The sequence below is a fragment of the Eretmochelys imbricata genome, chromosome 1, assembly GCF_965152235.1.
Source record: "Eretmochelys imbricata isolate rEreImb1 chromosome 1, rEreImb1.hap1, whole genome shotgun sequence".
Classification (NCBI taxonomy): Eukaryota; Metazoa; Chordata; order Testudines; family Cheloniidae; genus Eretmochelys; species Eretmochelys imbricata.
This window is the reverse complement of record NC_135572.1, coordinates 296,003,871-296,580,586: the sequence shown is the minus strand read 5'-3', so window position 1 is coordinate 296,580,586 and position 576,716 is coordinate 296,003,871. Positions and strand designations below refer to the sequence as shown.

The window sequence follows — 576,716 nt, the reverse complement described above, 5'->3', positions numbered from 1 at the left end:
AGGCATATGTGTAAAATTAATCACATGCTTAAAGACTTTCCCAAAAAGGGATGTTTTCCTCCATCAGGTCCATTATTCAGAGTAACTTTCATCTGCTTTAATGTGATTATTCTACATATATTCTGAAATGAGTTTTCTGTTTAGTTAAGCAAACTTTTTTTTTAAAGAGTTGAAATGTATTTAAAAATAGCTGGTAAAGGAATCATAGACTCAACTTGCTAGGACATATTTCCACTAAATGCAAACAAATAACTCTTTAAAATATACTGTTTGTTTTCAAGTTGGAACTGGATGTTCCATTTCATGTGATGATTCAGTTATAACTCACAAAACATACCAATACACTCAGACTTTGTTTTGAAATAAAAGTGGTCTCTAAGCCATGTCAGTAATTTTTAATATGGTGTTTATAACTTTTTTCTTCCTCTTTTTTTTCTAAACACTTTGTGTATGTCCACACTGCAAGCCAGGGGTGTGATGCCCAGCTCATGTACACATACTTGCACCAGCTCTCATCTGAGCAAACATACTAAAAGCAGTAGCGAAGCCATGGTAGCGCGGGCAGCACAGGCTAACTTCTCCGAGTATGTAACCACAGGGTCCAGGCGAGCTGGTTTTCAACGTGGCTAGCCCATGCTGCTGCTGCTGCTGAGGTGAGAGCACAAATATGAGCAAGCGAGCTGGGAATCACACCCATCACTCCTAGTGTAGACGTAGCCTTAGAGTGAGCTTGAAATATCTATTAAAATGCTTTCCTGTGAATTATTACTTTCCTATTTAAAATTTGTATCTTTAAAAGCAGGAAATGCATACAGTAAGAACAGAAAAGGCAATAAAGTCAGTGAGATAGAGAAATAAATATAGCATTTTTGCCTGGGTTAAATGTCAAATGTAAGGAAGTGCAGAACATCCTTACTTCCTATAGAATCACTCATCCTTTCTCTACTGAGACTGCTTCCAAAATGCTGTTATTAAGTCTGGGAAAGGATGTGACAGAAAACCATGGTAAAACACTTGAACACATATGGGTTATAGACTTATCTATCATGAACTATATTTATTTAACAAAGGAGCAAAGGCATGTTCCATGAACAAATGTAACATACGGGTCTCCATAATTGCACCTAAACTTAGGTAATGCACTATGCAGTGTTTGATTTAGAATGTTAAAATATTAACAGAAGTTTGCTACAGCATAGTGTTCCTATCAAAGTGCAATGACTCATAAGTATGCTAAATTCAAACCAGATGGGCATAAACACTAACTGAAAAAAATCAGATATTTAGAGGTCAGCATGGGTCTTCATAAAAATGAAGCCCTTGTATGAGTTACTGAAAAATGAACGTCAGTGATAAAAAAGAAAACAAGAGAAAATATTAGTGATTTTATTTTAATTATACAAGCCACTGTCAATTAGAAGAACTAACATTTACAAAACTTTACACGGCTGTTTTAATTTGAAAAAGATGACTATGGTAATCTTTAGACTTCAGACAAACAGCACTTCAGAGTCTCCCGTACAGTGAGGGAGAAAGGGATACATTAGCTCAGTATGCCACGCTAATATTCTGTAAGAATCTCTGTGCTTCCCATCAAGGAGTAACCCTGATTATAGATTAGTATGGTACAGAAATCTTCAATCACAGCTCTGTGGCATGATGCCAACCTTAGCTTCTCTTTGAACCTGACCACAAAGGGGGAAAAACTCTCATTCCTGTTGTCATACTAAAACATTTCTGATGCTTTGTTGTTAAAAATGTGTTTTGTTTCGTTTTTCTTTCCTTATGTTATCCAGTGCTCTCTACAATTTACAGATTGTCTGGAATACTTATTTTAAACTTTTATACCCTACCAAAAGAAAAATATGTGGGCTCAAAATTAATATTGTTTTTGACTTATGGTGAAATTCCAGTGATGTTTAACTTGGACTGCTATATCTGTGCATTTTAAAGAGAATAGAAAAGAATACTTTTTGAGCTGAAATGTGTAATGGGAGTTCCCTACTATTTTGTTGCTGGAATCTTGGACAACAAGAAAAATGACACGTTTATAATTTATTCCTTTTAAAACGTACAGCCTAACTAAGTAGAGAAAATAAGAGTCCTACCAGTGCTATAAACTATTAAGGCATATGTTTGTATCCCTACTCCCCGATTAATTTGTTAACCACTACCATTTAACCTCCTAATAAAAACTGATTGTTCAAGGTATATTACTGTCAACGATTTTATATTCCAAACCATAATCTCTTGACGGCACAAGTCAGCAAAAGATATATGCAGCTTCCATAATGCAGAAGCCCACACAATGCTGTTGTAACCAGTTTCTCTAGGCTTCTGGGGCCTCCTGCAAAAGGGCCATAATTTTATTTTGGAGCAATATTCCTTTACTTGTGGCATGTGTTTTACCATGAATGGCAAGGATTTTTAGACCAGGTAATGGGTGAAATCCTGGCCCCTTGTAGTCAAAGGGGAACATTGACTTCAGTGGGAGCCAGGATTTCACCCAATGAATGTAAAGGGGTTTCATATGGATGCTGTAGAAACTGTAGGGGTGTCGTCACAGTATTTCCAAGACAAAGATCCAAATTCTGTGCATATTTTCTTTTTGGAGTGCCTTATGATTTATTATTTGTATTGCAGTAGTACCTAGAGATCCCAGTCAGGGATTGGGCCCCATTGTGCTAGGCACTGTATACACATCTAAAGAAGAGACCTCTCCCAAATCTAAGCAGAGCTAACAGAGCTCTAAGTCACTTCAGAGCTGTACTCCAAGGCAATCAGGGACATTGGTTGCTTCCACTCACTGCGTAGTGGAAGAAGTGGCTGGGAAAAGTTGGGACTTCCTGAATAGCCTTAGGAAACCTCTGCTGTCCTATGCTGGAACCCTCAGTTTAAAAAAAGGAGTGAATATTTCTGAGCAGGCATTGGTCTTCTGGGTGATCTGGAAGACGGTATGAATCTGCTGATACTACATTATTTCTAGAAAGATGTAGGGATAAGGGCCCATAAGTATTGTTATATATAATTGGAGTTATTTTGAATTGTAACATAGTAAGAGAACCAAAAAAGTGCCACCGTGGCTAAAAAACAAAGTATAAGAAGCAGTGAGAGGCAAAAAGGCATCCTTTAAAAAGTGGAAGTTAAATCCTAGTGAGGAAAATAGAAAGGAGCATAAACTCTGGCAAATGAAATGTAAAAATATAATTAGGAAGGCCGACAAAGAACTTGAAGAACAGCTAGCCAAAGACTCAAAAAGTAATAGCAAAAAAAAAAAAAAAATTTTAAGTACATCAGAAGCAGGAAGCTTGCTAAACAACCAGTGGGGCTACTGGACAATCAAGAGACTAAAGGAGCACTCAAGGATGATAAGGCCGTTGCGCAGAAACTAAATGAATTCTTTGCATCGGTCTTCATGGCTGAGGATGTGAGGGAGATTCCCGAACCTGAGCCATTCTTTTTAGGTGACAAATCTGAGGAACTGTCCCAGATGGAAGTGTCATTAGAGGAGGTTTTGGAACAAATTGATAAATTAAACAGCAATAAGTCACCAGGACCAGATGGTATTCATTCAAGAATTCTGAAGGAACTCAAATGTGAAATTGCAGAACTATTAATTGTAGTCTGTAACCTATCATTTAAATCAGCTTCTGTACCAAATGACTGGAGGATAGCTAATGGAATGTCAATTTTTAAAAAGGGCTCCAGAGGTGATCCCAGCAATTACAGGCCAGTAAGCCTGACTTCAGTACCCGGGCAAACTGGTTGAAACTATAGTAAAGAACAAAATTGTCAGACACATAGATGAACAGAATTTGTTGGGGAAGAGTCAACATGGTTTGTGTAAAGGGAAATCATGCCTCACCAATCTACTAGAATTCTTTGAGGGGGTCAACAAGCATGTGGACCAAGGGGATCCAGTGGATATAGTGTACTTAGATTTTCAGAGGGCCTTTGACAAGGTCCCTCACCAAAGACTCTTAAGCAAAGTAAGCAGTCATGGGATAAGAGGGAAGGTCCTCTCATGGATTGGTAATTCGTTAAAAAATGGGAAACAAAGGGTAGGAGTAAATGGTCAGTTTTCAGAATGGAGAGAGGTAAACAGTGTCACCCAGCGTTCTGTACTGGGACCAGTCCTATTTGATATATTCATAAATGATCTGGAAAAAGGGGTAAACAGTGAGGTGGCAAAATTTGCAGATGATAGTTAAATCCCAGGCAGACTGCAAAGAGCTACAAAAGGATCTCTCAAAACTGAGTGACTGGGCAACAAAATGGCAGATGAAATTCAATGTTGATAAATGCCAAGTAATGCACACTGGAAAACATAATCCCAATGATACATATAAAATGATGCAGTCTAAACTGGCTGTAACCACTCAAGAAAGAGATCTTGAAGTCATTGTGGGTAGTTCTCTAAAAACATCCACTCAATGTGCAGCGGCAGTCAAAAAAGTGAACAGAATTTTGGGAATCATTAAAAAAAGGACAGATAATGGGACAGAAAATATCATATTGCCTCTATATAAATCCATGATATGCCCATATCTTGAATACTGCATGCAGATGTGGTCACCCCATCTCAAAAAAGATATATTGGAATTGGAAAAGGTTCAGAAAAGGGCAACAAAAATGATTAGGGGTATGGAATGGCTGCCATATGATGAGAGATTAATAAGACCAGGACTTTTCAGCTTGAAAAAGAGACGAGTAAGGGGGGATATGATAGAGGTGTATAAAATCATGACTGGTGTGGAGAAAGTACATAAGGAAGTGTTATTTACTCCTTCTCATAACACAAGAACTAGGGGTCATCAAATGAAATCAATAGGTAGCAGGTTTAAAACAAACAAAAGGAAGTATTTTTTCCACACAACGCACAGTCAACCTGTGGAACTCCTTGCCAGAGGATGTTGTGAAGGCCAACACTATAACAGGGTTCAAAAAGAACTAGATAAGTTCATGGAATATCAATGACTATTAGCCAGGATGGGCAGGGATGGTGTCCCTAGCCTCTGTTTGCCAGAAGCTGGGAATGGGCAACAGGTGATGGATCACTTATTATCTGTTCTGTTCATTCCCTCTGAGCACCTGGCATTGGCCACTGTCGGAAGACAGGATACTGGGCTAGATGGACCTTTGGTCTGACCTAGTATGGCCATTCTTATGTTCTTTCTTTATAAATAAAAATTACTTTCCTTTCTGTGGCAGTGGATAGTGTTTGAGTTCCCTGCTGCAGAACCAAGGAAGACAATTTGAATCTACCAAGTCATCATCCTATACTCATCAAATCATTTCTCCAGACTTGTTTCTTCCATGATGCCCATGTGGAGTCAAATCAATATTAATATTTAAAAATAAAATTTCAAATTAAAAAAATCATTTTATTGAACCATTCCAAAATAAGTAACCATGTAAACCTATTACTGTAACCCATCACCTGATCCCCTCCCGGCTGCTTGCTATCAGAGCTCTTCTGTCACATCACATCTAAAATTAGGCCCTGATCATGCAATGAGGTCTTCATGGTCAGACTTCTGCTCTTGTGGGGAGCCCCACTGCAATTGATGGGCCCGTGTGGAGCTCATTGCAGGATTGAGGCCTTAGATGGTAAGGTCTTTGGGGCGGGTAGTTTGTCTTTATCCTGTAAAATTCCAAACATATTGCTAGCACTATTCGAATAATAATCAAATAGTACTAGTGATAAATAATAGGCCAGAGTGAACCTGCAACAGAGCAATCTTGAAGGTAAAATCTTCACCGAGAGCTAGATGTATTATAATTTAAAATGTAGATAGTATCCAAAAATGGGCTAACAGCTTTGAATGCATAGGGCCTTTCTCAGTGCTGTTCCTGTGGAATCTAATAGCATAATTTCAACTGTGGCAGTTGAATGGCTGGTAGCCTTCTTCTGAGTGCGTGTACATTGCATCTTTGGATCTGCTAAAGTCGCTCTGTAGATACCCTCCTCTTAATTGCAAGTCTCTATCTCCCATCACAGCAGATACTGCTGCTTCTTTCTTCTTGGGGTAGCTACAACATTGGAACATAACATGGTTCTGTTTCCCACACCTCTTGCAACATTGCCTGTAAGCTGGGTCTTTTTCTCTCTGCCCTTTGTGTGCTTTCCATAGTATACACACTAGCCCATGATGCCTGAGTTCTCAGTCGGCCTGTCTGTCTCTGTCCTGCTCTCTGGGGGCCATTAGCCTGAGCCCATGTACTTGGTCTGCAGCACTACTTTGATCCTTTTTCTGGACAGTCCAGCTACCCTTGCTATTTGGAGGCAGTTCTCTATTAGCTCAATAACCAATTTAATTCCACCTGTATTGTGGAGCCAGCTGAAATGTATCTAGCAACACTGATAAGCAGCAATATTAGACTGTAATAATATGACTAGGTGCTGCTGATATGCAATGAAACCAACCCAGGCCAGTGAGCAAATGCAGGCTGTCAGTGAGAAACCTACAAAAGAAGAAATGTTATTGCTTGGAGTTTATAGCTGTTGATGCACAGGAGTACCATCCACTGTAGAGCAGCTGGGCAATGCAAGCCATGGATCTGATCACAGCACAAAACCAGAATATCCTCAATGTGAGAGGGAGGGAGAACAGTCACCATGGGCTCCATCTAGCATTCTAACCCCATATACAGACACATTACAAAGAGTTGGACATGTAGGTTATGTCTATAGTGCTCCGTAAGCCCAGGGTCTGTGGAACCCAAGTCTGCAAGCTCCATGCTTGTAAGCCTGGGCTTGAGCATCCACACTGAACAGAGACCATAGGTTTACAATTTCTGGACCCTACTGTCACCCATGCTCACATGTCTACACTGCAGGCTTCCACACACTCTCCCCCACTGTATTCACCATAGCCCTTTGTGCACTGTGGGAAAATTAGACTGTCCATCCTGTGGCACTTTACAGGACGCTGTTGCAATCTACCAACACACATCCAGCTGAGCCCTGAGTCTGCACCAGGGTTTTGGATCTGCACGGTACCAGCAACCACAGCCAGCAACATGGAGGAGTCACCATTGGAAGAATTTGTCTTCCTTGGGCTTACATTCCTGTTTCATGAAACAGGCAGAGCATCCACAAGCTGCTGGTGGACATTTCGGCTGCGTTTTCTGACCTAGCAAAGGCACCTGTTGGAGGAGGACGATGATATGTCAGGCAGGCCAGCTGCCATTACAACACCACAGCACCAGTTATAAACCACAAAGCCAGTAATTAAATAAAGTGCACAACACAAACAATGAACAGTGAAACCAGTGCAAACAATAAATTCCCTCCTTTTGCGTCTCTCCTCTCCTCCCCTCCGCCCCTTGTCTCTGCTTTCTAGCACGTTTAGCACGCACTGCTGGGGGACAGCAGTGGATGAAGGATTGCTGGGGGTACATTTGCCCTGTTTAACTAGTGTTCAGTCATGGTTGCATGGGCCACCCAACGATGGTATTGTCCAATGCATTCCTGGTCTGCAGGACATGGTACCACGGAGGGGACCCAGGGCGTGGTGCGTGTGGAGCAGCAGGCTGTACTCTGGCCCATTCGCACAAGCAGCCTTTCAACAGAGCACAGCAGAAAGCCCTGTCTTTCTCTCTCAAGCAAGTTCCTGCTCCAGCAACTACACTGCAAATCTCTCTTCACGCCCTGCACATCTCTCCTCGCGGATTGGACAGAAGGCCCAAGAGACCACCATTTAAGGCTTGTAGCAGCAGCAGTGCAGTGGCTGTTCAATGCATGCCACGCCCACAGCTGCACCAGGCCTGCCTCCTGTACCGGCTTTGCTCCAGTCCGGGCCTTCTCCCTCTCCAGCCCTAGTCCCTACCATCCTCTGAACTCTTGACTCCTGACTCCAACCAGTGGCTCGTCTCCTGGCTATGCCTCTGGTTCTGCCCTCTGATTCTGCTCCGACCACTAGGTCAAACTCCTGTTCTAACCATTAGGTTATACCACCTACAGTCTGGCCATTTCTTTATTGGCTCTCAGTTTGTCAGAGTTTGACTGGAATCCCTCAGAACTCAAAAGACATCCAATGTCGTGTGTCACGCTGCCTAGTGTGGGACACAGCTAAGAGCACCAATCTCAGATCAGACTGCCAGAATACAGGGAAGACTGGTCGTATATTCTATCATAAGATTTCACCAAACCAGTAACAAATGTGTGTTTCCAAAATACTATACTAGCTATTATCAAGCCACAGACAGTCTCCTTCAGGCCCCCTAGACCCTCACGCACCACTCAGACAAACCAGACTTCTGTGATAAATGATTATTAAAACCAGAAATCACATATATTTGGTTCTTCCAGTTTGAAAGAACCAGACACTCACCTCAGGTCAATATGTACTTCCGGCTCTCACCAAATACCATGCTGCAGCCAATCTTTAATAAACTAACTAAAGATTTAGTAATAAAAAAAAGAAATTAAGAGAGTTGTTAAATGGTTAAAGCAAATCCTATACATTACAGTTGATTTCAGGGTCAGTAGATCAGGATAATAGCAGTGATGTTAAATCTGCCAGTTTGTAACAAGTTTCTCAGTACATCCAAAAGATTGGAGTCCTCAGTCCATTGTTCAAAGCTCCCTTTGTTAGAAATCACAGTTCAGAGATGTGGAGCAGGAAAGAGGCCGGGAGATGATGTCACAGTCTCCAATTTATACCTCCCCGTCCATGTGCATGGAAATTTACTGTCTCAAACATGGAGTCAGGAATCACATGTTCTACATGCCCTGCTGAGTCACTGGGCTTCCATTGTCCATATGCTCTCTGAGGCGTCCTCAGGAGGGGCCCATTGGATAAGTTGATTGTCCTTAATGGCCCATTGACACATGGCTGGCTAGTCTTGATGTAAATTTATCTTGTGGGTATTGCCCAGGAATATAATATGTTTAGTAAAAAGCATACAGCAAAGTGTCATAACTTCATACACAAAGATGATACTCACATTTAAACAGGATAATGATACTTAGCAGATTATAACTTTTCCAGTGATACCTTACAAGCATACATTGTATAAAATTTATCTCAATTGTGCAGCAGTGGTGATACATTAGTGAAAACATGGTAATCTTTCTTTTTCTACAGTGTCACATAGGGGACCTCAGTTCCCCTATAATCTTCCGCTTTTCTGCATTCAGCCTAAGATTCAGTCCTGGCACCTGTGGAATAGTTGTCACAGTTTGGTATCATGGCTCTGGATTGCATCTTCCTTAATCTTGCCTTCTCCTACAATAATAATGTCACCAGTTATAGTCTTGTTGCCTGGGAATTTCTCTAGTGCCTGATTCAGTTTGCACCAGAGCACCTCTGGGGCTGGGCTGATGCCCTTAGGTATTTGTACCCAGCGATACCTGCCAAAAGGTGTGGCAAATATTGTCAGGTGGCTGGATGGCTCATCTAGCTCAATATGCCAGAACTTATTCTTGGCATCACAAACAGTGAACACTTTTGTTCTGCATAAATCAGGTAGTAGGGACTCAATCAAAGGTATTGGGGAGTGACTCAGACTCATAGACTGGACTGTCGTGATCATCTAGTCTGACTGCCTGCACACTGTAGGCCACAGAACCTCACCCAGCCACTCATGTAATAGACTCCTAACCTCTGACTGAGTTACTGAAGTCCTCAAATCAGGATTTTAAGACTTCAAGTTACAGAGAATCCACCATTTACACTAGTTTAAACCTGCAAGCGAATCATGCCCCATGCTGCAGAGGAATACAACCCCCCGCCCCCGCAGGTCTCTGCCAATCTGTCATGGGGAAAATTCCTTCTTGACCCCAAATATCAGTTAGACCCTAAGCATGTGGGCAAGACCCACCAGCCAGACACCTGGGAAAGAATTCTTTGTTGTAACTCAGAGCCCTCCCCATGTAGTGTCCCATCGCTGGCCGTTGGAGATATTTGTTGCTAGCAGTCGCAGGTCAGCTACATGCCATTGTAGGCAGTCTCATCGTACCACCCCCTCCATAAACTTATCAAGGTCAGGCTTGAAGCCAGGTAGGTATTTTGCTCCTACTGCTCCCCTTGGGAGGTTGTTCCAGAACTTCACTCTTCTGATGGTTAGAAGCCTTCATCTAATTTCAAGCCTAAACTTGTTGATGGTCAGTTTATAGCCATTTGTTCTTGTGTCCACATTGGCACTTAAATAATTCCTCTCCCTCCCTGATATTTATCCCTCTGATGTACTGATAGAGAGCAATCATATCTTCTCTCAGTCTTCTTCTTGGCTATAGAAGTCAAGCTCTTTGAGTGTACTCTCAGAAGGTAGGTTGTCCAATGCTCTATTCAGTGATTTTGGATCAGTGCAGATGCTTAGTTTACTTGAGGGTTTTCTCATGGCTACTAGGCTGCTGAACCTCTCGGCTTGTTTCAGTGTAGTGCATAGGTAACAAAATCAATGGCCAAAATATGGCTGGGGTTTGTATGTAGCCTAGAAATGTGCTGGATGAATGTGCGTTGGCTGTGCAGTTCTTTGAGAATCCCCATTATCATGTGCATTTGCATGTAGTCTATAGGTAGGTGTAGTCAGAGCAGGTTGTATTGTAAGCTGTAGAGAGGCAGTAATCCATGTGGTCACTAACGCAGCATCCTGTTGATTCCATCATGAATTTTGACCCTGATAGCAGCAAACTTTTCCGGTGGTAGGAATTCCAGATAGGTAGTTACATTTTAGGGAAGGATGTATTCTTTGGGCCCTCTTCTGTAGGACATCAGCCCACTCCACTCATGGATGTGTTGCTCAGTCACCATAAGCTTGAAAACCTCTGAAGCACACCGGGCTGGCTTGCCATTGGTAGCTTGGAGTCAGGGTGGATTGATTTTTAAAGTAAGGCAATTTAAATCGTGGTTTAGATTACCAAGAGGAAAGCCTGGTTTAAATAATCAATTTTAATCCATTTTTCCATTTTTACTTCAGTTAGTTTCTAAAGAAAGGTGCATTTTCATTGGTTGATATAACTATTAATATATGTCATAGGCATGGGAACTAGGGGTGTGGAGGGTGCTGCAGCACCCCCAGGTTTTACGCGAGGCTGCTGGCCATGCCCAGGTCTTCCAGGGCTTGGGTCCTGGCCGGCAGCCCTGCTCCCCAGCTACCGGCCCTGCGCCTGAGGCTCCACGCCAGGACCCTGTGCCTGTGACTCCACTCCCCAGCCCTGAGCCCGGGGCTTGGGTCCCAGCCGTTGGTCCTGCACCCCGGGCTCGGGTCCCGGCTGCCAACCCAAGGCCCCGTGCCCGGGGCTTTGCTCTTGGGGCTCTGGCCCCACTCCCTGGCCATTGGCCTCATGCCCGGGGCCCTGCACCAGGCCCCCCGCTTCTGAGATCCCGGTTGCTGGCCCCAGGGCTGGGGCTCCACTACTGGCCCTGAGTGCGGGGTCCCAGCTGTGGGCCCCAGGCCTGGGGCTCCTCTCCTGCCCCCGTGTCAACCCCCAGCCTTTCCCCCTTATCCCTGTCTGGGTCCCCCCCTTCCAGAGACATGGCTCTGCTCCTGGTTCCAGCTGGGGGGTCGCAGACAGGGGTGAGGGAGCTGGCTTTCAGCACCTCCACTATTAAAAGGGTTCCAGTGCCAATGATACATATTGATTTACAGCTAAGTATAGCCTTTGCACAAGATTTGGTACCTCTTTTTGCTACCTAGCAAGGTGTAACACCATCACTATATACATTTCTATAAGCAATTATCTAGCTTAATATTTTCAGATTCTTATTAATTGATTGTACATCTTTAGTATGTTAGAAAATGGTGACTGCTACGGTGAATGACATATTGCTTATTTACAAGATAATTAACTTTCTGCTCAGGATTTGTGTCAAGTTGCATTAGGAAGGTAACTGGAATTTAATTAGACACAAAAAACACCATATAACATTTATTTTTATTAAACAAAACAAGCCCTTAATACAGTGCATGAGCCATTGTGCCATATTTATAAAGTTGGATCTCAAAAGTTAGATGTTTTTCCCCTGGTTCTTTCTTTATATAGAAAAGCAGCCTTTAACTCAGTTTTTGATAGAGGCTTATGGATTCAACATATTTATTTTTTTATTTAAATGTTTAGGAGTTTATAATAAGTTTAAGCCTTAACATGTTTTATATTAAATTCAGATTTCATTTTAAACAGGCTTATTTTTAAAAAAATTACAATTTAACAATAAAATATCTGATTCAAATTAAAAAATCTGATTTTTCATATTTTTTTAAATCCTCAGTTTTTAATTTTAATTCACCCTGCTTGGACTAGAGTGTCCCTTTGCTATTCAGGAACCTCCAGGATTGTTATGTCCTCCAGAATGTGGAATGCCTGAAAGGATTGAGAAAACTTAGGTAGTAAACCACAGCACACACACAACCCTACATCTCCAGCCTTCAATTTTTAAATATATAGCATTTGTGAATTTCCCCTTACCCTTGTGTGTGCACTCTTTTCACTCTGCTTAACTCATTGTCCATGGAGCTTCTGAGAACTGAAGTGTTCCTCTAAGAATAGAGCGAAGCTGAGTTTTACAAAAGTATCACTTTTGGCCTTGAGAGTCCACAGTCACTTTTCTCTGAGGATGCGCTGAAGTAGTGAGACATTAATGTACAGTTTGATGTCTGCTTTCACACCGTACAGCCCAGCCATGCTCCAGAAGGAGCCTGAGATTTTGCACTCTGGCAAAAAGGTCAAAGAAGCAGCATTTTCATGATGAACTTATCGTGAACATGCAGTTCAGGGCCAACAAATAGGTATAATAAGAAAGGGAAAGGGAGTCACAGCAAGTGGAAAAGCACAGGCAGGAGGAGAGTGCACCCAAAAAACCACAATGCATATTATTGAGACCGTTATTGATGGGACACCAATGGAACAGGGAATGCAGACGTGGGGGGTTATATTGAAAGCAATTCAGCCACGAGGATAGAGCCGTGCACAGAATTTAAGATGTTCCATTTGTTCAACTCAACCTGCATTCAGCTTTACTCCTTGCTGATGAAACATGGTGGCAGCGTCTGAGGAGTAAGTTCTATGAAGTGCAGCAGCTGGCAGCATGAGCCACAGAATTCGGTCTGAAGGCCCTGGGAGCCTTGCATTTTGCAGACACTAAGCTAGCCCAGCAATGGCCCTATGGAAGGCATGTGAGCTGTACACAGAACAGGCCATGCAGGAGGATGCCAGCCAGCAGGAAAGTAAAACTATCATTTTACCTTACTGGGAAACAAGGTACAGAGGCCTGAACTTCTCTGAAGCTCACCACTGCCTCAAGCCTCCCAGCAGCCTTAGGAGCCATGGGGACCCACTGCTCCCAAAAGCAGAACACAGCTGTGGAATGACAAAGAATTTTCACTGGAGACCAATCCAAAGGGGAGGAGAGAGACCCCTATGCTACTGCCTTACACACACTGGCTGCTACTTGCTATTTTAGGGACTTGACTCCCTAATTCAGGATAAAGAAATGGAGTACTTGTGGCACCTTAGAGACTAACCAATTTATTTGAGCATGAGCTTTCGTGAGCTATAGCTCACTTCATCAGATGCAATTCAGGATAGGAGAGTCTGCAGCACTTGGGATCACTACCTGAGCGAGTGGCTGCCTTGGGAAGGTGATCTGACATTGGACAGATATTTAGTCATGGGACATGTAGCAGAAGCCTGAGAGAAAGGATGAAAGCTCTAGGAGACACAGCAACCCCAGCAGTACATGCAGTGAGACAACATCAAAGGTCAGTAAGTGTCCAGGATTCCATACCCACAGTGAGATGCGTTTACTATGGCAGATACCGTGAGTGGGTAAAGAAGAAGTGTCCCGAAGTAGGACTTGCAAGAGGGGGATGGTACATCAGACAGTGATGAGACATCAGAAGTCTCTCCTTGAGTTTGAAAGCTTATCAGGCTCAGGCTGTAGGACAGGAAAGCAACTAGGGATAATACCAACCTCTGTGCATGCAACAATGTTAATCGGGAAATGCCCTGTGTGATTTCAGCTGGGTCGTGGGGTCTCCTACAATTTGGTTCCTCGGGTTAAATTGGACTGGAACTCACTCATTACAAACATCAGGTACAATCTACCTATGTACAATGACAGCATAATGCAGCCTGTAGGAAAATGTGACTTCATAGTAACTAACCTGAAAAATAACAGATGTTACCAACTGAAGTTTGTAATAGTGGATGGTGACCACCACATAACTCTCTGGGGGAATTCAGCCACAGAAGCCGTGGATCTAATCAGGGTTCAGTGTCAGAATTTTATAGCTGGTGCACAAGAAGCAAAAGAGGAACAGTGGAGACAATTTTAAAAACATAGGGGGATGTTTTCAAAGGTGACAAATGTTTCAAAGGAAAGCTTCAACTGGAAGTAGGCCCCACAGTGGAACTGTGTGCTTCCCACAAAAGAAAATTCCAGTGGTGCTACATAATCCAACATGCAAGGAGCTCAAAAGTCTGCAGAGCAGGAGAATCATTCCACCTGTAGAGGCCAGTACAGCCTGGGTAAACGGCATGGTGGTGGTAAAGAAGCCATCAGCTAAATTATGCATCTGCATAGATCCAAAGCCACTGAACCAGGCCTTGAAAAGACGCCACTACCCATTTCCCACAAGTGATGATATCATGCCAGAATTTTCCAAAGCCAGAATTGTACAGTCTGTGATCTGAGAAAATGAGTGTTGGCACATAAGCCCTGGATAAAGAGTCCAACATGCTGACAACTATTGCAACATCATTTGTTCAACACGCATGTCTGCACATGCCGATGGGCACAAGCCCAGTGCCAGAGGTCTTCCAAAGAGGACTCATCCAAGTACTGGAGAGACTGCCTGGGTGAAAATAATTGTAGAAGATATCTTCATTGTAGGTGAAGAGAGCAATGATACAGAAGCTGAACAAGATCATGATAGAAAACTACAAGCTTTTCTACAGCAATACAGGGACAAGAATATAAAACTCAATGCAGGAAAAAAATGTGACTCAAACAGCGTGAGTTGGCATACATTGAACATCTGCATACAGCTCATGTCCCAACAAGATCCCAACAAGATCAAGGCAGTCAGAGAAATGCCAGCTCCACTGGATGTGAAAGGGCTACAGTGCTTCACAAGACTGATACATTTTCTGTCCAAGTTCTGCCCACACCTACCTGCAATAGCAGAGCCCATATGTCAGCTCACAAGGCAGGATGTTGAGTGGGACTGGGCAGGTCCCCAACAGCAAGCGTTTGACATGCTGAAAGAAAAGATAACAGATGCCCGTAGCCTGATGTACTACCAACCAAGTGAGCCACATACACTGTAGTGCAGGGGTCGGCAACCTTTCCGAAGTGGTGCGCCGAGTCTTCATTTATTCACTTTAATTTAAGGTTTTGCGTGCCAGTAATATATTTTAACGTTTTTAGAAGGTCTCTCTCTATAAGTCTATATATTATATAACTAAACTATTGTCATATGTAAAGTAAACAAGGTTTTCAAAATGTTTAAGAAGCTTCATTTAAAATTAAATTAAAATGCTGATCTTACCCCGGGCCGGCAGCGGGCGAGTGAGGCCTGCGGCCGGGACCCTGGCTGGCAAGGGGCCAGCAGTCAGAACCCCAGACCAGCAGCAGGCTGAGCAGGACCAGCAGCCGGGACCCCAGACCAGCAGTGGGCTGAGCGGCTCAGCCCGCTGCCACTCAGCCCACTGCCAGTTTGGGGTCCTGTCCGCCGGCTCCTGTCAGCCACGGTCCCAGCTCCCGGCCCTGCTCAGCCCGCTGCCGGTCTGGGATCCTGGCGCTGCCCACATAGAGTGGGTACCTACCTTCTCCCTGGTTCTAGCCCATTCTCTTCTTCTCTCTCTGCACTGAGCTGAGGGTGGGAGTGCACTGAGCATAGGGCTGGGGATGAAGGAGCAGGCTGGGGGTTGGGGTGTAGGGTCTGGCCAGGAGCTAGAATGAGGGAGGGGGCTTAGGGTTGGGGCAGGAGGTTTGGATGTGGAGCGCTTACCTGGGCAGCTCCCATTTGGTGCGAGGGTGCAGTTGGGAATGTGGAGGGCGGGGGTGCAGGAGCTCCCATTTGGTGCTCAGGGTGGGGGTGGGAATGTGGGGGGTGCAAGAGTCAGGGCACAGGGTGTGGGGGGCTGGGTATGTGTGGGGGGTGCAGGAGTCAGGGCAGGGGACTGGGGGGGTGTGAGGTGGGTGCAGGAGTTAGGGCTGGGGTCGTGGGGGGATGCAGGGGTCGGGGCAGGAGGCTGGGGTGTGGGGAGGTGCAGGGGTCAGGGCAGAGGGCTGGGGGGGGTGGGGGTGAAGGGGTCAGGGCAGAGGGCTGGGGGGGGTGGGGGTGAAGGGGTCGTGGGGGTGCTCCCAGACCCCTGCCCAGAGCGGCTCATGGCAGGGGGCTGGACTGGAGGGGATATGCCCTGATTCCACCCCCTTTCCCCAAGGCCCCGTCCCCACCTCTTCTCCGCCTCCTCCTGGGAGCAGTGAGCTTGCTGGGGCTCCACTTCTCCCCCTCCCTCCCAAGGGCCATCAGCTGATCGGCAGCAGGGAGGGAGAGGAGGAGGGGCAGGAACCCAGCACGCTGGTGGAAGAGGGACCTTGCCTGCCCTGCAGCAGCAACCAGCAGGACCAAGCTTCTTCACCCTTCCCCCGCAGGGTGTGGAGAAGAGCGGGCAGGATTTTTAATGGCACATTGCTACCTGCTGGGGTCCCGGCCGCTGGCCCCGCTCAGCCCCCTGCTGGCCTGGGTTCAACAGCGGGCTGAGCAGGGCCAGCAGCTGGGATCCGGCAGGCAGCAGCGTGCCATTAAAAATTGGCTCGCGTGCCGTCTTTGGCCCTGGTGCCATAGGATGCCGATCCCTGCTCTAGTGTGATGTATCAGAGAAAGGACTGTGTATAATTCCTTTCCAGGAGCAGTTGGTTACTGATGCCAGCAGAGCCCTGCCACAGACTGAACAGGGATACACCCAACTAGAAAAAGGTCTTCTGGCGGTGGTATTTGGAGTGGGTTGATTCCACCAGGACACCACTAGCCACCCAGTAATAGTGCAATCAGACCTAGACCCAACCACAGCAAAACCCCTTCTTAGCGCTGCAAGGAGATTGACGTGCCTCCAGCGCAGCCCAGCCGCGATCGTATGTTGTCCAAGATGATTACTAGTGTTAGCTAGTGATAGCCTGAGCAGGGCACATTTACTCAGCATTAGCAAGTTGGGGGACGGGGATCAGGACACCGAATTCATTAACATACCACCCTATCTCCCAGTTTCCACAGTGAGGCTGATGGAAATCAAAGAGGCTATAGAAAAAGACATCCAACCACAGGCAGTCAAGAAAGCGGTACTAGCAGAGTGGCCAAAAGACTCTGCTTCCCATAAAAGGGAGGCTGCTGTAGCCCACTGAGGAATGATGGATAGGACACAGAAGCGGTTAGGAGAATATCAAGATAAGCAGGCAGTTCACTACAGCAGAGGAGCAAGGATCTGAGGCTATTTCATATAGGTGAGCAGGTTTGAATCCAAGCATCAAATAGCCACATAAAGCAATGGCAAAAAGCAACAGTCCAAAATGTAGTGGGAAACGGAGCGTATGAAACCAAAGACAAGTGCACAGTAGTGGCAGATGGCTGGCACACCCACACCAGCAGTGCTAGTGCCTGGACCAGGAGAACATAGAAAGATCTTCAGCCATCAGCTGTGCTGATGTAGGAGAGTCAGAAGAAATGAGGCATATGAGCAACAGAGGACCAACAGAACATCACCCAGCAGAGTTGTCAGAAATATAAAGGGAAGGGTAAACACCTTTAAAATCCCTCCTGGCCAGAGGAAAAACCCTTTCACCTGTCAAGGGTTAAGAAACTAAGATAACCTCGCTGGCACCTGATCAAAATGACCAATGAGGAGACAAGATACTTTCAAAAGCTGGGGGGAGGGAGAAACAAAGCCTCTCTCTCTCTCTGTGCGATGCTTTTGCCAGGAACAGAACAGGAATGGAGTCTTAGAACTTAGTAAGTAATCTAGCAAGATATGTGTTAGATTCTGATTCCTTTAAATGGCTGAGAAAATAAGCTGTGCTGAATGGAATGTAGATTCCTGTGTTTGTGTCTTTTTGTAACTTAAGGTTTTGCCTAGAGGGATTCTCTATGTTTTGAATCTGATTACCCTGTAAGGTATTTACCATCCTGATTTTACAGAGGTGATTCTTTTACTTTTTCTTCAATTAAAATTCCTCTTTTAAGAACCTGATTGCTTTTTCATTGTTCTTAAGATCCAAGGGTTTGGGTCTGTGTTCACCCATGCAAATTGGTGAGGATTTTTATCAAGCCTTCCCCAGGAAAGGGGATGTAGGGTTTGGGAGGATTTTGGGGGGAAAGACATTTCCAAGTGGGCTCTTTCCCTGTTATATATTTGTTAGACTCTTGGTGGTGGCAGCAATAAATTCCAAGGGCAAAAGGTAAAATAGTTTGTACCTTGGGGAAGTTTTAACCTAAGCTGGTAAAAATAAGCTTAGGGATTTTTTCATGCAGGTCCCCACATCTGTATCCTAGAGTTCAGAGTGGGGAAGGAACCTTGACAAGAGTGAAGACAGCAACAGGGTTGAAGCAAGTCCCTCACCAACAGTGAAAAATCAAAACAAGACGTGGGAGTCTACTTTGAAGATCAGCACACTTGAAGGACTATGAGGCCTAACAGGACACAATAGGATGGCAGCAATGGCTATGACCTTATGGTGGGCTGGCACAAAAGACGCAACAACAACAAAGCATTAAAGGGAAAGATGTGTGTAACCTGCATGAAACTTAGAGGGAGAAGCACAGGTTGCAGGAGGGAAGAGTTTGGAGGAGGCAACAAGAAGCCAGTCTGCAAGCAGAGGGGTTGAAACTGTAGCATTTTGGTAAATAATTGTCTTAATAAAGAGCCAGTTTAGTTTTAGAAATATGGAGCCCTCTCATGTTATTACCCAGAATGTGGTACATGAAACAGGGACTGTGTTGGTTTAGCACTGTCTATTTCCCTTGAACATCAAGGAGGAGTGTCCTTCACACACGCTCACCCCTCTTTCTCACCACAGGCCTTACATTTCTAAACCACAATGATGCTATCAGAAGCAAAGTCAATAAAGACCAAAGAAGTCCTGAGGTCGGGCAACTTCTGAAGCTGTGAATGTAAGTTGCTCATATAACTACCCAAACTGCAATACACTTGTCTTATATTTTATCTGACAATTTAAAAAATATTTTTGAATTGTATATAATCTTTTTCTTCGAGTAACTGACATCAAACTCAGTTAAGAGCAGGACATAGACCCTTCCAGATGCATGGCATGCTGGCTTGTTGGGTGGCAGAAGATGTGTTAGGGAAGTCTGAATAGCCTCAGTAAATGGAGTCTTCTGATGATAGCGCCAGCCCTTGTGAGAAGAAAGAAGCAAATTGAAGGCCCCCCAGTTCATAAAAGCAGACATCTGGGATGAAATCCTAGCCCCATTGAAATCAGTGGCAAAATTTCAAATAACCTCAGTGTGAAAAAGATTTTACCTCTGAAGAACACCAAGACTGTCCTGGTGAAATACTGGCTCCACTGAAGTCAATGGTAAAACTTCCACTGACTTCACTGTGACCAGGATTTCACCCTGTGAGTCTATTGCAAACACTTTTCATAAAAATCAGCTTAGATAAGGTGCAGTAAGTGTCTTTGTGTAGTAAGGGTTATTTCAGGTTGCTTTTCCTGTATAGGAAAATGATTTTCCTTCTGTAAAATGTGTGTGTAAGTTTCTCACCTCTTTTTGTATCCTCTGTTGTTATTCATAGAATCTACAGAAGGAAAGGACCTATTAGGTCATCTAGTTTTTCCTGCCAGCACAGAATTGTTCTCTATCAAACATTTATTAGGGTCTTGTTTAGACTAGTTTTACTTGTTCCAAGCAACAAGGCTTCTGCCACTGGAGATCATTCCACAAGTTAATAGAGCTTTCTAGCAGGAAGTTTTTTCTTGATTTTCAGCCTACATTTTCCTTCTTAATTTCATTCTTTCAGTTATATGACCAAATACCTAATTTTTTAGGCTATTCTATCGCACCCATATCATTACAGTATTCTCTCCCTTCTTGGTGCGTATACCCTGCAGATCTATGTGCACTGTTATCATGACCCTATAACCATACTCTACATATCACACTCACTTTTTTATAGATCAGTTCCTGCAACCCCGTTACCATTTTGTTGCTGTTCTTTAAACCCTCTCTAATCTGCTAATATCTTTCTGGTAATGAATCACCCAGAATAGAAATCAACATTCCCATGTGTGATCATACTAGAGAATGACAATTACCCCCTTTGTCCCATGATGTGATGCTTCCTGGATGCAGTCCAAAATTGCAGTGGCCTGTTTTGCTGTCATAACTCACAGCAGATTCGTGTCTAATATGCTGTCTGCTGTCTCCACTAAGACTCTCTTGATGATCCTGCTTCTATATTTCTGCATTCCATTGAATGTGTTTCAGATTATTTCTCCCCACATATACTGACTTGTTTTTTTCCAGTTCATATTTCGATTGTAATTTTTAAATGTTAGAAAAAAATTGCCTTTTAATTTTCTTCAGTCTATATAACGAACAGTCAACTGAGAAACAAAGGATCCAAACACAACCAAACTCATAACGACATGCAACAATTTGAACCAAAGTTCTGTAGCTTGGCCCATAACAGATTCCTTCATATCCTCTGTTGATAAGGCATAGAAGCGGATATGTAACACACCGCTAGCAGCAGTAGCAATTTTTGAACCCAGTCCTGCTGACCTTGCTCATTTGAGTAATCTCCACTTCTTGTATGAGTAAGGACTACACATTTGCATGCGTAAGTTATAGGCTGGGGCTGTTATTCTTAGCACATAGAAGGAACAAGGAGACAACCCTGAGCACAGAGAATTTTATACAAATAGAACAATTAGGTGTGAGTATTAAAAAAAAAAAAAAAAAAAAAAAAGTTTTAACCTCTCAAAGTAACTTTCTCTCTTGTCATGGTTAAATGTTGTTTTTGTTTTTTTTTGTCAGGAGTAGGCAGATAGGACAGGTACTATAAGAAACCTTTCTGAAGGTTACATTTTATAAAGTATTGTTTTGTAGTTATAGAGTGGAGAGCACTTTTTACTGCTCTAAGTGAAAATGAAACATGAAATAACGGTGGGAGGAAAATGAAGTATATCTGTATCAAATTAAAATACAATTACTGAGTGACTTTGAAATAGCACTTCACATCAGTGCTCTATGAAACACAGTGGATATTTTCACTCAAGAAAAATACATAGAAGAAAGATGTAAAGCAATTATTTTCTTCGTCCATTTTACAATTAATCATTCAGAACCCCAAAATTCACTACAGCTGTTTACAATAAAAAGAAATGCAAAGTCAAATTTGGCAAATTGAAAGTACATGGGAATTGAGACAAAAGTTAGACCAACAATAACAAAAGGAAGGGAATCATTTCATCAACTGAGAAGACAGATGAGGAATGTGAATACCAGAATTTTCCCTAACTCCTGAATGTTGATGGCTCCATCATGCTTTAATAATTTTCTCTCCCTGTACAAGCCCTCCTCTGAAAACTTCCCACATAGTTTTACTTCATATCAAAATGTGGTCTTTCTCTGAAATATGACTGAAAACATTTCATTGTGGGGTTCTATGTTTCATGTTTATCAATGATTTTCAAACTAAATTGTTCAGTTACCAAGTAAAAAGCAGGATTTTTTAATTTGTTTCTTAAATATCCTGCGCTCAGGAAATCCAATCTGCAATCTGAAAAGCAAGCTGGGTTCTTTCTGCTTCACATATTACCAACAATAGAGATTCTGCAATTGGGATTTGGTTAACAATTATGTTGATGAGGCAAAAGCCAGAATTGTAGCCAGCTCACACTGTGTGCAAAGCCAACACAGCTAAAAGGAGTCAAGTGTAATAAAAACTTATTTTAATCAATAAAGTAAATTGAAATGACTCTGAATAAACAGTTGAGTAAGAAGGTGCTATTTATATACAACTGCTTTTCAAATAGATCCTCACATTGTCCCCAGTTCAGAAAAGCACTTAAGGTGATTAACTTTAAGTTGCTTAAAGAAAAGGAGTACTTGTGGCACCTTAGAGACTAACCAATTTATTTGAGCATGAGCTTTCGTGAGCTACATGAAGTGATGAACTGATGAAGTGAGCTGTAGCTCACGAAAGCTCATGCTCAAATAAATTGGTTAGTCTCTAAGGTGCCACAAGTACTCCTTTTCTTTTTGCGAATACAGACTAACACGGCTGTTACTCTGAAACCTTTAAGTTGCTTATGTCCCATTGAAGTACAGTTTGATTTTCTTGAATGAGGACAAACTTAAGTGTATGCTTAGGTGCTTTCCTCAACTAGGAGTATTAATATTAAGATATTCATATCACTGTGGTTTTTTTTTAAATTTTCATATATTTAATACACATATACACAGACACTAAGAGTATTTCATGGCTTCTCAACCCTGTATTTCTTAAAGGCAAGCCTTAATACAACAACAATTAGCACAATATTGATATTTGTTAAGGGTGCTTAAAAGACAAAAATGACTTGTTAAAAGCCCCAGTTCAACAAAGCACATAAGTATATACTCATAGCTTTAATGGAATTTAAGAATATACTTATGTGCTTTGCTGAATAAGGCACCAGTCCTGCAAACACTTATGGCACTGTTAAAGATTGTAAAATTAAGCTCTTGCATAAGTGTTTTCAGGATTGGGACCTTGGGAAGGTGCTTTTTCTGAATCAGAAGGATAATTGGGTTGCATTTTAATAACGTTTAGTGGCAAGATATTTAACTTCATGAAGCGTAACTGAAAATTATTTAGGAACAGAAAAACTTACTTCACTAATGAGTTGTGCAACTAGTTATTAAGGTATATGCTTCCACCTAGTGACTCATAGCAATAGCTTTTACATTTTAGAAGACCGCAGAAAAAGCAAATAAACATATACAAAAACAACATTCATCATCTATTAATGGAAAGGACCACAGTACTTAACTACATTTTGTTACTACCACAGTATCTACTTTGAAAACAGGGTGAAAATGTATACTCTTAATTGGTCAGCAATTATTCATCGCATTAGTTCTGCAAGTACCATGACATCAGTCCTCATCACTGGTATTGTGGGAATACTGAGATTTTAGTCACCTCTGTGTATAAATCACTGCACCACTAGTCTCTAGTTGGGCTGCTGCTGAGCCTCCCCCTACAAAGGAGCTATCATGTGGCAGAGCAGGAGCAGCTCTGTGACCATGGGAAGAGGCATTTCTGATGCCATGCTAATAAGGGGAGCACTAGTGGTGATGCCAGGATAACAGACACTACTAAAAGTATCAGAGACAACTTTTGTTTTTAAAGGGGAACGCTTTAGTTTTTTATTTATCAGTAATGCAAACACATGCGTATCTGCTTCAGCCTGCCCTGTATTAGAAACAACAGCAGCTTTAGAGCCCAATCCTCCTGCCCTTAATCTGGTAAGCAATCCCACCAAAGCCAACATGACTTCCTATATGAGTAAGGACTACACACTGGCACATGAAAAAGTTACCAACAAGAGCCCTTAGTCTCTAGGGTAATTAAAGGGTGATCCTGGGAGATGCTGAGCATGCTGCCCTGATCTAGCCAAGCACTTAAGTACTTGCTTAATTTTAAGTACATGATTAGTCCCATTGGAGTCAAAGAACTTAAAGTCAAGGAAGAACTTAAGTACTTTGCTGAATCGGGGACCAAAATATTCCTCTCACTTATGGTTTACAGAGCCAAAATGGTCATCTATAGTAACCTCCCATTATTGTTAGATGATTGGTCCGAATCCGGCCACAGTTGGAATGAATGAAATGTCATTACCATCTGACAGCTTTTTGGTATCCCATGTAATTTAGTTGGTTGTACTGGCAGCAGCGTTGGCAATCCCAGGAGAGCCCAAGAAAATGAAGGGAGTGTCAAAATGAATTGCACTATCATCTCTACAGCTGACCTCTCCAAGCACACCGTGGAGCAATGTGAGGAAAGCTTGCATTGTTGGCTTTGTGGGTAAACAGAGGGCTCCAGTCTTTAGCGCTCTCCATCCAGTATCTTTCATGATCACAAACTATACGAATGCGCAGAGCTACTCCTCAGTATCAGAGCTGAGGGTCACTATACAATCCTGGATCTACAGAAACAAACAAACCATATCAGTTAGTCAACTGTCTCTTGTAGAAAATAAAAAACAATTTTCCAAGTTCCTTTTTCGTTTTCGTTTTAAAACATTTTAAAAAATAATGTGTAATGGCAAAATATGCAAATGTTTAGATTACAGTTATTTTAATATAAATAATAAATCTTAATATAATATACACAGAGAGACATTGTAGTTTTACAGAAATTAAAATTATAACCTAAGAATGAAATATGTTATCATACATTAAAAATCAGAAAGCATATTTTCTTCCTTTCCTATTCCTATTAATTTCTCTCTTCCTCTGCTTATGTATTATTTTATGCTAGAACTTGGTTTGTATAAATGATACTGTATATAACAGAATTATTCTGTACTGATTTAGCTTCCCTTAGTGAAGTTACTGCTGCTCATCACAGGGGGAACTCAGAACTCAGACTGAATTTTAAAATGATTCAATTGATCAAAACTACAGTCATTCTACTAAATAATAAACATTTTGTCATGAAAATAATTAATACAATAGAAAAATATCTATTTACAGATGAAATTTAATTCTTCATGTGTATAGTTAATACTGCACAGTATTTACACCCACAGGATATAAATTGCAGCCTACCTATTTTAAAATGTTTCATAGTATTTTCCCCAGAATTTTCAAGCTTTTGAAAACTGTTGACAAAAATTCCTCTTTTTTGAAACTCTCTATATCAATTCCTGCTCCAGCACTGATTTAGTAATCAAGGTTGTTACCATATGACAGGTGGTTGGAGTCAAATACAAAATTGGTTTTAATGGTTTCGTTTGCATTTGCTTTCTTAATATTAGATTTTTAAATCACAATCATGATTTATGCAGAGTGGTACCTTTTTGGTATTAAAACAGAAAAACAATTGTAATAGAACCAATTAATTCAAAGCTTACATCACATGACCATGTTCTATTTTCCTCAAGTTTTAAGGAAGATTCAACTTCATTGAAGTGTATGAATGAATCCTAAAGAAATTGCAGTCTCCTTGATTTACACTGGAATCCAATACCAACCCTTTTTCAGAATGCATCCAGATTTATTAGCAATGACCAGATGGGATCATAATATAACCTCAGGGAAGAAAACTAATGGGTTTCCCATCAAGTCATATTTGGATATGATCCAATCACTATTAACATATCCAGATTCATTAGGAGCCTCTGAATCCAAGCACAATTTAGCTGAGAAATTACTGAGAAAGATAATTTTGGAAATTATTTAATTTCTTCCCCATAGCAAATTCATATTGCATCTAAAGTTGAGGTAGCCCACCATAAGAGCAGCTGAGTGTTCTTTGTTTGTCATGCAACAATCACTGGGGTTAGAAGGGCTGGCCAGAAGCTGTATTCCTTAGTTTGCTTCTTGCACTTGTGAGGTCTTCAACAGAAACAGGGAAAACCCAAAACTCAAGTCTTCAAAGGAAGTGTAGGGAAAAGAGAAAGTCATCTGCAAATACTTTGTTTCAAATATATTTGCAACTTTTAAATCATCCTATGTACTCAAATCTGCAAAAGTTTTGGGTCTCAAAAAAGATTTTACATGTATTTTATTTATATCTTTTCATGTTATTGTTAAACAAATCTGGGGTTGCATTTAGGTTTTAATCCTTGCACTTATAAAAATCAGTGGCAAAATTCCTGTTGATTTAAATGGTACAGGATCAGACACTGAAGTGGATACATGTCCCACAGTGCCTACATGTCCAATTACTTTGTAACTGTACATATGCATGTAAATGAATTGTGTGTGCCTGTTATTATTTTATCTTTCTGTGTAAGTATATTTCCCCATGTTAAACAAAATTTGTTTTCTTTTATTAAAGTTAGAAAACAGCACTTCTGTTTTGAACACTAGTTCATAAATTAATAGAACTGTACAATCAGGTAATTGTTTTGTGGATTATTACTATTTTTAGAAGTAAAATATTGTTCTTGGATATTTTATTAAAGGGACACATTTTTGTACATTTAAAATAGTTTTTATCTTTACCTTTATATTCCCTTATGTATAATACATTCATGGGAAATTAAAAATGAAATTACTTTACCCAATTAGCATTAATAATAGAGTAAGGAATGTGTGCAGCTGTAGCAACAGTGTTTGCTAGATTCCTGCTATTTCAATAACAGTCCTGGAAGCACAAAAGTTTTGTTTTCTGTGGGTTCCTAAAAAATGTGTTTTTACTATAGAATTAGTAATCTGGTTAGAATTCATTTTTAAACAACAAATGTCCTTTCCTGCATTACTAATGACACCTTAAGAATTTTAAAAATCCAATTTACTTTTCATCATCTATGCTGCTGATTTAAGTTATTGCATATATCTACATTTGGACAATGAAAACAGCCCAGACATTTTTACTTACATTTCTGGTCAGTTTCACTTTCTGGTTTTCCTGCCAGAATATCTGGGCTGCAACCACCACATGGGACTTTTAAAATCCAAACAAGACAAGCAAACAAAACAACCCTCTTTTCAGTGATTTTTTTATTATTATTTCATGGGAACATTTGAAATGATTGATATTAGAGTCTGGCAAAAACTTTTCTTTAAAAAACAGAATACTAAATTTTGGGACATGCTCCTTTTACATTCTTCAGTGATGGAATGATATGTTTTTTTAAAAAACGGCAGTGTGGGAAAATCTTAAGAATTTGGAAGGTATTCCTAATAAATAATAATTTTAAGATATTTTAAAATTTGAGCATGAAATACCAATGACAAGTGTGATTTAAGTGTGTTGTGCTATAGTTATAATTATAAAAATAGTAATATGGCTAAAACAAACAAACAAATGTTGTAAAACTTTTTATTCTTTTAAATAAGTGACCTTTTATAAAATTTTAAAATGTTGATTGAAAATTAGTGGTATATTTAAACTAAAAAAGTTTAATTTTCTTTAATATTAGAAACAAAATTATTTTAAAAGAATTTGACTAGTTCGTGTTTGCAGCGTATTAAGAAAACCGTATCAGAATTTTCCTCTGTTCCCAAAACTGTATCTGATACTCGTGGTGCCATCTAGTGGACACTATCATTAAAGCAAACAGTGCTCACCAACATAAGGATCAACGTTTTTATTTACTCACCGGACTGGTACAACACTGGGTACAGCAGTCCAGACTTTCCTAGACTGGCTCCTGATTAAATCATTTCTTGGAGTGAGAATGTAGTTCATTCTTCATGGCGTCTTTACTCAGAATGTCAATAAATATTCTAATTAGTGCCAATTGTGACATGTTTTCTAGGAACTAGACTGAGAGGAGACCAGCAACTCATTCTACTTAGGCCACTGAGCAACCACCAGACACTAATGACCGTGACTAGGATGAATTTGAATCAGTCTCCTAGAGATGAAAAAAACACCATCTCTCATTACCAATCACTCAGGCCATCCAGTCTCTTTCTCTAGACAGTTGTTTTTTTTTCTTTTCTTTTCTTTTTAGTGATGGGAGGATAACAGGAAGGAAGACAGATTAGAGGGAATCTCTCATTTCCTCTCCCTCCCATGACCCTCGGGTTGCAACTCAACTTCCAGCCATGGAGGGATTGACCCCATTTCTTCAGGAGCATATCAGTGCTGTATGGAGTATTGGTCAGGGAAACTTGCTCAGGAATTACACAATTCTGATAAATATACTACCTCCAAACTACTGTCCAGGTAGCAAGGGACCATGCTAAGGAGATGAACTCTGATCCCCTGCATTTCAGCCACACGCACAGATTGTCAGCCTGGCCATAATGTCTAGTTCTTCAGTTTGTCTACAAAAAATTCCAGACAGTCTGTCAAATCATTTTTTAAAAGTGATGCAATTAGACTTCTAAAATGTTGGAGAGTCTGAGGGCCTGCCGGGCTCAGATTTTTGTTTTTTAAAACAAGCAAAACAATTAAATTAAAAATCCACAAGCAGTTTTCCCCTTGGGGACAGAAAAAGAGAAGGAAAGACCCACACTTGACAAATACTAATCACATTGCTTAATGCATTGTTGGAAGATGCTCAGGTTTTACATTAGAGGACATGGATTAAGGACCAGAGTAGAATACACTAGATTAATCATATCTAAATTTAGGGTGTTTTCACAAGATGTCTTACACAAACACAAGAATGTTTAGGCTGTTTAGGAGAGGAAGCATGGCCCAGTGGTTAGAGCACTAGCCTAAGACTTGGCAGAGTTTTAGTACAATTCCCAGCAGCATCATAGACTTCCTGTGAGATCCTGGGCATTATGTACTTCAGTTTCCGCCATTATAAAAATAGGGATAACAGTACATCTCTACCTCCAGTGTTGTGTGAGGATAAATTATAGCAGAGAAGTTGATCTGTTATAGTTAAGATTGAACATCACAGCAGTTGATGCAGAAAGTAAGTTTTCTAAAATATGCATGTTTACTTGGATCGTCTTGAAAATTTGCTGTCTCATGAGGATGTAGGGTAGTGTTAGTGGTCCACATTCGGGTCATTTAAGCACAGGGTTCCTGAGATACAGCCCCCACCCCAAAACCCCCAGCATTTTACAGAATCACCTGGTTCTTTAACTGATTTTTTGGACACAGCTAGGGCTCAAACGATGGTTCCAATTCTCTCCAAACAAATCCCAGTCACTCAGGATTTTTCTTAGCTACTGCACTTCAGCAAATGCTCCTTTGGGGAAGCAATATTGAAAAAGTTAAGGGTAAAGTTTGTAACTCCAGGTCAGAATTACATCTAAAAGATGAAATGCACATATGGAGCAAAACTAGGGTTCTGTCCTCAGTTCTATCTACACACCTACATAACTATACCTCCCTAAGTTTAACACACTTTATTCTGTTCAAAAAACTAGGCAATTCAAATGAAAGGTTACAGTAATGCAAACATAAACTTCTGAAAAAGCATGAAATATAGTTAAAGTACATGCCACTCCTTCATCACAATCTTAACTCTAACCCCTGGGGCTGGCTATAGCAACTGGGAATGACTCAGTTAGGGTGGTGCCATAAGCAAAAGTAGAGTGACAAAGAGACATGCCATTGTTTGCTGGAATTTAAATCTAACACCACAATTATCTGCATGCACGTAGCTGCTTTCATTACATTAGGTGTAGGCGTATTGAATGGAGGGATTAGCTGAAACAGGCTGGAACAGCTGTCTCTGTGATTTGAGGTCAGGTGTACATGTACTTTGAGACATCAAGCGTGTCCCATTTCAGCACTGAGTTCTGTAGGTCACGTCAGTAGTGGTGAACAGGAGTGTTCTTGTGATGAAGACTGTCAGCAATCTGGTGAAGGAGCCGTAACATTTAGCAAGGCTGGGGTGGTTTGCATGGAGTACGCTCAGTGTTTTGAGTGAAGGCCAGGAGTAGATAGCTCCCGTTGCTATACCTAACTTAAATGCAAGCTTCACCTTAGCAAAGAGGATCAAGATATTGTTCTACAGTGCTCATATGCACTGTTCCCCAAGTGTTCTGTACTTCTGTAAAGGTAGAATACTAGTACGGGTTTTATTGCCCAGTTGGTGCATCACTCAGAGGGCAGAATTAAGGTTGCATTGCAAGGATGGTGCTTACCTTAACTAAGTATTCAGGGCCGGCCCTAGGCTCCAGCAAGACAAGCAGGTGCTTGGGGTGGCACATTTCTCGGGGCAGCATTCTGGCACTGGCCATATCGCCCCTGGAAATGTGCCCCCCGCCGCCCCAGGTCAACTCCACCTACTCCCCTGAGCGTGCCGCCGCCACTCCGCTTCTCTCCCCTCCCTCCCAGGCTTGCTGAGCGTGAAACAGCTGTTTGGCGTGGCACGCCTGGGAGGGAGGGAGGGAGGGAGAAGCGGAGCAGTGGCGCATTCAGGGGAGCAGGCGGAGCGGAGGTGAGCTACGGCGGGGGGGAGCCACAGGAAGCAAAGAGGGGTGGAATGCAGCATGCCCAGCGGAGGAGGCAGGGCTGGGGATTTGGGGAAGGGGCAGAGTTGGGGCGGAGCCAGGGGGGCCACAAAAAAAAAAGCAGGGGCAGCCAAAAATTTTTTTGCTTGGGGCCGAAAAAATCTTAGAGCTGGCCCTGTATATATCTCCTGATTTTCAGAGTGTAGCTGAGCTTGATGTTCTGGAAGGGCATGGGGCATGACCGGGCAACCTATTACCTATTAGCTTTGTGCGCTTGGGGAACCAGGGTGCAGTGTCCAGCCTGTCTGACTCACAGAAGACCTCCCCGCCCCCAGCCTCTGCTTGAACCAAAGCCAATCATAAGAAAGACTTGCAAAAAGCAATGAAAAGGTGGTGGAAGACACACCTAACCCCCTCCGGACAAGGGTGACAGGATTAAGGAAACGCCCCTAGCCTCATTTGCATCGAAGATGGGACAGGGAGGCATCTCCATTAGAATACAGAATGGAGAACAGAGATTCCAAGGCAAGAACCACACTGAACTCTGGAACCAGAAAAGCAGGGAAGCACTGCATGATGGGGAAGCTCTACTCCAGATGTTAATGAACCCACGCCTGCACCCACCCAACTCAGTAGTTATCAGACCAATTCTAGAAAAAATCCTTTATTGGGATCCAAAATACTGAAGCTGCCTCTTGACACTGTGAGCTCCTTCAAAGGAACACCACCTATAGCCAGGAATGATCAGTTCCTATTGTTGAGCCTGAACAAAACCTTGGTGTACTCACTTGAACCATCAGTTTACCCATAAGCAAATCTAGTGTTCTCCCTTGAATCACTGTTCTTTCCCTACAAAAACCCCTATCCACACTCAAGCGTGTGTTCTGATGCCTGTAACCAACATCTGCATCAGGTCCATTGGGACTTCATCTTCTACTGACTGACCATGCTGAGGGCTTGGCCTGTCTCCAGCACTTCGCACCCTCAGTTTCCACCACCATCTGGGAACCCCGAACTATTCAAGCTTCCCAGAGTGCTGAGAACCCAACCCTCTCTCCTTCTCTCTCTAGGTATCGTCTTCTGACCCTGACTTGTGTGATCAGTTATAGATTTCTAAACCTGGCTTTTATAATCAAATATAAGTTAGATTTAATAACGGTTTTATTTGTTTGGCTCCCCTTGTAGGGTTATTACCTGTCAATAATAACTTTCATGGTTAAGCTGGTTGCTTCTCTCACTCTCTCTCTCCCCTCCCCCCTACCGTAGATGTTTTTTGCCTTCCCATTTGCTCTGCAGCAACGCTCCTTGTACCTAAGCTAAAGATTCCTGCAGCGCCCAAAAATCTTGTGGGGTTTGCTCATCAAGTGGGTTACTACCAGAACAACTGTAACATGAAAGTGGGGATAGGGACATGCTGAACCTGGGGCATATATGGGTGGCAGCTTGGAAGTGCGGCTCAACCCAGCCTTCTGAGTCCAGGGGACATAGAGGGGTCAGCTTGGGAGTGTTGATTAATCCATACTCTGTTAATGTGTGGGGGTTTGTCCGATTCTGTGGCTGGAAGAACCCAGCCCTAGGGAACCTAGGTCCTGCAGGATAGCTCCACTGGGAAGGAGCATGCAGAAGGGAGAAGCAGAGCTCCATATGAGAACACAAGTGACACAAGCAGTACATGGATAGAATTACAGAACCACCCCCAGCAGAGTAACCCTAATAAATGAGCATACCCCAAAGTAACAGGCAAATCTGCTAACAAACCTTAACTGTGGTAATGCAGCTTTTGTCAGTAAATAAATTAAAGATTGAGATCACTCTTATGATGGTGACAAGGACCAAATAAATACTCAAAATTGCACTTAATGCTGAAAGAAAAGCAGCATGAGTATTTGATTTCCAACACATCATTACCATTTTCTTCATAAGAGTCTGCAAATCTCATATATTGCAGAGACTATCTATTTTTGTTACGAACACCTGAAAGTCGCTAACTTGATGGCCAGTAACCAGTGTCAGTGGAAGAGGAGATTCTTGTACAAAAATGAGCCCCCTGCTATAATGCTTTCTTCAACTACTGTCGCCAATGCAGATGCTAAAGAGAACATTAAATAGAATATTTTAGAGAAAGATGGAGGCAGCAACGATTCCAGGAAGAATTCTTTTAGTCCTACCTTTCTGTTTCTATATCATATCAGGAAAAATTGTACAATTGTACAGGAAATGGTTTACCTTGGACAAAAGTTCCCACAAAACATCCTTAGTTATAGACTAATCTAAAGTTAAGACTGTGAGCAACATTCCATAATAAACCCCATTTTTTAATGCCTCACACCTGCATAGAAAGTAGATCAGACAAAGTCTTTGTGAGACATGATGGTTTGAAAAGTCATAGGTTGTAACATTTTCCATACTGTCAAATCTCGAGAGGTTTGGATTAGACACTTCCAATTTGTTTTACTTACGAGGGGGGGGTGGGGTCTCCTAAAAGATACCTTTAAATATTTTCAGAAAGCCCTGGTGTTTATATTTCTCTTCCTTTGAATAAACCTACCTCCAACTAAATTACTGGAACTAAGATCAACACTTGGCAATAAGGGCTATGGGCCAGATTTTCAAAGGCACCTAATGGGATTTTCCAAAGCAATTCAGGCACCTAAATCCACTTAATTTCAATTAGACACCCCTAAACTGTTTAGGTTCTTTTGAAAATCCCACTGGGTGCCTCTCTGCATCTTTAGGCACCTAAATACTTTCTAAAATCTGACCCTATGCCCTTTGCCCTTCCCCTAGCCCTGCAGTAGTGGGAGTGAGACACAGTCACTAATTTCAACCCAGAGAATGTGGGGTTTTGTGTTTTTTTGGTAGAGTAATAAAATATTTACCATTCAATATATCATTCAACAATGAGGTGCTTAACCACATTAGAGATGAAAAGATCTATTAGGTAGACCATTTATTCACCACCTCTCCCTAGCCAAGAAATAATTAAGTGATACTTAAATGGAAAAGTGAACTGAAAACAAACATTTCAAAATTCCCCATCTGCTGGAACTAAGACATGAATTCAGTTCATTACTACATAAAATATTCCCCTGCTCTTTTCTGGTTCCCTGAAATTGTTGCTATAGCACTTCTTATGCCATGGCTACAGTAGCAGGAAATTCCAGTGGAGCTGACGCACAGGGGGTTCAGACAAATTATTTTTTAAAAACCCTATTTGAAGTTCTTCATCTTTATCCTTTTCTTGTGCTATTATACAACAGAAACTACCTCCTAAAGACTTCAACGCTCACAGTGTTGAATATTAAGGAAAATTATAAAAATGCAATCATGAGGTTACCTAATAAACTATCACTTGGTTGACATGAGAGATCCTCACTACTCAATTATAAGGAAAGGTTTGTTTGTTTTTTTTCCCCCACTCAGACCATCTACTTATCAAAATGTTCCTCTGCATTTCTGGAACAGAGATATTTAAGATAAACCCTACTTTGTGTTTTCTCCCAGACTGCCCCTCATGCTTACAGAGTTTCCCATAAACAGCCACAAAATTAACTCATCATTCTCCTTCAAAATTCTCCTTTCCCATGATGTCTACAAAAAGCTTAATAACCACTAGACTGCTGTTGTACAGACCATTGCCTAACATGCTGTCCAACACTATCTGAATGATTTCTTATATCCCCTTGTCTAGCTATATCCATCTGTTGTCTTGTCTTACACTTAGACTTAGTTCCTGCCTGAAAGGGCTTACAAGCTATCTTTTTGTTTTGTTTGTACAGAGCCTGGGGCTCGTAGCCACTATGGTAATAGAAACAATAAAAATAAATTTATAACAAAGATGCAAGAGCTGAAATTCTTCCATCATCTAAAAGAGTATAATGCATTATAAATCTTGTGCTGCAACAAACCTTCACTTTATTACAATTAAAGTCATCTCACACCTTTTGTGTATACAAACACAGCTGTTCAAGAAAGCAGTTTATGTGGACTGTAAATGCAAAATAAAGTTATACAGTATTAATGTCCAGCCCCATGCACATTCTTTGCAGACGCTCTTCAGAGTAAGACGATTTTCCTGTGGCACCACTGAACCTCTGAAAAACGCTCAGTCCTCCAGCTCATGCCCACCTGTGGTGATAGCAACAGAGGCTCAGGTGGAACATGGGGGAAGATGTTAAAGGGAGAGTGCCAGGGCACAGCTGGCAAGATAAATAAAACAGGGAAGCAGCTGGAACATGGCCCCATTTCTGGTCCTGTCAGAGCAGGAAAGAAATTGACAAAGAGCTCTATAAAATCTAGAGCAGTTAGCAATCATTGATTCCTCTTCCACAAGCACGTATATTGGAGCTTGAAATTACCCTGATTTTATCTACTTTCTTTTTTGCAGAAGAGCAAACAAACATGACAACTCTGGGCTCCCTCTGCTGGTCCTAGAAAGAGCCAAATTCTGTCCTCTTGTTACACCTGAGAAACCCTTAAACCTCAATGGGGCAAACACATACAGGACAGAATGTGAGCCACAGAATGAAAATTGTAAAGAAATACAAAGTGGCTGTTATTTAATTTCTCAGTAAACAGGTGATTCTTTTGTTTAAAAAAATCATGGGATATTCTCTTCCTTATTAGCCAATTTAAACATAGTTCAAATCTAAAGGACGTTTCACATTTAATATTCAAATAGTTTAACTAAATGTGGTATTTTCTGTTTTGCAGTATGACAGCTGTAATGAAATCAGCAGATGGATACTATATATTAACTGTACAATATTGGGTAAGTTTATACCTTAATCTACTTAAGTAACCAGGTCAAATTTGAAGTCTCATTATAGGAAACAGACAAATACACAATATTCAAAAAAGAAAAGGAGTACTTGTGGCACCTTAGAGACTAACCAATTTATATGAGCATAAGCTGAAGTGAGCTATAGCTCACTTCATCGGATGCATACTGTGGAAAGTGTAGAAGATCTTTTTACACACACAAAGCATGGAAAAAATGGGTGTTTACCACTACAAAAGGTTAACACCCATTTTTTCCATGCTTTGTGTGTGTAAAAAGATCGTCTATACTTTCCACAGTATGCATCCGATGAAGTGAGCTGTAGCTCACGAAAGCTTATGCTCAAACAAACTGATTAGTCTCTATGGTGCCACAAGTACTCCTTTTCTTTTTGCGAATACAGACTAACACGGCTGTTACTCTGAAACCTGACAATATTCAAATAGATTTTATGCATACATTTCCCTTATTGCCTCCTAATAACTTCTGTCTATTTAGTGTTCTATCCTGCAGGATCTTTTCACCTGATTTTACTTGAGCACTGAAAAGGAAAAGAAATCCCTCCTTCCACAACTCATTAATAACAAAAATTTCTCTTGGAATCTAGAAAAATTTCTTAAGTAATAACACCAAGCTGCCCAACATTTGTTTGTTTTTAACATAGTATCTTAAACTGGTATCTCTTTCCTTTAAAAAGCATAAATCTTATTCCCTTTGTGTTGCACAGTTACCACATATTACACATACCGATATGTAACCATTGGGCAATCAGAATACTTAGGTCCCAGTCCTGAAATACACTTTACATGGGTGGGGATCTGTGGGTAAAAGATCCTTCAATGGACAACATATTGCACGAGTGGGATCTTAATTATATCCATTTTTTAAACAAGAGCCTCTCTTAAAAACATAAAGGTATAGGGTAACATTCTCATATCTGTCATTATGTACTACTGTCGATCAATATGTAATGTGTAACTGGATGTAGCATTTGCTTTGTAATCACACGATACTTGGGATCTTGTGTCTAGTCTGTAAACTATGATACAGGAATATCAAATTAAGGAGATATTTGTCTACTTTAAAAAGAATCACACATGTATTGCCAACATGTTTATTTACCTATATTACAACTGTACCAAAAATGTTTAAAGTACAGTTTACGGGGGTTTTTTGTTTTTTTTACTGTTTATGCCTTTGCATTCTTTCAGATGGACAACGAAAATCCATTAAGTCTATTTTACTTTCAATTTCTCAGTGCTGTAATGTTTGGGTTGCAAACACTGTAACACAAGGTTTGTTTGTTTAAAAATAACCTTTTCTATTGGAATTTTAAAAGATAATCACTAACAACATTTTTATTTGTTTGGGTTTTCTATGTTTTGATTTGAACCAAATTTCAGTTTATAATGTCTATATAAAGTCACATAATATGTTTTCATAATTTAATAGTTCAGTATTAAAACAAACATCAGAACTCCAAAAAAAGAAGCTCTACAGGAAAATTAAAGGGATACTGTCAATTTACAGAACATGCTTCTGTCTAAAAATATTTTACCTCCTATAGTGCATAGTTGGTTCCATGGTTTCTCCAGTTGTTCCTGTGTTCAAGAACACCACAGCAACAAGTGAGAAAAATATTTTAAAATGTACAACCACAAGTATCGGTCAGGGGACTCAAAAGCAGGCAAAACACTTAACTCATTTTCTTTTAAAATTAACTAGATATAAAATTGATGTCCCTTTCAACAATTTCTGATCTAATAGAGTCTCCAGACTTAATGATAATTTACACTTGGTAGCTGGACCCAGCCTGATCACATACTCTTAATCTTTGGTGGCCTCCGTTTTCTACACAGTCTCTTTTCCACCCTTCAAATTTCTTCAAAGCTACCATGCTAATCCTTTGGCCACCTTGGATTTGTTTTTTCCTTTAACACGTTTTGCCTTAAGCTTCTTCCTCTGTCTGGGATTCATCCATACTGGGTACTGTCCATATTGGTCTAAAAGATTCTTTTTGTTTCTTTTAATCTGTGTATCCATCTTAACTTCGTCTGAAAAAAGAAAGCATTTACAAAAGTCAATAAAAATATTTGAATCAGCTTCACACAGGACACTTAGAAACACTAGATTTACAAACAGTAACCAATATAATCTCTCTTCACACATGCCATAATTTTTTCAGTATCAGGAGTTTCCATAAGGGATTTCTTCGGGCCCCAAAAAAATGCAACACAGGATGATCCCTTCTAAATAATGCTGTTTGCCACAGCAAAGGAGCGGGTCTGGAGCGTGCATTTGGACAGATGCTCTTCCCCAAGCCAAGTACCAGTTGTTGAGAGCAGGAGCTAGTTGCTGGATGGGGGAAGGAGTGTGCAAACCCATGGAATTTAGGAGCAGGAGCTGGTAATGGAACCATGTTGTTAGGAGAGAGGAACAACATGGACTATGATATTACAGTTCAGAGCTACTATGGATTATAGATACTGTCTTTTCTGTAATGTTGATGGGTGAAATGAAGGGTCACTAGTACCAACTACAATGAAAAACAAGGTTAAAAAAAGGCAATTCCCCTCCCCACCCCCATTGCTACTCCATTCCAGGCTTGAAAACCAGAAAGGTGGTGGTGGTGGGGAGGGACATGAGAGAGGAAATGGTTGCAGGGAGTCCACGAAATAAAGGGGGATGGGAGGGTGGTGCACACAGGGAGTTCGTGGCAGAAATGGAGGGATGCACGGAGCCCCCTGGGTGTGCACTGAGCTCAGTCAACTGAACCCATGAAGGGGCTGAGCCGCAGCAGAGATTCACAGCTGTGGGTTTCAGAACCTGGGCTGTGTTTTTCTCTGGAGCCCAACAAATAGCGCAGCAAAATTAAAACCAAACTCACCCCCTTGATCTTTGACTTTCTCGGGGGTGATCACCGTGGCTATTTCTTTAGCCTCCTCCATTACAACATCAGCATTTGCTTTCAGGATGTTTTTTAATCGGCTGAGTTCCTTCGGCGCGTTCTTCTTCCTTTTCTCAGCGCGCATCTTTCTCTTCCATTTACTCCTTAAACTCTTGGCCATTTTTGATTTTAGCTGAGATGAGGGAGAGGTGACCAAACAACAACAAACTAATCGTCCGAACCTGGACACTTCGCCTGTAAACCCACCACTTCCCCTCGCCCCCCGACCAGCCCCAGCCCCAGCCCCGGGCCCCGAGCGGGCGAGGAGAAGCCCGGCCCCTAGCCCTGTGCTGAGGTGCGGGTGGGCTCCAGGCGGCCCCACCCACTCGCTGGACACAGCCGGGGGCTGACCCCGCGCCCGGGCCGCGGGCGGCCAGCGCGCCGAGGGTTTCCCCAGGTAACAGCGGGCGCCTCCCGTGGGCTGGAGCGCGGCTCGGCTCGGCGGCGGCGGGGAGGAGGTGTCGCTACAGCAGCCAGGTCTCAGCCCACAACCGCCCCGCGACACTCACAGGCGGCCGCGCGCACCCCTCCCCCCACTGGGGAAGGCCCCGGCGGAGCACGCGATCTCCGGGCTCGGCCGCTTCCCAGGGCAGGGGCCGCAGCTGGGCACCGGGGGGCTGGGGCCGGGGCCAGGGGCCGCGCGCGCTCCAGAATCCACTCACCGAGAGTCGCACGGAACCGGCTCCCCCACGCGCCCGACTGCCAGTTGCACAACAGCACCTGCCTTCCGGTGTCTGTGTGGCGCGTGCGCAGTCCCGCGGGGCGGGGCGGGGCGATGGTGGAGCCCGTACACGTATAGAGCCACAAGCCGGGGGCGGGGCCTGTGGGCCGCTGAGTTAACCCGTTCGGGGCGGGGGCAGTTGTAGCAAACCTCTCCTGCGAAAGGGAGTGTGCGCGGCGCCGGGCACGTGGTGACCAGCGCGAAGCTGGGGCCCGTAGCTGGCACGGCATCCACCTTGGCTGGGGCCAGGGATCCCCTCCGCAGTCACTGTCTCCCCAGGAGCTGCTGTGCGGCAACAGCAGCCCTGCGGCCAGACCCCTGCTGGCCTTGAAGCAGAACAACTGCAGAAACAGCGGCAAAGAGTCCTGGCGCATCTTATAGACTAACAGAGGTATTGGAGCATAAGCTTTCGAGGGTGAATTCACTCACCTGTTTGTATTCACCCACAAAAGCTCATGCTCCAATACGTCTGTTAGTCTATAAGGTGTCACAGGACTCTTTGCTGCTTTTACAGATCCAGACTAAGGTGGCTACTTAACCCTCTGATACCAGCTACAGAAACTGACACATTACCCTGTATTCTACAGTCTCTAGGGTCTAGACATTGGGTCACCGTTTGCAAGGCACTGCTGCTTTCCCCACAGTACAGAGGCAGATCTGAGTTGTTGAATTAGAGACTAGTTTACTCAGAGGAAAGTGCTTTATCTAGTAAAAAGCCCAACGATGCAGGTTGAAAATACCTAGGAGAACTTGGTCCTTCAGCAGCCTTAATAAATGTACACATAAGCTATACTGGAGGATGGCTAAATTAGTCCTCCTGCATTTGTTTCATAAGTGATCATATTCAGATACTAAAAAATGTGTTCAACACATCCAACATTTTATTCGCGGATAAAACCCGACGGAAAATAAGGTGCTATTTTCTAGACAAAATTAACAGTAAACACACACAATGTAAAAGTAACTCCAAAGACTTATGCATTTGATCTTGTTACTGAACATTTAAAATTTTATTATATTTCTTAATACAGCTCAAATATAAGAGCAGGTGGAACATTCACTTACAGTCCTCCTTGACCAACTTCTCAGCAAGCCAACTGCATACCTGGTCCTAAACTATCCCAGTTCTTTATTGCTAAGAACAACTTTCACTTTGCCTCCTCTTATTTTGCCCTCACTGGCTTTCCAAAATTTCACCAGCCTGGAAAACACAACCCACATTCACATCAGAACCCAGGTCTCCCAAGTAACAAGAGCTGCTGCTAAGCAATGGTTTACATTTTTAGTTCTCTCCACTATCTGATCTTTGGAGCTCTCCAATCCATACAGCTAGATGAACAGATTTTAGGATTAAGATTTTCCAATTTTAATACATGCAAACATTTACAATTCTATGCAGACTCAACATTTTTATATGTGCAAAACCACATTCCATCTTTCAATTATATTTATGTTAATCAACAGCTGAAAGATAAGCAATAAATAATTGAGCAATCTAACACTCTGTATTGTTCTGTTTATACTTGTCCTTGGTAATAAAATAATGTCATAGCTCTAAACCAGAGTAGATTAAAATCTTTTAAAGGAAGTGTAGTTATGTTTTACTAGTTAATAATTCCAAGTCTTTCAAATCAAGATCCCACTAATATACATTTTTAGAATGAGAGAATTTTAGCTTATGTAAAATATCACTATACACTAACAAAATGAAAAGACTTGATCTTATATTATCCAGATAGATTTATGATTCCAAAGGAACCATCCGCAACAATTATAGGATAGCAAAAATAAAATGATGGGATTTTCTAACTGTTCGTGTTAGGGCTATCAGAAGTTGACAAGCATTTTCATCAAAAACTACCCTGGTCACAAATAAAGCCGTTACAAAAGTAACTGAAATGGCTGCAGGGTGCAACTAAAGTAAAATATATATTTTGAGCAGAAACGCATCAGTTACATAAAACCCTTTCATTTCTGAGAAAAAGATTCAGTAATCATGGAATGGAAAAATAGTAAGATTCGATCTCAAAATATACTGCAGTTTGTATATAATCAAAACCAATCCTATTTAGACTCAACCCTCTAAACACCACATTTCACTATTTATGGAGGAGTTTCACTACAGGTCACCTACAGTTATTTTTTATTTAATGCTTCTAGTAGGCGCAGCAGGTGCAGGAACAGATTGATGATATCTAAGTAGAGATTGATGGCAGCCAATATATACTCTTCCGGGGACAGTCTGTGCATCAGTAAATGAGTGTCATAGATGATAAATCCGCAGAACAGCAGCGCTCCCGCAGCAGCAAACAACAGCTCTATTGTCTCACTATAGAAAAACAGCTATAACCAAATGATAACGTGAGAAGGGAAAACATTTGTAAGTTCAAATTTCTTATACAAAGGCACTTCACTATTAAAACAAAACTACGGTTAGACGATTGTAAATACTTTGCCCTTGTACAGGAATATACATATTACTAAAAGCCAGTAGTAGAAGAGAAAATTCCAAACTTTTGTTTTCCCCACTCAAATTAACACCCCCACCCTTGAGGTCTCAGGTCAGTGTCACCATTCTTCTAGGAGATGTGGATTAGATATGATTTACTTCAAAACTCAGTATATTTACATATATACTACTGATTCAGTAAGACTACTCACAGTAGTGAAGTTAAGCATGTGCATAGGTGTTTGCAGGATAAGGGCCTAAATGAGCTGGGGGGGTTGCTACTGGGTGATGCAAAGTATTGTCCAGGGGCTGAGCACACTGCTTTTGCAGTACTCCAAACTGAAGGAGTAAGACAGTGACAAACTGAACACGTATTTTCTGCAAAAAAGTGCAGGCTGTATGCTAGAGCCTTCAGTGTTGTCTATCCCAGAGGTTCTCAAACTTCCATTGCACCACGAACCCCTTCTGACAACAAAGTTACTACATGACCCCAGGAGGGGAGCGGAGACTGAGACCTGCCACACTAGGTGGGGGTGGAGTTCGGGCTTCTGCCCTGGGTCCCAGCAAGCTTATGTTGGCCCCGGCGACCCCATTAAAATGGGGTCCCAACCCACAGTTTGAGAACAACTGGTCTCTCCCTATCATTCCAAATTTGTGTCATTAGAAGCAATGCCTCAGAGGAAGCTCTGCTTTCAGGACAGTAATAGTGAAGGACAATGAAGGAAAAAAAAAAAGTGGCCATCCTGCCTGGTTCCAGTCAATCCAGATATCTAGTTTGGTTAAGTTCTTTCCCAATCAAACATACTCCCAATTTCACACTGCCAAAACCAGCATCCTACAGAAATCAATTTGAAAAATGTGGTCAAAGGTTACAACATAACTTGTGCCAATAACATTCATAGATTGCATCAGCAATACCCACAGCTTTTGGACTTACAATATAAATGAAAGATTTCTACAAAATGGTGACTGAACAGTACGTTTTAATAGTTTAATTACAGATAATTCATCACTACATTAATTTGTAGTGAATTCCCTTTATAGTTAGCCAATTGGAGACACGTACATGATACACTGGCTTATTATTGATCAAGGATAAAATTATCAACAGCACTCAAGTGACTTAGGAACCCAGGTCTTATTGAAAGTCAAAGTGTATTGAAAATGGGACTGATGATCCTAAGTCACTTTGGCATTTTTGATAAGTCTATTCCAAGATTTGTATAACTTTCATTTTTTGAGTTCTCAAGCATGTCCTATTCTAACAATTGTATTCTTTTACAAATATATGTAATTAGGTGTTAAGTATTTTGTTTCAGTTACTAGTTATGTCAAACAATCACTTCTAGCCCTGAACACAATATATCTTACCCTCAAGAGACTGGAGAGGATGAAAATCCACAAGCAAGCAAACAGCCTGGAAAAAAAGACATTCGTGTGTTAGCTATATTACTATTATTTCAAAATTTTCTTCAAATTTTTCCATCCCACAGAAAAACACCTTGAATACTCTAACAGTTATTCGCATATACATGCAAATACACACAAACACCCCCTCCCATCCACCCACAATCTCTCTGTTGCAGCTAGCAATGAAAACTGCCGTTAATGATTTGCTATTTGAAAGTTCCTTGATATTTCAGTGAAAAATGCAAATAAATAGTTTGCTAGTGTAATACTAACATTATAGTTTTAAAATTGTTAACATAAATAGCACAACTGCAAAATAAACTATTTGCCAAAGGAGGGACCTATATAAAAACAAAAATTAAAACTCAGAACACCCATAAGATTCCCTTAAATCAATTACACAACTCAGCTTTCTGTAGGACTGACTTTTATTCCTGTATCTGTAATACTTGTGCTTTTAAAACAGTACAATAAGGGAACCTACCCTGCTCCGAATTTGCTGAAATCTCTCTTGGACTGCAAAGCAGTAGTCAGAATAAAAGCTTGTAAGACAACTGATACATCATAGAAAGTCACTGTAAACAGAAAAAAGTCAATTATTTAAAAATAGTATGCTGTGCATATAAATAAACATTGTGATGAGGTTTTTGTATTTATAGATTGTCAGTGTGAGAAAGCTGGTTAGATTTGACCTCACAATCTTGAGACTGATATATACAGTACACACGTACCATATGCTTCTACTTTTGCTGGTTCTTAACATTTTTGGTATAGGGTTAGCTTTCTTAAATGGGCATGTCAAATCTTTTGTACCTGTGCTAAAAAACATTTTCAGACTTGTGCAAGGAAAGCTAGATCCAAGAGCAGAGAGGGAAGACAGGGTACTAATCCCATTCCTGCAATGGGAAAGTGGTATCTTTTCTCCTACTCTTTAACAGTCAAGTCATAGGGATACAAAGCAAATGTAGAACTTCTATTTAACAGGAAGAAAGGATGATAATCTGATTTCCTCCCTCTGCTCCCAAGACTTTGCTACACATGTTGAAATCATGTGTGCAAATCCAAAATAAGAGCTCTGTCACCAGTCAGGTCATATTTGGCAGTTTTAAACAGCAATGGGTGCAACATGTCCGATTCCTTTCCCTATTTCTGTCTGAAATCAACAGGCAGTATTAGAATGACTAGCGTTTGTTTACCTGTAATAGCAACAGTCAATGCTTCCAAAAGGGTCTATGAGAAGAAATGGAAAAAAAGCATAAACTAAAGATATTCATATGAAAACACTGTACACATTCACCAGTTTGTAGTTTAAGTATTTTGCTACATAATCTTTTACTATATGCAGAATGTACCATGTGCTATAGAAACATGCTAGTTTATTTAAAAACTGAAAGTTTTTAAAAATAAAGCTCTCAGTAAGTCAAAAAATGGAAAATACAGTATGTCTTACTATCCAGGAGAGAGTACAATTGTTACATGTAATTTTTATTTCACAGCCTATCTTATGGTACATGACAATTTTAAGTTATGTGGCTAAAAATTTCCCTTAAATAACAATAAAAAGGTAGATAGGTTTCTCAGAACTGTTGTTATAACTGAACTGTTTTCAGTTTCTCTGTCTGTATATTTTTCAGTATTAAAATACTTTCTTAGGGGAATTTTACGACTATGGGGTGGAAGTATGTACTTGTGTCCTTAACTCCTTTCCCTTGACCAACTAGCTTGAAATCAAATCCACTACTGTTGTACTGGCACAGGACTGAAACAAAACTTGGAATTTTCCTTAGTTTTAGTATTCATTAAAGAAAACATGAGGGGGAAAAAAAGGTTTTCGGAACAGTACCTTGGCTGCTTTTATCCTGTTTACTCTTGGGGGAATTCTGTGGTACTGCATGCTGGCAGAAAATGCCCCCACTCTTTGCTTCCCTGCTGAAAATGACAGGGAAGCAAAGGGAAGCCGAGGGCTGGGATGTGGGGACAACCATGGGTTCAGTTTTCTTGGGGGGAGGGAGGGGGGCTTGCTCCCCCCAAACAGAGGTAAGGTATGGGGGGCACACGAGGTTTTGTGCCACTGCCCTCCCCCCACCCCATTTCTGCAAGCACAGAGCTGCCCAACTGAAGGAGGCTGTGTCTGGGCTCCAGTGACTCTGCAGGTGAATGCCACCTCCTGGATCCTAGTGCCAGTCATGCTCTCCTTCTGTGTGCTGGGACCCTTCCTGTTTTCTGTGCAACAGTGACTGCCTGCAGTGGGGCTGAGTAAGTGGGGGGCGGGGGTAATGAGGAAGGAAGTTGGGGGGGAGGGGAAGAGGCAATCTGGAAGGAAGGGGGGGCGGAATAGGGCAAGGGGAGGGGAATGTGTGAGTGAGGGGAGGGGAATGGAGCAGTGGGGGAGGAGGATGAGATGGGGAAGAAAAGGGGATAGGGGAATCACAGGGGGAAGCGGGAGTCCAGCATGCGGCATCCTCTCAGCAGCAACTGGGGCTCCCACATTAAACAGGTCTCACTGCAACAAGCCCCAGCTCCCTACACCTGGACCCCCCCCCAGATGAGCCCTCCCACACCAGACCCCCACCCCACTGAGCCCCAACCAGCTGCACTTGGACCCCTCCCACCTAGCCCCACTCCCCTAGCATCCAGACCCCCTCCCGAGCCCCCCACATCCAGACCCTCCCTCCCTGAGCCCCAACCACCTTCATGTGGATCCCCTGCAGAGTCCCATTGCCCCTGCATCTGGAACCCCCAATGAGTCCCCGTGCATCCAGATCTGCCACTGAGCTGCTCGCACCCAGATTGCCCCACACAGAAACCTCTCACCCCACACTTGGATCCCCCTACACTAAGGCCCTCCACACTTGGATCCTGCTGGGCTGAGCCTGTGCACCCACACCTGATGCGCCTGGCGCAGAGGGGCAGGGCCCTGGGGGGTTTCTGGGGCAGGCCTGTTTCAGGGTCAGGTGTAGCCTCACTGCTAAGTCCCTGTACTGGAGGGGGGTGGGGTTCAAGGTGATCTCCCACCTCAGTGCAGCCAGTGGTCTGCGCTCCCCACTGGAGCCACATTTATTTATTGACAAATAATATTTGTGGAATTTTAAAATATTGCGCGCATAATTTTTAATTTTTGGCACAGAATTTCTTCAGGAGTACCTGTTGGATCAAATCAACTGTTCTGAGCCCTCACTTTCTTTACATCTATTATGTCCCAAACTTACAGTTTTGTCCTATCCTTTTTGCAGTGTGTAATGTTTAAACTGTTGAGGAAATCTATTGGAATACAACATTCCATACTGTACTTGGATGTAACTTTTACAAAAATTATTTCATTTTAAACAACTTGAACAAAACCCTGAACGTTTTCTGCATCACAAGTACAGAAACAGACAAATATAAATCTACATTCCAATTAAGATAAGGGACCCTCTGCATGGCTTTTGGAGAAAACATCTTTGTGTCTTATAAGTCAGGAAAACCTGATAGATCTCTTCAGATTTGAAGAATACAATTTACACAACTTCTTCCAAGATGTCAAAGCCAGAGGAATGCTAGTGGTGCAACCAAAGCATCTCTTTTTGGCAGACTGAACTGTCCCATTACTTGGGACAAGAACTCCTTAGGCTATTGGAGGGTGACTGTGATAACTACTAAATTCTACATATGGGCTGACTGGTAGTTATATATTATCATGCACGGGATCAAAAATTGAGACTAGCTCATTCATATGCTCTTTGGATTGGAAACATGCTCGAAACTCTTAGCACCAAGAAGGAGAAAATCGATTTTAATCTTATACACTAGAAACCACTACTGGTCCCTGTCAATGACTGTGCTTGATCTCAGCTATCCATTGTTTAATGGTTTAGTAAGTATGGTAACACAGAAATTTCCTTGAGTCCCATGTTTCCTATTCAGCACCTTACAGACAAAAGAAAAAGTCCTTAAAGTCAAGGGAGATATTAAAAAAGAAAGAAGACAAAAAAAAAAAAAAGAAAACTTTGCTGAGACCTGTTTAAAGCCCCAAAACGATGTATTATTTCCATAAGGAAGCTTGCAGAAGACTGATTGGAGGATATCCAGAAACAAGGTGTGGCCGGAGCATACAAAAATTCTGAAGGACTGAGAATTTTATACTATACCTTGCAAAAAGGTACAATGAAATAAATTAGCCACCACTGGTTTGTTTTAAAAAGTTATTTTCAAATAAAATTTACATTAAGCATTACTCTTGTAAAGAATGAAATTATAAGGCTACTTACAAATCCAAAGAGTAGGTATAAATTAACAGGATGCTGATGTCTATACAGGGTTAGTGCTAAAATCATAACCAAAGATCCAAGCACAGATGCCAAAAGCAAAGCAGGGCTGTAAAATTTAACACAAGAAAGTCAGAGTTAAATAAAAGTAGTAACACTACTCTCTCTCACATTTTCTTAAGAAGCTAATACTTATACCATATGTCTACAGTAATACTAAACTGAGGGGTGTGAGAGTTCCTTTTACCAAAAGATACAGGCTGTTCAAAGATCTATTAACTGGATTTAAAACAGTGATCTATTACACTTGTGTTTGGAGGGGAAAAAATAAGCCCACTACATATGCAAAATGCAAAAAGAAGAAATTTTTATCTGTAAACAAAGAAATCCATAATACTTATACACGCGGGCTCTGATTCTGCAAACAGATACAAGTAATTTTATGCACTAATTCACACAGAATTCAACATAAACATTAACTAGTAATTTGCTGCTGAAATGAAATTGATAAAGTAGTTCCCCAAGCAAAACATAAGAAGTTTCAGAATTCGACGGGGTGTTTCCAAGTATGGCCATGTCTACACTACAGATCTTACAGCACTGTAGCACTGCTCGTGCAGACGCTCTAAGCCAATGAGAAAGAGCTCTCCTGCTGACATAGCACTGTCTACACCTATGCTTAGGTCAGGCTTGTGTTGCTTGTTCACACCCCTGAACAACATCAGTTATACTCACTTAAGCTGTAGTGTAGACATGGTCTATAAATATAATTCAGATTTTATACGGTATCCATTATATAGCATTTTGTGCTGCTGTTTTATTGAAATTACAGTGAAAAAAAAAGTTAAGGCAAAATTACAAGAGCGTATGTGGCACAGTGCCTGAGAGGGAAAGTTCCAGATGAAATAATACAGATGGAAAACCAACTCAAATAGGATCAGTTGTGGTGAAGGGACACTAGTAGAAACAGTAAGGAACATTGGAGAGCAATAGATACAATTTCTGAAGCAAAAAGAATCAGGTATGTGAAGAATTTCAGGATAATTCTCAGTGAGTTAGCAATGGCCAGGAAGCCACAAACAGTGACTGAGGATTGGGCAAGATATGGTCCAGCTTCCTGGGACACGAAAGTGACAGTTTGACTATAGAGCATTCCAAACGCTGAGTCAAAAAGCAGGGATTTAGGAAGACCATAAGAAAAAAAAACTGCATTAGCTGAGATGTGAAAAGATTAAGGCATGTATCTCAGCGGAGAGAGGATCAGGATATGTAAGAAGATAGGAAAGAGAAATATGGGAAGAAAGTAAACAAGATCTAGTCAGATTCCAAGATTTCTAGTACAGGAATACAGTTAAAGAGAATTGTAGAACCAAAGACAAAGAGGATGTTTTACTCAGAATATATCTGGGAGATGTAAAAAATATTAATATAATTAAATATCCTCTCTCACTTCCCTCCCACAAATTCCAAAGCGACCATTGCACCAGCTACATTTTACTTTTTGAAAAGATTTCCCATTTCATTTAAGAACTTTACCTTTCATGCACAAATGTCTGAACTGGAGTAGAGTACAGAAAAATTGCAGACGTCACTGTGGTCAAAAGAACTTGAATTGAAAGAATACTGTAGACTTTTCGTAAAAAAGCTAGGATAAAGAAACAAAAATGACATGTCAACTTTGAATATTCATTGCTGAATCACATTTTAGGACTTAAAGTAGACAGCAAATTCAATCTGAGTTTGCAATGGTGATATGGACACAACAGAAACTGACGTAATTATTGAACTGCATAAAAACATGCCACAGAGCAAAGCAGTAACAGTCCTTTCACCATACAGCTCTAATGCACCTGTGCAGTATGTGGAGATATAACTAGGTGCAACAGGATGAAAGAAAGAAAATGTAGGCTATTAGATCATAAACAGTCTCCCAAGATGGTAAAAGACCCATTACTTGGGATTTTAAATTAGGCTGGACACAGCTCTATAAAAAAGACTGCTGAAAAATCCTGTATGGGCAGAGACATGGTCCCAAATGATTTAAGTGTACTGAATAGGTTTATAAACACAGATGCCACACATTTAGAGCAAAAAAAAGTCTCTTCACATCAGTAGCCTTATGTCATCACCTGAATTCTTAAGATCAAGAAAAAATATGTTTTTCTACACCAATAGATTCAAAACCTCCAGTCTCCCTGACTAACTTTTTAAAAGCTGTTCTAGAAGCCAAATTTGACATTTATGTTTCCTCCATAACATTGCTTGAAGTTCAAACTGAATACTAGAGACTAAATCACCTAGTGAGAAAAAAGTGAAATCTGAATAGAAGAGTTCACAGCCTCTTTCCCGCATTCTGATATGAGACAGTACCTCAAGTCAGGAGGGGGAACGCCTTGTGCAGAACGCCAGTGCAAGGCCGGTGTCCTGCTTAAATTGGATTTAAGTGGTGCACTGACTTTCTGCTAATTCTGCAAAGTCTGGATAAAGATAACTTTCTGGATAAAATGTGAGAAAGTAAAATATAAATTAAAGCTATAACCATCAAGTGATGGATGAAGCAGCTGGGATAGCAGGAAATGCCTCTTACATGAATCTCAGAATTATATTTGAATCCACTTTTGATGATAAAACAAGCTGACCTTCCCCTGAACTGTACTCATCCTGGGTAAGTAAGTGCTTGGTGAATTACCCTAGAGTGGGTACTAGGAGAAAGCCTACTAACTAATCACAAGAGCCATATGGTGTTTTTAGACCTCGCGAAGGGAGCTGGGTTAAAAGGCCCGCCCGCCGCTCGGACGGCAGCACCCGGGGCGCACGCAGGGAGAAAACAGGAAGTGAAACGCGGGCAAGGCCGAGTGAAAGCGGCAGCGCGGAGCAGGGACGGGGGTTTGCGCCGCCCTGAACCCAGAGGGTCTCCGCCGTGGCTGCCGGGGGACCGAGGGACAAAGGCCCCGCGGGGCAGGGGACGGAGGAGTCCACGCTAAAGGGGGGACGCTCCAGGCCCCGCAGGGGGAGCCGCTCGCGGGGGGCGGGGGCTCCGGCCCGAGTCCGGGTCTCACCCATGCGGATGTGGACGCTGGCCGAGGCCACGTTGCTGCCGTAGTTGAAGTCATCCTCGATGGAAGACCGGGGGTACCGCGGATCGGCCGCCGCCTCCATCGCCGCTGCCCCCTGGCCAGGCGCCTCCGTCCGCCCGACTGCGGCGGCAGCCCAGCAACCGACCTCCGCTCCGCGGGCTGCCGGGTGAGAGAATCAAACCCCGAGCCGCCGAGCCAGCCCCCGAACCGCCGAGCGCCTCGATCGCGGGGCCGCCTGGCTCCCGCCCCTCCCGGCGGAGCGAGCCGCGCGGGGCGGGGCGGGGCGGGGCGGGGCAGCGGGAGCTCTTGGTGGGGCCGCCGGGCGGCCTGGCCTGGCGTCGCCTCGCGTGCGGCCCGAAGGAGAACAGCGACCGTCGCTCCCATCTCGGTGAAGACTCGTTCTTGCCCCCGGGGCTGTTCGTGTTCAGGCGGGCGGGGTAGTTCCCCCGCACTAATTCAACCCTAAAGTCCTTTATTAAATTCAGGGCCAGATAGTGTTTATACAGTTGCTCTAACCCTGCCCCAGAAGCCTAACGAATAGGCGGGTGACTTTCACCTGGACGGTAACAAAATATGTATGAACGTTTGATCAAGATATTTACAAATGGGCTCAACCCAGGGATGCTGAGACCCATATCGGTCGGCTCCAACATGGTCAGGCAGGTATTCGCAAGGAACCCTTTAAAAGTTTACTTCTTTGTACCCTTTAACAAACAAGCAAAGTCCTTGCCAATTACTGACTTCAGCTAAAAACCAATTTAAGACAGTTCACCCTTCTTTGGACTCTGAATCCATATAAGATTTTCAGTTTCCTATCTCTTCCCCTCCTTGCTGACAAACAGTTTTTCCTTTGCACCTGGGTTCACATAGGCCCTAATTTTTTAAATAACACTGGTATGTGGGGTGGGCCATGTGGACTTATTTTCAGACAAATTCTCTCTGTCTTATTTAAAACCATCTGCAGTCAACCCTATATCAGTAAGAGGCCTTCTTTTTAAAACTTCCCCTTATTGCATTAGTTGTTCTTTGAACCAGACATCCTCCCTACTTCATTCCTTATGACTCAATACTTTCAAGGTCTTTCTTGCTAGTTAGGGCCTTTCATTACAACACATTTCTTGAACCTAACTTTAATTCTCTAATTATATATTTATTCTATACCTCAGCTGGCAATTACACCTCCAGCTGCATTGCAAACCTACCTTTGTCTGTAGCATCAATGGGAGTTGAGGGTGTTCAGAACCTCCCAGGGTTGCGCAGCACCTGGCAGGGTTAAGCCCTAACTCACCATTTCTATTAAAGTTCCTTTGTGATATAGCAATGCTGAATTTGATTAAAAATAGATGTTATTTAGCATGTGGATAAATACGTACCATGAGAATCTACAACGTACTTCACATTAACAGCTGAATATAAAGTGAATATAAAAAAGGAGGGGGTATAAATATAAGTAGAATTAGTGTTTGTAGGAAAAGTTTTTCACTATACTGACACAGGTCTGTTCCACTCACTGTGATGGTTTTGTGAGGCTTTAGATTTGTTCCTGTCTCTTGGAAGCCTGGGTTTTTTTGTTTGTTTGTTTGTTTTTTTGCTTTAAAGCCAGAAATGCCTAAGGGGAAACGTGAATGTTGAAAAAGCAGCTTCTCCAAAATGGTTTGCCTCAAAATTATTATGTAGTACATCTCTTTCCTCATTGAGTCAAAGTAAACAACAACTATGTTCTGTAGAAGTTTTCAGAAATTATTAATAGAGGTAAAGGAGGCCTTTGGCTCTAGAATTTGCTTCTGATGTATACCCCCCTAAGCCTGAGTTGTGCCATTTTAGGGTACAATATAAAGCAGATCTTTGTTCAGGCTTTCTCCTAATAATGGGATTGATCCTGTAAGATGCTTAGTACCCTCGGTTAAATTCAGTGGAAATTGAGGGTCTTCAGCATCTCACAGAAGACACGTAGCAGTTTGCAAGATCAGGCTTTATAAATGTTGGATTTCCCCTGGTAACTTGACCTTTGGCTGGTTATTTCCTGCCTGTGAACTCTTTAAGCAGGTGATTCTGGATGATGTGATGGGCAAAGCAAGGTGGTGTTCCCTTATTTAAAAAAAATAATTTAGTTATATAATTATTAGTTATATAATTAGTATGCCAAAGATGCTGATATACTGTAGTGTTAGACACCTTAGAAATACTGTAATAAATACATGTAATACATACAAATTAAATAAAATATTTTTTAAAAATTAGAAACAATTGAAATTGTAAAAAAAATTAACCCCAGTGGCTTCTAATTGTGTACTTCTCCCATGAGAATCTAAACATACCAATTCTACGATGCTGTGATAAAATGATTCTAAGCATATTTTTCAGTTATTCAGTTATTGTTTCAAGTTCCTACATGGCAGTCTCAGAGGAGAAAATCTTATTTTAAAATTAACATCATTTTCTACTCTGCAAAATTATTATGATTCTATTAATGTCATTTTGCATTTTTAGACACTGAGGAGCAAAATCATTCAGCTTCATTCCTGGATTCTTTGAGCCTGAGAATTAGTGAGGACTGGACACTTTCACAACTGCAAGGCTAGTCCAAAGTACACTTACAAGCATATACATTACATTGTAACTACAAAATTTAATTATGTTCTTATGAGGCAGGAAGTCAGCACAAAGAAACTCAAGGACAGATGTGCCATCTGCTGCCGTAATATCCTTGATAGTGATTTGTGAAAATCCACAAATCAGGGGATGAGAGTTTATCTTCTTTAACACTTCATGAAACAGACAAACTGCTGGTCTGGCCTTTGGCAATCGGATTTCCAGGCCAGCCTTTCGTTCTTCTAGGATGAAGTATTTCTCTGAATGTTTCCTTTAGCTGTACATACACTTTAGCTTTACTTGATGAGACAGTACATTGCTATTCATCTTATGTCCTGTCTACACTACAGTATTTGTCATTGTATATAACCAATGAACTGTAACTGGGTTGACTTCATGCTTTGTTCTTGATCACGTATTGTGAACATATATTTCATACTGTGGTTCAACCTTGCTAGCAAGCAAGACCTTAGTTCAAAACAGGTCTGTTGCCTGCATACCATTGGGAGCACTTTTGTGTGAAGATGTGAAGTATCAGATGTGTTAGGGGAAACACTCTACGCAAAAGAATAAATGGACACAAATTTGATATCAGGAATCATAACATTCAAAAACCAGTAGGAGAACACTTCAACCTCTCTGGCCACTCAGTAAAAGATTTGAGGGTGGCAATTTTGCAACCGAAAGTCTTCAAAAGCAGACTCCAAGGAGAAACTGCTGAGCTTGAATTAATATGCAAACTAGATACCATTAACTTGGGTTTGAATAGAGACTGGTAGTGGCTGGGTCATTACACATATTGAATCTATTTCCCAAAGTTAATTATCCTCACACCTTCTTGTCAACTGTCTAAGTGGGCCATCTTGATTATTACTACAAAAGTTTTTTTCTCCTGCTGATAATAGCTCATCTTACCTAATTAGCCTCTCACAGTTTGTATGGCAACTTCCACCTTCTCTGTATGTATGTATATATATATCTTCTTACTATATGTTCCATTCTATGCATCTGATGAAGTGGGCTGTAGCCCACAAAAGCTTATGCTCTAATAAATTTGTTAGTCTCTAAGGTGCCACAAGTACTCCTATTCTTTTCACATGGTGGCTGATACACTAAATTTCTCTAGTATAGATGAGGCCTTTGTGTGAAGCTACCTTTTCCTGAGAAATCTATTACCCCATCTTCTAGCAGCTTTTCTGGGCCGTTCAGTTACTCAGTGATCAAGCATGGGGGGGAAAAAAACAGAGCATGCAGCACCAGAGCCATCAGGCAGGTTTGAAAAAATGCTTACAATGACTGAAATGAAAATGTGTGACAAGGCTGATGGATTCTGGTATCAGCATACAGTTACAGAAACCGATGCAAGTGGTGAAGACATAGGTTCTGCACTTGAAAAAAAATCCACAATCCTCTAGACTGGTACCAGCAGCTGAAGCAGGATAGGACAGCTGCCTTGATTATTCTAGAGTACACTGAACAAAGAAAGTTGTGCAGGTGCTATGTATGCATGAGCAAACTTTGTAAGCTCATGAGAGAGACAGAAAAAGGAATCTGAACTGAACACACTGAACCATATTTAATGGAACTTGGTCAAATTGACAGGTTGAAACATGATTACACCAAGCATGGTTCTGTTTCTAAATGTGACTTTAGACTCAAATTTCCCTCTATCCCATATACAACTGGTTTTATCTCACAACTTATTACTGCACATTATTTATATGAACAATGATGAATCATGAATTTTTGTATGTTAATATTAGCACTTCAAACTTTCTCTGGTGTTTATCCATAATTTTATGTCCTTTTCGCATCTTTCTAAGTCAGTATCGCCCATTTGATCCTTGACAAACTGGGGAGTGAGCATTTTTAGGGTCAAAAGCAGGCTGAGATCAGTCTGTTATTTTTAGTTCAGCCTTTGTTATAGTAGTAGTTACTCTAGTGAAGTTAAAAAAGGAGCACCACCATTTTATTCCATGTACAAGACTGGGAAATCTAGAGTGCTACTGTTAGGGTTGCCAGGCGTCTGGTTTTCAACCGGAATGCCCAGTCGAAAAGGGACTCTGGCAGCTGCTGACTGGGCAGTTAAAAGTCTGGTCAGTGGTGCAGTGGGGCTAAGGCAGGCTCCCTGCCTACCCAGGCTCTGTGGGGTTCCCGGAAGCATACAGCATGTCTGGCTCCTAGGCGCAGGAGCAGCCGCAGGGGCTCCACATGCTGCCCCTGCCCTGAGCACCGGCTCCGCAGATCCCATTGACTGGGAACTGTGGCCAATGGGTTCTGCAGGGGCAGTGCCTGTGGGTGATGGCAGCATGCAGAGCCCTCCATGGCCCTCCCGCCTCGTGGCCACAGGGACATGCTGGCCACTTCCAGGAGCCACCTGAGGTAAGCACTGCCCAGCCAGAGCCCCCATCCCAACTTCATCACGGAGCCCACATCCCCTCCCAACCCCCTACCCCAGCCTTGATCCCCCTCCCACACCCAAACTCCTGCATCCTTCAGCCCCTCCGGCACCCAAACCCCCTACCTCAGGTCAGAACCCCCCACACACACTCAAACTCCTTCCAGAGCCTGCATCCCACACTCCCTTCTGCACCCCAAACCCTTCATCCCTGGCCACACCCCAGAGCCCACATCCCCAGCTGGAGCCCACCCCCCACAACCCCCTGCCCCAGTCCTGAGCCCCCTCCTGCACTCCAAATCCCTCATGTCTGGCCCCACCCCAGAGCCTGCACACCCACCTGGAGGGCTGCGTCACCGAAACCACCTGAGAAACCACAGACAGGAGCAGACGCATACCCAGCCGGGGTGCTCGCAAGATGTGGGTGCCACTCTATTACAGCCTGCCACTAAAAAGTCCCTGCCATTAGTTCTCAAATGTTTAATTATAAAGATTGTTAGCTAGAGCCTTAGTTAATCTCAATTGCCCCAGCAGCTAACTGGAAGAGAGGTGGTCTCTTGCACAGCCAGGATCCATGACTTTACAGTCTCTAGTAAATACTTTGAAATTCACCCAGAAGCAAACATTCCAGCTCCCTTTAAATCAGATTGTAAGTTCTTCAGGCAAAGATCATGTGTTTCTATTTGTTTCTCCAGCACCTAGCACACTGGGCCCTTGATCTGATTGGGGCCTTTCTGGGCTACTGTAATACAAAAAATAAAATAAGAGCCTCATGGGTATAAAAGCATAACCCAGTTGCAAACCTCTTAGATAAATGGTGGATAAACCCACTCAGTAAAGTGGGGCAGGAACCATCCTTGTCACATGCATGTACAAGCAGTTAATGGAAAATGAACAGCCAGGGGCCAATAAGAAAAGATGAGAGGAAGGAGAGGGGAAAAAGAGGGAGACTAGTGTCTAGTAGCAACATCCTAACAAGAATCTCAGTTTTCCCTCCTCCCCACCTGCAGGTATTGGAATTGGTAGCAAGGTGAGCTTGCTGGACCCCTACCATCTTTTGTACTGACTGGCTAGAAGGTGTCAGATAAACTTGAAGCCTTCCTCCCATCCCTTTCTGATGGCTATAAATGAACTGGAACATTCTTTTTCTCTCTTAGTTTCCTTCCACCACCTCAGAGCCACTTAGCTTCTGTAAAGGGGGAGGTGTTTTGTTTCAAAAGGCCACAGTCAAAGTTTGTGGGCCAAAACTTTAACTTGCCTTGTTTGTACATCAGGGCCTGTATAATTCTATGTATTTCATGTTACTTTCAAACAAATCCTTCAGTGTGTTTTCGCTTTAAACAACATGTATCAAAACCACTATGCACGCACAACTGATGAACTAATCACAGCACTGAAGCTAGACTGGATAAGCTTCTCCATTCATCCTGTCAATATATCTCCACCCTCACCTGCAACATCCCTGCTTTTTCAATTGTTAATATCACTTGAGCAAATCCTACCAATTGTGAAAATCTGTGTGATGGCTTTGCAATGTGTACAAACTGTATCATGATCAGTGGAACTGGAGTCAGAGGGAACAATTTCCTGGGGACTGGGATTGGTGAGGCATAAATGGAACAGGAGAGTTAGGCTGAAAGCAACTCAGCCACAAGGACAGAGCAGCACATAAAGTTTAAGAAAGATCTACTTGTTCAATTTAATCTCATTCAGCTTCCATCTTTACTGATGGAAAAATGGTGGGAGCTTCTGAGGGGTGAGTTCTGTGAAGTTCAGCAGCTGGCAGCGTGAGCCATGGAAGTTGGTCTGAAGCCCCGGATTTTGCAGACGCTAACCTAGCCCAGCCATGGAAGGAGGCATTTTGAGTTGTACTCAGACCAGGCCATGCAAGAAAAGACAACCAGCAGGAAAGTAAACCTCTTATTTTACCTGACTGGAGGCACAACACCTCCAGAAGTACGTGCAGTGAGACAGTAGCAAAGAAGAGCCAGGATTCCATCCCTATAGTGAGATGCATTAACCGTGGGAAACAGCATGAGCAGGTAAAGGAGAAGTGCCCCACACTATGACACCTTGCAAGGAATGTGACATTTTGAACCATTTTAGCAGTAAAAGGTCTCAGAAAGATTCAGTCAGACATCAAACAACAGTGAGACATCATGACTTTCCTTAAGAGTGCGAACATAGCAGGTTCAGGCTATCAGGACAGGAAAGCAATGAGGGACAATACCAGCCTCTGTGCCTGCAACAGTGTAATGCCCTATGCAATTTCAGCTGGGTAGTGGGGCCTCCTGCAATATAATTCCTTAAGATGAGATGGACTTGAACATACCCATTACAAACAGTAGGCAAAATCTAATAATGTAGAATGAGAGTATAATGCATCCTGTAGCAAATATGACCTCACAGTAACTAATGTGAAAAATAACACATACAACTGAAGTTTGTGGTGATGAATGGTGAGCACCACAGATCCTTCTTGGGGAATACAGCCATACATGCCATGGATCAGATCAGGGTGCAGCATGAGAATTTTATAGCTGTAGTGCAAGAAACAAAAGGAGGAGTACCATGAACAGCAGAGGCAAGTGTATGGGGATATTTCAAATGCAATTGGTGCCTCGAAGGAAAAATGCAACTGGAAGTAGATTCCACAGTGGAACCTGTATGATTACTATGGAAGAAAATTCCAATGGCACTATAATCCAACATGCAAGGAGCTTGGAAGCCTGCAGAACAGAGGGCATCATAGCACCTGTCGAGGTCAGTGATGATGGAGTATCCCATCAAGTTTGACAGATGAGCTACAGTCACTGATTGGGCTCACCTCAGGACCCACAAAGACCAATTTTGGACCTGCAGCCCTCCTGCAGGAGAAGACAATTGGAGACGGATGTGTGCTGCTTTTAGCTTTACACCTTACACATCTCTCCTTGATTGCAGCAATCTGTGAGCTCTCAAAGTCTTTCAGTCTCAGGTGGCAGAGCTGCTGCCATCAGGTTTTGTCATGGGGTGGCAGAGCTTTCCATGTGTTAAGGTCAAATTGCAAGATTGGATATTAGCCTTGAGAGTGTCTTTGTAACATTTTCTTGGTCTGCCTGTAAAACGAGTTCCAGTCTGCAATTCTCCTTAAAAGACAGCCTGCAGTATTCTACTCTCAGACATGTCAACCACATGACCACACCATCTCAGCTGTGCTCTCATGATAAAAGCTTCAATGCCCATTAAGTTGCAGCACTCAAGGATCTTGATATTTGGAACCAAAACTTGTCATAATTCCCATTATTTGCCATAGACATCATAGGTGGAATTGGTCAAAGCATTTTATGTGCGGTCAATAAATAGTCCATATAACACAGCCATAGAGTGTGGTGATCACAATGGCATGGTAAACATAAATTTTTGTTTGCAATCTGATACCTTGTTCATTCCAGAGATGACGCTGAAGTTTACTGAAGACATTGTTGATTTCCCCAATGCACTTCATAATATCATTCATTGCAACTCCTGAAACAACACTGCCTAGGTATCAAAATTTGTCAGCAACTGTCATGGCCAAGTTGCGGGCGGTTGGAACAGGAGTCAGGAGCCAGTTTGGGTTAGATACCAGGAGATCAGAGTCTAGCCGTAGGAGCAGGTAGTGCAAGGGAAGCAGTATGAGTCTGCTGAGAGGAGATGGCCAGAAAGATCATCATAGAAGGGAGAGACAGAGAACCATGCGGAGGCCAACCCCACAGGAATGGAGTAGACTCCAGAGAGACAGTTTGCTAGATTTGAAGACAGGTGACAGGGATACAGAAAGGTCACTCCTGGTGTGGTCAGCTATTGATACCAAACCATCTCAAAGACTCTGTAACCAGCTGAATCAGTGGTAAAGACGAGACTCCCAGTTGGTGATGTGCTGGGAACCTCTGGCCAAAGGGGCACAGGGTGGTGGTGTGGGCATCAATTATTTGTTTTTAATGTTTATCTTAAAATGTTTGTAAAATAGGGAAGATGTATCATGATCAGTTGGAATGAAGTCAAAGGGCCCATGTTCCCTGGAGGGACACCAGTGGAACAGAGAACACAGTATGGAGGGAGTTAGGCTGGAAGCAACTCAGCCACATGGACAAAGCAGTGCACAGAGTTTAATAAAGTTCCACTTGTTTCATTTAACCTGAATCGCTCTTTGGGAATGAAACACAAATGGGGTCATGATGAGATTTACAAATACCTTTACATGTGTGACCTGAAATTTACAAACATTAAATATCTTGTGGTATAAAGCCAGATGCCAGGATTGGGCTGGTGCACAGCATCACTCGTCCAGCTGGAAGTGATGGAGGCATTGTGTCTCAAGACACTCAGCAGCTGCAATACCTTTAGAGTTAGACAGCGTGCCCCACATGTTTCCCTCCACATCCTGCTCCGCTGGCCATTGTTGGAAGGGAGAGGTCATGTCCCTTCCTCCCATTTCTAGAAGCTAGTACACTATTGGTATGCTAGCCATGCAAACTTGGCCCGGTGAGAATAACAATTCTTTGGCCTCACTTGACACTTTTCTTGCCATTCCTGAATGTGTGTGTCACTCTGAGTGTGCATACATGGTAAAAGAGCCTTACGCGGGGTGCACTTGAGGTCTCAAGCAGGAGGAGTGAAGTCTTAAAAATTTACTGAACACTTCCCAAAATGTTACTGAACAGTATCAGCAGTGGATGGAGGAGATTGGCAGGTCTACCCTAGTTGGGGGGTGCGTTTAAGGGCCAGAGTCGGGTGTGATAAGGCGTGGGGGCCTGGCCTTAGCAGATCTGATCCAAAGCTACAAAGCTGAATTGCTAGGTGGGGTTTGCGCTTTTCTGCACCATCTCTCCTTAGTGCCTCCTAGTGGCTGGGCTGGACCCTTTGTTCCGGCCAGATCCCTGGGATTGAGCCAGCCCATCCTTGCACCCTCTCAGGCTTTGCTGGGAGACAACGTCTGATGTCAGGCTCCTGGGTGTGGCCTGCGCAGCCTGAGCGATAAAAAAGGCCTGGCTGTGGCAACCTTGTTCCCCAAGGCACCACCATTCCCTCCCGGGAACCAGCACCCCCAGAGCTAGCTAGTCAGCATCTCCTCTCCCCCACAGCATCCCCAGAGCCAGCTCTAAATCCTCAGCATCTCCCCTCCCCCACGGGCAGCGTGCAGGGAGCCTGGGAGAGGCAACACCACCCCCATCAGCTAGCAGCAGTAGCAGCCCAAGATCCTGCACCGCTGCCTTTCTCTATGGGTGGGGAAGGAGACCTACCAGCTTGGCACTGTGCTGCTTCTGAGGCTGCTGCAGGAGCAGCAGCACCACCAGGTGGGGGACAACATTTTATCTAATGCATTGGAAGGAAGGAGGGGCACCCCGCATCCTCACTATCTTGTTCAAATAATGCTCCTCATGGTCCTTCGGTGAGAAAAATATATTTTAAATTGGTTTAAAACACATTGTTGCTTACATAGGGTATATTTTAATGACTCAGTGAATAAAATCTAACACTCATAGATGAACAAATGTTTAATATTTATTAATACCTGCCAACAAAATCACTGTAATGCAAAATGGGCCCTTTTCAGGTGTGGTTTCTTGATTCCTGGTTGAAATAAATAATCTTTCACAACTCTTCAGCAATTATTTTGAATCACTCGGCATGTCACGAGACAGCAGCAATTTTGTGAAGAGTATCACTTTTTTGCTTAGCAGAAAATTACTTCTGTGATAGAATTTTGGTTAATCTTCCCTAAGTAGCCTCTCAAGAGAGTGACAAAATTGACAGTGAAAGTGTTAACATAATTAGCCTAATAAATTTAAGCAGAAGAAAGTCTAGCATTTCATATCCAAATGTTCTTTTCTATTCTTTAGGAATATCCTTAAATTCTTCACATGGACAGAGGCAGCTCGTGGATGGATTTCAAGACATCAATTCCTTAGATAACACTACTGTGTCTGAAGTCCCAAAGTAATCTGATATATGGCAGGGCTGGTCTACAGTACACAGTTAGGTCGACATAAAGCAGTTTATGTCAAATTAACTATATCAGTGTCTACACTACAGCGTTGCTCCTGCTGATGTAAGTGCCCTACTACACCACATAATAATGCCATCTCCACAAGAGGCATAAGGCTTATGTCGATGGAGTTAGGGTGATGCAGTGTGTGTGTAGACACTGCATCCCTTACATCGGCTGTCTTGTCAATTTCACGGCAGGAGCCGTGAAATTGACAAGAAAGCCCAGCTGCTAGAGCCCTGCTGCCCCCCTGCTCCCCTGGAGGCTGGGCAGCCTGGGACCTGCTGCCAGCTGGGAGCTGAAGCCTGGGTGGTGTCAGACACCGCTGCTGGCTGGGAGCTGGAGTGAGAAGCCTGAGTGCTCCCCCACCTCATCCCAGAGCTGGGCAGCTTTGTCATTTTTAGGCTGAAATTGACAAGGCTGCTCAGCTCCCCGGGGGACAGCAGGTTGGGGGCCGTGGAAGCTGGACCCCATTCTCTGGGGACTAGAAGCCCCCGACGGCTTCCCCCAGCTCCCAGCAGGGAACCGGTAGGGCAGAACTCCCCAGCAGCTTTCCCAGAAGGGAATGGAGGAGGAAGAAGCCTCCAGGCAGCTTCTCCCCTGCTCCCTGCAGGGAACGGGGAGTGGAGTGGGTGGGCAACCCTCTGGGAGCCTGGGAGTCTGAGGGGCAGCCAAGCTTCTGGCAGGGAACTGCAAGCAGAGCTGAGAAATGGGACTCTCAGCTCCCCACACTGCCCCTCTTAGGTTGGTGGAAGCGCTCCTGGTGAGGACCCCCCTCACCCCCCCCGACCCAAGGAGGGTAGTATGGACATGCACCACTACAGTAACTACTGCGGTGACTGTAAGTTGACCTAATATAGGTTGACTTAGGTTTGTAGTGTAGACATACCCTGACTCTGTGTGGCGGGGCTCCAGTCCCAGTGCACCCAACAAACAACAAACTCAAATGCCCTGCCCAATACATCTGGGATAGCTACTCAGATAAAAGCAGACTATCCACAAACAAACCATACTATGTAGGGCTTATTTCCCAGGACTGCCCAAGTAAACTCCGCAAGCTTCTGGGGGCAATGGGGTAAGGATCAGTTATCCAAATTTAGGTTGTTTGAGCTATGGGTTTCTGAGACACAGGCCCCCTAAAACTCATGTGACATCAAAATTTTACAGCTGTTTTAATGCTTTTTGTCGTCACTTACAGCTCAAACTATGGCTCTGATCCTTCCCAAGCTGATGTCACTTATTTGGCTTTAAGCTTACTGATGGCCATCATGCATTGCCCCTTTGAGGAAATAATATTTTTAAAGGTTTCAGAGTAGCAGCCGTGTTAGTCTGTATTCGCAAAAAGAAAAGGAGGGCTTGTGGCACCCTAGAGACAAATTTATCTGAGCATAAGCTTTCGTGAGCTACAGCTCACTTCATCAGATGCATTCAGTGGAAAATACAGTGGGGAGATTTATATACATAGAGAACATGAAACAATGGGTGTTACCATGCACACTGTAAGGAGAGTGATCACTTAAGGTGAGCTATTACCAGCAGGAGAGCAGGGGGGTGTATGGTAACACGTAACCAGCAGCCAGGTGATTTGCCTCAACCTCCCACCCCGCCTTAAATGTCTCCCTCTTACTCTCACAGATGTTGTGGCGCGCACAGCAAGCAGTAATAACAGTGGGAATATTGGTTTCGCTGAAGTCTAACTGAGTCAGTAAACTGCGCCAGCGCACTTTTAAACATCCAAATGCACATTCTACCACAATTTTGCACTTGCTCAGTCTGTAGTTGAACAGCTCCTGACTACTGTCCAGGCTGAATGTGTATGGCTTCATGAGCCATGGCATTAAGGGGCAGGCTGGGTCCTCAAAGATAACTATAGGCATTTCAACATCCGCACCGGTTATTTTCTGGTCTGGGAATAAAGTCCCTTCCTGCAGCTTTTGAAACAGACCAGAGTTCCTGAAGATGCGAGCGTCACGTACCTTTCCCGGCCATCCCACGTTGATGTTTGTGAAACGTCCCTTGTGATCCACCAGTGCTTGCATCACTATTGAAAAGTACCCCTTGTGGTTTATGTACTTGCCGGCTTGGTGCTCCGGTGCCAAGATAGGGATATGGGTTCCGTCTATGGCCCCACCACAGTTAGGGAATCCCATTGCAGCAAAGCCATCCACTATGACCTGCACATTTCCCAGGGTCACTACCCTTGATATCAGCAGATCTTTGATTGCGTTGGCTACTTGCATCACAGCAGCCCCCACAGTAGATTTGCCCACTCCAAATTGATTCCCGACTGACTGGTAGCTGTCTGGCGTTGCAAGCTTCCACAGGGCTATTGCCACTCGCTTCTCAACTGTGAGGGCTACTCTTATCTTGGTACTCTGGCGCTTCAGGGCAGGGGAAAGCAAGTCACAAAGTTCCATGAAAGTGCCCTTATGTATGCAAAAGTTTTGCAGCCACTGGGAATCATCCCAGACCTGCAACACTATGTGGTGCCACCAGTCTGTGCTTGTTTCCCGGGCCCAGAATCAGCGTTCCACAGCATGAACCTGCCCCATTAGCACCATGATGCCCACATTGCCAGGGCCTGTGCTTTGAGAGAAGTCTGTGTCCATGTCCACATCACTCTCATCACCGCGCTGACGTCGCCTACTAGCTCGGTTTCACTTTGGCAGGTTCTGGTGCTGCATATACTGCTGGATAATGCGTGTGGTGTTTAATGTGCTCCTAATTGCCAAAGTGATCTGAGCGGGCTCCATGTTTGCCGTGGTATGGCGTCTGCACAGAAAAAAGGCACGGAACGAATGTCTGCCGTTGCTCTGACGGAGGGAGGGGTTGGCTTACAGAGAATTAAAATCAACAAAGGGGATGGCTATACATCAAGGAGAAACAAAAACAACTGTCATACAGAATGGCCCCCTCAAGGATTGAACTCAAAACCCTGGGTTTAGCAGGCCAATGCTCAACCCACTAAGCTATCCCTCCCTCTGTATCTCCATTAAAGTTTTCAAGGTGCCCCTGACAGACCTCACCAAAATGATTGTCGGCCGTTGATTTCACGGAGGGAGGGGGGAGCAAATGCATACAAAACAAATCTGGTCTATTTCTTGTTTTGATCCACTCCATCTATCTTTTACATCTTTGGCTGGCAGCAGACGGTGCAGTAGGACTGCAAGCCATCCACATCTCCTGCCTGCTCACCATAAGATGGTACAATAGGACTGCCTGCAGGGCTAAAGAGAATGACCTGGTCAAGTCACTCCTAATTTAGTCCCTGCACCCATGTCTGCCCAGGCGCTCCTGACCGACTTTACTGAGGCAGCCAGGAGCACCTCGGACACGATGACGATGGTTTTCAGGCCTATTGCACCGTCTGCTGCCACAAGGCAATGGGTTGCTGCTGCTGTGTAGCAACGCAGTACCGCATCTGCCAGCACCCAGGAGACATACGGTGACAGTGAGCTGAGCAGGTTCCAGGCTTGCCGTGGTATGGCGTCTGCACAGGTAACTCAGGAACAAAGGCACGAAATGATTGTCTGCCGTTGCTTTCACGGAGGGAGGGAGAGAGGGAGGGCCTGATGACATGTACCCAGAACCACCCGCGACAATGTTTTTTGCCCCATCAGGCATTGGGATCTCAACCCAGAATTCCAATGGGTGGCGGAGACTGCGGGAACTGTGGGATAGCTACCCACAGTGCAACACTCCGAAAGTCAACACTAGCCTGGGTACTGTGGAAGCGCTCCTCTGAGTTAATGCACTTAGAGCATTTTGTGTGGGGTCACACACAATCGACTATATAAAAATGATTTCTAAAAAACAGACTTCTATAAATTCGACCTAATTTCGTAGTGTAGACAGACCCTAAGCTTATTACTTCTTGTCCTATCCTTGGTGGACATGGAGAACAATTGAGCATTGTCTTTATAACAAGCTTTTACATATTTGAAGACTTATGTCCCGCCCTCAACCTTCTCTAGACTAAAAATGCCCAGTTCTTTTAACCCTTCCTTATAGGTCATGTTTTCTAAACCTCTTATCATTTTTGTTAGTCTGTGTAAAGCTAAGCTTCTGTGTATGATCAGTACTTTCTGTGACCTTAATGGACATCGGATTCACACTGATGAAGAATTGTGACAAACTGACCCGAAACCACTGCTTGCTCTACATGGGTCGCACATGCTTGGGTGACCCTAAACATCTGACTACCAGAAGCCAGGAGTGGAAGACAGGGGCCATCGCTCCAAAATTGCCCTGGTCTATACATTCCCCCTGAAGCTCTGGAGACAAGACAGTGGGCAAGATGGATCATGCTCTGACCCAGTATGTCAGCTGTAATGTAGAGGTACAGAGTAACTCCGTAGGCTGCTCAATTGTTAGTCCATTAAAGCAGTTTTCCTGAGACATCAGTGACCTCCGTTTCAAACACTTGGGCGGTTTCCCTTTTGTTTAGTAGTTGCATGTGCAAAAAACATTTTATGCCTTGGTTTCATCACCCAAATGTACTTGAATTGGTTGGATACTTTTCAGAGAATGGGATAGTCTGCTTGGTCTACCTTTACGTGAGAAATTACACTGCTTTTTTAGTCATGGCGCTGTAAACCAAGACAAATCCATGCTGATAAGAACTATGCATAATATTAAGAGAAAATAATATCTTGAGATAATTATTGAAATTCCATTACAGCTGTAACCAACCAAAAGGTGTCTCAGACTTTTTAGAAGACAGATTCTATAACATTCCACAGCATAAATAAAGACGTTGATAATATCCACCAGGGCAAAAAAAATCTGTCTGGTAGAATTTGAAGCTTTTTGTAGTGTGCTTTTAGCCTAAGGCTCTGATCTGAGTTAATGCTTAGCACTTCCACACCTAATTTAGAGCTACATACGATCCTCTTCATCATGACATGCAATGAACCAAACTGGAATAATTTACGGCAGAAAAGGCTAGGCAATAACACTGTGCCATGCTCAAAAGTTCACATACCACAGTAATTTGGTAATATGAGAATCAGGGTAAGTAGATCCATTTAAGAACAAGTAAAATTATACAGTCCTTGATGGAGTTAATGCTGCTCCCAGAAGAATTATGTTAATTCATGATTTGCTTGAGCAGTGACTCTGGGAAAGGGCTTTAAGGCCCTGATACAGCAATGTGATTAAGAACATATTTAGCTTTAAATATGGGCTTAAGTCTGGTTTTAAGCATATATGTAAATGATTTGCCAAATCAGGGCTCAAAGGCCACACATGGCTTACTTGAGTGCTGCATTGCCATATCCTCCACTTGTGCACAGCAACCCTGTGAGAACAATGAAAATAAGACCTCACTTATGCTAGGAAAATGACGTAGTGGTGTTAAAGATTCTTTCATTGCTAGAGTAAATGGTTTTGTTCCATTTATACACAAACTGTGATTGAGTACAATCTGCTTGCTCTCTTTTGTGTTGAAAATGGTTTTGTCCTGTGCACATTGGTAGGTAAGTTACTTTCAAGGTGAGTGCAGGAGAACCCCTTCTTGAAAACTGCTGCAACCTTTGCAAAACAGATGAGCTGTAAGAGTCTCCAGCATATCTCAGTGAAAGTCCCTCAACATTACTGACTGACACTCCCATGCACCCACAGACTTCCTATGTCTGTTTTTAAGCTCTGCTCTTTTCTTATCCTAAGAGTGGAGAAGCAGGAGTTTATACATGTGCTGAAGACTCTTCAGGTTGCATATTTCCTGTGCTTCCTAGACAATATTGTAGTTATTCTGAAATAAAGGGGACAAAGTGACCCTCAGTCTCATCAAGTTTGTCTATTAATGTTGTTTGATCATTTTATTGATAAAGGTATTCAGCTTCAAGAAAAGTAACAAACCAGTTAAATGAGGGAAATGTAAAGAAATTGATGATATATCAAAATAACTTTCGTCAATACATAGCCTTTTTATATTCAAGGAAAAGAGAATACCTGGTGTCTAAAGATTAAGCATTTGATGCATTATTAAAGAGTTTTAATCACTGTTGAATATTTTCTTGGACGTATAACCGAACTACAGTTATTCTGGTTTTAGGGTAACAGTGTTCCACTTTGTTGGCTAACTGATCTAAATATCCTAATAGCAATAGCCCTAGCTGTTGAGTATTTGCACATTTGCAGAACCCTGTTCTGTCGTGTGTGGCAATCAATATAAACGAGATAAACTGTACAAACAAACTTCCTGTAAATCTTACATAATATGCAAATACACACAGCCCTAGGAGCCAGTGTAATATAAAATATATACTGAAAACATTCATTCACAGTAAATATTACAAATCTGTTTCAAATAATTGGGTTGCATTCATTTTGCTAATAAAAATATTACAGTGATGCCTAGTTTTATAGGCCCTTGATCTTGCAGAGATTTCCACACACACGCTTAATGCACTGTTAATTATCCTATAGCCTTCAATGAGACTCCAGATAGTTGTAGCTAAGCACGCACATACGTTTTTGTGCAATCAGATCCATAGTGTGCAAAGGAACTATATAAGCAGTGGGGATGGAATCCTTCTGCCATTTTCTACTACAAACCTGTTGCCAGGGCACAAAGCATCTGTGCAACGCCCCCAGAAGCTTCCCCTGCACGTCAGGTCTGTAGTAGCAGCATTTGTGGCGGGCTGCATTGCAAGTGGCATGTGGCCAGTAGAATTGCAAATCATGATGGATGGTGCATATAAGAGGCATGGGGAGGCTTAGCCTCCCCAAAATAAAAAAGGTTGGCCATGCAAGCGGCGAATGCCAGATGCGGGTCATCTCCCTTTAGAGGTGTGCTGCCAGCCAGTCTCCTTTGCGCCGTGGGAGTAGGAGCACCGGCAGCTCCCTAGGAGTGTGTGGGGTGGAGGGCACCAATGGCTGGACTTTGGCCCTGCCCCCGACCCTCCCCTTAAGGGTGAGCAACAGGGGGGAAAAGGGTGGAGAGGGATGGGGGAGACCTTGGGGGAAAAGGCGGGGGGGGCAACCTGTTGAAAATGAAGTCAGTTTTGATTTGTGAGATAGCAAAAGTGCATCTAAAAATGGTTAACCTAGTTATGATTTATGCTCTTTAAAATGGTTTCCTTTTTATTTTCCGCTCCCCTGCGCTCTCCCCCTCCCCCCCGCCAAATTTATAAAATTAATTCACTCCTGAGGGGAAGCTTTGATCAGCAGATTTACTGGCTTTTTACCCCAAACCTTTTACATAGCAGTTTATAATGGAATTGGTGACAAAGCATAAATACAAGAGTGCTGACAGCTAGAGCGCCCAGTAAGGTTTCCCCTTCCTCTAGAAAAGCCACAGTGCATTCGTTAATTTGGCAGATGTGTTCTTGTTAGCGATTAGAGGATTTTTTGACTCCACAAATGAAGATAGAGTGTGCAGTGAAGCTCCAATCCTGCAATGAGCTCTACCAGGGCAGACCCTGGGGCTTACATGGAGCCCCACTGACTTCAGTGAGTCTCTGAATGGGAGCACGAGACTGCTGGCACAGAGGTCACTGTAGAAGAGGGATCTACGTTTTTCAGGTTTCAGAGTAACAGCCGTGTTAGTCTGTATTTGCAAAAAGAAAAGGAGTACTTGTGGCACCTTAGAGACTAACCAATTTATTTGATTTATTTATGCTCAAATAAATTGGTTAGTCTCTAAGGTGCCACAAGTACTCCTTTTCTTTCTACGTTTTTCAGTTTCTAGCCACAGACATTCTGAGTTATATGAGCGCAAAACCAAACCAAAACAAAGGTATGGTATAGTAACAGCACTTCTCCTCTCTCTGCCCCTCACAGAACACAAATGCAGTAGTGAACTGATTTTGCTGAGATTAATACACAAGATTCACCTCTGGCTGAGATTAAGCATGGGAAATATCAGACCAAAATGAATTTGGTTTTGGAAGGTATGAGCAACTGAAAGGGAAGCAGTCATCTACTAATTATACATACTGAACACTTCTCTCTGATGGAGCATGTGCTTAACTTAAAACACCTGAGTAGTCTTCCCATTGAAGTCCATGGCACTATTCAGGTTCTTGGAGTTAAGCACACAGTTAGCGGGATCAGAGCCTACATGCACAGTAAAATATGTTCCTGATGAAAAGGAAGATCCTTATATATGTGGAGGATATTGTGTGCATCTCAGATTAGTTGTGTATTTATTGTGCAGCCTGTTGTAATTTTCACCAATACACCGTCATGCTAACAGAAGTTAATACCTTCAGTCGGCTGGCATTAAAAGGCACATAGCTTGGTATTTGTAATTAGGTTTTTTTCTTGTGAAGTGTTCTGCCCCACCATCTTAACAACAATTTTAACTGATTTAAGTTCCTTGTTCCAAACATTATGGGAAAGTGTAATATCATCCAAAGTCTGCTTAAACCACTTAAAAACACGAACAAGTCCAGATTAACCAGTTTCGAGACTAAATGCAAAAGGAGGTTGGACTTGCAGTAACCTCAACTGATCAGAAAAAAGAAAAGGGAGGAAATTGCTAGCAGCTATTGTTTAATCTCCATGGAATGCAAGACATTTCTGACATGGATGTTGAGACTGAAAATGGCTTCTGGCTATTTTTATTCAATCACAATGAGAAGACTACAAAGGTGCAACTGAACTGGAAAAGTAAAAGCCTAAGGCACAGATTGTTTCCTTATGTTCAGTAATGGAAAAACTGCTAAGGTATATAAGCATCTGAGGTGTTGCTTGCAGTAAAAAAATTACGCTTTATTTTCCGCCATGATGTAGCTGCAATGGTGTTAAACATAGAGTGAGCACTACTGTAGACAGAGTTCAGGTGATTTTACTGTGTGTCATGGAAACCTGCCCAGATCAAGCCTACGTGACAGTGTTACAAATGCCAGTCTCTTCTGCACTAGTGCTCCTACTGTTGCTGCCAGCAGTGGAGCTGCATCAGGAAGAGATTTCAAGAGAAAAATCGTGTAGATAAGGCCTCCCACTGTCTGATGTAGAAAAGAAGATGTTATACCAACACTTGAGAAACTTCTAGGAATGTTACATATGAGCTGCATGTGTTTAAAGCAACAGACGAAGCACACTCAAAGCTCAAGCTGGCTGGGCAATGGTTTTCCTCTCCCAGGAAACATTTAAATATGTCAAAAATGTTTTCCATCCCGAATCAGGATAAAAAGTCAAATCTCATAGTTGAAAAGTCATAACATTTTCACAAATTGACAATCCACATTTTTTTATTTGGGTCAATTGAAATGTTTTGGTTTTAACCTGAGACTTCTCAAGGGCTTAAAATTGCACACATGCTTAAGTATTTTGCTGGATCCCAGGGCCTATGTCACAAAACTGAGGTAGCCCAGAGCCACATGCATGGCTGATATGTGACTACATAGTGCTGAGCACAGAAGAGGCAGGGCCAATCTTTGTGTAACCTGAAAACTTTATTGTTAATAATGCTATGTTTTCTTCATAAAAGTCATATTTTAAAATGTTAAAAATAGTGTAGGGCCAAGAACTGACCCCAGCATGACCCCACTAGAAACATACATGCTCTATGATGATTCCCTGTTTACAATTATATTTTGAGATCTATAGGTTAGCCACTTTTTAATCCATTTCATGTGTGCCATATTGGTTTTGAATCATTCTACTTGCTTAATCAAAATGTTGTGTGGTACCAAGTCAAATGTCTTACAGGAGTCTCTTATATCAACATGATCATCTTATCAAACTTAGATCTTGTCAAACAAACTTGATATCTTTATTTGACAAGATTACATTTTCCATAAACCGGCGTTGACTGAAATTAATTATATTGCCCTCCAAGTCAATGAACCAACTGATTGGATCAACAGAATGATGACAGAAAGCCAGACAAAAGCCAGGCAAACTGCCAATCTGCATCCATCCTAAAGACCTGAAAAGAGCACTAAAGCACATACCATATCTCCTTCCAATCACTGGAGAAATATGGCTAAATCTAGCAAAAGCCCTTTTTGTTCAAAAATGGCTCTTGGCAAGTTAAGCTGGACACACAAAGCAGTTACTTGACAACTTTTTGGACCCTGCTTGTGCAACAGTAGCGGCTCAGAATGCCCTTTGGAATTACAGCCAGTCTAGTTAATATCAGCAGTGACATGTGAAGTCCTGGCAGGGCTGCCTGGGGTGGAGGTCACCGCAGATTATGTTCCAGTGTGGGGCTGGGGTGAAACAGTGAAAGCAACAATAGCTGTCAATGATCACAAATTGACTCCACTGCTAGAAGGAGCAAGAATGAATTAACCTCAAGTTGAACAAAAAAAGTGGCTTTTGACTAATTTGATTTGTATTTGACATCTGCTCCCAAATGAGGGAATACATCTGACTCGGAAGATGGACTAGCACTTCTGGATATGCATAAGCAGCGTAACATGTAAGCAGTACAGCGCTTTGTGAATTATCCTGCAAAATTTCTGTCGTACCCAGCTGATGTGTATGTGAGGCGACTATATCTGAGAAGGATTCTATCAGAAATGGGAGTTGCAACATTGCAAAGCAGTTGAACAGGTAAAAGCATTTTTTATCAAGGACCCATCTACAAAGACAATGAGGAGGCAACAGTGTAACGCAAGTGGGAAGAAGAGACAAGCCTGCTGCAGGAAAGGCAGCCTGTAGTTTTTGCATCCAGGTCTCTTTTGCTTACAGAACAGTGATATATGCAGGGAGAGGAGTACCTTGCTTTGGTATTCACATGCCAGAGGTTTGATCAGCATCGGCACAGTTGAGATGTGATCAATGTCAGTTCAGACCATAATCTTCAAGAAAACCTCTTAAGGACCTTCAACATATGCTGTTCAATTTAGAGAAATGTTATCTGAAGGTACACTACAAAGAAGGATCATGAATAAACAGGCTTCTGATCTAGAGAAGCACGACCTCAGAATCAGACAGTACAGACTTGCCAGGCCTCTGAGATGTTCAGTAAGTAGAGAGATTTTTACCAAAGAACTTCAGCTGTGCTGATTTCCTGTGTGTGTCAGATAAATATATACCCCAGATACAAAAACATACCCAGCAAGATGAAATTCTTAAGGAAAGATGAGGTTCCTGACAGCACGGGGAAACTAAGTGTTGGTCCTCTATTGCTGTCACTCCTTGTGGTCACCAGACTTTCACCATGAGCTTTGCTGACTTCAGTCAGCGTGTCTTGTAAACCCCTCTGGAGGGTCGGCAGTCCTTTGCCCATATCTCTCATCTGATCCCGACTTCTTAAATTGTCCTACAATGTCGCATTGCCATTGCCAGGTTCCTGATGCAGGCCATGCAGCTCTGCAGCTGCCACCTCCTCCACAGCTCCCACCTGCCAGTTATTTAGTGAGTTAAAGCATCTACCCAGTCCCTTCCTCTGCCGGCTGCGCTGTGGGTCGGGATTGCTGGCACACCCACCTGCACAAGGAACCACTTGCACAGCAGTGGTGGTATAGTTAGCAGCTTTGGCTGCCGTGGCTGGGCCCAGCACAGCACGGCTCTCTCCCCTCAGGCAGCAGTGGGAGCAAAGGCAGGTTGGTTTGAAAGGGAGGCAGCAGGTGCCATGTAAGTAGCTTGCGTGGTGGCTGCAGGAGCTGCTGGTGGAGCCACGAGGGTCTGGGAGACAGCAGCACTGCCATGACCTGGGGGAGCAGATTGGCCAGGTGGTTTGGTCTGCCCTGGCCCAGCAGCAGCAACAGCAATGAGCGCTGTAGGCAGGCGGCAGCAGGTTGGTGTGAGGCACTGCGTGCCCTGCCGGGCCATCATGACAATGAAGTAGTAGTGTGGTGTTTAGGCGTTGCTTGTAATTATTAGAATTGGGAGCACTGGCTGTTGGGAGTCTGAAAGGACAGGAAACAGGAAGGAGGGGGGAAGAGTTGAGAGGCTGGCAGAAAGCTACAGAGGGTGCAGCAGCAGCTTGGTAAAGAGGTTTCCACTTTGAAAATAAAGTCCTGTTGAAGCTTGTTAGTACCTTGTCTGGTTAATACAACATTTTGGTGATGAGGATGGATCTTCTGCCTCTGAACGCACCTGCACCCTTTCTGCAAAGCCCAGGTGAGCCTCCAATTGCTTTTACTACCTGGATCCATATGTTTGAGACTTATCTGCTTGCAATCAGTGCTACAGAGATTTCTGAAGTAGGAAAGCATGCTCTGCTAATCCACTGCCTTGGAGCAGAAAGGCAGCATATATTTTACACTTTTCCCCTTGAGATGATAAATATGAGACTGCACTCACTGCATTAAAGAATTTTTTTGTGCCAAAAGTGAATGTAGTAGCTAATCGCTACAGATTTCACCAGCGTGAGCAGAAACCAGGGGAAACTATAATGCAGTATATTGCTTATCTGAGGAGTCTGATTGTAATTTGTGACTTTGGGAATATGGTAGATGAGATGATTACAGACCAGCTCATTGAGAAAACAACCATGCTTCATGTAAGAGAATGCTTACTTCTAGAGCCACAATTTACACTAGAAAAAGCAATAACCATTGACTGAGTCAGCTACAGCTGAAGCCAAAATGGATAATGGATATAGGAGGCTCAGGCCAGGCTGTGACTCCTTTGCAGAAAAGTTCACTACCACTGCAGACACATAACTGCAAGAGGAAAACTAATGAAAAACCACTGAATCAGCAAATTCAAAATACAATAAAAGCATGCTTTCGCTATGGATCCCCACAACACCTTGCAAGCTACACAGGATGTCTGGCAAAAGTAGCTCAGTGCAATCATTGCAAAAAGATTGGACATTTTGCTAAAGTATGTTGCAGTAGCCAGTTCAATCAACAGGGGCATGCAGTTACAATACCAGATGTTACTGTGCTGAGGGTGGACAAAATCACTACTGCACATATTCCAGAACAGATAAAGTGCACTGTAAACATTTCCGTCATACCCTTAGGCAAACCACACACTATTCAGCTAATGTTGGACACTGGCTCAGCAGTATCTAAACTACCTGATTCCATCTATCTGCATTACATTAAAGATGTGCCTCTTACTGAATCCAAACTTCACTTGGTGTGCTATTTGAAAAACCATATTCCAGTACATAGCTGCCTGCCAGCAATAGTTACTTTTGGTGATTGCTGTGTAACTGCGAAGTTCTACATTGTCCACAAAGGCACTCCTATCCTTGGCAGAGATTTATTGGCTGCTTTAAATCTCAGGGTAGTTAATGGACGAATTGATCTTCCTCAGCAAAGCACTCTTGCAGTACACACACCAGTTTCAGCTGGGACCCAACACCAGGTTGAGGAGAAACTCGGCTGAGCTTATGGGTTTTTGCATAAAGTTAAAATGCCAAATAATGTGATGCCTGTATGACAGAAGTTACGGCGCTTGCCATTTTCCGTCAGGGAAGCTGTTTCAGAGGAACTTAGAAAACTTGTTCAAAAGGACATTATTGAAGAGATCGACTCCTTGGAATGGGTTTCACCTATAGTAGTGATGCTGAAGAAAGGTGGAGGCATTCACCTTTGTGTGGACTTAAGGGAGCCAAATAAAGCTATTGTGATTGACAGCCATCCTCTTCCTCACATAGAAGAAGTATTTGCAGAACTCCGTGGAGCAAAGACGTTTTCTACTCTTGATTTGCAGAGCGCATGCCACCAGGTTATGTTGCATGAAGATAGCAGAGACCTCACAGCATTTATTACACATGAGGGACTATTTCATTTTAAACGTGTTCCATATGGTCTCGCATCTGCCCCAAGTGCCTTTCAAAAAATGGTGTCATTGATTCTGAAGAATCAACATGGAATTCAGAGCTATCTGGATGATATTATTGTGTTTGGAAATACTTCTGAGGAGCATGACAATAATCTGCAGTCTGTACTAAACTGCATCAGCACAGCAGGCCTCCAGCTCAATAGGTCCAAATGCAAACTTATACAAACTGAGCTCTCCTTTCTGGGGCATACAATTTCACAGGCTGGACTAAAATCTGATCCAGATCATATCCTGGCAATTTCAAATGCTCCTCCCCCAACAGATTTGCAAACCTTACGTTCCTTCTTGGGTCTTACCTCCTGGTATGCAAAATTCATTCCCAATTACGCTTCTGTCATTGAACTGTTATGGGAATTACTATGGAGAAGTTCAACCTGAGTGTGGACAATGGATGCACAAGCTAGTTTCGAAACGGTGAAAGACTTGATTGTACGTAGTCCAGTACTTGCACTATTCAGTCCTGCATTGCCCACAATTGTAACTACTGATGTTTCTGATCATGGACTTGGGGCTGTTCTCACACAACTGCATGAGGACAACACAGAGAGGACTGTTGCATTTGCTTCAAGGACACTAAGTAATGCTGACAGTCGAAAAAGAAGCACTTGCTTGTATCTGGGCTACTGAAAAATGGAGAACTCTACCTGTGGGGCCGCACATTCAAGTTACGCACAGACCACAGCCCTTTGATGACGCTGCTCACCATGAAAGGACTGGGAATAATGGTAGTCAATTTACTTCCCTGGAGTTTGAAACTTTTCTAGCACAGAGGAACATTTTACACAGAAGGTCATCACTATATTACCCTTAAGCCAATGGGGAAATCAAATGGTTTAACAGAAGTTTGAAAGAGAGTTTGCAAATGGCTAAACTGGAAGGGCGATTGTGGATACCCTTCACTACTGATTTCTTGCAAGCATACACAACATGCCACAATGCAAAGATCACCCGCAGAGTTACTGCATGGGAAACATATGAATACTAAACTGAACTTTGCTGGATTGTTAAAGGGGCTCGACCTGATGTCCCAAATGAGGATGATGTGAGAAAAACAGTTGAACAGAACCAAGCAAAGTCTGGGGCTTCCACAGACAAGCAGCGGGATGCTAAGGAACCAAAGTTTGAGCGTGGTTCCTTCGTTAGAATACGAAAACCTGGAATTTTACGCAAAGGGGACCATAAATTCACAGCTCTTCTTAAAATCATAGAGAAGAAGGGACCTTACACCTATCGACTTTCTGATGGGTGGGTATGGAATGCTTCTTATCTTGCACCTGCCTATGCACCAAGAGGAGATTATGCCAACACCCAGTCTGCATTGGATGACTTCACCGTAGTACCAACACAACAAGACATTACACTGGAACTGGGGCTTGAGAGACGGCCTGTCAGACCCAGACGACCACCTGTCTGGACTAGAGACTATGTTATGTAGTATCTACAGTGTTTTCAGTATAATATTTCTGCCAACAGTATAGTGTCTTGTTTCATATTTGTTCCTGTGGTTAGAACAATAATGTTTATTTTAATTGGGAGAGTTTCTTACGAGAGGAGGGAATGTGGTGTTTAGATGTTGCTTGTAATTATTAGAATTGGGAGCACTGGCTGTTGGGAGTCTGAAAGGACAGGAAACAGGAAGGAGGGGGAAAGAGTTGAGAGGCTGGGACAAAACTACAGAGGGTGCAGCAGCAGCTTGGTAAAGAGGTTTCCACTTTGAAAATAAAGTCCTGTTGAAGCTTGTTAGTACCTTACCTGGTTGATACAACAAGTAGGAGTAGTCCAAGTTCCATGTAGAACTGGAGGAGGTCTCTTCCATGACATTCATCAACAAGATCCTCTTCTGCAAGGTGCAGCTGCCGGACCGGGGCAGTTTCCTGGCAGGTGCCTTGTTGCTCCTTGCAGCCCCCTCCCTCCCCTAAGCGCACTCCGATCCAGCCTACCCGTCCATCATTGTGTCCCTCGTTTTAAGGTGTGTTGTCCTTCATTTTAGAGTCCGGGGAGTTATGAGTTCATTTAGAGTTCAGAGGTATGCCTTTGACAGTGCTCCAAGTCAGGTACCTCTTAAATCCCTTCTCTCTCTTCCTCTTTCCCCAAAACCAGACTACAGCGAATTATCCCAAAAGAACTTATACTTGAATCTTAAAGAAAGCAGTTCAATTGGGAAGTTATCAAACCCAAAATAAAGAGTATAAAATCATATCAAGCCTAAGTCTGGATAACAGCATAGCTAGAAAAGGTAGAAATTCATATATGTAAGTGTATTCATAGAACAAACTAATCTTACTTTTTAGGTCTCCCCTGCTTGTCCGTCATAGTGCAGCAGCATCTCAGAGGCTCACGCTCAGATGGTGACCATTCCTATAATTAATTTCTCAGGTGCCCTGCCTATAACATGTCTAACAATCCTTGCAGTCATTTTGAATGAAATATCAGGTTTGACCAATACGTTGCCATATAAGCCACAGAGTCGTATGTTGTATTTGAATAACTACCATAGCGATTATGCAGATGGAATATCATAGGAAGGAAGGACGTTTCTCTTTATTTCCCCTAAAATAATAGCATTGTACACTATAGTTAAAAAAAGACAAGTTAACCCCCGCCCTCCAAACTGTACTTATTCTCCCCTTTATTTTCTGTGGTGTGCTCTAGCATTCTGAAATCTCCTTTGATCCTGCTGCCTATAACATATTTTATTTGCGATCATCTTGGTCAAAATGAAACCTATTACATGTTAATGTTTTCTCCCTAAGGGGGTTTTGCATTCTCTTGCTGCCTTTTTAGACATGGATTAATCTCCTTTCATCACCTTGGAATGCAATAATCATAGAATCATAGAATATCAGGGTTGGAAGGGACCTCAGGAGATCATCTAGTCCAACCCCCTGCTGAAAGCAGGACCAATCCCCAATTTTTGCCCCAGATCCCTAAATGCCCCCCTCAAGGATTGAACTCACAACCCTGGGTTTAGCAGGCCAATGCTCAAACCACTGAGCAATCCTGTATTCCTCAGTAATAGCAGACTATATGAAAGAATTCTTGACGGACAATATCTGGTCTCAGGAACACCAGGTATACAGTTTTCAGAGTAACAGCCGTGTTAGTCTGTATTCGCAAAAAGAAAAGGAGTACTTGTGGCACCTTAGAGACTAACCAATTTATTTGAGCATAAGTGTGCATCCGATGAAGTGAGCTGTAGCTCACGAAAGCTTATGCTCAAATAAATTGGTTAGTCTCTAAGGTGCCACAAGTACTCCTTTTCTTTTCAGGTATACAGTGGGTATTGTAGATCTGGTCTCAGGAATCTCAGGAACACCAGAGATATCATGAGGAAATTGGTGAGCAGAATGGAATCCTATATGAAGGACCAAGATTCATACTTAAAATTGTGAGACTTGAAATGTAGGCAATGGTGCACGCTAGTCATCTAGGCCACACTAGACATTCCTAAAGTATGGACCACTGGTGAGTCATGCACCACTAGCTGGTGGTCTGTGAAGAGCTGGCTGGTCACATGGTGCTGGCTCTCCTTGTATCCAGCTGCTAAATTGTGTTAAGACAGGTAAAATAATATTACTTTTCCTACTAAGCAACAGCTGTAGTTGCCACAGGGAAGTGGTACAATCATAGATGGGGGCAGGTGGTCTGCACAATTGGAATGGAGAAGAGAATGATCCATGAGACCATCTCAATAAAGTTGCAATTGACTCGAATGTTCAAGAACTTCTGATGTAGGCACTTGAAGTGCGTCTCTGCAAAGCATGAGATGTTTTTCTGGCCACATGCAGAGCTCAGAAATCAGACATTGTTCTCAGATACAACAGCAATGTGTGCCTTAAGTAGTCAGACTGTAAAACATGTAATGAATATTTAAGTAATCAGGTAACATTTCCCACTCAAAATTGGTATGGACTTATTTGCAGCAAAGAGGACAAGAAAATGCAAATGGGTTTTGGGGAGGCCAATCCTGTGCTACAGTTGGAGTGTCAACTACTGGTATGCCATGGTGTTCCCCAAAGAATGACAACTGATATCAGTTCACCAGGGATTAATTTGTGCAGTTTCATAAAACATGAGAATCTGAGCACACAACCTCAGCAACATCTCACAGTCCATTTCATGGAAATGGAATCAGAAATCAAAGCTTAAGCAAAAGCAAGAGTACAAATTTATGGAAAAAGATTCTCAACTAGTGCACTACTTCAAAAAAAGGCACCAATAGCTGCCATACACAGAAACCAATGTCCAAGTGAACCATACTCTGCTCTTAACAGCCAGCAAACTATTGCAGGCAAAGGATGTGGAAGGACCGGAAACCACAATTTTCAGCATTCCCAAAGTGAAGGCATGTTATGATCCAGGAACCAAAGAATTACCAGCTTTTCAGATAGTGCAGGCTATAGGTGAATCCAGCTCTAAATGAACCAGGAGGGAGGAGAGCAGGCACTGGTCTACAAGTCACACTAAACTCATACCTTGTGGAGGTGGGTGGACAGTTATACTGACATTTCAGAATGGTCTTCTCACTGCCACTGAATCAACTGCTTCCCCTGCTCCCGAGCCAAAGAAGAAACCTGCAAGCGTGCAGAACAATGACACGTTGGAGGAGGTACCAGTGTCATTTCACCACACGTGTGATAATTCAAACATCAACAAAATTTAAGGAGCATGTAATGGATAGACAGTGAATGTTCAAAAGTAGAGGCACATTTTTGGTCCTTAGGACTTGATTCACCGCTGTGTTACTTCAGTTTAACTTCTAGGATCACTCAGTGGCAAATCAGGCCCTGATCTGGTAATGTATGGGCAGACTGCTGCAGAGCCCCATTGACTTCAGTTTGTTATAACTGATAAGTATGTGAAGCCAATGAAGTCGTAGCCATGAAAAACTGATGAAAGAGGAGGAGAATCAGACATGTTTTAACATTTACAATCTCACTGTGCAATAAGTCATTATTAGTGGAATCTACAATAGCCACTGTATACCACAGCAGCAGTGAAACACGAAACATTCCTAGGGCAACAACAAAGCTGATGTCCAAAAATGTTTTAGCATGATATAAGTGCTTCACCAGGTGAAACTGCAGTTTAGGAAAAAAAGAACACTATTAATTTCAGATCCATTCTAAACAGTAAAGGAAAAAACTGCCTGCCAGCTAATGTTATTTTCTCAAAATATAACTCTGTCCAGAGTAGCCTTATATTACTGAAAAATAAGCTACACAGGATCAGAGTGAAATTAATTTCATGGTTTCAAATCCATTCCTTAGAGACCTGGCACTGAAATGATAAGGCAGTGGTTCTCTAACTTTTTATTACACCAATCCTGTCATTAATCACATTCTGTGTCAGTTTAGGTGGCCCAGAATACCACTGTCTGAGAACCACTGCAATACAAATGTTTCCTTAAGCTAGCAAATTGACTTCTTTAAGACTAATATACCTTCTTCTGCCACTAGGGGTCACTTTCTCCACATTCTAGTGAAAGAGCACACTCGTTTAGCAAATTGAGTCACCATGAAATATTCACCTTTGTGTTTAATTTTTTAAGTCGTTTGCCATTTGTTTAATGGAAGCAAGCTGAAACCCTGCCATGGCTTACAAGCCTGAAAGCAGTGCTGTGTCACCAGATTCTTCTGGCTTTGTGGATAATGGTGATATTCATATTTGCAATAAAGAAGTAGAAAATAAAGTTGAAAATAGCATTTAGTTCTGTGGGTTGAGAATTCAGATCACTAAACTCACATGATACATTATTTGAGGTCTTGATTATCTACAGTCTTAAATAGCTGATATTTTCTTATGAGTTGTTTTAAAGCACACACACATTTCAAAATTCCTAAATCCTACCACTTTTATTATTCCAGTTTTAATAATGCATGTTATATGCAGAGTGGTTGGATTAGCCTCTTGCTTCAAAGAGAAGGGGAGAAAATGTTGAAATATGAGAGTAACAGACTCCAAAATAAATCAAAACATTATATATATAGTGACCATATTTCCCAAGGGGAAAACAGAACACCAATCAGGGCGAGCCCCAGCTGCTCATCCAAGGTGCCCCTCCCCCCAGACTCTCACTGGTCATTCGAACCCTGACGCCCCCCACTTGAGGCTGTTGCTGGTCTCTGGAACCCTGCCTTCCCCCCATGCTCCCCGCCCCAGTCCAGCCTCCCCCCTGCATGGGGCCGGCATCTCTGCTCGCCCTCCCTGCACCTTCCTCAGCACTGCACCCCACTTTTTTGACAAAAGTGGGCATTTGTCCCATTTACTCTTGCCAACTTGATCAGTTGATATATACGTATATATATATAAGTTGGGAGGGGTTGCAAGTGCTTCAGAGGATAGGATTAAAATTCAAAATGATCTGGACAAACTGAAGAAATGGTCTGAAGTAAATTGGATTAAATTCAAGAAAACAATTGCAAAGTACTCCACTTAAGAAGGAACAATCAGTTGCACACATACAAAGCGGGAAATGACTGCCAAGGAAGGAGTACTGCGGAAAGGTATCTGGGGGTCATAGTGGATCACAAGCTAAATATGAATCAACAGTGTAACACTGTTGCAAAAAAAGCAAACGTCATTCTGGGATGTATTAGCAGGAGTGTTGTAAGCAAGACATGAGAAGTAATTCTTCTCCACTCTACTCCATGCTGATTAAACTTCAACTGGAGTATTGTGTCCAGTTCTGAGGGCCATATAAAAGATGTGGACAAATTAGAGAAAGTCCAGAGAAGAGCAACAAAAAATGATTAAAGGTCTAGAAACCATGACCTATGAGGTAAGATTGGAAAAATTAGGTTTGCTTAGTCTGGAAAAGAGAAGACTGAGAGGGGACATGATGACAGTTGTCAAGTACATAAAAGGTTGTTACAAGGAGGAGGGAGAAAAATTGTTCTTCTTAACCTCTGAGGATAGGACAAGAAGCAATGGGCTTAAATTGCAGCAAGCGCGGTTTAGGTTGGACATTAGGAAAAACTTCCTAACTGTCAGAGTGGTTAAGCACTGGAATAAATTGCCTAGGGAGGTTGTGGAATCTTCATCATTGGAGATTTTTAAGAGCAGGTTGTACAAACACCTGTCAGGGATGGTCTAGATAATACTTAGTCCTGCCATAAGTGCAGGGGACTGGACTAGATGACCTCTCGAGGTCCCTTCCAGTCCTACAATTCTATGATTCTATACCAGAGGTAGGCAAACTATGGCCCGCGGCCACATCCAGCCCGTGGGCCTGTCCTGCCTGGCCCCTGAGCTCCTGGCCCGGGAGGCTAGCCCCCAGCCCCTCCCCTGCTGTCCCCCCTTCCCCGCAGCCTCAGCTCACTGCTCCGCCAGCTCAACGCTCTGGGCAGTGAGCTCCCAGGGCAGCGCAGCTGCAGAGTCCAGCCTGACCTGGTGCTCTGTGCTGCATGGTGCGGCTGCCACTCCTGGTGCAGCCATGCCGCCAGCCACCGGTGCTCCTGGCAGCGCGGTAAGGAGGCAGGGAGTGGGGTTGGATAGAGGGCAGGGGAGTTCAGGGGTGGTGGTCGGGGGTGGGGGTGTGGATAGGGGTCAGGGCAGTCAGAGGGCAGGGAACAGGGTGGTTGAATGGGGGCAGAGGTCCTGGGGGGGCAGTCAGGAAGGAGAGGGGGGTTGGATGCGGTGGCAGGGGGCAGTCCGGGGCAGGGGGTCCGGGGGCAGTCAGGGGACAGGGAGAAGGAGTGGTTGGATGTGGCAGGGGTCCCAGGGGGCCGTCAGGAAGGAGTGAGGGGTTGGATGGGGCGGCGGGGGGCCGTCAGGGAACAGGGAGGGGTGGATGGGGCAGGGGTCCCTGGGGGGGCTGTCAGGGGGAAAAATCGGGGGGGGTCGGATGGGGGTAGGGGGCCAGGCCATGTCTAGCTGTTTGGGGAGGCACAGCCTCCCATAACCGGCCCTCCATACAATTTCAGAAACCCGATGTGGCCCTCAGGCCAAAAAGTTTGCCCGCCCCTGTTCTATACGATAAAGTTTTCCTCCATTACACAAGAAAAAGCAAGCTCTTTATAGCCAAGTTTTGATATTTTCTTCCCAAAGCATTCTCTGTTCACCCTCCTTAAAACTCCTGCATATATTGACCTTCTTTCTCAAACTTCTGCTGCTTCAAGTGTTGCTGACTGCAAATTATTGCCCTTGACTTTAATGTAACCACAACTGGGCTTGCTAAATTCTCATGGCTGATAGAAACTAGGAGGTAGCTGGTAGAGTCATTCTCTCTGAAACTAGCTATAGAGGGTCCTATCATTATTTTTCCACTTCAGGAAAGACAAGGAAAACCTCAACTAAGACTTTCTTTTATTGGGAGACAGTATTAGTTTCATTCCAAAGTTAGCTGAGGTGTAGTTACACTGTACCAATCAGTTCACCCCTTCATTGGGGAATTAAAAATAGTTTTCTCTCTGCTTCTGGGAAGAGTTTAGATAGAACATTGCAGCAATTTAGAGAAGGAAGAAAAATACTTAACTACCTGTCACACCCCACCAGTATCGCATTGACTTACATACACATGCCATGTGAAAGAGAATTCTCAAAGCAGTAGAACTAATGCTTGATGGGAAAACATCATCAGTCTCTTGAAGGTGGGAAAGAACAGAGCTCTCACGCTTTCCCTTGAGGAGCCCCATTCCCAAGGATCAGATGACAAGAAACCTCGTTCCCTGTTGCACAGTTCCCAGAGAGCCTTCTTTTCCTAGTCATGTAAAAAGCAGACTGAACCAAAACACTTCTAAACTAACTAGCTGTGCTGTCACAACACATCAGCTAATTATTCTGGCTTTGCAGTGCTGATAACTACATGAAACGAAAATTTACTAGCCCCATACATTTATCACACTAGTGAAGATCCATCCTTCCCTGGGAAAATTGTTCCACTGTATGTATGCATGGCCAAAAATAACAGGTAAGGATTTTGACCCTGTGCCATATTTATCGGGTCTCTGCTTCACATTTACTTTAGTTATGCCACTCCTGAGGCAAAGACGCAAGGAAGCACACCTCAGTATGATTCTGTGGGGCACTGATGGGGAGTGATACAGAGCAGGTCTTGTCACAGCTTTTAAAAATGTGGGAGTGGGGGCACAGTGTGGCACTGGCCTTTCTCACTCAGAAACATCTCTTCTGCTTGATCTGTTTTCCCAGTGGATGTGTCCGATCTACTTGTGATGTCAAGAACTCAGTTCCTTGGAGGGAAGCTTAGGGCATAGATCTGAAAAAAGCAACACACCTATGTAATACCTTCTTCTTTTTTCATACTGAGATCACTAGAGGTGGTAATGAGCTGGACAATTCTGACTTTTACTCTTTTTCACAACCTTTGAGGTTTTCAGAAGAAATTATCAATGAGGCAAAGAAAATGTTAGGACAGTATTTAGAAGAGCTTGGCAACTTTTTATTTTAATATAATAACAAGGTGAGTCTGATGATCCAAGTAAGAGCTGAGCACTCATAACTGCCATTCTAAATCAAACAGATGGAAAAAGCCAAGTCAAAGGGAACAGTAAGAACAACTGTAAAGTCAAATAGAAGGAGAATAAGGTCCAGTGGAAAGCTGAAAAGAAGAAAATGCAGATACAGTGAAGGAAGCCAGGAAGGAAGTTATCACTGCCATCAGTCAGGATGAACCCGTAATAAATGATGGCAAAGTTTCCACATTTCATCAGCAGAGAAAACCAGCTGAGTATTAGACAGAATAATCCTTCCAGCAGGCTTGGAATAGTTAAATAGTCTATTCTGGCCTCCACAAAAATTTAATAGCTAGACATCACTAGATTTTTTGATGTGTTAGATATCAATAATATATAAAAGTACATGTCGTAAGCACTTACCTCTGTTACCATCACATGTGCCTCCCTGGTGTCCTTTTTTTTTCTGCTTGAAACACAATATGATAGATTTTGGATTTCCAATATTTCCACTTACATGAAGAGGAAATATAAGGAGAGGAGTATGAGGGAATCCACGTCTGGGATTGTTATCAAAGAATTCCAAAAAACGAAGAGGTCAAGAGGCTATCAAATAATTTCTTGGATGGTTCTGAGGTTGAGAAATATTTCAAACCAGTGTCAACTTGAGATATATTTGGGTTTTATTTCTGTAATGTTTGTCTTTTTATTTTTAAATTAAAGATACAGTTTGACAAAAAGAAAAGGGGTACTTGTGGCACCTTAGAGACTAACCAATTTATTTGAGCATAAGCTTTTGTGAGCTACAGCTCACTTCATCGGATGCATACTGTGGAAAGTGTAGAAGATCTTATTATATACACACAAAACATGAAAAAATACCTCCTCCCACCCCACTCTCCTGCTGGTAATAGCTTATCTAAAGTGATCACTCTCCTTACAATGTGCATGATAATCAAGTTGGGCCATTTCCAGCACAAATCCAGGTTTTCTCACCCCCCACCACACACACAAACTCACTCTCCTGCTGGTAATAGCTTATCTAAAGCGACCACTCTCCTTACAATGTGTATGATAATCAAGGTGGGCCATTTCCAACACAAATCCAGGTTTTCTCACCCCCCCCTCCCCACACACAAACTCTCCGGCTGGTAATAGCTTATCCAAAGTGACCACTCTCCTTACATTGTGTATGATAATCAAGGTGGGCCATTTCCAGCACAAATCCAGGGTTTAACAAGAACGTCTGGGGCGGGGGGGAAACAAGGGGAAATAGGCTACCTTGCATAATGACTAAGCCACTCCCAGTCTCTATTCAAGCCTAAATTAATTGTATCCAATTTGCAAATGAATTCCAATTCAGCAGTTTCTCGCTGGAGTCTGGATTTGAAGTTTTTTTGTTGTAAAATAGCGACTTTCATGTCTGTAATCGCGTGACCAGAGATTGAAGTGTTCTCCGACTGGTTTATGAATGTTATAATTCTTGACATCTAATTTGTGTCCATTTACTCTTTTACATAGAGATTGTCCAGTTTGACCAATGTACATGGCAGAGGGGCATTGCTGGCACATGATGGCATATATCACATTGGTGGATGTGCAGGTGAACGAGCCTCTGATAGTGTGGCTGATGTTATTAGGCCCTGTGATGGTGTCCCCTGAATAGATATGTGGGCACAGTTGGCAACGGGCTTTGTTGCAAGGATAGGTTCCTGGGTTAGTAGTTCTGTTGTGTGGTATGTGGTTGCTTCAGGTTGGGGGGCTGTCTGTAGGCAAGGACTGGCCTGTCTCCCAAGATTTGTGAGAGTATTGGGTCATCCTTCAGGATAGATTGTAGATCCTTAATAATGCATTGGAGGGGTTTTAGTTGGGGGCTGAAGATGACGGCTAGTGGTGTTCTGTTATTTTCTTTGTTAGGCCTGTCCTGTAGTAGGTGACTTCTGGGAACTCTTCTGGCTCTATCAATCTGTTTCTTCACTTCCGCAGGTGGGTATTGTAGTTGGTCACTTTAGATAAGCTATTACCAGCAGGAGAGTGAGTTTGGGGGGGGGGGGTGAGAAAACCTGGATTTGTGCTGGAAATGGCCCAACTTGATTAACATACACATTGTAAGGAGAGTGATCACTTTAGATAAGCTATTACCAGCAGGAGAGTGGGGTGGGAGGAGGTATTTTTTCATGCTTTGTATGTATATAATAAGATCTTCTACACTTTCCATCGTATGCATCCGATGAAGTGAGCTGTAGCTCACAAAAGCTTATGCTCAAATAAATTGGTTAGTCTCTAAGGTGCCACAAGTACTCCTTTTCTTTTTGCGAATACAGGCTAACACGGCTGTTACTCTGAAGTTTGACAAAAGTCCTCCATCTTGCCTGCGGCGATAATATAAACAGATAACAGGGGAGCTGTAATCTCATTTAATAGTTTGAAGATAGTCATTTATTTTTTATCTTTCAAATCTGTACAATATTTTAGACAGTTTGGAAGAGTTTCCTTAACACGCATCTTGTATGGTCTCTAGCCAGAGTTCACTTTCCACATTGTCTCATGTGAAATTCCCCTGTAAGAAGCAGGGGCTCTGTCAAGCCCTCCGACCCTTTTTCCGCCACCCAACATCAATTCACTACATTCTAAATATACTGTTACTAGATCCTTCCTTACAGCCCGCTGAAAAGTTAAAGTTGTGGGAAGTTGTCTGCGGAAAGACAAATCTCTTTTACTGTGCTGAACTACTGCAGGTGCTAAATGCAATGGGGCAGGTTTAAAGGATTTTTCCAAGTCATCTCAGAGGAAGTGGTTATCTTGAATTTATGAATTGGTTAGTCATAAATTAAATAGTGAATCATAATTTTCCCCACTTGCTAGATTGCTTAGCACTGAACTTGATGCTCTGATAGAATAGCACATACTTAACTGTAATGAGAGGCTTGTGGTGATCTTTTATTTTATTTCTGGGAGATATTTCAGATCTCTGACCTGAGAATGAAGGACAATATCTGCATATCAGAAGTTATAATTAGGATAGTCAAGAAATACTTTTTAAGTTATTTTAAAAAGGCTGTTTCAAGCAAATCTAGGTTTCCCCCCAAAACTATTCAATTGGGAAAGAAGGCATCTAAAAGTCCCAAGACCTGGAGTGAAATTTACTCCCCCATTCCAAGATCCAATTCCATGCCAGCCAGCCAGCGATGAGAGTAGATGAAGGGGGTGGAATAACAGCATAGACAACATATCCAGAATTGATATGGCTATGGTTTTGTGGAGGGAGATAGGGGAGTAGTGGATCAAGATTTCCTGTTTATACAAGAAGGATCCTTTGATATGCTGTGCTCAGGACTGTGTCAGCAGGAGAGACATCCCAGTCACCAGTGGTCTGTAGTTATCACCACCAAGCAACTTGTTTGCCTAAAGCAACTTATTCTCCAAACCTATCAGCTCTGGACCATGTTGGCACACTAGCATTGCTCAGGGTCTCAGGGACTACCTCTGGCTACAGGCTCAGTGGTGAGCTGGAGCTGGTTCGCTAGAACTGGTTGTTAAATTTAGAAGCCCTTTTAGACCCAGTTGTCGTCCCATGAGGGACAACCAGTTCTAAAAGGGCTTCTAAATTTAACAACCGACCAAAAGTGGCACCTTAGGTGCTGACTCTGTGGGTGCTCCGGGGCTGGAGCACCCATGGGGAAAATTTGGTGGGTGCAGAGTACCCACCAGCAGCTCCCTGCCTCTCTCCACGCCCGGCCCCAGCTCACCTCCACTCCACTTCCGCCCCCGAGTTACGCGCTGCCCCGCTATGCTTCTCCACCCCCACACCCAGCTTCCCGCGAATCAGCTGTTCGCGTGGGAAGCTGGGTGGGGCTGAGAAGCAAACGGCAGCTTCGCACTCAGGCTTAAGGAGGCAGAGGTGGAGCGGAGGTGAGCTGGGACGGGGGGGCACGAGGAGGGCCGCCCGCACCGCAGCAGGTAACCTGGGCGGGGGGAGGGCGCAGGGGAACCGCTCCCTGCCCCAGCTCACCTCTGCCTCCCTGGGCCTGAGCGCGAAGCCGCTTCTTGCTTCTCAGCCGCCCCTCCGGCTTCCCACGCAAACAGCTGATTCGCGGGAAGCTGGGGGGGGCACGGAGAAGCAGATAGGGCGGTGCATTCAGGGGAGGAGGCGGAGGAGAGGTGAGGTGAGCTGGGGCCGGGCGTGGGGCGGGGAGCTGCCGGTGGGTGCTCTGCACCCACCAAATTTTCCCCGTGGGTGCTCCAGCCCTGGAGCACCCACGGAGTTGGCGCCTAAGGCGCCACTTTTGATGTGATCAGTGGGGGGAGTGGCTGCTCCCCCTGCTCCCCCCCAGCTATGCTCCCCCGCCCCTAGGAACCAGAGGGACCTGCCGGATGCTTCCTGGGAGCTGCCCCAGGTAAGCACCACTGGGACTCCCCACCTTGCCCCCCGGCAAGTCCCTCTGGCTCTTAGGGGTGGGGTGGGCACCCACTACGGTGGCCCATGAGACCCACCTGTCCGCTTCTGGGGGCAGTCAGGGGACAGAGGAGGGGGGTTGGATGGGGCAGGAGTCCCGGGGGGCAGGGGTGGGCCATGACCCCCTCATGGGGTGAGGAGGGAACAGGTTGTTAAGATTTTGGCAGCTCATCACGGGCCACAGGTTGGATAGCTTTGTCTGAACGGTCCTGAGCATAAGGTAAAAAATAAGATTTAAAGTGCAGTTCTACTATGAAATGTGGCTGTGTAACAATGAGATTGGAGAAGGGAGGGAGCTCCATGTTTATTTTCTCTAATTGAGTCAATACCAGATTTGATTCATTGGCAAATAAAAAGATTTTTTCAATTGCCAGTTCTGAAAACCCAAACTGGGATCTGAAATTTAAGCATATTCCTTCCAATGCATGCATGACCACTACAATCTGAATTTAGTAGGGCTGTCAAGTGATTAAAAAAATTAATTGTGATTAATCGCATGACTAATCACACAGTTAAACAATAATAGAATACCATTTATTTAAATATTTTGGATGTTTTCTATGTTTTCAAATATATTGATTTCAATTACCACACAGAATACAAAGTGTACAGTGCTCACTTTATTTTTTATTACAAATATTTGTACTGTAAAAAACAAAAGAAATCGTATATTTCAATTCACCTAATACAAGTACTGTAGTGCAGTCTCTTTATCATGAAAGTTGAACTTACAAATGTAGAATTATGTACAAAAAATAACTGCATTCAAAAATAAAACAATGTAAAACTTTAGAACCTACAAGTCCACTCAGTTCTCCTTCTTGTTCAGCCAATCGCTCAGACAAACAAGTTTGGTTACATTTATGGGAGATAATGCTGCCTGCTTCTTGTTTACAATGTCACCGGAAGTGAGAACAGGTGTTCACATGGCATTGTTGTAGCTGGTGTCGCAAGATATTTACGTGGTAGATGAGCTAAAGATTCATATGCCCTTTCATGCTTCTACCACCATTCCAGAGGACATGCATCCATTCTGATGACGGGTTCTGCTCAACAATGATCCACAGTAGTGAGGACCAATGTATGTTCATTTTCACCATCTGAGTCAGATGCCACCAGCAGAAGGTTGATTTTTTTTTTTTTGGGTGGTTTGGGTTCTGTAGTTTCCACATTGGAATGTTGCTCTTTTAAGACTCCTGGCTGCATACTCCACACTTCATCCCTCTCAGATTTTGAAAGGCACTTCAGATTCTTAAACCTTGGGTCCAGTGCTGTATCTATCTTTAGAAATCTCACATTGATGCCTTCTTTGCATTTTGTCAAATCTACTGTGAAAATGTTCTTAAAACAAACATATGCTGGGCAATCATCTGAGACTGTAATATCATGAAATATATGGCAGAATGCAGGTAAAACAGAACAGGAGACATACAATTCTCCCCCAAGGAGTTCAGTCACAAATTTAATTAACGCATTATTTTTTTAATGAGCATCATCAGCATGGAAGCATGTCCTCTGGAATGGTGGCCAAAGCTTGAAGGGACATATGAATGTTTAGCATATCTGGCACGGAAATACCCTGCAACACCAGCTACAAAAGTGCCGTGTGAACACCTGTTCTCACTTTCAGGTGACACTGTAAATAAGAAGCAGTCAGTATCTCCTGTAAATGTAAGCAAACTTGTTTGTCTTAGCAATTGGCTGAACAAGAAGTAGGACTAAATGGACTTGTAGGCTCTAAAGTTTTACATTGTTTTGTTTTTGAGTGCAGTTATGTAACAAAAAAATCTACATTTGTAAGTTACACTTTCACGATAAAAAAATTGCACTACAGTACTTGTGTAAGGTGAATTGAAAAATACTATTTCTTTTGTTTATTATTTTTACAGTGCAGATATTTGTAAAAAATAATAATATAAAGTGAGCACTGTACACTTGGTATTCTGTGTTGTAACAGAAGTCAATATATTTGAAAATGTAGAAAAAAATCCAAAAATATGTAATAAATTTCAATTGGTATTCTATTCTTTAACAGTGCAATTAATCGAGATTAATTTTTTAATTGCAGATAATTTTTTGAGTTAATTGTGTGAGTTAACTGTGATTAATCAACAGCCCTAGAATTTAGTTAGCAGTTCTGTTGATGATGTAGAAGACAGCATAGCATCCTGCTGCTCTTCCAAACGCATATTGTCTCAAGAACAATAACGAGAGCCAAAAAATAGCAAACCTTGTTTTTTTCTCTAATAATGTAAATTGTATGTATCATGGTAATATATAGTTCCTTATCTTTCACTTCTTCATTCTTATTCAAAGTCTGAGTTCAGTGGCTGAATGTAGCTTTTCTAGGATTTCCTTTAAAAATCATTTTGGCTTTCTAGATATTTAGATAACTACATCTAACGTAATCAAAGTGAGAAATCATGATTCATTACTTGACTTTTTTGAAAGGGGATTACCAGTTCATACACCCAATGTAATGTTTTTCTTTCTGGAAAACTGTAGGTGAAAGTGTTGGGGTCCTAGGGCATGGCCACTAGTTAAGTCGAGGGGATGGAAGACCATGAGTGTCAAGGAAGTCTCTTTGCTCTACCGACTGAGGTGCCCTTCTCAACCCCCCTTCACAGAATTCAGTCCTGGCTGGCCTGAGAAAGCCCTTGTACTCCCAAAATAATGCTGCAGCTGCAGATAGAGCTGTTTTGTGTAGGTTTTGCTGGCGCCACATTAGGATAACGACAGGAATCAGCTACAAGGCCATAACCACTTATTTGCCTCATTAATCGCAAGGCTAAGCAGGCTGTGCTGTTGTTTTGAATTGCTAAAATGCTTGTTAAAGGTTGTCAGAAAAAGTATTGTTGTAACCCATATACGGCAAAGCAGTTTTACTTGGCTGATGTGTAATGCAATAGAGATAAGGAGTATAAAGGTATGTGACTCTGCCTGCTCGGTGTGCAGGATTTGAGATTCTTTTCTCCCTGTACCTTCTTTGGAGCTCCAAATAAACTTTTCTGCTTCTCCACCCCGTTGTGTTTATTGGGTGACGCACACCGGGCAACAAACCCCTGCTGTTGCTTGCCTCTGGCACTGGGTGCTGGCAACATAAGGAAGACCTGTTCATCATTAATAATCAAATGATGAATGACAATGATTTATAGCATCCAAATTAGTTCAGGTGTGAAGAGGATTTGTCCATCCTGCGCTACACAGACTGTGAGGGGAAAAAATTCTCAAAAAGCCACTACAGTAAGTTATCTTTGTTTTTTTCCTTTTCCACTTTTCTTCCTGAATGAAGCTGCAATTTGTAAGTGATCACTCTCCTGCCATCCAGCTCCACCCTCTGACAAACAGAGGCTAGGGAAACCATTCCTTACTCATCCTGGCTAATAGCCATTAATGGACTTAACCTCCATGAATTTATCTAGTTCTCTTTTAAACCCTGTTATAGTCCTAGCCTTCACAACCTCCTCAGGCAAGGAGTTCCACAGGTTGACTGTGTGCTGTGTGAAGAAGAACTTCCTTTTATTTGTTTTTAACCTGCTGCCCATTACTTTCATTTGGTGGCCCCTAGTTCTTATCTTATTCACTTTCTCCACACCACTCATGGTTTTATATACCTCTATCATATCCCCCCTTAGTCTCCTCTTTTCCAGGCTGACAAGTCCTAGTTTCTTTAATCTCTCCTCATATGGGACCCGTTCCAAACCCCTAATCATTTTAGTTGCCCTTCTCTGAACCTTTTCTAATGCCAATATATCTTTTTTGAGATGAGGAGACCACATCTGTAAGCAGTATTCAAGATGTGGGAGTACCATGGATTTATATAAGGGCAATAAGATATTCTCCATCTTATTCTCTATCCCTTTTTTAATGATTCCTAACATCCTGTTTGCTTTTTTGACTGCCGCTGCACACTGTGTGGACGTCTTCAGAGAACTATCCATGATGACTCCAAGATCTCTTTCCTGATTAGTTGTAGCTAAATTAGCCCCCATCATATTCTATGTATAGTTGGGGTTATTTTTTCCAATGTGCATTACTTTACATTTATCCACATTACATTTCATTTGCCATTTTGTTGCCCAATCACTTAGTTTTGTGAGATCTTTTTGAAGTTCTTCACAGTCTGCTTTGGTCTTAACTATCTTGAGGAGTTTAGTATTGTCTGGAAGGTTTGCCACCTCACTGTTTACTCCTTTCTCCAGATCATTTATGAATAAGTTGAATAGGATTGGTCCTAGGACTGACCCTTGGGGAACAGCAGTAGTTATCCCTCTCCATTCTGAAAATTTACCATTTATTCCTACCATTTGTTCCCTGCCTTTTAACCAGTTCTCAATCCATGAAAGGATCTTCCCTCTTATCCCATGACAACTTAATTTACAAAGAGCCTTTGGTGAGGGACCTTGACAAAGGTTTTCTGGAAATCTAAGTACACTATGTCCACTGGATCCCCCTTGTCCACATGTTTGTTGACCCCTTCAAAGAACTCTAATAGATAAGTCAACATGGTTGCAGTAAAGGGAAATCATGTCTTACTATTGCCCAACAATTTGTTCTTCTATGTGTCTGACAATTTTATTCTTTACTATTGTTTCAACTAATTTGCCCAGTACTGATGTTAGACTTACTGGTCTGTAATTGTCGGGATCACCTCTAGAGCCCTTTTTAAATATTGGCATTACATTAGCTGTCTTCCCAGTCACTGGGTACAGAAGCTGATTTAAAGGACAGTTTTACAAACAATAGTTAATAGTTCCACAATTTCACATTTGAGTTCTTTCAGAACTCTTGGGTGAATGCCATCTGGTCCCGGTTACTGTTACTGTTCAATTTATCAATTAATTCCAAAACCTCCACTAATGACACTTCAATCTGTGACAATTCTCAGATTTGTCACCTACAAAGGACAGCTCAGGTTTGGGAATCTCCCTAACATCCTCAGCCATGAAGACTGAAGCAAAGAATTCATTTAGTTTCTCTGCAATGACTTTATCATCTTTCAGTACTCCTTTTGTTTCTCGATCGTCCAGGGGCCCCACAGGTTCTTTAGCAGGTTCCTGCTTCTGGTGTACTTAAAAACATTTCATTACCTTTTGAGTTTTTGGCTAGCTGTTCTACAGACTCCTTTTTGGCTTTTCTTATTACATTTTTACACTTAATTTGGCAGTGTTTATGCTCCTTTCTATTTACTTTGCTAGGATTTGACTTCCACTTTTTAAAAGATGACTTTTTATCTGACTGCTTATTTTACATGGTTGTTAAGCCACGGTGGCTCTTCTTTAGTTCTTTTATTGTGTTTTTTAGTTTGGGGTGTACATTTAAGTTGGGCCTCTATTATGATGTCTTTGAAAAGTGTCCATGCAGCTTGCAGGGATTTCACTCAAGTCACTGTACCTTTTAATTTCTGTTTAACTAACCTCCTCATTTTTGCATAGTTCCCCTTTCTGAAATTAAATGCCACAGTGTTGGGCTGCTGAGGTGTTCTTCCCACCACAGGAATGTTAAATGTTATTATATTATGGTCACTATTTCCAAGCGGTCCTGTTATAGTTACCTCTTGGACCAGATCCTGCACTCCACTCAGGACTAAATCAAGAATTGCCTCTCCCCTTGTGGGTTCCTGTACCAGCTGCTCCAAGAAGCAGTCATTTAAAGTATAGAGAAATTTTGTCTCTGCATTTCGTCCTGAGGTGACATGTACACAGTCAATATGGGGATAATTGAAATCCCCCACTATTATTGAGTTCTTTATTTTAATAGCCTCTCTAATCTTCCTTAGCATTTCATAGTCACTATCACTGTCCTGGTCAGGTGGTCGATAATAGATCCCTACTGTTATATTCTTAATAGAGCATGGAATTACTATCCATAGAGATTCTATGGAACATGTGGATTCATTTAAGATTTTTACTTCATTTTGTCCTTCATTCTTTTTCAGTGTCTATGTCAGGGGTCTCAAAATCAATTTATCTTAGGGCCAGTGCCAGTCCTCCAATCCTCCCAGCAGGATAATAATGTCACTGAAGATGGTGTTCAGAAAAGAAAACGTTTATATTGTATTTTTTATTTTGAATTTCTTAGAAATAATAAAACTGTCCTACAACTTTATACAATTTTTCGCCTGCCAGAGAGTTTTTAGTGTTTGCCAGAAACCTGGCAATGCGTCAGTTCTGTCAGTTTGCTGATGTTTGGCCTCAGCGACTGAGCAGTTGAAACTTTCAGGATTGCAGCAAGGGGGGCATCAGATAGTTGTATTCGGTATTTTGACTTGTTTGTATTAATTGCGGAAAAAAGTGATGCTGCCTCCATGGCTGACTCTGCCCGGCAACTAGTGATGATATCTCTGTCCCTATTCCCCAGCCAATGGGAGCTGTTGGGGGTGGCACCTGCAGCAGACATTGCCGGCAGCATGTCTGCCTCTGTCTCTCCTCCGCGGTCCACAGTGGGGAGGTTCTCGGGCCGCATATGGCCCGTGGGCCGGGACTTTAAGACCCCCTGGTCTATGTCTTCCCTAATTTTTCATCTTTTTAAATACTTCAGTTTACAGCTTTGTGGGGGCCCCCAGATTCTAACCTCTTTACCCTTATCTGTAATTATGGGATGCTTTAACCAATTAACCCACCCCAAGATGAGGACTTACACCTACCTTAATCTCTGAGTTCATGATCAACTACAGTAGATCGGTTATCAATAGAAGGGGGACCCCATAGTGCAGAACACAGACTACATAATGCTCTTTCTGTAATAATTACTTTTATTAGCAATGAAACAATCCCGTTATGGTCTCATCAGAATAAAGGGGTATCGGTGGCTTGCAGTCATCCTTTTACTTCACTCCAATCTGACTGACAGCCGAGGGCTAATCTGGTCCTCAGCAGTAGTTGGAGCAGCTCCAACTTGTGCCCCCTGGAACATCCCTAGGGACTCCTCTACACAAAGGGAATTCCCAGTTGCTCTTTTAGGGGTGAGGATCTGCTTTGATATGTTGAGAATTTGTAATACCAATTTAAACTGGCTCCTACTCTGAGTTATGCTAATGCACAAGCAGAGGGGATGTGAGCACAGAGAGCCTCTTGCAAACATAAGGACATTTTCTGGTAGGGTGACCAGATGTCCTGATTTTATAGGGACAGTCCAGATATTTGAGGCTTTTTTTTAATATGGTCTCCTATTATCTCCCATCCCCGTCTCCATTTTTCACACTTGCTATCTGGCAATCCTATTTTCTGGAGCACCCATGGAAGTTCTGGGGGTGGTCCTGGAGCCATTTCAGAAGAGAAAAACATGGCAGATCCACAAAGCAGTGAATCTTCCAGTTTAGCTGGAGAGAACCTGCAATTATTAGATTAGGCATTAAACTGGCAACATTAATGTTGTTTCCATGATACTAACAGTTTGTGCTGGATTTACTACAAGCAGAGGCTGCTTAAGACAATCTGCTGCCCTAGGCAAACCTTCAGTGTCACCACCACCCCTTCTATCCCTAGAACAGAGGTTCTCAACTGGGGAGCATGCCCTATCAGATTTTCAGGGCTGGAGGTGCTGGTTTGTTGAGCCTTCTGGTGGTTTTGTTAGTTATGGTAGAAGTGTGGGAGCCAAGCACCAGGTTGCAGTGCTACTCAGGTTTCGCCCAGCCCCCCCTCCATTGTGACAGAAGGGTATCTGGGCCAAATTTCAGTGAGTGGAGTTGAGACCTGGCCCACAGAGTCACGGCACAACTCAAGTTTGGCCTGTCTGGCCTTGCCAATCTAGGCAGAATCTGCTTCCCTAGGCCTCTGGCTAGTTTGCCCATAGAGTGGCTCCTGGACAAAAGTAATATAATTTCAAGGCATAATTTTGTTTTGTAGAGATGATCCAGCACTACAACAGTTTGCTGAAGCAAATCAGTGATCATTGGCCATGTCTACATATTATGGTTTGGAGAGATTAAAATAAATGTGAATGGGAGAAGACTGCCCATGGACAAGACTCATATATATATACAACCAGTCTTCTCACTTAACTCTGGCAAGTGGCATTAATCTTACTCTTCATAGTTACTGCACTCTGTACTTACCAGAACATTCTGAAAAGTGATTTCTGAGTCGAAGTAAAAAAATTTCCATTTTAAAACAGGAAGATTTACATTTGCATTCTGTCTACTGTCTGGGGGGAAGCACTTGCTACTTTATATCAGGGAACAAAGCTGTGTGGAATGAGCAGACAGAAATATCAAGAAAACTTGAGCTCTAATCCCAACTTCACCACTGATTCGGGCAAATCATTTAGGCCCAGATTTTCCAAAGGGACCTCTAATTTTGCATGTCTCAATTTTTGGCTGCCCAGCCCTAGACACCATGGCCTCCTTAATGGGAGCAGCAGGTGTTCATCATCTCTGAAAATCAGGCACAGGGTACCTAAAGTTGGGTGCTCAAAATCTGAGGTACTCAAAATTAGGACACTTTTAAATATGTGCTTTTGGCTCCCTGTCTATAAAATGGGGATAATATTCCCTTACCAGCCTGACAGGGGGGCTTAAATGTAAAACACAGTATTTTTATTGTCTACAGGTATTAAAAAGCCAAGAGAAACCTTTGCCCTAAACTACGTCCCAGGGACACCAATTCTGAGACTAGAGGAATCAGACGTTGAAAATTATGTCATACTTGCATCCCAATTTCTCATTCAGGAATGTACTTGTAGATTCAGGCACATTTATCTCTCATTTACACAAAACAAATATGTAACTAAGTATTCCCAGGTGAAAATCATCTCTGGGCATTCATTTAAATATGTTTTATACAAAGCAGCCAAGTATTTCCATTTGGAAATTGCCTTAAGCAATTAATTTAGATATTATTCTCTGTATTATCCCCTTACCTAGCCCCTACCCTGTCCCCCTTTTATATGTCGTGTTTTTAGCCTGCCATCTAAAGGGACTATCTATAAATTATCTGTGAGCGCAGCATAGAAAAAACTGCCATACCATGAAATTAGGGCAAATAAAATAAGGAGACCACTATTTCAAATACAGATGAGTATATATCTTTTATGTCTGCTTTTATTCAAACATTTTTTTAAATGGCCAATTCATTTAAATCTTTCTTTTTATACACACAACATGCCTTTACATTACTCAGCCTTTAGTTTGGGCCAAAATGGAATTTTGGTATATCAGTATACTTTATATTTATGAAATGCACCTATCATATGTTCTAGGCACATGTACAAAAACACATAATTTAATACAACAAATTGACACTCAGAAGACTCCAGCAGTTTCTGCATCATCACCAATTCCATTTGGATCCCCTTAAGCTGTTCCTTCAAGCAAAAGCTTTTGTATCAGGGGGTGACGTTTTGGGGTTTATTCAGGCCAGTAAGGGGTTAGGTCACTGTCTTGTAACCCTGGGTTTCTTGTGGCTGTGCAGCTTTGGTCCCAAACTCTGACCTAAGCAGCCTGCCAGAAGTCCACAAACCTCATTGTGGCTTTGCCCAACCTGATTACTACTTGCAGACTGACCTCAGAACCCTTCCAGCCCTGAATTTTCCCCCAAATCAGCCTACTGCAGGAACAGTCCGTCTCACTAGACCTTCACAGACAAAATGTTAGGCTTGCTGCCTTTACAGAGACAGTAAAACACTCCAACCTGTCACCTTTCTAGAAGCACCTTACTTTACTGAACATACACTGCGCTGATGATTTATAATGAAAGCCACACAACTTTGTTAACAAAGGACTATGGATGAAGTAATACCAAGTAAAAGAGAGAAAGGCAGAGATGGCTACAGGCAAATAAAAGTGAAAACACAGATCTAAAAGTCTTAAACTTAATCTAGCAAGATGCAGGCTTTGTTCAGGCTGATTTCTCCCAGTCACAGCTGCTTTCCAGCTTTTACTGGACAGCATGGTCAGGACCCATCATAGAGATCAAATCGCTTGGTTTCTTTGTCTCCTAAGGTAAAAGGTAAAGATAGAGTCTCTCTTTGTTCCTTATATTCCCAAAGGGATGTCTTTGTTTTAGGACTTGTCTACGCTACAGAGTTTTGGCGATGCAAGTTACGCCAATGGACAGCCACTGCTATAATTAAACCACTGTTGCGTATCCACACTATGCTCCTTGTGTTGGTCCAGCGCATCCACAATAACAGCTCTTTCATCAACACAGAAAGCAGAGCAATGTGCGTAGCTATCTGGGAACGGCGAACCATGGCCACTGGGAGGCGTTGTTGAAACAACCTGAGACATTGTTGAAATCAGAGAGGTCATGATTAAGTCCTAATGCAGAGGGCCTGGGGTGGAAAATGAAAAGGTACAACTGAAGCAGAAGATGGTATGATTTTAGAGGGGTTCTGGAGCTGCTTTGCAATGGTCCAGACACCCCAACAGCCTATATCCCTCATGCACAAGCGCCAGGGCTGGGTGGGCCTTTGTTAGAGGAACAGACTGCTCATATACCTCTTGTTGTTGCTAACAAATTGTAACCTAACTGCATGTATACTATGGAGCAACCTACTGTCCTTTTGACAAACCCCACACCCCTTGAAATCCATAAAAACATTTTTCACACAGTTACTTTCAACTGACATTTTATTTTACAACACGGGCTGTTTTGTTCCCAAAACACGCTCTAACCGTTACTGTTTTTTCTTAGCAAGATTTTGTAATTTGCTGAACGAAAAAGATGGTCAACATTTTGCATTAAACATTTATCTGTTGGTTTGATTATTTCACCTAAAACATTATTTGGGTCTGTTAAGGAAAAGTTAGCACATGTGACTCCATTTTGGTTTGGGGCCCACCATTGTTTAAATGCCAGCACATCATACATCAGGAGGAGTAATCCTTAGATATTGAATCCCTGTGAAAATCCTCCTCCTTGTCTCCAGCCTGCCTTGTCTCCCAGTATCTGTTTTTTGTCAGTCTCTAACTCCCTGTCTCTTGGCCTTGATGTGAGGCCTCCCATCCTGATAATAAAAGTTACTGATGCATGGCTTTAGGACCATGCTGTGTAATTAACATACTGGTATAGCAGGAGGAATGCACCAAGCAGGGATAGGTGGTAGATAAGACAAGGGTTTGTTTATTGGCTAAGGTTTCCGATGCACGAGGGCAACATGCTTTGCTAAAAGGTATATAACCTTTGTATAATCTGCATTCAGGGTCCCCTCCTGGCTAGCAGGGGGGCACCACGCTCGAGCGTAATAAACTTAGTGTCTTTTGGGAACTCTGCAGTTGTGGACTTTGTTTCTGTGCCTCAGCCTAGATTCGAACTGTGCGTGACCTATCAGGTATAATTCGCAGCACTGGTGTGCGTGTCCTATCAGGTGTAATTCGTAGCACTTGTGTGCGTGTCCTACCAGGTGTAATTCGTAGCACTTGTGTGCGTGTCCTACCAGGTGTAATTCGTAGCACTTGTGTGCGTGTCCTACCAGGTGTAATTCGTAGCACTTGTGTGCGTGTCCTACAAGGTGTAATTCGTAACAGGTCCTTGGCCTCAGTTACTTTGTCCACCAATTCTGCCCCTAGAGCTAAATGTTCCTGGGTTAAACAGAGGCACTGCAGCATGTATCCCAATGTAATGATGATATTTAACACAGTCTCCATACACAAACTACTGCTAATTTCTTTAATTTTACAGTTCACATCATCTAAAGACCAGTACACACAGTCGTAATGCCTCTGACCAGGGGCATCTATGGCGCACCTAGGACAATCCTCATTTTGTTTCTCTCTCAGGCAGTACTTGATGATTCCGTGCACAGCCGCTCTCACAATTGCACGCATCACAGTTTTACAGTTATGAACTTCCACAGGCTTAATACCGAATTTCTCCCTCAACTTTATATAGTACAGGCCTATAGAATAAGCATCCCCTGCTGTTTTGGCAGTCTGTTGAGCATCTGGTTTGGGGTCTGGGCAAAAACAGATCAGGCCCAATCCGCTCGGCCCTTTGAAGCTGTTGGTGTCCAGAAACCTCCAAGTCCTCTGAAGAACCATCACTCAGCTGCTGAAAAATAGACAGTAAGAAATACATGTAAGGCATCTTTGTACTTTTTCATAACATGATTTTAAAACCTTTTTCACCGTGTATCAAGAGACCCCTTCTGCATGCAGCTTTTAAAAACAACAAACAAATGAAATATGTGTCTATGCAGGCTTGATCCAAAAGGCTCTAGGCAACCGAGCATCGGTGACCGGCTCCCTGCCAAATCACCCCTTGAACATTCTTACATACAACATATCTGTGCCTCGTATCCGTACAGCCCTTTGTTTGATTTGCTTGGGTTTTCCTGGCAGGGATCCGGAGTCTCAAACAAATCATGGCCCAGCGGTCTGGCCTCGTGTTTCTCCATTGCATCGTTCTTGCAGGTACAGGTATCATTAGCTAGCCCTGTTGCCCTGCTCCCATGATCCGTCTCAAACACTGTTTGCCACAAGGGTGTGTTTGTTTCTTTGGGTCCCATAGCAGTGGCCGTATAACATCTCTTCATGAAAGGGTTGGCTGCCGGTGTTGGCCAGGGCCTTCTAGGTGCAGCCATCTTTAATCATCAGACCCATTTCATAGAATCACAGAATCATAGAATATCAGGGTTGGAAGGGACCTCAGGAGGTCATCTAGTCCAACCCCCTGCTCAAAGCAGGACCAATCCCCAATTAAATCATTAAATAGAAGCTCCTCCTTACTTAGGGAGGGAAAGCAATGGCTGCCCTAAACTATTGGTTAAGCATATCATGCAGCCTTTTTCAGTTTAGGAGTCGGCGCCTATGGTCAGCAGTCCTTGTTTAGAGCTTCCTTGTTAAAAATCCAGTCCAGAGAAATGAAGCAGGAAATGAAGACAAAATGGGGATGTCTCAGTTGCCTTTTTATATCCTCTGCCATGTGCATGGAAATTTACTGTCCCAAACAAAGCCCACCGTCCCTCTTTGTGGAAAGTTACTGGGCCAAGATGGAGTCCAGGTTCACATGAGCATATCACATGTCCTTACATGGCTTGACTCACAAGGGGTGGCCACTGGCCCTTTGGGGTCTGAGGCTTCCACAGGCAGACTTACTGGGACAAGTTTCTTCTATGACCCATTGTCAGAGTGAAGTATCCTTAACTGGCCATCAACACATAACTGTCTAGCCTTGATGAAAATCCTATCTGGTGGGCGTTACCCAGGAATATAACATATGTATAAAACACAAGTATATAGCCAATATTTATAACTTTAGATACAAAGATGATACATGGATTTAACCAGAATAATCATATTTGATAGACTGTAACTTTTCCATTGACACCTTAGATGATATACTTTGTATAAGAGTTGTTGCAATTGGATAATAGTGATCATACCAACTATATAAATTGTCTGACCTCCACCTCATTGTGGTGGAGGAGTGTAGCATCTGAAGTAGGGGATTGCTCATCAGAGCTATGCCATCAGCAATGAAGGCTGGTCTCAAATATCGCCTTGGGCATTATGCAAGGTGGACAGGTCCAACGAGAACCCTGAAAATGATGGCTAACACAGTCAGCAAAGATGCAGGGCAGCAGCTGTGCCCACCTACCCAAGGTGAAGGAAGTCGCCAAGAAAGACTCAGCGGCTTGGGACTCATAGTGTGAAGCCAGTACTGGTAGACCAGGAAAAGCTTTGTGTTACTGCACCTCTGTCTCATCCCAGTGGGACGAGGTGGGGGGTATGAATCAGAGTTCATGTCGCACTCCCTGTCAGTACCTGTCCCAAGCTGAGGAACCTAGTGATCCAAGCAGCGGACCAAATTCGGTGACGAATCCTGGTCAGATGCCGCCTGAGGCATGTTGCGCATATGCTAAGAAGTGGGATGAGATATTCTTTGGGACAATTGTTTGCTCTTGCTTTTGATCAACACGAATACTTTGTGCTCAGCACCAGGGTTAAAGCCACTGCTCTACTATCAGCGGCAAATGGCCTCCTGATGTCATCTTCCCCCGTGCACTTGTGATGAGCTCACACTAAAGCCCCCCTGGGGATGTGTGTCCTCTGATGTTGGCAGGCACAGGATACTGTGCCTGCAGGAGACTGTGACAATATATTCAATCATTGCTGGCATTTCTGCCAATCCATCAAAATTGCAATTGTGAATATTGCAACTCTTTACAGGCATGGTCATCAGGTTGCTGTCTCATGCAAAATGGACCATCTTGGCATGTCAATTGCAGGCCTAATGGGAAGCAAGGCTGATAGGTCATGGATGCCATAAGGTGGGAGATTCATTACTTCTGTATTCTGGTGGTCCCAACCACTTACATGGGGTAGCATTACTACTGCAAGGCAAGGCCAAGTCCTCCTTGATAGCTTGGACCCCAGGGTCTTCTCAACTACTTATTGCATGTCTTAAACATCAGCACGGTCACCTTGCTGTCATAGTAGTCTATCCGCCGACAGAGGAATCTGCTGATTTAGTCAAAGATCATTTCTGCGATCAACTGGAATCTCTAGTACACGTTGTCACTCCAGAGGATAATCTTGTGACGCTGGGTGACTTAAATGCAGTTACTGCCCCCATTACCTGACATGGACCAAGTTTTTGGTCATATCCTTTTAGTTTGACAAGGTGGGTGAGGGAATATCTTGTATTAGACTCTCTTCCCAAGTGCGACACTAGGGAGGGGCAGATCACATGAATGGTCACTTGCCCCTCCCCAGATGCCTTGGGGGAGGCACATTCCAGAGGGGGCAGGGGGAAGCTGTCCCTGTCCTGTCCTGCCCACCAGCTGTGCTCAGGTATGTGCCTGGATGAGAGTAGCCTGGCTGCCTGAGCTCCCTGGAGTTGCTCTGCCTGCAACTGCTGGTGAATAAGAAGGGAGCTTCTTTCTTGCAGTGACAGGGCAAAATGGGAGGGCTCAGGGGAGGGAGGAAGGGGAGCAGGGAGGTGCTGCCTGGGACACTGGGGATGATCATCATGGGGATCATGGGGGAGGGGGGCAGGGAGGCAGCAGAGGCCAGGGCTGGGAGTCTGGTGTGGGGTGGGGCAAGGAAGGAGCCATCAGCCATGTTTGGGAGGGGGAGCAGCAGGACCAGGGGCTAGCGATTGGGAGGGTGTTTGGGGGAGGCAAAACCCATTGGGGATGGGCAATTTCTGTGGGAGAGAGAGGTTTCTTGGCCTGGGTTCCTCTGGCCACACAATAAGCTGGATGGTAATCCCTGATGTGCTTTTAGCAATGCACAGGATTCCTTTAAAGCCATAAGGGTAGGAAACAGGTATTTTGCTGTAAATAAGGCCCTGCTTGAGTTCCAGATGTTGCATGAGTGCAGAATCAGGCTCATATGTCATGAAAGGAAACCAAGCTTCTCCTATGATCTGGGCCAGCCTACTAGTAGCTGGTGAGCACTTAAAACTCCAGTGCATCCTCCAAATGTTTGTTGTGTGTTGATATGAAATTCAAAGTAGGGGGAGGATAGTCTTGTGGTTAAAACACTGGCTTCTCTTTATAAGACCTATATATTATTATTATTTTGGCACAGACTTCCTTTATGCAGGTTGCTTAATTTCTCTCTGCCTTAGTTTCCCTATTTGTAAAATGGGGATATATCTTAGCTAAGAAGGGCATGTGATGATGAACTTGTCTGTGAAACTTTGGAAGATTGTGCTGTAGAAGGACAAAGTATTTATTGAAATATTAGGGATGAGACTTGAAAGAATGGGTGCTTAAGTTAGGCACATAGGGCATTATCTTGCATCCCTGAACTCAAGGTTACCATTGCTGTTGATCTCAATAGGAACAGGATCAGAGCCCTAAATCCTTATTGAGGTTCCTAAGTAAGTGGCCCAGTTTTTCACCCATCAGTTTCATTTTTGAAAAATTGGGTCATGTATTTTGGAGCCTAACGGGAACATATTTAAAGCGGGGGGGGGGGGAGTCTTGGGCTGTATGTCTGGCGGTTATTGCCTTCTTTGAGGCAACAATTATTGCTCTTTGGGCATTTTAAAAAAATCTTCAACCAACACTTGTAGAACATTTAAGAGCAACTGTCATGCAAGGGTATGGAACTGAGGAACTGATATGTAAGCAATATCAAGGAACTTGGTGCAAGTTACTCATTCTTCCTTGGCTATGAATACATTTTGCATTTGAGTCATGCTTGCAAAATTGTTATGAAAATTTACCAGCGGAGGCACAAATTCTACTAACCTGAACTTACAATATTTTAATGAAAGCAATATTTTATTTGCTTGTTTCCCCCAAAAAATTTACTTACCATGCATGTGTGGAGTTTTGCAAGGCAGAATCAAGTCAGACTATGAGAAATGCTTCAGAAATGAGTGCTGATTAAGTTAGCAGTTCCAGAGTTTTGTGACTGATAATGTGGTACTCCCTAAATTAGTAGATTAGGGCCCAATCCTTCAAACATTTCTACACATGTGCAACATTATTTACACAAGAAGTCTTATTGAAATCAGTTAGAGTAGTGATGTGGAATGCAGCTAATGTTGGTACGTTGACTACTTGTGTGAGTACTATTTGCAGTGTTTGTACAATATGGTTTCAATCAGAGGATCCAATTCTGCACTTAATGGAGGAATAAAATCTTTAGCAGAAGCTATGAAGAAGACTCTGCTGTCTTCCTCTTTAACTGCAATATAGCAAGGTTTCTCCTGAGAGAAGTAGCTACTTTGCTTTCATCACTACACTTAAGTGCCCTTACTACAACTCAATTAAATTGTATAAAGTAGGTACACTATCACATTTTGATCTAATATGTATTTAAACACCCATGTTTTAGCCAACCTTTACACCGAAGATTTTTTTCACAATTCATGAAGTAATTTCATCTAGTCATATACCTACGTGCATTCTGTATTAACAGGAAAAGGAGCAGAATATTACTGCAGCCAGCTCAGGGAAGACCTCCACTCACTGTGCAGCCACAAGGGTTAAAAAGCGAACAAAATGTTAGGATTCATATGGAATGGAGAGTAAAATAATGCCAATGTATGCCCTCATCTGGAATATTATGTGCAGATCGGATAAGGATAAAGCAGAAATAGAGGGAGTTCAGGCATGGGTGCTGTGATTGATCCGAGAGGCATGGATAAACTCTGATATGTAAAGATATTGAAAAGATTGGCAGTTTTACTAGAGAGATGTGCTAGGATTTTCAGAAGAGCCCCAGGAGTTAGGTGCCCAACTCTCATTGAATTTCAATGGAATTTCAGTGTCTAACTTTCCAAGGCTCCCTTGAAAATCCTAGCTCAGATGAATGAGAGGACCTGATAAATGTGTAGAAAACAATGAATGGTACAGGGAAGGTAGACTGAGAACTTCTGTTTACCCTGTCTCACACTGTGGGAACAAGGGGATATTAAGTGAAATCGAAAGGCAAATTCAAATCTTGTAAAGGGAACTATATTTTCACACAATGGAAAACTAGCCTGTGGAACTCACTGCAATCTTCACTGAGGTCAGAAACTGAGAAGGAGTCCAAAAACTATTAGACATTTATGGACACTAAGAATATCCAAGTTATAATAGTAATTATACATTAAAAGAAATACCCTGAGGAATTTTGGAAGGGATATAAACCCTTAACATGCTGTAGGGCATAAGCTAACCTACACTATTGGGAAATAGGAGTAAACTTTCCCTGGGGCACTGTACACCATAACTAGGGTTTCTTGAACTTTGTTCTGAAGCATCTGGTACTGGTCACTGTCGATGACAGATTACTGGAGTAGGTTGATCGCTGTTCTGATCCAGTCTGGTAATTTGGCAATTCCTATATTTCTGTGTTCCTGTTATTAGAAGCAAGTATGACAGATTTTTGGAGTCCATCTAGATTTAAAATTGAGGGTGTTCATATATATATGTATATTTAAAATAGCCATTAAATTAACCCTATTCAATATGAATTCTCTAGCCAATTTAAGCATTAAAAGTAAAGGAAAACAAAATAAAAAAAATTAAAATCTTAGTAAACTAAGCAGCATCTGTTATTCATCTTGTTTAACTGCCATCTTCACAATAAATCCTGAGTTGCTCTGTTTATATTACTGAATGCCGGAGGCAGGGTCAGAAAAGGTGGGTAAATATGCATTTATTTTGTGGATTTCTAATAGTGCACTACAGTGCTGCAGTTAATTCTATGTTACCAGCTGCCTCATCATTCACTTTATTTTTACTTTTTCTACAAATGAAATATTCCTTTTATTACAGGTCAAAAATTCGGGCGTTAACGGGATATTCATGGTTAACAGCAGACTACATCTTTCTATATAGTTCAAGTGCATTGCTCACTTTGAGCCTTTTAAGGTATGGGTCCTCAACCTCATTACAGGTTTCAGAGTAACAGCCATGTTAGTCTGTATTCGCAAAAAGAAAAGGAGTACTTGTGGCACCTTAGAGACTAACCAATTTATTTGAGCATGAGCTTTCGTGAGCAACAGCATCCGATGAAGTGAGCTGTAGCTCACGAAAGCTCATGCTCAAATAAATTGGTTAGTCTCTAAGGTGCCACAAGTACTCCTTTTCTTTTTGCGAACCTCATTACAGACTCACCCCACTAGTATGAAGAAATATAGGCCTATAATGTTTAACTATAGTTTGATGCGCTCTTGTGTTCTGTGTATGACAGAGCCATTGAGCTTCCTTATGCTACACAAAACAGTTCTGAGTACTTGAGTTCTCTTGTGCATCTAGCTATCCCTTCCAATTAACAGGTGGATAGACTGAACATGAGAGTTACTCCAGGCCTGAGCTCAACAGAACCTCCCAGTGTCTTGTTTGAGGGGCTCTAAAGAATAATTTTCCAGTCCTTGGTGGTGTTCCATGAATGTGTCAGCTTTATTTTGCTCTTGTGAAAGCATCTGTTATAGGGGTACAAATATGTGGTAATTGTTCCAACTTAAAAATAAACCATACAAATCCCTCCTCCTGCTAACAGCAGGGTGTATCTCTGCAGACATTTTTCCACCAGATGTTCTTTTTAGGTGTTTCTATATCTGAGGGTGAACACGATTTCCCAAATAGGGAGAGACAGGAATAAATTATTTTTGTGTCCCCTGCTTGCGAATGGACCAGACCACTTGCAGGCGATTCTGGAAACATACTTTCTTCTGGGGTCTTTTTGGAGCACAAACTGCTTGATTGATAATGATTTGTCAAGTTTCCAGAATATATGAAAGATCTAAGGTTGGCTGTAGAGTAATATTTCCTGAAAGCTGGGTTGCAAAAGTGTTTACACTTTTTATTAAGATGGCCACCATCTAAGTCCTGCTTTACCCCAGACTTGTGACAGTCAGTCTGGAATTCCGTAGGAGGCCAGGAGTCCTGCATTCCTCTCCAGGTGGGCAGAAACTTAGGATCACAGCTAAAGGCACAATGTCAACTTGAAAAATCACATTTCTGTCTGAAAAGTTTGTATAAACTAACAAGTAGGATTACGAAAACCAAGAGATTAGGGTGTGTGTGTGGGGGGGAGAGTCTCCTCTACTTTTTTCTAGTTTGTTCAGTTTTTTGTCTTGATGGCACTTTGTGTATAGTCAGTTTCACAGTGTCCTGGTAAGGTCTGTTCAGGCTAAATTTGGACTGTGCTGCAAGTACCATGTATGGGGCAATGCAACACCACCACAACCTTAAAATGGTGCCCCTTTACTATCAGCAGGTTTCAGAGTAGCAGCCATGTTAGTCTGTATCCACAAAAAGAAAAGGAGTACTTGTGACACCTTAGAGACTAACAAATTTATTGGAGCATAAGTTTTTGTGGGCTACAGCTCACTTAATCGGATGCATTCAGTGGAAAATACAGTGGGGAGATTTATATACACAGAGAACATGAAACAATGGATGTTACCATACACACTGTAAGGAGAGTGATCAGGTAAGGTGAGCTATTACCAGCAAGAGGGGAGGGGAGGGGAGGGGGGCAACAGGACCTTTTGTAACTATCAGCAGTTACTAGTCCCTCACCTCTCTCCCCAACAAGAAAAGGAGTACTTGTGGCACCTTAGAGACTAACCAATTTATTTGAGCATGAGCTTTCGTGAGCTACAGCTCACTTCATCAGATGCATACCGTGGAAACTGCAGCAGACTTTATATATACACAGAGAATATGAAACAATACCTTCTCCCACCCCACTGTCCTGCTGGTAATAGCAGCGTTCTCCCCAACAGAAGCTGGTCCAATAAAAGATATTCGCTCAACCACCTTATTTCTCTCTAATAGCTTGGGCCCAATAGCTTACAGCAAAGCTTTAAATAGCTTGTGAGCATGGGGTGGTGCTGCACTTTTACAGAGCAGGCCCAACAGCGGGCTAGGCCTTGGCTGTGAGCTGTAGCGAACAGGATACTCGCCTGCCAGCCTGGTTTCCTCCTCACACTACTACAGCCCCTACTGTGGCTGCCATTGTGTAGATCAATGAAAGCCAGACCCCCCCCCCCCCCCCGCAAGGCCAGCAGCTTCCTCCCAAGGGAGGGCCTGGCACGCGGGGGCGGAGAGGAGAGAGGGACCCTATGCAGCTTCCAGTGCACTTATTGGAAAATCCGGGAGGTGGGCGGGTAGGACGGGGAAGCGCAGCCACCGTCTCACTACGCCCCCCCAAGGCGGGCAATACCACGGGGCGGGGGCAGTGACTGAGCCCTGACCCCCCCTCCGCGGAGGGGGAGTGGCTGGCGGGGCCGGCGCTGAAAGAGGCGGAAGGGCCTGGTCTGCTGGAGAAGAGGGAACAGGGCTCAGCGGCAGGACGTGCGGCCCCTCAGTGCGGGCGCGGCGGGTCGGCTGGGCGCGCCCAGGAGGCGGCGGCGCTGCGGGGAGGAAACATGGCCCTGGCCCGCGGGAGGACGCGGCCCGTGAGCGAGCTGTGGGGGGTGCTGCTGCCGGCGAAGGGCTTGGAGACGGAGGTGGAGGAGGAGCAGGACGACCCGGACCCGGACCCCGACCCGCTCTTCTTGGACGCCTCCGAGCTGTGCAGCAGCGGGCGGGTGCTCCGGGCTGCCCTGCCCGCGCGCCGAAAGGGTGAGGAGCGGCGCGCCAGGGCAGGGAGACCCTCCCCGCGAGCCCGCCTCCCTCCTGCCTATGGGGGGCGGGACACGGCCCGCCTCGCCCCTTCACCCCCCACCCGCTCCCTCGTAGGCTTGAGTGTCAGGCAGTGCCTCTGAGGGGGCTGGCAGGGAGGGTTTTGTTGTGTATTTCGGTGACACATTTACCCAACTTTCCGCTGTTCCTCAGTGCCTGGAGTAAGCTAGCGGTGGGGCACTTTCCTTTCCCTCAGCCCAGTGTTTCCCCCCAGGAATTGAAATTGTGTGTGTGTGTGCTCAAAAATATGGAGGGGGGTGGTTGAGGACTGATGAGGGGTGAGACCGTTAGGGTGAAGGTGGGCTTTATGGCACCATAGTAAAAACTGAAAAATGTTTCATGACCATTTTATTAGATTTAACTCATGTTTTTAAATCATCACACAAATGAAAGTTGGCTACACCTATAGCACCCTCTATGATGTGCTATAGCTACATCCTTCTTGGTTTCTTGTAATTTTGCACAGCTCTGTTAATGAACTTCTCAAATGCAGTGCATTCATTTTTGGTGGCTTCTCATGTGTCTGGTACTTCCAGTCCTTCGTGATAGGCCCATGGTCAGACAGAAGGTGACTTCTTTCAGAACACAGAATTCTATTCAATGAGGAAAAAAGAACGCTCAGCTGTAGCTGTTGTGACTGGGAGTAGCAAGAGATGAATTCCTACTTTCATCCCAGGAAACAGCACAAAAGTTGTGTCAAACCACTGGTGATGATAAGAAGTTGAAGTCCAATCTTCATTTGTTTGTCATATGATATTCCACTCTGCATTCAAATTCTCTGTTCTGTCCTGATAACTTGGCAACCCCATTGCAGGTAGTGCGTCACACTCAGTGTTTTATGAGACGGGCATCTGTAAAAGCTGCATAGAAGTTGAGTAGAATCCAGAAGTTGCTGTTGTAGAGATGTAAGAATCAATCTGTGTACTTCACGTTTTAAGCTGGCTTAACAAACACTTCTTGTCCTCTTCATTTAAGTGCCCTAATTAGTCAACTTCTGAACTGAAGTCTTTACTTTTTCCAGTACTTTTTTTAATGGATCGCTCCCTGATTGAGCCAAGTGTAGCTCCACTGCTGGACAGAGATCTACTACTGTTGTAGCAGATGCCTGGATGGCATTGTTTAATGACCCAAGTGATTTCACAGTAGACCTACAAAGGAGAATGGCTATTGTCTTCTCTGAACTTAGTAGCAAAAGTAGTCCACTAGCGTCACCACTTAAATCTGTCCCATCTTGGTAGATACTTTCCAAAGCCAATAATAGTGGTTACAGTAATTTTAAGACAACAGCCAAGGATCACTCATGAGAAAGCCAGCGGGTTTTCCCAAGTTGGACTAATTTGAACTTCAGTCCCAATGTATCTTCTATATTTTCCAAGACATTCAATCCTTTAGGACTCTTGCTTGAAAAAAAAAAAAGTATAATGAACACATTAAATTTATAGCTTTTTAACTGCCTTTTGAAGATTCTGCAGCTCATATTAGTTCTAGTTGGAATAGATGGCCTCTGCAGTGTGTATAGGAGAGATTAGAATTACGCTTTTCTCTGAGCAAAGCTGGTACTTCATTATGACATTCAGAGAAGTTTGCAGTTCCATCAAATGCATAAGCAGCCATCTCTTTGGGGTTCAGTTTACAAGCATTCAACTCTTCTAAGATGTGGGTTGTCAGAGATGCAGCCAATGTGTCTTCTATAACCTGAATGTCTAGAAATTCATCTACTGGCCTACCACTGACATCAAGATAATGTACACAGAGACTTAATACTTGGTCAGTGAAGATCCAGAGTTCAGAGGTGCTTTCTTTTCACATGAGTTCACCTCCCATCCTGGGAGGGCGTGGGAGAGAAGTCCTCTTGCTCATTCCTCCAGCTACTCACGCTGGCTGCTCACTCTGGCCACTGTTGTTTGTCGTGCCACTGTTCGCTCCACCTCTCCATTGCCGATGGCCCTGAGACATCACCTGCTACTGCTGCCATCTGCTACTGTGACCTCGACGAGTTGGTCTCTTGAGGTTCCACCCAGCTCTCAGTGGGGGAACCTCACAGTAAGTGCAGGCTGAGCTGTTTCCTCGACAGAAATGCTGTCCTGCAGCAGCTCTAAGCACTTAGAACTGATTATTAGTGAGTTCAGCTCTAGTGACCACTTAAAACAAAAGACTCTCTATGGAGCCTAATAAGCTCTATCTTTAAATAGGGGAGAGGGGCAGGTCAATAGTGCCTGTGACTCTTAGACACAACCCACATCACCAAGCAAAACCCATGTCTCCTCCCCCAGGCTCTGCCATCCAAACCCCTTGCTTAGTGAGTTCAGTTTAGTTGAGGGTGACCAGTGCTGAATTTGTAATGAAAGAGGTGCTGGGGCTCAAGCAAGTGCTCATTCAGACCTTGCTTACAAATCATAATTTGAAATTATAATGTTGGCCAACATTGCCAAAATGAATCCGCTGACAGTGTCAGAAAAAACATCAGCTGTGTGAAGAAGCTAGTCTTTGTTCAGGCTTTTCAAACCTAGTATACTTTTTCAGGTAGAAGTATTTTATCTTACACTGAATAGGCTTCTAAAGTGTGTATTAATGTTTCAGTTTCAATTTCAATTCAAATTTCCTACCAAAGACTAAATTAGCAACACTGCTTGTAACTAGTTAACCACTGGAGGAGGGGGAGTGTTGGGGAAATTCAGGGAGGGTATACACCCCCACTGGGGGGGGGGGCGTGCTGTAGGGAAATCTCTACCTCAGCCTGCCTCCCTCCCTCCCTCCCCCAAGGCTTCCCTGGCACTGGTTTCTCATGGCTCCTTTGCAGGGGCCTGCCCACGGTCCTGTGGCTTGTAAAGCTTTGCTTAGAGTACTGTATAGGAAACAGATGTTTTTAAAACTTGCATTAGCTAACTTTTGAAACCCACTTAACACCTAATATAGACATTGTTTAATACCTTTAAAATCATATTAGCCCATCTGTAGTGGGGTGGTTACCTGCTCCTGCCCTGTGGGGCTTAAAAGTCAGCCCTGGGAGAGAGCGCTAGGGCTGAGGGCAAGAAAATCTAGGCTGATTGGGGAAATGGCTGCTGCTGGGCCAAAAGAGGGGCTGCTAGGCTGAAGCTTAGCCAGTCTCTCTCTGCGTTCAGAGAGAGAAGGGCCTGGCTGCAGGGACCTGAGGGAGTACCTAGGTTGAGGGGGAAAGGCCAGGGGAGCTCTGGCCTGGAAACCCCTAGGCTGCATGGCCTAGATTAGGGCCTATTAGGTACTGGGGTTGCAAGGCGGCAGCCCATTGGTAGACAGAGGCAGCAGGTCCCACCCCCGCTTGCCGGTGATGAGTGGCTGATACACTGCAGTCTGCCCTGGGGAGTGGGACTAAGCAATGACTGGCAGTAGCCAAGACTGAGATGAGGTGGGGGTAGTGGGTGGGGGTTCCCCAGGGAGGGGAGACCCTCAGGGATTGTTGGGGTTTACTGCCAGGGGGCAGCACCCCAGTGGGAGGAGGCTCCAGGTCCTAGGAGGGACAAGGCCCATTGGTAAGGCAGATCACCAGATGGCAGAGGGTGCTCCAGAGGCTGACGGTGCTCCAGAGGCTGACACGCTAATTCCCGCAGACGAGCAGGAGGAGGCACCACCGGGTGAGTCCGCTCCATTACACCATCACAGTTTTAAAGGTGGTAAACTGTGTCAATCATAGAATCGTAGGACTGGAAGGGACTTCGAGAGGTCATCTAGTCCAGTGATTCTCAACTAGGGTACGCAGAGGTCTTCCAGGGGGTACATCAACTCATCTAGCTATTTGCCTAGTTTTACAACAGGCTATGTAAAAAGCACTAAAGAAGTCAGCACAAATTAAAATTTCTTATAGACAATGACTTGTTTATACTGTTCTATGTACCGTACACCTGCTCTTAAAAAATCCCTCAACTTCCCTAGGCAATATATTTCAGCGCTTAACCACCCCAACAGGAAGTTTTTCTTAATGTCCAGCCTAAACCGTGCTTGCTGTGACTTAAGCCCATTGCTTCTTGTCCTATCCTCTGAGGTTAAGGAGAACAGTGTTTCTCCTTGAAACAACCTTTTATGTACTTGAAAACTGTTATCATGTCCCCTCTCAGTCTTCTCTTCTCCAACGCTAAACTAACCCAGTTTTTTCAATCTTCCTTCATAGATCATGGTTTCTAGACCTTTAATAATTTTTGTTCTTTGGACTTTCTCCATTTTGTCCACATCTTTCCTGAAATGTGGCACCCAGAACTGGGCACAATACTCCTGTTGGGGCCTAATGAGCGTGGAGTAGAGTGGAGAAGAATTACTTCTCATGTCTGTCTTGCAACACTCTTATTAGTACATCCTATAATAATTTTAGATTTCTTTGCAACAGTGTTACACTGTTGACTCACATTTGGCTTGTGACCCATTCTGACCACCAGATCCCTTTCCGCAGTACTCCTTCCTCGGCAGTCATTTCCCATTTTGTATGTGTGCAACTGATTGTTCCTTCCTAAGTGGAATACTTTGCATTTGTTCTTATTGAATTTCATCCAGTTTACTTCAGACCGTTTTTTCAGTTTATCCAGATCATTTTGAATTTTTATCCTATCCCCCAAAGCACTTGTAGCCCCTCCCAGCTTGGTATTGTCAGCATATTTTATAAGTTTGCTGTCTATTCCATGATCTAAATCATTTGATGAAGATCTTGAACAGAATCGGACCCAGAACTGATCCCTGCAGGACCCTCACTCAGTATGCCCTTCCATCTTGATTGTGACCACGGATAAGTACTCTCTGGGAACAGTTTTCCAACCAGTTATGCACCCACACTATAGTAGTTCCATTTAGGAGCTAGGCGCTAAGTGGGGTTTCATATGTCAATTAACTTGGTCTAAAAGCCCTACATTTTTTTTCCTAGGCCACATCTGTGATATGGGTACTTTAGCAGCAAAGCTGCTGCACCATGGCTATGTCAGCATAACCTTGAGTGTAGATGTAGCCTACAGCGAAAGAAGGGATCTTTTCATCACTGGAAGAACATCACCTCTCCAAGAAGCAATTCTTCTGTCAACCTAGTTTTGTCTACACTGAAGTTTATGTTGACATAGGTATGGCACTTGGGGTGTGGTTTTTTTCCACACAACTGAGTTATTTAGCTGTGTCAATGTAAATTTGAGAATCGGGCTTGCTCTACATTTAAAACTGATATTGGCATAGGTATGTCGGTTAAGAATGTGATATATTTTTAACACCATAGCTGTATTGGTGAATAAGTACTGGTGCAGATGCACTTATACTATCCTAAAACTGCATTAGCTGCTATAATTTATGTTGTCTCTCAGGGAATTGGTATAAGCTCTACTGGCGAAAGATAGAATCATAGAAATGAAGGGCTGGAAGGGACTTTGAAAGGCCATCAAGTCCAGTCCCCTTCACTGAGGCAGGACCAAATAAACCTAAACCATCCCTGACAGGTGTCTTTCCAAACTATTCTTAAAAATCTCCAAGATGGATACCACAGTCTTCCTTGAACTTAACTACCGTCGTAATTGGAAAGTTTTCCCTAATATGTAACCTAAATTTCCCTTGCTGCCAATTTAAGCCAGTTACTACTTCTCCTACCATCAGTGGACATGGAGATCAATTGATCACCGTCCTCCTTATAACAGTCCGTAACATATTTGAAGACTGTTATCAGATCTCTCCTTAGTCTTCTTTTCTCAAGATTAAACATGCCCATTTTTTTTAACCTTTCGTCATAGGTCAGATTTTCTAAATCCTTTTATTATTTTTGTTGCTCTCCTCTAGACTCTCTCCAGTTTGTCCACATCTTTCCTAGTGTGTGGTGTCCAGAATTTGACACACTATTCCAGCTGAGGCCTCACCAGTGCTTAAGAGAGCAAGACTGTTTAACTCCTGTCTCTTACATAATACGTTCCTGTTAATACACCCAAGAATATTAACTCTTTTTGCAACTGGATTACATTGTTGATTTGTATTCAATTTGTGATCCACTACATCCCAGTTTCTTTTTAGCAATACTACCACCTATCCAGTCGTTCTTCATTTTATAGTTTTGCATTTGATTTTTCCTTTCTAAGTGAAGTACCTTGCGCTTGTCTTTATTGAATTTCATCTTGTTGATTTCAGACCAATTCTCCAGTTTCCAAGGTCATTTTGAATTCTAATCCTTTCCTCCAAAATGCTAGCAGTTCCTCTCAGCTTGGTGTCATCTGCAAACTTTGTAAGCATACTCTCCACTCCATTAGCCAGGTCATTAATAAAAATACTGAGTAGTACCAGACCCTGTGGGACCTCATGAGAGACCCCCTCCCTCTCCCCCCCCGTTTTGACAGTGAACCATTAATAACTACTCTTTAAGTATGGTCTTTTAACCAGTTGTCCACCCACCTTATAGTAACTTAATCTAAACTACGTTTCCCTAATTTGCTTATGAGAACGTCATGTGGTATTGGGTCAAAAGCCTTACTAAAAACCAAGATATAACATGTCTACTGCTTCCTCCCATCCATTAGGCCAGTAACCTTGTCAAATTAGGAAATGAGATTTGGTGTGGCATAATTTGTTCTTGACAAACCCATACTGGCTATTCCTTTTAACCCTATTATTCTCTGCCTGCATAAGTGTGTCTATACTAGGAGGGTTTGCCAGCATAATGTTTCTAGTTTTGATAAGGACTAAGTCAAGTTAGAAAAAACCTTTGCCATTTCTGTGGGGCTGAAGAGATAAGGAATTTGTGACTTGTTATGGCAATACTAAGTCATATTTGTTTGTTGCCATTTGCTCATCCTGTGAGCTGTTTTGCAGTATGTGAAAATCTCACAAATTTTCCCATATCATTTATAAATACTCATTTATAACCAAATTATGGGAAATGTTCCTAATTCCTTCACTTGGCTCATTATTTTATGAGTTATTAAATATTTATCACACTTAAGTGTAGAGTTCAATGGCACCCTGACTTTTTTTTTTTTTGTTCCCTATTGGCTAAAGAGACATAGGTGACCAAATAGACATAGATGGCCGCTAGACTAGTCCTTGCCTGTTTCAACTTTTTAGCTATTTAAATTATTTTAAAGCAGGGAACTGAATGTCCTGTATGAGCTCCTGGTAGAATCTATGCTTTAAAAGCATAGGCCCCAGTTCTACTCTATTACATCAGTCCAGCTATATAGAAATTGGCCCACAGTGTGATAGGTCTTCAACTTTACCAGCACCCAGGAGCACAGACTTAAATGTTTTCCTGGCTCCTTATATGTTTCTTCCACATATATGGTTTTCATTGCCTGAAACCTCAGATTAGTATATACATTAGAAGATTTATTAAGACATTAGACTGAAATAACTACCAAAGAACAACTACTTCTGTTGTACCCTGAAATTCTGCTGAGCTGCTAGCTAGTCAGTCTGGCCTGGTGTACTTTTAAAAGTTAGGTCAACATAGCTACTTGGGTCGGATAATTACATCCCTGACCAGTGTAGCTATGCTGATTTACCCCCAGTGCAGACACAGCTATGTCAATGAAAGAATGCTTCCGTCAGTGTAGCTACCATCCCTTGGGAAGGTGGTGAGCATACTCTAGCGGAAAAACCTTTGTGTTCCCTATGCCTACTCTATGGGTTTATGCTGGCATAGCTATGGCAAAGTAGCTATGCCAGTATAGTCTCTATAGGATAGACCTAGTCTCTAGGTGGGAATGTCTAATACCTGACCATTGGCTGAGTCTGCCAAGTTTGCTTCTTGATTTTTCTGAACCAGATTATCCAAAAGTTTTGGATTTTCCCTGAGACTTTACAAATAATTTAGTTTCTACTGTATTATATTTTTTAAGTTCTTACTGTTTCAATTGGAATAAAAAAATGTGTAGCTTACCGGCTATATGGAGCCTGCCTGATGTGTATTGCAAAGATAGTGTGTTCAAATCCAGTTATGATTGTACTTTTATTACACACTTTGTTCTCAGTTGATTAGTGTGATTATCAATTAATTCTTGTCACTTTTGTAACAAAAATAAAATGTGAAAATAGTAGAGTTAAGCTGTATTCTCTTTCCCTGACCTCTTTCTATTTGTCTGTCTTTCCTTAGATTGTGAGCTTCTCAGAGCTGGGACTGTCTCTGCTTTGAATGTTTGGAAAGTACTACCATAAACTAATAACAAAGCTTATATTAAAGTGTATACAGCTATAATATAGCAAGGGGTTGCATGTCTTTTACTGCAATCAAAATGTCCAAGAACTCAATGATTTTGGACAAAATATTGTCATTTTTTTGAAATAATGAAGTTAAAATTAGTTTTAAGCATATCGCCAAAAACATAAAACTGTAATTGATTTAAATAGTGCAAAATCTGACTATTAGTAAGCAGCTTTAACCGCTCATACAAATAATTCATACCACAAAAATTATTTGATGTATTGTTGACTTCAGCCACCTACAGGAACATAAGCATGATTTTTAAATTGATTATTTGATTATGTCTGAGGTGTCTTTTTTTTTTTTAAACTTACTACTGTTAAAAGCAATATCACATCTGAAAAATTTTTAAATTTTTTTGGTTTGTTTGCTTTTACTTAGTGAATTTGTTATGCAAAATGCAATAAAGTTTTAAACAAATTGTACTTTTAAAATTTCAGTTATAATACAGGATGAAAGATCCCAAAAGACGTATGAAGTGGTTGGATGTTTTCCATTGGTTGGCCCTTGGTGGAAAGTTAATGTTAAAGTTAAATTGGTGGAATCAAAGTACTTTGTGCAAGGATATCCGTCATACTTCCTACGAACTGATATAGGGGAAAACCAAAACGCAATTTTTTCACTCTTTTTTAAAGAGTGTTGTGTTCCTGACTATTTTATAGAGGAGTTTTTTAAGTGTTTTTCTGAGAGATCTTCCCTGAACTTCAGAAACCTTGAAGAAAAACTTAATCAGTTTCAAGAGTCGAAATTAAATCTTCAGAAAGGGAACAAATCTATTGAGACGAAAAATTTTGATATTTTTTATTATATTATGCAATCATGTAAGTATAACTTATATATTATTGGATTATAAAAATAACAGAGTTATGCTTTTAAGATTTTTATCCATGCTAATGTGCTGGTAGAGCATGTTTGTAAATCAGTATTGATCCTGCAAAGATTTTTTCCTGAGCACATAAAGGGGACTACTCCCATGCTTGTAGTTAAGCATATATGCAAGTCTTTGCATGACCTGGGTCTTATACCATATAGATGGAACAGGAATCAGTTGGAGGGGGAAAAAAAGGAATAGTAGAACGCACTTAAATGAAGATCTGTTAAGAGTTAACTTCCATTTCACTCAAAAGTCCTGGCAGTTCTGCTTAACTTGACATTTGATTGAACTAAAGATTGGATGATGTTTCAGGTTACCAGATTTTTTTTATATATATATATATATATAAAAATCAGGGCAGGTAGACTTGACTACGAATGTGAAACTGACTATATACATAATTCTGTGAAATGCACAATTTAATCAAAGTAAAAAAATATTTTTTTAATCTATTTTAGTAATCTTACTCGTATCAGTAGTATATAAAAGCTTTTTCAGACAGAAAACTAAAGAACCAGTTTTGTTTACGTTTTTTGGAATAAAGCCTAAGCTAAGTAATCGAATTGCCTTCTGCGAACACTTTTTGTGTATTAATAAATACTTTCTTGGTTTGTGATGAATATATAGTTACAGGAAAGACTGTTTTGGTAGCTTTGAGTTTCCCATTGATAATGGAGTTCCTGCCAAGACTTCTACCACGTCATTTTTGCAATATTATTAAGGCGGTGAGTTGGCATAAAGTGACCAAACAGAGCAGCAAAAGTGATGAAAAAAAAAACATTTCTCCTGAAGATGAGACACTGCCAAAATTAGATGAGATGTTAAAAAATGAGCCATGGAAACTTGGATTCAGCAGGGTAAGTAACATGAATTAATTGCATTTTGATCATCATAGAATTCAGTAATATTTGCTCAAACTATGACCCTTGGTTATTTGGATGGAGGCTGATTCTGAATGTTTGTTTTTGAAGAGAGAGAATTTTTCTCTCTTCAACACCATCCTGGGCAGCTGCACTAAACGGAAACCTTCTGGATATGTCTGCAGTACTTGTAGCGGGGCTCGCACCAGTGCACTAAAAATACCTGTGTAGATGTTGCAGTTGTGGGGAAGAATCCTAGAATATCAGGGTTGGAAGGGACCTCAGGAGGTCATCTAGTCCAACCCCCTGCTCAAAGCAGGACCAATCCCCAATTTTTGCCCTAGATCCCTAAATGGCCCCCTCAAGGATTGAACTCTCAACCGTGGGTTTAACACGACAATGCTCAAACCACTGAGCTATCCCTCCCCCCATGTGGGCTTCAGAGCCTGAGCTTCAGCCTGAGGCACAACATTGAAGCACTGTCCATGCTGCTTTAGTACTCTAGTGCCAGCATAAGTCTGTGGATCCCAGGCTGTAATGCTTGCTTCCAGATGCAGTATAGACATATCCACTGGGTCCAGGAATACCTTATCTATCCTTGTTAGTATTCTTCCTAATCACTGTGCAACTGTTTCTAATCTAATTTAAATATAAAGCAATTATTCAGTTTCTTGGTGTACTGCATGGAAGAAATGGAAGTTGCTTTCCGGTTGGGTGAACATGGGGAGTTTCAAATAAAAGATACCGAACTCCTCAAGATAATCTTGGTTTCCCACTGCAGTAAGGCACAGTGAGGCTGAGTAAAGGTGCTGTGACAACCATAGTTAAGAGTTTATTGTTAATGTAGATTTCCATGTACATATCTATATAATAAGACTCTGAAGCCTAAAATGTCTGAGTCAGTGTGAAGAGATGGAAATAGCTACAAGTGTGGAAGAGAGCTCTTTTAGTTTAGAATAGTATTTGTTTAACCTTTTTTTTTCATTTGCAGACCCCTAAAACATTTCAAATGGAGGTACAGACCCCTTTGGAAATCTTACACATAGTTTGCAGACCCCCTAGGGGTCTGCAGCCCACAGGTTGAAAACCACTACTTTATGATAATGACAACTTTTTGCGGACCCTATAGACATAGTTCGCAGACCCCCAGGGATTCCTTGATCACAGGTTGAAAGCCATTGGTTTAGAATATCACCAGATTCAGTCATCACTGGAATTCATGGTCTGTTAACTTAAACTGGATTGCATCAGCCATTTCTGGCTCTTATGAATTACGTGCCTTTATGAATTATACCTGTGTGATAGCATGGGCTTTCAGCTACTAGTATTGCATACTAACTTACTCTACTTTATATTCTGGCTTCTTAAGCATTCTCCATATAGTCACATTAGCTATTCTTCTTAAGTCAATATATTTTAGATGTGAGTCATTTCTCTGTAGTTTGAGTTTTGTAGCTTACTTCCCGTTATAAGCAGAGCTGGCTGGGAAACCAGATTTCAGTTCTGCAAAAATTTGAGTTTTCAGAAAAACTTAATCTAGAATTGTCATAAATATGAAGGGAAGGGTAACAACCTTCCTGTAATACAGTACTATAAAATCTCTCCTGGCCAGAGGCACAAAATCCTTTTACCTGTAAAAGGTTAAGAAGCTCAGGTAACCTGGCTGGCACCTGACCAAAAGGACCAATAAGGGGACAAGATACTTTCAAATCTTGGGGGGAGGGAAAGGTTTTGGTCTGTCTGTTCTGTGTGCTTGCTTGACTCAGATCAAGGAAGCAAGCAATCCAACTCCATTAGAATTAGTAAGTACTAGCAAGGGAATGCGTTAGCTTATTTTTTGTTTTGGCTTGTGATTTTTTTTTTTCTCTGTGCTGAGAGGAACGTGTATTCCTGGTTTTCTTTTTGTAACTTTAAAGTTTGGCCCAGAAGGAAATCCTCTGTTTTTGAATCTGATTGCCCTGTAAGATTATCTTCCATTCTGATTTTATAGAAGTGCTTCTTTTACCTTTTTCTTTCTAATAAAATTCTGTTTCTTTTAGAATCTGATTGGTGTGTGTTTGTGTTTTTTTTTTTTTTTTTTTAGTGTCCTAAAAAAACCAACGGTTGGTCTGTGCTAATCTTGTTTGTTCTGAAGTCTCTCCAGGAAAGTGGGTGTGAGAGCTTGGGAGGATATTAGGGGGTAGTAAGAACTTCAAGTGGTCCTTTCCTTGAGTTTGTCTAAGTCACTTGGTGGTGGCAGCATTACCAAATCCAAGGTACAAGGGAGAATTTGTGCCTTGGGGAGTTTTTAACCTAAGCTGGTAGAAATAAGCTTAGGGGGTCTCTCATGCGGGTCCCCATGTTTGTACCCTAGAGTTCAGAGTGGGGAGGGAACCCCTGACAAGAATCCTAACAAAAGTTAGAAAAAATTGTAAGTATTCATGAAACTGAAATCTTACAATATTTCTTTTTAAAAACACTAAAATGTGGTATATTTCATTTTGGAAACACTCTCTAGGATTCCTAGCTGCCTCCCTTGTGGTTTGCAGGGAGTCAGGGACCAGGGGTGGGCAAACTTTTTGGCCCAAGGGCCACATCGGGGTGAGAAACTGTAGGGAAGGCTGTGCACATGTCCCCAAACAGCCTGGCCCCTGCCCCCTATCCGACCCCTCCCACTTCCTGCCCTCTGACTGCCCCTCTCAGAACCCCCCACCGCTCCCCGAACCTCTGCCCTATGGGACTCCCTGCCCCTTATCCAACGCCCCAGCCCCCTTACCATGCTGCTTAGAGCAGCATGTCTGGCAGCCGTGCCGCCCAGCCAGAGCTAGACACGCCACCACTTTGCCCTGCAAGAGCGTGCAGCCCCGCAGCCCAGAGCACTGCCCGTGTGGCGGCGTGGCTGTGGGGGAGGGGGAGTGGCTGGGGCTAGCCTCCCTGGCTGGGAGCTCAGAGGCTGGGCAGGACGTCCCGCGGGCTGTAGTTTGCCCACCTCTGTCAGGGACCCTGGATGCTGTTGACTGAAATTTACATTGTGATTCTTGTTAGTTTCACTGAATAGCGGCAGTGAAACTGACCAAACTCTTGTTGTCATGTCAGTAGTTATCTTCTCCAGCACCAGATTCCTGGAAGTCAGGCAGCTTGGGTTACCCATTAGCCTGAAAGCCTTGGGGTTCTTGACTCTGAGGCAGTCCACATTGCAGGCTGACCCAGAGTGGCAGACCCTTGAAGCCCAGATCCCCAGCAGCCCACCAGACGTGCTGCAGGACAGCTGGGGGTGTGAACTGCTAGGAAACGCTTCAGTTTCAAAATCTGGCTGGATGATAGGTTTCCGTCAGAATCAAACTTTCTGTAAAACATTTTAATCAAGTCTGCAAGTTTAGACAAAGTTTTGCTGGAATTTTTCCAACCAGCTTTAATTTGTGGTTAGTCCAACTCAAAGAGTTAACAAAGTTAGCCTGTGTATTTGCCTTTTTAGCACAGTGGGGGCTGTATCCTTATTTGGGCACTACCATGTTATAACTAGTTAAAATAATAAATACTATGTTGGTGTGTTTATGTAGTCCATTACATATGTTTCAGCAGCAAATAATTATAGATTTAAAAGGGGGGAATAAAAGCTTCCAGGTTCAGAAAAAATATGCATATTTTAATACCTGTGTGCGTGTATATATTTGGTGATTTAAAGAGACAAAATGTAATGCTGAATGACTAGTGCAAGGGCAGGTCTAAAAGAGAATGTTTCACCTGTTTGTTTAATGGTGTAGTTTTAAAACTGATCTAGCTAAACCAGTGTAAATGGATATGTGGGCACTTCAGTTTAAGACAGGCATATTTTGGTTCACTTTAAATTGATTAGGAATTGGTTTAAGTTTAAACTGAAGCAAGCTCCTCTTAAACCACAGTGAAAGTGTTCTCACAGAAGTTTGCAGTGGCTTAGGGTATGTCTAAGCTAGAAATGCTGCAGATACACCATGTTCGTGTAGACGCTTACTACAGCTATGGAAACAGTTCTTCTGTTGCTGTAGTAGATCTGCTTCTCTGAGAGGCAAAAGCTTTTGTTGACCTAGCAATGTCTACACTGGTGCTAAGGATGTTAGCCTACCACTTTTTTGTCAGTAAAACTTTTGTCCATCGGGGTGTGGGGGGGGAAACACACCCACAATGGACGTACGTTTCACTGACAAAAGTGCCAGTATGGACAGCGCTATGTTGGCGGGAGACGGCCTCCCACTGACATAGCTGCTGCCGCTTGTTGAGAGTGGCTTAATTATGCTGACAGGAGAGCGTGTGCGCGCTCTCTCTCCCCCATTGGCATAGAGCAGCTACATGGGGAAACCTTGCAGCTGCCGTAGTACAGCTTTGCCGCTGTAAGGTCTGTAGTGTAGACATCGTCTTAGTTTGGCTTAACCATGTTGCACAGGGTATGAAAATTTTCATAACCTTGAGTGATATAGTTGAGCCAACCTAACTTTGTACTGTAGACCAGGTCATAGTTAAATGTATGTAACTATGCAACTATTCTGTCTACACAAAGCCTAAGAAAGTTAATGTGATAATGATGAATGACTTATACGTAAATTGGGAATCAGCAGGATACCTAAACTGTGCATTTCCAGACTTCCTGAAGGCTAAGATTTCTTTAAAGATGTAGACTTTTTCTTAAACGAACTCTTGTGAAAGAGTTTCAACTTTTTAATACTTAACTGTTTTTGTTTTTTTTAATGTGAATTTGGTATCGAGAGATCAATATAGTATTGGCTTGGTATTCAGTTGACATAACATTATGGTATTGTAAATTTTCTTTTAAATAGCAATAGGCCAGCACTAAACTACAAGAAATAAAATAATTCTGGAAGGGACGATGGTAATGAGAAACAAAGGATTTTTTAAAATTATTTTTTTTTACAGTCTTTACCATTATTTTTCATCTGTTAGTAGCTTTTTCTCAGTCTCCTCTCTTTTGACTGCAGCTCCACTAAATCTGTTTAATTGCATGTCATTGAACAGACTCTGCAGAGCTGGTGTGTACATGTCAGGAATCAATGGAGCAGTCACCTTGACATTTTACTGTGGAGATATGATCTTAATTTTCTTTTTAAATTTAATTTACTACTGTTCCCTTTTTAAAATTTTTCCAGGTAACTTTATAATATGCTTTTAGAACGCTTTTATGTGTAAAATAATTTGAGAGGTCAATGCTTACTTTTTTGTGGGGGTGTGTTTACAAAGATCTCAAAACGGAAACAATTTGATTCTCGATCACTGTTTTACCATTGTCTAGTCTGTAATTTCAAAATGGCTGTTTTGTGAACTCTTTCTTACAGGCTATTGGTCCTTAAAGTGAAGTCAGCTTTTGCAATGAGGATATGACTTACTAGGATGTCCAGTCCCATTTGAGTGCAAATAAAATAATCCCAAAGTTTATAAGTAATCCACTTTTCCTAAATCTTTGTTTGCTCTATAAGAAGAAAGGGAAACATATTAAAGCAATAGATGTAAGCCCACCGAAAGGAAGGAAAATGGCAAAGTAGGATGAAATGGTTTTAATTCACAATCAATATATTGCAGCAAATGAGATCTTATTTGCATGTGTGCTATAATGTGTACACATGCACTCAAATATTATCACATGTATTGTATTATTCTGTAGCAGTTTGCTCTTTTATTCGGCTTGGTGATAGTTTGGGTAGAATACAGATTTGATACAAGCCTCTTTTCTAGTACCCAATTTCTGTTAGTAATTTTTTTGTACAATGGTTCAGTTTTCTACAACAAAATGACAGATGGGATTGATCAAGCCCCCTCTTGCTTTGAAATTTCTTGCTTTGTTTGGTTTGAGAAGGTAGTATAGCTAGAACTTGTTTAAAATTTACGTATTGTCTATACTTCATATCTTCTGAATTATAAATTTGTATTTATTGACAAAAGCATTAGTTCTGCAGTTACATACCAATATCTTGTGGAATAATTTAAACTTTTTTCCCTTTTTGGTGGGAAGATAACCTACACAGAACTGAACCTTTCTAATTGTGAGGCAACTTGGGAAGCCTTCTGTCAGTGTGATCATCTCCTTGGGAAGATTCCTGAATTGCAGAAGAATGCATTAATAATATACAATAAGCTCAAGCAAAGATGTAGAGAAATGGGGCATACCTATGAAGAACAAGACATTTTGACCTCTTTGGTTTCTAAAGATATGTCCATTGAACATGCCTGGCAATCCTTGAAATTTATGAAAGATGAGAAGATAGTGACCGGTGAGAAGAAACTGGTATTTCTTTCTCATCTTTACAAATCTGAAAAAGACATTGCACTTTCTGTAAATCATCTAATGACCAATGACCCATGGCAGTTACATGTTGATGCGAGAGAAGTACTTAATGTTAAAGATACCACCAAATCAAAAGCAAATGGAGATATTAAAATAAATAATACTCAGCCTCCTGAAACAGAGCAAGTGGAGGGCAATAGTGCCCCAGATATACAAAACAGTGACAGTGATTTTCTTTATAATGAACAGGTATCAGACATAGAAACTACAAGTGAAGCAGAAGTGGACCCAGATCAAATGAAAGCTGTGGAAATGATTTGTTCTAATCCAGTGACAATCATAAGTGGAAAAGGGGGTTGTGGGAAGACTACTGTAGTTAGCTGCCTTTTTCAGTATTTAAAGCAGGTGGAAAAAGAAGTGGCAAGTGCTTGTAATGATTTTGAAAAGGACCTGGATGCATCTGCTGAATGGCATACCTGTAATCATTTTTGTCAGGAAAACATTTGCACAAAAAACTTTTTAAATGTTTTACTTACTGCACCTACAGGAAGAGCAGCTAGCCTGCTGAATGAGAAAACTGAGCTTCCTGCTTACACTCTCCATCAGGTATATAATATTTGTGCATTCTCTCTCCACAGATCTTTTAGTATAGTCCTTCTTATTTTGTACAATAATCAGATTGCTAACTGAACCTCTTATAAATCTTTTAACTGTTCATAATGGTGTTTAAGCACAGCTTGTCCACATTTAGGAATCAACCTTGTTTTTCAAAAGTTTACAAGTCCGACTTTTTATATCATGTCAGCTGCAATTTTTGGTCGCCTTTTGTTTTAAATGTATGTTACGGTACCTTCTAGAGGCATAAAAATGATGAGGGGCTTTCAGATGGCTTTTGTCACCAATTCCATATATCCTGAAAAGTCCATAGTATTTAAAATTTAAGTGCAAAATTCTGTCTTGACATCTGTGTGGCAGATCTCTCTCCAGTGCCCAAAATACACCAAAATCCCATGGATATTAAGAGAGATGGATTCCTCATGTGTAATATTTTCCTATTTATTGTAGGTTTTTAAATTGGGCTTGACAAAGATCAGGCACAACACAAACTTTGCCTCCAGCAAATACACTGTTAGTCTACCAATCACCTTTCTTATCAAGAAAATAGATGCTCTTTGCCCAAAAGGATAGCAGACTCTGTTATATCAGACCAGTGCAATAAGTGAATTACATAGATGAGGATCTTCCACTTCATATGCCCTTCCACTAGTCTCCAACTTTCAAATCTAGAAATTATCAAGAGAAAGCCAGCTGACCTCCTTTTGTTTTAGGGCTCTATATTTGAGGATGTTCTTGTATATGCCTCTGCATAAACAGTTTTAGTTGATTCTTCTCCGCTAAAAATGTGCTCTGGAGGTGTGCACGTGATTATTGGAGAGTAGGATTGAACCTTTTGAACCTGTAATGATTCAGTTTCATCATGTAAAGTGAGATGATGGCTGTAGTACATACAGCATGGAAGATCCCACTTTTTATTTAAATTTGATAACTTCAGTTGTTTCTTGAATGGAAGTTAAATTATTTATTTTGATTGGTTTCTAGGTCATCTACAGTTTTTATTCATGGAGGTTAAAAGACGGACAAATGCCGTGGAAGTTTTCTACTGTGACAGTTCTGGTTGTGGATGAAGGGAGCTTAGTACCTGTACAAACGCTTAGTTCAGTTTTAAAATTGCTGTGTGACCACGCTCAACTTGCCAAGCTTATTATTCTTGGTAAGTGAAGAGCAATAGTGTAAATTTAGTATAATTTGAAAATTATTTCCTGAGTTATGCAATATGTGAGAGAACTTGCTGTGTGTTATGTGTTTTATAAAGCATAGTAGTTTGAAAATAATTAGTGGAAAGAAATCCAGTAGAGGTATGATATGATCACAGGTAAACTGATGAGGCTGTAATCTCTAGGGCCACCTGAAAGGCATGTTCTGTTTCATAGATTTTGCTACTCTTGCCATAAAATCATAGATGAGATGGAAAATAATTACATCCTCCAGCCTACCACCCTGCCAGTGGAGGATTATTCTCTATTTTCTATCTCCTAGTGTTTTGTCTGGTTCTAAAAGTATTCGATAATGAGGCTTTCACCACTTGCTTTCCTTTAGATTTTTCAACAACCAAAATAACACATCTTGTTGTTAGTAAGTTTTTTCCCTCAGTTCTTTAACACTGCTTGAAAGAGAATGTTGACAGCATATGAACTCGACAGAAGAAAAGTAAAATATTTGATTTTTAAGATAGTTCAGCCAGTCAGATCCGGAACTAACTTGTTTTTAATCTAACAAATAGAACAAAGTAGCATGAAAAGAAATTAGGATTTTGTACTCCTGTGCCCACTTTTGGAGATCACATTTTTGTCCCACCAAAACAAATGCCGTGATTTAAATGTATAAATTCCCATAGACAAGTCTGATTTAGTGTTGACATTCACCATACAGAAGAGACTTAACAGGATGGCATGTCATCAAGTACTAGTGGCTTTTTGAATTGGGAATATAGAACATGCTCTGAACAATGATTTTAATGTATTATATACTGAAGGGAATACAATTAGAACTATGCAACAACCTGTTTCAAAGAAATTCCATTTTGGGATTCTTGGAGAGAAGCATAATTTCGCATAATTTGTATTGAGCAGGCATGTGATAACTCTGTCTTATATTATAATGGAGGTCAAGTGCATATTTCTTTTCACTACTGTATTTTTGGAATATTTCCCACAGATACTGTGTTCACTGTTACCACTGATCACAAATGCTATTAATATCTCTCCTCTTTAGGTGATATTAGACAGTTACCCAGCATTGACCCTGGCAACATGCTCGCTGATATTTTTGAGGGTCTAAAATCTAGAAGCTGGTCTGTGGAACTGAGAACTAATCACAGAGCTGAGTCTCAGCTAATTGTAGACAATGCCACAAGGTAGGAATTTTTTTGTATATGCTAGAGGAATTTTTTTATGGAAGTCCTTTTTATTTAGTCTGCAAAATGGTAGTGGCACTGAGACATACAATAGAATTATGTGACTCAGTGTTTCTGTTGCAGATCTCTTATATTCATAAACCTATAACTCTGGAAAAGAAATTACAGCTGAAATATGCACACCGAGGAGCAATTTGAACAAAAACATTGAGTAAAGTATGCAAAGTTTTTTTTTGAATGATAAAAGATGCATATTAAATAAAAAGAACCCACCAAAATTGGAGACTTTCTTGTTCACTCTTTATAAATATAACATTTGGTCACACTGATGTCAGTGAGACTATTCATGTGAGTTAGTGTTTGCAGGCCCTGATCCTGTGAACATTTAGGCACATGAGTAGTCACAGTGCCATGTTAGGGGGCTTATTCCTTCACCCACTTACTTCCCTGGTCCTTCTCGCATGAACAGAGAGCAACAATACCCGAAGTCTAAAGGTGCAAACAATTCGATGTTTATTGGGGTGAACTTCCAGCAAGCATGATTCCAGTTTCCTTCCTTAGTATCCTCCTTCCCAGCTCTGACACCACAGAGCCTTACACCTGTGTCCCTGTTCCCATTCCTGCCCTTAGCCAAACATTATTCCAATTTCCTTACCCCCATTCCCTGTTCCCGTTTCCCCCTTTAGCAAAACATGATTCCAGTTTCCGCACCCCATTCCCTGTTCCCATCTCCCCCACCCACACACCCACGCCCTCCCTCATTGACTACAGATTATATAGTAGAACTTGAGTTCTGCTTAGCTATACCTTAACCAATCATTTTCCTGAAATTTAACTAACCAATCCTAACATATTGTAACATGATTATGTAACCAATTATATCCCACCACCTTAATTAGTTTACACCCAGCAAAATTAATTATACAGCAGACAAGAACAATCACAGAACCAGACAGAGATTATACAGACAAACAATAGCAAAGTGAAGGAGTACTTGTGGCACCTTAGAGACTAACCAATTTATTTGAGCATGAGCTTTCGTGAGCTACAGTTCACTTCTCTGAAACCTGTCAATAGCAAAGTGGGAACTATAATGACAAGACAATACAGAAGTGAGGATTTCACATCCCAGCTATTGATAAGTGAGTTCTTGCCAGACAGGATGCTATCAAACTAAGTTTCCTTTTACATTTTCTAGGCACTTCCCTTTCTCTGGAGGTGATAGGAATACAATCCTGTCCTGATAGTGCCTAACAGCCCAATAGCACCTTATTTCAATGTGACTAGTTTGGAATGTGAGGATGTGACCGTTCGCTTCCCAGCTTATGGCTGCCTCTGTTACTTAGCCAAAGGCCTTAGCCTAAGAACAGGGCCTCAGACTGTCACAGTAAGAAAAGGCCCTTACACCAGCAGACACTGGTTTTGATTCTTTCTTTTATACCTCTATAACTAGCCAAGTGATAAGAATACACCTAAATTCTTAGAGTATAGGCCTTTACAGACAGACCTGAATATCTATATCCTAACACTCCACCCCCTTTTTTTTTTCATTTTCTTTTGGGATCCTCCTGCCCCAGGTACCCCTGGAAAAGCATAGGACATATGGCGACACATTTCCTGATGGGGCCAGGCATCAAGGTGGAAGGTGTCGATATTCCATCTGTCCCACTGCCCCTTGTGTAGTATAGTGCCCTGCACCTTCTCTCATACGGGCATACCACACCTATTCCAATTAGTGTTCCAGACTTCCCATTATAGCAGGCCCGAGAAGGTTGGGTCCGGGTTGTCTAGTACACTGTAGGGTTTGGAGGGCTTACTACATTACCTATAGATTATCTCCATATGCAACGTAACATAAGTACAGTTAACAATACAAAATCCACAGCAACACTGAGTCCTGACCACTGCAGTATGGTCCAACATCTGAGACACTCCCAAAACACTGCCTCTCCTCCTTCGATGAGGTCACGATCTTGTGTGTCCAGTTGCTGGTAGTTGCAACAAGCTGCTCCTGCAAGTTTTGCATGCTTTTGTCCATATCATAAGTCCATTGAATGTTCACAGAGAAATGGGATATTGTCCAAACCAGCTTGACCACTTGGTATGGAATCAGGCAGTATGCCCTGGTTTGATTATTCACAGCAATAAGATTCACAGATCCATTTGTGCACCAAAGTCCAGACAGCAGCATGTAAATGTGTGTAGTTTGGTTATGGGCTGGTATAATTGTGCCCCCAGTAATATGTACATTCCCAGCAAAACACCTTATACACAGTACACCTAATTGTCCACCCCTAGCATAGGCTATTGATCTTGCTCCTCTATAGTCACAGGAGAGGGGCACATCCAAACATCTTCTATTGATTTACACTATTTTACACACCCCTCCATTGATTCCCAGTGAGCTCCTCCCCTCCTCATTAGTTCCATAGGGCTTGTGGGGGCCACCTTAGTTGCCATTCCATTTCCAGATACCACGGTAGCTATTACACAGGTGCTGGCCTCCTAGTTGAGCATTTTGCATTCCCATACACATCTCTTCCCCCCACCCCCCCCAAGGTCAGCCTTTTGAAGCCATCCCCCACCCACATCATGAGGTTTTCTGTTCATTAAAACACAACAATGCTAGCAACAAGACAAACACCACAAAACATAGATCCATGGTATTCTGAGTTATTCTTCCGCTGGCGCCAGCTTGCTTGTAGAGTGTCTGAAAAAGAAAAGAAACAATTTCCACCATCCTGGTGGGGACAGACTATTGCATAATAATAATAATACCAACTTTCTTTTACAAATTTCCTTGCTAATAGCAGGAAAAACAGAAGAATTACTTCCAGGCTGTCCTTATTTTGTTCTATAATCAGGCTAGTGAATTACCCCACTCACTGGTCATTTATGAAATTCATGAGGTGGTGTACCTCAGTTTCCCCTCTTGTACAACAGGCCATGTTTGCAATAGTTTCTCTGCTGTACCAAGCTTTACGTTTATTCTCAGGTAATCGCTGAGACACAGCTTCAGATTTTAGCACTGTACACACACACACACACACACACACACACACACACACACACACACACACACACACACACACACACACACACACACACACACACACACACACACACACACACACACACACCCCCCCCCCCCCTTAGGGTTAACCTGTCCCCCTTATTTTCAGGCTTGACTTGTTTTTTTCACCTCCCTTTCCTGGAGGGCCTTAATCTGAGTCTTCCAGTAGCTTGTTTGCTGACCAGATGTATTCGTTATTTGCAGCTCCTTTGTGCCCATCAGCGAAGTAATTTGCATTTACACAGAGGCTTACTAGCTTGCTTCTGGATCCAAAGCTGTTAGCCGTTTAGAGAGTGTCTTAAAAGGGAAACATTCCACTTCCACTAGCGTTCTGATTACTTTCCACTTTCATCTCCTGCTCCAAAACAAACAGATCTGAAAAAGAAAGCACAACCTATTGTGGCTCCTTTTGGAGCCCTATATGGATTTTAATGAAGTACCATGTTTTATTTGCATTTCTTTTACCCCTTCTCCAGTATACACTGCACATGTCCTGGGAAAGTGCACATTCCTTCCATATAGTTTAACCTCCATAACATTATATTAGCCATATTAATTTTACACAAGGTGTAACTGCCTCCCCCATGCCCACAGAGTTTTCATGCACACCCACCAAAGCAACAATCTAATCCCCCAGAGCCATCCCAAGGCTCAGTGTTCCCATCATTCCTCCCCTTTTCCTTTTCTTTTACCTGTACGCGCACACACAATTCTCTTTTGCCTAACATCCCTTGCACTGTGATTACTCTTTTTACACAACTGTACCTCGATTACACCTTGTACAACTAGACGCAACCAGGAGCAGCCAAGTTAAGTTCAAATGGAAACCCCTTACATCCTTTAGTGATTTTGATTACATTACCCAATAGTCAAATAATTTTGATCAGATTCTCTCTCTGCCTGCAGCAGTCCCTTATAGACCCTAACATGCCATAGGCCTTGATTCTGCAAACTGCTCTGTGCAGGGGGACCCCTCTATCCTCATGAGCAGCTTGCAGAGTGAAGGTTTTGTTTGCAACTAGTTTTGAATTGCTGTATAAAATTTGATAAACATGGTCAGTACACTTGTCTTTATTCTGACCTTTCATTTGCAATTACACCTTTATCATGGATTTGTGGTAAACTACCATTTATAAACGGGGATAAAATCAATGACTTAAAAAGAAAAAACTTTCAAATTTAATTGAAAGACATTTGTCATCTTAAAATAAACCTGTTTACAAATAAAATTTGCAGTGATGACAACCTATGATCAGGCCTAAATTTATTATCTGTTAAAATAATTTAATTAAAATAATATGTTGTAGCACTCAACCCTCCTCAAATGTTAATGGGTTACAGGTTGCCTGCTCTTTTTAACTATATACAGAATTGGGGCAGGGAAACATCTTTAACTTTCAATTCATGCTTTATTAATATGCCACAGGGTATTGCAGTAAGTATCTGTTATTTCTAGTCTTTACAAATGGAGTGAATAAGGTTGCCAACCCTCCCGGTTTTGCCATGAGTCTCCCGGAATCGGGCTCTATCTCCTGGAGTCTACTGCAGCCAAACTGGGAGATTTTAGGCTGCTAAAAGTCTGGCGACGCAGCGGGGGCCCAGGGCTAAGGCTGCCTGCCTGCCCTGGCCCTGTGCTGCTCCCGGAAGGGGCCAGCATGTTCCTGTGGCCCCTGAGGGGGGGCAGGGGTCTCCATGTGCTGCCCGCGCCCCAAGTGCTGACTCCACAGCTTTCATTGGCCAGGAACTGTGGGCAATGGGAGCTGCGGGGGCAGCCGCACAGGGGCCGCAGGGACATGCTGCCCGCTTCTGGGAGTGGCGTGAGGATGGGGTAGTGCGTGGAGCCTCCTGGCCCCGCTTACCTCTGGCAGCTCCCAGTTGGTGGTGCAGCGGGGCTAGGCAGTCTCCGCTCCCACAGCTCCCATTGGCCGTAGTTCCTGGCCAATGGGATCTGTGGAATTGGCGCTCAGGGCATGGGCAGTGCGCAGGGCAGGGACATGCCAGCCACTTCTGGGAGCAACGCGGGGCCAGTGCAACCAGGAGCTGCCTGCACCCCAACCCCTTGCTCCAGCCCTGAGTCCCCTCCTGCACCCAAACTTCCTCCCAGAGATCGCACCCCTCACTCCCTTCAGCACCCCAATCACCTGACCCAGCTCTGAGCTCCCTTCTGGACCCTGCACCCCACACCATCTCCTGCACCCCAAACCTCTGCCCCAGGCTCAGCTGAGCCCCCTCCCACATTCCAGCCCCCTCGGCTCCAGCACAGAGCCCACATCCCCTACCACACTCCAAACCTCTGCCCGAGGTGGGTGGGAGAAGAGTGAGCAATAGAGGGAGATGGGATGGAGTGAGCAGGGCAGGTCCTCGGAGAAGGGGTGAGGCAAAGGGCAGGGGCGGGGCAAGAGCATTTGGGTTTGTGTGATCAGATGGTAACCCAAGGAGCGAATGCTGGTAATTACATTTTTCCAAATATCAGTACTTTCAGTTTTTGTTGTGAAGAAAAGCTTTTCCTTTACTACTTTTGGTTTCAGTTAGCTAGCAGGTGCAAAGACAATATTTTCTTTATTTGGTCTAGCTAATTCAAAGTTGAAAAACTGACTGGGAATAAAAAAAACAATGGAAGAGGAAACCAACCTTGTCTTTCTAATCTATGAATAAAAAACATGTGAGAATGAGCTCTACTAATTCTACAAATGTGAAGTTGGTAGGGCTAGATTTTGAAAGGTATTTAGGCACTTTAACATGCAGATAGGCGACTAGAGAGATTTTCAAAAGCACCTGAAGTTAGGCTCCCAGAGGGATTTTCAGAAGTGTCTATCTGTATCTTTAGGGACCTAAATATCTTTATGCAGGGTTCACGTTTTGTATCTTGTGCGGGCTAAGTTTATTGCACTCATCAGGGGCTTTTTGCATCCCTCCATTGTAGCCCACAAGCTGTTTGTGTGCCACTTTCGCACTCCCCTCTTTCAGGAAATCCTTGCAACTTCTCCACCATAGCTGGGGCTCTGTGGCCCTTTCCCCCTGTGCCTGGGGCTCTGTCTCTCCCTGTCACATGCCAGGATCCTCCAAAAATTTCCTCCTCTCACTACAAGGGTCTTTGTGCCTCATTCCCTCCTCCTTCACATACCAGGGTCTCCCTTTCTTCCCCCCCATGCTAGGGGCTGTGTGCATGCCCCCACTATTCTCCTCGTCTTCTATTGCCTGAATTTAGGTGTCAACATGTTAAACTCTGTTGGGAGAATGTGCAGAGAGAAGTTGAGTATTGTTATGCTGGAAAGCTTTAATGGTGCCATCAACCAGTTCTTTGAGTTATAGACAGTTGCAGAGGTGCTTGAAGCAGGGGCTATGCTCACCAGATGGCAAGAGCTCCATGTGTCATCTTATTTTTTCCCCTTTCAGTTTTCCAATTTTCCAAAAATCGATAGGATGATTGCATATTATGCCTAGAATATTCACTGAAATTTTCGAATTGATCATATGTGGCATTCAAAAGTTATCACTTTACAGACAGACAGCAAGAAGTGCTATTGAGTTGATAAGGCATAGACAAGTTTTTGGCTCAAAAATGGCCCCTGTTGACTACAAACAATCAATTCACTAATTATAGTTAATTCCTCCTTTGTATAATCAGTTATATTTTGAATTTAAAACTGTTTTTTGGTAAACCTTTTTTTCTGATGTATCCAGCAACTTTTATCCAGCAACAGTTTTTCTTTAACTAATAACCATTTTAAAATGCTGTTTTTGTGCATTTTTAATTCTAATGTCCATTCAAATGCAGATTGACACAAATCCCAAGTAAAAAAATTATCCTATAGCAAATAAGACATTTGTCGTTCACCATTTTCTAACATAAGAAATTTAAAAATTAAGAATCTGAGTAATTGTACATTGAGATGTATAATTGCTTAAATAAATACACTATATCTTCCTGGTTAACAACAATTAGTGCCAAATGTAGTATAAAAAGGGTGTATATAGTTACCGTAGAACGTTAGAAATACGAATACCTCAGGAATGGAGGTTGTTTGTAACTCTGAATATGACATGATGGTGGTTCTTTCAAACGTTTACAACTGAGCATTCACTAATACAGCTTTGAAACTTTACTATGCAAAAGAAAAATGCTGCCTTCCCCCCCCCCCTTTTTATTTTTTACATGTAACACAGTACTACACTGTATTTGCTTTTTTTGGGTCTTGTCTGCTGCTACCTGATTGTGTACTTCCGGTTCCAAATGAGGTATGTAGTTGCCTGGTCAGTTTGTAACTCTGATGCTCATAACTCTGAGGGTCTACTGGAGTTGCAAATCAGTGTTTTATTTGTTATACCAAGCAATGAGAATGACCTCTTCTTTAGGAAAGTAATTAAAAAGTTCAAATATAAAACAAGATTAAAATCGATTATTTAAATGCAGATTTCCTGCTTACTGATTTACAACATTTTTTTTAAATATTAAATCAATCCATCCAAATGATAAATGCAACAAATGGCAACTTCTAAGAATTGACTAAAATACAACTAATATTTAGGTTATTAGACCCATGTAACCATATCTTTCTGCTTAAGTATAAGTTTTTTCTTTAATTTTTTCCCTTAAGACTCAACATTTAATATTGACAGGTTTCAGAGTAACAGCTGTGTTAGTCTGTATTCGCAAAAAAAAAAAAGGAGTACTTGTGGCACCTTAGACACTAACCAATTTATTTGAGCATAAGCTTTCGTGAGCTACAGCTCACTTCATCGGATGCATACTGTGGAAAGTACAGAAGATCTTTTTATACACACAAAGCATGAAAAATGGGTGTTTACCACTACAAAAGGTTTTCTCTCCCCCTACCCCACTCTCCTGCTGGTAATAGCTTATCTAAAGTGATCACTCTCCTTACAATGTGTATGATAATCAAGGTGGGCCATTTCCAGCACAAATCTAGGGTTTAACAAGAACGTCTGGCGGGGGCGGGGGGGTAGGAAAAAACAAGGGGAAATAGGTTACCTTGCATAATGACTTAGCCACTCCCAGTCTCTATTCAAGCCTAAGTTAATTGTATCCAAGGAAATGGCCCAACTTGATTATCATACGCACTGTAAGGAGAGTGATCACTTTAGATAAGCTATTACCTGCAGGAGAGTGGGGTGGGGGGAGAGAGAACCTTTTTTAGTGGTAAACACCCATTTTTTCATGCTTTGTGTGTATAAAAAGATCTTCTGTACTTTCCACAGTATGCATCCAATGAAGTAAGCTGTAGCTCACGAAAGCTTGTGCTCAGATAAATTGGTTAGTCTCTAAGGTGCCACAAGTACTCCTTTTTGCGAACATTTAATATTGTCATTCATTTTATTGACTTAGGCTCTGAACACATGAATACTTTAAGCTTGTGCGTAACTTTCAGCAAACAAGTAATCCTGTTGATTTCAGTGTGACTACTCATGTTCTTAAAATAAAGAACATGCCTAAGTGTTTGAAAAATTGAGGTCTTGGGGCCCTGTCATGCAAGGGGTTGAGTGTCCTCTTCACTCTTTGACTTTAACAGTTCAGGGCACTCTGAAACTTTCAGGACGGGGCCCTTATAGAGAATCAAGTGCTGTAGCCAGTTATTCACAAAATTTACGCTGCCAATTAGAGTGTTTTCTTCTGTAGTATTCTGAATTCCCCCACCAGGACACTATCTGGTTACTAAATAACAATTGCAGCATTGCAGGATTTAGAAATTAAAGAAATACTAATACTTTACTGTGATTTTTAGTTATGATCAAAAGCTTTTTCATTGTCTATATTGGGGTAGTCAATAGGTGGACCTCAGGCCAAATCCAGACAGCTGGACGCTTTTGAATGGACCACAAAATCTTTTTATTTACTTATTGTTATAATTGTTGTTTTTAGATTATTTTTCTCTGGAGTCTGGACCTTGACTATACCTTGACCAAGAAATTTTAATCTTGACAAAAAAAAAATGGATTACCATTTGTCTATATTTTATAGAGGTTAAAGGAGATATCCATAAAATTGTATAAGTAAACTTAACTGTGATGCAAAAGGTGGAGATGCACAGCTAGAATGCTTTAGTATTAAACTATTTTTGTCTTTTTCTTTTGTGGTTAAGAATCTCTCAGCGAAAATTCCCAGAGTTTGACTCAGTGATCAAAGTCTGTGATTGGAGTGAAACGTTGACAATGCCAAGCCCCGAGAAGAAATTTATTTATGTTGTTTTGCCTTCTGGACATGGTGCTCACTGTATGTTTGTATACTCAGTTAACAATTTGTTAATATTGCAAAAACTCTCATTTTCTCCTTTTGCAAAGTGTAACATATTTAACTGACATAAAATCAGTTTTATGTACTATATTACAGGAATGAACCATTTCAGTAAATTTGAATTAATCTAAATTATATGAAATTAGATTTTCAGTTATTTATCTTCTGACTTACGAGCTTACCCTTCAGGAATTAAATGCATGTACAGCAGTTTAAAAAACCCCAATTAAATGGATAAATAGTTATTTATATCATATTACTGTAAGGGGTACCATGGCACCAGGTAGTTGTGATGGGAATGGTGCAGAAGGCTGTATAGCTTAAGACCACTGTTTTCAAAAGTTTATCACTATTATCAGGAGCCAATTTGAGAGAACTTTAAATGAGGCTGGATTTCTAGAGGATAGGTGCTTGATCTGACAGCACCATGGGTTAGTTTTTTTGGGGAGCTGGTGGCAAGGCCATCAACTCTAGATTTTGCTTCCATCCTGTTTGTCAACAGCGTTCGTTTTTTTATTTTTAGGGTCTTTTGTTTGTTAACCTTTGAAATATTTTACATATAGCAAAATACAACTGTAGTGATAACACTTGTGGTTTGTTTTGGGTTTCTTTTTAAAGACATCCTAACCCCACCCCCAAATATAATATGGGGAAAGGAAAGTAATTGTCACGGTATTAATGTGTTCCAGTTTCTTAAGAAACTTATTCAGTGGACAGAACACTTACATTTATTTTCATATGGGCTATGTTACAAAGTTAAAACGTCTAGTTTTAGGGCTTTTTTTTTTTTTTTCCAAAATGTAATACTTAAATCCCCGATAAACTGTCCAGTCAAAGGATAACTCCAGAGGTTTTTTTTTTCTTTTAATGGGGGGAATATATTGTAAAAAGCCATGTAGCCTAGGGGAGCAAGAGGTTTTTCCCATGTCTTTTTCAGCACCATCGTCCCCCAGATTTGAGATATGGGACATCTGCATTGCTTGCCACAATTGTTATTTTATTTATTTATTTTTGTTTAAATGAAGCTTCCTATTTCAGGTAACCAAAATTTAGCACACTGGGGAATTGAAGCAGGTTATATAAGCAAATTCTGTTTTCATATTGAATTGTATTTTTTTCTCTTAAATTATTTATTGTTCTACACACTTAATTTTCTTTGTCCATTATCAGATTTGCAAACTGCCATAAAAACTTTACTTGAAAAAGGACCTGGACTACAAGATGCCAAACAATCACAGTTCATTGCTTTCAGAAGGTATCAAAGCATGTATGCAGACTTTGAAAGAACTCTTGCTAGCATCTTTGTTCTAAAAACAGAGTAAAAGAGACTGGAGGTGGTACTGGCGAAAATAGGCCAGTTATCTTCTCTCTCTGGCTTAGATTTATTTTTTTAATATGGAATGTTGATAGCTTAGTTTTCTACTGCTAATTTATGTGGTTCCTTTTGCACTATGTACTTTGCCAGAAACTATCCACATGGATGTTCATGTTCATCCTGGGGACAAGTAGCTCTCTGCTCAGGGTGCTTTGAGGACATCAACATTTCACATGCCAGTAGTACCAATCGAGTGATAACAAGCTGTCTTTCAGACTTGAATTGGAATAGCGTTCCTTATTCAGTTTCTGACTCCCAGCTTGTACCTTTGACCAGCTTTATAAGCTAATTAAGATGATTCTTGGTCTTCTAAATTCCTTATGATCTATTTTTCTTCACAATCTAGTCTCGTGTTAACGTTGTTAAGCTGTTCTAGTGCCAAGCAAATAATAATTCTCTACAAGCTTAATTGTCTCTTACGCACCCATATCTCAGTTTTTCAATTGTCCATATTACATTACAAAATATTTGTCATTTTGAAATTTTAATTTTCCAAATAATTACTGGAGTATTCATTGTACCACACAAGGTAATCTACAGTGGGAATGCTGTTGCAAGGGGTCACGGCCTTATTTGTCTTTTCAGCCAGGTCTGTTGCTCCTAAGATTAGTTCATTGCCTGTGCACATTTCTTCAGATTGCAATTGCATTTTTACTTATTTCCAGACTGCGTTAGTATCTATGTGGCTGGTAATTTAAAAGCCCCCTCCAACCTCCAAAACTTTTTGCCTAGTGCAAATGAGACACAAAATCAATAGTTGAGAGGCTCTATTTCTGACTTTGCCTCAGATTTTTTGTGTGACATTGTGCTAGTTATTTAATCTCCAAAAATGGGATAATATCTGCCTGACTCTCACAGGAGTGCTTTGAAGCTAAATTGATTATTTGTAAAATGCTTTGCGATCCTCTAATGTAAACCATGTAATAAGAGAAATTGTTGATCTAATATCCAATAGGAACCAAGCCTGCAGCATTAAATTGTAAAGAAAATTGATCTTCTTCTGATGCTTTTCTTGGGGAAGGGGCAGAATTTGGAGTTGTAAAAACCCCAAATTCTAAAACATTAGTAGTGATTTCTGGATATTTTACCTATATTTTATTTATATTGTGAACATGAAGTGGCTCTGAAGTTGTTTGTTTTTAATTTCTCTGGTCAGCTTTGAAGAGGATCTTTCAGAATATTTATCATCAGACCTGAGTCCTCTAAATTCTACCACACTGTTATTGATTAAGCTCCATTTAAATGTACTATTTAGCAAATCTTGTGGGAACATAATCTGCAATGACAAGATTTTAAGAGTTCTTAAGACCTCCAAGTTTCCAGAAAAGAAACATGAAAATGCTGGACTCCTTTTAGTTCCAAAGAGTCTATGGACAGACAAGCACTAATACTTGAATATACTAATTCTTGTTTTGCTGTGCTGTCTTGGAAGCAAACCCAGTTTACCTAGGTATACTTTTTGCAAGCTGCTTGCCTTACTACTTCTGGAATTAAAATAAAACAAAACTGTTCTTTTTGCAGCAGCATCTTCTGAACTACCTCTGAATTCAAATGCTTTTTGTAATGGTCAGTAGAAGATTGTCATTGCTAAATACGTGTCCTCTTTCAGTTTGAACACACTTGTTTCTAGATAATGGACATTTATTTTTTGTACATGCCTTCTGTTGGTAACATTGTGCCTCTTTCATGTTTGTAGGCAAGACTGTGATCTAATAAATGAACTCTGTTGTCAGCACTATTCAAAACATTTAACCAGGTAAGACAATGTTTTGAGTCTAAAGGTTTATAGTGTGTATACATTTGCCTTTTCTCCCTTCATCTTATTTTATGTTTTAAAATTGTTTCATGCAAGGGGCTAACATTCTAAATACACTAAATGAAAATATTTTAAACTTGAAAAATTGTTTTTTGTACAATGTGTTGTTTGGCATGTCCTCTAATTGCCACCTGAACAGCCAGCAGAAAGGTTCCGTGACATTTCTGGAAGTTTGATTGAAAACCCTTGGGTCTTGGCTAGTGATCCTCTCTCTCGTTAAAAGAGGTGTTAATGTCCTAAAGTCAAGTTTTTTGTGAGCTGTTGCTGAGCATTAAAGTTGACCAGCAAACAATTATTTAAAAAAAAATTGAGTTACAGCTATTTTTTGGTGCTGTGACAGGACATGCCTGTCATACTCCTGCCTCTTCCACAAACGCAGACCACTCTGAGACCTTCTTATTGATAACGTTGGCATATACTTTATTTACAGTGTCTGTCCTTCCACCAATACAGATCAGTGCATTGACACCTTTGCACTGTTTTCCAGCTTTCTGGCCTCTCTCCTGACAAGGGTTGGATTGAAGTGCCTCTACTCAGAGAACTCCCCTAGAAGGCTCCCCTAGCCACCTCTCTCTCTCCTTTCCTCTTCCAGAACCTTTTTCTTGTGCTCTTTTAACCCCAGTTACCAGGCACACCTGTGACCAATGAGGCCCTCCTTGAGGAAACCTAATTGGTGCTAACAGTGATGAGAGTGCTGAAGCAAGGTCCACCAGGGTATAAATTTAGACTACAGATTGAAGGGTAGTATATAGTTTTATCTCCTGTTGGCATAAGTGAGAGAGAGGACTGAATAAATTGCTTGGGTAGATTATGATCTCTGTGTAGTAACCAAATTTCTAAGTATTGTTCGTCCAGTATCTTATTGTCCCTGCTTATCACCCAATGGGAAAATTTGCTCACCTTCAGGATGATTCCTGTTCCTGCTCATTGTCCCTCTGCCTCCCAAACCAACTATCTTCTCCCATTACTTGCCTTTCTTCTCTGTGCATTTCTCTCCCAAAGGCAAGTCCCTTCCACTCCCTTCTCTATGCAAGTTGCTAAAATGATGAGTTGCAAAATAGTCATGACTTCAGCATTAACCCTTCAGTGAGATAGGAGAGTTCTTACCTCTTGGAGCCATCACTTCAGATGGTCCTTTCATAGAGTCAGGAAGCCCATCTATGTTTATATTTAGAAGATTATCTTCACAATTACGAAGGCTAGCAATTTTATTTTTAAATGAAAGCTTAGTGTGCATATCTGAATTGGTCATATGAGCCACACAAGTACGTTGAGTGAATTGCAAATAAATATTTGTTTTGTTTCATTTTTTTTCCTGCCTCTCCTGATTCAGAAACCATAAAAATCGAATGGTGTTCCAATGTGATGACAAAATTTGTTCCACGAGAAATGCCTATCTCAAGGACCTTCTTCCAAAAAATAGCACAGCTTGCACAAGGGAAAGTGACTCTCAGAATCCTAATCAATGTGAATGCAGAGGGTGCTGTGGAAGAAAAGCCTTCCTGAGTGGACAAAAGCTACCTTGTGATCTTGGGGGCAGTGCTGAGGATGACAGACGACTGTGCAATGGAGAAATATTTTTCATAACAGATGTATGTATTCTTTTGAAAGATTAATAATTTATTGTTAGGATTTACACAAAATATCTGGCTACAGTCTTCATTGAGGCACAGTTCCTTTAGCCCACAGTATACATTTGACATCACAACATGCTCATGTGATTCAGCATTCTTGTCACAAAAAAGAACTAGAATTGCAATAGCAGAGATTTTGGCAGAATGTTGTGGGGAAACTTCTTCAGCACCTGGCCTGACTTGTCCAGTGCTATGAACCCCTTGCTGTTATGAGTTTCTTTCAAATGTGAGTGTCTGGGTTGTTTTTTTTTTTTTTTTAATTGCAGTAAATATGGTATTATCTTTAGGACAAACACTTGGTTAAAAACCTGAGAACTGGCTTCTCCCTCTTGGGTTTGAGGGAAATGCTGAGGAAGGAGGGTTTATGGCTGCCGGGTAGTGGGACCAGGTAGGCCAGGGAGTCATTTCACAACAATTCAGGGGCGGGGAGGGACAAAGTTGCATCAGCATCCCCATTTTCACTTTCCTGCTGAGGCCACTGTTGCTTGTGAGGGGGTCAGAGGGTGGTCCCATCCCAGAAGAGGATGAGGAGATGGTAGGCTGGTTCTGTCCTCAGGAATATGGGCATGGGGTAGTCCTCACCAATGGCTAGGGGCTTAGCTCATTCTGCACTCAGCTCCAGATGCTGTTGTGGCTTCCTATATAGCTGGTGCTGCCAACATGAGAATTAGGAACCTTGGCCTGGCCCTGCCCAGCCTGCCCCACAGTGGCCCCTGCGGGCCTGGGGTAGATACTGCAATACTGGCTGGAAAGGGGATATGAGAAATTTGGGAAGGGGCAATTGGTCCCCCACCAATGAGGCCCCTGCAGGTAGGGACAGCAGTCAGAAACCAGATCTTCTGGGGACTAGTAGCTAAGAAGCAGGAGTGGAGACAAACTTGAATAAAGGACAGCAAGTTATTTTCCTTACAGGGTGTTTGTTTTGAAATAGGGGAGGAGTCAACTGAGACTTCTATCATCACATATGCTTTCTTTGAATTAAGCCTGTTGTGCAGTTGTTGTTGAAAGAACTGGGTCAGTTAATGATTCCATAGCTACAGCCTTTTAAACTGTTTACATGTTGATCTGATTTCTACTACAACCTAGTCATGAAGTCTCCTCACATGCTGGTTCTATAGGATGTAGAAGTCAATAGGTGTCGTTTATTGACCATCAGCAGCACGTATGGCTCCAAATTCACTGTGGTGTATGAGGCACTGAGGAGAGAGTGTCAAATAAGGCATGCATGGGCCAGAACTATTCACACATTTCAGGTAAGAACTGTAATTCAGCACAGTTATGTCAACCAGTAAAAAGTCTGACTGCAGTGTTGCTCTGTAATTTCACGGGAAGATTTGGTTTCAGGAGCACCCTTAAGACATAAAGTCCTTAAAGATAACATAGGAACAACTTTGGGGTGTAAGGGAAGGAAGTGGTGTGACACTGGCTCTTTTGGTTTACCCTCCCACTGGGATTAGCTGAGTAGCTTTACAGTAAGTCTGAATGAAGGCACTGATTGATCCAATGGAAATTAACTTACTATCCAGTAATACTTAAAAAAATAAAAATGTTACATAAGTTGACTAGTCTAAATCAAATTCCATCATAGACATCCAGTATTGTGAAGCATTAGTTACTCCATTTTCTGCAGGCAAGTGGGATGTGTGAATGTAGTTGACTTGTTTTGTTGTTGTGGACATGGAAATTGAAACAAACTTGAGAGGCCACTGCCATTCCTATGAGAAACTAAAACTTTGAGAATTTAGGCAAAGAAGAATCTCCTTCATTTACAGACTTGTTCAGAATCCTGCCTTCTAGTCCAACTTTGTCTACACACTAGTATGCACCTATGTAAGTAACTTCATGCCCATACTTCCATAGTTAACTGATGGTACTTCTCTAGTAAGCCCTTGTTTCTTGTTATTTTAAATACTTTTAATTTGTTAAGAGTTCTTAAAAATCTCTGTGTGTGTGTTTCAGGGTTCAGAGGAAAAAACAATTGTCTACGTAGTCGGGAATGCAGGCCCACAGCACTGGCAGCATGTATACACAGCTGTGACAAGAGGACGCTGCCGGGTCTATATTGTGGCTGAACCGACTCAACTCAGGAAAGCAGTTTCTACAAAGAGCTTTCCCAGAAAAACTCGCTTACAACAACGTTTAAGAGAGACCTTTGCAGAAACGAGCGACTTTCCAGAACAAATGTCATCTCACCTAAAGGGTTGTTGGCAAAGTCAAGGGCATGATGTTCAACCTGGTCCTATTTCAGTAGCTGAGGATATTCCCCTCTCTTCTGTACCTGTTGAAGATGACTTCATTAAAGCAGAAGAGTCTGTAGCTCTGAATGACGTACAAACTAATAATGGACAGTGGAGTACTGCTGAACTGGCCAGTGCAGGTAGTGAGACTCCAGTTAAATCAACTCGATGTAAAAGACAAGGCAGTTTTACAGATCGTTTTGAAAGTCCTTCAAAACTTACCATGGTAAGAAACCCTTTAAAGAGCATTTAAAATAAAACTTTTGCATAGAGCTGGTTGAGAATTCTTCAACTAAACATTTTGGCCGAAAATGCAGTTTCATCAAAACCAAAACTTTTGGGGGGAACATATCAGTTTAATTACTCTTTTGTTGGGAAAGTTTCCTCAGGTCTCTCATATGGAATGAATGAGAGGATGAAGCTTGTCAGAGTAATTAATGGTTACTGTTTGAACTAGTTATGATCTTAGAAGTAATATTTGATAAATTGTTGTTGATCGCACTGGCTCTTTGACTTGCTCAAAATTGATGGCTATAAACAACAACAAAAATTGTAGGGGCTGACCTGCTGTGCAAAAACTACATTATTAATATAAACTGTGCCATTTCTTTTATACACATTAAATTCTACTAAAGTCTCTCCTGGGGTTTGCCACTTGTGTATTAGTTTAGAAATTATTTTCAAAAAACACCTCTGTCATCAATGAAAATCTTTTTATGAAAATGATCCTTGTTGCATAGTAACATTTTACTATATTTTAAGTGCTATTTGCAGGCCTCATCACTCTCTCCCTGTTTGTTTGACAGGTAAATGTAGAAGACTCGCCCCTTGGATCAACCAGACTTCAGAATCTGACTTTGAGGAGCCCAACTCCCAAGCAGCTTTTTGGACCTTAACAATCAAGTACATTAATTAATATGACACTTAAATATGTTATACAACTCCCAATAAGATATTGGAACAGAGAAATTCTGGAGGATCGGTCTTAATTTTTAAAATACTGTGCAAGTTTTTTTAGGAGCATCGTTTTTAATATGGACTTTTTATATTCAGAATTTAATTTGTGTTTAGCATAAGATATGGCCAACTTTTTCTTGAATGCTAAGATGTCTGTATATTTTTTTTATTGTAGCTGAACAAATGTCTTTTAATAGACGCTTTGAGGTCCTAAAGATCTGTTCTTCAGAAGAAGGGAATTTCTTGGCCCATAGTATTTAAGCCTATATAAATTGTTGATGCAACACAAAGTATTATGGTTTGATAGTGGCAGTCAGTTCATACCCATGTTAAGTCTTTAGTCAAAATGCATGGTATTACTTATGTGTATTTTTCTTCTGTAACCATGTCCTCTACATAACTTCATGGAAGTTTGGGTGTGACAAATAGGTACTAACTAGCATGTTGCCACCATACAGGATCATGAAGTTGAGTCAGATCTTGCTCTGAACAGATTGTAATGAAAAATAGGGCTTTTAAAGTGTGGTCAAGTGCGAAATGTGAATTCCTTTTACTATCCTGGATAATTACTTCGCTTGATAGTCAAGTTTTAAATTTGCACAATTAATATATACTGATATTTGGATGGCTTATATTTGCCTAGCACAGTGGGGTCCTGGTTCATGATTGGGACTCCTACGTTCTGGAATAATACTTTGCATATTTCATCATAGATTATTTAAAATCCCAATATTTAGCTAAAGAGGCTTGCATTTCTTGTCCTAGATACACTTGTGGTAGAAATACTTTCAAAAAACTGAAAAAAGATCCTGAAATGTGATTATCTCTGCAATAGTTTGTAAATATGCTATTTTTTCCTGTTGTCTAATACATACAAATACCATCTCGTTGTTAAGAATATTGTCTTCAAATCACTGTTTATTCCATTTTATACAGTTTTTTCCATACAAATATTTGCAAGTTTGAGTTCCCAAAATCCATACATAGACGATAAATATCATGCTATTAAAGTATTAAATTTGTACAAAAATACTTTACAGTTTAATACTTTATTTGTTACAAATAAAAATACATATTTAAGTGACTCATGAACTTTGTTTTTACATGATTTGGGGTTAAATTTCATATTGACTGATCTTCTGGCAGTGCTGAAACATGAATGAAACATTACGCTTGTGTGTGCACGGCAGGTAAGCTTGTTCATATAAAGGAAAACAGCATGGGGGGGATAGTCTTCCTAAACAATTTATATTGACCCAAAACAAATCTGGTTGTAAGATAGATATGAAGACTCTACAATTAATATACAAATTCAGTATCTTTATATTCACCAAATAACAATAATTACCAATGACAACTTGAATACTGGAACAAATCAAAGCAGCTGCTGGTGAACATTAAAAGCAACTGGCAGTATTTTATTGCTTCAAGGGGGGTGGGCAGGAAAGAATTTGTCATATATTTGTAAAATGTATTTACAATTCCAATTTCTAAAAACTTGTAAGGGTAAATATGAAAAAGTCTTTTTTTAATAGACTTCATAAATCTATTAGTAACCCTCAAGAAACTGTTTTATTAGTAAGTAAAGATTTAGATTTGTATGTCCTTGTATGAATCATTCTCATTTAAATGGATTTTACATCAGTCCTCCATTGCTACTAGTAGTTAATATAATATAAACATTTCCACTTGACTTTTTTTAAAAAAAACCCTTTAATTTGATTTAAATAACTCGTTTAATTTTTATTCAGTAATCCTTCATCAGAAGTTTCCCACTACCTAAAACATCTCTGCTTGAAATGAATCTTACAGTTCCAAGACACATCCTGTCTAGTACTTCCATTGCATAGGGAATAACGTAACTTCTAATAAAATTGTAGCGCAGTTGGGCAGTAAACTTTACCATGCCACCCTGCAGCTTCCTACGTGCATCTTTGCTAAAACACTTGAACAGCACTTAGTGTGATGGCTGTACCTCTCGTGCTGCAGCACAACCAGTAGAACAATGGTTCACAACACATGACTCTAACCGTATTGGGGCAGCATACCCCTATCTCATGATCCCCTCACTCAGTAGCCAGCTAGCTTTATTAAAAAAACCAAAATCCAGACACCTGTGGAAAAAGACTAATCCTAGCTTTTCTGCTCAAAAACTAATGATGCAGTTAAGACAGGAAGGAGCAATTCAGTCTCTTTTAAAGGTCTCCCTTCCTGCTACTTCAGGAAAAAAAAAAAAAAAGTAAGGCCATTAGCCATTTTCTTTACTCAATATCATGATGACTTCTCTGACATCAGGCTTAGTTGGGAATGGCACTACTCAGTGGCCATCACATTAAAAACCAAACTCAGTTTTTAAAGTAATCCATGAAGTAACACAAGCCTTGAGAGGGATAGTTAGACCCTCTGTGCTTTTTAATGCCACATGACATCTGTGCCTCAAGTGTCTCAGAAATCTGAAAAGGGGATTTAGCACCATATATTGTCTTTCTTTTCTGAGTGTCCCACTAAAATAACTTGTTGCTATATTGTGTTTGTAGGTTCTCGTGTCTCCACACTAGCAGTATGTCCGGTTTGTTGAAGGAAGGCATTATTTTGGTCATTCCATTCCCCACCTGCTAAAGTTTGTTGATCTGAGGTCATCTTCTGAGAGGCCAGTGGGTTTCTGCTAATAACCAGTTCCAGTTTATTGCCAGATTCTGCTATAAGAGGCACAACTAGACAGCAGTCAAAATCTCTGGTACGAACATGATTTACCTGAAAGATTTAAAGTGTTGGTTTAATTTTATTACTGTTTTAGATGTAGAAAAGAAAGCAACATAACACAAGTATCTAAGAAACACAGATGTTATCTAAAATATGACTGGAATATGTTAGTGGCCCTCTACATAAAGTACACAAAACACAGTATGGTTTAAGGAGAACAGAAAACTTTTTTTCTAATTGATAATCATGTCCTAGCATTAACTGCAATATGGTAAATATTGAATAAACATGACTTATTTTTCACTTGCACTAAGTTCACTAATATAAATGTAACAGTTATAACATTTCAGTCCTCTTAAGCAGGTTTTCCCAGAATTGTGTTTGTTGAATACATAAAATATTTATATTGAAAGTGGTCAGAGAGAAGTTTAAAAAAAAATTTCCAACCCATTTTAGACTCTAGTTTCAAAAGAAATGTTTGTAGTAAGTTCTGCTTATGTGGCAGTTGATATCTGGTGAGAGCAGGGACTGCACTGATCAGGTCAGTGACTGACTACTCGTTCCTAGACGACATACAGCAATATCTCAAGAACAGTGAGCACCACAAACTGAGGAGGAACATACCACAGGAAAGTTGTAAATTTCTGCTCAGTAGTGAGCATTTGTTACTCCCTGGGGGAATTCCGTACCACTGTGCATGTGCAGAATTTATGTCCCCTTCAGATTTCTTTGCTTCCCTGGAGAAAAATGACTTTGATGGGGAAGCAAAGGGAAGCCACCAAAGTGGTCATGTGACCCACCCCAGCAGTATGTTTCAGGTGCCCAGGGCAGCCAGCAGAGAGGTAAACCACTGTGGGGTAGGGGTGGGATTGGGGAAGGCCCATCAGATGGCTCCTAACCTGTGACGGTCAGCTGCTTGTCCAGAGGTGAGCAGATCGAGGGACGTGATTGTCCCCCTCTATGCGACATTGGTGAGGCCTCATCTGGAGTACTGTGTCCAGTTTTGGGCCCCACACTACAAGAAGGATGTGGAAAAATTGGAAAGAGTCCAGCGAAGGGCAACAAAAATGATTAGGGGTCTGGAACACATGACTTACGAGGAGAGGCTGAGGGAACTGGGATTGTTTAGTCTGCGGAAGAGAAGAATGAGGGGGGATTTGATAGCTGCTTTCAACTACCTGAGAGGTGGTTCCAGAGAGGATGGTTCTAGACTATTCTCAGTGGTGGAAGAGGACAGGACAAGGAGTAATGGTCTCAAGTTGCAGTGGGGGAGGCTTAGGTTGGATATTAGGAAAAACTTTTTCACTAGGAGGGTGGTGAAACACTGGAATGCGTTGCCTAAGGAGGGGGTGGAATCTCCTTCCTTAGAAGTTTTTAAGGTCAGGCTTGACAAAGCCCTGGCTGGGATGATTTAATTGGGGATTGGTCCTGCTTTTGAGCAGGGGGTTGGACTAGATGACCTCCTGAGGTCCCTTCCAACCCTGATATCCTATGAAACTACAGCCCACGGGACTGTCCTGCCCAGCCGCTGAGCTCCGGTGGGGGAGGCTAGCCCCTCCCCCGCAGTCTGAGGGTGCAGTGCTGCCAGCGCTCTGGCCCACTGCTCTGGCCAGGCAGGGCAGCTGGCTCTGGCATGGAAAGGGGGTGGGGGGGGGGGCGGTTAGGTGGTGGGGGCCAGGCTGTTTGGGGGGCACAGCCTTCCCTACCCAGCCCTCCATATAGTCTTGCAACCCCAATGTGGCCCTCAGGCCAAAAAGCTTGTTCACCCCTGTGCTAGTCCCAGTTGGGCTGGGGAGGATGGGACTTCCTCTTCCCCTGCATAGCAGCTGGGGCCAGATCAGACCCATCCCCAGATTTCTCCCCCAGGTGTGTGTGTGTTGGGGGGAAGAGTTTGAAGAGCTTCCTGCACCCATCACTCCTCAACTGCAGGGGGAGGGATCCCTGTACAGGGAGCTGCTCCCCCATCTGCCCAACCCCTGGGCATACAGAACCCCTCCTGCCAAACCTCACCCCCCCGCCCACATTCAGAACCCTCCCAATGAGCCCCTCTTCCCCTGGACTACCCCGATGAATCACCGAGCCCTAACCAGCTGCACCTGGCCCACCACACCCCAATCCCCCCCCACTTCCAGCTGAGCCCCAACCACATTCACCTGGATCCCCCACCATGCAGAGTCCCATTATCATTGCATCCAGAACCCCCCAACAAGTCCCTGTGCATCCAGATCCCCTCCACCCCCCAGATCCCCCACTGAGCTGCCCACACCTGGACCCCCCTGCCCACACTAAGCCCCTCCACACTCGGATCTTCCTGCCCACACCTGGCGCACCTGACACAGAGGGGCAGGGCCTTGTGGTGTTTCTGGGGCGGCCTTGTCATTGCGCTGTGTCAGGGTTGATTAACAAGAGGTGATTCAGGGCTATTATTGAAGTATACAAAAACATGGTTCACCTCACTGCTGAGTCTGTGTCCCGGGGGTGGGGGGGAACTGCACAGTCATCTCCCATCTCTGTGCAGCCAGTGGCCTCTGCTCCCCAATGCCATGCTGGTGCCTCCATTTATTTGACAAATAAAATTTGCAGAATTTTAAAATATGGTGCGCAGAATGCTCTCAGGAGTAATTTGTACACCACCTTGGTGTTTTGAAGTATCTGGCTTTATAGAAACGCTAGCTTAGATATTTTTAGAGTTTAAAATGTATTGGTACGAACTTTTCTCACCTGGATGTCTGTCTGATTTCCGTTAACTACTATGATGCGGGATAACTGAGAGACATGATATTGTACCAGTAAACATATTTAAAACTCTAAAAAGTTGCACTTATTTTCTAGAGCGTGGTATAAACAGAATACGGGTAATATGGTCATTCCAAACTAGTGACAATAAAACATTATACTCTATTATACTATCACATGTACATTTTATATATAAATCCCATACTACACTTACCACATACACCTTTTACAAAGTAAACTGTGTACAAAGTATGGATAGTGTTACCTGTAAAAGTCTGTCATATGGCTTCAAACCACCTAGATCCCCAGGTCCAGCTGGTCTAATGTTTTTAACATATACGCCTTTTTCCAACAAACCATCTGAGACACTGAATCCAAAGTCCTCTATGTCTGACTCCTTGTACAAAGTTACCTGTTGAAATAATTTAGAGATAACAAAAGCAAATGATTTTTCCACATTTCTGTACTGCTGCATACTGTCACAGGTTTTTCTCTCAATGTTTATTTCATACTAGAATGATCATTTGCCTATTATTTTGCATTTCTAATTTGGAAGGTCATTTGTGAAAACTTCTTTGGTAAAACTGTTAGGAGAATATTAATGTTTTTGTATACTTCAGTAATAATCCTGAATCACCTCTTGTTAATCAACTTTTTTACCCTGACTTAGCCTTTTTCTTTTTGTTTCTCTCATCTTATTCTCTGATTGCCCAGATCATTAGATACATGAATTAGAATGCTTTGCTAATCAGTTTTTGTTATGTACTCAGCACCTTTAAGATGTAGTACTTGGGTGTTGGCTAAATAAATATGTGGTGTCATTTGTTTTGATAGTTTTTAACTATCCCTCTATTATTAACTTCAAGAAATTCAGTGTGAGTGATTAATGGTTCGCGTTAAAAGTTCGAGTTCTCCCTGACCGAGGAGGGGAAAACAGTGGCAAGAACCGCCTTACAGGCAGCTTCTGGATGCAGCTGATTCTGCAGCCAGACCTATGGCCACAGCAGTGACCGTGCACAGAAGCGCATGGTTGCCGTTGTCAGGTTTTCCCCAAGAGGTACAACAAACCCTCCAAGATCTCCCTTTTGAAGGGTCCATGCTCTTTTGGGAGCAAACCAATGCTAGGCTCCATGGATTTAAGGACTTTGTGACCTTGAAATCCCAGGGGCTATATACTTCAGCAGTATCCAGGAAGAATTACAGGCCCCAGCAGATTGTCTGTTACTTTGCCCAGCCAGCCAGGACCAGCAGAGGCAGAAAACAGGCATAGATCTCCTTCGTCCGCCTCAGCAGGGCCGATGCACATCGCCTCCAGACTCTCAGCTCGAAACACTCATTTTGATTAGATGCTTGAGGTCGACATCTCAATCCTCAATATCAAATCCATTTACTCAGTTTTCAAACCATCTGTCCCACTTCTTCAGTGCCTGCACCCGCATTACTTCAGACTGTTGGGTTCTTAGCTCAATAAAAGTGGGATATACCTTCCAGTTTTTGTCTACCCCGCCTTACCCTCTTCCCCCCAGACCCTTTTCATGAGCAAATGAAAGGAGGTCCAATCCCTCCTTCAGGTGGGAGCCATAGAAGAGATTCCACATCACTATTCCCATTACTTCCTAATCCCGAAACCAAAGGATGTTCTCAGATGTATTCTAGATCTGTGTGGTTTCAACCACTATCTCAAGAACTTAAAGTTGCACATGGTCTCCCTAGCTTCCATCATTCCCTCCTAGATCTGGAGGATTGGAATGCTGATCTCAATTTAAAGGATGCATACTTCCACATATCAATTTTCCAAGGCCAGAGAAGGTTTCTAAGATTTGTCGTGAACCAGGTACGTTACCAGTTTGCAGTGCTCCCATTTGGCCTGTTGGCTACCTCACAGGTTTTCACCAAATGTTTCAGCTTTTCTCAGGAAACAGGGAGTGTATATCTTCCAGTACCTCAACGACTGGCTAGTCAAAGGCCAGTCCAGAGCTTAGGTGGAATCCAACATCCATCTCATCCAATTGACCTTCTTGGCTCTAGGCCTACTGATAAACACACAGAAATCCAACCTTATCTCAGTGCAGAGGACAGAGTTCATAGGTGTGGATTTCGACTCCATCCAGGCTTCTGGAAGACCAATTTTGGGCAATTCAGTCTTGATAAGATTCCCTTCACACTCATCCAATCACAACAGCTCGAAAATGTCTGAGTCTTCTGGGTCACATGGCGTCATGCACTTACACGGTTTAACACGTGAGACTGCGTCTCAGACCTCTCCAAGCCTGGCTGGACACAGTATGTTTACCTTTGTGGCATCATCTGGACTGGCGTTCACCATCCCTGCTCAAGTCCCCAGTTCACTGACTTGGTGGCTGAACCACCGTGTGGTCTGTGTGATAATGCCCTTTTTGCGGCCCTCAACCATCGATGTCTCTAGTCTCTGACGTGTCAGCGCTGGGTTGGAGAGCCCAATTAGGGTCCTTCAGGACTCAGCTCCTCTGGGGACCATAGATAAGATCTATCTCTTGATATCAATGTCAGAGAGCTCAGGGCAGTCCATCCTCTTAGACTGCTCCTGCTGCCGCTACACTCGGACCTGATCTCCCACGATCACAGTTGGTACTCCACCTGAACCTCCGCTCTCTTCATTTGACAGCCTGTAAGCTCCATAGCTGAATCTTGAGGAGCAAGTTTGCTCAGAGCAAGTCTGTAGAGTCCTACTAGGCAGTAGAAAACCACTTACCTTGCAAAATGGAAGTGATTCTCCATCTTGTCCTCCCAGTGCGGAGTTCTGCCCAGGCAATCCTCATTGCAATTCATATTGGAGTATCTTTTGCTTCTGAAATAACAGGGTTTGATTGTGTCTTCAGTCACCTAGCAGCCATTTCAGCATTCCATCCCTGGGTTGACAACCAGTCTGTCTTTTTGCACAAGATGGTTATCCGTTTTCTTAAAAGGCCTGGAGAGATTAGACCACCAGGTAAGCAAGTCGATTCCTCTCTGGAACTTAAATCTCATCTTGTGAAAACTTACTGGTCTGCTGTTCGAGCTTCTGGCAATATGCTCATTAGTGCAGCTCTCCTGGAAAGCGGCCGCCTTAGTGGCCATCACCTGGGCCAGAAGCGTTTTGGAGATCTGTGCCCTCACATCGGAACCCCCGTAAATGATCTTCTTCAAGGATACGGTGCAGTCAAGCAGTCTTTCTACCAGCTGCAAGTGAACAAAGAGGAACAGCACCTACACTCCGTGGATGTTAGATGCGTCCTGGCATTCTGCATACAAAGAACCAATCTGTTTTGCAGATCAACCCATTTCCTTCCCATCTCCACCCAGAGGATTTCACCCTGGATTACATCATGCATGTTACAAGCCGGCCGGTGTTCCGCCTCCAGCTAACCTGACTGCTCATTCCACAAGATCGCAAGCCTCCTTGGCCACCTTCCTAGCTCAAGTCCTTATTCAGTACATTTACAGGGCAGTAACCTGGTCTTTGGTGCACAGATTCTCGATGCACTATGCCATCACATAGCAGGCCAGAAATGATGCCAATTTCAGCCACACAGTCTTGCAGTCAGCTTCTTCTTGAATTCCAAACCCACCTCCCATATAACTGCTTGGGAGTAGACTACATTGGAATGGACATACGCAAGCACTCGAAGAAGAAAAACTGTTACTAACCTTTTTGTAACTGTTGTTCTTTTAGATGTGTTGCACAGACCCACCCTCTGTCCCCTCTTATTGGAGTCAGACAATAAGAAACTGAGGGGGGTGCAGGGTCGGCAGGGCTCTTTATACTGGCGCTATGAGTGTGCAGTACTAGAGGGCTCTGGAGCCAACACGACGGATACTACTAGGAGTAAAAATTCTAGTAACTGTGCTCGGGGCATGCACACCTACATTGGAATGGACATGTGCAACCCATCTAGAAGAACAACAGTTACAGAAGGTTTGTAACTTTTTTTTTTTTATGCTGCATCTTAATGGATCTTTTTAAATGGTCCTCAGCTAACTCAACTGAGAGATCATTATTGGAAAAAAACCACACATTCTTTTTGCCCATCAAGCCACAGATTTAGAGACCATTTCCTCCCTTCCCTCACTCTCCTGCAGGGAAGTACACTACTACAGGACCAGCACAAAATCTCAAAGCCTAAAATATTTTTCTTTTGCAGTGAAGTATACCCTTTTGCCCTTCATCATTGTGTAAGATGTGATCTTAAATCTTCCAGATAAACGTACAGTAGGAAGTATAGTACTAAATACTACAAATAATTCTGTTCCTCCACTCGTATCATTACTTATCACACCTCAGATTTCACAGACAGCAGGAGTGGTGGAAAGGCATTTCAGGTATTGCTAAATGTATAGTCTGATTAAGAATAAAACAGATTTAGTATGTACTGACAACTTGATATATAAGGAGGAGTCCCGAAAACTCCTCCAGAAATCTGTTATTGACAGACTTTTGGTTGTTATATGGCAGTTATGTCTGATTGTTTTGATCTCAAGTATATTTCCAGCTGTTATTAGCACTAAGCCATTCTAGCAAGGCTAGAAAATAAAGGAAGAAAATATTTTTCAGACAGATTTTTTTGTGTACTTTTTCTGTAAGAAGAAAATAATTAGTGCTGGACCAAGACACGTTCTCTTTAAATGAGCTCCCTTCTCTCCACTCCACATGAAACATTGCTATCCCTTTGTAGTGAACTGCTCATCTGAGAAATCTTCACACAAATATCACAGCTCTGCAGGACAGTATAGAAAAGGGACTTCAGCCCAGCACTATATATAAGGTGTCCACCATAAGTGTTTTGCACACAGGGTCCTTGGTCTGTTTAGTTGACAATCCTTAAGTTTGAAGATTTCTTAGAGTGGTCAGAGCAGCTAGATTTGCAGTCAGAACAACCTTTCCTAAGTGGGGCCTGCCACTTGTGCTAAAAGCCCTAACTTCCCACCCTTTGCTGCAGTGACAACACTCACATCATTCTAACTGTCTATCAAAACCTGCTGTTTGGTCGCTCTCATGTCTACTAGCTGAGTCTTGGAGTCAGCAGTTCTATCTATCCAGCATCCGTGGTGTTTTTCAATGACAAGATGGTTCTAAGGGTGCTAGGACCTCTTACCAAAAGTGAATTGATCTTTCCATGCTTCATCAGGAACAGTGCTTTCATCATTCTGTCCAAATCCACAGCACCCTACTGAAAAGCTGTGGGATAATCTGGACCAAGGCAGAGCACTAAAGATATACCTCAAGCACACTGAATTGACAAAGCTGATCTGTCATCTTATTTGTGTTCTTTGACTCAAAGGGCCAAAGTCTTCCCATTATCCCTGGCAGATAGATTAAATTATGCATTCTGGAGGCATACAAGGCATCAGCCCAACCTAGTCCTGAAGAAAGCAGAGCATGCTCTACAAGATCTCTAGGAAGATAAAGTACAAGATTTTTCTGCACATGGAGGAAGTCTGTAGGGCAGCAATATGGTTGCCCATCAACATATTTATTAAATATTACAAGGTGAACTTTCTGTCCTCTGCAGAGGCCTTCTTTGAAAGGAAAGTAGTGCATGTAGGGACCAAAGAAAACACCACCACCACCACCACAACAACAAAATACCCAAACCTGTGCCATTCAGGGATTTACTTCAGAAGGGAGATTTCTCTATTTCAGTCTGTTTCTTTATCTGTACCTATTTAATGTTTGCTGCTTGCAACTTCCCCATGAAGGTTAAAGGATTGGAAAACATGTCTTATAGTGATAGAAGCCACTGCTTAAGCTGATGCTTAATCTGTTTATTTTATCAAAGAGAAGGTTAAGGGGTGACTTGATCCCAGTCTGTAAGTACGTACATGTGCAACAGAAATTTGATACTAAAAAGCTCTTCAATCTTGCCAATAGAGGTATAACATGACCAATGACTAGAAGGTGAAGCTAGACAAATTCAGACTAGAAATAAGGTGCATATTTTTAACAATGAGGGTGGTTAATCATTGGAGCAATTTACCAAGAGTTGTGGTGAATTCTCCATCCCTGGACACTTAAATCAAGATTGGATTGATTTTTTTTTTTTTAGAGATGCTTCAACTCAAACACAGGTCTTAGACTTGAAGCAGGCATTAATACTGGGAAGTTCTATGGGTCTCGGGTATGCAGAGGCTTGGCAGGATTCAGTTTAAATCAATAGATGTTGGTAAATGTCAATATTCTGCAGGTAGCTTTCTTTTATGTTGTTCGGGTTATAGGATTTTTTTTCCACCCTGAGATATAATTGGGAATATCTGAAAAATTCCTAGAAAAGATCTGCTGTTGGAAATCTTTTGCTTTGTATTTAAGATTCATTGTGGGCATAACCTTTTTTCACCCAGGCAGCTCAGTTGTAGCTTGTTTACTTGTCACTAAACTGGCTTATCTGAAAGGTGCACTATTGTAGATAATAAATATATCACCTAAGCTATTTTGTATTGTTTAAGGGAGTAATTTTGATCACAACTGTTTTGAAGTTTTGGCCTTGGTTGAAGATTCACTAGACTTTTAAAATTGCATCAGTAGATCAGGAAAACATAAAATCTGAGATGGAAACTTAGGAAATATATAGGAAATTAAATGTTCACAAATTTTAAGTCAAAACTTATGAAGTCATGAGTCCTTAAAGCAGCATCTGTTTCTATTTTCCCCTCCCCCTCCCCCCCGGTCCCCTAAGCTCTGGGAAAATGTCTGGATGTTAATTTTTTACATCTAGAGCAGACTGAGTCAGCCATTCAAATTTCTCAACTTGCTTGTAATTTTAGGCAGATGACTATTGAGAAAGTTGAAAAATTATCTGATTGTTAAATTCTTTTGCTGTCAAAGGGACTAGAATAGAGTTGTGTGAAACTTTTTTTTAAAAAGAGTCCCTTGTGCTATATAGAAAAAATAATCCACATACTTATAATTAATCCCTTGATTGACTAGATACTTGGGTGCTGATGTAGCAATACAGTATCCAGCTTAATTAAGAGTTGTTAATTACCATCTAAATTTTTTTTAGAAGAGTTGGAATGACAGTGTTTAGATTCTGATGTGGTTTTCTCATTTAATTTTAATCAATTGCTTAAGAGAACCTCATTTCATGAAAACAATAATACAATGTAATTGTGTATAATTGGTAATGAGCTTTACATTAAGATTTATTTTATGACCTTGATCTTTTTTACACACTCACAAGCTGAGGATAGAGTGGTTCTTGTGACCTTATTCAGAACCTTGCAGGGTGAGGGTCTGACTTAGCTGGACCCTAGGCACTTTCGCTATATATGTGTTAAATAATAGTTCTTCTTAACCTGCTGTTTTCTTTTTTCCTGCCTTAACAGTGACAAGACCAATATGCATGGCTAAGCAATATAATTAAAACAAATGCCTGTCAACTTACTACAAAGCCTGCACTGTTAAGCAAATCAGTCATTCAGTTTTATATTAACTTACTGATAGGTGCCCCCTCTAGGAAGGGCAAGCTATTTGGTTAGATAACACACTCATAAAGCTGTATCTCTAGTCAGACCCATTTAGGGTTCCAGTCCGAGTAGTTTTAGCCACTTCACTTCCTGGTCCTCCTCCATCTGCATCATAACTGGATTAGGTTTTGCTTGCATGTGTGTTATAGCAGCGGGCTTTTTCAACAGTACAGTACTACATTCTTATTCTTTTACAAGTGAAAGTGAATTGACTACGAGTCCAGTTCTATTAGCATCATTACCATCACAATCTGGCAAACCCAATGCATGAGACCTCTATCTGCTAATTCTGTTTTGGATTAAAGTTAAGGTGTGAGCACTGATCTACAAGGCATATATGCCCTGATTCAGCAAGGTACGTAGCATGTGAGTAGTCCCATTAAACTCAATGCAAATATTCTTGTGTTTAAGTTAAGCACATGCTAGGCACCTTGATGGATCAGAGACTTAATGGGATGTGTCTAAGCTCCCTCACAGACTGCCTATCCAATCACAATTGTCCAAAACAGATATGGTTCCACAGGTGTATGCAGCTGGCCCAGACTCAAGACTCTTGCCTGCAGTGGGTAGAGCATTTTCAGTGGTAAGATCCTCACTGTAGAATACTGAAAGGCTTTTCTCTGCCATAGCTTGTTCAGATCCAAATACAAGAACCACCTTTTTACCTTCCCCCCATTAACAACATCAACTCACAATTAGAGTGGGTGAAAGCTAAAGAGAAAACAAACATGTATATATTGGGGGCGGGATGAAAATATTGCCAGTTAGGGAACACTCAGTGCCATCTTTAATTATTACCTTTAGCTTAGATAGCATTGGGGTGGAAAAGCTCAATATGGCTCATTCCTCCAGATCCTGATTCTTCTGTCTCTATGAATGGAGAAATGTCTCTAATGAGTTTGATCTCCACTCTGTTCCTAGCTTACTTGGCATGCTAACTCCTGGATCAGTTTCAGTTCTTTTTTGTCAAAGGAAATGAACCATCAGGGAGACTCTGAACCTTATTTACTTTGACTTGAAAAACTCCAACTATAGCCTTATGCAAATACAGAAGGCAAAGATGGTGGTTCTATTTTCTGTTTCAACATTCTTCCATTGAACACTTAATAAGTACAGCTTACTTCAGGGCTGATTTGTACTTTCCCTCCCTCCCCTTTATTCGTGATAGTGGGGGGAAAAAAGTAGAGCAATACTTTTCCCATCAAAACAATGTTATTACTAGAAAAAACACCTTTGTTATAGTCACGTTTTGTTTTATTGCACTGCTGTATAGCAAAGCCAATAAATATCATCAGTGAAAACCACTGGTTCTGGGTGGAGAATCATTCCTATAATTCTTCTATTTACCCTCAGCATGGTTTGATTAATATATATGGGTAGGAACAGTGAATTTAAGTATATTACCTAGCACCCAATATTCTGTATATGTCTTATGACTGCATTTTTCAAGCCCAAAAGAGAAAAATCTCTCCCTGGGGAATTTTCATCTTCTGTTGCAATCCAGAACTTTGAGATAAAATATCTCAAATTTTAAAATAACCACTTGGCTGCCCTTTTCCTTTTGTTACCTCACAGCACTTTACAGTAGGTTCTTGGGCCAAAGGGATTTTACCATTAAAAATATAAATAGCCTCCCCCTTTTTTAAACCGGCTAGTAGTGCCACAAACTTCTGAAACACAGCAAGTGTTTCCTACAAAAACACCTGTTGCTACAGAGTATTCATGTCAAACATCTTTATGCCAGATGCTATTTTGTTCTGGAATCCAACACTTTTGGCGATTGTGCTACATTCCAACCCTTTGGTGTTCCTTTCCCCACTCCCTTTAAAAGCTGAGAATGTTTCTAGTATATTTTTCTCTCAATGGTATAAATAAAAAGTGATCTGTACCTAGGATCACTGAACTAAGGGGTACAATCACAGCAGAAAGAGAAATCAGCAGGTTCATTGCTACGTAAAATGAAATACATGGAACCAGATTAAGAGAATTGAGAAAATTAATGATTTACAAAAACAAGTGTGACAAAATAAAAAAGGATAGCACGTGATGTTAAGACTAAGGTTTTCGCTGGGTCCCTATTGCCTTGGGTGGACTATACTGCAGGATCCGGTCCTTGGAAGTTTTTACAAAAATACAAGATAAACATTTTAGGAGGGAGATTGACTTGTAAATTTTGAGAGGGGGTGGGATGAGAAAATCTTGACAGAAGAGGTAGATAGTACTAGGAAACTCAACAACTTCATTTCTGTGCAGAGTAGAAAAACATTCAGTTAGTCTATCTCCTTTCAGAGAATGTAAGAGTTACAACAATAAAAAAAATAGCAGCTGAAGAGAGAGAAGGATGAAGGACAGGGACTTAGAGGTAGCAAATGGAATTGAACATCCAATAGCAGAAATCTGACTCAGCAGCATGATAAAACAAATTTGTCATTGAAAAGGAGGAAAGGCAGGTTTTTATACCCTACAGAAAAAAACAGCCTTTTTGCTTGATGGGAAAAGACCTTAAGGATCCCTTCAATGTAGCTTTATTCTCTGTCTCACATTAACTGGACAGCTGTAAAAAGTACAGTCTTCAAGAATTTTGAAGTCCACCAATCATTTCACATCAAACTGAGAATCAAATGATTTCTGGAATGAGCATGTATTAAGCTAACTGATCCCACTGATTGATTACAGTGGCAATTAACTCCTCTTCCAAATAACAAATCCACTGGCAGCCGCTATCTGGGAACATTTAATTTGGTACAAGCTAGGGCTGTGAGAGACATGGAGGTTCAGTACAGGAATAGAAACCTGCATGACTGTGTGCAGAGATTAGATGCAAATCAACATGTGCAAATTCTCCATCAGGTTTGAGACTGATGGCTTTTAACCTCTCATGAGGAATTCCTTCATAAACTGGCTCCTTCAGTCAAGGGGAGACCCCCCTCCCTTCTTACCTTAGATGCCTCCGAGGGAAGGAAACATCCCAAAGCTTGAGGAGGAATACAGGAGAGTCACTGGATTCCCACCAAAGTTTCACAAACTTCTGGAAACACTGGTTGCAGTTCGTAGACACATCATACTTTAGGTTCAATAGAGCAGACTTGAAGTTTATGATGAGTATTTTGGACAGCTTTACCAAAGGCTGCCTTCAGCTGCACAGTCACCTTTCTGCCACAGGGCATGTCTATGAATACCTGTCCCCAGGAAATGAAAAGCTAACCTGTTTTATATAAACCACATTTCCTAGACTTTTGCGAACTTAACACCATTAATTTGGCCTTGAATGGGGACTGGGAGTGGCTGGTTCACTACAAAAGCAATTTTCCCTCTCCTGGTATTGACACCTCCTCATCAATTACCGGGAGTGGACCACATCCACCCTGACTGAATTGGCCTTGTCAACACTGGTTCTCCACTTGTAAGATATCTCCCTTCTTTTCAGGTGCCAGTGTATATATTTATGCCTGTATCTGTAATTTTCACTCCATGCATCTGAAGAAGTGGATTTTTTACCCACAAAAGCTTATACCCAAATAAATCGGTTAGTCTTTAAGGTGCAACTGGACTGGTTGTTTTTGTGGATTCAGACTAATGCATCTGATACTATTTCCTGGACTGAAGATTATTTTATCCCTCTCACAGAAAAGGGATCCCAATGTGTTGAGTGGCAACTGTGAATGTTTAACCTCTGTCCTATAGATTTCAAGTTGGTCGTCTATCAAGTACATGTTAGCCTATGTTAATTTGAAGAAGGAAACAACTAAAACAGTGTAATATGTTGCAAAGCAACTATGGGAGCCACAAGCCATTGTGCATAGTTTTCTAAAGAAATATATTTTCTGCAAATTAAACTTTGTTGTCTTAATAAATACATTGTGCAGAGATGAATGATCACTGTTGTCAAATCAAATTATTAGCAGATTCTCCTTGGAAAAGAGCAGTATCCACTGAGGATATGTTTTAAAAGCGAACAGCAAATGACAATGCATCTTACTCAATTTGTTCCCCCATAAAAATATATCATTAGTGTATTGCAAGAAGTAATATATACAGCCCCAAAAGCCTGTATATGAGATCATTATGAAAAGTACTTAATATATCACACATAATTAGATTCCCTATGCTGCATGCATTAATCCAAAGCAAGGATTGCTGCTAAAATAAAAATTACAGACCTTGTGTAACTCAACAGGCGTTGGTGACATGATTTCTTTCATTTCCTGTTTAATTTTTCTCAAAACCACAGACTTTCTCCCCACATCTGATGGCAGCGTGTTACTGCGGGTAGCCTGGCTGTAATGTGGCCTCACATTGCTTCTTTCCTGGAAACTGGCTTGTCTTCCCAGTTGGCTGCGAGGCTGTGGATTTTCATGATTCAAGCTCATTGTACTTCCTGACATAATTGTTGCCTACAGCATTAACAAACAGGTTTTGTTTTTTTTTTAATTTATAACTTGGATTAAAGAAAGGGTTACTTTATAACACTAGGCACAATTCTCTAATCTCTTGTCAAACCAAAATCACTTCAGGGCACAGCAAAAGGAAGGAGGATAGACATACAAACTGGTTGTAAATCACTAAAAAAAAAAAAGCCCAACCGTGAGCAAAACGTTTTCAGATGACATTTTAAACCAAAATGTCAAAGAAAGCATTAAAACTTCTATTTTTATGAAGCCAAACACCCTGAAAGACTGAACAGTACAACTGTTTACTTACACGGAAGATATTTTTAAAATAAAATGACAGCCAAATTCTGGAACATTAGCTTGCCCTAGAACTTGAACAAAAGAAGGCATTTACTCTAGTGGCATATACAGATTACAAGGAAAAATACTTGAGCCGGCAAAGTGTGAAGGCAACCCTAGAACCAGCACTGCTTTTGATGGTGACTAGACACTGCCACAGAACAGCAGATCATTTAGAGTAGCTGCTTGAGAAGAAGCCGAATATAATAATCATGCGGTAGCAGTAACTTTCCGAAGTACCACCGGCATATGTGAAGAGATACAAAGCTGTGTCTCCTGCATCAGTTTCATTCTCCCAGGAACAGTAACCTTCTCACTTGTAATATTGCTGTGGATTCAAAGGGTGAAAACCTGGATCCACTGAAGTCAAAGGCAAAACTCCCACTTCATCCCTAGGGTAGAATAGCTTAATATCAACAAATATCAATATAGAGGAGGAATTGTTTCCTCTGTGTTGTGGAATGTAAAAATCTAATCTGATGCCCTTAGACATTCAGTTTTACTTTCTGCAAGCACTGGGGGTACAGGTTGTAACCACTGCCAGGGCAGGGATTTTGATGAGGAATGGAGTCTCCTCTTAGATTAGGGAAGAAAGTCACAACTCAAGGGGGCAGAGGATGCAAATAGCCCTCCCCAAATACGGGGAACTGAGAAAAAAATCAGATACGTTTTTGAGTAGAACCACTGGTTCTGGTGATGGATTCTGTGCTGCCCATGTTCCCGTCAGCACCAGCACTGCCTTAATTATGTGACAGTACTATGGTTGTAACAACTTCCCAACACATTAAGCGTGACTTATGATGCTCCCTTGTGAGACAGCAGCAGCAAGATGACGTGATAAAGTGTATTTCACCTTGCTCTGTGGCTGAAGACCTTGAAATGAGCAATGAGAAGGGAGTCCTAATGAAGGAAGTAGGGACAGTACTTTAAAAACAGACACAGCCCATCTTAGCCTTCTGGTGCAAAAAGACATCTTGTCATCCATTGGGAATCTACTTCTATATTGTTATGTGGACAGATGTCTGTTCAGAATTGTGCTGGCCATACAATTACATATAGTGATAGCAGTAAAGCACTCAACTACAGTTTTGATTTTTAATTTTTAAATGGATGGTCAAAACTGTAAGAATGTCAATTTGTTGAAATATCCATTCCTGTTATCTATTTCCATACCCTTTTACTGTGCTCTGAATAATGAAAATCACAAGAGAACCCTGTGGTACCATGCCATAGATAACCACAGAATTAAACTACCGGTAAACTGACATTAGCTTTTCTCTTAATTTCTCTGTCTTGTAATTACAAGTATTTCAGAATCACATTAAAGTAACCGTACATGCAATACGGAAGCCATAAATCTGAGCATGTACAATCATTTAGAACTGCAAAAGTTTCACCCAGTTATGCCATTCACATTCCTTGAGGTTGCTAAGGGACTTCATATGACATAAAAATGAAAATGAGATTTTGCCAGCTTTGGAGCTCAGGAAATTGAAAAGAACATAAAAGAACATATTTTTAGGATTTTCCATTTGACAGCTTTAAAACTGTCAGTATATTCCTAATTGTTCTGATTAAAGAACTCACAGAAAATGTATTACAAATGCACAGTTATTGTTTCCTCCTTCCTCCCTCAAAATCATCTGATACAAAGTTAACATGGAGTTCAGATTCGCAATTAACTTCAGGGTGCGATGTGAAAATACAACAAATTTTCTTTACTGTGAACATGTCTCATGCTGTTTTTGTTCACAGGGTGACAGCTTCCTGTTAAAAACATTTGAGATGCTGTTTTTCTTTTATGTTCGTCTTAATCAAAGTAAGTTATGGACCAGAGACAAATTATAACATGCCAAGAAAAAACTTCATAAAGCAGCTCTAAGGAGTGGGATGCACTGCTGCTGGAAAATTCTGGCCACTTAAAAACTCTGCACAAAATGCTGCATGTATTAGCAGAGCGCACAGCAAAAGCTACAAGACAGGAAGCTTTCGGGTGATCATGTTTATCTACTTTCAACTGCATAATATAACAGAAAATAGCTTTATTTGGGGGAGGGGAGGCAGCTGCACAAGCAAAAATATAAACATAAAGGGTAGGTACCGAGAGAGTCATGTTTCTCAAATACAGACGCCTGTCAGCCTTGTCCTGTGGAAAGGGGTTAGAGCTTTTAAATGAATTTGTGTGATTAATGCAAACTTAAAGAAAAAAGAAGAAGAGAAAAGAAAAATGAATGTCAGACAAACAAAAAAGTTACATCTCTATTAGAAAGATTGCGCTACCTCTAGTTCCCTCAGAATTCCTGACTGGCCACAGGTCTCTAAATCCTCCAGTGCCTGAGACCAGAAGTTTTCCTCCTGGTCAGTCTCACTGTTGTCGTGGGCACCTGAAAAGCTGGGTTCACAAAGAGAATTTCAGTCAAATGTACAAACAACACACAGGCTTCACCTTGCAGTGTATTAGATACACAAGTGTCTTGTCACACACAGCAGCGACAACAACAGGATGTCAGTGTTATGCTGAGAGGTACCGGTGACTGCTTGAATCACAAACCTCTGAGATTGGATGTTAATTCACCTTTCAATGAACATAACTGTCAGGAAAAGTTAAACAGAAGCTTACTTGAGACAAAAGGGGGTTGTGAATCTGTCCAGGAGTTTGGACTGAGTGGTGGAGGGCTTTTGCTGAGCATTTTTGTGTGTGTGTGGGGGTGGGGGGGGGGGTAACACCTACTCTGTGGACCTGATCTGTGAGACTTGGTGTTTTCAAGCCCATGCCTGAGCGTCCGTCCATACTACACTGTAAACCTGGACTTACAATTGCTAGACCCAGATCTCACAGCTGTGCTAACACATCCTTACTGTGCTACCCACACCTTCAGACTCACGTCTGTGGCTTGAGCTACATCAACACTGCAAAATGACAGAGCTTAGACATGAGTCACAGTGGGACTTGGGTTCTGACGCACCCCCTTAGCAGGGTCCTGGGACCTGGGGTCTTAAGTGCTTGCTGACCTGAGCAGACTGATTTCTGTGTAGACAGAAGGGGAGCTTGGGCTCAGATATAAGTCAGAGGTTGGGCTTAGTGTGCAGTGTAGACAAGGGAGAACACACAAAAGAGAGAGAGAGAGCAGCAGAGGCAAAAAGCAAGGAAGCCAAGTAGGAGCCTGTCAACACGGTGTGACCCTGGAAAAAGCTAGAGGGAGCTTTTGGGTCTGGTGTTGGGTAAAGAGGCTTAGGGCTGTCAGTTAAGAAACTTCTCCTTTTGTTCTTGGTTCCTCCTATTTTCAGAGAAACAAGACTTTGTGCATTCCTTGTAAATAAACAAGACGACTGCACCAAAAAAGAATACCAGACTCCATCCATTTCTGCTTCCAACTGGAACATCCCCAGAGCTCTGAACTCTGACTAGCTGTTTAGATTAAAAAGGAAAAACATTACAGTAAGAACGTGAGAGTAGGTAGGATACAAAAAGTAGGCGATAGCCAGTCTCCCATACACGGGCAATTACTAGCAGCTGACTGGTTGTAAAAGAGGTGGATTTTGAGCAGTGTTTTATAAGGGGAATGAGAAGTAGATTCTAAGAACAATCTAATGTAAATTTCCTCCTGTAATAACTGGGACATCTTAATGAAAGTTAGTGAACCAGGCATCATTAGAGTTCATAGCTAATCAGAGCAATGAAATATTTGTAATTAGGCTTTCCATCTACAAATTTCCCTTGTGGTATGCAAAGAGGGCCCTCATGTCTGCAAATAATGTCTCACAAACTTATCTAGTCCAAGAAGGAATCCTGACATTTTCAGCTGTCTCCTTCATTCTCTGCTGCATTTATCATAATCAATTTAGACCCATCCCTGCCTCCATCAGAGCAACTGCTGCAATTGCTGTATACAAACCACAGCCTGCAGGGTATAGATTCTCTTTCAGGACTTCAGCACTATTTCACAGACTTAGGGCTTGATCCCATGAAGTGCTTCAGCACGTGCGTAAGCCCCAATGAAGTCCATTCCCAGGACCATTCTTATTGTTGAGGATTTCTGCTTTGTTTCACGAAAGTGCTGAAGTCTTGTTAACAACTTTCTCCTGCAAGATTTTGCTAACAGTGACACGTAGGAGAGTGAGCCAGTAAGAGAGAGTTCTGATAAAAACAACCAATTTACTGCAGAAACAATACAGAGTGGCTCCAGCACAGTATTTTAAAGGGCTAGCAGGACGCTGGAATGACAAGAAGCTCAGAAGCAGTGCACATGTGCACGCACGCAAACACACACGTGAAGCACCATTATGGTGGTATTTCTGTGCTTCCTTGACAAATAGCATATTGCCAAACCAGTGCTATTAGTACTCCATTAACATAATAGCTTTTAATGCCACAAACATTACAGCTTGACATGCTTCCCATATGTGGCATCTATGCTTCGAGGATGCTTTCTTACAACCACCATCAGTGAGGCAGACTGTGGTTGGCCATTTCAAGCAAATGGGTCTCCTTTCACAGTGTCTTTCCATAGAGCGCTAGGGTCTATTCTAAGATATTGCTCAGCACTGGTGAGGATATCTGCTCAGATACAGATGCAGTTACTTTCAAATGCTGTTTCAGAAAAGTATTTGAGCTTAAAAATTGGCTTTTTCTACCATCCTGAGCACTTATGTTTAATTACTAGCACTGATTTCAAACAACCAAATATGTCCAATATAGTCTCTTATTAATACAATGTGTGTAATCCATATCTAATCCAGTATTTTGCTAATGCAGTGAGTCCTGACCTTTTTTGACTTGAGCCCTCATCGCATGGATCAGTGTCTGAGCTCCCCTACTGTTGGGTCTCAATGCCATTCCCTGCCTGAAGCATTTACTGCGTCTTGCCTGTTTTCTCCCCATTTCTCTCTCGCCTGTCGCTTTTTGTCTCTGCTTTCTCTTATTCTGCTATTTATTTCAATCATTTCTCTCCTTTTTTTTGGTTTCACTCTCTATTGCTCAGTCTGGGGTTTGTTCTTTTTCCTTCCTCTTCCGCCACTTCTTTCCCCTAATTCTCACCCTCTCTCTCACCATGCTCCCTTAGGTACCTCCCTGCTCTTTCCACTGCAGTTTATTCTGAGTGGTTTCCTTGACTTGCCCCTAATGCTCTCACTTCTTTCAGTCGCCACATGTTCTTTCTCCTCTCTGCAGCTGCACTACACAATACAAAGCAGGCAGCAGGCAGAAAAACGTACTTTGTAGTGTTACTCAGGGGAGGGGAAAAAAGAACTTAGCTAGAGGCAGTGGCAGAGAGGGGCTAGAGCCCTATCCTTTCCTCTGATTGACTGGAAGGATAGGCAAGTCCCTCAGAAGAGTCTGGCGCTCCATTTAGGAATCCCATCAGTAGTGGTATAGTCCATCTTCTAGATACTATCTTCAGATAATCTTTATTTTTATTTGTGCTGCATGTCTCAGAGGATTTTCACATTGGTAAGGAGGAAATAGCTTTTGTATGAAGTATAGTTCTATTGATTTTGCTTTTAAAGGACAGCTGGAAAATATGATGTTTATTTTCAACAAATTATATTATATTTTTTATTACCCAGATTCCTTGTTCATCTATGATTACATTTTTCAGCCTGGTATTTAACTGGTCCCCAAACAGTTGATTTATCAAACCCATGATTATATCTGGTCCGAGAAACAAAGGATGAGTTTGAGCGGATGCTAAATGTGCTTCTTTTAGTAAAATAAAGCTATTAATTTAAAAACAACTGGCAGCATATAGCAAGGATGGAGGGATTCCCTTACTAAATGTTTTACACTAGTAATCTCAGTAGTCAGTGTCCAAGAAGCCTGGTCTTCTGTTTACTCACACATGACGGTAGAGTCAATGTCTTACTTTTTCATTTTTTCAGAGCACTAATATGGAATTAACTGTCTGCGAAGAATTAAAATCCCTTCAGCAACAGGACTAGATGTTTTACTATCTGGCTGGTAGATGGTGAAGAATGGTATTTCCATAGTTTAATGCCACTTATCACGTCTGGAACAGCTTCAGTTAGAATGGATGAAATCTAACTATTAACAATTCCAAGTCCTATTAGAAACCAATTCAACACCTTCAATTATTTGTGTCTTGGTATGTAGAATATTAAGACCCAGATTCTCAATCAGTCAGTGAAATTGAGGAAATCAATGGGAATGAGATGCCTAAATATCTTCAAGGATCTAGGCCTAAATCTCCACATCTACCAGACTACACTTGTTGCATCCTTCTGGTTAAGTATCAAGAGGCAATCTTGATCCACCTAGCAATGGAAGACTTGGATACTTTTATCATAAGGTGTTTGAGGTGGAAGGAAATTAATAAGAATGAAGTTTTATTGGGTTAATCAGCTCTTTTTAAGATATAGACTAACTGTTCTCCTCACATCTTGCTTTTTTCAGCTGGGTAAAACAAAGGAATAATGATCTCCTGGAAGTTATGGAAAAAGGAGTTAACCTTGGTTATGAATGGTTCCAGAATACTGAGAACTATTTTGGCCTCATGGAAGATACAGTATGGCTCAGATCTTCCAAAAGCAGAGATTTTTATGGAAAGGATTAGATACCATCAGTTTGAATGGATGGGTAAAATCTAGGCCTTGCTGTAAGAAATCCAGAACAGTTGGCATACCTATTTTCCTGGGCTTGTTCTATCTCTCTTGACCCAACAGGAGAACTTTGTCCAAACTCTTGCTCGGCCCAGGAGGGTAAAAGGCCTGCATGAGGCTATGAGAATCTCTATTACTTTGGATGAGTATCCTTTCTTGTTTAGGCCTTGCCACTTAGGATATCAGGCTCAGGTAGTCTGTACTGGAATGAGAAGTGGGCTCTGGAAGATCCTGTCACCTGGGTAGAAGCAGCAGAGACCTCTGCAACAGTTCCACTAAGACTGAGGGCTACAGCCTTTGGAGTGATAAGAATTTCTGTTCTTTCCTCCCTTTGTATCCATACTTTCTAGCAGTGGAAGATGGAGGAAAGCCTAGAATTGCTAATTCATCTGTTCCCCGTGATTCTTGGTTCTCTTTCCTCGTGAAGAGAAGGCTTCACATTTCAGTTGGATGTGTGTAGGTCCACTTGAAGCTGGCCTAGCTCACTGGATATTAGCTGGATTACTACTGGGTTCAGGGGCCATTCCAAAAATGGTTTATCTAATGGTTTAGCTAGTTTGCTTTTATGCTCAGTGTGGACTTCCCTGATGGAGACTACCAGGAAAGAATCTACATCATACCACTGTTTAGACTTGAGCTTCTTGTGTGTCCTTGCTGTTTTATGTGTTGTATTGAACCAAGACATGCTCATTCCTCAGATAATCCTGGAAGTCCCAAAGAACCAATGTTCTTGCCCTCATCACTAGGCAGTTGATGCTGTGTCACCTTTCTGACCCTGACCACATTTCCTGTGTATTGTTTTGCCCAGGTGTGCTCCCCAAGCTGAAGGGTTGACATTTGTGGTCAGGACTTGGAGTCTAGATTATAAAAGGAGCCTTCTCCAGCTCAGGGACTGAACCTCTTTGTGTAGTATGTTCCCTTTCTGTTAGATCTCCTGCTCGGAATGGTTTCAGAGTGCCTGGAACTTTCATATGCACTGACCTATCGCATCATCTCTATACATGAGACCAGAAGACCTAAGTGTTGCAGGTAAAGATGGATGGATGGATAATGCTCTGTTCTGTGACACCATGGAGACCAGTATCTGGATCTTGTTAAACTTTTCCTGAATTGAGAAGACTCTAGCTTTCCTTGTGTCCTTTTCGAGTCCTAGGAGAAAAAATCCTTCGAGGAGAGATAAGGGAATGCTTCTTTAATGAATCTATGTGCCTAAAGCACGGAAAGTGTCCTCTGGGCAACTTCCTGAAACATCCCTGGACAGCATTCCATATGTCAATTAAGAATGGGCACTACTGAGTCCTTAGCTTGAACCCCAGGAATGAAGGAGCTGGTAGAACTTCCTGTTTCTTTTCCTGTTTTGGGCTTTTTTGGTTGCCTTCTGGAGAGGGAGGGTGGCTTCTTTTCTACCATCTGAAGCCTACCAAAGGAAAAGCACCTCAAGGATTTTTTAGTTTGACATTAACACCTAATGCTATGTCTTTTATGCACAGAAACTCACGTTACTTACAAGCCTTGCTTTCAGCTTCGTAGCCTTTCATGAATGTCACCGATCTATCCTTACAGAATCATAGAATATCAGGGTTGGAAGGGACCTCAGGAGGTCATCTAGTCCAACCCCCTGCTCAAAGCAGGACCAATCCCCAGCTAAATCTCATGCAGCATGAAGTAGCATCTTAGAAAGGGTTATTAAAGGTATTTTAATTCAAGATCAGTGCTTATTTTTTAAAGAAAAATCACTGCAATTTTCCTGCAGTTGTAAATCTCACATAACAACTAGCATGTGACTTACCCACTTGCTGTTGGTCTGTCCCATTCATCATCACTCAGTCCTGTGTCATGAAAAGGGTGGTTTCGTGGTCTACTGGGAGGGGACAAATTGTCTCTTTGCTTAGGACTCCTCCATTCATATGCATTGAAGTTGTATCCTGAAGCCTGATAGGTGGGGCCTAAAAAATTAATCATATACTTGGGACTCTATAGATGTACAAATAACTGAAAATGCATATATTTAATAGGCAGATGTTCAAAAACTTGTACCCATAATTTGTGGGCACACAACCGCTGGTAAGTTTTTGTGGGTACAATTAGATACTTATATGTCTAAGTTGTACTCACAATTCATTGTGAGCAAAAAGAGAGGTCCTGGAAAACCAGCTGAAACCAGATATTAAATACCTGCAATACAAATGAAGCTAGTTGTCCTAGATTGTGTCTCTGCCCCCCCGCCCCTCTACTCCAGGGCTGTTCATCTAGTATCTTTGATAAGTATCTTATTTTCTTGAATTTTCGAGAAAAACATAAAAAAAGAGGCAATGGAGTTTAAATGTAAAAAAGTGAAAAGTCAACAGCAGCGCTGCCTTAAGCAACATAAGAAGATTACCAGTATATGGTTTATGGGTGTTACATGTTTCATATTTTAAGGTATCCTTAAAAGCATTTTAAATTAACCAGATCCTAGTGATAGTCAAAGTGGCAGCCATTATGCATTCAGCTCCAGTTCACACAGAGACTTGGCCAGCTTGTGCTGTGATCCTGTCATATCTCAAAATCTAAACTGGATTGGATGGAATCGGTACTTGGAAGGGAGCCCCCCAAAAGAACACCGACGTGCCCTATGAAGCAGTATTAGGGATTCAATAGCTGGCACTCTTCTCAATGTTCCAGCACAGCATTACAGGGCACTGTGCTGCTACAGGGGGCATAGTCCTTATACAATGTGATCTCATGGTAGTTTTGATACAAGTGGAGGGGCTCACCTCACTGTCCTGGCCAAATTCTATCTCAGGTTAATTACATTCTGCCTACCTAAATTCCCCCAGAGTTTCCACCACTTAAAACTCCCCTGCATTTGGAATGAGGAATTCATTACTTCCTATCCTTAGGTGATAGCTGTACTGTTGTGCCTCATTAAACTGTTGTTCCATTTCATTGGTGGAGGAAGTGTTCCCTGTATACAGTCTGTGACCTAGATGAAGCCTGGAAAATGCTTTGGAATCTTCTGGGTGGAAAGACCCTATAAAAATGTCTGATCATTCTAACTATAACTTGACTTATTGAAGGGGGGAAAAAAAGGTTGGATCTGAACCTCAGGATTAACCGTACTTTTTTGTAGAGTTTTCTACCAAGGGACCTTTAACTTCCAGGTAAGAAGTCAACAGCAACAAGCAGAACTGACCGGCCCCAGTTAAAGATCTTATTCTAAGAATAAAGAAAAGGAGGACTTGTGGCACCTTAGAGACTAACCAATTTATTTGAGCATAAGCTTTCGTGAGCTACAGCTCACTTCATCGGATGCATACTGTGGAAAGTGTAGAAAATCTTTTTATATACACACAAAGCATGAAAAAATACCTCCTCCCGCCCCACTCTCCTGCTGGTAATAGCTTATCTAAAGTGATCACTCTCCTTACAATGTGTATGATAATCAAGGTGGGTCATTTCCAGCAAAAATGGAGAGTGGGCTTGTGGGGGGGGGGGGAGAGGGGTGAGAAAACCTGGATTTGTGCTGGAAATGGTCCAACTTGATTATCATACACATTGTAAGGAGAGTGATCACTTTAGAGAAGCTATTACCAGCAGGAGAGTGGGGCGGGAGGAGGTATTTTTTCATGCTTTGTGTGTATATAAAAAGATCTTCTACACTTTCCACAGTATGCATCCGATGAAGTGAGCTGTAGCTCACGAAAGCTTATGCTCAAATAAATTGGTTAGTCTCTAAGGTGCCACGAGTACTCCTTTTCTTTCTGTGAATACAGACTAACATGGCTGTTACTCTGAAACCTATTCTAAGAATGGCACCTATCCAAAAATTTTCTGGCCTAAAAGGCTTGAATGCTACCAGCTGGGCCATAATGACAACTATTGTCTCTGTTGACGGCTGGGCTGAGCATTCTTTGTGATCCTGCAAGTTAGAACTATTTTAGGTTCAGGAACTATTTACAGTTACAATATTTCATTATTTTGGTCTGACAGAAGCAGAAATATGAGAGGCGTGTCTGTAAGAAGCCATGTGTGTGATGCATGTACAGTTTACTGTCAAACTAAATTACAGCTGCATGGTGAACATTCTGCTCTCCGTAAGGGAAATGAAATGACAGCAGTACAGTGCATTCTAGCACACTGTCAAACTAATCTATTTGTTTCCCTGGACTGAAATAGAACAGCATAAAATCCTGCTTCTTATAGTGCACCGTCATGCCTCTGAACATGATTTTAACCTCAGAGCTCAATTGGATAGAAAATCTAGTCAAAATAAATATCTAAGCAGGTTAAGTTAAATTTTTAAATTAGATCATTAAGGATTCAATTTAAAACAACAAAACCAGAGCCTTTCAGATTTATAGCTGCGGTTGCATTTTACTACTATTACTGCTTTGCATTAATAAAGCACCTTCCGGCTCAGAAGCTCAAAGTACTTTACAAACAATGAATTTAACCTCACAATACCATTAAGAGGTAGATCAGTATTATGATCCCCATTTAACATATATGGGAAATCAAGGCATAAAAAGGTGAAGTGGCTTGGTGGTCAAGTGATTTATCAAAGATCACATAAGAAATTTATGGTAGAGGTAAGAATAGAACCCAGGCTTTCTGAGGGTATGTCTACACTGCAATTAGACTGATCTGTGCAAACTGACTTGGGCTCACAGGGCTTGGGTTAAGGGGCTGTTTAATTGTGGTGTAGATGTTTGCTCGGGCTGCAGCCTGAGCTCTGGGACCCTCCCTCTTCACAGTGTCCTAGAACCCAGGCTCCAGTCTGAGCCCGAACATCTACACCACAGTTAAGCAGCCCCTTAGCCCGAGTCAGCTGGGTCGGGCCAGCTCCGGGTGTCTAAATGCAGTGTAGACATAACCTGAGTGCCAGGTGTGTGATTTAACCATTAGACCAACCTTCTTAAATCTAGCGTAATATGCTCAGGATTGGCAGGGATCTCTGAACAGTGCATGATGTTACAGTAAACACTCTGGCACCAATTCTCCACTGCATCTGAGCTCAGTGGGGACAGAGTGGAGACTGGTGGCACAGGGAACAAACTGCGCTCTGAGTGCAAGTCAGGGCTACACAAAGGCAGGCCTCACATATGCCTCTGAAATAAGGTCCGCAAAGAACTTTAAACCAGTGGAAGATCAGATATGGCACAGCTCCTTTCCACCAGGTTCCTTCCTTTCCTTTCCACACTCCTGGCCTCCCCTCCTGATAAGGGTCGGGAAGACTGCCTTGCACAGAAGGTGGCAGAGCAGTCTCTGCCACATTTACACCAGTGGAACATTTTCCTTGCACAAGGGTATTTCTCCACTGGCCATCTCCAGACACTTAACGTTTATTGTGTGCTGCTTGTACAGTCTGGAGAATTCAGTCCTGTATGTGCTGGAATGTCTTAACATTATTTCAGTGAAACGTTCTTATTTAATTTAATGTGGGCTGCATTCCAAATACGAAGAACCCTGTGCAATGACCCAACACATCCCTACAGCATCTAAGGAATTGTGATGATGAACACCTGGTACAGTAGATTCTAAAAGCAATCCTGATATTAAGCAACTTCCAGTTAATGTCAACATTGTGCTGGGAACCAGTCCCCTCCCATTAATATCAACGTTAATGGGATTTGGATATTGGCAATGGCATGCCACTTATTCATGATTTGATTTTTTTTTTAAAAGAAAGGCCCCACCTGCAGGCAGGTTTGTGAGGCTGCAGGCAGGGAAGGAGGTGCTGGGATGTGCCTTCCCTGGAGGCAGCCCCACAAACCTACCTGCAGCCAGTACTCAGTCCGTCCCAGCACTTCCTTCTGGGGTGGCAGCCTGGCAAACCTGCCTGTGCACAGGGACCACACAGGAGGTAAAGGGCTGTGCACCGGGAGGTGAGGCTGTGGACAGGGCAGTAGTGGGAATGAGGGTCCAGCCCAGATGTCAGAGCTGCATGGTACCTCTCTCTGAACTCTCCAGTCTGCAACCTGCTGGGGGTGGGGTGGGATCAGGAGACGTGGGGGACTACATACAGGTTAGGAAGCAAGGCCCAAACCCTAGAGAACATAGGGCAAGATCCAGTTCAGCCCTATGGGGCCCCAGTGGCCCCACTCACTGTAAAAAGCTGCAGTCCCCCTCCCTGCTGCAGTCCTGCCTACTACTCAGGCTGTTTAAGAGACATGATATATACTGTTGCTAGAGTGGGCCGGTTTTTTTAAGGCAGATGGAGGAGATTTGTTTGCAATTATTAGATTAAGAAGGTGAATCATATATAGTTGTTGATCTGGCTTTTGACAAGGATATAATCACTGGGGCAACATGAGTCCCCCTTTCACAGGTGACAACCATTCTCCTAGTACTGAAAAGTCTAATCAGTGAATTGTTGTGATTCCTTCATTTAATCCATCTCCGGAACCTTTTTGGCAATCTCAGCAGAGAGGACAAGGCCTCTTGGTCATGGAGTCTGAACTAAGCTCTCATCTTTCTTCAGGATTAAATCTGAGCACATTGGTGGGGTAGCGTAGGGAAGTTTACACTGTCACTGCCTGCACTGAACCTGTTCTGTAAGTAAAGAGGAGATTCTCTCCAGATCAATTCAAAGAGGAAACAGCGTTGTCAATCTAGCAACTTTCATAGCACTATCTTCCCTTAAAATGATCAGAAAACTAAAAAAAAATTATAAAATTATTTATTCTATTAATCAGATCAAAGTGGTGGTGGTGGTGGGGGGGAGCAGAAAGAGGGAGGGGAAAGATACAAATGGGTCAAATTCATCCCTTCTGTAACCAGTGAAGTCAATGTAATATTTCGGCTCGAGTATGAGAATCATATTTTAGGCCAAAGAAAATGTAAATATAATCATAAATTAACCACAAAACACAGAAAAGAGGGGTTATGATCTAATGCTGAGAGACCCTTTTGTACAACAGAGAGTTACTGCCAGGATATGCACAATAAGACCATAAAATACTTAAAAATTAAATACAAAAAGCCCAGCAATCAATAGTGACATCAGCTACTTCTTGCTCTAATACTATTAGACAGGCGGGAAAGGAAGATTATCAGAGAGAAAATGACAGGTGCTTCATTGAACCAGACATATATTAATTATATATAAGCAGTTAAAGTAATCAGCAAAGAATTTCAGGCAATGTAGTCAATGCAATCAAGGCAATGTACTGGGCCAAGGTCTGTCCCAATTTTCTGTATGGGGGTATAACACAGCAGACCAACCGATCTGAGTGCCCACACCCCAGAAAGCCTTGACAGAAATGTAAAGATGAAGACACAACTGAACAATTAAATGAAATCAGAGGGAGGAAGGAAAATCTCTTTGGGTTAGGGGATCTGTCTGTGTAAAGATGTACTGTGCACACCAGTGGTAGCACAGAAATAATCATTTAAAAGACAGTCAAAGAAAACATATGAAGATGTTTGGAAGCCTCTTTGTTCTTTTGTAATTCAGAGTAATAAAGAACTGCCTACATTTTCTATAGCCTAAAAACCTTACGTCTTATCTTACATACTTAAAGAGAATTATTTAAAAAATACTATTAAATAAACAGTCAAATATAGCTATAGAAGTTTGAAGGTAATAAGAAGCCTGTTATTTCTTTAATTAAATAATCTCTTTAAACACAGTGATTACTTCGAGGGCTAAAAGTTTGAGTCTAATGTCATGGGAATGAGGAAGAAACAAAAGAGTAACAAATCACTGAATGATCTCTCGTGTTCCCCTTCAGCAGTTTACAATAAATCTTCATTGTAGTGAGCTTAAAAAACAATGAGAATGGACCTCAGATGCTCAAATTAACAAACAATGTGTTTGTGTTCTGTGCCTTGTATTAATCTAATCTTGAAGGACAAACTCATTTAGTGTGGATGAACTATGGATTGGGCCATTCAGACATTTGTAAAGCTAATGCAAGCCTGTTAATATATTGATAAATGCCTCATAACCCATCACAATGTTATGAAAGAACGAACTCAAGGCCACCTGAGTGTAAGAAATAACACCAGATACCAAGGTGTGTGGTTGTAATGAGACATGTTCACACTGTGAAGTACAAAGTTGAAAGTTGGCGGGTAGGATTTTTTCTAATGTGGGGAAAGGTGATTCATACATCTAATCACTTCTGTGTTAAGCAGTGGTTGAAACTGTTGCTTGTACCTTGGCTTCCAAAGCTGGTATCAATACCAGAACCATCCCATGATTCTACTGCGCTGTCCACACTTGGAACTGTAGTAGAATAAATGTCCGAGAGTTTACTTGGTTTCTGTGTAGAAGAGATTTCATCTTCAGCATCACTCAGATCACTTAAGTGACCAGAGATGGAAAATTTCTTGGGGCTTGCAGCTAAATAGGGTTTAAAAAGAAACGTGATTATAGCCTCATTGCAAACTAAAAAGATACTTCCCCTTCCTTCCACTATGGACAAGACATGTCCCATGGTACATACATGTTTAAATATTTAAGGTATAGAAATAACTGGTTCAAGAGCATAAATGTGACTCTAGCCATACTCACCATCTGTCTGCTTCTTGATTTTCAAGGTGACAGTCTCTCCTGCCATCTGTAACAAATGTATGGCTTCACTCAAAGGTTTTCCTTTCAGACTGCTGCTATTTATTGCTAGGATGCGGTCTCCTATGTGAATTGCACCTGTCCTAAAGTATCAGAAATAAAACACTGAAAAGATCAACAGCAAAAACAGCAAAGCCAATTTCTTAGCATATTTTGAGACATGTGAGTGTATTTTCAGTTGTTTCTTTTAATTTAACATATAAAGTATTATTACTGGAACTACTTTTAATCAGTACATTTGCCACTAAGGATGCATAAATTAAGTTACCTCTGCTGCAGAGCCAGCAGCAGAGATAATGCACAGCAATGAAGATTTCTGTCTCCTTTGCTGTGGCAAAATGTGGGTGAGCTGATCATTTAAGGAGCCTGAGTGGTGCTCATTTGTTAAAAAACCTAAAATACTTTAATAACTTTAAAGTAAATTTAATGTTTTCAGAAGTACCACATTGACAGCACGGGAAACTGAAGTCTCATAATCACAGGATAGATACAGCAAGTACAGTGGTAGCATAAACAACCACCCGTCGTCGCACCAATATGCCTGTTCTGTAGGAATCACCTCAAGAGAGGAGAAGATACATTGTGTGTGTCAATGCACATGGTTCATTTCCCTTGTATGTATTTGCTTTTCTGGTTCATTCAGTTCTTGGCCTCTCTGTTTAAGATGGCCAGCAAAGGCATCAGTTGCAATGATTATATGTAGTGGACACCTCCCCATCAGGATCTAAGGCCAAGATTTTGAAAAGTGACTTGAGATTTTGGGTGCCCCATTTGGGATACCTTAAATGGGCCTGATATTCAGAGGGTCGATGTTCAGACTTTTCTAAAACCTTTTCTAAAGGTTCTATTCAGGTATCTCAAGTTAGGCACCCAAAATCACTACTCACTTTTAAAAATCTTGACCTAACTTCACCCACTCATTTCATAGAGGTTCTGAACATCCACGAGATGGTTATGGATATGAACAGTGTCAAACAAATAATATCTTCATAAACTATTAATATTGCTCTTACAAAATAGTAAATTTATAACTTGCATTAAAAATAAGTATTACTGGCTTGTTCAGTGGATTTATTCCTTGTGTGTGTGTGTGTGTGTATATATATATATAAAATTTGTATTGCTCTGGATATAATACACACACAGTTATTTATAGTGATTACCCTTAAACACATGCCAAATTTCCATGAAATAAATAGATAAGGTAACTTCAATATTTGCATTATTTCCTATACAGCACTTACTGTAGGGAATGTTTAACATCCTTAATTAATATTATCTAATGTAATTTCCAAGCTTTTAAGGTTGCCACTACATGTACGTGTAAAAGCACATACACAAATGCAGACTATGTATGTATGCATGTACCGTACATATGAATCTGCACAATCTGTGTGTGCATATATGTGCATTTTATATTTTTATATACACACACACACACACAAGTCTTTTAGCTATTCCACTGCCATCTTTTCAAAAGGAGTTCATAAAATCTTCATGTAATGGAGGAGTCTGGCTGGCGGAGCTTTCTTAGGTGATTTACAACAAGGTCAGCAGTCCTTATCACTCTAGGAAAATCATGCTGTAGGTTCAATAACATCCAATATCCATAATATTGCTGAGCTTGGCAAAATCACAGGAAACATAAAACAATGACAAAGATTGGAAACGGTTAGTTTATCTTTTTTCATAGATGCTGGGAGAATCAACACATTCCTAAATAAGAAAAAATTAGCATGTCCATGTGAATGAACACATTCCTAAGCAAGAAAAAATTAGCATGTCCACGTGAATGAACAAAGAAATGAACTTTGTAAATGGAAGTCATATTAATAATTGATTCCAATTTACCTTTCAGCGAGTCCGCCTTTAGTAAGACTTGAGATGATTATTGGATCAAAGGGCTCTTCAGTACCAGAAATTGTGATCCCAAGTGGACCACCATAACGCTTGAGCTCTACAGTGTAAATAATTGCTCCAGAACTCTCCTGTTCATCTGCAATAAATGCCAAGAGGACGCAATTGGTTTCTTATGAAAGAAGGAATGAAAAGAATAATACATTCAGACAAGTGACTGGAAATCAGACAGAGCATCCTCAAAGGATTACAGTTCAGATACAATATTTATTCATTATTCCACTGGTTTATTTCATAAAACAAAAATAAGAGAATCTCTCATTTATTTTGCTTTTATGGCAAAAAGCCAGTCCCATTGAAGTAAATGGCGGATTTCCCATTCACTTCAGTGGAACCAGGATTTGATGCTTAAGTTTTAAAATCTTGATGTGTATGTTTTCTATACAAATGTAATTTCAGGATTAAATAGTAGAGAGGAGACACTTTGCTGTGGGGAAAACCAAGACAGTTTTTCTGTTAACTGGAGTAGACAGTAGGGGGGTTAAAACAGGGAGGAGTTGTGAGGAGGGAGAAGTTTGAGGTCATCACAGTCTTAGTTAACCAAACATTTCCTTGAGTTGAGCAGCCTTTATTTATGTATTTATTTTTTAAAGAAAAATCTGATATTAGGTCAATGTTTTTGAAGGGCATGTTTTGAGTCTACACTACTGATATAATTTAAAAATAATTCCTGGTGTCTATGTATCAACAGACATCAAGCTAAACAATAAATTGACTAGGGTCATTTTCATGAAATCATTTGTATGACATCTTGGTTTTTTGTCTTAGCACACAATAATCAGGGAATGAAGAGGGAAATTTTAGTGGGTGACCAAAAATGGAGTTCTCTACACGTTGCCCAAAAGGTGTCACAGCAAGAGAGCAATCAACTGTAATGCTTGTAATTTGTGAGAGGAATCTTAAAAGTCAGATTATCCTAAAACCAAAATAACAAACGCTCACTTGCCCTTGTTTATGATATTGATATTCACCTAGTGTGGTTGGTCTGTCAGGCATGCATTCTCAGATCTGTGGGTAATGACATTTTGAAATGGCTCAGTAGGCACCGATAACCCTTAAGATGCATATTCAGCAAACATTACCAGAACTAAACCGTGACAGGCTAGAGTTTTTAAATGTTCTGCTCATTTAAATCACAGACCTTTAAAATAAAGAAGGAAATATCATGTGTCAATGGCACAGGTCCATAGAGAGAGTAGCTTTCTTTTAACACTGTACAATGCACTGTGTTAGAATAAGGGAAATGATATTTTCTTTAAAGCTATTCTGTCTCTCTCTGCTTCGTTGTAAAGCTACTGTCTAGAATCTTCATCAGTTCCCTTTTACCTAGCTTCCTGCTATAGATTTAAACAAACAATACACATATCATCAAAGCAAAGCAAAGGCTTGTGTTGAGAGAAGAATTAGTAATGTATTCAGCAAAGAATCACTGCTGGCATATATGCCTTTCATATATAGCACGTACATTTGCTTCCTAGCTGGGACACCTGTTAAATGGGTTCTGGCCCGCTCACATTTCCTATTGGATGCATTTTTCCTGCCACCTGATTTCCAGAAAGTCACCATCACAGACAAATAAATAACACCCAAGATCCAGCTGGAAGTGATCAATGGTCATGTGATGAGTTTGCACAAAACTGTTGCCACTTTAACAACAGAAAGGACTGCAGACTCCACTCATTGCTTGTTTGCTCATTTACAGAATGTTGGCAAAGTACTTAGAGATCTCAGGCTTAAAAGAGCTACATAAATGTGGAACTTAATAAAGATGAACCATATTGTTAAAAAAATAACTAGCAAATGATGGGTCAAACTGAAAATGCAGCAGTTGGTATTTACTGGGTGTTGACAAAATACTGTAGTGTCCAGTTATCAATAAGGAGGTATAGTGTAAGAGTAATCAGACATTACTCATATGATAACCAATGTCTGCATTCCTACAGAAGATTTATAACTATTAGGGGATGATAAGAAAGGAGGCCAGTCTATTACCTGTTTGTTTTGCTCAGCTCAACTTAAGACATTTAATGACATAGCAGAACAGATTTAAAATTGCAGCATTACTTATCGTTAATGTTACTTTCAGACAACTTGAGTTCTGACTATTTAACAACCTGAAAAGTATTTGGCCTGAATTCATAATGATAGCTGTTTCTGCTGCCAAATGGAAGACCTAGATTTGTAAAGATTTTCAGGGTTGCAGGTTCAGGTCAATAGAGGTGATGACATAAATGTCAGGGTGAAAAGTTGGCAGGAAAAAACGAGTATAATTTCTTGGGCTCAAGTGCGTATGTGACCCCATGGTAAAGAGGCTGAATCATATTAGATCTAAACATATTAGGATTTCCTTAAGCTTGGTGAAATTTCCCCTTGTTGCCTCTCACCTACTGATGCAACTTGTAACAGTTCTTTGATTTTGCATTTGATACAAGTACTGTAGTCCCTTAATGCTGCACTATCTCTGCTATATGTGCTGGTCTCTGTTCTGCAAAGTGATATTTGCTAAATACAGACTGGAGTGTAAAGCAGAAACACAACTGCAGAGCCCTATTAGCATGGATCACTTCACCAGTGACCTCACCACTTGGGTTGGCTTTGAAGAGAGTGGCAGAAGGAAGGCATTTTGTTTTGCTTGAAGAAGTAAGGGGTAGGAAAAAAGGCAGGATAAAGACAAACAGAAGGGTGAAAGGTTTAAATAAAACCAAGCTGAAGGTATAATAATGCATAAAAAGAAAAAGTAACCAAATGAAAGAGAATGGAAATTGGAAGGAGAAAAATTCTAGGGGGAAGAAAGATGGTAAAAATAATTTGCAAAAATAGATGATTAAAAAGAACCTTACAGGGAAGAAGAAGAGAAAAACAACCCAACAACAACACAGAAATGAAGGATGGAGCAACAGAAGAATTTAAAAATAACCATTAAAAATCTTAGGGCTTGTCTATGCAGCAACATCCAGGAAAGTTACTCTGAATGAACAAAAGTCTGAATTTGAAGTGGATGAGTTAAACCGCATTAAAATCCTCTATGAACAACCTCATTCAGAATTAAAGAGGCCTTCCAATTCCAACTTTGGTTTAGTTTAGTTCACTTCCAAAATGAATTAAGTTAAATTGAAGTAAGGCCACTTTAATTCCGAATAACAGTATCAGCACAGGGATTTAATGAGGTTTAACTAATCCACTTCAAATTAAGATGTTTAGTTCATTCAGATTACTTTTTCTGGAAGTTCCCATATAGACAAGCTCTGTGTGTTACACTATGGTATAGAAACTGTTTTAGAGTGCTCTATGACTACTCATCTATAAACATCAAGCTTCATTTCTCTTAGGGAACTTCCAATTAATGATCAATTTTATTGAGTTTAAAGAAACATTGTTGTTCCATGCAGCCCAAGTTGAGAGAAAATAATTAAATATGTATAAGTCAGGGGTCGGCAACCTTTCAGAAGTGGTGTGCCAAGTCTTCATTTATTCACTCTAATTTAAGGTTTCGCGTGTCAGTAATACATTTTAACAGTTTTAGAAGGTCTCTTTCTATAAATCTATAATATATAACTAAACTATTGTTGTATGTAAAGTAAATAAGGTTTTTAAAATGTTTAAGAAGCGTCATTTAAAATTAAATTAAAATGCAGAGCCCCCCCCCGGACCGGTGGCCAGGCCCTGGACAGTGAGAGTGCTACTGAAAATCAGCTCGCGTGCCGCCTTTGGCACGTGTGCTATAGGTTGCCTACCCTTGGTATAAGCAATATGCTTAGTTAAAATTCATTTCAATTAAGGTGGGTATTTTGTTTTGTTTTACTTTTTGCCTCCATTTTTCATAATGTTCCTTTTTGATTTCTTGGGATATTGATTGAAAGTTGCTTTTTAAAATTGTTAATCACAACATATACAGACTGGAACTCATTCCATTTTTTTTTAGTAAAATCTGCATAGAAAATTATATTCACTATGTCTACAATCTGTCTTTGTTCCAAAATTTGAATATATTTGGTTACACAGAGTAGATAATAGATAATTAAAACTTACTAATCATAGTTGTTAGTCATGCAAGAAGACAATTTAATTTGTAGATAAAATAAATGATTCTTGATTATATTCTAGTATCATATTAATTTAGTCATAAAATTAAGAAACATTCATTTGCAAAAGTAACTTAGTAAGTAAGGGTCCTATTCAGACTAAAATATACACTATCTACCAGGGTGCACAACTCCCAAAAGGCCACATATGCTGCTTCTGAGCAGACCTAGGGTAAAATCTTGGCTAAAGTGAAATCAATAGCAAAATTCCTAGGTTTGCTCTGGGGCAACACCACACCTGAGAGTTGCAGAGATGTTTAGAATTGAGAGGGGAACATGTAAAATTAACTCCTGCCCTTCTGGTATTTCTTATTTTAGATTCCAATTGCATCCCATATTGGTATTGCACAGGCTGCTAGTAATCTACACTTTTGACTGGGGAGGGAAACTAGGAGAACAGATAGGAGGAAGGTAAGAGACAGGATCCAGTGCTGTTGTAAATAGAACAGGGTGGGAAACAGTTTTCCAGTCTGGTGAACATTTTTGAGATTTCAAAATTTTTTCCCATTCTGCATCAGGACAAAACAGAGACCTTACCAGAGAGCGGTGAGAGACAGAGACTGACCCACCCCAGAACAGTCTGGTGGTTAGGGCACCCATCTGGGATGTGAGAGGCCCAGATTCAAGTTCCTGCGCTGAATCAGGCAGTGCAGGGGCTTGCCCATTGTAATACTGGTTATTCTGGTGTGTCCCTGCCCCTTTTGTTGTGACCAGAAACTCCATCCTGGACACAAGAAATCTCCTCAAAGGAAGTTTTGTCAAAAATGATACATTTCAGTAAACAGTTTTAGTGTCAACGAAGCGGCATTTTCTGAAGGAAAAAACATTTTGTCAAAAAATTTCTAACCTGCTCTAGTTTCTGACCTCTAAAAAACACAAGTTACTTGTGCCGGGGGGCGCGGGGTCCCTCACACTTTCCATTGTTGAATGGAAACTCCTTCCCCTAATCACCTGCCTACAGTGGCTGCAGTTTCCTGCTTTTCTTCCATTAGCTGTTTCACTGAGCTCTGTAAAAGAGGTGTCAGGTAGGCATCTCTTTGGGCCACATGATCCTTTATTTCTATAACTATCTGACATGAATTGGCCATGCCAGTCCCTCCCTCTCCCACATTAGGATGTCTGAGGATGTACTGAGTATGTTTAACCAATTCCACATCCTCATCCCTATGAGCCTAATCACCATATACTGTAGGACAGAATTCAGTTTTTGCGATCATTTGGCTGGCTGGATCCAAAGTTACTTTTCAAAAGCCAATTTCTGCAGATGCTGCTGGGTTTGCCCCTCATTACTACTGATCAGACCAGAAGTCATTTCTTCACTGTTTTCAGCAGTAGAAAAGAATTTAAGAACTTCCTTGCTGGCATTCAGCTACAGAACAAGAACATTATAGTGTGTGGGGAGCTAGTTTAGTCAGTTATAACATATAATTTAGATGTAGCTACTTAGATTGCAAGCTGTTGGAACAGGGACCTTGTTTTTGTTAGGTGTTTGTCCAGTACCTAGCATAATGGGGTCCAGGACTGCAGCTCCCCTGGGTGCTACCAAAATACAAATAATTAATAACTACATTTGGACTGACCTGCTTTGGCATTAAAATGCCTAGCAGAACTCACTCTGTTCTCAACAAGATAGGATTTTGCTTCCATGAACATATGATTTGGGAAGTTTGCTGTTTTATGGACTGGATGTAGTAATTGACATAGTGTGCAAAATGGTGTTTGCCCCAATTCTCCCTTAGGGGCTGATCCTTCACTTTGCTAAGCACTCTGTTCCCAATCCAGCAAAGTACTTAAGTACAGGCTTAACTATAAGTGTGTGAGTAGGCCTGCTTAAGTCAAATTTACGTGCTTAAAGTTAGGCATGGGCTTAAGTACTTTGCTGGATCAGGGTCACAGGCCTGATCATCAAAGGCACTAAGGCATTGTGTCATGATGCCAAGCGTTGCAGTACCTATCTTTTAGGCCCCTACAAACTCACAGGAACAACACTGTGACCCAAAAAGCCAAGTCAGGCACCTAGGCTCCCTATACAACGAATGGGCAGAGATAGGTACCTATGAACATGCTCCACAAGAGCCAGCATGCTTGGTGGGGAGTCAACTAAGCTAGCCAGCAGGAGATGCCAAGGAAAGGGGTGTGTCCTAAACCCTCTTATCTCCTGGGGTTGGCACCTAAGTCCAGGCTGCAGGGAGGAAGCTAGTGTTCCACAGTTGGGGACCCCTCTCCTGGAGTCAGGTGGTTTAGGCACCTAAGTAATTTCTTGTGAGGATGAGTTAGGTGCCTACCTCACTCCACACCAAATGGGGGGAAGAAGAGGAGCATGAGGTGGTGATGGTAGCACCGCCACCACCTGCCTTGTAACTTTTATTCCAGTGGTTAGAGAACTCCTCTGCTCAGGCTGAACTCCCCCGTCTGCCTAGGGCAGAATGGGTTTGGAACTGGGGTCTCCCACCTCTCAGGAGGTTGCTCTAACCACTGGGCTATGAGATAGTCTGACGTGGGATTAAGTAGTTAATGACTCTCAAATGACACTCTCCTGACAGGTGAGAGATGCTTCTCCCCCTGAGGCAGAGGGGGAATTGAACCTGGATTTCCCACATTGCAGATGAGTGCTCTAACCACTGGACTAAAAGTCATACATTAGGCACCTCCTGCTCTACCACCTCCTCCTCCAGACAAACTTTGAATGGGACTCAATCTGGTAGGCAGCTTCTGAGTCCCATAGGTGAGCCAGGTACTGCTTTACCTATCTTCTCCTGGTTCATGGGTCGCTCTGGGCCTTAGGCGAGAGGTAGGCATCTAGGTGCCTAGAGTGAGGCAGCAGTGTGCATGTCCAGAGGCAAAAACATAGGAATCTAGAGATCTGTTATGCTGAACATTTCAGTGCCAAGTTTAGACACCTACAGTGTTTGGTGACAGCCGAGTGGGAGATTTGTGGATCACAGCAGTGCCTAAAACCTGGATTTAGGTTCCTAAGAACCTTTGTGGATCTGGGCCAGAGCATCTTGCAGAAACAGACCCTAATTCAGGATTCTGTTTTATGTCCTTGAAACAGGGAAGACTTACATGGTCACATAAGGGCAAAATCAACATGATGTGTCTACATCTGAGGGGTTAAATATCGCCTTGGAATACAGAGTAACTTCTACTACTGCAAAACCCCTATCAGTAATATAGCCATGGAGACAATTTTAGACTGCATAAAGTCCTGTGTTTACTTTTATTCTGAACATCTTTAACTGACATTAATAAATATGTCAAATTTAACACATTTTCTAACTGCATTCTACACACAGAATAATAATCCTATGCTCTAAAAGACATGAAAGTGCATGTAACTACGTCACCATTCATACCGGAGTTATCTTCATCTTTGCGGATCTTTAGTTTTACAAGGTCCTCACAGTGTTGAAGGATCTGAACAGCATCTTCCATGGAGCAGTTGTCCAGTCGAATGTTATCTATGGCAAGCAGTTTATCACCAAGTTCTAGCGTTCCAGTTCTGTAAACAAATGAACATTACATGATTAATTAGTAACATATAAATATGCTTTTTAAAGTAGTGTTAACTCTCATGTACCATTCAAATGGATTTTAATTACTTTGGAAAAAAATTAATACATCTTTTTCATCTTGGTTTTGGATGACAATCTTTAGTTTTAATTAATGGAGATTGAAAATATATTATTTATTCTTCCAGTAAAATGATTCAATTGATTTGGAAACTTGACAGACCACAGAACTCTTGTAAGAGAGTTTCTATGTGCACAGAAGTTACATGGGGCACAAGCTGAAGGCAACAGATTTTCCCTGAAAGTTTGAAAGATCTCACCTGTGAGCAACACTTCCTTTCTTGATATCAGAAATAACAAGGGGGTCCCCTGGTTTTCTACTGGATGGAGCTGTAATAAAGCACACACACACATATACTATTTATATATATATGTAGATTGATAGATATGCTACACAGACCATTTTGTATGTACCTAAAATATACATAACAAACACTCATAAATTACACACACAAAAACTAAATTAAAAGAACAATGCAAAAGCAAGCAGCCAAGAGTTAGGAAATGCCAGATTAAGGTTGCCTATGCAACCTTAATTTAGTCCCATTATGCATACGCATTAAGATTGAGGCCAGGCCTACACTTGGAACACTTTGCTGGTATAGGAGTAGCAGCTGTGTTAGTCTGTATCGGTAAAAAGAAAAGGAGGACTTGTGGCACCTTAGAGACTAACAAATTTACCTGAGCATAAAATGTAGCTCACGAAAGCTTATGCTCAAATAAATTTGTTAGTCTCTAAGGTGCCACAAGTACTCCTTTTCTTTTTGCTGGTATAGCTATACCACTATACCAGAGAAGTGATCCTAGTGTGGAGGCATCTTATATCATCAAAACTGTGCTTTTGTCAGAATAGCTTATTTCAGCCCCCGTTCCCCCCCAAAAAAACTACACAGGTAAAAGCTCAGTTTTGCTGATATTACTGTCTACACACCAGGCATTTTTGTAGTACAGCTATGCTGGTCACAAATCACACTTTATCATATCCTGGGACCTGGCTGATACAGCTATGCTGGCTGATGTCTGTAGTCTAGGAAATAATGGCCACAGTCTAGAATTACATAATCACATTCTATTTGACCACCTGTAAAAAGTCTGGTTTAAGTGACTTGCCCAGCATCACACAGGAATGCTGTGGCAAAGGCAGGGATAGAATCCAGTTTTCTGGGACAGCATTCAACTGCCTTAACTATTAGGCCATCTCCTCTCTCTTCCTGCAATTCACTGCCTCATTCACTACACATCATCCACCCTTCTGTAACAAATGAACCAGGGGTACTACAGACAATCTCCTTCACTACACAACCCTGATTCCTCCCCATAGCAACTCTAACTTGTGCAAAAAATAGTAAGTGATCATATAATTAAAGACTGTATCATAATGCAAAAACACAAGGGGGCATTTCCTAACTATTGAATGTTTGACTTTGCAACCTTAACGTTCTTTTAACATAGTTTTTTGTATGTAGTTTCGTACATTTTTAAAAAAGCAAACTGAAAAAAAATCCACCATGTGGCATCATATTTACATCCACATAGGTCATCAGCAGGGTTGGAACCTTTATATCCACCACACAGACCTCTGCCATTTGAGCTAAAGGAGTAATGGATGGTAGTAGTAGATTCTCATCATTTATGTGGACCAGCACTAGAGGCAGAAATCTCTACTGAGCATGTGTGATTTTTCAGAGGCTTATAATTTGGCCAGATATAGGCAGATTTTCGTGGAGATGGCCAAAGGCAAATCCTGACACAAAGGCCACCCCTAGCCAAATTTCAAGTCCCTGTTCCAAATCATGGGGACGCTAGAGGTTTTCAAAGCAAAAAAATTGCCAGATTTTTTTAACATAAGTAAAACACTGTATCTTCCCCTAGCATTGTTCTTGGAACCAGCTGAATTGTCCTGGCTGGAGTTCTCCCAAAAAAGGCAGATACCTGGCATGGAGAATTTCAGCCCAATTGGATAAAATACGACAAAGTTATAAGCAACTAAAAGCAGGGTCTTATAATGGGAAGTGTCAGGTAATTTTAAAAGTAGGTGAAACTACCAGCCCCTCTTTTAATAATTATTTTATATATAAATCAATCTTAGATTAATCTTATATTTTAAAACTGACTGGGGATGTCTGTCACCAAAGAATTTTGATGAGGTTAATATCTAGGGCCCTATCTTGCCTTTGGATTCACTGGAGACCCTTAGGCCTGTGCAGAGTCCCAATGAAATCACTGGGCCTCCCGATTGCTAGATTATTTTAGCAAACATACCGATGGGATCTGCAAAAAGAAAACATGAAAACACCACGCTAAAAAATATTGCTTTTTCTGAATTTTGCTCGATATGGAAATTTAGCTCTATTTTTGAAACTTCATGCTTAGTATATTCTTTTTTATGTAGCTGTTGAAATCCCTGCACAATGAGAGCCCCTACACACTCTGTATTCTGAACTAAGAACATAAGAACGGCCATACTGGGTCAGACCAAAGGTCCATCTAGCCCAGTATCCTGTCTTTCGACAGTGGCCAGTGCCACGTGCCCCAGAGGGAATGAACAGAACAGGTAATCATCAAGTGATCCATCCCCTGTCGCTCATTCCCAGCTTCCGGCAAATAGAGGTTAGGGACACCATTCCTGCCCATCCTGGCTAATAGCCATTGATGGACCTATCCTCCATGAATTTATCTAGTTCTTTTTTAACCCTGTTATGGTCTTGGCCTTCACAACATCCTCTGGCAAGGAGTTCCACAGGTCGACTGTGCGTTGTGTGAAGAAATACTTCCTTTTATTTGTTTTAAACCTGCTGCCTATTAATTTCATTTGGTGACCCCGAGGTCTTGTGTTATGAGAAGTAGTAAACAACACTTCCTTATCTACTTTCTCTATACCAGTCATGATTTTATAGACCTCAATCATATCTCCCCTTAGCCATCTCTTTTCCAAGCTGAAAAGTCCCAGTCTTATTAATCTCTCCTCTTATGGAAGCCGTTCCATACCCCTCATCATTTTTGTTGCCCCTTTCTGAAACTTTTCCAATTCCAATATATCTTTTTTTGAGATGGGGCGACCACATCTGCACAGAGTTTTCAAGATGTGGGCATACCATTGATTTATATAGTGGTAACATGATATTTTCTGTCCTATTTTCTATCCCTTTCTTAATTATTCCCAGCATTCTGTTAGCTTTTTTGACTGCCGCTGCACATTGAGTGGATGTTTTCAGAAAACTATCCTCAGTGCCTCCAAGATATCTTTCTTGAGTGGTAACAGCTAATTTAGACCCCATCATTGTATATGTATAGTTGGGATTATGCCTTCCAAAGTGCAATATTTTGCATTTATCAACATTAAATTTCATCTGCCATTTTGTTGCCCAGACACCCAGTTTTGAGAGAATCTTTTGTAGCTCTTCGCAGTCTACTTGTGTCTTTACTATCTTTAGTAATTTTGTATCATCTGCAAATTTTGCCATCTCACCGTTTACCCCTTTTTCCATATCATTTATGAAAATGTAGAATAGGACTGGTCCCAGAACAGATCCCTGGGGACACCACTTTTTAACTCCCTCCATTCTGAAAACTGACCATTTATACCTACCCTTTGTTTCCTATCTTTTAACCAGTTACCAATCCATGAGAGCACCTTCCCTCTTATCCCATGGCAGCTTACTTTGCGTAAGAGCCTTTGGTGAGGGACCTTGGCAAAGGCTTTCTGAAAATCTAAGTACACTATATCCACTGGATCCCCTTGGTCCACATGCTTGTTGACCCCCTCAAAGAATTCTAGTAGATTGGTGAGGCATGATTTCCCTTTACAAAAACCATGTTGACTCTTCCTCAACAAATTATGTTCATCTATATGTCTGACAATATTGTTCTTTATTATAGTTTCAACCAGTTTGCCCAGTATTGAAGTCAGGCTTATAGGCCTGTAATTGCCAGAATCACCTCTGGAGCCCATTTTAAAAATTGGCATCACATTAGCTATCCTCCAGTCATCTGGTACAGAAGCGGATTTAAATGATAGTTTACAGACTACAGTTAGTAGTTCTGCAATTTCACATTTGAGTTCCTTCAGAACTCTTGGGTGAATACCATCTGGTCCTGGTGACTTATTGCTGTTTAATTTATCAATTTGTTCCAAAACCTCCTCTAATGATACCTCAATCTGGGACAGTTCCTCAGATTTGTCACCTAAAAAGAATGGCTCAGGTTTGGGAATCTCCCTCATATCCTCAGCCGTGAAGACCGATGCAAAGAATTCATTTAGTTTCTCCACAACGGCCTTATTGTCCTTGAGTGCTCCTTTAGCACCTCGATTGTCCAGTGGCCCCAGTGGTTGTTTAGCAGGCTTCCTGCTTCTGATGTACTTCAAAAAAATTTGCTATTACTTTTTGAGTCTTTGGCTAACTGTTCTTCAAATTCTTCTTTGGCCTTCCTAATTGTATTTTTACATTTCATTTGCCAGTGTTTATGCTCCTTTCTATTTTCTTCACTAGGATTTAACTTCCACTGTTTAAAGGATGCCTTTTTGCCCCTCACTGTTCTTTTAACTTTGTTGTTTAGCCACAGTGGCTCTTTTTTGGTTCTCTTACTAATATGGGGGTATACATTTAAGTTGAGCCTCTATTATGGTGTCTTTAAAAAGTTTTCACGCAGCTTGCAGAGCTGTCACTTTTGACACTGTACCCTTTAATTTCTAGTATCAGAGGGGTAGCCGTGTTAGTCTGGATCTGTAAAAGCGGCAAAGTGTCCTGGGGCACCTTATAGACTAACAGACGTATTGGAGCATGAGCTTTTGTGGGTGAATAGTCGGATGCATGACTAACCTCCTAATTTTTGTGTTGTTTCCCTTTCTGAAATTAGATGCTACAGTGTTGGGCCACTGTGGTGTTTTCCCCACCACAGGGATGTTAAATTTAATTATATTATGGTCACTATTACCAAGTGGTCCAGCTATATTCATTATATTGGACCAGATCCTGTGCTCTACTTAGGACTAAATCAAGAATTGCCTCTCCTCTGGTGGGTTCCAGGATCAACTGCTCCAAGAAGCAGTCATTTAAGGTGTCAAGAAACTTTATCTCTGCATCCCATCCTGAGGTGACATGTACCCAGACAATATGGAGATAATTGAAATCCCCCATTATTATTATTGAGTTTTTTATTTTAATAGCCTCTCTAATCTGCCTGAGCATTTCACAGTCACTATTATCATTCTGGTCAGGTGGTCGGTAATATATCCCTACCTCTATATTCTTATTATTAGAGCATGGAATTTCTATCCATAGAGATGAACTGAGCTGTAGCTCACGAAAGCTTATGCTCAAATAAATTGGTTAGTCTCTAAGGTGCCACAAGCACTCCTTTTCTTTTTGCAAATACAGACTAACACGGCTGTTACTCTGAAATCAGAGATTTTATGGTACAATTTGATTAATTTCCAAATTTTACTTCATTTGATTCTATGCTTTTTTTCACATATAATGCCACTCCCACAGCAGCACTGTTCTGTCCTTCTGATATATTTTGTACCCTGGTATAACTGTATCCCATTGATTATCCTCATTCCACCAAGTTTCTGTGATGCCTATTATATCAATATCCTCATTTAATTCAAGGCACTCTAGTTCACCCATTTTATTATTTAGACTTCTAGCATTGGTATATAAGCACTTTAAAAACTTGTCTCCTTTTAGCTGTCTGCCATTACACGATGTAATTGAATGGGACTCTTTTTTTGTTTGATTGTTTCTGATCAGACCCTGCCTGTATTTTATCATTTTCCATCCTATCGTCCTCACTAGGACATATTCTCTATTAATAGATCCTCCCCTAAGGGATGTCTGAACCATGTGCTCCTCCGCACCTGTTCGCTTTCCCCCAGCCCTTAGTTTAAAAACTGCTCTAGGACCTTTTTAGTGTTAAGGTTGGAGAGCGTGTTCGGAACCTGAAGGGTGCATAAGAGTGCATAAAAAGATACAGATGGTAAGTTCAATGCTGAGGCTGAAATTCTGCTTTTAGTCTACTTTAAAATAAAATTAAATGATTAATACTTTGTATGTGTAATCATCATGCATGAATTTCCTTTGATTTTTTTACACTCATTTAATATTCCAGAGAGGAAGACTATCCTGTGGTTAAGATACTGGCCTGGGACTCTGGAGATCTGGGCTCACTTTCTGGGTCTGCTGCAGATTTCTTCTGGGATTTTAGGCAGATCACATAGGCGGTCTCTGTGCCTCAGTACCTGATCTATTGTTTGTCTTACCTATTTAAATAGTAAATTATTCGGTGCAGCTACTGATCAACCTGTGTTTGTACCATGCCAAAATATGAGACCCTGACCCCAGTTGGGATCTCTAATAGGGGACTGCCCATCTCAAATTGGGTGGGACAGTTCCGAAATGCAGAGCTAATGTCCCAGTCCTGGGTTGAATGACTCTGGGACAGCATTTGTCCCAGATTACCTGCAGTGCTGCTCCATGCCTGCCCAAGGCTCAGGGGCAGCACCAGCCTCTTCCCGGTGAGGGAGGCTGAGGTGGGCCTTAGCCCCAGCTCATCACAAGGCCCCGCCCCCTGCTCTTCCTCTCCCCTGCCCAAGTCCCCACCACCTGGCCAGGTCAGAAGCTGGAGCCAGGCACTAGTAAGAGCTGCCCAGGGAGCACACGCTGCTGGTGGGGAGTCCTGGACCCTCCACCTGTCCTGGGCGATGTGCCTCGAGGGGTGGAGATATGGGCTGGGGACTGCTCTCAAGTACCCCATCACCCTACTCAGGGGAGGTGGAAGATCCAGGGCTCCCCACAGCGGCCTGGGCAGCTCTTACCACAGCCTGGCTCTGGCTTTTGACCTGGCCGGGGGAGGGGTTAGGGTTAGGTAAGAGGAGGAGCAGGGTGTGGGAGCTTGGGGGAAGAGGACGGGAGCGGGGTTTCTGCATGTGTCCTGCTTTTGCTTTTTGAAAAGGTGGTCACCCAAGTCTGTAAGGATCTGTCTACACAGTCCGCTGAATCAAGCCTCCCAGGCAAGATTAACAGACTCTGACTTGTGAGGCTCATGCTATCGCACCAAAAATAGCTGTGTAGACGTGGTGCTTTGAAGCTGTGGCTCAGACTCTGAAAACCCACCCCCGTCCCCCTAGGCTTCAGAGTCTGAACTCCAGCCTGACGCACAGCGCCTACAGAGCGAGTTTTAGAGTGGTATCACGAGCCCTGTGAGCTTGAGTCTGTTGACCTGGGCTGGGAGGCTCACTGCCCTGGGCTGTGTACTACTGTGATATTACTATTGAAACCAGAAAAGGGAAATAAAAATCCCTGAAATCTATGGGAACAAATAATGCAACGGCCCCCTCAACATTACTGCTATGACAAAATCAGAATCTACTGCTGCTGTCACATATCATTGCAAACAGGAAACACAGGCAGTGGTCACTGAAACATCTATGAACTTTTTTCAAAAATGTTTCCAACAAACTTGGATCAAATTATGATTTTGGCCGGGAAACTAGGCAAAAGCGTTTTTTCCCTTTAGTGTCCAGCCAAATCTAGGCAATTGCAGCTGAGTTTGGCTTTGAGTTTCCAACTTTGTTTGAACTCAAAACTCGAACTAAAATCCAGAGGCTGTACACAAACCAAGTCAGCAAACTGAAATCATTGACGCACAGCTCTTGATAACCCCTACTTGTTAGAGAACACTGTTTACTAACAGGACTAAAAAGCTCATTGAATCCATACGTAAGCAGTTCTTACAGTTGATTATTTTTTTTCTTAAAAGTGCATAATTAATATTATGATGGCTTATTTGGGGCTGCTCAGAGCCGTCAAGTAAATCTGCACATTGTGGATGTGGGCCCAATCCTGCAAACCCTTGAAATATTATATACATTCCTTACTCTTATTCCATGAGCTATTAGCTTCAGGGAGTAAGGTACAATTTGTTGTGAGTAAGGGTATCAGAATCTTACTAATGATATATAAGCACAAAAAAGAATAAATGACCTGCTAATCTTTTATGTATTTTTAAGGTTTGCCTAACATAAAGTGCTCATAATGATTTTTGGAAAATGAGTCAAGATAATTTGCTTCCAGGCTCAAACCTTGTACAACTACTGCTTTTGAAGCCCCTTGAAACAATTTTTTTTTCTGGCCCACCTGTGAATGGAGGTTAATAATAAAAATTCTGATGATGCCAGAACTGTATCTGCACTAACAGACACTGCAAGAACTGATTTATGCTCATGAACAGATGGTTCAATACCTGAGTACAATGTAAGGCTAATACAGAGTAAATAAATAAAAATAGATGGTACGTATAGATACACCCTTACATATACATAAATACTATTCAACATACAACTCCTCAAATATTTTTCTCCTTGACACTAAATATCACAATTAGCCTCCTTTTCTCTAATATATAATGAAAACAGCACGAGGTATCTCAGAAAAAGCACAATTCTGCCCCACTTTTATTTGAAGACCACTTCTAATAGATAAACAGTTTTTGTCACTCATTTTAGGGTGGCTGCTAAAGACAGGCTTTACTGTGTGTGTGTACACACAATATTCTTCCAGTTTAAAATTTCTACAGTGGGAGAGTATGCAACAGTTCTTTTATGCCAAAGGTGTATGATTTTCACATTTTTTGACTAACGTTCAAATATACTTAATAAATATGGACCTCATCCTGAAAAAATATATGCATATGTGAAACTTTACCCATAAGAGGAGTGCCACTGAACTCGGTTATTCATGTGCATAAGTGTTTGCAGGACTGGGGTCTATATATCTTTTGGTGTATGATATACAGGACATAGGAAATTACAATTTTCATATTACATTAGCAAATATATCTTTTTAACACCTTTCAATGTATTTTTAAAATATGTGGCTCTGATAAAATAGTTGGTGTGTCACAAAAACCAATCTTGAAAAAATCTATATTCCACTACATTGTTTAAAATCAATATAGATGGCAAATAAATTAAATCAAATTTAAGCACCTTACAATTGCTGAGGGCTGACCTGCTTAGTAATTTCCATGAAATGGCTCTGTTTAAAAAAAGATGATATTGCCTAGCATATTGTTGTGTCAGACATGGTTCCATTAGAGCTAGGAAAAAAAACTGGATAAAAATTGTTTGCCAAAAAATGTATATTCAAGTCAGTGGAATTCACCAAATTATTCTGTCTGGAATAAACAAACAAACTTGAAAACGTTGAAAAGATTTGTTTCGACATTTTTTAAACAAATTGTTTCAATTTGAAATGACTTTTTGTTTCAAATTTTCCTTCAGTTTTATTTTTACAAAAAGTAAAAAAGAACAAAAACCCAAACCCAAATCCTTTGGGTCACACAAAATGTTTTGATTCAAAACTAATTTTTTTTTCAACTTTTTTGTCTTGCTGAAAAAAAGTGGAACAATTTCTTTTTGGGTCAACCTGAAAGGAATTTTTTCTCCGAGTGTTTAGTTCAGCTCCTGAACCAGAAAATCAGTTATTTACACAGTTCTAGTTTCTGTGGCCTGGTTTAAAAAATGGAGAAGTTTTAATTTCCAGAAGCAGTTAATTGGGTATGAAATTGGTGCTAACTGCAGTATGAAATATAGAGTCACTTATCTTGGCAGACTATGGACTAGGTTCCTGATCCAAAGCATATTAATATAAATGGAAAACAGGCCTTTCACATGCCCTAGGTGGATGCTAAGGGGACCCGTAACCCATTAAAGAATTTTGGGGAACCCTGAAAGACTTAACTAGGACCTTCTTTTCGGAGGTTAAGAGTGTAAAATTGTGTGTGTTAGAGCAGCATCTGACAAGCCCATTGTATTGAGAGACAGTTGACATAACAGTTACATGAAAGCCAGTGGCTTTGGTTTACAGGGATTCACATGAACTTTTCTTCTGGTTTTACTTCATTATGATTTGTGCCCGCTTAGTTTCTATTTTGAATGAATCTTAAACAAAGTGAAATTCAGCCCCCAAAATCGAGTTGCACATGGTTTCCTCCAAAACTCTAAATCAGCTCACGGTCATTGAGTACTTTGTCCACGTTCAGAAGCTTTTTGAGAACCAGGCAGTAGTTTCACGTAGGCTTATTTATTGACCAAGAAAATTGAAAGAAACACCTTCATCTGGACCTCCTCTGCAGAGTCCCATTACCATTGCACCCAGAACCCCACAACAAGCCTTTGTGCATGCAGATCCCTCCCGCATCCTGATCCACCACTGAGCTGCCCACATCAGATTGCCCCACACAGAACCCTCTCAACCCACCCCTAGATCCCCCCATACTTGGATCCTGCCTTGCTGAGCCTGTCTGTCCACACCAGGTGCACCTGGCATGGAGAAGCAGGGCCCTGGGGTGTTTCTGGGGCAGGCCCGTTCCTTGCGTTGTGTCAGGATTGGGTGCAGCATCACCACTGAGTCCGTGTCCCGGGGGGATCTTCACAGTGATCTCCCACCTCTGTGCAGCTGGTGGCCTGTGCTCCCCAATGCCATGCTGGAGCCTCCACATTTATTTGACAAATAAAATTTTCAGAATTTTGCAGAATTTTAAAATATTGTGCGCAGAATTTTTTGGCGCAGAATTTTAATTTTTTTGGCGCAGAATGCCCTCAGTAATAATACCGATGGCACCTCAGACTAAGTACCTCACTAGCTCCTCTAGAACCTTTACATATGAACTAAACAAGAGGGGTAGCAGAAATGACCCCTGAAGACTCCTGCAGCAGAGTGCCTGCAGGAGTATTGACTACAGAGTGTCTACAGTGCTAACCCATGTCTAGCCCAAATGGATATTATATCACCTGATCTCATGTAGTATTTATGCTCTAAGCTTGATAGCTCCAGCTTTGTGGAGAGTTGAATTTCACCCACAGTGCATGCAGTTTCTTCCGTTGTTTTGTTGGGCCATTTTCATTTTGTTTTTTAAATGAAAGCATTTAACATTATGACAGTAATGTCAATAAATGGCATGAAGATATTAATGTGCTATAAATGCTCTGAGTGAAATTAGTATAAAACATTCACTCTGTTAAATCACACTGGCCCATTTCTGAGTTAATTCGGTAGAACAGAACAAAGTATTAAACCAAGCACAAGTACAACTGATTCAAGGCTTTACAAAGGGTCTGAAATCTACCAGACAAATTTTCAAAGTTTTAGTTAATGAGGGGGAGGATAAACACTTTAAAACCTTTGCATTACAGTAAGTTGAAAGAGAAAAGAAGACATCTTCATATAAATACATATAAATAACATTATTAATACAAGTAAAAACTATTTTTTATAAATAATCAGGAAATCAACATTGAGCCAAGGTCTAATAACTAAATAGAACAACCTCTTTCTAGGTCTTCCCATTGTTCAGTATTTTATTTGTATGAATGTTTCATGTGTTACCACTCCTTCTGCTGGCAGATCTATGACTTTAATTTGCATCAAACCGCATTCCTTATCGAGTCTAACAATTCTTGATATGCGTATATAACAAATGGGAACATAATAATCTGAACCTACAGTGGTGCATCTCATTTGTTCTTCAGATGCCAATCATAGTGCTAAATTCCTCACCGAATTTTTGACTAATTTTAATCTGTCGTGCTGCTAAAAGCTTTGATAATATAAATTAAAACACAAAAAAACCCCTACAGACATTTCACAAAGTATTTTGCATAAACATAATTCTGAATAAAGCCAATGGTCTAAGTAAGGCCACAAAAAGCAATGAAATTTTAATTCCTATCAGGCCAGATTCATCACCGGCATCCGTGCTCTATGCATAACACCCATTAACTTTAATGGGATTGTGCCTGCTTGCATCAAGGGCGGGGTCTAACAAGATCAAGTTACAGACCAGAGCCACTTTTTACTGGCTGCTAAAAAAAGTTAGAAAATAAAAAAAACATTTTATTTCAAATGTAAAATGACAATGTCAAAGTGTTAAAAAAATTAAATGAATAAATTTCCTCTCATTATTATTTTGACCTGAAATCTGTTTCCTTAATTAAATTAAATTTTGCTCTATGATGTGTCCATTTTTGCTGTGCCATTAAAGTGTCACACATGAGTGCTGATCGGCTGGCACTGACAATTTTAAATATATAAATAGTTTTGAAGCTATTTGCTTAGCCCACACATAACCTTTGGGCCCTGATGCAGCAAATGACTCCTTGTGTGGGTCCCTGCACCCAGGAGGAGTCCCTCTGAAGTCAGTACAGAAACCTCTTGCAGGACTGGGGGCCTTGCTTTGCTAAAATTGGCCCTGATGCAAGAAAGCATCCCTTGTCAGGGAAGAACTTTTGCTTGTAACAAAGTCCCATTGGCTTCTGTTTTTAAACTGACTACACTGGGACTTTGCATCTGCTTAAGTTCTTTCCTGAATTAGAGCACATATCAACTTAAATTTGACTTATGTTTTAGTAATGGCAAACTTGACCATGCCTCTTCAACTAGCTATAAACATAATACGGAAACTACAAATGTGTTAGAAGGAGATACTTGATAATAGATAGCATTAGCATTGCTAACTGGAGGCTCTGACTTTCTAATGTGCCGGGGGGTGCTCGACTCCCTGACTCTGCCTCAGGCCCCGACCCGCCTCGCCCCACCCCCATTCTATCCCCACCCTGCCCCTACTCCATCCCTTCCCCCAAGTCCCCATCCCGCCTCTTCATGTCCCGTTCCACCCGCTCCCCTAAGCACACCCTGCCCTCGCTTATCCCCCTCCCTCCCAGCGCCTCCTGCACACTGCGGAACAGCTGATCCGCGGCAGGTGGGAGGCACTGGGAGGAAGGGGGAGGTGCTGATCAGCAGGGTTGACAGCGGGTGCGAGGCGCTTGCGGGGTCGGGGGGGGTAATGGAGCTGGCTGCCAGTGGGTGTTCAGCACCCACTATTTTTCCCCCCAGCCCTGGCAGACCCACAGAGTTGACGCCTATGTTGCTAACCATCACACTGGCTGGAAATAGCACACACACAAAGAGGTATTTCAATTGAAACTGATTACAGCGCATGATTATATGATCCACTTTTAGCTATTTAATACCTTACAATAGTTGGCTTAAAATTAACCATAATTACTTACAACTTATGGTGATGCCAAGCTCCACGTTATGCTTCTTTGGTAGTTTTACGTGAAATGTTCCACTACTTGGTATGACTGATTCTGTAATGAAAAGTAGATGATTTACAGGCTGCAGTACTTGCAAGGATGTGGAGTTTTAAGTGTAAGCCAATGAAAATACATTAATAACACTTACATCACACCTACCCTTTCATGAAAACAATGTAGGAGTTGATGTGAAAGGAGCATGACACATGCAACATATTTTATACCAGTGATGGTAATGTCACTGCATAAGGTAAGGGTCTGTAGCTCCATTATTCTGAGGTTTAAATCTCAACTGATGGAGACTGCATGTGCCTACCAGTGGCTTAGCCCACATCATCTCAGCTGAGGTGCAATTTTGTGCGTGCACGTACATGAAAAACTTACTGTTGTCAGGTAGCTTTTAATTAAAAAGACACAAAATAAGTCCTTCTGATTTCAGGCACTTTTTGGTGTAGGTCTAAGACATTTTGAAATATTCACCTAAATAACTGCAGTGGATTTTATTTCTCAGGAAAAGTAAAGGAACAAAAGCACAGCATAGTGAGGGAAAGCAAGGAGCCAGCTGAGGCAATGAAAGTTTGAACACACAACATTACATCCCAGTCCTGACTTGTGGCATCTCCTTTGCCCCAGATAAATCAGACTGCATGTTGCAGTGGTTTAGAGATGTAAATAAATACCACTAGCAACTAGAAGTCCGATTCTTCTCTGGTGAGTTTTGACATAGGCATTATTGGGAACAGGAGTAGGCCCAAAGTTTGCAACACAAAACACATTTTCATTTGTGACCTCAGACAGATTTAAAATTTGCTCTCCAGTTGTGCATGTTTGTTATTTTTGAATATTGCATTGGCTATGTATAAAAATGTATGGATAATATGCAATAGTCTGACCATACTTTAATGGAAATTTGCATGATAAGGTATCACTCATAATTATTACTACAGCAACCCTTAGCTGGGATTTTGCATAACATGACCATTATATGAAATTCCATTTGTAAGAATATTTATACCATGCAAAATCACTGCAGAACTGACACAGTAATGACTTCTACGGAGCTATTACTAAATTAGTGGAGCTGTCTTAATGGTTCTTAATATTTTATATAGATACATAATATTAATTTTAAAATATATTTAAAAAATAAGTTATCTATATATACATTGTGGATTGGTGGGTGTTTTGGGATGTAAATTGTTTATATAATGTGCATACTACATATATAATCTGTGATTTTGTATTCTACATGCTTCAATACCTTAAAAAAGGTGAGGAGCCATGGGAAAGTAAAAGATGCATTGGCAATGTTATGCATTTCCTTACTTTTATTTAATTTAATTTTTGCATATAATTTACAGTGTTGTTTTTAAAGATTAAATTCTAGTGTTGTTCTTTCTGGTCCATACCTCAAGAATGGAACCATTAAGATTTCTCCACTAACCCACTGTTTACATAACACTTTTCTGAACAGCAAAACGTCATTAACAGGTAACACTCTACAGGAGATTGTAAATACATTTAGTAATATTCTGCTGAGCTAAGACTCTAACTCTGGACAGAAATACGTTTGCAAATAACAAAGAGGAGGGACTGTCACCATAACTTTCTACAGCATTTGTCATTTCCCCTGGGGTTTGGAGCACACCGAGGAGGGCCATGTGCAATGAGAAAGCTGTACCTACAGGCACAATTTTCAGGGGGGCAGCTTCCCAAAGAAATGGCATATGTGAAAATAAATGCCTGCCAAATAAAATACACGTGATAATCACTCTTAATACTGTGTTGCAAAAAGTACATATACATATACATTCATACCTGCGACATCAAACTCTATTTCTAAAGTGACCTTGCCGGTGATAGAAGAGTCTCTGAGAAGCTGATTAGCTTCTTCAAACGTGCTGTCTTCTGTTGGAATTCCATTTATTGCCATTACTCTGTCTCCTATTTGTAGAACCCCACACCTTGATACACAATAATAAAAATTAGCCTTCGGATGTACAGGTAACCAGTATCTAGTTATACAAAATAAATCCCACCTGACCTTTAAAAAGGATGATATATCAGCTCATTCTATGCAATGGCAGCTAGCAGTTGTATCTACTATAGAACAAATGTGATTCTACATGAAACCATGGTATTACAAAAACGTATGTAGGTGTAGTTGAAATGCTCCAAGAAGTAATTAATAATTCAAAAGTCAAGCATTTCCTATGCTGTGATCTGAACTAAAACTTAGCAGAGATGGATGTGGTTCCTCCATTGCAAAGAGTTTATTAGTTTTGAATTTCAGAGATTTTTTTAAAAAATGGATTCTCTCCTTTTTAATTAACATAGCCTCTAGTCTGCTGTTGAAGCAATCAGCAAGATAAAGGCACTGCTGCTTGTTATTTGTCTTACACCTGATCAAGTATATAACATTTTATTATCAGAACAGGGAGTTCATTATGTGCTACGTTTCCACTGAGCAGTGGTCCAGAATTTCTCAGAAATCTGAAAGCAATCAAACCAAACCATCCCCAGGCATTATCAGCAAGATATAGTTAGAAGCAATCATCTGAAAGAGCCTCACCTTTCTGCTGGGCTGTCACACTCAATATATGAAATCAGAGGTGGAGAAGACAAGGTCTCAGTGGCAAACACGCTACCTTGGAGCTGTACCCCAAATCCTACAATGGGGTCAGCTGTCAGCGCTACTTCTGTGGTTTCTGTGTGGACAACCTGCCCAGCCAGACCAACAGTGCTAGAGGCTAAAGACACTAAAACAGAGCAGACCAGAGGGAAAGACATTCAGACAGACAGTAGAAATGTAATTGCTTTCTAATATAATCCACTGTATAGATTTTAAGGGCAGAAAGGACCATCATGATAATCTAATCTGACCTGCTGCACATTGCAGACCACAAAACCTCACCCACCCACTCCTGTAATAGACACCTAATCTCTGGCTGAGTTACTGAAGTCCTCAGATCATGATGACTTCAAGTTACAGTGAATCTACTATTTACACTAGTTTAAACCTGCAAGTGTCCCATGCTGCAGAGGAAGGCAAACCCCCTTCCCCCGGTCTCTGCCAATCTGACTCAAGGGAAAATTCCTTCCTGACCCCAAATATGGCGATCAGTTGGACCCTGAGTATTCTGGCAAGACCCAATAGCCAGACACTCAAGAGAGAATTCTCTGTAATAACTCAGAGCTCCCCCGTCACACCATGTGGTATCCATCACTGGCTGTTGGGGAATATTTACTACTAGCAGTTACAAATTGGCTACATACCATTGTAGGCAGTCTCATCATACCGTCCCCTCCATAAACTTATCAAGCTCAGTCTTGAAGCCAGTTAGATTTTTTGCCCCCCATTGCTCCCCTTGGAAGGCTGTTCCAGAACTTCACTCCTCTGATGGTTAGAAACCTTCGCCTAATTGCAAGCCAAAACTTGTTGATGGCCAGTTTATACCATTTGTTCTTGTGTACACATTGGTGCTTAACTTAAATAACTCCTCTCCCTCCCTGCTATTTATCCCTCTGATATATTTATAGAGAGCAATCATATCTCCCCTCAGCCTTCTTTTGGTTAGGCTAAACAAGCCAAACTCTTTGAGTCTCCTCTCATAAGGTAGGTTTTCCATTCCTTGGATCATCCTATTTGCCCTTCTCTGGACCTGTTCCAGTTTTAATTAATCTTTCTTAAACATGGCAGATCAGAATTGCACACAGTTTTCCACATGAGGTCTCACCAGTGCCTTGTATAATGGTACTAACACTTTCCTATCTCTACTGGAAATACCTTGCCTGATGCATCCTGGGATTGCATTAGCCTTTTTCACAGACTCATCACATTTGCAGCTCATAATCATCTTGTGATCAACTAATACACCCAGATCTTTCTCCTCTGTCACTCCCAAATCCAGATTTCTCCCCCGAGAGCAACAGGCTGACTGTGGCATCTCTTCCTCATATGGGACTCAATCCTGGCCATAGGGATTGAAACAGATTCCTCCCATTCCCAAAGCACAGGCTCCTCTCCACCACCAACTGAGCTGAATGAGGGTCTTATTGGTTTAATAGCAGGACACAGCTGAGCAGTTATGACTCCACCTCAAGGCTTGAGATTGGGAATATCTTGCTGTATTATCTCCTGATTGTTCTAAATTTACATATAAACTTAAAATACGGCTTTAATTGGTGTTTGAATACATTTTGTTCTTTCTTTATATAGGAATTAGATACAGTGCTAATTTCTAAGTTATCGGCAAAAAGACTAGAGTTTTCAGGTGCCTAAGTAGCCCCTGGAATCATGGTGAAAGTTGCCTCCCCATCCCAAAATCTGAAATGGCGCCCCTGCTCCCCACATTTTTAAAACATCTGTGCTAAATGCCGTGTACATTGGTCAAACTGGACAGTCTCTACGTAAAAGAATAAATGGACACAAATCAGATGTCAAGAATTATAACATTCATAAACCAGTCGGAGAACAGTTCAATCTCTCTGGTCACGCGATTACAGACATGAAAGTTGCGATATTACAACAAAAAAACTTCAAATCCAGACTCTAGCAAGAAACTGTTGAATTGGAATTCATTTGCAAATTTGATACAATTAACTTAGGCTTGAATAGAGACTGGGAGTGGCTAAGTCATTATGCAAGGTAACCTATTTCCCCTTGTTTTTTCCTACCCCCCTCCTCAGACGTTCTTGTTAAACCCTGGATTTGTGCTGGAAATGGCCCACCTTGATTATCATACACATTGTAAGGAGAGTGGTCACTTTAGATAAGCTATTACCAGCAGGAGAGTGGGTTTGTGTGTGGGGGAGGGTGTGTGTGAGAAAACCTGGATTTGTGCTGGAAATGGCCCAACTTGATTATCATACACATTGTAATGAGAGTGATCACTTTAGATAAGCTATTAGCAGCAGGAGAGTGGGGTGGGAGGAGGTATTTTTTCATGCTTTGTGTGTATATAAAAAGATCTTCTACACTTTCCACAGTATGCATCCGATGAAGTGAGCTGTAGCTCACAAAAGCTTATGCTCAAATAAATTGGTTAGTCTCTAAGGTGCCACAAGTATTCCTTTTCTTTTTGCGAATACAGACTAACATGGCTGTTACTCTGAAACCTGTGCTAAATGGTGCTCCCCACATTTTTAAAACATCTGTGCTAAATGGAAGGCAGAAATCTGGGGCGGGTGGGGGGGGGGCATGTGACCCTGGGTGCCCACCATGTGTCGTTTCTAGGGGGTGCAAATATACTTGCTCACCCTGGGCACTCAAATGCTTAGTTATGGCTCTGCTAGCTCCTGTAGGGTTCTTTGAAAATCTCTAATATTTTATTCATTAGCAACAGGGCTAATGTCCTCGACAGGTAGGAAATCTCACCACCTGTGGTGTATATTTCTCATTAACATTTATGTCAGGCTATTTGAGCTACGTAATACCAATTAACCACCCTTTTCTGCTTTATACCACAGTATAGACAAACATATTTGGGGAAAGAAGTTCAATATACTTCTTCAAAAAGACCAATCTTTTAACTCCTACAGAAAGCTCCCCCTATCCTTGCAAGATGCCTATGTTTCGGACAGACATTTTTCCTCTCTCTTTATTTCCATTCCATCTCAACTTACTGCACTGCGACACAAGTCAAAAGAAAAATGACTTGGAGATTCAATACTGATACCTACATAAAAGGAGTAGGGTGCCCTTGGGTACTTTGATCCCTGCCTAATGCGGTCTTTTATCATTATTTATATGTAGCCACTGGAAGCCACTATTATCTTATACAAAGAGGACAAGCACCAATTCGTTCTGTTTCTAGTCAAACATGTGAAGCACTATTGCAGTGGTATCCCTAAATACTCCAGCACTTATGGCACTGCAAGTGTTTTTCCAGTACAAATCTAGGCTACTACCCACTCCTCCTCTAAATTCCTTGAAGGCTCATTTCTGCCTACAAGGAATTAGCTAAAATTGAATGGCTCATTGGAGGGACAGTTTGCTTTGTTTTTACTCATTAAAAAATGACAAAGTTACTCCTTGTTATTAAATACATTTTGCATTTTACAAGTTGTTAGTACAGCTGTAGAAAAATCACAATGGTTTTCCTTCCTTGGGGTTTGTGTAAACATTTCCTTCAGTTTAAGGTTTATAGCACTAGTTTTTTGCTTTGAGTTTCAAGTTAATATGATTTTGCAAACTCAATTTGCAAATTGATTCAATACCCACTGTAGTCAATAGGAGTCTGTCCTTTGGCTTCAATGGTTTTGTATCATGGTCTCAAGACTGTTTTTTCATGTCACTTATCTTCCACTCATCTACTTAGGCACCACCCCAAAAAAGAAATGGACTATGAACATATTATAAAGACAAACTCCTCAAGCTTCCCTTAATTCTCCCCTCCTTATCTTTTCTTTTCTTTTTTTTTGGGTCATCATCTTCCTGTTTAGTGCATCAGCTTCCCGTTTAGTCTAATTTTAGCTAGCCAGCTCTTTAGGGGCAAACATAGAAGGCTTAAAGGGACTTTTCCTCAATCACAAAAAGGCACACACTGTCCAAAATGAAAAGCTAACAATTCTGCAAGTAAAACACAAGAATGCAATAATGGAGTCCCCAGTCTACCAACTGCTTAGGCACTCTTTTATATCTGTCATTCATTAGCAATATCTTTTTACCAACTTTTTTCCCCCGGCATCTAAACTACTATAAAGTTTTGACCAAATCAATCTGAATATACTAAAAACATGCTTGGTGAAAAACAAAGCTGGCTAGATAGAAGTGCACATATTTTTATAAATTGACAAATTCAATTCAATTGTCTTCTGCAATTTTACTTCAACAGTTTTCCACCATTTTGATGTAATGAACTGTGCCACAATCTAGTTCACAAATATAGATTTGGAGAAGATCTCTGGAGCTTCATGTTGAATGTTAGAAGAGAGGAAAGGAACTGGGGTTACATTCCATCAGCAATATTTCAGCCTTCTTTTTCTGTCCTGGCTTCACCTTTGACTTTTTTGTTTATGTTGAACTCTGTAAGCTATGGAACAGAAAGATTCTGTGGCTTCTCTGAATTGGTTTTTGATTTTGTGAGTGTGTGGTTCATTCTTTATTGCTATGATTGGCAATTTATTGCCAATTTCCCCTAAGATGTTGACAGTAGCATCATCAGTGTGTAAACTGTCAAGTCCCTTAAACCTCCATTAGTCATTTTGTAAATGTAGTGCCTATTTGCAGAATCTCTTGCTATGTAAAATGGGTGTGATATTTTGATCAAAGTTCTCCTCTTGATCAATACAAACTCCTAAAACAGATGACTGACATTTTTCAAATGACTTTTTTGGTTGAAAATAGCTTTAAAAATTATGAGGCCATTTTGCTTTTTTCAATATTTTTGTTTTTCAAAAATTTGTGACTTGTTGGCATACAATTTAAACTTTTTCAATTAACCTACCATAAGACTGAGGGTGGCAGATGAAGAATTTTTTTAAACTTCTACAATGTTCATTAGGATTGTGTTAGATATTGCTTCTTTCTCAATGAGATTTAAATAGTGTACTAACCACGAATAGGTCAGAGAATGATTACATCTGAGAGTCCTAATTTTTCTTCATTTTATAAGCAAATCATGAAGACCTCCATGTCATAGTTTTCTCTGCCCTTTTGGGTGGCATCATCAGCAACTCAGGCAAAATATTCTGAGGGTCTATTTTCAGACACAGAATCAATATTTTTCTCTTGCTTATGCCATTATCAGATCACTTCTCATATTCAACCAGGCATTTTGCACTAATGTCAAATCCAGTTCTTTTTGTTCTTTAACTTTTCCTTTTGTTTCTTCATTTGCAAGTTGAAATCTGTCTTGAGGAGTATATCTAAGGTAAAGTGCTTCTGTCTTATTTCAAATTCTTCAATTATTTTAATGGCATAATCACCAGTTGATCTTTGCCATTTTTTAGGAGGCGAAGAATTGTGGATGGGCTGGCATCTTGAATGAAGCAGATGTTGAAGAGCTGTTATTAAAGTTATGATCACAATTAAGTTTCCATGACTAGGTATCTGTCTAGGTACTTCTACTGTCCTTGTTACCACAGTATCTGATTACTGTAGTATATTCAGTGACGACAATGGCATCAAAATATTTCACTTGCGAAATCAAGCTCATCAGTGTTATTCTCTTTCACTTTGAAGTTTCATTCAAGAGGACAGTTGATTTTGAAGCTAGTTTTCTGCACTTTCTGAGATGAGAATGAATATTCTCTCTTTTGCTACTCAAATCTTGATAATGTTTATATTTTACTTCATGAAAATTATGTTTTTGTTAATTCACCCATCCCATAGCTTCTTTCTAACCACTTCTTTCAACTTGAGACATGCTGAGTTAGATAAATTCGTACTCAAATGTCTTGTAATCACTAAATACTAAACATCCATATGCAGTAAGAATGAAAAACAAACAGACAAAAACCTCTGGTTTCAATAGTCTGAAGACTGAAAATTTAGATAACATGGGTCTATATTTATATGGCTATCAGATGTCCCACCTACCTGCCAGAAGTTTCCAAGTCCTTGCAAAGCAAACCTTCTAACAGTTCATAACTGCACACATTCCCCTTTCTTTAACATCAAATGACAATTATTCCACTCACTAGCCACATCCCTCTCTCCCATCACCAACAACTCAACTTCTTTCCCTCCCTCAGCTTCCTTCATGACAGCTCTGATATTCGACTGAAATTAGGGCCTAATACTTATAGTGCTGAAACACTTCCAAATATATATTTTGTTCATGTAGGTACAGCGTCTAAGTGTGCCACCAAAGTTCAAAAAATGAATAAAATCTTACAAACAATAAAACTCCACTGGAGGGTTTGCACAAACCTGCCGCCCACTGCTGCCAGTAGAGGGATACTCTCTGCCTAGCTTCTAGGGTGTGCGCAGTGAAGGCCCCCAAACCTTTAGCAACTGTGCAAGGGCTTCTGGCTCCTGCAGTTTAACTGCAGTAGGGATCAGACTTTGCCACTTCCAACTACTTGAGGGACATGTAAAAGGCTTTGTGGATAGAGGAGGGGGCAGCCCTGGCATGGCAGCTCCCTCTTTCGGAAATCCAGGATATGTAGGTAGAAACAGCCACATGACGCACTCTTGAAGAGGCTGGTATGAAGGGAGGGAGGACTAAGCACCAGACCTCCATCTTAAACGACATCAAGGATGAATGGAGACAAAGGGGTTGGTTAAGGCCTTCATTGGTTGGGATAGTTTGGCTGAACATCTGAACTTTTGGATGCTTCTGAGAACTGGAGTCCAAACCTTTGGAAATTTCCCTGTCTCTAAAATTTGTCTGGAGTTTGACTACGGTGTATTAGGGCTTTGGGTACTATTGGTGTATTTCTGCAAGAAGAGCATGTAGGATACTGGCTGCAGTGAATCTTTGTTAATTCTGATGGCTAGTTTATTGCATGTTTTTATACATACATTGAATATGCAAGCACCTATTTTACTAAATTCTCCTACGTGTAATGTTGTTGGCCTTCTGGGGACTGGTTTACCGTGTGCTATGCAGTATGTAGATTTGTAATCTTGAATATGGGGATAGCATATTTGTTATTTTTATTCCCCTAATAGTGACAGAAGAAGGACAAGAATTATTAAAAGGAGAACAGGGGATATTTTAGCTGCATAATTACAAGTTAGCAGGGGAACTTTGGCAAATGTAAAATGCTCCATATTCCTAAAGGCAGTGGAGAAATTAGTCAATGATAGCAATACGTGGTAGATGATTGTCACTGGGTGTCCCATTCTGTTTCAGCCACTAAAGAGTTCATAGGGAAACAAACTGCTTGCTCAGCTAGGGCTGACTGGTGGACTCACAACAACTACAATGGTAAAAGGACTGCAGAGCAGAAGGGCAGGGTGGCTGAGAAGCCACAGAAAACAAGAACCTTCAGCAACAGGCTAGTGAAAAGCCACCCAGGAGACAAGACCCTCTGGAGGAGGGGACTACAGGAGTGACTTGGAGGAACAGCCTGCAGGACAAGCCTGGTAGGAAACAGCCAGGGAAACAGTAAGAGGTGGGGAGAGCTTGGAGCCAACCGCTTTGTATTTACGTAGCCACACTGCCCAGCATTTGGGGATTTAAACTCTACCCAAACAGTGACGTAATTGTTTCCATAGTAAGTAACATACTTTAAAGGTGAAAAAGCAGAGGAAGAGGAAAAATAAGTGGCATAAATAAAGTATGTGATGGCATGGAGGTGTCTTAAATTTTCACAGTCACATGTTTGGGAAGCCCTGTATAAGTATTACAGTCATTGTAAACTCACAACAATAAAATGTTTATAGTTCCCTTTATTACCACGAGTTTGGGATGAGCATATTAGTTATGCAGGTTTTTCTAACAAAGGGCAATGCAAACTTTATCGCACCCTTCACCAACATATCTTCTCCCCTTCCCTCAGCAGACAGACTTATTACAACTTACATTTAAAACTGTCCCACAACAATCTGACTGATTAGAAATTGGTCACTAAACCCAAAACAGATTGTGCTATTGCTCTTCTAGGCAAAGGGCAACAATCTATGTCTGACATAAATCACTCTTGTCAAACAAGGACATATGACCAGTCTCCCATTAATCCCCTACAAAAGGAGCTGGCAGGCTTGTCCAAATTCTTCCGCTTGGCAGTGGAAGTGGCCATCTCTCTGAGGGACATAAGAATTGCCATACTGAATCAGAACCTATGGCCATCTAATGCAGTGCTCTGTCTATGACAATGGCCAGCACCAGATGCTTCAGAGGAAGGTGTAAATGTAACACCAACAGGCCCCGGTCATTGGCGGGTGGGATTGAACCTGGGATCTCTGGAGCTAAATGCATGAGCCTCTACTTCATGAGCTAAAAGCCATATGGCCCTTAGCTAAGGCTGTAGAGCAAACTCATTAATCTCTAAGTGGTCTTGGTGCCACTAGATGGGACAGAACACCACACCCAGAAGGTGTGTGGGTTACATAAAGACCCCACAGTGGGCAGATGTGGAGTAATCAGCCCCTCCTCCCCACTTTAGATGTTATCCTAATCTCTATTAGTTAGGGATTGGTTTAAAACCTGAAGCATGAGGTTTAATATCGCTTCCTGGGTTGGCTAAATCCCCAGTTTCTCCTTAATGCAGGAACCATTCTCATATGTTGCAGTGTGTATGTGATTAAAGGGTGAAAGTCACCCATGGGCAGACTTATGCCCTTTTATGTTGGCTCTCTGCACAGGGGAGAATTTGACTGAAAGATGTATGTTTATTAAAAACATTCTAAAAATATCATAAAAATAAGTAGTGACTGTCTCCAGAGGCAACGGCGGTAATAAAATTGCCTCAGGTAATAATAGTTTCTTCAATTGCACAGAATGACCACAGTCTGACAGGATACCTCCATCTCAGGAAATATTTTTGCCTTGGGCAGTATTTTACTGCTATCCCTTTCCAACTCAACTGGTATTTGTATAATAAAACCTGCATGTGTAGAGAGAGAAAGAGATTGATACTTTATAATACTTAATCCCATTAACGCCACAATATGGATTGACACAGTATCTCCTAATGATCTCAAAGGATATATTAGCAGATGACATGTCAAAACATGTATTGGATCAAATGGCTGATCAGATAAAAAAATCTGATGAAGGGCAAAACTATATGAAAAGAGTTGTACTGCTAAAGAAACAGGCAACACCCCCTCCCCCAGTGTCACATGTTGTTATTTGCTATTTCCCACAAATATCAGAGATGATTTACATTGGTAAGAAACCACCATTTTGTTGTGACAATGGCAGATTTTTGAGAGGGGGCGGTGCTTTGTGCTGTGATGGAATCCCACAATTTCCCTCACCGCCATCCCCAAGAGAAACTTGTTCAACAGTGGAAATAGTGAAAATTCATCTCTGACTAATGCCCCAATCCTGCAAGCTGAACCAAGCAGGAATGCCCATTGACCTCAATAGATCTCCATGTGGGCCAACCCTTATGTCTGTGCAGAGTCCAATTCAAGTCAGCGGGGATCTGTGTAGGCACAGGAGGGTCATCATTATGTATCAGATTGCAGGATCATGTGCAAAAACTCTCAGAATGAAAGACAGTAGTTTGACATACTCTACTTAAAGTGCCTGGAATCAGCAAAATAACTATATAAAAATGGCCCCTCTGCTGAATGTATCTGGTACCTATTTATCATGAAATGCCCAAGGAGATTAGAGAGACTATAAAAATAGAAAACTCGGTAATAATGGGGGATTTCAATTATCCCCATACTGGTTGGGGTACATGTCATCTCAGGACGGGATGCAGAGATAAAATTTCTAGACACAGTTAATACCTGGTTCTTGAAGCAGCTTGTCCTGGAACCCGCAAGGGGAGAGGCAATTTTTGATTTAGTCTTAAGTGAAGCCCAGGATCTGGTCCAAGAGGCAAATATAGCTCAACCACTCAGTAATAGTGACCAGAATGTAATTAAATTTAACATCTCTGTAGGGCGGAAGATACCAAAGAAATCCACCACAGTAGCATTTAACTTCAAAAAAGGGAACTACACAAAAATGAGGAAGCTAGCTAAACAGAAATTAAAAGGAACAGTAACAAGAGTGAAATGCCTGCAAGTTGCATGGAAACTATTTAAAAACACCATAATAAAGGCTCAGACTAAATGTATACCCTAATCAAAAATAGTAAGAGGATCAAAAACAGTCTACCATGGCTAAACAACCAAATAAAATAGGTGGTTAGAGGCAAAAGGCATCCTTCAAAAATTGGAAGTCAAATTCTACTAAGAAAAACAGAAAGGAGCATAAACTCTGGCAAGTCAAGTATAAAAATATAATTAAGCAGACCAGAAGAGAATTTGAAGAATATCTAATAAAAAACACAAAAACTAACAGCAAAACATTTTTTAAAGTATATCAGAAGCAGGAAGGCAGCCAAACAATCACTAGACAATCGAGGTGCTAAAGGAGCACTCAAAGAAGACAAGGCCACTGCAGAGAAGCAAAATTAATACCTTTGCATTGGTCTTCTCTGCAGAGGATGCGAGGGAGGTTGTCACACCTGAGCCATTCTTTTTACGTGACAAATCTGAGGAACTTTCCCAGATTGAGGTGCCAACAGAAGTAGTTTTGGAACAACTTGGTAACAGTAATAAGTCACGAGGACCAGATGGTATTCATCCAAGAGTTCTGACAGAACTCATATATGAAATCGCAGAACTATTAACTATATTACGTAACCTATCTCTTAAATCAGCATCTGTACCAGACTAGAGGATAGAGAATACAACACCAATATTTATTTAAAAGACTCCAGAAGCGATCCTGGCAATTAGAGGCCAGTAAGCCTAACTTCAGTACCAGGCAAGTTGGTTAAAACTATAGCAAAGAACACAATATTCAGACACATAATTGGATACAATTTGTTGGGGAAAAGTCAACACAACTTTTGTAAAGGGAAATCATGCCTCAACAATCTATTAGAAGTCTTTGAGGGAGTCAACAAGCAGGGGGACACGGGTGATCCTGTTGATATAGTGTAACTGGATTTTCAGAAAGCCTTTGACAAAGTCCCACACCAAAGGCTCATAAGCAAACTAATCAGTCTTTGGGATAAGAGGGAAGGTCCTCTCATGGACCAGTAACAAGTTAAAAGATAGGAAACAAAGGGTAAGAATAAATGTTCGGTTTTCACAATGGAGAGAGATAAATAGTGTGGTCCCCCAAGGATCTGTTCTGGGACCAGTGCTGTTCAACATATTCACCAATGATCTAGAAAAGAGGATAAACAGTGAGTGGCAAAGTCTGCAGACAATACAAAATTACTCGAGATAGTTAAGTCCAAAGCTGATTGCAAAGTGTTACAAAGAGATCTCACTAAACTATGTGACTGGCAACAAAATGGCAGATGAAATTCACTGTTTGAAAAATGCAAAGTAATGCACATTGGAAAACATAATACATACTAAATTACGGGGTTTAATAGCTGTTACCACTCAAGAAAGAGATCTTGAAGTCATTGTGGATAGTTCTCTGAAAATGTCTGCTCAATATGCAGCAGCAATATAAAAAAGCTAATACAATGTTAGGAACCATTAAGAAAGGGATAGATAAGAAGACAGTAAATATCATAATGCCACTACATAAATCCATGGTACACCCACACGTTGAATACTGCGTGCAGTTCTGGTGGTCCCATTTCACAAAAGATATACTCAAAATGGAAAAGTTACAGAGAAGGGCAACAGAAATGATTAGGAACAGCTTCCATCTGAAGAGATTAAAAAGACTGTGACCGTTCAGCCTAGAAAACCGATGACCAAGGGGGGATATGGTAGAGGTCTACAAAATCATGACTGGTGTAGACAAAGAGAATAAGAAAATGTTATTTACCCCTTCACAGAAGACATGAATCAGGGGCACCCAATGAAATTAGTAGGCAGCAAGTTTAAAAGAAACATAAGGATGTACTTCTTCACACAACGCAAGTCAACCAGTGGAACTTGTTGCCAAGGGATGTTATGGAGGCCAAAAGTATAAGTGGGCTCAAAAAATAATTAGATAAATTCATGGAGGATAGGTCTATCAATGGCTGTTAGGCAGAGCAACCTCGTATATTAAAATGGTATGTATTTTTATGATGACTGTAATGATTTTAGATAGTTTCCTCGTACAAACTGAATAATAAACTCACCCAACTGTGCTTAAGTATTGGAGGGGTCCAAAACTAGCATTGCATACCCATCCAGAGAGTACCGAAGCAAACTACACTAAAATGATACATATTTTTAATCATGGGTTACACAAACTAAAAGTAATCAACCCATTTTAGTGTTGGATGCCAACACTGCAATTGCTGATTCCTGCCCCGCAAATCAAACACACTGACACCTAAACTATTGCTGCTCTCCTGGCTACTTCTCTTTAATATATTTACCAAAGTAAAACTGCAGTAAATTTTGTGCCTTTTCTCTCATCTTGTTTCCCCAGCCCCCATCTGTTGCACACTTCAAATGACTGCTGTTACCACCTACATGAGCTTTTGAAGTCCTTCTTTTTCATTCGCCGCCTCATCATTGTTCCGCGTGGGCTGGTGGAGTAGAGGCTGCGAGGTAAGGTCCCCATGTTCAGGGAACTCAGGCTGTATGCACTCATGGAGGTAGGAGAGAAGGACGAAGACACCAAAGCTGTTGTAAAAAATTGGACACTTGGTACACAGCATTCTATAGCAGGGAACAGTGCAGCATAAGCCTGTAACTCACTCATGAATCAATGGGTATGGTGCACAAAAATGGTGTGTGTATCTAATAACAAAGACACATATCAAACCTTAGGTGTGACCATAGATAACAGCATAGCCAGAATTTCAACACCATGTGAGGCATAAAAGGAAGCAGGAGCTGGGAACTAGCAAAAACACTGTAGACACAAAAATAAAAATATGTACTATACACCTTATTTTAAATAAAGTACATAAAATAAATATTTTTGATACACAATCATGAATCAATGTAAATCAATGTGTCTGAATATTGACTCTAGAAATGCCTTTTTAATAGGTAATTTCTGACATAACATTTGTAAGCCATTCTTTTTATTCTAATATTATACTGCACATAAGGTGCTGAAACCTAACAATCTAGTAATATGGTTTAAAAAACAGGTCACTGAGAATTTTCAAGCCTTTCCCCATCTACAAAGACTGTCCAATTAAAGAAAGAAAAAGGCATACATTGTCAGAAATAACCTTGTCATAGTTATGAAAAAAAGTGTGACACCCATAAAACTGAAATGAGAGAAGTATGAGAGGAAGAAGAAAAAAATATATATGTCAGGAGGAAAAAGCATGGAACATTACGAAGGTTTTTTTGAGGAGGCGTTTTCTGGAATTTCCAGGCTGGCATTCTGCAATGGTCAGGGTGGTAGGTGTTATAATGGTGGTAGGTGATGAGGCTGCTGTGGTTGCTGGCACAGGAATCCCAGATAAGTTGCCTGTTGCTCCTTTGAACCTTCACTGCCCGCATGAAGGGATGACAGAAAATAAGAAAACAAAAAGGGACCAGAGAAGAGGGAGAGGTAACCAAATTGCATAAATAAAAAGTAACAAAAATGAAAGCAATTTGAAAAGGGGGAAAAATTAATGTGGCTTTGTCCCTTTTCTTGGTGATAAGCAAACACTGTGATCAACTTCAGGGATGGAAACCTTTCATCTTCCCAGAAATAATGCTTTTTTTTCCCCAAAAGATAAGTACTGAATCAATTTCTAATCTCCTCTGGCCTTAAGAGCTAAGATTAAAAACTTTTTAGAAAAATACTTAAGTCAACATTATTGAGATGTTTGATATTTACTAGTAATTACAGGTTTGCAAATCTCCACCTGCAGTAGCAGGACTTGTACATATTAAGAAAATAAAAAGGGTCTATAAATCACATTTCCCATAATGATTTGAAGTGGTTTACATGTCAGTCATTTCAATTTTCTGCTTTGACATTTTAATTTTGCCAGCATCCATCACTGGCATTATATTACCCTGGGCAATAAACTACTTCACTCAACCCTCAACACAAAAATCCTATCTTGGGGCTTGATTAAGAAGGACAAAGCAAAAGTCTAAAGTCACTATTTATGGTTTTGCAGCATGATCGTCAGATCTTTTCATTTTCCGGATTAAAATTAAGACCATATTTGATTCCTGCTCTCAGGTTTGTGCTCAAAATGGGAATGGCCAAAATTTGTCAAAACCATAAATGGAGGGGTGGGGTGGGGAGAAGGGACTGGCTCATGTTGATCGATTTGCCAAAACCTAGGGGGCTGCTCCTAAATTATACAAAATGGTACAGATAATAGCCACCCTCATTTTTAGTACAGAGATGCATCTCTAGATGCACTGTGGTCTGTCCACTCTGAACAAGACGGAACACAGTATTTTGTGACCTGTAGTCAGTGATTAATTTGTAATGAAAGAAGTGCTGTGGCGCAAACAATCAGGTGCCAGGCTCAAACAATTTTTTAACTTTCATAACTGACGCAGCACCAGAGGTGCAGAGGCTATGAACTGCCAAGTCTAGAGCCCTGGCAAACCCTAGAACAAATTAAGCACTGCCTGTATTCGCCTTTGGCTTCACCTTTGTATTAAAAGATCAGGTGGGATTTGTCAAGCACTATGAGCTGCATTTGGTCCAAGGCCTAACTAAATGCCAGAGGAAAAGTTATAGTTTTCCTCCATTTTATATTATAGAAGTAGGATCTCTTTCTTGGCTGAATACATTAAATCTTTTGTATCTAAATAGAGATTGCCCTCCCTCGCCCGCCCCAACCCCAGTGGAATGTTTCGTTACAACAAAGGGCAGGTGAGGGAAGGTAAAAGGAAAGGAATGTATTGGACTTAAAAAATAAAAGATGTTTTGCCAACACCACATTATAAACCATCTGAGGGTCACCTGCAGTGAAATTAGGACATTCAGTTCCTGGACAGAACCACTAAGCTTCACTTCACAGTCCAATAGACCAAGGCCTGAACAGCTCACTGATCTAATTCTAATAAAAGTAACCCTGAAGAAGTCTATAAAAACTTACATATCAAGCAGGGTAATGCGGCCAGGAAAATCCCAGCAGCCCTAGTAACAATCTATCTCAATATTTTGTTTTAATGAATCAAACTTATTGTAGTTTCCTATCATAACTTTTCAAATTCAACTGATTCTTCTTCTGATAATCTATGTCAATTTCTGAGCTTTAACCATGGTGTAAAAATTAAAATCTGATAAGAATAATATGGCCAGGCGGATTTTCATTATATTCAGGTTGCTATGAGCCCTGTTTAATTAAAAAGGCTGCTTCCAGCAGGAAATTATCTGGCAGCTCTTGCTGTTTTTTCTCTTGAACTGTGGATAGATGTAAAAAGTGTCCTATGAGGTGGAAAACCATACAAATTACATTTCCATATCTTGCAGAATGATCATTCCAATTCAATAAGAATTCTGTATAAACCTATTGCATGTACATTAGTAATTCATTGAGCTATTCCAGTCCAGGACTTCTTAATGCTGCAGTAAAATTTATGGAGCAGCAGTAGACAAAGGAATGAGCTTGGCATCCCAATATAAAAGAAAAAAACCTTAAAAACAAATGGGGTCTCTTGCTTTTTTTATTATTATTATTATTATTATTGGATAAACCCTTTATTCATCCATTAACTCTCTTTAGATATTTTGGTTGGTTTTGGGTTGGGTGTGGTTTTTTTTTTTTTGCCAGTTCATAATTCAGAGCACATTCTAGGGTGAACGATAACTGCGTTCAGCAGCGAGAGCCTTAATGACTCAACAGATCATAGAAGATAGTGATGCAAAGTACTCTTATATCATCCAGTCCATCTCTCAGCCAATGAAGGATTGTTCCCAAGGGTACATTTGTTTCAATAAAGCATGTTTCCTCTTGAGTAGGCTGTGATTTTTAAGTAACACCTGGGAGTCTATACTCAAAACATTTGGGCTCTTCTGGTTAATTTAAGGCAGCTGCCTTGTTGTCTAGGGAGAGCTCCCCTAGAAAGATATCCTTGCATATAACTACAAAGGTATATTCACCAACTCTCTTTTTTTAATATGACTGGAACTATGCAGGGGCACTTTCAGCAAAACATTTTCTCCTTATTTTTAGGGATTTCTGAGGATAGATTGAGGTAAACAAACAGTACACAGCTTGCTAGGGGTTTTCAGAAGCATAACCTGGAGAGCTGAAAAGAAAGGTTACAGATAAAATTACCTCAATATCTTTTCCCTGAGTTACAGCAATGGCAGTAGATATGAACATGCAAGAAAGAGGAAGTAGGATCTAGTGTTACAGATCCCCTTACCGTGTTCTGGTCCCTTCAATGCTAGCCGAGTCTGATGGTGAGGAAGGATCTCAAGTTTGACATTGTCTGCTGTATTAGCCAAGAACTGTGTTGCTTCTGCCAATGTACAGTACTCCATGCTGGTACCATCGATGGACAGAATATGGTCTCCTACATGTAATGCACCACATCTATACAAAGGGAGAAAAACTCAGTATGATAAATTGTGCTCTTTGCTTGGTATATGAGTTTTATAGCCTTCAAATTGGTCATGGCAATTATGAGACTGTGTATTTTTAGAGAGAAAAATTTAATATTTTATAAGGATTGTCACTGGCCAAACTTTAAGTCAATTAGTACAAATCTTAAATACAAGTCGGTAAATACAGTATATGTCAAGACATCACTCACAGAACTGGAATGGGATACTAGTTGACTACTAGTATATGTGTGAATGGCAGCAGAATAAATGAGAAGAGCTTAAGGAGACTCAGCAAGCCTGCTCATATCCCTCACACAAGCACCCAGTTCATCATTTTTTGAGTTATTCATAGTTAAACATTTATTAGTACAAAAGCTGTAAATGATGATGAAATTATGCAGTAGTCAAACAAATAATGAAACCAGGGCTGGCATGGTGACTCGAGGAGTGGGGTGGGGAGGGGGCTAGCTGCTACATCTTGCTGCACTCAAGAGACTGGCTACTGGATGAGTTGAGAAATGCAAACACAGCAGTCAGCATCCCGACGTACCAGTCAAGTGGACAGCTCCTTTAATTGGTTACCCCCTGTGGAATGGGAAAAAAACAGAGGGAGAAAATTAAAGCATCCTGCACCATTGAGCTGGAGAACCCCTCTGGATCAATGGCCGTCACTCTCAAAGGTTCTACTGTAGGGTAAAGCCCACAGTGGAGCTGTAGACTCACTGTTACAAGTGGGTGCTACTAACAGCACCATTTTCAAAGAGGAATTACAAGGAAGGGTGGCTGGGGACATGCAGGAGAAATTTGCTGCTGAAACATAATATTTAAGGCAAATTTTAAAAAAAGATCCCACAGCTTTAGTACAGCGATTACACCATCTGGGGCAGTGGTGGACAACCTGCGGCCTGTCAGGGTAATCCACTGGTGGGCCACCGGACAGTTTGTTTACATTTGCACAGCCGCTTGCAGCTCCCAGTGGCCATGGTTCACCGTTCCCAGCCAATGGGAGCTGCGGGAAGCAGCACAGGGCTGTGCTGGGAGCTACTAACCGCGAACCACAGCCACTGGGAGCCGCGGGCGGCTGTGCAAATGTAAACGAATTGTCTGGCAGCTCACCAGTGGATTACCCTGACGGGCCGTGTGCAGCCCATGGGCCGCAGGTTCCCCACCACTGATCTGGGGGAAAGTATCTAATCATTTTTTTTCCATTTGTAAATATAATTTTATCTCACGTGGAATTTTTCAAATGGAGCTGAAAAAGGGATTTTCCTTATCAAATAACTCTAAAATACAGAAGCCAGTCTTTCTAATACCTCAGTGGTATTCTAAAATACTAATAAGAAAAAAATCCAAGTATAAGGAGTTCCATTTCACTGTGCCACAAGAATGAATGATGCACCCTAAAAGAGCACTTCATGGTTGCTAAGTCTCAGAATGTACTTACTTTGACAGAGGTTTCATAATGTGGGACTTACTTTAAGAATTGCAGCAGGGTATTTATTTTTAATGCTAATCACTGCTGCAGCATTATATTTAAAAAAACCAAGCAAACCTTCAAATTACTGTGCAGCACAACATAAGCAAACAGGTTCAGACATACTAGAAAGAGGAGATAGTGTTTGTTTATGGGATGACATAGGGTATTGTTGGGGGTTGGTTTGTTTTTTCTGTAGTTTAATGCCGTGTGAATGAGCAAAAGTAAAATGGTGTCTGAGAATCTTTTTAAAAGCTCTACATTATAGAGCTACTGTCTGCCAAGAGGGGTTAATTTTAAACACTAACAAGCTTGAGAGCATCTTCTTCAGTCAAATTCATCTAAAATGCCAAGGGAAGTTTTTTTAAACAGCAACAAAAATACTGATAAGATATAAAATGGATGCGTAATCCTATAATTTAGAGTCTTCTGTAGCACTCACCTGTCTGCAATACTTGCAGATTTGATTTTGTCTATGACAATGACCTGTTTGTTGCAGCACATCGAGGTAGTTAGTGCAACCCCAAGAGCAGCACCAGGAGTTTTGGCAACTTCGACTAGCAATGGTCCAGATGCTGTTGCTACCGAATCTGTTAAAATTAGACCAAAAAGAGTATTTCAGTATTACACCAATTTGGTATCTGTGCCATTTTCATGTTTCATTTTCACAGAAAATCTCTACCATTACTGTATTTCTCTAGGCCGCAAACAGGAAAAGCACATTGGACTGGGGAGTTCCAGAGGGAGCGATTATGGGGTTTAAAGAATTAACTAGGGAGCCTATATTGTGAGTGTGGAATGAATGAAAGTGAGAACAGGTGAGTTTCTAGGGCTGTGATGCTTTGCTTGAAAGCTCAAGAGAGGGCAGTAAAGTCATTGTTGATAACAAGGTGTGGAGGTTAGGCACACAAGAGTTCTGACTCGAAGAACCCTATGAAGCACAGCATACAGATGCAATTCTGAGATGGAAAGAAAGAACAGAATGACTTGCTAACAGACAACAACTGAAATAAAAATTCATCAGGGACATAGAATGCTATTTAAGTAACTAAGGCAGTGAAAAGTTAAAGATGTTTCAATATCTGAATGAAGACCAGTAGAGCTACCTACATAGGAAGTGAATAGGTATAAAAGTATAAAATGTATAAAAGTGCAAGCTGGTTTAGTTTTGGAGAAGTGGAGGGCCTTTTATAGTAACTGAAATGACTGAGAGAAAAAGGTGAAGGAACATTTGATGAGAGGTGGAATCACCAGAGACTCAGGCTGAGATAACGGAAAAGACCATTGTGGAGAAAATGGAAGAAGGTGACAGTATGGCAACTAGAAATAATATGAAGAGCAGAAGAGAAAGCTGTGTGGAATGATTCAAGAGACACCTGCCATAGATGCCCTGTCCTTAAAAAGGAGAAAGAACAGTCCAAAAATAGTAACTCAACAACTGGCCAAGAAGAAAGCACTGAATAGAAAACAGAAAGAAAAAGCAGCAAATGAATCTAATTAGTGACTCTGTGTTGAGGAACTAAGCCCAAAATATTTGTTACCCAGATCAAGGGAAAAAGACGGTAGTCTGGCTCCTGAATGCCAAGATAAAGCATGTGATAATAAGAGTGAAGTATATTCTGAAAAATAACTGGGGAATCCCTACCAACTATTGACAATCAGGCAACAAATGAGACAGGTGAAGGGAGATTTGATAAAATGAAGATGCATTTCAGGGATGTAAGACCTCAACTGAAAACCGGGACGAAGTAAATGATCTTTTCAGAGGTGCTCCCAGTGCCAAGCATCAGTGGAGAAAGGAGAATATTAACATTGCAGTAAACTTAATGGATGTAAAGAAGGAGTTTTCGTTCACAGAACACTGGGATGCCTGCTGTGAGGAGAGGCACATGTTTAGATGTGACAGTCTACATAGAAGCTGCTGGGACTGAAATTGGTAGTGTTTATTAGCTGGGATTTAAACTAGCTAGGAAAAGGTAAAGGGGACATGAGGTCTTTTATTGAATCTTAAAGAATCAGTCATGTAATTCCAATACACAAAGTGTGACAGAAAATGGAATTCTGTAGAAGAGGAAGAATGTGATGGTGTGATTCAAGACACATGTGCAATAGATGTCCTATCCTTGACAAGGAGAAGGAACTATCCAATCATAGAATCATAGAATATCAGGGTTGGAAAGGGACTTCAGGAGGTCATCTAGTCCAACCCCCTGCTCAAAAGCAGGACCAATCCCCAGTTAAATCATCCCAGCCAGAGCTTTGTCAAGCCTGACCTTAAAAACTTCTAAGGAAGGAGATTCTACCACCTCCCTAGGTAACGCATTCCAGTGTTTCACCACCCTCTTAGTGAAAAAGTTTTTCCTAATAGCCAACCTAAACCTCTCCCACTGCAACTTGAGACCATTACTCCTTGTCCTGTCCTCTTCTACCACTGAGAATAGTCTAGAACCATCCTCTCTGGAACCACCTCTCAGGTAGTTGAAAGCAGCTATCAAATCGCCCCTCATTCTTCTCTTCTGCAGACTAAACAATCCCAGTTCCCTCAGCCTCTCCTCATAAGTCATGTGTTCCAGACCCCTAATCATTTGTGTTGCCCTTCGCTGGACTCTCTCCAATTTATCCACATCCTTCTTGTAGTGTGGGGCCCAAAACTGGACACAGTACTCCAGATGAGGCCTCACCAATGTCGAATAGAGGGGGACGATCACATCCCTCGATCTGCTCACTATGCCCCTACTTATACATCCCATGCCATTGGCCTTCTTGGCAACAAGGGCACACTGCTGACTCATATCCAGCTTCTCGTCCACTGTCACCCCTAGGTCCTTTTAAGCAGAACTGCTGCCTAGCCATTCGGTCCCTAGTCTGTAGCTGTGCATTGGGTTCTTCTGTCCTAAGTGCAGGACCCTGCACTTATCTTTACTGAACCTCATCAGATTTCTTTTGGCCCAATCCTCCAATTTGTCTAGGTCCCTCTGTATCCTATCCCTGCCCTCCAGCATATCTACCACTCCTCCCAGTTTAGTATCATCCACAAATTTGCTGAGAGTGCAATCCACACCATCCTCCAGATCATTTATGAAGATATTGAACAAAACCGGCCCCAGGACCGACCCCTGGGGCACTCCACTTGACACCGGCTGCCAACTAGACATGGAGCCATTGATCACTACCCGTTGAGCCCGACAATCTAGCCAACTTTCTACCCACCTTATAGTGCATTCATCCAGCCCATACTTCTTTAACTTGCTGACAAGAATACTGTGGGAGACAGTGTCAAAAGCTTTGCTAAAGTCAAGAAAAAATACATCCACTGCTTTCCCTTCATCCACAGAACCAGTAATCTCATCATAAAAGGCGATTAGATTAGTCAGGCATGACCTTCCCTTGGTGAATCCATGCTGACTGTTCCTGATCACTTTCCTCTCATGTAAGTGCTTCAGAATTGATTCTTTGAGGACCTGCTCCATGATTTTTCCGGGGACTGAGGTGAGGCTGACTGGCCTGTAGTTCCCAGGATCCTCCTCCTTCCCTTTTTTAAAGATTGGCACTACATTAGCCTTTTTCCAGTCATCCGGGACTTCCCCCGTTCGCCACGAGTTTTCAAAGATAATGGCCAGTGGCTCTGCAATCACAGCCGCCAATTCCTTTAGCACTCTCGGATGCAACTCGTCCGGCCCCATGGACTTGTGCATGTCCAGCTTTTCTAAATAGTCCCTAACCACCTCTTTCTCCACAGAGGGCTGGCCATCTATTCCCCATGTTGTGATGCCCAGCGCAGCAGTCTGGGAGTTGACCTTGTTTGTGAAGACAGAGGCAAAAAAAGCATTGAGTACATTAGCTTTTTCCATATCCTCTGTCACTAGGTTGCTTCCCTCATTCATTAAGGGGCCCACACTTTCCTTGGCTTTCTTCTTGTTGCCAACATACCTGAAGAAACCCTTCTTGTTACTCTTGACATCTCTCGCTAGCTGCAGCTCCAGGTGCGATTTGGCCCTCCTGATTTCATTCCTACATGCCCAAGCAATATTTTTATACTCTTCCCTGGTCATACGTCCAACCTTCCACTTCTTGTAAGCTTCTTTTTTATGTTTAAGATCCGCTAGGATTTCACCGTTAAGCCAAGCTGGTCCCCTGCCATATTTACTATTCTTTCGACACATTGGGATGTTCCAAGAACAAGCCAAAGACAGTAACTCAACAAGTGGCCAAGAAAAAAGCACTAAACAGGTACTCGAAGATTAAGAATGTGAAATGTTGTATTATTGTCCCAAAGCATAAATACAGGGGAGAACGTGTGTGGGAAGTAAACAAACAGAACTGGAAATGCTATTAAGTAATGGAGGTCAGGTGGTCCTCATAACTAGTATACAGGAATGAATGGGAGTGAAGAGAAGAAAGAGGGGTGGGGTGGAATTGTTCATTATGTTAGAGGTATTAGCTAATTATTCTTCACAAAACCTCCTGTGAAGTAGATTGATATTATCATCCCCTTCTTGCAGATGGAAAATTCAGGTAAAGAAATTAAGGCTAACATTTCCAAGAGTGGCCACTGATTTGGGGTGCCTCAATTTTGTGCCCAACTGAGACCCCTTGGGCCTGATTTCCAGAGGTACTGGACATCCATATACACTATTAAAATCAATGGAAGTAGAAGGCACTTAGCAACTCTGAAAATCAGGCCAAAAATGACTCAAGTTGAGCTCCCAAAACAGAGGCACCCAGAAGTATCCTTTTGAAAATTTTTCCCTAGTTAACTTGCCTATGGCGGCAGAAAGTGTTCATTGCAGAGACTAGAACTTATGAACTCCTGGCTCCCAGTCCTGTGCTTGTTGTCATTTTTTCAGCTAATTTTGTCTACTGATGTTTGGAACTACAAACATATTATTTAAGCATCCGTATTTATGGTACTCTGTAAATAAGAAAGCCATTTTTGTCATAAATATTGTGGCAAAGGGCTGTACCAATAAAGATTCTTCAAGTGATAAACTTTAACCTGGCATTGGCCTGTCACTAGAAAGTACTTCCCATAATCTATGTCTCCCCTACAACAACAAGGAAAAAAGAAGATGCTAATGTCATCTGGTGATACTGAGTCAATGTCTCAAGATGCTGCTGCAGTGCTGGCAAAGTTACTTGTAAAAGGAAAAATCAGCTTATGCCCTGGCAGCATTTCCAGATGTCTGTTGAGATGTACTGGGAAGGTAAACTAAACTAAGGTAGACAAGGTGAATAAATAAGATAACTACCTTAGAGAAAGCAGAAGAAAAGAAATGGAGTGTGTCCAACTGAGAAAAATAAGCACAAGAAAGAGAAATCTGGAAAGGATAATCAAGTGCATATCCCCTGACAGAGAAGGGTTAGTTTATCATGTTGAAGTAAAGCATGGGTATGAAAAATGAATCCATACAGATATAAATTATTCATGTCTAAAGATGTTTCAGTCATTAAGATATTTACACCATGACTGAAGCATTTACACACCGTGTTGATTTCCTGGCTATGTAATTATATAAGATATACTGATGAATGTTTGCATGGAAAACACTCTAGAATTTTTATTTCGTTAATCAGTTTCCCCACTTCTGAGCAGTGCATCTCAATCAGTATACAAGGCTTGATTAAAACCTCCCAGAGGCTTTGAAATTACTTTCTGCATGCTAACAACAACCTTGCCTAGATTCATATTTCTTCAGATAAATAGTAGGGAACCGTTTTTGCTTGTTAACTTTGATCATTAGCAAAAAGGCCTATCATATTTAATGTACTACTCAAACCAGTGGCAGGTTTAGAGTTAGTGGGGCCCTGTGCGCAGTTTCATTTTCGCCCGCCCCCCCACTCCCAACAGTAGTGATGGCGGTGGCTGGGAGCCCCGGGGCCTTTTAAATTGCTGCACCCTGGGGTAGCTGCCCCTTTGTCCCCCCATCAGCGGCCCTGAGCGCAGGGGGTGCTGCAGCACCTCCACGTTTTATGTGGGGCTCTGCTGCCGCCCCACACCACTTATGTTAAAAAATATTGTTAGGAGCAGAGAACCAGCCTGGGTCCTGGGGAGACAGGGAGGTGCCTAAGTCTGGCCATGGGAGCTGCAGCGTGGCCGCGGTGGCTAATGGTGATCACAGCCGCTTGCTTTGCAAGGACCCAGAGGTCAGGAGAGACGAGCAGAGATCAGCGTGCGGAGGCAGCAGGGCGCTCAGGTGGCCGCTGATGGAGCCGTGCCCCACCCATCACCGTCAGGTAGGTGTTCAGCCCACGCGGGTCTCTGCCCACTTCGCTGGGCTGGCCAACGGGGCAGCAGCAGAGCCCGCAGAGCCCTGGGTAAGGGTGGCAGCAGAGCCCACAGAGCCTTGGGTGCGGGGTAGCAGCAGGGACCCTGGGCGCAGGGCGGCAGAGGAGCCCCATATAAAACTTGGGGGTTCTGCAGCACCCCCGGTGCCCCTAGTTCCCGTGCTATGTTTTGGGGCCCCCTGTTGTTGAGGGCCCCGTGCCACGGAATGGTATGTTTCGAGGTAAAGCGGCTCCTGACTCAAACAGCGATGGGCAAACAGGTCTGGATAAAATAAGTCATCCCTCATCCCAAACCAAATGCAAAGTGAACAATTTGCAAGGTTCAAAAAGTCTTGTTAACTTTTAATTTTTTTCTGTTCAAAGTCTACTAGTACCCTCTGGTTTCAGCTAGGAAGTGCTGAAATGACATGAGAACAGTGTTTCTGGAGAGATTTCGAGCCCTATTTCTAACTGTATGTGCTCTCCACTTTTCTCTTGTATAAACGGAAGAGATAGGGAGGTTGCTTGTTTGGGAGCTCTGATTTTTTAGGTAAAAGGCTATCATCTTAAAAGGACAGGCATAACCATCACCATCAAGACAAGTTGAAAATAATCATTATAAAACAGTTTTAAAATAGAGAAGAGGGAGGGATTTCACACAGTCTGTTGAGCTTAAGAGGGCAGCAGCTGTTGAAACACACAGCTACTCAAAGACTACTACTGTTATTCGGTCTGTTATTTGGGTTCTCCGGTGGCATCTCCCTCCTTAGGTGCTCCAAAGTTCTACAATCTGTTCACCTCAGAGAGATAAACAGCAAAGCCTGCATAGCTCTTTTTTGTTGTGCTTCTCTGACCAAAGCCAGTAAAAATGCAGTGAGCCAAAAAGAAAAGTAAAACCACCCACAGTAGCTGTTCGAGGTCAACAGGATATTTAAACATGTGGGTTTCTAATGGCAACTGATCATCAGTACATGAATCACAGGCATTCACAAAATCTGATTCCTCCCAAAGTGAAAGGAGAGATCGTTGTCAGTTCCCAGGGTTCCTTTGATCAGAAAAGAGATCCAAACTGATGGAAAAGCTCTGCCAGTTTCCAGAAATGTGGAAAAGGAAGCACCTTGCCCTGTTACAGGAGTGCTGCATGTCTGTATATATGTAAACAGTCGGGCTGTCAAACGATCAAAAAAATTAATTGTGATTAATTGTGAGATTAAAAAAATAATTGTGATTCATTGCAGTTTTAATTACACTGTTAATAGAGTACCCCATTTATTTAAATATGTTTTGGATGCTTTCTACATTTTCACATAAATTGATTTCAATTACAACACAGAATACAAAGTGTACACTGCTCTTTATATTATACATTTTTATTACAATTATTTGCACTGTAAAAAAGATAAACAAAAGCAATAGTATTTTTCAATTCACCTCATACAAGTACTGTAGTGAAATCTCTTTATTGTAAAAGTGCAACTTACAAATGTAGATTTTTTTTGTTACATAACTACACTCAAAAACAAAGCAATGTAAAACTTTATTGCCTACAATTCCACTCAGTCCTACTTCTTATTCAGCCAATTGCTCAGACAAACAAGTTTGTTTACATTTATGGGAGATAATGCTGCCCACTTCTTATTTACAATATCACCTGAAAGTGAGAACAGGTGATCACATGGCACTGTTGTAGCCTGTGTTGCAAAGTATTTACATGGCAGATATGCTAAACATTGGTATGCCCCTTCATGCTTTGACAATCATTCCAGAGGACACGCCTCCATGCTGATGACGGGTTTTTCTCAGAAACAATCCAAAGCAGTGCGGACTGATGCACATTCATTTTCATCATTTGAGTCAGATGCCATCAAGGTTGATTAGTTGATTTTATTTTTTGGTGGTTCAGGTTCTGTAAGTTTCTGCATTGGAGTGTTTCTCTTTTAAGACTTCTGACAGGATGCTCCACACCTTGTCCCTGTCAGATTTTGGAAGGCACTTCAGATTCTTAAACCTTGGGTCAAGTGCTATAGCTACCTTTAGAAATCTCACATTGGTACCTTCTTTGTGTTTTGTCGAAGCTGCAGTGAAAGTGTTCTTAAATCAAACAACATGTGCTGGGTCATTATCCAAGACTGTCATAACACAAAATAATGGCAGAATGTGAGCAAAACCAGGGAGAAGGAGACATACAATTCTCCCCCAAGAAGTTCAGTCACAAATTTAATTAACACATTATATTTTTTAACAAGCATCATCAGTGTGGTAGCATGTCCTCTGGAATGGTGGCCAAAGCATGACAAGACATACGAACGTGTAGCATATCTGGCACGTCAATACCTTGCAATACCTGCTACAAAAGTGCCATGCGAACACCTGTTTTCACTTTCACATGACATTCTAAATAAGAAGCGGGCAGCATTATCTCCCATAAATGTAAACAAACTTGTTTGTGTTGGCGATTGAACAAGAAGTAGGAAGGAGTGGACTTGTAAGCTCTAAAGTTTTACATTGTTTTGTATTTGAATACAGTTATGCAAAAAAAAAATCTACATTTGTGAATTGCACTTTCATGATAAAGAGATTTCACTACAGTACTTATATGATGTGAATTGAAAAATACTTTTGTTTATCTTTTTTACAGTGCAAATATTTGTAATAAAAATAATAATATAAAGTGAGCACTTTATACTTTGTATTGTGTTATAATTCAAATCAATATATTTGAAAATGTAGAAAAAGATCCAAAAATATTTATAATAAATTTTCAATTGGTATTCTGTTATTGTTTAACAGTGTGATTAAAACTGTGATTAATTGCAATTAATTTTTTAAATTGAGTTAATCTGTTTTGAATTAATTGCTTGAGTTAACTGCAATTAATTGACAGTCCTACTAAAAAAGTAAGTCAATAGACAAAGTATCAATAGATTGTGCTCAAGAATATGTAGCATAATTTCACCTGGTTTCACCAACAAAACTGGTCTTTGAGCAATGCAAATGGCTGCTTCTGTGTAGCATCAATTGTTAATACGGAAAATTGACTACAAAAGATCATAACCCATGAAACTCAGGGCAGAGTGAGGTTCACTCAGTGAGTTCACACAGGCCCTAAACTTTTGTGATTCTCCCCCTGGATCATCTTAATCCTGTAGTATAAATGTTCCAGCAGCTCAGAGATTTCAAAACAAAACAAAACACAGCATCATGCTGCAATCCAGGTTTTTACAGGGCCAGTTCTTCACAGCCAGCTATGCATCTCCTCCAATGACCCGCCCTCTGCGCCTCTTATCCCAAATAGCCCCTCCTTTCACAAGCTGACAAGCTGCATCTCTTGTCAGCACAGCTCCTCCATTATACTAGGGCTATTCAATAGCTCCTCTATCTTCTAGCTCTACTCACTATTGCTACTCCTTGCCCACCAAAATAGCATCCCCCAAAATTGCTGCAAGTCAGTGCTGTGGATCTCTTACTTACTATCATTATGGCTGGGAAGAAATAAGTCATGAAAGTGAAAAAGCTCAATAAAGCAATGAGACCTCTAGATGGTATCAGTCACAGTGGTGAGACTTATCAGTCAACAACCAGTATGAGTGGTAATGCCTTCTGAAGTTCCAAGCAGCCCTGTAAGGAAAAGCAGCTGGCATACATAGGTGTGATCATGATCATGATTTTCAGCACCAACACTGAATTAAATTAAATTAAAGACTCCTGTGCACTTAAAAAAAAAATACAATAAAGGAAGATAAGGTACCACTGCACTTACGACTAAGTAGAAACATAACCAAACTTGCACCAAAAGTGGAGAGGAAAGCAGAGGAGAAATTCCTTTTGTTTTGTTTTGGGCACATCATTGTTATTTATACATCATTTACTGTGACTAGGGCATTGGTGATGGGCACCAGCACACTGCCCAAAAGACAACTTTCCTTACATAAGTGTTTCCAGAGAAATGCAAAATATTCCTCAGTTCATCTCATCTTGCTCTCTATAGGTTAGAGGAAATGATCACCCTTGATCTGCTTTCATACCCCACTCTAAAGTCACTGGCTTACAAAAGCTGTTGGAGCATACTGAGACATGCTATTCCCTCATAAAAACATAAAAATGGTCATACTGTATCAGGCCAATGGGCCATCTACCCCAGTAACCTGCATGCTGACAGTGGCCTATGCCAGATACTTCTCAGGGAGTGAACAGAATAGGGCAAAGTATCAAGTGATCCATCCCGTCATCCAGTCCCTCTGGCAATCAGAAGTTTAGGAACACCCGGAGCATGGGGTTGTGGCCCTTACCATCTTGGCTAATAGCCACTGATGGACTTATCCTCCATGAACTTATCTAACTCTTTTTTGAACCCAGTTATACTTTTGGCCTTCACTATATCCTCTGGCATCGAGTTCCACAGACTGATTGTGTGCTGTGTGAAGAAGTACTTTCCCTAGCAGAAAATTCTTCTCCACCATTGCTACACCTCGTATGATAACATAGTGATCAAAGTAAGCTTTGTGCTCTCACACAAACCAAGGGGAAAATCAGACATTTTTACCACTTACATGTAAAACAGGCTTCCTCTAGTAGCAAATAAGGCAAACTTTGAGCCTGAAAGAAGAAGAGAGGGTATTCTTTCTAGCCCAGTTTTTGAGCCTTCCAGAAGCACTTTCAGCACAGTGAGGTACTAATAGCACAAACTGCAGAAAACACCTGTAGCCCATGTCCCTCAAATATTCTCTGCTGAGAGCATTCCAAAGCAACTGGAGTGCTTTGTTAGTGTATAACTCTCCCATTGCACTAGACTTCTTTTCAGGTATCTCAAAGCTCTTCACAAGTGCATTAAATGCACAAGTGCATTAAGCATCACCATGCTTCTGTGATGATCAGTGGGTGCTGTAGGTGGCAATCTGTCCCCTCCGTCTTCCGTCAGCACTCCTCTGATCTTCAAAGTGAAAAGCTGGGACACTGTGGCTGGGTGTGTCACAGAGCAGCATTTTGGTGGTAATAAGGAAGGTTGTTGGTGAAGTGGAAAGAAAAAGAAGCACTCTCTTTCCTCTCCTACTTTCTCCCACTTTGAGAATGAAGAATTGGGACATTTCACAGTAGAGGACAGCATGGGAGAAACGAATTTTATCCCTCTGTGATTCCCAAACTCTTCCCCTTCAATTTAGCTCTTACCCTACCCTCTCTTCCTCACTCCACAGAAACCTGCATTTCTTCCTCTATGCCTCCTCCCTCTGCCGCCTCAGATGCTGCAGGGACTCCTGCCAGGAGCCCCCTGTGGCAACCAGATGTACTGCAGCCCCTAAGGACAGGAGACAGAGCTTCCTCAAGGGCCAGACCAGGACGGGGCAATTAACTCCTCCAGGTACTAAGGTCCATCACAAACCTCACCACCTCCTGATCCAAGTGCAAGGCACATTTCCTTGACCTGTCCTCTCTAACATGAACAGAGAGCAACACATGCATGTGTAAATTTCAAAACACAGAACACTCCAATGCATACAATTCTTGCCCTAGGGAGAGGACGAGAGGACATGTTTGTCATGAGACGTTTGTCATGTTCTTAATCCATTACTGGGGGACAATTAGATACTATGGTGATAAGCACGGTATAAGAGCCAAAATAAAGTTGAATTGATATAGGAGCTAGAGCAGCTCCAATCTTCTGGTAGCATGAGCTGGTCCTGCAGTATATCACGAATATCATTCTCCGTGTTTTACATATGGAGGGGCTGAGGCAGAGATATATTCAGGTGCAATTTTTCAGAAGTGGTTAGTGATTTGGTGCCCAATCTGAGACATGCCTTGGCCCTGATTTTCAGAACTGCTGGGCACACACAACTCCAACTGAAATCAATGAAAGCCGCAGTCTGAAACGGCGCCAAGATGTGTCTACTTGGGCACCCAAATTCAGTGGCCGCATTTGAAAATTTTAGCCTCAATACTTGCTAGAAGTCACGGAGGGTTGTGGCAGAGCTGGGAGTAAAACCTAGGAATCCTATTTCAAAGGCCTGTGCTTTAGCAGCAAGAGTAACTGTACAGATAATTTCACAGTGTCTTACACATAGTTTCTTTGCTGAAGACAATGGGAGCAATATAAAAGCACTCAGGGAATCTTTGCTCTTTCACGTTCACTTTTTTCATTAGCTCACAACCCATTCATTATTGTCAGAGAGTATCTTAAACTGCACTTAATATATCTTGCTGTCTTTTCTCTGGTTTGTTTATTGTATGTTTAAGGATCATTGTTTTAGAACTATCACCCACTTGATGTCCTTCAAAAACACACTCTGCCCCCTCCCTGTAATACTATGGAGACAGAAGTTGTCCTGGCTTTCTCAGTGGTCAAAATGGGGGAACATGGTGGTACTTTGCTATCACGCCCCATCTACTATGCTTGACAATCCAATAATCATATCTCCTTGCCGTGCCACAATCTCTTAATTGCCCAACACCCCATTTTCAGATCCTAATCTGGTGGCTCCTTTTCAGCCTCCTCCAACTGTGTGCTGTTTCCATGGTCACTTGCATAAAGGGAAATCGTTAAAGGGACCATCTGCCCATTTTCAAGCCACAGATTGCTTTTGTAGTGGAAGTGAGCAAGTTCCAGGGGTAGGGTAGCTTTCCTCAGCTCAGTTCCTTCAATCCCCTCTCGACCAGTGCCCTTGTCTCTTCCCCTGTTGTCTTGCTCCCCTGCAGGTCTATCAAAGACAGGAAGAGAGGAAGCCCTTGGCACTTATTTTGTTTGGTTATGCTTTTGACACAAGTAATGGGTCCTGTGGGGAGAGGCAGCTTGAATATTGGCATGCTGTACCGAGGCCTACCATTACATTCAAGCCCTGCATTTTTCATTACTAACATCTGGTCATCCTTTGTTTGGATCATTCTTCTCTCTCTCTTTCTCAATCTCATTTACTTTAATTGTTATGGCATTTCATTAATTCAGATTTAATGTCAAGCAGATGATTAACCTAGTCTCACTATCCCCTCTCCCACACATGGTTGATGGTTCCTTAATGTCATCACTCCAACTTTCAAGGGGGTTATATATTTTATTTAAACTCCCATAATGCACTCCAGGGTGGCTTGTCTCTCTAATCCTCACTTTGCAAAAAAGCTAGCGTCAGTGTTAGCCATGGACTAATATGGGTCTATTTAAAAAATGGGACTTGGGTGGAGGCTGAATGGTTTAGGAAAAAAGCGGTAGTAGTAACAGGGAGAGAGAGCACAGCTGTTACAGAGAAAACGTCTGCAGCATCTCAAGGGCAGGGGAGCAACATTACAGCCAGCAATGACCATTATCAATCATAATATTATACTATTCTTCATATTCTACTGTCTATAAAGGTCATGAGTAAACCATACAGTACTGGCATTTATATTCAGTTTTACTATGATAAAATAATGTTTGCACCCTGGCTTCATTCCTGCTTCATTAAACAGAATAACCTTTTTTATTTCAGATCTTGTGGGGAAATTAGAAACATCCTCAGCCAGCAAGCACTAATAATGAAGGCTGAAAAGCCAAGATCATCAACAGTATTTCTAATTCTCCCTCAAGAACGGGAATAAAGAAAATATTAATATGCTTAACGATGTCTGACACTTTAGCCCCAAAATATATTTTGGAATGGAGTAAGCTGGTACTGTACAACTGCAAGCAGTATTCAGGTAGTGAAGCACGCAAGTTTATTTAATAATATAACAGCTATTTAAAAATTAAAGGGCATTCTTGTTCAAAGGGTTTGTGGCAACCTCAGAGGCCCACTGTATAACCTTCCAAAACATGTGTTTTCCCAGTGCCTCTGATTTTGGAAAATGTGTGTGGTCCATCAAGGCTCCAGAATGAGTAATCAGAGCATAAGAACCGCCATACTGAGTCACACCAATGGGCCATCTAGCCCGGTATCATGTTTTCGACAGTGGCCAGCATCAGAGCTCCAGGGGGAATGTAGTGAACAGGGCAGTTGGAGTGATCCTCTTCTGTCTTCCCCTCTTGGCTTCTGGTTGTCAGAGTTTAGGGTCACCCCAAGCATGAGGTTACATCCCTGACCATCTTTACTAATAGCCATTGATGGATCTATACTCCATGAACTTATCTAGTTCTTTTTCGAATGCAGTTATGTTTTTGGACATCACAACATCCTACGACAATGAGTTCCACAGGTTAACTATGCTTTGTTGAACAGGTACTTCCCCTTATTTGTATTATACCTGCTGCCTATTAATTTCATCAGGTAACCCCTGTTTTTTGTATTATGGGAAAGGTTAAATAACACTTCTTTATTCACCCTTTCCACACAATTAATGATTTCACAGACCTCTATTATACCTCCCTTATTTGTCTCTTTTCTAAACTGAATAGCCCTAATATTTTTAATCTTTCCTCGTATGGAAATCGTTCCATAGCCTTGATCATCTTTGTTGCACTTCTCTGAACTTTTCCAGTTCCACTATCTGCTGTTTGAGATGGGGTGACCAGAACTCGGTACAGTATTACAAGATGTGTGTACACCATGCATTTATATAGTGGTATTATACTTTCTGTCTTATTTGCTACTCTTTCCTGACAGTTCCTAACATTGTGCTTGTCTTTTTGACCACTGCTGAAGTTTTTGGAGAACTATCTATTGTGTCTCCAAGATCTTTCTTTAGTGGTAACAGCTAGTTAGAACCCACCATTTTATGTGTATGTCTGGGATTATTTTTTTCAAAGTGCATTACTTTTCACTTAACAATATTGAATTTCATCTGGCATTTTGTTGCCCAATCACCCAGTTTTGTGAGATCCCTTTGTAAGTCTTCACAGTCATCTGCGGATTTACCTATCTTGAATAATTTTGTAACATCTGCAAATTTTGCCACCTCACTGGTCACTCCCTTTTCCAGACCATTTATGAATATGTTGAACAGCACAGGTTCCAGTACAAATCCTTAGGGGACCCCGCTATTTACCTCTCTCCATTGTGAAAACTGACTGTTGATTCCTACCCTTTGTTTCCTATCTTTTAACAAGTCACAGATTCATAGAAGGACCTTCCCTGTTATCTGGTGACCACTTAGTGTCCTAAGAACCTTTGGTGAGCGACCTTGTCAAAGGCTTTCTGGGTACTTTCTGAAAATCCAACTACACTGTATCAACTGGATTACCCTTGTCCACATGCTTGTTGACACCTCTAAAGAATTTGAATAGATTGGTGAGGCATGACTTCCCTTTAAAAAACTCATGTTGACTCTTTCTCAACCAATCATGTTTATCTATATGTTTGATAATTCTGTTTTTTATTATAGTTTCTACCAATTTGCCCAAAGCTGAAGTTAGACTTACTGGACTGTAATTGCCAAGATTGCCTCTAGAGCCCTTTTTAAAAACTGGCATTACATTAGCTATCTTATGTTACAGACTACAGTTAGTAGTTCTGCAATTTCATATTTGAGTTCCTTCAGAGCTCTTGGGCAAATACCATCTGGTCCTGGTGACTCATTACTGTTTATTTTATCCATTTCTCTAAAATCTCCTCTATTGACACATCAGTTTAGGACTGTATTTCACATGTTGCTCACAAAGGAGAGCTCTGATGTGGGTATCTCCCCCAGATTCGCGGCAGTGAAGACTGATACAGCTTCCCCACAGTGGCCTGGTCTTCCTTGAGTGCTCCTTTAGACATCTGGTCATCTAGTGGCCCCATTACCTGTTCGGCAGGCTTCCTGTTTCTGATGTACTTTAAAAAAAAAATCTTACTGTTAGTTTTCGTGTCTTTAGCAAGTTGGAGCATGGAGGGCCCCCTTTTTAGGCTCAGCACTCTTCCACCTCCCACCAGCTCAGAACCAACATCAAAACTCAACCTCCTACTTTATTCACACCCCGGCTCTCTCAGTGCCCTGCTGGTCACAAACCCAAACAATATGTTGCTTAACTGGACAAGCAACAGCAGAAAGAGACTCTAGTTTTAAGAAGCATGTGTGGGGGGGATGGGAGGGAGGGTCCTATACCTGCCTCTTTCTGGCTAATCTCAATTAACCCCAAACAAGCCTGCATTCTTTGCTCCGCATATGCCCCCCTCTGCTGCCTGCCTGAAAATCATAAGTTGCATGGTAAGTGCAGGGGGCACAAGCTCAGTTCCAGCCAAGTGCACTACAATGGCTGGAGCACACAGGGGCTGGGAAACTCACGCTCCTACGATGACTCTCTCAGTGGCATGAGATGATATTGCAACATGCAATACTGCACCCATGTTATAGGTACAACCGTTTATAGTCCATTTGACAACTCGGGCATGATGACTGTGGTTTAGCCTCCCAATTTCTAATGACTAGCTGCTCCTGCAGCCAGCCCAGAACTGTTACACAGAATTAGATTGCTGTGAAACAGCTCATAAAGACAGCCTGTGTGGAACCTAGAATTTAGCCTACATTTGATTCAAGGAACTGTAAGGTGGAACAATACTGCAACCCTGACTAATGTCTTCATCCCAAGAAATAAGAGGATCTTACAGCGGTATAGATACAATTTAAACTCTTCTGCTGAAAGGTCCTACAAGAACAAACCATTGGGCAGTGTTTTCTCCATTCTAGAGGGTGTGTGCATGCGTATATCACTGCTCTACCGGGTGTTAAAGTCCTGTGAGTAAATAGGAAATTGAAATATACAAGAATCCTGGTCTCTTCAGAAGGAGCCAAGTTCTTGCAAGGTTCTGTACTTGCCTGTTTGCATAGAGCAAACAGGCAGAGTAGAGTGTCAGCACAATTTGCATGTGTGCCTGCAAACTAAAACACAGCTGGTGTTTGATTTGACGTCTGCCAGCATGGAAAGTGTGCCTTTCAGCGCACACCGCTATAGAGAATATAAAGTGCTGCAATGCCCATAAATTAAGTCCAGTTGCCACAATGTTTCTAGCCTTCCATTTAACAGCAACAGCTGTAATTAAAGAGAGAGAGCCTAGAGCCCTTTTACAAAGCCTGCAGAACACAAAGCTCCTAACTGCCAGAATACGACAAATAGGAAGGAGCACTTTGAATACCCAAACTATCATACCCTCTGAAGCTGACAGAGTTCACTTCTGTTATATTAGACCCCACAACTCTACAAGTACAATGACATTCCTGAAAGCTCCTAATCACAAGGTATGCACTGGACAATGTTGCTAACTTCCTAATTCTTGATATTAACCAAAATGGTATAGCTAATATGCCAAAAAATAAAATAAAGCCTCTGAACATTATTTTGAAGGTAAGATTAATTGGATTGTTAACTTATTATTTATAATTTACACTCTGATAGCAACCCCAGTGGGCAGCTAGGCAAAGTCCCTGCCTTGGACTGTTCACTTCAGACTTGCTTTTGCTCTCATTGAAATTAAGAGTATCAGGAATGGGCCCTCAGTTTGTACGTTGTTTGGGGCAGGGACTTTATACTCATCTGTTAAACAACTGAATGCATGTCTTCACACCTGTTGGAAAAGCCTGCTGGCACATCACAAACCATTAAAAAATAAAATAAAAAAAGAGAATAGTTTGCAAGTGTAAATTTCTGAAGCTATAAGCTTGTACCATCATAAATATCTGTTACTGAAAAACTCTGGTATTCTTTCAATAGTCGGTGCACTGGCTTATGATGTGCTACCATGACTGGATTTGATATTCATGGACCGTGGTTTAGAATGAGAGTGTTGCAGGTATCGAGGGATGCTAGAAAGGGTAAGAAGGGCTATCAAATGCCAGCTAGTGATGAAATGAGATTTTAGTAGTATTAACCAAGAAACAAGCTGGTTAATTGTTCTCCAAATCATACTTCTAGTATTGCCTCAGGAGCAATTCAATAGAAGAACAGATGGAGCTAAAGATGGCAGGGGTGAATGACGGTCCAGAATTTAGGTAAATTGCTCTACAATCTAACATTCAAAAATGCTGCTCTTGGAAAGCACGCATAATATATGCACTTTGATACAAAATGGTGGGTATGGGTTAGCTCATGCCTATATATTAGTATCCCTCCCCCTGTCTACACACACAAGTAGCTGGTACCAGAGCTGGTCAAAAACCACAGAAACGTTTCTGAAAATTAAAAAAAAAAAATCCCTTGCAAAAAATTTTCATTGAAACCTCAAATGTTTGAAAAAATCCAACTATGCTACAAGCTGGTCAAAAAACAGCAAACAATTTTTTGCAAGAAAATTTGTAAAATAACAAAAAATTTAAAAATTCAAAAATTTCCAATTCCTGCCCATCTTCCACCCTAAAGGTGAACCTCCAAGCAAACCTAGAATTTCTTGTTTTGTCCTTTATTGCTCCTTTATGATTCTTTTTATTTTAAACTAAAGGGGCACATGGGGAGTGTTTGTTTGCTTTTACTTTTGAAATATCAGGATTTCACTGTCTTTACTTCGCTTGTGGATCCTGGCAAGGTCTATTCTAGATAATATGGATAGTGATTTCATATGACACTGTTACCTCAGCTGCATCTCTTCCGCCACAGATGAGTGGGGAGGGGATGCTGACTCAAGAACATCCCTATTCAAAGTCTCCAAATCTTGCTAGCGACCTATAGCAAAGCAAAGCAAGTGAGGATCTAATAATTCTAATGTACAAAGAGGCCTGCCAAGTGACACCAGCTTTCACACTTTGCCTGTATGTCAGCTGGAATCTCATGCATCAAAGCTGAGCTATGAGCAGGCTGCAGGCATTTGCCTGCAGTTGTACTTTCCAGCCTGATGGGGCCACTGTGGCCTGTAGCCACAGGCCTCCTCTTTAGCAGCCCTTTTTAGATTATAGCCAGCAAGGAGCAGCCAGGAGAAGGTTGTGGGTGCAGCACAAGGTGAGGGGGCCAATATTGCCCCCAAGATCCTTCCTAAATCACAGATTCCCAGCAAAAACAAATACACACCATTCCTCCCCTAGCAAACCCTCACCCTTCCCCAAGAGCCACAAGGATCCCACTGCCAGCAACTGCCAAGCAACTGCCAGCAACTCCAAGCACCTGAGCACTCCATCTCCTTTCTGCGTCCCCATCCAGTTAGCCTGTCAGATAGCCCCCACATTATTCTTAACATTAGCTCCCAAAGAGAGAGCCACCGGCTTCGCCTCAGACAACCTCCAGCAACCACCATCTCCATTTGCCAAGTTTGGGCACCTCCATATCCTACACCTGACATTGCTAAGAGCACAGTGTGTTGACTGTAAGCTACAGTTTATAGTTATATGATATGGTTATATTAAAAAAAATGTATAAAAGGTCACTTAGAGCTTCACAAAAAATGCAAACATGAAAAAAGCAGACAAATCATTTAAAAATAATTAACATTGAGACAGTCTTTATCCATTATTACACATACACACAAAAACGATGTTAAAAGATTATTATTAAGGTTGCAAAGTCAAGTATTCAAAAGTTAGGAAATGCCAGAATTAAGGTTAGTTTGATTCCCTTGTGCACGTACAACATGATAGTCATTAATCGTATGAACACATACCATTTTTCCACATGATTCCTGCCTCGTTTCGTGCACAAGATGGACAGTGCTCATTTAATGAGCAGTTATTCAATATTTTGTGTTATCCTCATATTCAGTGTGTGGCCCCAGACCTTATTTACTGCACACTATCCAACGCTGCTCTGAAGACAGAATTATTAGTTTCTACATGGGCTTTTCTATGGCATTTATCATTATAACATTTGAAAGTTTCACAAACATTAATGAATGTAAAAAGAAAAGGAGGACTTGTGGCACCTAAAGATTAACAAATTTATTTGAGCATAAGCTTTTGTGAGCTACTCACTTCTTTTTGTGGATACAGACTAACACCGCCGCTACTCTGAAACCTGTCATTAATGAATGTATTACTACAATGTCCCTGTGAGGTGAAGAGGGTGGCCAATGTCCCCATTTTACAGAAGAGGAACTGAGGCTGAGAGATTAAAGTCAGAAGTATCCACTAATTATGGGTGGCCAATTTGAGATGCCTGGGACATGATTTTTTCAGAGTACAGTAAAGCCTCACAGTTACAAACACCTCGGGTATGGAGGTTGTTCGTAACTCTGAAATGTTTGTAACTCTGAACAAAATGTTATGGTTGTTCTTTCAAAAGTTTACAACGGAACATTCACAATACAGCTTTGAAACTTTACTATGCAGAAGAAAAATGCTACTTTCCCTTTATTTTTTTAGTAGTTTAGTACTGTACTGTGTTTATTTTTTTGTCTGTCTTTGAGGCTGCCTGATTGAGTGCTTCCGGTTCCAAATGAGGTGTGTGGTTGACTGGTCAGTTTGTAACTCTGGTGTTCGTAACTCTGAGGTTCTATTGTACTTACCAGTATATAGCACCTTATATATTCAAAGCACAGCTCGCACTGATTTCAGTAGCATCTGAGAGTGCTCAGCACTTCTGTAAATCAGACCTCAGGGTCTCATGCTGGGCATCCAGAATATGAGGAACACACAATTAGTGACCACCTATGAAAAGTTTGCTTTAAATGACTGTCCCAGCATCAGACAGGAACCCTGTGGCAGAGGCAGGAAAATAATTCAATTTTCCAGAGCAGCATTCAACTGCCATGAGACCATCATTTCCCTTCCTACACTCCCCTGCTTATTCACTACAAATCTTTAAACTTCTGCAGTAAATGAAGCAAGGGTCTTTCAGACAACAGGGATCCTACACATAACAATCTCCTTCACTACACAATCCTGATTCGTCCCAAAAGCAGGTCTAGCCTGTGCACTGAATGAGGCCTAGCAAAAAAAAAAGTGATTAGGTAATTAAAGACTATTATAATGCACACGCACAAGGGGGCTGAATTAAGGTTTGCAACAGCAACCTTAATTCTGGCATTTCCTAACTTTTGCGTGCTTGACTTTCCAACCTTAATAAAATCTATTTAACATAGTTTGTCTGTTATTTCCTAGGTTTTGAAAAAAGCAAACTGAAAAAAACAGAAGTTCCACCTTGTGGTACTGGAAAGGGTCATCAGCAGGGTTGGAACCTTTAGATCCATCACACAGACCTCTGCTACCTGACCTAACAGAGTAATAGATTGCAGTAGTAGGTTGTCATCCTCTGTGTGGACCAACACTAGAAGGGAATGAGACACACCCTTTGCCAGTGAATTTCACAGATATTTGCTGACAATAGAGGAATTGAGATACTCAGAAAAAGCAGGTCAGGGATAGTCAATTATTTTTTGTCAAGGTCCAAATTTCAAGAAACATTTTTCAAACCACAATAACAATAATGATAAGAAGTCAATAAAAAGATTTCACAGTCTGTTCAAAAGAGCTGGTGGTCCAGAGGTGGCCCGCGGTCCGCCTATTGACCACTCCCGTAGTAGGTTCTGTTACAGTTTGTGTGGGGGTGAGCTGGGGAGGGGAGTGTTCTCTAGTGGTCACAGTTCCTTCTGCTTGTTCCCACCAAACTTGATTCCTTCTGCTCTGTCCTCTCTAATGTATCTCTGTACCAGTCCTTTCTGTCCCCTACCCTGGCTCCTCACATCTCAATCCTGTACTCCTCATTTAGTACCAACACTCAAATTTCTAATCTCAGTCCCAGTTTCCTTGCCCAGCCAGTCCCAGTCTTGGACCCCGACTCCTTGTCCATTGTCAGTCTCCCTCCTACATTAGCTCCCAGTTCTTCCCTGCCTGTTTCCCTCCCCAACTCCCAGTCTCCTTGCCCAGCCCGCCTCACTCTCCCCCTAACTCCTAGTCCCAGTTTCCCTTCCCCACTGCACCAGCCTCCAGTCTGAGTCTTCCCCCCATAACCCTCAGGCTCATTGTCCTAATCTACTCCTCAACCCTGTCCCGATTCTTGCCCACTCTGCATTTGAATCAGGCAGCTTGCTCCTCCTCATGGCTGGGACCCAGCAGGGGGAACACTGGAAGTACAGGAGAGACAGTCCTTCTACTCTTAGTTCTGGTGCCTGGACCTGGAACTGGCCCAACTCAGAGTAGCCCAGAGTTGCAATTACAGTAAAAGTCCTGCTAAGCCCCAGAAATGAGCATGGTCAGTACAGATGGAATCTTCAAGGAATTTAACTGCTAAGCTCTAGACAGTTTCTACTGAGCATATTTGAGCTGTGATTTTTCAAAGGCTTTGAACTCAGTGGGTGGATTTTCACAGAGACAGCACAAGGCACATTCTGACACATAGGCCATTCCCTTCTAAATTCAGAGTCCCTGCTCCAAAGCATGAGGTGCTAGAGTTTCTCAAAGAAAAGGTTGCTGGTTGGTTTTTTGCTTCTTTGTTTTTTGATATGGGTAGAGCACATATTTTTCTCTAACTTAATTCTTAGAAATTGGTTGAACCATTTTGGGTGAAATTTTCCCAAAAAATCAGCCTGAGGCAGACACTCAATATGGAAAATATCAGCCCAAATGTTTAAAGTTTGAAAAAGTTATAAGCAACTGAAAACAGGGGAAGTGTCCGGCAACCTTCATAATAGGCAGTGCTACCATCCTCACCTATAATAAAGAGAACGTATACATTATAATTAAGGCTGCAAGTTTGCCATGGAGGTCACGGATTTTGGCTTTGCAGTTGGCTTTTAATGTAAACAAGGCAGCTGACACCTGCCTACCATTCTCTGACAAACTAAAGAATGACAGAATACACTGTGTGAGACAAACCAGCAACATGAACACTTCTCTGTGATTTATAACATCAAAGGCAGATCTGAAATCTGGTCTGTTACATGAAAACCTGAAACTTAAATGAAATTCACAGTAGCTGCCAATGTATCAGTTTCTCAAGTATGCTTTAGGTAAGGGTTTGTGCAGTGTTCTAACTCCACATGAAAACGGGGGTGGACTATAAAAGTTGTCTCGAAGCTGGCAATTTGATACATCTACATCCTGTCCTCAAGTTAGTGCTAATGACCCACAAGAGAGAAATCCTGATTAAATTATAAGCACAGAACGTTAAAGCACAATATTCTCTTTTCTTGACAAGAAACAAATGGAGTCTTTTAACATTACAGGTTTCAGAGTAACAGCCGTGTTAGTCTGTATTTGCAAAAAGAAAAGGAGTACTTGTGGCACCTTAGAGACTAACCGATTTATTTGAGCATGAGCTTTCGTGAGCTACAGCTCACTTCATCGGATGCATACTGTGGAAACTGCAGAAGACATTATATACACAGAGACCATGAAACAATACCTCCTCCCACCCCACTCTCCTGCTGGTAATAGCTTATCTAAAGTGATCATCAAGTTGGGCCTTTTTCAGAAATTCCAGGTATTGTTTCATGGTCTCTGTGTATATAATGTCTTCTGCAGTTTCCACAGTATGCATCCGATGAAGTGAGCTGTAGCTCACGAAAGCTCATGCTCAAATAAATTGGTTAGTCTCTAAGGTGCCAAAAGTACTCCTTTTCTTTTTAACATTACGCTATCTTTGCGGACACTATTCATACCACATATAGAGTGAGGTGGTTTTGGTTGTGTTTTTAAAGTGCACCACAATTAAGTCCTCAGCAATGCAGTCAGGGGGGCGTTCCCCCACCCCCCTAATATCCTTGCCAGACACAGCCAGCAAAAGCGCTAGTGCTGATGCAGTTATACCAGCAAATATGTTCTGTTGATGGTATAGCTTATTTCTTTTGGGAACTAGTTTAAGCTATACCAGCAAAAAACCCCTCTTTTGCCAATATGGGCTGTCCCCACACTGGGTGGGTGGGGGGGTTGTTGATATAGTTGTACCAGGATAACTATAATGGCAAACTCCTTCAAATGTAGACAAGACCATACTCTTTGTCCATTGGGGCCTCATCTAAAGGCCACTGAAGTCAACAGGCCATTGAAGTCTTCCTTTCCAACATGCAGGAATTCTATTCCATCCTTAGTCCTTGGTCTCCTGGTTTGCTGCAGTGTCACTAAGCCAGCTCCAGTGGCTGACATTTTTTAATTAGATTTTTCTGATTATAGAGCTTCTCCTGCACTGAACTGTATGCTATGTTGAGACATTTCTTTAATCTTTGAGATGCTTAATTATCAGCCTGCCTTTGTGACATCATGATATTTTTGCCCTGAATTTAAGCACTTCATCTGCCTTGCTCAATTATTTTTTAGACTCTCATAAACTGAGAGGACTTATTATGCCAATTAGTTTGGTTTTATCCAACTCAGTAAGTAACCGATGAGCCATCCTAAAGAATGAACATTTGTTTAATCTCCACTGAGGTTTAGATGTGTGCGTATGGTTGGGACTGCAGTCCTCTTTCCTGCTACTCTTCCCACCCCCATGCCCAGCATATCAGGATAGTCTTCATTCAAAGTGGCGAGACATCTGATTAATCCTTTCCCCACCTGTGGCACTACAATTATACTTCATACAAGGTATGGAAAGAGGACATTTTTCTCTAACCAGTAAGGGAAATTCCTTGTAGAAGACATTCTTCAGGCTGGAGGATTGCTCGCATATACCTGCTGGAAGCAGGCAGCAATTCCATGCCTATTCTAAAAGGCTTAAAAGTTAGCAGCTATAATGCTAACACCAACCAAACAGAATGCATGCTCTTCATTTTTAAAGGTGGGTGGTTTCATCCAGGTTGGCGGATGTCTACCTAAGAGAAAATAAACAGTACAAATATATCCACACTCTCATATGGGACATCCACCAAATAGGAAGACTGCTGGGAAGTAGCAAGCAGTGGAACGACAACAAAGAAAATGAGTTGAAATTAAAAACTTGAGATAACTACATACTCATCCATTTTATAGATCCCATCCAAAAACTGTGTTAAAATGGAGTTAAGATTGAGAGTGCATATCAGTCATTTAACGTGAAATATATTACCTGGATGCTGTTGTTATCCCCAAATCAAGCACTATAAACCCAGGAAATTCAGAGTAAAGGTTAAACCAAAGAGAAATCCAAACATCCTAGGGTTTGGAAACGCACAGTTAGAGCACCCAAACAATTTTAACTTTGCCTTGTTGAAATACCATGCAACAACCTATTATTAGGATTAAAGCATTTCAGTCGTTGTGGTCCCAGATTAGATTCAACTACTTTATAGAGACACATTGGCGTTTTTTCCCCACTCATGGCATGACTACAAGGCACAGTTAAAGAGTTACAGATAGCTAAACAATGGATACCTCAGAGACTTGAGAGACCTGAGAGGCACAGGTTGGGCTAGGCTAGGCTTTTCTTCTAGTGCTTTGTACAAGCACTTTTCAAAGACAGACCCAGAACCCTGAATTCAATCTTTATATAAAGAGCAGAGGTTGAGTTTTAATTACCTTTAGTTACCCTGCCTCAGTGTGTGTAGCTGGCAGGTGAAACTAAGTTACACTGCTGCGGAATACTTGAGAGAAAGCAGCACAATAAAAATGGTAGGCTGGCAAAGCCACATTAGCACTGATGTAGCTCTTCAGAGGCGTAGGTGCTGATACCTCCAGGGCCAACTGGTTGTAGGGAGGATAGCAGGTGAGACACTGTGCTCAGAAAAGCTTTTCCCGGGAGTGAAATGAAAATTAAATGAAAATGAGAAGTTCTCCAAAACCGTTATTTCTTTTAGTAACGAGAGAAGCAGAGGGCAGCTGTTTCACACGGGTTGCTGCCTGCATCTCATTGAGGAATACAGAAACTTTAATTGGCACCCAAAAAGTCAGACCAGCTCCCTTCAGAGGACATGGGAAGACATACCAGCAGTCCTCCACAGAGACAGATGCTCTGCATGAAAAAATGCTACGTACTTTACATTGAATTTTCAAAAAATCAGACAATATTTAGATCAGCACTAGATAGTACGGGTTCTAACTTCCTAATGAATCTTTGAAAGCAGATGTCTTCACTTCTCTGTGTCCAACTTAACAGAAAGTATAGCACAGAACAACATTTTTCTATTATAAATGGCTCTCTAAATAGAATGAATCCCTCTTCTCTCTTATTATTTCAGATAATGAAACTTTATTTTTACTTATTCTGTAATAATAAAATGTTATTTCACCTTTACAGTTTTTCTCTCATACAGAACAATGTTCATGAAGTGGCATTTAATGAGCCTTTGGTTTCCAAAGTCCTAGAGAGAAATGTTAATTGGGCCCGTTAGAATCATTTGTAAGCTATAAGATACCACTGAACTCTTTTTACTTCTCTTCAGGGACAATTGTGAAGTTTTATAAAGAAAAAAAATGCCGTAAGTGTAAAAGGTAAAGATTCCTCCCTGTTTTTCAGTAATCTTCTACTCACAGACATGGACAACGAATTAGAACAACAAACAAAAGTAGACAACAAATGAGAAAGCCAAGTGAATTTAGCAGATCCAGTATAACACATGGAGTTTGTAACACCATCTATTACTAAGGTTGCCTGATGCTTCCCATTATAAGACCCTGTTTTCTGTTGTTTATAACTTTGCCAAACTATTTGGGCTGAAATTTTCCATGCTAGACGTCTGCCTGAGGCTGTTATTTATTAATTATTACTTTTGAAAACTTCAGCTAAAATAATTCTGCCATTTCTGAGAACGAGGCTAGGGGAAAAAACATTGTTCTGCCCATTTTCAAAAGTTTTGTCAGCCTTTACATTGAAAATCTCTAGCACCCCCATGCCTTTGAGCAGAGACTTGAAATTTGGAAAGGAGTTGCCTTTGTGTCAGGGACATCTGTTTGGCCATCCTCATGAAAACTGCCTGAATGTGGACAAGTTATAAGTCCTTGAAAAACTGCAATTTGCACATGCCCACTAGAGACTTCTTAGCGTCTAGCACAGGGGTCAGCAACCTTTCAGAAGTGGTGTGCTGAGTCTTCATTTATTCACCCTAATTTAAGGTTTCGTGTGCCGGTAATACATTTTAACGTTTTTAGAAGGTCTCGCCCTATAAGTCTATATTATGTAACTAAACTATTGTTGTATGTAAAGTAAACAAGATTTTTAAAATGTTTAAGAAGCTTCATAAGTTAAAATGCAGATCTTATCAGTTTAGTGCCGTGGTTCTTAACCTGGGGTGCACATACCCCCTGGGGGTTCGAGATATGAGAGATTTTTTTAGAAGGTAAATCATCGAAAACACAAGTTAAGCACAGGCACATAAGTACAACTACTTTGTTTCATCAAACCTCTGTATTTATTAACATTATACATTTTTTAACAATTACTGTAATATACAAAGTTTTTAAGTTTTCAAGTTTTAAAGCTAATTGTAGTGTAATTTTTGATAAGTGCTGCAGAGCGCTGGGCCCAGGCCAGGAGCAGAGCCCTGGGCTGGCTGCCGGTACCCCAAGCTGGCAGGAGGGCTGAGCAGGACTGGAGGCCTGGACCCTGGCTGGCAGGGGGCCGGGCGGCTGGAACCCCAGACCAGCAGCGAAGTGAGCGGGGCCGGCAGCTGGTACCCCAGGCTGGCAGCAGACTGAGCAGGGCAGATGGCCGGGACCCCGGCTGGTAAGGGACCGGTGGCCGGAACCCCAGACTGTCAGCGGGCTGAGCTGGGTGGTGGACATAACCCCAGACTGGCAGCGGCTCACCTGCTGCCGGTCTAGGGTTCAGCCGGCTCCTGCCAGCCAGGGTCCCAGACACCGGCCCCGTTCAGCCTGCTGCCGGCCAGGGGTTCCGTTCACTCAGGACGGCAGTGGGCTGAGCGGGGCCAGCGGCCAAGACCCTGGCTGGCAAGGGGCCAGCGGCTGGAACTCCAGACCATCAGTGGGCTGAGTGAGGCCAGCGGACAGAACCCCAGACTGGCAGCGGGCTGAGCGGCTCATCCCGCCGCCGGTCTGGGGTTCTGTCCGCCGGCTCCTGCCAGCTGGGGTCCTGGCCGCTGGCCCTGCTCAGCCTGCCGCCAGCCTGGGGTTCCATACACCCAGGCAGCCAGCGGGCTGAGCAGAGCCAGCAGCCGGGACCCCGGCTGGCAGCAGTGTGTCAGTAAAAATCGGTATGCATGCCGCAGGTTGCCGACCCCTCGTCTAGCACCTAAATTCTCCAAAGATTCTGTCTGCACTGGGGATGCTCCATTCTGGTGCTGAGCAAGACTTTCCCTGCAACTGCACCTCTGGGCTGCTGTGAGCCATGCCAGATCCTGATCCTGGTACCTGAACTAGAAGCAGGGAACCTGTCTCCAGTGCTCTCAGGATATGCCTACAGGGATAAAAAAACCTGCAGCTGGCCCGCGTCAGCTGTCTTGGTCTCATGGGGCTCATGGTCTAGGGCTGAAAACTTGCTGTGTAGATGTTTGAGCTCGAGCTGGAGCCTGAGCTCTGGGACTCTGTGGGGGGTGGAAGGTCCCAGAGCCCAGGCTCCAGCCCAAGCCCAAATGTCCACACCACAATTTTTAGCCCCACATCCTGAGTCCCACAAGCCCGAGTCAGCCAACCTCAGTCAGCCAAGGTCTTTTATCCCTGTGTAGACTTTCCCTCAATGACATCCCGTTCCCCGCCCTGCTGGGCTCAGGCAATAAGGAAGAAGCTGCCTGATTTGCATGTGAAGGAGAGAAGAGCCAGACCTGCCAGTGGGAATAGAGGTGGGAGCAGATTTAAACAGGGATCCTTGGGGTGGAGGGAAGACTGGGACTGGAAGAGGGAAACCGGGACTGGTAGCTGGGGTGGGTAGGAGACTGGGACTTGCACTGGAACCTGGGGTGAGGGGGACGGGAGGGGATGGAGGGGGAGACTGGGAGTTGAGGGGAGAGATTGCGGCTGGCTGGTCAAACAGACTGGGACAAGGAGCCGTAGATTGGACACTGAGACTGGATGAGGAACCTGGGGAGGGAGACCGGGACAACAGGCAACCTTAGCAGTGGCATTTCCTAACTTTTATGTGCTTGACTTTGCAAACTTAATAGTGTTCTTTGAATGTAGGGGGACTTTTTTCAGTGTGTAATGATAACTAGGCAGATTAATATTTCAGCTCCTAAGGCTACTCTGACAATAACAGTAGTTTTCAGTATAAATTTGACACACATAGTGAGTCTGCCCCTGAAGGGACACATGAGAGATAATGTACTTTAAAGGATCAGCAAAAAGAACAGGAGTACTTGTGGCACCTTAGAGACTAACAAATTTATTAGAGCATAAGCTTTCATGGGCTACAGCCCACTTCATCGGATGCATAGAATGGAACGTATAGTAAGAAGATATATATACATACAGATAAGTTGGAAGTTGCCATACACACTGTGAGAGGCTAATTAGTTAAGATGAGCTATTATCAGCAGGAGAAAAAAACTTTTGTAGTGATAATCAAGATGGCCCATTTAGACAGTTGACAAGAAGGTGTGAGGATACTTAACTTAGGGAAATAGATTTAAAGGATACGATAATTTGCATTTAGAGTACCATGGGATCCAGGCCTTTTCACAGAGCGGCTATTAGCAGTCTCTTTCAAATGCCAGATCCCTGTCCATGTGTCATGCCAAAGTTTTTAATAGACTCAATCTTTGTTAACTTTAAGTTTTTAACAAAACAGGGGGGCCAATGCAGCGTATAGGACCTGCACCGGGCCCTTGGCTCCCCCAGCTCACAGTGTCTTGCCAAATTCATAACCTTTGCAAGGGTCCTGGCTCCTCCCATTGCTGCAAAGATTTGCAGAGTCCCCAGCTCCTTTGGCTTCCCCTTAATCTGTAGAATTTGGGGGCTCTAAAAGTTCCTCAGGACTCTAGATCCTTTGCTTTATGATGCTCTGTGACGCTTAAGAGCAATCCCCAGGGTTCCTTTTTCTTCTTCACATCTTGCCCTGAACTCGTTTCTAAAAGTGTTCTTCAGGTTGTATAGATTACACAACATGCCTCTTGGACCATGCAGATGCTAGACAGTGCCCTTTCTGCCAGGTGGGTCCTTAGTAAGTCTTTATAAAGAGTTACTAAATAACAAGGCAGATTTTTGTGAATGTATCCTTTTAAAACTGTGATTGCTCTTCATGTATTTTATGCACCAAATCTTTTAGCTAAAGTGACCCGGTAGGTAAGACACTTGATAGAATATTTTAAAAAGTGTAATTGTAAAGCACTGATAACTTTAAAATATTATGAGTACCTGTCTTCAAACTTTCCAGAAAACAAGCACATTAGTACTTTCCCCTGTGTAAAGTATTTAAGGGAGTAAACATCATGTTCATCTCAGAACCTTGGGTGCAGCTTTGGTAAAGGAGCTGCTACTCAGTGGCTCTATAGTCAGAGTGATTTTTTAAAGACCTAGAACTCAAAATCAGCTTGGCCAATTTCACTGTCATTTCGCAGGAAACAATTGTTGCTTCCCACTGTTCAATGAAACTATTGCTACAAACAAATAAGTACTGTAATTGCTAGACAAACAAGTCAAATATGCAAGTTAGAATCCTGTTCCTTTAGTTCTAGAAACGAGAATACAGGTCCCTACTACTTGAGCTAAGAGGAAGCCTCTATTACAGAGGTAGGTTATAGAAGGATCTTTATGTTCTCTCACAGCTGCAGCCCGCCACCTAATGCACATTCAGACACTATAATCTAACAAATGATATTATTTTTGCTTAATTACAACCTCTTTACTGAAAAGATTCCCTATGCAGGAATTGTCAAGGAGCTGTAACAAGGTAAACAGCTTGAAGGGGCAACAATAAGCTATATTTTAGTTAGAGTTGCACGAAAATGTTAGATAGAGATCAAAATTCTAAATCACGGTACTATTTTTATGTCCTGAAATCTAAGCAGATTGATTTATTTTCTTCAAACTTTTCAGAAATGTTTTCATTAGCTTTCAGAGTAAATATAGTCATTATAATTATGTAATTCAGATGTTCTTGAAAAGCCTGAAGAGCATCTTCCCTATTTTGCTCAATATCAAAGAAATCTATTGATAAACTTTTATTCCTCGTCTTGGATGGGGACAGTGGGATTCTTAATTTGGAACTCGTGTCAATATCTTGTTTTGTGACTATAGTGGCACTTTTACAGGATTTCTCATCTGTGCCCAAAAAATCTCTGAAATCCAGCTTCTCCTTGAAGAAAACGTGAGCTCCAGATTTGTTTCCTTGGGAAAGCATAATTTAGTGCTCATCCACTATCTAAAATAAACCATTATGAAACTCACTTGGCTAACTACAGTGCAATATTTCTAGCTTGAACAATTTGAGGACTTAGTTCAATCTAACGCACTAATTCTCCATGTAGAGATCGTTCTTCTACCCTATACACCATGTCCTCTAAAAACAGATACATTCCAGTGCAGAACAACAAGATTCACTGGGAAAAAATGTCCCCTGTGTATTATCTCACAAAGCCAATTGACTTGGCTCATATGTTTTCCTCTTCCTGAAGAGATTTTTAAATCACTCATTGATAAGAAAGTGCAGTTAATCTCCCGTCAATGGCTTAATCTAAGGACTACCGTGAAAAATGAAAAAGCCATAAAACCCATGCAGTTTATACTATCTCTGCAAGATACTAAATTTAGTGTGAGAGTTTCATACCCTACTCCTGAGCAGACACACATGGACTTGCAGCATTATTTATTTCTCATAAAATCAGAAATATCTGTGGTCTCCCCTAAATCTTATAAGCAACCATCTTGTTTTATCATCAAAACAGAATGAGATGGTTTTGGGAAAAGAAAGACACCTGGCAGATTGCCATCTCTACTCCTCCAGAACATTTCTATGCTCTGAATTCACTGTAAAGACAGTTTTCCTCCAGCTGTCACTGTAGCACACATTTTCCTATCATTTTCAGAGATGAATCTATTATTTCTTATTCTTATTATTTCAAAGTCCTCTAGAAACTATATCCTAATGTCCTCCATGAATCAGTCTTTTAAACAAGACACATTTCCAAAGAAGAAGCAACATGCAGATAGTATCCCTTTCATGTTGGTAGGTTGACAAGCTTCTTTGCCCAACTCAGCAAGGCACTTAGGCATGTGAGTAACTTTAAGCACATGCATAGTCCCATAAAGTTCAATGCAGCTGGAGGGCCTTCAAGAAGAAAGTGACATGGTCTGATCAACAGGCAAGGAATGCTATTACCATTACTGGTATTACACTAGTGCTTAGAGCCCCAACTCAGATCAGGGCCCCATTGTGTTCGGCTACGTACAGACAAACAGAAAGAGGCAGTCCCTGCCCTATGCTGTTTACAATCTAAACAGACCGGGGGGGGGGGCAGGGAAGAGAGGCACAGATAGCATGTCTATACTGCATTGTAAACCCAGGTCAATGGGATTTGAGCTTGTGAACTTGGTGTTTTCAAGCCCATGCTTGAGCGTCCACACTGCACGGTAAATCTGGGCTTACAATTACTGGATCTGGGTCTCTCAGCCATGCTAACATATCCATACTGCACTATGCAGACCTTCTGACTCAGCTCTCAGGCTTGAGCTGCATCCACACTGCCAAATGACAGGGAGACTCAGGCTCTGATCCACCTCCCCAGCAGGGTCCTAGGACTCACTTCAGACTGATTTGTGTGTGGATGGAAGAGGGGTTTGGACTCAAACCTGAGTACGAGCCTGGGCTTAGTGTGCAGTGTACACACAGCTAAAGAGATGAAGTGACTCGCCAAAGATGAAAGTGTAATATAGTAGAACCTCAGAGTTACGAACACCTCAGGATTGGAGGTCGTTCGTAACTCTGAAATGTTCATAACTTTGAACAAAACATTATGCTTGTTCTTTCAAAAGTTTACAACTGAACATTGACTTAATATGGCTCTGAAACTTTACTATGAAGAAGAAAAATGCTGCTTTTAACCATCTTAATTTAAATGAAACAAGTACAGAAACAGTTTTCTTACCCTGTCAAATCTTTTTTTAAACTTTCCCTTTATTTTTTTAGTAGTTTACTTTTAACGCAGTACTGTTCTGTACAGTATTTGCTTCTGGGTCTCTGCTGCCTGACTGCATACTTCTGGTTCCAAATGAGGCGTGTGGTTGACTGGTCAGTTCATAACTCTGGTGTTTGTAACTCTGAGATTCTAGTGTACTGGCCAACAGTACAATACCACCCTACTCTGACTGTGAAGTATGTGATGGTGGTGGTGGAGGAGAGGGTGCAGGAGAAGCCAAAGAGCCATCATTCTATTCACCTCTCGGGGCTGTCAAGGCACTCTGCACAGCCAGTATGTGGTCAGGACTCATTGCCTTCTGAGCATCGCCAGCTGGAGATGCCTGGAGCCAGGAGAAAATTCGTTCTCAGTGCAGTCTTGTCCTCTACCAAGCCTGTGCAAATTTCAGAGAAAATACTCTCTGGATTTGAAGCTAGTCCTGTCCAGTACACAGAGGAGTGCGGAGAGGGCACATCCTCTGAAATGGGGACCCAGCTGGAGGCTTAGGTCTTGACCCAAAGCCCACTGAAATCAATGGGAGTCTTTCCATTGACTTCCATTAGCTCTGGATAAAGCCCACAGAGCATTCCCGAGTATTTTTAAATGATTATTTTTAGGTGGAGAACAAAATGAATCTGGTTTCAATTGTGATGCCAGATATCATTGATTTATCCAGACAAGCACCAAAGGTGAAAGGGCAGATGCTTGGACACACCTGACCTCTACTCCTCTACAGCCTCAACATCACCTACATTCATGTTTTCTCCAGAGAAGTTCTCCACCCAAATGGCTGAGCTACCACCTCCTTTCTGGCTGTGGGGCCATTGTGGGTCTCCACAGAAACTATCCAAGGCCACCACTGCTTTGCTGATAGTGGAGGGAGCAGATAAATAAATGAGAGTATATGCTATATGAAGAAAAAGTACTTCCAGAAGTAAGAGAGCTGTTCTAGGATAAACACCTGTCTGAAGTTTTATTTCTAAATGTCAGTCTTTTCCAAAGCCTGGGCATTTGAATCCATGCTACGTGGCAAAATTCAAATAGGTCACTTTCCTGCCAGGCAGGAACAGAACGAGGCAGCTGAGGAGGAATGGATGACGAAAGGCTCCCAAAGAGAGTGGAGATGCTTCAGTTCAACTGATTGTCTTTCCTGCCTACTGCTGCTGTTGATCCTGCACTTTGTGATGTGCACAGCATGTTTCAGAATATGTCTTAACCAGCCAGGAATGTAATGGCAGGGGCAGACATGGGCCAAGTTTAGTCAAATTTCTCTGTACTATATAAAGGCAGAAAATCGATATATTAGTATTTCTACAGTGTCATGGGTGTGCACACTGCCGTACAAACATATGCTGATATAAAAAGGCAAGCTCCCCATCATCAAGAGCCTTCAATCTAAGTGATACAAATGAGGGTGATGGAACGTCTCTCCAAAAGCAGATGAAACATCTGTTCAAAACTCTGCTGTAAAAAAAAAAAAAAAAAAAAAAATCTACTGTGTCTCACATTCTGGCCGTGTTCAGCCCCTCGTCAAATATCTTCACTGGATTCCTGTTGCATCCTGTATCAAAATTCAAGCTCATTTTGCATCTCACAGTTTATCTCCTTCCTACCTCCTTCTGCTCTCTCACACACCTTCTTTGCACAACCGTTTCAGATATTGGTAGTTGCATGACTTTTGCCATCGTGATGGCAGCTACACTGGCAAAATAAAATAAGGACTCCTGCTACAACAAGTAAACCTCCCATTTGTGCAATCTGGATAGAAATGCTTACATACTTTATCTACTTTGTACAAATGTAAGGTAGTCACTGAGAGAGTTCCTTTGCTAGGATCCACAGGATGGTTTCACTGTACAAACCATGAAATATTAAGTCTCTAAATTACAATACTGCTCACCTCTCCATGAAACAAAAAATATTTATGAGAAGGTGCTGATGGGAATATCTGAGGTATAACAGGTCATAACCAATTTTGAAGTAGCTTATCAGGAATGGATAGCAGAATGTCACAGATGGTTGCCAGAACTAAAGCTCAGAATTTCAACATACCCATTACTGAGACATCATATTCTATCAGCAGAGTTGCTTCCTGTCCACACTGTTTCAGTATACTCATGGCTTCAGCATGTGACGTTCCAAGGAGTCGAATTCCATCAACACTCAGCAACCTGTCACCAGGTTTGATTGTGCCCTCTCTGAAGAGAAATTAAAGGAACAGTCCTTATTAATTTAATATCAGGTAGTTTGGAGATAATAGCCACTTATGCAAAGCAATTCACTCACGTCCCTTTTGACATCTATCCCACTTGACTTTACTCTTAATATTTACTTTGACAGTAAAAATGTTCAAGGGTCATTGTGAAAAGGAAATCGCTTTAATCGGAAAATCAGTGATGGGAAAAACTACCCATCACTAAATAATCAAGTCACAGTGGACTGCTATTAGGTATTGTTTTTTTATAATATGCTCTCTCTCTCTCTCTATCTCTCTCACACACACACACACACATGAAAAAGCAGATTGCTAACTGTAAGGGATCACCTCCTGATTTTCATCCCTCAACACCATTTGGACAGTTCTCTTCTTCCCCGCTTGCTATCTGAAAGAAAATTGGCTAGCAATGCCATGTACTCTCGTAGGCATATATCACAACATATCCTGAATTATAAGAGGAAATGAAAGTATTCCTATTCTTAACCCAGGTTTCAGAGAAAAGGGCAGGGAGGGAGAGAAACAGAAAAAAAAAGACGACGGATCTCTTGAACTTTTGTTATTTATTAATTTTAGCCAGAGACAAAATTTCTAAGCATAAGCCAGAGAACTCAGCATCCTTTAAAGAAACTGTGCGTTTAGTTCCTTTAGTGTTTTAAGGACACCAGTGCCATTTCTGAAAATGTAACTGACATATAGAATCACTCACCAAAATAGCTTTTTTCTCCTTTTTTTACAGACATGGGATTTATATATATGTATATACAGAGAGACAGAGAGAGAGAGAAAATATGCTAATAGGGCCACATCCTAAACTCCTTACTCAGGACTGATTGAGTGGGAGAGTGGGAGTTAAGCCTTGGAAAGGACTGAGCATGAATGCAGGTCAGGATTGGCTCTAATGTTTGCCCAGAAAAAAACCCCACACATCTAGATCATTTGTTTCCGTAGTGCAAGAGAAATACATTTTGAAATACAGTGTGGAATTAAACTGTACATTAAGGTTGCACTATGCATCAAAAGGTTGTTTGAAAGCTGTGAAGAGCATGCAATAATCCCATCATAGCATTTTTTTAGGATTTCTAATTCATCTCTCTCTTTATGTATATATATTTTAAGTGTGTGACAGGCAATTCTGAAACAAGCAGCTTAGTCTCTTAATTAAAATTCATGCTATGTTACCATGCGCCAACTTCCTATGGTTGCCTATTGTTATTACAATGAAATGCATAATTTTTTAATTTCAAAGGATTGGTTTTGAATGTGTCTATTGTACTCCACAGATGTCTGCCTTAACTTCTGCCCCAGACAATCTAACCTTTCTCTCTTTCTCTTGCTACAGAGGAAAATGAATTGTACCTGTCAGCAGGTCCTCCAGGTCTAACACATGTTATTACAACAGGACGAGATTTATTTCTGTCATCATGTGCTCCACCTAGAAAAGGGAATAAAACACCCTCGTACTTTTTTTTTTTTTTAAATGAAAACTCTTTTCCAAAATACAATTCCAAAGGTTTGCAGCATGCACACTTACAGACTGGTTAGAAAAGCAAGAATGATTAAGCCACTGAAATACACCTACATAGCTGCATATGTGGATAGTGCTATGCTAGTTTAGAATACAGGTGATTCCTACTCTACTGCTCCTTTAGAATTGGATTTGTTAAATGGGGATATTAATTTCTTAACCCCCCACCCCCAAATTCATTCCTTTTTTGTTCTCAGTACACCCTCTTTACGCCGACATTAGCACTAGGTATCCTGGATACTTTGCTGTACCAGGGAGGGGAAAATCTGTACTTAGAAGAGCACAACAATGACCACTGGGAGACCCTACGCATTGAAAAAGATCCAGGACACTGCTTTCCCTGAAGTTAGGGTTCTGTTACAGGTTCCATGGCCTGCAATGTACAGGAGGACAGACTAATAGATCATGATGGCCCCTTTGGACATTGAAGTCTATGAGCTAATAAACTCCTACAATTTACCATAGGAGTGTCATTGTCTAAAAGCTGCATAAAAATTTTCTGTTCTCTAATTCAGCGTGAAGACTCTCATTCTACTATAGAGACTGGGGATGTTTCTCAACTATAAATCAAATTTTAATAGGTAGCTTATACAAATAGTGTATAAGATATCTCCTTTAAGAGCCCTGATCCCATTGCAAATGGCAAACTTCCTATTTACTTCACTGGGACCAGGATTTGGCCTTGTGCGACCCAAAGTCAGGTATGTTATTGGCATAGTGGATTCATTACTATTGCTCCATAAATAAAAATGTATACCAGTTCATAAACACAGTACATTAAGTACAGAAGAAATCATGCGTTAATCACACAGGATTTACAAACCGTAAACAAATCTTGAAATATGATTGCATGGTATCATAAAAACTTATTGCTATTTTGCTTGTGTTCATCTAGAAATTCAGATTATTCATGTTTAGGGATAACTTACCTCGTATTACAAACCCAAAAGTGTTCCCTTCTTTATGTAAAGTAACTTCCACCGTTCTAAATATGACACCCGATCCTTGTACAGCTGAAAGATTTAAAAGAAAAGCTTTGTCTAATTATACTCATAGCTCTGCACTGCTTCCAAGCAAGCTCTTACATTTCTGATCATACAACTGGAAGAATTCAACTACAAAAGATAGTGTTTAAAAGCTGTAATTTAACTATTTTAACTTACTGAGAACATTGTAGATCAGATCTTTAGCTAGTATAAACTGGCATAGACCCACTGAGTTCAATGGAGAGCGATTCCACCTGACAGCCACTGAGGGATCTGGCTCTCTGTGTTTGAAGGTCTACATTGCCCACTCCTTTTAGCAGTGTGTAGAGTACATATACTACACACCCGCCTAGCACAGGTATAAATAGCAGTGTAGATGGGGAGGTACTGCCTAGGCAATCAGATAAGGACATGCCTGAACCCTGTAGGTATGCACCCTGCTTGGTCAGGCAGTGCTTCTCAGCTGCTTCCACCCCCCAAACACTGCTATTTTTTGCAGTGTAATGTCCTGCTGCCTCTCCACTGCTGGAGTCCTTCTCTATTGCAGGAAAAGGGTCCAGCAGTTCCTTGTGGCAGGGAAAGGCTCCAGCAGCAGGGAGCTAGCTGTCAGAGCCTTTCCCCACGGCAGTGAAAGACTCCAGCAGCAGGGAAAACCTCTGGCAGGGCAGAGGCAATGGAAAGGCTCTGGCAGTTCCCCACTGATGAACCTGTCCTCACTTCCTCACCGCAGACAGAGCCTTTCACTGATGCGTGCATCTACACACCATAGCATGGACACAGCCTGCTTTTCACTACACTGTGTTGTTATACATGCCCTACTTGCCATGCCAGGGGTGTGCACTGAGGGACAAAGATATCAAGTCAATTGCTTGAGGTCAGTTAAAGAGTCAGGTGCTCAACCCAGAACCCTTTACTTTTGTTGCTCAAAAGGTATAATCAAGATTTTTAGGATACAAATCTCACCAACATTAAGCTTATTTTTTTGACACTGCAAAATCAGTTGTTTCCAGAGGCCTGTTGAAATCAGTTGAAAGGGCTGGTGCATAAACCAAAATGGTTAGGGACAATAAGCCATTGTATGAAAGTCGAAGATGTTGTTGTTAAGAAACAAAAAGCCATTTACATTTAATTGCTAATAGAAAAAACTTTGGAAGAAGTGGGGAATTCACTGTTTCCAAAAAACGCAAAAATCAACAGGAGGAACATTTGCAAGTTTCTACCAGGGTCTTACAAACAAGGGAGCACACAAGGAATTAAAAAAATTACTTAACAGCATTGTTCCATGTTGGACTTGCAATTAGCATTGCTGCAGTGTAAATAGTTAAAAGGTCAGGATGCTGTTAATAAAGGCCATACTAAAGGTCTCTGTGGACAGAGGGGACAAAATTCTGGTGCATCCATGAAATACAGAGAGGGGTCCCTCACCTACATATTGGGTTCTGTACAAAATGGAAGGTGTGGACAGGAATAATGGGAGTACCATTCTCTGCAGCACTGACTCCGTCACAAGGATTCTGTGAGTAAATTAATGCTTACTCCATCATTACTACTCCACTAGGGGGTGCCCCCACAGTCTGAAACCACAACTACCCCATCTCCCCCAGTAGTGCAGTTTCAGTATGCTGGGGGGATGACAAGGTCTGCAAAGCATAAGTTGATATACAGAAATATTCCTACTATATTACAAGGCATAGAACATATAACATTCAGTGGATGTCTACAGGGATAGCTAGGATGCTATTATTTAGTCTCGTTACCAGCTACATTTGCACAAAGAGGTCAGAAATTCTGAAAACTTAAATGAATGGTTATGGTTACCACTATAACATAGCATGACAGACACACATTTCAACTGACCAACATATACCAACAGTGCCTAAACTAGAAATTAGATTTGGTTAGCTTCAAAAGACAAAAAATGCTAGTAAAATAACCACATGCACTGCTTAATTTATTTAATTCAAATATCCTAATTCGGAACACGAAGTTCAGTTATCCTCAACAACCACTAATCAACAATAAACATTCAAAGCACATTAAGGAAGCTGCCAAAAGTTCATAAAAAAAATACTTCAATAATTAGAGTTAATTACCAGCAGCTAGAACACAATGGGGTTCATTAACCCTTGCCCCTTGAGGCACCATAATGCATCAGGAATGTAGAGAGATCAATGGGATGCTCTGCTTCCAGTATGCTGCAACCCTTTGTTCAGGCAGAAAAGTCCTAGCAAGCTGGTTCTGCAGGTCTTCCTGCCTTTTCTTGCCCAGCATCCGTGAAAACAGACCTTTCCTACCTGATGGGTGATATGAGGGAGCACCTACTTTTCGTAGTCGGCTGTCAGAGCTTCAGCCGCTAGCCTTATGCCAGCCAGCTGCCACTAACAGTCCCTCCAATTCCAGTCCCCACCGTTCCATTTCACCATCACTCCAACTACCACTACCCACCCGATTCCTCCCAACTGCCACTAATTCTCTCCCTCTCTCACACACAGACCTTAAAAAAACTGGGGATGGATGGGCTAAGGAAAGAGGGAAGGAAGATGTTAAGTAGGTCTGCACGTACTTTTTTTCATAACACCACCCAAATTAGGTAAAGTCAGCTAGCTTTGGGTGTCAACATGAACTTGAATCTTGGAGTCCATTTTGGACAGCTTGAGGTCCTCCATTCACTCACTCAACCACACAGCTCCCAGCACATCCCCCCGTCTGCTTAAAACAACTCTCCATGCCTGATGTCTTCAGGGGGCAGGTGATCTGCTGGCCAGCTCTCTCCCCCACTCTTAGACTCATCCTTTCCCCCATGACTAAACTATTTAGGGAGGGACCATCTGGTCCACATCATCCCTCTTGCCTCTTCTGTAGTTTGCCTATTATACCAGTGCAACCTAACATACCTCTGAGCCTCAATCTGAGGTAGAGGTCAGTGAGGTGGCAGAGACACAAAGAACAGCAATGTTTGTACACTGAGAGGCAGGCAGGTCTCCTATCACCCAGAAAACCCTTATCATGAATCTGTTGAGGGTTTGGACTTGAAGAGGACAGGAGGGGGAAAGGAGTGAGTTGGCAGTCCCTGACGATGTTATGGGGTGAGCAGGTCACTCCTCAATCATGACCCCAGAAGTCACAAAGGTAAGGTATTCAGCAGAGAGGGCTTTGTGGGGCTATATGCATGGAAGGGGACTGCATCTTAAAAGGAGGAAGGCAGGGGCACTGGTAAAACTAATGGGCGCTATTATCTTCTTGAGATTTCCCAATACCCTCAGTTAATGGTCATCTCCAAAGTTATGGGGAAGCAGTGAATAAGAAGTAGGTACAAACTGTTTACGTTGCCTGTATTTGAAAGCTGACTTTCAATGCAACTTGTGCTCCTCAGCCATTTAGGCAATTTTGAAAATCCACACTACATAATCATTTGATTTGACCATTTCTGCACTCTGCAATAATTGTAGTGGAAACACACATTTTTAAAACCTCTTATTGAAAATGTACGTTCTGTTATTCTGTGTGTAAGATGATTTCAGTTTACGCGTCCATTACTTACAGACGGGAGGGAGCTCATACTCCACTTCGAGAACAACTCTCTCGCCAACATTCTTGAGGAGGCTGATGATTTCGTCATGGCGAAATTTTGTCAGGTTGATTCCATTCACAGATTTGATGTAGTCTCCCACATCCAGCTGGTCACTTCTGCAACAGACACATGTTATCTTCCATAAACTTGTATGCCATGTTGCCAGATTAGCAGACTTGCTTTCAATTACATTTTTAGTGTTAATAAAAATGAATCTTGCCACACAACTAAATTCAACCAAGCAAAACCCTTCTTGTGCTGATTTTCCAAATAGCAGAGTGACATTTCAAGAATTTAATCTAATATAATACATAAAATATATACAAAGAAGAGAAGTATTAGAGTCTTAAATTTTGATGTAGGAAATCAGGAATGCATAACCATGCCAGTTATAGTACTCAGCTATACCTGGGATGATTTCTCTTCCTTCATGTGCTCTTTTAACCTCCCTCCCCCGCCCCACACACACACCACCCGCCACCTCTCTCTGCTTGGGCTACTGCCAGAAGTATTTTCTGGACAAGTTATTGCCTCCACAGCCAACATCAACTACAGCAGGTAAGCCAGAGCCCATCGGCACATATTCTGCTCAGTTACTTGGAATGATTTGCCTTAAACTGGGTCTCTCCAGCTGCATCTCCCCCCAGTTACAACTTGTTCCGCTTTCTCTGTAGCCAGTGAACTATGGTGTTTTTTTAAAAAAAATCTTCAATAAACAGGTCATCAACAGTCGTTTGAAACTATAATACCACCTTATCTGAGCTTTTCAACTATATTTTTTCCTTAACATTATATATAGTGTGTTTTTGTAGGTTTTATTCGAGGACAACAATTCATTACATTTAAACCATTTATAAGAAATTAAATTATTCTTGAAATGATGCATCATCAGTATTTCTGGCTTTTTATCAGAGCAGCCTTGAGGGACGCAACGGTTCAACTACTACTGAAATGTTTCTTATATGCTTCTCTGCTCTGATGTGCTGCCTTACAGATGCTGGTAGTCACTTATTTATTAGTGACCTTTTTGATGTGGTATGTATTTTTTTGAAGCAATCACATCTTATAATGTATTTTGTGGCTTGAGATGTGGTTACCTAGCAGCGATTCCTCCTTGACGAAGGTTAGATACTCTTGGTTTCCCATCCTTGTCAATTCCACCCGATACCGTAAGCCCTAGGGTGGTGCCTTCTTTTTTCATTAATTCAACTATTGTTGAGCCCTTGAATTCCTCTGTTGAAAGAAAATTATTGGCATTATTAAAATTTAAATAGTATCACAGATGTTGCTTTTTTTTTTAAAACTATTTCACCTACCTCCCAAGGAAGTAATTTTGTATTTTAATAGTGAAAAATGTGTATATCTGCCTGCTTTTTATATTACAATTCACAGGCTTGGGCCACAGGGCTCTATGTATAGATAAATCTGATGTAGATATTCCATAACAGGTTATTAAAAAATGCACCAATAGGCTAGTATACTCCAGACCGATAAATACAAAGTGTGCCAAGGCTTACATAAAAGGTAATTTTTCTGTATTCTATTTCACATTCTCAAATCACTTTCTTTTCTTTGATTTCTCTTTCTAAAACCAAGGTTTAAATTATACATTTTTGTTGGATAACAAATTGCTGGGATAAAATAAATAGTGAGCAAATGATGTAACTGAATTTTGGATCCAGACTAATTTTGAGGCCATTACTGTATGTCAATGCTAACCAGAATAATCAGGCATAATAAGATTTCAGGAAGAAATAAAATGTATCAGGTCCAATCAGTTCTCTCTCTAAGGTAAACAGAGTTCCACTTTCATCTATGGATGAAAGGTGTTTGTTAAATGCTATTCTAACTGTTATTAATGTAAGATCCAGTTCTGTCAGCTTTATATTGAGTATCACCTTTCTCTACAAATAGTCTGACTGATATTAACGGGACACTTGCAGAGTCAAGTGCTAATCCTATGATTAAGGGTGGTAGAATCTGGCTCATAAGTGTCCAATAATGCCATACAGAATGCCTTGTCTTCTAAAGCCTGATTTTGAAAGGTAGCCTCAAATATAATTATTTGGGCACAATTTTGCACCCACAATTGCCAATGCACAATCAGAGGTTGAATGGGGTCCCATTTACAGGCAGGGCCTCAAGATACACAGACTTAAGTTATTAGCCTCTCACAGTTTGTATGGTAACTTCCAACTTGTCTGTATGTATATATATATATATATATATATCTTACTATATGTTCCATTCTATGCATCCGATGAAGTGGGCTGTAGCCCACGAAAGCTTGTGCTCTAATAAATTTGTTAGTCTCTAAGGTGCCACAAGTACTCCTGTTCTTTTTGTGGATACAGACTAACACAGCTACTACTCTGAGCCTTATAAATGTGTGTTTTAAAAGTAGTGGGGTGTATCTACAACAAAGTGTATCATAATAGTCAGTGAGACTCCTCAAAATGCACTGAAAAACGTATCCCCGTAAATCAATACATTCTAGCCCTAGGAGACACCATGGAACAAAATATTGCTGTGCTTTTTTTCCCCTTTATAAAAATCTGAGAGTGAATTTAGTGCCCATGAAAGTAAGTTAATGGTGGTACTAGCCTGAGCCAAGCATATTGTGCATTTGTCTGGATAGGATGTAAGATTCTTTATAGAGCAGTGCCGATGCAATATCGTTGACCTGTAAACATCCCTGCTATTCCAGTCCTAAGAGAGAGGAGGAGACTGGCAATTGTGGCCAATTGTGTGGTTGTTTATAAGGATGTGCACAAATGAGGACAAAGAAAGGTCTGCCAGCCTTATTTTAATTCGCAACTAATATGGGAACTGAAATTAGAAAAGAAAGTTCTATTATTTGTCGAACTTCAGAGTGGAATAAAGGACATGAGTTTAGAAAATTCAATGAATCGTAGCCTAAGGCTGAACATACTTATAGTTCTATTTTCCATAATCAGCTATAATAGAGACCTCAGTGGGTTAGGTAGCTTAGTGGTTTGTGCCCTTAGTACCAACTCCACCCCGTGGGCAGGTCTTGTAGTCCAGGACCTCTTTTAATCAGAAGTGCAGTGAGGTGGACAGCGGTAGGGGAGCCCAGGTCTGCTCACTCCACCAAGCTGTGACCCAGGGCCAAAGGAGGGTAAGCAGTGTCTGGTCCCCACAGGTACCCTCCAAGTTACCCTCCCTAGGCCTCTTCCTACTGTCTGCTGTTCTTCCCCAGCTTCCAGTTCAACATGATGTGAAAAGAAAAAGCTGCTGAGACACAGAACAGGATGTTCCTCTCCTTTGAATTCTTGAGATAGCACAACTCTGAGTTTGACATTGGATGCATCTGTTTGGAGAATAAAGGGTTTTGAGAAGTCTGGGTGGAATAGTACTAGCTCCCGGGTCTTGTAGTGTACTAAATACCTCGCCACAGCTTTTGGTCCAATGGCCCCTTTTAGTGAGCTCTCCTTCACCAGGTCTGTCAAAGGGGCAGCAATGGTTGTGAAGTTTGGGATGTACTATCACTAGTACCCCACTAATCCCCCCAAATGCTGGACTTGCTTTTTTGTGGAAGGGATGGGGCAGCCCTTTAGGGCTTGGTCTTTGTCCACCAGGGTTTGTAGCTGCCCTCCTCCCATCACAATATACTCTGGGTAGGTGACTTCTTGGGTCGCCAGCCAAAACTTGGTTGTGTTTACCATCAAACCTGCCTTCTTCAGAGCCCGTAACACCGCACCAATGTGCCTCATATGCTCAGCCCAGCTCTCACTGTACATGACAATATCGTCGATGCAGATGGCCACAGTACATGACCCATGTGGCCACAGTACTCTATCCATCAGCCACTGGAAAGGAGACAGTGACCCCATGAAGTCTAGAGGGCATGGTTTCGCAGAGAAGGTCTTTTTTTCTTCTTTAGACTTAGGTGTCAAGGGGATTTGCTAACATGAACAATGACAGCTCCCATTCCTGACTGGATAGGAAGGTCTTGGAGTATCTGGTGGCATAGTCCAAGATTACCAATATGTATTTGTGCCCTGCTGCAGACTTCTCTATAGGCCAGGATCACGTCTATGCCTGTTCTCCTACAGAGTACTTCCACAATGGCTTTTGGGACCTTTTTCTGGCCTGTCCACTGACTTTATGGACATGAAGCATAATAGTCTCATACCTCTTCAAGGATGCCTGGCCAGCAGAACCTCATGGTCACACTGTCAAGAGTCTTCTTCCTCCCCAAGTGACCTCCACATGGGGCTGTATGGGCCAACTGCAGCACCCCCTTCCAGAATTTCTTATTTTTCCTGTCTTAGGATCCTTCATTGCCTGGTATGCCATCTCCCCTATCAGTTAAAAATGAGGCCACTGTTTTAACTGCTGTGTGTTCAGTGCTTTGCCACCTGCATGGGTGAGTTGCTCATAAACAGTGCTCAGGGTTGGTAATTTCTTCTTTCTTCCACAAAGTCCCCCTCATTGGACAGCAGGTCTAGGTTGAAAGGTGGTGGAGAATGCTTATGACCCAAGTTGGGTTCAGGCAATGGGTCCTTTATCCATGAAGATGGTACTACTCGAGGGTGTTGGTCCTCCAAGCCCCAACCTTCTTGTGGCCCCCTCTTGGCCACCGTGGCTTCCCCTGCCTTCCTTGGTCTTCCGGCTCCAGCTCTGCCTTTTTTACAGGGGCGTCTGACTACCCTTTGACCACTTCTTCAAAGAACTTCCAGTTGCGCCCAAGTATGACCAGGTAGGCCAGGTCTTTTGCCAATCCAACCTGCATCATTTCAGTATGTTCTTGCATGGCCAGTTGTACTTCTCTTTGGATAGAATTGTACATCTCCATGGATACACAGGAGATAGATTATGTCCCCAGTTGTACCTCCTGTCCTCAGCAGCCTCTCCCAGACCAAAGTCTGACTACGGACTGAGTTTATCATACCATATACTGCTACGCCATTCATTTGTACTGGGACCAAGATCTTCCCAGGGCCCCTCTTCCAAGCCCTGTTAGCGGCTGTCCAGGTCTGCCCATAATCACAGTCCATGAATAAGAAGCCCTTTCTGCAATGTCCTTACTGAACACATACAAAACAGCTCCTGGAGGGAGGAATTGGTCTCTCTGTTGATTCTCTCAAGGGGAGAAATTCCTTTGGATAAGGTCATTGAGCCAGGCCAACCACAGCCCTCTTGGTCAGTGGAGGGTGGACTTCCAGGCTCTTCTCTTGGCCTTTGTGCCCCCGTCCACTAGGGTTGGGTATCCAAGCCTCCCTAATTAAGTTTGTCAGAGTTTGGGCATTGGTGCTCTGTGGGGACTGGGGCTTCATAGGACTGACTTTTGGAGTTTCTGCCTCTAGCCCGAGGGACATTAGGTAGATCTCTGTCAATGACACTTGCCTCTACCAAAGTTTCTGACCAATGTCTTACCACCCACTTTCACACCCCCTCTGGAAGGATTTAAGTGAATTGTTCTACAATGATCTTTTCTGTCACCTGGTCTGCTGTACACATCTCTGGCTGGAGCCAACACCAGCAGTGTTTCTTCAGAGTCTGGGTGACGGCCCTTGTCTGTGCGGGGGAAAATTACTCAAGGTGGAACTGCTGTCGGTAGGTTTCTAGTGAGATGCTGGAGGCATCTAGGATGGCTGCTTTGACATTAGAGTAGTCCTGAGCAATTGTTGCATCGAGATCCGATACACCTCTTGGGACAGTGTGGTCAAGTAGGGGGCCAACAGAGCACCCTAGCTCTCCTTTGTCTATGACAGCCGGGCTCTCCAACATGACCAGGAATGCCTCAGGGTCATCTGTGGGCCCCATTTTGTTTAGCTTCACCGGAATGCCTGGGCTTTCATCAGCGTTCCTCCAACCAATGGTTAGACTCAAGGCTGCCTCGGGTGATTGTAGGAGCATCGCCACCTGCTGGACTAGTTGCTGCTGTTCCAGCTGCTGTGCCATCTGCTGCTGTTGCTGGGTAGCGAGCTGCTAGAGCAGTTGGCTCTGCTGTTGCAGGTTTTCAAGAACCCATTTTAGCAGTTTCTCTACATCCATCCCTGTCTTTTTCCCCCCACCTCCTTTCTGGTCTACTATCAGGCCTGGGACACTATGATGCCCACACTCTCCACCAAATGTAATAGAGTCCTTGGGGGGTTTAGGTGGCCTAGCACTTAGTGCAATTAGTGGACCCCCCTCCGAGAAAGCAAGTCTTGCAGTCCAGGCCCTCTTTTAATCGGAGGTGCAGTGAGGTGCGCAATGGTAGGGGAACCCAAATCCGCCCTTCCACTGGGCTCTGACCCAGGGCCCTAGGAGGGTCGGTAGTATCTGCCCTTGACGGTGCCCTCCAGGTTACCCTCCTTGGGTCACTTCCTACCATCTGCTGGTCTTCTCCAGCTTCCAGTCCACTATAAGGTGAAAAGAAAAAAAAAGGCAACCAAACCGTCAGCCCCAACTGGGCTCACCATACAGTTTTAGTCCCTGAGAGAGGCTTCTCTGGTGCTCCTGTCAGGAGCATTCAGGGGAGGTCTGTCCTCCACTCCAGGCTCCCGCTTCTGATCTGGGTTGCTCCCTTTTCAACCCTTTCTCCAATTGGACCACGCTCTACGGGGCTGGATGGGTGGGACTAGCTGGGTACAGTACTTTCCTTTAATCCCTTCCAGTCCAGTGGGGGGTTTGTATACCCTATTACACCATCTAAAAGGTATTAAGCAAGCTGGTAATATATCATCAAAACAGATCTGTGATATGAACCAAAACAGTTATTTTAAGGTCAAAAGTTAAGAAAGAAAATATGACAAAGTTTGTAAATGCCAATGTTTCAGCTTTTCAAATACGTTTTAGAAGTTTTCCAAAGCCACCAATAATATTAATAAAATAATGCAATAGCACCTGCAGGCCCCAGTAAGGGATTGGGTGCTATTACGGTAGACTTAGTACACACATACAATAAAAAGAAAGTCTCTGCCCCAAAGAGGTTACAGTATAAGGGTGCTGAGCATGCAAAGACTTATATATATGTTTTACAAACTGTGAGTAGTCTACATGAGCTTACAGTCTAAGTAAGGTGAATAAGTTACCCTTGGGTAAGTAAGTTATCCTTACCAGGTAAGCGTCAGCACGGGTGTGGATTTAACCAATATTTTTATATGTGCCATTCTACCGAAGACAAAAAGTGTCCTTTACATTTCCTGATTTTTACTCAGCACAGTACTTAGGCAACAAATATATAATATTTACTATAACAACGGAGCTCTGAAAACAATGTTATTTAAAAAAAACCAAACTCTTGAACTGAATGCTTCTCTCAGTTACACTGCTGCAATCCCATAATTGAATGAGTCTGCTTTTCATTAGAATCTTATTGGTGTTCTGAGGCCAAAATCTGTTCTGCACACCACAGAACTGTAAGTAACCACTATCCTGGAACAAGAAAATTTCAATGATAACAGAACAGGTGCTCAAATACAATGGTCATGAGTACCAGTATAAGAAGATAGATGGAGTTTTCTGGCAGTCTCACGCGAGACAAATACAGAAAAGTTATGGATAGGATTTGAAAACTTTATTCATGTATGGTGAATAGGGGTCTTTTTCTGAATGAGTACCATTAATTTCTGCAAAATCCAAGCTTTCATTTAAAAAATTTCAAATCCTTCTGGCTGTGAAGAAATCCTTGAAATATGAATCAAACATCAACCAATACAGAGCTGTCTTTCTGAGTCTGCAGACAGACAGCTCCAGAGCCTCTCCTGATGACCACAGCTTGTCAAGCTGCAGCAGAATGAAAACTAACAAGTCATGTTACAGTAAAAGAATGAGAGACGACTAAGGCCTATGTCTACCCTAAAAATTTCTGCCAGTATAACTATACTGGCAAAAGCCTCCTAGAGTAGATGTAGCTTAGATCAGCAAAACAGTGCTTTTGCCTGCATAATTTACCCTGCAAAATAAGTTATACCAGCAAAAGCACTTTTATGTTGGTATAACTGTGTCTACACTAGGGTTTTTGTCAGCAGAGAAATCATGTCATTAAAAAAAAAAAAATCATACTCCCTAACTGATATTGCTTTACTGGACAAAGTTTCTCATGTGGATCTGACCTAAGTCACATGTAGTACCTAAGGAGCTGAAAGACAATATTTTACAATAAAATATAATACACAGGAAACAGGACCCAAGTGTTTTATTCATTTAAAACACCAGGGACATAACTCTGGGACATGGCAGCACAGATTTTTTTTTCCCCACTCAGCTAAAAGGCTTAGTCCAGCAGTCTCAAACTTATTTACCTTAGGGTCAGTGCTAGTCCTCAAATCCTCCCAGCAGGCCAATAATGTCATTGACGATGGTGTTCATACCATCTCCCAGCCCATTTCCCACCCTTTTCCCTCGCTCCCTTGGCCTCATGCTGCCCCGGCTGACTCTGGCTGGCGACCAGTGACGCTGCCTCCATTGCTGACTCTGCCCAGCGACTAGTGATGGTATCTCTGTCCCTCTCCCCCAGCCAATAGGAACTGTAGGGGGTGGCGCTTGCAGCAGACAGCCAGCAGTGTGGCTGCATGGTTCTCTCTTCCGCGGCTCTGCCAGCCACAGCAGGGATAGGGAACTGCTTGCAGTGAATGGAGCTGCCCAAGCTGAATGACATGTTGCCAAGTGCAACCCCTGGGAAAGTCCCAGGAGCAGCAGGATGGAGCAATGTTCGGGGAAGGGGCATGTGAATCTCTCCTGCCCGCTCCCCTCCTGCCCCTCCATTGGCCGCAGCCACAAGGGCCAGATGAAAGAACTTTTTAAAAAGTTTCCGTGGGCTGCAGTGGGGAGGTTGTTGGGCCGCAGATGGCCTGCAGGCCAGGACTTTGGGACCCCTGGCTTAGTCCTCGGATTAATAGGTGTCAGGTACATTTCTGCAAGTCTTAGGTATGCAGACTGATACCTTTGAAGCCACCTCTCCAGGTCAGGAATATGACATACTGAGTTGGTGGAGCAGCATGGCAAAGATAATGAAGTTACTTGTGCTTTTCCATTCTGTGGACAGAGGGCCTCTGTCTCCAGGGCTGTCAATTTGGCATCTTTCATAAATTCACTCCCAACATAAATACATAAAAAAATCAAGAAATGAAAAAAAAAATCCCACATGTGCGCCAGGGGAGTCCAACTGAATTTAGCTAGTAGAAAGAGAACACGTCTACATTTTTAACAAGAGTCACAGGTGTATCATTTACCCTGGAAACAAAAATATATTTGGCAGACTATTGGAAACACTGCATAGTAAAATTTGCACTGTTATTTTTGTGGAGGTCCTTTCAAATGAAGGAAAGAAACATTAAGTACATGACAGGGTCATCCAGCCCTACTGGAATAAGTCCATTAGTAGATTTCAGAAGTGAAACAGTTAACAATGGTGACACGTAAGGTTCTCCCTACTCTACAAAAATAACTGTTTAAACATGATTGTGAAACATGAGTGTAGCTCAATCCTTGTTAGTTTGTTTGGTTAAAAACCACACACAGAGATTAGGGAACTGTGTTTTAGCTTTGATATTGACCAAAGTTAAAATATAATTCCCTAACATATTCATAACATTTCTTTCCTGTCCACACAAAAGCCTCGTCTACAGTGAGGTTTTTGTCAAATTCTTCCAATAGTGTCCAAGCAGCAATGCCGCTTCACCAATGCTAGCAACAGCGGGAGTTCTAACCAACTGCTAATCTGTGAGGTTTTTAAATTACTGTCTTGTCTGGGCCTAGCTGTGACACAAGACCATTTCATACCAACTGGCAGAGGGCACAGGGGGTTCATAGAGCTATACAGGAATCCGATGGGTCAGATATATACATAATACTACATACTAATGTGCGAAGTATGGGAAATAAGCAGGAAGAACTTGAAATGCTAGTAAATAAACACAACTATGACACAGTTGGCATCACAGAGACTTGGTGGGATAACACGCATGACTAGAATATTGGTATAGAAGGGTACAGCTTGCTCAGGAAGGGCAGGCAGGGAAAAAAGGGAGGAGGTGTTGCCTTATAGATTAAAAGTGTATACACTTGGACAGAGGTTGAGATGGAAATCGGAGACAGACTTGTTGAAAGTCTCTGGGTAAGGACAAAAGGGGTAAAAAACAAGGGTGATGTCATGGTAGGGGTCTACTACAGACCACCTAACCAGGAAGAAGAGGTGGATGAGGCTTTTTTTAAACATCCAGCAAAATCACCCAAAGCACAGGACTTGGTGGTGATGGGGGATTTCAACACCCAGACATCTGTTGGGAAAATAACACAACAGGGCACAAATTATCCAACAAATTCTTGGAATGTATTAGAGACAATTTTTTATTTCAGAAGGTGGAGAAAGCTATTAGGGGAGAGGCTGTTCAAGATTTGATTTTGACAGATAGGGAGGAACTGGTTGATAATTTGAAAGTGGAAAGCAGCTTGGATGAAAGTGATCCCGAAATGGTAGAGTTTGTGATTCTAAAGAATGGTAGGAGGGAGAACAGTAAAATAAAGTCACTGGATTTCAAGAAGGCAGACTTTAGCAAACTCCGGGAGTTGGTAAATAAGATCCAACAAAGCAAGTCTAAGGGTAAAAACAATTGAAGACAGTTGACAGTTTTTCAAGAGACATTATTAAGGGCACAAGATCAAACTATCCCACTGCGAAGGAAAGATAGGAAGTATGGCAAGAGACCACCCTGACTTAACCAAAAGATCTTCAATGATCAAAAAATAAAAAGAGAGTCCAACAAAAAGTAGAAACTAGGTCAAATTAGAAAGGATGAATATAAACAAACAACACAAGTATGTAGGTACAAAATCAGAAAGGCCAAGGCACAAAAAAAGATCAAACTAGCTAGAGACATAAAGGGTAACAAGAAAACATACAAATACTTTACAAGCAACAGGAAGACCAAGGACAGGGTAGGCCCATTACTCAATGGGGGGAGGCGGGAAACAATAACAGAAAATGTGGAAATAGTAGGGGTGCTTAATGACTTCTTTGTTTCAGTTTTCACCAAGAAGGTTGGTGGTGATTGGACGTCCAACATAGTAAATGCCAGAGAAAATGAGGTAGGATCAGAGGGTAAAATAGGGAAAGAACAAGCTAAAATTACTTAGACAAGTTAGATATCTTCAAGTCACCAGGGCCTGATGAAGTGCATCCTATAACACTCAAGGAGCTGACTGAGGAGGAGGATTATCTTTGAAAAGTCATGGAAGACGGGAGAGATTTCAGAAGATTGGAAAAGGGCAAATATAGTGCCAATGTATAAAAATGAAAATAAGGACAACTCGGGAAATTACAGACCAGTCAGCTTAACTTCTGTACCCAGAAAGATAATGGAGCAAATAATTAAGCAATCAATTTGCAAACATCTAGATGATAATAAGGTGATAAGTAACAGTCAGCATGGATTTGTCAAGAACAAATTGTGTGAAACCAACCTGATAGCTTTCTTTGACAATATAACACGCCTTGTGGATAGGGAGAAGTGGTAGACGTGATATATCTTGACTTTAGTAAAGCTTTTGATACTGTCTCATAAACCTTCTCATAAAGAAACTAGGGAAATGCAACCTAGATGGAGCTTCTATAAGGTAGGTGCATAACTGGTTGGAAAACCATTCCTTGGACAGTTGTTACGAGTGGTTCACGGTCATGCTGGAAGGGAATAATGAGTGGGGTCCCGCAGGGATCAGTTCTGGGTCCAGTTCTGTTCAATATCTTCATCAATGATTTAGATAAATGGCATCAAGTACACTTATAAAGTTTGCAGACGATACCAAGCTGGGAGGGGTTGCAAGTACTTTGGAGGATAGGATTAACATTCAAAATGATCTGGACAAACTGGAGAAATGGTCTGAGGTAAATAGGATCAAATTCAATAAGGACAAATGCAAAGTACTCCACTTAGGAAGGAACAATCAGTGGCACACATACAAAATAGGAAATAACTGCCTAGGAAGGAGTACTGTGGAAAGGGATCTGGGGATCAAAGTGGACCACAAGCTAAATATGAGTCAGCAGTACATTACTGTTGCAAAAAAAAGTGAACATTATTCTGGGATGTATCAGCAGGAGTGTTATAAACAAGACACAAGAAGTAATTCCACTCTACTCTGTGCTGATTAAGCCTCAATTAGAGTATTGTGTCCAGTTCTGGGCACCACATTTCAGGAAAGGTGTGGACAAACTGGAGAAAGCCCAGAGAAGAGCAACAAAAATGATTAAAGATCTAGCAACTGTCCCATGAGGGAAGATTGAAAAAATTGGGTTTGTTTAGTCTGGAGAAGAGAAGACTGAGAGGGGACATGATAATGGTTTTCAAGTACATAAAAGGTTGTTACAAGGAGGAGGGAGAAGAATTGTTCTTCTTATCCTCTGAGGATGGGACAAGAAGCAATGGGCTTAAATTGCAGCACAGGAGGTTTAGGTTGGACATTAGGAAAAAATTCCTGTCAGGGTGGTTAAGCACTGGAATAAATTGCCTTGGGAGGTTGGAGATTTATAAGAGCAGGTTAGACAAACACTTGTCAGGGATGGTCTAGGTAATACTTGTCCAGTCCCCTGCATTCATGGCAGGACTAAGATGACCTCTTGAGGTCTCTTCCAATCCTAAGATTCTATAATAGTCCACCAATAGTGGTATGTAAGGTCACTACTGAAAGCCAGTTGTCCAATGGACATTATAATCATTGCAAAATGTAGTTTTGGACAATATTTAACGAGTTATACATCTCTCCTGAAAATTAGGCTCTTACAGTCTTGGATTTAAGGCAGGTCACCAGGAGGTGACATTCCAAAGAGATGTTCCTTTCAGGCAGGAGGTAACTGATACCTATCTCCCTGTCTGGCCACTTATGTACTGTGTGCCTATTTGCATACTGAGCGAGGTGTGAACTGAGAGACTCGACATTTACAAGAGAGGAAATCTACAGGAAGAAACAAGCAGCAATGGGTTGTTCTGGTTATGAATAAAGACAGGATTGATATGGTATATCTTGGAGTGCAAAGAATCCTCTACCTAGAAGGAAAATTGACAATGTGCTTGTCTCACGAAAGAAGAGTCACAGCAAGTCTGGAGGTAAAGTGCTGCAAGGACAGTGGGTGCTCTATACTCTACAAGCCACGAGAGTACCCTGTTAATTAAATCTAGGCTTCAGAAGGCATATTATGAGGTTGTTACTAGTTACCTGCCCGGGAAGCACCACACCAGTCTGTACAAGGTTAGACAGTGCTAGAAATGCAATCTGCCACTCTGCACTAATGCTCCCATCATTGCCACACTGATGATACAGCAATGTTCGGAGAATTTAACAAAAACACCAGCATGGATAACACAACTGATGATAACACAAATGAGCATTACCCATGATGATCAACCTCACAATTAAGGTTTCAGAGTAGCAGCCGTGTTAGTCTGTATTCGCAAAAAGAAAAGGAGTACTTGTGGCACCTTAGAGACTAACAAATGTATTTGAGCATAAGCTTTTGTGAGCTACAGCTCACTTATCATTCCATTGAATGCATCCGATGAAGTGAGCTGTAGCTCACGAAAGCTTATACTCAAATAAATTTGTTAGTCTCTAAGGTGCCACAAGTATTCCTTTTCTTCTCACAATTAAGGTAGAAGCGGAATTTGTATGAGAATAGCAGATTAGGTCTTCTGTCCTCCTCTCAGGAAAAAAACAACCCTTTGTGGGGTTTTGTTTTTTAATGTAAGATTGTCTACTCTCATCCTGTGGAAAACTCTGGCTGCTAGTTAGTGACGGCTACACTGGGGTAGGATGTGGAGAGCTTAAGGATAGCAACACAAAATGTAGTATACAAAGAAAGAAGAATCCCTCAAGTCTGTTTTTTTTCAGTGCAAGTTCTATTGTATTTCCATCCAGCAGTTGGTGGATGAGATATGTCATCCCAAGCAGTAGAGTAAAATATTTGATCTAAGTGATTAGACTGAAGTCCCAATGTCTAGATTACCATTGCCCCCTCTCAGAGTCATGTGCATTTGGCACAGAACAAAGATAGGGCATGACATAAAATCAAGGATTTGATCAATAAGTGACCTCAAACAGCAGTCATGACAGGTACGCTGATGTGCAGTGATCCCACTCCAGAGAATACACAGATGATGAATTCTTTGTAAGAGAGGACAAAGGTGCTGTTGCTTTGCTTTTGTGAAGAAAAATAGTGCATGGAATCAATACCAAAAGAAGAGATGGTTTGGGGTTCTGAATGGAAAAAAAATGAGCTCTTAATTTTGGCCTTTGATTGTGTGATGGTGCTCGCAATGACTCTGCACCAAAAAAACCCTTCAAAATAAAATGTAAAACAGTATCTCAAGCAAACAAACAAACAACCCGCTCCCACCCCAAAATTCTGAAAATCTAAAAACATCCATTCTCCAAAAATCTAAGTGTGTGTGTGTGTGTGTGTGTGTGTGTGTGTGTGTGTGTTGGAAGAGAAGGAGGGGCAGAGTACAGAGAGGTTAACTGGAGTTACTGCTACTTGGATGACTGTACCTGACTCCTTTAAGAGCTAGGGCTTTTTTGAATGCTTACCCAGGGACTACTACTTCTTCTTCGCCTTATCCCATTGTCTGGAGTCGGGTTGTTGTGCAAGCATCTGCCATCTTCCTCTGTCAGAGGTGGCACTGAGATCCACCTGCTCACCATCTCCTTTGATGCAATCCATACATTGCTTCCTCAGCTTTCATGGGGCCTCTTTCCTACCACCTTCTCCTGTCATGCTATCTTCACAAGGTCCTCTTCATTCATCTTCTGTATGTGTCTGAACTGTGAGTTCGCGCTTCCTGGATTTTGTCAGCCACATCACAAACTCTAACTTGCAGCATAATGCTGTCATTTTGCAATCTGTCCCTTCGTGTAACTCTTTTTATTGCATGAAGACATCTAATTTCAAACACATGTAGGCATTGCACTTGCAGTCTTTTATTTGCCCATGCTTCTGCACAGTACAGCACTACTGGATGAACCATTATTCTATATATTGAGCTTTCTGTCTCAGTGGCATACACTTGTCATATGCCACATATGAGATATTACTCCACACTCTTCCAGCACTCCCTAGGTGGGACTGTATCTCACATTTGAGTTCACCATCTTCCATAACCCAGCTGCCCAATACTTGAACTGGTTGGTCTGATTTAGTCGTGCTCCATTAATCTCTATACCCAATTTCCCTGTGAAACCTCTACTGACCCACATAACCTCATGTGACACTGAGTCACCAGCAGAGACAGGTTTTCTCTCAGCCCAAGAGTGTTTGTCTATCTAGCTAATTGACATGTAAATTAAGCATTGTATTGTGTCACAACAGGCTTCACATTTGCTGAATGCTAATAAAGAACAGAGACATGTGAAGTCAACACAAAATCATCAGGCACCAGAGAATATATGCTATGGGCTTTACTGACTCTGTGGAGAAATACAGTGACTTTGGGGGAATATAAGGGGAAGGCAAAGGACACATCTTTGTCCATCATTGAGGGGGCAAAAAGAACAGGTCATTTTGCATCTCTGAGCAGCGGATACCAGCCAGGTAGGTTGGTGAGGCTGGAAGGAATCTTTAGGTAAAAAAACGCTTTAGACAGGGATGTCTAAGTGTAGTCTCTAAGGAGTGTAAGGCACAGAAAAAGATCATCCTCGTCGACGTCACAGTCTCCTTTGAGAACAGGACACTGGCCTTTTGCAAAGCCCAAGCTCGTAAGCTGGAAAAGTATGCTCCCCTGGCCAACACCCTGAGAGTGAAGGGCTACGAGGTGCAGATGGACGCCCAGATCATCGGAGTCCTGGGCGCCTGGGATGAGCGTGTGCTGTGGACCTGCGGGATCGGTCAACGCTACGCACGGCTCATGCGGCACCTCATGGTCTCAGACACCATCTGATGGTCCAGGGACATCTACACCGAACACATCACCAGCCACCGACAGTACCACGAGGTGTGAGCCAGAGCGACATCATGCATCGACTACGAGAAAGGGACCGAGCGCCTTTGTCTCTTGGACTATATGAACTGGAACCAAAAACTCACTGAACGTTAAATCTCACAAAATGAACTTCAATCCATTCCCATCATCATATCCATTCATTATACTCCACACCTGAACATAGCCATTATATGAACAACATACCATCATATCTCAATGTCTGTACTTTGACCCGTTAACCGTTTACCCCCAAATGGGGATGTTGCAGTTTATGTATTCCTTACGCCATCTGATCTTAAACTGAACTTCGCACCCCTTGATCATCTGTATGTTATTCCCTAATAACCAGAAACTTCTATGCTTAAATTCTGTGCCACTTTTTTAAAAATATCATCTTAATAAAATTTTTACACCTTTTGTTTTACATGTGTAAGCAGAGCCTGAATGAGCTCTCCCCTGACATCTAGCGATGAGCTGGGGAAGAGGACTTCAGGAGCTGATCTTGTTTGCATGGGCACACCCACCCTGCCTAGGTGCTCAGCATGATGGAACTGCTTGCCCAAATGTCACTTGTGGCTGGTGTTGGATCTTAAGACTCCTTGTTATTGGGGCAAGAATAATAAAGTGTTGTTATCCTTATTGTGTGAATTGAGAGCAGCAGAACTGTACCTGGCATACCCCGATGGAGGGACTCACCCTCAACTTAACGGCACTCGCTAGGCAGGGGACATGGGTTCCAAAGCCCAGTGAGTTGAGAGAGGGTGTGGACAGGTACTTGTACCTGGTGATGTGGGCTCTGCTTAAGGGTCTTAGACACCATTTGACCCTTTCTCTCACCACTGTGTAATAAAAGAGCTAATTTAGACTCAATTTCTGCCTTCCTTATCCTTTCTCAGTATCTCTTTATCTTTGACAATAAATTTACAGTTATTTCACTATAAATACATCTATACACTGAGGTGTTATAGAGGACCTGATTCTGAGCTGTACCAATCAAGCTGTGTGTATACGGTTCCCTTGGGAATAGCAAACCTGGTAATTACTGTAAATGTCCAGTGACAGGAGCTGGACACTACAGAAGGATGCTTCAGAGGAGCTTAGGGATGGGGTACACCAAGTATTAACCTGCAAAGCAAAGTAGGTTTGCTTTGTTATCTAGACTGCAATTCTCATATCTTCCTCTGAGACGCACGCCCCACATTAGGCTCAAATGTTGGAAACTCCATCAAAAAGTGGCTTGCCTCATTTAAGAGACTCAGAGTATTATTTCTACCTCTCCTTTACTTGTTCAGGTTTTACTAGATGTCTCCCCAGTTATCCTTTACAAATGGTGCCACAATACTATCCCTCCTTCCCTTGTGGATGGTTTACCAGCTTGAAGTGTAAATCATGTAAGCCTAGGGCACTGTCTTTGGTCTTTGTCACTGCCTGCTTGGCAGCTCACTTTACTTCTTTGTATTCATTTTCATTTATACTCGATTGATTCACTTATTTTTCTTTACATGCCATTTTCTTGTTTCAGATCACTACCTGCACTTCATCGATCCCCCATTACTCCTCTCTTTCCCTCAGTTTTCCCCCATTGCATTGTCCACAAAACTCTTCTGCCTCTGTTACCCATATTCTTTTTGAGGAGGTTCCACTTCTCTTCACTTGACACCAAATCAGTTTCCAGATACTTATTGTGTACTGCTTGCATAAAGATCTCTGCTTAACTTCCCTTTAATTTCCTGTACTTCAATCTTGTTTCTTTTGAGCTTAGTTCCCTCCTTGTCTAACGCACCACAGCAATCTTTGATGCAAGAGGCTGATGATGCTGAACTACTGTCCCACTAAGTATCACTTTGCAGTCCATGACTCAGCTCCACTGAGATTTCCTCACCAACATCATATCAATCAGGCTTTTGTTTCCACCACTGACGTATGTGAACCATGCATTGTCTATCAGCCATTGATTGGCAATACAAATGTCTAGCAATACTTTCCCTTACTGAATGACTACTTTCTTATGTCTTTCTCTTTACTACTATGGTTTTTTTAAAAACTACTTCAGGGACTGACAAGGTCCTTTCAATCTAAAAATAGCTCTGATGCTGAAAGGATATGAGACTACCCCCACACAAACACAGTGACTCCTCTTCTCTCTATGTTTGCATGAAATAGCAGGCAGCAAGACTCATTTGGCAATACATTCATGCAACTAGAAAGCAAGTAACATAAAAATACGGGTCATTTTTCCATTCCACTGGGTATTGGACTATGGGAGATGCCACAAAAATGGCTATTCCCACAAACTATTTGCCAGTGTAGAGGAGAGGAAAAGGAATAAAGATGTCTGAGAAAACAATCAGAACATTTTTAAAAACGGCAAGCTTTCTTTGTATTTTAATTTAGACTGACTCTTGTGCAGGTTCTTATTTTTAAGCCAGTCTCTTCTCAAAGTCCATATGACATGAAACTTGGAAACTCTTTTCCATTGTTCACCTTTTACATAGGTATTTTGGAGAGCAAACATCTTCTTTCCTCCCCCGCAAGCTATATAGCCTTTTTAAAAAGAACGTTACCTTTTTTTATACAAACTATTTTCTTTTTTTCTTTTCTCACTTTTCATTTTTCTACTTTCTCTATTTAATTTTTTAAGATGCCTACAAGACAGGCATCTAATGCAAAGCAGAAGTGCTAGGAAAAGAAAAAACAAATTGGAAATTTTACAAGATTCAAATGTCTTTAAATCTCTATTAGAGGTAATGGAGAAGGGAATCACATGACAAGTTTGAATTCTCAGGAATTTATTACAATTGAAACCACCAAATGTAATTAAAAGAATCTAAAAAGCAGGATTTGCCCAAATATAAAGTGTCATAGTGAGAAAATTCGAATACACAGTCCCAGGTAAATCACAGCAAAGAAAGAAAGAAAATACTGAAATTATAAAACATAAAAAAATCTGATATTTGATAAATATGTATTTTTGATGTATCTTTAGAAGAGGATCTAAGTTCATCACTCTAGTTGTAGTGAAATCATTTTAGGTGCAAGAATGTATTTATTTTGCATTGCTATAGTCACAAAAGATACTTTACCCTGCAGTGTAACTTGCAAGATAGTGGGATTAAAGTCATAAAATGAACTACAAACACACATGAATCAGAGGTCCTGGTTGCAACACACTTCTCCCCTGAAGGAGCTATAATGCAATTGCAATTTGCAGCGTAGACGAGACCTTAGCTGCTAGCCCAGTTTGGGAACACATCTACAGTATGAACTCCAAGCTAGCTACATCACTTGCAGCTTCCCATTGTGGTAGGTTAACTTCAAAGACAAACCTGACTGACTAAAAGCATCTAGTTGACAGTTTTTGTTCTTGTCTCAGTGAACTTATGGCTGTGGAAAGTCATGATTATCTACTCGCAGATATTTGTCACGGTGGTAGCAGTGAATATGCCCAGTAATGTTTGAGAAGAGACTGTCTCAGAGTAGCACGTTAAACTGGCAAGGTGGAGCTCTCAAAAGTGATGGCACAGAAGGGCAGGACAGGATAAGTATTCATGATTAGCCAGATTCTTGATATCGCTCCAGCTTTAAGGCCTTCATGCCATGAGAAGAATATTCCTGGGAAGAAAAGGGGAACTTCACAGAGCCCACAGAAACTGAATGCTCCTTGCTTCTGTCTGGTGTCAGTCTTCTCCTGTGGTCTAGAGAGTAACTATGTCTGTGAGGTGGTTTGGATGGACATAACATTCACAGGTGTGAGAGGTGTCTCAAGGTGGGCACCTTCACAAATTAAGTCATCTAAAATCACTGGCTGCTTTCAAAAATTTTCACAACTAAGTTTTCTTTATCTCAAGTGAGAGTGGCCTGTGTTTTTGAAATAGGGAGATGTGAGCTGTACACCACAGCAGCCCTGAAATTACAAATGGGACTTTAATAAACAACTGCATATGTCTCAATTAGGGTGCTAATGATGAGGGAGGGGTGGAGCTCTTTGATAGCATTAGTTTTTCTACATTTCTGTCTGAATCAGACACAAAGCTTAATGATCCCATTAAGCTATGAGAGGGTATTATGCTATTAGGCAGTTGAGCCATCTAAAGTCATGCCTAGGTTGGAATGGCTTTATTGTAGAATTGTCTGAACTCTTGATAGTTGATTTGGCATTTTCAATGGTGAAGGTTCATCCTGATACTTTTGAACAGGTCCACTTCAAATTTCTTCTACATTTCCTGTATTAGGTAACCAGATAATATTGGGGACTGGAGAAATGCTGCTCTTTCGATCTTTTGACTGTTGATATTACACTGATTACAGAAAACCTTCCTTGATAGTTTGGATTCTCTGCTTCCTATAATTTCCAAAATAGATCTGAAAAAATTAATAAATGTTAAGTCCAGAAACGACTACCATAATAATCTAATCTGACCTCCAACCTCCATGACACATCAAAGAACCTTACCCAGTAATCTCTGCATTAAACCCATACCTTTTTTTAAGTGACAGCATATATTTTATAAAGATATCCAGTCCTGTTTTTAAAACATCGAGTAATGGACAATTCACCACATTCCTAGGTAACTTTTCCAATAGTTAATTACTTCAGTATTACAGGTTGTGCCTAATTTCTAACCTGAATTTGTTTAGCATCAGCTTCCAATAATTGGATCTCATTATGCTTTCTTCTGCTAAATCAAAGAGTCATCTACTGTCAAATATCTTTTCCCCCATGTAGTTACTTGTACACCATGATCAACTTTTTTTTAGGCCAACTAAATAGACTGAGTTTCTTAAACATCTTACAATAAGGCATATCTTCCTTATCTCAAGACATTCTTGTAGCTCTTTTCTGAACCCTGTCCAGTTTTTTAACATCTCTTTTTAAATATCGACACCAGAATTGGATATATTATTTCAGTAACTGTTTCAGTAGTGCTGTATACAGAGGTAATATCCCCATCCTATTTCCACTTGATATCTCCCATGCTTAGACATCTGAGGATCACATTTGCCCTCACAGCTATAGCCTCATACTGGAAGCTCATATTCAGTGTTACTGCATTCCAGGATACAATCCCCATTCTATAAGTGTGACTTATATTCTTTGTTCTTAGATGCCTGTTTCCATTTGACTGTATTAAAATGTATGTTTTTCCACTGATCCCACCCCTTATAAAATAATCCAGGTCAGTCTACTTAAATGACTATCACTATTTATCACTCCACCAATTTTTGTCATCAGAAAATGTTACCAATAATGATTTTATATTTTCTTTCAGCAAATTGATAAACAGCATTGAAAACCATTCTGCCAAGGACAGATCTTTGTGGGACCCCAATAGAAACAACCCTGTTGAATGACTATTCACCATTTACAATTACTTTTTGCGATGTATCATTTAGCAGTTTTAATCTATTTAATGTATGCTATGCTGCTTTTATATAGTGGTACTTTTTTCAAATCAGAACATCTTATAGGAATAAGTCAAATGCCTTACCGAAGTCTAATACATTATGACAACAATTACCTTTATCGACCAAACTTGTGGCTTCATCTAAAAGCAATAGCTTTTGTCTGACAAGCCCTATTTTTCATAAAATGATGTTGACTGGCATTAATTATGCAACCATCCATTAATTCTTTGCAAATTACTTTCCATATCATCCTTCCCATAATTTTGCTCAGGATCTGTGTCAGGCTAATCAGCCTATAGTTATAAAAGCCATACTATTTACCCTTTTAAAATATTGGCATGACATTAACTTTTTCCCAGTCAGCTGGAACTGCCCCAATGTTTGAAGATTTGTTAAAAAGCAACCTTAATGGTTCATAGAACTCCTTGGCCAATTCTTTTAACGCTCTTCAGAGCAAGTTACCCAGACTCATGGATTTAACTTCAATAGTTGCTTTTTAACATCTTCTCTAGTTACTGATAAAATAGAAAGTATTTCCATATCATTGTAAAGATCTGAATACATCATCTTGTTTCTTTCCAAATACAAAACAGAAACAGAAATATTTATTGAATACTAATGCCTTTTTACATCACGATTGACAATTTTACCATTCATATCTAATATTTTACCTATACCATTGCTAGGATTTCTTTTATATTTAAAAAAATTCCTTTTATTTTCCTTAATCCTATTGGACACAAATTCCCTTTATCAGTTATCAGCGTTCCCTAAATGCTGATGTGTACTCACTGCTATCGGCTTCTCCATTTTTCCATTTGCTTCATAGATTTCATTTATTTTTTACTGCTGATTTCACTTTCCCCCTTAACTAGAATGTTTTTCTTGCCTTCTTTGTGATTTTGGAATTGTGTTATTCTGGGCATCTAATAAAACATTTTTAAACAAGTCCCAATTATTATTCACATTTTTGTGTTAATTTTTTCCCCCATTCAATTTTTCTCATGAGAATTTTTAGCTTTGGGAAATTGGCCTTTTTAAAGCACCCAGTATATGGGCTTATGGACAGGACTATATTTTGTCTGCACATAACACATAAAATCAGGCCATGATCACTCGCAGCTAGGCAACCATCAATGTTTAATCATCAGGATTTATTACAGGAAGTCATTCTGCCATTAATATTAGAAGACTTGTAGGTTCTATGCATTTGTGGGAACAGCTGGGATAGGTTGCTTCCTTGGATGCATAAATAGCCTTTGACAGAGTGGAGCAGCATTATTTATGTGAAGATATTTGACTCCAGGGTTAGGCTCAAATTTCCTCCATTAGATGCGGGTATTATGAAACCCCTAAGGCTGCTATACTTACCAATATTAAAAAGAAAAGGAGTACTTGTGGCACCTTAGAGACTAACCAATTTATTTGAGCATGAGCTTTCGTGAGCTACAGCTCACTTCATTGGATGCATACCGTGGAAACTGCAGCAGACTTTATATATACACAGAGAATATGAAACAATACCTCCTCCCACCCCACTGTCCTGCTGGTAATAGCTTATCTAAAGTAATCTTCAGGTTAGGCCATTTCCAGCACAAATCCAGGTTTTCTCACCCTCCACCCCCCCCCACAAATTCACTCTCCTGCTGGTGATAGCCCATCCAAAGTGACAACTCTTTACACAATGTACATGATAATCAAGTTAGGCCATTTCCTGCACAAATCCAGGTTCTCTCACTCCCTCACCCCCCTCCAAAAACCCACCCCCATACACACACAAACTCACTCTCCTGCTGGTAATAGCTCATTCAAACTGACCACTCTCCAAGTTTAAATCCAAGTTAAACCAGAACATCTGGGGGGGGGGGTAGGAAAAAACAAGAGGAAATAGGCTACCTTGCATAATGACTTAGCCACTCCCAGTCTCTATTTAAGCCTAAATTAATAGTATCCAATTTGCAAATGAATTCCAATTCAACAGTTTCTCGCTGGACTCTGGATTTGAAGTTTTTTTGTTTTAAGATAGCGACCTTCATGTCTGTGATTGCGTGACCAGAGAGATTGAAGTGTTCTCCGACTGGTTTATGAATGTTATAATTCTTGACATCTGATTTGTGTCCATTTATTCTTTTACGTAGAGACTGTCCAGTTTGACCAATGTACATGGCAGAGGGGCATTGCTGGCACATGATGGCATAAATCACATTGGTGGATGTGCAGATGAACGAGCCTCTGATAGTGTGGCTGATGTTATTACCAATATTATATATTCTGACTTTTTTTTTTTAATTTTACTTGGGGTTGTAAGACAGCAGTTTCCCTCATTCATTTCTGTAGCCTCTGGCTGTGGCCCTTACATACGAGGATGGAACCGATGGTATGAGGATGTGAGGAGAATATGCTAAACTAGCATTATATCCTCCTGGGTTAAACTATTATTCACAGATATAGAATGTTAGGGAATTTTAAAAATGATATTATGAAATTTGAAGTTTTAAATAGCAACTATTGTCCTGAAAGCAGAGGCAGTAGACTTTCCTCCATTTAGATAAATAAATAGAAATATTAAGTATTTAGGATGTAAGATTCCTATTATTTATAGGCTATACACAGCTAAACTATTCTATTCCTACTTTTTAGTATTCAGGGAGATTTGGCATGATAATTATATTTGCCATTGTCTCTGTTTAGAAGGACTAGACTTTGGAAAATTAATGTTCATATTGTCTACAGATGTTACCTATTGTCCTTTAGAGGAAAGATATTAATGAGAGAGAGATTTTTCTTTTGATTAATTTAAAGGGGAATGTGATCACATATTGCTCTCAAAGCATGCCACAAGGTAGGAGAGCTTTCTTTCCCATTTATGAAACTTAATATATAACTTGTAAACTCAGGTTTGCTTAAAGAAGTCTGATCTAGCAGACAATCGATGTAGATGCCAATGGATTTAGCCAGTGAAATGTTAATAATAACTATATTGCAAATTCTTACATGTGACTGACATATCTGAGAAAAATAATATTGAACCAAATTGCTTAAGGCACTTTCCATGGATCCACAGGATCAGTGCTATGACCTCAGCTTTGGAACAGTCTCTGGGAGGACCCCTTCAGTGTGTCAGACCCCACAGGGGTCCCACTTTTCCTCCAGGGTAAGCCAGTCGGTTTCGCAGTCTCCTTAGACTGGGCCTTCAGTACTCCTGCTTCACACTGTAAGCACTGTTCAGTGAGTCTCCCTGAGGGAGACTTGTACGGTCTTAGGGAGCAATGCATGCCGCAAGAATCTGCAGTGACGCTCAGCCAGCACTGTCAAACAGTAGGGTTTGTTAGTCAACTGGCACACAGCATTGGGAGTGCTTGGTGAGCAGAGAGAAATGAAGGTTAAAGCACAGCCCATTCTGGGTAGCAAGAGCCCTGGCAAGTTGTAATGAACCCCATTGCTCAAGCCCTGTCTGTCCCTCCATCTGATCTCCCTCATCAGACTCCCAGGTGTGCCCTCCATTGCTTCCCACAGCCAACACTTCACTTCAACCTCACACCCTTCCCCCCAGGCATCCTTTGTTCCTGAGTTGTGGAATGCAGCTTAGCTTCCCTGCTGAGAAATGGGGAAGACCATATCTCTCTGGGTCATTGGTTGCTAGGTGTCCGCATCTAGGCATTTGGATTTGCCATTGCCTTCTCAAGAGCTCTATTGATATGGGATCTAAGACTCCAGACAGCTGGGCACCATTCACACCTGTGTCTTAGCCTGCCTGGAGAGCACATAATCCCTTTTCACCCACCAGGTAACAATGCAGCATATCGACAGGTTTCAGAGTAACAGCCGTGTTAGTCTGTATTCGCAAAAAGAAAAGGAGTACTTGTGGCACCTTAGAGACTAACCAGTTTATTTGAGCATGAGCTTTCGTGAGCTCATGCTCAAATAAACTGGTTAGTCTCTAAGGTGCCACAAGTACTCCTTTTCTTAATGCAGCATATGGGGAAACTGAAGCACACATAGGCTTCATTAAAATATTACAAAAAATTCCCACTTTGGAATTAAAGGCCTGTAAAAGCTGTGATTAAACACTTGGGATAACTTCTTTGCAGCTGAGATGCATGAACCTGTGATTTACACCAAGTAAATCAATTAGGTTTCTAATTTACGAAGATACTGGGGGCTTAAATCCCTAGCAGATGCCTTTGAAGCACAGGGTCTCATTTAGCGCTCAGTCTGCTCCTGGTCTGCCCTGTGAGCTCACCTTTCCTCATCTCCATTTAGAAGACTATGGGTAAAATTGATCAATTGAGCCACAGTTTCCCCCCAAGTAAATGCAGATATTTGTTAACTCAACAACTAATCTGACCTTCTGGGCCCTTAACCTATCCACCTATACTCTCAGCCCAGCAGAAGAAGCTGTCCTATCTCGGGGCCTCTCCTTCTGCCCCTCCACCCCCACGAACATAATACAGTTCTGTGGTGACCTAGAATCCTATTTTCGACGTCTCCGACTCAAGGAATATTTCCAAAATACCTCTGAACAACATACTAATCCACAGAGGCCTCCCTACCAACATTACAAAAAGAAGGATTCTAGGTGGACTCCTCCTGAAGGTCGAAACAGCAGACTGGACTTCTACATAGAGTGCTTCCGCCGACGTGCACGGGCTGAAATTGTGGAAAAGCAGCATCACTTGCCCCATAACCTCAGTCGTGCAGAACACAATGCCATCCACAGCCTCAGAAACAACTCTGACATCATAATCAAAAAGGCTGACAAAGGAGGTGCTGTCGTCATCATGAATAGGTCGGAATATGAAAAAGAGGCTGCTCGGCAGCTCTCCAACACCACTTTCTACGAGCCATTACCCTATGATCCCACTGAGAGTTACCAAAAGCAACTACAGCATTTGCTCAAGAAACTTCCTGAAAAAGCACAAGATCAAATCCGCACAGACACACCCCTGGAACCACGACCTGGGATATTCTATCTACTACCTAAGATCCATAAACCTGGAAATCCTGGGCGCCCCATCATCTCAGGCATTGACACCCTGACAGCAGGATTGTCTAGCTATGTAGACTCCCTCCTCAGGCCCTACGCTACCAGCACTCCCAGCTACCTTCGAGACACCACACTGACTTCCTGAGGAAACTACAATCCATCGGTGATCTTCCTGATAACACCATCCTGGCCACTATGGATGTAGAAGCCCTCTACACCAACATTCCACACAAAGATGGACTACAAGCCGTCAGGAACACTATCCCCGATAATGTCACGGCTAACCTGGTGGCTGAACTTTGTGACTTTGTCCTTACCCATAACTATTTTACATTTGGGGACAATGTATACCTTCAGATCAGCGGCACTGCTATGGGTACCCGCATGGCCCCACAGTATGCCAACATTTTTATGGCTGATTTAGAACAACGCTTCCTCAGCTCTTGTCCCCTAACGCCCCTACTCTACTTGCACTATATTGATGACATCTTCATCATCTGGACCCATGGAAAAGAAGCCCTTGAGGAATTCCACCATGATTTCAACAATTTCCATCCCACCATCAACCTCAGCCTGGTCCAGTTCACACAAGAGATCAACTTCCTGGACACTACAGTGCTAATAAACAATGGTCACATAAACACCACCCTATACCGGAAACCTACTGACCGCTATTCCTACTTACATGCCTCCAGCTTTCACCCGGACCACACCACACGATCCATTCTCTACAGCCAAGCTCTGTGATACAACTGCATTTGCTCCAAACCCTCAGACAAAGACAAACACCTACAAGATCTCTATCAAGCATTCTTACAACTACAATACCCACCTGCGGAAGTGAAGAAACAGACTGATAGAGCCAGAAGATTTCCCAGAAGTCACCTACTACAGGAGAGGCCTAACAAAGAAAATAACAGAACGCCACTAGCTGTCACCTTCAGCCCCCAACTAAAACCCCTCCAAAGCATTATTAAGGATCTACAACCTATCCTGAAGGATGACCCAACACTCTCACAAATCTTGGGAGACAGGCCAGTCCTTGCCTACACACAGCCCCCCAACCTGAAGCAAATACTCACCAACAACCACATACCACACAACAGAACCACTAACCCAGGAACCTATCCTTGCAACAAAGCCCGTTGCCAACTGTGCCCACATATCTATTCAGGGGACATCATCACAGGGCCTAATAACATCAGCCACACTATCAGAGGCTCGTTCACCTGCACATCTACCAATGTGATATATGCCATCATGTGCCAGCAATGCCCCTCTGCCATGTACATTGGTCAAACTGGACAGTCTCTATGTAAAAGAATAAATGGACACAAATCAGATGTCAAGAATTATAACATTCATAAACCAGTCGGAGAACACTTCAATCTCTCTGGTCACGCAATTACAGACATGAAGGTCGCTATCTTAAAACAAAAAAACTTCAAATCCAGAGTCCAGCGAGAAACTGCTGAATTGGAATTCATTTGCAAATTGGATACTATTAATTTAGGCTTAAATAGAGACTGGGAGTGGCTAAGTCATTAGGCAAGGTAGCCTATTTCCCCTTGTTTTTTCCTACCCCCCCTCCCCCGACGTTCTGGTTAAACTTGGATTTATGCTGGAAATGGCCCACCTTGATTATCATACACATTGTAAGGAGAGTGGTCAGTTTGGATGAGCTATTACCAGCAGGAGAGTGAGTTTGTGTGTGTGGGGGGAGGTGAGAAAACCTGGATTTGTGCTGGAAATGGCCCACCTGGATTATCATGCACATTGTAGGGAGAGTGGTCACTTTGGATGAACTATTACCAGCAGGAGAGTGAGTTTGTGTGTGTATGGGGGTGGGGGGTGAGAAAACCTGGATTTGTGCTGGAAATGGCCCACCTTGATTATCATGCACATTGTAGGGAGAGTGGTCACTTTGGATAAGCTATTACCTACAGGAGAGTGAGTTTGTGTGTGTGGTTTCAGAGTAACAGCCGTGTTAGTCTGTATTCGCAAAAAGAAAAGGAGTACTTGTGGCACCTTAGAGACTAACCAATTTATTTGAGCATGAGCTTTCGTGAGCTACAGCTCACTTGCTGTAGCTCACGAAAGCTCATGCTCAAATAAATTGGTTAGTCTCTAAGGTGCCACAAGTACTCCTTTTCTTTTTGTGTGTGTGGTTTTTGGAAAAAAAAAGGGGCGGGGGTGAGAAAACCTGGATTTGTGCTGGAAATGGCCCACCTTGATTATCATACACATTGTAATGAGAGTGGTCACTTTGGATAGGCTATTACCAGCAGGAGAGTGAGTTTGTGGGGGTGGGGGGGGCGGAGGGTGAGAAAACCTGGATTTGTGCTGGAAATGGCCCAACTTGATTATCATACACATTGTAAGGAGACTGATCACTCTAGATAAGCTATTACCAGCAGGAGAGTGGGGTGGGAGGAGGTATTGTTTCATGGTCTCTGTGTATATAATGTCTTCTGCAGTTTCCACAGTATGCATCCGATGAAGTGAGCTGTAGCTCACGAAAGCTTATGCTCAGATAAATTGGTTAGTCTCTAAGGTGCCACAAGTACTCCTTTTCTTTTTGGAAAAAGATTATTACTTTAGTCAAGTTACCTAGCAGCTTGATATCCTCTTTCTAGAGAGTAAGTCAGACAGCCCAGTTACAGAAAAGGACAGCATCAGAGACAACCTAGTGGCATGAAATACAGGAGCAGAGAAGGCAAAATTTGCTTCTAACTAATGGTAAGGTATCTCTAGTGGTGATGCAATTTACAATCAGACATCGCACTATCCTTGAGCTATGTGTGATCCAGATATATCATATCTATTTTAAATGTAAATTTTTATCTTGGAATTGGATGTTTCCTTATTAGAGATTTTTCATACTAATGTATCTATTTGCTTAAACAGAACTGTTAAAACTTCATGTGACCTATTATTGCTAGGGAATGTGATGGATATGAGAGATCTGACAAGCATGGCACAGAGGTATATTGGCTTTTGCTTGGTAATCACAAACACATTTATTGTTTGCTTACTCATTTGTTTTATGGAAAGCCACAATCCGGAAATGCCTGCCATTGGAAAAATGGCAGCTGGAGAAGAAGAGAGAAAAGAATGAAGTTATATATATAGTCACAAGGACAGGACAAGAAGCAATAAGCTTAAATTGCAGCAAGGGCCGTTTAGGTTGGACATCAGGAAAAACTTTCTGTCAGGGTAGTTAAGCACTGGAATAAATTGCCTAGGGAGGCTGTGGAATCTCCGTCATTGGAAATTTTTAAGAGAAGTTTAGACGAACACCTGTCAAGGATGGTCTAGCTCAGGGGGTTTCAATGTTTTTTAATTTCAGAGGTTAACATGCTATAAAAATTCCAGGGCCCAGCAGGTGGGGCTCTTGGCTTCAGCTGCCAGAGAGAGGGGGTTTGGAGCTTCAGCCCTGTGGGGTGGGGGGGTGGAGATGGGGCTTCTGTCCCACAGGGCAGGGGGTCTCAGGGCTCCAGCCATGGGGGGGGGGGCACTCAGGACTTCAGCCACCAGATGGGGGGGACTTGGGGTTCAGCCCCAGAGGATGTGGGGGCTCGGGGCTTCAGCAGGGCAGGGAGGGGGCTGTGGGGCACCAGGTCTTCTATCCCACAGGACGCTGGGGCTTGGGGCTCCAGGCTCCCAGCTTTTGCTTTGTGGGGCACCAGAGCTTGGAGCTTCTGCCCCATGGGGCACCAGGGCTCCCAGCTTTAGCCCTGCGGGACAGGGAGTCTTAGGGCTCATGAGCCCCCTTAAATGGCTTACAACCCTGCAGGGGGCCATAGACCCCCAGTTGAGAATTTCTGGTCTAGATAATACTTAGTCCTGCCTTGAGGGCAGGGGACTGGACTAGGAGACCCCTTGAGGTCCCTTCCAGTCCTACGTGTCTATGAGCAGTTCACATAACAGAAACTGGTATTTTGGAAATTATTAAAGATTACTTAATTTTTCTACTAAATTTTATCTATTACAGAGAATTTGAGGATGAAATTTTGTATGTAATCCATAGGCTATTATTGATTTATAGGGGGCAATGGAATATTTTTAGATACTCTAAAATAGAAAATTGTCACTAATAAAATGACAGCATTAATTCAGAAACAGCACCACCAAATTAAATGTGAGAAATTTAAGGTTTACAAAAAGGAGTTGCTGATGGTGAGAGAGGGCTATATTTTACCATTCAATGTGACCATTAAGTTACTGATTAGTGTACTACCAAACAAACATTTGGAAAAGATATCATCAAGGCCAAGGCTGGATTAAAGCACTACAAAATAAAATACTGGCTTACATTAAAATGTGCTGAATCACAGAAGTGCTGATGACCTTCTCTGCCAATAAGTATTTCAAATCCAGAAGGATTTCAATTTCTGTTAAAGATGTTTGTCAACGGAAAAAAAAAATCTATAATTCAGAAGTTTCCTCCATACTAGCCCATGCTCTGTATTTCATAATCAATCTCTTTACTTGTTCTCTGGAGTTTAATGTCCGCATAATGAACTAATGGCAAAGAGAAATGAAGACAGATGCATTCATTTGCATGAGCTAATTTATTACATAGCCAAACTTACTGAACACAGCACTGCAGTGAAACATTGAGCCATAAGAATGTACTGAAGGTTGCTTTCTTTTGCAATTTAAAATGCAAATATTTCTCACCAAATCAATCAAGAAATTTGAAGTGGTACCATATTAGCACACATAACAGAGTGAATGTTAGGCTATGAGGCAGTAAAAGCCTTTAAATTTAAAGGTTTTTTTCATCTACAGTATTCAGTTCTCAAACCAGAATTCCTCGTAAGACGCAAATATAACATGCCTATATCATCCTTGAGCAATATTGTTATTTGAGGTAAAAGTAAAAACATTTCCAGTCAAAGTACAAAATGTGACATGTCCCATGAAAATGGACACACTCTCTCTCTCTCTCACACACACACATTACATCCTGAAGAATCTTAAGCTCTGAAAACTTTAGAAGAGAAGGAATATAGAAAAGACTAATGTCAGTCTGTCTCAATATTAAGAGTATTAAAACAACCAGATACAAATTCTGGTTCATGTATGTCCCAAGCACGTGTGTCTTGCTTATCTTATCCATTTCAATGACTCTGTTTTTTCAATATCCAGGTTAATGCAAAGAAAAAATTCAATGCAGACAAAAACAGGAAGGAAGAAATAATTGAAAGATTCAAGTGAAATGAAAGAGTAAAAGTTTCAACTGAATGTTATCTACCAGGTTAAGATGCTGTCTTTAATCTGAAGCAGAAATTCTCTTTTGTTTTACATATGATATATACTAGAGATGCAGCATTAAGATATGGAACATATCTACGGCTATGTGGCTCAAGCATGTCTATGAGAATACATGATTTCTTCTTTTCTTAGAGAAGGATTATGAGAGAACAGGTGATTTCACTTTGAGGTGAAAGGACATCATTAAACTTAAGCAAAGCAAGTGTCTACTTGAGGGCCTGCTCTGTCAGGGTACTTCATTCCATGCAAACTCTGCATCTCACAGGATCCCGCTATCTCCTTCTCCTCCACTTCAGTCTCACTGTTAAAACAATATACTGCCACACCCACTCAACCTTATAGGAACAAGACCAGAAGTGGAAGAAGGCAGCTCATGACCTGATTTTCCCTTACTCCCAGCAACGAATTTGGGATCTGACTCTTGTTGAGGTCAGCTGTGAGACCTAGCATGCCAGTCTATTCTGCCATTGCTTTTACTTTACCCTTTATTATTACTTTTAATTTTTCTAGGGCATCACTGAGCTCCAAAGATCTTTGAGCTTACTCCCTCCCATGGAGACTAGCAATGTTGTTGCTAAAATTGACAGAGGCACCTCTGCACTGAGATTCTCTATCGTCACTCTAGAGTCTGATTTCCAGAGGTGCTGGGCACCTGTACTTTCCATTGATTCAACTGGAGTTTCAGGTGCTCAACTCCTCCGTTTCCTTGAATTCTCATATAAGGCAAAGATGAATTGTTAGTATCCTTGTAGTTCCTTCTCGTGCCATTGAAACTTGAAGAGTAAAACAGCATATTAATGCAATGCTCAGATTTTGAAATCACAAAAGACAATTTTCGCTGTAATTTTCTCCGTCTTGTTTGTCTGTTACATAAAAGCTTAGGTAATGACAATGGGTTGAGCTCATTTGTTTCTATTTTTAACCCAACTGATACAGGAAATGCTAGTCCCCAGACATGGCTCTTGATTGAAGGCACATTGGTATAAGTTTAGGTCAGTGAGGGTAGGGTCACCAGTCTTTAACTTGTATGAGGTACTTAAATGTAACTTGTGGTTTCTTTTTTCTAGTTACAAATTTATTCCCATTTATGGTCAGGACACCAGTATAAAGGATTCCATTTGAAAAGCATGTAGATAATTCTCGGCTTTATTTCCATTTTTATGACATCAGCTCTCCTTACCCACTTGATGGGAGCATATCCCTTTTGTTCGTATCAGTTTTAATGTGTTTTATGGAGCTGAGATTTACCTCACAAAAAGATGATATATTAGAAATTATCTTTATTCCTAAATATGTAATAATCAGCTCATTAAAATGGACAGAAAGATTACCTTTGCCTATAGGCCTGATTTAAGATTTCCCTTAAATTTATTTCACACCCATAGTAGAGGATCAGGAGAGACTGCTGACTGTGTTTAATATTGACAGGAGATAGTTGTCTAAATTGAAGAAGCACTAGACTACCTCATCTAAAGATTTGTTTTTTCAACAGAACACACAGTAATTCTGATCATTTTAAAATTTATATGTTAGGTCACCCCCACCAGGGGTTCTTGGACTAAAAGTAGATAGAAGTGATGCCCCCTGCTTGTATAAAAGCATCTAATAAAAGTCTGTCATGATTTTTGTACAAAATGGTCAGCAATTCTACAAACCTTTTTCCCAAAATAAACATGTATAAACTTCTACGCTGATTCCACCCCCGTGAGAAGCTTTTCTGCTTGTAAATAAGCTACCTAAAGGCCAGGTCTGTGCTAGAAAAGGTTTGCTGGTACAGACAACCCTCTCAGTGTGGACACTGCTAGCAAAAAAAGTGCTTTTGCAAATACAACATGTAGTGGTTTGTCAAGTGAAATAAGCTATACAGGCAAAAGCATTTTTATTCCAGTATAACTATGCCTACACTAGGGCTTTTGCTGGTATAAAAAATGTAGCAAAAAAAATCCACATCCTTAACCGACAATGCTATCTTGGCAAAAGTTTCTAGTATGGACCTGGCTTAAGCATCGTGGAGAACAGTCATACAGCAAGCTCCATTCTGGAACTTGCTCCCTTGTTGGTTTGACAAAGCCTTAGTTAGCTGATCATTAGGCCATGTTTCAAAGGTTCATTAGCTTACTGAGGTTTGGCACAAGTTCTTTGGATAAGAGGTATCTTATATCTCAAAGCTAGTGTGGTATTTCTCAGCTCCTACAATTTATGGAGGATGTTGGGAATTAATCCAAAGAACATCTGCCTAGTTCTAATTGCTGATAGTTGTTATGAACTTGTGGAATTAATTTTATGTTTATAATGTTTTAAGGGAGCCAAAGAATTGTGCAAAGGATACATGTGTTATAAAACCAGATATAAATAAATAAATGAGAGGTGGTGTCTGAGTCTTTTTAAAATGCAAGTTGATGAACTGCTGTGCTTAAAGGCCATCTGGTTCTCAGGTATTATATTAGCCACTACTATTGAAAAAAAATATTAGTAACTAGTGTCGTTAAAATATTGAAATCTGTCTATTTATCAGTCAATAAATGGAATATTGTAGCTTCCTACTCCAGTTTCTATATATGGAAAATGGGGACTTTTACCTCTCAGAAATGTTGTGAGGATCATACTATTTGAAACTTGGATTATGAAAAGCACTTTGTACTATCAGTTACAAGCATTTCTAGGTTATCTCAGATAATACTTAACTCAAGCTTATTTGTTTAAATATTATTATTTTTTGTTGTAGGGGTAATCTGAGGTTCATGCTTTCTATGTGTTCTCCAACTCCATTTGCTTTTTATTATATATTTCCTTTTTGTTAACATATAGAGAGTAATGGACCAGAATGTTAACAGTCTCGCTAGATCTTTACACCACATTTATCAGGATGGTATGTGAATGGCTTGTTGGGCCTCTGATTTTGCCGGCACAATTTTGCAATGAGTTTCAAATGCACTGGGAAAATGTTAAGTTCTTACTGACTTTATTAAAGGCCCACCCTTTTGGCCAGAACTCAATCTGAAAGGTTTTAGAAAAATCATACACATTTGCCCACAGGCGCTGGCCTCCTCCTTTGCCTGGGGGTACTCAACCCCCACTCAGCCTCAGACCCCACCCCAACTCCACCCCTTTCTCCAAGTCCCCACTCCCACCTGCCTTTTCCTGCCCCGCCCCTTCCCACCCAGTTCCGTTCCCTCCCAGCTCCTACCCCCCAGCGCCTCCTGCATGCTGCAGAACAGCTGATCACGGCAGGTGGGAGGCACTGGGTGGGATGGCGAGGAGTTGATCAGCAGAGCTGCTGGCAGGTGCTGAGTGGCAGGGAGGAGCTGGCTGCTGGTGGGTGCTATGCACCTGCTAATTTTTTTCCGTGGGTGCTTCAGCCCTGGTTGTTTTTAAAACATCAGACATATTGCAGCATTAATAGATTTCATGGTAATGATGCAGTCTCACTATGGTCTTGGTCCATCTGCAACATTCCCCTGTGGGTGTTCTAGGAGCTCTATCAATTTTGATCTCTCAGTTTTGCTTACATAAGCAAAACTTCCAGGATCATTTCTTTACAGAATTTGACAGGATCTGATCACTCATGGCTTTCTGGGAGACCTATAATTCAGCTGTAACGTGTGTGTTCTTTGTTTTCCAAAACGTTGTTTTTCCTCTGACAGAGGTTAGCTCATTTTCCATATTATTTATCTGCCAATTGCTCGGAGTCACAATCTCATCTACTGTGGGAGAAAGTTGTACTGTGTGGCAGATTGTTGTCTCATGGTTATCAACTTTCCGGCGAGGCTTCCTACTGCTCCACTGATATAATCAATTAATATTGGAGCTTGGCACCTCTCCCAGCCTTGATCAATACAGTATATACTCTGTCCACTTTAGGGAAGTAAATTCAGGATACTGTTTCTGGCTTATAAATTACAGCATTCCTTTCTTGATTTCAGTATGGTGCCCTTCTCCCCCCAAAGTTGTGTTCGTGTTTCTTTTACTTCTGGTCAGACTTCCTCTGTAACAGGGACAGTTTAACTTTCTGTACCAGTTTTAATTCGCGGCTACTGGATAGAGCTCTCTTTCATTGGTTCTTCACTGTATGATCACACTAGAGGACATAAACAGCCATGTAGATAAAATGTGAAGAGAAGGTCTGAAGGTTGCACAAGGATAATAAACAGTACCCAAAAGAAAAAAATGTCTACATTATACAAACATGTTGTATTTTACTTCAAAAATTATCAAAGCCACCCTCTATTCTAATATAGAGATCTGAACTGTACATTCCCTTGTATCAAAATTAGGTGTATTAGAGTCTAGTGACATTATGAAGTGAATGTGGAGCTAAAAGTATACTCCATAAAAAAGAGCCCTTGATTCCTCCATTGTATATTTAAATGTGAAGGAAGCAAAGGCTAGTTTGGAATGACCCCCTAACTCACTTGTGGCTTTGCCACTCATTGTGGACATCCCAAACTTCTGTCAATAAAACCTTTATTTCACACTATTATGTATTCCATATATATATTCTCTCTCTCTCTTTTACACACACACACACACACGATCAAGGAAGGCTTATGAACTCTAAAAATATAAAAAAGAAAAGGCATCCGATGAAGTGAGCTGTAGCTCACAAAAGCTTATGCTCAAATAAATTGGTTAGTCTCTAAGGTGCCACAAGTACTCCTTTTCTTTTTGCGGATACAGACTAACACGGCTGCTATTCTGAAACCTGTCTAAAAATATAGTTACCGTCTTTTATTCCACCAAAAGTAAAAGGAAGTAGCAGATTCTCTTTTGGAAAAAACTGGCTAACTTTGCCTCTCCAACATGAAATACATATTAGGTCACTTTTTCTTCATATTGGAAAGGCTGATACATAATAAATTATTGAATAAACAGTAAATATACTTTGGTATACAGATCTGCTCAGCAGAGTGAACGTACTATTCATTCCCTTGCTATTATCAGGCCCCATATAATCATTATATAGAAACTGAACTGGAGATTTTTATAAATGTTCCATTAATGTCTTTAAAAAAGTTTGTAGAGGATGCCTTAGAGGAACAACTTCATTACCTAAAACTCCACAATGGAAAAAAGAGAGAAAAACTGCCAATTGAAGGAAGACTGAAGCAGGTACGTGATTAACAAAATCCAAAAGTCTCCAGGAGACCACCACATTACTCCAACCTTGAACGAATAAAGCAGAACCTCTGCTGGCTGTTATTACCATTTATACATTTCTACCTATCATATTAGGGAGACAGAATTTCAGAATTTCTTACAACAGATTCACTTTCTCTGACAAATTCAGAAGGATTTTCTCCTTCGAAAAAGTCCAGGAAATGTCTATTATTTGTATTTCTAAAGGCAGCCATCACATTAGTATATAAGCAAATATATTCATTAAGATTGACACTGACTTGTTTCCCTCCCTAGGTTTGGCAGCTGGCCAAGCCTCTGGCTAGGAGCTGAGCGAGGGGGATGTCACCGCTTCTGGGGAGCCCCACAGGTAAGTGCCACCCAGAGATTGCCTCACCCTGTCCTGTGCCCCAACCCCCTGACCCCTCCCACACCTAAACTCTGCTGCTGGGGGTGCGGGAGTCTGGTAGGGAGCCTGCAAACCCCGACAACCTCCTCCCTAGCACCAGCAGGGGTCCTGGGCTGTGCGCTGCCACCTGCCCCCCTGAGCACCAGGTCCACCCTCCCCCAACACCCACAGTGTCCCCGGGCAGCTCCCCACAAGTTTTAGTTGTGGGTATTTTTAGTAAAGATCATGGACAGGTCACGGGCCAGGAATTTTTGTTTACTGCCCATGACTTTTACTAAAAATACCAGTGACTAAAATGTAGTCCTAACAATGATCTTGTTTATGTAACAATCAAGGGGTTTCTTTTTTCATTTTCTATAACAGATAAAATTGCTTTTGTGGCTGTTTGTGCAATGATACCAACACAATAAATTTTAGGGGAAAATCATGTTTTATTTCATGTTAAATTCTTGAAAGAAAACTGATGAGTTTTCAGTGTTGTAGGGAGCTCTGCAGCTGTTTCAAAAACTATTTCAAAAGCCTCCAGTCAAACTACTGACATACATAGTGAGTAGGGAAGCCAACAAACATGACAATTTCAGTATGTCATCAAAAACGACAATCAGAATATGTCTTTGCAAATATAATGAGAACAGCAGGTATAGAGACACTTACTAGAAGGTCAGCTGCATTTCACAGGTCAAAAAATCTGTTTCTCGTAGGAAATCACTCAAAACACACAGTATCACTGATTGCTTAGGTGAACACTAATGGATCTCTAAGTGCTAAAAATTTCTCCAGTTGCTGGCAAGTGTGAGAATTTTAAGCTGATAAAACGCAGTGTAGAAGGAAAGAGAAAAATATACTTGTCTGCTCACAAGAAAAGGTCAGTGACATCTGTAATCTGACCAAGGTGGTGCCATTTGACTTCCTAGTCTCATACTTACCACCATAAATCGTTTCCCACATGTGACGCTTCCAGGGATACCCAAGGTTGAGAGGCACCTCGCTATCACCTGCCCTTAGCATGACGAAGCCTTGTCCATGCCTGCCGTGGGTCAGCTCCCTGACTCCACTGGCCACAGGCAACACAAACATTCCCGTCCCAGGTCTGCGGAGGCCCTGTTCTTGCTCTCTCTATGGCAGTCGTATGGAATTACATTTGCGAGGGGGGGTGGGGCGCAGTATAAGGCAATGTCCAAATCTTGGAGGGCTCTCTAGTGGAAGCACGTCAATTCTTCACCTAGGTGGCAGGGACTGGCAACCTATGGCACATGTACCAAAGATGGTACATTGTCATGCAGACTGCTAGCCCAATCAGGGGCACATTTTGGGATGCACTTCAGTTTATTTTCCCTCTGTTTTCTGTCATGCCATGTACAGGCAAAGTCTGTGTATCCAATTTTAAATTGACCCAAAATCCTGATTATTCAAATGAGCAGTGTGTCCCTCATGCTCACATGGGAAAACAGGACTTTTGGTTCCGAGGGTAGACAGAGAAAAGGGAGTAGCTTCAGGAGACGGGAGCCTCCTTAGTACTGCTTGAGTTGGGGGAGCTGCAAGGAAGTGGAGGGCAGTGCGGGAGGCCTGGGGAGCAAGGGATGGCTCCCACTGCCTTTGCTTTACTCCAGCTCCCAGCTAGGGACACTGCTGTAAGGATGGCCCTGCCACCTGGCTCTGACCAAGGACGATACAGTTACTCAGCTCCATCCCAGGCTGCTGGTAGCTCCGGCTCCTGCGCTCCCCTGACTGGTCCCGGCTGCAGCATCCCTGTCCTGCCTCTAAGTACAACCCTCTCCCCTGCCCTGGCTGGCATTTGCCAGTTTGGAGGATGTTCTGCAGCTGGGGAGGGAAAGGGCTGGAGCCACTGGGAGCTTGGGGTAAGCTGGTAAATTGGGGTCGCAGAGCTGTTCTTACAGCAGAGCCCCCAGCAGGAAGCAGGGCAAAACAGCTGAAGCCTAGTGGGACAAACAGAAGAACACTTGTGGTCAGGATCTGGCCCACAGGCTGCTAATTGAAGAACACTGCTCTACAGGTTAGCAATCTCCTTGGAACGTCCAGCCCCTCTCCCACTGGACACTGGCAGTATTCACAGATTCACTGCCTCCAAAGAAGCAGTGCACCCCAGTTTACCAGTTACACCTCAGATCACCACTCCACTTAACACAGAGGATTTAGATATGTTTATAGTGAAATCAAGTAAGAATTTATTTAACAAGAGTACATAAATTCAGCAAGTAGTAGTACTGGAAACAAATGATTATATATAAAATAAACCCATAACATGTATTCTAGAACCTAGACTTACTTAAATTAGATACTTTCCTGTTTTATAGAGCAATGCTCACTCAAAGTCCTTTCATCATTTTACAGCGAGGGTTGGTGTGACCCTCCATTTGTAAGACAAACTGTCTGTTAGCTTGTCTCCTCAGTGAAGGATACTGTATGTTTCCTTGCATTACTTGATATACAAAACTAATCCGTTGATCTTAGTTATAAACAAGACATCACCCTGCTGATTGTCTTTTCCTGTAGTTTTTCTTTCTTGTAGATTTCACAATCTTATCCTTGGTACCTGGCTTGGTACGCCAACAGGCATCCATTGTCAGACATACAATGCACAATACACACAAGACCAAACAGAGAAGTGTCTGTTATCTCCTGTCTGAAAGGAACACATCCGAGGTATGACACCTCCTATACTCTAAGAACTCCCATACCTTAAGAACACAATTTTCAGTATAGATACATAACTCCTTAAATATTATCTGTATATACATTTTGCAGTGATTATGATGACCAGTGTTCTACTGGCTCTTGGTAGGGACCTTACATGCCACCCTTTAGTGAACTATTATGTATATTTCCGATCCAGAGGATTCCTGTAAGACTATGAACCCCCTGTGCCATCTGCCAGTTGGCACCAAGAGGTGATTGGGTCACACCAAGTTCTTGTATGCTCTAAATTTTTCCTTCCCCGATAAGGCCTATGGAACAGGTAATTTCTGATATTGTGACTTGTTTCTGAAGGAAGAACTTTCTCTCAGTCTGCATGAGCATGGATAGCCAATGAAGAATATCTAATACTTTTATAAAGAATAAAATATTAGCCAGGCTAATACTGTATCAGTGAACGTGGCTTGTCGAACACACCTGATACCTGAACGCTTGTAAAGTCTGAAATAAACAGAAGCCAAAAGTAAAGCAGGCTTGTTTTGATAAAGATTAAAAGGATGTGCTGGGACCTTTTGCAAGTCTAAAAAAAGCTGCTACTGCACAACCTAGCTGAAGAAAATCCAAACTTTGTCCATTGTGACAATTGCCAGGAGCACAATACATTTACATAAAAAAGTCTCATTTACATAAAATGAATCAGATTGTACTTGCTCTCATCTTCTGCACACTTGTTCCTCCTTCTGCTCTACGAAGGTAACTCCTGATCTCACCATGGGTGCAGAAGGCCTTGTATTCAGTGGACCGGATGCCATTCTGGCACAGAAAGGCAGTTGGGAGCAAGATTTGACAATGCCCAACACCCCCTGCTCAACACAGACCCAGGCTCTGCAGGAACACAGTATTTTTTGGGGAAGTAGGACAGTAGTGAGTTAAGGAGGACAGCATGGAACTGCTGCTGAGTAGATCAGGCAGTGCAGAAGCTACTGCAGCTACATTACTGCTCTGTAGCCTAAAGCAAAGGTGATTTCTCCTGCCCAGGAAGGGTCCCCACTATGCAGCCCAATTACTCGGGCTGAGTGCTGTGTACAGGATTTCACTCGGAGAAGAGAAAGCAATATGGTTATAATTCCCATCTCTAAGTCAGTAAAGCTGCAAATAATTACAACACCTGCCAAAAATTACAGTTTTCAAAAGTTCTCCCCAGTATTTTGGTGAACATTTCAAGCACTGAAACGTCAAATTACGAACAATCTGCCATGCTAAACACATTTGGCTTAATAGGTTTTCAAAGAAATATAATCCTTATTTTACAATGATTATTTTGCTCCTCTGTGCTACTCAAACAGATAAGGAGACATACATTATTATTCAGGAAAGCACTGCAGAACTTGCTTGAGTCCATCCCTTTCCAGACACCATTTAGCACATGCTTAACTTTAGGTATGTGCTTAAATCCTATTGACTTCATTGGGCCTCTTTTGTCCACTCTTGCAATTTTATCACTACTCTCCCAATATTTGGTGTTTTTCTTAATTCCCATCTCCTGCAGAAATGAGAGAGAATGAGAAACTCAGCTTTCAGTCAAAAGAAGTAGATTTCTAGTCCTCCTGCTTGCAGAGAAAAGCTGGACAATGAACACTAAAAGATCAAACATCAGGAGCAAATAAGAAAAAAAAAACAAAAATGTATTATTTGTAAAGTCTCATGGTTTTGGGGGGCTGACTTGTGATTTTTGAAAATATGGGGCTGGCAGCACTGCTTTATGAAGGTGCTGGAGTGCTGATCTGAATAGGGATCATTACCTGAATCAGGGCCAGAGTCCCTGCCCAAAGGATGTTGCAATCTAGTACACAGACAGATTACAATTCAGCTGCATAATACATCAGGTGCCAGTCTGAATTTGAATTATGCAGGCATCTTGCTGCGATGAGAGGAAATAATCTGTCTCTCACTCTGTAACCTGTTTGTCAGTGCCAACACCACCTCCATACTCAGGATTAATTTTACCACAGAAAAGAAACTGCAGAGCTAACCAGTGATTCAAATAAATACACACACACAGTATGAATTCTAAGTTTTAAAATGCAATTTGGGTATAATACTACTACACATCACTTTAATTAACTATCATTACTTTCAGAAATTCGATAAATCCCAATGAAAGAATCAGTCATTTGTTTTTGGGTCATCCAAAGACATGATAAAATTGACAAATACCCTCATCATATGAATAATGCATCCACTGTGTATCTAAAACAAGCTCTGTTCCAAAGAGATGTTTAATCCATTCCCTGCTTTTGGGGATAAAATGGAATTAAACACAGGGCATTTATTTCATGAAATGCCTGGTTTGGGCTGCAGGTTTGTCACGGTGATAAAAATGTCATGGATACAGTGACTTTACAGTTTGTCCACAACTTTTCCTTGTGTCTGGGATTTCACAGGCTGCAGAGGTGTAAGGGTCACGCGAGCCACAGGCTGACCATGTTTGCTGTCACAAAAGCTCAGAGCAGGTGATCCAGCAGCACCTGAGCCAGGAAAGGAGTGGGGGATCATGGGAGAAAGCCCCACATGCATGCTGTGTGAGAGCCAGTGGGCTGGAGACAGGAGCTGGGCCAGCCCTTTGAGACAGGCGCTGCCGCTGCAGGGAGAGTGAGGAGTTGGATTGTTCTGCGCCTCCACCTCCCCTCAGGGCCAATCATCATCCATGGGCAGGACCAGATCCCCAGAGGACATCCCACCTTAACAGCAGGACTGGACTTTACCCCCTCCATCATGTGGCCCCATCGCTTTCAGTGGCGTTCCTGTGACTTTACATTCCATTTCTCCTTAAACCTGTGACTTTTACTAAGTTTACCTTGACTGTTCTGTAATTTTTGATCAAATCTCCAGTCCAACTTATAGAATCCTAGAAATATAGGGCTGGAAGAGACCACAAGAGGTTATCAAGTCCAGTCTCCTATGCCGAGGAAGGACCATGTATACAGAGATCATCCCTGCCAGGAGTTTATCTAACCTGTTCTTAAAAACTTCCAATGATGGGAATTCCACAACTCCCCTTGGAAGTCTATCCCAGAGCTTAACTACCCTTATAGTTAGAAAGTTTTTCCTAGTATCTAACCAAAATCTCTCTGTAGGTTAAGCACACTAATTCTTGTCCTACTGCAAGTGAACATGGAGAATAATTGATCCTCATCCTCTTTATAAAAGCCCTTGACTTATTTGAAGACTGGTATCAGGTACCCCCTTAGTCTTCTTTTCTCAAGACTAAACATGCTATTTTTTTAAACCTTCGCTCATACGTCACATTTTCTAAACATTTCATTGTTTTTGTTGCTCTTCACAGAACTCTCTCCAATTTGCACATATCTTTCCTAAAGTCTGGTGCCCAAAATTGGACACAGTACTCCAGCTGAGTTCTCACCAGTGCCAAGTACAATAGGACAATTACTTTCCGTGTCTGACAACACTCCTGTTAATACACCCCAGAATGATATTAGCCTTTTCTTAACTAGAATCGCTGTTGACCCATATTCAATTTGTGATCACAATAACCCACACATTCTTTTCAGCAATATTATATCTACCCAGTTATTCCCCATTTTGTAGCTGTGGATTTGATTTTTCCTTGCTAAGAAAATAAAAAGACAGAGAATGTCATGTGAAACTGCTTCAGAAGTCTTACTAAAATCAAGATATATCATGTTTATTGTTCTCCGCTACACTAGGCCACTACCCTGTCAAAGAAGAAAAGTACGTTGGTTTGACATGATTTGCTCTTGACAAAACTATGTTGGCTATTCCCTATAACCCTATTATCCTCTAAATCTTAAAACTGTTTAATAATTTATTCCAGTATCTTTCTAGGCATTGAAGTTAGGTTGATTGTTGCAACCATTCTTAGCTTGGCTACCAATTCAAACTTGAGACATACATTACACCCCAGTAGGGTTACACCTTTTGTTTGTGCCTCCTGTCAGCTTTTGTCTTAAGAGCCAAGGGCATCTCTCGAATAAGGCAGAAATGGTCAATTCACCTTCAGATTTGAACAAATTCTCTCTTATACACAGAGACAGAAGCCGAAGAAAAATTTACGGGACTTCCTCTACCGAAGATTCTTGAAGACTATTTTCCCAATGGATAGGCAGATGGAGAAGAGTACTTTGTTCAGAAGATGAGGACCTCCTTTTTCCAGGTTTTTTTAATTGCTCATTGTGATGGGATGTACCCCCCACAGCGGTACTGAGAGGGCTGAATTAGGCCAGGTGGGCCCAATCAGCCAATTAAGCCGCAAATGAGGAAGATAATCTGCATGGGGAGCTAATTGCGAGGAAGCTCACCTGTGAAGGAAGAGGAAGTAGGCAGAGTCAGTATAAACCCAGGAATCTGGTAGCAGCAAAGGCTTCCCAGAGGAATTTTGCAGTCAGCCTCTGTTTAGTACAGAGGAAAGGAGGGAACCAAGGGAAATAGTAGGACCGTGGGGGCCTAGCCCTGTGGGAAGGGCATACACTGAAGAAAGCAGGGTGGGAAGAGAGCCTGTGGGATACACAGTAGGAAGAGCCCAGGGAGTAAGCAGCAAGGTTGTGGACTAAACAGAGCTTGGCTGCATGTTCTAGGGATCCTGGTTGGAACCTGAGTAGAGGGTGGGCCTGGGTTCCCCTATGTGCCCCTGGGGAAGTAGCACTGGTGGGGCAGTGAACTGGAAGATTGCCTGGGTCACTGGAGGAGTGACAGGGTCAGGGCACTAGGTGTGAGAACTGCCGGAGGCCCCTTGAACAGAAGAGACTTTGAAAGATTATACGCTTGAAGTGGGGAATGCTGAGTGACCTGGCTGGAAGGCTGAGTAACAAAGAGGCAGCAGCAGCTCCTGGAGTGAGAGAGGAGCTGTGGACCAAGAGAGACAGAGAGAGACAGTGTGCAACAGAAGTGGTGTCGGCATCATGGAGCTAATCCCCAGAACAGCCAGGAGGAGGCGCCATTGCAGCAGTAAGTAGAGCACTCCCGTCACACTCATCAACCGGAGATGGTGTAAATGCTACTCACATTCAAGGCTGAAACTGGAAGAATCTCTGCCAAGCACAAGACTTTTAGACACTGGTTCTTCTCATTTCTTCCACAAGGATTATATTGGGAACACAGAACACAGCCTTATAAGTGTACGTTCTTCTCCCAAATAAAGTAGGCATATTAAATGCAAGTCTGTGATGGACATGTGGCACAAACTGTTTCATACATAACTTTAAACTTCAATAATTCTCTCCTCCTCTCTCAATTTCAATTAAAAAAATTCCAAAAGAATACAATATAATAAATAGATACTTAATAAGTTGAGTTTTATTGCCTCATGATGTAAAATACTACCCAGTTATGGTACCAGCAGAGATCTGTATTCACCTCAGGAAGCACTGAATCTTGATTTTTATTGGACTGGAAAAACTAGTATGGGACCATGTAATTAAAGATTGCATAATAATACACACAGAATAAAGGCAGCACAGGAAATCTTTATTCTGGAGCTTTCTAACTTTTGAGAATTTGACTTTCATTAAATGAAAGGGGGCAGAAGGGAGTTGTTTGCCTATGTTCTTTTAGATAGAAAAAAAATAATTCTGTTATGCCCAACTGCAATGCTTTCCTCCATCACTATATCATCAGGGTTTGAACCTTGGACCTTCAGCACTGCAGCACAGACCACAGAGACAGTGTGACTAAGACCAGGTTTATACTACAGACCTATATCGGTAGAACTATATTGCTCAGGAGTGTGAACAATCCACACCCCCTGAACAACACACTTATACCACCCTAACCCCCTGTGTAGACAGAGCTATATCGACAGTAGAGCTTCTCCCATTGGCATAGCTACTGCCTTTCAGGGAGGTGGATTAACTAAGCCAATGAAAGAAGATCTCCTGTTGGCGTAGGAGCATCTTCACTAAAGCGCTACAGCGGCGCAGCTGCATTGATGCAGTGTTTTAAGTGTAGACCTGCCCTAAGTGGCACGCGGTCTGTTATATTACAGCTCTGAGTTCCATTCCCAGCTTGTGGAACCTCTTAGTGGAATATCAGGCCTTGCTCAATAATAAAGGCTGTGAAGTCACAGATTTAGAAACACTAGTTAGTAGAACTGAGACTTGAATTTCTGGTATCTGGTATCTAGTACTGTGCATCTTCTACGAGGTCAAATGGTATTGTGGTTGGGAGAGGGGGTGGCCACATCATTTATTTTGCCTGTGTCTCATCAGAGGAGGTTTAGCTTTGCATGGCATGCTAGAGTGAGATACCAGCATCGTGTATGCACAGTGCTGACGTAATGTTGACCGAGTTTAGCAGTTAGCCTGAAGCAAGCTCTGCTGAACAAAAGACTAATGGGAAATGTCAGCTTCTAAAACGATATAACTTGGCCCAGTTACTATTATTATGTAACATTTATATTACAGTAGTGCCTAGGGGGTCAACCCAATTGAGGCCTCATCGTGCTAGGGCTGTACAAACACATAGAAAATCACAGTCCCTGCCCCACAGAGTCTACAATCTAAAAGACAAGACATGATCGATGGGGGAGATAGACAAGAGAGTTGAGGTGGGGATGGTATAATATGGGACATATACAATTCCTAGGCAATCAGAAGCAGTGATCACAACACGTCACCTACAGAGACAGTCTGAACAGATTTTCCAAGAGGACAACAAAAAGCACTTCCTTGACCGCAATGTTAAAGTGCCCCATGCAAACCAAGGGGGCATTATAATACTTGAAAAAAGCAGTCAGGTTTTTTTTATTATTTTTTTTATAATGAAAATGTAAGGCATCACTAGAGCTCTCCATATAATAAACCATAAACCGCTTGGTAAAACTAACAAATGATTTGGCTTCTCTAACTTGTCACGTATTGTTGTGAAAATGGGGTGAGGACAATTAAAATTTAAACTAGCTGGTCTACCTGGGATGCTCTGTCTCCTCACAGCCAATGCTCCTTCAGGTGGTTTTGTCTGGTTTGCAGATTTAGTATAGGGACTTTCATCTGAAAACAAACAAAACAAACAAACAGTGAAGATTTCAGTTTTAAATACATTGTAAGTGATGTATTTCAACATAATTTCTGATTTAACTAGCAATTTACTTCTCTCCCACAAAAAGGAACAATTTGATTACATACCAGGAACACTATTAGTCCTATAGGATTGTCATAAGGCAGCCCCACCCTTGTAAGGAAGGCTGAGCACCCTTGTAAGGAAGCCTGTGGCATAACAGTTTCCTTCCTTCTTAGACCCCAGAAATAGTCCAAAGAATCTTCCCAAGTATATATAGCCCTTGTGGGGTTCATTTAATACAAAAGTCCCATCCATATAAATCATAACAAACAAGTCCCATAAATGAGAATTCCTCCAGCATAATCCAAACAGTATATATACTATGCGACATACAAGCCCTGCAGTTCCTCACGAAGCCCTGTCAGCATAGTTATTCCACCTCCCCAAGAGGCTGTAGCTATGTCAATGGGAGAAGCTCTCCTGTCAACCTAGCACTGTCTACATGGGGGGTCGGGGGGGGGGGGAGAGGGGGAGAGAAGAGGGTATAACTATGTTATTTGGGGAGTGGATTTTTACGCCCCTGAGCAATGTAGTTACACTGATATAGGTCTGTAGTGTAGACCTGGCCTAAGTGGGATTAAGGGTGATGCTCCTCTTGATCAACCTTGATCCTTCTGAGAGTCACTGGGTTTGGCTAGCAGGGCAGATGGGCCATCCATTAAAGGCAGAAACAGGTAGAAATGAGTTGCTTCCTGCTTCCCCATAGCAGCCTTCTCAATGGGGGGAAAAAAACAGTTTACAGTGCACCTTTAAATATAAATTACCACCAGAGAAAGACTTCAATAGGAACTATATGTGTTAATTAGGCACTAGTATTGATAGTGTTTACTTCACTTTCTCAATCAAAAGAAAAAATAAAAGGGAATTAGAGCCTACTTTGTGGGTCCTTTAATCTGGTTCTTGACCTGCTCTTTATGCATTATCAAATATTTCTATTTGCATACTTTTTTCTCTTTAAATTGGGAAGGACCAATTAGTTTTTAGAATATGCATACAGCCATGCGTAAATACAGATCAATAGCTAAAGGAATCTAAGCCTAAGTTATCTAGTGACATCTTGAGATGCATCAAAAATCAGTAGATGAATAATATAAACATATTTTTGGCTATCAATTTTTCTTTCTAATGGACCCTCTTGAGATTTTTTTCTCTCGTTACTGATTACTGTATTTGTGACATGTAAAATCTCAGACTCCATTAGAATATTATATCGGAGGGTAAACCATTCATTTTTATTCCAATAAGATAAGGGTTTGGTCAGCATAATTTAAAACCAGGTCTCAGATAAAAGACACTACAAAGAACAGTTCATTTTTTTCAAACTACAGATCTTCTACAACAAATTCCACTTAGTAAGGCAGACTCAAAAAACAAGCTTCTGAACATTAGCAACAAGGTAAAAGGCTGTTGTACAGCCATGCCCCTGGAAGGGAATGGAGCGAATAATTAAAAGCATCTCAGTGCATCAGGTCTGCAAGATATCATTGCTTCTACTACATTAAGATTAACTCCCATTGCCATAGAACTATACAGTCATAATGAGAAAAATAACACAGCCCCTGCTACTCTGTACCCTAGCGTGAAGCCAAAGACCATAACAAACAGGCTCTAGAGAGAAACAGACAGGATACTGAAATGGATTTAAGTCATGCCTATGTTAAGACAAAGGTGGACTTTGGAGGAAGCACCATCTATCCTTCCACCTTAAAAAAAAAACAGTTTTGGTAAAGCTACTTTATTGTATGAGGGGATACAGTCCTCTTGGATTTTGAAAGGAAGGTCTGGAGAGAGAAGTTAGTGCTTGTGAAAGAAGCTGAATTGATCTTTCTCATCCACAGAAAAGGCAACGCACAGCTACTGGCAGTACAAGGTTCCCCACGCTACGCCAATAGGGTGAAGTTTAGATACCCCATCCATGCAATCTTTAGCTCTTTCTTATAGAAGATGCCAACTGTGATGGTAACTATTGTGGCAGTGAAACTTTTCTATTAAGAAATGAACAGAGATCATTAATGTAGTTTCACATAATCTGATGAACCATGATGACGTCTGGTTACTACCAATATCTGAACAGGGGGCTTATAGACAAAAAATATCCATTGAACAAAACAGTCCTGTCCTAGTGTTCCTTGTTAAAATATTCAATTGAAATGAATGACTTTAGGCAGACTGGAGAGAAGACAAAGGGAAGAGGAATTCTCACAAGTAGACATTCATGCCCTATTTCTAAAGAGATAAGTAAATCAACTAACATTTCCTGTGAGAACAGGATTTTCCCAGTATCTCTCTGCATTTTAGGGGGTCCTGGTCTCAAAGTGAAGTTTATAAGGCTCACAGGTGCCCAGGTAGATTTGAGTAGGTACTTTGTGTTGCCAGACCCCTCGAAGAAGCAGTGCAGATGGTTGCACTATGAAGATCAGAGAAGAGAAGAGGGGCCAGTTAGTCAAAGTTTCCTGGAGCCAGTGGCTCATATGGCTGATAAGGCACATCAGTTTCATAGCCAATGGTACACACAAGGGAGTGTTGGGGCCAGCATCACATCCAACTTTGACTTTCCTAACTGAAAGGAGCAGGTACCCATTTTGCAGCGGGGTAAACTGGAGGTGGCCTTTCAGTGTGAGATTGAGTGAAACTTGAACCTTCAGGATTGCAGTTGAGCACCTTAATGACTCAGCCACTGCACCTCTAGCCAACACCCCAAAAATGTAAAGGGTAAAAAGCTACAGATAATCTCCATAACCTTTAACTAAAGATTAGGTGAAAGGGTGGTGGATTTCAAGGCTTGTTATATGGAGAGGAGTTACGTGGCATAGCAGAGGGGCATTCCATTATTCAGATTAGATTATAGTCAGGAGTATAAATATCATTTAGATAAAATCCTGAATGTAAATATATCCCGATTATTTAACATTCATAGGGAGATATTCCTACCCTTTAATTAATTTCTGTTACACTAAACTAAGTGTTTTGTTACTGAGGAGCAAAAACATTTATCTGCAGCACTTTCATATACACAACTACAAATTTTGCCTCTTATATTCACTAGCTCTTTCCCATTTCTAGAGAGATCATACTGCAGGTGTTCATTTTTACTACGGTGGAAATAGCACTGCTCTGTAGATGCAGTCCTTGACCTGCATTCATTGCATCAACGGATTTTTTAAAAAAATTTCCTCTGGCTGAGAGATTAGACAGTCTGTGGTAAACAAACAATTTTTAGTAAGTCACTATGTTGTACTGCGGTAATTGCTATGCTAGCAGATTCCTTAACTTAATGACTACAGGAAAAGCTTTTCATTTTAACTATCAGGTTTCAATTTCCATGGCTATGAAGACAGACAAATTGCATATTCCTTGTAGTTGTTTGTACACAATACTGAGCAAGTTACCAGAACATTTTCATTTACATCTTTCCTGAGCAGAATGCAAAACTAATCTTTGAGGAAAAGTCTCACAGATTACTGACATATGAACTTCTTAAATTGGTAAGCAGAATAGCCTTCATTCTTTTACCTGTCCTTTCTAAAATTATTGCTGCCAATGGTAAAATTTAGTGATTACATATACATCACATTACACCTTCAAAGCCCAATACATACATACACTAATTAATTAGCACTATCACCACTGAAATCTTTACAAATGACTTATTTTGTAAATAATTAACATTAGTGAGATCCTCCTCGTTCCCTGTGCACTGGAGGGCAAAGACCACAATATCTAGTTGCAAAGATTATAGTGACCACCACCACCGCTGCATATTGTATAGGCAACTGGTGCAATGTGTCCACTGCCTATCATTATAATTAATATTGTCTCATTGTTTCTTTGTGCTCCCCAGTCTATCTATCAGCATCCATCTCTCTGGGACAGAGACCATCATTTAGTTCTGTGTTTGTACATTATTCCTAGTGCAACATGGCCCTGATGCATGACGGGGGCTCCTATATTCTACTGCAATAAAAATAATAAATTCTTTCTACAAACATATACACTGTACAATGCATACATGGGGGCTTCCTTGTTTGTTCCCTTCCCCACCATTTCAAATATCTGCTCCTGTACCTAGCCTCCCCCCTCAAAAAAAAGAGAGAGAGAGAGAGAGAGAACTACGTGAGATCTTTGGTTTTTATTGTACTCGGTTTGATAGCCTCCTTAAAAAAAAAAATTGCTAAGCAGTGACAAGACAGTGAGTAAGAGGAAAGTTGTAGGATATCTCCTCCACAGTACAGTACAGGCATTCAAAACATCAATCGGCTTAAGATGACTACATTATTTATGTGTCACAACAGATGACTGTGAAAGTATCTGACAACAGAACTTTGCCTGAAACTATAATACCACCAATAAGAAGAATCTGTAAGACAAATCCCTGTGTCAACACTTCATGAGTCCCTCTTCCAAAACCTTATTAACCAGCCTGAGATATGTGCTTTAGCTGCTACTGCAGCTTGTTAGGGCAATAACTATGGAGCCAATATACAGTAAGGCCCAAATCCTGGGCAGCACCACACAGCCTGAGAACTGGGCTGTGCACTGCTCTGCCCTACAGGATGTGAAGGGGATCTTCTTACCCCAAATTGCAGCACAGTTATGGAGCTGCCACTTTAGCTCTCCTTCACGGGAAGGAGATGATGGGGGGGAAGGGATTCACATGCAATGATCTCTCAGTCTCACCCTGTTGCCTCTCTATAGCACAACTGCTCTCCATTTGCATCTGATGGGACACCCCCTCTTTACTCCACCACTTACTTGCACAGAGGGAAAGCACCCGTTTCACAAGTCTCTGTTGCTAAAGAGGCCGGTGGAGGATTTGACCCCAAATTCATGTGTCTGATGCATTTCAAGTTTGGTTGTTTTTTACTTCAAGACTCCGGAGATAACAGCTAAAAGGAATTGTAGCAACAGTGACCTTGGGTGACATTTTTTAGGATGAAGAGTTTTGTCCCTCTAAAGACATTTTCCCCGTATACTTCACCCCCTCTCCCACAAAGGCCCCATAGTGGGCTAAGTTAGACTTCTGATTTAGGAGATCTGAACATAGCACTTTCAAGAGCCTAATAATGCTGCTCTTGGGTAGACCTGAGGACACGGACAAAGAGACATCAGTTGTTCCCATCTCCAGGTTCTCATCATGTTGAGTTCTGATGTAACCTCAGCCTCTGTTAGCCCATGGAGTTTGGGATATAACCCCAACACAGGTGTACAGTGTTATGCCATTACACCTTAAGCTGGCCAGTGTATTTTGGGCACCCACCAGAAAATTGTAGTGCTCTATATTTGTAGCTGCTTGTTCTGTGTCGAGTAGCATGTTTGGGGAACAGTACAGAATCATATGCTTTATCCATATATTCGCCTGTACAAAAAAGTATTGATCCTGGTGTAATTTTTAAAGAGACAGTATGATGATGAGGATGATGTGTTGAGTTGTTAAGAATTAGTCCACTACTGCTGAAACTGCAGTGTCTCCAAACAAGTTAGTTTGTCAAAAACGACTGAAATTAACGAGCACATGCCTCACATTTTCTGTCTTTGGAACTCCTAAAGCTAATATATCTGAGTCACAGGATGACAGCTCTAGTATTCCTGAAACTCATAATGAAGAGCATTATGAATAACAGGAACAGAATTCAGACACACAAAGGCAATAACATAGATCTTACTCCACTCTACATGACACTTCTTCTGCTCGGTCAGCTCTAGCTAACATTAGGTTAGCAATTCTACTGTTTGTTACTGCTCTACAGCCATCAGATCCAGAAGGGAATCTGTTAGACTTATCCAAAACTCTCATTTTCTGCAGAGTATTACATTTGTAGCAGCTGTTAAACGCTAAAGGGTTGGGTTGCTAGGACCTCTTCGGTTACATCCATAGCTTGTGGTTAGAGCAGGGGCGGGCAAACTTTTTGGCTTGAGGACCACATTGGGTTTCCAAAATTGTATGGACGGCCAGTTAGGGAAGGCTGTGCCTCCCCAAACAGCCAGGCGTGGCCCGGCCCCCGCCCCCTATCTGACCCCCCTGCTTCTCGCCCCCTGACGGCCCCCCCGGGACCCCTGCCCCATCCACCCCTCCCTGACCGCCCCCAGACCCTCTGCCCCTGACTGCCCCATCCAACCCCTCCTCTCCTTCCTGACTTCCCCCTGGGACCCCTGCCCAATCCAACCACCACCCCTTCTCCCTGACTGCCCCCGGACCCCTGCCCCTGACTGGCCCCCGCCGCCCCATCCAACCCCCACCTCCTTCCTGACTGCCCCCCGTTCCCTGCCCTCTGACCACCCCAACCCCTATCCACACCCCCACCCCCTGAACTCCCCTGCCCTCTATCCAACCCCCCCGCTCCCTGCCCCTTACCACGCTGCCTGGAGCACCGGTGGCTGGCGGCGCTACAGCCATGCCACCCGGCTGGAGCCAGCCATGCACAGCGCAGCACCGAGCACCGGGTCAGGCTGGACTCTGCAGCTGCGCTGCCCCAGGAGCTCGCCACCCCCGTCGCCCAGAGCATTGTGCTAGTGGTGCAGTGAGGCCGTGAGGGAGGGGGGACAGCAGTGGAGGGGCCGGGGGCGAGTCTCCCGGGCCAGGAGCTCAGGGGCCGGGCAGAAGGGTCCCACAGGCCATAGTTTGCCCACCTCTGGGTTAGAGCCCTTCACAGCAATAAAGAAACTTTGCTATTTCTTACAAGCCCAAAGGTTGGAGGATGCTTAGGGATAGTGGGCCCACTGAGGATAGAGCCTACTACTATGAGTAATCCTACTGAAGACAATGGCAGCCATCTATCCCTAATTGAAATGAAGGCATTCTGGATGACAACATATTAAAGTAATTTCACAACATGTATGCAATATCCTGCACAGGTCAGTAGCAATATTCATGTGCAAATCATGGATAGTAATGTCACATCTTTGAAGAGGTCGACTTTACATAGCAACCTGATGAAATCAAGAATAGTATGCCTTATACAGAAAGTGAATTTTACTTTGTATAATTAATATTTGCAAAGTGCTTTGGAGGTTAAAAGCCCTATGCAATGTTAAATATAAAGTATAGTTTAGAGTGGATGAAAAACAGCTGTATCTAAGTGGGAATAGTTTGTGATGCCCCAATGTCCTGAAATTTTCTAGGAATTATTGTGTATTTAGAAAATCTACCCGGATTCTTGATGTTACACTTGGCATTAACATTTTCAGCACAGTAAGAACTGCTGTTAATAAAGCCATTGAGAAAAACATTTAGGAGGCGGCTGTTCTTGGAAGGAAGAACATTTTGGAATATTTACTTTTAAATAATGCAAGAGCCCAGATTAGAACTAATATTATGGATTGACCAGGGTTACCACAATGTCTCAATCTGTACTGGAGAGTTTGATGGCCTATAACAGCAGAAAATAGAGGCAGTGCTGGCCAAATGTTTTCAACGTTGTGTAACAAACACTGTCTGAATTTACAGGTTTCATAGAACAGCACAATGTCAACAATCTACTACACACATATATTATCCTTTTCCAGACTTGTCATGAAACGTTTAAGCATAAAAAAATGATCCGCCATTTTACATCAAGTGGTGCAAAGGGTAAAAATTGCACGAGCACCTAAGTCCCATTTTTCAAAAGTGGCTCAAGTGGCACTGACTTCCAATGAGACTTCAGCTCCTAAGTGCCTAAGTCACTTTTGAAAATGGGACTTCAGGAATTTTAAAAATTTTACCCAAAGAGCTTTACATTCAAAACTTTAAGTGCCGGAATGGTCATGAACGAACTATACCTCTAAACATCACAAATATGAATGTAATCATTTTATTCACTTTTTATTGCACTCTGTGATTCTCACCCTTATCCTCTAGAAATCATCATTAAGAAAACTTAAGGCCTTCTATTTTCCACTTATTTGGAAGTTTTGGAGGGTGTGTGTGTGTGTATTGGGAGAAACAGGAGGAAGAGGATGTTAAAAATCCTGAATATATTATTTCTCCTCCTACACTTAGCCGACTGTCACATGCTGTATCTGCAGACATCATTCTCAAACAGTACTAGCATCCAGCAAATAACTACTAGCACTCTAAGACATACATAAGGTGAAAGAAAGTTGAATAAATCTTTATTCTATTCTCTGAGTTCTGAATTAGAATCATAGAATATCAGGGTTGGAAGGGACCTCAGGAGGTCATCTAGTCCAACCCCCTGCTCAAAGTAGGACCAATCCCCAATTAAATCATCCCAGCCAGGGCTTTGTCAAGCCTGACCTTAAAAACTTCTAAGGAAGGAGATTCTACCACCTTCCTGGTAACGCATTCCAGTGTTTCACCACCCTCCTAGTGAAAAAGTTTTTCCTAATAGCCAACCTAAACCTCCCCCACTGCAACTTGAGACCATTACTCCTTGTCCTGTCCTCTTCTACCACTGAGAATAGTCTAGAACCATCCCCTCTGGAACCACCTCTCAGGTAGTTGAAAGCAGCTATCAAATCCCCCCTCATTCTTCTCTTCTGCAGGCTAAACAATCCCAGTTCCCTCAGCCTCTCCTCATAAGTCATGTGTTCCAGACCCCTGATCATTTGTGTTGCCCTTCGCTGGACTCTCTCCAATTTATCCACATCCTTCTTGTAGTGTGGGGCCCAAAACTGGACACAGTACTCCAGATGAGGCCTCACCAATGTCGAATAGAGGGGGACGATCACGTCCCTCGATCTGCTCACTATGCCCCTACTTATACATCCCATGCCATTGGCCTTCTTGGCAACAAGGGCACACTGCTGACTCATATCCAGCTTCTCGTCCACTGTCACCCCTAGGTCCTTTTCTGCAGAACTGCTGCCTAGCCATTCGGTCCCTAGTCTGTAGGGGTGCATTGGGTTCTTCTGTCCTAAGTGCAGGACCCTGCACTTATCCTTATTGAACCTCATCAGATTTCTTTTGGCCCAATCCTCCAATTTGTCTAGGTCCCTCTGTATCCTATCCCTGCCCTCCAGCGTATCTACCTCTCCTCCTAGTTTAGTATCATCCGCAAATTTGCTGAGAGTGCAATCCACACCATCCTCCAGATCATTTATGAAGATATTGAACAAAACCGGCCCCAGGACCAACCCCTGGGGCACTCCACTTGACACTGGCTGCCAACTAGACATGGAGCCATTGATCAATACCCGTTGAGCCCGACAATCTAGCCAACTTTCTACCCACCTTATAGTGCATTCATCCAGCCCATACTTCTTTAACTTGCTGACAAGAATACTGTGGGAGACCGTGTCAAAAGCTTTGCTAAAGTCAAGAAACAATACATCCACTGCTTTCCCTTCATCCACAGAACCAGTAATCTCATCATAGAAGGCGATTAGATTAGTCAGGCATGACCTTCCCTTGGTGAATCCATGCTGACTGTTCCTGATCACTTTCCTCTCATGTAAGTGCTTCAGGATTGATTCTTTGAGGACCTGCTCCATGATTTTTCCGGGGACTGAGGTGAGGCTGACTGGTCTGTAGTTCCCAGGATCCTCCTTCTTCCCTTTTTTAAAGATTGGCACTACATTAGCCTTTTTCCAGTCTACTGGGACTTCCCCCATTCACCACGAGTTTTCAAAGATAATGGCCAATGGCTCTGCAATCACAGCCGCCAATTCCTTTAGCACTCTCGGATGCAACTCGTTCGGCCCCATGGACTTGTGCACGTCCAGCTTTTCTAAATAGTCCCTAACCACCTCTTTCTCCACAGAGGGCTGGCCATCTACTCCCCATGCTGTGATGCCCAGCGCAGCAGTCTGGGAGCTGACCTTGTTAGTAATTTTCTGGTTCTTTAGTACAAAACCATCCCAATGATACTCTTGAGCTAATGGAAGCTACAGCACTCTGTAATTATGTATCTTAAACTTCCGACTGAGATCTAAAACACGCAGTGAATTTTACTGTCTAAAAGTAAGCTAAAGGTAAGTCACTTAAAAAACTTAGATGCCTAAAATTAAGCTACATAACCAATATTTAGGCACCTGAATAGAAATGGCCTGATTCTCAAAAGCTGCTGAGCTCTCATATAGTCCTTTTGCTATGGGAGATGCATATCTTTTTAAGATTGCCTGTAAAAAGGCAACTGGATATAGTAAAGTTGCCTCTGGAACTGTTGGCATACAGTGAAACTCTCCTTCAATGAATTCTCTAATAAAGAAGAAATCCTATTACAATAACATGTTTTTAAATCTACCAAGCAGAGATTACTTCAAATCCTATAAATATTTATTTTTCTGTTTGTAAAAATGTCAAATGTTTGCTAGAAGATTAAACCCAGTGCCATAAAATAGAATAATTACTGAACCATTAAATAATATAACCCCCATTTTACGTTGTAAAGTGGGGTACTACAATAGTGTCTTGAGCTGCCATGTTTATTTCTCTGCAAATGATGTACAGTGCAGAACACAAAAATGAAGTACATGGAGTTTATTCACATCTGCTAAAATGGGAGAACGCGCAGTAGTAAGGCATGGAAATTTCTTTTCATATCACCTACTCCATCTCTTTACTAATGCATGATTGTGCTGCATAGTTCATTTTATACTCCTGTGGCCAGTCTAGTCCCAAATGGTGGGGCTTCCACCACTATCTTTTAGAAGAAAATTCCTCAGTGAAATAGCTCACACTGACAGGAAGTTTTTCCTGATATTCAACCTAAATTTTCCTTTTCTGAACTTCATCCCATCATTCCTAGTTAGATTCCTAACTGTAGGATGCTTATCCAAACGACAGACCTTTCTGGTCCTCTCATCACAATGTATTTTGGCTGTAGAGACAGTTTGGTTTTGCAAAACACAGCCACAGAGAGCAGCCATGTTGCATTGTTTTGACAAAGCACTGCATACTGATGCAACATCACAGTATGTGTGCATCAGCTTTTTAAGCACAACCTGAAAACTATATCCCGTGTGATAACTAAGATATCTTTATACACTAACTAAAACCCACAAAAAAACATTTGGCATTGGTGGCTAGCGATCCCCCCAACAGAAGCTTTTGTGAAAAACTGTCCTTAGAAATTTTTTCAAATGTTGGCAAGTTTGTAACCTCTTAACTATAGAGTAAATACTGTAACACTAGCAATAGAGTAGGGAGAAAAGACCAGTCCTCTCCTTTGCTCCCCTTTCTCCCACTTTAGTAGGCACTTACCTTTGCTACTTTACTGTTTTCTTTCATAAACGTTTATATTTGAATAACCTTAATATTGCCTTTGGATCCTCTTGCGTCCTTCCCCCCTCTCCCTACAGCTGTACCTCAAATCCCCTCCAGCTAGGTTTTTATTGACCTGTTGAGACCGAGCAGCCTTGGTCTTTGTTCATGACTTATTAGGGGGAAAATAACAGGCTTGTAGTGTGGTAACATTTCATCCTGATAAAGCCTTTTTGTGATTGTATGGTTTGATATAATCTTGTTTTCTTGTAATCTATTATTACATCTACCCTCCTGCAGTTAAAATGTGATAGCAGAATGTTTCCTGGATATTTGATCTGTACAGATCCTGAAATATACATCTACTGTACTGGTGGTTTCGCATATTCTGATGTCCTCTATGCTTCCTTGGATATCTGTTAATGCTTTCTTGCAGGTGAGCTGCCTAGAACTTAAAAAGCGGAAGTGGTGATTGAAACTGCCACAAGGTTGTTTTAAAGCCTAGTGGATTTTCCCTGAATAGCTATATATGGATACTCATCTTTTCAGCAGTACGTGCTGGACAACTAGCCAGCCCTGGTTTCCCTACGTGCACAGCAAAGCAGAACAAGCATATTCACTTCTGCTACTGTCATATCTGGCAGAGATCTGAGGTAGGGTGTGTGTGTGTGTGTGTGTATCAAAAGGTACCTTTTATACAGCATGCCAAGGAAAACAGAATCCAGTTTTGAAAATGAATAAATAAAATAAATAAATAATATAATATAAGGCAGCTGAGAGAATGTTTGTCACACTGAAATTAAATACAAAGGCAACTATTTAAGAAAAAAATCTTTCCCCTTTATGACAGGTTTCAGAGTAACAGCCGTGTTAGTCTGTATTCGCAAAAAGAAAAGGAGTACTTGTGGCACCTTAGAGACTAACCAATTTATTTGAGCATGAGCTTTCGTGAGCTACAGCTCACTTCATCAGATGCATATCGTGGAAACTGCAGCAGACTTTATATATACACAGAGAATATGAAACAATACCTCCTCCCACCCCACTGTCCTGGGGTTTCATATTCTCTGTGTATATATAAAGTCTGCTGCAGTTTCCACGATATGCATCTGATGAAGTGAGCTGTAGCTCACGAAAGCTCATGCTCAAATAAATTGGTTAGTCTCTAAGGTGCCACAAGTACTCCTTTTCTTTTTCCCCTTTATATTATTGCTCATTTAAACTATATATATTTGAGTTTGAACAGCAAAACGGGCATGGAATGGTAATATAACAATCTACATGTATGTTGGAAGAACAAACAGCCAGGAGGCAGATTTGTTTGTTAAGGTTTTCACAGAGGCAGGCGATATGGCTGGGAGTAACAGAGGATGGCATTTTAAAAAGAAAAGAAAACGTAGGCTGACTAAAGGAAGTACTTGCTAACTTGCAATAGGCTGTGGAATAGTCTCCCAAGGCAAGCAATGGAAACTCTATCACTAGAGACATTTAAAAGTAGATTGCAAAACATATCATTTACTGCAGGTAACATCAGTCCTGCACTGGAATGGAGATAAAAGGAAATATTTTTTATTAGGTTATTTAATCTCTTCTGTGTCTTTGGAAAGTATGACTGACCTTTTACGTTTGACTTGGCTTCAGGATATATAGCAAGCTGGCATACCGGACTCTCTCTGAGTGCACCTCTGTCCAAGTTTTAGGACCTGATAAATAGAGGCTATCAGAAGTGTTTGTCCACTTTACTGTCTACCTGCAGTCTAACTCATGCCTGAATTAATGGCTTGTAATACTATACCAAATAATATCATAATCAAACAGGTGGACAGATAATACGCATAAAATATTATAGGCAGCTCCCACGTCCTTCAGAAAAATGTACAAGTAACTTTTAATCTTTCCCAATCTATCAGTCCTCCAGCTCCTTAATCGATATTGTTGCTCCTTTTGGAATTCATTGCAATATGTCCTCAATCTCTCTGGCTCTGAAACTATCTCGCTATCATCAGAACTGTATTCACAGACCCCCTATTGTCTCATTGCTTTATAATATGAAAACACAATTTGTTGCTTGCTTTCTCAAATCCAACATTAATTTTCAAAGCAGGGGATTATTATTATATTTTATTTATTGTATGTTGGTATCATACTGTGTAAATTTACAGCCTGCAGCAGTAATTTTTAGTGATGGGGTTATTCAATGTATAAAATGCTCTTAACACAGCCACTGGGAAATGTACACATATAATGTAAAACCACATGCATTAAAAAAATAAACCAAACTGACACATTTTCAGCTAGAGGCCTCACCAACCCACAAAATATTCAGCCCTTCAGGTAAAAGTTTGAGTAAACAGATAGCACTTTCAACATGTTCTTAAGGGACAACGCTCATGCTTTGTCAGACGAACAAGGGGAAGTGAATGCCAGAGTTGATGGAGTTCCACTAAAAATGGCCTGTCTCCAGATTTTTAAATTTAAGTATTTGTCAGTGAGAGAATCCAGGCTGACTTCAGCAGCTGGGATAGAGCACAGGGAGATTACCAGTTTATAAATTACAGTGTACAAGACCCAAACCATACATGGCTTTACAGATTCCCACGCCCGAATGAAACAGAAATCAAGCACAGTCTGCAGAGCACAGTTGTAGTATGCTCCTGAAAAAATGACATTAGTTAAGCAGGAAGCCACATTCTATGCTAGCTAAAAGCTCTACCTGGGTAGCCCAATGCAGAGCACATTGCATTAATCTCACCTGGAAGCGACAAAGGCATAAGTAACTGTGGCAAGATCCAGAACTGAAAGAAAAGATCACAACTACCTAGGCCAAGCAAAGAAATTCTCGAGGAAATGGAAGTTCTAACAGATACCCTAAAATGCAAAGCTTGTTAACTATAGCAGGGATCAACTGAGGAGGAATCTATATTCTAAGGTGTGTCTTTTGAATGTTTCCCCATGTCAGTCAGCATCACCTCATCTTACGTAACTGCTGTTTCAGTTACAGCTACAAATGGCATAATATAACAGCAAATGCACGTGTCAACCTTATGACGAAGGCTGGGTGTCTAGCACATCACAGCAGAAGTAATATTTTCCAGAATTTTCCTGATTTCATTTTTGTTTTTAAGATGATGATTTTTAACATTTTTTTATTTTTGGCATTTTAGCAAGTGGGTGCTTCCATGAGGTACTAAGGAGTTGAGGACCACAGCCCTCCATGAACTAACAACGAGGGGATGTTTAGGCAAATTAACTCAGGTTGTAATACTACCAGAGAGCTACCACTGCCTGAAGAGAGGTTCACATATACTGGTTCAAACTGGATTCTCCATGGACCAACAGACAAAGAAAGGATTTTTGGTTAAATAGCCTAAGTCAAAATTGACTCGGGGCCTACTTTGTGATCCAGCAAACAGACAGGACCTTTGGTCCAAAGTGGGCCCCAATCCTTAGGGAAAGGTTGAAAGGTCTTTGGCCCACTGAGGCCCCGTAAGACTTAGCACAGTGTTTCTCATATGTGCCACCGTGGTCACATGTAGCCACTAGAGACTTTTCTTGTGGCCACAGTCTCCTGGGCTGAGATGGGGTGGGGATGGGTGGCAAAATAGAGGCCCCGTCCCCTCCCTGTTGTTCCTGGATGCACCGCCTTGGTGGTAATTGCTAGGACCACCAGCTGGGGTTGAGTTCTGCCCTGCTCTGGAGACACCTGGGGCACAACACTGTAGGAGCAGACAGCCAGTGAGTTCCCCACCTTCCCAGGGGCGGTGGGGCTCAGGCTTTGGGCCTCAGCTCTGGGGAATTGGAGCAGCAGGTTCTGGCTGAGGAGCTTTGGGCTCCCGCCCCACAACCTCGATAGCCCCTGGCTCCCGCTGCCTCCCCCGAACCTCCATCCAGGGCTTAATTTGTCCCCAGCTTGGCAAGACTGAGTAAGTCTGCTGTGAAAAACGATACTTGCATGTTTGTTAATATCACTTTTCACAACAGACTTATTAGCTAACAATAAACAAATTACAATGAGTTGGACATGCATACGTGCATATTTATTTGTTTTTTCTAAAGCTAGGTGTTTTAGGGAAATGTGTGAGAACAGTCACCAGCAAAAGTTGGTGGCTGCACCCAGAGGCCACCAAAACATTTGTCCTGAGAACACTTGACTTAGTGCCTGTTCTAAAATGAAGATGTGATGAACTTGTGACCACAGGAAAACCCCTGTGTGGGGTTTGAAGGATTAATCACCAACCAGAGCCTTTGTTGAATGAGGGGGTGACCTCTGGTCAGCTTATTAGCATTAGGGTTGCCAGCCCTCCAGGATTGTCATGGAGTCTCCAGGAATAAAAGATTAATCTTTCATTAAAGATTATGTCATGTGATGAAACCTCCAGGAATATGTCCAACCAAAACTGGCAACTCTAATTAGCATGTATGTAGGTTCTTTCATTGTTTTTAATGTTTTCTCTAAAAAAAGGAATACTTGTGGCACCTTAGAGACTAACAAATTTATTTGAGCATAAGCTTTCGTGAGCTACAGCTCACTTCATCAGATGCATGCAGTAGAAAATACAGTGGGGAGATTTATGTACACAGAGAACATGAAACAATGGGTGTTACCATACACACTGTAACAAGAGTGATCAGGTAAGGTGAACTATTACCAACAGGAGAGTGGGGGGAGGGAGGGGAGGAACCTTTTGTAGTGATAATCAAGGTGGGCCATTTCCAGCAGTTGACAAGAACGTCTGAGGAACAGTGGGGGTAGTGGGGGAAACAAACATGGGGAAATAGTTTTACTTTGTGTAATGACCCATCCACTCCCAGTCTTTATTCAAGCCTAAGTTAATTGGATCCAGTTTCCAAATTAATTCCAATTCAGCAGTCTCTCTCTACGTAAAAGAATAAATGGACACAAATCAGACGTCAAGAATTATAACATTCAAAAATGAGTCAGAGAACACTTCAATCTCTTTGGTCACTCGATTACGAACCTAAAAGTGGCAATTCTTCAACAAAAAAGCTTCAGAAACAGACTCCAACGAGAGACTGCTGAATTGGAATTAATTTGGAAACTGGATCCAATTGACTTAGGCTTGAATAAAAACTGGGAGTGGATGGGTCATTACACAAAGTAAAGCTATTTCCCCATATTTATTCTCTTCCCCCACACACATACACTGTTCCTCAGACGTTCTTGTCAACTGCTGGAAATGGCCCACCTTGATTATCACTACAAAAGGTTCTTCCCCCCCCCCACTCTCCTGTTGGTAATAACTCACCTTACCTAATCACTCTTGTTACAGTGTGTATGGTAACACTCATTGTTTCATGCCCTCTGTGTACATAAATCTCCCCACTGTGTTTTCCACTACATGTATCCGATGAAGTGAGCTGTAGCTCACGAAAGCTTATGCTCAAATAAATTTGTTAGTCTCTAAGGTGCCACAAGTACTCCTTTTCTTTTTGCAGATACAGACTAACGCGGCTGCTACTCTGAAACAATGTTTTCTCTGTAATGCATTTTACTTAAGAATAAATATGTTTGCTTATAAAGGGCTGTGTGGTAAATTAACTGTGGCAATTATACTGTGTACCGTCTCTGAGGAGAGAAGCGAATTAGAATGCTAAGCAGGCCTGTCTTTTGCTGGGGAGATTACCAGTATAGTCAGGGAACTATTCAGCCTGGAAATGCCCCAGTCAGAAGGGAGAGAGACTCATGTCTCCACCCAAGAGATGCAATGACCTGGGGAACTGGAAGCCTAGAGGGGTGTCCTTGTTGGATACAGGTTGCAGTTGCCTTGAACTGACACCAACTAAGACCTGGGAAGCATGTACGGCTAAAGAGAACAGGAGCGCAACACAAAGTTTCTGAACCGTAGCTTCTCAGTCTATTCTAAAGCCATCACATGCAGGCTTTTGGGCCTTATAAAACCTGGACATGTATAATTTTGGCTGACTAGGACTTCAGGTGCTTTTGAAAATATCCTCTGAAGGAATTTACGAGCACAAATCCCACTGACTTTCAATGGAACTTGTATGCCTAAATCCCATAGGCATTTTCCAAAATTTCCCTCTTAAAGTATAGAAAAATTATTTTTCACTAGAAACAATTGTCTTTTATTATACAATACAGTATATAGAGCCTGCTTAGGGGTTTTTGTTTTGTTTTTTGACCCGACTTAAAATACACTTTGCCGCAAACTCCCCTCTGCGCCCACACTCCACAAAAACTCCATTTCTGATTTCTGTCTCACTGCCCCAAAATAATAAATAGTAATAAATTGATTCTCATGCACCAGGCTCACAGCCTGAGCTGCATTAATTTGAATGAACAACTCTGGATCACAAAACTCTTGTCATTTCTACCCAAAATGGTGTTTTGTCCTGATTTAAAAAACCCCAGGAGACTGGCCGCCCAAAGGATCTGTTGGGCAATTGAGCTGGTGGGAATGACAGCTGGCGGGGTGAGAACAAACGCATTTCAGGGTTTGTCATATGAAAATGCTGCCTCCAGTGATCAACTCCCTCAAGGCAGCTCTCCCTCCTGATGTCCACATGTAGTCAGACTCCAAGCACTGCTGAGAGTGCTTAGCCTCCAGAGAACCCAGCTACACCATTAACATATCCAGAGGGCTACTGATCCTGACTGAATGCCAGTGTCCATGCTTCTCCTCACCTCCTCCACACCACAGACCAGCACCACACTTTGGCAAGGATCTAAAGGTGGGAGCAACAAAAAGGAGGCAAAGGACTGAAAGTGAATATGGCTGAGAACAAATATGCCTGGCATATGGAGGTGGGGTGGGGGTGTGATATGAGGGAGAGAGCTAGGGAGGGAAGAGTAAAAGTAGAGAAAAACAAAGCAAGGACAAGGAGAGATGAGAAAGGAGAAGCACAGAAAGTGAAAAGGAAAGAAAGAAGCCCCGCTCAAAAAACCTTCTCTCATCCCCAACTCATGCGTCTAACCCCTCTTACATTCACCTCCCAGACCGCCAGTAAATCATGTCATAAGACTCTAGTCACCTGTCAACAGAAGCCACAAACGCTCAGCCTTAGATTTAGGATTCTAAATGTAGACTCCCAAGTTTGAAAATACTGACTAATGTAACTTGACAATGGACACAGAGGGAGTCAATATCACAGCTGGAATTAGTCCCTTGCTCAGGCCTTGCACTGGGTTGCCAGGCGTTCAGTTTTCGACCAGAACACCAAGTCAAAAAGAGACTCTAGTGGCTCTAGTAAGCACTGCTGACCGGGCCGCTAAAAGTCCAGTCAGCAGCGCAGGGGAACTAAGGCAGGTTCCCTGACTCCGCGCAGTTCCTGGAAGCGGCCGGCATGCCCGGCTCCTAGGCACAGGGGCAGCCATGGGGGCCCTGAACACCAGCTCCACAGCCAATGGGAGCTGTGGAGGTGGCGCCTGCAGGCAGCGCACGGAGCCCGCTGGCTCATCCACCTAAGACCTGGACATGCCGGCCACTTTCGGGAGCTGCCTGAGCTAAGCGTTGCCTAGCCGGAGCCCGCACCATAACCTCCTTCCGCACCCCAACGTTCTGCCCCAGGTCAGAACCCCCTCCCGCACCCTAACTCCCTCCCAGAGCCTGCACCCCTCACCCCAACCCCCTGCTCCAGCCCAGTGAAAGTGAGTGAGGGTGGGGAAGAGTGAGCAACAGAGGGAGGGGGGATGGAGGGAGCAGGGGCAGAGCCTCAGAGAAGGGATGGGAAAGGGGTGGGGCCTCAGAGAAGTGGCAGGTCAGGGGGCGGGGCAAGGGTGTTCGGTTTTGTGCAATTAGAGCTAGCACTATACTGCCTCTCATGCCACTGAGCCACCTCTCCTCCATATGAACCTGAGGTCATGCTCCTTGCAGGTAGGCTTCTTGTGGTGGGTTTATTGCCTTTATTTGTGTAGGCCCATGCAAGGTGATTTGGAGAGGACCCCAAAGGCCAATGCAAGGTGATTTGGAGAGGACTGTATTTAGGAGAATATGACAAATTTACAACCCTAGTCATCTTTTTCCTAACTTATTTTTTTAACATAAAATATTTTGGATAAGATACAATTTTCTTTCACTTTTTGCTCAAAAAAGTAGTAATAATGTATCTATAATCACATTGATGGAATAAAAAATAAGTGTCAGTAACCATCTTAAGTGAATTTGAACACATCTTCGCAATAAGGCAGCTGCTGCAGACTCCCAACTTTGAAAATACTGGCTGTTAAATTAAGCGATAGGCAATATTGCCTATTGTTACCAAGATAAAATAGAAGCTTATTGAGACTTACAAGTTTAAAAACTGAATAAAATGATGACAAAGATTGAACAAGGCCTGTTCCTAGTTCATACAAAGATCTATATGCATGCAAAATGTCATGTAAACAAGTCATTTTATGGTTTTCATCTTTAATAAAAAACTAAGGTGAAGAACAAAAATTTCCCTACGTTTTTAAACATTAGATTTCTCCAAAAATGGATATTTTACTATATGATAACCGAACAAACAGGTCAATCACAAAAAGTATTATTCCCAGGAAAATTTCTCAGACAAGTTAGATCTTGTATAAACAGCAGAAGTAACACTTTTCCTATGTTAGGCCCCAATTCTGGAAAGCATCCCTATTTCTGAGAGCATTTAGGCATATACTTAAGTCCCATTGAAATCTGTGCCATGTAAGCACATGCTTAAAAGTTACACATGTGCATGAGTGCTGTCCTGAATACAGATTCTTTCCAGAACTGGGATCATATGTCCCAGTTCTGCAAAGATTTATGCATATGCTTACCTGTAGTGTCCTATGGAAATTAACAGGTCTTTTCACCATGAGTAAAGTTAAACTTGTGCATAGTGTAAATCTCACTATAATCTCTGGTCAAGCTTTTCAAACCTGGGAGCTTAAAGTTAAGCTCCTAAATGAATTTAAATAAAAGTAGCCAGATCAAATCAGTCCTCTGGTAGTCCCTGGGACTCACCAGAGCAGGATAATATTTTATGTCCTATAGTAACACTAAAGAACAGTTTGTTTAATTTAGCTTATGGGCTCAGCATGCAGATATTTGGCAGCCGTAACCCCTTTCCATAGCTGTTTTTCTATTCCCACCACCCCCGGTCTATAAGCAATTAATTTATGCCAATGGTCCAAAGTCAAGGAGCACCACAGAGTATAGTGCAGCAGTCAGCCTGTCTAGTGGATGGTCTGATTAGCATTTAAAATGTAACCCTATTAATCTGAATGTAGCTTCTGAATGTTATATAGCTGCATAACTATTTTCCTAACAATTCATGTGCTAAATTCTACCGGATTTTGCTAAAGACCATCTTTAACTTGACAGCCTGAATTTAGTAAGATAAAGCATACACAGCAAACAATGCACATGAGCAACTCTGGTTACAAAATCAAATAAAATAGGCTTTATTAACCATTAGGAATGGACTGGCTAAAGCACTGGGGCATGAACAAGAGCATCAGTGCAAAATAAACATCATGAAATTGAACTATTCCAAGTATTCAACACACACCATAGTCCTACATCTATGGGTAAAATTTGTGTCTTCTCCTTCCAAAAGGACTATATTATTAATTCCAGTTATGAGATACTGCAGTGTCAGATGAAGAAAGCCCAGAGCTTAACTCTCTCTCTAGCTGCTTATAGGATATGGCCCAATTTCACTGCAGTATCTGTGCACCTATCAAGTGTTTAAAAATAAATATAACAATCGTTCTCTTCCTTCCTTCCCAGACAATGGGAGATATCATTTGATTTGCTTATAGGGATTTTGTGTGTGTGTGTGTGTAAAGAATTTGTCAAGGGGGAGTTAAAATGGACAAATAATTTTCCATTTAGTTCTGAGTGCAGTGAGGTTTGTGCTCATTTCTATCTCTTGCAGGAGTGAGTTCCACCAGTCTAAGTTTAGCTTCATTAAATGTTTGGATTCCTGCATTCATAAGCCACTCCCAACTGCTCAACAGCTTTACTGTTCCTGTGGAATCTAGCTGTAGTAGGAAGTCATGGCCACAGATGAAGAAGTAACTCTCTTAGATTGTTAGGGCCAATCCCATGGAGGGCTTTGAATACCAGGACAGAGATCTTGAAACTGTATTCAGTGAAAAGTATCTACAGAGAACAGAGGACAGAAAGATTGTGTTGATGGTGGCCCATGTTTCTAAGCACATTAAAAGGGCTTCTGCATTTTGTACGAGATGGAGTTTTTTCGGGCTTCATTCCTCGATCAAATGAAGTGCAACAACCCAGATGAGAGGTCAAATGTATGGATCACTGGGGCCAGGTCTGTATCTGCTAAAATAGGGCACAATTTTTTCCACACAGAATCCTTTTACCTATTGAGCTCTTGGTTTCCAGCCTCTGCAAAACGGCGGTGTAACTTCAGGCTAGAGCATGGAAGTCATAGTCACTGCTAACAGTTCAGCCAGTGTCTTGGAACTGCCCCCCAAGCGTTAGGAGGGTGCTTATCTAGAGGATCATGTTCCTTTCCTCTTGTTTTTCTAACAGACCTCTATTAAACTAGACCAATGCATTCATATACGAAAGTCTAATAACCCAATACAATAACTTTACCTCACTGAACCAGTCACATACAGTATTTGTAAAATTATTACAGATCAGTATTCTTAGATTATTACATAGCAGCTCCACATTCACCAAACTTCTCTCTTCCTATCAGTACCACCTCAGTCTTGCTCTGATCGTGTATTGCTGGCACTTTACCCTGTATTGTCTCACCAACGCTCCTAATGGATGCTGAATACCAAGGGGAAGAGGACTAAGCTTTGTGGGACTCGTAGGCATGGACACGAGTTGGAAGAACAGCTGCCCATGAGGATTCTCTGGGCTCAGTTTGAGAGGAAAGACATCAGCTATTACAGGTTATCGCCGTTCACCCCTCTCTGTTGCTTATGGAGATGCAACAGAAGTATTTGGAGATCAGAAGTATCAGATGTAGCAGAGAGGCCCAGCAGACAGTGTACAGATGTGATTTCCTTCTCCGGAATGAAGAAGTCATTCACCAGAGCAACAAGTGCTGTCTCTGTACAATGCTCTGGTCTTTAGACTAAGGCCTGAGACTGAAGTGTCTACATTACATAGTTTTGTCATCAAAAGCTGCCTTTTGCCGACAAAACAGTGGAGGTGCACATACTATATAGCTACTTTTGGCGACAAAACTCTGCTGTTTTGCAGACAAAATAAAATGACCTCGATGAGAGGTGTAGAGCTTTTGCGGCACAGTTAAAATGTCAAAGGATCAGTGTAGATACTGTCGTTCATTATGTTGACATAACTGGCCTCCCCCAGTATCCCACAATGCCTGCTGTGACCCCACTGCTCACTGTTTTGAACTCGGCTGCCCTGCAGGCATGCACCCCTCCCCTTTAAAAGCTCAGGGAAGCTTTGCCATTCCTCAGGGTAGAGAGCTCCCAGGACTGCTCAGGATGCCTCTCCTGGTAGCGAAGGAGGCTGTGGGAGAACTCGAAGGCAATCACAGAACTGTTAATGTTGAATCAGCAGGCAGGCAGAGTGGGCTGTTGCTTGAGGGTGGGGGGGGGAAACGGCTGTGTAGACCCAGGGCAGGGGGGTGATGTGGGGGAGTTTCCCTCTCCCCCAGGATTGGGTGCTCAGGCTGCTGTCTGAACATAAAGAGACCGCTTGCCAACATACTCACTCTCCGCTGACATACACACTCCCCCAACATGCACTGGTCTCTGTCTCTCCCTCCACACATAGTCCCTGTCACACACACACCCCACCCCACCTCCCCCACATTTCTGTTGAAAAGTGGCTGGCAATCTAGTAGGATGCCCATGGAATGATGCGATTGAGAAACCTGTAGCATTTGATGCTGTGCCTGCCTCATAACGCATTGCAAACCCTTCCCAAAGCACCCTGCAGCCAGTGGAGTAGCTACCCATAGTGCACTGCTCTCTGTGTCAATGCAAGAGCTGCTAATGTGGATGTGCTCTTCTGTTACAAGGAGCATAGTGTGGACACGCAATAGTGGTTTAATTAAAATGCTTTAATTAAAGAGGCATAAATTTTGTCAACAAAACTCTGTGATGTCGACATATTCTGAGTAAAATCTGAGGTACTGGAAGCTGATAAGTGGTATGGGAGGCTGTTTGCTAGCTTCTCTATTAGCTTGCATACAAAGCTGCTAAGTATAAAGCTTCCACCTGCCTTGTCTGTTAGATGCAATTACATACTTCCATGGTTAATTGAGAAAGTTGCCTGAAGTTTAGTGGAGAAAAGCCAGAAAGCCTGAAGCAACTTAGGCTAGTAGGCAGACTGTCTGTTCTTTTTTTCCCCTTTACCTCTCATCTTTTCTCTTGCACAGCAGTCTTAATGACAACAGAGACATTACAAGATGAGGTCTAGACTTGCTGCGTGTTACAACTCTGTGAACAACATACTGCACAAAAGGTTACTTTGCTGTAATGGGAGCTCTCAGAGATGGCTACCTGCAGGAGTGCCTCCATGGTGTCAGGTATGCCTGTGAGCTTCTCATTTTCACCAAAAGCCTTTAGAAAGCTTGGACTATCAGGGCCACGCATATAGAATCATAGAATCATAGAATATCAGGGTTGGAAGGGACCCCTGAAGGTCATCTAGTCCAACCCCCTGCTCGAAGCAGGACCAATTCCCAGGTAAATCATCCCAGCCAGGGCTTTGTCAAGCCTGACCTTAAAAACCTCTAACGAAGGAGATTCTACCACCTCCCTAGGTAACGCATTCCAGTGTTTCACCACCCTCTTAGTGAAAAAGTTTTTCCTAATATCCAATCTAAACCTCCCCCACTGCAACTTGAGACCATTACTCCTCGTTCTGTCATCTGCTACCATTGAGAACAGTCTAGAGCCATCCTCTTTGGAACCCCCTTTCAGGTAGTTGAAAGCAGCTATCAAATCCCCCCTCATTCTTCTCTTCTGCAGGCTAAACAATCCCAGCTCCCTCAGCCTCTCCTCATAAGTCATGTGTTCTAGACCCCTAATCATTTTTGTTGCCCTTCGCTGGACTCTCTCCAATTTATCCACATCCTTCTTGTAGTGTGGGGCCCAAAACTGGACACAGTACTCCAGATGAGGCCTCACCAATGTCGAATAGAGGGGAACGATCACGTCCCTCGATCTGCTGGCTATGCCCCTACTTATACATCCCAAAATGCCATTGGCCTTCTTGGCAACAAGGGCACACTGCTGACTCATATCCAGCTTCTCGTCCACTGTCACCCCTAGGTCCTTTTCTGCAGAACTGCTGCCTAGCCATTCGGTCCCTAGTCTGTAGCGGTGCATTGGATTCTTCCGTCCTAAGTGCAGGACCCTGCACTTATCCTTATTGAACCTCATCAGATTTCTTTTGGCCCAATCCTCCAATTTGTCTAGGTCCTTCTGTATCCTATCCCTCCCCTCCAGCGTATCTACCACTCCTCCCAGTTTAGTATCATCCGCAAATTTGCTGAGAGTGCAATCCACACCATCCTCCAGATCATTTATGAAGATATTGAACAAAACCGGCCCCAGGACCGACCCTTGGGGCACTCCACTTGATACCGGCTGCCAACTAGACATGGAGCCATAGTTCCTTTAGGGTACTGACCATTCTGGATCAAGGTTATATAAGAATATGCAGCCCTGCCCAGCCCCTCAGTTCCTTTCACTACTTTAGAACCCACTATATGGACACCAAATACATGGGAATGGAGGCTGGTTGGGCAGACAGCCATCTCAGAGTATTCCAATTACACGGCAGTAACCTGTTTTCCTTCTTTGAGGGTTGCCTACACAAATCCACGCTCTTGCAAATCTGTTAACAAGTAAGAGGTTGTGAGTCTGAGGAAGACTGTACTAAAGACTAACATTATACCAGCCAACTGCGCATCAGATCTTGAAGCTAAATCAAGGTGGTAACGTTGTTTGAATGCACGCAATGGACACGGGATACTATGAAATGGGTAACAACTATTTAAGAGCAAATCCTAGCTCTTCTTCAGGTTTTCCTCCATGAAACCAACATATTTCCTACTATACTTTGAGCAGCTATGGACATTGCATAACACAGACACAATCTTTTTCCCCCAAGCATATTATGCTGGCCAGAATCAGGATTTCTCCCATCTCTGTTCACAGCCACTAACATCATGTATTTACACCCTGTCCTATAAACACTGCCTCTACATTACCAGTATCTTTATTTAGATTTTTAGATCACGGGGGCAAGAACTTTCTCTTCATACAAGCATGTAAAAGAACCAAGCCCCCTTTTACTGTTTATACCCACTCTGCGCTGATGTTAATAACTACGTAAAATGCATGACCAGAGCGAACTGCACCATACATGTGCATAAAGGGTCTAAACCTGAATTTGCTTTTTTGCCTCTGACTAAGCAGAAAAAACAATTCAGATGTAACATTACTGCAGTTCCATTTTCACGGCTTTGTTGCAGATAGAAATTTTAACATCAGTTGATGTTGATAATCAGAAAAATCACACATACCCACCAGGACTATGGATCTGAAGCAGATGAGAGGATATAATTTTCTTTCAGAACTTCATATTGCAAAACTGTGCACTATATGTGCAAAACTCAACAATTCACAGTAACAACCTTATGAAGTAACAGCGAGTCCTGAACGTTCCCTTTCTAGGTAAGGTCATTGGAAAAAATGGTGGCCAGCCAATTTTGGCAACAACTGACATTCTATAATTTTTGGATCCTCAATTATAGTTTAGACGGGGCTGTGGAAAGGAATAGCATTAATCACAGGGGTCAGTGATCTCAGAGTAACAGACAAAGGCCAGATGGCCTAGATATGTCAGTGGCCTTTTGCCCAGTCAGAGATGAGACACTACTTACTTGACTACAGGACCTGGCTGAAAAGCATGCCATTGACTTAAAGTGGCTCAGCACTCTCCTTTCATTCCTTGGTAGAGAACTGCCTGACCCTTCTAGGGTACACTCAGTTGTGAAGTCCACAGTTCCCTGTTCCGTTACCGTTCCTGATGAATGTTTCTGTAAATTACAGTATTTGTATGGAGTTACATAGTCCAGTGTAATCTATAGGCTGATGACATGTAGCTCCATGTCTCGTACTTCTGAAATGTCTAGCAGAGATAGGTATTTGGATAAAAAACAGCTGATTTGTGTCCCCCTCACGTAAGACAGAAATTATGCTGGCCAGGAAAGGGAAGCATTGAAGAACTGCCAAATACAACCTCTAGTCCCTATTCCATTTCCCCACCTACTGTCAATGTGGCTTGCAATCTTGAAGTGTTACTCCTGAGGGCATTCTGCACCAGAAAATTAAAAATTTGGTGCCAAAAAATTAAAAATTCTGCGCACAATATTTTAAAATTCTGCAAATTTTATTTGTCAAATAAATGTGGAGTCTCCAGCATGGCACTGGGGAGCACAGGCCGCTGCTTGCACAGAGGTGGCAGCTCCCCCCGGGACACGGACTGAGTAGTGAGACTTCACCCAACCCTGACACAGTGCAAGGAAAAAAAAAGTCTTGGAGCACTGGGCAAATTCCAGAAGACTGGAAGAAGGATAATGTTGTGCCAACATTTTAAAAGGGTAAACAAAGTGAGTTGGGTAATTATGAGCCTGTCAGTCTGACACTGATTCCAGATAAGATAATGGAGTGGCTGACGGGGGACCTGATTAATAAAGAATTGAAGGATAATATAATTAATGGAAATCAACATGAGTTTATGTAAAATAGATCCTGTCACACTAACATTTTTTTAATGAGATTACAAGTTTGGTTGATAAAAGTAACAATATTTATGTAATAAACAGACTTCTGAAAGGCATTTGACTTGGGCACCACAAAACATTTTGATTAAAAAACTAGAACAATATAAAATTAACATGGCACACATTAAATGGATTAAAAGCTGATTAACTAATAGGTCTCAAAACATAACTATAAAGGGGAAATCATCATCAAGTGGATCAGTTTTTGGCCCTACATTATTTAACGTTTTGTCTGTCATGACAGAGTGGCTGCCAGGCCAAACTTGAGTGACGCTGGGACCTGTATGCCTGGTCGTGATGTCTGCAATGGGGAGCTGGGCCCAGCCCTGCAGGACAGGAACCGCAGCTGAAGGATGAGTGTGGGGCAGGCTCACTCTCCAGCTGTGCAACCGTCCCTGACACAGGCTCCCCAGCCATCTGGGGCTGTAGGGCAGAGCAGGGAGAGCAAGAGCAAGTGAGCTAAGAGGAGCCAAGCCTGCTCCCCATCTTGATGCTGGGGAAAACTCGAATTGTGTACCCCCCTGGGTGGCAGCGGGATCTCTGGTGTTTGGTGTCTGTTTCAGTTAGGGTCCCCAGATGTAAAAAGATCTTTGAGAATCTAATTCTCTCCTGGCTTGGAGGGCTGCTTTGTGTTTTCTTCTGTTCTGTGGTAGCCTGTCTTCCGCTCCCACTTAGAGGCATAGTAACCTCAAATTACAAGGGTGTAGGAGGAACCCTGTTAGAGTTCTCTGCCCACAAGAAGGGGCAGGGCTGGGAGAGCAAGGGGGCTGAGAGAAGCTGAGCCAAGGCTTAGGGACCAGGCTAGGGAGGGGTGTTAGGAGTGTGGGAGCACATACTTCTGTGGTTTTTTCTTTTATGTCTGAAATTTTAAAAACACAAAATACAGTCAGTGGGTTGCCTTAATAAAAAGTTGGGGAACAACCGGTGCAGATAGACACCACAACTATTATTCAGACTGCCTATTCAGGGGGAAATTCAAAATGTCACTTCCAATAGGAAAATGCCATAGTCTGGGCACCAAAAATTACCTCCATCTCTATGCCTCCCCTCAGCAACAACACTTGAAGGAAATACTTTAGCTAGCTAGCCCTGCAATGAAACATGAGGGAATTGGAAGATGGGCATATTCTGTGGTGTGCCCTTATCTTTGCAACTCAATCCTGCCATAAACAAAGCTGAGACTACCCTCTCCACTGTCAGTGTGAGATATAAAATGTATGTCTTCATCAAGGCTCTTCAAAAACAGCAGGAACTAGCAAATAACATTCAGCGGAGTCTACCTTGGGACTTTGAGGAAATTGATCCAGATGCCATGGAAGGTCATGAAGTGCGCTGTAGCTCACGAAAGCTTATGCTCAAATAAATTGGTTAGTCTCTAAGGTGCCACAAGTACTCCTTTTCTTTTCATGATGTACATACACTCCCCATTCTTGTGAATTTTATTGTTACCTTCTTTGAACTGATGTTGAGTGTGTTCAGATATTGTACTGGACACCCTGTAGATAGCTGTCTTAATACTAATAGTCTGTATACTTTATTTTATCATAATGAATGGTTAGTAGAACTGGTAAAAATTATGGGATTTTTATTATTAATTATTATTATCATTTGCAAAAAAACAAATGTGCCACTTCTGGTTTTTTGAAAAATTTCAGAATTTGAAAAATATTTTTACTACCTCCTATGCTTAGTAACTACACTACAGAACACATTGGCTTTCACTAAACATTCTGGCAAAACACTCTGCAAATATCTATCAGCACAACTTGGGAAATATGAGTTTATTGAAGTAAAAACAGTGTTTCTGCTGGGAAAGTCCAACTATTACTGCACATCACATGCTAAGAATGCTGTTCAAAAGTTGTTCTATTTGTCACAGTTTTAAATTTATGTTTTTACAAATGCACACATACTATATTTGTATATGTTTCCCACATTGATATCTGCTTGATCATTACTTCAACCTTCACTTTTTGCTATCGCTATTTACCTTCAGCATAACACATATGCATCATCTCCTAACATAAGGGACCACCTGGTTTGTTAAAACAGTAACTAGAAATCAAAATCTATAGAACGTAATTCCTCTGATTATTTTTTAGGATCTGATCCAAAGCCCAATGAAGTGAACAGGAGTCTCAAAAACAAAACAACAAGGTCACATTCCAAACCAATTTGAATGGTGATAAACAAAGCAATACAAGAAATGATTTTCCCATCCCCTTTTGATCAGAAAAAAAAGATAAAGCTAAAGACAAGTGTTTTACTGTAGAACCTTCCATTTGACTGAGAAAAAGGATACGTTGTAAACTTCAACAAAGAAAGATTGGTTGTCTTTTGCTGGATTACGGCCCGCTGGAGTTAATTTTGTATGCGTGCTGTGCTTTAGTTTAAGTTTGCTTGGAACTGAACAACTGTTTATTTTTACAGCTATAGAAAAGGAAATGTCTCCTTGTCCAGAGGTAGAAACTATAGAAATGTCATAATTAAAAAAAGCATTTCAAGCACAAAGAAATTAATAATGTAACATATCTTTTGTACATTCACTTTAGCAAGGGATACATAAATCAGAGCGAACAGATGGAGAATGTATACCATACTTTCCTTTTCTTCTTTTCATTCAAAAGGTACGTTGAATTGATACTGATGGACATGTACAATAGAAAACAGGACTCTATGGTGTAGCAGTTATGAAATTTCATGAACTTAACCAAGGATTTTGGATTGCTTAATATCAGTAAAATTGTAAAACTAGGGTAAACTAGCAAATCTGTGAGGAAGATAAAAGATTAAAATGTATTAGGCTATGTGCACATTATAAGGTAGGGGTATGAGTCCTTGGTTCACGTACTTGTATAAATAGCAGCATAGCTATTCCACTGTTAGCAGAAGCATGTCTGCGCTGTGCTGCACACATACCCACTGGTTTCAGAAGGGCTTGGCACAGAACAGCCATGCCTCCGATGCTGCTACCAGTGCTACTGCGGCTATTTATGTTCACGGTAGCTCAATGAGAGCTACCATGAGTATGTGTGCGTGAGTAGGGGAATCAAACCCCTAACTCAGAGTGTAAACATAGCCTTAAAGTGGCGATAATATTACTGAAGAGATGAACAACAGAACCTGTAACAGCAGCATGTAGGCTCAAAGAGTGAGTTTTCCTCTTAGGCAGTTGTGCAGTGGGGAGAGGGAATAAGGAGCATCCCCCTTACGTGGCCCACACATAAGGGACAGTTAGAATTGCAATCCCTGCACTTGGAGGAGTTAGTGACTGCTGCCGAATCAAGTCCTGGAGAGTAATTTACTGGAATGGTCATGGGAACAGATTATAGCTCCACCCCACTTCCGTGCTACAGGCAGGGAGGTGGGGGGCGGGGGGAATAAGGGAAGAGAGGGCAATGCAGCATCATTTAAAAGGGTGTCACACAGATTGCTCTCTCCCAGAGAAAGGAGGGCACTCCCTCTCCAGTGGGTTGACTCCACACTGCCCCCAACTCAGAGTACTACTGTCTCAATGTCACAATCATAGAATCACAGGACTGGAAGGGACCTCAAGAGGTCATCTAGTCCAGTCCCTTGCACTCATGGCAGGACTAAGTATTATCTAGACCAGTTTCAGAGAAGCAGCCGTGTTAGTCTGTATTTGCAAAAAGAAAAGGAGTACTCGTGGCATCTTAGAGACTAACCAATTTATTTGAGCATAAGCTTTCGTGAGAAGTGAGCTGTAGCTCACGAAAGCTTATGCTCAAATAAATTGGTTATTATCTAGACCGTTTGTGACAGGTGTTTATCTAACCTGCTCTTATCTAGTCCATAATGAATTGGTTAAGAAAAATAAAGGCCATTAGGCCAGATTCAGTCTACATTCAGCCCACGTTTACAACCAGGAAGCCTTGCTTACATTAACATAACAGCTTGAATGAGGAGTGCAGGATTTGGCTTCTTATCTTCTGTCACAAAATCAAATAATGTGGGGTTGAAATTTCCAGCCCAGTGTATTTCTTTTAAAATGTAGTTTGCAATGATTCAACTATAGTGACTTATAATGGAATAAAAGCCAGTCTTCCACTGGTTCTGAGCTATGTCAGCTTCTAACAGTATAAAATTGTCCAAAAGTGTTCAACTCAAGCCATGCACTACTGAGATATGGGGCAAAGGTAGTTGTAAAACTTGCAGATTAAATTTTGATACACAAACATTTCTGTTTCAGAAGATCTATTTCTACAGAATGGTGCTGGGAGAAATTTCATACACTGTTTACAACTCTCTTACTTTTTTTTACTGCACCAAATAAACAATTGATGTTATCTCCTGAGTATGCACCTGTATGCACTACAGAGCATTTAGAATTCAAAGCTTTGAGTTAAAAACATGGTTGCTGGCTCATAGGATGTGGAATGGCCCAATTATTTTGGTTATAAGAATATTTAATCTGTGGCCATCTTCAAGTATTTTGAGCTTCACAATTTAAATTCCATACTTTGCTGAATCTGTAATTTCAAATGCCCTTGGTTATACTCAGATATCTAGCTTTAAATGCAAGCAGTTTCATTTGTGTAGGAAACCTACTGAACGCTAATGGCCTGGTTTTCATAAGTGCTGAGCATCCACAACTCCCGCTGAAATCAGTGGGAGCTGGGGGTACTCAGCACATTTGCAAATAACGCCATAAGAGTGGCTTGATCACTACTCCTGGGAGCTGGAGAGATTATTTTAAACCCAACCAGACGGACACTGGGTAACTTTGAAAAGTATACAAGTGGGGCTAACATATTTAATGGGCTAACATATTTAACGGTGTCCCTTAGAATACAGAATAGAGCTGATTCACTGATCTTTACATAATAGGTTGGAGTAATCTGGGTTACAGCTATCGTTTAATAAGCTGACTGAAAATATATTAACCCATACACTTCCTCTTCCTTTTATTGGCTTGTTCTTGCCATAGTGCTTGCAGATTATTCCTATTTTTCAGTACAGTCATGGTTACAAATTTACACTTTGAAGGCATTCATACCATTATTGGCAATCTATATATCTGATATATTTTCAAGTATTTTAATTAATTTAGTTGAATGAGCTCTCTTTTGAACCAACAGCTATTGGGAGAATTGCAGAATATTTATGATTTGAACCATTAACAATATTTGCCAGGCTACTCAACAGTAGCTGAACTGAAAACTCTCCATGATTGTTCCAGTTGTTAGACTCTTGATGCTATTTCATTCAAGAGACACAGACTTTTTTTTAAAAATTTCACCTAAAAAACACTCAAAAAGAAGGGATTTTGTTTGAAAATGTCCATCTGTTGGTCCTGTGTTTTCTCATGTAGGATGGAATATATAGCTGTGTCCCCCTTTTGAGATTTTCTACATATAATGTATTAATGTACCATAGCAATGTATGACTTTTTACATCTCCATACCTCACATATACATAGAAAAAAGTTATTTTTTTAATCCAATATCTTCCCATCTTAAGTTCACTTTTTCTAACGCCTATTTGTAATATCTAAAAATCTATCAAAAAGCAAAGCTATTTTAAGCAATAGAGCTTAACATGCACTAGTTCAACTTGCTAGTACTGTATGTAGATACGTTTCCACCTCTTTCCCCTTTATGCTTCTCCAGACAGTTATGGACCCAGTTCAGGAAAACATCGCTATTCAGTGCGGAATTTAAGCATACTAAAGTCAATGACACTTAAACACCTACTTAAAGTTAAGCACATGCTTAAGTGCTGTCTGAATTGGGATTTAAATCTGTTATGCACATACCACCTTCAATGCATCATGCCAAATAATTTTTAAAATGTTAATAAAAGAGTACACTGTATTTGCGTATCGACCAACGATACTTAAGAATACCTGTGGACATCCTCAATATGGCAAAGACACTATTTGCATTATAACTGGTTCCAGGAGGCTGAATGTTTGCAGCTAATTCTCCATATGACACTTTAAAAAAAAATCATGAGTGTAAGCCTTTGGGAGATTCCTCTTGCATCTGCCGTGTCCTATAAAGCCAAATGCAAACTGAAACCAAGTTCACTTATCTTTTGACACAGTAGTTGCATGTCTAAATCTCTTTTGTGGTTTTGAAAATCTCAGCCACAATGCTGAACATCTGACATCACAGCTGCCATGGTAACAGATTTAGTCCAACAGATTTAATTAAACAATAAAATAAAAAAGCTCAGGATTAGTCTCCTAAATGCATATTTAAACACATGCCTGATTTTCAGAAGTGGTAAGCACCCAGTATCTCCCATCAAGATAAATTTATGACAGAACTTTAATAATAGAATATATAGAGATTTTCATCACTGATATTTAGAAGGAGGTGTGCTTCTTGGGTTTTCCATATTGCATGACATTCTAGGAAGTGACACTGAATGAGATTTAGACCAGGAACACAGGTCCCAGAGGTTAAGGTCCTTAAGAAACAGACATCTGTCAAGGTCTGAATCACTGGATATTTGTTAAGGTTCTCCTGGGGAACATGTTGCTTGGACAGCTGCCAATGAAAAGATGTGATGACATGGCTGAGAAGGAGGAGACTGTATGACATACCCTTGCCTTCAGGATACCATTGATTCCAAAGACAAGCCTGAAGGGATCTTAAACATTATGTGGCCTAGGACACGGATCCTAGGACCTGAAGGCACTGTTGAGATACGAAACAGCAACTTGTCCTGAGGATTTTAGAGAGGTAGGGTGAAATCCTGATCCCATTAAAATCAATGGCAAAACTCTTTCTGACTTTAATGGGCTCAGGACTTTACCCTAGTTTATGATCAATAGATCATTCCAGCTTCTGTCATTAGTCTAGCTCCCAGATTAACTAGTTTCTGTGTCCAAAGAAGAGATCTGTATGGATGAGTTATAAAGAAACCACGCATGTCATTGAGTGTACTCTTTAAAGGGTGCTTCCATTAGTTGGGAATGTAAACATAATACATGGCAGAAGTAATATCACTCTTCAATCCATCACCAGGCAAGTTGTGCCAGGGAAGAGCTGCCTGACATGGAGAGCACTGGCATAAAGAAAAGAAGACAGGAAAAAAAAAAGATTTTGAGGAGAAAGTTCCACAAAAGTTAGTAAAGAGGCAATAACATGGACTATCTGCTAGCTGCTGCTTGGTCTCCAGAGGCAACCAAACTGGAGCTAAGAGTGAAATGGCTGGGACTGGCAAATGGCTTGCATTAAAAGTTCTCAAACTGCCTTTACCAAACCCCAAGAGTACCTTCAGGATTTCTAGAGGTACAAGCTCATGAAAAAGCCCACATTAACTTGCAAATATCATTGCCAAGTATCAGGCTGCCAACAGAGAGAGACTTGTAGTGAGTGAGTGAGCGAGCGTGTGTGTGTGTCAGTCAACTGGCTATAGCTTTTAGTAATTATAACAGAATAAAAACAATCAGACCTAAATCACGCAGAAAGCCTTTGCCAAACTTGACTGCGATCCATGTGCACTGCTAATCTGCTTCATTACAGGAGACTGAAACATTTGTTGATTTGTGAAATCTTACCATTGGACTGGTTACCCAGGCCCCCAAAACAGTTTAATCTGATTTGCTAGGCTTTCACACAGACACTTTCCCTCTGTCCATTACAAATCCCTCTGCATGTTAGTACTCTAGGTTTAAGTCTCAATGCCCTGTCTCAAGCACGTGCTTGATGAGACAGTCACTTGATCCAAAACTTCTTTACAACTGCTTTGTGGGCCACCCCAACTGACAGATCCAGGATGGGAACATGAGTCCTGAGTGGACCATCAATTTTGGATTGGGATGACAGCTATAAATAGGTTTGTGCAATGCCCAATTGATGCCGTCAGGTGCAACTGGTTTCTTTCCTCTTCTATGCATCTGAAAAGAGTCTAACTTGCTTTGCCAGCTTCCCTGCCATTTGCTGGATCCTCTTCTGTTTGCTCATAGATCAAGTTCTTTATTCTATTCTCTAACTTGTGGGCAATTTTGTTTCTTTGGAACAAGATACTTTGCTATGCATCATGTCTCGATTTATTGCTCTGTATATGTTCCTGCTGGAATACCTGAGAGTAGATCTTCGGGGACAGAAAATAATTTCCCCAGGGTCTTTCCATTCTAATTTGACATTCCATGGATGTTTTTTGCTTACAGCAAGTTTTAGCCTCTCCTAGGTTTCAGAGACATTGCATACATTGCAGAAGTTAATGTGTACATATACTGAGAATATATAATAAGTTGCATATATCCAGTATGTATATACACATTGTATTAAAATATATACACACTGCACAAAGGATTTTAAACAAATAGAAAATGTGGTTCTAATTATGTATAAGAATTGTGATGCTGGAAACATATACAAAAGACAAAGAAGGAATGCACAATGAAGTATTTCTTTTTGCCACCAATAATTACATTTGCATCAGAAAAACTTTTGTCACCATTATTTATCATTTTTTAGTGATGGAAATTCATGGTTGTATGGTTACATTTTCTGTCAAATTGACTGCCTATGGGCAGTATTAAAAATGCTTGTTTTAGCTTATTAGAATATCCCTGAGAAGTCTGCAAGAAATATTCAGATATACGGTTATATCTCTAGCAGTACGTAATCTACAAAGCTCATAGGATTGACAGGCAATAACGATACAACTGGCAGCCAGCCTAATCTGTGTAATGACCTGCATTTCACAGTTGTTAACACAGTTATCAGAATTAGACTATCACCAAAAACCTACAGACAGATAGAATACTTTTCTTTTTTTTTTTAAATTCAGCATGTGACCTCTCAAGAGCAGCAACCCTGGATGTTATTTTAATGTGGTTTTCCAAGCTGACAGTACTGGTGCTTTTAATAAAGTATAAGTCACAGCGGCAACTTTCATTAAGGGCTCTAGCCTGTAAACACTTATACAGTCCCAATTCATAATCAAGCTCTGAGAATCTAATGCATGTGAAAATTCAAATACAATTCTTTATACCAAAATCAATTTCTGAATGTACTAATATGTACAAACATATTGGAAGGTATGTTCAAGCTACTAAACAGAAAATAATGGGAATATGAAGGGCATTGAGTAAAATTTGTTATTGTAAGACACTAAAATATAGAACAGGACCATGTTTTTAACTTGTTCATATAAATCCCCTGAACCTTCTCTTCATCCCAAGTTATTTAGTTTCTTCGTGAGGCTGTGAATTATTTGAATCATTATTAGGACTTCACCTGACAATATTATGCAACATTCCCTTCCTAGCTTTGCTGTACAGATTCCTATGTTAACAACTCAGTCATTTTTATTTAAAAAATACTTTAAAGTTTCATAGTTCCAAATTGTACAGTTTTTTAATTTCCATAGAAATGAATGTAATATTTTTGTGTATATCAAAGAGCTTCTTATTCAAACGCCATGTATAGTCTTACCTGAATGTTAAATATTTTCAGGCTCCTAATTAAATACTTATTTGGAATTTTAGAAGTAAGAGATGGAAAAATCCTACAGTATTAGGTTCCATTCCCACAACCTGCCATTGCAAGGAGAGTTCTCTATAGTGCATCTTCTAGCTTTTTGGCCACCCTAGAGTTAAAATCTATGGTGCTTTGACCACTTCCTTTGAGAGACCAGACCATAGCTTATTGCACCTCACTGTAAAGAATTTTCCCCAGATAGTCAGGTCAAATTTTCATTTTCTTCATTTCATCCAATCACTCCATATTATACTTCTCTATCGTTGGCATTTACATCCTTCAAATAGTACTGGACCATTTCCATATGGCCTCTTAGACCACTGTTTCCAGAGCAGTCAGGCAAAACCTTGACTCACTACATGAACTTTATAGAGATCAGGGGGGAAGGAGCGTAGGAAAGAAAGGAGAAAGTAAAACCTATGCTATATACATACAATTGAAATTCCTGAAAGGCATTCAATAACTGGCTATTTTGGTAAATGGAAAAGGTCACTGTAACCTTCAAATGAAATACAAAAGTGTACATTAGCATGTCATGGTTTAGTCATTCAAACATATATAAAACGGTTGATATTTTTCGTTTAAAGTGAACCACCTCTGTTTCTCCCTCTCTGAATTATATGTTATAAACTTTAGGAAACAAAGCTATTTCTAGGAATAGCTGATGGTTAATAATAATCAACTGGCATACTAAATTTAACTTGAATTTCATTAAAACGTCTTCCATATAATCCAAACTAAGAATTTACATTTTTATGTTCAGGTTTTGATGTGCAACAACATGTCCGATATCTACTGCAATTTTTTCCACTTAAAAAGGGAATTTCCTGGGGATTAAACTGTTGAACAATCAGTTCTTTTCTGAGGCTATTTCTAAAGGTACTTGAAATACAGAAATCTATACTACTACTTTTTTTCCCGCTTGTTTTGATTTCTTTGCCATTAGTGGCAGCATATACAGCACTATATTCCTCACTCTCCAGACATTTTAATTAAAGGGAAATCCCTTTAGAAAAAATTTATCAGAGTTTTTACCATGTATTACATTTTAGGTGGAATCAAGAAGGTGCTCTACATAGCAAAAAGATGTTTGAATTTTGGAAGGAGCATGCTTTCAATTCTGCTTGGATTTCAAAAACTGACAGGTTGATTGACTATGTCCAGTCAGAATATTGTTGCAAAGTGACATGTGCAAAGCAAAAGTCTGTGGCATTAAGGTTGCTTTGTGTTGTAATAAACTGATACACAAGTGTATGAATTATACCTACCTGTCCTGTTGCTCTCTCTCAAAAACAAAGTTGTAAAATGTAGAATTAATAAAATTCTGAGATTTAATACAGCATATTTTTCCTGTCACTATTATTTCCAGGTGTCTTACTTTTTATATCAGTCTTTGTAAAGATTACTGCAGCAATTTGCTACCTGAAGCCACCATGCCTTCAAGTCTTGCTTGACTATGCTATGCAAGTTTATAGTGTTAGTAAATACGATATTATGATGTACTATGGTGATAATTAGGAGGTTGTAAATAAATGTAATATGCAACTTAAAGTCTGAGGGTGAAACAGGGACAGCAAAGCAAAATATAGCTGTAACAAATTACTTTATTGTTTAATAGAGTGGGCTATATAAATCACAATTTTACTAAAGTATGGGAAAGCTATTCTAATTCCTAAAGATGCAGTATTGCTTTTCAATATGCATTAAATAGTTTCACCCAAGACTGAAGATCCAGTGTCTGCTCTGGAAAAGACATGGCTCTAAAGTTTTGACCTATTGCCTTAAACATGGCAAAAGAAAAGAAGTAACTTCTTTAGGAGAGAATGGAATCTTCAGAGTGAAAAAGATTTAACTGAAACATATTTGTGGCTGTTGAACCTCTATTCAGAAATGGAACAAGACTTTGTCTCAAGTACACTGCTACTAATTTTCTAAAAATAATTCATCCAGTAAAAAATATATACCTAAAGCAGGTCAAAAGCAAATTTAAATGCAAAGAGATCCGCACAATTGGAATACATATTTATCTCACAAGGAGGTTGACGGCTTAATCACTTAATGTTTGTGAAGTTCTTTGAAATCCTTGGATGAAAGGTGTTATATGGGTTCTAAGTACTTTTATTACTATTTACTGCTTAGTTTTGGTTAGTGTTCACACTCCCTATACATCAAAGAGATGTCAGGAGCTGTAACCTAGGTGTTTGTACTCTGTACTAACATGCAGAAGACCTAGGTTCAATTTCTTAGGTGAAATCCAAACCCTAAGGAAATCAATTACTCCCATTAAGTACAATTGGATCAGGATTTTACCCTTATTTCTTTACAGATTTTTAGAAAAAACACAAGTATCCTCTCTGAGCCTCTCAAATCACTAGGGTTATGCAATTCTTTTAGTTCAGAAAGCAGGCAAGAACCCAGCCACCTCTAATTTCAGCCAAGAGAAGATATTTGACTTCCTTCTATGATGCATCTGCTCTCCATCTGCCTGAGAAAAAGAAGGTCTGGAAAAAGTTCCTTGTACCAGGATGGCAGGGCTCTCTCCTGACCAGTCTGTCAGCAGGTGTTAAAACCCTGCCTAAGGATGCTGAACTTCTGCCACTCACATATGCCTGGTGTGTTTCATTAACTCCATTGGGAAGAGAAGGGAGTTGGGAACCACTGTTTATGGTGAGGGTACTAAGAAGCTAGGCCACAGAAGGATCCTTGAAGGAAACCCTAGCAAGCGCACGCTGAAGGAAGAAGTTTAGGTTAATGTTTATGATGTCATTGTTTGTAAGGTACCAATAAAGCCAAACCGTTGGAGAGAGGAAGGGGTGAATTTGGAGTAAGGAACTATGTGCTTTGTTGAGAGGGTAAGGGTTTGGCCTGTTCACAATCCTGCACATGGGTTTCCCACATTTCTGTGCTGAGAGTTACACATCAAACACACTTAAAGCTTCACAATTCAGTTGTTATCAACAATAATTATTGGCATATAATTAACTGCTTTCTAACATATAGGCGTTCATAAAACTACTCCCTGAGTCTTAGTGGATTCTTTCTGGTTTTCATCTTTGGAAATGAAATATGACCACTATTCTAAAATAATTCCTGCATCAAAACAAAGAGTTACAGTTCTCTATTATCAGGGGGTAGAGGGGGGAGAGAGGAGTCTTGCATGTCCATAAAATAGTTTCTCACACCACTGGATCATACTCTTTCCTCATTTTCCACAGCTATGAATGCAGAAAACCAATAGAAAAAGCACTGAAGGGAGTAAAGAATATTTCAAGTAAAGATCATCTTTAATTTATCAAGGGAATGCAGAAATAAGTTTTAAGAGAAAATACACTTCAACTCAGTAGAGCACTAGGGTTTATGACTTTGGATCTGTCCCCAAATCAATTTCCCACCCACTTCCCCCATCTCATGAGGGTTTTAGTCAAAGACAATACTCATTGTGGTAAAAGTTGCTGAAAGTGAAGGATTAATTTTATATGGAAAAACTTTAATGAATAAAATGATGACCACTGCTACTCAAACAAAGTTTATCTATATGAGAACGGCCATACTGGATCAGACCAAAGGTCCATCTAGCCCAGTATCCTGTCTTCCCACAGTGGCCGATGCCAGGTGCTTCAGAGGGAATGAACAGAACAGGTTATCATCCAGTGATCTATCCCCTGTTGCCCTTTCCCAGCTTCTGACAAATAGATGCTAGGGACACCATCCCTGCCCATCCTGGCTAATAGCCATTGATGAATCACAGAATCATAGAATATCAGGGTTGGAAGGGACCTCAGGAGGTCATCTAGTCCAACCCCCTGATCAAAGCAGGACCAATCCCCAACTAAATCATCCCAGCCAGGGCTTTATCAAGCCTGACCTTAAAAATTTTTAAGGAAGGAGATTCCACCACTTCCCTAGGTAACCCATTCCAGTGCTTCACCACACTCCTAGTGAAAAAGCTTTTCCTAATATCCAACGTAAACCTCCCTCACTGCAACTTGAGACCATTCCTCCTTGTTCTGTCATCAGCTACCACTGAGAAACAGCCTAGATCCATCCTCTTTGGAACCACCTTTCAGGTAGTTGAAAGCAGCTATCAAATCCCCCCTCATTCTTCTCTTCTGCAGACTAAATAATCCCAGTTCCTTCAGCCTCTCCTCACAAGTCATGTGCACCAGTCTCCTAATTATTTTTGTTGCCCTCTGCTGGTCTCTTTCCAATTTTTCCACATTCTTCTTGTAGCATGGGGCCCAAAACTGGACACAGTACCCCAGATGAGGCCTCACCAATGCCGAATAGATCATGTCCCTCAATCTGCTGGCAATGCTTGTACTTATACAGCCTAAAATGCCATTGGCCTTCTTGGCAACAAGGGCACACTGTTGACTCATATCCAGCTTCTCATCCACTGTAACCCCTAGGTCCTTTTCCGCAGAACTGCTGCCTAGCCACTCGGTCCCTAGTCTGTAGCGGTGTATGGGAATTCTTCCGTCCTAAGTGCAGGACTCTGCACTTGTTCTTGTTGAACCTCATCAGATTTCTTTTGGCCCAATCCTCTAATTTGTCTAATGGACCTATCCTCCATGAATTTATCAAGTTCTTTTTTGAACCCTGTTATAGTCCTGACCTTCACAAAATCTCTGGCAAAGCGTTCCCCAGGTTGACTGGGCACTGTGTGAAGAAGTACTTCCTTTTGTTTGCTTAAAACCTGCTGCCTGTTCATTTCATTTGGTGAACTTAAACTACCGTACTGATTTGTTGAATCATCATCATATATAGTCACATAAAACTGCTAGGGAATGTTGTGAGTCAAAATATAATCAGCTTTGTAATTATTTAGGCTTTAAGACTGCCAGTTTAAAAGTACTTGCTTTGTACATACTGAAATCTTTGTTAGGGCTGAACAGCTAGAAGGAGGCAGGGAGACCATTTTGTTTCACACAATGTGTCACTCACTAATGAAAGTACTGTATTGTGTATAGTGATCTTAATATGATCACCCCAGAGGATTATAGAAACAAAGCAGAATTGATACAACAGAACACAAACCAAAATAATTAATTAAAAGCCAAACAGATAACATTTTAACTAAGGTTTTTTAAACAGTCAGGTACTACGAGTGTCTAATGTGAAACACTAGAGAATTCCACCATCAAGAAGCATAAAAAAATAAAGGATTTCACACCAAATAATCAGGTCAGAATAAAAGTTTTTTTAAATACGGCCACACTCTACATTAAAGTTCCACTTACAAATGGTTTATAAAGAGTTAAAAATTGATAGATGCATGTTACAGACATGAGTAGTACATGTTATATAGATTGTTATAAGCACTTGAATAGAAAGTATTACAGATGGTTATAAGCAATCTTTTGATTGCCTGGACTCTATAAACAATTAACTAATCACTTATCAAAGCATCAATTAATCATCTATTCACTCTTTATAAACGAGCTTAATATAAAGTGTGGCCTTTTAAGGCTTGATATGTTAGGGAACATGAAGTCATTAAAAGATAAAGCATAGCAAATCACCTGCAGAACTTGGGATATATAATATGGAGTCTTGTATATAATTAAAAACTGTACAATCAATGTTTTTCAAGTGAAGCTGTATAATAAAACAGTTTTTGTCCATCTTACAATACTACCTGCAGGATTCTGTTACAAATGGAGATGATTTAGGGATCATCCAGAAGGAATACCAGCCAATAAAGAATTTAAAATATTCAGACCCAAAATATTACTATTTTTAATTTCTGTACATTAGCACCATGAATGTGATGAGCCCTAAGTGTCAAACAGAGAAATCTAAACCAGATGAGTCCAAAGCCAAAGCAGGAAAATCTCTGTTGATGATAATAGGAATTTTTAATAACTCTGTACATGATTCTTTCACCCTCACATTCTGTAGATTATTTCCTCAGGAGTAGTCACGCTGAAATCAGTGGGACTCCTAGTATAGTTAGATGTTACTCAGTGTGAAGATGGGTGGCAGATTCAGTTAACCATGGCCAGGAGCTCACCCTCAGATCCTTTGCTAATATGCTTCTCAATAAATAATTACTGAATTATGGAAATGAAGGTTTGGGAAATGTAAGGCACCTCAAGAGGTCATCTAGTGTGGGGTAGTCAATACGTGGACCGCGAGACACTTTTGAATAGACCATAACATATTTTTATTTACTTATTATCATTATTGTCATTATTTTTGTATTATTTTCTCTGGATTCTAGACCTGGACTATACCCTGACCAAGAAATTTGGACCTTGACAAAAAATAATTGATTACTCCTCATCTAATGCACCCCCCTGAACTGCATAATGAACAGCAAATGGAACAAAAAAATCACTTAATGTAAAAGTAACCATTTGGGCCGTCAAAATGACTCTTTCTTATACTATTATCCCACAGTAAGCTTCAGAAAGCTGTAAGTCTTCCAGTTTGGGACCTTAATTGGCCTGATTTGGCATTTCTCTTCATTGTGTTTGTTTCAGTTCCAAATGATCTGATTGCTCATTCAGGTAATTAGATATTTAATAAATGGTAACATTTGCAACTACAATTAATATTTGGTTGAAAAATTTGAACCTTCAAAACTGAAGAATGCTTTTAAAAAAATCATGCTCTAGATTAGTAAGACTGCAGAAACTCAGATACAGGGTTGAGTGTATTAGTGCCATAGATATTTGTATCAAACCCAAACGAAGCATGTTGCTGCAGAGTGGAATCTCATAAATACTGAAAAGAAGCAGGCCAAGAATAAAAACCTGATGTAGTTCACAATTCAAGGAGATGGTATCAGATGAATAACTGCCCCAGTAATATGGTAAATCTATTAGTAACTACAAGTCACACAGACAGTCCCCATGGATTCAAGTCACAAAACCTACATTTACAGGAAGAATATTTGCAGGAGAAGCTTATCAAGAATGAAAATCCTTATAATGAAAACCTGCAGAGTCAGAGAATAAATTACCATAAATGCTTTGTATTTCAGTTGTACGGGTAATAATACCGATATGAACTTGATTCCCTCCCCACTCAATTCTTCCCAAGTATCCCACATGACATTTGTTCCTCTAAACGAGAATGAATGGGGGTTTTACCCACTCCACACTCACATGTCTCATTTGGTTTTTTGTTTGTTTTATTATTTTTACTACTGAAGACTTCATCTTTGAAACAATGGGAATCATTTTGTTTAATTTGTTCTTTTTGTTATAAATCTCAGTAAAGAGACATTTGACAGGGAAAGTATGTGTTGAATTTTTTTTCCTCATAATCATTTCAGGAATCTTTTAAAAATATTCTTTTGGGACTTATTCCTACGCTTGACAGAATTTTCCAAATACATAATTTAGGTTTCCATTTATAAAATATGTAGAGGATACATTATGTAAAATAATCTCCATGAAGAAAGAGCGCTAATCATCACTGTCAAAGCCTTTAAAATTGTGAAATAATTGCAACTTTGTGATGTACAGTGAAAGATTAATAAAGTTCTCTTTTCTGCTACTCTACTTGCCAAGTATTCAACAACCATATTTGAATTGCAGAATCAATTCTTTGCTTAGTTCTGAAAGCATCAGACCTCTGATCAATCACAGTGGAAACAGTCTATTCAGTTGTCAATGACACCCTTTCTCATATTAAAATATTTTTAAAATCTCTGTAGTAAACATTCATCTTAGGCAGGAGAGAAAAATTCTCATAATTTGCTCATAGGTATGTAAAATTCCAAATTTGGTTATTCACCAAGCAAATGTGGTTGTTTTAAATTTTGGGCTGTGGTCTCATTCTCTCAAGTAAATAAAAAATAAACACTTGCTGAGTGTCTCTAAAGGCATCTGTCTGCATTGTTTGGGTTGGGTTCTGAATTATCATCAGGGTTTCCCATCCCAATTCTCTCTATTTTGTGCGTCTGAATCCCACTTGGCCCTGTAAATGTAGTCTGATCCTCAATTTAATGTAAATTACAAAGTCACTGCTACCACCAGAGAAAGATGAAAGAGTGTCAGCACTGAGACTATGTAATGTAATTTATATTAAATTCAAGCAAACATTTTAATATTTAAATAATATGATGGATGTCGTCCATCTGGTTTGAAGTCTAGATCTGATCATGTAAAACAGCACTAGTCTAGTCCTCCACTAGCGCTGCCTGCTGTTGCTAATGACTGCTCATTATGATTGCATCCATGAACAGATTTTGTTACTGGTTCCCCAGCAGAGAACAGGGTGATGGGACTGATAAGTATTTACCTTTGGTCATTCACTATTGTTTTCCTCAAATCCCACAGTGTACACTGCTGCCTGTGGGCTTGCTGTAATTAAGCTAACGTTGGAAAAGCCATGTTCCTTCATAGCCATGCTACAGGATGAGAACAGTATTTCCACTAAGAGCAACACGTACAGAAATACAGGTAGCTAGTTGGTTAAACCTGTGTTACACGGTGGTGTAGTTGTGGTGGATTTGATGGTAGTTCAATGTAATTTTAAAGACAGCCAGTGATATAGGTCACTTTCCTTCTCTTCATTCAGCAGATTTGTGTAAATCAGTGTAGCAGATTGCCAATCTGCACAGCTCCACAGCCGGCCAATTCTTTTCTTTTTTTAAACTATGTTACTATGTGGAGTCAACCACTGAATCCACGAGCAGAATGGTTGTTGTAACCTGATAAATCAGGGTATCCACATGGCCAATGGCAGCTTCAAGCTGACTAGTCTTCAGCTTTACCTCTGAAGACACAGCAACATGTACTCCATCTAAGCTTAAGCTTTCGTGAGCTACAGCTCACTTCATCGGATGCATTCAGTCCACGGAATGCATCCGATGAAGTGAGCTGTAGCTCACGAAAGCTTATGCTCAAATAAATTTGTTAGTCTCAAAGGTGCCACAAGTCCTCCTTTTCTTTTTGCAGACTATCACGGCAGCTACTCTGAAATCCATCTAAGATGCCATTCCTAAGAATAAGTGTCTAGACACAAAAGATAAGATTTTCTTTAATTCCAACTCCAGCAAAAGACTTTGTAGTTTTTCTGAGCCAAGCAGGAAACCTGACATTTACTTGCCCAGGTAAGTATCCTGAATTTTGGCCAACAGGATTCAGACTTCTGCATGAAGATTTAATTTAATGTAGCTTTGCAAGGTTTGCTCACTCATTCAGTTAAGGCAAGTTTTGTTGTTGTTTTTTTGACAGACAAATAACATAACACTGAATCTTTACAGCATTAGCGTCATCACGGTAGGGGTAAGCAAGCAGATTTTATGCCTGGGCTAGTACATTTTTCATAATAATTTTGCAAGTGTTATTTGGTGTCATGCCCTCAGTCTTGTGTTCAGTATTTACCCAGGCTTGTCAATCTGTTTTTGAACAACAGTTGTCTTTAGGCTGCCACTTTTTACTCCTCCTATCTAACCAAATTTATTTTTGGCATAAGCAAACAATATTTTTATGTCTCCTCTGTTACAACAAACACTCCAGATATAATGACACTTAGATGCCACAATGATAAGTGGCACAGATTTACAATATATTAGATAAGTAGGTATTTGTCTCTCATGTAACTGATGTAATTAATGTAGTTCAAAGCGTTGCTCCATTTTCTTTTTCTGCCATAATGAAAACCAAGTTCTAAAATTCAATTGGAAAATTAAGTCACTAAACTATTTGTCACAAAATGACTAAGGAAATAGGATATTCAGAACTACTAAGAGAAACTGTGGCATATTATGACTCACAAATTGGTATATGTAGTGAAGTGCATATCAACAAATGGGGTAAATGAGAAATCACTGCCTTGATAGCTTGAGAAAAGAGGAGGAAGTTCATATTATAAATAGATTAAGAGATAACCTGAAAATCTGCACAAGTAACCATTAATCACCTAAATGTACAGAAACGAAATATTTAGGTCATGTTAACAAATTTGTATCACTCAGATAATCCCTCTAGTGAGTCACAGCTAGATGCGCATCTTGAATACATTTCTTTCCATTCAAATCCTCTCTTCAGAGGAAAGGAATACTCTGAAATAGAAATGTACACCTGAAGCAGTTCAGACGAGAAGATATTTCTTAAGTCTCAGGAAAACTTTTGGTTCTGTGACTTCACCCTCAAATTTTATAGGCCTTTCCAAACAATTTCATACAACGTCCGTTCTAAGAGCTCTTTTCCTCCTCCCTGACCTTTAAGTTTGCCCTGTTTTCTATTTCTAGATCCAAATAAAGACACACTCACCCTGTAGCTCTTATCCTACTTCTCTTTTTATGGTAACATGGATATGAGCATTTAATAAAAAAATAGCTGTCAAGAGATTAGAGAAAATTTTACTCATTTCATTACCCTCTGACTAATTAGAGATAAACAATAAAAAAGCTCATTAGGATACTATCTGTGGACTTATAGCAACACTTTAAGTAGAATAATTATTGTGTCAGTTGATGTGCAAAAAACCTGCAAATACTGAATGGAACTTTTCATGGGCAATACTAAAGAATTGGACTTCGTCCTATTTCTTCTCAGCTAGATTAAAGCCATCCATCATTTCCCGGTGGCATCAACAACCTATAGGTTTAAAATCACAGCTCCATCTAGAATTTGCAGATGAAATGCCCCCTCTTTTATTTGTAATATAGATTTAACCGCTGGGCTCAAGACTCTCCAAATACAAAAGACATTAAAACATAGAAAACAAAATTACTAACAAACCACCCTTTTTCACAAACCTGATTGTATCTTTCACCTTTATTCTTGACACAACCAACTACAAGCCCAATATGATTCCTTATTTCCAAAATAAATGCAGCAAAAATGAGAAACTGTTCAATGAATTTTCAAAACTTCTGTAAACAGGTGTGCGTTCAGAGACCAGTAGATAACTCAGCTATTTTACTTATCCAGCTTAAATCTGGACCTATAGCTGTTGCCCACCCTGAACGCTACTATCCTAAGGGTATGTCTACACTGGCGGAGTTATATCGCTGGCAGTTACAGCGCCGCTCAGAGAGCGCTGAAGGGAAACCGCTGTTGTGTGTTCACACTGTTAGCTCCCTGTGCAATTGCGTGTTCCCGCTTGCGGCACTTGCAGCGGTATTCGGAGCGGTATTTGGCAGCTGACAGCGCATCTCTTCCTCTTCTGCCGCTAAGAGTTGTGGGAAGGCGGAGGAGGTTGTTGGGCATCCTTGGTCCTGTCCCAATGCCCCGTGATGCATTGCTTAACATCCCAGCAATCCCTGTGCTTCTGTCTGCATTTGGTGCCATCTTTCAACAGTCCATATACTGCATGCTCTGCCTCTTCGGTCTGCAGGAAGAGATCCCGCACTGTTGACCAATATGCTGCTCACTTTCACTAACACATCACAAGTGGCAGTAGAGTTATTCCTTAAACTACAAAGGCAAAAGGAATTCGACACTGATCTTCCCAAGTGTAGTAGCTACGACACGAGATTGCTTGTGGCGTTCACGGAGGTGCTGACCACAGTGGAACGCTGCTCTTGGGCTCGGGAAACAAGCACTGAGTGGTGGGATCACATGGTCAGGCACATCTGGGATGACGAGCAGTGGCTGCAGAACTTTCAGATGAGGAAAGCCACATTCATGGGACTGTGTGATGAGCTCGCCCCAGACCTGTGGCGTAAGGACACGAGAATGAGCTGCTGCCTTGCCATGCCATTGGAGAAGCACATGGCAATTGCACTGTGGGAGCTGGCTACTCCAGACTGCTACCAATCAGTCACTAACCAGTTCGGAGTGGGAAAGTCGACCATTGGAGTCGTGTTCATGGAAGCGTGCAGGGCCATTAATCACATCCTGCTTCAAAAGGCCGTGACTCTGGGCAACGTACTAACATTGTGGATGGCTTTGCACAAATAGGCTTACCTAACTGCGAAGGGGCGATTGATGGCACGCACATTCCAATTCTGGCACCAGACCACCTTGCCACCGAGTGTATATTAAGCGGAAGGGGTATTTCTCAATGGTTCTCCAGGCACTTGTGGATCACCATGGGCATTTCACAGACATTAATGCCGGCTGGTCCAGAAAGGTGCATGATGCACACATCTTTCGGAATACTGACCTGTTCAGGAAGCTGCACGCAAGGACTTTCTTCCTGGACCAGAAGATCACCGTAAGGGAAGGTGAAATGCCCATTCTGATCCTGGGAGATGCTGTCTACCCCTTAATGCTGTGGCTTATGAAGCCATACACGGGGAACCTTGACAGCAGCAAGGATCGGTTCAACAACAGGCTGAGCAAGTGCAGAATGACTGTTGAGTGTGCTTTTGGCTGTTTAAAGGCCTGCTGGCACTGCCTATATGGGAGGCTGCACCTGGCCGATGACAATATTCTTATGCTTATAGCTGCATGCTGCACACTCCATAATATTTGTGAAGGGAAGGGTGAAAGCTTCACTCAGGGCTGGACCACTGAGGTTCTGCACCTGGAGGCTGAATTTGAACAGCCAGAGACCAGGGCAATTAGAGGGGCGTAGCGCAGGCCATAAGAATCAGGGATGCCTTGAGGCAGCAATTTGAAGCTGAAATCCACTAATATTTGTTGCTATGCTCGGGAGTACAGTGCTTGTAATGCTAGGAAGTGATTGTGATTGGTGCAGACGATGCACTATGAAGGTTTAAGAAAATTGCCTGTTGCTTTGCATGGCTCTGTTTGCTTTCAATTAATGGAATAAAGATTGCTTTCAAACCAAAACAATTATTTTATTAAAAAACAGCCGGAGGAGAGAGACAAACAAAAAAACACATCAGCACTGTGGGGGATGAAGGAAGGGAGGGTCCTAAGAGGAGATGGGGTCCTGGGATGGTTAAAGATTTGTTTCAGAGTAGCAGCCTTGTTAGTCTGTATCCACGAAAAGAAAAGGAGGACTTGTGGCACCTTAGAGACTAACAAATTCATTTGAGCATAAGCTTTCGTGAGCTACAGCTCACTTAGCTCATGAAAGCTTATACTCAAATAAATTTGTTAGTCTCTAAGGTGCCACAAGTCCTCCTTTTTTTAAAGATTTGTGTATGTCCAGGTATCATATGCAACCTTGTCCTTTGGAGTACAGTGCAGCGGGTACTGTACTTCAGCAGGGCGAAATTGCAGAGGGACAGGTGTTGAGTGCAGTGAGTGCTGGGAGTCCACAGGGCTGGACTATGACGGGGCAGGAGAGGAATGCAGCAGGTACAGACTGGAGCCAGGAGGTTGACAAGAGTGTGTTGGCGGTGTCTGGAGGGCGACGGGGAAAAAGTTTTGCAACAGCGGCTGCAGAGAAGGGCAGGTGCGGAGCTGCTTGATTTGCAGTGCTTGGAGTGTCTCTGCTTGGCTCTTCATAATGTGTAAGAGCCACTCTGTGGCTTCACTCTGGCGCGCTGCATTCTCCTTTCGGTCCCTCTTCTCACTGTCCCACCACTCCTTCAGTTCTTGTTTTTCGGCTGTGGAGTGCATCATGACATCATGCAGAAAGTCCTCTTTAGTTCTTCGTGGGCACTTTCTAATTCTGCGCAGACATTCAGCTGGCGATAACGAAGAGGGAGGCTGGGCTCCCAAGGTCATCTCTGTGAAGCCAAAATGCAACATTTTACAGAGGCAGTATTGTTTGCAACACACAGACCACTGATTCAGTGATTTAAAACACAGCCACTATTCATATACCTATCACTAACTGGTTGACCCCTGGCAAGCATACATGAGCCACAAGACCCCCAAAATGGTGAGTAACTGCAGGGGCAGGGGAAATCAGTGTTCCAGGACTGTACTGTACACTGGGCACATTGCTCTTGGGGAGAGCCAGCACTGTAGGGGGGACCTTATAATCACTCCAGTTTCCACATTTTCCACAGTCTGTGTTCATTATGGAAGACATCTCGCTGCTGAGGGTGAGTAGGGAATCAAGGGAGGGTCTTCTCCAAGCCTGTTGCTTCCGTCCTGACCCTTAAGCGGCTCGCCTGTGTGCATCAATGGTTCCACACCTAGTGATGGCAGAGTGGCGTGGAAAAGTTACCCTTAATGGGGCAAGAAACAAAGCAGCTCTGCCAAAGAACCTGCAGCAGCGGATTGCTAAGCATCTCCATGAGAGATTGATGGAGATCTCTGAGGCAGATTCCCGTGAAGTGAGGGAGTCAATCAACACCCTGTTCCGCCGCTCAGACTAGGCATGTGGTGGTACGCGTAACATGCAGACACAAGCCTGCTTTCTGCAACCCTCCTGCCCCCAACAACTTGCTTCAGTGATTCCCAAAATCAAAGCCACTTACCAGGGGCCTCCTCTCCTGTTTGTGCTTCACCAAGCTCTGACAGCTTTGACTGGCTAGCCTCCTCTGGAGTAGAGAAGAGCTCTTGGCTGCATGCATCTCTGACCTCCAAGTCATCCTCTGCCTCTGGATCCCCCTCCACATCCTTGTCCAAGATTTCCTCCTCCTGGCTTGGTCCACTCTTGACTGGCACATGAGCCACAGAAGTATTCACAGTGGCCTTCGCAGTGAGATGGGGTCACCACAGAGTATCGTATCCAGCTCTTTGTAAAACTGACAGCTCGTGGGCTCAGCACCAGAGCGTCGGTTTTCCTCCTGCACCTGGTGGTAGGCGTTCCGCAGCTCCTTCACTTTGACCCTGCACTGCAGTGTGTCCCGATCATGTCCCCTTTCTGTCATGCATTGTGAAATCTGCCATAGGTATCATAATTCCAACGGCTGGAGCGCAGCTGGGACTGGACAGCCTCCTCTCCCCAAATGCTGATGAGGTCCAGCAGCTCGCCATTGCTCCAAGCAGGGGATCGCCTGGTGCGTGGAGCAGGCATTGGCACCTGGAAAGATATGCTGAGATCACTGCAAGCGTCACCAAGCAAACAGAAAGGGGACTTTCAAAATTCCCAAGGAATTGAAGGGGTGGGGCTCACGGTTGGTCACCTGAGGATAGGACAGTAGAGTTCAAACCGATGACCAGAGCGGCGAGAACAGGCATTGTGGGACACCTCCCGGAGGCCAATCGCAGCGCTGTAGTCGACCAGGGTGTCTACAGTGGCACCGAAAGCTGTAGCCCTGACGCAGAAAGCGGTACGCCGCTCGTCTGGGTGGTATTTTTACAGCACTGCAACTGCGCAGTTTCGATGCACTAAGTGGCTTGGCAGTGTGTACACCTTGGGAGTTACAGCGCAGAAAGCTGCTTTACTGCACAGAAACTTGCCAGTGTAGACAAGGCCTAAGAATCTAGACTGATAAAGGAAACATGAATAATGGGTAGTCATCATCAGGGCAAATCCCAGAGGGACATTGCCTCCTTGCAGATTTTGCGCCACACAGATCCATCTCTAGCTAGGTCCTTAAGGTGGTCTGGCTGGATGTTCAGTTCATGTCTGTTTCTGATGATCTTATTGCACCACCCAAGTTTTTGGCACCCATATGATCACCAGTGAACAATAGATAGACCAGGTTTATTACTGTTGTTGTTACTCATTATACCCAAATCTGATTATGAGGTCACAAATCTTGCCATCAAACTAGACTGCTTATTTTGAAAGAAATACAAAATCAGTGGAGGAGGAGAACACAGTAGATGTGATACTGCCTATATGGAAGAGTAAAACAAATTAGCCTGGTTAGAAGAAACGTCTCGTGGCCAAGGGGCAAATCAAAGAGCTCCTGTGAAGTCATTTGTTTAGGGCCCAGTTGCAAAGGTCCATATTGAACGTGTGACATTGTGTGTGACTTACCCAAACTCTTATGCCATGCAAACTGCGAAGCGTTGACTCCATGGAGAATGAAGAGAGACAGAATACATGGTATGCCCAGAGGAAGTGATGGAGATTTCTTGTTAAGCAAGAGGAATGGGAGCTCTGCAATGTATTGCAGTCAAAGGCATGACAAAGGGGAAGTCAACCTGATTTCCTTGGGGCTAAGGTTATTATTCCCTCATAACTCTCAGTCAACTTTAAGCAACTTGTATTCACATTACATGGCACTGGAGCATGAGAAGTGAACTAACAACTACTGGGACATCCTATGGCTGCTAGTTTGACAATGCCATAAATATAAAGGGAAGGGTAAACACCTTTAAATCCCTCCTGGCCAGAGGAAAAACACTTTCACCTGTAAAGGGTTAAGAAGCTAAGACAACCTCGCTGGCACCTGACCAAAATGACCAATGAGGAGACAAGATACTTTCAAAGCTGGAGGGGGGTGGGGGGAACAAAGGGTTCTCTCTGTGTCTGTGTTGTCTTTTGCCGGGACCAGAGCAGGAATGCAGGTCAGAACTCCTGTAAAAGGTTAATAAGCAATCTAGTTAGATATGTGTTAGATTCTGTTTTGTTTATATGGCTGGTAAAATAAGCTGTGCTGAAGGGAATGTATATTCCTGTTTTTGTGTCTTTTTGTAACTTAAGGTTTCGCCTAAAGGGATTCTCTATGTTTTGAATCCGATTACCCTGTAAGGTATTTACCATCCTGATTTTACAGAGGTGATTCTTTTACTTTTTCTTCAATTAAAATTCTTCTTTTAAGAACCTGCTTGCTTTTTCATTGTTCTTAAGATCCAAGGGTTTGGGTCTGTGTTCACCTATGCAAATTGGTGAGGATTTTTTATCAAGCCTTCCCCAGGAAAGGGGGTGTAGGGCTTGGGGGGATTTTGGCTCCCAGAAGCCTAGCTCCCCAGCTTTCATTTGCTTCTGCAGAGCTTAGGAACCCTTTCCTACAGAACTCTGGAGCTCCACAGTGTGGGGGAGGAAGACACTATCTTATAAAGCTCAGGAGCGCCACAAAAGGAGAGTTAGAAGGGACACTGCTACATGATCTCATGGATTTCTCAACATCCAAAGAAATTCCAAAGCAAAACGTTTTTCAAAAACTCTGATTTGTCTAGTTTAATTTGGTAAAGTGGAACTTTCAGCTTGGAATTCCCAGGTTCGCTATGTTTTGTGTCCTTTGAAAAAACAATAATGTGATCCTATGTTTTGTGTTTTCTTTCCCTGAAAGAATTGTGAAAAACACAATTTCCACCCTTTGCTGCAGAGTCACTAAGTTTTTGCCTATATCTCCATTAATTCTAAATATCTGTTTATTTAGCAATGTATCTATATGTCGTGCATCATATACTGTCTGTCTGTCTTGCCTATTTGGATTTTAGCTTTTAGGGGCAGGAACTGTGTCATCGTATGTTTTTGTCTAGCGCAGTGGAGCCTTGATCCAAACTGGGGTTTATGGGTGCCACAACAATATAAATATTACGGTCCTGGGCCTGTAAAGATTTACACATTTTGTAACAGGACAGCCTGCCTCCCACGTGCCTCTTGTGGCCAGGGGTGCCTCTGCAGCACCCTGCCTCTCTTTACCCTCTTTAGGGCTCCTTAAGAACTCCACAAAGGCATCTGTGTGTGCACACACCCCTCTTTAGGTCTGGATTTATCAACACAGAAGTTCAAAACAAAACTCAAAAATAAAGTTCACAAAATCCAGCTCAGTTCCCTGCCTTCAGCTAGGCTCTCCCAGTCCTATCTGGCTGCAATCTTCTTCCCCTGGTGCCTCAAACTCCACTGCAGCCTGCAGGAGCCTTCTAACACTCTGCAGCTCCCACAGTCTCAGCTTTCTCACAGAATCCCACTCCACACTGGTCTCCCTGAGCATCCCCCTCTCCTCTGCAGCTTCCTGCTGTGCTTTATAGGGACCAGGTGTCCTCCCATCAGGCCTCATCATGAGGCTATTAATGAAGCCCAGGTGGACTGGTCCAGCTCCCTCGTCAAGGGCCCACTCCACCTTGTGACACACTGGCTTAACTTTAAGCACACGAGTAGTCCCAAACTGTCAATTGTTTCCCTGGGGTGATCACCTTCATGCCACTTCAGAGACTCAAAAACAATCTTTGACTGCTGAAGAGTACAAAATGATATGTTACCTCACATCCTGCACTGTGGTAGGAAATTGCAGCAGTATTGATTGTAAAGGGCTTGGCTATGTCTGAGCATCTGTGTGATGCCCCACATATGTGACTTGTGGCAACACCACACCTGACCTCTTACAGGTTGCATCTCATGCTCGACATTTGGAAATGACATCCAAATATAGGAAGTGGCTTCTCCTGCCAAATATGGCCATTTTAAGAAGTTTGTAATATCCTGCTTGATCAAAATAGTCAGTGTCTCCTAAAGAAGTAACATGGGCCTGAATTATATTTTGCTGATGACACTAATTCATTCATTTGAATAGTTGGTATTTATTTGCTAAATAGCCATCTCTAGTTTAACCTTTATACTGAAATTGAAGTGATTAGCATACATCCATTTCTGAGAGTATGTAATGTCCAAGAATAAGGTTTTTTCCACTGAAATACTGCCTGCTGTTTGAATTTATATTTGTTGTAATCAGTCTGCTTTAAAGTTATTTGGATATTTTAAGACACTTTTTAGGATGTTTCTTAGAAACAATAATATTAATGGAAGCTACACATAAGTACCCAAAGGTATCTTACAGAGGTTGCAAAAAAACTTGCATTATGAATCCCTGTGTCCCCATAATTAGAACTTTCTGAATGTTTTGCCTTTTGGGATGAAACTTTAAAGATTCACAAACATGTAGGACTGAAAGGGGCCCCAGCAGGTCACCTAGTCCATCCTGCTGCACTGAGGCAGGATTAAGTACTCTCTAGACCACCCTAAACAGCCCAAAGGGGAATATTCATGGAATATTTGAGTCAAAATATTCAGCTACTTTTTAATTTAATATGTACCTTTTCCACTGGAAAAAAAAAGATTTTTGTTTGTTTGCTGACAAATAACTCAAAGCAACTGAAGTTTAAAAGTTCATGTCTGGATGGTCTGTAGTGAGGAACAATCAATGTGTATGTTTGAAAAACGAGAAGACCACAAATTACTAGAAATTACTTTTAAAAATGTTGGGGGGTGGGATTACGTGTAATTGGATCTCTTGCTACATTTTAAGTCGCTAGATGTTTTGTGGCACCATGAAGTTCCAGACAATTCTGTCACTCCACAGTGCAGTTGTTACTGCAAGTCTAAAATACAAAGGAGGAATCCCTTTTACATAATTCTTTTCTTGGCCTCTGAAAGAATGAGGGGCAATCCACCACCACCACCTCCTCCTACTAGCTGGAAAATGGCTGCCCAGTCTGTTTACATCCTGGAGTCATCTTTGGGGACAGATTATGATGAACAGTGTTGATGTCATATTTCATAGCAAGCAAAAACTGTCCCACTTCCCATACTAAGGCAGGTTCTTCCAGTATCATGTATGGAAATATGAGGAATTGGTGCCTTTTCCCACCTATAACCTGAAGCCACCATCTGTATATATTTCTGACATCTCTAGATAAATAAAAATCAAAATTTTCTCTTTTACCCTTTTTTGGTATTAAACTTTCTTTAGGATAAATATGAAATAAAAGAATTACGGTTAGCTGAAGTTTAGTTAGTTTGGTGGAAATACATCTGTGTTGTACAGAAAAGCTCTGACTAGCAACGAAAAGAAAGGCCTCAAAATCAACAAGTTATAAGGCCAGAAGGAATGAAGTAAGGAGGATGTCTGGTTCAAAGAATAACTAATGAGATATGGGAAAGTTTCTAAAAACAAGGCCTCTGACTGATGGGGTGACTGCAGATGGTTTTACATAAGACAGAAAGGATCTGTCTTAAAATGAGCCAACATGGCCTTTCCCATCCCACACACCAAGATTAAAGCTTATGTGAACCCAGATGTAGTGGAAAAACCATTGGGCAGCAAGAAGGGGAGGAAAGGTGGTTGTAAACCTTACCTGGATTAAGACTGGAAATAAGAGTGAACTGTCTCAAATTTGGTTTTTAGCTGAAGTCAGTATTTGGCAATGACATCATCTGATTGCTAACGGGTATAAAAAAGTAAAGCTCATGCCTGCCTGACCACATTGGAGTCAACCAACATGGGTCTGTGCACCCTGGTGTTAGATTGTTTGTAAGTATCTTGATCAAATGTTTATAGATGTTTTGTTACTGTTTGGATGTAGTAAATTACTTATTATTTGGGCCTTCTAGGCATGATTAGAGCAATTGCATAAGTACCATTTGGCCTTTGGATTTAATAAAGAAATTTATGGTTAAATTAGTATTTGATTAGTTTATGGGAAGTGTTGGAATTATTAATATTTGAAATTATTAATATGGGAAACCACCATTTTTGTAACCCTTAATATACACCCACATATTACTTTTATTTGAACCATTCTCTTTTCTTCTATACTTCACCACAGCAGCTCTCTCTTTCTGCTTATGCAACATCTGCTTTATTTCAGAGTTCCTCATCACTCCCTTCTTCCTCAGTATCCTCCTGTCATATCCTCATTTTCTCTATTTTTCACTCTTTCATTCTCTGCTCTTTTTTCTTTCCTCTTCCACACTCATATCTCTCCTGCATACTTCCTCACAATGTTTCACCTCCTTCTTCCATTCTGCCCACAATGACTCATCTCCTTTTTCATCCTTCCAATGACATCTCTCCTCTGCTAACTAGAAATAGCCCCAAAGTTGGAATTTGCGTGTGGCAAGGGGCCCCAGCAGATGACTAGGGTGCCAAGTATTCTTGAAGATTACACTCTTCTCCCCACATGCTACACCTCCCTTTCCCTTGCATCCATGTATCTCTGCCCTTAATTCTGAAGAGCAACTATACAAATTGATATGCCTCTAAGCACCAAATATGCATAAACAGGAAGCCAATCTGGCCTGAAGAGAAAACACTTGCAGTTAGGCATGTAGAACCTGCATTTGTGCACGCAAACTGGGTAACTGAGAACGCAAAAGTAGGTTTTGTACACATTTTTACAAGTACAAGTCAGCTGACAGTTTCTGAAAATCTACCCTATCATGTCTGACAAGTGCACTCTATTCCTGCTTTTGTATTGGACTGGGACTCAGGAGATCGCTATTCCTGGTTCTGCCTCAGACTTCCTGTGTGAATTTGAGCTAATTGCTTAATCTCTGTGTGCCTCTTTTCCTTCTCCATAAAACACGGAGCAAACTTCCCTAACATGCATTGATGGTGAGGATAAATTCATTAAATGTTTACGGGTCACTTTTCGTCACTGGAGTGATAGGTTCAGACCAGAACCCAGAAAGATGCATGTATAACAACATCAGTATGCCAACTCTAGGCCCCTATTATTTAAAGCTCAGATGGGCCACCTTCACCCAAGCCCAACATTTACCAGATCAATAAAACAATATTCTAAACAACTTTCTCCTCTTAGGTACTTTCTGGCTCCCATTACCATAATATCTGAGCAGTCACAGACTTTACTGTATTTATCCTCACAACAGCCATATGAGGTAGGAGAGTGCTATTTTACAGAAAGGAAATTGAGGCAGAGAGAGGCTAAACGACCATCCAGGAAGTCTATGGTGGCACAAGGCCTTGAACCCGTATCTCTGAAGTCTTAGACAAGTACTCTTACCTCTGGACCATCCTTCCTCAATTTGAAACCAACTTTGCAATCCATATGAAAGCATGCAATTCTGCATTCCATTTTGAACTAGTGTCCTCAAAAGATCTCTGCACTTATTATGTATATTAATGTAAATACTTTTTCTTATCTACTGGAGTATATCAGCCACCTGTCATCTGCTTTGAAATACTGTGTGTCTGACAAGGGATGTATTTCACTTCTTGCTTGCTGTCAAACTTTCACCAAGCTTGGGTAGTGTATAACTGCAAATTAAAATATCCTGAATTATTAATGTGAAGCAGTTTGCAATTCTTAAGTATATCATTGGCCAAGAAATTTGTTGTCTGAACTTGTGAAGTATGGTCAGGTTAGAGAGGGAAACAAAACAATTTTTCCCTCCTCCATTACTTTTCATAACATAATCGAAGTGTTCTTGTGAACAAAAAGACAATGCTTGCAAACTACTAGTACTCATTAAATACAATAAATCTGCTTCTTTTGTTCTTCACATGGGCAGGGCTGGAAATCCTAAACAGCAATTACAGCAGGAACATTTTCTTAAGAAAAAATTATTTCTTTCCTTCTCCTTCAGCTGCCACAAAGCAAAGATTGCGGGTTTCAAAGCTTCCTTAAAACAATTCTTTCAAGCAAACAGCATTTTAAGTGCAAATGGAAGGGAGAAGGAAGAAAGAAAACTCCAGGACAGTAATCATGTAATGTGCTATCATCTACCAAGCTAGTGGCCATCTCAGGAATGGGAGCCAGGAGGCCTGGAGTCTAACCCTGACGGCTGCTGACTGGCTGTGTGGCATTGAGCCAGTCACATGAGTACTCTCTCTCTATTTCCTCATCTGAGAAATGACAATAAAAATCATCATACTTATCCAACTTTCTGAAGCATGTTCAAATCTCTGAATAAGATATGCTTTTTAAGAGCAAGGTGGGGTCTAGAATCCGGGCTCCCATTACTCCTGGAATGTAACACAAGTAATGTTTCCAGAAAAGACAACACATGTTACTTGCTGGAATGGTGCAGCAGGAATTGTATGAGCATTCACCAACCTCAAAAGAACTTCCTTTTTGGAAACGACCAATGGAACTGAAAAGTAACATATTTAAAACTGATAAAATAAATGCTTTTTGCATAAAATATAATTAACCTGTGGAACTCACTGCCACAATGTATCAATGGGGCCAGGAGCTTAATGGGATTCCAAAAAGGATTAGATATGAATAAAGGGAATATCCACAGTGCTTTAAAGAAGATAAAAATCATATTTTTAAAAGGGACAAATTTTTATAATACAGGGTATAAACCAAACACTAACAGAGAGGTTATGAAGAAACTTCCCCCATTGTTATTCCATGATTATCCCCTACAGGCTTTCTTGCACCTTTTTCGGAAGTATCTGCCATTGCTGAGAAATGGCTACTGAACTCTGTGTGGTCCACTTATTTCAGCCTATGTGGCAATTCCTATGTACCAGCTGCAAATGAAATTTCAAAATTTTGCTCCAACCCTCTATTCTCTATACTATCCTATTCCAACAACAAAAAAGGGACCAGAAACACTATGGGCCTAGATTTACAAATGTGGGCACTTAAAATATATATGTAAAAATACTTAGGCAGCTGCTCTCAAACCCACTGATATATGCGCAAAAGCCCAACTGAGCATGCAAATCAAATAATTGTGCACCTAAGTACCTATTTACAAAACTCAACCAACATGTGCAATTTTTTGAAAATGTAACTTGGGTCCCTATCTTTCTAAATTTGGTCCTATGTTTAGAATTATCTGTGTGTGACAAATTTTAAATATTGTTATTCCACATACTCTTCTTTCTTCCAATGCAGGCTTCATGCTTATTTTTTTTTTAATTTTGATGAGCCTCTCTCTTTTTTTACAAAAAATATACTAAAAATAAAAGGCTGCTAAGTTAGAATTTATATTCAGGATCATTTTCCGTGTACATGTTAGTAATCAGCTGCTATAATCAATATAATATGATGCTCAGAAACAGTGAAAATTCTAGGGGAAAATATATGTCCCCCTGTTCATCTGTTCTAAATCCTTTATCACCCTTTTCATTTTATCCTTTTGAAGATTTTTAAGCCAAACCTTAATGAGTCACTTTCCCCCCATATTATGTTGTCTCAGCATATAGCCTTGTCAATGTCAGCTCATTATATGATTAACAGCAGGTGGCATCAGTAGCAACAGTGAACCTTTGAACCCAACATTTTAAATGTTAAAATGGCTATTTCACAGAACCTTTAGGAAATGCTGATGCTAATTCAAACTACATACATAGTTCCAGCACTTATGTCCTGATGTGTCATGTGGATGGAGTTCGCATGTACAATGTAACATGTTAACTTTAACTTTGGAGACCAAAGCTAAACATTCTGATTCCTACTGGCTATGAGTAAAATTAATTGAACTTATTGGTTGAACTTTAGTTCTTGTTTTATTTATGCAGATATTTCCACTGCTTCTGTAGAACTTTAGACACGTGACACAATCTTAGTGAACAGTACTTTTCAATCACAAAATCATCGCACTAGTTGAGTTAGTTGTCCCTACTCAGGAGAGATCCTCTCTCCCAGTAGCTAAGAATGGAGTGGGATTTGCTTCTCACATAGATATTAACATACATAATGGGTTCCTCATCTTCAGCTAGCAGGTTTAGTCCTCTGGCTAGTTAGGTGTCTGATAGGACTTCCAAGTCCCATGCATGAGTGAATGAAGTGATACACATAAAGGTGTATGAGAGTGAAAATGTCAATAGATGTGGGGTTTAGAGGAATAATGAGAGAGAGATGGAAAGGTTTGAAAAGAGAGGCACGTTATTGGGAAAGACAGAATTTAGTGGGCAGTGGGAAAAGGAGAGAGAAGACAGAAGGAGACAACAAAAGGTTAGGAAAGCAAGACAAACAAATATAATGCAGTGGAAAGGAAACAAACCCTGAAGAAAGCTCAGAAAATGACACTCTGTGATGAGATACATCTGTTTTATTACTTGATAATAAGTAATAAATAAGGGCGTGGCTTTGACTAGGCACACTGCCAAGGGTATTTTGCAACCTGACTAGTGGACTCAGTCTTTGCCCAGTTAATTGTCAGGTAAATGTTTCAAACCCTGAAATCAGGCACCTGACCTGTGAACACATTGCAAAAAATTAACCCATGCTCTTGCACCAACAGAAATATCAAGAGCATTGTTAGGGACTTTATTTACTGTACACAGACTTTAGTCACAGTATGCTGAAAAAAGTTTTTTTATATACGTAGGAAAACAACCTGGAAATTAAGCTATGGAGTCTGGTAAAAATCGTGGCTTGCAGTAAAGGAAAATATGCTTTATTTCCAGAGGCTTTGGTCAGAGAGGCTCTTCAGTGCTACTGTAACAGCTGTGCCATAAAGATCAGTTATTGTGGTTACTCGTACAAAAATTAAAACCAAACATAAGCTGAATCATAGGCACTGACTCCATTGGTGCTCCAGGGCTCAAGAACCCATCTTAAAAAAAAAATACAAGGGGTGCTAAGCACCCACAGGGCCGCATTAATCTTTTGTGGGCTCTGGAGTCTGGACCGTAGCCCTGCCTGTCACTCTGCCACAAGGCCCCGCCCCTGCTCGGCCTCTTCCCTCCAAGGCCCCTCCCACACTCCACCCCAAGGCCCCGCCCCTGCTTGGCCTCTTCCCTGCCCCAAGGCCCTGCCCACTGCTCGCACAGGGAGGAAGGAGAGGAAGGGAGCACTCACCAGCAAACCCAAAAGTCAGTGCCTGTGGCCTGAATCCAATTCTACTATCCCCTCTGTAAGTGCCTGACCATCTTGACTGCCTCACATGAATCTTGCTATGCTTTTTAAAAAGAAAAAAGACAAGGAATTATAAAATAAAAGGAAACAGCTTCTCTCCAGAAATTCAAAATTCTGTTAGCTTGCAAAACATTGGCAATAGTCCATTTAAATACCATATTCTAGAAGTTTTTGGCTAGATGCTACCCCAGTGACCTGTCATACATACTATAAGAGGTCATCAGATAGGAGCTTCTCCACTGCAAATCTGTGGAACAAAGGCATGCTCTGTACTCCAGAACAGCTCATCACTCTGCCCTTCATTTTAGCCTCATCTCGAAGTATTTGGAATATGATGACAACAGAGAAACTTGGCTGAGCACAAATTTACAGTGAAACCTTCTTAATGTGCTGTTCGGTGGATGAGGCAGTTAACCATGAAACTTATTTAGCTTTGAACTTCAGTGGCCTACAAATGGCAGCAAGTTTTCATCATTGCTATGTGCTGTATAACATGCACTATATTGTGTAATTATGGTTTACTGTGTGCACTTCACATAAGTGGCTTTCACAAACGCTTTGGCATGCACAGAATAACACAATACTGCAAAGTGCTATAAATGTACATTTAAGGTTGAGGAAAAATTGGTTTCATATTGTATTATCTTAGAAATACTATGTTGTCAGGTAATTTAAGACTAAGCATATGCACAAAGCAGCAGAGTTAACCTCAACTGTGTTGCTCCCCAATTTTCAAGTACTCAACTGTGCAATTTTAGCATTCTTTTAGAGCCCAGTCTAACTCTCAGTGAAGTCAATGGGAGTCTTTCCATTTACTTCAGTGAGAGCTGGTTTAGATCCTTATAGTTTTTTTTGGATCCTGACTTTATATGAGGACCTTAAACTCTATTATTAGTTAATGGAATCCAGTCTGCAACCTTTAAACTTGGTAGGACGGAGTAAAATTTTCTACTTTTTTATAAAAAAGGTAAGTAATAAAATAAAAAGAAACAGCTTCTCCCCAAGACTTCAGAGTTCTGTAAGTTTGCAACAAATTGGCAACAATCCATTTAAACTCCACATTCTGTAAGTTGTGACTAGACACTACTCCAATGACCTGTCTTGCGTACTTTAAAAGATCAAAATGTGGGAACTCCTCCCCTGCAAACCTTAGGAACTTGGAAACCACTTTGTACCCATGTAGTCCAAAACTACTCAACAATTTTCACTCCAGTATTGTTTTAAAAATCACTGTCAAAGACCATGTCTGCAAAATATCACCCCATAGCATATTAAGTTTTCCTCATGAATAATTGTGTTCCCCCCATGCTGCCATATGTTGGGTCCCACATTTGCCCCTTGGTGTGTCGAGAGGTATGAGGGAGATTCAGAGTGACAGAAAGGAAGGCTGTTCTAGATAGCAGCTTCTGCAGCTACAGTGACTTTTGCACCAAATGAAGCAAAATGATGTGAAGGTAATACACTGGTCAGTGCTAGATATGTGCTGGTCAATGGCAGATATGCAGAAGGACCAGGGAGGGGAGCAGAGTGGCAAAGTCTGTGAAGAATAGTGGGAAAAGGCAACTGTGGATTTTAAAAATAAGGAAGGTAGTTAACGTTGAATGGGAGCCTGAATTGAATGGGGAACTACTGGAAATGTTTGAGGAAAAAATTACTGGTGTTATGGGCAGAATGCTCTGTAAGCATAAGAAGGCAGGTGGAAGTAATATGGACATGATGGAGTCTGGAATTATAGCTCACGCAAGCAATAGAGGAGGGAGCTGCATTAGTCAAGGGAAAAGGATGAAGGCCCGGTTGACGATTAAGCATTAATATAGCTAAGGCAGATATTAGACAGGTGGGAGGAGAAGTGACACCAAGGCTTAGGACAGCAGTCATGTAACACAGATGCTTTATACTGCAGCATTTGATTTTTAAGTCCTAAGAGAGAAAGAGAAACACTGAGAAGGAAATAAGGATTTCAGGTTGAATACACAGTGTCTCTGCACACATGCAAAGAGCAGGGCTGGGCAACTCCACTAGAAAGGCCAGGAAACATCCAGAAGTAGGGTCTGGCAGCTACTAAACATGCTCAGTGACAGTTTCTGAAGGTATTTGGGAGGTTTTCATTGAGGGCAAGCAGTATTGTAGGTTCCACACACTCACCGTCTGAGAGGTGAGTGGGGATGGGAAAGTTATAAATATAGGAGTTTAAATAGCCCACTGGACTCAGTGACTGATTGACAAAGGACCAAGAGACGTATCTGCTGTGTGGGATGGATTCCAATACCTGTATCACTTTGGATAAGGCTACAGATTTCCTGTTTCACCAAGAACTGAAGAGACCAGTCAGCTGTTAACCCAAGGACTGGAACGCTGCTAGCCATAAGGATCCCCAGACTTTTGTTTGTTGACAAGGCTCTGGAAAAGAACAGAGATGCTACCATTCTTCTTGGGGTATGCCTCCACTACAGAGCCTACATGGGCATAGCTATGCCAGTACTGCCCTCTAGTGTAGACGCAGCCTACAGAATGAGTTTTTCTGTTAGTGTTAGGAACACAAATTCCCCAAACAACATTAGCTACATCAGTGGTTCTCAACTTATTTATTATTGTGGGCTGCATATGGGGGCTGGCCAGCTGCCCAACCTCGGACCCCAAAATTTGCGGGAGCCCCAGACCCCTGGAGCTTGTGGGGCCAGGCAGCTGCCCCGGACCTCTGGAGCTTGCAGGGCCGGGTGACAGCCTCGGATCCCCGACCCCGGGGGGCGGGCCAGCAGCCCTGACTCTGCTGCGCTGGGGCAGCCCAGACCCCACTGCACCGGGCAGCCGGGAACTCAGACCCCACCATGCAGGCTGGCTTTTAGCACACAGATGAGCTGGGCTGCAGCTGTGTGCTAACTGGGCCACATGCGGCCCACGGGGTGAGAACTGCTGAGCTATGTTGACAGAAGCCCTCTTCCATCAACATAGTTGTGTCTATACTGGGGGCTTTGTCAGCATAGCTATGTCCGTCACTTATGGGGGGGGGTTGTTTTGTTTTGGGGTTTTGTTTTGTTTTTTTAACACCCCGGGCCAACACAAGTACGCTGATATAACATTTCAGTGTAGATCAACCCTCAAGCTCTGAAGAATCCAGGTGACACACACACTAAATATTATGGCTACATGCTAGAGTTTGATAAATCCTCTGTGCGAGAAGATTAGAGGGGAATGTGTTTATATGCATGTGCTGATGTATAGAAGTGTAAACATTATGCTGAAACCTTGCATTTAAACGTGTAACTGCAACAAAGAACACCAGCAGATTTACTGTTTTTTAGATTTTGTTCAAAAAGTTTTTTGTGAGTATTCCAAATACCATTTACAATGTTTGTGTGTGTATTAAATGTCCGTTTGCTAAAAAAAAATGTTATGGTACTCTGTCTTTGAAGCTAACTGGGAACTGTTAATGGCTACATTCAGGCTTTTACATACAATAGGCCTGAATTTGACTCTGTTTAAAGCTATCTGAAAAGTTCTGAAAAGACAGAACTCTGGCCTCTGTTTCAGCAAAGAATTAAGCTGAGGTACAGAACGAGGGGAGCATAATAGAATTACCCAGAATACTGCCTCAGCATCCCTCTAACCTGTTAGAGTGGCAAATGAGACTAATTATGTTTGGAGTTTCTCCTGTTGCTCAGCAGAAACAATTCAGTCAAAGATATTTAGCTGAAAGAAACAGGGATGAAGTTACAAATTTATTTTATCAAGATAGAAGGGAAACATTAAAAGTGTCAAAAGATATACACAGCTGAGCACCAGGTAGTGATAGCTAAAGTTAATGTTTAGGTGACTAATAGGATTAAGTGGAACTAAAATGTATATGCAACTTATATGTGAATACTATATACATTTTACATGAGATCATATATTGACTCACAAACTAATGTGAAAGTGGTAATTTTCATGCTATAATTTACCATACACGTCTAGCATTTACTAAAAATACATGATATAAAAATACATGATATAGGATCCAGTGGCAAAGGCTATGCTTGATCAAGAGTGAAGGAGAAGGCAGAAAGCAAAAGACTGTTGACTACATATGGGAGAGTTATTTGCATATTATGACCAGATAGATGAAATAAAAACCTATCATTGTTCTCTGACATCTTGATTATGTTGACGAATCCGTAACTGATGGCTGACAAGTAAAATCAGAGCCAGAGAATGCGGAGAATTTAACTATTAGAATAAAGGCCTAATCAAAAATGAGAACATGGTGGGGAAATGCTAGCAACAAAAGACTCCCAATGATAGAAACACAGGCCTATTTTTTGCTGTCAGACTCCAAACGTTTTTCATCCAAGCCAAGGAGCCCTGCAAACACAGTGAAGAGCTTCATTTGTGTCTATCATTCATTCTCTTCTTCTAGCAGAGAATACTGCATCCATCAAATTACATCTGAACAATTGTTCTAAACTGGTTTGAACAATTTAACAAGTTGTCTAGATTGTTAAATAATATTTGGCGTAAAGGTTCAGTTACAAAAATTATTATGTCTATCTGAACAATAATGGTTTTGGCCTTGGATTTAGCACAACAGAAATTGATACCAACAAAAAAAATTAGAATGTTTTTCCCTCCTGACAAAAATATTGTCTTCTTCTAACTACACCTTTGAAAAATATTTTCTTCTTTCACAACATGTGGACAGGATATTGTTGTGGTCACATACTGTTTTTCATCAAAGTTAAGCTTATTGTCTGGAGAACAGGTTTTTTGTTTTTTAAGTGAGCTGAGTTATATGGAAAAAAACCAAACAAACAAACACAAGCTGCTGGAAAATTAATTGGGGAGCATCAGTCAAAACCAAAAAATGTTACGAGGTTATCAGATGTCTTAAATACTGAAATGGAAATAAAAGATACAAAGATTAAGAGAGTAAGATTCAAATGTGTTGCACTGGAAGCCAATAGAAGAGGATCTCTCTCTCTCTTTTTGCATATGGTTTGTTAATAGCAGTGATAGCAGACAAGTGTAGTGCACACTTCTCTCAAAGCAGACAACCAATGGTTTCATACCAACTCTTACTGGTGCAAGGAGTGAACAGAGTTAAAATTATTTCAGAGAATAAAATCAGCTTGTGTTCTGCTAAGTGATGGGAAGTGTAAAAGAATTAAGATGGGTATGATATATGAGAATATTAATTCCAGAGGTAACTGTATTTAAGTGGCGTAACAACTCTCAACACTAACAGACTAAATTATTGTGCCAAAATCTGCCTTATACAGAGTTCACTAGAAAAAAGGATTATTCCCTTAACTCAAAACAACAAAAGAGAAACACAGAATTTCAATCTGATAAATGAAGAATAAACTTACTAAACTAAATTAAACATTACCAGGCACAGATTTGAAGGAGAGAGCCCCTCAGTCGAAGAACAGATTATTTTAAGATATGTGCTATGAAAAAAAGTATATTCTAATGCCTTTACATTACATTTTACACAGTAGGAAAATGCATTAGGTAAGTTTGATTACAAAATTCTCCTCTTCCCCCTTATTGTTCTAGACCTATCACACACATTTGCTTTCATGCTGCTACAAAATAAAATATTAATTGATTCTGAGCTGTACTGCTGACTAACTAAAGAATTTTGATATTTCAAGCTGAGCTCATACAAACAGTTTCATTAACATTTAGGACTTTACAGTTCTTCAAATATAGTAATAACCATTAATTGTTTCACACAACTAAGTCTGAAAACAAAAGCTTCTCATTTTCTTGCAGCTACACATTGTTACTATAATGTTAGAAGTTACTACAAAAAACTTTTCTTTAGCATTGATATTTTACACAGAGATGGTACAAGGATTTGATAGTAATAGTAATTGGCATTTTTAATATATAAAATGCTATTTTTTACAAACTAAATTTTACTCATTTTGGAAAAGGAACATTTTTTTCCCAAGGAGGTTTAAAAATAGCTGCTCTAAAAAACAAATAGGACACAAAATAAGGTTCAAATAGCATTTCAGAGTATTGACAGATCAAACTGAAGGCAACAGTGATTCATGACAACATAAAAGGAATGCTTCTATAATGGGCAAATTAACTTCACAAGGGTAACAACATATCAAAGCCATCAATTTATCAAGCCCCCCCATATTTAGTCATGTACAACTCATTTTTTTGCTCAGATATTATAAACATGCAGAGAAACACCTTATGAGAGAGTATAAATACTAATACACCAACAATTCAAAAATTCCATCTTTGATACAGGTTCTAGATCTAGCTGCTTTCAGTAACATACAATATATAGTAACACATGCAAGACTTCTACTGATCAGTTAGCAAGAATACAAAAACAATAATACCCCATAATAACTTTAGCACTTGACTTAAAACAAATTCCCTTTTAAGGAATGAAATCATAAATCTATCTTATGCTTCTAATATGAACACATCACAGGACATGGGACGCTTTCAATTAAAATCCTTACCTGTATATTCACAGAGTTCTTTGTTGTCTGACAATAAATTGTAAGGGCAGTCATATTTGAAAGTAAAACCATTAGGCTATATTCATGGAATGCTGCAACAGAGCCATTGAACGAATAACAAGGAAAGCACAATACCTTTAGCAAGTCTCCTCAGAATCTGACAGCGGCATTTAAAAGAGACAGCTATCATTCTTGCTTACTGCCTTCAGTGGTAAAGTATACTCTTGGCTCTGCTCTGCTGGATGCAGCAGAAGCATATGAATTCCTCGCTCACATACCAGAAGAAAGGTAGTCCCAGTGGGGAGTGACAAAGCTTAATTCCTCTTGGCTGATGCAGAGATCAGCTTCATGTCATCCAGCAAAGCTGTGTCATTCACTACTACTACAACCACCACTTGCAGGACGAGATCAATGGCTTAAAATGCAATGTTCCTTTAGCAACTACAAAGCATCAAATAGTATAAAATGCGAACAATGATACTAGACGGAGCCATTCTCTCACATTCCCCTGCTGCGCACGGAGCGCTGGTTTCTGTTCTAGGCAAAGGGCCATGCATTTCAGCAAATTTAGGGATTTTTTCCCCCCCTCCCTTACACATCTTTCATTTCCTTTGTGATTTGCACTGAACAAGACGACAAAAGAGTAGAAATGCTAGTTTTGAGGGGGAATATTTTAAAATGAAAAATATGTTTTAAAGGATTTAGATTTTACATTATATGAAGGTAGGGAAAAAAAACGAACTATCTGCATACCTGATTTTATCATCTGAAAAGCATTTTCATAATTTTAAAATAATTATATTAAGGTAGTGGAAGCAAGAGATCAGAGAGAAAGAGTACAGAGGGATATAGCTTTGTGGGCAGGACCATAAAGCATTTGATCACACAAAATAAAATGATGCTGCATAGAAAATATGCAATAAATCGGGTTCACTCACCAATTCCCAACCTCCCCAACTCAAATGTGGGGAAAAGAAAAAAAAGGAAAGAAATTCAGATCCACTTTTAGGGCATCTAAGAATCAACTTGTCCCATTTCATAACAAATCTATCCAAACCTTACCAAATTTTACGTATGGCACAATATTGCTCCATTACTTCAGATGTTTTACAGTCTCTTATCTCCATTCACAAAGAAATTGAACATTTCATTTGCAGAATAATGAAGTAAAACATGATGCTTAAATGACAGCTCCACTGTACCTTTACAAAAAACCACAATTTTTCTAATGGACAAAACCCATGGACAACATAGGATCTGTGAACTTAAAAGCAAAAATTTAAACAAAGCTGTATAAAACTTTAAAGGCAGATTTGTGTCCAAAAGATAAATGGTTCACTTGACAATGTCAGCATTGTTCATTTAAAACATTAATTATTAATCTATCACCCCTTCTCCTCCATTTTGGGAATACATTTAACATGGCTTCATATACTCCATGTCCTGTTCATTTTCTTCTATTTTAAAATTAGTGAGGGTCTATTCTGACATTTTTAACCAAGGTTGCAGTTAATTTGATCAGTTGGTGCTAAGGTGCACATGTGCTACATTGGGGGATTAAAAGATAGAAGAAGTATTAGATTTCTGGGGAATGGGAGGAAAGTGGCAGGGAGGAATAGGACAATGTTTGTCATAAGCCATACATTTTGTAAATGTTAATAAAATTCTGGAAGCTGCCATGGAAAAGGCCATCCAAAGAAACTCTAAAGGGGAAATAGATTATTCTTTAAGACAGTGCTTCTCAACCTGTGGTCTGCGGACCCCTGGGGGTCCACGGAATATGTCTAAGGGGTCGGCGAAAGACAGAAAACTGACTGAACAGAAATCAGCTATACAACAGAGAATATATTTCCAAAGGGGTCCACACCTCCATTTGAAATTTTCTAGAGATCCACAGATGAAAAAAGGTTGAGAACCACTGCTCTAAGTACTTCATCAGACAGATCAGTTTCTTTCTCAATTTTAAATCAGAATTTCCACTCCTCTTTTTTTTTTATTTTCTCCTTATTAGGGGCATCCTATCCCTCCTGGTTGTAGCAGTACCCACATTTTGAAGAGACTGACCAGACATAGTTTATCAACACAGCTACAATGTCGTAGACAGACCCACTGACAAGAGATTGTTTTGTTTTCATTGGAAGCTGATGAGAGGCTATCTGCTTACCTCTTTTCCAGTCCTGTTGTCAGCTCCCATAGCCCGAAGTTCCAAATAATGGAACTATTCTAGGCAGTAGTCAGTCTGATGTCCCCTGGTTGCAGATTTGAGCATATCACAGTGTGTGGGATTTGGGTGGTCTGTCTCTGTAATTGCTGAGTTGTGACAAGTTATGGGCTGTGTGTGTGTGTGGTGGGTTGGGGAAACATGGGTTTCAGCCAGTGTTATTCATGGAGGTCCTGAAAGTACTTGTGAAATGTTGAGCTATTAACTGCTGTTTGGAGCCTTGCCCTTACAGAATGATGAAATCAAAGAGGGAGGCACTGGATCCATCATTGACGGAATTGTCATTATCTTTTTCAAATGGGCAACTTGCCAGCATTCCTTCAGGAAAGCATGTGATTTGGCCCATGCTCAAGTCTCAATACCAATCATGTCATCAATTATTACCCTGTCTTTAATCTTCCATTTTTTAGGAAATATTTCTGAGGAAATAGCAGCAAAGCAACCCGGGAAATACCGAGAGTCTTCAGATTTCCTTGTTCCTTGTCAATCCATTTTAGCCATGTTTATGGTGAGGAGATTGCACTGGTCTTGTGGGTCAATGACGCCCTTCTGGCAGAGGATCAAGATCAAGCGTCCATATTGGTTTTTTTAGATGTGTCAGAGACTTTTGATGCCGTGAAGCTTGGCAAGGATACATAGAGTTGTTTAAGTAGCTCCAATCACTACTCTGAGAGAAACCAGAGGAGGCTACTGGATGATTTTTCAGCTGTCCCAAGAGCTCTATTCTTTCTTGCTTATTGTGCATGGTTCTACCATTTTCTGTATTTTATTAGGAATCAAAAATCTCTTTTACAGGACAGTAATTGCCAGGATGGCTCTTCTTTTCTTTTAGACTCTGATTCAGGAAAGTACATAAGCATATTCTCATTTGTGTGTAAGCACTTTCCCTAATTGGGATGTTTTTCTGAACTGGGGCCTTAATGATAGGTACCAAATTTTTGTTGTTGCAGAAATGCTCTGGTAGAAGCCCAGTTCTTTGGGATTTTCCTGGGACGTGTGACTTTTAAACGTGATACTGATCTAACTGGTTTTTTGGAAAAAATAAAGGGTTATGGACAATGAAAAAGCAATGAAAGCCTTGTCAACATAGTGAATGGTAAAACAGATACGAGAATACTTCGAAAAACTACACACACATAAAAATATAAAATTGTGTGCATGCAATTATTTTTTCTTACCCATGTGTCTACAAGATTTTCATTATTTCCTAATTGGACATAATGATTTTTTTTCATTACAAACAAAACAACAAATGCATTAGTAAATAACACATCTTAGAATCTTTGCTGATTTGGCCTCCCTCCTTATTACTTAATGGACCAACTATTTCTCCAGAGTTTTCTCCTGATATATTTGTAAAAACTTTTTTTCATCTTAATCCCTTTGGGTAGTGTCAACTCATAGTGCCTTTTTTGCTGACCTCATTATTTTCCTTACAAGTCATAAATTACTCTTATAAACATATAGTATTATATGTACCACACACAGATTTGTACAACTAAGATTATATTTGTAAATATTTTATTGCATGTCATTAAATGGAAGCAGCTCATTTTTATGTGGCAAAATAGACATGATCAATATATATATTTCCTCTCAAAGGTCACCTTCTACCTAATCTTTACCAACCCATCTCTAGGGAGAATGCTTCATAACACTACATCAGTTAAATTCCTCTGAAGTAACTTAAGACAGAAAATTAAAATGAAGAAAAATATGCTTCTTCTATATGGAATAGGATATTGCAATTTTTATAAAAAATAATATTCCAATATGAAAGCAGGAATTTAACTTGCTGATATTTAGAAGTGATCAGAAATTTTCCGTCAAAATGACTTTTGGATGGAAAATGAGCTTTCTGGAAATTGAAATTTTATGTGGAAAAACGTTGATTTTGGCAAAAATTTTTAGTTTTCTGTTGGAAAAATCTAAATGAAATATTTAGTTTCTGGTCAGTTCAACATTAATCTGTATTCATAGAATCATAGGATATCAAGGTTGGAAGGCAACTCAGAAGGTCATCTAGTCCAACCCCCTGCTCAAAGCAGGACCAATCCCCAATTTTTGCCCCAGATCCCTAAACAGCCCCCTCAAGGATTGAGCTCACAACCCTGGGTTTAGCAGGCCAATGCTCAAACCACTGAACTATCAACAAATTCTGGTTCCAAATACTTAGTCAGTGACTTCACCAGTTCAGTTGTCTGACTTCTTTAAAACTTGGCAGGAAATATATACTACTTAATATTATTTTCTTGATTTAATGTAAATTATTTTAATAGGTTATAATAAGACTAGTCATTAATATAGGCTGTCAATTTCATATTTATTTTTAAATTAATTTAAATAAAAAATCTAATTTAAATGAAAAATATGATTTTTAAAAAATATTATAAATTCCCTCCCCCCCCGACCTCGACAAAGCATCATGACAGCTCAGGAGGGGGGCAGATTAATATCAAACCAAGCTGAAATGAGATGTTTTGATTTGGTTCAACACACCAAAATGAAATATTTTGATTCAGGAATGTCAGGGTTTTTTCTGTTGGAAATAGTGAAACAAACATTTCAACATCACCAGACCAGCAACTTGTGAACTTTCCACTCTGCACAACAACAACAACAAAATCTGGTATTTTGGCTTTTATCCTGATTTGGGATTTGATTTTTATCCTGCCTTACTGATGTTGATTCCAACAGTCGTGATTTCCACTCTAGACCCTCAATCTTGCACTGTAATGTGCATGGATGGATTTCAGTGGTGTTCTGTGTAGTTGCAGTGGTTTGCCCATTTCAGGAATGGAGCATAAATACACAGCTCATGAGCCTATTATTACAAACATTTAATGAGGGTGGGGGAAACCATTTTATTAAAGTCACGGTGCACTTCCAGAATGGAAGAGTACTTCATATAGAACAATTTTTTTTCCCACTTTCTTGATCTTAACTCCATCTTAAATTCAGACACCCAGAGTTCTCAAGTCATTAAACAACACTTGGTTTCAGTCTCATGCATCTTGATTCATTCAGATGTATTGGTACTTTGTACAACGGCCTATTTTGTATGCCATTGCGTACGTAATTAACTAAAAAGAGACTGGTTTCAGAGTAGCAGCCGGGTTAGTCTGTATCTGCTAAAAGAAAAGGACGACTTGTGGCACCCATTGTTTCATGTTCTCTGTGTATATAGATATCCCCACTGTATTTTCCACTGAATGCATCCTATGAAGTGAGCTGTAGCTCACGAAAGCTTATGTGCAAATAAATTTGTTAGCCTCTAAGGTGCCACAAGTCCTCCTTTTCTTTTTTTAAAAAAGACTGTAGGTGCCTGAAAAGTAATAGCATTTATTTCCAGCCACATTTAAAATATATTAACAATAAAGACAGAGGAGGTTGCAATCGTCCCTGCTGAAATAGTTTGGTAACTGAGCGAGTGCTGCCCAGTGAAAAAATGAATGACAATGGCTAGAGATTGTCAAGAGAAGTTGTCAAGGTTCCTTCCCCACTCTGAACTCTAGGGTACAGATGTGGGGATCTGCATGAAAGACCCCCTAAGCTTATTCTTACCAGCTTAGGTTAAAAACTTCCCCAAGGTACAAACTTTGTCTTGTCCTTGAACCATATGCTGCCACCACCAAGCATTTTAAACAAAGAACAGGGAAAGAGCCCACTTGGAGACATCTTCCCCCAAAATATCCCACCAAGCCCTACACCCCCTTTCCTGGGGAAGGCTTGATAAGAATCCTCACCAAATTGTACAGGTGAACACAGACCCAAACCCTTGGATCTTAAGGGCAATGAAAAAGCAAACAGGTTCTTAAAAGAAAAATTTTAATGAAAGAAAAGGTAAAAGAATCACCTCTGTAAAATCAGGATGGTAAATACCTTACAGGGTAATCAGATTCAAAACAGAGAATCCCTCTAGGCAAAACCTTAAGTTACAAAAAGACACAAAACCAGGAATATACATTCCCTCCAGCACAGCTTATTTTACAAGCCATTAAACAAAAGGAATTCTAATGCATTTTCTAGCTAGATTACTTACTAACTTAACAGGAGTTGTAAGTCTGCATTCCTGATCTGTTCCTGGCAAAATCACACAGACAGATCAACCCTTTGTTCCCCCTGGCTCCAGATCTGAAAGTATCTTGTCCTCTCATTGGTCATTTTGGGTCAGGTGCCAGCTAGGTTACCTTAGCTTCGTAACCCTTTACAGGTGAAAGGGTTTTGCCTCTGGCCAGGAGGGATTTTATAGTATTGTATACAGAAAGGTGGTTACCCTTCCCTTTATATTTATGACAGAAGTCTAAAAGTGAATTTTTAAATCTATACTTATTATTTATAGCACCCAAACACCCAAGCAAGATTAGGGGCCTATTGTGCTAGACCCCGTATGAAGATATAGTAGAAGAAAGTCCTTGCCCTGAAGCTCCTAACTGGAAACAAAATGCAATAAGCAGATATTACAAAGTACAGGAGATATGTAGAACTTGGTCAAAACATGGAATTTCCATTCCACGGGAAATTCCTATGTTTTAAAATTTTCTTTCATCCCAAACTGGATCAAAAAGTTGACATTTTAAAAATTCCCAGAATTGTGAAAAATTTCATGTTGAAATATTGAAAATGACTTATCAAAATGTTTTGCTCCCCTAATGTTTTGAAGTGCTTCATGTCAATAAGTTGGAAGCCTTTGTTTTGACTTAATTTTTTCAGCTATTATATTATATATTGACTAATATAGTATCTCATAAAAGTCCAAAGTGCTTCCATCTTACATGAAATGCATCAAACATATCAAAACAAAATGTTTCAATAATTTTTAATCAAAAATGTCAGTGAAATCAATACATTCCTGTAAAGCAGTTTGATTTAGCTAAATCAGCATTTTACAACCATAAACTGTTCTGCCAGAAAATTTTTGTTTAGCTGTAGAGATGAGAGAGGGGGAAGGTATGAGTAATAAAATCCCATAGTAGCATAGGTCAGCTATGTCCACAGCTTGTTGGTTCCCAATTATTTGAAAGGTGATTTTTATGTACATATCTACTAAATAAATATCAGCTATGCCTGACTGATGTTTCAATCTTTCCAGAATCAGTTGGCTTATTTCTTTTAGGATTTACAGCAAAGGAAAGTCTTGAGGAAGGATTAGAAGAGGTAGAGGGCACTGACTTCACATATTCATGCCAGCAAGGCATTCCGTACATAAAGGGCAGAATGAAAGAAATCAGAGACATCTGTGGTGAACTTGACAAACAGGCTGATCAGACTAGCATCTTTGGGGGAGTAGAGGAGGTGGGACAGGAAGAAACACAACAGGAGACAAGAGTGGATAAACAGAGGTGGACAGAGTCAAGAAGGACCCTGGGTGATGAGAGCAAGAACTTTAATTTGATGCAGCAGAAAATGGCAAGTCAGTGAAAGGATTATCTACTGGAATAAAGGTGGTTGATAATTTTACCTTTTTTCCAACCTGAGCAATAATGCTTTGCTTTCTACTGAGATACTGCCCTTGTGGTTTAAGAAGATTAAAAAAAAAAAAAATCAGTACTCTTCCCCCCCCCCCCCATTCCTACTTTGGCAGAGTGCCTATGGTTTTGGAACTCCCTTCATCCAGAGATCAGGATGAGCTTGTTTTACATCTTCAATGGAAAATCCAAAACAGACTTCTTTGCAGACCTCTACTTCTGTTAAATGAAGCTATATATCCACACACACCAGCCATCCCCTAAATAACCAGTCCTATGTGGAAATACTCCTGCTTCACAGAAAAACTAGACTGTTCATAGACAACAATGAATCTTTTTAATACTTAAATATGGTGTCCAAATACCATAGTAGTGGCACTTAACATGGCCCTAAAAGCAAACCATTTTTTTAAAAAGTAGGGAGTGAGATCTAGATATAAAATGATTAGATTTTGGGCTACTGGCAACCTAGATACCCCCAGTTCAACACCTATGAGTCAATCTATGTAAGATTAGTCAGTATTGCCTCACCCTGGGGTGCCTTGTAAAATGACACATTGAAGAACAAATGTTTCAGTATTGAAAACCTGAACACATTTTGTTAATTCTCCAATTCATAAACCATGGAGCTACTGTCTGGTACCTCTAAGCTTTCATGAATTAAAAACAATCTGGTTTTCTGAATGCATTTTATAAAACTGAGTATAATATTAAATTATAGAGAATGTACACTTTTTCTACCTAAAATTAATTTTCCAGTGAACATCACCTACAGTGAATGTTCTACCATACATTGTGTCCTTTATAGTAAACTGTACAACAGATGCACGAAAAATGCGTCAATAACTGGTGAGAAAATTTAAACCATCTTCTTCAATAAAAATGTGCAATTGCAGAAAGGCTGAGAATTGTTTGTTTACATGGAGGAACTGTCCTTTGCAGACCTTTGAGATATTTACTACAACACAGATCTTTCACTCTTAACCTAATTTCATTTACTGTAAACTGCATGGTTCAGCTGTTCTGGCCAATGCTTTCACAAACGCATAGCTTTGCTTTAAAAAAAAATTAGGGGCTTGAGAGGAATTGTAATATACTAATGAAATGATACCATATGTGCTACAATAATAAAGAACCTTATCTTAGCAGCTCTATTAAATTCTGTCTTTCAAAGGTATCACTAAAAATAAGCTGAACTATGTGAGATTTTAATTTGGGCAGAAACCTACATAAGAAAAAGATGCAGTCTGTGAACCATTTTGGATACAGCACCACTTTTCACATGAATCCATAACACTGCACCATGTTTCTTAGTTTTGATTCATAAAATTGAAAGAAAAAGAAAGAGGGTGCTTTCTTTCCAGAACACTGCTGAGAAATCTTCCTAGTACCTTCTGTCATAATGATTCATAAACAACCTGTAGTCTTCCAAATATAATTAAATAAATCACCACCCAGATAGTTTTTCCCCCAATACTGGAAGCAGTAGCATTAAGGAAAGAAAATGATACAACTGAAACCAAAAAGGATTCTGCACCAATGTTTGTAGATTTCAAGGAGAGAAACTATAAATAACCATCCCCCCCTCCAGCAGGCACACACAGCCTAGTGGTGGTGTCTGCCAGCAGCATGCATATAATTACAGTCTCTGGGATTTAATGTAATCTCAAAACTAAGGGATGTCTCTGTTTTACAAGCAGTTTCTACATGCTGTAGTACATGGTTAGAGACTTCCGTAATTCCAATCTCTAAAGGGATTCCTACATTTTCAATTAGTTACAAAGCTGACCTTCCTGCTGTTGCAACATCCTTTATTTTATGAAAAACAGAGTTAGCTTTTGAAAAGCTAGGCTACTAAGAACATTTCTTAGCTCCCAAAGGTGTTTGATTTGAAAAGTCCTTTGGGGGCTGGTTAGGGGATTTTACCTGTTCTAACCAAATTACTATAATACAATCTACATATTTATCCTTTATACAGTGGAGTACAGATGCTAAACACAACACACTGTAAACAAATAAAATGCTGTTAAGAAATTCCTATACTCACTATTACCATTCAAGTGGGGTAAAGCCTCTTATACTTAAGAGAAAACACCTGCTTTGACTCTGCCATTTAAAATCAAAAGATTATACCAATACCACTAAAACAAAAAGTGGAATAATTATACCTTTCTCTAGTTCTATTACTGGCTTCTGTATTTAATTTTGATACATTATTTTAATAATTTAATAGTTATGTAAATGTGAACATCATATGAACAGATAAAATACACCAAATGTTGGTGCCCATAATGCATTTGGCATAAGGTTCTAGGAGTTTTTCAGGTATGAACTTTAAAGATTTTTATAGGCAAAACTTTATGTCCAAGAAACCCTGAAAGGACAATAAGAGATAATAACTAAGGTGATGCAGTACGAAGATGAGGTGATACAAGTTACTCTATATAAATAAAAGTTTCAACCCACACCAATTTCTGATGGCTGAGTTATAAATCCTTGAAAATACAGAATTGAAAGGGAAAACCTGATTCACTGATGGAATTATATTCCCATCTCTGCATAAATTGCAAGATGGCAAGGTTGCTTGGATGGACAATCCTTTGGTTGCTTGGATGGACAATCCTTTGGTTGCTTTGGATGCTATTTGAACAGTGGCCAACCAGCTACACAGTGTCACTCTTTCCCCAGAGTATCACCTGTCAGACATCTCCGGTGAGAAGCAGAATCTGTATGCCTCTTTCACCTGTCCAGTACATAATAAGGTGTGGAGAGAGAGAGAGAGAGAGATCAAATATACAAAACATGAGACTGGACAAAGAAAATAAGGGAGAGAGGGGAACTACATTCCAAGTTTTAACACTTGGAGGCTGACTGTGCTAAGAATATGTTGACTTAGTTCTACAGCAAGTGGGGCGGACAAGTAACTAACATGCTCAATATTCTGTACTAATCCAGGCATTTATGTAGCTCCACCCTACACCCCTCCACATCATGCCATGAAATAACACCAGGATTTAGGCTTTTAAGGGAGCAGCATTTTTATGCAGAGACAAAGCTGCAATGGATGCAACAAGATGGACAGAGAGACAAGGTGGGTGAAGTAATATCTTTTATTGGACCAATCTTCTGTGGGTGAGAAAGACAAGCTTTTGGGCGACATAGGTCTGAAGAAGAGCTCTTTGTAGGTCGAAAACTTGTCTCTCTCACCCACAGGAATCATAGAATCATAGAATATCAGGGTTGGAAGGGACCTCAGGAGGTCATCTAGTCCAACCCCCTGCTCAAAGCAGGACCAATCCCCAACTAAATCATCCCAGCCAGGGCTTTGTCAAGCCTGACCTTAAAAACTTCTAAGGGAGGAGATTCTACCACCTCCCTAGGTAATGCATTCCAGTGTTTCACCACCCTCCTAGTGAAGAAGTTTTTCCTAATATCCAACCTTAACCTCCCCCACTGCAACTTGAGGTTGGTCTAATAAAAGATCTTGCACCCCATTTGTCTCTCTAATATCCTAGGACTGACACGGCTACAACAATACTGCATACAACAAGATGGACATTAAGCAAAGAAAAATGTGTTGTCTGAAACTTTTTTTTAAATGGTCTCTTTATCTGAAGTACATCCTCAGCATTGGCTGTTCTTTGGCAACCTTCACGCTACGTGCCAGTAAGTAAACTGTTTACAGGGCCAAGTCTCTTGTGTTTCAGTGTACCATACACATCATGTTTCCATAGCCTAATAGCTTTTTTAGGAGGGTGCACTGTGTCTTTTTATAATCCTCAACACTGCACCCGAGGGATAGTCACTCTACGCCTCTCTTCATAGTTTCCAATAATGTGATGTCTTTCATTATCCTACACTATGAATTTTAAAAATACAACTGTTTGATAGCATCTTTTGAACCATCTTTTGATCAATTAAACTACTGAAAATGAATTATTTCAATCCTCGCACATAAAAGTAAAAAAGAAAAAACAAACAAAATAAAATTCACTGAGGTTTATCTCCATGGCTTGCTTCTCGGCAGATGTAATGACGTAGGTCACACTGTGTGGCACTAAACATTTTCATCCAGCATAGCTCAGCAAGGGGAAGTCATACAGAGCAATATGGATCATTTGGCAAGTTGAGCCCATTAAACAAAATGAGCCTTAAAACAGCCAAAGGCAAGATCTAGGAACAAAGAATGAAGGCCACATCTACTCAAAGGGGAATCGTATCCTAAAAAAAGTGAGTCTGAAAAGGGTCACTGTGGAAAAATAACTCAACATGAGCTCCCAGTGTGATACTGTGGCAAAAAGGGCCAATGCAGTGAGTAATCAGTGGGAGTCAGGAGGTGTTTTTACCTCTTTATAAAGCATTGGTGAGACCAACACTAGAATACTCTGTCCAGTTGTGGTGTGCATTAGAGTGTGTGCACAGAAGAGCCACAAAAATTACTTGAGGGATGAAGAAAATGCCGTATAGTGAGAGGCTTAAAAAGCTCAATTTATCTAGCTTACCAAAAAAAAAGAGTGAAACCTGACTTGATCATGGTGTATAAGTACATCCACAGAGAGAGAAAATATGAAGTACCAAAAGGCTCTTCAGTCTAGCAGAGAAAATATAGCAGAAACCATGGCTGGAAGTTAAAGACAGACAATTTTAAATTAGAAATTAGGTACAATTTTTTTCACCTGCACATCTACCAATGTGATATATGCCATCATGTGCCAGCAATGCCCCTCTGGCATGTATATTAGTCAAACTGGACAGTCTCTACATAAAAAAATAAATGGACACAAATCAGACGTCAAGAATTATAACATTCAAAAACCAGTCGGAGAACACTTTGGTCACTCGATTACAGACCTAAAAGTGGCAATTCTTCTACAAAAAAAACTTCAAAAACAGACTCCAACAAGAGACTGCTGAATTGGAATTAATTTGCAAACTGGATACAATTAACTTAGGCTTGAATAAAGACTGGGAGTGGATGGGTCATTACACAAAGTAAAACTATTTCCCCACATTTATTTTTCCCGCCCCACCCCCACTGTTCCTCAGTTGTTCTTGTCAACTGCTGGAAATGGCCCACCTTGATTATCACTACAAAAGGTTCCCCCCTTCCCCGGCCCCGCTCTCCTGCTGGTAATAGCTCACCTTAAGTGATCACTCTCCTTACAGTGTGTATGGTAACACCCATTGTTTCATGTTCTCTATGTATATAAATCTCCCCACTGTATTTTCCACTGAATGCATCCGATGAAGTGAGCTCTAGCTCACGAAAGCTTATGCTCAAATAAATTTGTTAATCTCTAAGGTGCCACAAGTACTCCTTTTCTTTTTGCAAATACAGACTAACACGGCTGCTACTCTGAAACCCACAATTTTTACAGGGTGATTAAACAAACTAGCAAGGAATGTAGTGGATTCTCCATCTCTTGATGTCTTCATGTCAAGACTGGATGCCTTTCTGGAAGATATGTTTTAGTCAAACAAGTTTCTGGGCAGTGGTAAAGGTATGGAATTCTACAGTTTGTGTTATACAGGAGGTCAAACTAGATGCTCTAATGGTCCCCTATGCCTTTAAAAACCTATGAGCAAAGATAATAATGTGATTGCATAAGGCTATCTGATACTTCCTTTTCCCCCCTTAAACAGTAGAGATTAGCAATAATTGAAAGTGGGCAAGCAAAACTCTAAAGGGTGTTTAGACCATTCTCATCATGAAATATTTACATTAGGCAGATCATGAAATGCCTTGTGTTGTACCAGTCTGAAATCTGTGCACATAATATTTGATTAAAACGTGGGATTATCTGCAAAACCTGTTTTAACAAAAATAAATGGTTTGTTAATATGCTTATTTTTAAAAATTCTTCAAAATTTCAAAAGCCAAAGTATAACAAGAAATATTGACTATTTAAACCTCCCCGTATTTTCATTTAATCTTTCTTTGTCCTAGACTGGTGGTGGGCAACCTGCAGCCTACCAGGGTAATCCACTGGTGGGCTGAGAGACAGTTCGTTTACACTGTCCAGAGGCACAGCCCCCTGCAGCTCCCAGTGGCCGCGGTTCACTGTCCTGGCCAGTGGGAGTTGTGGGAAGCAGCGGCTGTGAATTGTTAAACAAATGATGCTTTCCATCCCAGAGGTGACAGTGTTTACAATAGGGTCATATCCTCCCTTTCATCGTAAAAATAAGGGCAAAGAGCCACAGAAACATACTACATAAGTAAGATGTGCAAGTTAATACATAGCATATCCTCTAGGTCAGGAAAAGATGTCTGTAGTGAGTATGGCTAGAAAACCTTATCATTAGGATTTGAAAAAAAAGGATCAGATATCTACTAGGACAGCACACATACAACAAATGCTGGCATGCTCAAAGACAAGGTGTTGCAATATTTCTAACATGCCTCTCAGGGGAGTATAAGCTGGATAACCCACAAACTTATTTTAGGACCATTCCACTATGGATCATTAAGTATTTTAGTGGCATCCCGCTGCTATTCATCACATTTTTAACAGCACCTTTGAAAACATCCTTTAAAAAAAATATAGAAGTCAGGCCAGATATAACACTAACACTCTGAAATTTGCACATACCCTGATCAATTTTTTGTCCTCCCCACTGCTCACAGTATACCTATAACCTCCCAAGATAAACATAGCATCACACACTATATGATCAATAACAAACCGTGAGCAGCTAAATATCGATTTTTAGCAATGTATTAATAAATGGCCTGATAAAGAACCAAAACCAATTTGTCAACAGAACAAATGTTTTTCCCCAGAAAATTAAAAGATTCATAAAAATCTATGTCAAAATCTGAATATCTGTCCACAGAGTGTTCAGTCATCCTGGTATCTATACTCAGAGGAATACCATTCTGCTATATTATTTGATTATTTGTGGCAAATCATTAATTCCTTTTTCCTAATGCTCTCTTGAAATTTTGTACATAAAACTTGTACACTGATTTCCTTTTGCCCCAGATACTGGTATTAAGTAGCGTTTTATCAATATATACTGCTCCTTGTTTGCCATTTGGTAAATTATGGAGCAGCAGATGTGATTTCGTAATTAAAGCTAAAGCTTACTTTTCATTACAAACACAGTTTTCATCCCCACCCTCCAACTTCCCCCAAAAGATACTGTACTTTCTGAAATATTGCATGACAAATCTCATCCCATGACAGGTAGAACTTTCTGGGAAGTGTGATAAAATTCTTCTAATGATTTGTAAAGTCATGGAGATTTGAACATTGTCATGAAGTTCAGTGTGACGTTATCTGATTAAAATATGACCATACACAATTGTTGAAACCACTGTTCTATATTTGCAACAATTCTTGTACAAAATGTGGCATGTAAGATGTCTATGAAAAGGTTATTATTTGCTGATTATGATTATGCTATCTGTATGCATGTATTTAAAGTTATGAATATTGGCTCTATACTTAGATTTCAAATGTTTGCTCCTGGGGTAATGCCTACAGGGTAGCTAGCCAGCACATCTTGGAGGGACTATTCAAATTGAGTGGCACATCAAAAGAACATTTAACTGACAATGGACCATGGGAGACGCCCATCTACACTTAATGGAATTTCCTGTTGTGACTAGGAGAAATGTATGAACATGTGACTTGCCCATGTGACTCCAAATTCCACCTTGCTGATGTAATTTTCCACAGTAAGAACAATGGAATTCCCTCCACATGGCAGAAGCTATAAAAGGCCCTGGAAACACCTCGATTTTGCCTCTATCCTGCTCCAGCCTCTTTCTGCCCAAGCCTCTGGACTATGAACTTATACTAATGGGAGCATTCTAACCAATGGACTGAGGACCTTCCAATGATTTGGAAACAACCAGAGACTTGACTTAAGACAGCAGTTTATTCCACCACTGCTACAAGCCTGAACCAAGAACATAGCAATTACTGTATGTATCTGATTCCTTTAACCAATTTTAACTCTCACCTTTCTTTCTTTTTATGATTAAACCTTTAGATTTTAGATACTAAATGACTGGCATCAGTGTGATTTTTGGGTAAGATCTAAGCTATATAGTGACCTGGGTTTATGGCTGGTTCTGTGGGATCGGGAGAACCTTTTACTGGATGAGACTGGTTGTAAAGTAACACTCACCTTTAAATCCAGTGTATTTGGTGGTGATATAAGACCTGGAATGCCCAAGGAAACTGCTTTTATGACTTCGTTAGCCAGTGTGGTGAAACAGAAGTTTACTTTTGTTGCTGGTTGGTATATCCTATGGGGTACTAGGCACCAGTCTCTCTATTTCTCAGCAGTTTGTCCTGAATTTGGCATCCTCAGTTGTGGCCCACTGAGGCACAGTTACACTGACTCAAAACTTTTTTAGGGCTTACGAACCAAACTCCCAGTTTGTTCTATTTTGCTGGTCTTTCTGAAGAGAAACACCTTGTACCATTTTCATGGAGGTTGGAAGAGCAATTACTAAAATGTATGAAAGCCTGTGCTGTCACACAAGTGTAATTCCTAAAGTTGTGCGTAGAAAAGCCAAAAACAGCTGAGAATTTAAAAACTGCACAGAAGCTGGGAACTGACTTCAAATCCTGGTTATGATGCAAGCTGGTAATATTCTAAACAAAACGAACTCTCACCCATTCATATAGCTGCTTCCACAGCTTCACTTACTCTACAGATATTCCAGGTTTCAGAGTAACAGCCGTGTTAGTCTGTATTCGCAAAAAGAAAAGGAGTACTTGTGGCACCTTAGAGACTAACCAATTTATTTGAGCATGAGCTTTCGTGAGCTACAGCTCACTTCATCGGATGCATACCGTGGAAACTGCAGCAGACTTTATATATACACAGAGAATATGAAACAATACCTCCTCCCACCCCACTGTCCTGCTGGTAATAGCTTATCTAAAGGAATCATCAGGTTAGGCCATTTCCAGCACAAATCCAGGTTTTCTCACCCTCCACCCCCCCCCCGCCCCCACAAATTCACTCTCCTGCTGGTGATAGCCCATCCAAAGTGACAACTCTTTACACAATGTACATGATAATCAAGTTAGGCCATTTCCTGCACAAATCCAGGTTCTCTCACTTCCTCACCCCCCTCCAAAAACCCACCCCCATACACACACAAACTCACTCTCCTGCTGGTAATAGCTCATCCAAACTGACCACTCTCCAAGTTTAAATCCAAGTTAAACCAGAACATCTGGGGGGGGGGGGGGGGGGAGGAAAAAACAAGAGGAAATAGGCTACCTTGCATAATGACTTAGCCACTCCCAGTCTCTATTTAAGCCTAAATTAATAGTATCCAATTTGCAAATGAATTCCAATTCAGCAGTTTCTCGCTGGAGTCTGGATTTGAAGTTTTTTTGTTTTAAGATAGCGACCTTCATGTCTGTGATTGCGTGACCAGAGAGATTGAAGTGTTCTCCGACTGGTTTATGAATGTTATAATTCTTGACATCTGATTTGTGTCCATTTATTCTTTTACGTAGAGACTGTCCAGTTTGACCAATGTACATGGCAGAGGGGCATTGCTGGCACATGATGGCATAAATCACATTGGTGGATGTGCAGGTGAACGAGCCTCTGATAGTGTGGCTGATGTTATTAGGCCCTGTGATGGTGTCCCCTGAATAGATATGTGGGCACAATTGGCAACGGGCTTTGTTGCAAGGATAAGTTCCTGGGTTAGTGGTTCTGTTGTGTGGTATGCGGTTGTTGGTGAGTATTTGCTTCAGGTTGCGGGGCTGTCTGTAGGCAAGGACTGGCCTGTCTCCCAAGATTTGTGAGAGTGTTGGGTCATCCTTTAGGATAGGTTGTAGATCCTTAATAATGCGTTGGAGGGGTTTTAGTTGGGGGCTGAAGGTGACGGCTAGTGGCGTTCTGTTATTTTCTTTGTTAGGCCTGTCCTGTAGTAGGTAACTTCTGGGAACTCTTCTGGCTCTATCAATCTGTTTCTTTACTTCCGCAGGTGGGTATTGTAGTTGTAAGAAAGCTTGACAGAGATCTTGTAGGTGTTTGTCTCTGTCTGAGGGGTTGGAGCAAATGCGGTTGAATCGCAGAGCTTGGCTGTAGACGATGGATCGTGTGGTGTGGTCAGGGTGAAAGCTGGAGGCATGCAGGTAGGAATAGCGGTCAGTAGGTTTCCGGTATAGGGTGGTGTTTATGTGACCATTGTTTATTAGCACTGTAGTGTCCAGGAAGTGGATCTCTTGTGTGGACTGGACCAGGCTGAGGTTGGTGGTGGGATGGAAATTGTTGAAATCATGGTGGAATTCCTCAAGGGCTTCTTTTCCATGGGTCCAGATGATGAAGATGTCATCAATATAGCGCAAGTAGAGTAGGGGCTTTAGGGGACGAGAGCTGAGGAAGCGTTGTTCTAAATCAGCCATAAAAATGTTGGCATACTGTGGGGCCATGCGGGTACCCATAGCAGTGCCGCTGATCTGAAGGTATACATTGTCCCCAAATGTAAAATAGTTATGGGTAAGGACAAAGTCACAAAGTTCAGCCACCAGGTTAGCCGTGACATTATCGGGGATAGTGTTCCTGACGGCTTGTAGTCCATCTTTGTGTGGAATGTTGGTGTAGAGGGCTTCTACATCCATAGTGGCCAGGATGGTGTTATCAGGAAGATCACCGATGGATTGAAGTTTCCTCAGGAAGTCAGTGGTGTCTCGAAGGTAGCTGGGAGTGCCTTTCCAAATGCAAACAGATGGACATCGTACCCAAAGGACTGAAGGTAAAAAATCCATTACAATCTACATACCACACAGACTATGCTGACAGCTTGTGCCACACGCTCTCAAAGAAACTGCGGAATCACCTGATCAACATCCTCTACAGCAAACAGGGAAAGATTAAGAATGAGCTCTCAAAAATGGATACTCTCATAAAAAACCAACCTTCCACACAAACTTCCTCGTGGCTGGATTTTACTAAAACTAGACAAGCCATTTACAACACACACTTTGCTTCTCTACAAAAGAAAAAGGACACTAAACTTTCTAAACTACTACATGCTACAAGGGGCCACAGCAATGGTTCCCTCAACCCACCTAGCAATATTGTTAACCTATCCAACTATACTCTCAGCCCAGCAGAAGCAGCTGTTCTATCTCGGGGCCTCTCCTTCTGCCCCTCCACCCCCACGAACATGATACAGTTGTGTGGTGACCTAGAATCCTATTTTCGACGTCTCCGGCTCAAGGAATATTTCCAAAATACCTCTGAACAACATACTAATCCACAGGAGGTCTCCCTACCAACACTACAGAAAGAAGGATTCTAGGTGGACTCCTCCTGAAGGTCGAAACAGCAGACTGGACTTCTACATAGAGTGCTTCCGCCGACGTGCACGGGCTGAAATTGTGGAAAAGCAGCATCACTTGCCCCATAACCTCAGCCATGCGGAACGCAATGCCATCCACAGCCTCAGAAACAACTCTGACATCATAATCAAAAAGGCTGACAAAGGAGGTGCTGTTGTCATCATGAATAGGTCGGAATATGAACAAGAAGCTGCTCGGCAGCTCTCCAACACGAGTTTCTACAAGCCATTACCCTATGATCCCACTGAGAGTTACCAAAAGCAACTACAGCATTTGCTCAAGAAACTTCCTGAAAAAGCACAAGATCAAATCCGCACAGACACACCCCTGGAACCCCGACCTGGGATATTCTATCTACTACCCAAGATCCATAAACCTGGAACTCCTGGGCGCCCCATCATTTCAGGCATTGGCACCCTGACAGCAGGATTGTCTGGCTGTGTAGACTCCCTCCTCAGGCCCTACGCTACCAGCACTCCCAGCTACCTTCGAGACACCACTGACTTCCTGAGGAAACTTCAATCCATCGGTGATCTTCCTGATAACACCATCCTGGCCACTATGGATGTAGAAGCCCTCTACACCAACATTCCACACAAAGATGGACTACAAGCCGTCAGGAACACTATCCCCGATAATGTCACGGCTAACCTGGTGGCTGAACTTTGTGACTTTGTCCTTACCCATAACTATTTTACATTTGGGGACAATGTATACCTTCAGATCAGCGGCACTGCTATGGGTACCCGCATGGCCCCACAGTATGCCAACATTTTTATGGCTGATTTAGAACAACGCTTCCTCAGCTCTCGTCCCCTAAAGCCCCTACTCTACTTGCGCTATATTGATGACATTTTCATCATCTGGACCCATGGAAAAGAAGCCCTTGAGGAATTCCACCATGATTTCAACAATTTCCATCCCACCACCAACCTCAGCCTGGTCCAGTCCACACAAGAGATCCACTTCCTGGACACTACAGTGCTAATAAACAATGGTCACATAAACACCACCCTATACCGGAAACCTACTGACCGCTATTCCTACCTGCATGCCTCCAGCTTTCACCCTGACCACACCACACGATCCATCGTCTACAGCCAAGCTCTGCGATTCAACCGCATTTGCTCCAACCCCTCAGACAGAGACAAACACCTACAAGATCTCTGTCAAGCTTTCTTACAACTACAATACCCACCTGCGGAAGTAAAGAAACAGATTGATAGAGCCAGAAGAGTTCCCAGAAGTTACCTACTACAGGACAGGCCTAACAAAGAAAATAACAGAACGCCACTAGCCGTCACCTTCAGCCCCCAACTAAAACCCCTCCAACGCATTATTAAGGATCTACAACCTATCCTAAAGGATGACCCAACACTCTCACAAATCTTGGGAGACAGGCCAGTCCTTGCCTACAGACAGCCCCGCAACCTGAAGCAAATACTCACCAACAACCGCATACCACACAACAGAACCACTAACCCAGGAACTTATCCTTGCAACAAAGCCCGTTGCCAATTGTGCCCACATATCTATTCAGGGGACACCATCACAGGGCCTAATAACATCAGCCACACTATCAGAGGCTCGTTCACCTGCACATCCACCAATGTGATTTATGCCATCATGTGCCAGCAATGCCTCTCTGCCATGTACATTGGTCAAACTGGACAGTCTCTACGTAAAAGAATAAATGGACACAAATCAGATGTCAAGAATTATAACATTCATAAACCAGTCGGAGAACACTTCAATCTCTCTGGTCACGCAATCACAGACATGAAGGTCGCTATCTTAAAACAAAAAAACTTCAAATCCAGACTCCAGCGAGAAACTGCTGAATTGGAATTCATTTGCAAATTGGATACTATTAATTTAGGCTTAAATAGAGACTGGGAGTGGCTAAGTCATTATGCAAGGTAGCCTATTTCCTCTTGTTTTTTCCTACCCGCCCCCCCCCCAGATGTTCTGGTTTAACTTGGATTTAAACTTGGAGAGTGGTCAGTTTGGATGAGCTATTACCAGCAGGAGAGTGAGTTTGTGTGTGTATGGGGGTGGGTTTTTGGAGGGGGGTGAGGAAGTGAGAGAACCTGGATTTGTGCAGGAAATGGCCTAACTTGATTATCATGTACATTGTGTAAAGAGTTGTCACTTTGGATGGGCTATCACCAGCAGGAGAGTGAATTTGTGGGGGGGGGGGGGGGGGGTGGAGGGTGAGAAAACCTGGATTTGTGCTGGAAATGGCCTAACCTGATGATTCCTTTAGATAAGCTATTACCAGCAGGACAGTGGGGTGGGAGGAGGTATTGTTTCATATTCTCTGTGTATATATAAAGTCTGCTGCAGTTTCCACGGTATGCATCTGATGAAGTGAGCTGTAGCTCACGAAAGCTCATGCTCAAATAAATTGGTTAGTCTCTAAGGTGCCACAAGTACTCCTTTTCTTTTTACAGATATTCCAGGTTTCAGACTGATATTTGGGGTTACTGTTGTTGCTGCTTGTCTTGTTGTGTGGGCGACTGTGCTCATGTGTGTCGGTTGTGGTGGGATAATTGTGTTGATTTGTGTATGTGGCAAATGAGGGGTGTGTAATGCCATGAGGAGTTGTGTGTGTTTGTATCTGCTGGTTGTTTTGTCGAAAGGCTGATTTTGAAGATCTGTGGCACTTGAGCCAATTAATCCACCATCTGTGTGGTCTCATTCATACAACCAATGACTCGTGCAGCAATCAGGGTGATTGTTGCTTAATTTACCTCTGATATGATAACAGTCTAGGTAGGACTCCTGGCACAGCATAGATACATGCCTTACTGTAGCTGTATACTTCACAGGTACAATTGGTAAAGTCATAATGGCTGAGAACCTGAAAACTGAAAAGTAATAGACAGCAAAACCTAGTGATGATTCAAACTGGTGAAATTTTGAACAAAAAAAGTTCTCAATCATGCTTGTAACTTCTTTCGTCACTTCACACTGACTCAGACATTTTAGCCTTCAGTGTGACATGTAGATAAACAATCCTGGAATCTTATCATATAGATGTAATAAAAAGAGCTTATACCAGAGGTGGGCAAACTATGGCCCGCGGGACCGTCCTGCCCAGCCCTTGAGCTCCTGGCCTGGAAGGCTAGCCCTTGGCCCCTCTCCTGCTGCCCCCCTCCCCCGCAGCCTCCGGTCACTGCACCGCCAGCACTCCGCCTCCAGCCAAGCCGAGCGGCTGAAAGCTCCTGCCGCTCTGAGCAGCATGGTTAGGGGGTGGGGAGTGGGGGTTGGATAAGGGGCAGAGGGTCCTGAGAGGCAGTCAGGGGACAAGGAGCAGGTGGTGGTTTGATGGGGCAGCAGTTCTGGGGGGGGGGGCGGTCAGGGAATGGGGAACAGGGGGCATTGGATAGGCGTGGGAGTCCCAGGGGGCCTGTCAGGGGGTGAAGGTGTGGCTAGGGGTAGGGGCGGTCAGGGGACAGGGAGGGGGAGGAGGATTGGATAGGGGGTGGAGTCCCAGGGGAGTGGTTGGGGCAGGGGGTCCTGGCAGGTGGCGGTCGGGGACAAGGAGCAGGGTGGTTGGATGGGTCAGGGATTCTGAGGGGGGCAGTTGGGAGCAAGAAGCGGGAAGGGGTGGATGGGGACAGAGGCCAGACTGTTTGGGGAGGCCAGGCTGTTTGGGGAGGCACAGCCTTCCCTACCCAGCCCTCCATACAGTTTCGCAACCCTGATGTGGCCCTTGGGCCAAAAAGTTTGCCCACCCCTGGCTTACACTGTGGTGAGCAAAAATGGGCTGATTAAAGCAGGGATAATAAAGTGGAGCCAACTGGGAGAGGCCCTGACTCGAAAAGGAAAAACTTTCACAACCCAGCCATGCAACAGAGTCGGGAAGCGAAGACGAACATGAAGGTTTACTGAAGGTCAGTAAAATACTGCTTAAAAGAGACTTGCAAATTAAATTCTGGTTTTCCTACAGCTGAATGAATCTCAAGCTATCTATCTTGCTTGTTGTGGTTTCTTTTTTTGGGATCAGGCTGAAGGTAGCTGCAGTTCTGATGCCCTGTATATTACTCTGGCGTAGCGACATGTAAGTAAAAGTTACCCTTTCTTTACAAAGATTCAAAACTCAAAGTTGGAATGTCTGAACAAACAGGTTAGGGATACAGCCTGCTCCCCATTGGCACAAGAGCTTTCATCCCTCATTATTTCCCCATCTGACTTGCATCACTCACCCAACTTTACTATTGTCCACTCAATTTGTTCTTTTCAACCTTTGCACATGTTTTTGCAAAAGCTGTTTGTAATTCTCTGCTGCCGGCTCTGCCCAACTTTAAAGAGTGAAACACCCGGTGCATATTCTTGATGACATCACTATGCACAGACCAGGAAATATACACGTCCCACAATTCAGAGATGAGTAAGACCTATTAGATCAGCTAGCCAATCTCCCTGACAATGCAGGATTGGTCCTACAGCTGGCGCTTTGTCTAGTCTAGTTCATAGAATATCAGGGTTGGAAGGGACCTCAGGAGGTCATCTAGTCCAACCCGCAAAGGTTCCACAGTTCCACAGGCCCAAAACTATCCCCTTAGCAGATGTTTTACTTAGCCCAATAAAATTCACTGATAGGAAGATTTTCTTAAATATTCACCCTAAATTTTCTCTTTTTTAAATTCTGTGTACCTGCTAGTTATAAGCCTTTGAACCTCCCTAAATACTTCTCCTCTCTCCTTGGTGTTAACACTTTTAAACATCATAGAATGTTATGCTCTCCCTGTTAGTTGTTACTTAGCTTCAGGTAAGACATACACATAACTCTTTTTAACTTTCCTCATAAATATACCCCTTGTTTCAACCCCTTGATTCTTCTTGTTGCTTTTCATTGACATTCCTCCACTTTGTCAATGTCTTTTCTAGTAAGGAGGTACCCCGAACAGAATTCAATATTCCATATGAGTCATATGAGAAAAAAATAGCTAGGGACAATTACTTTCCTTGTCTGTGCCACAAGGCATCTGGGTGTAAACCCTGTTGCTGTTTTGCAAATTCAGCTGCCATTTTGCATTGCAAACTCAAATTTAATGTGCTGACCCCTATCTATAGCTGGTCTCCTTGCATTACTGCTTTCCTGGCTTTCACCTTGTATTGAATTACTTCCCCACAGATGTATTAGTTTTCCAAGTCAAATCTCATTCTGCTTTGGTCTGTTCATATTGCTCTAAGTCTCCTTTTATTGTTTCTCTGCTTTCACTACTACTTGGATCTCCTCCTAATTTAGTATCATCTGTGTCTTCATTAACAAACTCTTATTATCTCCCCCACCTTACAGACTAACAAATTTATTTGAGCATAAGATTTCGTGAGCTACAGCTCACTTCATCGGATGCATTCCTTGTTCCTTGTAAGTCCCAGGCCTTCTTCTCAGGCCCTGGCTGTGCTGCAGGGATGCCATGGGTTAGACATGTGCTCTGGTCCTGGCCACATGCTCTAAGTGGTAGGACCCTTCTTCCCAGTGTCGCCCCCGCCCTGTCGCAGTTACGATCCAAGCCTGGCCTGCAGAGCCTCTTGGATGATGCGTCTCCCTGTGCTGGGCCCGATGCCCAGGGTCCCCCTCGCTCTCTCCAGCTGCTCACCGCACCCAGCTCCAGACTGCTCCAGCCCCAGCTCCACCACTCTGTCTCAGCTGCTCTGCCTCCAGCTCCCTGGGCTGCTTCTTTGGCCCCCTCTCCCTCTGGTTGCTACAGCTCTGCTCCCAGGACAGGTCTGCTCTGCAGGCTGCTTCTGTGACTCCGCATCCAGCACTGACCTACTTCCTGGGCTGCTTTTCTGGCCCCTCTGGCTCTGGTTGCTGCAGCTCTGCTCCCAGGGCAAGTCTGCTCTCTCTGGGCTGTGCCTCTAGCTTTGGGGCTGCAGCTCTGCTCCCAGGACAGGGGCTGTTTTTCTGGTCCCTCTGGATCTGGCACAGCTCTGCCCCCCAGCTTACCTTGGGCCCCCTGCTTCCTCCTTAGCTTGGCCCCACTCTGTCTGACCCAGGCAATTCCAACTCACATGGAGGACGGGACCTCCCTGGCCTCCTGACTCCCTGATTAGCCTGCCCGCCCTGTCATTCAGGCTGACCTGGAGCATTGGCCTCTCCCCATTGTTCCTGGGGGCTGTCAGTCTAAGGGTCCTGATTCCCCATCGACCCTTCCCCCTTTTTAGTACTGGGAGCCAGCAACTAAAATACTCCCACTGAATGTTAGTAAGGGGGAAACAGTTCCCTTACACTATCAATACACTTACAGTTACAGTTCCCTTACACTAGTAGTTTTCCAACTAAAATTGTGACACAGGGTATCAAATGCTTTACCAAAACCCAAATAGTACTTCTACTATTTTTCTTTGTCCACTAATTTTTATATTTAAACAACAGTAACTGTGTCAAGATATATTATATATAAATCCAAACTACTTTATGCTCATGGTTATCCTCAAAAAGGCAGTGACTTTTCCTTTCAATAATTATTTTATTATTTCATTTTCATAGGGCACAAATTTAAGAGATGTTAATTGTCGGGACCACTTAGGTTTCCTATTAGTGTGCATATTAAAATACCCCGTAGCATATAGGTAATTTGCTATTCATACAATACAAATTTGCTATTCATACTATTTGCTCATTCATGCAATAGAAATACCACGTTGGAACATGTATACATAGCTCAGACCTAAATCAATAAGACCTGTCCAAAGGTAGAATTCTGGTTGGAATTTATGTTTGAATTTCCCTGCTTTTCTTGATGTATCATAGCCTTTATGAAAATAGTCATGTGTGGGATTTTTTTTTTCTTTTTTTACTCTATACGGTGTGCATTTAAAATCTGTGTTATGCCAGCTGTTGTACTTCAGCAATGAAACTAAACTTGGTACCGCAAAGAAGGGCAATGAACAGATCCTCTCTATGAACTTGTTTAGAAAGAGCTATATTTACTTAATTGATCAAACGGGAGTCACAAACGATGAAATATTTTGCAGAGGCATATGCTAATAGCACTGCACCAACCTTTAAGCCCTACTGCTTACAGAAAAGGTCCATAAAACGGTTGGGATGACGGAAATGCTCCAGAGCTGCTGTTCAGAATGCAGAACAGCATAATAGCAGGACAATTTATTTATTTATTTTTAAAATAAAGTGGAGGGAGGGGTGGAAACACTTTAACAAGAAATTAGAAAGTTGATTGATATAAATTCACCATCTATCACAGCTTGAAAAAGTGAATTCACACTCTTCCCCTTTTCCACTTCCCATTACAGGTCCCTCAGCAGTGCTTGAATGTTAGCAGTGCTGCTAATGGATAAAAATGGAAACAAATGCTTGCAACAAATCACTGTATGCTCTTGTGCCGGCTTTCTCATTCTGATTCATCATATGCAGAACTTTATGTGGCTACTGCATATTAAAATCAATGTTCTACCTCTTCATTACCATTATTTCTCTTTCACTTCAGAAGTTTTTCTTCCTTGAGATCTCTGCTTGAATAGCTTGTCAGAGAACATTTAAATCAATATTTGCGTGTGTGTGCTATGCATCCGGATGCCATCTCATTACAATATGAATTCCTATAATTTCTGTCAAGGTGCTGAAACACAGTAAAAACTGTGTCAGATGATTGAAGATTATAGCCATCTATCTCCATCATTTAGAAATCTGAGGTAACTGAGGATTTATCATCAGCTCATTAGATAAAAAAAAATCTAAATAAAGATTGAATGCAGCATTTTCTGTGATGCATGAAAATTAGTTGCAGCTCAAGCAGAAAGCATTAAAGATTCACCCTACATTTGGCCAGTGCTGGGATGCTTTATCTCAGTTCAGCCTACTGCATCGGAGATCCAGGTTTAAGTCACTGTTGAAAAGCTGTGGTATTATAGAGTGTTTATATTTGATACAGAAATCCAGAGCTCGATGAGCAGTGAGATTGCTTTTTGGGTGAGAGGAGTTCTATAGTGGGCAACGCAACTAAGACAGCATGTGTTTATGAAGAAATAGCAAGCCCTGGCTGGGCTCCAGGACACAGATGCCTGCGCTCAGGGCCGACCCTAGACCTAATGGTGCCCCAGGTGAGGAGAGTTTTCAGCACGTACCCCCCCCCCATTTGTTAAACTTTTGAATACCTTATTTTTATTGCATTTGTAGCCCACTTCACAACTTTGATGCATGATTTGCATTCATGATTATCTCTGTTATACAAGATGATAAATTTTCATGCTAGGATCTGTAAATCTGTATTTATGATTATATATATATGTATAAGTACATAAAAAACCCTCATTTTCTCAAAGCTTATAGAAACTTTTTAATTTTAAGAATAACTGAAATATACTAACATCAAGAAATTGAACCGTGCACCAACACTAAGTGGACCAGTATTAAATAGTGTTACAGTTGGTGACAGCCTCAGAATGTTAACCCTGGTCCTTTAGTTCAAAAGGTGCTTTTCTCACCTTTGCCCTCAAAAGCTGAAGCACAGCCTCAGATAGATCCAAAGACTGGCCAATGGCATTTTCAAGTGCCAAAATAACTAGAGATGTTAGTCTCTTGGCAGCCATCATCGATCGAAGATATGTTTTAATGAGCCTGAGCTTCAAAAAACTGTGCTCACCACTTGCAACTGTGACCGGCAGCGTGAGCAGAATCCTCAAAGCTATCCACACATTAGGAAAAAAGTGCCCTTCAGCTCTGCATCATGAATGAATTGGAGAACTTGGAGTGGAGAGTGCTTCCCCTCTTGCAAAATGTGACGGATTTGTCATTGACGCTGGAATATTTTCCATGTGTCAGCATTCGGAGAAGGTCCACACAATTGTTCAAGAGTATTTTCCTGTCTGCCAGCAGCTTACTAAGTCAGACAAAAAACCCCAGGTCTTTTCATGGAGCTTCATTTGTCCAAACTTTTCTTTAGTGGACACTCAAGCAGTGTCAACAAGAAAGCAAAAAAACTCCCTCCTGAATTTTTCTTCTGAGTTTCCCATCACCAAACTATCTCTTCTGATGAACACGAGTTTCCTTGAAGACTGAACTCCTAAGTTTTCTGCCATTTCTTTTAAAGCAGTGATGGCATCTTCAAATCCATTGTCTCTATAGGCAGCAATGAAATCGAGGCAGCTTTTCATCAAAGTAGTAGTGGTCATGATGTCCATCGACTGAGTTTGCAGTGTCTTGCTTATTTTTTATTGGAACAGGAAACACGTGAGATCAAAAATTTGAAGTCAGTGATCTGGTTTACCAGGCTTTGCACCTTGTGTCGGATTCTGGCCTCGGCTTTACTCAACTGCGCCAGTTCCATCAGGGCATCATAAACCTCAGTCACTTGGTACCTCATGGGCTTTATGATGTTAATGCAGCAAGGAGTGACAAGTTATATGGGCTCATGGTGCCTGTGCTCCAGGAATAATTCAGGGCCCTGGGACCCAGCTCCACCAATGTTCGGGGCTGGGTCTCTCCCCCAGCCCTGCCTGCTGCCCCCGCGTGCCTCCCTAGAAGCATCTCCCGGCTTTCAGGCTTTGAATTTTAATCAGTTTGCAAGTTTCTGTGTTAAAGAAGATTGATGCTATAAAACGCAGGGACTCATATCCTATGCAGCACATTACATCTAAATTATCCAGAAGGGCCCCCCACACACACACGTCATCTCTCGTGCGCTGTCTCACCCCAACACCAAAACACACGCTACCACTAAGCAGAAAGGAGATGTGGAAGAACCAAGGGGAACCCTACTCCTGCAACATTTATGCAGCATATCTGCAGAGAAGGCTTTGGCTAATTGGAAGCCCCAGGCTCCCCCTCTTTGCTGTCACTTTATCCTCATCAAGTTGAGACTTTTTGGTTCTGAGGTATGGACAAATGTGCTTTCCTTTTGAGAAAGGATGGAGATGACTGTAGAGGGCTCTGTAATGTTGGAAATCATTTTTCTTTCTGAAAAGTTTGTTCTTAATATATTTAGCTGCATCTCCTCCTCAAGATGGTATCGCTGAAGGAAGTTAGCAAAAATAAATAATTTCCAGTTGGTTAATTTTGTGCATTTGGTAGCACTTTGTTTATGTCAATGTCACTGTTTTCCTCTTGACAGTCAGTCAGTTTCAGCCTTTCTGACAAAATCCTTAAAAACACCAGGCTGGGAGCATAAAAACCCTTTCCAAGATTTAAAGGATTCCTCAACCATGGGATGCTGTTCCAGGACAGAGGTCTGCTGGGAAGAGATGGGTTCCACTTAACCAAGAAAAGGAAGGGCATCTTTGGTCACTGACTCGTCAACCTAGCAACGAAGGCTGTAAACTAGGTTCAAAGGGATCAGGTGACAGGTGGGTATAAAAAGAGTGACCTTAACAGAGGACTAGGTTGTTTTTATTTGCGGGAGGGCGGGTGTGGGGGGGGGGGGGGAGGTTGGAAAATGAATTAGGGTCATAGCAGCAACAGGAGGGAGAACAGTGGACAATATGCTTGTAACAGGGTGCACTCACCTCTTGTGAGTGCCCCCTTTGGCCAAGTGTGTGCAGGTACTCTCTCTCTCTCTCTGACTGTCTCCAGAGGAGGGACAATGTCTTCACCCTCTTGGGGCTTCCTGGCTACAGCTCTCCAGCTGGGCCACTATAGTTCAGTTCCCGCCTTTGGGGTGCCTCACTGTCCAGGCCACTTCCCCACAGTGGCTAATGAGGGTTGTGGGGGGACCCAGTCCCACCCACTACTCTGGGTCCCAGTTCAGGGATCCTGTAGATAGCAGCTATCTGCTGTGTCTCTTTATCTAAGTCATGCTGCTGATCTAATTCCACTTCCCCGTGGCTGTGCCATCTTCACACTTACCTCAGGGCCTTGTCCTGATGGAGTCCCTGCAACCAGCTCAGGGCTCCTTCTCACTCTCCCTGGCTTCTGGCAGCACTACCTTGTCAGAGATCCTGCAGCTCTGTCAACTGTCCACACACAATCCGCACTCATTCAGCTCCAGCAAGGAACTGAGTTCTGTATGGCCCTGCAGCTCTTCTTATAGTAGGCTACTGGGCCCTGATTGGCTGTGTCCTACACAGCCACTCTAGGCAGCTTGGAGGACCCCCTCCACTGCCCTTTTTGGGGGCAGGGTGTGGCAGGGCCAGGAGGTCTCCGGGAGGGGGTCTCACAGGGTCTAGTCTACCTCATCATAATGCTCAACATCTTAGATGTCCACACACAAATGCAAGGAGTAGGGAGAATAACATGAAGAACTGGAAGTACTAGTACATAAGCTAAATTATGACAACTGGTATTCAGCAGAGACTTGGTTGGATAAATCTCATGACTGGAATATTGGTTTGGGGGTATAGCTTGGTTAGGAAGGACAGGCAGGGAAAAAAGGAAGGTGGTGTTATATAATATACAATTGTTCTAAGGTTCAAGAGGAACTGAAAGGTAGACGAGCTGAAAGCCTCTGGATGAAAATAAAAGGAAACAATAGGTGCAACTTCATGGTATGGGTCTACTATACACATCACCAAATCACAAGGATGAGGAGGCATTTCTATAACAAACAACAGAAATATTCAAAACATGAGACTTGGTAGTAAGGTGGGATTTTAACTAACCAGACATCTGTTTGAAAAGCAGTATGGTGAAATGAAGTGTCCAACAGGGTCTTGGAATGAAGACAATGTCTTGTTTCAGAAAGTATAAGTCAGGGCTCTCAAAGTCCCGGCCCGCGGAGGAGAGACCAACATAGCCACACTGCCAGCTCTGTCTGCTGCAGGTGCCGCCCCCCGCAGCTCCCATAGCTGGGGAAGAGGGACAGAGATACCATCACTAGCTGCTGGGTAGGGTCAGCCAGGGAGGCAGCATCATTATTTGCCGGGCAGAGTCAGCCATGGAGGCAGTGTCACTTTTTCCCCACAATGAATATAAACCAGTCAAAATACCGAACACAACTGTCTGATGCACACCTTGCTGCAATCCTGAAGGTTTCAACTGCTCAGTCACTGAGGCCAAACATCAACAAACTGACAGAACTGAAGCGTTGCCAGGTGTCTGGCAAACACTAAACTCTCTGGCAGGCGAAGAATTGTTTAAAGTTGTATGACAGTTTTATTATTTCTAAGAAATTCAAAATAAAAAATACAATATAAACGTTTTCTTTTCTGAACACCATTATTGTGACATTATTGGCCCACTGGGAGGATTTGAGGACTGGCACTGGCCCTAAGGTAAATTGAGTTTGAGACCCCTGGTGTAAGTAGTAACTAGGGGAACAGTCATTTTAGACTCAATTCTGACTAACAGGGAGTTGTGATTCTAAAGGCAATTTGGGAGAAAGTGATTATTATAGGGTTGGCCGCCTCCTGAGTGCCGCAGCGTGCCCCTGCGTGGCCACTCTGCAATGCCCTGCCTCTGTTTCCCTCTCAGTAAGGTAACAATGACTTCACTTTAACAGCCCACAAATTGAAGCCAAACACTCTACTTTACATCATGGTGCCTCTCTTTAATGGAGACTTCTGAAAGAGTGCTTAAAACAGAGATTACGCACCCTGTGCAATAACGGTAGTTCTTCGAGATGTGTCCCTATGAATGCCCCACTATTGGAGCACATGCGCCCCACACACCCTCAATCAGAGATTTTCATTAGCAATGTCCATTTGGCCTGCGCATGTATCTGTGGTATGCTCGTGGCCTGCACCAAGGCTATATCAGGCTTTGTGGGCAAACCGCCCCCTCAGTTCCTTCTGCTCCACCACGTCTCAGAGGAAACTCTGAAGCAAAGGGGAAGGAGAGTGAGCAGTGGAGTACCCATATGGACACACATCTCAAAGAACTACAGTTACTGCACAGGGCGAGTAACCTCTGTTCCTTCTTCAAGTAGTCTACCTATGGGTGCTCCACTCTTGGTGGCTCCTGAGCAGTATCTCCCATAGGAAGGGGGCGGAGGGCGGGGAGCTTCAGAAAGGAGTCCATGACATGGGAGAGAACTGCACTGCCAACTGAAGCATCAGATCTGGAGATACTGACCAAGCGATAGAGTTTAGACAAGGTATGTACCAAAGCCAAAATAGCAGCTCTGCAGACTTCTGAAACTAGAAAATTTTTTAGGAGGGTCACTGATGTAGCTTGCGATCTGGTCAAGTACACCAACAGGCTGATGGGGGCGGAATGTTGCCGGCCTGGTAGCAAGCGATAATACACTTGGAAATCCATTCAGAGAATCAGGATAGAGATGTCAGAGCTGTTTGACCTGCAATCGAAACAAAGGGTCTACTGGATTTACGAAATAGTTTAGCTCTACCTAGATAGAAGGATAATGCTCTCCTGACGTCATCGCACATCTATAGTATTGAGAACAGTCACCAGGTTACAAATATGCAGTTTGGGGAAAAAACACCTGAAAAGAGTCTGATCTGATTCAGATGATATTCAAAAGTCACTCTGGGGATAAATCTGGGGTGTGGTAATAAGGACACCTTATTCCTGTAGAATATTGTGAAAGGGTGGGGCAGGGGGGAGTCTGCCATTAAGGCCCCAATCTCTCCAACTCTGAGGGCTGAGGTAATAGCCACTAGCAAGGCTGTTTTCCCAGATAAATTCAATAAGCAGCAGGTGGCCATTGGCTCAAAAGGGGGTTTTGTGAGGCTTCTGAGAACCAAGTTCAGGTCCCGGACAAGAGCAGAAACTTTTGTCTGTGAGAAGAGATTTACCAGGCCTTTCGTGAACCTCATGGCTGTGGGGAGAAAAACCCTCAATCGTCATATGAAAGGCGTAGTGCTGTATGACTGAAGATGACCATTTGTATCATTGTTGCTACCACTGTTATACAATTGCAACAAATCTTGTACAAAGTGTATCTTAAGTTGTCAGTGGAAAAGTTAGAATATGTCAGATATGATTATCCCAGTTAAATCTATGTCTCATGGCTGTATCTGAAGTTATGAATATTGGTAATGTATCTCAAATGTGTTTGTTCTTGGGATGACACCCACAAGAAAAGGAGTACTTGTGGCACCTTAGAGACTAACAAATTTATTTGAGCATAAGCTTTCGTGAGCTACAGCTCACTTCATCGGATACATTCAGTGGAAAATACAGTGGGGAGATTTATATACATAGAGAACATGAAACAATGGGAATTACCATACACACTGTAACCAGAGTGATCACTTAAGATGAGCTATTACCAGCAGGAGAGCCGGGGGGGGGCGGGGGGGAGATAAAACCTTTTGTAGTGATAATCAAGGTGGGCCCTTTCCAGCAGTTGACAAGAACATCTGAGGAATAGTGGGGGGGTGGGAGAGGGATAAACATGGGAAAATAGTTTTACTTTGTGTAATGACCCATCCACTCCCAGTCTCTATTCAAGCCTAAGTTAATTGTATCCAGTTTCCAAATTAATTCCAATTCAGCAGTCTCTCGTTGGAGTCTGTTTTTGAAGTTTTTTTGTTGAAGAATTGCAACTTTTGGGTCTGTAATCGAGTGACCAGAGAGATTGAAGTGTTCTCACAATGTGCCAGCAATGCCCCTCTGCCATGTACATTGGTCAAACTAGACAGTTTCTACGTAAAAGAATAAATGGACACAAAACAGACGTCAAGAATTATAACATTCAAAAACCAGTTGGAGAACACAAAGTAAAACTATTTCCCCATGTTAATCCCCCACCCCCCACTGTTCCTCAGATGTTCTTGTCAACTGCTGGAAATGGCCCACCTTGATTATCACTACAAAAGGTTCCCCCCACCCCGGCTCTCCTGCTGGTAATAGTTTGTTTGCAGGAGCATAAATGTCTAATAAGCGTGAAGTGGCCCTGGAATTTTTAAGGGTAGGTAACGACTTGGCTATGTTCTCTGCAAATAACTTTAGTCCATCAAACAGGCAAAGTCTTCATCATATTCTGGACATCTCTGTGGAAACCGGACATTTTTAGCCAGGAAGCCCTACACACCGCCGCCATAGAAACAGAACAGGGTACAGTGTCTGCAGCATCGAGAGCTGCCTGCAACTATGTTCTTGCCAGTAACTGTCCCTCAGTGACTCTGGCCTGGAATTGTTTCCTTTGATCTGGAAGAAGGTGTTCAATAAATGACCCAAACTTCGTGTAGTTGGTGAAGTTGTATTTGGCTATCAGCACTTGGTAATTTGCAGTGTGGAATTGCAGCATAGCCGATGAATAGCCCTTCATCCTGAGGGGGTCCAGGTGCTTTTGGTCTCTGTCATATGGGGTGGATTTATAACGGTGTTGTTTGCCCTGCTCAGTTCACTACATTGATGACCAGAGAAATGGGAGGTGGGTGAGAGAAAAGGAATTCAAAATCCTTGATGGGGACATAACATTTTTGTCAGCCTTCTTAAAAGTGTACGTGGGGGTTGTCAGATGGTCCTTGCAGGTTCTAGAAGAGCCTTGTTAATAAGGAGGGCAATTCTAGATGGTGTTGCAGAGGGAAGAACATCCAACAGTTTATGTTGGGATTCTCTGACCTACTCAAGGGGTATCTGCAGACAGTCTACCACCCGCTTTATGAGGTCCTAGAACGACTGAAAATCAGCATCCGTGGTTGGAGAAGGAGGCATCAGGGCTTCATCTGGTGAAGAGAGTGAGATGATGGTTTGAGGTATGGCTTCTCTGTCCACCCTGGTCTTCTGCTCCTCAAATTCTTCCCTGCTTTGGCCTCTCTATCATCTCAATGGGCGAGAGTTGGGGCCCGAGAGAACTACTGACGATAAACCGCCCAGGGATCCCAATATGCCCATAGAGGTCCCTACAAGAGAGAGGACGACATCCAGGGTTTTTCCTAACAGGAGTGATGAGGCCCCAGAACATCTTCCCTGCCCCTTCAGGATGCGGGGGGGTCAGTGTAAGGGTGCATAAGAGAACCCTGCACTGAAATGGAAATAGAGGGAAAGTCATCATCATCATCATCCTCTTCTTCTAATGGAGGAGCTCCCACAGAAAAGGGAGGCGACAGTACTGGGGATGCAAAAGGATCTGGAGCTCAAGAGGTTCTTGGAACCCACCATCAGTGGAGACTCTAGTTCAGCAGTCACCATTAAGTCCCTCTGGTTCCTAAAGTCCTGTGGTACCAAATGGTGTTGTGGCACCGAATGGTGCGGCAGCACCAAGTGTGGCATCAGCATCAAGCAGGGTTGTGGTAGAGGACGTTTGTTCTTGCCCAACAGTACCATAGACTTCGGGCACTTCATAGGTGGGTGCCAAAGAGGTTGGAGGCTTACCCAGTACCGCAACAGTTGATAAGGACAGAATGGAGTCAGGTCCAATAGTACTGATCTTCAATGCTTGGTTCCAGAGTCTTCCCAGGGCCCTGTTTACCTTTAGCACTGTCATGTTTTCTCACCTCACCTGGGCCAGAAGAGCCTTTTGCCTTTCCAGTCCCAAGCCTCAAGGAAGTCCTCTTTGAGACTGTAGATCTGGCTGGAGACCAAGGTCTTTTTGAGGGAAAATCCCTAGAAGGGGAACTAGCGCTCCTCTTCTTGGAAGATCTGGAGGAGGACTCTGAGAATTTCTCCTTTTTTAGGAAAACGTGGCACTTAGGTGGAAGGGGTGCTAGAAACTCCCAGAGAATTATGTCCAGGGCGGTTCTGACCTGATTCTGAAGAGCAGTGAAGGGAATTCTCCATCATAAGGAATCAAAGTTTGACTTTTCGCTTCTTCCAAGCCCTAGATTTCAGAGCTAGACTGAAGTTGCATTTCTATGGCACGTGACTCGCCCAGACACTGACTGGGATGGCCTCTTTGCACAAGAGGCAGCATTGAATCCTGGTGACCAAGGCATGCCCTTTACATGGAGGATTTTCCTGGAGGGAATAGAACAAGTCTTTATAACCAAAAAAGGGTGGGTGGTGTTGTTTTTAAAACAAAACAAAAACAAGTACTGACCCAACTATTAACAAACTAGCCAACTAACTGAGTAGAGAAAGCTCCATAACTGCCAAGATAGGCAAGAAGTGGACACACTATCTACATCTCAGGCCAAGGCACTTGAGAAGAAACTGAGGGAGGGGGTTTGTCTGTGCAGCTTGGTATAGCCTTGGTGCAGGTCATGAGGATACCAACAGCACATGCATGGGCCAAACAGACACTGCCAATGAAAATCTCTGATGAAGAGCGTGTGGAGCACACGTGCACCAAGAATTGAGTACCTGTTGGAATACTACTCAAAGAAGAAGAATGATTTATAGGCTCTTACCTCAGTGCCCAAGCAAAAGTTAAACTTCTCAAAACAAAAAAGACCCTGGGTTCCAGCTGCAGCTTCTTCTGTAAGGCCTCAGGCTTCTTCAGGATCTCTCCCAGCCCTGCCTATCTGGAAAGCTTTATAATCCCTTCTGTTTGTTCAGTCTCTCTCTCAGGCTTCCCTTCCTAGAGAGCTCTGTAATCCCTTCTCTCCCCCTTGCAATTTACTGCTACTCTTTTATAAAGCATCAGCCCCTCTTCCGTCAGCTAATTAAGTCACACATACCCTTTTAGGTGTGGTGCATTCAGGAATCAGCGTTTGCTTGTTCCAGTCCCTACAGGGACAAGCCACTCTGTTACAGAGGTCATATTATGACAGATTTCATGATTCTAATGAAAGGAAGGAGTGAGAGCAGCACAATAAGGGCAATGGACTTCCAAAAAGCAGACTAAAATTCAGAGAACTGATAGGTAAGAATGGGAAGAAAATCTAAGGCATAAGAGAGTTCAGCAAATCTATCAGTATATTAAAGAGACAATATCAAAGACACAACAGCAAACTATTCTGATTCAAAGGAAAGCAAGGAGGAATAGTAAGAGGCCAATATGACTCCATGATGAACTCTTTAAGTGACCTGAAAAATCAAAAAGGAATTCTGCAAAAAGTGGAAACGCAAATTGCTAAGGAGGAGTACAAAAGAATAGCACAAGAATGTAGGGACAAGATCAGAAAGGCTAAGGCACAAAATGAGTTATACCTAGTAAGGGACATAAAAGCCAATATGTTCTTTAAATACAACAGGAGAATGAAAAAGATGAAGGAAAGTCTATGGCAGGGCAGGAGAGCTAATAATTGATGACATCAAAAAGGCTGTGATGTTTGTTTGTCTTCATTAAAAAGTTTTATAGCGACCAGATACTCAATACAATTAATATTAACAACAAGGGGGAAGACACACAAACCAAAGTATGGAAAGAACAGATTAAAGAGTATTTAGATAAGTTAGATATATTCAAGCTGACAGGGCCTGATTAAATGCATCCTAGGGTACTTAAGGAACTAGATGAAGTCATCTTGGAACAATTAGTGATTATATTCAAGAATTCATGGAGGACAGGTGACGTCCCAGAGGACTGGAGAAGGGTAAACATAGTACTCATCTTTAAAAAGGGGGAACAAAGAGAACTCAGGGAATTATGGACCAGACAGCCTAACTGTGACACTTGGAAAGATACCGGAACAAATTATCAATCAATTTGTAAGCACCTCAAGGACAAATCATATCAAGCTAACTTAATTTCCTTCTTTGACAGGGTTACTAGCTTAATGGAAGCAGCAGACAGGATATATCTTGATTTTTCAGTAATGCTTTTGACACAGTTCCACGTTATTCTCATAAACAAAATTAGGGAAATACCATCTAGATGAAATTACTATAAGGTGAGTTCAAACCATACTCAGAGTTGATAGCAGTGGTTCACTATCAACCTGGGAGGGTGTATCTAGAGAAATACAGCAGGGGTCAGATCTGGATCTGGCACTAGTCACATTTTCATTAATGACTCGGATAATGGAGTGGAAAGTGTGATGCTACACCCCATATTCATCCTGGGGTATGATTCTGATATGATTATGACATAATTATGATGCAATTTGTACAAAAAGAAAAGGAGTACTTGTGGCACCTTAGAGACTAACCAATTTATTTGAGCATAAGCTTTCGTGAGCTACAGCTCACTTCATCGGATGCATAAAGTGGAAAATGCAGTGAGGATGTTTTATACATACAGACCATGAAAAAATGGGTGTTTATCACTTCAAAAGGTTTTCTCTCCCTCCACCCCACTCTCCTGCTGGTAATAGCTAATCTAAAGTGATCACTCTCCTTACCTTGTGTATGATAATCAAAGTGGGCCATTTCCAGCACAAATCCAGGGTTTAACAAGAACGTCTGAGGAACAGTGGGGCAGGAGGTAGGAAAAAACAAGGGGAAATAGGTTACCTTGCATAATGACTTAACCACTCCCAGTCTCTATTCAAGCCTAAGTTAATTGTATCCAATTTGCAAATGAATTCCAATTCAGCAGTCTCTCGCTGGAGTCTGGTTTTGATAAAGTTGTGATATTACAACAGAAAAACTTCAAAACCAGACTCTCTATTGTTGGTTCATGCAGTGGCTGGTCAGAGCCTGCATGTAACTGCAGCTGGGTGTGTCCCTGTCTGTCTGAATACTGGTGGAAGTGTAGGACCAGGAGCTGTCTACAGCTTGTCACAGCAGCACAGTGTGAGAGGGAGCCCAGGCTGGTGAGTCAGAGGACTCGGTGGTACCCCAGATTCAGGTAGCACCCCGGGGTGGCAACCCATCACAGAAAGTATGCTTCTAAAAATGTGCAGGTAACACCAACCTGGAAGGGGTTGCAAGCACTTTGGAGGACAGGATTAGAATTCAAAACAACCTGGACAAATCTGAAATCAACAAAATGAAATTCAATAAAGACAAGTGCAAAGTACTAATTTAGGAAGGAAAATCAAAAGCACAAAATCAAGTGCAACCCTACAAAATGGGGAATAACTGGCGAGGCAGTAGTACTGCTGAAAAGGATCTGGGGGTTACAGTGGATCACACATTGAATGAGAGTCAACAACGAGATGCAGTTGCAAAGAAGGCTAGTATGATTCTGGGTTGTATTAACAGGAGTGTAGTAGGTAAGACACAGAAGGTAATTGTTCTACTCTAGTCGGCAATGGTGAGGCCTCAGCTAGAGTTCTGTGTCCAAGTATGGGCAGCACACTTCAGGAAAGACGTGAATAAATTGCAGAGAGCTCAGGGGAGATCTACAAAAACGATAAAATGTTTAGAGAACCTGACCTATGAGAAAAAGTTTAAAAAAACCTGGGTATCATCTCGATAAAAGCCGAGTGGGAAGGGAGACCCTGATAACATTCTTCAAAAAATGTTAAGGACTGTTATAAAGAGTACAGTGATCAATTGTTCTCCATGAGCACTGATGGTCGGACAAGAAGATGTGCTTAATCCACAACAAGGGAGATTTAGGATAGATATTAGGAAATCTCTCTCTATACGTAAGGACAGTTAAGCACTGGAACAGGCTTCCAAGGGAGGTTATGGAATCCCCACCACTGGAGGTTTTTAAGAAAAGGTTAGGCAAATACCTGTCAGAAATGGTCAAGATATACTTGGTCCTGCCTCAGAGCAGGGGGATGAAATGACCTCTTGAGGGTCCTTCCAATGCTACATTTCTATGAGTCTGTGATTTTTTTTAGTGTCTGAGCATACTACTTAAAGGATATGCTATCAAAAGTGATTCCCCCCCCCCCCCCATTTTTAGTCAGTTTTTAAAAACTGATGTTGACAGTGTCCCTTTAAGTTTTGGAAGATGTCGGTTTGAGTTTTTTCACCATCCCAGAAACCACAGATAACAACTACAAACCCCAGTGCACTCAGACCTCTTCTGCCCCTTCTCCCACCAACTGGGGTCAGGTTATCAAGCACTAATTCGCCACTTACATCTGTCTGGGGCAGCACTAAGCTTCATCTGCTTACTCTTTTCTTTGATGTAATCATCCATCCATTGCTTCCTTGGGGTCTCTTTCCTACCACCCTCTCCTGCCATGCTCTTTGCATAAGGACCTCTTCATTCATCCTCTCTGTATGGGTCTGAACCAGCAAAATCGCTTTTTTTTTCTTTTAAACCAGCGACATCATGGATGTTGACTTTCATTCTAATGCTTTCATTCTAAATCTGTGCCTTCATGTAACTTTTTATAGTGTGAAGACATCTCATCTGAAACACCAATAGGTGTTGAACCTGCCATCTCTTTACTGCCCAGTCTTCTGCACCATACAGGACTGTGGGGTGCGCCACTGTTCTGAACAGTTGGGTTTTCAGTCTCAATGGCATACACAACAGCGGATATATTATTGCACAATTTTCCAGCACTTCCCAATCTGGACTGTTTTTCTCACTCAAGTTCATCATCTTTCTTAACCCAGCTGCCAATGTACTTGAATTGATCGGTCTGGTTTAGTCATATTCCATCAATCTCTATATTCAGTTTTCCTGTGGCCCCTCTACTGATCCACATGGTCTTACTCTTGGTCATGTTAATTTTCATCCCATGCCTGCTTATATGGTCATACCACTGGTCTGCTATTTCCCCTAAGTCTTCTTTTGAGGATGCCCTTACTGTTACGTCCACTGCATTGAGCAGCTATTCGCCCTTTCCCATTGGGATCTTCCTGCTGACACAGTCCATCAATATGATAAAAAGCAGTAGATGGAGGACCAACCCCTAGTGCTGTCTCACTTTCACTTCACTACACTCTGACTTTAATAAAATAATAATAATAAATAATAATATCTAGCTCTTATATAGTATTTTTCATTAGTAGATCTCAATGCTTTACAAAAGTTAGTTAGTTTCATTATAACCATTTTACAGATGGAGAAACTGAGGCACACCTATGTCTGCCACTACTACTAAAAGCGGTGAATATGTATATTCGCTGATATTTTCCTTAAAATGATTCAGTGTAGTAGTTAACGTTGAAATGTAATTTTCCATTAGCAGACTTCAGAGCTAATCGTTCATTGAAATGAAGAGGGATACCTCAGATGACTTCATCAGAATTAAAATTTCAGGCTGTCTACAGACCCCATTCAGTTCAGATTTGGAGGTTAATCTTCACAAGGGATAGAAACGCCAGCTGAGATTCTGGACTCTGCCTCTAGGAGGTGCAGACCAGAAAGAGACCCCACAGACAAGAAAGAGTGGGGGTGCTGGCAGGGCAAGATGGCTTATGCCACTTTTGCACTCTCCTGATACTGGGCTGTTTCAGGGCCAGAGCAGCCCCGATATAATTTAGACAGCCCTGAGACTACTGTGTAGATTACAGCAGCCTCCCTAGGGTGCTGTATAGGCAGAAACACCATCAGCAACTTCCACAGTATACATAATGTGGAACCCCCTCCACGCCCCTCCCGCCATTCCTGAGGACACTCTTCCTCTTCTCAAGCCATATGCCTGGCACATCTCCTAGTCCAGGGCTTGTGAGAAGTCCTGTCTTCCTCAATTCCTGCATGGGGAGAATACTCCTCCAGCTACAGGGCCCCTGTATGCCACTCTGGGCATTTTACCTGGTGTAAAGGGGCTGGGTGAGGATCTCACTCTGTCTTTTTAAAATGAAATCTTGGATTCTGGATCACAACCACGTGGAAGTTTCCAAAAAAGGTAATTATCTGGTTATTTGCATAGCTGCACAATTACATTATACATTGTTGGATCATATTAAAGAAGTTCTGTATTAAAATCACAAATGAGTTTGACTCCCCATAGTTTAAATTCCAGGGTATTACTAATTAAGAGGTCTCTTGGTTTTTGGTGTCTTGTTTTTACCGTTTCTCTCCCTCTCTGTGTGAAACTTGCAAGCTGCTAATTGTGTTAGTACATCCAAAGACAGAGTCTGTTCTCAAAGCAATACTTTGTAACAACTACTCCTCACACAGAGAGAGACTCAAAGCAATACTTGGTAACAACAGAAACAGCACACAGAGACTCCCCGCCCTTGTGTTGTATTCATCTTGCTTTGTTAACAAATGTGATTAAAATAGAGATAGAGGATGCATGTGGATGGATGCTTGGTGTGGATAATAAATGAATGATCAGGGAGGTGCCAGCCTAGGAGTTTAGTATCGGTCGACCGAAGAATGAGCAGAGTGGAGACAACTAGACGACCCCCGGAGGGCAGACTGGAATCCACCCAACAGCCTCAAGGATGGGAGAACCAAAGAACAAGATAACATCTGGCAGCACGGAGCAGCCAGGAATGTGCCATCTGCTGATTGATTCAGCAACAGCATGATGAAGCAATTCCCATAGACTGGCATAGGAAGAAATTCCTATAAAAATGGACTCTAGAAATTGAGAACTTTGGGGTCTGATTCTGCAAACCAACTTCCAGGAGCATCAGATGAGCATCTGACAAGGCCCTGCTCCCTCCTCGTGTCCAGGCCACCTGGCCAATGGCTTGGCACAAGCAACTCTAAGGCTGGTAACTATGATAACAACCTTGCAGAACCTCTCTGTGTGTGTGTGTATGAATGAATGTGTGAATAAATATGAGATTGAATGGAATGTTATAGCTATAACTAACTGCTTACTATGATTCTTTCTGTATTCACAATAAATGTGGCATTTTGCCTTTTCCCCTTTAATAAGATCCTGCTGGTTTTTATTTTATTGGTAGAACAACATGAGGCTTTGCATATACAAGTTCTGCCCTGAACTAGTGATAAAGAAGGAAATTATTCAGAGAACAAGACAGACTAATTTCTGATCAGAGTGATGAATACTCAGACTGTACTGTCACAGTTTCAGGTTATCTGTATCTGTCTTCCTCCCTCCCCCCTCCACCAGTGTTCCACTCCACGAGTTCCTAGTCAGGTCTCAGGCCTTTATCCATCAACTGTCTCTGGGCAGGAACCTTTCTTCCACTCTCTCCCGACCAGAGGAGATTTAAGGCTGCACAGCTCACCGCCTTACAGCGTGATATCCCCAGCAAGCCAGTCTGCCTAACAGCCAGCACCCCTGTTTTGCTTTCTCTCCAAGGTCTATGACCAGTGTATTGCTAGCAGTTAAAGGTTACCATACAGCTTTTTCTAAGCAAGCACATTTATTCTTAAGGTAAAAACCTTACAGAAAAAAAATATTTAAACAATAAAAGTTCCTTATGCAGGCTAAAAGCTTACCAAAGGTCACCCATTGATCTTATGGGGACTAGTAGGCCACCCTTCCGCAAGGGTTGGGTCCCTCCCTTGAACAGAAGTTTCTGTTTGTTTGCTGGGTCAGAAAGAAGACCCTGTACCAGTTCAAGCTCATCCTTTTATACCAAAAGTCCTTTCTTCATCTTCCAGTCTGTGGAAGACCCAGCTTGAATCAGTATATGCAATCCACTCCAGGTGATAGTACCTCTCTAGAATTATTTAGTGATTTGCCTTAATCACCCTTCATCATTTTCAGATTGTGTAGGAACTGCAGTAACTCACCCCCCATGGAGAAGAATACAATCATACATAAACTATTCATAGATTTAAAATGGGTCCCAAAGATAGCCCATGTGACTGCAGTATCTGTCACATATAATATAGCATATTTTAAAATGTTTATTTCAGGGGACTGGATGGCTCAGAAGATTGGCATGGATATCTGGATCCTTTCGCTTTGGGGCTGTCAGTTTGGATCTGGCTCGGGTAGTAAATGACTGAAGGTTTCTACTATCTAAGAGTGTCCTGGTGGCCTATGTCAAATGACAAGCCAGCTGTATTAGTGAGTAAGGAAAACCTATTTAACTCTTTCCCAGAAGGATCAATACCTGCTTAACAGGAAACACTAGCAGCCTTTTACAAGGCCCCTTGAAAATTTAGGTCTAAATGTTTGAAAAAAAAACCCCATATCACAGCTCAACTAAATACCTTAGACCAAGATCTGCAGTAATGTGTAACACGTATACACGCTTTAACCTACATATGCACCATAGAATCATAGAATATCAGGGTTGGAAGGGACCTCAGGAAGTCATCTAGTCCAGCCCCCTGCTCAAAGCAGGACCAATCCCCAACCAAATCATCCCAGCCAGGGCTTTGTCAAGCCTGATCTTAAAAACTTCAAAGGAAGGAGATTCCACCACCTCCCTAGGTAACCCATTCCAGTGTTTCACCACTCTCCGAGTGAAAAAGTTTTTCCTAATATCCAACCTAGACCTCCCCCACTGCAACTTGAGACCATTACTCCTCGTTATGTCATCTGCTATCACTGAGAACAGTCTAGATCCATCCTCTTTGGAACCCCCTTTCAGGTAGTTGAAAGCAGCTATCAAATCCCCCCTCATTCTTCTCTTCCACAGACTAAACAATCCCAGTTCCCTCAGCCTCTCCTCATAAGTCATGTGTTCCAGTTCCCTAATCATTTTTGTTGCCCTCCGCTGGACGCTTTCCAGTTTTTTCACATCCTTCTTGTAGTATGGGGCCCAAAACTGGACACAGTACTCCAGATGAGGCCTCACCAATGCCGAATGGAGGGGAATGATCATGTCCCTCGATCTGCTGGCAATTCCCCTACTTATACAGCCCAAAATGCCATTGGCCTTCTTGGCAACAAGGGCACACTGCTGACTCATATCCAGCTTCTCGTCCACTGTCACCCCTTTTCTGCAGAACTGCTGCCGAGCCATTAGGTCCCTAGTCTGTAGCAGTGCATGGGATTCTTCCGTCCTAAGTGCAGGACTCTGCACTTGTCCTTGTTGAACCTCATCAGATTTCTTTTGGCCCAATCCTCCAATTTTTCTAGGTCCCTCTGTATCCTATCCCTACCCTCCAGCATATCTACCTCTCCTCCCAGTTTAGTGTCATCTGCAAACTTGCTGAGGGTGCAATCCACGCCATCCTCCAGATCATTTATGAAGATATTGAACAAAACCAGCCCCAGGACCGACCCTTGGGGCACTCCACTTGATACCAGCTGCCAACTAGACATGGAGCCATTGATCACTACCCATTGAGCCCGACAATCTAGCCAGCTTTCTATCCACCTTATAGTCCATTCATCCAGCCCATATTTCCTTAACTTGCTGGCAAGAATATTGTGGGAGACCGTGTCAAAAGCTTTGCTAAAGTCAAGGAACAACACGTCCACTGCTTTCCCCTCATCCACAGAGCCAGTTATCTCATCATAGAAGGCAATTAGATTAGTCAGGCATGACCTGCCCTTGATGAATCCATGCTGACTGTTCCTGATCACTTTCCTCTCCTCTAAGTGCTTCAGAATTGATTCCTTGAGGACCTGCTCCATCCAGGACTGAGGTGAGGCTGACTGGCCTGTAGTTCCCTGGATCCTCCTTCTTCCCTTTCTTAAAGATGGGCACTACATTAGCCTTTTTCCAGTTGTCCGGGACCTCCCCCGATCACCATGAGTTTTTAAAGATAACGGCCAATGGCTCTGCAATCACATCTGCCAACTCCTTCAGCACTCTTGGATGCAGCACATCTGGCCCCATGGACTTGTGCTCGTCCAGCTTTTATAAATAGTCCCGAACCACTTCTTTCTCCACAGAGGGCTGGTCACCTCCTCCCCATGCTATGCTGCCCAGTGCAGTAGTCTGGGAACTGACCTTGTTCGTGAAGACAGAGGGAAAAAAGGCACTGAGTACATTAGCTTTCTCCACATCCTCTGTCGCTAGGTTGCCTCCCTCATTCAGTAAGGGGCCCAGACTTTACTTGACTTTCTTCTTGTTGCTAACATACCTGAAGAACCCTTCTTGCTACTCTTAACATTTCTTGCTATTACAAGGAAAGGTTTATTAGTTATATAATGCCTAACTAATGGGTTCTAAATAATATTCTGTAGCTCCAAATACACCATAAATATGAAAATAATTGGCTTTTATTTAAAATGGTATTGCAGCTAGTGTTTCCTGTTCAAGTCAGTCAAAGCAATTATGATAGTCACAATCATATGCTAAGTATTATAAATCCTGATGGAAGCATGTGTAACATTTCAATTTATTGAGCTATGATCAATACATGTCCCACAGTCTTCTGTCTTTTAAGGACAGGAATATTCAGGTTACATTTTAGCTCAGTCTTAGGCTCTGGAACAAACACTACCCTTAGCACTGGATTTGAATGATGGGGTTTGCATCATATTCATTCCTCCCCATTAAAGGTTAAGCTGAGACCAATCTCATTTCATTTAATCCTACAAATGGAAATTAATTTGAGATTGTCTAGATTTTCCCCCTCCCTACTGCTGAGATGAACTGACAGTATCAATTAGTTACGAATAAGAAACACTCTCCAGCACCATTCGCCCCTAATTCCTGATCCCACGTGTATAGCCTCCCCTTCTTCTGTACTTTGACAATTTTTCCCAGAGTCATGGTGTATTTTCCTTAAATGCTGAAAGCCCTGTAAAATCCTACCTTCAGGGTAATAGTTTCTGATCTTGATTTTTAATGAAGGCAAAAATCCTATGAAAGGACTCAAGTGTATAGCTTGCTCCATGCCTTTTACAAGCACAAAGAAAATTGCATTTCAGAGACGGTACATATCCAGTTAAGAGGAAATAAGTTACAACTAAATGGCAAAGAGAGGCACTGTAATAAAGACAAACTCAATTAAAAGTTACCATAACAAAGCAAAGAAAAATACAGTATAATGCACATTAATAGCCTTTTCAAAATCTCAACTCAGATTGGGTGGTGGATACCAGAAATTATTTTTTATGTAAAAGCTAATGTATCATTTTTAACAAGAAAGGCTCTCGTCTTTGATCAACAGGATCTGAGAATTAGCATTAAGTGGAGAAAGCATCTTGCATAAGGCTCACAAAGAACACTTTTTTGTTCAAGTCTCAGGACTATATATAAAACAACTGGCTGGTAGAGGTAACAAACTTAACAGATATAATCAAAACTACTTTTCTCCTACTCTCGCTTTTGTCAGCTGCTCCTGCCCCATGTACAGTTCCTCGCTGAGTGGTGGCGAAGAAAGGGGTGAATGACGAAATAGGTAGGAAACACAGGGATAGCATAAAAAGGAAAATAAAGCTATTATGTAAAGTAAAATTAGCCATTGCTAGCTTTATTAGGCCACTGCAAAGCTACTAGCCTTCCATTCTTTCTGGTTCATTTTTTCCCCTAAACAACAACAAATGACAAGTGTTATTACATTTTTTTTCTTTCTTGCTTGCTTTTTTAAACCGAGTCTCCCCTATTGGGGATCTGTCACAGGTGACTTCTCCTGACACAAATGTCTGCCATAACAATATGGGAATTTGTTAGTTTATATTATAGGGCAAATGAAAAATTAAATTTGCTGCCATATAACTTCTCCTCATAACATTTTGACAAATGATAAATGACAAAAATAACTCTTCCTTTCTACCCATATGTCTAGGTATTATACGAGCTGCATCATCAGAGTGCCTGAGTACCTCCCACAAGTTAAAACAATAACAATCTCCCCCTCACCCTTCAGGGGAGGCTTCCAGGATTTCAGCTATCCTTTGTTCCATAGGTGAGAATGAGGTTACTACTGTGGGAAAACTTGTTTACTCTTCTATTCAGGTTTTCATTCTATGCCCATCTGAATACCTTCCAGAAGTGCGTTAAGACAATCGTGTGTGATTCATTCTCTTTCTTTCCTTCTCCCTTCCACTCTCCTGAGGGAATGCTGCATGAAAATATTTATAAGTACATTTTTATTATTTGTGTTCCATGTAAGGTGTTTATATAAGTTTTTAAAAAGGGGGGGGGGGGGCTTCTCTCACTTGGAATAGAAAGCAGTGAGGTTTGAAGTGGCTCTCAGCTCCTGCGGGAATTTGTTCCACAGTTTGGCCAACCCAAGAGAAAGCTCTATCTCCTGCACAGACAAGCTTTACTCTTGATGCAAACAGTTCCAGTGTGTCCAAAGAACAGGGCTCTCAAGTGGATCCTTATCCCAGAGCTTATGGCATTTTTTGCTGTCCATTATGTGTAGAGCCCTACCAAATTCACGGATGTGAAAAACACATCCTGGACCGTGAAATCTGGTCTTCTCCTCAAATCTAGTCTTTTGTGTTCTTATACACAAGTACACAGTGTTTCTCAAACTGTGGGTCCTGACCCAAAAGCCTATTGTCGGGGGTCGGGGTATTGCCACCCTTACTTCTGCGCTGCCTTTAGAGCTCGGTGGCTGGAGAGCAGCAGCTGCTGGCCAGGAACCCAGCTCTGAAGGCTGTGCTGCTGCTGGTGATAAGATAAACAAATATTTACAGATAAACCATAATAAATGTTGCTTTATATATACACATGAAAATGATACCAATGATACCATAAAAATCAGGGTTTCTTTCTCAAATTTGTTACATTGGTGTGACAGGTTGGATCACAGAAAACCTCTTGGGAACTGCCAACTGATGTGCTGGGACTACCTCTAAGCCCGTTTTCCCTGGCAGCTTGGGACTTCAGACCCCTGCCTAGTCGTGCCAGACACGCTAGCCTGCTATGAACACAGACCCAGGTCTGAACCATGTCCCACACAAGCTGCAGGCTTAACTGAAAACAGCTTAAGAAGTGTTCCTGTCTCCAACACTCAGATGCCCAGCTCCCAATGGGGTCCAAACCCCAAATAAATCCGTTTTACCCTGTATAAAGCCGATACAGGGTAAACTCATAAATTGTTCACCCTGTACAACACTGATAGAGAAATATGCACAGCTTCCCACCCCACCCCCCACCCCCAGGTATTAATACATACTCTGGGTTAATTAATAAGTAAAAAGTGATTTTACTAAATACAAAAAGTAGGATTTAAGTAGTTTCAAGTAATAACAGACAGAACAAAGTGAATTAACAAGCAAAATAAAACACACAAGTCTAAGCCTAATACTGTAAGAAAGTGATTATAGATAAAATCTCATCCTCAGAGATGTTTCAATAAGCTTCTTCCACAGACTGGACGCCTTCCGAGTTTGGACACAATCCTTTCCCCTGGTACAGCCCTTGTTCCAGCTCAGGTGGCAGCTAGGGGATTTCTCATGACTGCAGCCCCCCTTTGTTCTGTTCCACCCCCTTATGTATTTTTTGCACAAGGTGGGAATCCTTTGTCCCTCTCTGGGTTCCCACCCCTCCTTCTAAATGGAAAAGCACTAGCTTAAAAATGGATTCCACTTACATAATCACATGTCACTGTAAGATTTCATTACCCACTTGCCAGCACACAGGTATACAGGAAGACTTACAAGTAAACAGAGCCATCTACAGTCAATTGTCCTGGTTAATGGGAGCCATCAAGATTCCAAACCACCATTAATGGCCCATACTTTGCATAATTACAATAGGACTTCAGAGTTATATTTCATATTTCTAGTTTCAGATACAAGAATGATACATTTATACAAATAGGATGACCCACACTCAGTAGATTATAAGTTTTGTAATGATACCTTACAAGAAACCTTTTGCATGAAGCATATTCCAGTTACATTATATTCACACTCATAAGCATATTTTCATAAAATCATATAGAGTGGAACATCACAATTGGTACAATGTCTTCTCGATAACCAGAAGAAAAAAAAATAGTGGCAAAACGTGAGAAACATGATATTTTAGTAGCAAGCCTGATATTTCTTATTTATTTTTGGTGGTCCTTCTACCATATCACTCCTGCTAGAAATATTTAATTTAAAACCAGTATGTTTCTCTTCTCATTGAAAGGGAGTAGATGCATGTGGATCTCCTGTAGAAAATAACACTCAGTTTCCATGAAAGTTTAAAATGTTTTTTTATTACCTGGTCTGCTACAACAATGGGTTTCCCTGACTCTATAACCTAGAGGCAGAAGATGATTTTAGGTTCAGGGCCCTCTTCCATTATGACAGATGCTCCTCTTGCCCAGGCTATACATTAACTCTGTCTCAGCCAGGCTCCTATCCTGGGAGGGCAGGAGTCTGAGCTGCTCAAGGAAAGATTGGCTCAGCCACCAACGGCTGCTCTCTCGTTGACTCTTCTTTACTGGGGGAACCCACCTCTGACTCACTAGCCTTCCACACATCTCCCACTTCCATTCATTCATCTGCTCTCTATACACAATCCTACCACGTCACTCAAATGAAGATTCGCTTTTCAGTCCCCTCCAGGGAACAGGAAAGGCCAAGCACCATACAAGACATCTCTACAGTCCCCATTGAGATGGGTTTCTTCTCTCCTTTCCTTGGGACCAGCAGAGTGGAATGACCTTTTCCCTGGCCCTTGCACAGAGGCCAGGTTCTTCTCTCTCATATCCCCAACCTTCAGGCACTGCTTTAGTTCCTCTGGCAATAACAGTAATAGAAGAATAGACGGAAGGGCTCCAGCCTTGAATAAACTCTTCAGAGGTCTCTGTCCCCCGCCCCCCTTACTGTCTCCCGCGTCATCTCTGGGTCAGAGAAACCACAAACATGGCTTCCAGATGTAGACTCCCAAACCAAGGACACCACACAACCTTCCAGGGTTCCAGTCCACCACCACCAAATTACATTAACTACCTCAATCTAATATGTCTCCTTGCCTCTGACGGACACAATCTGGCTCATTTAGCCTGAAAGAAAAAGACGTTTTACAATGTACACCATGCAGCTGCATAACAGACGCCATGTACACACAATCAAATTCTATGGCAACTGACAGAGCACCCTTACACACACATACTTACATCAGTTGTTCTGTCTCGTACATCACCTCACCATGATGTACTTTAAGTCAAGAAGACAGAGGTATAAACTCTTCAGATTTTTTTAAAATATTTGATTCCTGCTGCACGAAAAGTTTACGAATTTCACCAGGGAAAACATAATTGCTGTAACTGCCAGAATAAGCAACTTTTAAGGGTAAGGCATATTGATTTGGGGTTAATTACCAGTGCCCATTTAAAGATCAAAAGCTGCATAGTTACCAACTTGTATTTAAGAAAGAGTTCTTAATTTGAAGAGTAACAATGACAATTAATTTGACTTGCTGAATCCTTAAGCATTACTGTAATTACAGAATGTCAGAGAAAAATTTTTCAACCCCCCCTCCATTTTTATATATGTCAATAACAAGCAACAAAATCAATATACTTTCCCCAGTATTTTTGATATAGAAGAGCAGTACATATCAGGATCTTATTGAATTCTCATATGTAAAAACTAACTGCATTCAGGATAAGGATATAACAGTATTTAAAAGAATCTATAGACACACAAACTTCAGAAAAACAGATACATACTGCATACTTGACTTTTCCTTTGAAGCAGTGTTCACAAGTCCCAAATTAGTGTTAATTGACTCCCTCTACTGGTAAAAGCTGGTACTTCATCAGGAAAAAATGTGTCTATTTGCATCTTCCTAGTGTATAAGATTTGAACATGCATGTGAACTGACAATATCATTCATAGAATCATAGACTAACAAGGTTGGAAGGACCTCAGGAGGTCATCTAGTCCAACCCCCTGCTCAAAGCAAGACCAATCCCCAACTAAATCATTACATTACATTCAGCTAAGGTCATTGTGAAGTCAGCTGAAAACAAGGAAATAAAATCAGTAGATTCTAGAAGATATATATAGTACATTCTAAAACATATAGCACGTGGATAATGCTTATCACAACTATGCAGTATATTGAGCCCAGTCTCTTTAAGGGATTATGAATTAATATTTTGTAGTATATGTTCAACATTGAAATAATCTGGAGTTTAATTGTATTTCCTGACAACAAATTCAATAGATACAAGAACTCTTGAAAATATATTCAGAATTTATTTTAGCTGTCGCTAGTACATTAGCTATCACGGGTATGAAATGACATATATTCTGCTTTCCCTTTCCATACAAACTTTATATTTTTATTATTAAAGAGAGTCTTAAAATAAATAATGAAAGATCCATGAAATAGTACATTGAATTTTAGTTTAAATATTTATAGAATTCTCAAAAAAGAAAGCTGCCTCTTGCAGCTTTAAACCTTTAAAAGGAAGAAATAGTTATGCATGAATGAACCTGAATCACTGCAAAGTAATTTTAACAGTACCTTCTGTCTGGCTTTGCTCTCTCCATCTGAACAGAGAGGCAAGGTGAATCGGCAAGACTATCCAAGAGAGTTGAGCAAATCTGTTACCTTTCTGTGTTACACTCATGAGACGGAAAGGTTGGTTACTTTATACTGTCTACTGTCTGTTTATCAAAGTAATTCTTATCCACAGTCACTTTCAAGTCTATGAATAAGAGTTAAAACATTTTCTTTTAGGTTATAGCAGGGTAACTGGCTAGTTCTAAAAAAGGGAAAAAATGCTGAATTACTTAAAAATAACACAAAATTATGAATGTATTTAAGTGTGGAATACCGTTGTACCATTTCAGTGGATGTGAATATCCAACAGAACACCCATTCACAGGCAACTTTAAAAATATCTTGGGAGGCAGTCAAATGAGCACGCTGCATGCATAAGATTTCCTTTTAATATTTTCCCATCCCTCTCATTCTCTTTCTGCTGCTTCAGCCTCTAGCTCCAATATGCACAGCATGCAAGAGAGTAAAAACTTTCTATCTCTGAAGTACTCTGTGGGACTGCCCCAGAGAGAGGGAGAGTTTTATTCACTTTCACTCTAGTGCTATTAGTGCAAGTGACACAAAGCATCAGTCAGAAAAAAGAAGAAATGGAGGACAAGAACAAGTGGAAGGCCAACAGGAGGGAGGATTTCAACCTACTGCTGCTCAGGCAGGATTCCCAGAACCCCTAGGCTCAGCCCTAGAATAATTCCAGCAGAGTAAATGGTATTTTCCCTAGATATATAGGTTTTTAAAGGCTCCATAATATTTTTGAACTAAAAATAAGTAAAAACTCTATAGTCTAAACAGTGTAATTCTACTGTAAATACAGTGTTTGTATCCCTCTATTATAAACAGAATGTGTGTGTATGTGTGTGTGTGAGAGAGAGAGAAAAGATGATCTCTTATGTAGAGATGTTTGCAGTCTCATTTTTTGTACAACATGAACATTAAGGCTGGATATTTATAAATGTTCAGCACCTACAGTTGGGGTCAGATTTTCAAAAATGCCCAACCTCCAGAATTTGCCACTGTTGTCAATTGAAGCTGCTTCCTGCTTAACACTTTTTAAATTCTGGACCATTTATTTACATATATAATGAAAGCCAAATGCTTTTGAAAACCTGAGCACTTAGTTAAGTGCCTAAATGAGAGCTTGCTGGTGCTGAGCTCCTTTGAAAAATCTGGTCTTCCATTCATCTCTGCTTCAGACCCCACATGTTCAATTAAAAAAAAAAATCACAACATACTGTAAACAGAAACATTTCTCTGTGGATTACATTTTGCCCAGGGTTGCGACTCTGATATCACAGGGAGGTGCATGAGCTGCACCGCTATACGCATAGCCCCAGATCTGACTTTGACTCAGAGACACCCTTCTAAGTGTCTGATTAATTAGAGTTCAGACATGATGACATGGAGAAGAGATATTTCTGGTCTCTAAGGTGTTCTATTGTACCATTTAGTATCACCAATCCCAAATATTTAAAAATAATGCATGAGGCCCCCAAAAACTTGAGATTACTTTAAAACACTTGATATTTTAAAAAATAATATGTTTGGTCTTTTTATTTGCCTTCTGGTTTTGGATCCTGTAGAGAGTCACATTTTCCAGGTTTTTTCCTGTAATCATGAGAGTAGAAACTTTACTTTTTATTATAAAATGAAAACTAAGATCCTTTCTTAATTACATGACTCCAGCAGCAGGGCTTTAAGCAAAACGCCAGCTATTGCAAGACGTGTGATAAAACCTTGAGTTAGTTGGCCTCATGGTAATTAAGGCACCTTGCTCTACAGGGAATGAGATACTCTGAAAAAAAATCCAATAAATTCTTTTAAGACTATGAAATAGTCTTGAAATAAATTTTCTGTAAAATAAATTGTACATGTAGAAGAAGTGATTGTGCCCTCGGTACTGCAGCAATCCCAAACTCAGCTAGAATGATGATTGCCTATTCTGTTCATTCCCTATATTCTTATGTAATTTTGTAAATCTTACATCACATATATGCTCTCGCAGCTATATATGACATAATACACAAACAAATGTGTGTGTTTGTGCACGCGCATGCAGGAACACACAATAAAATAGCCATTTGGGGGTTAATACTGTTTTCAGTTATTTCAAATTGTGTAAGTCTGAAACTTGGAGTATTACCACCATTTTAATAACAATATAAAAAGTGGCTCACATTTTTGACCAACTGAAGCATACTTTTGTTTTGCACAAGTCTTGCACAATATTCACAGACTATTTAAAAATAAGATAATTTTACAAAATATTGCATGAAAAATAGAAATCAAAGGGCAGAGCAAGGAAAGAGCTGTCATGCCTAACCAACAACTAGAGGGGGAAAATACACAGTGTGCCAAGACTGTTTGCTTGATTATTAGTACAGTTTAGATATATTTGATTTTTATTTTCTACTGGAAATGGTATGAAAACCATTCTGTATTCTATGTCCTTGTAAAAGCTTTTATTAGAAGAAATAGAAAAAAGAGTTTGATTTTATGTAGTGCCTTTCATCCCAGAGGGCTTTACACAAACTAAGGAATTAGAAATTACTAGTGCAGTAATTGTTTAGGCAAACATGGCAGCCATTATGTGAACAACAATAGCTTACATAGAGCCTCAGGCATCAATCTGTTTTATTGAGAGAGATGGAATACTGGCTAGCATGCTGAGATTATTTCAAACTCCTTTCAGAAGGTACAATGGGATTTTTAACTTCCACATGGACAGTCACTACACATGGGCTAAGAGAACGCCAATATGTCTCAACCTAAGGATGGCAGAGAAGCATTCTATAGCACTGCAGTGCAGTGTTAGCATTTGGGAGGCATCTAATTAATCCTATTCAAAAGGATAGTTTTAACAAAGTATGCTGCAAACTGTCTTTTATAATGGGAGGGAATCCCAAAGATCTATCAAGTCAATCACATGCATGCTTTATACTGATTTTTCTGAAATGCTGGAAAACCAGGGTAGCAAAATATATTTCTTGAATTTTGTAGACAGAGGGCAGCATGATCCAACCAACAGCACTGGCACAGAACTATGTGCAGATTTAATTAAACTTTCACTCTCGCTAAGAGCACAAGATCTTTGTATGATGGTAATTCTTATTCCCCAGGATGCTAAGGAAAGGAATTTTAAAAGGAAGCAGACTGTACATATGTACATGATTTCAAAACCTTGCTTTTATTCTAGCTGACATTTCTTCTTGGCATAAAAGAAATTATGTGGTCCTAGTAAAATGTTAATCCTCTCAAGTCAATAAAAAATTCTGAACCAAAATGTCACTGCAGCTTTCCCAAAGGAACACATAGAAACAATACAAATTGTAGTATGGGGAAAACAGAGCATGTATTATAAATGACCCCTTGTGTTGTCAAGCCCAGGTATCTTGCAAACCCAAGAAATATATCGCCAGAATGATTCATATTCATGGAGCTGAAAGAGTCTGAAAAATTGAGTAGGAAGAGTCGGAAGAATTAATCTTAAGAAGATCATTTTTTTAATTGACTCTATAGGCTGACTGTAGGAGTTCAGCATTTACTTATAACAATAATGCGTATTAGCCAGTAATTATCAGGGACTTTTCTGTAATTATAACGGATAATGCATACTAATCTTATGTACCTAATTGATTAATGTAATTAAGTTTGAATAATTCTGTGGGGGAGAACACTGATTTAAAAAAATCTAAGAGAATGGCATACAGAAATTCTCCTCCTATTTTGGTTTGTGCCAAGACATAAGAAATTCATCTCCTTTGGCTGAAGAGAATTGATTAACCCTGCTTTGCCCCTGGACTGACAATACAAAGCACATTTCTAAGATAGCTTTTCCTAGGTCTTGAAAGGAGATTAGGAAGCTTTCCCAGGGAAGTACATCAGTGCATCCACCTCTAGGAAATCTAAACTTATTTAATTTTTTTTTTAAATTATTAGCCCTATGCTGTGAAGAGAGCAGTCCAAATGTGAACCAAATATAAGCCAATGCAGAACAATTTTTTGCGTCCCCTAGTCAGAGACAACCATGTAGGCAGAAGTGAAACTACGAAGAATCACATAAGTTTCACACCAAGCAGAGGCAGGCACCAGAGTTATGCACTGGGGAGGAACATGCAAAAAGGGAGGTAAGGAAGGGGTAGAATAGTGGAGACAACCCACTTGAAGCAGCCAAAAAGCTGAGCAAGATGAAGAGAGGCATGTCCGATGCAGCTGACGGGGAGTGCAGAGGAGGGCAAGAGAGAATGTTTCTTCTTCCTTTCAGCAACTGGAGTACCTGGGGCCACTTCCAAAGTTTATCAAAAATCTACTAGCGGATATGTAAGATGAACCCAGGTAGAATGCAGGGTCCTATTTAAGTGCTACTACAAGTGTTCTAAAATAACCTCTCAGTGAACTTATTTGCAAAACAGGGTGAATTCCTTGCTTTCTTCCCAAGGTTCCTGGTATAAGGCCCTGTTCAAAAGTAGGTAAATGCACAGAAATATAAACAACAGTGATTAGAACACGAGACCTTGGAACTCATGACCTTCTGGCTCCCAGCTCAATGCACATTCCCCTAAGGCAGAGATGGGCAAACTATGGCCCACGGGCCCGTCCTGCCCGGTCCTTGAGTTCCTGGCTGGGGAGGCTAGCCCCCAGCCCCTCCCCTACTGTCCCTCCTCCCCTGCAGTGATGTCGCCACACGGGCAGCGTGGCTGGCTCTGGTCGGGTGGCGCGGCTTCCAGTCCCGCCGCTCTGAGCGGCATGTTAAGGGGGTGGGGAGTGGGGGGGGGGGATTGGTTATGGGGCAGGGGGGTCCGGGGGCAGTCAGGGGACAGGGGGCTGTTGGATAGGGAGTGTGGTCCCGGGCGGGGGGGTAGTTAGGGGCGGGAGTCCCGGGAGGGGGCGGGAGGGGGACAAGGAGCAGGGGGGGTTGGATGGGGTGGAGGTTCGGAGGAGCGGTCAGGGGACAGGGAACAGGGGGGGTTGGATAGGTGTGGGAGTCCTGGGGGGGGGCAGCTAGGAGCGGGGGATCCTGGGAGGTGGTGGTCAGGGGACAAGCAGTCAGTGGGGGGAGCGGACAGGGGTGGAGGACAGGCTGTTTGGGGAGGCACAGCCTTCCCTACCCAGCCCTCCATACATTTTCCCAACCCTGATGTGGCCCTCGAGCCAAAAAGTTTGCCAACCCCTGCCCTAAGGCTACATGGTGTTCTGTAGGGAGTGAATAGCTATGTCTCTGCCATATCCATGCACAACCCATGGCTTTACCATGCTGCAAAACAGAAAGGAGATTAACCTGAAATGGGGAATATTTTGTATAATATAGGATGAATGACAGATCTGGGCTCTTTATGTGGAAAAAAGGAAAATGGTAACTCCTCTGAAGTGGATACAGCACAGCAGAAACTGTTCCACCAACAGAAGAAGGATGCAAATAGATACGGAGAGAAAACAGATATTAAAGGACATTGAAAGCCATTTGGAATAACTACTGTGACAGACCCAGACCAGTGGGATACAGGAGACTGGCAGAAGGCAAATATATTGGCCACTGGATGAACAGTGTTCTGTTCCCTGAGTGACCAGAGCAGGGACCGCCCTAGAGCAATCAGGAACCTGCCAGAACCAATTAAGATAGGCAAGCTAATCAAGACACCTGGAGCCAATTAAGAACTTTCTAGATTCAATTACGGCAGGCAGGCTAATCAGGACACCTGGTTTAAAAAGGACCTCCCATCAGTTAGTAGGGGGGTGTGCCAGGAGCAGGGAGTGAGAAGGCATGCTGCTGGAGGAGTGAAGAGTTCAAGTGTGATCAGGCTTCAGGAGGAAGATCCTGCAGTGAGGATAAAGAAGGTCCTGGGGGGAAGGCAGTGAAGAAGTAGCCCAGGGAGTTGTAGCTAGCTATCCACAAGGCCCTGGGCTGGAACCTTGTGTGGAAGGTGAGACTGAGTTCCCCCGCATTCCCCCAACTCCTGATCAGACACAGGAGGAGTTGACCTGGTCTGTGAGAAACATCAGAAGGGAAGATCTAAACTGGAAAGGGTTCTGCCCTGTCCTCGACCCACTAGGTGGGACACTGAGACTGCGGGGATTGTTCTCCATTTCCCCCATACTGGCCAGTGATGAGGTTAGCTGAGTGGACAGCAGGTTTGAGCCACTAGCAAGAGTGGCCAAACTGAGGGCTGCTGTGAATCTGAGGCAAGAAAATCTGCCAATAAGCGCAGGACCCACCAAGGCAGAGAAGGAATTTTGTCACACTACTAAGCAAAAAAGAAAATGAAATGGGAATGGGGCTGTATTAATAGAGATAGAGATTTTGAAAGAAAAATCAAGACGTTTTGACACATCCACACCAAATATTGTAAAATCTCATAAGTCACCATCACCTATACCCAGCCCAAGGTAAAACAGGTCACTAAAGGGGTAGAGAAGGGGTTGGGTTGGGTTGTTTTGGGTGTCTAATAAGCTTCCCTAATTTAAACTTAGTTCAAGTGGACTGCTTGCCTAAATCAGTACAGTCTAATCTGTTGAAAAGAAAAACACATTTTTAGACTTTAATAATTTAATATTACACAGACTCAGTCCAGGCTGCTACCCGTCTTTCACAGCAATATAAAGGGTTGTTCGTAAGGTCACAGAGATATTATAGAATTATGTTATGAAAGTTCCTAGGTAAACTTAAGAGAAAAGAAAATATCGAATTCCTAAAAATCTTTAGTGGCTACCTGTGGGATAGGAGATCTCTGTAACAAGAACCAGAAAGAAATTCACTTAACTTTGGAAGTAGCTATCTATACCCAGACAGGAACTGACACACTGTCATAAATATAAAGGGAAGGGTAAACCCCTTTGAAATCCCTCCTGGCCAGGGGAAAGCTCCTCTCACCTGTAAAGGGTTAAGAAGCTAAAGGTAACCTCGCTGGCACCTGATCAAAATGACCAATGAGGAGACAAGATACTTTCAAAAGCTGGGAGGAGGGAGAGAAACAAAGGGTCTGTGTCTGTCTGTATGCTCGTCTTGGCCGGGGATAGACCAGGAATGGAGTCTTAGAACTTTTAGTAAGTAATCTAGCTAGGTATGTGTTAGATTATGATTTCTTTAAACGGCTGAGAAAAGAATTGTGCTGAATAGAATAACTATTTCTGTCTGTGTATCTTTTTTGTAACTTAAGGTTTTGCCTAGAGGGGTTCTCTATGTTTTTGAATCTAATTACCCTGTAAGATATCTACCATCCTGATTTTACAGGGGGGATTTCTTTATTTCTATTTACTTCTATTTTTTATTAAAAGTCTTCTTGTAAAAAAACTGAATGCTTTTTCATTGTTCTCAGATCCAAGGGTTTGGGTTTGTGGTCACCTATGCAAATTGGTGAGGCTTTTTATCCAACATTTCCCAGGAAAGGGGGGGTGCAAGTGTTGGGAGGATTGTGCATTGTTCTTAAGATCCAAGGGTCTGGGTCTGTAGTCACCTAGGCAAATTGGTGAGGCTTTTTACCAAACCTTGTCCAGGAAGTGGGGTGCAAGGTTTTGGGAAGTATTTTGGGGGGAAAGACGCGTCCAAACAGCTCTTCCCCAGTAACCAGTATTAGTTTGGTGGTGGTAGCGGCCAGTCCAAGGACAACGGGTGGAATATTTTGTACCTTGGGGAAGTTTTGACCTAAGCTGGTAAAGATAAGCTTAGGAGGTTTTTCATGCAGGTCCCCACATCTGTACCCTAGAGTTCAGAGTGGGGGAGGAACCTTGACACACACAAATGGAGTGAATTTTCAGCATTTTGAGCCACCCAGTTCCCAGCGGAAATTGCTAAAGCTTCAGAGTTCACCAACATGATATTCTAGTAGAAAGTATCACAGGAATCTGAATTTTAAAGACGTCAAGCTCAGCACTTAGTACTGGCTGGTATTAGAAGAGATAAAGTCACAGTGATAAAGTTTTCAGTCTCTACAGATGGTTTGCTCCACAGTGCCAGTGGCCTTTTCTGCCCAGTTGTTTGGAGAAAGATTCAGTTCCATCACAATGAAGATGGAGGGAGAGGCCAAAGATGATTCTCCCGGAGGACCAGGCAGAAACCAAAAGCACTACTTAGTAGCAGGGGTGCTGAAACAATTTGGATAGAGGGGATGCTGAAAGCCATTGAACCTAACTGTAATGTCTGTATATAATGGAAACCACTACAAGCCAGGGAGTGCTCCCACACCCCCAGAACCTATGCTTAGTAGAAGTGGGCAGAAGAAGAGGGAGGGATTGTTATGAAGGCCTTAGGATGAGCTCTTGATCCTCTATAACCATACTCCAAGACTAAAAGTTAGTGGCCCAAAGTCAGGGCAATCTCAAGGTGGGCTAGAGCAGGAGTCGGCAACCTTTCAGAAGTGGTGTGCTGAGTCTTCATTTATTCACTCTAATTTAACATTTCAAATGCCAGTAATACATTTTAACATTTTTAGAAGGTCTCTTTCTATAAGTCTTTAATATATAACCTATTGTTGTATGTAAAGTAAATATGGCTTTTAAAATGTTTAAGAAGCTTCATTTAAAATTAAATTAAAATGCAGAGCCCCCCAGACCGGTGGCCAGGACCCAGGCAGTATGAGTGCCACTGAAAATCAGTTCGCATGCCATAGGTTGCCTACCCCTAAGCTAGAGCGTGGGCTGGCTTCGTCCACACCAAAGAGAGTCTTGTCAAATTCTGTAATGCAAAGGGTGAATTTCACTGACAATTTACATACCCACTTTATTTTACAATAGTGTGCCCTCTAGAGATACATACCTGGATAAAGATTCAAATTCAGATACATAGTTCATATGGACCACCACTACAATTCTCCATTTAATAATCTGAATAACTGTGAACCAGTGCGTAAAAGGAAAATCTGTACAATGTTGCAGTTTATCAGAAAACATTGGCACTGCCATTAGCTGTAATAAACCACACTAGTAAACCACTAACACTTCAAGAGCAGCTTAAGCAGTAGAATACATTAGTCAAACAATATTTAACAAGAAGCTGTATTCTGAACATTGACTCTAAAATAGCATGATAGAGGTTCCATATTTATTGTGTCTCAATAATTTGTGTCAGATATGCTAAGTTTATAAATTAAAAGGATGGGATTTTTTTTTTTCACCTATCTCCCAGCCCTGGAAACTTAGCCTGGGCTTTGAGCAGCAGGCTGGGTTATTTCCATCCCATACATTATCACCAGTAATAAAAGCACTGGTAACAGCTGTTTAAGCCCTCTGCTGTCAGTGGGTTTGCACAGTGTAGCTGACTGGAATTTAGTAAACAATTGTGAAGGTTCACAAAATGGGAAAGGATCCAGTTCATACGATGCTGGCTTTGCAGTGCTTATGAAAAGTTCACTTCAAAGTAAATACTGTAGCCTTTTCTTCACAGGGCAAGAAAATTTGGGGCAGTATAGCCTCACAGGCACAACTGCCGTGCAAGGAAACATACCTGACCTTACCTTAATGTCCATGGCAACCTGCAATTTAGATGAAAAGGGCAAGAGAGTCCCTACTTGCAAACAGTCAACTGATGCCATCTTCCCCTCTTTACTAATTCCATTTAGACCCTGAAATGCACTGACATTCGCTATCAGGAAAGCAACATTAAACAAGTTTACCCTACAGCCTACAAGTGCTCCTGTGGGACCTGCCTCACATCATTAACTGACACAACAACATACTGTACAGCAGCAGCCTCATAACAGCTCTCAGAAAAAAAGACCAACTAACTTGTGTGCTGTTAAAGAAAAAGGGCTAGCTATTCTGAATAAAAGATCATCTCTTCCATTGTTTTTCCTAACCTGTTGCATGCTATAACAAAGAGGTCTCTAACTGCATAAACAAAAGATCAAGAGGTTCCTTATTTTTTGTGTACTCTTCTGCGTCCTGATCCCAAATCCACTGAAGTCAGTGACAGTCTTCAATGGGCTTTGGATCAGGCCCCACTGCATGTTCCTTTCAGCCCACACTGCCAGCTGGAAGTACCATGGGTTTGCACAAAACATAACAGTAGAGGCTTTGACAGCATGTGGTACGAGCTTGTGACAGGGTGAAGCAACAATACCCTAGTAAACAAGGGGTTAACCCAAACTTCCTTTGTCTCTTCCTTCTACAGGTGTTCAGGAGTAGCTGAAAGGACAAAAGGGGGAGAGTGCATTGGGAAGGAATTCCCCGCCCACCCCCACCCGTCTCTGATGGCTGAATTGATCTGCAGATACAGGAAGTTTTTGTTACTCTTTTTGCTTATGTTGCCTTGTTTTGATTTATGTTTATCTCCCTTGAAGAGACTTAACAGCGTGTTACTATGTCTCTGCTCAGTCTTCCTGCCAGCTCACAATGCTCCATAGTTATTTCTCACACAGTATAGGTAAAGTTTGGAGTAGAATTAGTGCCAGCGTGAGCAGAATGAAACCTGCAGAACTAGGCTCTCTCTTAAAGACCTGCTGATTCTGCACAAAGTGCTGAAAAACACCTATTTTATTTCAGATATTATTTGCCTTATGTTTTCTATTTTTTGTCATTTTTCTTCCCACATCTTTCTTATTAGGCATATTTGTAGCTTTTGGCTGCTTATTCTTCAGCTTGTTATCTATTAGTACAATTAATTAATATTAATATAACTATTATTAATGTTAACTATTTATATTGTGGTAATAGCTAAAGTCCTCAACCAGCTCAGGTCCCTACCATGCCAGGCTTTGAACAAAGAAAGATAGTAAATGACGGTCTCCTCCTCAAGAGCTCACAATTGAAAAGACATTACCTGGGGGCAGAGGGAAGGATGAGGGGAGGGGATAACAAAAATAATAACACAGACTAGATGGCTGCACAATCCCTAGCTGATTACCAACTATTACCGTATGATAGCAGTTTTCTGTATGCATCATGGAAGACCTGAGTTCTAAGGAGGGACTTGAGAACAGGATAAGGTGGTAGTTTTGTGAATTTTGACTTGGAGTTTTTCCCACATGTAGGGACTGATGTAGGAGAAAGCCTCAAGATGTTTTGGGGAAGCAGGTGATCAAGGCTCGCACAGCTGGCAGAGATAAGGCAGGAACTGACCTCGTGATAACAGCATGGATAAGTATGGTGGGCACTAAATCACAGAGGGGTTTGGAAATCAGTCATCTGGAGTGAAACTCTGTTTGTGACATCACAATTAGTGTAAATAATCATGATGATCAGAAGAGGACTCTTAGTCCCAGTGGGGAAGAAGCAGTAGGAGTATCAATAATGTGACTGAAATTCCGTTACTAACAAAATAAAATTTCTAGAAAATAATGTTTTTCTAAGCTTTTCCATCAGGTGCCAGCAGCTCTCTGAAGCAGAGTTACACCATAATTTTCTGCTCCTTTGTTCAGCCCTACAATCTAAGTTCAGATAGAGCCTCACCTTGACATGTACATAAGGTCCTGAATCCAGCAGATCTGGTATTCAGCAGATATGGTTCTACTGCATGGACTGAGGGGGCAGCTGTAAGGGCAGGATGTGGAGATCCCACACGGTGGTCTGCACCTCTGCACAGTGTGGAGCTATGCTCCATGGGGGGATGGGACTCTCTGCACTGGGTATTTGGAAGCAGGCTGACTGTGGTAATATAGATCCACCAGTCCAGCTATCCCAGGGGAGGGGCAAGCAGAAGTTACTGTAGCCCTAAGGCTGCAATACTAGCTATACTTTGGGTATAGGATTCCTTCCCCTCCATTGACTGAAGAGAAGACCCCCGCACCAAACCCTTTCACTCAGGTTCATCACAGGGATCAGGATTTGCAGCTTCTCACCCTGAACTGTGAATTTTATTTTATAACATATTTATTCCATCTTGCATTTATTAGCTGATTGCTGGTGGTATCGACCGTCTAAACTGTGATTTGTGGCAATGAGCCAGATTCATTCCTGTGGGCATACATGCCGTGTGTGAGCAGATTTCACCCTGTATCTGTGGAAGGAGCTGTCCTGGGAAAGGGGGGATTCATCCCTGGGGAAGGATGGCAGCAATACTGCTGCCATCTTCCCCTGAGTATGCTGGGGGCAGCCGTACGCTCTGAATGAGCACATCTCCCACTGGTCTGACCCAGGCACTTTGGGGCCTGTGCTGGCTGGTTCCGGAGGTCCAAGGGGGTGATCTAGCCCAATGGCAGTATGATTTAGGCCAAGGAACACTGTCCGAACACTAATATTGAAACAAGAAGAACGTTAATGTTTAAAAAGCAATTTCACATGTTGAACATGTAGTTTCACTATTAAATCAGTATCAAAGTAAGTTGCAAATTGATTTACAGTGCCAGATTCCCCTCTCATTTATGCTGTTTTAAATCAGGAATAACACCATTAAAGTCAATGAAGCTACAACTGAGTAAAATTGGGGTCTTTTACATTGAGCTCTAATACGGTCAGAATCACAAAACAATAATTAAAATTACCACCTTGTATTTCCCTTTTATCTTCAAGTAAATGAAATGTCAGAATCTGCTACTAGTGGGAGCCACATTCCTTTTATGATGTGTCAATTAGAAACTTTATTTCAAATACACCTCAGTTCATTCCTACCAATTACTCTAACCTTTTGAACCTTTAGATTGTTGAGCTAAGCAAAATGGATTCAACTTTCCTTTTAAATGAGAAAGGAAAAAAATGTATCTACATAATTAGAGTCCAGGATGGTCAAGGTGTGAGTAATTCTGAAGCCTACAAGATCTGTTGAGCCAGTGTGAAGCAATGGAAACAGCTATCAACATGGCTGAGAGCCCTCTTTTTTAGATTACTACCACGTCGACTCATCACTGGGATTCGCGGACTGCCACCATCCAATTTTTAAGCTGTCAGCCATTTTGACTTTACGAATTACACCTGTGTAGTGTTACAGCTACAGTAAAAGGCATCTGCCATGCTAAGAATCAGATCACTGCGATTTCAGTGGTAACTTAAACTAACCACCATCTTTACTCTATAGTTAATTTGCATGCAACAATTTAATTGGCCATATGAGGGTGACTGCACAGAGGGAGAATGGAGTGGCTCAAGTGCCACACCTACGCAACAGCACAGGCTTTCAGCTACTAGTTCAATTATATGTGCCCCCATTCAGCTGAGGTCTTGCTCCTCAGATATGTACGGTTCTTAGGCTGAGCTAAATGGAGGCCTTTATTTAACTCTTCAACACTTGTAGAAAGCACTAAAACATTTCTCCACTATATAATCCTGCAGCTAGTTCCTAGAACAAAGTTTAGAGGAGCTGAATATTGTGTAAACTTGGGTTTACGAGGCAGTAACAAGGCTAAGAATTTAAAATTTGACCTCTATAAAAAATTTTTTTGTGAGGTTAATCCACCTGCTACTTATGTCTGGCAAAAAGAAAAAGTGCTGGTGCAGACTGGAGACACTCACTGGTGATAAACCTTCAGCAGGCAATTTAATCTCCTAGCACAGCAACTTAATGTTTCTTCAGCACTTCTGAAGGAAGACAAAGAGAATCATTAGACAGCAAATTCTATGTCATCTCAAGAGCAATTACACTGGAAGCTGAAGGCCTTTCATCACTATTAAAAAGTGCACCGTAGGATTTTGATATGAAATATAAGACAGCAGTGCTGGTTAATTTTTCTTAGGCCTTTGGGGTGAGGGGAAGGCCAGCGAAGAGGCTGAAAGTACTTAGAAGGAATGGGAAGGAAATGAGCACGCAAGAGTGATATACCATGAAGTAAAAAACAGCAGGAAGCCAGGACCCTGCATTGAAAGTACGGGGGAATGAAGACTACATCTGCTGGACTCCATAACATCAAGTGCCATAAAACCACTCAATTTTTTTTATTATACTAGCACATTCTCATTACCATCGTTAAAGTTGTGTCAGCACTTTCATTTTTATACCCCTATTTTCAGCAGATTATAACTCAACTGCAAAAAAGAGTGTGTGCTGAAAACTGGCACACAAGTCTCAGCCTGGAAGCAGCTGTTCATTTTTGATGAATAATTTATTTTTATTTAATTTATTTATTTATTTAACAAACTTGAAGGAAAACAAAATAGAAAGGGTTCTTAAATTATAGAATTTAAACCTCCAAGAATTTCCCCTCTTCCTCCAAAACCCTATATTTAAGTGTTGGGAACAGATTAATACAGGGCTTGAAAAATGTACCCAACACCCACTCTTCTGAGGACAAAGTCTGGGGTTATTAGCCAGGATAAAAAATACCTGGGCCATCAGGCCGTGCCCCAAAGCCATGCAATTTAAAGAAGTAAAACAATTCCATTGTGTACTACATTTAATTGCACCATATGGCCCATCCACTGTTGTTTTTTTAATTTAACTTAGTACAACTTTTGCTTTTGTTATATTGTCTTCCTTTTCCTGTCTTTATTCTGTTCTCTATGAAAGATCACACTGTATCTTTTTCTGTTTCAGTGTCAGTTTCTCCTTTTAATTCTCTTGCTCTCTCTCCATTCTATTCTACCCTTCCCGGCAATGTGTTCTCTATCTCCTCTCCCATCTTTTGTCTTTCTCATTTCTTCTCCTACTTCACTCCCCCCCCCCCTCAAATTACCCACATCTCACTCTATTACATAGTTTTATTTTCTCATTTATCCTATGAAACTCCCTCCTCACACCTCATCCCCTCAAACAACAGGGCTTGGAAATGTTATCAGACACATAGTAGCCAGAGGACTAACCCAAAATCCTATATAAATGGAGAGGGAAGAGTGTACCATCCAGGGGTAATGCCAATGTGAGAACCCAGCCTCTTTCCCTAGAGGTAAATAAGCTCAGCGACTCTACCCCACCCTCAGCTTCCTGGCTTCTATCTTTGCTACTCTCTCTCTCTTTCCCATCCTCTGTTTATTAGTCCTCCACTCCAGCGAGGAGCTCAAGCATTTGGCACTGCTGATACTCAAAGCTTTCCAAAACAGTATCAGCGTGAAAATGACTTGATTCTAGTCACTTTCACAGAAGCCCACAGGGACCTGAATAGCAGAATCTTTCACTTGGCTACAGCTTCGCAAACCTCTGAGCAGCAGCACAAGACACTGCAATTGGTGAGTTGCAAGCACTGCTACTGACCAGCTAAGAACTGGGCACATCCTATTATATTTGTAATCCTTTCGCCCCTGCCCCCATCCCAGCTTGCCTGTTTGTTTCACTTATCTCTTATGTACAGTACTATACCTAGCACCATAGGACACCAACCTGCATATGGTCATAGGTGCCACCAAACTAAAATGTTAACTAATTAATAATGGTAATACTGAAACTGTCTGCAGACTCAGGCAGAAAGTACTCCGTTGGCTTTTTTTTACATTTGGAAAATTATTTGGGACAAGATGCCACTCCTGCAATTTCCCCACTGAGAATTATGTGGCTCCAACTTTTAGAGATCGCTGTCCTAACTTCACTTTTCAGTGAATAATTGAATAGCTACTTTTAAAAAACCTAGCAAGATCAGCCATAGCGACATGTTAAAAAATGTGTCTGGAAAGCAGGGCCCCAGACCTCCTCAGTAATTCCTCATGCTGCTCACAATCGGAAGGCCCTGAGCTAGGTCCTTCCTTGAAATCCTGTGGGATACGCTCAGAACCATTTTCATAACCTGTGTTGAAACGATCATACCTAGTAAAGGGAAGCTTCTGCCTCAGTATGAATCCTTATGAAAACAACAGTACTCCTCTAAGAGAACAGGAGGACTTGTGGCACCTTAGAGACTAACACATTTATCTGAGCATAAGCTTTCGTGGGCTACAGCTCACTTCACCGGATGCTGTAGCTCACGAAAGCTTGTGCTCAAATAAATGTGTTAGTCTCTAAGGTGCCACAAGTCCTCCTTTTCTTTTCGCCGATACAGACTAACAGGGCTGCTACTCTGAAAGCTGTCATTATGCAAAATACTCCTCTAGTCATTCATTCACTGAGCTACATAGATTAGCCTAAATATTTGTACTTAAGCAGATATCTTATATTTAACCTCATTCAGCTCTATTTGAATGATGGTTGGCTATTTTCAGGTGAATTCTCAGATGGTATGCGCTACTATCCGAAATGGAGGAATCACAAGCACCGTGCAGACAAAAGGTATACTTGTCCCTTTATAGTCACTGCTCTACCCACCCACACCTCATAGGAGGTCTGGTTGATTAGGCTGCAATTTAGACATGACTGATTGTCTCTTCTTGCCTCTCTCCCGGGTCTTCCTGTTGTTTTTTTCCTTTCTTGCCTCTGATGCGTCCCTCTGCCCCCTTCTCTCACTTCTGCTCCTCACTTTTTAACTCTTCTCTGCCTTTTCTGTTTGGTTTGGGTTTTTTTGCCTCTACTACTAAAACCAACTTTCATGGTTAACCAGCCTGGACTTCCCTTCTTTGTCTTCTCTCCTCTGCTTCCATTGTTTGCTCCAAAATTTGCCTTTTTCCTGCCTCTCTGCTTTTTTCCTGTCTCCATTTTGTAATACAAGCAAATATGGCCCTGCAGCTTAGGCACAGACTGGTTTTTGGGAGGCTTGAGCTCTATTCCTGCTTCCACCACTGCTTTCCTCTGTGACCCTTGGCAAGTCATTTACTCTCATTGCGCTTCAGTTTCTCATCTGTAACCTGGAGATAGTGTTATGAGGTTAAAAGATAATGTTTGTAAAGCACACTGAGTTTCTTGGCATGGAAGCACAGCTCTCCCAGCCACAGCCCCACTCCCGGCTCTGTTCCCAGCACCGCTCCCAGCTGTGGCCTCAGCCCCTGCCTCCCAGCCCAGCCATAGCTCCACTCCTCGCCCCAGCCCCGCCCCCACCCTCAGGCCCCACTGCAGCTCCACTCCTAGCCCAGCCCCTTCCCCAGCTGTGGCCCCAGCCTTGGACCCTGGCCCCGGTCCTGGATCCCAACAGCAGCTGTGGAGGGCACGGATGGGGTAAGGGAGGGCACGAGGTAGAAAGTTTTGGGAACACTGATTTAAACTAAGGAAAATATATTTTAAAAAGTTACAAATATTGGAGAGAATGAGGGGAAATAGGGACCTTTCTGCATACACAGTGGAAATGCCCTCAGATTAAAATTTTGGAGGAAAACAACAAATAGAATTTTAAGATAACCAGAGTTCTCTCACAAAACCCATAGCATTTTTATTAGGTTACAGTCCAAAGGAGGTTGTTGACTCAGGGACGGTCCCACTGGTAACACAACTACTAATACTAGATGTATGTCAGTTCATTTTTGGAAAAGGACTGATCCCCCCTAACATTAGTGGCATGGAGAAACACAGTATGAGAAATCATTCATGTATGTTAATGACAAAAAAAGATTTGGGATTATAATGCTATGATTTTCTTAAAATGAGAGAAGGGAAAGAAGGATTATAATGGAGAACTAAGCACAGTAAATCCAGGATATAGATGCATGACGTCTGTCTACTGTACTAAGAATCCTGGTACAGTTGATGGTTATGCAGTCAGACCCTGTGGTGCACCTCATTGATTTACAGTGTAATGCTAGCCTTTTTAAGCATTGCCTATTTCCATGAGGAAACCAAATACATAAATAACTTAATTCTCTTTCCATCTTCTATATCAAATTGCAAGCAAGAACCTTACAGTAGTATCAGGTAAATTAAATAAAATATTCCACTCCAGAAACACTCTGTAGCTCACGAAAGCTCATCCTCAAATAAATTGGTTAGTTTCTAAGGTGCCACAAGTACTCCTTTTCTTTTTGCGAATACAGACTAACACGGCTGTTACTCTGAAATCTGGGGTTTTGGGACATATAAATGATCAATTTATATTATTATACCATTATATAGAAATGGTACGTTCTAGTTCATGCTAGCCTGTTGGCGGTGTATCTCCTGGTACTCACAGGCACACAGCCTCAGTGGGCATTTCAGCACCGAGTACAAGTGGGAATGGCACAATTCTGTACTAAGCCACAAACCTGAGCAACCTTCTGTGAGAAGGGTGGATATCCACATGAAAGTACGCATCTTTCATGTGCAGGGCTGTGAAAAAACCTGTCTTTATCCAGGGACAGAATTACTTATGCTAAATGTGACCATGAAGATTCCCAATTTGCAAATAAACAGAGCTGATGGAGGTCAAGAATGGATTTCCATCCTCCATTTTTCTTGGGAATCAGGCAATATTTTGAATATAATCCTTTCCCCTGATTTTGCAGTCATATTCATTTTACTACTCTGTCTGAGAGGAGATTCCACTTTCTGCAGGAGGATCTCCTCATGAGAGTAGTTCCTGAAGAAGGATAAGGAGATGAACCCAATGGTATAGACAGCAAGAATGGTATCCAGAACCCACTTGTCTGTCGTCATCCTCCAGTGTATGAAAACTGTATTAGCTAAACGCCAAAATGGACATCAGTGTTGAGTGGAGATGGCATCAATACTGGTTTGCAGCTCCCGATCATCCTGTCAAAAGTATCTATTGGCTGGGAAGTGAGGTTGACTGGATGTGGATGAAATGATAGGAGCAGTTCATCTAGATTATTGCACCCTCTGTTGCTTCTGAGGCAGCTCATGAGACTGCTGGTGACAGAAGGGCTGTGGCAATGGCTTGTGCTTGTGGTATTCCCCCCTTTGGGGTTGGGGTATATACATACCCAGGGAGCAGAGAGTTGCTGTGGAGTCTTTGAGTGAATGTAAAGACTTGTATGTTTTTTTCACTGAAGAGGTTGGTTTCATCAAAGGGCATGTCCTATATCATATTTTGGACCTCCCTTAAGAACCGCAAAGAGTGTAGCCAGGATTCACAGCCCATAACTGTGGCCATTACCATTGATCTCAATGCCATGTCAGCTGCATCGACAGCAGCCTGTAAAAAGGTTCTGGCTATCAATCTGCCTTCATCAATAAGGGCTTGAAGCTGAGCCCTATCTTCTTGAGGGAGCTTATCTTTATCAAAGTCCAACAACTTGGAATAGTTCATAAAATCATATTTGGCCAGAATTGCTTGGTAGTTGGATATTCAAAATTGGAGGCTAGGGAAACCACTCCTCCCTAGAAGTTCCAAGTGCTTGGCCTCTTTATCCACTGAAGTAGCCCTTGGGTGCTGTTGCCTGGTTCTTTCAGTGGCTGCCTCAACAGGTGACATTAGGGCAGAATGAGTAAATAAAAACTCTGCTCCCTTAGTGAGGATGAAGTATTGTTTCTCTGCCCTCTTGGGAGCAAGTGCACAGGTTGCTGGCATATGCCACACGGCTCTTGCTGGATCCAAGATGGCTTCATTCACCAGAAGCACTACCCGACTAAATTTTATTGTTTGTAAGATGCCCATGAGCTTGTGACGTATCTCCTTTGAACCTCTTCTAGAGAGATTTGGAGTTTATCTTTCACACTTCTTAGCGGCTCTTGAAATTGTCTGCGGTCATCTGATGAAGCTGGAGCAACTGCTTCATCTGGAGATGAGGATAATACCTCTGTCAGTACCTGTTCATCACACTCCTCCACTTCCTGGGCTCTGGGGGATGTTCTGGCTGATCTCTTGGAGGGGAGAGGTGATGTGCTTCCCAGTAGAGCCTCATGGACTCCAGGTACCATGTATACAGGTTCCATGAATCCTAATAGGGCCAGTATGAGGGGTTGAAGGTAGTCCAGAGAAGTCCCCAAGGCACAAGTCCCCAAGGTTGAAGGTAATCCAGAGAAGTCCCCAAGAAGTCCTGAGGAAGATGTCCCAGTATATAAGATTGAGACTGAGTTTAGGAAAGAATCAATCTCCTGTCTGGGCTGACCTCTCTTGGTGGAGGTGATGTCTGTCCTTCAGCCCCATCCAATCAGCCTGATGAGGAAAAAGTTAGGTCCATTTCCATTAGCGATGAAGTCAGGATGCTACAGCTCGTGGACTGGATAGGGGATGAACTTCTCTTCCCATAGTCTGTCTCATCTGTTGGAGTCAGACTCTCACTGGTAAGGACTGGTTCCACCAGTAAGGGAGATTGTAGGACTGGGAGGACAAAAATATCCCTTCAGAGCAGTATATGTCTCTATCCCTCTTGGGGCATATAGAGTCTTGTCTCCTTGTGCTGCGAGAGCTCTCAGTGATCATTGTTTCCTTCTGCAGCGATGATGCATGGCCATCCCACTGACTGTCCTTGACTGGAACCAGTGGTTCTCTCTGCTTTTAGTCCCAGTGTTTACATGTGGCTGGTACAAGAGCCAGAGCCATTGTCTATGTGGAGGCTGGTACTGAGGTAGCCTTGCTCTTTTAAGCCTTCTGTGGAGGGCAATGAGGCTCTGAGATTAAACTTTGGGATATAAATGAAAAGAGTCATCCAACTTTGGAGTTGGGGAGGGAAACTATCCTTTTAGAGGTGGACTTAGTTAGGGGATCTGCTCTTTTCCTTGTCTCCTGCTCTCCAGAGTGTCTCCTGCTCTCACGGGAAGATCAAGAAGAAGAGTCCTTAGCCTTATTCCTTCCTGTTCCTGAGTCACACAATGTGGTGCTCGAAGGTTTGCTCCTGAAGTCCTGGGGGGGGACCTCCTAACTAGGGTCTGACTGAGGACTCATTGCATTCTCCATAAAATGTTTACTAAGCCAGAGTTCCTGCACTTGCCAGGTTTGGCTGGGAAAGCAGGGGCAAATACTGCACTTTGCAGAGACATCGGCATCTCCTAAGCACTAAAGGCACCATTGGTGGTTGTCTGCAGGGCAGGTTCCCCTAGTGGGAGGAGGCTTTTAACTAAATAAACTAACACTAATAGCAGAACAATTCTTTAATATTTACAGATTGAAGACAAAGGATCAGCTCTGGGCACTGGAGGGTTCCGTCTCAGACCATGTGGAAATACGAAGGAACTGAAGAGGCAGTTGGTCTGCTCTGCCCCTCACACACTTGCAACAGAGCACAAGAAGAGCAAGGGTGCAGGTACAGACTAACAGACATGGCTAGCAAGAATCTTCTGGTCTTAGGTGTATGGAGAGCCTGGGTACCACTGGTGGAATACCTATAGGGACCAGTGCTTGAAGATGATTTTTTTTTTCCAGAGTCCAGAAAGTCACTGCAATGTACCTACTGAGCATTCCAGATCTGATTGTGAAATAAAAGTCAGAAGTGTGCCAGTTCTTTTCAGGGTGACTGATAACATATTTCAAAAACTCAATTTAATCATTATACCAAGGTGACGTAGAAGAATGAAAAATAGAATGGGTTTTGAAGAGAGCAAATACATTACAAGCAGTTGCTACGGGGAAAATTAAGCTACCACATGTGAAATGCAGGATCAACAAGAAAGATTAAACAACAACATGGAAAGGATCAACCACCCACAAGATTAAGGTCCTATATTTTGTCATAAAACTGAATAAAATCAAGATATATAGGAGATACACTACGTGTGTGATGAAGCATTTTATAAGGTGAGAAAGAATTAGGCTAAAAAGTGGTCCCTAAACATTAAATCACACATTGATGGGAGAGAAGAAAAAAATTGGGATAAGAAAGTGAAAAAAATATAACGCTTATGAATAAGAGGAATTGACAATTTGTGTAAAACTGAAAGAATCCAGGGATAAAGAAAACTAAAGGGGATCCAAATACAGTAATTATTAATATGGATAATAAAAAAAATCACAACTATAATATCACTGGAAGAAAAGTCTGCTCATACACAAAGGATAATGGATAATGTAAACGATAATTTAAGTTGGCTGGGTGAAACATGCTGAACCGTGAGCCATTCAAATGAAACAAAAAAGGAAGACAATTTAAATACAGAGTTAAATATAACAGCCACACTGCACAGCACCCAAGGGGCAAATCTGCTCAAGAAAAGAATACCCACCAGGATCAGCTACAGAGACAAAACAGTCACCAGAAAATATATGCCAGGTTTTGGCCAAGTAAAAATAAGAATACTGATTGTATCTGAGTGACAATAATATACAAGAAGTCTTTTACTAACAAGCAAATATATGAAGATGGTCACCTTTACAGACAAGGTTAGAAAAAAGTATATATTCTGAGGGATGAGAGTATAGGGACAGGGAAAGGCCTGGCGCAAACAAAAGATGTAGAAGGTGTGGTGAAAACCAGAGGGAAATAGTAGAAAAAAAAGCCAATGCTTTACTCTTTTTTTTCTTCATTTTAAAAAATATAAGTTTCTAGTTTTTTGGTCATCAGGGTAGCCTTCAGACGTAAACTAGTTGCTAAAATCAAGGATTAATCACAATAGTTTTTTCTCATCCATCATCGGTTATTCATTGTCACCCCTTCAGCTGCTTATGGCTTGTCTTTGGGTACCATAAAGGCTTCCCAACAGAGACTATTTGAGGGTGGTTAGCCACCCCCATAAATACTATGGTTGACCCAGAAATGAATACAATTAAGCATCATAATTTAAACTGACAAAATAGAAGTAGCTATATAATTCTGAAAATAATTGAAAAAGTACATACAATCATAATTAAATGTTAACAAAACCATTACAAATAAAACAAATACCAAACACGTCAGAAAAAAAATAAATAAAAAGGGAGGGAACTTCACATGTGACCAAAGTAGGAACAGCTCTCTTTAAAAGTCTATGGGAATTGGCCCACTTAACCCAGGGCTGAATTTGGATTACAAACGCCAAAATGATTTGATGAGAAACAATTAAAAAATTGGGTGAACAATATATTCAAAGTCACAGAATAATCAAACTAAAACCAGATTAGAATGACATCCAAGAACCAGTCAGTTTGAAATGTCAAGATTCAGAAGGGCAAACAGTAATTCAAAGTGAAGATGACTACCCAGTTAACAGCTAACAAACAAACAACAGAAACAAAAAGACACTACAAACTACTCAGTGGTATCCCTGATCCTTTAAATCTTATAGTATTTCCTTGGCACGCTTCAATGAATGCCTTCGTACCAAATCACATTTAACCAAAATCCCAAATTAGCAACCATTTTCTCAGATAATTTTCTGTTGCGCCTCTCTGACAACTACTTCTTTCATTTGTCTCTTCAATTATTGCAAGATTGTTACCCTGAATTAAAGTCAGTTTTTTAAAGGTCTTATTGTTCATCTCAACATGTTACTAAATCTAAAATCTTCTCCAGTTTAGCTCAGATTAATTTTTTTTCTGTTGTGCTGCTCAAAAAACCACTTATATATCGTTGTTTCTTCAATTAATTCAGAAAAACAAGGTTAATGTTGATTGTTTTAACTTAGTTTTATGCACAGTATAACTTTACTAGTGTGTCTCCATTCTCTGTGATCCAGATGATAGATTGGTTTAAACGTTTATTAAGGATTTTCATGTTTAACATTTATTTCTCATCAAACAACTCCATCTTTCCTTTTTATTATTATTGTTGTTCACAAACTCTTTTCAACATCCAACCATAAGTAAATTCTGTTCTAAGAAATCAATTTCAGCTGACAGTATAGTGGTGCAACCACACACATGAAGCTACTAACCACTTGAAAAAAGCATTGAACTAAACACTTGAAAAAGGCACTGAAAGGATTTATGTAGTGGCAATGAGGTTATATTTTTGCACTCCACATACAATTCCTATTCTTCCATCAATACATAGGGGAACTTGCATAGTTTATACTAATGGAAGTATATTGGTGGCCACCTGCATAAATGAAGAGATTAACCTCTCCATAATAGTATTTATATGATCAATATTGTAACTCCTGATTGGATGTAAGATACATGTTTTAAATTGTTTAAACACTCTCGGCTGTGCCTGTGATAATTTGACTTTAAAATTTAACATACAGTAAAAAACAAAAGTAAGAAAAATTTAAATTGACAATGTTTATGAGTGACCTAAAATGGATATTTAAAATCAAAAAAAGAAAGAAAAGGTAATCATGCCCTTTTTTCCTTCATCATGATATCTAAAGAACATCAGAAAAGACATTTCTAAGTACTTTTACTGCTTGCTTTTTATCTTAGACATATCACTGAGTATACTGAAACATCTGAGTGGGAGAAGACATGATACAGACACCTGAATTGGAGTCATTGACTTGCTGTCTGCCAAATGGTTAGAATGGGAAAAGGATACACAATCAGCTGCAGTCAATAGGTGGACTGCAGGCCAAATCTGTACTGCCAGACACTTCTAAATGGACCGAAAATGTTTTTATTTACTTATTATTACCATTATTGTTATTATTTTGTATTATTTTCTCTGGGGTGTAGACCTTGACTATAGCTTGACCAAGAAGTGTGGACCTTGACAAAAAATAATTGATTACCCTGCAGGTAATCCTTATTCTTCTGTAACTACAAGAATGATATCTATCCAGATTAGCATTTGCAGAGTGTAATATTTGATAGGCTACACATACTGTTTCTTTTGTTTTAATCTACTTTTCTTTGCCTACTCTTAATAAACACGGTTTTTAATGAGAGCATTTGAGCCTTACATTGTTTTCATAATGCCACTGAGATACATCTTTGAAAAGAAGGAAACCCTTTGTCCTCTAATGAGATGTAGTCAGGGAGAAAACTGTACCAACCCTACACCCTTGAGATGAGGCAACCCATAAGAAATGCCACTGCAGCCTGTATCTAAGCCAACACAGGCATGGGGAAAGCCCAGTGACCATGAAAGTGTGGTAGGAATAGGGGACAGTGGCATGTATCCCTCTGAGAGATTGTATTTTATTCTTTATCAATTATGTTAAAAAAACAGAGGTATTAAAATAAAAGTAAGATTTTGGTTTAAACTGAGCCAAGAACTATTGTCAAAATTGTGAAAACTAGGTGCCTAAAATTAGGAACTGAAATATATAAGTGGTCTGATTTTCAAAGGAGCTGATGACCTGCAGCTCACAGTGATTACTGTGAATGCCACATTTTTCTAGGCTGGATTTAGAATCAGGTTTGACAATGGTATGAAATGCTGCTGATACATGGAGAGAGAAAATATGGGCATGTGTTTTGATCACTGGGAGGAGATTGTCCATGAATACTACCAGTTAGACTTCTGTCCCCTTCCAATGCCTGCAGACAAGGAAATCTCAGGATGATACAGATGTTTCACTACAACTTGCTTAACAAGTTTTCCCCAAAATGAAAGATCTGATAAAGGCTGATGGTTGGCACAATTATAAATAATGACAGATAACTTCTTAAACAGAGTCTCTGCTATTGATTCTTTAAGAACACCGGTAACCTACCCTCCCAAATGCAGGCAGTGAAAGTCTCTGAAAAAACACATTTACAGCAGACCAGTAACCTGTGGATTGTAGTCAAAAACCTGAAACTCTTTGGCAGCAGGTAGGTATACCCGTGCTGTTATTTTATCATCCCTCCTGTTTTGTTTTTTTAACTCCATGTCCCATGTTATGTTAAGATTGTAATCTATTTAGGGCAAGGATTCTCTTTGAATTACATGTGTACACAGCACCTAGCACAGTGGGGCTCTGATCCTTGATTTGGGCCTAGACACTACTATAATAAAAACAACAACAAACAACACCACCTGGCTTTGAACTCCCACTGCGGACTCTCAGAACTAGCTCTTTTGCCTTTTGTATTTGTTGCACCTCTGCTTACATGACAGCTCCAAAGGGGTTCACACAGGCATAGTGGGAGGAATTAATGCAACTCAATCAGCATTTGTTTGTACAGCAAATTTCAGTGCAACTCCTCCCCCTTTATTAAGGGGAAATACTGCACACAGCACGTCTTCCCTGAAGACTCCTCAATACTCACTGCACCCTATTTTTCACAGATTTGGTACAGAGGGCCTGGTATATTTAAGTGGTGGTATGGACTATTCTATCATCAGAGCTTTTGCCTTTCCAGGGCATTCTTCACATTACAAGGCCTTCACAATGGGGACCATATGGCCCCAAGTTATTTTCTCCTGTTAGAGATTAACATGAGTTATTTTGTTATGTGTCAACAATGTGCTCAAGTGCTCTACAGACAAATGCCCCAAAGACAAGAGAGAGATTTTTTTTTCTCTTCTTTAATTTTCTGGTCAATTAGTGGGTGGCAATCCCCTTTGTTTACAGGGGTTAGCATTTAGCCTCTTTGGAGGGAGAATTTGAAAGGAGAGCGGGCAGGCAGCTGACACACTGGAATACGTAAACTCCAAAGGGAAGCATGAGGGTAGTGACTCTCTTAGCAGGAATGTCACACAGATTGGTGTCCTTTATTTAGTGGCTGTATACTCATCAAGCCAAGCAACAGCATTCTTAGTGGCCAAATGGAGCTCTTGGAGCCCACTGCTGAATGTGGTTAGTGGGCACTGCTCAACGATGTGTTTCCCTATATGCAGATCACATCAATAGCATGTTGATGAGCAAGAGCGCTGATTAAATTCTGCTTGGCTGTCAATAAACCCTCAACGCTGAGTTGTAAAACTCAGAGTGCAGGCCCCAACGGTATGGAAGCCATGGGATTGCACATTTTTAGGGTTACTGGAAGCGGCGATACTAGGCTTCTTCAAGTATGAGCTTGGGGAATTTGGCTGGCTAGGAGGATCACAAGCCTCCCCAGACAGTGCCGGGTACTGACAGGTGGCACGATGAGAACACTGATACATTGACACATATGTCCTTTCAACAGCCCCAACAGGAAAGCTTCAATAGCTTCCAGCACTGTCACAACAGCTGAGCTGCGGCAGTATAAGCAAGTCTCAAGAGTGCTAGGTGATTCCTTCCACCAGGCCCTGAAAGGGCAATTTGCAGGAGAGCAGCTTGGTGGATTTTGGTCAGAAATGGATCTCCCATGGGCAACTCAGCTGGGATATAACCAGTGATGAGCTGCCAAAATCTTAACAACTGGTTCCCTCCTCACCCCACGAGGGGGTCGTTGCCCACCCCTGCCCCCCAGGACTCCTGCCCCATCCAACTCCCCGGGTTCCTTGACGCCTGCCCCCAGGACCTCTGCCCCATGCACCCCTCTCCCCTGACTGCCCTCAGAACTGGGCAGGAGGGTCTTGTGGGCCACCGTAGTGGGTGCCCACCCCACCCCTAAGAGCCAGAGGGACCTGCCAGGGGGCGAGGTGGGGAGTCCCAGTGGTGCTTACCTGGGGCAGCTCCCAGGAAGCATCCAGCAGGTCCCTCTGGCTCCTAAGGGTGGAGTAGCATAGCTGGGGGGGGAGCAGGGACCTCCCCCCACTGATCACATCAAAAGTGGCGCCTTAGACGCCGACTCCTTGGGTGCTCTGGGGCTGGAGCACCCATGGGGAAAATTTGGTGGGTGCAGAGCACCCACCGGCAGCTCCCCGCCCTGCGCCCGGCCCCAGCACACCTCAGCTCCACTCCACCTCCTCCCCTGAACGCACCACCCCGCTCTGCTTCAACTGTTCGGCGGGAAGCCTGGGAGGGCTGAGAAGCAGGCAGCAGCTTCACACTCAGGCCGAGGGTGGCGGAGGTGTGCTGGGGTGAGGAGCGGTTCCCCTGTGCCCCCTCCCCCCCAGGGTTACCTGCTGCAGCGCGGGCAGCCCCCTCGCGCCCAACCACCCCAGCTCACCTCCACCTCCCTGGGCCCGAGTGCGAAACCACTGCCTGCTTCTCAGCCCGCCCCAGCTTCCCGTGCAAACAGCTGATTTGTGGGAAGCCTGGGGGGGTGGAGAAGCAGAGCGGGGCGGTACGTTTAGGGGAGGGGGTGCAGGTGAGCTGGGGCCGGGGGTTGGGTTGGGGTGGGGAACTGCCAGTGGGTGCGCTGCACCCACCAAATTTTCCCCGTGGGTGCTCCAGCCCCTGAGCACCCATGGAGTCGGTGCCTAAGGCACCACTTTTGGCCGGTTAAATTTAGAAGCCCTTTTAGAACCGGTTGTCCCCTGCGGAACAACCGGTTCTAAAAGGGCTTCTAAATTTAACAAGCAGTTCTAGCGAACCAGTGGGAACCGGCTCCAGCTCACCACTGGATATAACTGGTGAGGTTTCTTTACCCCTCCCTTGTGGCAAAGGCACTTTTCCAGGCATACTTGGTGATCAGCTGTTTATGGGGAGCTTTTGCCCTAATGGATTTACAACCTTTCTTCTTGGCCCAGGAAATTTGCTGTCACAAGGTCTCTTTCTCCTCTCTTATAGCCTTGATTTCACCTAATATTATGTTTGATTCCTATTTATTCTTCCCCATAAGTACTTCCTCTAGATAGCATCTACTTTACTTGCATACACAGAGACAGTACACTGACACACATTTTATGTATTAGGAGAAAGAACCCCTTCAGCGTAAATCCTCTTCTCTGACAATGTTTTCTGTACCTGTTTGTAGACATTCAGAATGATGGTAAACAATTATGATCTGCTGTAATTTTTGAGAACAGCACCATTATTCCTACTGACAGTCAGAATGGTGGATGTTTCTGTTAGTCATTCAAACAAATTTCGCAACAAACTGATGAAATGCTCTTTAAAACAACTGCCTAAATGTGACTATCAAAAAACTTTTATCTACAGTAGATCAAATGAATTTTAATCTACTGAGGTCATAATATAGTATATACAGTACTACTCCATACATTACAGTGTATAACCAGGACATTATGCCACCTTTATTTCTTTCACAGATGCATATTGTAAAAAAGTAGCAGTATTCTCACACCCTAATAAGCTATTAAACATTTTCTACAAACTATTTTTATTGCAGTAAACAAACTATTTATGCTTCCACAAATCCAATAATCATTTAAATAAAACAGCACACTAGTGATAAAAATATAGATAGTAATAGCTGCAGTAAAGATAGTAAAGACTGTAGTAATTGAGAATATATAATACCACAAGGGAATTTTTTTCCCCCTAGTATAACTATTGAAGTCAATGGAGTTACACCAGGGAAAAATTCAGTCCACAGTGTCAATTCCCTACACAGTCGCAGTATAAAAAGATGCCTATCACAGTTTTTAAACAATCATGTAATTCAGAATCCCCAAATAATTGAGTGCTGAATAGTTAAGCACATGCCAAACAAGTAATTAAACTGGTTTACAACTTTAATGCAAACAAAGTAAAAGGGCTTTTGTTCCCTCGGAGACAAGAAAAAAAGCTAGGCCATTTTATTACATTTGCATTCTGTGCTACGAAAATAAGGAACAACACTAAGAAGAATACATTTTTGCCTTCACAATGAGGGCTGGCCTAGACGAACTCTCAAGGTCCCTTCCAGCCCTACATTTCTCTGATTTTATTATTTTAATTTTCAATGCAACCAGGCCTCTAGGCATCTCACTCAAGAATTACTCAAACCAATCCATCACACATAGGAAAAATATACTGGGTGGCAGTTTCAAAAGTTCCTAAGTGACTTAGGAGCAACAAGTCCCACCGGTTTTCAATGGGACTTGTTCTCCTACCTCACTTAAACTCTTTGGAAAATCCCACACATTGTCTTCTCTGGGTGTAGATGAAGTCCCATCCTCTATTTTCTTCAGTGAAGAGAAGGATACTTGGCTTGTTCCATTAGTATTGCAGAATCTTTTACTGACTATACTTACACGTATACTAATTGTCAGGCCCAAGGAGAACTAGTTCATTAGTCATAAAGTAATCCCTCGGGGGAAATGCAGAAAGGATCCAATTCCAGATACAAGGTAGCTCTTTGGATTCTTTTTCTATTCAAAGCCCTTTGGCTATCACCTGAATGGTTAGTATCTAGAATTTCTTAAAGTGAGTCATTTTTGCTTTGTGGTTAGTAAGAGAAAGTAATTCAGGAAACATTCCAAAATAATGGAGAAGGGTTATTTTTTCCCCAACCACTACAGATGACTTCCAAAGTGACTCACTTCAGAAGAATGAGGCTTTAGCTAAGGACTAAATTTCAAGTAGGTAAAATTGGAGGGGAACAGTGTAGTAAACAGAGTAAACAGGCCACAGGCAAAAGGCTTGTCTACACAGTAGGGCAATGCACACTACGGAGTATGATTTCTAAAGCAGTGGCTCTCAAGCTTTCCAGACTACTGTACCCCTTTCAGGAGTTTGATTTGTCTTGTGTACCCCCAAGTTACATTTCATTGAAAAACTACTTGCTTACAAAATCAGACATAAAAATACAAAAATGTGTCAGAGCATATATTACTGAAAAATTGCCTACTTTCTCATTTAATCATATAATTATAAAATAAATCAATTGGAATATAAATTTTGTACTTACATTTCAGTGTATAGTATATAGAGCAGTATAAACAAGTTGTTGTCTGTATGAAATTTTAGTTTGTACTGATTTCGGTAGTGCTTTTTACGTAGCCTGTTGTAAAACTAGGCAAATATCTAGATGAGTTGATGTGCTCCGGGGAAGGCCTCTGCATACGGGTACATGTACCCCTGGTTGAGAACCACTGTTCTAAAGTTGGGCATTTATTGGTCTATATAGACACTCCTGGTGAGCATTAAAGGTTCCCTAGTGCACTTTAACTTAGTACTAAACCATTACTATGTAAGAAATCACATCCCCATGGTACGCATTATCCTATAGGCGCCGACTCCATGGGTGCTCCAGGGCTGGAAAACCCATGGGAAAAAAAATATGTATGCTCAGCACCCACCAGCCACAGCCGTTCGGGGCTGCCATAGCCAATCAGCTGTTTTGCGGCACCCCTGATGAGTTAGGCAGAGTGAAGGCAGGGCCTCAGGGAATGGGGTAGAGTGGGGGTGGGGCCTTGGGCAGAGCAGGGATGGAGCACACCTGGGGAAAATTAGAAGTCGGTGCCTATGCATTATCCCACCATGTAGACAAGCCCAAAGAAAAAAATAAAGAATTCCATGCTCTATTCTTTGATATTAATACCTTTACCTTTACTGGAGATATACTGTAACCTCATCTTCAAATATAGCACTTTTAAGTAGAAACAAGAGAAGGATAAAAAGTAAGGGCAGACAGGTCATTTACTAAAAAGTGAGAATTTTAACAGGTTGAGGTGAAACCCAACTGTCCTCCAGATAAACCATAATTCTGCTATTTTGTTTCATGCTATTAGAATCACAAATTAGAAAAATGTTACCAAATAGTATTTATTTTCAGTAGCTCCAACAACATTCTAGGCTTCTTCTAACTAGAGATAAAGGGGTGATCTCAACCCATAAAGCATTCGTATTGTAAAGACAGACAATGTGTAGAAGGAAGTGCAATACACCTTTGCGTTAGCAAATAGAAATACAGACATGCCAATTACCCAAATTTACTCCTCAAACATGACAACGTCAACTAGCGAGTTTTTTATAGGCATTCAGAAGGACAATACTTCTGAAAGACACCACCCTAGAGACTCCAGAGCAGTCATTCATTTTATCCACTCTTGTCCTGAAAGGAACATGGTGAAGCCATCTTAAGTTACCTGAAAGGTGAGTCAATCTTTATTGTCCCCAAATTATCTTCCACATTTCTACAATAAACTGTCAGAGTGGTTGAAATGTTCCTATTAGAAACATAAGAAAACTTCCATTGGTACAATCTTTCAAGACACTCTTTAAAAGTAATTTATAAAATTTAATATTTGAGAAGACAATTACAAAGAACTATTTGTCTGCCTGTCCAATATTAAATGAGGATATACTCCAACACATCTTGGCAAGAAGGCACAATGAAGTATTAAAAAACTAGTTGCTTTGCAGCATGACTGTTAAATGTTAATTATTTTGGAGTATATCCCTATGTGATACATTTCCTTTGTACTGTGAGGACAATCTCAGAAAGCATGACAACATAATAATGCTAGGGAAGACAACCCTCTTATTATTTCTGCAGGAAATAAAACACAGCTTAATGTCACTAAAGCACATGTCAGAGGAGATAATGATGATGTGTTCAAATGAATCTTCTCATCATGAGCAAAGAACAAAGTACCACCTAAAACTGAATAATAATTATATACAAATCACAAATGGCATCACCATCTGCTAAGTGTGTATTTATGCTCTCATGCTATCAGTGGGTTTGTTTTACATTTTTTGCCTAAAACTTGCTGAAAATCTTTCCTTTCTATTCAAGTGACATAAATTACAAAGTAGTGCAGCAAGCATTTAGACTGCCTAACAAGGGAAATGCTGGCTCCAATGGGTGGCTCACTACATAGCAATTCCCCAAACTACTCATTATGCCAAGATGATGGTGCAGATGTACACTGGAGAGCAACAATAGAGAAAGGCATTTTTGCCTTCCTAATTCAAAATATAGAAACTGAAATTTGAAAAACAAGCTCAGTTCTTGTTCATTATCTGGGATGAGGCATTTATTAATAATACATTAAAAATTAATGAAAAATCTTCTCCATTTCCTTTAAAATTTTCCTTTGGATCACATTCCAACATGCATTGTTGGTAAACTGACTTAGATTTTGGCTACAGAATATTTACATTAAATAAATACATGTATTACTAATGATCTTCCAATGCAAATTGAGTTAATGAGATTTGATTCTTTGGAACTCCTGCCTCTGTCATTTTCCTTTGCTCATGAATGAGTTCCATTTAATTTTTTTTTTTAATCTTATGAAGTACAAGTCTGAATTCTTCAAAAGACAGAATACAAAAAATTCAAAATATTAATCATGCACGAATATACTTTTTTTAAAAAAAATACTTAATTCTGCTAGAAAGGCTGATACCACAGACACAGTTAAGTGTAGAAAAAATATTGGGCCATCTTTTAATGAGCAACTGTCAAAAAGAGTAATTTAGAGACTTTTGGCAAAAAAATAAAATCTAGAAATATACAGAAAAATAAAGCATTACAGATATTAACATTTATTTAACAAAGATGTACTTTATCAGAGATTTCAACATCTGCATCCAGTTCTTCACCTACATGAAGGAAGTTCTGTTTTCTTACTGAACCGATACAACAGAAAAGGCTTTTTGTTATTACAATCAAGATAACAGGAAACGGTAGGCCACAGTACGCAGCTGTGGATTTAACAGAGAACTGTTTTCCTCTCTACAACGTTTGTCTAAAAATTGCTTCATGACCTCTGTCATAAATATAAAGGGAAGGGTAAACCCCTTTAAAATCCCTCCTGGGCAGAGGAAAAATCCTCTCACCTGTAAAGGGTTAAGAAGCTAAAGGTAATCTCACTGGCACTTGACCAAAAAGACCAATGAGGAGACAAGATACTTTCAAAAGGTGGGAGGAGGGAGAAAAACAAAGGGTCTGTGTCTGTCTGTATGCTCGTCTTGGCCGGGGATAGACCAGGAATGGAGTCTTAGAACTTTTAGTAAGTAATCTAGCTAGGTATGTGTTAGATTATGATTTCTTTAAATGGCTGAGAAAAGAGCTGTGCTGAACAGAATGACTATTCCTGTCTGTGTGTCTTTTTTGTAACTTAAGGTTTTGCCTAGAGGGACTCTCTATGTTTTGAATCTAATTACCCTGTAAGGTATCTACCATCCTCATTTTACAGAGGTGATTCCTTTACTTCTATTAAAAGTCTTCTTGTAAGAAAACTGAATGCTTTTTCATTGTTCTAAGATCCAAGGGTTTGGGTCTGTGGTCACCTATGCAAATTGGTGAGGATTTTTACCAAACCTTCCCCAGGAAGTGGGGTGCAAGGGTTGGGAGGACTTTGGGGGGAAAGACGTGTCCAAACTACGTTTCCTAGTAAACCCAGATAAAGTTTGGTGGTGGCAGTGGAAATCCAAGGGCAAAGGGTAAAATTAATTTGTACCTTGGGGAAGTTTTAACCTAAGCTGGTAAAAGTAAGCTTAGGAGGTTTTCATGCAGGTCCCCACATCTGTACCCTAGAGTTCAGAGTGGGGAAGGAACCTTGACAACCTCACATGAACTAGTTTCAGAATACTGTACATAGGGAACTATGTTATCTTTCCTTCTTTATGCCATACAATTACACTGTGGTTGTAGATAGCCTAAAATTTTTCTTCTCTCTATCATACAAGTAATTGTCTTCTTACCAATATGATGCAATCATAACTTTTATATACAGATTCATATATGCTATTTACCAGATAAGCGGCTGTCAATTCTTGCTGGACTTAGGACAAGTTTATGATATGGCACTTGGGAAAGAGAAAGTAGCTTTAGGTTTTCAGATATTACACATGTAGTCGACAAGAAGGAAGGCAAGCTCCTTTAAAAAGAGATGGCAGCTTACTTGCCAGAAGATCTGACTTCTAGACAAAAGAGGTGGGATTCTTCTTCCTGACATTGTCCTTCAATGTCACTGCAGCTGCATAAAGGGACCTTAGAAACCTTCAAACTGATCAGGGCAGAATTCATCCACCATATAAACTGAGTAAGGTAGCCACGAGCTCTGGCTTAAGGTGCATATCAGAGTAAGTCTACAGTGCAATGAAAGACCTGCAGCACACCACAGCTGACCTGGGCCAGCTGACTTGGGCTCAGGGGCTATAAAACTGCAGTGTAGATGTTTGGGCTTGGGCTGGGGCCTGAGCTCTGACACCCCGTGAGAGGGGAAGGTCTCAGAGGCCAGGGTCCAGCTCAAGCTCAAGCCCAAATGTCTACACTGCTACTTTTAGTTGCACAGCCTATGCCCTATGAGCCTGAATCAGACATACCTTCAGAGGCCACCTTAGGCCCTTAGCACCTGGGCTGCTAGTTTTTTGCTGCTCCTCCAGGGGTGCAGCACAAAATTGTACCCAAGAAAGGATGGTCAAATACAGCACAGCAATACACCTCAGAACATGTAGCTTTGTGGAATCCATGCTCCGGGTATTCTCTGGTTCCCTGCTGGGATCATCTGAATTTACTCACAAAGGACTATCTGCCATTAAAGACATACCCCACCCCACCCCAAATGCACAGAGCCTCACTGACTTCAAAGGGTCCATGGCAAGGAACAGCTTGTGGGATCAGGGCCTTGTTCAATAAAATTATCATAGTCTGCTCATTCCAACAACACTGAAATCTGTCCCCATCTGAATGTGTCCATAGCACCTGGTATTTCAGGCACTAACAAATGGACCATTTAATTGTGTGTTCTCACTTCCATTATTAAGATGTGATAAGTGCTTGTAATTTATAATTGTAACATGAACTATAACGCCACTGTAAACACTGGATTTAAGCTATCAATCTGGAAAAATTGTTTTTGTTCATTTAGAGATTTTATGTTGACAGTTCTCAAATAAATTGACTTGTCATCTTTAGGTAATACAAGTGTTTAAGAAGAAAAATGTATAATTTTTATCACTGAGTAAAATTCTGAGGTTTAAAAACTGGCTACTGCTTATATGCAAATAACTTTTCTCAACAAAATTCTCATGGGCTGATGTGAAGGCCATTATGGCGCACAAAAAAGTAGCATTTTATTAGGTTAATGATATAGGAACTAATAAATACTTAAATGTAAAACCAGAAAAATAGCTGAACAAGGGGTCCACTAAGTCAAACACACTCAAAAAAGCAAACCAACAAAACTATCTACTTGTATTATATTATGCCATGAATTAGTCTTGGCTGAATAACCAATTAATCTTATAACCTCTTTCTCCTCTCCTTCCCATTGCCTTGTTTCCCCTTGTTACATCATAGTTAAGCTGCAACACAAACACTGCAATTAGATCTGTGTGGGCAGAACCTTGCATCTGCACCGAATTCTACTGAAGCCTATGGAGGTCCCTGTAGAGGCAAACATCTTCCTGTCTGGGCCCAAATGCAGGATCAGGGTAATTAGCCCAACCCTGTAAGGGTTTATCACATGCGTAACTGTAAGAACACAAGTTATTGCACTGAAAATAATGAGCTACTCACATGCTTAAAGTTAAATAAACACACAGGTTTTTGCTAGATTATGGCACGTGTGTTCCTATGTCTTTCTCTAGCACAATGAGACCTCAATCCTGATTTTGTTAAAGCACGTAGTTAGAGAAAAGCTGTTGAAGAAGCATGTTTTAGACTAGAACTGCACAAGCAGCTATAATTTGATCTAACTGCCCTTTGGTGGGAATAGCAGCAAAAAACAAAACAAAACAAAAAACACTACCATGGAGGAAAATTAACCATAGGACCAGAAGACAAGCATATATAATTTATACGCCAGTCAACCGAGAAGCAGCAGTGCTGGCTTAATGTTCGTTTCCCCCTCTCCCAGCTACACAAACAGATGCTCTGTACCTCAACCATTTCAAACAAGAGCACGCCGAATTTTATAACCTTCCTGGCTGCATTTAGGATGCAATCATGTCTTTGTGACAAACACTGATAGCACTCTTAGAAATCACAACAGCTGAGAAGTGAAGGTCACAAAATCAACAGAATTTTCTGTCCAACATTTATATTTAATTTGTTTGTGTGTAAAACCAAGATCAATTTGCCTCAACAACGATGCACAAGTTCTCTGTCTTTGATGATGCACTCCATGAAATGCTACAGTCACAACAATGTACAGTGATACTATTAAGGAGTTTTCTTACTGTACATTTTATTGCAGCTGTCAGGTTAACATTGCCTTTATGTTCCTGGGGGTCTTGTGTTGGAAAGCTAAAATGGGAACTTTCATCATTACTGGACCCCATTGAAATAACCACTATTTCACACAGTAACTTTACAAAAATGAATATTCTATCAAACCTGTATTTAGCACTTTCCTGTATTCCTGTTCCAACTCTTGACAGAGATATTTGATTAGAAGAGTCATTTGTGTTTATATATAGCCTTCTCCTCCTGGCATGTTACAATGCAGTGTTTGTGACTGCAAAATCACTTCTGCAGTGATAAATTCAATACTAGGGAGTGTATAGTAAATTGGCATTTATTGGTGGCGATGATGTCCAGAGGAGCCTCTGATTCCAGGGACAGATTCATATCTACTGGGCCGCACAAACACCTACAGGAACAAATATCCCAGGAACAGAATCACAATGTGAATGATTAGCAAAAGAAAGTTTAATCCCCTAAAGGAGGAGCTGCTTCCCCACTCCATGTCAGCAAAAGAAGAGACAGAACATGGTAATGAGGCAAGACAGAAATTTAAGCTATTTGGCAAGTAGTGAAGGTGAAAATACACTCAGTGATAATTGAAGGCTAATAGTCTTAGCCTAGCAATTTAATTAACAGCTGATCTGATTCACATAAAAAGGAGAGATTGAGCAAGTAAGAATGGAGGGTTGAGTGTTACTTTGAATTGGGCAAAAGCACTTGGCCTATACTGTGACTCAAGATCACCATGGTAAAGTTTATATATGGGAGCAGACTTGTGATCTGGCTGTAAAATGCCCACATTGTTTCCTCCAAGTATTATCCTCCTCAATCTGAGCTGTACTTTTGTGTTGTTAACTTGACCTATATGAAGAACATAACAGACATTAGAACTTGTGTGAAAGGAAGTCCCACATAGAAAACTTACTGCTGCACATCACTACCTGTTTGTTTTCTTAAATGCAGTTTCCCTTTTCTATATGCATATATTCAGACCTTTGTAAGGAGATTTAGACCCTTCTTTCATTAAAAATATTCAAAATAGTTTTAATCTGTTGACCTTCAGGGAACACTGCAAATCCCATCTATTTGCTCATTCTATTGGGGAAGAATGAGTTTTGGAAACTCTGGGACTTTAAATAGGCAGTAAATAATGATGCAATATGCCCACTGTGGCCAAAACCTAGAATGCACTTAATCTTCCTCCTCTAGTGACTGGTGAGTGTGTCTGTGTGTGCTGAACAGGTTGTTGTGCTAAAATTAGTTCAGCTGTAAATTACTATTTGCATATTTAATTCTTACAATCACAACAATACTTTGCATATGGTCCCTTGGTAGGACAACCACTTCAAATCTCAAATGAAACTGGTCCCTGAAGCTTAAATAGCTTACTTGATTTAACCACCTGACATTAAATATTAGCTAATATAACTCTTTTTAAGATAAATTTAGTGCTTTCTTTAAATTATTTCATTAAAAGAATCTCCATGGGGTAGTAATAGCAGCTTCGGGTCTTGAACCACACATGGTGTGGTGTATGGAGGGTTGCTCATAGGGTTTCTCTCTACAGCATAGGGTACATTGTCTGCACTGCATGCCATTGCCCTGTGGTAGTGATTATGATAGCGGGACGAACCCTAAGCACATACAATGTATAGCCACTAATGGCCCTGTGTTTTGTGGTTTCTTGTTTTGAAGCACATTCCCTGAGTGCATGCCCAGAGCCAGACAATTCAATTTGGATAGACCAGAAGAGCTGCATCCCCCCTCCCTACCACATAATTGATGTTGGACTCGTCATTCGGAATGGGCAGGCAATTTTACCAGACTACATAAGAGTGCTGTTTAAGATGAGAGAGCAGAAGTCTTCGAATAAAAGTTTGCCCATTCTAACAAATTGAGCTGGGAGAAGCTCCTGTCTGATCAGTTCACTGATTCATCTTCTTGATAGTAAAGTCAAAAACAAGAGCCATTTCTGTTTAGCTAGATGGTGGAACCACTGAATGGGCAGTGAGGGAAAGGAGGGAAGCCACCACAGTGCAACTAGAAACCTACCAATCCACATGGGGGAAACGACAATGGAAATTGTACAAATCCACTTTTAGGATTAATTGTACCATTATGGACAGCATCAAATACATTGCTTGTTAAGCAAGATATACCAGAGAGTTGCAGTATCCAACAACATACTTTTCAGAGGGGCTGTTATAGGAATTCACACACACACACTAAAGAAAAGGAGTACTTGTGGCACCTTAGAGACTAACCAATTTATTTGAGCATGAGCTTTCGTGAGCTACAGCTCACTTCATCGGATGCATACCGTGGAAACTTTCCGATGAAGTGAGCTGTAGCTCACGAAAGCTCATGCTCAAATAAATTGGTTAGTCTCTAAGGTGCCACAAGTACTCCTTTTCTTTTTGCGAATACAGACTAACACGGCTGTTACTCTGAAACACACTAAAGAGACGAGTTTGAGACACTTAAGAATTCCCACCTCCACTTCATGCACATAGTGGAATGGCTTCTTGCTGCAGTCATCGGTGAGTGTGTGGACAAAGCTTGCTGCAAGCAAAGCTGATTCATCAGCTGTGTCAAGTAGGAGGAAGGAGTTCTGGCAAACCTGTTTAAGCCAGATGCATTACAGGACACAAGGATTTTTGGTGGTTGAGGTCAGTGGGAGAGGAAGCAGCAGTGAAAGAAGTGGTTATTGTTGAAAAGGGTGAAAGTTGTAAGAAGATAGCAAGAGTTCTTGTCCAGTCCTACTTGCATGACCCCGTACCAACCCTATTGGGAGTTGGCGTTTCATTGAAAGAGCCCTAACTAAATTCCTCCATCCTCTTCCTTAGCCTCTTTTGTCCTCTCCTCGAGTCCTTTTCTCATTCCTTGGGTCATTCTATTTCATTCTATTTTTCTGTTGGCATCCTCTACATCTTCTGTTGAAATACACTCTCTTCCTTTCTTTCACTCTTGCTGACCACTTCTGCTTTCCTTATGACAAAGCCCATACACTGTTGTGCATTCAAGGTCCTGAAAGAGATTGAGGACCCCTAGAGTAAGGGATAGAAAAGGGGGGCTGGAAAAGGAAGATATGGAGATCCCCCAGGGGACAAAGATAGGAAGGAAATACTCTTGTGTGAGAGAACACTATTTCTCAATCCCTCCAATCCACAGTTTCTCTTATTCTCTCCTTCTGCACTCCATCTTCTTATGTGATGTCTCCATTACTGGAGGTTTGCAACCATGGTAGCCCATTCTGTATGATCCGCTGCTAATCTCTTTGTGGATGAATAGTCCAGTTGATCAACACAGGATACCACATCATTCATCCAAGATCTTCCTGTTCTGCCTTGTGTTCTTCGGCCATCAACTTTTCCATCCAGTGCTCATAAACATGTATTGCCCACTGAACCTCTTAAAAAGTACTACTAAGAGAACTGAGTGGCATTTGAGTTCCAATCATCTCCAGTTTTTTTGGTTGGTTATGCAGTCTGTCCATGATATTTTCAGAATTCTATTGTAACACAATATGGCAATGAATTGAATGTTAAATATTCATGGTAAATAGGCCCAATGGCCTGTGGTGGAATGTTAGATGGGGTGGGATCTGAGTTACTACAGAGAATTCTTTCCTGGGTATCTGGCTGGTGAGTCTTGCCCACATGCTCAGGGTTCAGCTGATTGCCATATTTGGGGTTGGGAAGGAATTTTCCTCCAGGGCAGATTGGAAGAGGCCCTGGGGTTTCTTTTTTTTTTGCCTTCCTCTGCAGCGTGGGGCACGGGTCACTTGCTGGAGGATTCTCTGCACCTTGAAGTCTTTAAACCATGATTTGAGGACTTCAATAGCTCAGACATAGGTAAAAGGTTTATTGCAGGAGTGAGCGGGTGAGATTCAGTGGCCTGCATTGTGCAGGAGGTCAGACTAGATGATCATAATGGTCCCTTCTGACCTTAATATCTATGAGTCTATTTCAAATTAATGTAATTTCTTTATTTTCGATTATTTGGATGCCTATACTTCACAGCTGTAATTTAACACAGACCAAAGGTAAGTTTTTAAAGTCAGAACTTAGTTTTCAGATTTATATTCCTCCTCATCCAATGTTTGTTCTTCCAGAAAGTTTCTTTCACTTTTACTATTCTGGAGCAGACTTCAATATCCAATTTTCCATCTTCTGTAATGATGCTTCCTAGATAGCAATTTCTCACTTGCTCTATGGCTGTCATTCACTGGAAAAGACGGTTACCTTTCATAACTATTGTTCTTCGAGATGTGTTGCTCATGTCCATTCCACTGTAGGTGTATGTGCTCACCACATGCACCGGTGCTGGAAGTTTTTCCCCTCCGTGGTATCCGTAGGGAACCAGCTCTAGCGGCCTCTGGAGTGGCATGCAATGCATATACACTGGTATAAAGGGCGCCGCCGGCTCCTCCTCCCTCACTTGCTTCTTGCCAGAACTCCGACAGAAAGAAAGAAGGGTGGGTCATGGAATGGACATGAGCAACACATCTCGAAGAACAACAGTTACAAAAGGCAACCATCTTTTGGTCTTCAAGTGCTTGCTCATGTCCACTGCATTATAGGGGACTCCCAAGTAGTACCACGGGAGGCAGGTAGGAGTTCATGAATGTGTCATTTGCAACACAGCTCTGCCAAATCCAGCATCATCTCTGGCTCGCTGGGTGATGGCGTAATGCGTCATGAACATGTGTACCAAAGCCCACATTGTGATCCTGCAGATGTCCTGGATAGGGAGGGCCATGTGCCAGGAAGGCACTGAAGATGCCTGAGCCCTAGTCGAGTGACCCTTCACTATCAATGGAGGCACAGCCTGTGCGAACTCATAACAAGTACAGATGCAGGTGGTCATCCAATTTGAAATCCTCTGCAAGGACACCATAAGGCCCTTCATCCTGTCAGCTATCACAATAAAGAGCTGGGTCAATCTGCGAAAGGGCTTGGTGCGCTCCAGGCAGAAAGTCAGGGCGCATCCGACATCTAGAGTGTGCAGATGCCTCTCCTCTTTGGTCATGTGCAGCTTTGGACAGAACACCGGGAAGAAAATATCCTGGTTGACATCCAAGTGTGACACCATCTTTGGCAGGAAGACCGGATGAGGCTGCAGCTGGACCTTGTCCTTGTAGAATACCTTCTACGGGGGCTCCAAAGTGAGGGCTTTAATCTCAGAGACATGTCTCACTGACATAATAGCTACAAGGAATGCAACCTTCCATGACAAGTGGAAAAGGGAACAAGAAGCCACAGGCTCAAAGGGTGGACCTGTGAGCATGGAGAGGACCAGGCTGAGGTCCCGTTGGGTCCCAGATTGGTAGAAAAAGTCTTTCAAAGTCCTTCAGGAACTTGATCGACATCTCATGCGAGAATACCGATCTCCCTTGGATGCGAGGATGGAAGGCCGATGTGGCTGCCAGGTGCACCTTGATCGAAGAGAAGGTAAGGCCCTGGTGCTTTGAGTGAAGCGGGTAATCCAAGATGGACTGCAGAGACGAGAGTCTCTGGGTCAGGGAGATATTCTGCTCCAGTGCCCAGCAGGAGAAATGCTTCCACTTTGTAGGCTGCTCTGGCTGAGGGCTTTCTGCTTTCCAAGAGAACCTGCTGTACCTGACTAGAGCAGACTTGTTCCTCTGGATTCAGCCATGCAGCATCCAAGCCATGAGGTGGAGTGAGGTGAGGTTCAAGTGAAGGAGCTGACCATGATCCTGCGAGAGTAGGTCCAGGTGGCTGGGAAGTGGCCACGGAGCTGCTACGGCCAGGTCCATGAGCATGCTGAACCAATGCTGGCGAGGCCATGCTGGGGCAATCATAATGACCTGTGCCCTGCCCATCTTGATTTTTGGGAGGGCTTTGCTGATGAGCAGAATTGGTGGGAAGGCATACATCAGGTCTCCTGAACAAGACAGGTGAAAGGCCTCGGAAAGTGAGCCTCTGCTGAGGCCGTGTAGAGAGCAGAACTGATCACACTTTCTGTTCTGTCTGGTGGTGAACAAGTCCACCCAGGGAGCTCCCCATTTCCTGAAGAGCATTCTGACGACCTCCGAGTGAAGGGACCACTCATGGTGAGAGAAGAAGCACCCGCTGAGGTGATCCACCAGCATGTTTTGAATGCCGGGGAGGTGCCAGGCTTCCAGGTGGATCACATGCTGAACGCAGAAGACCCAAAGACGGAGTGCCTCCTGGCACAGAAGCGACAAACGAGCTCCCCCCGCCTGCTGACATAGAAAATGGAGGCCGTGTTGTCCTGCACCACCTGACTGGACAGCTAGGGAAGGAAGAAACCGCAAGCCAGACAGATGGGTCTGAGCTCCCTGACTTATATATGTAACGCGAGCTCCTCTCAAGACCATAACCCCTGAGACCGCAGTATACCAAGATGTGCTCCCCAACCGAGGTCAGACACATCTGAAACCACAGAGACCATGAGTTGCAGGCTCGCAAACAGCACACCTTCCAACATCAGAATCAGGTCGGACCATCACTGCAAAGAGGTAAGTACCTGCGGCGGGATTGTGATGACCTTGTCCAGGTGATGTCTGCCTGGGGAGTTGACCAATGCCAGCCACATCTGGAGGGGATGCAGCCTGAGTCTCACATGTTGGACAATGTATGCACATGCTGCCATGTGCCCCAATATTCTGAGACAGACCCGGGCAGTGGTGAGCGGACAGGCAGTAACGCTGGCAATCAGATCTGACATTGCCCTGAATCTGGCTGTGACAGGTTGCCCCCCAGTTAAGATGCAACCTGATGTGCTGAGATGATAGACTTTAAGATCAGAAGGGACCATTCTGATCATATAGTCTGACCTCCTGCACAATGCAGAGATACCACTGAGCCCACCTGTTCTGCTAGCCTGGGCACCTTTTTTACCTGTCTTGCTGAGCCAGGCTCTCCAGCACACACACAGGCAGGGCCACAACCAACTGCAGAATGACACAGACATTGAGATCAGTTCTGGGAAGACTCAGCTTAAGGGACTTGCCCCAGCACTCAGGTGTCCACCTCCCTTGGAGTGCAGACCCAAAGGTATATTATGAAATCCGCCTCCTCCCTCAATGTGGAGGAAGGTATGCACTATTCCCCTCCCTCCCCCCAATTATGAATTGCACAAACTGGGTTATATTATAACAAGAAATAAGTTTTATTAACTACAAAAGGTGAATTTTAAGTGAATATAACAGATAACAGACAGAACAAAGAAGATTACTAAGCAAATAAAACAAAATACGCAAGCTAAGCTCAATATACTTAAGAAAGAGGTTACAAAATATAATTTCTTACCCTAAATATTATTTTAGTCAGGTTGCAAAGTTTCAGTAGCTTAGAGTTCCAGTTATATTTCTTTTCAGACTGGATCCCTATCTCAGTCTGGACTCCCCCCTTGCCTGCCCTTCTGGTGTCTGTAGCAGTCTTTCTTCTTGGGCAGACAGGCCATGGAGTAGAGTCCCGTTTACCTTCCTCCCCATGGTTTATGGTTTACATAAGGCGGGAATCCTTTGTTTCCCAAACTTGACCACCCTCCCCTTTTAGTGGAAAGTTACAAGAAGCCCAAGATAATGTTTAGTATCAGGAGACAAGACCACCTGACCTAGTAGTGTCACAGTTATATTCCATGACACCTTCTAGAAGGGAGAGAGATTAGTATCTTCACAGTCTTGTTGTTCCTTCCTAATGGCCCATCAAATCTGATGGCTGGTCGTCTGGTGGGTATTTTCCCAATACACACCCAGTTGTAATGCTTACATACTCCATATTCCTAACTTTAGATACAGAAAGGATACATGCCCACAAATTGGATAATCAGATTTAGTATATCATAACCTTTCCAATAATATCTTATATGAGCCATCTTGCATAAAGTAAATCTCAGTTATGTCATATCCATATCATAAGCATATTTTCATAAAGAATATGGAGTGTAATGTCACACTGGCTTCTGGCAGGAATGCTCCGGTAGAGTTGAGTACCGCTCCGATTAACTCTATCTGTTGGCCTGGGATCAACATTGAGTTTTGTTTATCAACAGGCCCAGAACTTGACAAATGGCTCGCAACATCTCGATGCTGCACTGGACCTGGACCAGCCCTTCATGAGCCAATCATCGAGGTACAGGTAGATCAGGATACCCCGGCATCTGAGGTAGGCTGCCACCACCGATATGTACTTCATAAACACCATTGGCACCATTGCTAGGCCAAAAGGGAACACTGCAAATTGATAGTGGATGGTCCCAGCCACGAAACGTAGCAACTGTGACCATGAAATATCAATGTGTGAAAGTAAGCATCTTTCAGGTCGAGGGCAGCATACAGTCACAGGCATAAACCACAGAAGACTCAGACTCACTTGCTTCTAATACATGACCTAGTAATAAATAGACAGTTTACAGAATTAATATTCTAGCAGTGCAGCAAACAGAAAAGGATAAATCAGTGATCTTGTTGCTCTGCTCAACAACTCTGAGTATCAACTTGAAATGTAAACTAAGGTCAGTGGGGTCTTTCTAAAATATTCATTTTGATTTATTTATTCATAAAATCTTATTAAGGCTCTGGCTTGCCATAATTACATACATTAGGATGGCAAAAATAAAAATAAAATTTCAGGTGGTATTTTGACCTCTAAAACATAATAAATAATTATTCTCATCCTCATGATTACAGTAGTTTACAGGATGTAATTTAAGGTCCCTCTAAATGAAAATTATTGTGGAGAGCTCCTGAATAGATACTGCTGAGACAAACTATTGTATTGTATGACCCAGTATTCAGTGCAACCCTGAGTAAGAGCTACTGGGATTTTGGTACAGCATATAGCTATAGACTGTCTTTACAAAAGTGAGTGGATGGTCATGGTTAGCTGTTTCTCATATGTTGGGAAGTTACGGAGGATGTTTATTACCTTTGGGGAAATTATGAAAAAGTAGGTCAGGTACCACAACTGTAAGCAGTCAGGCTGCTTGAGGGGGAAGGAGGATGCACGAGAGGAAATTCAATTCTTCCAGGCACAGGCAAATTGAGGCTTTGGCAGCTGCAATGTGTTCAGATCCCAAAAATGCTTTCCAAAGGCTACAGAAAATAAACCTTGTTACTGTAGCAGAATCCATCTGTGTTATTCTCCAGCCACCATTAACAATATTTGTATTTTAAAAGTAATTTGTATATGTTTAGCAGACACTTTCCTTCACTTTTTTTCTTCTTTTACTGCATGTCCCAATACTGTGCAACTTTTAGGATGATGCAGTCTATAGATCACATGGGATTTTGCACAATATGACTAATATTTCTGTAATAAGGAATAATTACTATTTTAGCTAACACTAGTAGCATAAAATATAATGAGTTTTATACCGCCTATACAACAAACAACTGGTCACTGCAAATCCCAGAGCTGTAATTCCACCGGGGTGTTCTGGTGATGTAAAACTACATAAGCAACACTTGAATGAGTCGAGAACATTTTGAAAATTATTTCAACTTGCTATCATTAGAACCTCCATCTACTTTTTTTAAAATTTATCTTGTGGGGTTTTTTCCCCACTGTTGCAGCAGCTCCCCAGCACTGCACTTCCCTGGTCCAGGAAGCTGCAGCAGTCACAGGGCAGACAGCATGCTGCACAAAGAACCACCTCTCTGAAGTTTTTTTACTAAGCTGGAACATTTCTAGGGCTGCCCCTCTTCAGGAATAGGATCAAGGGAGGTGAAGTTCAGAGAGCACTTTTTTAGGTGTTGAAAGCTGCTTACAGGCAGGGGAAAGGAGTGTCACAGGGTTGGGAATTTGTTTTTTCTTTTTGAGATTTGTTGTAAAAGTTTACAGTGTAAGTGAAAAAGGGGGCCTGAGAGGAGCTGGAGCTGCTGCTGCATTAGAAGGTCTCTTTGTGGGGAGAAAACTGCTCTTCTAGCCAGCTGGTGAACTCTGCACTCTCCTTTAGCCTTGGCAACCCTGGCAACTCAGTCCATCTCTCACAGCCACTCTACCATTATGGCAAGGAACAGGATTTAAAGGGGCTCATGGTAGCAGTGCTGGAAAGGATGTGGAGAGGGAGTGCTGATGGGAGCTGAAATCATCAATGATGGATTTGCTGCTGTACTATTACCCATCATGGAGGCCAGACAACATCCAGGACCACAGGGCAAGAGCATCCTGGTTGTTGCACAGGATGGAAGTAACATCTTCCCCACTGTTCTCAGCAGTGCAACCTCCCACTTTGCTGCGCCAGCACTAGGGTTATGTGCAATGGCTCATTGAGGTTGGTTGAGGGCAGACACTTGCCAGTGGCAGCTTCAACGTCTCTCACCTCCCTCCTGGCACTGAGCAAGTGACGCGAGACTAAGTCCAAGATCTTAGGTTTATATATTTGAAAAAGGAAAAGTAAGAACAGGAAGGGTAAGATTGAAAGGGAAATCCAGTCAGTTATTTAAAAAACAGTTAAAAGTAATTTCAGGTTCTAAACCTACTTCTAGTTCCCCATAGCAAACCTTTGAGCTTTACAGTCAAGTTGTCCTGTTTTTACTACAATGATCAATTAATCGCAGTTAATTCAAGAGATTAACTCAAAACAAATTAACTCGATTAAAATATTAATCATAATTAATTGCAGAATTGCACTGTTAAACAACAGTAGAATACCAACTGAAATTTATTATAAATATTCTGATTCTTTTTACATTTTCAAATATATTGATTTCAATTACAACACAGAATACAAAGTGCACAGTGCTCACTTTATATTATTTTTTATTACAAATATTTGCACTGTAAAAAAGACAAACAAAAGAAATAGTATTTTTCAATTCACCTCATACAAGTACTGTAGTGCAATCTCTTTAGTGAAAGTGCAATTTACAAATGTAGATTTTTTTTTTTTTTTGGTTACATAACTGCACTCAAAAACAAAACAATGTAAAAATTTGGAGCCTACAGGTCCACATAGTCCTACTTCTTGTTCAGCCAATCGCTAAGACAAACAATTTTTTCTACATTTACGGGAGATAATACTGCCTGCTTCTTATTTATGTCACCTGAAAGTGAGAACAGTCATTCGCATGGCACTGTTGCAGCCAGTGTTGAATAATACTTACATGCCAGGTGTGCTAACATTCCACTACAGTACTTGTCTGAGGTGAATTGAAAAAGTACTGTTTCTTTTGATTATCTTTTTTACAGTGCAAATATTTGTAATCAAACAAAGTGAGCAGTGTACACTTTGTATTCTGTGTTGTAATTGAATGAAATCAATATATTTGATCTCATGATTAATCGTGATTAATTTTTTTTACTCGTTTGAAAGCCCTATTTCTCCTCCTGCTATATGGAAGACCCAAACAGACAACAAGGGAAACTGGATTAATGGACTACAAAGAGGAACTACCCAAAACAGATATATGGAAAAAACAGGAAAATATTTTCCCTCTATTCACTTTTGGTTCTAATAGTTTTAGGCGTTGCTTCTAACAAAAGTAGTGCAGAACTGCGATTGTTTTCAGATTATGATGATGCTCCTTGAATCAACACAAATATTCAAGTTAAAGCTTTCAGAGGGTCTTCATTCCTATTTGTGCATCTGTGTTTTGTATGTATGCTGTAGGGCCATATCTTAATCTCTGCTGCACAATTTTAAAAGTCCACACCCAAAGTGACATTTCTTTTTCCAATTATGAGATGGTTAAAATCTGGTCCATGACATGTAACATGACAATCTGAGACTTCAGCACAACAGGTGAGTTACAGACTTGGAAGATGGAAAAATACAAAACGTCACAGCTTTTCCTTCAAACCAGACCCTTAACATTATTTAAGGCTTGAGATTTGATTTGCTTTTACCTTAGCACAGCATTTTTAACCCTGACCCTTGCACTTGTTTTAAAATGGTCTATGAAAAATCTGGATATTTAACTGACTGAAGCTGAAGTTCAGATAATGACATCCAACCATACAAACAAGAAAACCTTGGTTTCCATGGCTCCAGTATCTCAAGACAGCAACAACAACAACAACAACATGGGAGTAAGGAGAGGGAGGGGAGAACGAATGCAGACTTGTAGTAATATTCTCCAAAAGGCAGAAAAAATTGTTTAAACAATTTAGCTAATCCTGGACAAATCTGGAAGTGGCTTTGCAAAGCCTTCCAGAAATAGGATAACTAGTGAATGTGGTATCAAATGAATTAGAGGGGGGAATTAATATATGGTGACTTTATTATATGGTCCTTTATACAGCTGGTATATTCTATGATATCCTTTAAAAATAATCTGTGATTGAACATGGTTTAAGATTTTTTTAAATTTATCTGTGTTTGTAAATTCTAGCTTCTCTAGGTTCTTGGTATGCACAGTTTGCTTTGCAAAGTGTATGAAGCAATGTCCTGTTTTAATATGCACTTGTTTTTCCATTTCAATTTATTGATGAAACTGGATAAGACTAGGATAGCTAGAAAAAGACAGTCAAAAGAACTAATTTAGGTTATACATTTTTTTCTTGAGCCTCATCCACAAAGGTTAACTTATTCCAGAGACATTACATCTAACTGCTACCCAATTTAATTAAAACACATCTGTGATGGGGTTTACACACCCTACACTATGGCAGAGACAGGGGAAGTGCTGGAGCAGTATGGGGCCAGGAAGGCCCCACCCCTCAGGCACTGGCAAGCATGCTCCTGCAAGAAGACCAGGATAAAGGACGTTTCAGCAGCCCAAGGCGGGTGAAGGGAGAAAGGAGACCATTTCCTGGGGGAGCACCACTCTGCAGCAATAGGAAAGGAAATTTCCACAAACTTCCCCCGCCTGCCACCAGGCGCTCCCCAAGAGGGAGGGAGAACTGTGGACAAGGACTTGAGAAGGCATTGTAGGCATTGGCCCTAGACTGTGGGGGACTGGAAAGAAAGAACCTAAGTCCAATGTGACTGCACCGCAAACTGAGACACTGTGGTGGTAGGAACTGGCCCAGGGGAAGGTGAGCAAGTGGACCAGCCAAACTTAGGCTGGTTCATGCTGCTTCACTTACTGAGCTCCCTACCCATCATAGAGCTATGCCCCTGGCCCCAAGCAGGGAAGGGCTAAGTATTACCATCGAAGAGGCCAGTCCAGCTAAGACCTCATCCAGAGGGCGGACACACCATGAACTAACAGAAAGGCTGGAGTCGGAGGCCTAGACCAATAGGTCTGCTGACTAAACAAATCACCCCATGATGACATCACATCTGTAAGGCAAGTAATACTAATTCAGAATCCTACAGAGCAGTCTACACTTTAAAATATTTTCTGTATTCAGTCCAGTTGTGATTCTGAATATACAAGTAGCTTAATAACTAAGAAAGTCCTATTTTTACACAGACACTTTTCAGAGTAGAACCATTGTGTAAAAATAGATAAAATGCACACATATGATTTTATAGTGAAATTTTAGCAGAGGAAAATGAAAAGGTAGTTGAGATTCTGAATATCATTCCTTTTATTTGAGATTTTATCAGAGTAAGGAGGTCTCACAAAAAGCAATAATTTCCAACTTTATTCTCAGTTTAATATATCCTGCATTGTTTTATTTCTTTTTCTAGATATGTGTTATACTACATCCAGAGTTGTGAATTGTTTTCTGTCTATAAAACAGGAATATTTTCCCATCTTTGTAATGCACTTTGATATCTTCAAATTAAAAAAAAAATTACATCATAAAATAGTATTATTTTGTAGCATACAACTCCTTTCTGCTGTGCTTTATTAATTCTTCCCAACTGACCCTTCTTTTAATCATATTTTCCATTTTGTCTATTTTATAAACCTTTCCAGACTCCATTTTTAGTTAGATAGTTATATTCATGTACCAACTTTTCGTTCTTCATCTTTATTGGATGTTTTAAAAACATTTATTTAAATAAGTATTCAGTAAGTATCAGAGATTCCTGCTACATCTAGCAAGATTTCAAGGTTACAAACATAGGCCCTCATCCTGAAAACCAGCACATATGTTTCCATAATTCACATGTGACTTATGTGTTTGTGGGCCATATGGAGTACATTAAAAAGAATAGTTTATCTCATTGTAACTAGCCAAGGATTCCAACTTTTTGAGAAGTATTATTCCTCCCTGTATAAACCAGTTCATCATTATTGGTACACTGTGAAATTTCTGAAATCCATTCAGTGGTTCAGACCTTTTCTAATGTCTATTGTTATGGGATGCATAAAAATTTCACATGAAGAAATAATGTGCGAAAAAAACTCTATTTATAATAAGTGGAAAAGAGCTATGTTTGAATCCAGTGGAGAACTTTCCTTTGTTTCAATAGCACATTCTCTGTTACATATTTTCCCATTACTTTTATAGTTTACACAATTATACGTATGCTCAGCATATTCTATATTACATTACATCTCCAACACTAGTTATCTCTGATATGTTTCAATTTCAATTTTTTAGTCCAATAAATAGTAAGAAATAATCTTGTATTCTCGTATAAATAATGTTGATGATTTTCCAGGCATGTTGCAAAAGCCATTTATGAAACAGGTTTTTTCAGAGAAGGTATGTTCCTGGTGGGGTAAAGGGACTGTTTTGCTGCTTTGATTTATTGGCTAGTTGGGTTAATTAATTATGGGCCTGATTCAAAGTTGAAGGATTTTGGAACAACTCACTGACTTCACTGGGCTCTGGATCTGGCCCTATTTATATATGATCAGTTTTACTATTGAGTGGTCATCATACATCGAACTTTTTGTATTATAGTGGGGTTTTAGTGATTTAAATATAAAGAAATTAGATTTACTTTTAGTACTAGTGTTTCAAAATTTATGTTTGTTTTTATCTTCTGGTATTTTATATGCTGCATCCCATGACTTGGGCTGTTTTCACAATGTCCATGTCTGTATAATTTATTCATATATTTTCCCTTAACTAGATGCCCCTTATTTTGTGCTACATGCAAACTTTCACATATACATTGTTCCTTAAGGTGGATTTCAAATAAAATCTACACAAGCTGCATAAGGTCAAACATCTGCTTCCCGAGTTTGACTTTATTGGTAATTCAGATAACAGTAAAAGAAGATTAAAACTAGCCTTCATTTTCTTCCCAAAGCCCAGCCATTTGTAGGATCACCTGTAAGATGTCCCTTCTTTCCTCTGACCAGAGCATGGGGAGGCATCCCTCACATTCTGGTAGAATTAATATGCTATATCTACCATTTTGAATCAGCAGGACATACCCACTAGCAGCAGTTAGAACCCTGCATTAAAAGTAATGGAGTGGTTCAACAGAAGAGCCCAGCATTCCTGCAGAGTCATAAGTCCTGCCACACACTCTCAACAATGTTAGTTTTTATTTGTTTGCTGTGTCTACACAGAGTTGATACTTTTAAAAAAAAAACTGATTTAGAACTTCAAGTTCTGTTTTTCCAGATTCTTTTTCCAAAATATAAGAAACTGGCTCTCACATTAGAGAGCAAGATAAATAACAAATTAGCAAGACAGAGTCAACTATCTCTATTCAGCTATTGAAATCCTTGAGAAGGCCTACTTCTATGTTGTCTGTAACGGGGTCACTCATTAGCTAGCTATTGACATGGAGCTTTGTGACACTGTACTGTTACTGCCCAGTGCATCTTCTGGCTACCTAATCTTTCACAGGGTGACAGAGTGCACCTTTACATTGTCATTACACTGTCACATTTTCATAAACACACCAAATGCTTGCCTCTCTCAAAAGATGGTACTGTATAATAAAAAAGGCAGAGCAAATTAACATTGATTTACAATTAGCCCCTTAGAGACCATCAGTAACACATATCTGGTCATGGCTCCAATACTGGAATAGGAAATTACATTCTACTGTGCATCTGTGCTCAGCTTTAACAGCAGACAGTGCGATGTTTTTTCAGAAGAGTGAGTCTCCATTAGTCCACGTGCAGGCACGCATGCATACACACACACACACACACACGCAGCAAATAGATTGAAATACATAGCTGCCATCAGCAGAGCACAGCTACAAAGAAGCCTGTATCAGTACAAAAGATTTGTTACTTCTTGTGCTCACTGTGAAGTAAGTGAACATGGACACGAAGAGCCATGCTAAAGGAGACAAGTTAAGGTGCAGCATTAACATGTGAAGTCACATACAATTTGAAATGTTGTATAGTCTACGGCGCTCTGCCCAGCACCGCTGAGAGGCATGTACTTGTGCAAGCAAAGGTGGCAGTATGTCACTTTTATGCCCTCTTCCCCTCCTGCAGCCTTGGGGCTCACCAGAGGCTGGTTTAGCCTCAGCACAACTTGGAACAACCTCAGAGATGCTCTAATATGCACCCATCTACAACAGCCCCTAATAGGCCAGTCCAGCAACTGGAGACCATCAGGCTGCAGCCCGAGCTGTGGGACCCTCCCACCTCGCAGGGTCCTAGAGCTCAGGCTCCAGCCTAAGCCCAAACGTCTACACCGCAGCTAAACAGCCCTTTAGCCTGAGCCCTGCGAGCACAAGTCAGCTCACGAGGGCCAGCCACAGATGTCTAATTGCACTGTAGACATACCCTGAGTGACCTGGGGATTTTCCTTACAATAGGAGAATCCCCAGGTAGCTGATGACCTGCCTTTCCAGCATCTCTGTTCCACTAGAGCAGCACAAAGTAGCCCTGGGGGTGGTAGGTGGCTGGAAGATCTGACGCTATATATTCAGGGGGATTAATTCTCTAGTCAAGTTATTAAATTGGCTATGCTGTAATTTGTTTTAAAAAAGTCTTTATAAATATTCTTTACAAATATATTCCAAGCACAAGAATCTGGAAAAAGAATTATTCTGTACTTCAAAGAGGATACATTTATATTACTATTACCTTACAGTTCTCTGTGTTCCAGTATGAGCTGGAACTTAGTGTTGAGAAGTAAAACAGGAAAGCAAAGGCATATTCTACTGAAAATAGCTGCTTTGATTAATTATTAAACCACTGATATATACTTGGTACTTGAAATGGCTTTTCAAAGGGTCCAGTGTTCCCATTAGCAAATTAACTGCTACTCTTGGCAGTTGGCAACCATTACTTGCAACAATGACATGCTTAAAGTATGTGAATAGCCTCCACTTAGGCTACCTAATTTACTTGGGTTTTTTCAATACCGATTTCCTCTAAAGCTTTAAGTGTGTTTTCTCTGTGTTACAACAGATCTCCACCCCTCCGCACCCAATACTTTGCCTATCTTAAATTATCAAAAAAAAAAATTTGTCTCAATTTTCTACATCCATTTACTCCTGGGGGAATTCTGCACCACTGTGCATGTGCAGAATGTATGTCCCCCACAAATTTCTTTGCTTCCCTGCAGAAAACTGACTTTCTGACAGGGAAACAAAAAGAAACAATAAGAGTGGTCATGCGACCCTCCCCAGCAGTATGTTTTGGTTGCCCAGGGCAGCCGGCAGAGAGGTAAATCACTGTAGGGCATGGGGCGGGACTGGAGAAGACCCAGCTGGTGGCTTCTACCCTGCACAGGGCTCAGCTGCTAGTCCTAGCTTGGCTGCGGAGGATGGGACTTCCTCTTCCCCTGCACGGCATCCAGGGCCATGTCAGACCCACCCCCAGATGTCTCCCCCAGCTGTAGGAAGCTCTACAAACTCCCCCTCCCTGCACTTTGCGCACGCATCGCTCCTCTGCTGCAGCGGGAGGGGTCACTGTAGGGGGAGCTGCTCCCGCATCTGCCCAGTCCCTGTGCATCCAGACCCCCTCATACCCAGACTCTCCTGCTGAGCCTTTCCCCGCACCTGCACCCAGAATCCCACAACGAGCACCACTATCCCGTACCTGAATCACACCAATGAGTCACCCACAACCAGATCTCCACCCTACCAAGCCCCAACCAATCGCACCCAGATTCCCATCTCACTCCCCAGCATCTGCCCCCCCCACTAAGCCCCCCATACCCAGACCCACATGCCAAGCTCTATCCCCCTATATCCAGACCCCCCCCCTCCACTGAGCCCCAACAATCTTCACCTGGACCGTGCTGCAGAGTCCCATTAGTGTTGCACCAACAAGCCCCTGTGCACCCAGATTTCCCCCGCACCCAGATACCCCACTGAGCTGCCCGCACCCAGATTGCTCCACACATAACCCTCTCAACTGACATCTGGATCCCCCCACACTAAGCCCCTCCACATTTGGATCCTGCCTTGCTGAGCCTGCCTGCCCACATCTGGTGCACCCGGCATGGAGGGGCAGGGCCTTGGGGTGTTTCTGGGGTAGGCCCTGTCCTTGCACTGTGTCAGGGTTGGGTGCAGCTTCACCGCTTGGTCTGTAGTCCCAGGTGGGAGCTGCACAGTGATCTCCCACCTCTGTGCAGCCAGTGGCCTGTGCTCCCCAATGACATGCTGGAGTCTCCACATTTATTTGGCACATAAAATTTTCAGAATTTTAATACATTATTCACAACAATTTTTTTTTGGTGCAGAATTCCCTCAGGAGTAATCCACTGCATCCACAGTTAATTTCATGCAATACACCCAACCACTTTATCACATTTTAAAGTATCCAGGAGTCAATTAAAAATATTAGACACAAACAAAAATTCTATTCAGGCACAAATACACCCAAGAGAACACAATTCATGATGGCCAGTTAGTCAATGAAGTATAATATCATGGAAAAGCTAAAGAATCAGTGTAAATATATAATTGCAGTGAAAATACTAAATATTTGTTTCCTTTAGACAATAGGTTTCCCATGGAAGAACAAATCAAAATGACTTCATAAAGATTACAGATATCAAAATATGAGCAGTTTTGTTGTAGCCATGTTGGTTCCAGGATATTAGCGAGACAAAGTGGGTCAGGTAATACCTTTTATTGGACCAACTTCGACTGGTGATAGAGACACGCTTTCAAGCCACACAGAACTCTTCTTCAGGACACTCTGTGTAGTTTGAAAGCATGTCTTTCTCACCAATCAAAGTTGCTTCAATAAAAAAAAAAAAAATTACCTCACCCCCTTCTCTCTTTGTTATGAGCATTATTTAGATTTGGACCAAAAAAAGGGGGGGAGGTCAAAAGACATAAAATAATTTCATCCAAAATTTTCTGTGAAAGTTTTTGTTTTTTCTACAATAAATTTCAAAATAATTTTCAAAATTATTACTTTAATTTTAGTGGGAGGGGAAAATACACATTTTCCACCTTTTCTCCAGTGAAAAAGAGAAAATAAAGGGGAGAAAGACATTTCCAACCACCACCAAAATAATTTTTTTTTTTTAAAACAAACTGAAAATTCTTCTTAAAAATTCTTTGCTTTGGTTAAAAAAGAATTTTCCATCAAAAAAGAACTTTGATGGAAATTTTTAAATTAGCTTTTAAGCATTAGAAATGTCTGACAGTTCAAAAAACTTACATAGACTTGCCATTTTCAAATCACTACACAATTAATTATATCTGAATTCCTTCTAGGCTATTGTCCAGATGTCATTCAAATGGGACTTTATCCTAGATTCGACCTATGAACTTGAGGTCAAGAGGTTCTGTTCTCCAGACAGAAAGTTTCATATTTGCAACATTCAGCAAGATTATGAACCTCAGTAATAAAAGTCTCAGCTGTTGCCCCTTGTTCCTGGTATCTCCTATTAAATTTGGCCCTTTCATATATAATATGCTGTCTCGCTATAAAATGGCCATCAAAAGCCTCTGTCAGTTTGGTATATTCATTCTTTTCCTCATCAGTAATGAGTAGGCACATAGCATATCATCAGCAGCATCACCCATGGCAAATATTAAAGCATTTACCTGGTATTCTTGTGGTTTCTCTGTTAAATCAGAAGTCATATGGATTAGCTTAAATCTATGGATCCAGCAAGGCCAGCTGCGGAGTTGCCAAAAATCAAACTTCTCTAACAAAAGGCTTTTGTGCTACGGTCTCCATTGCTGCACTGCCACAAGGCTGCGCCTTCCTCTTGCTACAGCTTTCACAGGTATCCTCCCTGATTTTTAACTTTCTCCACTCACTCACCTGAGCTAGGGTTGCCAACTTTCTAATCGCACAAAACTGAACACCCTTGCCCTGCCCCTTCTCCAAAGCCTGCCTCCGCTCACTCCATCCCCCCTCCCTCTGTTGTTCACTTTCCCCCACCCTCACTCACTTTCACCAAACTGGGGCAGGGAGTTGGGGTGAGGGCTCCAGGTGGGGGTGTGAGCTCTGGGGTGGGGCCAAAAATGAGGGGTTCAGGGTGTCGGAGGGGGCTCCAGGATGGGGCAGGGCACGGGGGTATGAGAGGGGGTGAGGGCTCCGGGTGGGAGTGCAGGCTCTGGGGTAGAGCCAGGATGAGGGGTTTGGGGTGTATGAGGGGGCTCCAGGCTGGGGCCAAGGGGTTCAGAGTGCAGGAGGAGACTCAGGGCTGGGACAGGGGGTTGGGGGTGCAGGCTCCAGGAGGGAATTTGGATGTGGGAGCTCAGGGCTGGGGGTTGGGGCGCAGGATGTGGTGCAGGGTGTGAGCTCTGAGAGGGAGTTTGGGTGTGGGAGGGGACTCAGGGCTGGGGCAGGGGGTTGGTGTCCAGGCTCCAGCCAGGCAGCACTTACCTTAGGCAGCTCCCAGAAGTGGTTGTCATGTCTGGCTCCTAGGCGGAGGGGCCAGGGTCTCTGCGCGCTGCCTGCAGGCTCCACCCTCACAGTCTCCATTGGCCACGGTTCCCAGCCAATGGGAGCTGCAGAGCTGGCGCCTGGGGTGGGGGAAGTCCACAGAGTCCCTGTAGCTGCCCCTGCACCTAGGAGCCGGATGTGCTGGCTGCTTCCAGGAGTTGCGTGGAGCCAGGGCAGGCAGGAAGCCTGCCCTAGGCCCACTGTACCACCAACCAGACTTTTAGCAGCCTGGTCAGCAGTGCTGACCAGAGCCACCAAGGTCCCTTTTTGAAAACTGGATGCCTGGCAACCCTACTCACCTCTCTGGCAGTTTGACAGAGGGGTCTCTCTTTTCTTCCCTTTACTCCTTTAGAGAGAGGGATTCACTCACTGTTGACATCATGTAGAGTGAGGACATAAACACAAAGAGCTATGCCTTAAACAGCAACCAGAGAACTTCCCAAGCAGGACATTCCTACATTTATTAAGCTCCCCGCTGCAATACATCCTGATAACTCTATAACTACTTGACATGTTCCATCACCTCAGCCTACACCTCTGCTTCCACCTAATCCTCAGGGGAAGGGACCAAGGTCGGGCTAATTCTCAGTCAAATAAGCTCACTACTTTGGTCTAACATGCAAAATGAATATAGTGATCTAACTCAGTAGCCACTTTTGCATGCAGAGTTCTTGAGCAGGCACTGACTTCAAAGGGAAATTTTCTGAGTCAGAACTGACGATGTGGCCTTAATAGTTTCTACACTATTGACTTTGCTTTCACATACTTTCTCCCACAATATAAACTTATTTAGTGACTGATTATCACTGGAAGCAAAGATGAACACTTTCCTTTCAGAACGACTACCACTACCATACTGAAATTTTCTTAATTTAGGGGATAAGTTAGTCTGGGGAGTCTAAGTATAACTGGTGACATGGAAACAAAGTAGGTGCATTAATGTGGCATACTGAGCTTTTGTTGAAATCTTAAAGAACTAAAGTCCTGTTTTACACCTACTTCACTTCACACGTCCACCTTGTTGCAACCTATTTAGGTCTTACTTTGCACAGACCTGAAGAAATAAAGCCAAGCTGCCATAACATAAAATATTCACGATATAATTCCAGCCACTGTTCATACTGAAACAGCATCTTGTTCACCCTTTCCATTCTTCTGAGCACAATTGACAAACCATGCCCCATTGTGAGCCCCATTGTGTGTTCACTGAATGGGACCTGTGCATGTAGTGCTCCCACTTGTTTTTGTGTGTGCTTATAAATGCGTTTAATTTCTGTCCAAGAGAACTAGGTGTAATATCAAACTGCTGTTTCAGTATGATCAGTGGCTGCAATTTTATCTCGAACGTTTTAAGAACAGGTAGCTCTCATACATTAAAACAGGTAGAAGTTGTGTTTGATCTTATTTTTTACCTAAAATTATTTTATTCTGAGTAAAAAAAATATTTCCTGCTTACTGCATTTGGCAGTCCCTCCAACTTAACTTTTTCCATTACAAGGCTGCTCTCTTTTCTTCATATTTCAATAGATCAACATTTTGGAGACAGAGCTAAATATGCTTTACTTAACTTAAATGTTTTTTTTTTAGTTTTATGCTATTTATTTAAAAACAACATTATTTAATTTCTATAGGCAGGCTCATGCATAAAACTATATTGGCAAGAATAACTGAATTTTTCAAAGAAAAGAACTTAAGAGTAAATTGCACTGGACTGGGTAATCAATTATTATTGAATTTTGTGCTCCAGGCTAGTGTTTCTGTCAACAGAGATCCTTCAGACCCAGGTTTTCTACTTCAGCTTTAATGAATATGGTTGAAATCATGAATTGAAATGAAATAATGCAGAATAAACTCTTTTTCAACTCTGAAAGAGTCCACCTGCAGTTCATAATTAAAATACTACACTATAGCAAATACTTACAAAATTATATTAAAAACAAACACTTTTTCAATCCAAGTAAAATCCATCTCCCTAACAGAGAGTGAAACAATGTATAAATATTTAAAGTGTCATTGTGACATATATATAAAAATACATAAATTTGTAATAAACAACAAACCTTTATGATTTAAAATTGTCATTCTACCCATGTGTTATTTGTAACCAGGCATGCACTTTCCCCATAATTTTCTTAAGGATCCAGTGGTACAAACACTTACTGACATGAGTAACCCATTACAGTCAATGGGACTACTCGCGTGAGTGAAGTTACTCACATGCATAAGCATTTGGGGGATCAAGTCTTTAGCTATGCTATGGCAGCGCAGTTTAGCATATCCAAAGCAAGAATTTAAAAAAAGAAAAAAACCCTACCTATCTTCTAGATCATAAAAGAGTCATACAAACAGACCACTTAATTCAGATATTTTTTGGAGATAGCTAATTTAACTTTTTGCATGGTAGTTTTTTTTTGTTTTTTTTTTTAATTTTCATATGCATTTGGAGACACACTGAAGAACCTATTAAAATTACAGACTAAATATAAAGAGCTGAATTTGCAGATCAGAAGACTGTTTAAATTTCACTCCCTGTGCTTATTCTCTGTGTAGTTCACCATTTACATTTTTTGCCTTGGCCTTGAATTAAGACATTCCCAGCTGTCACCTGGCAAGCCCAATGACAGGTCGTCTATACGTTTCAAACTCTGGACTCACCTGTCAAATCAATTAACTGTCATCTTTACACTTTGCTGAATACCACAGAAATTCAGTTCAATAAAAAAATAGCAAAGACAGTCATGACGCTGACAGCTCACACTTCTTAAAACAAAAGCTCAGACACTGTAAATGAGAGAAAGCCCATAGTTTACTCTCTACTTTTACATGTGTTGTTGAGGTTCAAATGCAAACCTATCCATTTACTATTTTCAATCAGTAAATAGAAAAATAAAAAACCTCAATTTATCAAGGAAGTGAGTGAGTGTGTATGGGATATGTTCAGCTTTTTTTCTCCGCAGACGATTGTTATGTGGCTGTAGGCCACAGACGTGCAGGAAAAATGCTGGCTGTTACTGTTTCTTGGGACAGGGATTCGTGTGGTTCCCTTGTCCCATACACCTAGTTTTACTGCACCTCAACTATTTGCTCCTGTACACACACACACACACACAAAGATTTATAATTCTTAATGCATAAAAATTATACTTGGGAAAAACAAGCAGGGTCATCCCGTTCCCCAAGGCCAAAAAATAATATTTTTAAAAATTGAAGTCAAACAATTACCTGCAATACAAAAAATAAAAAAGAAAAGTGACATACAGCAAGACAAATCTAGCTGAATCTAACATCAAAATGTATGTATTATCATCTTGGTATTCTGTTACTTTGCCATTTTCCCCACATTGTGATCTGTATTACATTAAACCAGACCTCCACCTTGTAAGTGCTGCAAACTGAAAGTATAGGCCTGGCAGGGAGATAAACAAGATAATTAGTGCTTCTCGGAAACTCACTATTTACCAACACCTCTCCTACAGTAATAAAAAAAGAACAATTCAGCATAGCTCATCCATTTATTTTAGTTTTCTGAATGCCTGAGAGTTACAGGGATTTTTTTTTTTATTTTGGTTTTAGACATCATATGACGGCCAGTCACTTTAAAAAGCCAATTACAAATTAGCAATGAATAGCAATTACAGATTAACACATTTTAACTTGTTAAATAATAGGTGATCATTAAAAATAAAATTATTCTTAGAAAAGTTTTTTTTTATAAGCTCTGCATTTTACACAGACAAACTATACTGCAAATTTGTACATAATTTGAAATTCCTCTTATTTGTGTGAATCCCATTTCCAGCTGGTGGTGTTATACATCTACCTATGGCTAGAAAGCTGTAACTGTTTTGTCTCCCATTACTAGTTATCAGATAAGACATGCCTCAATTTATCTTTAAATAAAAGATCACTAATCAAACTGCATTTGCTCCCATGCAAATCCACTAACAATTTGCCATAGTTAGTAAAAATACCAACGTAGTCAAACTATATTTAAGTAGCCCAGCAGCCATTACAGATAAATCTTTTCACACAAGACCCTGCAACACTATCTTAGTGAAATGTGGGAAATATATAGGGTTTACACGTTTCCTGGAAACACAGTATAAATGATTTTTCATACAACTGAATGGTGTCTTTTTTCACCACTTTTTTCTTATTAATACTGATGTAAATCTGAGTTATATTAATCATACTAACAGCACTAATGTAGAAATATGCTTAAGAGTCTAATAAAATTCACTGATTATCTGTTATTCAAGAAAATAATCCATCATGCCTGGAAAAGTGGTTGTAAAAAGTCCAATTATCTGTAAAACACAATGGACCACCAATCCTTTGGGCTGTAACTAGAATGACCTTCTACTGTTTTGCTCAGTCTCCGGAAACAATTTTTGTGACACACAATCTATCCTATGAAATCCACGAACCATTAAGGTTCTTTATAATAGGCTGACTTTAAAGGAGTAGTTGAAAAAGGCATTGTTTTCTAGCTGCCCAATAACACAAGCACAGATCAATTAATGAATTACAAATCAAACCTGACGTTGTTACTTTGAGGACCAATAGCAGTCTAAAAGAACAACTGGAAACCTTTCAATAGGCAAATCCTCTCACATTGCTGCCCCTCCCCCCCACACACATAGTTGCTTTCAACATACTGTCCATTATTCCATGCATGAATAAAGTTATATTAAGACAAGGAAATTATCTTTAACTGTAACAAAAATAAGAAGGAAAAAAATCTTTACACTGATGTGTCAACAATATTTTTAAAGATTTTTGAGAAATGATTGAAAGTTTATGGAGAATCAAGAAAAGGTTCAACAGAATATCAGTATTCTAATCTCAAAAAGATGCTTTACAAAATTACTGTCCTTGCATTGAGGAGGTGTGGGGAAGAGTAAAGTTCATAAGAGGACCTTCAATAACACAAATGCTAGGAACTCTGAATAACTTTTGTGGATATCTTCCTGGGGCTGTGCTAGGCACAGTATGTCAGACTATCAAACTGTCACTATATCCAGAGGTGTTTCAAAGAGCCCAGTGATTCCACAATCCTACTACACATTCCACTGGATTTAATGATTAATGCACAGTTATAACCATTGGCCTCAACAGCTTTGGTCTCAATGTTTCAGAACTCACCCACCCCTCTCCCTTCAGCACTGAACCTAGCCTGCAATTAAAAGTAGTAAAACACTTGCATACTATTTACTGTGTATTTTATTGATTTGTAATATATTGTCAATCAATTTCTTTTGTAAACACAACTTACTACAAAAACTGATAGAACAGCAGAATTTTGGTAATGTATGTTATCCAGAGAATTTCATTGGTGTTTGTCAAATAACATTCAGCAAATGGTGTTTGACCAACTATAGGCCTAGATGAATACAGAGTGGGGAGGAGCGTTTTTGAACAAATTGGACCCCAGCTATTTCTCAATGCTATTTGGCCATCCCTTCACTTTTGGTATCAACTTTTTCCCTTTCCTAACATCTTTTCCTGTCATCTTCAGTTTCTTTCTCTTTTCATTTTTCCTCTCTCTCCCCAGCCTATTATCATTCTCTCTTCCCCCTTTACCTACATTCTACCTCCTTTCAACCTCTCCTCCTATATTTTCGCTCACCTCCCTCCAAAATTCACTTTTTTCTAAACTTATGCTACCAATCCCTCTCTTCCCTCTCTCATGCCTTTCTTGCCTCGAAAGCCCTGCCCCGATATATGAGTATTGGAAATTTTACCCAATACCTAAAAGCATGAGGACTAGAGCTACAAGCCACATTCTGCTACTAAAGATGCATCCAGTGTCCCGGGGCAACACCCAATTGAGAAACCAGTTCCATCCAGGTGCTTGTCCCTGAACTTGCTCAGCAGTTCTATCTTTTTTATCAGTATTTGGAAACTAAGTATCTGACAAAACTGAAGTGCCTATGTTCACATCAATTCCTCGGTGACTGCTAGCTAGTAGAAATAAGGAGCGTATTTTGTCTCACACATTCTGTTTCCCAATTCTCACACCAAAGCCTTCAGATTGCTACCAGGGTTGGTTGAGATTTCCACTACTTTACACCTCCTTCAGCCTCCTGGCTGCTGCATTTCAGCAGCTAACAACCTACCTTCCTAATGAATATCAGCAGTGCCTACCTTTGCTGCTGCTCAGCATTCTCCTAGGCAGCAGCAGAGTGAAACTGATGTGATTCTTGTCTGTTTCACTGTTCCCCACAGTATTCTGATTGGTAGCAGTGACAATAGAAGCTGAAGCAAGGGAAAGCACTGCAAAAGCACTAGAACTGTCAGTTTGCACTCAGGTCGCATGATCACATTTGAAATATTACTTTCAGAACCATAAGAGCTAGAACTTTTTCTAGTTTTAAATTGTTTTAAATGAAAGCTGAGATGCTGCATATATTGGCAGTAATTGTCCAAAAACGCTTCCTTCTTACCCTCGACATACAGACTTTTCATAACACATTATAGAATATGAAATTGTTAGTCAAGAATTCTATATTCTTTCTATTACAAAAAACAGTACACTAAAAAAAAAATTAAGGTTGCAAAATTAAGTACACCAAGTTAGGAGAAGCCAGAATTAAGATGGACTCTTCAACCCTAATTTGTCCCCCCTTTGAACATATGCATTTCTGATACAGTTTTTAATTACATGATCACATACTTTTTCTAAATCACAGGACCTTGTCTCCGTCAATGACCAGGATTGAATGAATATTCAATATTTTGTTTTATTATTATTGTTCAATATGTGGCCCCCATGCCTTGCTTACTGCACACTATTCAAGTCCTGTTCTAAAGAGAGAATAATTAATTTCCTTATCAACTTCTCTATGGCTCTCATCATTGTAATATCTGAGTGTTTTACAAACAATTAATTTTCACAATACATCTCTGAGATTAGAGGCTATTACCATCCTCATGCTCCTGATGGGAAACTAAGGCAGAGAGCGATTAATGTCAAAGGGCTCCATTAATTTTGGGTGCCCCATTTGACATGCATAGGACCTGATTTTTTCAGAGTACATAACATTATATAGCACTTTATATGTGCAAAGCACAGCTCCCATTGACCTCAGTTGCAGTTGTGAGTGCTCAGCACTCAGACAATGAGAATACACTATTAATGACCACTAGCAAAAAGTTTGTTTTGAAGATATATATACACTGCTATATGATGGCTGCACACGTAGGCATACCCAAGCTAGCTTTGATCGAGCTACTCACTAAAAATATACTCCTGGGAGAGTTCTGTGCCACTGTGTGCACACAGAATTCATGTCCTAGGCAGATTTCTTTGCTTCCCTGCAGAAAAATGACTTCTAATAGTGAAGAAAAGGTAAGCCACAAGAGCAGTCACATCCCCCTCCCCAGCAGCATGAGCTAGCCACCCAAGTAACTTGGGTGGTTAATCTGTGCCGCTGCTGCTTCACTGCTATTTTTAGTGAAATAGCTCAATTAAAACTAATCAGATATGCCTACACGAGTTGCAACCACACCTCCCAAATACAGTGTAGACATACCCTATAAATGATTAGCCTAGCACCACATAGGAACTGGCAGAGGCAGGGACAGAATCCAGCTCTCTAGGGCAGTAATCAAGTGTCTTAACCATTCTTTCTCGTCCTGCAATTCTCTGCCTCATTCATACAGACATTCCAACTTCTGCAACAAATGAGGTAGGGCTTCTACAGACAACACCCTCCTTCACTACACAACCCCAATTAATCCCCAGAGCACAATATATCCTGTGCACTGAATAATGCAGGGTACTGTGGGAAAAGATAGCATATAATCATGTAATTAAAGGATGTATCATAATGCATATGCAAATGGTTTCCTAACTTTTAGGTGCTTGACTTTGCAACCTTAATGTTTTAAGGTAGTTTTGTGTGTGTAATTTCCTAGGTTTCTAAAAAAGGAAACTAAAAATCAGAAAATGTAATCACGTGGCACCATATGGACACCCAAATGGTTCATAAGCCAGACTGTAACATTTAGAGCTACAGCAGACTACTTCCACTTGAGCTCGTGGAGTAACTGACAGCAGTACTAGGTTGCTATCCTCTATGTGGACCTGCAGTAGAGGGAAATGAGACATACACTTTGCCAGTGGAATCAGAATCACAGCATTAGAGAATCGTAGGACTGGAAGGGACCTCGAGCAGTCATCTAGTCCAGTCCTCTGCACTCATGGCAGGACTAAGTATTATCTATACCATACCTGACAGGCGTTTGTCTAACTTGCTCTTAAAAATCCCCAATGTTGGAGATTCCACAATCTCCCTAGGCAATTTATTTCAGTGCTTAACCACCCTGACAGTTTGGAAGTTTTCCTAATGTCCAACCTAAACCACCCTTGCTGCAATTTAAGCCCATTGCTTCTTGTCCTGTCCTCAGAGGTTAAGGAAAATAATAAGTTTCTAGCCCTCCTGCTTATAGAGAAATGCTTCAAAATATGACAATAGTACTGTACTTTTACCTATATGGCCCACTTTATCACAGAATCTAAGTACCTCACAATCTTTAATATGTTTATTCTCACAGCAGCCTGTGACAGTGGTGCTCAAACTTTTCCAGTAATGCCCCGCCTTAGCAGTAACGGAATCTGCCCATGCCCTCCTCCATTACTGCACAGCCAAGGCTCCTCAGCAGTGGAGCTTGGGCTGAAGGCAGAGCTGGGGATGGGGTGGAGCTGGGGCTAGAGGCACAGATGGAATAAGGGCAGAGCTGGGCTGGCGCTGGAGAAAGGGCTGCGGTCGGAGCTGCAGCTGGGATCACAGCTGCTCTGGGGGCGGAGCAGGCAGCAGAGTGAAGCTGCAGCTGGGGTTGGAGCTGGTCTGTGGGTGGAGCTGGTGGTGAAGAGGATAGGAGGGTGGAGCTGGTCCTGGGGGCAGAGCAGGACTGGGGATTGAATGGGGTTGGAGGCTGAGTTAGTCTGTGGGTGGAGTGGGGCTGGAAGCATGCCGCTCTCTCCCTGCCCCCCGTGGGGGCTGGCCCTGGCCCTGCTGTCTACCCCCCTGAACATTCCTCTGTGCCCCCCTAGGAAGCATGCCCCACAGTTTGAGGGCCACTGCCCTATGAGTTAGGCAAGTACTATTATCCTCATTTACAGATAGAGATTGTTAGGAGGCTGTCATAAAAGGGAAAGTCTTAGAAACTTAGGAGTCTTTTTAAAAGATTCTGTAAAACATTTTCCATGTTCCAAACAGTAAAGAATTGTGAAGAAAATGTGCTATTTTATTTCTTCATTTATGTTTATCAAAATGTCTAGCCAAGAGGATTTTGTCTTCTGTTGTGCTCACAGATGTGTATGAATGTTTGAATAGTAACTACAGATGAATTATGTAGTTTAATTAAATATGAATTTATATAGAGTCCTTGCTTAAGCAATGCAGTTTTATAATACAATTTGGTCAGTGAGACACTGTAACATGTATAGTTCTCTGCAGGTAGGAAAACAATACTTCTTGTTAAAAGAACAGGAGGACTTGTGGCACCTTAGAGACTAACAAATTTAAGGTGCCACAAGTACGCCTGTTCTTTTTGCGGATACAGACTAACACAGCTGCTACTCTGAAACCTGTCAGTACTTCTGTTGTGCTAGGAGTAGAGTCAAGTCTTGAAGGTCACTTGGGGGAACAAAAGTGTAATCTTTCCTGTACTGCATGTTTAACAGAACTTTGGATTTATGCTATTATAGTTATTCTATATAGTTATTTAAAGGAGACTGGTTTATTTATGTAGGTTTAAGAAGCCTACAATGGTAACAGGCTGAGACATCAGTACTTCAATTTTTTGCACCAGCTATTGGAACTTCTTTCTGCTGACAATTAGGAATGTAGACTATCAGTACTATTGTTCTTTCTTTCACCCTCAATTCCAACCCTTGTTCCTTGTCTGTTAAAATAAAGATTTTCATATGCCTTAGCTCAAGAAACATATTTTTATAAGAAATGTCACCCTGTTGCTACTCTTCTCTTTAAATTACTTTGCTGCTATGACACTGCACATCTAATCATTTAGAATGGTGAGCGGCCAATGTGTTGCTACTGTCCAATATATTTACATCAGCTTTTTCTGATAACCCAATTTCAAACAAAGGAATTTAGAGATGTGGGCAGCCACTGAACTTTCTGTTTCCTGCGGTGAATGTGTAAGTGCAAGTATTTATCATCGATATGTGAACTTACATCATGCATATAAAATGACAGGATTATTTTTCTCTTTGGATATTCTGAATTGATTTTGACATTGAGTTATATGAACTAAAGTTAAGCTGATAGACACTTTACCTACTGCTTTTTATCTATTCTGCTACAGCCATCCCGCTCTGAAATTCTAAAGATTGAATGGATTTTTACTATTTTCTTCAATAGGGTACAATTGCCATGTATAGTACATTATCAAAAAGAATAGACAGCTGTTTGTCTTAAAAATATTTAGTCATTTCCCTTATATAGACATTGTTTTCCCACTAAAATATATTATAAGCAAAGCTGATAGTGCTATCTATATTTAAAGTTCTTCAATAATTTATATTACAGGATCTTGTTTTCATTTGCTTAGAATATTGCCAAACTTAAAATGTTTTAGGCTGAAATTTTCCTTGTTGAGTGTCTGTCTCAGGCTTTTTGGGGTAAGTTTCAGTGAAAACGGTTCATCTGTTACAGACTGGGGGAGAATGTTTCTTTCCATGTGAAAAAATGCTTACAACCATTCCACTGAGATGCTCTAGTGCCTCCATTCTTCGGGGACAGGGACTTGAGATTTGTTGCGGGGGGGAGGGGATATCATCCTGATAGCAGGGATGTGCCTTTTGCTTTCCCCATGAAAAACAGTGCAAATTTGGCCAAATTATAAGCCTCTGCGGGGGGGGGGGGGGACACAGTTTGCACATGCCAAATTAATTTGTTGGCTAAACGATCTAAGGATGCCATTTGCCATCATGGGGCTGCAGAGGCACAGTGGATTTTCCCTGTAATTATTGTTATGGGTTGTTGTGGGCCACTGTAACATCTGGCAAAGAAAATGAGACCAAGGAAGCCTGTCTCCCCTGTACTCTCAATGCTTTTGGTGCTCAAGCAATGTGGAGGCAGAAGTGGCCTGATTAGATGCAGAGGTCTCAAGAGACAGACTTAAGGTGGGGGATGTGGCAGAGGAAGTAGATTGGGACAAGAAGCTTCAGGGAGGAAGAGTGGAATTGGGATCGGGGTGTGAGGTGGGGAGCAGAAAGATCAGATGAGGAGCCAGAGTCAGTGGGGACAGGGACTGACTGGAAAAGGAGATTGTGGGAGAAGGAGAAGAGGGAGATTGGGAGCTGGGATGGGGGAAGACTGGGACTTACATGGGGAGTCCTGAGGAATGACTTAATATTGGCTAGGCAAGGAGACTGGGACTGGAACAAGACGCTGCATGGGGGATGGCAGGATGTAGAATAGGAGAAGCTGATGGAGAGAAAAGACAGGATTGGTATAGGGACAGACACCATTACTCAGCAAATGTCTGTGAATTGGGAAGGGGTTGCAAGTGCTTTAGAAGACTGGATTAAAATTTGAAATTATCTGGACAAACTGGAGAAATGGTTTGAAGTAAATAGGATGAAATTCAATAAGGACAAATGCAAAGTACTCCACTTAGGAAGGAACAATCAGTTGCACAAATACAAAATGGGAAATGACTGCCTCGGAAGGAGTACTGGAGAAAGGGATCTGGGGGTCACAGTGGATCACAAGCTAAATATGAGTCAACAGCGTAACACTTGCAAAAAAAGTGAACATCATTCTGGGATTGTCTATTAGCAAGACACGAGAAGTAATTCTTCTGTTCTATTCTGCACTGATTAGGCCTCAACTGGAATACTGTGTCCAGTTCTGGGTGCCACATTTCAGGAAAGATGTGGACAAATTGGAGAAAGTCCAGAGAGGAGCAACAAAAATGATTAAAGGTCTAGAAAACATGACCTATGAGGGAAGATTGAAAAAATTGGGTTTGTTTAGTCTGGAGAAGAAGAGACTGAGAGGGGACATGATAACAGTTTTCAAGTACATAATAGGTTGTTACAAGGAGGAGGGAGAAAAAATATTTTTAAAAATGGAAGCTGAGATTCATTCAACTACTCACTTGACTCCAGACACTAGGACTTTAGGGGGAAAAAAATCAAGTACCACAAGACTTGCAATGAAATCACAAAAGTTGGCAACGCTGCTATTTGCATAATGAAAAATAGATACCTTAACCTCAATACACGCAACCTGAGCTATCGATATACAACCCCTTAATTATCACACAAAATGACAAAGTCAAACTTTTTAGAACCACAAACAAGACCAAAATAAAACAATGACAAACCCACCTATGTAATGCAAACAAGAATTCTTTACACCCTTCGTGAAATGAAGGTGGGAGAATCTTCCATGCAGGGAAGAACTAGGCTGTTTCTGACCACAGCCTGATTTTTAAGAAGTCCCTGATAATCCAAACTCCCAACAGAGTCAGGTGGGATTGGCCCACGGCAACTTGACCAGCAAGAGAGGCAGACAGCTACAGCTATCCAGAAACAGCACCAGCATCACTGCACCTCCCAGAAAGACACTTGCAAGGCAGTCTGACTTACAGTACATATACTGCACCATAGGTCACCACCACCATTATCATCATAACAGAACTCAGTAGCACTACCATAACTGCGAAGTTTTAGGCATTCCCTTTATTAAGTCTGTCTTGCAGTGCAAAGCAACACAATTTGGGCTTCCAGCACAACTTGGCAGTTAGAAGTAACTGCTTCCATTGAAGTCCAAGACAAAGTTCCCACATTGACTTCTGTAGGAGCAGAGCGAGGTCGACACAGAGTGATTGAACATTTAATCTGTGAAGTTATACAAGTCAAAAAAACAGATCTGTAGTAGTTTGGGGTTCTTTCTTGTCACTGTTTAGCTTCATTTTTAAAGTAAACTAGTTCGGATTTTTTTCCCTTTAATTTTATAATATAAAAAAACAAGATCTAAAGCAATACAAAAATGCTTTAATTCCTAGATATAGAGGTAATGTGTACTGATAACTCTAAACCAGTGTCTCAGTCTTTCCAGACTACTGTACCACTTTCAGGATTCTTCTGATTTGTCTTGCGTACCTCCAAGTTTCACCTCACTTAAAAACTATTTACTTATATAATCAGACATAAAAATACAAAAGGGACACAGTACTCTATTACTGCAAAATTGCTTAATTTCTTATTTTTAACATATAATTATAAAATAAATTGACTGGAATATAAATATTGTACTTACATTTCAGTGTATGGTATATAGAGCAGTATAAAGTCATTGTCTGTATGAAATTTTAGTTTGTACTTACTTCACCAGTGCTTTTTTATGTAGCCTGTTGTAAAACTAGGCAATTATCTAGATGAATTGATGTACCCGCTGGAAAATCTCTGCATACCCATAAGGGTATGCGTACCCAGTTGACAACCACTGCTCTAAAACTATACAGCCTTCCTCTGCACAATATATATAAGGGCTGTCAAGTGATTAAAAAAATTAATCACAATTAATCATGCAATTAAAAATAGTGCAATTAAAATATTAATTGCACTGTTAAACAATAATAGAATATCATTTAAATATTTTTGGATGTTTTCTACATTTTCAAATATAATGATTTAAATTACAACACAGAACACAAAGTGTACAGTGGTCACTGTATATTTATTTTTGATTACAAATATTTGCACTCTAAAAACAAAAGAAATAGTATTTTTCAATTCACCTAATACAAGTACTGTAGTGCAATCTTTTTATGATGAAAGTTGAACTTACAAATGTAGAATTATGTATAAAAATAACTGCATTCAAAAATAAAACAATGTAAAACTTCAGAGCCTACAAGTCCACTCAGTCCTATTTCTTGCTCAGTCAATCACTCAGACAAACAAGCTTGTTTACATTTGTAGGAGATAATGCTGCTGCTTCTTGTTCACAATGTCACCTGGAAATGAGAACAGAAGTTCGCATGGCACTGTTCCAGCCGGCATCACAAGATATTTACATGCCAGATGCACTGAAGATTCATTCGTATGTCCCTTCATGCTTCATCCACCGTTCCAGAGGACATGCGTCCATGCTGATGACAGGTTCTGTTCAACAACAATCCAAAGCAGTGTGGACCAACACATGTTCAGTTTCATCATCTGAGTCAGATGCCACCAGAAGAAGGTGGATTTTCTTTTTTGGTGGTTTGAGTTTTGTAGTTTCTGCGTTGGAGTGTTGCTCTTTTAAGACTTCTGAAAGCATGCTCCATACCTCGTCCCTCTCAGATTTTGGAAGGCACTTCAGAACTCCAAAACTTGGGTTGAGTGCTGTAGCTATCTTTAGAAATCTCACATTAGTACCTTCTTTGCCTTTTGTCAAATCTGCAGTGAAAGTGTACTTAAAATGAACATGTTCTGAGTCATCATCTGAAACTCCTATAACATGAAATATATAGCAGAATGTGGGTAAAACAGAGCAGGAGACATACAGTTCTCCCCCAAGGAGTTCAGTCACAAATTTCATTAATGCATTATTTTTTAATGAGTGTCATCAGCAAGGAAGCATGTCCTCTGGAATTATAGCCGAAGCATGAAGGGGCATATGAATGTTTAGCATATCTGGCATGTAAATACCTTGCAATGCCAACTACAAAAGTCGCATCTGAATGCCTGTTCTCACTTTCTGGTGACATTGTAAATAAAAAGTGGGCAGCATTATCTCCCATAAATGTAAACAAACTTGTTTGTCTTAGCAATTCGTTGAATAAGAAGTAGGACTGAGTGGACTTGTAGGCTCTAAAGTTTTGTATTGTTTTGGTTTTGAGTGCAGTTATGTAACAAAAAAAATCTACATTTGTAAGTTGCATTTCATGATAAAGAAATTGTAATACAGTACTTGTATGAGGTGAACTGAAAAATACTATTTCTTTTGTTTATCATTTTTACAGTGCAAATATCTGTAATCAAAAACAACAATGTAAAATGAGCAGTGTACATTTTGTATTCTGTGTTGTAATTGAAATCAATATATTTGAAAATGTAGAAAAACATCCAAAAAATTTTAACTTTCAATTAGTATTCTATTATTTAACAGAGCAATTAAAACTTCAATTAATTGTAATTAATTTTTTGAGTTAACTGCATGAGTTAACTGCAGTTAATCGACAGCACTAATATATATTTGTGTGGATTTGCTAACATTTAGAAACAGATTGGTGACAAATAACTACCTATGTGGATGAAAGCTGACTAACCTTTGTCATTAGCAAATAGTATGTGATTTAACTAATAAGAATTTTTTTTAAAAAATCAGAACACATAACTTGAGGTATGTCATTTTCTTTAAAGAAAAGGAGTACTTGTGGCACCCTAGAGACTAACCAATTTATTTGAGCATAAACTTTCGTGAGCTACAGCTCACTTCATCGGATGCGCATCCGATGAAGTGAGCTGTAGCTCATGAAAGCTTATGCTCAAATAAATTGGTTAGTCTCTAAGGTGCCACAAGTACTCCTTTTCTTTTTGCGAATACAGACTAACACGGCTGTTACTCTGAAACCTGTCACTTTCCTTAGTACAGGTTTAGGGTTAGAGTTATTTTGATAACAGGTCTGGTCTACAATTTGACCTGATTAGCATTATCAGCACAAAGTTATTTTTCAAACAAGTCAAGTTAGGGAATGCAAAGACATTTCCATATAAGATTTTCCTAGTGGCAGGAGTTCATGCCATAGTCTTGCACATTATTCTCTGAGAAGACTACCTTAACTTGTGCAGTTTTTCTGCAGAGGGTCTCTCCCTGACCTCCCAAAGTGTACATTCCAAGGGGGTTATCACAAGTTTAATATTAGGGTGACCATACATCCCATTTTGGACGGAAAAGTCCCTTTTTTAAGCCCTGTCTCAGCCGTCCCGACTCTCCCCCCGCCCCGCCCCCAAAGAGGCATTTGTCGCATTTGCTCTTGCTAACTTGATCAGCTGGCAAGAGCAAACAGGACAAATGCCCACCTTTGTTAAAAAGGTCAGGTGTAGTGCAGGGGAACATGTGGTGGACAAGCGGAGATGTCAACCCCTTGCAAGGGGGGAGGGAGGCAGGGCTGGGGTGGGGAGACAACATTCCAGCATGCAGGGGCCCCCACAGGGTTCCAGTGAGGGGCAACAGCCTTGTGGGGGGGAGGAAGCAGGGTTCCAGCGACCAGCAAGAGCATGGGGGGTGGGGCCCTCAGGCAAGTGGCTGGGGGTGTCTCGTTTTCTCTTTGGGAAATATGGTCACCCTATTTAATATTAATTCCGCCTCGTTTCACTGTATGCGTGTTTTGTTGTTGGCAAGGGCTGCTCTTCTCTCACTAAAAGAGAAGGAGTACTTGTGGCACCTTAGAGACTAACCAATTTATTTGAGCATGAGCTTTCGTGAGCTACAGCTCACTTCATCAGATGCATACCGTGGAAACTGCAGCAGACTTTATATATACACAGAGAATATGAATCTTCTCTCACTGCACATACTTCCCTGTTGCTTCATTCCCATCTCCCCTCAATAGTTGTCTCCATCTGGGGGCTACCATCCCACAGCTGACTCCGAGAGCAGCTCTTGTAGCAGCGGTAGCTAGTAAAGACAGCTAAACTGGGTCCTCATTTCCAGGTGCCTTTAGAGGTGTCCAAGCTCCTCTTTGCCAGACAAAGAGCCCACTGAAGCAATTGGAAACAAGGAGAACAGTCAGCACCAAGTGGCCCTCCAGATAGCCTGAGAACTGCTACTTCTGACTCAATCTCAAATTTATTCATTTTGCATCTATATCCCCTGGAAAGGCCTTTAGGTCTTCTTTTTCACCATAGATTTGCTCTAGCATGGCTTGGAGGGAGTTCTCCAATTCAGAACCAGGGCCTGAGTTTCCGCTACAAGTAGCTGATGCCAGCTTTAGGCAGATTTCAGCTTGAAAACATCTAACTGATCCAATTAATTTTTGTACACATAATAGTCAAGTTGCTTCTGAATTAATTCTGTACATTTCAGATCATCAGGTTTGGCAAACTGTTGCAACATTAGCATTTTTATGGTTCCCTAAGTGAGTGCTTAGCTAGACATGGATTTAGCATAGCACTTAAGCACATACTTATCTTTAAGCACAAAAACTCATGTATGACCATTCTGTACATTAGCAATTTCCCCCACACACCTATTTGATGTTCTTTGGTGTTTTTGAATATTGAATGATATTCTGAAACTACCAAATAATTTAAATTTTAATAGTCGCTATTAAGTATATACAACAAAATCTTTACATAATATGTTTATACTACTCATTTAGAATTCTTAACTTTCGCTGTTAAATATCTTAACCGTTACAAGCGACAGCAGGCTAAAATTTGACCTACAGATTGCCACTTGGATGTGACATTTTCTACCAAATAAGTTCCTGATCCTGCAAACAGATGTGTGTGTAACTTTACCCACTCAAATAATTCTATTGACCTTACTCATGTGAGTAAAATTACTTATATGGATTTGTACTAATGAGGCAAAAATACGTAAATTGGTTAAATCACTGACATAGCAAACAATCCATTATCATTTCTGCTCTATCACTTAAAAATGGCTTTTTGGGGGGGAGGGGGATGACCAAAGGGTCTCTCTAAAATATTTTATTGTTCCAAAAAACAGTATTAAGGCATCAAAAGAAATATTACATATGTTTATATAATTATACATGCTATGCTGTGAGATTTCTGGTAATCCAGTGGCCTAATCTTTAATAAATGTAAATTTTATACTCTGGACATGTGCAAGAACTGAGACAAAACAAAATATAACAAAACATGCACACAACGTCTTTTGTCTTAAAATGACACCTTATAGTTATACATTTACTTTCTATAAACTAGAGCCTTTTGAGTTTACATTGAGAAATAGCTAAGCACATGCCTACGTACTTTTCAAAGTACTTTAGCTCTAAAAATGCACCATGCAATAATGCCACATAATTTTTACTAACTGTTTATTGTATATCCTGTAGTAGTTCCCTCTGCATCTGAGATAAGGAAGTGATATTCTCCTAAAATTCCCTCCCTTTAAAACCATCATCTCCACAAAGACCTAATATCATGGCCACCAGCAGATGCTTTTTGGAGGCTAACAAAACTGTAGCATAGGCTAGTTATATACTCACTTCTGGTATTATCCTGTCCTGAGTACTGAGCATACAAACAATAAATAGCATCCCATAACCCATCTGCAATGAAAGTCAAAGCCCAGTTCAGAAAACAAATTGTGATCCTTTTATATTGCAAATGCCACTAGGGCATTGTTACGACAAATACAAATACTTTGTAAAAGTTTTATGTTTCACAATTTATTATCAGCCATTTCAAACTGTAATCTGTTGAAACTTGCTGGTTAACAGAAGCAAAAATCATGGATCATTCAGGATTTTGAGTAGCTATTTTAAAAAAAAAATGTAAAACAAAATGGTGCCTCCGTATTGACTATGTAACAGAGAAGGTTAGAGCATGCCAGCTCCATTAAGGGGTAAACAGTGAGGTGACAAAATTTGCAGATGATACAAAACTACTCAAGATACTTAAATCAAACAAAAGGAAGTATTTCTTCACACAACGCACAGTCAACCTGTGGAACTCCTTGCCAGAGGATGTTTTGAAGGCCAAGACTATCACAGGGTTCAAAAAAGGACTAGATAAATTCATGGAGCATAAATCCATCAGTGGCTATTAGCCAGATGGGCAGGGATAAAAAATTATGCTCTGAAGTGTCCCCAGCTTATGGTTTGCCAGAAGTTGGGAATGGGAGACAGAGGATGGATCACTTCATGATTACCTGTTCTGTTCATTCCCTCTGATGCACCTGGCATTGGCCACGGTCGGAAGACAGGATACTGGGCTAGATGGACCATTGTTCTGATCCAGTATGGCAGTTCTTACGTTATTTTCATTCTGCATTGGAATGAAAATAAAACCTTTTGTATTTTTTTTACAAAACGGAAAGGTGTGGAACCCTCCATTTTCAGATTGAAAAGATTAAGTTCCTGATTAGTGTCTACACCTCTCTGGTCAGAAGTGAATAGAGCACCATGGAACTCGGAAATCTTCCCATCAGAAATTTCATCAAACCAATATATCTTTGTGAAATGTTTCGGTTTTGGCAAAACAATGTATTTCAATGTCAAAAATGTTCCAAGAAGCTCTACTATGTAACATTCTTACTGTTCAGAAGCAGTGTAGATAATGTAATAAGTATTTTTATTATGCAAAGCTTCATTAAAAGGAACAAGTTGAGTGGTGGCGTTTTAATGGTGCACAAGATGAATATAACACTTGCTCAGGCATCTTATGTAATAATCACCAAGTTTTCTGAGTACGTGGGGCAGTAATTTCATTATCCATTATTGTCACGTTACATCTCATTTAAATGAATGTGACACCTGCAATATCATTATGAATGTGTGTAACAAGAATACCACTCAGCAATACTAATAGTATGTAACACTGTGAAGTCAGAGAATCTCAATAAAAATAATGTAGCTGATGCGGCATCTCAAAATAAGGCTAGCCATTTATGAATAAAGCTTAAAGGAAATGAAATTAAATAGAGCTGTAGTAAAAACTTGATAAAAAGGGGGAAATTCAAAGTTGGGACCATCCTTTTACCAGGAGAGCTTTCGCTATTACTACCCTTCGTTCACCCTATTGTGCCAAAGCAGTATAGCTCATCTAATTTTCCATGAAGAGGGCTTCAGAAGAGTGGCAATGCTATATACCATCTAGCTTGAGCTACAATACCAGGCACAAAAGGGGAAGTTAAGGACAGAATAAGGTCAACTTTTATCCAAAATCCCCAGAGGCCTATTCCATTTTTAACTCGATTTTCTTGCTTTTTGTTTGGCTGTTTGATCCTGGAGTTATTTTAATACAGTTTTTGCATTTCATCAAGTAAGAACATGAGAGATATTACTGCACATGTAAAATGACTGTTTGAATGAATCCTCAGCTCCACTAGGTAAATTTAAATGGAATTAAAATGTTTACATTTCTTTGGACATAAAAATCCAAATACATAATATTATTGGGGGGAGGAGGGGAGGAAGAGGGCATACCAAAAATGCTTAAGCTATTTGAGTGAACAACAGGTCCTTGATTCCATTAGCTCTGAGCTGTTGACATTTGTATCAGTAAATACACTAGAAGATCATTTCAACAATGCAAAGAATTTTCTAAACATAAAGGAATGCCAAAGGAATCATTATTAAAAGGCTTGTCATTCCTCTTAACCTGCACTGTAAACAGTGAATTGCTGGTGCATAGTTAAGTAATATTTAAACATGGAATGTACATTTAATTTTATAAATTACATGAAATGCAGGTTAAAGAGCAAAAGTTTTAGCAACAGCAGGAGCATGCCTTGACATTTTGTACAACATAATTTAAGTGAATATCACACCTATCCACCAAAACTGTGACACACAACCTACTTGAAAGAGTAGACAAAAGAAGCATTAAGAAACAATTATATTCGATGAGATATCTTAATAAAAGACGCTGGTGTTTGATGACTGATGAATAGTCAAATCTCTAGAGTTTGAGTATCTTGTAATACATTTTATTAAGTAGCTGTTTGAAGTTGCAAGCCCCATGTGCATCCAACGGCAGAATTATGCATTATGTTTTAGGTGGTTATTTAACTCTGGATTATGAGCACTGATGAAAGTGGCAGAGAACATGCCTACCCACCCACTTGAAAATATTTATTGTGTACATGATCTTGGCAAGTTAAAGTGTGTAGAAAAAATGTTTATCATTTTATTCTATTAAGGGGAGTCAAAATGAAAGGAGTACTCACTATTAAGCATTTGGTCCAGTCACACAGTTGTCTCATGCTAATTTTTTTTTAAAAAAAGCTAATAAAATCATAGGTACATACATTTGATGTTGGTTTGCTTGGTTGTTTTTGTTAAAATATGTTCTATTACAATCTGTTAGGGAAACACTAGCTTAACACTTCTAATTTGATATATAGCCATGTGATTTGTGTGACACGAATAAAGCTGAAGAAAGCGAAAAAGTTGCATGTTTTCATTAACTTATTTCATTTTAAAATTCTACAATGTTTTGTAGTTTTAAATTTGATGTTCCTGATGTAGAGTACACAATTGTAAGATGGTACCTTGCCATGATAATCTTTTTTAAAAAGAAAGTGCTTTGCTTAACAGATCTCAAATCAGTTGCACATAAATCATCCACATTACTTTAATGTAATTTGCATAACAATAAGCACTTATAAAAAAAAGCTCAGAGAATATTACTAAGGACGGCCCCATTAAACCCCCAAACAAAATATACACATCATATATTCAACAAATATTAGACCTATCCCCAAAAGTGAGCCATCTTGTTTGACCAGCATAAAAAGTTTGATGCAGTTGATCAGAACTATGTCTAAGACATGTTTACTACTTGCATTTCCATAAAATCCACTTTTTCAGCATTTAACCCTAAAAAGATTATATTATGAAAAAACTACACTTCACTCAGACGGAAACAAGAGGAAGTGATGGAAAAGAAACTGACAGCTACATGAATGGTACATACACATAAGAGTACATTTAACCTTTATGTTGCCAGGAAAAGGCAGAATACAAACTCTTTGCAGAAAAGCTCCCAAATCACAAGTCAAAAGAATAGCAACCCTATTTAAAAATATTTTTTGTGCATGACTGATTATACTGTCAACACCTTCCATTAGAGAATGGCATAATAAACTCAGATGTCTGTGAGTAGCTTCTTTCCCATTGTCCCCTCAGGCATTTCTGGGCATTTCCAATCCATTGGGATAAGTCAGAGAGCGACCAGGAACTCAGAACACTGACAGGTAGAGAGAATTTTTCAAGTGCATTGCAGTTTATAATACAGATTTTGCAGGGGTCTTAAAAACAGCCATTCTATTTTGACGTATAGCTACTACTGCAGATGTCTGACAGCAAATTGAGAGGGGGGTGGGAACCCTGATTACTTAATTCCTGAAGCAATTCTGAACATGCAGCAGCAAAGAAGCCCACTTGAGTTACTTTCTACTGTAAAGATCAGGGCACAGTTCAGACACAAAGGACTTTCAATCAACAAATATTAATCATCAACTTGAACTTATGCAGGAGCAATTATTTTTTAAAAGCCATGTAGTAGAAATATGAATGTAGTTACATTTATATATAAAAGTGTTCTAAAAAGGCTATCATATCAGTTTACAACACAAAGTCGTCTAACAAAAGGCTTGCAACAGTAAGAATCAATTAACTGCACCTGAAATATTAACCACTGCTACAGACCCTGCTTGATTTGAAAGCTAAGATAGCTTTTCTTTCTAATTTCCTACCAGAAAATTTAGACAAATAAATAATAGTAGTCTAATGCTTGTAATACCTGCATGAGGCTCACATGTAGATATCTATCCAGTGTTAGCATTTTGTAATAAAAACAATATTGAATATTTATCACAACAGGAAAACATTAGGTTACACAGTGCTTACTTCGAAAATGCTCTGAAGCATAATAATAGACATCCTCATAGCCCTCATGGTAATCCTCCTCAGGTCGGTACTTTTTGCCTTTTCTTCTTCTCGATCTTCTTATCTGCTTCACAAAGCCCAAGAAACGTTCCATCTCTTTCACCAGCACACAGTTAACAGCCCAGTTTACCTTTTGCTGGTCTTAGCAGCTAAGCTTCACAAAAAGCTGTTTGAGCATGAATGAACAGCAAATATAGATGGAGAGCTGCACCCTTTGACAGCCACTCTGATACCATTAAAAAAAAACAAAACAAAAAAAAAAACACCAACAGTTTCAATTATGACAAAGCATTTTGTTTTACCTTTAAGAGGACCTTTATCAAATCCATTGTTTTTATGTTGAAAAATTGCAATCAAGGTAAAGAAGGAAATAAAGAGAAGTGTTTGATCACAATCAGCCTTTAAAGAAAACAGAACAAAGTTCAGAAGATCTGCCTGACAGCAAGAGGAATCCCAGCACTAGAATTTCACTATCCTATGTCTCCATCATTTGAAGAGGAGCTGGGGGGCGGGGATACATGTTAGTCAATGGACTCAACCATATCTGAAGGCAAAACAGGTTTTCTGTAGCCTGTTAATAACTACCCTGATGTTTACTGTGGCACATGCTCAAGACCTCATTTCATTTCATTTGTTTTAAAAATGTTAACCGTGCTGATCCATTTCCGATACCTCACATGGTGGATGAATAAACAACAAAGTGGTTTAATCCATATAGATAGCCTACTCACCGATAAGTGTGCATGCTGAATGTGTTAATTGGAGCAGCAGGGAGAAAGCTCGTCAGCTGCTTAAAAATGACACGTTTACCCACAGGGCATTCATGTATTCCAATCATTGTTTGATCTAAATATTAAAATGCACTTCACAGACAGGCTCCTTATAGATCCAGCACGGCTATACACTAATGCAAACAAAGAAAGCTATATCATGACCACACCGTACTGCCTACCCTATACTGTACTCATCTAAAATCCTAGCTGAGTTGTAAAACTTGAAAAATAACCCAGAGCAAACCAACCAGGCAGCAGAACTGTTCTGTTAGCAAAAAGCCTGAAAAGGTGCCCACATTCTTCTGACTACTTGTTTCTGCACTCCACAAGCATTCTCTAAGATAAGTCAGGAATTTCACAAGCATTTTTGACAAAATTCCCCTCCTTTAATAGGGAACAAAAGCAAATGTCCATTCAAATCCAATCAGTTGAACATTTACCAGTTTGTTTTTTAACCTCACCACCCCAGTAAACTGAGTGAGCTCTTTGTACAAGTAGGAAACCTCCAGTCTGCTGACACCTGTTTGGAATGCAATTAATCACATCAGTCAAATTATCTTGTACCTACTTACCTACCACCCCGACATATCCTGTTCCTCCTTACTCTACGAGAGGATTACTTTGAAAGCCTGGTCACCAGAGTTACTTGATGAACAAGTCACTAATTCAATTCATTTTAGGTTATGTCTATACTCCGAGCTAGGGGTGTGATTCTCCTGCTTGCATACATATACTCATGGTAGTTCAATTACAACTAGCGTGAGTATCAGTAGCAGTGTAGCTGCAGTAGCCGGGGCAGCGGAGGTGCAACTGAACCCTGCCCAGTACAAACACTCCTGAAATCAGAGGGTACCTACTTGGCACAGCTAAACCATGTCTTTGCTGCCACTGCCCATGCATGCTACTGCTGCTACACTACTCTTTATACTTATGCTAGCTCTTGTCAAGCTACTGGGAGTATTTGTACACAAGCTAGGGAATCATCACACCCTTAGTTCGTAGTACAGACATAGCCAAGTATCACAGCTCTCACATGGAAGTTACTTTTTGTTACATTCCTGAGCACTGAGATTGTGTGATAAAATGATGGAAAACAAAATGACTGATTTTTTAAAAAGTAATAAAACTTTGTATAGGCATTTTTATGAACAGATCACGGCACCCTCCAGAATTTTAGTTACTCTCTCTTTTTGCTATTCTGCTTCCAAACAGTACAAAACATATTAAATGAAAATTGTGACACTTTTTATGCAAATATTTAGAGTATTATAGCAGGAGAGGCAGACCCCCCTGAAGAGTTAAGTCTTATTATTATTATTGCTTACGTGCTCCCAGTCTATAACTCTCTCCCCAGCTCCTTTTTCAATTAGATATTAACAACATTCACCTTTTAGACCAAGGGTGGGCAAAATATGCCCCGCGGGCTGGATCCAGCCCATCTAACATTTCTGTCCGGCCCGTCGGGCTCTTTGGCTGTCCCCTTGTGATCTCTCGGCTGCCTGCCTGCCATGGCCCCACGCTGCTCCCAGAAGTGGCCGGCTGCTGCTGGCGTATCTCTGCACGCCCCTGGCGGGGGAGGTGGGGGGCGGGGGGAGGCAGCTCCGCGCACTACCGCTGCCCCCAGCACCGTCCTCAGAGCTCCCATTGGCCGGAAATCAGCCAATGGGAGCTGCAGGGGCAGTGCTTGCGGGCGCAGGCAGCGCACGGAGACCTACTGCTCCCCTCCCCCCAGGTGGCACGCAGAGACTTGCCAGCAGCAGCCGGCCGCAGCCACTTCCGGGAGTGGCGTGGGGCCACAGCATGCAGGCAGCCTTCCTGAGCCCTACTGCACCACCGGTCGGGAGCCACCTGTGGTAAGCACTCTCGGCCAGAGCCTGCATCTCACACCCCCTCCTGCACCTCAACCCTCTGCCCCAGGTCAGAACTCCCTCCTGCACCCAAACTTCCTCCCAGACCCCACACCCCATTCTGCACCCTAATCCCCTGCCCCAGCCAAGAACTCCCTCCCAGACCCTGCACCCCCTCCACTAATATAGTAGAAATCTGCAGCCCATGATGATTTACCAAAATTCATTGAGTGGCCCCCCCCTGCAAAAATTATTGCCCACCCCTGTTTTAGACTGAAATTTTCCAGACTCGGGCTCTACCTAAAGGTGATATTTTTTTTAAGCAACTAAGTAAAAATGGTTCAGCCATTTTTAAATATGAGAGAGTGAAGAAAACTTTCCCCAATATAAAACAAACTTTGAGACTTTTTAACTGCCCTACTGTACGAGTGGCTAAGGGATGAAAATTGAAATTTGGCATGGATATGGCCTTCACTGAGGAAATGGGCCTCTCTTTATTATTGTTATTAGTTCTGTTGTAACAGTGAGCCTCACTCTGGGATGAGGGTCCCATTGTCCTAGGCACTGTACACCCATGGACAGGCTACCCCTAAAGAGCTTGAAGTCAATCCCATGACTAGAGATAACAGGTTGAGAAAACAAATATGAGGAGACAAGGTAACAACAAAACAATCATGATTAGTGTAATAAGCGAGACAAAGTGGCTGGCTTTAGAGAACAGATGTCTTGGTGCATTTGGGGTGGTAACTAGATCTATGAAGGTAGATGTGAGGATCTGTGGATTTCTTAGATAGGGCTGCCTGTAGGATTCCACTAGTGAAACTGATCATGGTGTCCAGAAAGTAGATGCTAGTGTGGGAGTGTTCCAGAGAGAGTTCAATGAATGGGCTATAGTTGTTGAATTTGTGGTGGAAATCTGAGGGAGTTTAAGTGGTCTTGCTAGAAGATGAAAATATCTTTGATGTATCTCAGGTATATCATTGATTTCATGGTGTGTTTGTACAGAAATCCTTCCTCAAGGTGGCCCATGAAGAAGTTGGCATCATCATGCCTACCTCCATAGATCCAGTAACCATCCCAATACACTAAGGAATCTGTTATCTACAGCCCATCACTCAGAAGCCACAAAATATGCTCCAAGGGAAAATTCCAGGATATGCACCTTAACACACTCAAAACCGCCCTCACTAAAACAAGGACACTGCACCAGAGAAGTAGATCACATCATGGAATGGGACATCCAAATACCCAAAGAGAACCAGCTTCAATACAGAAATAAACCCCTCCAACAGCACACCCTGAGCTGTCATCTGCCATCCCACACAGAGACCCATATCATCAAACTACAGCCCATATTCCATGGGGATCCAATCTTAAAAGAAATCTTTCCTGAACCCCGTCTTCTGGCCTTCAAACAACCCCCCAACCTCTCCAAACTCATCATCAGAAGCAAGCTTCCCACAGACCAGAACTAGGGTTGCCAACTTTATAATTGCACAAAACCGAACACCCTAGTCCTGCCTCTTCCATGAGGCCCCACCCACGTTCCCCAAGGCCCCGCCCACCAGTCCCTGCATTCCTCCTCCTTTGGTGGCTCACTCTCCCCCACCCTCACTCACTTTCACTGGCCTGGGGCAGGGGGTTGGGGTGCAAGAGAGGGTGACGGATCTAACTGGGGGTGAAGGCTCTGGAGTGGGCCTGGAGATGAGGGGTTCAGGGTGTGGGAGGGTGCCCTGGGCTGGGGCAGGGGGTTGGGGTGCAGGGGCGTGAGGGCTCTGGCTGGGTGCAGGTTCTGGAGTGGGTCTGGGGTTAGGGGGCTCCATGTTTGTGGGGGGCTCAGGCCTGGGGGCTGGAGCTCAGGCTTACCTTGGGCGGCTCCTGGTCAGTGGTGCAGCGGGACTAATGGCTCTGCACTGCACCCCGGAAATGGCCCTCAGGTCCAGTTCCTAGGTGTGAGGGCCAGGAGGCTCTGCACACTGCTCTCACACACAGGCACCGACCCCCAGCTCCCACTGGCCACGATTCCCGGCCAATGGGAGTGTGGAGCCAATGCTCAGGGTGGAGACAGCACGTGGAGCCCCATGGCCCCCCGCCTAGGAGTCCGACCTGCTGGCTGCTTCCAGGGTTCAGCATGGTGCCAGGACAGCTAAGGACTAGCTTGCCTTAGACCCGCAGCGCCGCCAACCAGACTTTTAATGGTCCAGTTAGCAGTGCTGACCATAGCTGCCAGGGTCCCTTCTCGATTGGGTGTTCTGGTCAAAAACCAGATACCTGGCAACCTTAACCAGAACACACCTACTCAAAGTGGCACCAACCCCTGTCAGAACATCAGATGCAAAACCTGCGGACATATCTCCACTGCTACAATGATCAACACCCTCATAACACACCTTTCAAGATCCATAGGTCCCACAAGCGCCAAGTTTCTTATCTGCTGGGTGTGCTCCCCCTAGCCCCACCCAGGCCCTGCCCCCACCCTGCTTCTTCTCCCAGGCCCCACCCCCCACCCTGCTTCTTCCCACCCCCACTCCGCCCTGCCTCTTTCTGCCGCCATCCCTTCCCAGTTCCCCGCCCCATCTCCTGAGCACACTGGACCCTCGCTCTTCCCCTCAGCGCCTCCTGACACCATGAAACAGCTGATCCGCAGCAGGCAGTAGGTGCTGGGAGGGAGGGGGAGGCACTGATCTGTAGGGCCCACCAGTGGGCAGGAGGCACTGGGGACGTTCTGGTAGGGGGGCTGCCAATGGGTGCTCAGCACCCACAGAATAAGCGCCTATGATGGGTTCTACTCATGCCTATCACAATACGTGGTGTACCTCATCCAGTGCACTGAATGCCTCCACAACAACTGTGTGTGTGAAACCAGTCACTAAGCTCTCAAATGAATTCACACAGGAAAATGTTAAAAGAGAAAAACACCCTATCACCTCTGGGTTAGCACTTTTCACAAAGCAATCACTATATCTGTTCTATCAGGCCTCATCCTCAAAGGAAACCTAAACATTTTCAAAAGATGAGCTGGGAGTTTAAATGCATCGCTTTGCCAAACACTAAAAATCAGGGTCTTAATCAAGACACTGCATTTATGGCTTATTTCAACACTCTGTAACCCACTAGCCTCCCTTTTTGTCCTGTGACTACAGCAGTGTTAACGGGCCACTTCACCTTGAATGGTCCCTTAAAATATGTGCTAACTGCTTATGCTAAACTATCTGTTTGATCTTGTATTTAGCTGTGGTTTTCCCCTGAATGCATCCGATGAAGTGAGCTGTAGCTCACGGAAAGCTTATGCTCAAATAAATTGGTTAGTCTCTAAGGTGCCACAAGTACTCCTTTTCTTTTTGTGAATACAGACTAACACGGCTGCTACTCTGAAACCTGTATTTAGCTGTGACACTCTTAATGTTTGTGTTCCTGTAAAGTGCTACAGTTCCCATACAGTGCTTTAGTGAAGAGGGTTCACCCATTCACATAGTTAATCCACCTCCCCGAGAGGTGGTAGCTATGTCAGCGGGAGAAGCGCTCCCGTGTCAACATAGCGCTGTCTACAAGAGGGTTAGGTTGCTATAACGAGGTCACTCAGGAGTGTGGGTTTTTCACCCCCCTGAGTGATGCAGTTGTACTGATTTAGGTCCGTAGAACTTTCCCAGACCTGAAGAAGAGCTCAGGGTAGCCAAAAGCTTTTCTCTGTCACCAACAGCAGTTGATCCAAGAAAAGATATTACCTCACCCACCGTGTTTAATACTTTGGGACTTACACAGCTACACCACCACTGAATCGTATAATAAGCACAGTTCTAGCACACCAACTGCCTGCCGATTTTCTAAAGAAAACTGGTTTTACTTGAAGTTTTGAGCTTTTGAAAACTGCATACTGAGCTTCCACAGTAGATTTTTTCCTCACAAAGCTTGTAAAGCACATAGCTAAGAAAGGGTTCATTGTGCACAAGTGTATGGCTAACTTAGCAAGGTAGTGAAAAAAATATACTAAAATACACCCCTGCAAACTGAGAGGGAGACCACCAGCTGGGAAGAGGTTCTTGCATTCCTAGTAAGGCATGAGAAGATTGAGGGCAGGTACCTGTGCAATTTCTAAGATGGGCAGGAGAGAGCCCATACCCTGACACGTAGTGCCCATTTTGGTCAATTTCACAGTCACAAGATTTTAAAAATCATAAATTTCATGGTTTCAGATATTTAAATCTGAAATTTCACACTATTGTAACTGTGGGTGGTACCAACCCACAATAGGGTCACGGGGGGGTTGCAAGGCTATTGTAGAGGGGTCGCGGTATTGCCACCCTTACTGTGTGCTGCTGTCCGCCAGCAGCAGCTCAAAAGTAAGGGTAGAAATACCACATCATGCCATGCCACACTCACTTCTGCACTGCTCTGGAGGCCACACTGTCTTCAGAGCTGGACTCCCCGACAGCAGCCGCTACGTTTCCTGCAGCCAGGGGAGGTTCCTGGAGATGGGTCTAACCCGACCTTGGGAGTGGCTCATGTAGAGGAAGAGGAAGTCCTGTCCCTCCTCAGCCTGCTCAGGACTACCACCTGGAGCCCGGCGCTTGGGAGTTAAAGTGACCTTGCGGGGGGAGGGAGGTGAGGGACCACAGCGCTCTCCCTCCCCCCCACGCCCGAGTATGAGGCCCTGGGCGGTTGCCCACTCGCCCACCTGTAAGGCTAGTCCTGCCTTCCCCAAAAAGTGACCAAACCCTCCCACCCCCATACTGTGCCACCTCACTTCTATGCTGCTGTTGTCCACAGCGCTGCTTTCAGACCTGAGCTCCCGCCCAGCAGCTGCTGCTCTCCGGCCGCCCAACTCCGTAAAATCTGGTCTCCCCTATAATAGTCAGATTTCATGGTCCGTGACATGTTTTTCATGGCCATGAATTTGGTAGGGCCCTACGGATGCACCTTAGTGTATCACTACAACAACTATTCATATCTAAGGTGCATAAATAGGGCTTTCCAGTGGACTCTAGCCAAAGAGCTAGTTGATTTGCTGACAAGTACTTTATTCATCTGTTCCCCTTTGTATAAATACCAATAGCAATGATTAATATTGCCAGTATCCTTATTTTAATTATTTTTTACTAGACCATGTATGTTTTTTGTGGGGGACTTCCACACAGCTAAAGCTTCAAGTATTAAAACCAAGCTACAGCAATCCAAAAATGATGCAAGTTACCAGCCCTCCAATTTCACACAGCTGTTATTTTTAAACCACTGAACAGATTTACTGTTATTTCTAACTTTCCAGAAAACTGTATATTTAGAGGCAGTGGTGTAATATCGTTAGAGATACATACCAATTTTTGTATCTAACTTCTACCCCCCAAGTTATAACTGCAAGTCTCACCAGAGCTTTAACTATGGAGCTATTAACAGTTACTGCCAAATACAACAGTTCAGAGTTATGGGAGTCTCAGCCTGTGCGTCATAACCTCCAGGTGGGCTGCAAAAAGCAACAAGGGGTCATGACCACTTTGTTCTTCTCATAGGCTAAATGGGATGACATCTCAGCTAGATGACAGGGGGGAGAAAGTCCTGTAATGGAAAAGATTGAGAACCTCCTTAAAGAACAGAAAATAATATTAAAAATTATCTAATAAAATATATACTGGACCAATGTGAAATGAAGTTATTTTAAATATGTAAAATAAACATGAGATGCTTCACCTATGCCTGTACATTTGAGGGGGAATTGCATTATTTGAGAAATATTACAAAATGAAGACTATTTCAAAACATATAGGCACAAAGGGGGTAGAGCTAAAAGTTCTGTAACAATTCCTGACTACTGAGTGCTTCACTGTGTAACTTTAGCAATATATTAGAACCATAAAATCATAGAATATCAGGGTTGGAAGGGACCTCAGGAGGTCATCTAGTCCAACCCCTTCCTGCTTCTCCACGTGGGCACCAATGATACTGCCAAGAATGACCTTGAGCGGATCACTGCGGACTACGTGGCTCTGGGAAGAAGGATAAAGGAGTTTGAGGGGCAAGTGGTGTTCTCGTCCATCCTCCCCGTGGAAGGAAAAGGCCTGGGTAGGGACCGTCGAATCGTGGAAGTCAACGAATGGCTACGCAGGTGGTGTCGGAGAGAAGGCTTTGGATTCTTTGACCATGGGATGGTGTTCCATGAAGGAGGAGTGCTGGGCAGAGACGGGCTCCATCTTATGAAGAGAGGGAAGAGCATCTTTGCCAGCAGGCTGGCTAACCTAGTGAGGAGGGCTTTAAACTAGGTTCACCGGGGGAAGGAGACCAAAGCCCTGAGGTAAGTGGGAAAGTGGGATACCGGGAGGAAGCACAGGCAGAAATGTCTGTGAGGGGAGGGCTCCTGCCTCATACTGGGAATGAGGGGCGATCAACAGGTTATCTCAAGTGCTTATATACGAATGCACAAAGCCTTGGAAACAAGCAGGGAGAACTGGAGGTCCTGGTGATGTCAAGGAACTATGATGTGATTGGAATCACAGAGACTTGGTGGGATAACTCACATGACTGGAGTACTGTCATGGATGGTTATAAACTCTTCAGGAAGGACAGGCAGGGCAGAAAAGGTGGGGGAGTAGCACTGTATGTAAGGGAGCAGTATGACTGCTCAGAGCTCCGGTACGAAACTGTAGAAAAACCTGAGTGTCTCTGGATTAAGTTTAGAAGTGTGTGCAACAAGAGTGATGTAGTGGTGGGAGTCTGCTATAGACCACCGGACCAGGGGGATGAGGTAGATGAGGCTTTCTTCCGGCAGCTCACGGAAGCTACTAGATCGCATGCCCTGATTCTCATGGGTGACTTTAATTTTCCTGATATCTGCTAGGAGAGCAATACTGCGGTGCATAGACAATCCAGGAAGTTTTTGGAAAGCGTAGGGGACAATTTCCTGGCGCAAGTGCTAGAGGAGCCAACTAGGGGGGGTGCTTTTCTTGACCTGCTGCTCACAAACCGGGTAGAATTAGTGGGGGAAGCAAAAGTGGATGGAAATCTGGGAGGCAGCGACCATGAGTTGGTTGAGTTCAGGATCCTGACGCAGGGAAGAAAGGTAAGCAGCAGGATACGGACCCTGGACTTCAGGAAAGCAGACTTCGACTCCCTCAGGGAACGGATGGCCAGGATCCCCTGGGGGACTAACTTGAAGGGGAAAGGAGTCCAGGAGAGCTGGCTGTATTTCAAGGAATCCCTGTTGAGGTTACAGGGACAAACCATCCCAATGAGTCGAAAGAATAGTAAATATGGCAGGCGACCAGCTTGGCTTAACGGTGAAATCCTAGCGGATCTTAAACATAAAAAAGAAGCTTACAAGAAGTGGAAGGTTGGACATATGACCAGGGAAGAGTATAAAAATATTGCTCGGGCATGTAGGAATGAAATCAGGAGGGCCAAATCGCACCTGGAGCTGCAGCTAGCGAGAGATGTCAAGAGTAACAAGAAGGGTTTCTTCAGGTATGTTGGCAACAAGAAGAAAGCCAAGGAAAGTGTGGGCCCCTTACTGAATGAGGGAGGCAACCTAGTGACAGAGGATGTGGAAAAAGCTAATGTACTCAATGCTTTTTTTGCCTCTGTTTTCACTAACAAGGTCAGCTCCCAGACTGCTGCGCTGGGCATCACAAAATGGGGAAGAGATGGCCAGCCCTCTGTGGAGATAGAGGTGGTTAGGGACTATTTAGAAAAGCTGGACGTGCACAAGTCCATGGGGCCGGACGAGTTGCATCCGAGAGTGCTGAAGGAATTGGCGGCTGTGATTGCAGAGCCATTGGCCATTATCTTTGAAAACTCGTGGCGAACCGGGGAAGTCCCGGATGACTGGAAAAAGGCTAATGTAGTGCCAATCTTTAAAAAAGGGAAGAAGGAGGATCCTGGGAACTACAGGCCAGTCAGCCTCACCTCAGTCCCTGGAAAAATCATGGAGCAGGTCCTCAAAGAATCAATCTTGAAGTACTTGCATGAGAGGAAAGTGATCAGGAACAGCCAGCATGGATTCACCAAGGGAAGGTCATGCCTGACTAATCTAATCGCCTTTTATCATGAGATTACTGGTTCTGTGGATGAAGGGAAAGCAGTGGATGTATTGTTTCTTGACTTTAGCAAAGCTTTTGACACGGTCTCCCACAGTATTCTTATCAGCAAGTTAAGGAAGTATGGGCTGGATGAATGCACTATAAGGTGGGTAGAAAGCTGGCTAGATTGCCGGGCTCAACGGGTAGTGATCAATGGCTCCATGTCTAGTTGGCAGCCGGTGTCAAGTGGAGTGCCCCAGGGGTCGGTCCTGGGGCCGGTTTTGTTCAATATCTTCATAAATGATCTGGAGGATGGTGTGGATTGCACTCTCAGCAAATTTGCGGACGATACTAAACTGGGAGGAGTGGTAGATACGCTGGAGGGGAGGGATAGGATACAGAAGGACCTAGACAAATTGGAGGATTGGGCCAAAAGAAATCTGATGAGGTTCAATAAGGATAAGTGCAGGGTCCTGCACTTAGGACGGAAGAATCCAATGCACCGCTACAGACTAGGGACCGAATGGCTAGGCAGCAGTTCTGCGGAAAAGGACCTAGGGGTGACAGTGGACGAGAAGCTGGATATGAGTCAGCAGTGTGCCCTTGTTGCCAAGAAGGCCAATGGCATTTTGGGATGTATAAGTAGGGGCATAGCGAGCAGATCGAGGGACGTGATCGTCCCCCTCTATTCGACATTGGTGAGGCCTCATCTGGAGTACTGTGTCCAGTTTTGGGCCCCACACTACAAGAAGGATATGGATAAATTGGAGAGAGTCCAGCGAAGGGCAACAAAAATGATTAGGGGTCTAGAACACATGACTTATGAGGAGAGGCTGAGGGAGCTGGGATTGTTTAGCCTGCAGAAGAGAAGAATGAGGGGGGATTTGATAGCTGCTTTCAACTACCTGAAAGGGGGTTCCAAAGAGGATGGCTCTAGACTGTTCTCAATGGTAGCAGATGACAGAACGAGGAGTAATGGTCTCAAGTTGCAGTGGGGGAGGTTTAGATTGGATATTAGGAAAAACTTTTTCACTAAGAGGGTGGTGAAACACTGGAATGCGTTGCCTAGGGAGGTGGTGGAATCTCCTTCCTTGGAAGTTTTTAAGGTCAGGCTTGACAAAGCCCTGGCTGGGATGATTTAACTGGGAATTGGTCCTGCTTCGAGCAGGGGGTTGGACTAGATGACCTTCAGGGGTCCCTTCCAACCCTGATATTCTATGATTCTATGATTCTAACCCCCTGCTCAAAGCAGGACCTAATCCACAACTAAATCATCCCAGCTAGGGCTTTGTCAAGCCTGACCTTAAAAACCTCAAAGGAAGCTTTGCATATGAAATATATATTTGATACACAGCATATGAAATATATATTTAATACATAGCCCATACTATATTTAATGTTTTTAATGTCTTCAATGTGTTTTACAAATATTAAGACTCAGAATATACCTGTGAAGTAAATGTTATCAACATCCCATTTTCAAATGAATAAGTACTGCATCTTGAATCAAATGTTACAAATACAGCATCCTAAAGTGAAAAATTGTCATTTCTTTTTCCATATCTATCCACCAATCTGTAGTCCACTCTTGGGAATATTTCATTTCTCACCGACAACACCAGGAACTCTTTTTAAAGTTTTGGCACCATGGGGTTTTTATAATCCCCACATAAAATCCTTCTAGAGTTTTAGCTAGAAAAAAAAAGGACTGAGGTAAAATTTTCAAAAGTGCCACAGTGACTTAGAAGTCTAAGTCCCATTGACATTAGCTCCTAAATGACTTCATTTTTGAAAGTGTAATTCTGAGTACGATGTGGCAGGTTAAATGTGGCATACACTCTGGGCTGTGTTGACACTAGAATTTTTGGACCCATAATTCCCAACAGGTGCAAAGCCACAGCTGGAAGTTGTAATGTAGACAAGTCAGGCTTTTTGGATGATCACGTTTCCAAAAGACTTAGCCAAAAATCTTTACATGTGTTGTACTCTCTTGGTCCTGATAGAAGTAGTGTCTTTGATTAGCTTGGGGTGGGGGGAAGCCATGAAAGTTCAGGCATTTAGTTGTTTAGATGTTAACTGTAATTTCCATGAATACAATACAGTTCACAATTCAATTTTTGGTCCTTATGAAACTCTGGTGATGACAGCATTTCGTAATGTAGCTATATGTCTGCTCTGACAATTAACTCATTTCATATAGGTTACCAAGACCCACACAGTGATACCTTTCAGATAATATCAGACCTGGGCCTGATTCAAATCAGTGACCTGCTGGCCAAAGGCTTCATAACAATAAAGTAAACATGACATTAAGATACTATGCTCTTGGGAGAGCTGAATTAAGACCTCTGCAGATATGTAGCATGAGATCCATATAATCAGGATCAGAGAATGCTACTGCTTCAAAATATGGGTTAAGATGTATAAGCTTCACCTCCCCATCTGTGGTAGCCATAGCAAATTTAGTTGTTACTATCAGTAAAAGCTCTACATTTAACACCCCTGTTTGCATACAATTATTGTTCACCACTCACGGAAGCATAAGCAAATATTTGGTTCTGAATGGAATGTGGTATAATAAAATCAATATATTCATAGATGCCCAGAGGAAAACTGTTCTGTAAAGTCTCACATTTCATAGTGAGTGAATGAGAATGAACCAGCTTGACAAGTTAGATACCAGAAAACAGCCTGTAGAACCTTGATCTGACTAGCATAAAGAAAGTTTATAGGTGCCCAGGAGAGAAACTCGTCACCGAGCTCTACCTATTTTTTTTAGAGTTAAACATTCCTGACGAAAGTTCATTAGAAGTGTAATAATGTACATGACATTTCATGAATGATAGACTTGTTTACTAAAGCATAAATCCACTTTTAGAAAGGTATTTGGGGAAAGAATGGGAGGAGGGTTAGATTGGTATTTCTGTCCATAATAAAATAGGCATGGCATTAAGATATTATGCATTTAAGAGAGGTTGACACCTCATTGGGCTTAAAGACGTGGACCTTGAGACCATCAGGATGCAAGGGAGAGAAGCAGACCTGCATAATGCTTCACTCCTCACCTACAGTATATAGTTCACAGCAAAAAAAGTCAAAGCTTTAGACAGGTGAGCTCCACATACCTGATCAAGCCAGTATATAACATTTCTGCTGTCGAGAGGGAACACTGGGTTTGCCTCACTGAGTTCTGACTGGAGAACACACAAGCAAGAGAATGCAACAAGTTGGCACAAGAGTCCTGCTTAATATTACCCCTCTTGGGACAAAAATAAAGCTGCATTTAAATGGTTTCTGGAATTCGACTGAACACAGAAAATCTCCAAAGTACAAATCTCTTGAGTTACAGCATAGATTTTCCATGTGAAAAACTTAAATGTATTGCAGAGATCCAAGAGACAGGAGGGGAGGGCTTATCTTTTCTAGCCCTCTTGCAATTGTGGGATGAACATCTGATAATCTACAGTTTTTCGATGCCGAGACCAAAAATCACAGACATCCTGATTTCCAGAAGTTGTTTCCCTGTAAGAGCCTTGTCTTTCCTGACATTCTAGTTTCTCAGTTGCAGATGTGGAATTACATATTCTCAGGAGAGACTGTGGGTGATCACGTACCCTGAGCTAATAGCCTCTAGAACCAGTCCATCTGAAGCAGGCTTCTGAATACAGGTTCAATCTTCTTCCAACATTTGCCTGCTGAGACCATCATAACAGTGTTGACTATTTGAAATATTATACTAACCTACCCTATCATTCAATATTAGATCAACTTCAAGATCCTGGTCGGTCCTCACCTTCGAAGTCCTTAATGGCCTAAGCAGTATTACAGGAAGACCCTCCTCTATGCTACAGCTTCCCTAGCAATGGCACCAATTCAGACATTCTTGTGGGGGGAAAAGAAGGAGAAAATTCCAGTCCCCATCCACCTCATCACCCAGCAGAGACCCCATTCCAGTCCTTACTTCTCCCCTCCTCTTCCCTCCCGTTGGGACCCTGGGTCTCCCATGCCAGGGAGTCTCCCCCCTCTCTTACCTCTACAGTGCATAAGCCGGGGCTGCCAGGAATCAAGCAATCGGTGGACTCCCTGCACTCCAGAAACAGACTCCTCATGCATCTGGTCAGCCCACCATTTGGCTCAACCACACCTCCATCGGGACAGAGGGGTGGCTGGGCCAAATTTTAGTGGCATTCCGCCTGCGCCACAGGAGCAGTGCACCAGACCACTCTGGCATTAGCCATACTGATTTAGTAGGGGCCCAATGCCTAAACATGGTTGGGCCACTGCCTCTCCAGCTCTGCGGCCTATGGACCTTTCAGCAAGTATTTTGTGCCAATTTTAGCCTACTTTACTTCAGTTCATGACTGGTCACTGTAAGTATTTACTATTAATTATTCACTCAAAGTCACACACTGTTGTTTGTTTCTGTTTCCTGATTAGAGGATACAAACTTTATAAACCTTTTCTGTTAATAAATTATCCGTAACCATTCATAATTATTTGACAGATCTATTGTGCAAATAACCAGTTTTTCAAAATCGCTGTGCAAGCACTTCCAACATATACTCCGAGTTATTCATAAATGTTAGCATTCCTGATTGCTTTTGCTCTCTGCAAGCTTTCTAGCAAACAAATACACACTCACAAATCAGCGTATGACCAATGCTAATGCTGTGGAATAAGGAAAGGTAGTGGAGAAGGGATTAACTCACAAAAATACTAGTTAATTTTGTGAGAGAGAGAGAAAGAGCACGCAAGAGCAAGTGAGCCTATACATAGCTCGTAGATGTGCTGCAAACTGCTGTGAAATCTTCATAACCCTATTTAAAAGGGTCACTGTCAACTAGAATTGGTGAAAAATTTATGTTCTGAGGGAAAAGAATTCTAAGCCTTTTTTTTTTCTCCATTTAAAAAAGTTTCAGTGGAAATACAATTTATACATTCTATCCCGGGGTGGCCAACCTGTGGCTCTGGAGCCACTTGCGGCGCTTCAGAAGTTAATATGCGGCTTCTTGTATAGGCACCAATGCCGGGGCTGGAGCTACAGGCTCCAACTTTCCAACGTGCCGGGGGGTGCTCACTGCTCAACCCCCTCTCTCTGCCACAGGCCCTGCCCCCACTCCACCCATTCCCGTCCCCTCCCCTCAGCCTGCCGTGCCCTCGCTCCCCACCTTTCCCCCAGAGCCTCCTGCATGCTATGAAACAGCTGATCGGGAGGTGCGGGGAGGAAGGGGGAGGCATTGATTGGCGTGGCTGCCGGTGGGCAGGAGGCGCTGTGAGTGGGAGCTGCTGATGTATTACTGTGGCTCTTTGGCAATGTACATTGGTAAATTCTGGCTCCTTCTCAGGCTCAGGTTGGCAACCCCTATTCTATCCCTTTATCTGTTTTTTCTGTACTTGCTAGATGAACTGTCTCAAGACCAGGTCGCGGGTGGTCCAGCCTAGCGGGTGGAGCAGGAGTCAGAACAAGAGTCATAGTCTCAATGCCAGAGCCTAGGGTCAAGAGAGGGTCAGACTGAGGAATTGGAGCCAAAGGTCAGAATCGAAGTCTGTCCAAATGCCAGAGCTACAGATCAAGGCAGAGGGAGGAATCAGTGCAAAGGGTCAGAACTGGATTACCTGGAGTTGGGGAAGGCAGGAGCAACAGTGGTTCCTGGGCAGGAGCAAGGTGGGGGAGGGGGAATAGCTCAGTGGTTTGAGCATTGGCCTGCTAAACCCAGGGTTGTGAATTCAATCCTTGAGGGGGGCCATTTGGGGCAAAAATTGGGGATTGGTCCTGCTTTGAGCAGGGGGTTGGACTAGATGACCTCCTGAGGTCCCTTCCATGATTCTAGGACTGGAACAAGGTCCAGTACAAGGATTAGGTGGGAGCAGGACAGAAGCAAGGCAAGCACAGGGAGACAGAATCCATCAGTCTGTGCCTTGAGCAGCCAGAGAGCTACTGCTGGGCTTAAAAACAAGCTAGCTAGCTTCCTCAGGCAATCAGGTGGGGCGGTCTTTTAGCCTGCCTGGCTGATGTGCCCCAGCTTTGCTCATTAGGCCATCAGGCGACTGAGCAGGTTCAGCTACAGGGCCTGATTCCTGACACTAATAGCTGAAACACACAAAAGTAGATAAACAGAATCTAACCTGACACTACCACAGAGACACTCATTGCCATGATAAACACCAGAAAAGTCTGGATTTGCTTAGTGTTTCGAGTTTACTGACAGTGGCTCTACTGTTAAGAATTAACTAGGTTTTGTCTCTGACAGGACTTTAGAAATTCTCTAGAGCTGAAACAGTAGATTGCTTTTATTTAAAAAAAACCCTGAAAGTGAAAAATACTCTTTGAGGGGTCTGAATTGAGGGTATTTTGATCCCTGGCAAGTGTTTCTGGGAAAAGAAATAAATGGTCAAAAAGAACACTTCTGAAATTTTGCTTGGTATGTCTCACTCAATTTTGTACCCCTTTTGCACATAAAGTGTACATTGTACCAACTTCTAAGTTCATACAGAAGTAAATATGTCCCTCATTTGAACTATGAACTTCCATTTGCAACAAATCTTTTAGCCCTTTTCTTGAAAAATTGTTTTTTCCCCCACTTAATTAAAAATAAAAACACCAAAACAAAGTTGAAGTTCAACATGAAGGTGGGAAGGAAGGAAGAAGAAAGGGAAAAAATGCATTAGACATTTCACTGGCACATGAATGCCTAACAGATATGTAAATTGATGATGTTGAGGTCAGAATTAAGGTTTTGCATCATACCATAATCCTGAGGGCATGTGCATTGTGTTACTTTATATCTGGAAGGTGACAGGGATTTAACTGAATAAAGTTTAAGTGAAATTGGCAAATGTGGTGTGTGTGTGTTAAAGTATGTTACAGAAGAATACCTTAATTGGACATTTCTTTCCTTTTAAAGGTTTGTGTAGGATACTGTTCCTCTTATGCAACATTAGCTGGCTTTTAAAGTATTTTTTTCTTTGTGGAAATAGCAGAAATGGTTATGGAAAAGTAGTAGATGGATGCATTCACTTAGTCATCCTGTGTATCTTTCTACCACAAGCATTTCCTGCCCAATTAACCAATGTCCTCCCTGATCCTGTTCTATGCCCTGATCGTGCAATAAACACCAACTGGGTGTTGGGGTCTGCCCACATGAAACTCACTGCAGGATCCAGGCCACTACTTCCATAATCTCCCACCTCACCTCTCCCATATAAAATCTAGAATAATTTTAAAATGAAGAGAGCTAGCATTATATGTTGCACTGTGAAACAAATACCTTCCAGATGTTATTTGATGTAACCCTTCTTCCCCGCCTCCCCATTGTCTGATGTCGACTCTCTGTATCATATCAAGACCAGATTATAAACTCTTCTGCACAAGGCCCATGTCTCTATTCTTTTTTAAAGCATCATGCGCACCTCAGATGCAATATAATCCTGCTTAATGTTTACTAACAATAACAGTAATTACCTGACAGCAGTGAAAATCTAATTGATATGTCCTTCTATGGAAAACATCCACCAAATTACACTGCGTGGTTAACCACAGAGAAGAATACGTGCTGTGACAAGAGGCCTTTGTCATTTGTTTAAAAATAATGAAGGAATGGCTAAAAGGGATAGAGGATAGGTAAAGGTGAGGAGTCTGACCACAAGACAGGGAAGCCAACAATCAGAAACTAAAGCACTGGAAAAAGCTCTCTAGATCCTGAAGGCAAAATGCAACCTGTAGAGTCATAAACTGCTGATGAACAGAAGGATTTTACTGTTGTGGAACTCAAACAAGCAATTTCTGTTCAATGATCAAAAAAGAGAAGTGCAAGCGAACACACTATTATGACCGAGTGCATTTGTGACTAAAAATATGTTAATATTTATCCAAATTAGGTAATCTGTCTACAATCTCCTGCCCCAGAGGCATAGACCAACAAAATGAGTAATAAAGAATACAGTTGAGGCAGGTTAACCCATCTCATCCACTCCCAAATCCCAATCTTTCCTTTCTTTTTTAAATATCTGAATGTACCTAATAATCCTTCTAAATAAGTAAGTGTATTTTTAACAGATTGTTGTCCTCGCATGGACATCAATGGTGAGAAACAATTTGGGTAAAAAAAATACAGATTAGATGGGCAACTTGAAAGGTATAAGGAGAAATAAAAAGATGTAAAATCACAATAAGGAGAACCCAGTAGGAAGCATCTCAGTTAATCTCATATCACAAAACCATGGACAATGACCACATGACACTAGCACAATAAAAGGGCCCAATGACTAGCTCCCACACTTCAGAGAAGGAATTTGTAGAATGGAGGTTTCTACACATCTTTATAGAGAATCTTTGGCTTCCTTTTGGTCTCTACTCCAGAGCCACAGAAGTAACACCATATTTAAGGTTGTAATTTACATCCAATCATGACCCCTTTTTTTAAAACTTCATTTGAGAGAGAGAAAAAAAACAAAAATGTCTCTGAAATTTCAGTGTGATCTTCTGCATAGGAGAATATTTGAGAAAGTTAGAAAGAAAATGGCCAAGGCATTCAAGAGATATCAGAGCTTGAAAAACTTGGAGCTAGTTCATGTTTGAAATGTTTCCAAGGATTTATTTGGAACCTGAAGCTCTACAAGGATCAGAATGATTTCTTCAGTTCTCCTCTGTAGGAATTAGAGCCTTTGAGTACTACCTTGAAGAGGTAAATAGTATAATGTTTTGAACATCTGAAACTCCATCACCTCATCTTTATATGCCTGGGAGATTCCCTTCTCAGAGAGTGCTTTCTGCTCTCAGCTCCCTCTATCATCATAATACTTGCATAATTTAAGATTATGGATTTATATGTGAGTCAATGATTTGTACATATTTTACACATAAATATAGTAGTGATACAAGATAAAAATATCTCTTTATTCTTTTCTATACAAGCTTTTAAGAACATTATCCTTAAAGTAATATTTATCCTTGAAATCATAGTAATAATAACTCTTAGATATTCCGTGTTTCTTCTTTCTTTTTTTAAAAAAACAATAATTCCCAGACAAGACTATTTTGACTGGGAATTTCCTTGGATTTTATAAAATATTTAACATTTTTTCCTGTTGAGCTTGCAAGTTATGCAGAATGTTCTCTTCACCCCATGCTTCCCCTCCATTTTGCTTCCAACCTCATAATCCTCGCTATTTCCCCATTGTCACTCCCTGCATCATTGGCAAAGAAATATGCATATTATGTGGATTTATTTGGGAAGTTCTAGGCAGGTAGATGAGCAATCTCTCCTGTCCAGAATAATCACTTTATCATCCTATATTGTTCTCTCTTCTCCTGATCCCCCAGAGCAGCTAGCCTGCCATCAAATGTGGTTCTCTGCCAGCCATTGTGGCTGTCTGCATTGGGACTACTTGAGGTAGGTGCTTTCTAAGCCCTATTCAGGCCATGAGTCACAACCAACAGTTTTGGAAGCACACAGCATTCAGCCGTGAGCATTCTGAAGGGTGTAAAAGACTCATATGTTGTTTAGGAAGCCCACAGAGAGCAAGTATATAACATCCAAAAGCTCAAAACTGGTCTAGGGCTCCAGTTCTCACCAAGACCAGCAAACCAAAATGAATTGAAAGTTTTTACAACAAACCATTTGAGTTGTGATGAGCCAATGTCCAAGAGGAAAGAGCAGATTTTGAAACCTCAAACATCCCAAATACTTTGTCCAGCTTGCTTCAACCTTTCCAGATCAGATGCATCGTTACCATTTTGCAGGCCCAATATATAAAGATACAAAATTTAAAAAATATGAAATTTTGTATTAGGAGAGGACTTTGTAAGCTGATCTGCTTAAACATGCTTGGGTCCTCAAATTTGATGAGCAGTGATAATTGTACTCTAGAATTCTATAATTCTAAATTGGAATGAACTATTAAAAACTACATGAGAAATTTACAAAAAAAAAATAAAAAACAAAAAAAAAACATTTCCCCCAGTTTTATATAGTCCTACTGCACAAGGTGTCAGACTACTGAGGGAGAGTTAACGCCATTCATAAAAGTCTGAATTTCTACACTTTCTACTTTTTTTTCCCCAAACCTTTTCACCTTAGCTTAACCTTTCAAATATAACTTTTGAATTATTACTGCAACATTCTAAAGAAGGCTTTTCAGAAGTATTTACAAACTTAACTGTGCATTCAATTTTTTTTGTCTGAAAGTTGTTCTTTACATTCCCTGCTATACTTCATTATTCATATGGAGGCTATTACCTTTACGCTCTCATAATATAAGGCCTGATTATGCAAATACTGATAACTGCTCACCACTGTACACAGTCCCACTGAATTAAATAAGACTGCTCAGGGCAGTATGTACTACGCTAGTTAGTGTTTGCAACATCAAGCCCTAATTCTACGCTGGTGTTGCCAGGTCCTATTTTCAGACATGTTCACACCATAAGTTGTAGGTTTATATGGGGAAAAAATATATACTGATGAAGTAGAAATAATCTTATGTTGGTAGAAAGAATGAGCTCAGGTGTGAGGACTTACAATACAGTGCATTTTGGAAGCTAAGGGTGACTGTTTGACATTTAATATTCCAAGATGTCTAAACAACCACAATAAATTTACAAATGTAGACTTGCCACACTGTTAAATTTCATTTCACGCTCAGTAAGCAAACATTACCAAACTATAAGCACTGTCATCCTTTGTCTTTTTAGCTAGAAATCTTGTAGCCAATAAAGGTTCGACCTTGAAATATTTCACAGATGGATGAGTTGGCTTGGGTTTGCTAGTCACTCTGTTATGAAATTTACAGACCAGGACAGTTAGGTCACATTTACTGTTGTAATTTCTGGCAGGTGACTATAGGCCACATTTTAGAATACTGTCACTGGAATACAGCAGCAAAATGTCAGAAAATTAGTGTATATTAATCCTGATAGAGAAATCCTGATAGAGATTTAGAATGTGAAAATCATGTTCTTTGTATATAATATTCTTAGCAATACTTTTAGAGGTTTCTATTTTTTCATAATAAATTTCTTTGCAGGGTTTCTAATAATTTCACAAAACTACAAGAATATCTTATTAAACTATGGAAAATACATGGTTGTGCGGGAAAGGATGATTAATTGATATGGCAGGCTGACATAAGACACTGTTCATCCATTTTTTGCATGGATTGCACCTACACATCAAAAAGAAAAATTACAAGCCTTATTTACCCAAGGGATTATTTATGGTTTTCAGATACTGCCACTCCATTTGAAACACAGGACTAATCAGCTAAGCAAATTAAACAAGCAAACATACAAGTATTAATATGTGCCAACTCTCATGATCTATATATCTTACATATTTGGAGAGCTATATATTCATTTTCAATGGTATAAACTGCAATACATTTTCAATGGTATAAGCTGCAATACTTAAGGCTGCAGCATATTTCAGTATCACTTCAATTTCCACCCTATAGTAAATACACTTAATCACATTTGAAGGACAATAAATATTCAGTTCACTCTATTAAGTATTAAGTCTTCAATCAAAGTATTAAGACTGATTTAATATGAATTGCAAAACTGTGAAAAATAATTTAAGATTCAAAATAAGTGGCAAAATACTGCACCTGGACAGTTTTAAAATATGCACTGTACACGTTTTAAAATAAAAAAGGTAACAAAAAGTAAATGGAAAGATAATTAAAAATCTTCATTGTTACCTTTTAGACAAGTGTATTAGTCTCCCCAGTGTCTGCATACTGGCCCCAATCCAGCAAAAACTTACGCTCATGCTTCATGCACATGCACTCAGCGGAGTGCCCCAAGGGTCAGTCCTGGGGCCGGTTTTGTTCAATATATTCATTAATGATCTGGAGGATGGTGTGGATTGCACCCTCAGCAAGTTTGCAGATGACACTAAACTGGGAGGAGTGGTAGATACTCTGGAGGGTAGGGATAGGATACAGAGGGACCTTGACAAATTAAAGGATTGGGCCAAAAGAAATCTGATGAGGTTCAACAAGGACAAGTGCAGAGTCCTGCACTTAGGACAGGAGAATCCCATGCAATGCTGCAGGCTGGGGTCTGACTAGCTAAGCAGCAGTTCTGCAGAAAAGGACCTAGGGCTTATGGTGGACAAGAAGCTGGATATGAGTCAACAGTGTGCCCTTCTTGCCAAGAAGGCTAACTGCGATTTGGGTTGTATAAGTAGGAGCATTGCCAGCAATCGAGGGACGTGATCATTCCCCTCTATTTGGCATTGGTGAGGCCTCATCTGGAGTACTGTGTCCAGTTTTGGGCCCCACACTGCAAGAAGGATGTGGAAAAATTGGGAAGAGTCCAGCGGAGGGCAACAAAAATGATTAAGGGGCTGGAGCACATAACTTGTGAGGAGAGGCTGAGGGAACTGGGATTATTTAGTCTGCAGAAGAGAAGAATGAAAGGGGATTTGATAGCTGCTTTCAACTACCAGAAAGGGGGTTCCAAAGAGGATGGATCTAGACTGTTCACTGTGGTACCAGATGATAGAACAAGGAGTAATGGTCTCAAGTTGCAGTGAGGGAGGTTTAGGTTGGATATTAGGAAAAACTTTTTCACTAGGAGGGTGGTGAAGCACTGGAATGGATTACCAAAGAAGGTGGTGGAATCTCCTTCCTTAGAGGTTTTTGAGGTCAGGCTTGACAGCCCTGGCTGGGATGATTTAATTGGGGATTGGTCCTGCTTTGAGCAGGGGGTTGGACTAGATGACCTCCTGAGGTCCCTTCCAACCCTGATATTCTATGATTCTATGATTCATTTCACATAGTGTGTTGTTATACTGAAGTCACTGGAAATATTTGGACTGCGTAAAGTGAAGCATATGCTTAAATCCACACAGGATTGGGAACACTGTTCTCTCTCCCATCCTTCCCTTTCCCATCTCTATGTCTCTTGTTATTCTTATCTAAATTAGGACCTCACGCTGGTGTGCTGATGCCACTACCTATCATGCTGGCACTACTGTCTCATTGTACTCGCCCGTGGGTCCATCTTATCCATCTGTTGTTTCTTGATTTATACTTAGATTGTGAATACTTTGGGGATGGGGACCATCTTTTCTGGTCCATGATTAGGACTCCTCGGCACTACAGTAATAATAAAGCTACATACAATTATTCTTCTCAGTGCTGTTATTCCTTCCTGAAGTCCTATCAAAATCAATGGGAAACTATATATACAGGAATAACTGTATGTAGGGTTTCCAACTGTCTAATCGCACAAACCCAAACACCCTTGCACCAACCCCTGCCCCACCCCTCCTCCGAGGCCACACCCCAGCCCCACCCCTTCTCTGAGGCCACCCCCCACTCACTCCATCCCCCCTCCCTCCATCACTCACTTTCCACCACCCTCACTCACTTTCACCAGGTTGGGGCAGGGGTTGGGGTGCAGAAGGGGATGAGGGGTGCAGGCTCTGGGAGGGAGTTTGAGTGCATGAGGGGGCTCCGGGCTGGGTCAGGGGGTTGGGGTGTGGGATCTGGGCTGTGGATGTGGGCTCTGGGGTGAGGCTGGGGATGAGGGATTTGGGGTGAGAAAAGGGCTCAGGGCAAGGGCACAGGGCTGGGGTGCAGAAGGGGATGTATGAGGGGGTGGGCTGTGGGAGGAAGTTTGGGTGTGGGAGGGGGCTTTGGGCTGGGGCAGGAGGTTAGGGTGCCAGGCGGGGATGAGGACCTTGGCTGGCAGTGTGGGCTTTAGGGTGGGGCTGGGGATGAGGATGAGGGGTTTGGAGTGCAGGAGCGGGCCCAACGCTGGGGCAGGGGGTTGGGTGCAGGAGGGAGTTTGGCTGTAGGAGAGGGCTCAGGGCTGGGGCAGGGGGTTGGGGTTCTGGGAGGGAGTTTGGGTACAGGAGGGGGCTCAGGCTTGGGGCAGGGGATTGGGGTACCGGAGGGGTTTCGGGTAACTTTAGCCTACTGAAGTCAATAGAAAGATCTACATGGACTTCAATGAGACTAAGTGGGTTACATAATCTTTTCTTGGACAAACTTTTAAGCTACAGAGAGCTCTTTTTCAGGTCTGTTCTTCAGGATCTGAAGAAAAGCTCTGTGTAACTCAAAATCTTGTCTCTTTCACCAAGAGAAATTTGTCCAATTAAAGATAATTACCTCACCCACCTTGTCTCTCTAACATCCTGGGACCAACACACCTACAACAACACTTCAGTGGACTTCAATGAGCTCTTAATCAGATCCTGAGTTCTGAATTCAGGATTGTGTGGTTCCCCTGCAACATTTTAATGATATCAAAAATAGTAGTGCAGAGTGTCGCAGGGGAAAATCCCTAGCATGTTTATTGTGTTTGCAATTCCAGCTCTTCCAAGGGAAACGTGGAATCTTGATGTTGAGACTTCTGACTGCTAAAAGCTGGGACTGGATGACAGGGAATGGATCACTTGATAAATATCCTGTTCTGTTTGCTCCCTCTGAAGCATCTGGCACCAGTCACTGTCAGAAGACAGAATAGTGGACAAGATGGACCATTGGTCCCACCCAGTATGGCCGTTCTTTTGTTTCTATGACATGGAAGGTAAATGAAAGAGAAATCTTAAGACAGTTGGAGGAAAACTGCCACTTTGTGCTTCCGACTTTAAGATTCACCAATTTTGTAATACAATGAATATGTATTACAGCACTGATGAGTGTCAAGATGCCATTTTTGCAACAAAAACATATTCTGGAATTAAAATAGTTCTGTCACTAATCATGGAGGAGGACAGACCATCTGTTTTTGGAAAATTATGCTATATTCCTTAATATTATGTATGCTGATTAGGTTAAAAAAACTTAAATTGTATATTAATGATGTATAAATGATTCATGGGCAGTCTTGTCTTTTATTTTGCATAGCATATTAAGAAATGTCTTGAGGGAGAGAGAGAGAATTATGAGTCATATTTAAGTGCATCAAATAAGGATTTAAATTAGATTTAATATGACAGTTAATTTATGTCAATGCAGACCATCTTCTCAGAGACCCTTCTGGTGCCCCACACACACAAGAGAAGAAAGGAACACACCAATACTGGATACCAACCAGCAGATGGTTGTTGCCAATTTTACTGTGAGGCTCATGGTAGTTGCTTTATTTCTTAAAGACCCAACTCAGAGTCAAATGAGTAAATGAGAATCTGAGGTTTTAAGTTTCTAGCCCTCATGATTGCACAGAAAAGCTTGAAAATGTGACTTTAGCATATTCTATAGGCTCAGAAACCAGAAGACAAAAAGAACCCTATTTTTTCTTTTAATCTCCTGGTTTTTAAGACCAAACTCATGTTTTTTGGTGCCTACATCATGATTTTTGAACTCTTGGACTTAACAATCAAGAGGTGACTGGTTTAGGTTTAAACTTCTATAATCCCAATGTGACGAGAAGCAAATCTTTGGATCAGGCTGCCTTTTTAAAAGAACGATTTTAACCAGCCCTCCCCCGGCCCCAACCCACCACCGGCAGGGACCTAGAGCAGTTGGGGGAGAGGCTCCCTTCCCCCCCAGCTGAGGTGCTGCTGCAGGGAGTCCTCTCTCCCCACTGTAACCCCCGGGCAGCTTGCATCTCAAACCCCTCATCCCCAGCCCTACCCCAGAGCCCGCAGAACCCTCTGCCCCAGCCCTGAGCCCCCCTCTCACACTCCCATCCTCTCGGCCCAACCCCCACCACATTAATTTTGTTATGTGCAATAATATGGAGGTGATGTGTGACACATCATTTCCACATTGGTGCACATAACAAAATTCATTCCGCACATGCAGGGGAAAAATTAGAGGGACCAGTGACCCAATCACCTAAACATGATTGAGGAGGGTAGTTGGGTACCTTCCTTTTGTAACTTTGTTAGGGCTTGTCACAATCTAGGCCTTAGAAAGTAAATTTAATGATCTCTCTCATATATATGTGTGTCCCCTACAGGTCTATATATGTAGGTGGGTAGGGATGTTTATTTAGTAGTAGCACTCCACTTAATGGTTACTCACCGGTGGAAGACCTCAATTGTAAGTTTCACCAGACTGTTAGCAAGTTAACTTCTGAGGAATAATCTATCAAGTGAGACGCAAATACCTATCTGCTGTGTTTTTCAACATAAAATTTTTAAGTTGGCAGCATATTAGTACTCACGGGAGGTTGTTTGATGAAAGAGACTATGTTTATGCCTATGTACATTTACTGAAAAATGGAATGCAAAACAATGTTTAAATAATGTTAACTGTCTGATTTCAAAGGAAGAGACTGAATAGCCAAAGCAGAGGCTGACCCCCTTCTAATTTCATGCGGATGTATTTTTTAAAAGGCACATCAATATGCATTAAAGATAGAGAGCTGTACTTAATTTTGCATTCTTCCAATTATGGTTAGTATAATTCAGACTCTTACATTAGTTATAATGAGACCCAAAACCAAGGCCTAGACCACTTATGATTATAAAAGTCCATGGAACTTTTGTACAAGACAGGTTGCTAATCATGGTGTCTTGGCCAAAAATCCAATTTACTGTGGGAAATTACATTATATTTTTGCTAAATAAAAGTTTTCTATTGTTTCAATTGGAGAAGTTATTCTTCATCTTCCTTCCTGGGTTAAAAAATTTTGTGTACAACTGGTAACTGGTGCACAATAGCTGCAATGTTTCACCCTAGAGGGTTCTGCACTTCATTGGTGAACAAATAATCCCTTTATACAGAGTCCATGAAGAGCTTGGTGATACAACAAGATGAAAGCACTTGCCTTCCTCTTTATTTGTACCATGTCTAGCGCATGGTGGACATAATGCCATAATAAGGAAGTGTAGGTTATTATATACTTAATTTTTTTCTGTATTGCTGGTCATTTTAAAAATTGGTTTTTCATGAAAGGTTATTCAAACACATGCTAGTATTCACTCAAGAGAACAGCAAGGTTATCTGGTAAACAAATATCATACCATTTCCCATAAACATACACAGAATGGGTAAATGACTGAGCACCTTCAATTCTAGTGATTGGTTTACATTTTGTTATTTAACTTTTATATTGCTGTAGTGCCTAAAGACCAAGCAGGTAAGAGGCTCTATTGTGCTATCTGCTATACGAAGATACAGTACATGATTTTGAAGCATAGCTTCAAAATGGAAAGATCTAGATATTAAAAGTGCCGGAGGGGGGGGGGACGGGAATAGCTTTGAGAATAAAATGATTCCAAATATCAGGGAACCCATGGTCACAGGCTCTATGATACAGTGTTTAATACACGATCACAGAGTATTTTTTCCACAGGACCCCAGCCTCATTCAGTCATAGAATCATAGAAGATTAGGGTTGGAAGAGACCTCAGGAGGTCATCTAGTCCAATCCCCTGCTCAAAGCAGGACCAACCCCAACTAAATCATCCCAGTCAGGGCTTTGTCAAGACGGGCCTTAAAAACCTCTATGGATGGAGATTCCATCATCTCCCTAGGTAACCCATTCCAGTGCTTCCCCACCCTCCTACTGAAATAGTGTTTCCTAATATCCAACCTAAACCTCCCCCACTGCAACTTGAGACCATTACTCCTTGTTCTGTCATCTGCCACCACGGAGAACAGCCGAGCTCCATCCTCTTTGGAACCCCACTTAAGATAGTTGAAGGCTTCTATCAAATCCCTCCTTACTCTTCTCTTCTGCAGACTAAATAAGCCCAGTTCCCTCTCCTCAAAAGTCATGTGCCCCAGCCCCCTAATCATTTTCGTTGCCCTCCACTGGACTCTCTCCAATTTGTCCACATCCTTTCTGTAGTGGGGGGGCCCAAAACTGGATGCAATACTCCAAATGTGGCCTCACCAGTGCCAAATAGAGGGGAATAATCATTTCCCTTGAGCTGCTGGTAATGCTCCTACTAATGCAGCCCAATATGCTGTTAGCCTTCTTGGCAACAAGGACACACTGCTGACTCATATCCAGCTTCTCATCAACTGTAATCCCCAGGTCCTTTTCTGCAGAACTGCTTCTTAGCCAGTTGGTCCTCTGCCTGTAGCACTGCATGGGATTCTTCTGTCCTAAGTGCAGGACTCTGCACTTGTCCTTGTTGAACCTCATCAGATTTCTTTTAGCCCAATCCTCCAGTTTGACTAAGTCACTCTGCACCCTATCCCTACCCTCCAGCATATCTACCTCACATCACAGCTTAGTTTCATCCATGAACTTACTGAGGGTGCAAATCCATCCTATCATCCAGATCATTAATGAAGATGCTGAACAAAAATGGCCGCAGGGCAGACCCTTGGGCACTCTGCTTGATACCAGCTGCCAACTAGACTTCAAGCCATTGATCATTATCCGTTGAACCTGACGATCTAGCCAGCTTTCTCTCCACCTTATAGTCCATTCATACAATCCATACTTTTTAACTTGCTGGCAAGAATACTGTGGGAGACTGCATCAAAAGCTTTGCTAAAATCAAGGTATATCACGTCCACCGCTTTCCCCATATCCACAGAGCCAGTTATCTCATCATAGAAGGCAATCAGGTTGGTCAGACATGACTGGCCCTTGGTGAATCCATGTTGACTGTTTCTGATCACTTTTCTCTCTTCCAAGTGCTTCAAAATGGATTCCTTGAGGACCTGCTCCATGATATTTCCAGGGACTGAGCTGAGGCTGATTGTTCCCCGGGTTCTCCTTCTTCCCTTTTTAAAAGATGGGCACTATATTTGCTTTTTTCGGGACCTCCCCATATTGCCATGAGTTTTCAAAGATAATGGCCAATGGCTCTGCAAATCACATCAGCCAACTCCCTCAGCACCCTTGGATGCATTAGATCCGGCCCCATGGACTTTTGCATGTCCAGCTTTTCTAAATACTCCTTACCTGGTCTTTCACCACTGAGGGCTTCTCATCTCCTCCCCATACTGTGCTGCCCAGTGCAGCAGTCTGGGAGCTGACCTTGTCTGTGAAGACCGAGGCAAAAAAAAAAATTGAGTACTTCAGCTTTTTCCACATTATCTGTCAATAAATTGCCTCCCCCATTCAGTAAGGGTCCTACACTTTCCCTGACCTTCTTCTTGTTGCTAACATACCTGTAGAAACCCTTCTTGTTACCCTTCACATCCGTTGCTAGCTGCAACTCCAATTGTGCTTTGGCCTTCCTGATTACACCCCTTCATTCTAGAGCAATATTTTTATACTCCTGCTCATCAGTTCCCAGAGGGAGTCAAAGTCTGCTTTTCTGAAGTCCAGGGTCCGTATTCCATTGCTCTCTTTTCTTCTTTTTGTCAGGATTCTGAACGTGACCATCTCATGGTCACTGCTGCCCAGGTTGCCACCCACTTCTACTTCCCCTACCAGTTCTTCCCTGTTTGTGAGCAGCCGGTCAAGAGGACCACAACCCCTAGTTGATTCTTCCAGCACAGTGTACAGGATGGACCTGCTCTCAGGATGTGAAGGATACTTGTCTGCGGGGTCCCCGCTTCGTTTGTTGCAGAAGTTGGAAGGTGTGTAGTAAATGAGGCAGCATATGGTAGGAAGAAAAGGATGGGCTCATGGTTAATGCAGTTGATTTGCTGCCCTGGGGAATTTAATTCTTCCCCGGCTCTGTCAAATCTGATGCTAGACAAGTCACTTAACCTAAACTTTTCACAAGTGGTCACTAAATGTGTTCTCTTCAGTTTCTGCGTGCTCAACTTGGGATCCTGGGGTTTCCTGATTTGTGATCACATAATTAAAGCCTGTATCATAATGCATACCCACAAGATGGGCAAATTAAGGTTGCAAAAGCAACCTTAATTCAGTTATTTCTTAACTTCTGAGTGCTTGACTTTGAAACCAACAATATTCTTTTAACAGTGTGTGTGATAGGTTTTATATTTATGTTGGTATTGCATCCAGTTCTACAAGGAACAGTTTTCCTTCCAACTTCATCTTCCCATTTAACATTTCCTTTAGATGGTAAAACCTGTGTGCCAGCTTTGGAGCAGCAAGAGATGGTGATGAAAATGGGGGTGGACAGACCCTGCGGCTAGATCTCCAGCTCCTGAAATAGTGGTATTGTAGTGAGGTAAAAAAAAATTACCTTGCTTCACCCAGTGCCCCCTCTCATTCTTCATGCTCTTCAGTTTAACTTTTTAAGTCAACTTCCCCATCCATTATGGCCACTAATTTGCAAGTCACTGTCAACCAATAAAGACTCGAACAAAAAAACTGGTGTAACTCAAACCAATTGCTTTTGGGGTCACAAAGAAAAGTGTGCACAGGAGAAGTGGATTTACTCATACTTTAATTTTTTTTTTCTTTTTTTTTAAGTTCATGATCTGAGCAAGCATTTTTTGAGGACTATAGTAGAGGTTAGCTTCTATATTAGTTTGATTATTTGTGTTTTGTAATTTATAGTCAAAACATTTTAGAGTACTAGAAAACTTTTTTGTTTACTTTTATAAACAAAGAAAAAATTAACAAAAAATATTATGATGGAAAAATATTTACAATCCCATTGTGTACCCAACTTGGCAAGCTTCACAAGGCCTAGCAGTACTGCAGATTAATTGGGACTACTATTAGATAGAAGTGCACCACACAGATGCTTCATTCCTATAGTTTAATCATAATGTGACAGGTGGAATTTATTACTGTAATTACTGATGACTCAGGCTACGAGTCTGTCACGGAGGTCACGGATTCTGTGACCTCCATGACTTCTGCAGTGACCGGTGCTGACTTAGGGGCTGCCTGAGCCAGGCAGCCCTGGGCCAACAGCAGCAGTTTGGGTGTGTGGGAGGGGACATGGGGCAGGGAGGTTCTAGGGGGGCGCTTACCTCGGGGTGGGGGGCTCCTCAGCTCCCACTGGCATGGGAGCTCCTAGGCGGCAGAGGGGCCAGGGGCTCTGGTCATGCAGCTCCTAGATGGCGGAGGGGCCGGGGGCTCTGCACACTGCCCATGCCCGTAGGACCCGCCCCCACAGCTCCCATTGGATGGGATTCCCGGCCAAGGAGAGCTGCACAGCTCATGCTTGTGACCCCTCCAATGCCTAGGAGCTGCAGGGACTCACGGAGCCAGGAAGGGAGCCCCTGCCAGCCCCGCCAACCCTCCCCCCCAGCACCAGTGGGGGTCCTGGGCCGCATGCTGCTGCCCGCCCCCTCCTCCCCAGCACCAGTGGGGGTCCCAGGCTGCGCACCACTGCCTGCCCCATCCCCAGAGGGGCCCCAGGCCACCTCCCCCAACACCTGAGATGTCACCATACCGCACTCCCCCAGAGCACCTGTGGCCCCCCCACCCAAGTTTTAGTTAGGGGTATATAGTAAAAGTCGTGGACAGGTCACAGGCCATGAATTTTTGTTTACTGCCCTTGACCTGTCCATGACTTTTACTAAAAATACCCATGACTAAAAAGGTAGCCTTACTGATGACCAATTTGGGCAATGGAGTGCCATTTCAGCATCCCAGCAAAAACAAACTGGGTTCTAAACCAGCATGGATGATTGAATTTCTTACATTGTCTCAGCCATAAGATTTCTAGCATGAAGTCTGAGATATCTGAATGCTCCATGTAGAAACCCAAATATTACCTTTCTTTTGTTACATCTTAAGACCTATTCTGTGTCTTGTCATGGCATATAGCATCCCATTGCTAGCAAAAGGACCTTGCTATGTTCCTCATTCACAGGGCCCTACCAAATTCATGGCAATGAAAAACACATTACACACCAGGAAACGTGGTTCCCCCCATGATACCTGGTCTTTTGTGTGCTTTTACCCTATACGGTACTGATTTAATGGGGGAGACCAGAGTTTCTCATATTGGGGGTCCGGACCCAAAAAAGGGAGTTTCAGGGGGTCACAAGGTTATTTTAGGGGGATCGCGGTATTGCCACCCTTTCTTCTGCGCTGCCTTCAGAGCTGAGCGGCCAGAGAGCGGTGGCTGTTGGCCAGGATCCCAGCTCTGAAGGCAGCACCCCACCAGCAGCAGCACAGAAGTAAGGGCGGCAATGCCATACCAGGCCATCCTTACTTCTGCGCTGCTGCTGACCATGGCTCTGCCTTCAGAGCTGGACTCCCGACCAGCAGCCGCTGCTCTCCAACTGCCCAGCTCTGAAGGCAGCACCACCACCTGCAGCAGCGCAGAAGTAAGGGTAGCAGTACCGCAACCCACACACACACACACACACTAACCTTGTGCCCCCTCCACCCTTTTTGGGTCAGGACTCGTATAAGTACAACACCGTGACATTTCAGATTTAAATAGCTGAAATCATGAAATTTACAATTTTTAAAATCCTGTGACCGTGAAATTGACCAAAATGGACCTGAATTTGGTAGGGCCCTACGCATTAATTTCAGAAACAGAAGAATCACACCTGTTTCAGGTAACGTCTTTGTACACTGTACATCATAAATTAGTGCTTTTCTACATCTTTATGAATTTATACACATTTGCTACTTTTAGAGCTCATGTGGCTCCCAAACGGAATATTTCAAAGGCTCATCAGTTACAGTGGTCAAATAGTTGCTAAACTGTACACAAAATTTAATTCCTCCTATGTATCCAGACAAAATGTTCTGTACCTTCCAGAGTGAACTAGAAAAAAAATCTATTTCTTTGTCCCTTATGACCAATGAAGTGACACATGGATTAAATGTATGCAGTGTTGTTGTATCAGTGTTGGCCCCAGGATATTAGAGAGACAACGTGGGTGAGGTAATATTTTTTATTGGACCAGCTTCTGCTGGTGTGTGTGTGAGAGAGAGAGAGAGAGAGAGAGACAAGCTTTCGAGCTTACACAGAGCTTGTCTCTCTCATCAACAGAAGCTGGTCCAATAAAAGATATTACTTCCCCCACCATGTCTCTCTACTGTGGACTAAAGACAAGAACAAAACATGTTTTGCTTTATGTATTCCCCATCTGTTCAGATAATAAACCATTTTAGGCTTCAACTGTTTTAGGGTTTACAAAAATTAAGACATTCTGAAAAAACCACAGTGCTGTTCAGACTTACACCTCTTCAGAGTCAATTCCAAAACTATTTACTAATTAAGCATTCTGTTATTCTGATTCTGTTATTAGCTATGCCCTTTCCAATAGGGCTACATAAGAAAAATTCAGAATAAGCCTCTAGAAATTATTTTTCACCAAGGATTTGCATCAGTGTTTTGTTTTATTGCATACTTATAATAAACAGATGTTTATATGTTTAAAAAAATCCTCATTACTTTAAACAAAAAGCCATTTTGGGGAGGTGGGGTGAGAGTCTGAGGAAAAACTAAATCCTGTGTAACCAAGGTCATTCTTTGATAAAGTAACATTTTTCATACTTCTTTATTCTAGCTGAATCTGTGTATGGAACTCACAAGCACTTGGCTAGCAGAAAAAGCTGTGAATTTCACTGACTTGTCGTTAGTTCCATTTATACTCCTTATACACAACAGCTGCACTGAAGGAATATAGTATGTAATACCCAAAACCCATTTAAAATTCTTACCAAAGGATCAATGACTAGTCCTCACTAAAGACAGAAGAAGAATGGATGCACTGGACAGGAGGATTTACAATACTGGCTTCTCAGACATAACTATATTAAATGAGTACTTCTGAAGAATTGTTCCCCTGATCCCTTATGAGTAACAGCAAGTAGGATTGTGTACCCCTGTACGCTGTCCCCTTTTACTGTCTAAAGTCTTAGTTCCCATTCGAAAGTGAGGTTGTGAACCCTATATGCTGCCCCAGTTTATTAGTTGTCAGAAAGCCTAGTTCCCACTGGAAGAAGCATCTAGTAATGGCATATACAATGAAAAGCATGGAGGGAACTAATCAGTCTTCTATATTAAGCTCCTGTTTTCTACTGAGGGAATGGCTGGTGGATATATTTTATCGCCAGATGTTATACAAGGATCTTTTTCCTCATATTTGGATGTAGTTTTGAATGCCCAGAAGTGTAGTAGCCCTTTCTTATGATAAACATAAAAATAGTCTCTGCTGAACCTCCTTATGGTCAGGAAATGGATTATTTACGTTGAGGACCAGATGCTTCACCCTCACTTATTTAAAGAAATTGGCAATAATGTTAATAACATTTTAAAGTAATTCACCTGAATAAGCATGAAGCAATCTGGAGCCCATCTGTATGTATTCCTACTCATGTGAATAGCCCTCCTGGAAACAGTAACCCAATGTGACTGGTTTCAATAGGAGTTATATAAGTAGTGACTGCAGGATCAGGTCCTTACTCTTTATGTCTCGATACCAAAAAGATTAATAATCAGCTTGCAACTCTACTTGTGTAAAAATCAGAGAAGAAAGAAAAAGTTTAAACTTCTATGATGGCATGAGCAAACCTATTACATGTTTCCATTTTGGTTGTACAGTTCTCCACAATGGATGAGTAGATGCTAACAAACTAGACATACACAGAATTTATAGATTTTTAAGCATTATAAAGATTAAGTGTCCCTTCAAAAAGAAAAAGATATTCCATCTCCCCCCAGCTACGCTCCTAAAAAACAACACCCCCAAAAAAAACCCAACCAACCAACCCACCCACGGCTATCAAATCATACATTAAAAGACATCTTAGATTGAAGTCAATATAGGTATAAAATCTAATTGTTATATAAGCAGAAAACAAAACAAAACTAATAAAATATCCATATTTTCCAAGAGAATTTGAGGACCAAAACTATTACAATTGAACTGCAGAGATAAGAACACCATGGGAATGGAGGTTGTTCGTAACTCTGAAACGTTTGTAACTCAGCCCTGGTCAACACTAGGAGTTGAGGTCGAATTTAGCAGCGTTAAATCGATTTAACCTTACACCCGTCCACACAACGAAGCCCCTCCCCTTTTTTTAACTTAAAGGGCTCTTAAAATCGATTTCTTTACTCCACCCCCCAAGACGATTAGTGCTGAAAACGGCCTTGTGAGGTCGAATTTGGGGTACTGTGGACACAATTCAACGGTATTGGCCTCCGGGAGCTGTCCCAGAGTGCTCCATTGTGACCGCTCTGGACATCACTCTCAACTCAAATGCACTGGCCGGGTAGACAGGAAAAGGCCCGCGAACTTTTGAATCTCATTTCCTGTTTGGCCAGCCTGGCAAGCTGCAGGTGAGTGCAGAGCTCATCAGCAGAGGTGACCATGCAGAGCTCATCAGCAGAGATGACCATGATGGAGTCCCAGAATCGCAAAAGAGTTCCAGCATGGACCGAACGGGAGGTACGGGATCTGATCGCTGTATGGAGAGAGGAATCTGTGCTGTCAGAACTCTGTTCCAGTTTTCGAAATGCCAAAACATTTGTCAAAATCTCCCAGGGCATGACGGACAGAGGCCATAACAGGGACCTGAAGCAGTGCCCTGTGAATTTTAAGGAGCTGAGGCAAGCCTACCAGAAAACCAGAGAGGCAAATGGTCGCTCCGGGTCAGAACCCCGAACATGCCGCTTCTATGACGAGCTCCTTGCCACTACCCCATCCGTCTGCTTTGACTCCTTCACTGGAGAGGGAGGCAACAAGGAAGCAGGTTTTGGAGAAGAGTTTCCTCTAAGGTGCCACAAGTACTCCTGTTCTTCTTACCTTGTCAAATCTTTTTTAAAAACTTTCCCTTTATTTTTTGTAGTAGTTTACATTTAACACAGTACTGTACTGTATTTGCTTTTTTAAATTTTTTTGGTCTCTGCTGCTGCCTGATTGCATATTTCTGGTCCCAAATGAGGTGTGTGGTTGATCGGTCAGTTCATAACTCTGAGGTTCTACTGTCTTTAAACAATAAATGTTCCTATTTCAGCTTCCAAATTTCAATCCAAATATTTTTAAAAAAACTATTGTAGTTAGTTATGTCTCCTTTATCCATCGATTACATCAAATTTTATTGATTTCAGATATGTAAAACATGCAAGTATACCCTCAAACTCAGAATAAGGCTGATAAACAGCCTAAGCCTCAGTTCTGCAAAAACGTAAGGACTGGCTTAAATTTAAGCAAGTGAGCAGTTCCAAAGAATGCAAGTTAACTTAAACAAATATATAAGTCTTTGCAAGGTCAGGGCCCTCGTGGGTGTGTTTACTTCTCGACATACCCACCTACAAGATAGCTATTGTATAAAAATAACAAACCCAGTTTTTAAAAGTTTAACAAGCTGACAACATGATGCTGGTATTTCAGGGTTTTTCCAAGGTTAACTTTTTAACTTCTAGATTATGCAAAAGATTTGTTTATGTAGAACATGAATAATTGTTTGTTGCCTAGGAGTCAAGTCAAGAACGCATGTACAATTCACATCAAATATTCAAAAAGTTTTGGCTGAAACTACATGTTCTAAAATTAGGTTATATTTTTCAAGTCCCCTATATTTTAAGCACAAAAAATAAAAATCAGCATTTCTATAAATAATTTATTTCCATCGCTATTTCATGACTAACGGGTAAGGGGGAGTAAACATTATCTAGTATAAATCTGATTGTTATGGAATCAAGTATTTTATTATTTTAGGCTTAAAACACAACAATCATAATTTGGTAAAAATTACTTTTTTCTTTCACCAGTCAGGGCTGGAACTTTCAGGGTATGTCTACGTAGCAACTAGACACTTGTGGCTAGCCTGTGCCAGCTGACCTGGGCTCGCAGGGCTTGGCTGCAGAGCTGTTTCACTGCTGTGCTTGGGCTGATGCATGGGCTCTAGGACCCTGCAAGGTGGAAGGGTCCGAGAGCTCGAACATGGAAGTCTACACAGCAGTAAAAGAGCCCTGCAGCCTGAGCCTGAGTCAGCTGGCAAAGGCCAGCCATGGGTTTTTCTTTGCTGTGTCAATGTATCCTTAGGGTAAGTCTACACTGCGATAAAGACACACGTGACACAGCCATGCCTGGCCCAGATTGGCTAATTCGGGCTACCGGGGTTCAGGCTGCAGGGCTACAGAATTGCAACGCAGATGTTCAGGCTCAGGCTCTGAGACTTTCCCCTCTCAAGAGGTCTCAGAGGCCAGGCTCCAGTCCAAGCCCGAATGTCTACACTGCAATTCTACAGTCCCACAGCCCAAGCCCTGTAAGCCTGAGTCAGCTGACCTGGGCTCTGAGACTCAGAGCAGGATTGGGGTTTTTTTGTTTATTTTTGCAGCGTACATATAACCTGCACCGTAACGCCAAAATTGGCTGAACTCAGGTTAGCAGATCCTGGGTTTCTTAACCAAGGGCTTGAGAGTCCACACTGATTTGTAACCCCAGGTTAGAAATTGTTGAACCCTGGGTCTCGACCTGGGGCTCCAGCATCTACATAGCATTATGCAGGCCCAAGTCTAATCACCCATATCCCAAACTTCCTAGCGCTTTCGCAAAACGTAGTTGCTCTAGTCCTTTGTTCACAGTACACAGAAAACTTGACTGTCCACCAAACTTGACTGTTCAGAGGACAAAGAAAGTCAGTCTGTGGGATACTTCTGGTGGACTCCTAGAGTACGTGTCCAGTGGGGCTGCATCTACACAGCAAAGCAATAGGGCTTGAACTCTGGGTCCCGGCTAAACTCACGCTCCACCCCCGGGGGAGAGAAGGGGGATCCTGGCATCCTGGGTGCAAGCCCAGGATCAGTGCAATTTATGCATAGACAAAAGGGGGGTTAGTCTTGAGCCTGAGTTCAAACCCTGGGCTCACATTGCAGTGTCTTCAGTTAAACACTGCTTATCCTGAAACAGCTCCCTTCTTTTAAATATTTCATCTGATCATCCACCGAGCAGTTTATAAAATTTTTAAGCAAATGGTATTACAAACTCAAAGAAGGATACAGCAGTCAGAAGTTCATGCAAGAATAAATTATGAGAGTCAGACAGCATTACACTTTCAGGAGTACGGAAGAATGCCTGGAAGAGGATATCTGCAGCACTGACACTTGACTAAAGGAAAACGAATTTCTGCTTAAGCTCAACAGTAAGACTACTATTTCCAGATGTAAAACTCCCTTGTTTTCCTTGCTGCTATGGATTCCCCACAAATCAGAAGAACCTTTCACATATTTTTCTCTACCACCTCAATACATATGTTCAGCACTCAACCTTTGGACACAGCCTGAAATCTTAACCCCAAAGTGTGTGAGAAATCCTGCCTTATCTTGAATTTAGAACAAAGGGATCCCACTTCCCTCTTAGGCAAGGAGACTGTGATGTGGCCTCATCTTCTCTGACGATATAAAAATGTACAACCCATTGAAACTTACAATCTACTATCTTAATTTAGATTGCCATATTTTAGACCACAGCCACATGATCTGGCTTTTTATACTCTCAAGCCTGTTCTACATACAAAGCTGCGCCAGTTTAGCAAAAGGTATGATTTTTTTTGACTGATTTAAATTGTTGCAAACCTCTGTGGGGATGCACTCATATTGCTTTAAAACTAACAGACATCAATTAAGCGTGAAACTCATGGGAACAAGAGAAAGTGCTTTCCTGGTGTCTGGTCTAGAGTTATGGACCCCAATCAGCACAAAAGTTTATTGCTTTCAGAACAAAATATAAAACTCACTTCTTTGACTTCATTTCCTCACACCAGTGAGTAAGATAGAAGTTGGGGTGGGGGCAATTATTGATTTGGCAGAAGACGGGAGAGAATTGGAAATTTGTTTTTTGTGTATTGGATTTTGTAATTTTGTTAGGTGCTCAGATACTATGCTTATGAGCTTGGGTCAAATGAGATAGCTACAGATCCTTATGTAGGCATTTCCAGTAGACTAAAATCTGATGTGTGGGAATTAAAGGGCTGTGGCCACGGTTCCAGCCTGTAAGACTGCAACAATGGCCACGGAGGAAGTCACTGATGCCCCAGTCTCTGACCCTAGGTTAGAGAAGTGTGTTCCGTTGGCCCCAGTAAGCCCCAAGAAGTTTCTTGCCAGGAGCGGGTCTATGTATTTCTCCTATCATACAGCTGCTGTTCTTGTTTATTTTTGCTTAACTTTTGCACATCAATAAACTGTTGTGTAGGTGGTATGATGAACAGTTAATCTTTTCATTGCACAGCGATATGTCTGTTTGCCAGAAGGAGCCAGCTGGAACAATGATACACGGCACAGCACCCAATATCTGTTGAGCCCAATTTTTCCCAACCCCCAGTTTGAGAACCCCTGCACAAGACCCTCCAGCAACAATAGCTATTATGCATTACAAGCTCTTACACTTGAACCAAAGCATAGCAATGTATGTTAAACGGAAACTTATTGGAGTCACAGGGCTCAGTGCCAACAGACATATCATTGTATACATAAAGATAAAGCTATCAACTTGAAATTAATTAAGGCCTAGCCTACATTAGAAAAGTTTCCAGTTTAGATACATTAGCAAACCTTCCTACTGTAGATGCAGTTTATACCAGTTCCCAGAACAAAAGCCCTTGTTTTACACCCCTATGTTTACACTAGCACTTTTGCTGATAGAGATGTCATTAACAAAAAAGAATCAGGCCCCTAGCTAATGTTAATATACTGACTAAAGTTTCTATTATAGACCTAACCTAAGAATCCATAGCACTAATTTAAAAAAAAAAAAAGAAAAAGAAAAGTGAACAGTGTGTTAATACCATGTTCTCCATTGTTTCTTTCATGATGGAACCTCCACAATAGAAAAAAATACACACTAGTGCAGAGGTGGGCAAACTATGGCCCGCGGGACTGTCCTGCTTGGCCCCTGAGCTCCTGGCCCGGGAGGCTAGCCCCCACCCCCACCCACTGCCCCCCTCCCCCGCAGCCTCACCTCACCGTGCTGCTGGCGCAACACTTTGGATGGCAAGCTCCTAAGGCAGCGCAGCTACAGAGCCCGGCCTGACCCGGTGCTCTGTGCTGCATGGCGCGGCTGCCTCTCCTGGTGCAGCCACACTGCCAGCCACTGGTGCTCCTGGCAGTGCGGTAAGGGGGCAGGGAGCTGGGGAGGGGGGGTTGGATAGAGGGCAGGAGAGTTCAGGGGGTGGTCAGTGGCATGGATAAGGATCAGGGCGGTCAGAGGGCGGGGAACAAGGGGATTGAATGGGGGCAGGGGTCCTGGGGGAGCAGTCAGGAAGGAGAGGAGGGGTTGGATGGGGCAGCAGGGGGTGGTCATGGAGCGGAGGGGGGGTGGGGTGGGGAGGCAGTTAGGGGCAAGGGGTCCGGGGGCGGTCAGGGAGAAGGGGTGGTTGGATGGGGCAGTCGTCCCAGAGGGGCAGTCAGGAAGGAGGGGGGGAATTGGATGGGGTGGCGGGGGGCAGTTAGGGGTGGGGGGTCCGGGGACAGTCAGGAGACCGAGAGTGGCGGGGTGGATGGGGCAAGGGTCCCCGGTGGGCCATCAGGGACTGGGTGGGGGTGGGTGGGTTGGATGGGGCAGGAGTCACAGGATGGCCGTTGGGGGGGGAGAAGGAGGTGGGGTTGGATAGGGGGTGGGAGCTGGGCCATGCCTGGCTGTTTGGGGAGGCACCGCCTCCCCTAACCAGCCCTCCATACAATTTCAGAAACCCGATACGGCCCTCAGGCCAAAAAGTTTGCCCACCCCTGCACTAGTGGCTACTGTATTAGCACCTCGATGGAAAGAAACATAGTGAATGTCAATTTTAGAAAGTAAAATAGTTGATTTATGATTTTGAGAAGAGGAGGTTAAAGAAATGGTTGATTGTGAGACGGAACTGAGGAAAACAGGCATTAATTGTGCTGGGGAAGTCTGAGGTCACTTAATATTCTCAGGTAATTTAGGACCCTCCTGTTCACCCAGTTATACCAGTAGGTGCTGCTTTGGAGGACTGACCACAGCATTCCTCACACCTATGACTGTCTGACATACAGGTTGTCACTTGCACCTTTTCCTCCTATCTTGAAAAGACAAATACATTCCCTAGCCAGTATGCACAACACACAAACTTCGTGTAACTAAAAAACAAAACATAATTCTGGAAGTTTACAGTACCAGAATCATAATTAAAATGTTTGGTATTACATAGCAAATATGGGCATTACTGAAAGCTCCTTCAAGCTAGCCTTTCCACTTAAATACTGAATATTTGTATATTTTCTTGGTTCACCATATAACAAGCACTCCAAAACTATGCTAGTCCCAATACAGTGTGAGTCATCCTCTTGGATGAGAGAGAGAGGTTTTCTCCCTAGAAACTAAGACAGACTGTCTATCCTACCTGCTATTTAAAGATGGCAATTACCAAAAAATACTTGCTTAGAATATTGTTAAAATAAAAACCAGCTTTCGATCAAGACACTCTCTTCCATTTGACATCAGGGAAACAGACAAAAAAGAACACTGTATGAAGTCATTTTCCAGATTATACCAACAATTTGTCTTTATTTCAAATATTTATTTGATCAAGTGGTTGGCAATTGTATCACTGCTGGAGATATATTCACTCCCAGTAATCACTAATCTTTTGCATAGATTCCAATTACAGGTTTTTTTGCATGGTTAAAGATTGCACAAGACACCCTAATTTGGCAGTCTTCATTAACATATGACTCCCAAGAGACACTACAGCAGCCCAAGCAGTTGCAGTTCAATGCTGAACTGACCCAAAGTAAAACATTTCAATACAGTTTGAGAAACCAAAATGCTTTGTCAGGTCAACCCAACCTGAAAAAAAATATTTCATTTTGATTTGCCTGATGGAAAATTTAAAAAACAAAACCAAAACACCCCACAAAATCAGAATTTCAATTTTGTGGAAACCATTTTCCACACAAAATCATTGATGAAAAATGCCTTACAACATCTAATAAAAATGTTGTAAGTCAGCCAACACACAAAATTCAGGAGGATTGTTTAAGTATGAGAAACAGAAAAAGAGCAAATTGAACCCCAGAATGGGAAAGGATCAGCTACAGCAAAAAGACTACAATTTTGTTATGTAATTATTATATTGTCTTCAAAGCGGATAGTTAAAGTAGGACGTTAACAGTAGCATAAATCTCCTTTAATATATGTCAGACATTCATAGATTTGAAGGCAACAAGGGACCATTATGATTATCCAAGTCTGTCCTCCTGCTTAACACAGGCCACAGATTTTCAAAGCAATTTCTGCCCTAAGCCCACTATCCTGTGGTTGAACTAGAAAGACATCCAATCTTTAAAGACTTCAAATGATAGGGGATTTGCCACATCCCTCGGTAAGATGTTCAAATGGATAATAACCCTCACTGTATAACCTCTGCATTTTATTTCCAGTTCGAAATTTTCAAAGCTCAGCTACCATCCACTAACTGCAGGGCATTGTTTTTTAATTTTTAGTAAAACATCACACTAGATTTAAACTCAGATTTATATACTTCACATACTCTCTCGCTCTCTTATTTGCTTTTTTAACAGAAAGAAATGAAATGATAAAACAAAATAGCGTAAGAATGACACTAACACCGTTGAAGAAAGGACACTCCTAGTGCTTTGTTACATTAACATAGCAACCAGCAGCTGTTACCTGCCCAACTGTAGTTAAGTTGATCTGGTTTGGATGGGCAGAAGATGGTGAAATGTGTTGTTAGATGGGTTATCACAGTTTGTTTCTTTGAGTATTAGTGCTGCAAATCTCATGGTGTTTTATGGGATATGCCCAGAGTGTTCAGTTTGTCAATTTGGTTAGACATCTATTCTGTGAGTAATACAGAACTTCCAGGATAACAAGACAGTAATGAAAACGCAGCTTAGAAAAGCTAAGGAGGATTTCCTTCAGAACTGGAAGTCAGGTAATGGAACAGGCATGGTAGAATGCAAACAGAAATACTGGGGGGATGGGAGTGAGTATCTGGGATAGAATGTCTGAATCAGTAATTCTCACGTACCAGCATTAATATTATATGCTTGGTCTGCCTCATCTTGGCTATGTTCCATGACAGCCAGTACTTACCCTGACTAATTTGGAATTTTGCTTATATATAAAAAACATCCAACTTCTCATTTGGACAAACATTTTGCTCACATCTCTTTTACACCATCTATTCCCCACAAAAAAAAAAAATCTAGCTCCTTGGTTTTCTGCATCTACTTAATGGTGAAAGGCACTGGATGACAAACTCAGCACAAATGTTGGTAGCTGATTGCCAAGTCACATTTTGTCAACTCTGACAAGTCATGTGACCAGCAGCCTAAGGAGAAGCACGTTGCTGCCACAGTGTTCACAGTTCCTGTCTGCTCAGAAAGCAAGAGACTAAGATACTGTACCATATATGAGTCTCCTGTGTACAGCATCTTCCATTAGGTTCTTCATGGCAGGATTTTTATTCATAAACCATTTGAAAAAATCATGTTAAGTGCTGTTATCACTTTACCACCCTGCAGAATAGAAAGGTCCATAATTTCCTGCCCTCTTTGCTCCTCTTCAGACCCTCCATAAGGCCTGTATGGGCCAGAACTATCCCAAGGATTTTAAATGTATACTCAGTGAAAGTCACAGCAGCTAGATCAGTTTAAAAACTGGGAGAAAAACAAACACACACACACCTGTCACCACTAGGGCCACTGTGCAGAGCAGGCAGGAGCTTTCGCCAGATTGTTCTCCTTTCCCCTCCTTGACTCAGCCACTTGGCACACTGGTGAAGTCTATTGGCTGCAGAGCAGGAAGAGGAGAAACAAAGGGCTTGTCTACTCTACTGCTTAAGTCTACGTAACTTAGGTCACTCAGGGGGTGTGAAAAAAACACACACTCTGCGTAACATAAGTTACATCAACTTAAAGCAGTGACTACACCGCTTTAAGACGTTCTCCCATCAACATAGATTCTGCCACTCACTGAGGTGGAGTAATTATGCCGATGAGAGAGCGCTCTCCCATCAGTGTAGCGCAATAGTGAAGACAAGCCCAAAGAGTGACTGGGAAATAAGCAGCACCTGCCCATTTACAAAACACTAGCCCCCACTACCACCAGGGGACCCAAAGGGAGGAAGGAGAGGTTAACACAGACAGGGAAAGGAGACAGAGATGTAGGTATGGGAGAATATGGGAAGGAGGAGGGACATATCGTAAAGGGACACATGGGGATGTGGGAGCCCTGAACCTCCCCAATGCTTGAAAGGAGAAAAAAGATCATGTGGGGCTTCTTCTTTCTTTTTTCTCCTCAAAGAAAGAGGGAAGGTACTGTCTGAAGATGCAAGGTGTGTGTGTAAGGACAACAGACCTGTCCTGTTACCACTTATTTGTCATACAGTAGCATCTACAATGGGGTAGGCACTATTCAAACACATAGTAAGACACAAGTCCCCCAAAAGTTACCAGAGGATCTGAAGATTCTAGAAAGGGGCAGCAGACCACTGGGCTTTCGTATCAAGATAAAAGCTGAAGGAAGAAATCTGTCAGGATACTTGGGTTGTTTGGGTTTGAAGGATCACAGGTCCTTATACGAAGGCTTTCATAGCTGCAGATCAGCATCCAAACATCTGGCTACATATCTGAAACCCTGACCTTTAGAGGCCTTCATATTTAGAGTACATTAAAAATAACCTGAATATCAGATTTCAGAGTAACAGCCGTGTTAGTCTGTATTCGCAAAAAGAAAAGGAGTACTTGTGGCACCTTAGAGACTAACCAATTTATTTGCGCATAAGCTTTCGTGAGCTACAGCTCACTTCATTGGATGCATACATGCATACATACACACAGAGTATGCATCCGATGAAGTGAGCTGTAGCTCACGAAAGCTTATGCTCAAATAAATTGGTTAGTCTCTAAGATGCCACAAGTACTTCTGAATATCAGAGTGCACAGGCTACCCTCCAGTGGCTATAGGGCTTCAGCCCATTGGGCATATTTGCAGAATTGTCCATGTAGATGTAAGCAGAGTCAGGATGAGCTCTACCCTGACATCTGGTGGCAAGTCGTGGTAGGTTGTGGGAAAGAACTTCAGGGGCTGATCTCATTTGCATAGGCACACCCACCCCGTCTAGCTGGTCACTTTGGCTGCTGTAGGAGCCCCAGTTTCTCTGTTATTGGGGCAGGAATAAACTGTTATTATCCTGATTATGTGAATCAAGGTTAGTGGAACTGTACTTGGCCTTTTGTTATGATGGAGGGACTCACCATCAACTAAGCAGCACTCGCTAGGCAAGGGTCATGGGTTCCAAAACCCAGTGAATGGAGAGAGGCAGGGGATAGGTATAAATGCCTGGTGGTATGGGCCCCTGGTGAGGGTCCTACATGCCAATTGCACTGTCTCCTCTCTCTACTGTGGAATATCAGAGCTAGTTTTGATTCCAATAGGAGTCTAGTTACAGACTGCTAATCTGAAATCACTTTGGGCCAATGGTACACCAGCACTGAGGCTCTCCTACTACAAGCTGAAATCACTACAGAGCTAAAATTACTAAGAGCTGAAATCACTGAGCATTGTGTTAAGTAGTGGGGAGGCCCGAAGCTATATTGCAGAGCAGTTCGCGGGACAGCTGGAGCAGCTCATGGGATGGCTGGTGGAGCGGAGCAGAGCAGGTTGCGAGACGGCTAGAGCTGCTCACGGGATGGTTGGTGGAGTGGAGCGGCTGCCAGAGCAGAGCAACTCGTGGGATGGCCGGTGGAGCAGAGCAGAGCCCCACAAAGAGGTGGGGCAATTGGCTTCGGCCCCTTACCCTCTCCCCACTCCCATTTCCACCCAGGTTGGGAGGTAAAACTCTGCAGATAAACTTTTGAACTCTGGGGCTGCACTGACCAGGGACAGAGACTTTTGGGTTGTTGGATTTTTGGGACTTTGGGTGACTTTTGGGTTGCTGGACTCAAGAACCAAAGGCCCAATTTGCTTGGGGTGGGTTTCTGCTCATTGGTTGTGTTATGAATCCTGTTTGTGGTGTTTCCCCAACATAATGCCACATTGTTTCTCTCTGTTATTAAAAGGCTTTTGCTACACTCAGACTCTGTGCCTGCGAGAGGGAAAGTATTGCCTCTTAGAGGCACCCAGAGGGGGAGGTATATATTTGTCCCAGGTCACTGGATGGGGGCTCGAGCCGGTTTTGCATCGTGTTATTGGAATGGAACCCCTAGATACTGAACCCGGCCCTTGTTGCTGCCAACTCTGACGGGCAGAAGGGTTACTTAAAATATCATTTTAAGATGTTCCAGCTCTGCCTTATTTTTCACTCTCGGACACCAACATGTTGACCCACAAAACTTTATAATATTAGAAATCTGAATTTATTCCAATATTTTTTCCCATTTGTTATCAAACAACCTCCTGAAGGAATAGTTTTAGGAGGGAATTTGTCTGTTTTAGAAGTCAAATAAGGCTATTTAATATAAGCAAGAAAATGCTTTTACACATTGCTGACACATGGATCTCTAAAACTAGAGATTTCAATTAAACCAGAGACTGAACCTTCAGAATAAATTGGAAGCTAATCATAGTAAAATACAGGACACAGAAATTAGAATAGTCAACCTCTGTCCAAGATGACTTGTCAAACACTATAATAGAAAATAAGGCAGCACAAACAAGACAATGTAAGGCTAATCCTGCACCACTGAAATAATGGGCATGTTGTCATCAGAGTCAATGGGAACAGGACCTTAATGGCCAAAGCTAAATTAACTTGCAGGATTTCTTGAGTAACTGAATATTTTATTTTTTAATTTTGAGTAGATAAAGCTACAGAGCTGTCAGCTTACCCTCCTTCTGACACGTGCACATACACAAAGCAGGTCTCTCTTTTTTCCCTGCAGACTAGGTAGGTCTGAGAATGCCTGTGTGATAACAGGAACTCTCAGATTGGCTCATTTATTTCCATTTTATTGCTTATTAACAAAAAGGGAAAAACTGCTTGCTTATTTTTCCTAATTTCTCACATATTATTATTATAATACATATTAACATCATGGCTTATGTCTCTTTGTTTCTTCCTTAAGCCTGGCATATTTCTTAAGGTATGTATTTAGAGCATGTGTCATTTTCTCAGCAATTTTTGAACTGTATGTTACAGACCTGACCAATTCCCTTTACTGGATGGTAACCAGTCCATTGAAACTGGACCCAATCTTTGAATCTCAGGAGTATCGCTTCTGTCTTGCGGGAGTTGTTAAATTGATAAAAATAAACCACCAAAAATGACATTTAGTTTTATGTAGATGTCCAAAAATCAGGGGTTTTCAGGGCTCTCTCTTTGTATGCACTGTAATGAGTAATGTATACTATATATAGCGTAACGTTATAGATGTATATATTATGTAAATTCATAATTACAGTAGTATATACGTTAATGAGTAATCTCTTTGTAATGTTCCCTAGTGCTCAGTTCCTAGTTCTCAGCTCTTTAACACAGTACTGATTCAAAGAGCACGAAGCTAAAATGCACTAGGGAACCTTTAGGGCGCACCAGTAGGGTCTACTTGGACCAATTAGTGCACGTTAGTGCACTTTAGAAATCACACTCACATAGTTTGCACTACTGCTCTGTGTAGACAAGCCCTTAGATATAAGTAACCTTTCTGGGGTTTATTGGATAAACACCAGTTTAATTTTTTTCTTGTATAGGGGGTGTTTTATCCATGTTTATCAGTTAAAACTGAAAATCAGAAGCCATACTCATGTGCTTTCAAGCCAGCTGGGTCAAGGCAGTATCTAACTCTGGACCTCTGTAACCGAAGAGCCTCTAGATGCCAACTGGCAGAGGGGTACAAGGATCCCTCAGATTTACCAAAAGACTGTCATGTAAGGTCTCTAATGAAACCATTGTCTCAATGGTCATCATAATCACTGCAAACCATATGTATGGCTGTTGTGAGGGGAGTTATGTATATGTACTGAAAATTATGTTCTTAAGGTCTGTGACTTGGGACGGCTCAGCAGAAAGGTGAAAAGAAGATATTCTTTCTTGTAAGAAATGTTTGTCTGTCTGTTTACATGTAAATTAAGTACTGTATGTTTCACAATGGGCCTTTACCTACAGTCTGAGCCAAATGTTAATGAAGGATTGTGAACTCTCCAAAGAGAGGATATTTACTGGAAGAATTAAACTAGCAAGGGAGACCCTATTTACAAGTAAGGACAATGAACTTTTGGAGGCATAACTAAGGGGTATGGAGGTATATCCTCATTCCTACCCTTTGTGAGGCGAAGCCACCAGCAGGCTTAATCTTATGATACAGGATCTCAGCCAAAGTGGTTGAAAACACTGGAGCAAGCTACTTTGTAGGAGATAGGGGAATGACTTGTTAGTTCAGTTTAGGCTCTAGAAAGCATGCTATCACTTTGTTTTATATGTAACCATTTGTTTCCAATATTTTCACTCTCTCTCACTTAAATCTCTGTTTTTGATAATAAAATTAGTTGTTTCCACAAGCTTTCTCTCTCTCCCCCTCTAAGTATAGTGTGTTCAACAGAGTGTGGATTATGAGCTAAATCTTTAATCTGGTACTTATAGATTCCTTTGGGAGTACTGAATCAGAGTTCTGTGAGTGTTCAGTGGAAGAGAGCGTGCTCAGAGGACTCAGGGGTAGTGTGTGCCTATTTCTAACCCATACAGAGACAACAAGGCCGATGGAGGGCCTGGATGGTCGAACTTGTGTTGTCAGAGGCTGGGGGTTACAGGGAGCTGATCCACAGCAGTCACAGACAAGACTTCTTCATGTTAAGGGCAAGTGGTGACAGAGTGCCTCGCATCCTTGGGGGCCCCTGGGAAGCATCACAGCCTCCAGGATACACTGACAATATACAGACCTCCTTTCTGGCCCCTTCCCTGGGATGTGGGATTCTGCAGTCCAACTGCCCTAGTCCCTGACTAGTGCTCTCATCTCCCATGCCTGCCCAGTCACTTACGCAGACTCCCCCAGAGTTCCACCGCACTGCGAAGCACTCCAGTTTATAGTTTAACTCCTCTGGGACTACGTGGGTGGTAAACTAACAAAGACTTTTCACAGAAGTTCTTAAAACGACAAAGTCACTTTTATTCTCAAAGTATACAGGAGTTACACATCATTAAGTAAACAACTACAGCCTAAATGCTCTCTCTGCAGAGCCTAATACTTACCCACTTTGTGTGAGTTCTGAGCCCTGTGCGTACATCAGGTGAGTAGACTCATCCTGTCCTCTGCCTCCTGCAGTCCTGTTGCCTGACAGTTTTCAACCAGCGCGTGAGTAAGAGACTCAAGCCTTTCAGTAAGATTTCTGTCCCCACCCATCAGGGGACCAGTCCTTCTAGAGCCCAAACTGGGAAAACCAGCTTCCTTAGCCTGGCCACTGTATGTAACATTGTTAAGACAATCATAGCTGATGACTCTTGTGTTATCCGCACAGGGAGGTGTCAGACTTTACAATAGGGGTGGGCAAACTTTTTGGCCCGAGGGCCACATTGGGGTGCAAAACTGTATGGAGGGCTGGGTAGGGAAGGCTGTACATCCCCAAACAGCCTGGGCCTTGCCCCCTATCTGCCCCCCTCAGAACCCCTGACCTATCCAACCCCCCTGCTCCTTGTCCCCTGACCGCCCCCTCCCAGAGCCCCCGCCCCCTAACCAACCCCCGGGACCCCACCCCCTATCCAACCACCCCCTGTACCCTGTCCCCTGACCAACCCCCACCTGCAACCTCCACCCCATCCAACTGCCCCCTGCTCCCTGGCCCCTAACTGCCCCCCGGGACCCCTTGCCCCTTATCCAACCCCACTTATCAAGTCCCGGCCCCCTTACCATGCCGCTCAGAGCAGCATGTCTGGCAGCCAAGCCGCCTGGCCGGAGCCAGATTCGCTGCCGCGCTGCCCTGCGTGAGTGAGCTGCCAGCGTGGCTGCCGGGGAGGGGGCACAGCAGGGGAGGAACTGGGGGCTAGCCTCCTGGGCTAGGAGCTCAGGGTCCGAGCAGGACGGTCCCGCGGGCCAGATGTGGCTCGCGGGCCATAGTTTGCCCACCTCTGCATTACAATAAGCTGCTCTTACTTTGTCGCTGACATCTCTAGGCAGCTGCAGTTACATACTAAAAATGTAAGTTTCTTCAAAATGGTGCTTACGCTGTTGGGTTTAAGTAAAGGTCACTGTAACGGGGTCACACTCACCTCTCGCAAGTGCCCTCTGGCTGCGTACATGTGACTGCACTCTCTCTCCACCTGTTTGTGGTGGGTCTTCGGTAACTCAGCCCAAGTCACACGTGGTCTGTGTGACAAAAGCAATGCAAACCCCTTTCAGGGTATAAGTCCAACTGCGGGCCTATTTCAGTGCCCTCTGTAAGGTCCTTTGATCTGCAGCCCTATCCTGGGGCTCACTCTTCAATTAGTCCAGCACGGCCTATCACAGTACCCTGGCCAAACTGTTTCTCAGCCCCTTCTGGGCTCCCTCAAATTATCCCTGCTCTTTGAGCAGTCCCGGCTTGGTGTGAGGCCATGTCCCCCGGGGCTCCCTCCCTAGAGGCTCTTCACCTCTCTATGCCTTTCTGGCCCCATCTCTTCAGCTGGGCCACTTAAAGAGTTCAGTTCCCCCTTCTGTGGCGCATCAAAGTCCAGGCCACTTTCCCAGTGGCTGGTGGGAGTGACCTAGGCCCGCGCTCTAGTCTGGGTCCCAGCCCTGGGACCTTATACCCAACAGCTGTCAGCCATGTCCCTTTAAATAAATTGTGCTGCTGCTACAATTCCCTTGGTCACTTCCCCACGGCTCCAGCATGTTATTCACCCTTATCTCAGGGCCTTATCCTGGTGGAGTCCCAGCCATCGGCGCTGACTCCACAGGTGCTCCAAGGCTGGAGCACTCATGGGGAAAAAATGGTAGGTGCTCAGCACCCACCAGCAGCCTCCCCGATCAGCACTTCTTCCTCCCCCCAGCGCCTCCCACCCACCAGTGGCCCCACCGATCAGCACCTCTCCCTCCCTCCCAGCACCTCCTGCCCGCAGCGATCAGCTGTTCTGCAGTGTGCAGGAGGTGCTGGGGGGAGAGAGAGAGAAGTGGGGGCAGGAAGAGGTGGGGGAGGGGAGTTTAAGGGAAGGGATTGAGAGGGGGCGGGGCCCAGGTTGGAGCAGGGGTTGAGCACCTCCCAAGAGCCAAAAAGTTGGTGCCTACAGTCCCAGCAGCCAGCCCAGAGCACCATCCACTCTCCTCCAGCTCTAGCAGGGAACTGAACTTGCCCTGGCCCTGCAGCTCTTATACTAGCCTACCAGGCCCTGATTGGCTGCTTCCCACACAGCTGCTCCAGGCAGCTTGGAGGACCTCTCTACTGCCCTTTTCTGGGGTGGAGTGTAACAGGGCCACAAGACCTCCAGCAGGGGGCCTCAGGACGTAGTCCACCCCATCACAGTCACTATCTGTAAACAGATGTATACAGACCTACACCTTCCCAATGGTGCAGCTCAATGTACATGCTGGTATTCATGAAAGCTTGACAGACCCATGACTACAGCAATCTTGCCTGTCTCTCTTGCTTGTTTATTTTTTAGGTTCAGAAGATAAATGTTTCCACACGACTCAGCGTGCACGCACATCATTTAATAGAACTTAGACTGCAAACTTAGACTGCTCCTTTGGTTTTAATGCCTCTTCCCTATTTAATTTGTATTATATAAGACTCAACCAACTGCCAGCTCAGCAATGGTTCTTTTCATTCACATTATTATGTGAAGATAAATCCAGTCTCAATCAACTACGAGAGTTGAATTCTGGTTATATATTAGTCAATAGCATGTGAACAGGTGGCATCAGCTATGCATAGCCATGTTTCTACCTGCATTTTTCAGAGTTTATGGATATTAAATCTCTACCCATTTTGTAATTTTTACACACACCTTGCATCAGGACAGTTAAGAGCTACTTGATAAATGGTCAGAACTCCAGATGGACAGAAGCTCTAGAAGGATGGGGCTCTCTACCAGCATCTATTGGCGAACAAGGAAAAGTATGGGTATAGAGCGTTTATTTACATAAACTGTCTATCTAAAAATTCTCCAGTGACACTTTGGAGAGTCAGAAGAACTGTGCACAAACTCCAAATTGATGGGGTAATGGGACTGAGCTCCGAGAGGAAGCAGTAAGGAGCTCCTACTCGTGGCAAGGAATGGCTTCCTGGTGGCAAGCACTCTGCTCAGGTATCCAGGAACCCCTGAAGACTTTATGAGATACTGCAGTCTCATTTCTGCACCAAGAATTAACATAGAGGCATCTTTTGTTGAAGCCACAGAAGGCATCAACAAAGCACCTACCCAACACCAATAAAGCTGAAATGACTATTGCTGGGTTAGGAGTTGGAGCCTCAAGACCAGATCAGGCAGCATTTTTCCTAGGGCCTAGAGACAGGCTTTCCTGAGTGCACTCCCAGGTTCTGGGACTAAACTACCCACTGACACCAAACCATGAGTGGGGTTTAGTGGAGGCAGCAGGGGGGACAATTACAGGTTAAAGGACATTTGCTTATCAGACACTGACTAGCATATATAGGGATCTGAATTAAAGATCTACTGCCAAAGATAGCATGTAAGTGTGAGTTTTATGTATTATCAATTTATATATATAGCAGATGTTTTTCCCAAGTTGATTTGGTGTTCCTGTGCCCCTAATAAAGTTTTGCCCTGTTTTATAAGCAGACTCAGGGAGAAAGGCTGGGTATTAATACTTGGTGGCATGGGCCCCCTGATGAGGGCCTTACATGCTATATGGGGGGAGGGATAGCTCAGTGGTTTGAGCATTGGACTGCTAAACCCAGGGTTGTGAGTTCAATCCTTGAGGGGGCCATTTAGGGATCTGGGGCAAAAATTGGGGATTGGTCCTGCTTTGAGCAGGGGGTTGGACTAGATGACCTCCTGAGGTCCCTTCCAACCCTGATATTCTATGATTCAGTGCTTGCAAGGAGGGATGTATTGCCTGTTAAGGGTGCCTACGGAAGGTATTTAGCCATCCAATAAATATTGGATGGGGGCATATGCCAGTGGTGTTCGTTAATTTAAAGAGGAACATCTAGACATTTGAACCTGACCCTTGTTGCTGCTGACACCTGGCAGGATGGTTACATGCCAATCCCTTACTACTTTATACTGCATCTACAATAGAGATCAACAGAAAGATAGAGAAGCAATGCCAGCCCCTTCATTTTTTCATCCTCTCTTCCCTCCACAAGAATTCAAGACAGATCAAAGGCCTTCTCCACCTCTGTAGCAATAATACCACATTTTCCTCTCGTCTTATTGGTTAAGTATGTTTCAAAGTTTAGTTACAGTCATAAAACAGGAACTTAGGGCCAAAATGGACAAGAAATATGAAGGGCAGTGGTCAGGACGCACTCTTCCCAGCCTCTATGATATATTAATATATCCACAAGAGAAAAGTCTAGCAGTCAGCAGTGCTGAAGTAATGATGCTGGGATCATTACAGAAACAATTAGATACCAGCTTGGGGAAAAAGTATTAAAGTACACTGCCCAAATGGATGCTCTACAACTTGCATGTCAAGCCAAATAATAATGAAGACTCACTCTAGATGACAGTATCCATAGGCATTTTGTTCTGCCAATAAGCAGCAGCCTAATAAATGTCAGTGCCACTTGATTAAGGTATGTTAATATTATGAAGACAAAGTGTGTTCACCTTCATAAAGAGAGTGAAAGGCAAAATACAATGATGTCAGCCTGGAGGTTTGGCAACTGTGCTAAACATTGCAGTATGTGAGAGACCTTGAGAAATGTCAAGAATGAGACATTCAGACTCCTGGAGGGTCTTCAAAAAAGTTAATGGTTTTTTTAATGGTAAATAAAAATAGAACATAGTAGTGAAATCAATGGGACTACTCACATGTGGAAAGTTTAGCATACGCATATGTGTTTGCAGAATCAGTTTGCAGAAACACTATCTTAAAGGGTTCAGGAAGTCTCTTCTCTATTGATATGCTGGGATTAGAACCACCTATCTTGTAAGATGATTTTAATAGGACTCTGCATGAGCATATGGGTCCACTCACACAGATCAACTTGCAGGACTGAGGCCTAAATTAGTTAAGGACTTGATGGAAGAATCACTTGGTGAAGTTTTATGATCTGTGTTATACAGAAAGTCAAATTAAATTATCATAATGGTCCATTTTGGTCTTAGAACTCTATAAATCAATGAGTTTCATAAACTATATGCATAAGTGCCCCAATCACTGAAAGGAGGACAAACTCTCTCAACAGGTAAGAAAGAGATAATCTCCATTTCTTTACAACACACAAAAAACAAAACAACAACAAAAAAACAGCTGCCAAGAACTAGCACCTTTGAAGCAAAACAGACGTTAATTCCCAAAAGCTATTCATTTCACATACATAACAAAACAAGAGAAATTATTTCCATTATATTATAAACTATAACTTAAGATAGGTCAAAAACAAAACCGTGTATCAGAAGACTCTCAAACTTGTGGAAAACTGGATCCAGCTGTACATCCAAACTTTTAGGCTGGCTCCCTATCTCTGGGCTGAACTGAAATTCTAAACACCCCTGGACTTTGAGGAGCTCAGATACAGATCTGAAATTTATAATTTAAGTCCATATCTAGCTATGACACAGAACATGTTTTGATTGGTGCTCAAATTAGAAAAACTTGTTGGCTCTTCATTGCTTTCCAGAGTAAAAATTTATTTTTTTGTCACCCATATCAGTAGAATATACACTCAGAGCATTTCTGATTCATAAGATGGGAGTCCTTTGGTATGTAACCATCTTTCAAAATACAACTGCGGTGTAAGCTGCTATTTGTGCTCAGATGGCATGAGTGTTCTACGGACATGTTTTTCATATCTTCCTGACTCACTGGCTTACATTTAATCTTTATTTGACCAAGGCTTAAGAACTGCTCTCTGACCTTAAGATTGATTTTAGGAGCAATTCACAAGTCTCAATTAATAAGCAAATTTAGATCCATTATTCTGGATGTATAGTTTGGATTATTTTTTTCCAATGTGCATTACTTTGCACTTATCAGCGTTGAATTTCATCTGCCATTTTGTCACCCAGTTAAGTGAGATCCCTTTGTAATTCTTCACGGTCATCTTTGGCTTTAACTATCTTAAGTAATTTTTTATCATCTGCAAATTTTGCCACCTCACAGTTCACCCCTTTTTTCAGATCATTTATGAATACAATGAACAGCACTGGTCCCAGTACACATCCTTGGGGGACCCAGATACTTACCTCTCTTAATTGTGAAAACTGACTATTTACTCCTACCCCTCATGCCTTATCTTTTAATGAGGTACTGGTCCATGACAGAACCTTCCCTCTTATCTTAGGACTCCTTACTTTGCTTTGGTGAAGGACCTTGTCAAAGGCTTTCTGAAAGCCCAAGTGCATATATTGAGTGCATCACCTTTGTCCACATACTTGCTGTCAACCTCAAAGAATTCTAACAGATTGGTGAGGCACGATTTCCCTTTACAAAGTCCCTGTTGATTCTTCCCCCATGTATCATGTTCATCTATGTGTCTGATAATTCTGTTGTTTGCTATAGTTTCAACTAATTTGCCAGGAACTGAAATTAGATTTACTGGCCTGTAATAACCATAGAATATCAGGGTTGGAAGGGACCTCAGGAGGTCATGTAGTCCAACCCCCTGCTCAAAGCAGGACCAATCCCCAATTAAATCATCCCAGCCACGGCTTTCTCAAGCCTAACCTTAAAAACTTCTAAGGAAGGAGATTCCACCACCTCCCTAGGTAACGCATTCCACTATTTCACCACCCTCTGAGTGAAAAAGTTGTTCCTAATATCCAATCTAAATCTCCCCCACTGCAACTTGAGACCTTTACTCCTTGTTCTGTCATCTGCTACCACTGAGAACAGTCTAGAGCCATCCTCTTTGGAACCCCCTTTCAGGTAGTTGAAAGCAGCTATCAAATCCCCCCTCACTCTTCTCTTCCGTAGACTAAACATCCCCAGTTCCCTCAGCCTATCCTCATAAATCATGTGTTCCAGTCCCCTAATCATTTTTGTTGCCCTCCGCTGGACTCTCTCCAATTTTTCCACATCCTTCTTGTAGTGTGAGGCCCAAAACTGGACACAGTACTCCAGATGAGGCATCACCAGTGTCGAACAGAGGGGAACGATCACGTCCCTCGATCTGCTGGCAATGCCCCTACTTATACAGCCCAAAATGCCATAGGCCTTCTTGGCAACAATGGCACACTGTTGACTTGTATCCAGCTTCTCGTCCACTGTAACCCCTAGGCCCTTTTCTGCAGAACTGCTGCCGAGCCATTCGGTCCCTAGTCTGTAGCGTGCATTGGATTCTTCCGTCGTAAGTGCAGGACTCTGCACTTGTCCTTGTTGAACCTCATCAGATTTCTTTTGGCCCAATCCTCCAATTTGTCTAGGTCCCTCTGTATCCTATCCCTACCCTCCAGCGTATCTACCTCTCCTCCCAGTTTAATGTCATCTGCAAATTTGCTGAGGTGCAATCCACACCATCCTCCAGATCATTTATGAGGATATTGAACAAAACCAGCCCCAGGACCGACCCTTGGGGCACTCCACTTGATACCGGCTGCCAACTAGACATGGAGCCATTGATCACTACCCGTTGAGCCTGACAATCTAGCCAGCTTTCTATCCACCTTATAGTCCATTCATCCAGCCCATATTTCCATAAAGTCAAGGAACAACACGTCCACTGCTTTCCCTTCATCCACAGAACCAGTTATCTCGTCATAGAAGGCAATTAGATTAGTCAGGCATGACTTGCCCTTGGTGAATCCATGCTGACTGTTCCTGATCACTTTCCTCTCCTCTAAGTGCTTCAGAATTGATTCCTTGAGGACCTGCTCCATGATTTTTCCAGGGACTGAGGTGAGGCTGACTGGCCTGTAGTTCCCAGGATCCTCCTTCTTCCCTTTTTTAAAGATGGGCACTACATTAGCCTTTTTCCAGTCGTCCGGGACTTCCCCCGATCGCAATGAGTTTTCAAAGATAATGGCCAATGGCTCTGCAATCACATCAGCCAACTCCTTTAGCACTCTCGGATGCAACACATCCGGCCCCATGGACTTGTGCACGTCCAGCTTTTTTAAATAGATTTAGTCATGTTATTTTCTAAATAATAGTCATGATTGCCTCTGGAGCCTTTTTTAAAAATAGGCATTACAGTATCTACCCTCTTGTCATCTGTTACAGAGGCTGATTTAAGTGATAGATTACATACTGCAGTTAGTAGCTCTGCTATTTCACATTAGAGTTCCTTCAGAACTGTAGGGTGAATACCATCTGATCTTGGTGACTCATAATTGTTTAATTTATCAATTTGTTCCAAAACTTGCTCTACTGACACCTCAAATCAGGGACAGGTTCTCAGATTTGTCACCTAAAAAGAATGGTTAGCATGTGAGAATCTCCCCAATCTCTGCAGTGAAGATGGATGCAAAGAATTCATTTAGCTTTTCTACAAAGGCCTACTCTTCTTTGAGAGCTCCTTTAGCACATTGATGGTCCAGTGGCCCCACTGACTGTTTGGCAGGCCTCCTACTTTTGATGTACTTAATTTTTTGTTAGTTTTTGTGTCCTTAGCTAGTTGCTCTTCAATATTTTTCTTGGCCTGCCTTATTATACTTTTACATTTGACCAGCTAGAGTTTATGCTCCTTTCTATCTTCCTCACTAAAATTTCACTTCCAATTTTTAAAGGATGCCAAACAATCCCCCAGCCTCATCATCAGAAGCAAACTCCCCAGAACACACCAACTCAAAGCAGCACCAGACCCTGCCAGAACAAGAGATGCAAGACTTATAGACATTTTCCACTGCTACGATGATCAGCACCACACACAACACACCTTTGAAGATTCATGGGTTCTACACATGAGGTACAACATCTGGTGTACCTTGTCCAGTGCACTAAATGCCCCAAGAACAACTATGTGGGTGAAACTATACAACTCCTATGCTCTCAAATGAACTCTCACAGAAAAATGATAAAAAGATAAAACCACCATATTACCAGTGGGTGAATATTTTTCACAAAGCGATCGCTCTATAGCTGATCTCTCATCCCTCATCCTCAAAGAAAAACTGCACAACTCCCTTGAAAGACAAGCCTGGGAGCTTAAATTCATAACTTTGCAAGATACTAAAATTCACCGACTGAATAGAGACACTGGATTTAGGACTTATTACAACAACCTGTAACCCACTAAGCTCCCCTACCACCCACCTCCCGCCATAACTGGAGATATGTTAACTCATCACTTCACCTTGAATGGTGCTTTGAAATACATGTTAACTACTCATATTAAACAATCTGTTCCACCTTGTATTTAGCCATGATACTGTGAGCACATTTCCCAGATCTGAAGAAGAGCTATGTGTAAACTCAAAAGCTTGTCTCTCTCACCAACAGAAGTTGGTCCAGTAAAAGATATTACCTCACCCAATTTGTCCATTTAGACTTCTAGTATTTATATATAAGCCCTTACACATTTTATTACTATTCTGTTGCTTGCCTTCATGTGTTACAGTTAAATGGGACTCTTTTACATTTGACTGTTCTTCAATAGCACCTATCTGTACTTTATCAATTTCTTTCCTTTTTATGACAGGTTTCAGAGTAGCAGCAGTGTTAGGCTGTATTCGCAAAAAGAAAAGGAGTACTTGTGGAACCTTAGAGACTAACAAATTTATTTGAGCATAAGGCATTTTCCACTGAATGCATCCGATGAAGTGAGCTGTAGCTCATGAGAGCTTATGCTCAAAGGAATGTGTTAGTCTCTAAGGTGCCACAAGTACTCCTTTTCTTTTTCCTTTTCATGAGGATATACAGTTCCGCCCTTAATAAATTCATCCATAGGGGATATGTCTGCTCAAATTGTGTGCTCCTCCACACCTTGCCCATTTAAAATATAGGCAGAACTTTCTTGCAATGACCTTTAGGGCGAAAGACACAAGGAGTTTGTTTCCTGGTATTTTACACAGGGGTGTTATTTAGATGCTTTTCATAATCTAAGAACCCTTCCACCCAGGTCGTGGATAGTGGAACCATGCTTGTGTCATTTGAACTTGTCAAGAAGCTTTTGTAGAGCTAAAGTCCTGTGTGGTCATTTTTCCCGTGTTAGCTTATTTGGAACCAAACAGTAAGAGGAATGGGAGTGAGAGGTGGATGGCAGGTCCTACTTGTCCCAAGTGATACAAGGCAAAGAAAAGATATATGTTTATATCACAAAGCTTCTATCTGTCCAGAGAAGTACAGCATATACCCCCCCACACACACAAACATGCAAAATAAACTGCTAGCTGTACTGACCTTTATGAGACACTTCATGCATTATCTCTTGGGGAAATGGTTTACCCTGAGGATGTAGCACACATCCCTGAGGAGACTGCAGAATTTTCAGCATCCACAAGGACAGCTGGCTTCATGGTTAGCGCAGCTATCTCATTTGAATTATAAAATTGTGTATTGCCCAGGGAAAGCATATCATCATATTAATCAATTCACAGGAGAAATCCAGGTGTGACAGATCACTCTGGCCAGATATACGAGTTATAATCTTATGAGCCAATACGTTATAAAAAATTTGTTTTTAATTTCTGTATGGCTTCTATCTAAAGAGCTGTCATACTATAGCTGCTCAGCAAAATCTTAGCTCTTTGTTAAATTTTCAATAGTAAGTAAAGTATTGCAATTGTGCAGCGGTGGTTAGCCATGTTGGACCCAGGATATTGTATTGTATGTGCACTTTGCAAGCTTTTCAAACATGGTTTACCAGAAGTTTGTCACATTTGAAGATATCTGATTTAGAAGTAGCATACACTTGTCCTCACTGAGAACGAAGTCATTGAGAAGTAGGACATTTTTACAATTAGCTGCTTTGGAGTTATCTGATCACAAAGAGCTTCTGAAAAAAACACTTTTATTTAGAATACTGAGATATGGGATCACTGAAAAAACTGCCAAACAGAGTTTTATAAAACTTCCCTGAAACATCCATCTTTGGATTCAGAACAGTGATGAGACACTTGAGCCCAAAGCGTAAATACCTCCCACCCCCCACAAAAATTATGCCTGTGTTTTCAGGTCAACTATAACAAAAGTATCACCAACAACATAATATTTCCACAGAACAGAAGAATAGCATGTACAATACTAAAAACTCCAAATCAGAAAGGTATGAATAACTTTCCTATATTAAACTTTTACCAGAAATAATTTCATCTGAGCAGCAAGTTAAAAATATAGCAATCCCTGTAGCTCTGTGTGAACAGAGGACCCTATTCTTACTTATTGAGAAATTAAATAATAATACTAATAGTAGCCAAGAGTGCTCTCTCTCTCTGTCTCTCTCATGATAAATGGCATAGGAGGGAGCTTTACATGAGGAAGTCTCTAAAAGGATTTCTTCCTGGAGATTACCTCAGTTTGTTTCAGAGAAAACTGCCACAAACATCAAAGACATCTATGGGATCCACAGTAGGCCAGACCCATCCACACGTAGTCCTGTACCCCGGCAGCTGTCTCCCCACTCCTTTGTATCATGGCTCCAGAGAAGAGCCACCAGAATGATTAAAGGATTAAAAAACATGCCTTATAGTGACAGACTCAAGGAGCTCAAGCTATTTAATTTATCAAAGAAAACATTTAGGGGTAACTTGATTACAATCTATAAGTAAGTACAAGGGGAACTAATATTTAATAACAGGCTCTTCAATCTAGCAGAGAAAGGTATAACACAACCCAATGGCTGGAAAATGAAGCTAGACAAATTCAGACTGGAAATAAGGCATACATTTTTAATGGTGAGAGTAATTAGTCATTCAAACAATTTACCAAGGGTTGTGGTGGATTCTTCATCACTGACACGTATTAAAATCGTGATGGAATGTTTTTCTAAAAGATGCGCCATAAGAACTATTTTGGGGAACTTCTATGGACTGTGTTATACAGGAAGTCAGACTAGATCAGGGGTTGACATCAGGATTGCAAAACTGTATGGAGGGCCGGGTAGGGAAGGCTGTGCCTCCCCAGACAGCCTGGCCCCCACCCCCAATCCACCCCCTCCCACTTCCCGCCCCCTGACTGCCCCCCTCAGAATCCCTGACCCATCCAACTCCCCCTGCTCCTTGTCCCCTGACCGCCTCTTCCTGGGACCCTACCCCATCCCCTGTCCCCTGACCTCCCCGACCCCTATCCACACCCCCATCCCCTGACACACACACACCCAGACTCCCATGCCTATCCAATCCCCCTCATTCCTGGTCCCCTGACCGCCCCATCCAACACCCCCCTGCTCCTTATCCAAGCCTCCTGCCACCTTACCATGCCGCTCAGAGCAGCAGGAGCTCGCAGCCGCGCAGCCCAGCCAGAGGCAGCTACGCTGCCCAGAGCACCGGCGACACACCAAGCTGAGGCTGCGGGGGAGGGAGGGACACCGGGGAAGAGGCCGGGGCTAGCCTCCCCGGCCTGGAGCTCGGGGCCAGGCAGGACAGTCCCGCAGGCTGGATGTGGCCCGCAGGCCGTAGGTTGCCCTTCTCTGGACTAGATGATCACAATGGTCCTGTCTGGCCTTTTAATCTAGACTACCAGGGGCTTTCAAACCTCCCCACCCAGGTGCAGTAGTTCCTGAGTACCCTGGGAAGGTATATGGAGAGATCTAGAGAAAAAGTTAATAGAGCTACAGCTGTATTTACTTTTCTGTGTATCTTCCAAAGAGCCAGAGTGGGGACAATTTGCATCCCCTATGTCTTGTCCACAGCTTGACCCCAATTCAAGCTCAGACCACACAGAGAGCCCTCCAAATGATACAGGAAGAGGGGAGGGCATATTGTCCTGGAGGTGGCAGAGCTCCCCTTCTTCATGGAGGGGATCCATATATGGATGATCCTTCCATGTTCAGATCAAAGGGGGAAATGATCTGGCCACTGCTGCTTTTGTTATAAAAGTATATAATGCCAAAATATTTAATGTGGTGACACATGAAGTTACTATTTTTAAAAGGTTCTAACTCTCAAACTCAGAGAGAGTCCAGTAAAAAGAGAGTACACCTGAACAGTAATTTGTGAAAATGGGGAATAAATGCCTTGTAGGCAATCCTGGAAAACTTTGCCCTTATGAAATACCATTTATACACATGCAATTCAGAGTCATCTAGTGCATTCCAAACACTAAAGTATTGCTTTTCAAAAGTACGTTTGTATCGGAATAACTCCCATTAGAGGCAGAGAAAAACACCCCTACCCCATCCTTCAGAACTTGAACAATGATAAGAGAGAATGTACAACTCTCTACAGGCAGAAGCCTGCACTACTGAAGTCAGTTGCAAAACTCCCATTGCCTTAAGTGGTACAGAGTCAGGTCCTATTCTAGATTGAAACGAAAAAGCAGTACCAATTAAAATTTCATCACAAAAAACAAATATGCTCTAAACACTTCTCTAGTACAGTTTTTTAAAAGTCCAAGATAAAATAAAAAGTTGGAACAAATATTTCTTCAAAAATAACAATGCTTTTTATTTTAAACCTTTTAATCCTTCAGAAAAGTATATCCAAAGAGTAGTATATTTTTTTCAGTAGAACTGAATACAGAAATCACCTGATTTCTATTATTCTGAAACCTGCAATGTTTTAAAATCTATACTAATTTTCCTGTGCATTTCTGCTAGTGCCAAAAAACTTTATATAATTCAATTTATAATGAAAGTAAAACAGTTTTACTGTTACACTATTGCATATCATTAGTGTTATCAGCATGTATTTGTCTAAGGTATCAGGACCATTCCGAACATAGACTACCTTCATTTATTGCAAGGAACAGTGTGTATAAAAGTGTGCTGAGCTAGCAAAATGTTATTTAACTCTGTCTCTGACAAATCTGCAAGCACCAGCTCTCACAGCAATGTATTTAAAAGATCTCCAATAATCAATCAAATGAACAGGAATCCAATAAAGCACTTTACCGTCCCTTCTCAGGGTCAGTTAGTTAATTTAGTAATAGATTTGCACATAAGAAGTTGCCTTTCTATATAACTGTCATTTCTTAATGGAGAATCCTCACAAGTGCTTCATGATTTATGTCATGCATACAATTAATTTCAATCAATGAAACAGGCCATCAACTGTACTGAAAATATGGTCTAGTTCAATCAGTTTAGGAGCATTCAGAAGCCTCCACAAGATGAGGCATGTATTTTCCAATCAGCACCCCTACCTAATTATTGATTGTGAGCAGTTATTCACTTTTTTCACATTCCTGGAAGCTTTTCCACCCCAAAGCACTACGTCTGGTAATGACATGGCAATGTGGCTATGGAACCTCACACATACTTAAGAGCTCAAGAAGCTCAAATTATCGTCCTTTGAAATTAATAATTCTTCTCATAAATGGTAAATAAAAATACTGAAAAACATAGAAAGGTTTGTGTTTTTGTAAATTTAATTTAAATTCCCATCCGAGTGTTCATCTGAAGCATTACCACTACTGGTAGCAAATAGGTTTAACTTTATAACCCAGCACATCAGACTCCCTTTGTCAGAAATAAGGTGACAGGGCCTGCTTGGTTACACCAGCATGATCCATACATATTCAATTCTGGGAATAGGGAAAATGATCCTTTTCGAGCTGGATTGCCTGTTTCCACATGGGGAAGATCAGTATCTGAAGTGGACAAATGACAATCTCTGGGTAGGTCTATACTGTGATAAAATACCGTGTGAATCAGCTGACCCAGGCTCCAAGACTTGGTGCTGTGGGTATGTCTACTCTGCAATTAAAAACTCATTCATGGGGTTGGTCTACAGGGCTAAAAACTGCCATGTAGATGTTCGGGAACCCAGGTTCTGAGACCCTCCCCCCTCGCAGAGTAGACATACCCTGTGATTTCAATTTCACTTACTAAGTTCTTGGATATGTTGGGGTTTGTACTAGCAAATTGGGCCTAGACCCCTTACAGAAAATGGTAAATCCGGTAAGCAACTGCTGCAGACACAGTTGAATGAGATCATTTGTGCCTCCCTCAGCAGAGGCAAGAAACCAGTTTCTCTCAAATGACAAGTTGTTAGGCTTTGGCTAAAGACATCATCTCCTGATATTATTCCTAACTTGCTCTTTCTGGTAGAGGGTACTGAAGTAAGTCTAGCACCCCTGAGAGGCGGGGCTCAGGCTTCGGCTTCAGCCCTGGGCAACTTCAAGTTACAGCCCCCTCTCGGGACAATGGGGCTCGGACTTCGGCTTTGGCCCCCCCGTCCAGGTCAGTGGGGCTTGGGTGGGCTCAGGCTTCGGTCCTTCCCCCTGGGGTCATGTAGTAATTTTTGTTGTCAGAAGGGGGTCGCAGTGCAATGAAGTTTGAGAATCGCTGACTTAGGTGGACCAGACATGTCATCAGAATGGAAGACCACTGCCTCCAAAACAGACCCTGTATGGGGAGCTGAGTCAGGGCAAAAGAAAGAAGGGTCGTCCGTAGGAGCGCTTCAAAGAGAACTTGAAGAGCAATCTCCAGTGAGTTAGCATCAAAGAACTTGAGCAAATGGCTCAGAAAAGGACTCACTGGCGGTCTCTGACAAGATTAGCATGCAACAGGTTCGAGTGGGATTGAAGAAATTGTTTCCAGGCTGCACATGAAAGGCACCACAGAGCTGCATCATCAAATATGACGGATATGGACTTCCCATGTCCTCAGTTAGGCTGACTCTGTGCATCAGTGTTCGGACTTCAGAGCCACCAGCATAGCCACAGAGGAGAATTGAAACAATATAATCAGCAGCAGCAACAATGGCCTACTACTACTGCTATCTGGAGGTCAAACACACAACACATGGTTCTTGCATTTCAGATTATTTGGAAGCGACAGCTGATGCATAATATGGTTGGTATTTGCTCAAAAGCAATAGCAGAAGACAGCGTATTATACCCTTTAAAGTCTCTCAGTGCTTTCCATGCGTTTCTGGGTGTGATTCAAGTTACCGATACAATGTTTAAAGTTCTCCATGGTTCGGGTCCTAGCTACATGAGAAACTGCCTTTCCCCTCCACATCACAACAACAGTCCCTCGATCTGAATGTCCAGGAGGTGGACACAAAGTATTTTCAAGTGGAAGACTCTGGCGACGAACAGCAGAGAGGCTAACAGAGGGAGTTTGCCTGGGATCTGTCTGAGAGGAGGTACACTAAGGGCTGCATTAGGGAGACTGTGTTGGTGAGTATCTGAGAGTCTGTTGTGCGGACAGTTTGACAGTGTGCTTGATTGGTTGTCTGTTTGAAAAGTGTGAATTGGGAGTGCTTTGTTCCAGGTGAGCCTTGAGTGGGCCTGACAGTTATAAAAAGCCAGTCAGCTGCGAACCAGCTGAGCGGCAAACAGCAGAGAGGCTAAAAGAGAGAGTTTGCCTGGGAGTTTGCCTGGAGAGAGCCCACCGAGGGTTACATCTTGCCGGCTTCTCTGAGTAGTTACTACAACTCCTGAGGAAGCTCGTAGAAGGAAGGTAATACGGATGGGGATCGTTCAGCTGTTGTGACCTGCACTGGATGTGTCATGTTTGTCTTTCTTCCACAGGACAGAAGCGACTTTGTCTGTACAAAGTGCAAGCTGGTCTCCATATTGGAAGAGAAGGTTCAAGGTCTGGAGAAACAAGTATCGACCCTGCGTTGCATAAGAGAAACTGAAGATTTCCTGGACAGACGTCAGGATATGATTCTACAGGCACAATGTTCTGAAGATTCAGAGCAAGCTGCACAGTGGGGACAGGAGGACGGTGAAGAAATTTGGCAGCATGTGACCTCCAGAAGAAGAAAGAGGAGCGTCCATGTACCAGCAGCGCAGATTCAGTTAAGCAACCGTTTTCATGTTCTCGCCACAAGTACTAATGCGGAGAGTGGACTAGACGATACATCTGAGGAAAGGGAACAGAAGGAGACTCCACCGATTGGAAGGCATGAGATGCACTGTCCTAGGGATGGGGGTTCCACGACCACCACTCCGAAGAGGAGGAGGCAGGTGGTAGTGGTCAGGGACTCTCTCCTCAGGGGGACTAAGTCATCTATCTGCCGCCCCGACAGGGAAAACCGAGAAGTCTGCTGCTTGCCAGGAGCTAGGATTCACGATGTGACGGAGAGACTGCCGAGACTCATCAAGCCCTCTGATTGCTACCCTTCCTGCTTCTCCACATGGGCACCAATGATACCGTCAAGAATGACCTTGAGCGGATCACTGCAGACTACGTGGCTCTGGGAAGAAGGATAAAGGAGTTTGAGGTGCAAGTGATGTTCTCGTCCATCCTCCCCGTGGAAGGAAAAGGCCTGGGTAGAGACCGTCGAATCGTGGAAGTCAACGAATGGCTATGCAGGTGGTGTTGGAGAGAAGGCTTTTGATTCTTTGACCATGGGATGGTGTTCCAAGAAGGAGGAGTGCTAGGCAGAGACGGGCTCCACCTAACGAAGACAGGGAAGAGCATCTTTGCAAGCAGGCTAGCTAACCTAGTGATGAGGGCTTTAAACTAGGTTCACAGGGGGAGGGAGATCAAAGCCCTGAGGTAAGTGGGGATGTGGGATACCGGGAGGAAGCACGAGCAGGAGAACGCGAAAGGGGAGGGCTCCTGCCTCATACTAAGAAAGCGGGAGAAACAGCAAGTTATCTCAAGTGCCTATACACAAATGCAAGAAGCCTGGGAAACAAGCAGGGAGAACTGGAAGTCCTGGCACAGTCAAGGAATTATGATGTGATTATGATGTGAATATCCCCATAAATGATCTGGAGGATGGTGTGGATTTCACCCTCAGCAAGTTTGCAGATGACACTAAACTGGGAGGAGAGGTAGATATGCTGGAGGGTAGGGATAGGATACAGAGGGACCTAGACAAATTAGAGGATTGGGACAAAAGAAATCTGATGAGGTTCAACAAGGACAAGTGCAGAGTCCTGCACTTAGGACGGAAGAATCCAATGCACCGCTACAGACTAGGGACCGTATGGCTAGACAGCAGTTCCACAGAAAAGGACCTAGGGGTTATAGTGGACAAGAAGCTGGATATGAGTC

At 41.7% G+C, this 576,716-nt stretch overlaps 4 protein-coding genes across 6 annotated transcripts; 1 reads left to right on the top strand and 3 right to left on the bottom strand.

Annotated features, from left to right (window-relative positions):
- Positions 1-35,934: 35,934 nt before the first annotated feature.
- Positions 35,935-38,535, bottom strand: LLPH (LLP homolog, long-term synaptic facilitation factor). The gene is made up of 3 exons (XM_077833321.1): positions 38,444-38,535; positions 37,722-37,914; positions 35,935-36,888 (listed from the first exon to the last, which is right to left on the bottom strand). The coding sequence occupies exons 2-3, from the start codon at positions 37,900-37,902 to the stop codon at positions 36,725-36,727; spliced, it is 345 nt and encodes a 114-aa protein (XP_077689447.1). The 5' UTR covers positions 37,903-37,914; positions 38,444-38,535; the 3' UTR covers positions 35,935-36,724.
- Positions 38,536-39,351: 816 nt separating this feature from the next.
- On the bottom strand, positions 39,352-49,936 carry TMBIM4 (transmembrane BAX inhibitor motif containing 4). Its single transcript, XM_077833331.1, has 7 exons — positions 49,668-49,936; positions 48,145-48,253; positions 46,612-46,717; positions 43,558-43,591; positions 42,846-42,936; positions 42,323-42,368; positions 39,352-40,845 (listed from the first exon to the last, which is right to left on the bottom strand). The coding sequence occupies exons 1-7, from the start codon at positions 49,765-49,767 to the stop codon at positions 40,639-40,641; spliced, it is 693 nt and encodes a 230-aa protein (XP_077689457.1). The 5' UTR covers positions 49,768-49,936; the 3' UTR covers positions 39,352-40,638.
- A 58,869-nt stretch (positions 49,937-108,805) lies between these two features.
- On the top strand, positions 108,806-146,851 carry HELB (DNA helicase B). Its single transcript, XM_077833307.1, has 13 exons — positions 108,806-109,222; positions 117,905-118,285; positions 118,966-119,195; positions 125,176-126,054; positions 127,048-127,219; positions 128,281-128,422; positions 137,597-137,727; positions 138,919-139,003; positions 140,820-140,879; positions 142,273-142,531; positions 143,692-143,826; positions 144,533-145,036; positions 145,617-146,851. The coding sequence occupies exons 1-13, from the start codon at positions 109,027-109,029 to the stop codon at positions 145,704-145,706; spliced, it is 3,264 nt and encodes a 1,087-aa protein (XP_077689433.1). The 5' UTR covers positions 108,806-109,026; the 3' UTR covers positions 145,707-146,851.
- Positions 146,852-148,287: 1,436 nt separating this feature from the next.
- Positions 148,288-509,740, bottom strand: GRIP1 (glutamate receptor interacting protein 1). 3 transcript variants are annotated; one of them, XM_077807749.1, is made up of 25 exons: positions 509,262-509,740; positions 309,775-309,855; positions 264,156-264,291; positions 263,029-263,174; positions 259,431-259,514; positions 258,333-258,408; positions 256,811-256,956; positions 222,229-222,376; positions 220,132-220,301; positions 217,137-217,292; positions 216,313-216,465; positions 203,830-204,016; positions 203,076-203,221; positions 201,231-201,311; positions 188,419-188,488; positions 187,943-188,088; positions 180,439-180,583; positions 178,522-178,670; positions 178,174-178,359; positions 171,820-171,976; positions 165,696-165,807; positions 165,517-165,561; positions 162,846-163,079; positions 151,472-151,618; positions 148,288-148,521 (listed from the first exon to the last, which is right to left on the bottom strand). In XM_077807749.1, exons 1-25 carry the CDS (start codon positions 509,392-509,394, stop codon positions 148,288-148,290), a joined length of 3,468 nt encoding a protein of 1,155 aa, XP_077663875.1. In that variant the 5' UTR covers positions 509,395-509,740. The 3 variants fall into 3 exon arrangements, with proteins under 3 accessions (XP_077663875.1, XP_077663876.1, XP_077663877.1); XM_077807750.1 differs by lacking the exon at positions 217,137-217,292; XM_077807751.1 differs by lacking the exons at positions 165,517-165,561; positions 217,137-217,292.
- Positions 509,741-576,716: the final 66,976 nt, after the last annotated feature.

Bases quoted from the DNA above. Each gene is read 5' to 3' on its own strand.
- HELB (XM_077833307.1), top strand. From the start codon at position 109,027: ATGGCCCTGGCCCGCGGGAGGACGCGGCCCGTGAGCGAGCTGTGGGGG. The intron at 119,196-125,175 runs GTAAGTAACATG...TTTGGTGGGAAG, and splicing joins GGAAACTTGGATTCAGCAGG to ATAACCTACACAGAACTGAA. The intron at 143,827-144,532 runs GTAAGAACTGTA...TGTGTGTTTCAG, and splicing joins GAACTATTCACACATTTCAG to GGTTCAGAGGAAAAAACAAT.
- TMBIM4 (XM_077833331.1), bottom strand. From the start codon at position 49,767: ATGGAGGCGGCGGCCGATCCGCGGTACCCCCGGTCTTCCATCGAGGAT. The intron at 42,369-42,845 runs GTAGGTTCCCTT...CTTTTTTTCCAG, and splicing joins TTCAGCAAATTCGGAGCAGG to GCTGTTTGCTTGCTTGTGGA. The intron at 40,846-42,322 runs GTAAGATATATT...ATTTGGTTATAG, and splicing joins TCCTCTCCAGTCTCTTGAGG to CTGTTTTTCTATAGTGAGAC.
- LLPH (XM_077833321.1), bottom strand. From the start codon at position 37,902: ATGGCCAAGAGTTTAAGGAGTAAATGGAAGAGAAAGATGCGCGCTGAG. The intron at 36,889-37,721 runs GTGAGTTTGGTT...TTCTTTTTTCAG, and splicing joins GAAAGTCAAAGATCAAGGGG to ACGAAGTTAAGATGGATACA.
- GRIP1 (XM_077807749.1), bottom strand. From the start codon at position 509,394: ATGGAACGTTTCTTGGGCTTTGTGAAGCAGATAAGAAGATCGAGAAGA. The intron at 309,856-509,261 runs GTAAGCACTGTG...GTTTGTTTTCAG, and splicing joins TGCTTCAGAGCATTTTCGAA to ATGAAAGTCCCTATACTAAA. The intron at 151,619-162,845 runs GTCTGTAATTTT...TTATTTCAACAG, and splicing joins CGCCTGTTGAGTTACACAAG to GTAACTTTGTACAAGGAGTC.